A 576716-nucleotide genomic window follows, 5' to 3' on the forward strand; every position below is an offset into this window, starting at 1 on the left:
TTGGAAAGTAAAGGATCATATCATTCCTCTTATATATGGAAGCTAGGGAGGAAAAAGGAAAAGAAAGGTGTATGTGTGGGATCTCATGAAAATTGAGGAAAGGAACCAGACAGAAGAGGGAAGGGAAAAGAGAAATAATGGGGACTGATATTGACTAAATTACATTATTATATCATGTACATGTACATATATGCAACAATGAATTTCATCATTATGCACAATGTGTGTTACACATATTTATTTTTTCCTAAAAAATAAGGGGGAAAATTAATATATCATCTAGTTTAGGAATGACATGTATACTTCAAATGCTGCTGGCAACATTACCAGCCTATGCATGCATATGAGGTCACATTTACAGTAGCACCCAAGTTTCATTGACTTTGAAATCTGTATTTGTTCATATGGGAACTTAGCTCGCTCTTAGAGTTTATATATCAGTTAGGAGTCCAGTAGGAAGGAGATGGCACATTTGAGCTACAAAATTAACACCAGGATTATTTCTAAGAGATGTAGTTAAGGTTTAGGAAGAGTAATAGGGATAGTATAGTAAAGGAAACTAGCAACAGTAGGAAATGTTACCATCCTTGGCCTGAAGAGGCAAAGAGGTGAAGGGCATCCGAATCTGGCGGGGTTGGGGGAGAGTGAATCTGGCAGGGTGGGGGGAGAGGGAGAGGGAGAGGGAGAGGGAGAAAGTGAGAGCATGGGAGAGATCACTCTATGTAAAAGAGCCCTCTAGTTCCTTTGCATGTCTCCCTGAACTCAGGTTATTCTCTAATTTGTGAAGCCAACAAGACACCAAGGAAGCCCACTGGTGCAATCCACATCATCACCCTCTTCTGGCACAGAATAGAAAGAGTAGCCAGCAAACTTAAGTAGAGTAGATGTAGGGGAGCAAATGGATGATATCAAGCACATGATTTCAGAGAATTTCCTAGGTGATGCCTGTCTTGTCCATCCTCTTGTCTCCTGGCTTTCTTTGTTTCATATCCATGTCCTCCAAAGCTATCTGAAGGATCTTCACCATTGACACTGCTCCTGGGGCTGAAGTTCTTGCCAATGGTGCACTCTTCCATTATACCTTCTAGTTCCTCTCAAAAGCAGATACTAAGACAGGAAATGCTTCTGAGAGAAAATGGAGCTGGAGGGCTCTGGGGGAGCTGTTGACCCTAAGGGAAGGACAGAGGGTGGAAGCATTGCAGTCTGCCATGTGCTCTAAGGAAGGTTCATAAAGATTGTCAGGGAATCTTTAGGCCAATGTTCCTAGCAGAGAAGTCCTAGGTCCTGACTATCCTTGCCATAGTCAGTCCTTGACTGGGAGCAGCCTATAGAAGTGTGTCCTTAGTGAAATAGATAATGAATTTTAGGGTGCAGCAGCAGGCCTGTGATCAATTATGCTTTCTGTAATTGGTGATCTGCAAGGTGCATTCTTACGGCACTCCCTTAGGACTCCAGGAATTCAGAATAGTGTAGGGATACAAGAGAAAGCAGTGAGAGAGTGACCTTCTCCTTTGACTTCTCTGAGTTTGCTTCATGAGCCTAAGCAACAATTTTTTACTGAGAATTTCACAAACAAAAAACGTTTCCTGTGGAATCTTGTCAATGTCTAGGGTGTGCCTGGTTGTTCTCTTTGGAGTGGCTGGGACCATACTCAGAATGCCATCTGGGGAGGATTTGTCTTCTTAATTGAGTCAGAGATGTGACTGAAAGACTTTACTTAGATTTCTATGTGAGAGAGGCCTTGGGGTGATTAGAGAGAAAGTTGGGGCTTGTCTGGAGGCTGGGTTTACATAGCAAACTTAAGTGTGGGTGTACATTTGAGGTCTTGGGGTGATGAGGAAGCTCCTCTGTGAGCTCCATCATGTGGTATAGAGTTCTACAGCTTCTCATTCTAGGTCTTTGGGGTCAAAAGACTCCTTTTACCTCATTTCTTTAAGGATAAAGCTTGATTGTACGCCAGGAGGTTCATAGATCACAGAACCTAGAAACCAAAGTCTTAGATATCATTAGAATTCTTTTAGTCAACACTGGAGGGATACATCTCCACTAAGAAAATTGGGGTTCTTCTAAGATGGGACCTTGAAGGATGGGGAAGGGAAAATGGGAAGGCAGATGTATATAGCATGTTACAAATATGCTACAATGAATTGCATTATTCTGTATAATTAATATATACTAATAAAAAGAAATTTAAAAAATGGAGTCTTCAAGAATTCAGAATAGTGTTGGGATACAAGAGAAAGAGTGGGAGACAGCTAAGTTGTCAAAAATAATTATAAATGTCTTCTATAGGTTATTTATCCTAGGATAGATGGAATTAATTTACGGATTCATCTTTTTGGTGGTGCTAGGGATTGAACCCAGGATCTCATGCCTGCTAGGCAAGCACTTTATCACTGAACTACTTTCTCCAGCCCTAATTTATGGAAATCTTTTGCTGAAATAGTGAAAAAGAAAACAACAGTTAAGCCTCAGGAGACCTATAAGGAGACTCTACAATAATAGAGTACACTTATTTGATTATGTTTCTGTTTTCCTTGCCAGAGAGCAAGCACTTTGAAATGGAAGTTGTGTCCCATTTTTTCAAAACAATTTTTGAATGCATTTAAGTGATTCATTAGTATAATTTCTTTTTACAAAAATAAAAAAATTAGTAGGTTGAAATCTTTTGTAAATCTGGTCTGTTACCTCCTTTCCATTACCTGTATGGGGGACACACAAATGTAGTTCAAATGATGCTGCTTGACCTGCATTGTAGGGACCCAGAGTAGAAACAGGGTTCATCAGGCAGGCAGGCTTTGAGCTTTTACTCTGATGCACATTTGATCAGGACACAGATGATTTAGGTGAGTTATAGCCAGGGAGATTTCCTCTCTATCATCCCAACCTGGCCAAGCACCGTCTCTCTATATTAATGGCTGCAATTATACAAGAATCCTTTGGCTTATGGCTGGTTGCCAAGGTGTGCTAGACAGGACAGTTTCACTACTCTCAGAGTTGTACTGTACTTTCGTGGATTAAATCTGATCTTGCTGGGGTTGTTCTTCAGGTCTATTGATGTTCCTTGAAGGTGGAGATAAAACTATCAAATTCTACCAAAATGATTCCTCTTCCGAAAAGAGAGGGTGGGGAAAGATGGGAATATGTTCTTACTAGGTACCACACAAACAGATGGTGTAAATTGGAACGGATTGTGGGACAAGGATGGAGAAGTCAGATGTAGACTAAGTTAGATAATATTGACCCTTCTAGGTCCACTGGTTCTCTGGACTTTATCAAGAACATGTAGTGAAAAAGGCACACTTATACATTTCTGGTGAGATTGCAAATTAGTGTAACCACTATGGAAAGCAGTATGGAGATTTCTCAGAGAACGGGGAATGGAACCAGCATTTGACCCATTTATCCCATGCCTTGGTTTATAACTAAAGGACTTAAAATCAGCATACTATAGTGACACAGCCACACCAATGTTTATAGCAGCTCAATTCACAGTAGCTAGACTATGGAACCAATGTAGGTGTTCCTCAATAGATGAATGGATTAAGAAAATGTGGTATATATACTCAATAAAATATTACTCAGCTTTAAAGAAGAGTGAAATTATGGCATTTGCCAGTAAATGGTTGGAGTTGGAAAATATCATGCTAAGTGAAATAAGCCAATCCCACAAAATCAAAGGCAAAATGTTTTCTCTGATATGTGGCTGCTAATTTACAATAAGATGGGGGGTATTTGGGGACAATAGTGTTACCTTAGATTAGGTAGAGGAAAATGATGGGGAGGGAGTGGAGGGGATGTGGGGATAGGAAAGATAGTAGAATGAAACAGACATTAGTACTGTATATATATGTGACTATATGGCCCATAGGATTCTGCAACATGTAAACTCGAAAAATAAAATTCTAACCCATCTATGTATGATATATCAAAGTGTATAAATACATTCTTCTGTCATGTATAACTAATTAAAACAAATTTAAAAAATAAAAAAAAGAAGAGCCAGTCAAACCAATGACTGGGACTTGTGGTCTGGGTCCTACTGGAAAGTACTGGTGCAAGTCAAGCACTTCTTCTTGATACAGAAAGCAAAGTAAGGAGAGAGAGTGAAAAGTGAAAAAACTAAAGAGGGCCACTCGACCCTTTTACAGAAGGACTCTGAATAAGATACTCCCTCACTCTACTTCTTTGGGCGTATACCCCCATAGTGAATGTACACTATCACCCCATGGTACAGCATGTCTGAGTCATTCTTTTGAAGACCCAGAGACCATTCATGAATGGGGATCAGATCTACAGAGGGCCTTTCTCCTGGGTTTTCTGTTTTGTCACCAACTTTCTGGCAAATTCTTTCAATCACTGAATGCCTGTTTCTCTCACTAGGTGGATTTTTTTTTTTTTTTAACATTCTTGTCTGGGGCACATGCAGTCAGTGTAGCAAAATGTAAGATTCTTTCTCTTTGGTCTTAATAAAAGGCCCCAAGGGAAAAAAACCTAAGTAGCTTGGGTTAATCATTAAACATGCCCTATGGTCAGTTCTGAATTTTCACTCTGGCTCACGTTTGGCCAGGATACAAAGGAGGTAGGTAAGTTACAGTCCAACAGGAGTGAGCTACCTGCATGGTAACTGCAGACTGGGCTCTCACCAGCTCCCACAGTTTTCGGTTCTTGGCAGAGAGAAACAAGATCATTTGGAAAAGAAAGATAAGTTCTCTCTTAAGTCATGACAGAAACAGAAAAGGTACTGTTTGATTTAGAGAAATCTCTGCTTTCTGTTTTCTAGGTATTGCATCTCTTGCTAATGTGGTGAGCCAAAGGAAACCAGGAGGAGGGAAGGTCTAGAGTAAGAGCCTGGTAGCTTTGTCTTACAGGTCCTAGAGGAAGGGAAGCCGAGAGAGGAAGAAAGGAGGAGGAGGGGAAGGGCAGAAGAGAAAAGAGAGTCAAAAAGAGAGGACTTGGCTAAACTCACATGGCTCTCCTTTGTGGATAGAAACTTTCTAGTTAAAAGACATAAAGAGAGATTAAGTTTAGGCAGAATTAGTTACATTTATCATTGATATTATTACTGTATTTTAGAGGACAAGAGATATTTCTGAACATAAAGTTAAAAAAAAAAACCCTAGTGTTTAAAAGGTTGTCTCCATTGTTCTAAGCTTGGGAGTAGACACTAAAATGAAATATTAAAATAATGCAGCCAGATCGAAAGCAGACTCCTCAGTACTGAGTTTTTGTATTGGGTGTAACAAGCAAGTTCTATCCTGTGCTTTTGGACTAAGTAGAAAATATTCCTGCATGCAGTAGATGTATTTCTGCAAACTGAATGCTTGTAAATTAAATTATATTCCAAATATATTTTAAAATGTAAGGAAGTCTGTGTCTTAAAGGAACACCTGGAGAATCCACTTGGAAATTTAATAACTCCTTTCAGAAATGCAGGTAGCCTTTATCTATATGCCATTTGCTAATGATGAGGGCAGGTACACAAACTTTATCAGTTTTCTTAGCTCCTAGTACAGTGCCTACCATCTAGTGGGCATACGATAAATCTTTACAGTATTGAGTTAAATATAAGTAATTTTATATTTTGGGCTGTTTTAATCAGGATATACCTGTATGACAAGTTTATTGAAACTTTGTTGCTGATATTCTTTTTCTGAGATTGTATTGGGACTTATGTTTTCTGAAATGGTAGAATTACTTCTGCTACTCTCAGTGCTTCCTTTAAAAAATCTAAATTAAATGAATATTTAGAAGTATATGTGTGTATTTAGTGTTTTTATTTATTTAGTTTTGAATTTTCAGAAGACCTCAGAGCCACTATCTTCAAGAGGATTTTGTCATTCTCCCTGATTGGAGACAGCTAAGCACTCTTTGTAGGGAAGGCTCTGGGTGTTCCCTAAGGCATAAGGAGGTTCAGCCATTCTTCTATGGATTCTGCCCATCCCACGTGGATGTGAAAGCCATTTCTCTCAGATTAGGTAAAACCAGATTTAGGGTATTTGAACATGCTCCATCAATTAGAATTTAGTGGGCTTTGTGTGAGATCTTCACACTAAGGGGTTTGTGGAAACGGGAGACTAGTCCTAGTCTCTTCAAAGAAGATACTGTTACTGTCTAGAAGACAAGGCCCGTGTGGGGTACAACATTGACTGGCCCAGGTTCACAGGACATGAGCTAGAGGCTTGAGGGGAAGGTCAAGGAGACCTAAGGTGGGCCCTGAGCTGGGCAAGGATCTCATACAGCCATGGAGAAGAACTGGGAATCCAGAAAGGCACAAGTAGCAGCCAAGGCAGAGGCTAAGGTGTGGAAGTCTTATCTGAATGGTAAGAGAACAGCACAGCTACAGTGCAGAGAGTCATGTAAGACAGAAACGGGAAGATTGGAAGAGGCAAAACAAAGTCAACCCCTCCATGAAAAAATTTATTTCTAAAATTCACCTTTTGATTAAGAATGAACTCATGAAAGATATTATTATTCACCCAGTTCAAACATGCATGAAATTAGCTAGTGAAACAAGAGAGGCTGAGTGGTGATCATTTTCTCTAAGATTCTTAGATGATTCCTTTCTCCTGAGCTTGGAAAGATGGTCCCTTTGAAGACACTAGGGCCATATTTATCTCACCTCTTAAAACAATTTCTTGCTTCAACACAGCAAAGTGATAGTATATAAGCAAAAATGATAATCATTTAAAAAAATCTGTTTTTAGTTGTTGATGGACCCTTATTGTATTTATTTATGTGTATTGCTGAGAATTGAACTCAGTGCCTCAGACATGCTAGGCAAGTGCTTTACCGCTGAGCTACAACCTCAGCCCCCCCAAATGATAGTCATTTTAAAAATGTTTTTATATAGCTATGCTGCTCCAATCAAACTGAAAATGCTTTTAATGCCTGAGCAATCTTAAGATGATTGACTTCACTGGACATTATGGCTGGCTGGCTGCTCTCTGTGATGAGTATTGAAGTACTACTTCTGGCAGGTGAGTAGAATGTAATTGAATGGATTATAGATTAGAACTCATTAGGTAGCCTTGGGAATTATTAATAATAAAAGATTATTTTGATGGTACATCATAAATATGTATAATTTTTATTTTCCAATTGAAGACAAATTAAAAGTATTATTTTGGAAGGAGGTGTTGAAGGATCTGCTTCTGGGTTTAAATTTTTGTTTAATATTTTTTTTTCTGATTTATATCTGAGGTTATATACTGAATTGCTATGAACTTTTAATGGCCAGTTCAATAATAAATTATAACCTTCCTTTTGTAACTCCTTTTAGAGCTACATGATGTAATTCTTTTTAGATTTTTTTCTGCTCCACCTTCCCTAATGGAGTAACTTTTGTTGTCTTAGTGATTAATGACTGCTCATGTTAAAATCTCCTTTTCTAAATCATGTCTCCGACTTTCTCTGTGAATTTGGTCATCCATGGTCTGATTTGGCTGGGGCTGCCATGATGGTTATGCTCATCTAATGGCTCCCCACTATCCTCAGGTGTTCAGTGTGTTACCTGCATGACTGATGGTACATGGAAGGCCTGTGCCAGCCACAGGTAGTATGGCTTAGATTATTTTTTAAATATTTCTGACATGGAAATGAAAACATTTTCTACAGATAACAGTTTCCTGCCTCTTTACCTCACTGAGGAGCTGAGTAATTTTTGCTGGTTTCCTTGAAGTGCCTTTACCTGTGGCAAGACCTGTACAGAATCATCAACAAAGATGGAGGGATTTATTAGGATCAGACTCAGTTGATGGTCTGTATGGGGAAACCAATTTAGCCTAGCATGTGAAGTCCATACTGATTTTTGAAAAGGAGATTCCAGTGATGAACCATGCTTCAGTCCTTTTCTGAACCATCAAGGCAAAAAACAATAAAGCAAGAAAACAAAAACAACCAACCAACCAACCAAACAAACAAAAAACCCCCAACAAAACAAAACAAGACAAAAAACAATGTAGGGAATTTTGTATTCCATTTGGAAGTCATTCTGAACACATGGAAACTAGAGGACAGGGAACTAAGCAGGAAAATTGAAGTGTGAACAGCTTCCAGAAGTTTCTCTCATTTCCAGGAAGTAGAAATACAAGAAATAAATGGTGATGTTTATACTTAAGTGTGGCCAATTGATTAAAGAAGAGTGGGACAGAGACAGGAGGTAGTACTGATTCAATTAGGAACTAAATGTATCTAAAAGAAATAGAAATTCACGATTGTCCCCGTAAACACTGGGATTTTGAATGTCTAACATGAAAGGGATTAATTTTCCATATAACAGGTGTCAGAAGGAGTGTTCTCCAGACCTGGTTAAAATGTAATTCTGGTATAAATATGTAACAATGAATCTCATAATTATATATAATGAAAATGCACCAATACAAAAAGAAGGCATGTAAATTCTGAACTAGAAACTCAGGGGTTGGGGCCCAATGATCTATGCTTTATCAGGTTCTTGTGATGATTTGGATGCAAGCTAAGTTTTGCTTTAAGATATTGGGGAATAGGACCTTCCACACCATTTTTTTTTCACTTATTTGCAGAACCTTGCCTGAATTTATGTATTGAACCTGAAGAAGGTAGCCTTGCAGGGGGAACATGGATCACAGTCATTTTTGATGGTAGGTTTGGGTTTTCTCTTTATTGACCAACAGTCCTAAGGAATATAAGTTCTTGCTTTCCTTGTCTAAGGGCAGGTAAATGAGCTCGTGAAGGAAATAGGTGGATCCACTTCTGTCTTTGCAGATGCTCACTGGCTAATATCACAGGGGAACACATCTCACCATTGCACATTGAAGCTCACTTTCGTATTCTAGGCTGTGGGATGGAAGGGAATTCTTAAAGAGACTATATGAAAGTGCATATCATAGTCCTTGGCAGTGCTTCCCTTGATAATCTAGTTTATCTTCCTCACAGGCAACTCTATTATTGAGAGCTTCTAAACAATGTGCTTAGCATGACTCTTTCTAGCAAAGTACAGAGTAACTTTGTGGGTTGACAATTCTTTTCCAGATTTAGGAAGACGTGAAGAAAGAAGGCTTTTTTTTTTAAAAAAAAATCAGCTCATAAATGAGAGAACTACTCCTTTTTATAGCAGGCACAAATGCCTTTGGAGATGAGTGTTAATTTGCTCCTTAGGCAAACTGGGTGTCTTAGATTGCCCCCAAGTGGCCACTTTTCTCATTGCCCTGTGTGGATTGTCACTGCTCAACCTAGATTTACCATTTACCTTGAGTTTAGGTTTGGAGCCAGGTGTCCTTTACCCCACCAATGGCTCTCAGCTGGAGATACACCTGGTGAACATGGCTGTGCCTGCATTGAGGAGCATCCCCTGTGACGTCTCTCCTGTCTTCTTGAATTTCCCCGTGGTGACATGCCGGACCAGGTATACTTGTCTAGAATAAGACCAGATAGCTTGAGTGGGTTTTGAAGACATATTACAACAATTCTGCTGTGTCCACAATTATCAGCTATAGCTTTCAGAAAGGTTCTGTGTGAATAGGTTCTTACATGTTCCTATGAGGGCTCTAGGACTTAAGGGAAGATGAGAGAATGGGGAAGAATTTTGAGATATTTATAAGAGGGACTGGATTATTGTTTCATTTGTTTAGTTCACAAGGAGTTCTATTGCTATAAAGAGTTCAACAAATGCGCCATTTTTGACTCTAAAGTACTCATCATTTGGAATAGACATAATTGTAATGATTGTGCATAAAAAAAGGAAGGAAATTTTGCTTTGGGTTCAGTTGGTTGCTCAGTTTGATATTATTTCTATTATTTCTATTTAGGAACTATTTGTACAGACTTCCAGGTAATCTATTGTTCTGCTCAAATTTTTGTTGGCCTATGAAGATTATAGTAGTTCATTTCTTCTTTTTGTATATCTTAGAGGTGCTTCATGAAATGAATCATTGGCTCAAGGAAAGAACATTGTCATTTCCTTTTGTCTTCTGTTCTTCTTTCAGAAAGATTCCCATCTTCCATTTTCTTCTATTGAAATCCACCAACCAGAGTATAAATGCCACCTCTTCCTGGCCATCCAGCTCAGTGTCATCTTTCCCTTCCTTGACAGGAGCCAAAGGATCCCTTTTTTGTGATCCACCTGCAGGATGCATGCGTGCACACACTCTTTTGTGCATCTCATCATGCTGTACACAAAATCAAAGCATGTGTTGCCTTGTGGCCCTGTTTCCTCTGCCTTGTGCTTCTGATGACACTTATGTCAGTTGCCCACATGTCAGATTCATCATCATAGAATTAAGTGATGATTAATGATGGTGCATAAACCCAAACTTCATCTAGGGGATGTGTTTAATCTCACCATTATCATCTTTGGGTGCCTTGCACAATATTTTACGTGTAGAAAATGCTCATCAGATGTATGTTGAACGAATTTCTTTATAGCACTAGTAATGATTTATAAATTGAGATCATTTTTCCTTAGATTTTTATGGAGTATTTGGTCATAACCTTCCTGCAAGTACTTGCCATGAAAAAGCTAAAGCTTTATATGTCTTTATATGTCCAAAGGTTTATATGTCTGATTTCTTCAATCCCAACATACCAATAATTTTAGGATACGTCATTGATTTTGTGTCACCTTTTTAGAAAACAAATATGCCCCCTTTCTTATACTCATTGATTGGAAAATAAATATAAAATTCAGTTAACATTCAAGTGTGAAAAATATAATTTGTCATCACTGAAATGCTATTCTATTCAGTGTCATGAAATGATATACCTGCTTTCACTGAACAGTCATTGTAGCATTGAAATCAGTACTGGCCAAACAAAATATCATGTGAACAAAAAATATAATTTAAAAGTTTCTAGTAGCCTCATTAAAGTTAAAAGAAACAAACAAAATTAATTTTAATATTTTATTTAGCCCGATATATACAAAATATTATTTCAACATGTGATCTCAATCTGTCATTGAGATATTTTCTTTCCTTTCTATACCCCAGCCACCTTTCAGTGTGTATTTTACACTCATGGTGTATCTTAATCGAGATCACCCACATTTCAGATGCTCAGTTAAGCATACAAGGCTGGGGGGAATACAATGAAGGTGTATAGCATAGTCCTTGGCAATGGGAGGTTTGGTAAGGAGGAATTTCTTAACTGTAACTTCCTTTTATTCACCATGTTCCCCCTCTTTCAAAAAACCACGTAGATGGCAGCCTTGAAGGGGCAAAGAAGCCACGATAGTATTTCTGCAAAAAAGGTCCAGGACCCTCTGTCAGGTTCATGAGATGTGTATGGGCTGCTGCAATGATTATGAAGCCAAGATTTTTTTTTTTTTGAGCACAAGTAAGATCAATGCCTTTTATCAGTTTGTCTGGGATTCAAGCCCTACTTTGCCCTAAACATTTGGTGTTTATACACGTCTCAATCCACATGGGACTGTCAGAATTTTTAAAAAATGGAAACTGGAAATAGATTATCAAAATTCCTACCAACTCTTAAAAACCTATGAACCCATAATTCTAAGAAATAGGACATTTCTTTATTCAATAACTTTCAATAGGAACAAAAAAATTATAACTCCTTTTGCTGAAGGATGCAGTGTTTAAGGTATGGTGATTCTGAGTTGACTGAGGGGTGAGATGTGAAATAAAACCATGTTTGCTTAGCTATGTTTCTCAGGTGTGGGATGACGTTTGAAGTTGTTATGTGTGCTGCTTGCTTTGGAAATTCTTGGTTTCTGATTCATAAGAATTTGCACTTTTTGCCCTCAGATCTCTGCCATCCAAAGCTCACGAGGGTCTGTATTCCCTGGAAGTGCGCTCTGGGGGACAGGTGGTGGGCAGCCCAAGTTCAAGACCACAAGACAGCTGTACTTTCAAGGTGGGTTCTAAGGGTAGAAGATATGTGTCTGCCTAGTCTGAAGGTATGCATGTGTTATCAACACTATAGATCAGCCAGAGTCTGCTTTGACAGAATAAGAAGAAAGGTGAATGGTATTTATGGGGTTTCTAATGAAAGGTTAGTATGTCAGCATCCAGCTATGTACTTTTTGTACACAGTGTAATGTTCATAACAATTTTCGGAGGTAGCCATTTGTTATCTGTTTTTAGAGATGACCAGCCTGAGGCTTAGGGAGTTTAAATAATTTGCTCATGTCACCCAGGTAATAAATGGAAGAACCAAGATTTGAACCTGCATCTAAATCTAACTAAATCTGCACCTCACTTGAAGTTCATAGATGAGTGGAAAGATTACCTTTGTGAGTTAGAGTTTCATTTATTAGCCGAGCTCATGCTGACTGTTAGGATGATGAGGGGACTTAGGAACCCAAGTTCCCTGGTGCAGGAACCCAACTTCTACCCTCTCATTCTCTCTGCTTCATGGTACATTTCTGCTATTCTTCCCGACACTAGAAAGGGATTTGCTTGTGGAATTCTTTGTCATGTTCAGATAGATCAAAAAGGAGGGAGGAAGGGAGGGAGGGAAGAGAGCGAGAGAGAGAGAGAGAGAGAGAGAGAGAGAGAGAGAGAGAGAGATATTTTATGAGGCCAGTGACTGACTTATTGTTGAGCCTTGATGTCTATGCAGGGCCTTAATTCTTTGGTTCAGTCTAAGGCTCATTTCAGATGAGTTATACTGACATGTTAATACTATCTCGAAGGTGAGGCCCTAGTCTTTTCATAAAAAAACCCAGAGCTTTGGGAGTGCTGCTAATGGCAAAGAGTGCCTCAATGTTATAAGGAAGGCAATTTAGTGATTCACCTGTGCTCTTTTAGAACTTTACCCTTTGGATTCATCTCTAATATAATACATATGACATTTAGGCAATTTGTTTTGAAATTTGGAACATGCTCTCCATTGACACTCATCAATTTCTTTCCCAGTTCAAGAGAATCTTGTTTTCTGAAATTTTGCTTTTGCACATATGCAGTGGACAGAAAAAAAATTTTCACCATTCTTTCTTATTAAGAGCAGCATTACCACTTCTGCACCGTCTCAGGAAACTCAGCAGAAGAGAGCCGGTCAAGATGCTCCTTATTCTCCATGTTCCTTTTTATCCCAGATAGTAGTTTTTCTACTTATTAAAAGAGCATCAAGGAGAGAAGGCAGGGGGTGGGGAGAAGAAAAACACTTCCTAAAATTGTACATTAAAGAAAACAAGTCTGTCAGTGATTCAACTAGCATGGTGAGTTGATGAAAAATCACCAGGGGATGCAGTTAATGAGAGGCATTCCAAGCTCAGTAAAATTCAGTGTGTCTCTTTGCTTTGGGACCAGGACTAGGGGAACCATGCACATTAAAAATTAATTCCGTCTTGCCAGTCCACTCCAAAGAGCCTGCTGCGGGCATTGACAAGTTTGAACAGCTCACAAAAGGTTTATTAAGCAGCTGGTGGCTGTAGCTTTATCATTCTAATCTGTGCCACTCCCTCCCCCCCCCAACCAACACACCACCACCCAGTCTTGCCATTGCTGACCTCACTTGGGCTCAAGGATCAGCATGTGGGAAGCTTGATTTGGAAGCTCATTAATTTTTCACTGTCATGTCTCTAGCCTGGTGGGTGACCAGGGGCCACTTTCTCTTAGAAATATACCATTTTATGTTGTGCCAGTTCAGAGAGAATCACAAGTGAAGTTTTTTTTTTTTTTTTTTTTTTTTTTTTGGTTTAACCCTGAGCACTCTCCATCACTCTCAGGGGAGTTAGGAGAGAACAATAAAGGAGTCACTGCATTCCCCACAGACTTTGGTTGAAGGATCACAGACTGAGTGAGTCTTAGATTTCCCAGTGGAAACTGACAGGCATACTTCCTTATTTGGTTTGAACTCAGTGGTTCCCCTGTCTCCATTTCTAACACGTGCAAGATAGGACAATACCCACTGCTGTGCTTTATTCAGGAGGCTCCTATGATAAAGTTCCAATTGAAATAACTTTGGTTAAAGGCCATCCTCATGGCAGATGAAGGCCTGGCTGCAGCTCTTGGCTGGAAGGCTGGGATAGGGACTGAATGTTTGGCAGGTGTGTGCAGAACGGCGTTCATTTTTATCTTTTGGTACCACCATAGGCATCTCCTAAACTGTGAAGTCACAGCATTCTTATTTTGACCTCTTGACTGTACATATTTTCTGTGAACTCTTTTCTAACCTTTTTCTTTACAGAATGAGGAAAATAACCTTGATGGAAGATTGTATAGCTGTGCAGATCAATACACAAACCCACACTTGACAGGCACCGTCAGCTTTGTTGAAATGTCTGTTGATTCTTAATGTCTGTTTAGGGCTGTTGATTAACTATTGAGTGATTCTTTGGTGATGTTCTTCTGGGAGGGCAAACTCCTGCCATGCTGGAAGCAGACCAAACAGAAGGATTTGCTGTAGTTTGTTTTGCAAATGGGAAACCTTGTAGGTTGTATGGAATGGAGGCAGTTTAGGAGACTAGGGAAGGTGGGAGTGACTAAGTCTCTCCCTGAGTGAGGCATCAGCTCATGATCAAATCTTGATCTAGTCAGTCCATCTTTTGTGCTTCTCCATTTCTTCACACTGGGCCTGGCATGATTTCCTGAAGGACTATTTCACTAATCTTAGACGGATCCAGATGATCATAGGTGAGATGGGATTCCTGAAATTCTCCCATCCCCCAGCTTTTCTTCCCAGCAGTGTATTAGTCATTCCAGATCCAAGTTCACAAAAATTTGAACATCTTTTTCATACCAGCCTATGCATGGTGGATACAGTAGCAACTGAATCAAGCATCATCCTTTAAATATGGAGCTTGTGATCAACAGATGATGTGCTTCATGAGGCTGAGGCATTGAAAGTTGATTTGGAATACTGTGACCAGACTTTGGCAGGCTCCCAGGTCTCCAATCAATACCATTTTCCTCCTTGTTAAAGAACAATATTGTTTTCCCTTCCTTGAGTCTTTTGAGTCATTTTCCTCCCAACAGACATCTTCCATTTCTCCAATGAGCACCTCACTCATGTGTATCTAACTTCTCATTTTTTTTGTAGCTTGCTGATCCTTCCCAAGATTCTGGCTGAGAGTAATTTGCCATAATACTTACATTTAAACAAAAAAATTATTTTCTAGAAAAACAAACACCTTCAAGACTTGAAGACATCAGATTATAATAATGGATTTTAAAGACTGACATTTCTGTGTGATGGCTTGTCTACCTTTCCTTCTGGTAAAACGTGTGCTTAGGTTGGGTATGGTAGGTGAGCAGGTAGAGAAATAGGTTTACCAAAATTTGGACAATATGGGGCAGGACGTGCATGTGTGACATGATCAAATTCCCTTTACTTCATCTGTAGAAGAAATGTAATAACTTCTGTCATCTCTGCCTCATGGAAATGAGGGGAAAAAAAGAAGTAGGTATGAAGGTGATTTGAGGCAAAGAATTCATTCCCTATTTTAGACTAATGTTTTATGAGAAATGGCTTGTATGTCTGATGTTCAGGAATATTTAACTTGGATATTGATATAAAATATGATGATATTTTTTAAACAGTTTTCCAAGGCACAGACACCCATTGTTTACCAAGTTAATCCACCAAATGGAGTTCCAGGTAAGAAATCTTCTATTAACATGGGAATAATTGGGAATCCCTTTTCCAAAGTTTGTTGCTAACTTTTGCCTAGGTGGATGATCTCTGTAAGTGGGAAAAAAATAACTTCTTCTCTGTTATTGTTTTGAAAACAAGTCTCATTCTCTGGTTCATTTTAAACCTGGTTTTGTTTCACCTCTGGGCACTTTTGTTCTATTACTTCACTGATAAGAAAGTCAAACATGATAAGAAAAGGAAGCCAGCAAAATCAAACCAGTTGATGCTGGAGAATGGAGGAAAAAGAAATAACTATTGCTCTTAACTTTATAATCATCTAAGTAAAAACAAACCTTAACTGAACCCTTACTGTGCTCCAAATTCCATTCTAAGCTCTTCATATATATTATCTTACTAGACTTTCACAGGAACCCGATGATATAGGAGAGGAGCTATTATTATTTTCATTTTGAGATGAGAAAAGGAGGTAGCAGGAGGTTATGTAAATTGACCAAAGTCATATAGCTAATACATGACACCACTGAGATTGGAATCCAGAGAGGTCCATGGATCCATCATTTTGCCTTATGTTTCATTGTGCTGGATACCATTTGGAAGGCCATGAACCCTGGTCTTTCTCTAGGGATTTGTTTACAAGTTAGAGAATATATAAAGCAGATACATAACGATTAGGAGGGCAGAAGAGAAGAAGATTGTGTAAAGATGGGGGATTTACATAAAAGGAGATGGGAATTGCTAAGTCTTCCTTAAAACTAAGTAGTAAACATGACTAGGATTATATACACTTTGCTGTCTTATTCTTGGCAAATTTATCCCTATATTTCAGGCTTTCCAATTTTTCAATGTTTCCAGAATGGTATAAGTGTGAGAATATAAGTTGCTCCATTTTTTTTATGGTTGTGTCTAAATGCATAAATAGATCTAATTGTTTTGATTGACTTGGCTGGTCAAGAATGTCAGAATGAATATATATCTAAGTTATGGAAAAGTATTTGTGCATTTTGTGTGTTTGTGTGTGTGTGTGTGTGTGCATGTGTGTATAGACACAGATTATATGTGTATTTAAATTACATTTCAAATAACATGAATTCAGCATTATCTCACTCCTGGGCTTTTCACAGATCTGTTTCATTCCATTAATCTGAGCAACCAAGATGTGATATGTTTTATAAAAGAGATGAGATCTGTGAAAATCCCATGCATATGTTTGGGTTCCTGCTGCTCCAGTGTTAGAAAGCTCCTGTTTAGATGGCAGAAGTCTTGTTAAGGTGAAGGATGAGGAAGGAGCCAGCCCTGAGGGGTGTGGAATGGGATGTCAGTTGGCACCCAGATCTGTCAAGCCCATTTCTACCACTGAGGTGGAGTTCTGCACACTGGGTCCTCCACTTTCTGGGGGAACGATTGGTGGTGGGCCAGGCTGGAGTGGTCCCTCCAGGCAGCATCCACACGGCTGCAGCTTTTCAATCACTCTCCAGATGATTAGTCTCATTTCATTTGGGAAGCCTGCCCAGAGTAGCAGCTAGGGAGACGGGGGAGGAGGTAGGGACAGGAGAGACCATGTTTTAGGAGCAGTTGAATTTTGATATGTGGTGGTTAAGAGTCCTTTGCTGTGACAGAATCCCCTGGCACAGTGATCTGGTTTAGCCATTAATCAACCTCAGTTGGGCTTCTTTGTTTAGAAACAAAACAAAAATATCTACAACCTGTTATTTCTTTTTAAAATTGTGCCTACAAAAGTAGAAGTCATGCCCATGAAAGCTAGGAAATCACTAGTTCAGCTCTATTAAAGTTGAAGTGAATTATTCTGCCAGTTTTAGCAGTATCAGAGAACTCAAGACTCCACACCTCTGGGAACTCTGTGACTGACCTTTGTCTAAATCTGGGTTCCTGCTCTTTCTACCCATTCATCTATGGGATGGCTTTAGTACCACCTAAAAGTTCCTATCATTTCAGTAGAAGTTATCCAATGACTGTAGACGAGAGTTACTTCTTATTAATAACACACAAGCATAGTATCAAGGGAGAAGCTTGGTGATGTTTTTTGGTGGCTTTAAGTGTCCTCAGAGAGACCCAGAGTCCTCTGGGTTCAGTGACCTGATGAACCTGGCAGGCACTCTTTTCCTTCTCACTTTATAAGGTTTTATCTCACCAAACAACACCTCTCCCATCTCTAAACATTTTCAGTGAGGCTAGAAGTTTACAGAGTAGATGATTAGATTCTCTAATTATTTGAAAGGCACACACATCCAAATAATTGTGGAGCTGTGTGGTAAATTTTAACTATATCATCTTATTCCGGTGTATTTGCCTAAAACCTTGTCTTGTGCAGTTCCAAAGGTCCAAGTTTCATTTTTTCCCCTCAAATATGAAATAAACCAGCTCATGTAGTATCTGGCAGGGGCTCCCCAACTCTTTCCCAACTCCTGTGAGCACTGGTGCAGGAGTGGCACGGAGTGCTTCTTGCTGAGGGGGCATTGCTGATGCTGCATCTGCATTTATGTGCACTCCATAAGGAGCAGATTAAGGAAAAACTTGCTACCTGGTGGAAATCCTTGCAAGGGGTATAGAGGAGGCCCAAGGATAGAAGTCATCATCCATAGATTGGTATTGGGCAGAAACCAACTGTTGGCATAACTCAAATTTGCTTAATCTGTTGTTTTTTTTTTTTTTTTTTTTTTTGGAGATAGGGTCTCATTATGTTTCCCAGACTGATCTTGAACTCTTGAGCCCAAATGATCCTCTTGATTCAGTCTCCCAAGTAGCTAGGACCCACTGGATTGTGTGATATGAGCTTCTTCATATCACATGTTTATTTTCTTATTTTAATCAACACATAAAACTTGTACATGTTTAGTGGAGTATGTATACATAGTATGAAATGTTCAAATTGGGGTTTGCATATTTAGCTCCTCAAACTTTATCACTTATTTGTGGTGAAAACATTTAAATCCTTTCTTCTAGCTTTTAAAAAAATGCCGTACATTATGGTTACACGTAGTCACCCTACTTTACAATAGAACACCAGAACTTAGTTTTTCTTTCTATCTGTAACTGGCCTCCAGCTGACTGACTTTTTCTCATCTCTCCCTTCCTGACTCTTTCCAGCCCCTGGGAACTACTATTCTTTTTTTTAATATTTATTTTTTAGGTGTAGATGGACACAGAACAATGCCTTTATTTTTATGTGGTGCTGAGGATCCAACCTGGGTCCTGCCCATGCTAGGCGAGCGCTCTACCGCTGAGCCACAATCCCAGCCCCCCCTGGGAACTACTATTCTACTCTCAACTTCTATGAAATCAACTTTTTAAGATTTTACCTAAGAACGAGATCATGTGGTATCACATGTTTATTTTAGCAAGTGTCCTGGGGAAAGTCCTATAGAGATAGTGCTCCCACTGCACATTGTTCTTAGATCCCACTTTGGGTGGATGGTATACACAAAGCCATGAGAATGGGTGGGGAAGTGTGCAGAAATTAGCCCCTCTTTCTGAAAACCTCCCACTTTATGATACCATGAAGAAGAATCATTACCCCTTCTATACTCCGTGCATAGATAATTAAGTTTATGTTTGAAATAATTGGTTATTTTAGCCTTTCTATTGTGTAATATTGATCTTTGGATCACATTATTGACTTTACTGTTATATAGTTTATTTCAAAAGTGTGAATTTTACGCATGATTATCAGCTTTGCTATATTGGGTATATGTATGTTATACACATTACAGGCTGTATGTTTTATATTAATTGTTTGAGCTAACTGCATTCAATCTTTAAAACTCTTCTTAAAACAGGGAAACTAATTCAGGTGTATGGCTGGATTATCACTGGGAAGTTGGAGACCTTTGATTTTGATGCTGAGTACATTGATAGGTATGCATGTTCTGTGTTCAACCCGTTACATAAATGCTGGATAACTTCCTGGGGCCGGCTTCCCCAATAGCAATAAATTTTAAGCAATTGGCACAGAATTGCTATTTTTCTCTTTGCAGTTTATGGACCCTGGTGGTGTGGGCTTCAGCTATGACTTTGTTCATGTAATTGTGACTGGTCGATTAAGTTGGCCCATTTATTTACTGACAACTATCACTTTAGGCTCAGTGCGAATTGTACTGTAGTTACATCCATGGATTTTTTTTTTAACTCTTTCTCTTTATCCCCTTATTTCTCAGGATAAAATAAAATCTTTATAAAATAATATGTAAACCCGAAAGCACATTAAAAATTTCTGGCTTAGTTTTTCCATTTGTGCATTTAGAAATGCTATTTATAGTGGGATCAGAAGAAAAAATGCACATGGGTATGAAATGCCATTGAACTTGTAATGTTCTCTGGAAATGATTAGGATGTCCACACCAGCTTTTTTTTTTTTAATTGGACAATCATTAAGTGGAAATGTTACTATTGAGTCATTCATGCTAGGAAAAGACCTGAACAAGATAGAGTGTTGAAACTGGGGAGCTTGTGGGAAGCACTAAGCAACTCTCATCATTCAACAGATGAAACAATCCCAGTGAGGATTTAAAAGGTAGACAAACCATATACTCACACTGTTTCCCCACCTGCACAGAGCCTGGGTCTAATTACTCCTTCACCCTGGATGGATCAGAGGCATTCTCCTCTGTTCTCTGTCTCTTTGATTCTGCCCAGCATTCCTGGCATTGAATAATGGTCAGCTTCTATAAGGCTATTTCTCTTCCTGTAAGTAATAGATATTCCAAGGACATTCTTGACAGTATGCCATGTTTGCTACTTGGATCCATCTCGGCTTTGCTCTGGGATCCAGTCTTTAAGAGCTGGATAGCTCTGTAGACCCAGTATGGCCAATGTGGAGATAATAGAGGTATGTTTTGGGAGAAAGGACAAATGCTCCCTCTGCAGTCTGAAGGCTTGGGCCATGAGGGCATCCCTAGTTTCTGGCCAAGAATTTGATTCAACATCCATTTAAGACACAGCCCTCAAGCCCCAGCCATATGAACATATCTGAAGGAAAACGTTCATAACCGCGTGTCCTCCAAGCTTTGACAGGAATGTTTGCTGGGAGCCTCACACTACTGTCTCTTGACTTTTTTCTTTTTTTTCTTATCCAGCCCGTTGATCTTGGAAGCTCAAGGAGACAGATGGGTCACTCCTTGCTCTCTGATAAACAGGCAGACAGGAAGCCAGTGAGTGTTTTTCTTTTCTTGATAATGGGTATGTTTTTAGGTTCTTCCCCATGAATATAGCACATACCTTTAAAAATATAAATCACTCACGAGTGTTAACTGACTTTTTATTTAGACTTATGTGAAAGGACACAGGAATTGATTCAAAATGTAAATTGAAGTGGAATCTAAAACTTTGTAAAACTTTCCATGAAAACAAATCGCTAATACTTACTAAGAACTTACTCTAGGTCAAGGCTTGCTCTAATGCTTTTATGTTTAAGTCTCTCTATGATCCTATGAATACGTATGGCCAGTAGTCTGACTCTATAGGTGAGAATGCTGAGGCCCAGGGAGGTTAAGTAATTGGCTCAAGTCTTTCAGAGCAAGTGGCAGAGCTATGTCCAGAGTCCTGTCTGACTAATTGGCCTCCAGGGTTCATGTTCTTAGCCACTATACTGTCATAACTAACCCAAAGGAAAAAAAAACAAACAAACAAACAACTTTTTAAAAAATGAGTATCTATGTGCTTCAGCTTGTGTAACCATCTTGCTAGATTTTTACTTCACTCTGAACTGGGTGGGTTGATTTCCTTCGAGGCTCTGGCAAGAATTACATTTCATGGCTTTGCTTTTTGGGACTGGTGTTTAGTAGAGCAAGTTTTATAATGTAATTTCTTCTTAGAGTCTTCATTTACACAGGATAGTCCTTTTTGGGGTTCATACTTTTTTTAATAAGGGTTTTCATATAGCTTTTAGAAGGTACCAAATGGAAGTTAGGGGTAAGTTAAATTTTGTCTCTCATGCCGTGTTTGACTTAGCTTTTTTTTTTTTCATTCATAATTTGTTAGTAAGAACTTGCCCAATGAGCTTGTGATAACTTTAGTACCCATCAATTTTCTGTGGCCAATTTGCCTTTTATTTATTACTTTGCTGGTTAAAGCGTCAGAACTTGTGAGCTGGGTTGTCTGACATTCTCACCTGTTTGTCTTTTCCTTAGCTATCCTTCTCAGGAAGACCGTGGTCTTGGTACTCTGCAGTGCCGTGTGGAAGGCGATTACATTGGTCTGTTAGAGAAGTGACATAATTTTAAAGTCTTACCCGTTTCATTCTCTGTATGCAGAAACAACATTTCAACAATTGGTTCTCATGAAAATAATAACTATCATGTGCTGAGAACCCCCTAAAACATACCACACAAAGCAGCTTATTTATAAACTAACTTGATCCCCACAATGAGCCTAAGTTGTTGGAATTATTTCCACTTTACAGGTGAGAAAATTAAAGCTGGTAACCAGTGGATCAGGATTGAAGTCACACTCAGTCTAAGTCCAGGCTGGGCTCTTAGCTGCTCTGCACTATTCTATTTGTCCTTTTGTCTGTTGTTGTCATTGGAAATCTACATTGCTGATGGTGCTGCCTAAGATATTTATTTTGTGCACCACCAAAAAAAAAAAAAAAAAAAAAAAGACAGGTTTGGGTGGTAATTTGATGATTTCAGAGTCTTTGGGTTTATGGTAGCAACAGCTCAGGAGATTCATGCAGATCCCTGTACTAATGTCTGTTCCTTTGTGTTCCAGGCTCCCAGAATGTTAGTTTCTCGGTATTTAACAAAGGAAAGTAAGTAACCGGGAGTAGGCAAATTTGTCGTCATCTTATACTGCCTGATTCTCTATCTTCCTTACTTTTTTTAACCTTTTATAATGGAAAATTTCAACTATATACAAACAGAACAGTATAATGAAATAGCATAATGATTTCTTCGACTTGGATGAGCATAATTGCATCTGGTGTCTAATCTAGAGGCATTATACCTGTTTCAATGTGGTGGTGGTATAGAGTTTTGGGAATTACCTCTTAGGTAATCCCAAAGTTTTGTAAATCTAATCTTGTCCCATATGCCTTATGTGGGATACAGTTTCGTGAAATGCGTTGTGCCATTCCAGGAATGCCTTCTTCAAGAAGGAAAGGGTCCAAATACCATCAGCTTTGGAGAGAGAAATTATGATTCTGGATTTCTGTAGGTCTTATTTCATGTTCTGGTGTCATATGATTTGCTAGGTACTCCTTCAAAAGTATATCATCTAGCTAATATTAAATTCATTGTGATGATAGTGACATGTTACCTATAGACACACAGCCCCAAGTATGAAATTTCTTCTTCGTTTTCTCTTACTTTGTCCCAAGAACACATCTAGTGTCTCTCTGATATCTACCATAGACCAGCACAGTACCGGGCCCCTTAACATTTGTCATTCCATTTAATGCTTGTGACACTTTTTGAAGGAGTTCTTATTCTCATACACTAATTTTATAGATTAGAAAACAAACTTGACCTTTGGTATTATTCTCATGTGTTTAAAGGGAGCTGATGTCCAAACTGTTCTTGAGGTCATAATCTTCCATAATCTTCTTGTCCATAATCTTCCTTTAAGGCAGCCAGTTGAATAAGTATAATCTCAGATGATGTTTTACTAAAAAACAGAATTTTCTTTTTTTTTTTTCTTTTGCAGGTCAATGGTGCACAAAAGTGCCTGGCTGATCAGTGCTAAACAGGAGCTCTTCCTGTACCAGACACACTCAGGTACTGTGTCCCTGCATCTTATAAGCCTCATCCCTTCCTTGATGCCTCTTTCTTCTGGCAATCTCTCTGTGACCATTAATACCTGAAGCTGTCCCTGTCATCAGGGATGGTTCTTTGGTTTTGGTTGAGATTTGATTCTATGAATGTCAGCTTTAGTTTCTGCAGCCGTGCATTGCTATAGAAATGCCTCATTGGGCAATTCATGTTTGTATGAACATTCCGAATGCACCACAGGGATAGATCACTCACTCAGGGTGGCTTCTTGAACTAATCAAGAGATGAGCTGAGTGTGAGTTGTAGGAGGCTGCTGCCAGTGTAGCCAAGCAGGCTGTTTTACATAATTTTTTTTTGTTTTATAAGTAGAAGTACATTCTAAAATAACAATGAAAAGTATGGCATATTAAATACACAAACTAGTAAAGCCATCATTCACTATCATTATTATTATCATATATCACTTATTATTATTATCATTCATTATTGTTATTATCCAGTGTGGCACATAATTGTATGTGCCATATTTTAGAGGACTGGCAGTGCAGTAGGTTCATTTACATCTGCATCACTGCAAACATATGAGTCATGTATTGTGTGTTATATTCCTACAAGAGCTGCCACATCACTAGATGATAAGACCTCGTCAGCTCCATTATAATTTTATGGGGCCACTTTCACAGATGTGATCTGTTGTTGATCAATATTGTTACGTGGCTTGTGATGCACATTAAAAAAGGCTGGATCATAAACTTCTATACAAAATCGATAGATTCGGGTTGAATGAAAAAAAGGAAAGTCATGACTTGTTCTATGTTCTGAAAAATTACAGAAAAGAGGTAGCATTTAAACATCTAAGAGCATATTCTTCCAGTTACTCTGATAGCCCATCTCTGAGTGTTCACTGAATAACTTATAATTTGCTGAAATTGATGCTAAGCTATTGCATTCCATCCATGAGTAAACCCTCACACTAGAACATGAATGTTGAAAATTAGAAATTTGCATAAAATTGCGAACTCAGTTAAGTAGTACAAAGTCAGTTGCTAAAGAAGAATACCTAGATTCTAGGATTTGATACCATCACAAAGTCATTGCAGGTATGTCTAAGTGAGTTCATATTCCAGGAAGCAATCAATATCTACAGTTGCAAGCTGGGCTTGGTAGCCCATGCCTGTAGTCCTACCACTTGGTAGACTTAGGCAGGAGAATCCTTTGAGTCCAGGAGTTTGAGACTAGCCTGGGCAACATAGTGAGACCCTGTCTCAACAACAATACAAAACCTCAAATTTGCATTTGCCAAAAGTGCAAGATATTTCACAGGTCATAGGAAAAATGCCATTTACTTTAATTTAATATTTAAAATGTTTGCACATTAGTTACAGAGAATAGTGGGTTTCATTGCAGCATATTTGTATATTCATATAACATAATGCATCAATTTCACTCCTCCTCTTGCCCTTCTCTCCTCTCTGCCCCTGATATCTTTTTTCTCTATCCTAATGGTCTCTCCTCTACTTGCTTAATTTTAACCTTGCTTTTCCTTTTCTTTTAACAACACAATTAGCATGTTGAGGGTGAATTTGAAGGTGATATTTACAGTGACAGTATAAATAAGAATGTCAGTCCCTTGCTGAGGGTTTTACATACAACCTCAATATCTATTTTATTAACTAAATTCATTAACTATGAGATGGGTAGCATTAATTACATTTTTCAGATGAGAATACAGATGGAAAGAGTCAAAGTAATTTATCAGAAAGTTCAAGTGCTAAAAAAATGCAGATAATTCCGAATCATTTTTTATTTGTTCTTTTTAATTATATATAACAGTAGAATGCATTTTGACATATCATACATACATGGAGTATAACTTCCCATTCTTGTGATTGTATTTGATGTGGAGTTACACTGGTCGTGTATTTATATATGAACATAAAAAAGTTATGTCTGATTCATTCTACTGTCTTTCCCCATAGTCGAATCTGGTGAACTTCCATTCCCCCTTCCCCATATGTTGTGAATCAACATCTGCATATCAGAGAGAACATTCAGATTTTGGTTTTGGGGTATTAGCTTTTTTACTTAGCATGATAGTCTACAGTTCCATCCATTTACCAGCAAATGCCATTATTTCATTCTTCTTTATGGGCTGAGTAATATTCCATTGTATATATGTACCACATTTTCTTTATTAACTCAAACTTTGAAGAGCACCTCTGTTGGGTCCATTGCTTAGCTATTGTGAAATGAGCTGCTACAAACATTGATATGGCTAGGTCACTGTAGTATGATGATTTTAAAACCTTTGGGTGTAAATTGAGGAGTGAGATAACTGGGTAAAATGGTGGTTCCAATCCAAGTTTTCTGAGGAATCTCCATACTGCTTTCCAGAATGATTGCACCAATTTGCAGTCCCACCAGCAATGTATGAGTGTAATTTCTTCCCCACATCCTCGTCAACATTTATTTTTATCTGTTTTCTTGATAAATACTATTCTGACTAAAGTGAGATGAAATCTCAGTGTAGTTTTAATTTGAATTTCTCTAATTGCTAGTGATGTTGAACATTTTTTTCATATATTTGTTGACCATTCATATTTCTTCTTCTGTGAAGTACCTGTTCAGTTCCTTTGCCCATTTATAGATTGGGTTATTTGGGTTTTTTTGGTGTTAAGTTTTTTGAGTTCTTTATATATTCTGGAGATTAATGCTCTATCTGAGGTACAGGTGGCAAAGATTTTCTCCCATTCTGTAGGCTCTCTGTTCACATTCTTGATTGTTTCCTTTGCTGTGAAGAAGCTTTTTAGTTTGATAGGATCCCATTTACTGATTCTTGTTTTTACTTCTTGCTCTTTAGGAGTCTTATTGAGGAATTTAGGTCCTAAGCTGACATAATAAAGATTTGAGCCTACTTTTTTTTTCTTCTAGTAGGCACTGGGTCTCTTATCTAATGCCTAAGTTCTTGACTCACTTTGAGTGGAGTTTTGTGCAGGGATTAAAGATAGGGTCTAATTTCATTTTATCACATAGATTTTCAGTTTTCCTAGCATCATTTGTTGAAGCTATCTTTTCTCCAATGTATGTTTATGATGTCTTTGTCAAGTTTGAGATAATTGTATTTGCATGGGTTTGTTTCTTTGTCTTCTGTTCTGTACCATTGGTCTTCATGTCTGTTTTGGTGCCAATACCATGCTGTTTTTGTTACTGTAGCTCTGTAATATAATGCAACATCTGGAATTGTGATGCTTCCTGCTTCACTTTCCTTGCTGAGGATTGCTTTGGCTATTCTGGCTCTCTTATTTTTCCAAATGAATTTCATGACTGCTCTTTATGTTTCTATAAAGAATGTCATCAGAACCTTAATGAGACTTGCATTAAATCTGTATAGTGCTTTGGGTAGTATGGCTATTTTAACAATATTAATTCTTCCTATTCAAGAACATGGGAGAACTTTCCATTTCTAAGATCTTTTACAGTTGCTTTCTTTAGTGTTCTGTAGTTTTCATTGTAGAGGTCTTTCACCTGTTTTGTTAGATTCATTCTCAAATATTTTATTTTCTTTAAGGTAGACAATTCTAAATGTTATGCACATAATCAACATGTTCTTGGAAGATTGCTCTCCTTGTCACCCCACCCCAATCTTCTCTGTGAATCTGCAATCACTGTGAACCCTGGCATGCTGGATAGATTGGAAGAATGTCTGATAACACAGCTATTTTGGATTTCCAGGGTCAAAATCTTTTGGAATCTCAGGATATTCAGGCCAGAACTTTTTCATAGCCAAGGAGGTTGTGGGGAGAGCAGAGATGGCCAACCCCACAGAGCCCCGGGATGAGCACATTGAGGGTTGGCATTCAATCACTAGTCTAGCTTATTAAGCCAATAATCTTTCTGAGTCTCAATTAAACACCTATAAAATGAATAATGTGTTATAATAACCTATAAAATAGTTGTTATTCTAACTCCAAAAATTATCCAAAGAAATTGATGAGCAAGAATCTTGGACTTCATCTAAGATTTCCTTCCCCCTCTCATTTCCATGTCCATTCAATTGCTAATTTCTCCCAGTTTCACTTCCCATGTTTTTTGGTTGTGATATATTCACTTTATCTCCACAACTACTGTCTAAATCTGGCCCCATCATCTCCTGTTACAGACTATGCTGAAATGGTTTCTAAATGGCCCTCGCTCTGACCTTTGTCCCTTGTTGATCCATGCTCTACATAAACACACCTACTCTATACCACATATCTAGCACATATCTGATGCTTCTTTCTTGCATGCTGTCTATAAGGGGTCTTACCCCTACAAGAAATGATCCAGGCTTCTGTCCATGGCTGATCTGCTTCTCTGGCTCCATTTCTCCATATATGTTCCAGCAACACTTGGAGACACTGTGCATTTCTTCTCCATATTTAGACTATCATTTGCTTTCAGTGTCCTTTCTCACCTTCACTTCGTCAGTTTTGATTCATCCTTTAAGATTCAGTTCAGACTGGGCATAGTGGCACATGCCTGTCATCCCAGAGGCTCAGGAGGCTGAGGCAGAATGATCCTAAGTTCAGAGCCAGCCTCAGCAACTTAGTGAGACCCTAAGCAATTTAGTGAGAACTTGTCTGTAAGTAAAATATTTTTAGACAGCATTGGGGATGTGGCTCAGGTGTTAAGTGCCTCTGGGTTAAATCCCCAGTATTAAAAAAAAAGATTCAGTTCAGATCAGTTCAGATCATTTCAGTCTCTAGAAATTTTCTTCTACTCTTCTGTATCCTCGCCCCATCCCCAAACTTCTTGGCACTTCATATACTTTCTCTAGTTTTGCTAAGCAAGACAGCTATAATTTTGCTCTTTGATACCTTCTCTATCTTAACATTAGTGACCTCCTGGAAGAGAAAAACTGTGTTATGTTCATCTTTATATCCTTATACTATAAATCAGTTGTTCTGTGAATGTTGAAAAGTTTACCAAATATCAACTTTGTTAAAAGTTTAAGAGCTTCCTAAATTGATTTTGTCTGTGGTCTGTGTAATTTTGAGTGCATATCAAAAAAATGTGTTAATGGGGCATAATGGAGTGCTCCTGTGATCTCAGCTACTTGGGAGGCTGAGGCAGAAGAATCACAAGTTGAAGAACAGTCTGGGAAACTTCTTAATAAGATCCTATTAAAAAATGAAACAATTTGGGCATGGTGGCATGCCTATACTCCCAGCAGCTCAGGAGGCCAGGACCAGATGATTGCAAGTTCAAAGCCAGCCTCAGCAACGGTGAGGTGCTTAACAAGTCAGTGAGACCCTGTCTCTAAATAAAATACAAAAATAGGGCTCAGGATGTGGCTCAGTGGTTGAATGCCCCTGAGTTCAATCCCTGGTACCCAAACAAAACAAAAAGATGAAAAGAAAAGAAAAAAGATAAAGAAGAAATAATATGTTAATCTTTTCATGTAGCTAGTCAGAAAATTCCAATATCCAATTCCAATATACAGTATTTTATACTGACAAAATGTGATAAAAAGTGTATAAAAAGGGGGAGGTTATTACTAGAATATTGGAAATGGAGGGGACATGCAGGAACCATTTGTTTTGCTAGGTGGTCTGCTCCTCTGGAGGTGATATCCAGGATGTAGCAAAGTGTCCCCACACACTCACATCACACTTACCCTCCCAGCTCAGCCCAGTGGTTCAGCAGCACATTCCCAGTGAATGGCATTACATGGTGTGGCTTTCTTTCTGGTGACCACAAGCTGCCCTAGGCTCTATGGCTCTGCACTCTTCATTGCCTGGCCTCCTTCAATTGGATGACAACTGTTGATATTCTATCCACATCTAGCCCTTTGGCTTAGGTAGGATCCTGTTCACTTCAGTGTGGTCCTGCCATCATATTGATATATTTCTCTATCTATAGATCTACATGAGTATTTATATGTATGAAATATAAAAAATTCTCCTTAGGCATTCCATGTGATATTAGACACGTGTCTCCCCAAACACTTGTTTTGTCTTTTAACAGGATCTTATTAAGTTGCCCAGATTGTTCTTCAACTTGTGATTCTTCTACCTCAGCCTCCCAAGTAGCTGAGATTTCAGGTGCACTCCACCATAGCCCACTAACACATTCATTTTTATATTTGAGTGTTGGAGATCATTTTTTGCCCCGAATACCTCCTCTGCTTTGTCTCATGGGCAAAAGCACTATGAAATACTCTCATTGAATTCATATTTTGAAGTGGCAGCTATTTATGATTAGTCCCCTCCTTCAGCTTATCCGAGAACGCAGCTCCTCTTTCCCCTAGAGGGAATGAATTTGAGCAAAGTGTCATAATAGGAGAGGCAAGGATGAGGTGAAGTGGGGATATGTGGCATATTGCTGTAGAGGACCCAAACAACCGGGAACAGCTTGAGGTGGTGAGCACACAGAGGGGAGCCTGCAGCAGGGGCAGCAAGACTGAGTAACTCGTTCTTCTGCTTAGAGCACGTCACAGATTCACATGGGTGACTCAAATTCTTGCCCAGTGCCACCAAAGTTGACTCCTCCAGATGGTGTAAACTGCTGTTCCTGACTTGTAAATAAAGTCCTTGAAGCTGGGAGACAGATTTCCTAAGAAAGCATCATGGTATATAGAAGCTTTTCCTGATATGATGAGTGACTCTGCCTGTCCCCTCCATTTCCGATATTGATTGGTATAATATATATCTATAGTCTTTTCTTGTTATGTGCATTTAAAAAATGATTATTAGTAGAAAAAAATTTCAACGGATGCTGGACTTGGAAAGTTAGAGTAGAAAATAAATTACGATAGCTTCTATTATTATATGATTATCTGGGTCATATCCTGATCTATATTTGGAAGCTTACTTTTTTTTCTTTTTTTAATTTCTTGCAGAAATCCTATCTGTGTTTCCAGAAACTGGGAGCCATGGGGGAAGAACAGATATCACAATTACGGGAGACTTTTTTGACAATTCTGCCCAGGTTACCATAGCCGGTAACTATGTTGGGATAGCTGAAAATAGTTCACGGTTTCAAATGCTGTAGGAGCTTACATATCTCTTATGGCCTGGGGGGCTGTGAAGAAAAGCAGTCTTTGCCTTTTCTATCGTTTCATGTCACTAAGGTCTTTTACTGGTGTTTGGTTGTGGCCTAGTGGTCCTGTTGCTTTGCCAATGGGTTACGGAAACAGGATGTCCTACAGACACACTTAAAATGCATGGGCAATTTCCTCAGGTGTCCCCACCTTGGGGGGTGAAGAGAAGCAAAAGATACAGTTGCTTCTTCACAGAGGTTTACTTCTACTAAAAAGCAAGCCCTTTCCTCACCTGCTCTCCTTACCAGGAGTAGGTGGGCACTGGCTCTGCAGACTCCTCTGGAATAGCCCTTGGAAACTCTGTCATGGTACCTGTCTGGAACCATTGGTTCTGACAGGTGGTCTGCTCCTCTGGTCGGTCATATGTAAGATACAGGACAGTGTCCCCACACATCGACATCACACTTATCCTCCCGGCTTAGCCTAGTGGTTCGGCAGCACATTCCCAGTGAATGGCATTACATAGTGTGGCTTTCTTTCTGGTGACCACAAGCTGCCCTAGGCTCTATGGCTCTGCACTCTTCATTGCCTGGCCTCCTTCAGTTGGACGACAACTGTTGGTATTCTATCCACATCTAGCCCTTTGGCTTAGGTAGGACCCTGTTCACTTCAGTGTGGTCCTGCCATCATATTGATATATTTCTCTATCTATAGATCTACATGAGTATTTATATGTATGAAATATAAAAAAAAATTCTCCTTAGGCATTCCATGTGATATTAGACACGTGTCTCCCAGGAAGATTGAGTGCACCACCCAGGCTCCAGGAAAGGGGGCAAGGCTCACTGCTCCTCAGGCAGGTAAGAAAGTCACCAGGCTGTTCAATGAACTCTCCAGTTACGGGCTGAGTCACGAGGGTCTGGAGAATAGGAACAAACATGTTTGAATTCTGTCTCAGCTGCTTGGCAGGTTAGCTCAGTGAGCTCCCAGTCTATGATACCATTTCAAAGCTTTCATATCAGGGAGGCTCTGAGCTTTATTCAGTTGCTTAGTGACATTGCACTCCCAGCCCCAGTCAATGTGTAGCCAGTGGAGTTCAGCAGAGACCATGATCCTGACAGCATAACTACCATGCAGACACGAACTGCTGAAGGAATCTCCAAAACTGCCTCCCTGCATCTGAGGGGTCAGTGGCTTGTTCTTTATCTAAGAAGATAGGAGCAGTGGAGTGTGCTCTTCTGTGCTCATAAGAGTACTATTAGATAAGACAGGAGAGTTGGGCACAATGGGGTGCATTTAAATGTTGTTTTTCTCCCCTGTGGGCATCTGTCTGCTCCTTTCAAAAATAGGGTTGTATCATAACGTTGCCACTAGCAGAGGCCTGCAGTGGGTAGGAACAGAGGAGGCAAAGTAGCAGGTGCCACCTGTCCTCCTCTGTTGAAAGCTTCCATCTCATAGCTGCAAGCACTTTTCTGCTAAGCATTAGTATTGGAGGCTGAAGTGTAGTTGGGGACTAAAGGTGGTTGGCATGTTACCCAGCCCAGAAACACAGGCTGCACATCTGTGCACAGTGCCTGACCTAATGGTTAGACTAGATGCAATGAGAGTCAACTCCAGAAGCTCAGTACTTGGAAGGAGAGTTGCCCTGAAGGGGAGGAAAACTTTCTAAAGAAAGGCCATTCAGGTGTGAAAATGCATGCAAAGCTTTGGCTTGAGAATTCTCCAGTTCCCAGATCCACAGTTTTTACTTAAGGAAAGCTCCCATTCAAGGAAACAAAACTATTAAAACAAGTAATTGAGAGAATGTGTGTATCCTGTGTCAGGAAATATATAGCCTGCTCCCTCGTTGAGCGTTTCCCGCTTTAGCTACTTGGATAGTGGTAGGGTAATTTCCTGAAAGCAGCTATTTTTGACAGTAGTGTCCTTTATGAAATGCTTTTGAAGTTTCTGCTATGGAAGTAGGGCAAGCTACTATGCAAAGAAGTGTTTTTCCACCACGAAGTGTGGTGGATTCTGCCTCTAGAGGACATTTGGCAATGTCTGAAGGAATTTTAGCTGTTTTACTTTGGGATGGTGGTAATGATACTGGCATCAGGTAGGTAGAGGCCAGGGCTGTTGATTAGCATCCTGTGGTGCACATGTCAGCCCCTACAGAGTAACCCAGACCTAAATGTCAACAGTGCTGAGGTTGAGAAACCCTGGGTTAAGGTAACATTATTAAAATATGTTCAGTTTTCTGCTTATCCCTTACTTACCTCTTCCATCTTATGGAGGAACGACAGTAGAAGTTTAAAATAATAATAATGACCCTAGCCATCTCTACTGAACACTTATTATGTTTTGGACTCTGTATTTAATATATTTCCAGCTTCCTTTTTACTGGGTTATCATCTCTATTGGCCCCATTTTGGTGCATGAAAAAAATGAAGACACAGGAGAGAGGCATTAAGCAGTTTGTTCAAAGCTATATGGCTAGTTAAGTAGGAGAGCTGGGATCTGAACCCACAGCTAAGAGTCCAGAGTTTACCCTTGACCTGAGTCAGTATCCAATATTGATCACACATTTGCTTTGGCCTCAGGTTTAACTTAATATAAAACACAAATTAATAAGCACATTGTTTAAAGTGTCACATTATTAGCAGTATGCCACATAATTGGCTCTGAATGTACTTCCACACATCGAGGTTGTAGCACTTGAAAAATTTAAGGATTGCCAGTTTTCTGGGAAAAGTGAATTTTATGGAATGGAATTTTCAGGCTGAACTGGACTTTTAAAGATACTGAGGTTCACTTGAGGCTTTGGGAGGCACAAAGACAGGCCATGCCACAAACACACAACCACACTGTTCTCCTTCCCTCACCCAAAGCATTTGTCTGTTCTACTTGTTCCCTAGGACTCAGTTCTCTTCTCCAGAACTCCTGTTAAAAAGGGCTCCCTACTCTCTTCTCTGGTCCTCTAAGAGCATCTCCCTTTACTGTTTCCCATCAAGTGTCTCTTTACAAGAGGTGGCGGTCTACCCAAGGAATATTTTCTGCTTTCCAGAACATTTGTAGTATCTGTAGAGCCTCTCACCTGATTACTCCATCTTCTCAGACCACTCACCTTTACAGAGAGTACCTGGGTCATTTTCACTCTGTAATTTTAAATAAGTAGTCTCCCAATTTGGGGAGGGTTGCTGTCTGAAGATTATGAAAAAAAAATATGTCTTGTAGGCAATCGAGGGCTTCTTTTTGAAGTTGGAGATGCTTCTGATGGCTTGGAACTGACTGAAGCCACCCCTGGGTACAGGTGGCAGATTGTGCCGAATGCCAGTTCTCCATTTGGGTTTTGGTCAATGGAAGGACAATCTTTCAGGTATGTTGTAGAAAGGGTGGAAGTACTTTACTAGCTTCTGTGAGGCTGATACAGATAATTAAGGCAGTGAGGTTTCTGGAGGAGAATTCATCACGCCAGCAGATTTAGCAATGGACCTGGACAGTGTTCTCAACTGCTAGTGATCAGCATAGCCAAATATTGATCAATATGTAAAATTCACATTTTCTACAACTCTGCTTACAATCTGCTTTGGAGATGATAATCCACTGGAATATCAAGCTAAGCAGTCTTGGTGGATAGCAGAGTAGTATCTCCTGCAGATATAGTGGAGGTAAAGTGAACATCTGGTTGACACTAAAGTAAGATGAAAGAATTTCCCTTTGGGCCTGTGAAGGATCAAAGGCTGGGCAGCAGCAGTTCTGCTGGAGCAGCCATCCTCATGGCCAGTGTACAGCAGGGCAATCTCTTGTGGGCTCTGCAAGATGTGGTTTACTGCCATAGTCATTGCTTGTGATCATGATTTTCCTGTTGAGTGTTTTGAGTCTTTACTTTCTTCAATGCTGAGATTTATAACATTCTATAGTAATCTTAAAAAGATATGAAAAGTTCAAGAATTGTTTAGACACTGCTTCGTTAGTGCACTCTCAGGGTAGTTAGAGAAGCTAATCCTTTGCAGCTGATCCCTTCAAAATCCTTCTCAGAAAGGACAGTGGTGGTTCCTGAGTGTGAACATCAGTCCGTCTGAGACCTCCTCAGGAGTATCACCTTTCATATTTCAGCTTAGTTGTGGAATGAAAGGCGTTTTTCCTGGTCTAGGGAATTCCAGGCAAGGAAGAAGCCAAGGAGGGAAGGAACACTGTTGGTGGAATAATGCTTCCTGGAGCCTCACTGACTAGGAAGTGAACCAACAGTCTACCATTGAAACGTGCTATCACCTGGGGTCCATTGTAGCACCTCGTGTGCATCTTTATCAATAGTTTTTGAGGACCATTAATAATGTTCAATGAAAAACTTTTCAGCTATATTTACTATGTAAATCAGTGAGCCCTGACCTTCTCAAAAGGCAAAACCAAGAAAACAGAAAGGGTTTTGATTCATAAGATAGGACATGTAGGTTATGTCCCTTTAACTGTTATTTTGAGGAGCCACAAACTAGATTGTAAATCATCTTCCACTCTCCCTCTTCTTCATTTTTAAAAATTAAATATTGTTGTATTGATTGATTGATTGATTGATAAGGTAATGTTGTTATATTGGTGACCCTTTAAAATCACTATTTTGGAAACCATTTTCAAATATAAAATTCTCTCTGAAGACAAAAATATATGTATACATTAAAGGAAAGATTTAAAACTTCTTTATAGTGATGACCTGATGATTTTTAGATAATAATATAAGCAAAAACTAGTGTTGGTATTTATTTAATGCTTTGATCAGTTTTTAAACTGTATCTGTCTCTAAAATAAGATCACTAGAATTTATCTTGAAACATTTCATTGAAATGGTCTTATTTTTAAAAAGTTTCACAAGATTTCCTATGATCTTCTTCAAGAATGCAAGATTTATGGCTCTTCCTAGAATACCCTGGAAATCATGTGGCGTAAGAGGCAGGATTTTCATCATCATTACCATAAAGAAAAGCAAAGTACTAGGACAACCATATGTTGGCTCAGCGATTCAGACCTTGGTTAATCTCACTTGACTCTGTGTTCTTCTGCTTTACAGAGCGCGTCTCAGTGGGTTCTTTGTGGCTCCAGAGACAAATAATTATACATTCTGGATCCAGGCAGATAGCCAAGCTTCCTTGCATTTTAGTCAGACAGAGGAACCAAAGACTAAGGTATTCATCTTCCTCTCATTTTCCTTTTCTTCGTCCCCAGTCCTGTACCCTTGAAAAAAGAGTCAAAGCAAAGTTCTCATTTCTATAGGTGATTATAATATTCCATGAGATGATCAGGGGCTCTAATTGTTGAAAAAGAATGTGGTTGAATATAATGGTATCTATTATTTATTGAGCATTTACAATAAGCCAGGAATTCTGCTATAGTTTTTACATAGCTCACCTCTATTCTTCACTGTATATCTGTGAGATATGTAAATTTATCTCCATTTTCCAGATAAGGAACTTGAGGCTAAGAAAGATTGTATGGCTAATCCTGGACAGAATGGATAATAAGAGGTATATTCAGGATACATAATCATATTTGTCTGACTCCAAAATGTATGCCTTTCCACTAATTTTGAGTAGAGATGTAACCAGCCTCATAAAGAAATTTCCTCATAAACTTTGGAGGAGAAGAGAAGATGCCTTTAAAAAATGGCCAAATGAAACCATCATATGATATGACCCAGCTATACCACTCATAGGTATTTGTCTGAAAGAATTAAGTCAGCATACTATAGTGATATGTGCATACCCATGTTTACAGAAGTAGTACAAATCACAATAGCTAAAGTATGAAATCAGCCTAGATATCCTTCAATGAAAAATTCCATAAAGAAAATGTGGTATATATATACAGAGTGGAGTTTTATTTAGCCATAAAGAAGAATTAAATTATGCCGTCTGCAGGAAAATGGATGGAATTTGAAAACATATGTTAAGCAAAATAAGCCAAACTTAGAAGATTAAGGGTCATATATTTTTTCTCATATGTGGAAGATAGAGAGCAAAAAGAAAAAGAAAGGTGTGGGGGGATCTCATGAAAATTAAAGGGAGAGCAGTAGAGTAGAGGAGAGGGACCAGGAGAGGGAGGAGGGGAGAGAAATACTGGGGACTGATATTGGCCAAACTATATTGTTACATTGTGTGCATGTACAAATATGTGACAACAAATCCCACCATTATGGACAAATATAATGTACAAATAAAATATGGAGAAATAACATAAACATAAAAAATGCAGCCAAAATTCACTGTGCCATTGACAAGAGAGCCACCATACTTTTAATTTGGAATTGATTTGCTAGTTGGTTAGAGAAAGGTCATAGATTGTGATGTTGTTGGGTCATTCTAGGTCAGATAAGGAAATTGAGGCTAAGAAAGATTGTATGGCCAATCCCATAGGGATTAATACAACTTTTAAGTAATATTAAGGGCTTAATACTACTTTCTAGGGCTTAATACTACTTTTTTTTCTCTGGGGCTTAATTCTACTTTTTTCTCTAGGGCTTAATACTACTTTTTCCACAACATCATGTAGACCTGTGTTGTTAGGTTGACTGTTCCTGCTTTAAATATGGTCTGCCTGGCCTCATTTGAATACTATTGAGAGAGAGAGAGAGAGAGAGAGAGAGAGAGAGAGAGAGAGAGAGAGAGAGAGAGAGAAGAGAGAGAGAGACCACAGGGCTAAGGTGAGGGGCCCACTTATTGGGAAGGGCTGACTGGTTCAAAAGTCTCACGTTAGTCGCTGTCCAGACATCCAAAATTTGAGAAGAAAATGACTGGAAACTTCATAATGTTTGTCCTGATATGTGAATTTGGGCACAGGTGGAAGTGGCCTCCGTCAGGGTTGGCACTGCTGATTGGTTTGACTCCTGGGAACACAATGGGAATGAAGGGCCCTGGCAACAGAAGACAGCCAAGTTGGAGCTGTTGGGGGGAGCCAAGTACTACCTGGAAGCAGAGCATTATGGGACAGCCCCCAGCAGGGGAATGAGAATTGGGGTCCAGATCCACAACACCTGGCTGAATCCTGATGTGGTCACCACTTACCTCCGAGAGAAGCACCAGATCCGAGTCCAAGCCCAGAAACTTCCAGAAATACAGGTCTGCATTTCCTTCAGTCCCACGAAGCAGAAAGTCTTGCTTAGTAGAAGTACTGTCTGGGAGAGGGGACCTGAGTTGTAATTATACTAGGACATGTACTAGATAAGATTGTGAAGCTGTTTTCTTAAAAATGCAATTTTATTATTGAGAGTACCTTACTCATTGACTTAGTTTCAGGAATTTAAGTTTCAGGTAAGTCTTTTTTTTTTTTGAAAACTTATTCTCCAGATCCTTCAAACACACACACACACACACACACACACACACACACACACACACCTCATGTGAGTGCACACACAGGAAACACCAGTTTTTTGACTAATGCAGGTCCTATTTCCTGATATGCTGTGCTTTCTAAGTCTACTCATAAAGATTGTCCTACTTAGTAGGTCTTTGAGTTTTGCCCCATATTTTTGGTGAGAAACTTTGATGTACTTTTTGATGTACAAAGACAAATGGATTTAGACTCTGCCTTCTAAAACTTCTAGTCTAACAGTATCATGCACATAGATAACCACAGAACAAAGTAGAAAATGACAGAAGATTTAAGGGATTAAAAGCTACATAGATCTTATTCCAGAATAAAAGTGTAATGGGTGCAACAGAGAACGTGTTGGAAGCAGAGACTGAATAAGCCTCTGGGAGAGTGGGACATTTCTTGTGGCTGCTTCTGTCTCCTGGGCCACCATGGGAGAAAGCGCTTGGTGAGAAGGGCTGGAAGTGCGGCATTCGGTGGCAACTTTAAGTCTTATGCTGTCAGAAAATTGGTGCCGATAAATAGGGAGGCAGATACATATATTACTCCAAGAAAAGTTTCCATTAGGTGAAGACACTGTGTCTTCAGAGCCTCCTACATCATAGTGCATTTAGAAAACTGAAATTATAATAAAATGGAAATAGCTGGGGAGGAGACATGTTCTGTGTTTCTAGACTGACTGTGTCAGTTAGTCCTGTCTCTCTTGACTTTTTAGATGCTGAATGTATCAGGCAGAGGCAACCTTTTCCTTATGTGGGACAATGTTTCTAGCCAGCCAATCCCTGCAAATGCCACAGCCCATCAGGTGAGATCCTTCTTCAAATAATGAGGAGTAGGGTGGGAGAACTTGGGATGGTCATGGTGCCTACCATATGGAATCTTAGTAATATATATATATTTTTCCTTTTAATAGATTCAAACCACCATTGAGGAGTTACTTGCAGTAAAATGCACCCTGGAACCCCTTTCAGCCAACATCTTCCTCAGGCTTGGATTTGAACAAGGTGGTGTTTCTGGCCTCCATCTGATTCTCTTTTCCATTATTTTCTTTTTCTACTTTTCTGTAAGATAAAGGAACAATCTTTGTTTCCTTTCCAAGGTGCTAACAGATTCAAAGAAAAACATGAACACTAGATTTGATACTGAGTGACCAGAAGAGCATCGAGAAGTTTGGCAGAGAGGTCAGGAGAAAGGCTAGGTGTTCCTCCTGAGCTTTGACTTAGGGTGAGGCACTTTCTAGGAAGTAGGAGGTAGGAAGAGGTGCAGACAGACATAGTGGCCACTTTATAATCCTGTTTAATTCAAAATGTGTCTAAAAGAATTATTACATTAAAAATTGGTCTTAAGAAATTTTTAACATGTGAAGACATCTTCTTAAAACTGCACTAAGGTGAACTAACTTCCAGTTGACTATCTTTGTCTCTTTGCTTCTCGTTCTTTCTCATGTCTTGGTACACAGAGAAAGTGGTAGTGGATTTCCATGTCCAGGCAGATGGAAAGGGTTTCTGAAAGCTGGAGCCTTCTAGCTGCAGGCTGCTTGGCACGATGCCATGTCCAGCTCTCCCAGAGGCTGAGGGTCCAATATCAGAGCGAACACACAACCATTCCCTGCCCACACATTGGGAAGCTCAATCATGTTTAACATCTTTTCCTGCCTTGCTGTTTTACCTGAACTGCATCCAGGCCTGGAAGGTTCCAGCTCTGATGGGGACATCACCAGTGGGACAGAGCCCTTCTGTGGCAGATTCAGCCTGCATCAGCCTCGACAGCTTGTCCTGACCCCCACAGTTACCCAAATGAGCTATCGACTAGATGAGTACCCCCATGTGAGTAGCAGCCCTCATGTTTCCAAGTCCAGTGGGTCACGAAGGGTTGATAGTGTTCTCTGGGTTTGAGACTGAAAACCTTCTAAAAGAGGAGTGGTTGCTGTGATTTCCCCCAGGCACCTCAGGTGGAGGGGTCCTTTGTGTCTTAACTGCTGTTCCAGGTGTAAATAGACACCTAGCCACCATTTGTATGTTGTCATCTAGAAATGCCTACATTAGCTATAAGCCTACAGAAGGCTTTCTTTGCAGACCCTGCAGTCAGACGGTCAGACCCTCTGGTTTTGAATCCTGACTATACCCTACAATCCCTCAATATCTTATTTAAGTACAGCATGCCTTGGTTTATTCATCAGTAAAATGGGTAATAATGTGATCTAATTCTCAGGAATGTGGTGAAGATTAAACAAGATGATCTATTAAAGTGTTTGCCCAGAGGTCAGGACTCAGGAGGCTAGTTATTGTTGTTATGGTTATTGTTATTACTGATGGATTGATTGACAGTTTTTTTTTTTTTTGAACACCTTTGCTTCAATAGCTCTGCCATCCTTCATAAGAGGGCTGCAGCTCATTTGCTCTTTGGGAACCACAGTGAAATCTGGAAAGGTGGAGCTCATGACAGCAGCTCTGTGTTTTCATAGTTGCGCTATTAGCTGTGGGAGAGGGGTTAAATGGTTCTGGTCAGGGGCTCGGCTATCTTTAACCTCTCCTCTATGGCAGGCTCCCACTGGGGGCTGATTGCCCCTTAGGGGAGTGTTGGAAATGCATGGAGATATTTTTGGTTGTCACACTGGGGAATTGCTATTGATATCTGGTAGGAAGAGACCAGGAATGTCTCTGAACATCCTATAATATGTAGAAATGTCCCCACAATGATGAGTTACCCAGCTCCCATGATATCAAGAGTGCTGAGGTGAAAAGTTTCTTCTGGCAGATATCCTTGTGTTTATTTGAATTAGAAACCAAGGATGTTGGGGAGTTAGAGTTGAAGAAAGGCTCAAAGAGGGTGAGTGATTTGCTTAAGTTTGCACGGATAATTGGGTCAAAGCAATTAAGATTGGATACTTTAAAATCCTTAGGCATTTAAAAACTCTGTTGAATGTTGATATTTTTGATCTCAAAAAAGCATTTACTCCACTTCCCTCTAGCTTTATTGAAGTAAGTAAATAACAATTTGCTCTAAATTATTCGTGTCTCAGCTGGACCAGTAAGCTGCAGGAAGGTAGGGACTGGGCTCTCTCATGGCATGTGGCAGGGTTCTAGACATGTAGCCCCCCTCATTATACATTGTTTAAATGGCTGCTTCTTGCACCAGTGGAACTGAAGAACATATTTTGTGTCTGTAGCTGTGTATCGCATACAAAGGCTATATGAATAAGATCCTAAAGATGACTGTGTCTTTCACAATTGGCTTTCAAACCATCAAAAAGAAGAACAGCACCTGTGACTGGAGTCTGCCTGGGACCAGCCCTGAGAGGTAGGGATTTGGTGGGAAGGGGAGGAGGGGATTTTTCCAGCTGGGGGAACTGGGGGGACAGTGGCCCACTTGAGATACTGAGAGTCTTATATTTGGGACTCAGTTACTAACATGGGGCTTTGAACTTGTTTTTTTTTTTTGTTTTGTTTGTTTGTTTAATTTGACAACCAGTTCGACTTAAAAGCAGTCAGCTATTAAGAATAGAATAGTGCTGGGCACTGTGGTGCATGCCTGTAATTCCAGCGACTTGGGAGACTGAGGCAGGAGTATTGCGAGTTCGAAGACAGCCTCAGCAACTTATCAAGGCCCTAAGCAACTCAGCGAGACCCTGTCTCTGAATAAAATATAAAAATGGGGTGGGGATGAGGCTCAGTGGTTAAGCACCCCTGGGTTCAATCACTAGGGTCAGAGAGAGAGAGAGAGAGAGAGAGAGAGAGAGAGAGAGAGAGATAGATAGTTCCTTAAAGGAATAGAATTGTAGAACCCCTATTTGGGAGAGAATTTAGAGACCATCCGTTGACATAATAGATGAGGAAAACTGAGAACTTTTGATTCACCAAAATGCATTCAGTTAGTGCCTTTGGAAAAATGAAGGCATCCTGATCCTTGATTCAGGGCTCTTTGCACATGTTTCTTCTGGGTATTTTCAGCAACTTTAAGCCTAAATGAGTCAGTAATGTCCAGCACCAATCTTCCCTGTGGTTAGAGCTAAACATATAATCTTCTTAAGATGTCCAATTAAATTGTAATTTAAAAATGCTGCTGATGCCGAGTGTCACGAGTGAATGATTGACTTACAGAGTGACTGCCTAGTGTTACAGCCAAAACTGAGCTGAGCCTATGCCAGGTGGATGTTTGTACCCAAGGCACACAAGCTGCTTTGGCACAGGGATTGTGGAGTCTTTGGCTGCAAAGTCCTTGGACAGGACTGTGGATGTTACTCAGAGGCCTTTTCCCCACTGTGCTGTCTGCAGCTGGGAGTTCACATGCACTGACCTCTGGGACACATGCATGCATCGCTTCGGGGACCTCCAGCTGCCTCTGTCAAATGTCCCTGTGTCAATTCATCAGATTGTCCTCCTTCCTTTGCCCCAAGAGACTGGTCAGCTCTATGTGGATGAAATTATTATCACAGACACAAACATAACAGGTGATGATCAAATGTGCAGTCCTCCATGAACCTGCCTGTCAAATGACTACCTCGCACTTTCCCTCTAGAGGTTGTTGTTCTTTTAATAGAGTAATGGCTAATTCTCTACTTTATCTGCTGTGGTTCTGAAAGCAGAATGATTGGAGCTAGGTGACCTTGGTTCTACCTCTCTCTCACTGGTCCTTTTTCTCCTTATTTATCTCATTTATTGACTCTTATTTCTGGTGCTTGTGTTCTTACTCTATCACTTTTTGGCTGGGAAGCTTTGGTTTCCTCATCTGTAAAATGGGCATACCCTCACTGAATTTCTGTGAAGCTCAACCAAAGTTTAATATAAACCACTCATTACAGGTTCTGACCATAGTGTGCTTTACAAATGTAAGCAATTATTATTATTGTTATTAGGCCAGCAGGATTTCTCCACCTCTCAGTTCAATGTATCTGTCATACAGAGTGCTAGAAGTATTGCAATGATATTTGGTCTCCTATATAGGCTTGAGGTATGATTTATGAACTTGAAGGAAGACAGGGAGAGTGAGGAGCCATATGTTCCTGAGAGAATGTCCCTGTCCTTCTTTAGGTCCATCCACACTCCTCCCACTCACTCTTCAGAGCTCAGACCTGGTCCCTTCTTCCACAAAGTTTCCTTTGGCCTGTTTTGGGCACAGTGTTCTCCCCTAGCTGGGTTGTCCTTCTTGTGGTAGAGACAAAGTGTTACCAGGGGCCCAGTGAATCTGGCCATGTTTAATGTGCACCATAGCCAAAACCGAATGGTGCAGTTTGCTCTTAGGGCCTCCCCATTTCTCAGTTTTGTTCCTTTTCTTTTTCTGTTAAATATTTTATGACTTTGGGGCTCAGCTTTCCTGTTTTTTTTTTTTTCTTAATAGCTTCTCTCTCTCCAAGGAGAAAAAGATGATATAGTCACTTGAACTTTGATTTACAAAGTGCCTAACTTTTTAGTTTTTTTTTTTTTTTGTCTAAAAATTGCAGATCTGAGTATAGGGAGATTGAGGATAGGTGACAAGAAGACTCTTTGTCAGCCCTGAAATTACATCATCTCTAATACTCATCAAAATTTCATTTCCTATCTGTTTAAGTGAGTTAAGTGTTTTTTTTTTTTTTTTTTTTTGAGCTGCTGGGTCAGATTGGGCCATTGCATATATTTCAAACCATTCTTATTCTGGCACACTTAGAAAATGACAGTATTCCAAAGGCATGCAAGGACCAAAGTCCCCCAGCCAGTTATCTTAGGCACCTCTTGGATTTGTTGGTGCCTAAGATAACTGGCTGGGGGACTTTGGTGTCCCCAAGTGCAGTCTGGATTTCCAGAGGGCTGAGGGGATCAGTATTTCAAACACTTGAACCCACTGGTTGGAAAACTCTTGTGCCATTTCACTTTCTCCTTTAAATGGCATCCTGGCCCTCCAAACCCTGGAAGCCAAGGGTCCAGAACCTTTCTTGCTACTGCCATCTTTTCTGCCAGCAAATGCTGGTGAGGAGGGAAGAAGTAATGGAGAGAGTGGGAACAAGAAAGAAGCCTGAGGTTGGCTTGGGTGAAATGGTTTTCTTCCAACTTTGTCAAGTTACTCTACTGGCAATGATTTTGTTCTAAGGATTAATTAATGGCAACATAAACACTACTCAATTGGGCTCAGGTTTCAAAGTTAATTATATGTTATTTATTTTATAACATATAATTAAATTTAATATTTAATTATATTCACCTATCTAATGTCCTCTATAAAAATTATTTTAATCTAGTGTCAGTTTCCATTTATTTTTCATTTAGTTCTCAGAAGCCCGTAAGATGGTCCTATGATCTCCATCCTATGCATGAGGAAACCAAGGCCAATGGGGTATCTCTTAGCCCTTCACTTTCTCCTTTCTCTTCTTGCAGAGCACACAGCTGGGATGTGAGAGAGATCAGAATCTAGGTATCACTGACACTTGAGCAGACCCTTCAGAGGCCCAGTTGAGCTAATAATCATGTACTGAACACCTACTCCATGTACAGTGTTGTTATAAACATTGAGCACACAGAGATGGATAAACCAAAGATGTTACCCTTGAACTCTTTATAGTCTAAATTGTTTTTTTTTAATTATTGGTTTCTTTTAGTTATCCATGATAACAGAAACCATTTTGATATAATTATTCAGGCATGGAATATATTTTATTCTAGTTAGGATCCATTCTTAGGGGTGTACATGATGGTGGGATTCACTGTGATGTTTTCACATATGTACATGGGGAAATTATGTCAGATTCATTCTACTGTCTTTGAAGTTGTCTTTTTTCCCAGTGCCTAATAGGAGGGTAAAAAGATATTAAAAATATATGGTGCTGGTCTCACTAAACTCCCTGCCATGAGATTGTTATCGGTCATGCATGTCAGGATCCCCACTTTACAAATGGGAAAACTGCATCATAGGGAGTTCATGTCAGTTGGCTTACTGGGGACCCAACATAAGTGGGGAAAGTGTGCTCTTTCAGCACCCTGGGAATTAACACTCTGATAGAGGACCTGTATGGGTCTGCCTCCAAGAGCACAGTCAGTGACCTTTGGCTGACTCGGAGCTTATGGGACTTTGCTTTGGAATCAATCATCCACTGAAGCCATGATCTTGCATTTCCTTCTGATAGTAAACTGAATGGTGGGTCCTTCTGCCACCTGTTCCTTTGCTTTCTGTGTCAGCAGGTGGGTAGGAACCTGTGCTTTAAGGGTGCACTGTGAGCTGAGTGACATAACACCTCTATGTGGGATTCTTCATACATTGCTCTGTCTCCTTGAATTACTTGATAATAACAGGATCATTGGTCTCTAGTTTCTCCAGTTGATTCCGGAACAGCTCGTCCAGGTGGGAACCTGGTGGAATCCATCTCTGTGGTGGGATCCCCTCCAGTCTACAGTGTAGCCTTCTGGCTGGCAGGGTGTGGCCTGGAGCTCCCACTTATCACTGCATGGTAAGGAGTGGCTTTGTACCCCTGTCCCTCCTCAGGATTGCTGGTTGGCTGTGGGGATGCAGAAATGGGACTTTTGTCTGGACAAGGACCTGTTTTACTGCTTAAAGGAATGTTTTCATCTTGAGCATCTAGCATCAGACTCACCAAGAGGTCTTGCTAAAACAGATTGCTGGGCCTCACTTTCAAAGCCTCTAATGAAGTAAGTTTGGGACAAGGCCTGAGAGTTTGCATTTTTTAAAATTTTTTTTTAATATTTATTTTTCACTTTTCTGTGGACACAACATCTTTATTTTATTTTTATGTGGTGCTGAGGATCAAACCCAGCACCCCGCGCATGCCAGGCGAGCTCCTTACTGCTTGAGCCACATCCCCAGCCGGAGTTTGCACTTTTTAATGAGTTTCCTGGTGATGCTGATTCTGCTGTTCTGGGGACCACACTTTGAGAACTATTTTATATTAAATTTGTTTTAAAATAGTTGAATTTTTGTGCTGTTTCGAGATTTACATTCACATTGTTTTCTGTTTACTCTCCCATTCCATTCCCTATATATTGATCTTGTTGAGATCCTTTGAAATTAAAAGAAATAGTCTTAAGGAACAAAAACAGGCATTTCTGAAAACTCACCACCAGATGGCACTAGAACGCTATAAGTCTGGCTTCTTAGTAGTCAACTATTTCTAGAAATTGGTTTATAAAGCAGCAACTAATGGTAAGGCTCCCAGAAGTCTGTGGAACACATGCATACTTTAATTCATTCTTTTAACTTTTCTCTTAAACCCTGTGTCTACAATGAAAGAATTCAGATGCTCTGACTTTCATATGTGCGTTTCATACATAGATATGTACATATGTGTGTTCATGTATGCCTGCTTCGAATCTCTTTCTTTTGTTTCAAAAAACGAGTTATCATACCTACAACCTGCTGGATGGTATATGAAAGGGAGGGAAAGAAAGCTTGAGTCTGTGCTTTATTTTCCTTGATATATTGTTTGTTCCATGGTCCTCTGAGCAGGAAATGTGTTAAATCCACCACCAGAATGAAGAGGTGAGAGAGCTTTGGTGATGGAGAGGAAGCTTCCATATTGGTTGTCTCTAAATGCCAAAGTTATTAACTCTGAAGCAATAGTGGCTAATTTACATCACTGAGTAGTTTCATGCTAAGAGTGGTCCTCACAACCTGCTTTTCTGAGTGTCCCTCAAATCCCTTGGCTCCTCTGGAAGCTTCTGGCCTAAGCAAGACAGAACAACTTTCAGACTAGGTTCTCCAGGATACATTCCCCACCCAGGCAGTGCTACTCTGTCATTTCTCTATGTTGGCTAATATGCATATCAATATGTGGTACTTAAATAATACTATTGACAGAAATTGTATATATCTCTTATTGAAATTTTGGAAAATACAGAAAAACACATAGAAGATAAAATTTATTCATATTCTCACCAAGAAGAAATAAATTCTGTCAACACATTGGGCCTATATTCTGCTTTTTTTCCCCACAGCAGTGTTTGCATACATATATCCATGTATATATTGACTTTTTAAACGTCAAATTGGGATCATACATTACATACTCTATGTATTACTCACCCTTTTCAGCTAATATTACAGGTTGAATCTTTAAACCCATTGGCAATGATTTCTTTCTCTTTTTTAATATTTATTTTTTAGTTTTAGGTTGACACAGTATCTTTATCTTACATTTATGTGGCGCTGAGGATCGAACCCATTGCCTCGTGCATGCTAGGGGAGCGCTCTACCACTGAGCTACAACCCCAGCCCTCAGCAATGAGTGAATTGGTCTATTTGGCCTCTGGAACAAAATAACATAGATTGGCTATCTTATATAGAACAAGGATTTATTTCTCACAGTTCTGGAGGCAGGGAAATCCGTGATTGGTGCTCCCACAGGTTCAGTGTCTGGTGAGGGTTTTCTTCCCGGTTCATAGATAACACCTCATCATGTTCTCTCTTGGTGGAAGAAAGGAACATCTCTCTGGGCCTATTCTGTAAGATCACTATTCCCATGCATGAGGGCTGCACCCTATGACCTAATCACTTCCATAAAGTTTCCACTTCCCAATAGCATCACCTTGGGTATTAGGATTTCAACATGTGACTTGTGGGGACACATATTTTCAGACCAAAGCACTAGCTAAATAGTGTTCCATTTCATGATGTGTCACAATTATTGAACCAATCTGTCATATTAAAAAGCAGGATTGGATTAGCCATGGTGGTGCACACCTGTAATCGCAGGGGCTCAGCAAGAGGATCTCGAGTTCAAAGCCAGCCTCAGCAAAAGTGAGGTACTAAGCAACTCAGTGAGACCTTGTCTCTAAATAAAATACAAAATAGGGCTGTGGATGTGGCTCAGTAGTTGAGTGTCCCTGAATTCAATCCCCAGTATCCCCCAAAATAAAATAAAAATAAAATCAGGATTGGGTGCGTAGTCTGTAGATAGGAGTTATGTAAGAACTGGGCTAGCTGGAGTGACTGACCATGCTTCAGCTGGGGATACTAGGTGAGGTAGCACCTGTGGACCAGAGCACACTGGCTTTTTGTTTGAATATGTACATGAGACTAGAGAAAACCAAGTTCTCTTTCAACTTTGTGGTGACTGAAGTCATTCGCTGTTCTCTGCTCCTAGAATTAGTGTTGGGTGAAGGGTGGAATGCTCTTAAGAATTCTAATGTTTATATTGCACTTTTCTTGCTGTGGTGGAAGAGGGATGCTCAACATATGGGAGCTTGGGCTCCTTTGGCTGGGACCATGGGTGATGAACTGGTCTTTGAGATGCAGCAGTGTTCTATGTGAATTGGCATATCCTGAAGGCTACATGGTTAATGCTTTGCTTCTGACATGCTGCAGCTCTGTGCCCACTGAAGAAACAGAAGGATCTGGACCCGTCCATGTGACAGCACAGAGACTACAGAGGACAAGTCCACCTTTGGGAGGACATTTTCGCATCCAACTTCCTAACACAGAGATTCCTGGTAAAGGGGCAGTTTGGGGGTGCAAGACCTCCCATTTCTATCTCTCCTCTCAGACAAACACGTCCTGTGAATCCTCAGATAGTCTGATAGTCTCAAAGCTGTTTTGTCTCATGTCTGAAAATGGCCTTCTTAAAATTAAAGATGTGGAAAGGGACTTTCTGTTTATACAACCCCAACTTTTAAATTTTGTAGATATGGAAATTGAGTGGATTTGCTTCCTGGAACTGTCACAATAAGTTATTACAAACTTAGGGACTTAACACTACAGAAATTTCTTCTCTTCTAGTTTTGGAATCCAGAAGCTCAAGATCAAGTTATTGCAGGCCCACACTCTCCACAGCAGGTTCTAGGCGAGGACCCGTTTCCTGACTCTTCTAGTTCTTGGTGGACATTGGCGTTCCTGAGCTGGGGATATATTACTCTAACTTTGTGGTCTTGCTGCCACTGCCTCTTCCTCTCTGGTCTCAAAACTTCCCCTGCTCTCTCTTATAAGAATACATAGAATTACATTTGGAGCCTCCTTGGATAATCCAGGATAAACTCCTCTCAAGACCTTTATTTAACCAAGTCTTTTGCCACATGATAATATTCATTCCTTCCCCTTGTAAGGGAACATTAATATGTTCAGGATGTTAGAGCATTGGCATATCTGTTGGGGGCCACTCTTCAGCCAGCTACACTGAGGCACACCCAAAGATCATACAGATAAGTAGTTGATGACAGGGTCTGGATGAGAACCTGTGTATTTGAGTCTCAGATCAGTCCTCTTCTCTCTAGAGCCTCCTAGGCCAAGTTCCTTGATAGCAGTGTCCTTTACAGTTAACCTAATGGTGACACCATGGGTTCTTGAGTATTTTAATGGTCATAACAAATGTGGAAAGAAATTGCAGATGCAATTAGGATAGTGCTTTTAAATCTTTAAGAATACTCATGTTTCACAACGGATAAGAATTAAAAGCGATAACAGTATGTTACTTATTTGATAGAAGTATGAAGAACCAAAAGGGAGGCTCAGGAAAAAAAATCAAGAGAGACTGGATAAAATTTGGTCCATGGCTCAAAAATCTCCTGCCGGAGCAGAGACACTCAGCTTGCAAAGGATCTTCTTGAGTGGGAGGAACAGGAGAGTGTTTTTACTAAAATCCGGCAACTTAGGAACAGTTGAGGGCCCCTTGGTCATTATCTGATGCATGAACAAGTGCCTGCGGTGTTCCACTGCCGTGACATCCCTTACCGACCTTTATTTTTTCACAAATAAGAGAGATTATTCGAGAGAGTCCTTTCTACCGTCCTGTTCTGTTGCTGATGTTCCTCACATCGCTGCCTGCAAAACAACCAGGGGAAGTCAGATTTCACCTGGCATTTTGAAATGGTGATGGGCCTGAAATTATGTTTCAATGTAGAAAAATGATTTTTTTTTTCCAATGATGAGATACTTTTGCCCACTGAAGGAACAGAAGGAAAGTGGCATTTTATTAACCCTTCAGGGCAGTGTGGAATTCAAGAGGAAGGCTCTTGCGTCAGTACAAGGCACCCTGTGTTTTAATCTAAACCTCTCTCATCAGGTTGGCAAGCTTGTGAATATGGTTAGTTTTCATTTTCTTCATCTCTGAAGTAGGCATCAGTACCCAAGCGATCCACCTCACAGGGCTGCTGGAAGCAGCTAATGAAATGGAAACTTTTGGTAAAGCATGAAGCAGGGTTCAAACACAGAGCTTTGTTATTTCTCTGTGGGGATGTGGAATGGGGAAGCAGGTGGTTGGGCTTAAAGGAAATTCTAATAGAGAAACTGAAGTTAAATGCCAACATTCCTCAGCTGGTTGGCTAAGTTTTTATGGGTGTCAGCTGCCGTATGCCTCCCCCCACTCCCTGTGAAAAGTGGCCAACTTTTCTCTGTTCACAGGGCCAGCTAAAATTTTCCAGGGAAAACCCAATGTTTAATTAGACTTTCAGCCTTTCTATAGATGTCTGGAGCTTATGTTTCTACTTGACAGTCGAGACTGTTTTGTCTGATAAACTGTGTTCTCTGCCTGCTATTTGATATGATTCTGATGGAAGATATTACAACATAAAAAGTGGGCATCTACTTGAGTTTGCACTGGGAAAAATGTTTCAGCTAGGGCTGAAAGTTCTCTTGAAGCTATATTTTGAATTGGAAGGTCTCATGCAAATTTAGTAGGCATCCTTGATGATGAGACCCTGCAAGATGAATTAACCAGACTTGTGTTTTCTATGCCCAAACCTTCCCTTACAGATGTCCCTGTGCACATTTCTGCAAGGCACCTTCAAAAACTCTTACAGGAAAATGCTGATAACTTCACCTCCAGATACCTCAATGTCAGTGATTTCATTGTGAAGGAGGATCTAAACTCTTGCTATGAACATGTATGGACCCTTTCGTGGTCCACCCAGATTGGGGATTTGCCCAATTTTATCAGAGTATGTATGATATCACGTTGGGTGCTGTGAATTTGGTGCCTTAGGGAAATTTTGTAAAAAACAAAAAACAAAAACAAGAGAATCAGAATTATATGAATTAAAACTCTCATGGATTATTATTTTCTTGGAATATTCAAGCAAGGGATCCTATGCTTTCTTTCTGGAAGCTTTCAACAAATATTTTGCACTTTGTGTTCCTCTTGAACAATTTAGACTCAATGTCTCTTTCCTAACTCTCTGTAATAGAGAAGTTGTTGGTCAGTGTCCGTCGTTCAATAATTCCACATCTGTTATTGGATAATTTAAGCAGATGTGATTGACTTAGATTTTCATGGAGGCAGATGGCAGAACAGAAGGAAGTTTAGAGAAGGATTTGCTGTCTTTGGATAATGACAAAACCAGATGCTCTTGCATATTTAGGATTAAAAAATAATCTAATGAACATCTAGCATTTGGTTATTATAAAATAAAGCCCATGATGAAATTTTATTCCAGTTATATGGTATTAAGGGTCATCTGGTTTTCAAACAAAACCATGGAGAGGAGATGGAAACAGTGCTCTTATCTCAAAGCACTGTTTTCTTACATTTCATTTTAGTATTTTGGATTGCAAACACAGAAAATAGAGAAAAATATAGAAGGAAAATATCACAAGATGTAGAAGATTGGCTGGTTATGTCTCTTTTTGAATGTCTCATTTTTAAATAAGTATTTTTCTAATCTACTGGGCTTTCATTAGCTATTACTACTGAAGGTTTCTAGATTTTAATTCTTTGTCAATTCAACTTTATTCTCTAGCTATCTGAATATCTCAAACAGAATGTGAAGAACCTCTTATCATTCGTTTTAATCAAGAATACATTTCTATTCTATGGCAGAACTTATCAGAAATTTAACTGTCTCAGGTGTGTGATCAAAGTCTGACTGGGATGAATCCTGCGGTAACCTCTCGCGTGGTTTTTGATGGTGGAGTTTTTCTTGGACCTGTGTTTGGAGACATGCTGGCCACTGCCAACCAGCACACTCAGGTGAGAGTAGATGGGTCCCTGAGGTGCAGGCAGCAGTTCATGAAGTGAAGGTGGAAGGAAAATGTCTATTTCTTTGGCATTTAGTCTCAAAGGAAGGGTTTTTTACATGAGTGAGTAGTACCCAGGTGAAAATAGATTGATTAGCAGTCTATGCAGCTTGCATTTATGACATTTACTTTTGTATGCAGAAGAAATTTACTAAAGATTTAGCATATTCAGCTGTGGGTGGTGGTAAGTACCCAAAGTCCCACCTACTCAGGAAGCTGAAGCACAAGGATCTGTTGAGTTTGTGACCAGCTTGGAAATCATAGTGAGACCTCCATCTTTAAAAAAAATAGCATATTTAACTGTAAACATGAATTTAAGTCTTTCTACCATAAATTTAAGAACACTTAACGTGTTTTGTGCCATTCATTACAATTTTAGGTTTTAGGCTTATTACTGGGAAAATAGAAGAAAGAAATGGGAATAAGTGAATCATTAGCATATTTTAATTTGGGAAATCTTCGTAAGTACTTTATGGCTATTCTCGTGTGTATGAACTGTCCACGTTGTTTTAACTTCTTTTACTTTGTTTCAGGTGGTTGTACGAGTGAATGACATACCAGCTCATTGCCCAGGTTCCTGTTCTTTCCAATACCTCCAAGAGTCAACTCCCAGCGTCCATTCTGTGTGGTATTCCCTTGGTATGATTTGTGACTTGGCACTGAGACAGTCATGAATCTTAGACTCAGTGATTTTATTTAGAGGCCATGTAGCTGGTACTGAGGGATAGAAGGTGCATTAGTTCAGTAAGTAGAGGGTGAATTATGAAGCAGAAGGTCCATCTTGAGGTCCATCTAGGGAATATGTTTATTATTTGAGAAGGAAGCAATTTTTTTGATAACTTAAATGGTTTTTTTTGTCTCTTATTTTGAAATATTCATTTTGATTTTTTAATTAAGTAGTGGCCTCTCATTACTAGTTTGAGAAAATTTAAGATGGAGTCTGTGTGCTACAGTGAAAAATGCAGTTGTCATGGTTGAGTCAGCATTTGACTCTCTGAATTTTAGGAGGGAAAAATGAAGGAGAATAAAAATTTGATGTGAGAGAGTGATGTCACTGAGAGATGATTTTTTTTTAATTTTTAAATTTCTTTCCTCTTTTCAGATGGTGACATCAATCCACTGGTTTATATTACTGGAACTGGTTTCTCTGATGATTCCCAGTCTTTACAGGTTACGGTGAACAAAATGAGTTGCAAAGTTATTTTCTCAAACCAAACGAATGTAGTGTGTCAATCAGACCTGCTGCCAGTCGGAGTACATCCAATCTCAGTGTTGGTGAGACCCTCTGGTCTTGCCGTCAATGCCAGTGGAGAAGGCCTCTTCCTGTACGTGAGACCCAGGCTTGATGCTGTGGAGCCTTCCAGAGCTGCAGAGATTGGTAATCTGGGCCTTGCAATGCATCTGACTCTCTGAAGCTAGCTTTCTAGTCAGAATGCTAAATGTAATCCTACAGTGTAGTAAATTCTATATACACCGTAATTTACAGCTTTATGTTCCTATACATTTCTGCTAATTAGCAACAGACCCTTAAGCCCTTAAGTGAACTCCTTTGTAACATAGTGTAGGTTGGCTTTGGTGTCAAGCATAATGAGTTAAGTCACCCAGTCACTGAGTCCATTGGCCTAGTGGGAACAATGTTGGATTAGGAACCAGATCATTCCTGGGATTTTGCACTATCTCAAGTCAGATGTGTGAGCTTAGAAACTGAAGTTACTACCAAGGGATTTAGTTTCCTAATAATGATGATGACAGCAACAATATCATTTATCAGGTACTTCTTTTGAGTAGTCACACATCTTAAAGGCTATACCTGCCCCCCACCCCGAAATAGAATGATTGTCCACATTCTTCAGATGAGACAATGCTGGTTCTAAGAGGAAAGTGTTTTGGCCAAAGCTTCACAGGGAAAGAGGAAGAGCCAGTGAGCAAACCAGAGCTCTCCGACATGAAGTCTCCTTGCTGCCTTTATGTGCCATACTGTCATGGCCTTACCAGTACAACCACTAATGATGCTTCACTTATAGGCTAGCTAGCCTTGTGTCAGAGGAAATGAGTTAACAGTTGGGAAAGCCCCTTTAACAGTAAAATCATTCAATAAATGTGAAGTATAGAACTTGTCCACTAGGAACTTTGTGCATTGCTGATATTTCACAAATGTGTGTTAACTGATATACACTTGGCTAGTGTACAAGGCAAACTCCTGTTTGAGTAGTGAGGATCCAGAGGGCAGTGAGTCTTGTTAATATCTGCCCCATGAACTGGGTCTTAGTTCCGTGAGAGATTTCCCCACGACTTGCTACTTTCTAGGGGACACTACCAGTTAAAAACAACCCAGTTGGATTGTAAGAATCTCAGGAATACTCATGCTTATGTTTGCTGATGTAAAAATTTTGGCGCATAAAACTCCTTTCCTTAATGCTTTGGATTTTTCTTATTGTTTGTTCTGGTGACCAGAGGCTTGTAGCTTAGAATACATTTTAAAGCAGTGTATTTTGGCCACGAACTCATTGTTCAAAGGAACAGTTTGTTTCTGACACTACTTGGCATAGAAGAGTAAATCACAAGGGCCACCCCACTTCTTCTCTGCACATAAAACAGAGAAAGCTCTTATTTCTTAGTGGTTTTAGGAAGGACCCAGATGACATGTGGTACTCAGAGTGAAAGATCATATTCCATATCAACCCAATAATTGCTAGCTTGAGTTTAGGTTATATAGGTCTTCCCACTAGATTTATAAGGGATTGTGATTTTATTACAAAGTTAATTTTGCAGTTCAAGTCACGCCAACTCTCTTCATCTCTCCCCACTAGTTTGTAGACACCATATGTGCAATGGGTGGCTCAGTTCCGTACACAGAATGCCTGGCATCAGGAGGGTGGCTAAATGTCCCAGTTTTCCTGGGATGGAGTAGATTCTCAGGATGCAAGATTTTGAGTTTTTAAACTAGGATGAAGAACTTTGAGTGTTAAAATATCGGTCCCAGGAAATCAGTTGGTCACTGTACCAGGGACGTTGTACCAATGATATATAAGTGAAGGGATTTAAAGGTCTGGGGTGGGGGGTGGGTCATGCATCAAAAGGTGGAAAACTCTGAGAAGGGATGAATACCAGTTGGGTGCAAATTTACTTTTATTAAGATTACAGGTAATGGAGGAAGAGAGAGAGGCTGCATCCTGGGTCCTGTGTTTAAACTTTCCCTGCCAACCTACGAAGCATTAGCTTATGTTCGTCACGCACACAACACTAACTGTGCCACCCAGTACAGAGTCCTGTACTGTAAAGGCAGTACGGTATGTACTGTATTTCAGTACCAATTGGTACTGAAAGGGTGGTCCTGGACCAGCAGTATTGGGATCATCTGGGAGCTTGTTAGAAGCATGGAGCCTCAGGCCTGTCCCAGACCTCCCGAACTGAAGTGTATTTTTAAAGGCTCCTCAGACAATCTCTGTGAATAATACAGTTTGAGAACAGTGCTAGAGGCGCTTTAAAGAACCCCACATGGAGGACTATGAGAAAAGAACAAAAGAAGACCTGAGTATGTAATGAATATATATCATGTCATCCATAATATTCAGAATCACCACTTCCCCATATGCTGAAGTGCCCTCAAAAAGCTTTTTGAGCACAATCTTGACTGTGCCTTACATACTCCCTTGGTCCCCTGTAGTGCTAGGTAGATTGGCCTTCTGCTTATGCAAGTGTCCTTGTGAGGGATCTCAGCTCTCAATGAAGAATGGAAAGTGTCACCTCCCCAATGACTGCCTTCCACAATGATCAGGATGACAAAAATCGACTTAGCTCTAATATGCCAGGCAGTATTAATGCCAGGGATATAGCAAATAAAAGCAAAAATCCCTCTTTCTGGGAGATGGTAGTAAATATATAGGAGAAAAATCAAGAAGGAAATGGGATGAAGAGTGATGGAGGGGTTTGTGTGCTACCATGGTCATTGGCATGGGAGGAATGGCGTGGATAACTCCGGAGAGTGGAGACAGGGATGCAGTGCAGGAATGAGTCCCGAGGAAATCTTGGGGGAGAGAACTTGAAGCAAAAGAAACCTCAAAGGTGCCTTGAGTTAGAATGAGCTTGGCTTGTTTCAAGGACAAGGAGGTTGCTGAGTCTGGACTAGATGGAGTGAGGAAAGTGGGGTAGATGACCAGGAGCAGATCATATGCCCTATGGGACTATGACAGGAGGTTAGCTCTTATTCTGCATAAGATAAGAGCCAATGGAGGATTCTAAGTGACATGATCTAACTTAGGTTGCTGTATAAGACAATACTACAGGAAGGCAAAGATGAGCCTGAAAGCTATTACTATTATCCAAGAAAAGAGGTAATGTTGGCTTTCACTCAGGCCATATACAAGTAGATTTGCTCTAGTTTTTTACTTTAAGTGTTCTTTCTTTGAACTTGAAAAATTAAGACATAATTCCCACACAACAAAATTCTCCTTTTTTTTTTTTGGTTTATCACATTTTTATGGGTGCATTACAGTTGCACATAATGGTGGGATTTGTTGTTACACATTTGTAATGCATACAATATAATAATATGTTTTGGCCAATATTATTCCAAAATTCACATTTTAAAAGTGTACAATTCAATGGTTTTCAGTACTTTTGGGCTGTTAGGAATAATACTTTTCTGACAAGGATTTATGGGGATACATATTTTCAGTTCTTTTGGGCATATATTTGTGGATGAGATTGCCATATGGTGACTTTGTTTCATTTCTTGAGGACCTACCCAACTCTTTGCAAAATGTCTGCATGAATTCCCATTCCCACTAGGCTACAGATCACCAACACTTGTCATTTTCTGTTTTTGCTTCTGTTTACTTTTTATAGTAGCCATCTTAATGGGTGTAAAGTGGCAGTTCATTGTGGTTTGATCTGCATTTTTCTACTGATGTTTGCATTTCCTACTGATTTAGCATCTTTTCAAGTACTGATGGGCCACTGTGTAACTTTGTTAGAGAAATGATAGCTCAAATCCTTTGCCAATACTAAAAGTTGTTTTTTTTTATTTTATTGTTGAGTTATAGGTTTTTTAAAAAAATATATATATATATATATTCTAGATACTAACTTTTATCAGGTGTATGATTTAAAAATATTTCCTTCTATCACGTGGAGTTTTTTTTTTTTTTTAAACTTTTTAAACAGTGTTATTTGAGGCACAAAGTGTTTGTTTCTTTTTTCTTCTTTTTGTGGTGCTGGATTGAACCCAGGATCTTATTCATGCAGCAAGTGCTCAACTATTGAGCCACATCCCCAGCCCAAAAAAGTTTTTAATTTTGGTGAAATCCATTTCATATTTATTGTTGTTGGTTTTGTTTTTGGCACTATATCTATGATATCATTGCCTAATCCAGTGTTACAAAGGTTTATGCCTGTGTTTTCTTTTTATAATTCAGCTCTTACATTAGGTTAGATCTTAGACTATTAGCTCTTACACTTGAGTTACTCTTTTTATACAGCATGATATATGTTTCCAGTCTTTTTGGTTTTTATCAAATTTTTAGGAAAAAAAGCAGCAGAAATTGAATAATTATTAGTGTGTTTAAGAGGCACTATATCTTCTTTTGTAATGAACTGTCCATTTCCTTAGCTCATATTTTCTACTTGAATTATTGTTCTTTCTTAGTGATTTTATTTTATTTTTATTATATATATATCACATTTATGAATTGCAAAAAATAGAAAATAAGAGACAAATAAAATATGTAAAATGTGTGTGTATATATATATATACACACACACACACATCTCTAAATATATTTTGTGGTACTGAGGATTGAACCTAGGACTCACACATATAAGCGTTCTACCCTTGAGCTAAAGTCTCAGTCAATTTAAACATTAAAAAAAAATTATTTTGAGACAGAATCTTGCTATATTGCTCAGGATGGGCTTTATTTTGTGAACTTCCTGCCTAAGCCTCCTGAGTAGCTGGGATTACAGGAATGTACCAATGTACCTGACTAAATAGCTCTAATTTTAATGTAATAAGTTAGATCTTCTTTTTATGGCGTAGGAGTTTATGAAATACTTAAGATGAGCGTTCAATCTCTGAAGTTATGTGAAAATTAAAATTCTATTTCCTCCTAGGTTTTTTGGTGCTTTCTCTTATGTGTTTGAATATTTGATGAATTTGGAATATATTTTTGTGAAGGATGTGAGGGAGGTACAAATTCAGATTTAATTTTTTCAGTGTTAACCATTTTTAAAAATTTACTGAATAAATAGTCCGTGTGTTTCACACTTATGTGAAATGTCATATTTTTCGTATCCTATAGCCACATATTTATCTGGACTCCTATTTTATTCTTCCTGGACTCCTATTTTATTCCATTCCATGGAGCTGTCTAAGCATGCTCTGTTATTAGCTTTTGATTATATATTTTTTCAAGATATTTTAATGCCTAGAAGAAGATATCTTTATTCTTACTTTTGAAATTTGCTCTCAACCTATTTTTATTTTTCATTGACATTCTGAAGTAGATTTTCTAATTTAAGTGAAAATTCTAAAAGAACTTTTACTGGAATTGCATTGGTGCTTTTGTTTAGAGAGATTGTATATTCACTCTCTATTAATTTATTTTAATTTTCTTACCTAAGTTTTAATCTACCCATTAAATTTTTTTTTCAGTAGCATTATAAAGTTTCTTTATATTTTTCATCATCTTTTGTTTTTCTCATCAAGTTTATTTCCACATATTGTCTCTTTTATGTTGCTCTTGTAGATTGCCATTTCCTTCTATTTTATTCTCATTTAAAAGTGTATTGTGGTCTTGCTCTGATTCTTCAGGACAAGCTACATATTTAACCTCAGGATATTATTCCACCCAGTCACCTTGTTGCCAAGGGTTTTCTTCAGGTTGTGTGAGTTCCCTTTCTCTCTCTGACATGCTTCTGGCCCCTGCCCTCCTCCTCACTCTCAATGAGTACACATGTCTATTTGGTGGCCTTCAATACTCTCTTGAATCACCTTCTAGGTAGAAGTCAGAACTGAATCATTTCCATTCTGCATAATAAGTGGGTTTTCTATTCATCAGCTGGACCAAGGGCTACTTCTCCAAATAAGACCCTTTCCCACGATATCAGTAGGACTGGCATCATCTCTCTTCTTACCAACCTCTGCCGTGAGGAGGGGGGAGTGTCTGTGGCTGCTTTTCAGTGGCTGGCAGAGAACTCCTGATGGCAGTGGGTGATAGCACCAGTCATTTCTATACCATCATGATGACTAGAACCTAGTACATGTGGTATTAAATCAAAATCAGTAGAGCTAATGCCATCATTTAAAAATGAAGAAAGTGAGAGCCAATGAGCTGAGGGACAATACTACAAATGACCTGCTTTAAGTGGCAGAATATTCTGTGATCTTGACTCTGAGCCTACTGCTCTCTTGACCATGATGCTCTCTTATACTTGGTTTCTCAGGAAAACAATAAGTTTTACAGGATTGGCAGGAATGGTATTTTGATGATATTTTCGAATCTAGGACAGAAAGACTTTTCAGAGACTGTGTACTTCTCTGACTTGTAGCAATAGTGCATCCTTATGTTTTATTCTTGAAGATCTTCAGGATTCATTGCTACTACTTTCTGCCCTCTGGCCAATACTTCTGTGTGTATTGTAATTTGTATATTTCAACTCAGTCTTTTTCTGTAGTTTGAGCATGGCCTTGTATTTTGACTAAAGAATTTCATAATTTAATTTCACTTTCTTTCTCTTCTGATAATTAATTTTTGTCTGCCTATATGCCTGTGGATCCCATATGAAAATGCTTTGGTTTTGTTACAGGAGGGCTCTGGGCCACCATCCGAGGCTCTAGTTTGGAAGGTGTTAGCCTGGTGTTATTTGGATCTAAGTCCTGTGACATCAACATCACCACAAGTAATTCTCAAAGAATTCAGTGCAAAGTTCCACCCAGGGTAAGTGGAATCTTCTTTTGGGCATTTCCCTTTATTTGGGTGAACAACCATTATTTACAGAAGGTTTTCAGTTAAAACTGCTTACAATTAAGTTAACTAAAAATAACTTCTCATCATAAGAGTTTGCTTATGTTATTTATATTGTCTATTTTGCTATGAAGGGGGAAAATTGATCCCACCGATAGTGTTTCTATTTAACAACTGTTAATTCTTTTAATAATAAGAGAATCCAGACAGTTCTATTCTACATGTTCAGAGAATATTAGTGCCACAGAATAAATATATTTTTATGGGGTGCACATTATGGTAGTAGTTTGCAAAATTTAAACATCCTATAACGTCTCCTCTTTCTTAAGCAAATGACAAAGAACTTAGTGTTCACCAGCAATTTTGTTTTTTTGCATGGATGTGAATCCTGGAACTCGGTCTTGTAGAATGTCTGATTCCTATGAAGTATCTTTCTAGTAGACTCCTGCCTCTTTCTTTTCCATTGAAAGCAAGTCCCTGAGATCTGGTTTTCATTTTGGTAGTGCTCTGTCATGACCCATTAAGGGAGTTGGGGGTCTTTCCTGGTACAGTCGGTGAGTCACTCACAGCTGCAGTTGGATTTCTATTTAGGGTTGATGGTGGGGGTCAACACACCTAGCACACCCAGGATCCCCAAAGGTGTCTGTCTACTGAACAAAGATCTGTAGGAAGTAGGATTAAGAATATCCTTTTATCCCTGGTTCTGAAATTTTATCTTATCCAGTTCCTTGAATATTATGAAAAGTTGGCTTTTATATGTAAACTACATGCAAATTCCAGTACACTGTATTTTAATTTGTTTAACTCTTTCCTATTGTTGGGCATGTAGAAAATTTCTAGATTTTTCTCTATTATAAATAGTGAAATTTTGATCATCTTAAAAAACTATAATTTTTTAGCACACTTCCCTGCCCCCCCCATAAAGTAATATAAATTCTAAAGCTTTTGGTATCTAGTATTCAGTTGCTTAAAATTCCTTTTCAGTTTATATTCCCACCATCACTGTGTAAACATCTGATTTGGGGCATTTTGGACAACCCTGGGAATTATCTCATTAATATATTTTTTAATATATATTTACCATTTGAATGAGTAGAATTTGTACTATTTGGATTTCCTTTATAAGAGTGGATACACATTAAAAAACAAACTTCTGAGTTTGATCAAAGTCATATATACAAAGGCTCAAAGGAAAATAAGCCATAATGTTCTCCTACCTGCTTTTCTTCCTTCTTCTAGTCCTCATTTTTGAAACAATAAATTATTTTGAATTCTAGCAACTTAATTTGCTTATTCAATATAGCATGTATACATTATAATTATTTTAAATGATACTGACAGAACCATAGAATTTTTTTTGGTATTTTGATGTTTTTTTCCTAGAGTTCCTGTTTTTTTTCCTTACCATAGAAATATACTCTCTTTTTAAAAAAATCTCATCATACCAGTTACTTATTTTCTTTGAAGCTTTCTTGTTTTCCTGTGTCAATCTAGGTTGGTTATTTTCTAGGTTATTCTATAGAGTTCACTCCAGTACTTTGGTTGATTACTTTTCTGGTTAGGTTTACTGTTTCTTTGAGTTTATATCTCTTCTTCTTCTTCTTTTTTCTTTTTTTGTTTATATTTATCTGTGAGATCATAAATTAAAAAAAATATGTTACAAAAGAAAATTCAGAAAGAATGAGTAATAAATAGTGTCTGAAAGCACTTGGATGCTTGATTGATAGTTTAGCTAGGTATAAATATTTATTTGAAATTGCTAACACATTTGATGTGTTAGTTGACAATCATTCTTATTTACCTTTGAGAGTAGATCCTTCTGCATATCTTCTGCACAGAAATTGCCTAATCTCTCTTTTGCTTTGAGAGAGGAGAGAGAGAGAGAGAGAGAGAGAGAGAGAGAGAGAGTTAAAAGTCACAAATATACCTCTTATTGACAACTTTATTAACCTTTAAAATAGAACCTTTAAAAATAGAAATCCATATGGATTTCTTTTTTTCTCAAATCGAACTGAGATTGGATTTTAAAAACCTATTTTTCAGGGGAAAGATGAATACAGTGTGAATGTGACTGTTATCAGAGGGGATCATTCTGCAGTTCTTCCCAGAGCATTTACATATGTCTCCTCTTTAAATCCAATGATTGTGTCTCTGAGCAGAAATCAAAGCAACATAGCAGGTAAAATACATGACATTATAAGATATTTATATTTTTAGAGTGCCTACTTATAAAAAAGAAAAGCAATGGTTTATAAATGTTGTTGTATTTTAGATCAAAGCTCCTTTTTTTTCTGAAAGCCAGAAAACTATTTTCTTCATGTTAACTGTCATTGAATTAATCTTTTTACATATTTTTTCTTTAAAATTGACAATATTTCTATTCTGAAAATTTTGTGAGAATTTGAAGGCATTAATTCAATAAATATTTATTGAGTACTTAGTATGTGCTGATAATAGCATAAACATGTATTAGAACTTTATTTAATCCTTACCACTAATTTTTATTAATTTTTACCACTTATTTATTCTCTAGTCTGAGAGAATAAGTGACTTGTTTATTCCTTTAGTAAGGAACAAAGCTGAGATTTGAACCATAGTCATTTTTGGCAATAAGTCCTATGGAGGTAATAATTTAACACAATTTGAGAATAAGGTGTCTAGATTAACTAAGAATTCTTGTTCTTTGAGACACTATGTATGTAAAGAATGGATTTTTTAAGTACTAACTGCATGAAATATTTTAACCTTTGATAATTCAAATGACATGACAGGTTGGAATTATAATAATATCTTGTCATGACATAACAATATAAATTCAGAAAAGCAGCAGGTAAGATCCCTTTCTGGTTTACTGAATGCCAGATAACAGATAGTTTATGGCAGCCATGTCTAAGGGTTTATTATAAAAAGACCATAATATTTCCCACTGAAAAAGCTTGAATTCAGTTTTTCTGGTACTATTTTCATTTTCCATAACTCAAGAGTATATAAATAAAGAGAAGTGTCCTTTAACTTCTTAATATTATTCAGCTCAGATAGTGCAGAAGAAGAATTTGCTGCCTCAGGCAACCAAAGTGTGTAAAATTCCCTAGTGGTGTAGATACTTCCCAAGAAAGTAGAAAAACAGGGAGGAAGCTCCGTGTTATATTCAGATTTCGGTGACTTAGGCTCTTGATAGACTTTCCTACCCCTAATGAAAAGAGTAAATACATTTCATTAGTGCCTCAAAGACATTCAGGATTAGCTTGACAACTGACCACGTGATATGTGATGCAGTGCCTTCTTTTCAGAATTTACACTCATATTTAAGTCTTCCTACAGGCATAATAAAGAAGAACATGTTATAAAATCCACAAAGTGTAGTAGCCTATTAGGATAATCTCTTTTCATTTGGAGCACTGCCCATCTCCATCCAGGAAATGATGCTGATGATAACAATGAAGCCAAGATGAAATGGAAGAATGAGGGAAGAAGGGAGAGAAAACAGGGAGAAAGAAGTTGAGGTGCAGAATGATTAGTGTGGTTATTGTAGTCAGAAACAACTTGATCTGAGTGAACACCAGCTCAACCACTTTTTAAAGAAATACTTTTGACAAATGAAATTTAGCAGTTTGAGTGAAGAATGATTTATAAATTTGGCAGTCCTCAGAACCAGAAGAGGTGCACAGCACTCCTCTCTGCAGTGTGAGCAGACAGTACATATAGACAAAAAATGGAAGTGAGATAAAAAGCAGCTTGGTTGGCTACAGCTCCCCCTTTGCCATATTTGACCATGGTCACGTCGTTTGATGGCCTATGATTGGTTGAAATTCAGCTGCTGTGATTGACTGAGAATTAGCTAGTTATTACAAAGGATATACTCAAAATAATTAGGCTTTCAGTTTGTTTACTATTTTGTTAGACGGTAGTTTGTCACACAAGGATTGAAAGTATGGAGGCAGACTCAGGTCACATAGAGTTTGATTTAATATAGAGCCTCAGACATTAAAGAAGAGGTTGGGAAGACATGAAAAAGTTAAGAGGATTTTAATGTGAGGAACAATATGAAGTCAATCGACATTTTTTGGGTGTGTGTTCCGTACTCTATTTGCTTCCCCAGGATATCTAAGTTAATTCTTACAACAAACAACTTGAGATGAACTTTATTACCATCTGGTTGATGAATTCCAAGTTGTTGAGGTTCCAGAGTGAGTTCTCCAAAATTAAAGAGGTAGTTAAATGACAGATGAAGGATTTGAATGCAGAGTCACAATCTTCCCATTACATCACATCCCTCTTTTTTTTGACTTTTTCAAGAAACCTCTTCATCTAGTTGAGAATGGATTCTATAGATGCTGACTGTGCAGTGGTTCTACAATGTTAAAGGCTAAAGGAGTTGCAGAGGTGATTTACCTCCAGCTGTGGGCACATTGAGACACAGGAAAGGCAGACACACTTACTTCCACCTGCTATTGTATGCTTGATTTCTGGACTTCATAAAGACTCTAGTTATCTGAACTGCATTTCTCTTTCCCTATAATTCTTTTTATCTTATATACTGGAATAGCTTCAATATATTCCTCCCTTGATTATAAATATTTGGAGGTGTTCACAATACATTAAATTCAGTAGATATTCTTTTAGGATTAGCTTTTCTGTATTCATCCATAGAAGCTCATAAACTTGACCTACCTCCATAGAGTCCCTACTGATATCCACATGTGTCTTATATCCTAGAAAGTCACCCAATTTTATTTCTTTTTGCCCAAACCACCAGGTGACTATGAGAAAGTACAACACAAGACTAGATAAAATTGTGAAATTTGAAAAATTGAATTTTAAGTCCCCTATGACCTATCATTGTATCTTGGGATATATCTTTCAAATTGAACTTAAAGTGTCCTCTTGTCCTACCATAAGGCCTTTCCTGACATTCAGAATGTTGTTCTGATTTGAACAATCTCACATCTATTTATGACCTCTACTGTAGCATATCTTCTATTGATGTGATTCTGCCACGTATTTTATCATTTTTGAGGTCTTCTTTGAGGGCATATTTGTATTTAACTATTTTTGTGCACGTGTGGCATCTTTCTATAAGGCTCAATATGTATTTGAATTATAAGGAATTGAATTAAAGTGTTCATTTAATTAAGTTTTTAAGTTAATTAATAACTTTTATTAAGTTAGAATATTTTATTAAGTTAAATTAATTAATTTATTTTATTTGTTCTTTTTAGATATATACGACAGTAGGGTGTATTTTGACATATTATGTATACATGGAGTAAACTTACTCTAATTAGGATCCTATTCTTGTGGTTGTACATGATGTGGAGTTTCACTGGTTGTGTATTCATATATGAACATAGGAAAATAATATCCGATTCATTCTACTGTCTTTAATATCCAGCATTTTAGTAAAGATGCTAATTATACTAAAAAGCTATGGAAATTCAATATAAAGTCTGGGCCATAGCCTTGATGTTTCCATTTATTGTTATGAGGCTTTTGTTGCTGACCCTGTTTCCTCAAATGTAAAATGTCAGTCATGCTAACTGTCCCATATGTGTCATTAGGACAGTTAGATGATCAAATGGAATCATGTGCATGAAAGTACTGTAAACTATGAGTACTTACACTTACATACAGCATTATGTTAAGGTTCGTTGCATACAGGAGCTAGAACTTTAGATTTCTGTTGGTAAAAAAAAAAATTAGAGAAAGGACAACAGGAATTTGCTAGTGGAGAAGACCATTAGCTCTTCAAACTTATTCTTGAGTTGTCTTTACATGGATTAAATTCATGCTTTTTGAGTATAATTGCCCTGACAGTGTTGCTCTTCAAAATTTTGAAGTTTTAGGCTGTAGCTCAATTAAAAGATTTATTAGAAATTTCATTTAAAAAGTTACATTAAAATTCTTAATTACATTGTTATGTTGAGGGCTGACCATGTATTTAATCCTGAGCATAGTATAGGAGGTTGAGGTCCTAAACCCTCATCAGAGAATATTTTAGTAGGCTTTTTTACTGCTGTGACTAAAAAGATCTGACCAGAACAAATTTATAGAAGACAAGTTTATTTAAGGGCTCACAGTTTCAGAGGTCGTAGTCCACAGAAGGCAGACTCCATTCCTTGGGGCTCGAGGTGAGGCAGAACATCATAGCAGAAGAGTGTGGCAGAGGGAAGCAGCTCATGGTGACCAGAAAGCAGAGAGAAAGGTCTCCACTTGCCAGATACAAATATATACCCCAATGCCATGCCCCAATTCTCACCTCCTCCAGGCATACCATACCACTTCAGTTGCCACTCAGTTAATTCCTACAAGGGGATTAATTCACTGATTGGGTTAAGACTCCTATAACCCAATCATTTCTCTTTGAACCTTCTTGCATTGTCTCACACGTGAGCTTCTGGGGATACCTCATATTCAAACCATAACGGAGAGGTAAACAGATTCTTCTCAACCCAGGAGGGGAGACCCTTTTCATTGGAATGACCCGGCTGCTGAACTATACAGATTTGGATGTGGAAATACACATCCAGGACACCTTGGCTCAGGTACATGCACAGATGGCACAGGGCCTGGAGGTGGTGCTGCCCCCACTGCCAGCCGGCCTCCACAGAATTTCAGTCTCCATCAATGGGGTCATCATTCGCTCACAAGGGTAAGTGGAACTTTCCAGAACTTGGTTGGGATGGGCGGGTGTGGGTGTGGGTATCTGTAACCAAAGAAGGGAAGTCTGTGCTCTAGCTCTTTAGTAAGATTTCCTCTTGGGTTTTAAATACATGGTCTATAGTAGTTGCATGGCCATGTCCTTCCCTTAGCTCCCTCTTTGTCCTGAAGTTGCTCCGCCTGGTATATCTCTAGAAATTCCCTCTCCCATTTCTGAAAAGTAGCTGAAGTGTATGGGACTGATGTTACCACATGATACTGACCCAGCATCTATCCCCCACCATTTCCTTTCTTCTCTGTTCCAGTTATCATTCACTCTTGCTCTCCATCGCTGCTCCATTTATTTTCTCCCTCCCCTCCAAATATAAACACCTCTTCTGCCTTCCATCTTTATTTTCTCTCTTTCTAGCCCTGTTGGTTATTTCCTAATGATATCCCTGTCTTCTGTAGGGTTGATCTGCACATCCAGTATCTCACAGAAGTTTTCGGCATGGAGCCTTGCTGTGGGTCCCTTTTTGGTGAGTGGTTCCGACATCACTGGTGTCATTTACCCGGTTTGCCTATTTATCGAATACACAGATTTTATTCCTGGATTAATTAACTTGTCACCCTGAGATGGGACATCAGGAAGAGACTTTCCTGAGGCTCTGGTATAATTTAAGGGTAGGAAAACTTGGTGATGCTTCAGCTCAGTGAGCTCATGAAATTAAAGAGTTTTCATGAAAAGGAGATATGCCTGGCTTTCTTTTCCTAGAGGAAAGGCTGAAATAGCTAATGCGCAGTATTCTTGAGCAGATATTAGGAAAACAAGAGAAGAGCTTGAAGAGCTTCCTGTCTTAACATTTTAGACCCTGCGAGTTCAAGGACCCAAGGAATGAGTCATTGTATCTGTACTTTCTTCCAGGGATGCAGATGGAGGAACAGAAATAGAGCCACAAATATCAATGTGGGAAATGTAAGGACAAGAAACAGAGCAATTCCTAAAACTATGCATTTTCAGAAAAAAACTAAAGATCTATATATTCAATGTGAATAATGGTTTTAACCTTGCATGAAGTAGCACCTTATCTTTTTGAGCACAGAAAAATCCTTTTTAAATCTGGTTGCCTGTGTCACAGATTTGGTTAGGATATGGGTTTTTTTGCTCCAATCTCTGTTCTGAAGATGGGGTTTGGTCTTTGATTATCTCTCAACTTAAGGATAAGACAATGTCTGTGTTTGTTTGTCACCACTGTGACTAAAATACCTAACAAGAAAAACTTAGAAAAGAAGGTTTTAGGGTTTTTATTTTTTGGCTAATGGTTTTGGAGGTCTCAGTCCATGGTCAGCTGACTCTATTGCTCTGGGCCTGAAGTGAGGCAGAACATCATGGTAGAAAGATGTAGTGGAGGAAACGTGATCAATGTGGGAAGCAGAGAGAGAGAGATTGAGGTACCAGGAACAAAATATAAACCCCAAAGACACTTCCCCAGTGATTACTTCCTGTAGTTACTCCCCACCTGTCAGCAGTTACCATCCAGTATAGTAGTCTTCTCCAATTATTAATTCATGAAATGGATTGATCCACTGACTAGGCTACAGCTCTCATAATCTCACTTTGCCTCTGAACATTGCTTCATTACCTAACATGAGCTTTTGCGGGGGCACCTGTATCCAACCCTTAACAATGTCTCTTTATATAACAGCAAATTCATTAGTATGTTTCACTGGCTTTTGCTATGTGATATATATGTAATACAGAATATATACAACATATTAGAATATATAATACTATGTATATGAGTTCTTGGAATAATATATAGGATAGTATAGACGATAAATAGAAGATTTCGACAAACTTTATTTCTCTAGTATGGAAGTTGAGTGCATATAGAATATGTAGAATAATATGTCATATAATACAACAGATGACCAGAAGACTAAATTTGATTTTTTGTTAGCATGTAAGTGGTAGTTTGTAGGATATACAAAGGTACTTGAAGCGTTTTATCTGAAATATTATAAATATCCTTCACATATATATAATTTATATTATTTTACGGTTACGTGAATTTTAGTACATCTGACTCCTGTAGAAATGATCACAAATTTAGCATTGCTGGGGATGGAGGTGAAACCACCTAGGTTTCTCATACTCCATTTTCCACTGAATCGCCTCAGAGCTGACACAGGGCTCCAAGTTCCTAGTGAAAATCAGCTTTAACTTTTGTTTTCCATCTCTGCACTTCAGGTGGAACCATCCTCAGCATCTCAGGAAGAGGGTTTGGCAGGGACCCAGCTTTGGTTTGGGTACTTGTGGGCAATCAGCCCTGTGACATGGTGAACTTGACAGAGGTGAGCATCTGGTGTGAGACCCCACCGGCCCCGCTGCTGCCCGATGCAGAGGCTCTCACCATCTCAGCCCCCGTGGAGGTCTGGGCTGGCAATGCAACCTTCATCCATGGACCTTCAGCAAGCTTGGTGGGGAAGGGCCTTACCTTCAGGTATGAAGTGGCAGCAACACCAGTGGTCACCGCCTTGTGGGGAGAAGTCACAAACAGTAGCCTGAAGTTGTATGTGGAAGGAAGTGACCTCTCCAACTCTGTCATCCTCTTGGGGAGCTTGAAGTGTGAGTTTGAGACACAGTCTCTTTGGGGCAACCTGAGCCTGTCTGGGTGCTCCTTTCCCCTGCACACTCTGGAAGCAGGTGTCTATCCTGTCCAAGCACTTCAGAAGGACATGGGATTTGCCAACATGTCTGCAGTGCCCCAGCAATTTGTGGTGACACCTCGGATAATGACCATCTTGCCAATGCATGGTTCTGTGTGTGGCGGGACTGTGCTCACTATCAGGGGCTTGGCTCTCAACTCTAGAAGGAGGTCGGTTCAGATTGACCTTTCAGGTCCTTTTACTTGTATGATTTTGCATGTGGAAGATCGTATAGTTCTCTGCCAGATCAACCAGATGGGTGACCCCTTGCTTGGAGCTTCCTTCACTCTGAATGTCACAGTCGTGGTCAATGGGCTGCCCAGCGAGTGTGAAGGGAACTGCACTCTCTTCATGCAAGAGGATGAAAGTCCTGTAGTGGATGCCTTGACCATAGGCATCAGTGGGTCTCTGACCACTCTGCTGATAAGGGGTCAGCGGCTGGACTCCAGAACCGATGAGCCAATGGTATTTATAGATGATCAACTTCCTTGCAATATAACTTTCTTTAATGCAAGCCAGGTGTTGTGCCAAATAAGTGGCTTGACCCCAGGACTCCACTACCTATCAGCTGTCCAGACAAGTAATGGGTATGCTTGTTTGGGTAATATTTCCAGGAATTTCTCCATCATGCCTCAAGTATTTAATTATTTCCCTAAGAATTTCAGCACACATGGTGGAAGCCTCTTGGCCATAGTGGGCACAACCCTGAGAGGACAGAACACCACATTGATCTTTGTTGGCCAACAGGCCTGTCTGACGGTGAACATCAGTTCTGAGCTCATCCAGTGCATTGTTCCTGCAGGGAATGACTCTGTTGCTCTGGAAATAGAGGTAGATGGAATTGGGTACCACATCGGAGTTGTTGGTTACAGCGATGTCTTCACCCCAGAATTGCTCTCTGTTTCTCAGAGTGATGGCATTTTAACCTTTGCCGTGGCCCGCATCTCAGGAGCTGCCAATGTTGACATATTTATTGGAAGGACACCTTGTGTGGGTGTGTCTGGTAACTACACAGTTCTCCAGTGCACCACCCCTTTTCTTCCTGCGGGGAAGTACCGTGTCAGAGGTTATGACCGCATCAGAGGGTGGACCTCCTCTGCTCTTGTGTTCCTGTTGAAGGCTACGATTACAGCAGTGACAGAGAACTTTGGTAAGTCAAGCAAGTAATATTTAATGGCTTAATAGCTTCTCTCACTTCTAAGAGGTGGAAAATCAACATCACTCCATGCAATAGAAGGGAAGAGAAGCCCAGGTGACTTCTTGGAGTCTCAGTGTCTTCCTGTGACTCGTCTTTGTCATGCTCCATTTATGAATTTTATTTTTCATCAAGGAAACTGTACTTATTCTCTAAGTATTTTATTTTAATGCATTAACCATTTTAATTTGTGTTTTAAATTAATATCTTTTGTAAGAGCTCATAATTTCATCATTTAAGAATATAAATGCTTTCACCTAGTTTTAGACCTATATGCCAATTTGCATTGTTTAAAATTTATTAACTGGGATTAATTTTGATCATTTTATAAAATTTCACAGATGAATTCAAATGCCACCAATAATAAGCCAATAGCATAGGACAATTGTATTGGTTTAGCTTTTCTCTGCTTTTATTGTTTTGTTTTGTTGTAGTGCTGGGGATTGAAGCTAGGGCCTCATGCATGTGAGGCTAATGCTTTACCTCTGAGCCATACCCCCAGATCTTCTGCTTTACCTGTACTGAGATTTGCCCTGCTTTTCCTTCCAATGATGTTTTAGGTCTCTGCTCACTGAAAGCCTTGCTACACTTAAGGTCACTCAGATTTGATGGTGGGTATACAGTAAATTATGGATGCAGGATCTTAGATTGATGAGGTACTAATCAAGCCATTTTTAGAACAAATTTGTCTTCAACTGGGTGGAACACTGTGGAGATTAGAATTTAGGACTGGTGCTGTGACCAACGTAGCTAATTTAGGCTTGACTTTTCCATGCTTCAGCTTCCTTTTTAAAATTTTGTAGTATTGGGGATTGAACCAAGGGGTATTCTAGCCCTGAGCTTCCTCCCCAGACCTTTCTTAATTCTTTTGTTCCAAGACAGGGTTTTGCTAAATTGCCAAGGCCGGGCTCAAACTCCCAATCCTCCTGCCTCAGCCTCCAGAATTGCTGGGATTACAGGTCTCTGCCACCACATCCAGATTAGCTTCCTTATTCAATAATGATATTTGGGCTGGATGCTCACAAAGTTTCCCTATCTACTCCCTAAATTCCATGAAGAAAGAGCATCATGAAATACACCTGAAGCAAAAACAAAACAAAACAAACAAACAAACAAAGAAAAACCCATATTATTCTTGAATTTGTCAGGTGGCTGTGCAAGTAGCCCCATTCCCCTTGCAGGATGAAGGCTGGAGACTGGAATTCTGTGTCTCAGAATGAACTAGAGCAGTGCACCAGCTTCACTTGCCTGAGTGTCCCTACAATATGTAATTCTTGCAGTACTATCAATAATAGCAACAAAGAGAAATAATGAAGGTATCAGGCAATAGAAAATTTGTTAAACAAATTGTGCCTTAATGATGTAATGAGATTCTAAGTAGCTAGTAAAATGAACTGTAATGACATAGCTTTGGAAACCTACCTATACGGTACTTTTAAGTTAAGAAACAAGTTGTAGAATATGTATAGAGTGATCCCTGTGGATCAAAAATATGTTTGTTGAAAATTCTGTAAGGAGTCACAAAAAACTGTAAATGGAAACCTCCAGGGGTAGGTGAGACAGGTGTTTGGGGGGAACTTTCACTTTCATTTTATGCTCTTGTATGAAAAGTTTAAGAACTATAAATAATCAATACTTTTCGACATAAAATGGTCACATTACAAGATGCTTTAACACAATACGTTGTTGAATATGGTTGGAATCTGATGGAACCCTGGAGTCCAGAAGCCCGGTGAAGAAGAAGCTAAGGATATCAGAGCCCTCCAGCCAGCTGTGTGGATTCTGCAGGGCATAGGAAGGATATGCAGAAAGAAAGCAATAGTTTGAGTTTTGAGTTAAGACAGTTTTTCTTCTAAGATCATGGACTTGTGGTTTGTCTTTAAAGGCTGCCTGGGTGGAAGGCTTGTCCATGTGTTTGGAGCAGGGTTTTCTCCAGGGAATATCTCAGCTGCTGTGTGTGGTGCTCCTTGCCAAGTCCTGGCTAATGCTACTGTGTCTGCATTCAGCTGCTTGGTTCTGCCCCTGGATGGTGAGTAAAAAATCCCACATATATATTTTTAAAGAATGTGTATTCAAATGACGTTCTTTGGCTTTTAAAAATATTTGTCTTTGCTTCTCTACTAACCATTAATTTTTCCAGGTGTTTCTGAAAATAGAATTTTTCTATTCTCTTTCAAAAATGGTTGTTACTCTCCAGGGCCACCTATTAAAATGGTCCATAATATCTTTTGTCATGGGAAGGGGTCAATATTAAAGGAACATTGAAAAACTTATTGCCTATGTCCTATGGAGTCACATGACAAGGAAGAGACTAATTCTGGGTTCTGAATATTAGTTCCAGTGACAGCCGTAGACATCAGGAAGGAAACAAGCTCTTGATCTTGTCCTGAGGTAAGGTTGCCGAAGACATCTGCTTTCTGGAGGGACCAGGAGACGGTGAAGATTATCAAGCTGAATATCTTTTGAATATCGGCTCAATTCCTGAATTCTTATTATAGTCAAAAGAGCCAACATTCACAGTATTCTCTTGTTCTTCAATGTCCAAGTAATTACCTGATCCCCTACTCAGTAGAAAACTATGATTTCTCTCTGTTTTGAGTTGCGTTCCCATCATGTAAATTGTGGTACCAGAAGCACCGTGTTTATGGGGAGAGATTATAGAGGAAGGTGCAAAGCTGAGGGCTTCGCAACACATGGTAACTACCCACTGAGCTTCAGGAGGGGGTAATCAGAGGAAAGAAACTACCATTTTCATTACAGATCTTTACTGCATTTGAGAGAACTCAAATTCAACTAGCAATTATCTCATTGACATAATCATAGATCTGGAACCTCTACATTTAAGACCTATTTACAAACATGCTTTGTGTGTGGTGTTTTGAGTTATGTTCCTAATTTTTTTTGAATGTGAGATTTACAAAGTAATAAGATCACTTCATCTGAGTTTGGGTAATAATTCCATGACGGACAATACTATTGTAATGGCAGTTCACAGTGTCCTCCTAAATGATGAGGAAGAGGAAGAAGAGAGGAGAAGAAGAAGATGGTGGTGGTGGTGGTGGAGGGAGAAGGAGTGTTAAGGAGAATGAGAATGCAAAAAACCCTTTAAAATACTAGAATCTGAGTTTCCTAGTATCATGTACACAATGGAAGAGAAATCATTGCACAATAAGAAACCTACGGTGCAATAGCAACTTTCAGATGTCATCTTTCATGTTCGTTTTTTTTTTAACCCTGCTACCTCCTATAGCACAGTGTCAGTCAAGAGTATGTGGAAATGAAACTGAGATTATACACAACTAGGTTCTAAAGCTTACTTAATATTACTTCTCTTTAAAAAAATCGATCTCATAGGCATTGCTTAAACTAATAAACTTTAAAACCCCTTTGGTATTATTTCAAAACACTTAAATCTCAACTAGAAACACAAATTAAAATTAATGAGATTTCAGGTACAGGTAAATTATAGTACTGAGAACTCCTAGAAGAAAAATAATAAAATTATTATATCGTAAAAGATTCATTTAAGATTTAGAAAAGAACATCTCAAAATTCCTTGATATTAGTGTTTGGAAGCTGTAACTTTTAATCTTGCCACTAGGTGTCACCAAAGATTCATCTATTTTACAAGAATCGTGTTTGGTGAAAAGGATCTCAACTGTTTTCCTCTTTCATTAGGAAGGAAGGAAGGAAAGAAGGGAGGTTGGAAGAAAGGAAGGGAGGAAGAAAGAGAGGGAGGGTGTTTTTAAATACTTTTAACCACATTCTCTAAAAATGAGGAGCTAGTTCCAAATTTTCCTAAGATCCAGGATAAGATATTGGGGATTCTGTGATTCTATTGGAACCCAATGAAACCTTTTGAGTCTATGATCATAATTTGGTTTGTTTTTCTAGTTAGTAGGTCTGTAATGGACATCAAAAGTTAAAGGTGTGTGTGTGTGTGTGTGTGTGTGTGTGTGTGTGTGTGTGTGTGTGTGATGTGAGAGAGAAATCATTGGAAGCTACTACTAATTCTCCTGCTTTAAGATAGTATTACATATAACTGTTAACTTCTCTTTAGGATTATGTTTTATTTCAAAGAGGTTTTTAGAAGTGGCTTCCCACCAGCCATCCTCGCACCTGTTTCACACTTGCTTTTCTTGGAGAAATCCATCATTCTACCTAACTAGTGCTCCCCCACTTAGCTTCTTTTCTTTTTTTTTTGATTTTTGAAGGTGATCATTCTATTTAATTCATTCTACATTTACTTTATAATTTAACTCCCAAATTAAATTTTATTCCCAAGTTTCCAAGTGCATTTTATTGTTGCTCCTTTAAACTACTTAGAAGTTTTTTTTTTTTTTATTGTTGGTCGTTCAAAACATTACATAGTTCTTCATACATCATATTTCACAGTTTGATTCAAATGAGTTATGAACTCCCAATTTTATCCCGTATACAGATTGCTGTATCACATCAGTTACCCTTCCATTGATTGACATATTGCCTTTCTAGTGTCTGATGTATTCTGCTGTCTGTATTATTCTCTACTATCCCCCCTCCCCTCCCCTCCCCTCCCCTTTTCTCTCTCTACCCCTTCTACTGTAAATCACTTCTTCCATTTGAATTATCTTGTCTTACCCCTCCTTTCCTCTTATATGTCATTTTGTATAACCCTGAGGATCGCCTTCCATTTCCATGCGATTCCCCTTCTCGTTTCCTTTCCCTCCCACCTCTCAACCCTGTTAATGAAAATCTTCGTCTCAAGCTCTTCGTCCCTACCCTGTCCTTGTTTCCTCCCCTTATATCAGAGGAGTCATTTGGTATTTGTTTTTTAAAGATTGACTAGCTTCACTTAGCATAATCTGCTCTAATGCCATCCATTTCCCTCCAAATTCTATGATTTTGTCATTTTTAAATGCAGAGTAATACTCCATTGTGTATAAATGCCACATTTTTTTAATCCATTCATCTATTGAAGGGCATCTAGGCTGATTCCACAATCTTGCTATCGTGAATTGTGCTGCTATGAACATCGATGTAGCTTCTTTTCAACCTCAATCAGCTGATAGCCTTTGGAAAGCTCAGGTCACAACGGGAGCAGTTCTCAAAGTGTGTTCCATATGGCCAGCACAGCAGCAACTAGTTTTGTGTGTGTGTGTGTGATGGGGTGGAGGCATCTTAGAAATGTGAATTCTTGGGACTCACCAAGGCCAAAATTTTCCAAATAAACATTTTAGTATTTCTTTTCTGTGCTGTCTATGAAATTTCACATGCTTGCCTAATTGAATCCCCAGACAAGGTAACTCTTCTGAGTAAGCAAGATATAGTCATATTGGGTAACTTCATGAAATGCCTGCATATCATCTGGTTCCAGATCTGTTTGTAAAAGTACACTGATGTTTTGCTGGTTTATAATTTTTTTGTTACCTATGATTATCCCAATGTGTGTGTGTGGGGGGGTGGGGGGGTGGGGTGGGTGGATGTGTTTCTAACATAGCTGTTCACAGCTGGATTTTCCTCATATTTATATGATTTATTTTTTCCTTCTGTAGTTTATTGCCTTACTGTTTTCATTGGGCTTTTTGTTTGTTTCTGTTAACTTCTCTAATTTACCAAGGTCACTTTGAATTCTGACTCTTGCTTTGAATTTTAATCTTTAGTTTGACTTTGCATGATAGAGTGATGATTTACATTCCAGGTTATTGATGATGTCTCAGAATCCAAACTTTCTTAATTATTATTTTGTTTGTTCCTATGCCACAGTCCTAATGTGCTTCATTTTCATGACTGGGACAGGAGATTTAAGCATGGGTCTAAAAATAAAGTTATTTTGCTAGTTTTGTGGTCATCTATCTTTACCTTTCCCCCCCAAATTATACTTCTTACCAAAGAAGAATTTTACTTTTTCACATGATGGGTTGCTAAAACATCCTGTTAGGTAAAACTAACACTTTGCATTTGTTTAAAAAGAGCAAAGATCTTTGATCTTCCCGTTTCTTGCATTTATACCTTGAATTATACCAAATGACTTTTTCATGGAAACTTTAACTTTTCCAAGAGGCATGAAAAGCTAAAGCGATTAAGGTCACAGAGCTATTTAGCGGTAGAACTTTGAGTAAAACCCATGGATTTTGATCCCCAGCCCTAGGTGCTTTTTATAATCCACCTTGTCAATTTGCATCCACTTAATCACCTATAATGAATTCATTATTTTATAGGTGTTGAGCCTGTTTTTATTTGCCTTAGGGCTTACTAACTGAGAAGTTCTCATGTTTTGTCTATCGCAAGAGAATCTTTCTGTCAGTCATTTTTGTTGCTATTATTCATTTAAAGCACATTTACAGAGAACTTCCTTGGTATCAGGTGCTTTGGAATGTAGCAGCAACTATGATAACATCTGGGTGTGATCACAGAGCTACAAACCTCTCCCTTGGCCCTTGCTGAGGCACTATAATGAGACAGGCCATCAGAGGCTCAAAGCCTACAATCCTTGATGGCTGCTGTGGTACCTGCAAGGACAGGTCAGCCACAGAAGTAACAGACCAGAGAGATTTTTCTTTTTCCTCTTTTTTTTTAAATAATTTTCAGAGTTTCTCCTAAACCACTCGTGTAGAGACTTGTTCATCTCCCAGTTAAAGATTATTGTCATTCTGACTTATTGATGCTTTTTACATGTGTCTCATGACCCAGAAAGGGATGGCCTGAGGGTCAAAAAAACTAAAACACTTGCTTTTCTTCTTAACAAAATATTGATGGTCATATGTATATGACAATCAAGAAGTTCTGTTAATAAGGACACCATGTAGAGAGAAAAGTCTAGCTATAAACTTAGGAAAGGTAATAGTTACCGTAAAACCTTAAGAGAATTAGTACCCAAAATACACAAATGAATAGGAAAAAGACAAATAGCCCAGGAATGGGAATTTCATAGGAGAAGAAACTTTGAGTTATTACTAAATATGAAAAATTGTTCAACCTAAAAAGTAATGATGGAAATGAAAATGAAGGCCACAGTGAGATACCATTTTATACACACTTGACAAAAATTAGGAATCTGATCATTTCAAGTGCTGACAACTGTATGGATAACAGGAATTCATGGCTGGTAGGAATTCAAATGGCATACCCACTTTGGAAAACAGTGTGGCACCGTCTTGCAAAGCTGAACTTACACTTACCATTTGTACAAGATATTTTCTTTCTAGTCATTCACCCTAGAGAAAAGTTTGCACGTGTTTGTAGTGGCAACTATTTGGAAATACTCCCAATTCCACTGGAAAAAGAATAGGTAAACACATCTTAGCACTTTCATGAAGTGTAGTCTTTATCAACAGTGAGCCTGTATTTGCAATAGTTACATGCAGTACCATAGAGAAATCTTGGAAATTTCACACTGAATAAAAAAAGCAAGACCAAGAATATTTGGTCATGCATTACATTTTATAAAGGTCAAAAGAAATGCTCAATAACCTCTTGTTTGGGAACGAAAACCTGTTTGATAAAGCTATCTAAAAAATGCCAAGGGATTATTTCCGAGAATGAGGAGGAAGGGAATGGACCCATGAGGGAGCAGACAGATTTAGAAGTATTAGAACTGTTTTCAATCTCATGTTGGCTGGTATATACACCCAAGGTTTTTTTTTTTTATGATGATGATTTATATTTTACAAAATTGTTATGTCTTCTATTTGCATAAAATACACATAATGCATTTAGAGAGTAAACTGATGCTTCATTTTCCTATTGAAGGGGGGACATATGAACTTCGTTCTTAAAACAAAGAGCCTTTGGCTCTTTCTGTGAATTTGCCTAACCTCGTAGTGACTGTTCCCCACAGAGTCCTTGGCCTTCCTGTGTGGCCTGAAGCCCAAGGAGGACAGCTGTGAAGTCATCAGCCACACCTATGTGCAGTGTGATTTGACTGTATCCATGGGGACGGAGAGATTGCCTGAATTGTGGCCTTACCTCTATGTTTGTGAAGAGAGTTCCCAGTGTCTCTTTGAACCAGATCATTGGAAAAAGTCAGACTTTCCATCATTCTCTGGCTTCTTCATCAGGTAGCTACCTTCTCCTTTCCTCTCTGACCTTCCCGATGGCCAATGGACCCACGGAGTCATTGGAAAGCCCTGCCAGGGTGGACGTGGCCTGGGGGCCTGCCGCTCTCTTGGAGGGGCCATTCCATGGTGGATTCCAGCCAGCTTGCATATCAAAGCATCTCCTGTCTTTTTCAAGTGTTCAAGAGAACATCTGAAAAATCTGCCCAGTAAACAACTCACTTTGTTCTTGCTTAGATTTTAATATTTATCTTCCGATCCAAAGCAACATCTGGTGAATGCCAATGGGGAAAAAGATTAGACATTATGAAAAACAGAAGGCTTTCCCCCCTTTTCCCTTTTTCTTTTCTTTCCAAACAGATTCACAAGTATGAAGAAAAGTCATAGAGAAATCCAGCAGATTGCACAATGTTTATTCAAAAGAAGGGGGGTTACACAGAAAATTACTGTAGATCTAGGGCTTAAAAGCCATAAGCTCATAAGGATTTTTTTGAACCTAAAAAAGAAAAAAAAAATCTAACAAATGAATACCACAACCTTCCAGGTTAAACCCCTTTTCTAAACAATTTTTTTTTTTTTTTAAGTGTGACTGCTTTGGGAACTCTGGATGGCCTTAATTTCAGTCAGCAGTTCTTTTCCTATATGCAGGGTACTAACTCAGGGATGAACAATGCCCTGCATCTTTATTCCTTATCTAGATAGAGTGGTTACATCTGATAACTTAATGAAGATTAATTTTCTCATTAAGTGGCTGGGGATATGGCTCAGTTGGTAGAGTGCTTGCCTCGCATGCACAAGGCCCTGGGTTCAATCCCCAGCACCACACACACACACACACACACACACACACACACTCACACACACGAAATCTCATTAAAAATAAAACTAAACAAGACCCATGGCTCTCAGTGAAGGATATAACCAGTCTGATTTTTTAATGTCTTGAGACAGTCTGTTTTATCAGGAACTTGCCACCAGAGTTTGGTGTTTAGCCATTGGAAAAGAGGAAACTCCTTGGCTGATTGCTTCCTAGAAGGATGTGGAGCATCTTGCTGAGGTGGCACAGGAAATGGGGCATAGAGGGTTGTGCTCTGGTGTGGCTGGATCTCAGAGCTCACAAATGCTGGATACCAAGAAGTACTAGCCAGCGGTTCCTGCTCCACTGAATGCAGGACTCTACCCCCAAACAATTCCCTTGGATTCTTTGTGCCCTTCCTCTTCACTCTATGCTGAGCCTGAGGCAACTGAGCCTCAGATACCATTAAAGTTAGACATTTATTATTCAATATCATTTCAAAAGTCCTGTTCAATGTTCTGGCCATTGCAACAGAAAAACTGAGTGTTTTCTTGAGTTAGAATTAAATGTCCTAGGATTTAAACAATATGGTTTATATTTAGTGGTGATAACGATGGGGATCCAGTGCTGTCCTTTGTGACCAGTGGGAAGTCAATATGATCATTAGAAGATGATTTGGCAAAGCACTAATAACACCTTGGTATTCTTCATACTCTATAGCCCAGGAATTTTATGTCTAGGATTTTTTTTCTAAAAAAGTAAATAGACATTATAATAGTCACAAACAGCCACATCCTTTGACATTCCAGGTACAATAAAATATTTTTAAAAAGTTTAAATAATAAAGAATGCATCCAAATGATAAGACATTAAGAAACCTATAAAAATCATGATGTGGAGTAGTTAAACAAATAGAAAATGCTTTCAATACATTGAGAAGTGAAAATTACAGGTCACAAAATCGTGTATCAATTTAATCCTACTGTTCCATATAATATATATGTATATGTATATACATATATATTTGTACATATGTGAGTGATTAGCAAGATATACAGGAGAGACATATTCTAAATTGATAGTGTCCATATCTATGTAGCTGAAATACTGATCATATTAATTTTTTTCATTGAATTTTTATGTATTTCTCTAGTGAATATGTGCTGATTTAATAACTGAGAAACAATATAAGTTAAACAAGGGACATTAAGAAAAGCATGCTTCAAACAGCTTACTTGGTTTCTGTTAGGTTTATGCTTGTGAACCCAGAGGACTATTTTCCAGGGTCTTTTCAGGGAATTCACTTTCATCAAATGCTTTATCTCACGGCCAGCACTATCTTGTGGCTTTATTTCATTTGTCAAAGACAGTTATATAACTTTGGTTTAAAAAAGTATGCCTAGCCCATCTGTTCATCTCTCCTGCCATCATCCACCCATCATTTATCAAGAGTCTAGGTATTCTGCCAGGTGCTGGTAACTCACTGGTGATGAGGCAGGAGAGTCCCTGCTCTTAAGAGCTGGGGACAAAGACAACAAACAGTATGATCACATGTTGTGCTAAATGTCTTAATGTGGTAGAAAAAATGGGCCTGCCTTGGATAGCTTCTTCGGAGGAGTACCTCTGAAGAAGTGTCTTTTATGCTACTGTTATGGTTGGGATGTGAGGTGTCCCCCATGTGTGAGACAATGCAAAAAGGATTAGAGGAGAAATGATTGGGTTGGGTGGCCCCCTTAACCCACTCAGTGAATCATCATCTGATGGGGTTAATTAAGTGGTAACTGAAGGCAGGTGGTTGTGTGGCTGGAAGAGGTGGGGCATTGCAGAAGTGGCTTTGGGGTATATTTTGTATTCAGCAAGCAGAGATCTCTTCCTTTGCTTTCTGACCATCATGTGAGCTGCTTCCTTTGGCCACACTCTTCCGCCTCAAGGAATGGAGCCAGCTTCCTATGGACTAAAACCTCTGAAACTATGAGCCCCTAAAATAAAGTTTTCCTCCTCTATGAATGTGCTCTTCAGGTCCTTTAGTCACAGCAGTGAAAAAGTTGAGTCAAACACCCTTCTCTTGATCCCAAGAATAAGGGATCACTCTGTAAAGCCAGGGAGTGGGGGTGGCAAATGCAAAGGAACCATTAGATCTTATGAGCTGTGAAGAGGCCAGTTGAGCAGGAGTATAGTGAGAAGGAAGAAGGAAAGCTCCTGGGGAGCTATAGGGGCTTTTAGGCCAAAGAAAGAAGTTGGGGTTCTCTCCTAAGATAATCACTTTCCAAAGTCCACAGTCAAGGCATGACGGCCATGGCAGCGGAACCCAAGGCTTCTGACTCATGACATTCTTACTGCCATGCTGGACTTTCCTCTGTGTTTGTGATGATAACCTCAGCTGAGCCACATGGGGCCAATGAGATTCCAGAGCCAGGGGAGCAGTTTCAGCCTATGTGGGGGAGACAGAATTTCTACCCAAGCCTTTGCTACCTATTTCAAAAGTGTATACAAGAAGATTGCCTTCTGACTTTAGGATCTGATGGGCCCAACCCAAAGGGCAATACATTGGGAGTCAGGAAACTTAGGTTCTAGAACCATCTTTGTCACTATATGAACCTGAAATATTTACCACATTGTCTTAGATATATTTATCTATATGCATTTGTGCATGCATGTCCATCTTTATCTAAATCTGTATCCATGTCTGTATCTCTACATCTATTTGTACCTATATAAATTTTTTTCTATTTAAATCTGTCCAATTCATAACATTATTTGGGAGGAAAACATAGCTATTAAGAAAATTTGAAATTTTGTAAATGCTCGTCTATTTTTGGTATACTGGTGTCTCAGCTAATTTGGATAATGGCTTTTAAAAGAAAAAACAATCTTCAGCGAGGTAATCAGGGACAAATAAAACAGTCTAACAGAAAGGGACTGAACTCTTTTCAGAGCAGGAAACATGTGATCAGGGAAGACTCATGTTGCTGACAGGTTTGCACAAGGAAGGCAAAACAGAGTTCTGCAAAGTCCTAAGTGGCCTGACACTAACCTCAAATTAATTTGAAGTCAGGTGTTTTAAAAGTTTATTTTGGTTTTGCATTCTATTCTACCGTATTGTCATATTTACCTAAATATTACATTGCAATTGCATTTTAATTCAGAAGTTATGTTACTTTGCTTCTCCTTTCTGAATCTTGTGGTTTGACTGACTCTCCAGGAGCAAATGGTGTATTTATCCCAAGGCTTCATCTACCCCTTGAATGAGCATTCAACTAAGTGGATTTTTATGTTGATTTTAGTCTCCCAATTTAAAAAGTATTGGAGTGATGTGTTTAAGTCAGTGAGGTGAAATAAAGCAATAAGGAATGTAAATTTTCATATTTATATTTCAATAACACCATCACCTCCACTACCAACAAAAATTGTGACAACAGTTCCCTTTGTTGGATGTTTACTGTGTACCATGTTCTGTGCTAATCATTTTGTGTACTTCATTTTTTTTTATTCCTTAATACCTCTGTAACATAGGAACTGAGTTATTAGTCACGTCATTTTATAAATGTGAAAACCAAAGCTCACAGAGTCATGTCTTCAAGGCCATATAGATGGGATTCAAATGCCACTGGTCTGTTTCCAAGCCTAACATTTACATGCTTGGGCTTCTCCGAGAATCAACTGACAAATGCAGCATGGGGAAATTCTCTGGCAATTGCAGCCCTGGGACTTTGACTTCACTACTCTCTTCCAGCAAGCTTAAGAGGACACAAAATAAACTGTGTTAGGTGTTATAGGTGGGAGAGCTCAGATAAAGGGAGACCAGTTCCTCAGTGGTCAGCCCAAACTCTGAATTTTGTTCTGGGTGGTATAGTATTAAAATATCAATATAACCCCCAAATAGGTCTAGAGGACAGTAGGTGTTAAAGTCCTGTCTTGGTGGCACGGGGCTGAGAAAGCATGAAAAAGAGAAGAGTAAATGGTGAGATGTGATAGTTCTACTGCTCATCATTTCTCGAAAATTGTGGGAGAAACCATTTCAGTATTGATTTGAAAAAAGACGCTGCAGTTCAACATGATTTATAGTTTCTCAGTCAGTGACCTTTTGCCCTTTCCCCCACCCTTCCTGGATTCTGCCATCTTCACTACTGAAGTTCAATCAGCATCTAAAAATTCAAGAGTGCTGCTCCAAGGGAGCAGGACACCTGGATTCTGAATTTGGGAGCGGCATAATTTTATGTTGACTTTATGCAAATCCCTGATCTCTTTGGGTTACATTTTTTATTCCTCCACCTAATTTATAGGCTGAAATGAGATCATACATATGAAATTGCTGAAAAGTATAAAACATCATGCATTATTATTACTAATAATCTTTGAGTTAGTTGCAACAGTGCCTAAAGCCAGGATTATTTTTGAATAAATATCACACCTGTTGGGGCTGATATCCTGCAATATCCATGCTTTCACCTCCTCTAGACTGCTTATTTTCTGTAATGCTACATACACTGCTGTTTTTTATTTTAAATCTAGTCTGGCTTCTCCCCTTAAAGCAAGGGGACTTTTAAAGTGAGTGGCTGGTAGTATAACTGGCACATATATCGCATCTCCTTAGTCTGGGCTGTTAAGTAAGTTTAATTAATTTACTAAGTTAATGTTCCACTGCTAGCAACAGAGCCTCATTGCCATCAGCTGGGGAGAGGGAATTGAAAGCCTAAATGAGCTCATTTTTTCACAGTTGGAATTAGGGACCAGTTAGCCAGTTGTGTGGGTTTTCCAATTTCTCCATCTGCCCTGGGGGGATTCAGGCAATTCACTCCACCAACACTAAGTGTGAGTAAGATCAGGAAAAGGGAAGGGGAAAAGGAAAAATTAAAAAAAAAAACCTCTGTCCAACATTAGTTTCCATTTTTGGAACTGGAAGTATTGTCTGCGTCTTTTTGTTAAGTTGGGTTTGGAGACGCTTTTACTGATGTTCCCGATAGATTGGGAAAAGAAGAAAGGCCTCACTGAAAGATATTTACCATGTGCATTTTCATTGCAGGGTGAGCAGATAAAGGAAAAACAAATAAACAATAAAAGAATGGAAACAAAATTACAGAAATTTGCAAAATTTGACAAATGGTGGCCTGTAGTTGCCACAAGCTAATGGCTTGCAATGATTAATAAGAGTAAAAATAATTGCATTTCATTAAGATTGATGACACCCCATTTAACCTCCCCTCTCGTTTCAGCCCTAAAGTGGAAAGAGATGAAGTTCTCATCTATAATAGCTCCTGTAACATTACCATGGAAACTGAGGCAGAGATGGAGTGTGAGACGCCTAATCAGCCAATTACCGCCAAGATTACTGAGATACGGAAAAGCTGGGGCCAGAACACTCAGGTATAATCAAATCTTTTTTACAGACTGATTCAAACAGCTCAAATTAAATTTGTAATATTGTGTACATTAAAAAAACAATTTGGTCCAAATGGCAGCGATATATAATATTAAATGCTCTCAAACTTTGAGGAGCTGGTCTAATGCACAACATCTGAATTCATAGTTAACTATGGTTAATCATATATTTTCTCAAAAATAAATGAATGCTGCCTGGGCTCTTTTAAAGCAAATTCTGAACAGATAATCTCCCAGCATTTTGTCCTGATTTCTGCATGCATATTTCCTCATAAAATAAATGGCCTAACATTTAACCAGGCCCTTCTGGAAGGCTTCCAAGTCACTCAGCCCTCCTCAGTGTGGTGGGACAACGAGTCCCTGGTCCATCCTGTTTCTGTCTGTTTCGTGGGGAGCAGAGTGTGAATGTCCACCTTGGTGGGGATTGTGTGGAAATTACAAATGAGAAGGATTGCAGGGCCACTGGCCCAGCATCTCTACCTCAATGCATTTGTTTTGAAATCACCCACACCACTCCCTTCAAGTGGCTGTTCTAAGAATGTGTCTTTAAGTCCCCAGTGAAAGATTCACAGCCTCCCCAAGGAATTTGCGAGAATTGAAATCAGAGGCTAAGAGCTCTTTGGAAATGGATCAGATAATCTTTTACAACTCCCCAGGCTTCTCACTGTACACAGACAAAAAATAATATTTATTGAGCACCTTCTCCCTCAGGTGCCTTTCTCTTTATGAAAGCAGTTTTTAGATTTTTCTTCTCTGTCTCTCTTATTTGGAACAAACATTTATTAAGTGCCTATTATGTGCCACACACTGTTCCGGATTCACTCAAGAGTGCTGTTTGAGTCAAACCGTCTAAATCCAAAACTATACTTCCTGGTTCATAGTATATGTTTTTGTCTAACTTTTGCACAGGTGCTGACAATGTATGTAATTGCAAATATTTTTTTTTTCCTGTCCTTTCTAAACTGCTCCCTGTCATCCTTTTCACCCCTCTGGGGTTTCTGTGTTTCTTCCTAACCTTCTTCCTCCCTTTACCCTCCTTTCAGTGATTGTCCAAGGCTGTCACTTCCTGTTTCTTTGTGTCCCCCTCAAATGCCCCTTCCTTTCAATTCACTGTTGATGTGAATTTCTCATTTCCAGAACCACTGTCTTCCCATTGCAGCCTCCCTTTCACTCTGTGCCTCTTTCTTAGCAGACAGCCCTAACTGACATTTCAAAGTGAGATGAAACTGCTGTGGGACAGTGAACAACTGTTATTCCTCTCTGGGCTTCAGTTCCTGTCTGGATACACAATCGCTTAGTGTTGTTGGGATGCTCATGTAAGCAAATGCTGGTAAAAGGAAGGGAGAGACAAGTTAGCACAGTGGTTAAATCTTCGAGCTTCAGAACCAGAACATTCAGGTTTGAATACATCACTTTCTACCTGGGGGACTTTAGGCAAGTTACTTACCACTTCTGTGCCTCCATTTCTCATCTGTAAAGTAGGAGATAGCAACAATAGTCACCTAATAGGGTTGTTCTGAGTCTTACACATAGTGAATGTCCAGTGTTAGCTATTGTTGGCATTTTCATGCCAGAAAAATGATAGAGTTTCTTCTCTGTAATTCTTGCTACCTGGGCCAGTCATTTAACTTCTAAGATCTTATTTAACTTTTCATTATCTCAAAGTTGAATTTAGAGACTTTTTGAGGGTTACATGCCTCACTTGTTTTAAAATATTTATGCAACACATAAGTATTGAGGTTTTTAAAATATTTTTAGTTGTAGATGGACACAAAAACTTAATTTTATTTATTTATTTATTTATTTATTTATTTATTTATTTATTTTTATGGTGCTGAGAATTGAACCCAGTGCCTCACACATGGTAGGCAAGCATCCTACAACTGAGCCACAACCCCATCCCTATCTACTGAGTTTTAACCATGTTCAAGAGCCTCTGCCATGCTCTGAATCAGAGAAGAAAGTAAGACAGAAAGATGCTCCTATTATTAAGGGATATTGGGAAGTGAGGGCACACATGGAAGTAGGTGAGGTTTGAAAGACAGTATCTAAAGTCAGTTTACCATGGTAGGATGAAGCATTGGGCACCATCCAGACCAGCCTTCTCATTTCAAAGATGAATTAAGATTTAAAAGAGACCTTGGTAAAGGTCACAGAGCTCATTATTTGGCATCATAACCCATGCAACCATAAGTCATTGTGGTGAAGTGAGCCATTTAATCTTCAGAAACCGATGGTGGGGAGGAGTATATTTGTCAGAACCTGCTAGACTAGAGCCTGTGTGGGAAACTTCAGAGGGCCAAAGAGGAGGTAGGTGCCACCGCGAGGTAGGTGCCACTGCTGTAGCTTCAAGACATGATAAGCATTGCACTCAAGTGTTGATGATAATGTCACACTCTTAAACGCTCTTTTGGGAGCAGAGTCCTATCAAGTAGTACGAGGGGAGCAATAGCAGGGATTTACAGCAAAATCATCAGTTTAAGACCTACTTTAGCACCAGTGGAGTCCTAAAGAAAGCAGCTAAGGTCTCAAGCACAATTCCTATCATGCTGACTGGATCAATAACGGTGGAGTTGGGAAACAAGTATAGCTAAATGTGCCCGTAATTGTCCAGGGTCCAGAAAGGCAATAGAGAAATTATTCATTCTAGATTCTGCTCTCTGGTAGGGTAGTTTAGTTTGCTTCAGGATTTGAATATAATGAAACCTATAAATAGAGGGTTTATAACTAACTGAACACAAAATTGACTTATCACCCAAATCAGAATGCTTTTGAGAGTGCAAGGCCGATAATTAATAATTGTGTCGGGATAATATGGCACTCTTGTTGGGGTATGTGGAAACCCTACTGGGCCAGGGAATAATTCGTCACTATGCAATACATGGTTACCTTATCTCTGAATGTCTGATTTTCCTGCTTTGGCTTGGGAACAACATGCCACCTTTGCTAGAATGCTTGGTTGCTTTATCTTGGCTTAGACCTGGGGAAGACCACCACTCGCAGATGATTAATGAGGTCTATAACCTAGGTTTTCACTTCCAAGTTCAAGGATTTCCTATGTGAGAATATGGGGACATTAATAGAATAGATACGTAAGCAATAAAAGGATTCCAAAAACAAATACATTTGGAAAGTTGGGTGTAAAATATTTGTGTGTGTGTGTGTGTGTGTGTGTGTGTGTGAGAGAGAGAGAGAGAGAGAGAGAGAGAGAGAGAGAGAGAGAGAGAGAGAGTGTTTATTTATTTTCCCACTAAAGGACTTTTTTTTAGAGCATCCAATATGTGAATATATAATGTGATTTCTATAGAAAGCTATAGTATAGAATGTCACCCAGACTTACCTATGCCCAGATTTCCTCCAGGGCTGTTACCTGTCCCACTGCCTTCAATTTGGCAGGTGCCTGTGCCATGCTTTTTCCCTGTTGAAGTGAGGGCTTTGTCCCATCATCTTCAGGTGGGTCAGTCCAGTGAGCTCTATTGAAGTATTATGATGTAGAGTGCAGGTAAGTTTCAGGGAAGCAGAAGAGGAATCAGGGCAGAAGGTACTAAAACTCTAGGACAGTGTGAGGTGCATGGTGCATGTGTAGGGCACTCGTGAGTTGTACGTAATTTTCCAGGGCCCAGAAAAACACACACACAGGGGAGAGTGGTGATGGGAAGTGTTACTGAAATCTGGAGATGAATGAAAGGTCTGCTTTCTCTTTAAAGAGAAATTGGCCTGCTCATCCCCCTAAATTCTATCCTCCACCCAACTCCAGAATCCTGGCAAATCAAATTCTACTCCTCCCAGGAAGGAGATCAGATATTACTCTAGAGAGATTAAACCAGAATAACTGCTCACAGATGCTGGCATTTGAAAGCTTCCTAAAGTCCTACTTAGATTGATCATCTACTTAGATTTTTAGTGCGTTGCTATGACATTTGAATGGACAGATTTCTGATTTGGGCTAGGAGAATGTAATGATTTTCAGGCTTACCCACATGCCATTCACAACTAGAAAACTAGTCAACGTGTATTTCAGATGTTGCATAACTGACAGCACAAAGCTGAGATCCTTGGAGAATGGAAATACACAAGGACAGTGACTTTCTATCTGTGAGCATTGTTCAAAACCCAGCACAGGGAAATAGAATCCAGACAGAGTGAAACAGTCTCATTGGAGGGATCATTCAGAGATTGGAGTCCAGGCTGGCTGATGTTGGTGGGATTTCCAGGGCAGGTTGATAGAGAGGAAGGAGGTCTGTAGAAAAGGAGCTCTAGAAATCTGCATGGGAATCCTTTGAGACTTTGGCCCAATATTTTTTTTTATTGATTGTTCCAAACATTACAGAGCTCTTGATAAATCATCTTTCATACATTTGACTCCATTGGGGAATTCGCATAAAATCTCTCCTAGGCTTTCCGGGGGAGGGAGTATCAAAGTGATCCTGCATAAAGACTAGGGGGAAACTAGATTGGCTCAATATTTAAGCAATCATAGTGAGTGCAATTCTGTGATTCCAGCAGAGAATAGCTACCAAGATGCTTGAAGTGAATAAAAATTTTAAAGTACTTGACAATATAGTACTTGGAAAAGTTCAAGTGATGATCAATTAGGGTGCAGAGACCTCATTCAACATCACAGCATTGAGTTGAGACCACAGAAAGGCCATATTTTCAGTGGCAAGGAAATACAGACAACTGAGCTAGATCACAAATAGGATAGGAAAGGAAGGATGCAGGTAGGTATTATGGTCAGGCAGCAGCTTCCTCAAGCTTGCTATCATTGTTGGTGGAGAGAGTTTTCTTGAGTTAAAAATATTTTGAATAAAGCTGTGGTCTTTTAGTGTGTTATTGATTGGACAAGATCAAGTCTCCATGAGTCACTTGTCCATTCTTCTGGTGACTACAGAATAGCTGTTAGACAGCTGTAATTTTTGGCTGGTTAAGTCACCATCATTTTTTTTAAAGTATTTCAAAATTCATTTGTGTTCTTTAATGCTTTTCTCTCTCGGAAATATTTTTATTTCCTTTAAGTTGAAGAATTTTTCTCTTGTGAAATTCCTTAGTACCTTATCATATTCATCTTGTAGAATTTGTCTTCTTATACATTTAAAATGTATTCATTTAACTATCTTAACTGCCAACTAGACACTAGTCTGAGGTTGGGGTTCATGTAGAATTCTTCCTTGATCTCTCTTTGGCAAATGAATGGATGAAGACATATATTTGTACTGGACACTGATAAAAAATAAAGCCACGTTGCTTAATTTAATCCCTAATTTTTGTTTAAGGAGAGTCTTCTAGAAAATTCATGAAATCTGGTGAAATAACAAAATTTACCTTTTCTTTATAATGTGTGTACCTATTTAGAATCTAACTTGAAAATACTTTTCATTCCCTAATCAATTTTGCTTCTCTTGTTATTGAAATCCAGAAACAATTTTTCCTCTTAAATTTTATTTACTTTTCTTTTATTTCTTTTCATTTCCTTTTGGTTTTTCTTCACTTCCACCACCCCACTTCTTTTTCTTTTTCCTCTCCCTTTATCCTTCTCGCTTTCATTCAGTTGTGTATCTTCGAGGTTTTTTGTGCCTCAGACAGGGGTGTTATGAAAAGAAGAGCTGAGCTAGTCATTAGATCAGGGACACAAGCTATAGGGACTTGACAGTTTCCCAACTGACTCCAAGGAGCCTTACTGAGTTTCTCGTGCCTGTATTTTCTCTGTGAAATGGGGGTCCTAATATATGACAATTTTCTACTGCAGGAGGAGAATAGTCGAGAAGGTTGACATTTCACATCTGAAAGGGCCTTACCTACCTCCTTAGGATAATTAGGCAGGCAGCAGAGACAAATGGGACACACAGTAAATGGGACTGCTGGTACCTGGCTTCTGATTCTAGCACTGTCCCTGTCTGTGACTGTGACAACTCACTTCACTTTTAGATTGATTGGTACTATCCGATGGCCAGCTTTTGGAGTAGAAAGACAGAACATACCAACCTGTTATAGCTGGAGGAATCTACGTCCATCAGAGGCATTATGATATAGTAATTAGCAATGTGGGCTCTAGGATAAGCCTAGATTTATTTGAGGGTCATTCTTCTATTTTTTATGTAATTTTGGGCAAATTTTCTTAATTTTCCTGTATCTGTTAATTCTATCTCATAGTGTAGTAGCAATTAAACAACGAATAGAGAGACTTAGCATAGTGTCTCATCCATAGGTAATTCTCAGAATGTGCCAGACATCATTGTTTGTTAAATCTTACAATTGTTTGTTAAATTCTACAATTGAGAGAGATCATAAATTTGTAAGTGCTCTGCACATTGTTTTACAAGGTTACGGTCGTCATAATTTATGTCCAAGTTTTTCCTGGTGGTGTTGTAACCAGAGCTTGTTGTGTGAAAGCGGTTTTGCCACTTGCTTGAATATAAGACCTTGCCCTTTTTTTAAAAAAGAAAGAGGACATTTAGGTAATATTTAATCTGAATATTGTCTTTAATTCAGCTGAACGAGTTAACTGTGTCTCTCTATGTATTGACTGAATTCATGACAACAGCTTCCTATCATATGTTCATAGTGAATGAGACTGTGGTTTCAATAGTCATTCATCATATTTTGGCAAAAGAGGTCTTATCATTTCTGGTTACTGTTATGTCACTGAATAATTACATCACTCTACAGGAGTTGAATCATCATAGGTAAACTATGCTTAATATTTACCTTAAAGTCACACTTATGACCTCAGTGGAAAACAGTGAGTTTTATGAGCTCTATGAAAATGACCTTATTAATGACAGGAAGTGGGCAGTCCCCCAGGGACATGACATGACAATTTCCTTCTAAAGTATAGCTTCATAAATTGAAGCCATCTTGGTCTAGACAAATACTGTGTGGAATGTTCTCAGTGAAACCTGATACTATGCAGAAATACATGAGCTCATTTTTGGGTTTGACTGTGGGAGTATAATAAGCCTTTCAAAATATGAAATTTTAGCTATCTTGCAGATAGGAATGAATGCTATGAAAACTGCTTTGGATGTTAGAAAGGCCCCTATGAGGGTACTTTGGATCCTACAGAGGAGATAAGGCTTGGGGAATGAAGAACCTGAAGTATTCAAAGTAATTTATTAGTTGATTCATTGAATGACTGGGTAACAAATTTTTTTTTAATCTCACATCTTAATTCCCAGATCTGTGTCATGGAAGAATTATGTGTAAGACTTCATAACAGCTTGTGCAAACTATAATATGTGAATGTGTTACATTATCAGCACACTTAATTTTTCATGTGAGAGAAAAACTTTTTCACAGGTACATAGTCTAAGGACATTGTAGTAAATCACAACTTCTGAGGCTTGATAGAAAGTTTAAAACACTCAGCTATGAGTAGGACCCTTCCCAGGTACAAAGGATCTCAGATAGCAGTTGAGTGGGTTTCAGTCTTTCTGTTTGGTGTGTGATGTGGTGGTGATATTATGGTGATGGTACATGTGCATGTGGATTTGTGTTGAAGGAATGATGTGAGTTTTGTTAGTGTTTGGATATGTGGTTCCTTACTAGACATTTTAATCTCTTCTTTTTTTTGTCAAAAGTAATTAAATGTTAGTTTTGCACCTCATGTATGTAGCATGCCTATTTTCAAGAGGAAATAATCATAGTAGTCTTGACATACAAAAGACAGTAAATTTGGAGATTATCAGTGTCTTCTTAGTGGTTTCTCCTTAAATCTTGTTGTTTCAACCACAGATCTTCCTTCCCAAGGACCTTGCTGTGAGTATCACTGTGCTGAAATGTGCTCTTTCTTTAAAAAGCTGTGGTAACTGCTTTTTAAATGTATAACTTTATGGAGAACTGTAGGAAGGTTTGACAGAGAGCTGCAGAGCAGCTGGAGACTGGTTGGTGAAGAAATTTGGGTAAGAGTAAAAAAGGAAGGACATTTCATTTTGGATGAAAGAGAATTTGACTCTTCAAATATTGAAAGTGTTATGGAAACTGACTCCATCAAATTAAAAATCAGCTCAGAGAGAAAGAACTCCTGTCTCTTAAGAGATTACTTTAGAGGAGAAGAGAAGGAGAATCAGAAGAAGCAGGAGTGTTGAGTGGAATTAAAATTATTGAGGTGGTTTCTGATAATAGCTTTACTCAGAGATTATTTAAATGGTATTATCACTTCTGTGAGTGGATGTTAACTTGTCATTGACTCTATAAAATTGTTATTTCAGGCATAAGTTTTCTGTATGATTTTTGCATGTTCTGCTCCTTTTCTTACTGGTACATTCCAGCTCTGAGGTAATTACACTAACCTCAATGGAGGGTGGATGTGCCTTACTCCACTGAAGGCTTATTTAGCTATAGTCCTTCTGATGTCTTCACAGATTACTTCCGCCAGTGGCAGGAGGATCAGTCAAGATCTCTTCTGGCCCTTTTGTTAATCTCAGCTAAAGTGGGCTGATGGCTGGTTTGTGCAGGGGTATTGAGGAATGTGTGACCCCAACAATAAATAAATTGATAAACAATCAATAAGTTTGGAGAACTTGGGTTTTCCCCAAGGCACAAGTGACTCTCTGGTTACCTTTCTTTATGGAGCTAACACAAATGCAATTGAGAGGAAGAATTTGTGGATGAGGGAATCTTTCCCATAAAATATATTATAAAAGATTATTTCAGTTTCATTAGAAAGAAGGAAATGGGTCCTGGCTAAGGGAGGAAGGAAAGAAATGTGTAGAAGTGGTCATTTAATGAGGAAATAAATTGCTCTTAAGAGTTCATTTATGTTTTTTTTTTTAAAAAAAAAAACAGGAATAACAACAAAAAACAAGAAAGGTGTGCCTGGATCCTATAGGTTTTCTAGGAGAACATCTGGCCTTTCTAAGGTATGATGATCACTGAAGGGAGATGCAGAAAAAAAAAAAAAAAAACAGAAGGAATCACTGTGATGTTTCCTTGCTTCCAGCTATAATGCTGGCAACTTCCTCAAATCAATGAGTATTTAACTAATTTTCCATACTCCTCTTTTTCACCTAAGAGAATGTGTAACTCTCAGTTTTTCCATCTGTTTTTCCATCTCCAGGATCTGGTCTCCTCTGTTTTGAGAACAAGGAAGTACTGTACTTGTCCAGGCTTTTGAAATTTGATGGTGCCTTGTGACTTGCTTAGAATGTGGATAGAAGCATTGCATCTCTGGGGCTTAAGCTCTTTTTATTTGCCAGGGTGACTAGCTCTGACTTTGGACTGAATATATGTCAACATATACGTTCTGTTTCAGGGATTTGCACACATTTGTAGTGGCCATTGTGAGAATAAGAAACAAACTTGTGGATATTGTATGAAGAAAAATAAAAATTTTCCCTTGCCCCCACCCCCCATTATGGATCAGCATCCACTTATCAGAGAAAATATTTGACCTTTGGTTTTTGGGGGTCCACTTACTTTGCTTAGCATGATAACTAATTAGAACAAAATCAAATAAAATTTTGTTGCATTGTGCCATTGAAGATATGGGATTCTTTGTTACTACATACAATCTTAACAATAGTCAGTCTTGACCAGATACACATCTTTCACAAGTGGCTCTGTGGTCTTGAGGCTGACCCACTGTGTTCCACATGGTGTCTTTAAATGTTTTTTAATGAGTCCACATGGACGTATAACCTGATTTACAATCTTGCTGGCAAATATGACAAGATAGACTATGAAACAGAACCATTAGGCAGAAATTATGGACTTATGTGGATTTAGTGTGTGTGTGTGGGGGAAACGGCTGGATGTTTGATGACGTTTAGTTTCTTCCCATCCTTTGGATTCTCCCTCTGCTCCCCTTTCATTGGTGCTTTGGTCCCTATGCCCTGAAGACCTTCTGTGGACTTTTACAGTGCTTAGAAATTAATCACTTCTTTTGCAATGTTGTCACAAGTGGGAGTTCATGGGGAGACATGGCTCTTCGTAGCATTTCTGCCCATGCTAAGTCTCTGTTTATTTCTTCCTAAGAAATACTTGTGAATATTATGCATCAAGAAAATTTGTTCAAATCAAGCTTGTGTCTATTTCTATGGTCCACATTCATATCCATAGGGCTTTATAATCTATTTATAGATATTTTTCCATTATTCAAGCTTTCTCATTTCTCTCTTTAAATTTTGCTTTTTAAAAATCTTTTTACTGGGGAGAGGAGAAGAAAGGAGAAAAGAGAGGGCAAAAGGGTATAAAAATGTTAGTGAATCCTTCTAATTTGTACAATTAATATGTGTTAATAATTATGATAAAAATATTGTTATGGATACTTCAACCATAGGCAGAAATGAATCAAATGAGTTTAAATGGTGAGGAGATTGAATGGGCTCACAGGACAGGAAAGTTCAGAGTCCTAGGAATGATGTGGTGTGGCAGCTCAGGGCTCTACCCTGCCTTTCACAGTGTCAGACTCAACCTGGGCATGTTTCTCTATGCTCACAAGGTGGTTTGCCAGTAGCCCCCAGGGAAGCTTGCTTTCCTGTTCACATCATATAGGAATGAAAAGATCTTTCAAGGCAGAGTCTCAGAAGGAGGAAGTTTCTTTCTTAGACTCCAATAAATGTCTCCTAGTGACACATAGGTCCAAATCAAGTTGACCACACAGCCCTGTGCTCAAGGCAAGGGCTTTGCTGATTGATTTCGGCTAATGAGTGGACCTTAGAATAGAGCTAATCTCACCTCAAACCTTTGGATAAGAACCTGGGAGCAATGATGCCTGGGAAATTCTTGAGACTATTGATGAGTGGAGAGCTGGAGAGAGGCAATTGGGAAGTGAGCTAATGCTTAGCACAATGGTCTAGCTTTTGTCTCTACACATCTACAAGAGGACCTCTTCCTCTGGTCCTCCTCACTTCTCCTTTTTGAGAACTTAAGGCATGCCATTGCATGGAATTTTGATAGAGGTTAAAATGTTCCTGTAATTTATAAAGGAGTCAGCTAAGTGAAAAGGAAAGAATTTGGTAAACCTCTTATAGAATTCAGTGGGAGAGTTTGCTTTTAACAAACTACTATGGTTTAGATATGAGGTATCCCCCAAATGCTCATGTGTGAGATAACGCAAGAACATTCAGAGGTGGTATGATTAGATTGTGAGAATTATAACATAATCAATACTTAACTCACTAATATGAACTGGGTAGTAACTGTAGGCAGGTGAGGTGTGTCTAGAGCAGGTATGTCACTGGGTGTGTGTGCCTTTGGAGTTTATATTTTGTCCCTAGTGAGCAGAGCACATTCTCTGCTTTCTGGTGACATGTCCTGAGCTTAGTTCCTTTGCCACATCCTTCTGCCATGATGATCTGTTCTGCCTCAGTCCAGGCCCAGAGCTGTGGAATCAGCCAACCATGGTCTGAACCTCTGAAACTGTGAGCCAAAATACATCCTCATCTGCATTGTCCTTGTTAAGTCTTTCAGGCACAGTAATGAAAAAAAATGGACTAAAACACAAACAAGCAACTAATAAAGCATTATGAACAATACAACACATTTTCCCAGAAACCTATAGGACCTCAAAATTAGTTTTGTGTTTCTTTTGTAATATATGTCTTTCTTATTCAAAATGACAGTAGTTGTTTTTATGATGTATCAGCTTCCATTGGGGTTCTATGCAAGATAACTCTTCTCTAATAATAAAGAAAAGAGCAATCTAAAGAAAGAAATGGCATGTTCTAGTGTTTGCCTTCCATAATGGTCTTCCCAAACACATTACAAATATTAATTAATCCTCTCAGCCTCTGTGTACAGTGAATACCTGTTTATACAGATTGCAGTAGACAAAGTCAACTGACCAAGGCTCATTAGTGGATTAATCTTAAAGACAAGGGCCTTGACTATTGGGGTTCACAGCTGTAGTACAGGCCACCTGAAAACATTGCCATTTAGCTTTCTCCCTTCCTAGAGGGGAGAAACATGCATAGCCAAGCAGAAAGTAATGTATTTTTTTCTGTTTCTGCCTGATACCCATTCACATAAGTTTGAAGGACATTACCTGATGAATTTATTAAGACATGGAACAAAGGGAACAACATGACCAGCAGAGGGGCATGGTTCTCCTGTGGCAGGAAAGTGAAATAATCATTTTAGATCTTCAAATATTATTTACAGGTACCTCAGAGTGTCCCAGTCACTGTATTATATTAGCCATTCTATGGGATTTTCAATTTTTTTAAACAGATAATTGAAGGCTATGAAATTATGAGGGACTTAAAATGATGCATTCAAAATCCAAAATGGTAAAACTAGTCCAATCCTTTGGACTTTGGAGTATTGTAGTAACTTTTTAGAGGAATAAGATAAAACCCCTACCTTGTTGAATGCAATTTTCAGTAGGAGGGATATAAAAAATTGATATGCAAAGGGGTTCAATGTGATAACAAAGGTATTTGTATTTCAATGTGGAAAATCAGTGAAGACAAAGAAATCATCCAACTGGAAAAATGACCTGGGACTTCCTTAAATGTAGCATTGAAACTTGGATCTAAAAGGATTATTAGGATTTGGATGAGAGGAAATGAGGAACAAAGGTATTCTGGTAACTATAGAATCCTAGAGGTGGGAAAAGTAGTTCATATAGAAGTAATTATATTTATCATGGAGTGTAAGATTTGAAAGAAAGCAGTCAGGATGGGAGTCATTGGGAACAAAGGTAGGAAAAAACATCTAGTGTGGTCTTGAGTGCTAAACTCAGGAGTGTAGATTTAATCCATAAGGAAATGCAGGCCACATAGGGGCTTAATAAGTTTTGTAGCCATCACTCTGCCTCATAAAGTGTCCCTTTCAGCCCATAATAGAGTCAGAATACTAGTCTTATTGAATGGCAGCCCCGGGCCAGACTAGTCCTTAACAGGTAGAGCTGTTCTCTTGCACTCAGGTGCTGGTACATGAAGGGCTCTGCTGCCAGTCACAGTGAGAACATCAGGAGACAGGGTCTTCTTCAAGTGTCGGGGAGAGAGGGAGCATGAGTGTCTTGGAGGTTGCCATGTGGAGGAATCCCTAGTGACCTTCTCAATAAGGAACACCATAAGCACAAGGTGCTTGAGATTCCTGCTGAGATACCAGAGAGACAGTGGGGTACAGCGCTGAGAGCAGGCCATCTGAGTCCTCCCTCCTAGGCTTGGGTTTCCTTTGCCTGTGTGATTATAGGCAAGGCTTCAGGAAAACCTGAGTCTGCCCCCATATACAGAGAGGAATTGGACTTTTCACATTTGCTGATGCAAATGCTGTAGGCAATTAGTCAATTAGTAATGTAGGATGTCCTGTTAGAAGATAATCATTCTGTGGTCAAGCGAGACTGAGAAATCCTGCGGACTCAGTTCCACTCTGCAAGTCACCATGGCCAGTAGTAACACATTAAAATCTTGGAGAGTTCTCCAGGAAGGAAGGTAGTTTTACTCTATTCAACCTAGTCTTTCCCAGACTTATTTGATCATAAGAATCTTACTGATTTTTCTTCTGTGCAACACTGATTGGATTTCTGTTTAACACTCTGGGAAATTTTGGAATAGGTCCTTTGTAGATGTCTTTCCACTTTCATGGTCTGCTTCCAGAGGTTTCTCCTCCTGTCTTGAATTTTAGAATTCCAAAAGAGGTTTATGCTCCAGCCCCGTTGAGTGAATTTTCCTCCCTATATTCTAGTATTGACTTTCTCTCACAGTAGAGGCAAGGAGTTCTTTAAAAGTGTTTTTAAAAGAGCTTAGAGATACTCTGAGGAAGATGGTCCCTGGTGGTTTTGTCATATGACTTCATTAGACACCTTGTATGCTAAGGAGCTATCAACTTCAGCTTCCAGTTAGGAATCATCACTTTTCTAACTTACTCTATTAACTAGGAAAGAGCTGAGGGTTTTTTTCCTCTCTCTCTCTTTTGCATCTGTATATAATATAATTTAACCTAGCAAAAAAGACACTGATTGTCTGTCCCACAGGACTTAATTAACTCCCAGCTTCATGGTGCTCCATGGAAATAATAAGAAAAGTAAAAGTTCGAGTGTTCCATACCTGTCCACTTCCACCTCTGGTGCATAATGAGATGTCAGGAACAGTGACACTGATGAGATGTGTAAAAGATGCTGATTGCAGGAGGCAGTGAGCTGCTTGCTTGGCTCCTGAGAGCTCTGGCCAGGCTGGAAGAACCACAGATCCAGTGAGCAGTTTTCGCCTTCAGATTACAATTTCCAGCCCCAGTCACCTCTCTGCCACCTGAGCAGTGGTTTTGTTAACCTTTAGCTCTGCCTTCTGCACCCTGGTCGGATGTGATGACAATTGTCACGGGGCAGATGCCATGTTTATTACACTGCCTGTAGCAAATCCAGACTGGTAGTGCAGGATTCTACCAGCCAGCCCTCAGGGGAGCCCATTAAGAAATTGCAAGGCTAATAAAAATCATGCTGGATGAAATTGCAATCCTCTGGTGCCACTCCGTGATGGGTTGACTCTGGTTTTACATTTTAATGGGGACAGGGACTGAAGGTTTGAACCAGGACCCTTGAACCAGTGGTACTGGAGGTTGTACCTTCTTAAACCAGAGCTGGAATGGGTAGCCAGAGATGAGCTTGCTTCTCTCTTTGTGTGAGTTTTCTGCACATTTGAGATAGGAATTTATTAATATTTCTGATACGCTAATACTGTGCTGCTCCTGGAAGAAAGCCTCATTCTGCCACAAATTCTGGGGCATGAAATTTGGGCCATATTCAGAGTCTCCCTGCTTCTCATTGAAATCTTCAGTGCCCCATCCAAGGGGGGTCTTGAGAACACAAGACTCTTGGTAAAATTGCTCTCAAACTTTCCTGTATTGGTGGCTTTTTACCAAGGGCATTGTGTGGCAATAGGAAGAACTGTTCCAGCATTCAGTCATCTTCACATCACACCCTATAATCCAGAGGCCCCCAGGTCACAAGATGATTCTGCATCCTCTTGCTACATCCCTTCTGCACACATAACTCATAACTTGGATAAATCAATGGTGTTCAAACATTAAAATGAAACAACCAAATATATAATTGCTGTTTGGGGAAGATTGAGGAAAATAAAAGGAAAAACACAATAGGATGTTCAATACCAGGTGTGATGCCAATGACGAAGTATATTCTGCATTTTATTGTAAAAAGTACTGCTGCTGCTAACCACAATAGAAAGGAGTAGTATTAATTGCATGCTGATCTCTTATCAGAATTGTGTGATGGGCTTTATTTGAGCTACTCACTTAATCCTCAAAACAAAGCTGTGAAATGATTACTCTTCCCATCTGCATTTTACAGATTGTTAACTGATCAGAGATGGTTGGGCATCTCGTTTCAGGACACACAGCTGCTAAATATCAACCTGAGATTGAATAATTCTAGAGCCTTTACCACTACTGCTGATTTTATTTAGAAAAAAAATTCAAAAAAGGAAAACAAAAACCCATTCTCTTTTGTAAACATCACCCAAGATAAATAAACAAAATTACAATACAAATTTGTGGAAGTAGAACACTGGGTAGTGGGAAAGTGTGAGTATATTAAAATTTGCCTTCTGAATGCCAGTCACAGCTGTGAGCATGGATCTGGTGTGCGTCACTACAGTTCCTGCCAGCACCTGCCTGTTTTGGGGCATTGTCCTCCCACTTGTTTTCTGGACTCTTCTAGTGAGAATTTCTGCCTCCTCTACCCTTCTGTTGTAACAGTTGTTTAAGTGTGTGTGTGTGTGTGTGTGTGTGTGAGAGAGAGAGAGAGAGAGAGGGAGAGAGAGAGAGAGAGAGAGAGAGAGAGAGAGAGAGAGAGAATGTGTTGGTGGGGATATATATATATATATATATATATAAAGTTCAAAGTTCAAGTGTTCTGTACCTGCTGTGCCTGTTCACTTCCACCTCTGGTGCATAATGAGATATCAGGAAAAAATATATATATAAAATATATATATCCCTTCTCTATAACTACTATAATAGCAGACAAAGTTTTGTTGAATGAATGCCTGAGTAAACATGAGTAAACATAATTAAAATTTGTCCTCATGTGCATCTATAGTTCCATCTGCTTGAGAGACTGAAACCTGAGGAAAACTTGATCCCATGAATTTGAGACCAGCCTGGGTGACATAGAAAGACCTCATCTAAAAAACAAACAAACAAAAACGTTGCCTACATCGAAATCAGTTTTACTGTGAAACTTACTGACTCTGTAGACGTTGAGGGAAAAAAAAGTACCATACTCTGATCAAATAAATAAATTATTTCCAGAGTGGTTTTACTCAGAAATCTTTCCTACTTTAAGGGAAAACATTTTGATGTCCAAAATTGGAATAGTTTCACCATTTGCTATCTGGAGCTTTCCGCAGGTTGCAGAGATGTAGGTGAACTTCACACAGGTGATTTCCAGGGTATCTTCTTGAACTCTTTTAATAAGTCTTGATAGTTTAATATTTAGTAGGAATTCTTTATTTTTCAGTATAGATTGAGCCTTGTAAGTTCCCTCACTGTAATTTTAGAGAAGGAATGGGTGAGCAGATCTATAGTTCCAGGATGCTTGGTTTAAGTTTGCTTTTTTTTAATTTTGAGGGGAATGAGACAATGCTTCTTGTAAGGAAGGGATGAGAGATGCTTGTGTGGAAGATAAAGACATTTTGCGATATTTAGATGGTTGTCGACATATTGCCCCATAATTCCAACTTCCCTCCTCCTAACACTTTGGCTTCTTCACAATATTACTTCAGTGGTTTAATATACAAGAAAAAAATTTAAAACCACCTTCACATCTTATTAAAAAAATACATGCTTAGAGTAGAAAATTTAACAAGAGACCATAGAAAGAGAAAAAGACAAAGAAAAAACTCTCCTTCCACAATTTCAGCATAGAGTTGCTTTGTTCCTGGTTAAGAATGTTAGTTAGCTGTGTTGTGAATTGTTAAAGGCTTCCCTCGAATCTTTATCATGTAACATGCAAGATGGAGAGTGTGGAGATATCTATAGGCATTGACTAAAGAAGTATAACTTGGTGAAATAATTAAAAGACATTCTTTGTACATTGAAATTTGGAAAAATCATAAGTTTAATGCTAGCAATGATGGGAATCATAGTCTATGTCTATGACTATGTATTTATCCATAAAACCCATCATTAAGACAATTTTAAAGATTTTTTATTCTTTCTTGGGGAACCTTTCTTTTCAGTATCCTGAGAAATTGACCCATGTTTTTTTCAGAGCTATCACAAGTAAAACAAGTGGAGGTAGGTCACAATGGGCCTATTTAAAGCAATATGCTTGTTGGGGATCATTTTATTTTTATTAATTTTTACTTTAATATGTATGTATGTATGTTTGTTTGTTTGTGGTGCTAGGGATCAAATCCAGGCCCTTGTGTATGCACTCTACTATGGAGTTACATTCCAAGCCCATTGTTTAACTTTTTAAATGGACAATTTGAAATATAAAAAGTAGAGAGAATAGCATAATGAACTCTACACACCATCACCCACCTTCAAAAGCTGATTTATTTACCTTTTAAAAAGACATTTAAATATGAACTATTTTACAGGAACTCTGTGAAGGAGAATTTTAAGGATAAGGACAAATTTTTACTTGGGAATCTCATAGTAAAATATTTATTTGAATTTATAGAACATGATACATATGTGATTTAGATTTTAAAAAATCAGAGCAAAATATAGTAAATGAAGTTTTTCTATAATCCCCTTTCATTGTCTTTATTTTATGTTTCTCTTTCATTCTGCTCATTTTTAAAATTTAAATTCATAAGGTTTAAAACCTCTGTGGTATATTTGAATTTTAAAACAGGTTTCTTAGAGATCCAAATAAGTAAAGTTATAACAGTAGCATGGCAGAAGATCATTTTATCAAGTGATAGCAGAGGATCTTTTTGTATCCAGGATAGTTTATAGCTGGTACTCTATTGAATTCCATTGCCAAAGTAGGTATTCATTAACTTTAAGGCAACAGATAGTAGCTCCAATACATTGAACATTTGTATGTAACATGCATATGGCATATAAGTGTTGTTTTCTACATTATTTTTGCAGCACTCTGGATTAGATGTTGGTAGCTCCATTTTACAGATAGAGAAACGAACTCTTCAAAAGCTCAAGGCCCTGATAGCTTCTTATTTTGGAGCTGGGAGTTTGAAATGCAGTCTGCCTAACATTACACCTTCTCTTACCCATAATGTGGCCTGCTGAATAAGTTACTAAAAATGATAGTGAATGAACAGCATGATGTGGGAAAAGGTGAGGTAGGAGGGAAAATAAATTTGAGTTAAATCAAAAGAAATATTTAGACAAAAATATCACATCTAGTGAACTAAAAGCCAGGCTATGTGAGTTCACTTTAACTTCAAGAACATCCCTGTATTTACTAAGTAACAAGAGAGTTTCTATTTTATTTAGACTCTTTTTTTTTTTTTCATAAAAAGGAAGATTCTTTTTATAGCCCATAACTGTTTGCCTGGCTCTGGAATATGGGAAATCTCTGAAAGATGGGAGGGGCTTCGCTCATTCCTACCCTGAGTTACTATGAAAACATGTCCACAGGAATGAAACAAAGAAATATGCCAAACAAGGAAAGCAAAAGGACTCAGGAGCAGATATTATCAGTGCTTGGAGAGGCAACATCTGCACAAGGTTGTTAAGATGTAGCTAGTCAAGATGGCCGCTGCAGTAACCACAGGCTATGGAGGAGATAAATGGTTGACCCCAGCCTGTGTCAGGCTAGGATTGATGCCACTATCAGCCCTAGTGCCTTCCCAATGATTTTTTAAAAAAATCTTTGATAGAGTGTGTTATCTAGTTACTGGCACGAGGGCAATAGCCTGGAGGGGTGAAGGAAAAAGAAAGAATAAAAGGTCACTCCAGGAGGACAATCTCTGTCGGACTAAATGAGAAAAAAGGATCTGGCTCCAAAAGGGAGGGAATAAATAAATAACAATAAAAGCGGCTGCTAGGTGCATGGATGGGATAAGTGAAATTGCTGTTTCCCTTCTCACTTTCTCTCTCTTTCCCTCCCTCCTTCCCTTCTTCCTTCTCTCCTCTCCTGCTCACCTCTCTCTCTCTCTCTTTCTCTCTCCCATCCTCCTTTCATTCCTTCTCATTTTTAAAAGCAAGTTCTCTTGCAGCAGGGGTGGGGTGTGTTAGCAGTCATAGCTATAGATTATTTTCCTCTTGAACTTTTGTAATGCTCTGATTGGGATTGTTAAGTCTTTTATGTAAATCTCTAGGAAAGGTGAAATGAAAGGCCTTAGTGAGCACCCCTGTCTTCCTGTAAGATAATAGTGATTCAAGAATGAAGGGGGGGAAAAAAAAAGCAAAATGAAATTCCTCCAGGTAATGAAAAATGTCTTTTGAGTATGCCATCAATAATTTATTTATGGTGAATATGTGAACTCAAATCTTCGATGATTCCTGTCTTCCTCTCCACATTCATTCACATAGACACCCCCACAGGTGTACCCAAGTACACAGTGTTTTTCATAGGTACCTATATATACTTCTGGAACGGTGGGAATAAAATTCCTTTTTGCTCTGTATTCTGTTGCTGAACCAACGGAATTCTATTTCATTGTAATAGGAACTTTAATTGGCTCCTTTTCGCTTTGAAAAAAAAATTTACAGGGTAAAAAGGAAATAGGGAGAGCTGAAGTAGTATTTATGTCGAAAACAGTACAGCTTTAATGAGTTGAATTTTTCTATTTATTTGACCTGGGAAAATCTAGGCATACACCCCTGCCCCACCCCCAGCATGGAGATTTTTTGTTTGCTTGTTTTTGGTACTGGGGATTGAACTCAGGGGCACTCAACCACTGAGCCACATCCCCATCCCTATTTTGTATTTTATTTAGAGACAGGGTCTTACTGAGTTGCTAAGTGCCTCACCTTTGCTGAGGCTGGCTTTGAACTTGTGATCCTCCTGTCTCAGCTTCCAGAGTTGCTGGGATTACAGGTGTACACCATTGCACCTGGCACTCATTGAGTTTTTCTAGGTGGTAAAATGTTGGGACTTCGGGCTGAAGTGGATCCATAGTATGCATATTCTCTTTTGAGAATTCTATGGCATATGAAAGTATTGGTCCTCCCATTATGTTAAGTGAAATAGGTCAAACTCAGAAGGTCAAGGGTCATATGTTTTCTCTTATGTGTGGAAGCTAGAGAGGAAAAAGAAAGAGGAAGGGGAATCTCATGAAAGTCAATGGGAGATCAGTAGAGGAAAGGAACTCAGTGGTGGGAGGTGGAGTGGAAGGAGGTGCTGGGGAGTAACAATTGGCCAAATTATATGTTATATTGTGTGTATGTACGGATATATAATGAATCTCAGCATTATGTACAACTATAATGCACCAACGAAAAAATGGGGGGGAAAGAAGCAACTCTGTGAAGAGTAAAACAAAATTCAGCAGATTCCATCCTTTTCTGAAGCCATAGGATTTTAGCAACGTGACTCTCTGGCTCTGTGACATTGTTCTCACTGGTCAGTGCTGTTCAGGGTCATCTTCAGCATCCCTTCCCCTGTCAAAGGCTTCAGAGTGGCAGAAAGAGCATGAGACTTGAGGCTGGAAGATGTGAATTTTAGTCCCTGCCAACATTTACTAAGTACTTGGTCTAGGACTTAATTTCTCAGAACTGTAAATTTCTCCTCATATATGTGATGACAGCAGGGTGTTGTCATCATATATAGGCTAACATCATAGGCTAACAATAGCTTCCTGCAGCAATTTTATACCTGAATACCTGTTTATTCAGGTGTGAAAACCCCCCAAAAGTACTAAAGCACTACTCGAACCAAAATGCTTACATTAGTGTGGACTCCAGTGTGTGTGTGTGTGTGTGGGGGGGGTAGGTTATCTATCACGTGGCCAAAATACTTGCCTAGAGCAGTGTAGTGTAGGGTTTTCATAGTACAGAAATGAAACAGTGTTTCCTAGAAGTTTCCTTAGGATTATTTAAAGTGGGAGCAAGATAGGAGAATGAAATGCTAAGGCTAGATGAAGCATATGTGGCATGTATTTTTTGAACTTTTAATAGTTTCTAGTTGGCAATGTAAAGTATATGCTGTATAATTTCATATCATGAAAGGTTTGACATACCCAACTTAAAATAAAAGTTTATTTTGTAAAGAATTTCTTTTATTGCTGTGCAAATCATATATAACGAATGCACAGATCTTCAGTGAACTGTTCATGAACATATTTATATACCAGGAAGTCCATACCTGTCATGGTCCTGGGCAGGACATTCTCATTCTCCAAGGAAGCTGATTTTGCTTTCATTGCTTATTTTATTTTATTTTGCATGAATGGTGATGCCAAAACTAAATCTTTAAAAATTTATTATTTTTTTATTGTTTAAGGAAAATATAGGAAAGGGAAGGACTGAGCAATGACACTAAACACCTGTTACATGTGAGGCTCTGAGTTGGTTTTCACATACATCAATTAACTCAGTACAAGAACCCTTGAAAAACCTGCATTTTATGAATAAAGGATTGAGCTTAGAAGAATTTAGGTGACTACCAATGGCCCCACAGTGAGCATACAGTGAAGTTAGGGTATGAGTTTGTGCTGTCTCCAGGACCTGTTTTCTTCAATTGGCAAAATAAAACAAATGTAAAGATATGGGAACTCAAAAGTCTTCTTTGGGATCAGAGAAATACTGAAAGTCCACATTTTCAGAATAAAAGATCTAAAGAAAAAGAATTTATCTCCTGTGACAGGAGAAAGCTATGTATATACCTTCTGATTGGAGATTCAGTCTGATTTGATCATCTTTCTGTTTCTGAGGGTGCATTTTTCTCATTTTAGATTTTCGAAAACTTTCCTATTATTGAGGCTAGTTTTGATATTGCTCAAGGGCATAGGCTACACAGGTTTGAAAGCAGAGCCTCCGGCTCCCCCTCATTCTAGGGTTTTGTCTCTGGGCCTGTTCCTCTGCTTCTGCAAGTCTCACTTTTGGCATCTGTAAATAGGCTAATAAGGTGGATCTTTATAGAGATATGGAGTGTAGTGAGTTATAGGTATGAAAGGTTTAGCATGATGTGTGGCTTCTACTAGTGTCCCAATCAGTGCTTATCATTATTGTTACTATTTTTTTTTAATTTTTGCAGCCTTATGCCTTCATCCCTGAGTGCTATCATTGTTCTGGTTTTCATATCAATATTTTTCAAATCTACATACATCTATTTAATGTACTACAAAATGGTAGGATCTGAGTGGATGACAAAGCAGTAAGATTTTGAGACTATGCCATGTCCATGTCTTGTCCCCAGCCCTCAAGGGCATCCTGGGCCTTGCTGGCTGTTGCTCTATCCTGATGCCCTCATGTCATCTATGCCTTCCACCATGCCTATTCCTGTTCTTGTTCTTGTTTTTGTTAGATTGCGTATGTGTCTCAGGGGTACTCCAGGCACCCAGTACTGTGCCTGTTTATTAGAGGGTACTGAGTCACTCTTTGTTGAATGAGTAGCATTTCCAAATTCCATTTATTATCAAAACTCCTGATAGTGTCATGTATTTTGCCAGTTTTAAAGTTTCATAACATCTCAATCTTCTCTTTTCTTTGGGGAATGAGAAATATACTTCAGGAGTTTTCGAGGCAACTGAAAAATTTCCCTTAAAATATCAAACCTTGTTTATTTTGGATATTATCTTCTAAAATATGAAGTTTTTTCTGCCCTGTTAACTGATTAGAGGTAGTAGTATCAAATATTCATGCATCTGGATGATCAGCATGAACCTTAGTTAATTTGCTTTTTTAAAAATAATACTCAGGGCTGGGGATGAAGTTCAGTGGTAGAGCACTTGCCTAGTGTGGACAAGGCTTTGATCCTTAGTTCTACAAAGAAAATAAAAGGTGGAAGATAATACCTTTGCCCTAAGTCATAGTACTGAAATTGCAAGAAGGAGTTCCTCACTAAATGGCCCATGACTGTATTGACAGATTTCATTCCATTCTGTTATTGGACTGCAAGTCTCATGTCTGGGTGCTGTCAGCAGCCTCTACTGCTTTCTAATTGCTCCTTCACAAGATGACAAAAAAAGAACATTTAAAAAATATATATGCAGAATCAGAGTTAAAAGACTCTGAGTGCTGTCTTGAAGGACACTTTCTGAAGAAGTGCACAAGGTTTTGTGTATGCATTTTGTGACATATTCTCCTCTCCCCATTGCTCACCAGTCATCCTCATGACTGAGTCTGTGGAAGACTGGCTTTGCTCCTCTCTATATTCAGCAAGACTGAATATAGCTGGGAGTGAGAGCACTTGCCTAGCATATGCAATGACCTGGTTGAAAGAAACAATATGATGTATCCATAATACCAGAACCAAATGCAATTGCTTACATTTCTGAATTTTCTAACTTAAGAGGTTATTATAGGTAGACATGTTTCTAAAAAAAAAAAGTAAAATTTTTTTGTATTTATTCCATTAAGTTTATTTCACTTTCTCAGTTTTATAATTGGAAATATCCTAACTAAAAATAAATTGTTAACAGGATCAGTACTATTTGTTAATTAAAAACTAAAGTACACTCTGATTCCTTAATGGTTACTGTAAGTTATTTTTGACAAATACTACTTGTATAGCTTTTAGGGATAATTTTGAAGTGATGTTCCTTTATGACAATAAAGGAACATTTAAAGATTTTATTTGGTATCTTAAAAGAAATTATAACCCAATGGTTCTTGTTATTTCTATGGGAAGAATATCCAGTAATAACAAAAATATCTTTGGATGGAGTCCAACTTTCCTGCTTTCCCCTTCTTCTTCCAGGTAGGACTCTGAATCATCTTTGTTGATTTGGCATAACTTATGGGCCTTTTCTCAACTTTGGTTTGGTGAATGAAAACCTTGAGAGTCTTTGTTATTTTTAGTTCATAGATCCTGAACTTCCTCTTCTTTGTAACTGAGATTTCTTCTCCGTTCCTCGGAGGCATCCCAGATTAGGTTATAATTTCTGCTTTTACTTTTACTTGGTCCAGAAATGCCTCTGGCAATGGATACTCCTACATTCTCTAGCAGAACACTGGCTTCAGGGAAAGGATAGTGGTTCTGAATTTCTTACTGATATTGGCATCCAGGAATGTTCAAGGTCAAGAAACTGCACAGGATCACTGCACACAGGACTGTGTCACAAAGTTCAGAACAATGTCCGCCCCCCCCCACATTAAATGACATCACGCAGGTGGAAACTGACAACATGTAAATTGTGCCAGAGCAGGCTACCTGCAAGTGTCTTTTTAATTCAAGCTCATTCCCTCTGTTTTATTTCTTTCTCAAACAAGTCAGAATGCCTTAAAGCTTTCTTCGTTAAGGAGTAAAGCAAAGAGCTCCCTTCTAGGCCTGCCTCTTGGGGAAACCACTTGGTTAATAATGAATTTACTTTCATTCAAAGGACCAGAGTTTTAGTTAGCAAGAATACACGCCATTTCCCCAGCTTCATTCATCTAGTCACTGTGTTTCCTTCTGGATAATGGCATTACCAATAAAGCATAAATATTTTCATCTTGTCTTTCTACTGAGCAATGGCTGGGGCTGAAGTCTCTGTGATCTTTCTTCATTTTGCCTTATAGTTAGCCTCTTTGTCACAGCTCAGAGTTTCAGACCTGCCTATATAATCCAGGTTGCTGTAGAGAAAGGACTTCATTAATGCTTTCTTGCTAGGTTTGAAAACAATTAGAACAGCAACTAGAAAGAGTTAAGAGCCCCCCCCCCCCCAAACCCTGGAACCAAACAGACATCACAGAACAGGGATAGCAGGTAAAGTGGTTGCTATAAACACTTTCTCTTGAAAGCTGTGTCTTTTCAATAAACACACTGTTAGGCTCTAGCAAAATATTTCCAGTTGACTTCATGGGTGGTGCACTGCTAGAAGCTGTTAGCTCATGCTCAGTTAAATTTCAAATGTCAAAGCTCATTAATAGTGATTTTAGCCAAAGACAGCTTGTAAGGAGCTGTGCAAACTTAACTTCCTCAAATAAAATGAGAAGAAAGATGACCATTTAACATTGCTTTTCCTCCCTCCCTCCCTCGCCCCTACTTTCTTCACCTCCGCTTCAAGTTTATTTTTGGTTTTATTGACAGTAGGTTTCAAGTTTATATTCCACATTTCCCTTAATTTGCCTTGTCCTTTTATCCGCCCCCCCTTGGGAAATAGGCCTATTACAAAGGTGTTGCGATGTTTCTTTGAGTTTTAGGAGGAGTGTGTTGTGTGTTTGAAGCAGGCCTGGAGGAGTCTGTGAAAGTGTTAAGGCAGAAGGTTCAGCTTTTGAGAGAAACACACTGTGATATGATTATGTGCTCAGATGCCGTTTCCCAGCCCTGTCTGAATACAAATGTAAAAGGAGATTCCGGTTACACAATAATGATGTTTCAAACTAAAAATACCAGTACTGGAAAGCATCCCCATTATTTGTAATGTGGCCAGTTCTCACCACTGTGGTTACCTGGAAAATTAAGTGGAATAAAAGCTTTTTAAAACCCGGTCTAAATTTATTTGTGCAGTTGTGACCGTGACTCAACCCAGCTGCTGTGTTACATTCCATGAAAAACTAATTAATGATTGAGCTACTGATTATAAATTTCATATCAATATGGTGTCCCTTTGATTTTAGATTTTCTTAGCAACAAACTTTATTGTGCTCTCTGTCTGAATTGTCAAAGGCAGTCTGCACTGAGTAAGCAATGCCTGGGACTTTGGCATGTGGTGTGGGTGGCTGGAGGAATCCGGGCAAATACCTTAGAGGTGGTTGGTTCTTGAGTAGATGTTTGGAGCCTCTCTGTAGCTTCAGTGCTTTTGAGGAATTTGAGCTTGGGTTGAATCAAGATTTCTGTGTGATTGTAATCAGGGTAAAGAGAGAGTATAGTGGGAATAGAATGTAGGGTGAGTATCAGGAATCCTATTGTTAGCAGAGTTTTCTTCTCAGGGTTATAGAACTTCCTGCTTGGGGGTAATCATTGGTCTCAAATGGAGGTTATGAACCATTAGCTTTTTTTTTTTCCATTTTTTTGACAAAAAAATCAATTTTATCCTTCCCCCACAATTTGTTTATATTTCAAGAAGCTGACTGATTTGAATAAATGCCGCTCTGCTGTGGCTGGGGTTGTGGCTCAGCAGTAGAGCACCCACCTCTCACGTGTGAGACCCTGGGTTCGATCCTCAGCACCACATAAAAATAAATAAACAAAAAGATTTTTAAAAAAGGCTTTAAAAAATGCTACTCTGCTACTAAAGGTGATTAATTGCAAATAGTCCATTAACTTGATATCAAAAGGAATCCAGTTACTTTGTTCAAATGGACTACATTCAGATATTGTTCATAGATTTCAATGATATTTGACTCAAAGATAAATCTTTTATTAATATTGGCACCACATATATAAATAAAATAAAAGGTACACTGACAACTAAAATAAACAAACAAACAAACAAATAAATAAATAAAAAGTTTGTGTGTTTCTTTGAAAAGTCTGAAATATTTTTTAGGTATTTCTGCAAGTAGGATCTTGGGGACACTCCTAAAAATACTACCTTTTAGTTTTTATTATTCTCTACTTTTGTCTATAAACATCCAGATTTTGTCCTTCTAATAAAAAAAAAATAAACCTGTTTGCAGTGATTGGCTTGCGTGTTGGGTGTTGGTCTCTTCTCAACAGTGAGAACAGGAAATTGTATCATTTATCATTTTGTCCTTGAGGTCTGGCAGAGTACCTGACCCAATAAATGTTTATTGGTTGAATTTAGTAAAATTTCATTAATTGATACACTAACAACATTATGGTTGAAATATTTAACTTAAGAGAAAAAAATCAATTTTATGGACTCTAACACATTAATTATCTGCATGCAAATAAGGGCTGAAAATTACAAATAAATGCTATCAATTTATTGAAGCAGGTCTGGAGGCGTTCTGCTGGCAGACCCAGTGCCAGCAGTTTGTTATGCCTGAATGGATATTTTTTTATAGTCCTTTAAAAAAACATTAAATAATTTTAACAGAGGACAAAGAAATTATAGGATTCTAAGCAAGAGAAAGCCTTTTAGGAGTTACGGAAACTCATGTTGCTCCCGTTCCACAGTCATAAGGTTGGCTGACTGTGTTAAGTGGTCCGATTATTTGGTAAGTGCCTACTACTAATGTGCCAAGTATTGTGCCAGTGACTGGGAATACTGAATTGAACACATGTCACCCCTGACCTTGGAAAACTCAGAATCTAGCCAGGTAGAGCATTGAAATAACCATGGAACACAGCTTCTCAAGGGCCTGAGAATGTCACCTCAGGGAGATTTGAAATGGAGCCCTTTTAAAGATTCTCTCAAGAGAAGGAGCATATGTACCAGCATGGCCATGATATGTTAGTGTGACTTCTAGAAGAGTTTGAGGATGGTGCCTGATCCAGTGGAGGCTTAGGGAGGAGGCCTGGGGAGAAGCTGGAGATGAGGCTAGAAAGACGATTATCGGATAGGGGCTTATCTGCCTGTTTTAATCTGGATTTTTTTCAGTAGGCATTGGAAATCAGCTCTTATCTAAGCTCCGCACCTGTGTATCCTAAGTGTGTGTGTGTGTGTGTGTGTGTGTGTGTGTGTGTGTGTTTGCAGAGAGAGAGAAAGTAAAGAAGAGGGAAAGGGAGGAAGAGAATGAATCAGGTTATTTTTTCCTTTGTTTAAAACTTTGTTCTTTTGGTTATGCATATGAATCAGGTTAATTTTTTTTTCTAGGAAGAAAATATTAGCAGTAGGGAAGAGAATGGAAGGGTGTGGGGAGACTGGAAGAGGAGGTTAGAATGGCTATTGCATGAAATGGTCACTCATTTATTCATTTAATGAGTTTTTGTAACCTATGATGTGCCAAGTGCTGTGCTAAGCTCTGGATGCCTGAACAGAAATACTAGCTCTGCCCAGAGTCAAGAAAATCCAAATAAGAAATGAGAACAAAGGTAGTTAGCACTCCACATGAAGAAAAGGATGAACTAAGAGGCATTGTGAGCAATCACCACTATTTGGTGACTGTGGGATGGATGTCATAGGTGAGGGCAGGAGGGGTTGTTAGGTCCTGACTAGGGTTTTGGAGCTGGGGACTCTGTAACTTGATTGGTATTGATGACTAAGTTTGTGGGAAGGGAACTATAAAACATGTCATTGCTGAATGCTCAATATAACATATGGATGGTGACTTCAGGCCATTTAGAGAGTACCCAAACTCTCCTTTCACTCAGAGTTTGAGACATAGGTGTGAGAACTGGGGCTTTCTTGTGTTTGTGGGAGTAGCAAAGAAAAGGACCAGTCCTACCTATGTTCTAGATTTCTTCCCATCCCTGCTCAGCAGTGCTGGAGATTTAAATGGTCCCAACCTGTTTTGGATTTTCTATCTCTGTCTAGCTCATCTTCCTCAGTGTGCTGTTTAATCTGAAATAAATAATGAACCCCAAATCCCCCTGACTTTTGTCTGACCCCATTTACTAAGTGGGTGGGTTTCTTCTTCCCTCACAGCCATGTTTGCTGAAAGGGTAGAGACATTGGCTGTTTCAAGGGTCCCGACCTCCAGTGTATCCTCTCACAAGCTTCTTGGCCTCAATAGCCCCTCCATACTAAAATGCCTGGCCAAGATCTTCCATGACCTCTGACTAAGCAAAAATTGGTTGGAAGTCTTCACAGTACAACCTGATTCGAATGTGTTACTCTTGGTGGGCCCCAATACTCTCCTAACTCCAATGCAATCCAATGTGATTTTAAAACCTCAAAATGTATTAAAATTTTAAAACCCTTTACACCCCTAGATGGCTTGGAAGTCAGTGTGTGAAGTGGGACATGGCTCTTTCTCTCTTCTTTCCATCTTTTCCCCTAGTTCTTAGAAGTCTGTCAAGGAAGAGTGGCATGGCAAAAGGTCCTGTGTGGCAGGTAAACTATCTGGGTGAGGTGTGCAGTTGTTAGCCTTCTCATGGGTCTTTCTGTGGGCCCATTAGATTTCCCTGCTGGGGTACTTTGTTTGTGACTTTCTCTGACTGGAGAGCTCATAGTTTTCAGAGTGGGAGCTGTGCTGCTCTCTAGACAACCTGGTCTCCCTCTTGGGAAAACTCTCTTTCAGTCATACCAGACCTGTGCCCGTTGGAATCCCCATCCACCTTTGTCCCTTGTGAAGTGGCACATAGCTTGCTCCCAAATCAGTACTCTCTTATCTCTGCTACTAAACAGGGACAGCTCCAGCAAGGCTCTTGCCTTCAGATGTTCTAGGTGTGAATCAAACACTGGTGCCTTTTCCAATAAGCTGTCCCATTAGCTCTCTGGAAGCTCCTCTTGCTTGTCTTAAGTGCTGCTGGAGAGGAGACAGAACACACCACAACTTACCAGCATCATGAGGTAGTGTGGGCTAAGGACTGCAGCAGGAGATACAAAGACCCTGGAAGCACAAGAGAAGTGGGGGTAGCTCTGTTTTGGGGAGAAGGAATGCTAGTAAAAGCATTACAGAAATGGGCTAACCTGGTATTTGGAAGAATGAGTTTGCCTGATGGAAAGGGTTGATAGCCTTGCTAGATGAGGTATTAGCAGTAATGAAAATAGGAAATGTGAAATAGGAGTGTCTGATGACTGTAGGTGATATCTATGTACTCTTACACAGCGGGCAGGAGTGATGGAGACATGAATGAGGACTCAGGCACGGACCTTGTAGATGCACATGCACTCACACCCTCGAAGACACAAAGTGTATAAGCCCACATTCTACAGACACATGTTGAGGGTTTCCTTCTTTTTTATACTTTTACTCCTTCACTGTTATTGGGACCTTGAAAAACTTATTTAACCTCTGTTCTAGTGTCTTCACCTAAAAAATGAGGAAATCAGATGTTTCATAATTCCCCAATATCAAGTGAGTTTCTATAAAGCAACTTTTAAACTGAATGAGTTGGGTAATTATGTTGTTTTTAATCCATGGGTTTGTTTCATAGAACTACAGAACAACTTAAGAATGCTGGTAATTTTATGAAATTCAAAGATGCATCTTTTTTCAATTTTAAAAAATTGTAGTAAAATATACGTAACATTTCACATTTTTAACCATTTTAAGTGCACAGTTCAGCAGCATTAATTATATTTACATTGTTTGTGCAACCATCACTACCATCCATCTAAAGTTCTTCCTACACTGAAACTCTAATACCCATTAAATCTTAAGTCCCCATTCTGTTCTCACTAGAACTTCACAACCACCATCCTACTTTCTTTCTCCATAAATATAGCTACTCTAAATACTTCAGTGAAGTGGAATTACGTACTATAAACACTGTGTTGTGTCTCACTTTTTCTCTTACTGTAGTTTCCTCAAAGTCCATCCATATTGTATATAGCATGTATCAGAAATCCCTTTCTTGTTAAGTCTGAATGATATTCCATTGTATATACTGAGCTTAGTGCATTCATCTGTTAATAAACACCTGGGTTGTTTTTGCCTTTTCAATACTGTGAATAATACATTTATGTACAAATCTCTTTGAGATCCTGCTTTCAATTATTTTAGGTGTATGTCCAGAATTTGTTGATCATAAGATGATTCTATGTTTAATATTTTCAGGAACTGCCTTACTGTTCTTCATAGTGACTACACCATTTTTCATGTACATATGCAAAGTACAGGAGTTACACTTTTTCCACATTCTTTCCAAACTTTTCACTTTCGACTTTTGTTTTTATTTTGATATTAGCTATCTTAATGGATGTACAGTGGTATCTCATTGTGGTTTTGATTTTCCTAATGATTAGCAATGTTAAAATCTTTATATGTTCATTGGCCATGTGTATTTATTTATTTTGAGAAATGTTTGTTCAAGGCCCTTTCCAACTTTTAAAATTGAGTTTTATTTTGTTATTGTTGTTGTAGGAGTTCTTTATATATTCTGGGTATTAATCCTACATGAAATACACAATTTGCAAATATTTTCTCTTATTCCATGAGTTTCCTTTTCACTCTCTAGTTTCCTTTTATACATAAAAGGATTTAAATTTGATGAAGTTCAACTTACATGTTTCTTCTTTTGCTGTTTTATTTTTTGTGTCATATACAAGAAATTATCTCCAAATACAATGTCATAAACATTTCACTTACATAAAACAAGCAAACAAAAATAAGCTGTAAGTTAGTCTAAGTTCTATCTTTAAAATTGAAATGTTTAATCTGCAAATTGTAATTAAACTTCTTTTTTTCACTCTCAGTGTTATATAGGCTAAACATCCTTTGGGTGCCTTCTTATTATCTTCATTGCTTAGAGAATCAGGCAGGGTTTCAATTGTCTATCACTATTACATTGTCTTCATACATTTCATTCATAAATTGTTCAGAATGTTTAGAATAATGTTTTAAACTGAGCAAGGCATAAATTTGCTTTGGTCTCTCCATGTGAAAAGCTTAAAGACTTGTAGATTGGTTACATATAATGAAAAGGAGGAGAGAGTAAGAAGGAAAGGTTAATATTCTTTCTGATTGACAAAGAAATGATGTGGGATTCTTCCCACTACCACCTATTTAATATATTTTTTTTGTACTATAAATTGAATCCAGGGGTGCTTAACCACTGAATCACATTCCCAAGTCTTTTTTTTTTTTTTTTTGAGACAAGGTCTCTCTAATTTCTTAGGTCCTTGCTAAATTGTTGAGGCTGGTTTTGAACTTGCCATCCTCCTGCCTCAGTGTCCCCAATTGCTGGAATTACAGGTATGCACCACAGGCCCAGCTCACCTATTGGTTTTCTAAAACAAAACCAAAAACTACTTTGAGTAGATCCCAGACAGGGGAAATTTCAACTGGGGGAGGGTGGTATTAGAAATGATCAATTATTTGGAATTGGGTAATGAGAGAAAGATGTGCTATATGCTTGCCATGTTTTTCTTGTGCTCTATTGATGTGTATCTTCTTTGGAATATATACAGACTACTTCATCAACAAAAAAATTCTAAAAGGGCAAAAATCATTTTGATTAGACTCTGGTCCTAGCTCTACCCTTTCTCAATTCATTAAGTAATCTTGTAGTAGTCACTTAGTTTCACATTTATAAAACAAAGTATTGATAAAGATATCTAAACTTTTACTAGCCCAAAGTAATATGGGGGGGGGCATATTGGAAGCTGCATTTCCTCCCATTGGGAAAATGGGGATAAAAGTTTCTATTTTCTTAAGGCAAAGTACATCCACAGGAATAATTAATCCTCAGAAGGTTGGGCCAGTTGATTTTCATTAAAGGGGAAATTCCCCAATGTTGGGAGAATTCTGGGAAAAGACATTGTGCACTCACTTCTGAGAGGTGTTGTGGCCTGTGATGCCTTTTAATATGGCTCATTGAATTAGCTTAACCTTCAGTTCTTGGGCTGTTGATTTCTTTAAGGCTCATTTCACGGGGGTCTCTGTGGCTTTCGAAATCCAAAACCAGGAGGGGCTTTTTTGGTGATATCTATGCCTGTGGATTGTTTAGTATTTGCCAAGAATTCTGAGTTTCTGAGTTTTCTGCCTTAAAAGACACATAATAAGAAAAGTTTTTCAAGTATTTGTATAAACTTACATGTGTATGTTATATGCCTGTGTTTATACATTGTGTGAAGAGTATACAATGAATTCCAGGTGACTCTAAAGCAAATGATAAAAGTGGATTTTGCTGTCTGGAATTACATTAAGCTTTATGAATTTTTAGAAGGGCTTTGAAATAATTTGCTTTATGAGTTTTTTTTTGAAGAGTTTACTGCAAATGAAAATGCACATATTTCATTAATCTCATTTATTGACAGTCTGAGCAATAAATTATAAATATATATATTTTAAAAATCTTCAAGTACATTTCTTTGATATATTGCTTATGTGATAATCAATTTTGGGATGTTTTACTTGTTATCACAGGAAGATTTAAATTAGGTCACCAACTTCTTGCTCCTTTTTCTCATATTGATAACTGGCTTATGGAAATTTGAAAAAATAAAATGCAGATATTTTCAACCTCATATCAAAATGGCATGTGGTTTTGATCCTGAGAGTAGAGGGTTTCCATCAGACTGCTCTATCTGAAATATCTGGGTCTATTTCCTTCTTTGCCTGGACTGCTGTTACTGGTAGTTGGTGTTATTCAATTATGTCTACATTTTAACCTTGGTGTTTACCTCTAATGCTGCTCAAGTCAGTAAGTGATTCATTGCATCTGGAACTAATAAACAAGGTTTGGCGGAAAAGGGACAATGTGTGGCAGATGCGTTCGGATTAAAGGGAACAATGGATTTGAAACTGGTCTCTAAGAAATGCACTTAGAAATGCAATTACACATTCATGATTATAGGTGTAGGGACCACACTGCCTGGTTCATAGTGAGCACCCTGTGAAGGTTCACAGATGTGATGGTGATGGTGATGGAGATTATTTTAACCAACCTGCATCTGCCCTGCAATGAACAGGCAAGCTCCTTGAATCTTAGATTCCTCAGATTTCATCCCAGCTCTGAAATACTGCTTTCTGGGTTTTCTCATTCCTCAAATCAGACTAATAATTTTATGGTATTAGCATTAACAGAATAATCTTGTGCATTATTGAAATCAGAAAATATATGCATGAATATTTAATATTACACAATGCTGCTTTCAGGAGATTTAAAAACTTAAATTAACATTTCATTTGCCCTCCCTAAAAATTACATAAGTCTCTATTCTGAAGCTTAAGGATACAGGAGAGAAAAGTTATCTAGTCGAGGCCAATGAAGATGCCAGATGCAGGATGGATTTTTCTCACTTCTAAAACTTGGTTTTCCCTTGCAGTGAATTAGTCCCTCTCTCCCACCCCTCTTTCTTCTCTGTCCCTCTTTCCTCCCTTCCAGGGAAGGAAATAAAAAGTCAAATCCTCTTCTCTCCTCAGGAATCAATGTTTGTGGAGAAAGTAGTGCTATTAATCCAATTATATTCAAATACCATTCTCGAAAGTAGAGTCAGAATATGGACTTTCAAAAATTCTTAGCTTCTCTCAAAGAACGCACATCATGGCTGTGTTTAGGATCAGGTGATTTTGCAGTTCTTCAGCATAGATAAAAAGAGGTTCTAGTGATATAGAAGTCCTTGTGGCATGAGCTGTTTCTTTAGTAGTTAAAACTCTTCCTGAATGAATAGAAGGTCTGCATCCAGTCTTCATTTACACTTCTTGGCATCCTAAAGAATTTTATATTTCCCCACATGTCCTGTATGTGAGGAGTCATTTCTGCAGTGAGAGAACCTGCCTTCTCTCTAGTAATGGCCTCCCAATGTGATCTTGTTATCTCCCGTTTAGAGAAGTTACTTCAATGAAGGAGGAAAAAGAAATCATGTTCTCTGTAAAAATTGCTCTTCAAAGAAGGCCATTATGGTGGCACATGAGTTTTCTATTGCTGCTTAATAAATGACTACACTCTGGTAACTTAAAATCATGCCTATTTATCATGTCACCATTCTGTAGTCAGACATCTCACTCAGTGTAGCTCATTTCTCTGCTCAGGGTCTCACAAAGCTGAAATCAAGGAGTCAGCCAACTGCATTCTCATCTGAGGCTCAAAGTCTTTCTCCACACTCATTTAGGTTGCGTGCAGAACTCAGTTCCTTGAGTCTGGAATAAATAGGTCCTCATTTTCTGGCTGGCTGTTTGCTAGGGACTACTTTAGCTTCTAAAGTCTGCACTTGGACCATAGCCAGATGGTCCCCTCTTAGTCACATGGAAATTTGCCTTTTTAAGACCAATGGAAGAATCTCTTTTAAGAACTTACCTGCTTAGGCAAAGTTAATCTCCCTTTTGAATAACTCAATCAACTGATGTCTGTAAAGAATTATATTTGCAAGATCTTTTTGCTACTGCCATATAACATAAGCTAATTGTAGGTATGATATCCCCTCATATTCACAGGCTCTATTCCCACTAAAGAAGAGAGAGTTATAGGTATAGTATGTTATAGGACTGGGGCTGAGAATCCTGAGAGGAGCATCTTAGAAATCTGCTTAATATAGATAGTATGTTAGAGGACTTGAGAAGGTCACTTAGCCTCAGTGAAAGTTGAACTTCTGCTAGTATTGCAGGGATCTGCTCCATGTCTTTCTGGACTCCACATATTTCATTTAGGTTCAAGGAATGGACTGATCAATTCTCTCCTTGAAGACTTTACTGGGGCTAAGTTGGCTCCAGTCTTCCTTTAAGAAGCTGAGGCATGGGGTTGCCCATAAGGGGTTCCTTCCATGAGGTAATCTGAAATCTTATAAGGTTACCTAGTCCTGTGTTCAGTTTCCTCAAGGTTACGGTGTGACTGATGTTAACCAGAAGTCTGAGAGAAGACTTGGTTTAGTTTGGTTTGGATCCAAATGTAAGGAACTATCATGGAGTAACCTGAGACCCATAAGTGTGTCTAGTTTGCTTCTTACCCTCTGTGAGCTATGGACACCACTCCTCCAAAAAGGTGGGAAAAGAAGGAAAGGGAAGACCCACCGAGGGAAATCAATTTGTTTGTGATAATTAGAGACCTACCCATTCTCCTAATTGATTGTTCACCACAAAGTAACTTGACACTTCTTTAGCCTGGGAGCTAAATATAATCAACTTTTGTTTGTTTCTATGAAAAAAAAATTCTTTTACCCTTGAGGAGATCATTATTTCTATTGTATGAAGATGGTAGCCCAAACATTCGAAGTAATTAGAGCAGATGTCAGTGAATACTTTTATAGTAAAATACACTGATGCTTATAAACTGGTTTTCATTCTTTGGGCTTCTTTCTTTTTCTTTCTTTTTCTTCCTTGCCATGATATATTCATTTTGCTTCCCTTCAGGTATAAAGGGGAGGAAAAAAAGAAAAGGAGGAAAAAAAAAAGGTTCCCCTGGTGTATGAGACTGAGAAGCTGTCAAAGGTTCATAGCAGGGAAAGTGCGCTCCTGTGTATTCAATCACTGAAATTAAGTGTTTTCGAAAGCGGTGCAGTCACGGGTCCATTGCATGGGGAAATAACATGTTGTAGTCCATCACTTAAAATGTTAACCTTGTCTCTTACTAGTGACTAGGAGCAGAAACACGTGCTGCATGCTCGCTGGTTAAATGGCAGTGTGTCAGCTCTGTGAAAAAGGCTAGCGTGTATCTGTCAATCTTCTGATTCGACTCTGTGTGTGTGTGCATGCATGGGCACACTTGCGCATGTGGGTGGCATGCATACACACACATTCACACACGTACACACATATACACACACACCAGCCCATACTTGCTCTTGCCTTTATGTGGTCTCCTGAGACCTGGTCTATTACTTACTAGAAAATGAGAAGAATTGAACCAATTTTCAGTACTTTAGCATACATCCTTTACTAAGATGTTTTTGCTTTCCAGTTCTATAACGGTATTATAATTACTTATTTTTAGTTACAGAGTGTTCCATTTGAACATATTTCAATATTGGTAGCATGTAGATGTATTATGCAAAGCATATTATAGTATTATACTGATAGTATGAATCAGAACATACCAGGCATCCCCCAGCTTTTTCTATAAAGAGTTAGATAGTAAGTGTTTTAGGTCTGGCAGGACATGCTGTATTTGTCATGAACAGAAAGCAACAAAAACAATATGTAAATGAAATACTTAGGCTGTGTACCAACATCAAAATACTGTTGGGGCCAGATTTGGGCTGTAGACTGTAGTTTGTGGACTGTTATATGCTACTGATTATTCCCCTTAATTCTCTTTTCTGTGGCATGTAGAGAGCTTGCTATCCGCCAGGTTTTAAGTAGTCCACTGCATCAGCAGGAAGGTCACAGCACAGCAGTGTCCCTTCCTTCAGTTCCAGCACCTGCCTATCCTTGCTGTACATGCAGGACATCAAGCGTGCTCCTTCCTCAGGGTCATCCTCAGATACCTCTGCTTTTCTCATCTAATCCCTTATCAGGGTTGCAGACCTGATCACTCAATATCATATAGTTCCTCCCACCCTGCCATAGCTGCTCAATTTCATCTTGTTATTTTTTCTTTCTTTCAAAGCATGCTATTTGTTTCATATATGTATCTATTATGCTACTAAAATATAAGCTTCATAAGATCAGTGATTTGATTTGTTTTGTGTTTAGACCAGTGACTGCGGTGTAGTGAGGGCTTAATAAATAAGTGCTGAAGGGGGCCAGGAGGAAGGAGGAGGAGAGGGAAGGGCAAAATACTGGCAAATGAAATTGATCAAATTATACTGTTTTTGTATGTGTACGTGAACAAATATGTCACAACAAATGTTTATTATTATGAATAATTACAATGTACTAATTAAAAAAAGAAGAAAATATTTCTTGAATGCATTGGATTCATCTACTGTAGTTCAGGCAAGAAGTTTGTAAAGAGTCTTTGATTATTAAATAAGAAAATACCCTTTAGGTGCACTCATTAAATCTTAGTCATCATTATTAATTTTTTAACCTTAAACTTTAAATGGAGAAAGAAACATCTGTTTTAAAGTTGTGAGGAACAATGACTCTGTAAGTAAAATGTACAATCATATGCCTGGGACGTTAGAGGCATCTGAGTAGCTACTGTTATCATTATTATTTTCTCCAGCAAGTGGAATGATCCTCAGATTTAAAATTCAGAAGAAATCATATTAGAGACAATTTATAGACCCAAATAGAGGAGACCATAGACTGTGAATCTATTCTGTTTGCAGACTATGATGGTCCTCTGGAGTTCTGAAGTAACTTACCTATATGAACCATTGAGCTAGTATCAGTAATTTATGAGAAATCCCAGAGAATAAGAAGAGTGTCAAATTAAGAGATAGCCTGGTGGATTGGTTCACTTTCTAAGGGGGACAAAGAGTAAGTTGGAACGGGGTATATGTCAATGAAGAAAAAGGTATTATTGGTATTTCTTTGAGTGTTCAATGACCTGGGCAGTTTGGAAAGAATTTCTCCTGTTATCTTCCTATCACAAAGGGTTTATAAGCATTGAGGAAAAAAAGTGATCACTTAGGGCCAGCCTGAATTTACTAAGAATAAATTATGCCAAACTAATTTAATTTCCTTTTTGTTCCCTATAGAGTTATTGAGTTAATAGGATAAGGGCTCTATTAGTAATCCTGGATTTGTAGATGGTTGACTTTTCCACAATGACTATCTTTTGTTTCATAATCAGCTGAAGTAATCTCAGCCTGTGTTAATTTATCTGTAGTGTCCAGATTAAAAGTAGAAAAAGGGATTTCATGCACTGGATTTCACCTGGAAGGCAGTCTCCACAAGGGTCAGCTATCCAATATCCTGAACTCCCAAAGCACATTGGTTATGTTTTCAATTATTGAACTAATCACACTTTAATTATCTAGCTGTTTGTCTTTTTCTAAATGATAATGGAAACACCTTAAGAACGTGAATGGATGGTCACATTTCTCTGGAAGAGATGCCTTTGCATTAGCTTATGCACAAAAGGTTTGGAATTTTAATTGGTTAACAGGTATAATATTACTCAACATTTTAATGCCCTGTTAAAATAGCCAATACTATTAGTTAGGAGATCAAATATGTAATGAATAGTGTAAAGATAATCATGTAACTATTAGTGGGAAGAAAACTAAGAATAAAAAACAAGAAAAAATGGAAAACTTTCTACTAACAAATTTCATGTTAGTTGAGAAATAACATATAAACATAAAATGCTACAAATCGAGAATGTATAAGTGATATTCATGTCAGAGTTAAAGAAGGATCCCCTCACAAAATAGTGAAGGATCTCACAAAATGAAAGGTCAGTGAATTAAATTAATTTTTCCTGATGTGTTGACACACACTTGTAATCCCATCTATTCAGGAAGCTGAGGTAGGAGGATGGCAAGTTCAGGGGCAGCCTGGATGTTATGGTTTAGATGTGAGGTGCCCCCCCCCCAATAGCTCATGGGTGAGACAATGTAGAGTGTTCAGAGGTGAAATGGTTGGATTATGAGAGCTGTAACCTTGTTAGAAATTAATCCATTTTATGGATTAATAATTGGAGTGGATTAATGGGTGATAACTATATGCAGGTAGAGCATGGCTGGAGGAAGCAGGTCACGGGGGCATGCCCTTGGGAATTATATTGTCCCTGGATCCTTGAACTCAAGCTCTCTGCTTCCTGGCTGTCATGAACTGAGCAGCTTTCCTCCATCACACCCTTCTACCATGATTTTCTATCTCTCCTCTGGCCTAGAGGTATGGAGTTGGCAAACCATTGACTGAACCTCTGAAATTATGAGCCAAAATAAACTTTTCCTCCTCTAAGATGTTCTTGGCAGTCTTTTGGTTACAGCAATGAAAAGCTGGCTAACACATTGAGTAACTTAGCAAGACAGTCTCAAAAAGTAAAAAGGGCTGTGGATATAACTCAGTTATGAAATGCCACTGGGTTCAATCTTCAGTACCAAACCAAACCAAATCAAACACAAAAAAATGAGAATAACTTCTATGTAGAATATTGGATAAAAGTAAAAATAATTTCATGTTCACACCAAATTTTTGTAGTTATGAAGATATTCTGAATTATGGTATAGTGATTATAAACTCAAATAAGAGTTGGCCATTCTTTCAAATATATTTTAGGGGTACCCACTCTGTGCCACATACTGTTATGGGAACTGGGGATACAGCAGAAAGCTGAGAAGCTCTTATGAAGCTTCTTTACAATTTATTAGGGATTGACTGATGACAAACAAAAACAACAATGTATTGGATGGTGATAAGTACTTTGCAGAAAATAAAGGAGGGTAAGGAGGTGGAGAAAAATGTTGGACATAGTGACTTGTCTTTTCCTATTTCCAAGACTTGCATACTGAGCAAGAAGGCATTATGGTGAGGTGTCAAAACAGTTCTTCCTTGTCTTTGTCAGGCAGGAGATACTGACTAGAGAGATTCCCATAACCTACCTCTGCCACCCCGGCTCAGTGCATACGCTCACAAATAGGTCTTTGCCTGATGTTTCAACTTGCTGATCAATGACTTCTTTCAAGATGACTCTGATGGTGTTGCAAGTACATTTAAGGTGACAAGTAAGATTTGCAGACACTGCACATTCCCTGAAGTTCAGAGAAGTGCTGACATTTTGTAAGAAGAAAACAAATTGCATAAGCTTCCAAGCAGAGGCAGGAAAGTTAAATTGCTTTCTTTCTTTCTTTCTCTCTTCCTTCCTTCCTTCTTTTCTCAGGTCTGTATGATTTGAACTAAAGATGAAGGCATGTGCTAGACAATTCTTGCTCATCTATTTCCCTACCTGCTCCCTGTGCTTGTAAGTAAATTAGTTGCTTCATCTGCAGAATAGATATGACTAATTCTTCTATCAAAGAAGAAAACTAAAGCTAGCAGGTGAGCACCCTGGAAACTGAAGTGGGTAGAGCTTTATGTTAGATGGAAATAAAAACTACATTGGCCTATGAACTAGGTTCATGACAGAGTATATTCTTGACCAAAAACATCACCTTGGTTGACACCGAGCTAGTCTTTCAAGCTCACTCAGAGCTAGGTAACAAATATGAATGCTAATTATTACAATTTTAAAGTATTCTCAAATTAATGAAAGGTATCATGGAATAAGTTGACACCCTTAAGTACCTAATTGATTTGTGATTATTTCAGATCTTTTTGCTGTAGGTGTCATGAGGTCTGGTTTTCTTTGTAGTTCTGTGGCTATAGATCTAATCACCTGGCTAATATCAGAAAGAGTCACACTGATGAATTCTTCATAATTCTAATAGTTGTTCCACACACCACCCTACCCAGTCTGCTGGAAGTGAGGGGACCCAGACCAAAGACCCTGAGCTTTATGTGCTGGTTTGTAGGAAACTTCTTAGTTTCCTTTTGGGAGCTATCTCTCTCTCTCTCCTTTAGCCCCTCCCTTGACTTGGTCCTCAAACTTTGAAGCAGAATTGTCATCAGAGGAGATCCACTTAAAATTATAGATCCCTGGGTGCCACCTCCTGAATTTTGATTCAAGAGCTTTGTGAGGATGTCTGAGACATTGCCGTTAGGACGAAAGGGCAGGATTATGCTAGAACCTTCTCTCTCTGACTTGGAAATTCAAATTTTTGCAAATGTCATTTTACTGGGGACTCTGAGCTGACAGTACAGATAACCTTGTTCACCTTGTTTTGCAGTTGATGTTACTGTATTTTTCCCATGTTTCACCACTTTATTTCCCTCCAGTTTCCTCCTATTTGCCTCCCTTTCCTCTGTCTGTATTTGCAGGAGTGAATTGGAGGATTATAATAATATATAACGTATAGCCCTATAAGAAATCATTTTCCTTAATTTTACTTGATAGCTACCTCTATAGGGACATCAACTGGAGAGTTAAACTTTTTCTTACTTTTCTGGTCTGTGGATAGTCATCAAGCAGACATCATTCGTATGTCTGACAATGATGCTCATGGGAAACCCATTCTTTTTTCATCCTATGCCTTTCTATCTCTTAAGCAAGCATAAGTCATAGAATTTATTTTCTTCTTTGGTATAAAATAAAAAAAAAAAAACTATGCGTTCTCCTATCTCAAATCTGCCTCTTCCACGTCACCAGAGGACCTTTGAGGCACTTCATTTTGCAGGAACTCAGGCTTCTCATTTGGTTGGAATCTGGACAGGAAGAAGACCATGTATGGAGAGGCACACACATGCAGTGTGTGTTACCTTGAGGGAATCACCCCCTCTATTCTGGTTTTATTCTATTTATCATCCTAATAGTTCCATCACTTCACAAGATATTCAAACATGTTTTCAGCCTCTCACATGGATGAATACTGCTCTCTGTGATTTTTATGTCCTTGTTTTGAAAAAAAAAGTGACTTTAGAGTGGCCCTACATTAACAGAAGAGACAAAAAGTTCTGAGAGGAGAACTGCGGCTGGGATGGTTAGGGGCTGCTTCCTTCTCTGGCTCTTTCTCCCAGTGCTGCTCTTTGCCTCTCACTCAAAGGTTTCAGGCTATTCACTTGTCATCTGAAGTTGGACTGCATTTCATGTATGCATGCATGAGCTTTGTTCAGCACCAATGCACCAAGCACAGAGGAAAGGCAACAATAATATTAAAAAAAAAAAGTGGGAGGATAGATCTGAGCACTTGGAAAGAGGAATGTTCCTATAAAACAGGGACACTTGGCAGTAGAGCCAGTGAAAAATGATACCAATTACATAAAGCAAAATGCCACCCATCAAGCAGAACATTTTAATTCTCCCTATTCCAGGCTATTTATGACTTTTTGTCCAAGACTCAATACATGTCTGTGAAAATAAAAAATGGAATCAACTCCATCTGTTAGGTAGAAGGGAGCCTGTGCTGGAAAAAAAGAGTAAATTCCAGGGGCTGAGCACTGAGGCACTTCAAGTATAACTTTGTCTCTTCCATATTTTTCTCCTATTCGGGTTAGTTATATGAGGAAGAGGGGTGACTTATTTTATTGAGACATTTAAAATATTTAAATTAATTTTACTTTCTTTGAAAGTTTCTTCAATGATTGATCACCTGAATAATCTTGATAAAAAAAAAATCCTCTCTGTTTCCCAGGGCAACTCTTCCTTTCAGTTCTGCCGGAGATGGTCCAAGGCTTACAGTTGGTTTCCTGAAAAAGTGCCACAAGATGGCGACAACGTCACAGTGGAGAATGGCCAACTCTTCCTCCTGGACACCAATACTAGCACCCTCAACTTGCTGCACCTCAAAGGTCTGTGCAGTTGGAAGTTGGGTGGCATTATTCTATGCAGTTCTATCACTTGTAGTGGGTAGTGGGGAGGAGAAAATTTTCTACAAGTTCTGGCATTTAGTTGGCAATTTATTCTCAGGCCAAATTGAGATTTTACTATGAAAAGGAAGAAGTGGTTGGGGGTTCATCCTTTTGGTATTTATAAGGCCATCCTTTTGGTATTTATAAGCACAAAGCTTGATTAATTTAGTTTTCAAAACCAAAAAAGTTAACTGTGTTCTCAATGAACACGATGCTTTCCTGAAACCATTTATAGTCCTGCTCATCCAGGGCAGCCTCCACAAGATAACAAAACACCCTGAAATGGGGTAATACTGCTGTCTTTGAAATTCCCTGCCAAGGAAGTAAGGCCTTCCTGCTTTTACCCTGTTGTGGTTTTGACTTCATGGTCCCATGGAACATCCTGTAAATTGGCTTCCTCATTGCAAAACCAGCCACCAAGCTCTAGGATCTAGGAAATTGGAAGAAATGAGAATTCAGATTACAGTTCCTCCCCTACTTTGCCAAATGGCTAAGCAAGCTATTTCACATCTTTGTGTATTTGTTTTCTTATCTGTTAAACGAGAATCAAAATCATTGTCTACTTTAGGGGTGGATATTAAGGAATTGTTATCAAGTGATCGTGCTCATTGGCGAATGAAAATTGCTTGAGAGATGTGATTTGTTATGGATGTCTATAAAACTCTATGCTAAAACATTATTCTTTACTACAAATACACCTAATACAAATATTTGTTCTTGTTAAAGTAAGAGCATGGTTGTAAATAAAGTATTTCAAAGGGATAAATTAATGTAATTTGGGTGCCTGTGTATTACAGACCCCAATCAGGTTTTTCTGACTAGGCATTTTGTCGTTCTGTAGTTTGGAAGATGTCCGCCACCACCATCTCCCCATCCCAGTAGCAAGGAGAATAGTTTTCAGTCAAATCCATTAATTAGTTACTTTCAGGGGGAAAATGGTCTGTCAGCTTTGACTCTTGCCCCATCTTTGGAGTGTGTATGTGTGTATGTGCATGTATGTGTGTGCAGCTAGTGGCTATGAAGAATGATCTATTGACAGCCATCAGCTGTCTAAGGACTAGCAATGACAAAGGAAAAGTCCAGACTCAGAGCCTCATCTCAGAGCAAAGATTCTCTTGTCAAGACTTTAAGCAGGGCTCTCCCCTTAGGAATCCAATTCTCCGGGGTACCATCAGGTGCTGAAAGATCTTGATCTTACATTACCACAATCATGTGGGAGAAGTTTCCTAGCTCAAAATCATGGATTACTAAATCTCTGGATGTGCTATTACTTTTAGGTAAATGTTCAATCAAGGAATGGTCTTCATAGGACAAGATACCAAAGATAAAAATCAGGCATCAGAGAAACATTAAAGGGCGGGAGCAAGGCAGACATGTATAATATATACATGTGGCTTCTTACCCTTGTAGATTTCAAGATCTGAACAATCCAAATACTGTGCCCTCTATAATGGTTTTCCTTAATACTCCTGGTTTAAATAATATTTTATTCTCTGTTATTAAGAAAAAGTGAGATATGTTTAAAATGACAAAACTCACCTTCTAAAGAGTGAAACTCAGGTATCTGTAGGATCCCCTCTTTCTTCTGGGTAGGAGGACTGTTGGTAAGAATGTGAAGATAAATAGTGGACATCATCTTCTATATAAATAGTACAAAGGAGTTGAGCAGGGAGTAGGATTGTTTAGAGAGACCTCTTGAGCTTTTTATCATAGAGACAAGAGTTATAGCTTCTAGACATAGTAGTAAGAAAGAAAGAACCCTGATCAAATTTTGTTCAACAGATATTTTGTGAACGCTTATTAAGTGGCCTGGGAACTCTCTGTAAAATACAAGAAAAAAATAAATAATACTTAATATCAATTATATCTAATATGTATAAAAGAAAATATAACTGGGGAATAAAAGCAAAGGAGTAAAATTTATAGTTCTAAAATAGGAGATACTGGTGGTGAGGAAGAACGAGGACTTGAGATTAGAATTGGATTGGAGAAGGTATGAGTAGCATTTCATTTGCGTCTGAGACATGTTTTGATCATATAGATATAATATCTGCCCAAAATCATAGCATAGGGAATCCCCCTATCTCATTTATTGGTACTGTATATGTTCAGTGGCTCAGGTCAAAGACATTGGGGGCATCCTAGATTTCTTTCTTCTGCTCATATCCTATGGTCAGTCTATCAATGAATGCTGTTGGCTGAATCTTCAACATGTATACCAAATATCAGAACTTATATTTGTGTTGATTTAACCCTAATACCAAAATTTGGGGCCAGGACTATGACAAGTTGTCTCTACATTGGTTCCTGTTTCTCTATTTCTTTGTCTTCCTTATAAGCAAAACCCCAAATTCATTTGTGGTAGTAGTGTACCCAGCTAAAATGCTGGGTTTTCTGGCCTCTTTGTTGCTAGACATAATCTTGTGGTTAAGAGTGGGATGAAGAGATGTAAGAGGAATGTTGTGTGGGATACCTAGGAAGTCTGCTAAAGAGAGCTGATCCAGTAGGAGGCTTATACATTCTTCCTTTTTCTTCTTTTCTGCTTCCTGTCATGTAAATGTAACAGCTACGGCTTTGGCCGCCATTTTATCATGAGGTGAAGAATGGGGAAGAAAATGGGAGAAACCCAAGATCCTATGACTTCAGAATTGCTATATTAGCATTGGACTGCCTACCTCTGAAATTACTTTTTCTGATTGAAAGATAAGCCTTCACTTGTTTAAGTCACTGGTATTTGGCATTTATGCTGTATGCTAAAGTAATCCTAACCTTTTATAGTCAATATGCTTTAAAAATATGTCAGATCTTATTACTTCTCTCCTAAAAACCCTCTAATGGCTTCTCATCTCACTAGGAATAAACCCCAAAGTCCTCTGATTAATGTCTGATTCCTTCTTTGATCTTGTCTTCCCTATTGATTCTGCTCCAGCTCTTCTGTGAATATACCCACTGCAGGTCCCTGCCTGGAATATTTGTCCTCCAGACCCACATGACTGGCTCACTCCATTTGCTCTTTGAGAAAATATCAACTTACCTAAGAAGATTTGCTGGCCATCTTTTTCCAATTACTACCTCTCTCCATTATTCGCTATCCTTTTGATTTGCTTTACTTTTAAAAATAGTTCTTATTACTGTATGACATATTAAAAATTGATTTATTTGTTTACAGTCTGTTTCCTCTATTAGAATAAGCTAAAACAATATGAAGGTCTTCACCAATTTACTTACTATTTTCTCTTCAGGGTCTAGAATAATGCCTGACATATAAAAAGTGCTCAAAATTATGTATTGATTATTAAATGAATGGACCAATAAAAGGTACAGCATTCAGGTACTAAGTGAAATTTAATAAGTGTATTTTAAAAATCCTTGCTCTCTTACATATCATTTTCTCAACTAAGTTATTTGGACTGTCTTTATTTGTTTTCAATGATACACAAGCCTGCCTGCATACACATGTGTATATGCATACATAAACACATTTATTCACACATATACAGTGTATCCAGAAACACATACCTGTGTGTGCATGTGTATCGTTATGAGTTCTTAGGAACACAAATTGGCAAATTATTTTTCTGTTTTTAAAAGCATTTGAAGAACAACTTTAGTGGTAGAGAACCAAAACTCTTCAATATGTGGTTGATAGAATATAGTTCCAAATCTTTAATATCTTCTATGATCTATAATATTGTGAAAGCACTTGAAGTATAATATAGATCTATTTGAATATGTGACTGAATCATTATTATCATCACCACCAACAGCAATTCACTCTGAATATCTGTTACTGCCTGTCTTTTTCATATCTATTCATGATATCAGAAAAATAGCTGAGTGGAATTTTTATTTTTGTGATTCAATCTACAGGCTGAGAGAAAGCATGAGATTTTCAAGTCCCAAAATAATTCTTTCAAAATACTTTAAACAAAAAATATAAAGTACTGTGGTAGAAATTCTTTCTCAGCGTTTTCTATGCTACAGAGAATGCATTCTACAGGAAGTATGTATACTTTGAAAAGATTAGAGGCAAATGAAAAGGAAACTGGATCACTTAAGAAGCACACCAGGAACTACTTCTTGAAGAGATGCATCTGCTGTATTATGTTTCTATTCATAGAAGCCAGAATCCCAGTGTACAGAGGACGAGGCTCTTACATTCAGAAAACTAAACTTCTACCTGTGGGCCCTTGGGAGTCTTGAACTCTGTGCTTCACTCATATTTTACCTTTAAAGAGACTTAACATTTTTTTTCCTTAACATATATGACTTTATAGACTAGAAGGTAGGATTATAAACTTCTTGGTGGGCTTGGGAAATGGCACCAAATAGTTTTGTGCCATTATTTATGAAGCTCTATGCATTGATTTTTGAACTTTATTGAAAAATGCCAGATTTTTTTGTGACCATAATAAGAGATTCAGTTATGTTAATTATTATTTTACTTTAATTAGTAAAAGATCCAAAGCTTTCATCTACTTACTGTCTCTACTTCTTCCTTCCTGCTCTCTCTCCCTCCTTTTAAAAAAATTACTCTAGGGGCACCTTTAAACAAAAAAAGAGAATTAATCAACTGATACTAATGATCTGGGATAAAAATATGCATATTGTCTTGATTTCATTGATTATATTTTTTGTTCTTTTATGACAAGATATCCATTGGCCATAGGCGTCGCTGAATTAAAATTTATTGTTTTTATTCCAAATAATTTTGATGAACCATAATAACAAAGAAGCAATGTTACCCTCTTGTCAAAACCTTATGCATCCTGAGCAAGGATTTGTGAATTCAGTCTGTAGTCAGGGAAGCATTCATATTTCCTCAATGAAGCAATGAATCTCTTTCTAACCTAGTGGTCAAGCACCTTGATGTGCGGTGGAATAGAGATGATGACCAATACAGACTCAGTTAGGGGAGCCTGAACTTCCCCATGGTGTTGAGCTTTTAGCCTCTCTTGTACACACACACACACACACACACACACACACACACAATATCGTAATTTTGATTGATGAAGCTATTAATTTGCTAGACTTAGTAATATCTATAAATGTCATATTGTGTACCTTGAGTATACACAATAAAAAGGAAGATGTTTTGTGGTTGCTTGCTACTTTGTTTTAAAATGCTTGAGCAGAAACTTGCTTCCAGTCTCTATTGCTGCTTAATGGTGCACTTGTCCCTTGTAATGTGACTCTCTTGGTCTGCTGGTGTATACTAAAGCAATTAAATGTGTGTAAGCCTTTCAAGCCAGAAAGAACTGAATTTGAATGTAACCTTCACCACTTACCATCTCTGTGACCTTGGGGACCCTATGTAATCCTTAGGTTTTTCCTCACTAAGGCAATGCCTGATTATAACAGCAACGGTGACAATGATAGCTAGAATTTATTGTTTGTTGTGTGGCAATATTTCCATGGATTTCCCTCCTTGTGTTGATGGTTTGAGTATGAAATGAGGGAATATATGTAAAGCCCTTATTACAGAGTCTGGCCCAGTTTAAGAAGTCAATTAATTAACACTGGTTGTTGCATTGGAACTAACTTAGGCTGAATATCAGGCCTAAATTATAGTTTTACTTACAAATAGTTACTGTTTCTATATATAAAACCAAACTAGATTTTTGAAAGGATTATGCAATAAAGACCTTGGGTTGCTTTCTTCCTATTACCTTCAGAATGCATATGGAAGTATTTTTCTTTCTATTGAGAGAGAGGGAGGCATACAGAGGTTGAATTAGTAGAACCTGTGTTGCCTCCACTCACCTTGTTGGACTTTGTGGAAATGGAGGCATGTTTTTCTTTTGCAGCTTGGAAAGTGATCTAATTTTTTCTAAACTTTTTAAAAAATTGTTTTTAGTTCATAATGTTGAGACTCTCAGATCTTTCTGAGTCTATTATAGATGAGATTTCTATAATATAAAAGTTCCTGGTCTTATTTGTTGAGATGAAGTATCTTCTCTTGACTCACCATCACGTGCATTGTCAAGTTTCTTTATCATTGGCAAAGGTTTGAGGATTTCAGAATGAGGCATCAAGTGCTGTACCCAGCAGTCTTCTATCCCAGGGATTGCATACTTTGTTTTTCCTGAATTATCTTTGAGTTCAGTACAATCATGCTTCAGGTAACACCTTACAATTCAGTGATCTAGGCTTGTCTTGAAATACGGCTGCCTGAAATATCACTCGTGGTCTTTCTTTCTGTACATCAAGCTGATGTGTATCCCTTGGGAAATTACTCTAGGCCGATAGTTTCACGACTTTACAGATACCACCTTGGATTTGAAGGAAACCCATCTGAAGGCAGGTTGGAGTTTGGTACTAGTGACATATTATGCAGTAATGTTTCATCTTGTAAATATAGAATGTCTTGATGAACATGAGATGTTTTTGTAGGCTGGTACAATTGGTTGCAAAGTGATAGATTTAAAATAATTTATCTTCAAGTTAGCTGTTAAAGATTGACTGAATTGGCTCCTTTCTCAGTTCAAACAGCTGCCCTTTGAGGCAGGAGATGGGGTGATTATGGCAGATAATACAAAGTTGACCCATTGTGGTTTGGTTAGCAAACTGGGGCCTGAGTTCAAGTTTAAGGCAGTCACTGACTCTCCTATGGCATTGAGGAAGCCCTCTCACCCTTGAATGAGTGCACAAGGGGGAAATGATAATGATTCCCTTCCCTTTGAGGGGGAAAATGCTTTTAGAAGCCTCTCCTGGATGTTACTATTATTTGTGTGAGCAGCCCAGTGGAGGAAGAGTGGTACCGAAGATAATTACCTCACGTCTGGTGTTTGTATACATGGTGCTTCAGAGGGGCCCTGTCTGGGTAATAACCCCAAGGGGAAGCTTGGTATAGTCAGCATCAGGAAGAACTAACCTGAGTGGTTTTGAAATCTCACCCTCAACCAACTCTCTTTACCTTGATCATCTTTGTATGGCTGGATTTTCTTGGTGACAAGTTGGTGTTACTCATTTTATGGGGGGAGTTTTCTATCAAGTTAAGTGGATCATTGATAGTCTTTTTTTTTACTTGGATAAGAACTTGATTTACTATTATATTTAATTCTTCACAAATTTAATATTAGGGTGTATTTTTTCTTCTATCTTTGGGGAAGTTTATAGAGATCTAGATTATAAGCTTATGTTATGTTTCTGATATGAGGTGCCCCTCCCAAAGCTACTGGGTTAATGCAGAAGTATTCAAAGGTGACATGATTAGATTGTAACCCAATCAGTCCATCCTAGTTTGAATGGATGGGCGGGGGTGGCTAGGGGCAGTGGGTCACTGGGGACAGGCACTAGATGGGGGCATCTTTCCTCTGGCCCCTCTCCCCCCTGTCTCTGGTTCCTGGCTACCATGCACAGAGCAGCACTCCTCTGACACACCTTTCTGCTATGATGTGCTGCTTGCTTTGGGCTCAGAGTGATGGAGTTGGCTGACTATGGACTGCGCCTCTGAAACCATGAGCCAAAATAAACCATCCTTCCTTTAAGTTGTTCTGGTCAGGTATTTTGATCACAGTGATGAAAATTTGACTAACATGGCTTAGGAAAGCCAAATCTGTTTTTGCTTACCTTTATATCACCAGCACCATCATGTCCCGCAGCATGTAATATGTACTCAAATAATTGTTGAATGAATGAACTAATGAATGAGTTTCTGACCTGAAGAGACTGATGAATGTTAGTTGTGAATTTGTCTAAAATCAGAGTCCTTCCTGGTATCCTCAAATGTTAGTGGATCAGTCCAGACAGTGACCAATTTCATTTGCTATTTGTATATCAGGAGATCAGAGACAAAGGCTTTTTAATGTGGGGGACACTTGGCTCTGAAACCCCTTGTTTTTCTCAATCAGACAATGACTTACATTATTTACCTCCAGAGAACAGTCCCAGACACACTTGATTAGCCTTAAATGAAAGATAAGACACTGCTGTGAGAAGGGGCATGTTTTCAGTACATAGGCAGACAGACAGATAGATAGATATTTAACAATTTACAGTTTTATGTCTTGACAACTTGGATATTGTAATATGAAAAATGCTACCAAATGGGAGCAGTCTCTTCCTAGCACAGCAGCTATAATATTTTCAGTAATGAAAGATAAACGTTTCAAACTTCCTTACTTAAACCCTTCATTGGCTTTCCATTAGCCTGTAAGTTCAAGTCTAACCATAATATGGCTCACAGAGTCTTTCATGACTTGGTTTCTCCTTACCTCTCTATTTCATTTGTTGATTAATGACCCCTACATCCTATTTATCCAGACTGGGAATGGAGCTAGAAATCTGGGATACTTTGGTATCTGGGATTCTTGTGCAGATGAAAATATATTGAAAACTGAGCTTTTCTTTACTATGGGTTTTCATGCACTGGACAATATTCCTGGGGCCAGGTAGGAGATATTCTCATTTTTTTATATTATTGGAAGAAATAACTTCTTTCATTTAGAATACTTTTATGGTATAGCCAAATCATATGTACACTATTCAGAGAATAATTATATTTAGAACCTATTGAATAAACAGATTGCTCAGAGAAGTGTATCAAATAGCAGGCTGGTCAGAAATGTGATTGGATGAGTGTTAAGGGAACTTTGATAAAGAGAAGGAAGAAGATTATTTCAATGAATTTGGTAGCTAGGGAGATTTTTATCTATCTGGGGGAAAGACAGTTTTTTTTTGTTTGTTTGTTTGCTTTGTCTTCTTTCTCTTCAAAAATCGTTTTCTTTCTGAAGTCTTAAGTGACTTTTCAGAAACCCATGGAATAGCTGGGGGCCTGAAGCACTTAAATGCAAGGAGCTTTATTGATAAAACAATGGGATGAGGGCTGGGACTGTGGCTCAGTGGTAGAGCACTTGCCTGGAATATTCGAGGCACTGGGTTTGATCCTCAGCACCACATAAAAATAAATAAATAAAAATGAAGGCGTTGTATCTGTCTACAACTAAAAATATTTTTTTAAAAAAGAATAGAATGACTTTCTGGAAGTAGAAAGGAAATCAAATTAAGTAGTATTTGATAGCAGTAGTTACTGACAAATACATTTAGTTATATCTCAAGTATTTGAGTTCCTTTAAACATTTCTGTATAATTTGTCTTTAACAAATATGTTTTTATTTTATAACTAGTGTAGACTTAATTCACATATAAGGCTAATGTATTTTATATTTTGAAGAAAAAGCAAAATCTGAGTTGTACCTTCCTTTTTTTCTGTTATCCATAAAATAGGCCAATTCACTAAAATTTGGGTGTTTCCATTTACTGAGAGCAGTTCATTTTCACTGTGAGGTTCTGGAAGTGGAGAGTGTATGGTTTCACATTTATTTTAGCAGCTGACGGAGGGACTAGAAATTAACAGTAAATGTTGGTTAAATGATTGATTATTAATCTGTAGTTCCAGGTTTGTATTTCTCAGGCTGTTTTAGATGACAGTCAACATCATGAGACAATGGACACCCACTCCATACAGCATTCACTTCATTTGCCTGTAGCAGTGTATGAGTAGTACCTTTAGTTCTCAGTGTGTGGTCCCCAATCCACAGCAGCAACATCACCTGGGAACTTGCAAGTAATGCAAATTATTAGGGCCCACCACAAACCTACTCTGGAGGTGATGCTGCCCAATCTTTGTTTTAAGATTTCTAGGTGATTCTGAGGCATGCTCCAGTTTGGGAGCTACTACCCTCAAACAATAAAATGAATCTTGTAGAATTCTCAGAACTGGAAGGCAATTAACCTCCCCTACTTTCTCTTTTTTCTAAAGGCTATGTGACCTTTGCAAAGAACAGTGGCAACTAAGCTGGTCACATTGAATGGGCTTATCCTGCGCATAGTATTTTTAGCTGAATCTGAGTTGATGAAAACTCTTTCTTCCAACTGCTATTATATGCAACTCTCAGTCAGTGATTTTATTTTATATATATATATATATATATATATATATATATATATATATATATATTACCTCTACATTTTCCCCATTTGGCTTCAGTATCAGAATAATTAAGGAATTAATATGTGGCATTCGTTCTGGGGAGGTGTATGATTCTTTTCCTGTATCCTGAGAACATTTTTGCAAACACTTTCTAGTTCATATTTTCTTTTTTTAATCAGGCAGAGACATTACAATTAAAATACCGTTAAAGTGATTCTGGCAAGTATTGCAATAAGCATGTTTTTTAATTAAAGGAAGAACAGGGGGATGCATAAGCAGCATCAGCTAAAGGGGAAAATTTCGTCCGATATCTATTTTAATTGAAATGAAAAGCAAATGGAAACACGGCAGCAGCAGCAGCCTTTGCCTGCCCGCGTGTGCATGGCTCTGTCCCAGGTTGCTTGGTTTAGGTGTTCTGTGCTTGATTAATTAGTACCCAGTCAGAGCGTCCATTCCCTTTGCCCCCAATCCTTAAAGCCTGATTTATGCCTCACATCCCCCATGAATATGTGAGAGCTCAGGCATCTATTTCCTGAGCTGCTAGTGGATAGGATTATGGAGCGTGGACTGAGCTCTTGGGGGCTCTCGTTTGCCAGCCAAATTGATTTTCCGCCTCTCTGGCTGGGGACAAGCCCACCTCGAAGGCTTGCCAGGCTCTGCTCCAGTGGATCAGGCACAAGTCTAATCCGGATCTTTCCAACAAAGGAAACTGTGTGCATCCCCATCACAATGCAGGTTTCCGGATGGATGTGGCTGCCTTTGCTGGGTGCTACACTCCTGTTCTTCCTGGCCTCCTCCTGGCTCCCACCACCACAGCCCACAACAGTAGGGTACAGTGATGAACCCCAACTCTGCCCAGGTCACTTAGCCATACTCATGATGGAGGCAGAGCCATATCTGTCCGTCCAGGATGGAGATCATCTCTACGATTCAGGAGAAGGGAATTTCCCAGGTTTCCCTTACTATGATGTGACAATTTAACAATTGAACAGTAATGAGATATAGGCTGCTAAAAATTTTAAGAAGAACAGCTAAATGGCCGTTAGTCAATGTAGGTAAATAAATGGGATGGTTTACACCTTAAAATTCAGGTAGTTCAAGCTTTGAGTAAATGAAATATCTAGTCTGGTGATACAGATTATTTAATGAGTTGGGGGTCCTCAGATCTCTGCTTGGTCTTCCTTCCATTCACCTCCCACCTTCACTATGCTTGTGATGGAGTCACTCTTCGAGTTCATCTTATCACCTGACACTATCTCCTCACCCAGACTGCTGGCTCTGACACTGCCTTGATCCTTCTAAAAACGACATTAAGTGTTTGACACTCTCATTACCACTTTTATAACCCTTGAAACTTTTCTTAAAGCCTGTGTCTCTGCAGCCTTTCATGTCTTAATTTATCTAATTCATTGACTCACTCTCAAGAATCTCTGCTACTTCTCCTCATTCTAGTCTTTAAATCTGGGTGTTTGATAGTCTCTCCCTCTTGTGACTCCCTGTCTTCATTCCACATTTCCTTTCCAAGAGACCTCATTCACTTTCACAGCCAACTTGCCATTTTTACTTGAAAAATATTTAGTGATGACATAACCACATTCCCCATGTGCCAGGAAACTTTCTAGGCACTGAAGAGGCTATGGCTATGAACAAAAAGAGATCTAAATCTTTCTCTTGTGGAATGTACTTCTGTAATGAGAATAGTAAGTAAGTGAATTATATTTTTGTTGGATTGGCTTACTACCACAGAGCAAAATGTAGTGAGTAGAGAATGCACATTGAGGTGGGTGGGAGAATTTGCACATGGCAAGGGCCATTGCTATGAGGAAAGAAAGCAAGTCAGTGTGAACAGAGTACTGTGAGCAAAGGGTAGAATAGAGGGAGACTGGGCCAGAGAAGCCAACACTGAAGAGGGTCCCTGGCTTTGACTCTGAGCCATCGGAGGATTTTGAGCAGAGATAACTGCTATGGTTTACATTAAAAGGAAAACCAGCAACACTGGGTGCTGTTTTGACAGTTGACCTTGAAGCAAAGTAAGGGCTGAATAATCCAGAGATGAGATGAAAGTATCTTAGACTTTAGAAGGATTTGTGGAGGTGGTGAAATGATCATGGAAATATTTGAAGGTAGTATGTATCAGATTGCCTGAAGGTTTGGTTGTGGGACAGGAGCAAAAGTCGACTCTATGATAGTTTTCAGAATGAGCAACAGATTGGAGTAAGCCATTCATGGAAATGGGAAGACTATGGCATGGTCCATGAGGCCATAGAGGGAGTTGATTTTGGATGTTCCAAGCAGAGAAACCTGTGAGGCATTCAAGTAGAGATGTTGGGTGTATGAATCTTGAGCTAAAGGCAGAAGTCAGGCTTGCAGATATAAATTTGGGAGTGATCAGCAAGTAGCATAGGATGATGTTTAAAATCTTGAGACAGGATGAGACAACCAAGGTGGTGTGCACAGTCTGATAAGTGGCCAAATTGTCTTGGGATATACCAAGTGTTGGTTGGGATGATCAGAGAAATCAGATGGAAGGGACTAAGGAGATACCTGGGAATTAGAAAAACCAGGAAGATATGGTGCTAGGCAAGTGAGAGGAAAGAATTTCAGGAAAGAAGAAGCACCCAGGGTGTCACAGGCTGCTGACCACTCAGGAGAGGTAAGGGCCGAATTTCTCAGCATGGTTGCCATTTATGACCTTGACAGGAACAGTTTTGGTAGAGAAGACAGGCAAAGGCCTGACCAAGGAGGGTTCAGAAGAGAAGGGAAGAAAAGAATTGAAGACAGGAGGGATGGCCAGCTCTTTTAAAGAGTATTATTATATGGTAAAACACTTATGCTCTAATTTTTTCTGTGAAGGGAAAATAGAACTTTAAAAAAACAAAAACAAATTATTTTGTGGTCATTATAGGGGATGGTTAATTGTAGGGTTAGCCAAAAATAGGTTTTGATGTGCCTTGCAAACATTAGCTAGCTGTTAAAAGTCTCTTTTACTTCCCTTTAAAAGAAATAAAAGAGATGTTTAATGGAAAGAAGTGATTACATGTAAAAAGTTATGATCATTTACTTATTTTAGAGGGGAAGTAACAATAATGATGGTTGATTGATTTTTATAAAATTACTCAAGGTCACTTGTGGGATATAGTCAGCTTTCAGGAAAGCAATTTAAGGGTCACAGTCAAAGGCTGGTCTCAGCCCTGCTCTTTATTTTAGCTTTCAGAAATGGGGTCGAGCTCTATAAAGTGAAGAGATAAAGTCCTCCACTGTCCTCCCATTCTCAAGTCACTATCCTGTGAAGCAGGCCACTCTGTATTTACTGTAAAGCAATAAAGCGTGAGGATAGAAATCTCGAGGTCTTGGTGCAGATCTGGAGCACATATAAGCTTTATTTTCACAAAGAGAAGCTTTCACTCTGCTTATTGCTTATTGTTTCAGGCAAAAAAAAAAAAAAAAAAAAAAAAAAAAAAAGAACAGCTGAATTCCTCATCAGTCTCTCCCCTTAATGTACCTAAATGCACTTGTATTTGCCACTGATGAAGTGGGGAATGGTTGGTTTTTGGCAGGGGTCAGTGATGTTTGCATTAATTAGTCCAACTGATACCACTCTTCACAGTACAAACTATTCCTTTTCTTTGAGTAGACCTCTTCTCCCTTCATTAGCAGCATTATTGGTTCTGGTCAGTAACCAATGTTTCAAAATTTCTAAAATTTGTTTCGGTGTATTTAATATTTTGCTTACTGCTATAAGGAACAAAGCCCAGGTTTATTCATTTGTCCACTAATCCTTATAATCTGCTTCAAATCCTTTTTGGAACGAGGTGAGGTGTATCTCCATTAACAAAATTAAAATAAACCATATACAAACAAGCCATAGGCAAAAGTACTTAGGTTAACACATGTTTTTTCTTAACCCTAATTAGTAAAAAACTACCATTTGTGGAAATGGGTAAAATATGAGGTTTTCTGTAAGGTGGCCCTAGGTTCTAGTGTTTGGCTCTACCTCTTCTGGGCTGGAGGAGGTCTGAGCTTCTTTCTCCAAGCCCATGTCATGCTTTGCAAAATAGAGAATGGGAGGTGACCTTGCAGACTTATTTTAAAAGTCATTTCAGACAAAAATTTAAAGATTTTTTGGTTCATGGTAGGTGCCTAACAAAGGTTAACATCCTTGTTTTCCTATAGTCTAATTTGAATTGTTGACCATACATAGATTTTTCTCAAGTGAAATTCTAAGTTCACTGCAGCCTAGTTGGTGTGGGGAAAGCATGAGCTTCATGTCTCCATTAGTGTCAAATGTGCAGTTGATTGCACTCTTAAAGATGGGCATGTTCAGGGCTCTAGAGTGTGGAGGACCCTCAGTGTATACATGATTCTACCATCCACTTTGCCAATGAGAAAACACACTACATCTGAGTAATCTGAAGCCCAGGGATTTTTTGAGGGTCACTTAGAACCTGATAACAGAGTCAGGATAGGAACTCAGAGTCTGTACCCAGCATTTGCCACTTACTCATCAAGGTCATTTTGGATTTCTTGATTATTTGAAATAAAGAGTCCTGCCATGCAAATCCACGATCCAGCACTTGAACATATTTAGTTATGATGTTAATGAAATGTGACTGTATATGAAAGTTTTAGTTAAAGTAAATATGTGAACCACATCAGAAGATCTGGTTTTTTTTCTCCTTGTTTTCAGGGGGATTCATATTGATTACTGCATTTCTAGGTGCACTGATAATGGAAGGGAAAATTAAAGTCAAAATTGCTCCTGGTTCCTATGGACATCTGGTAATCAGAGTACAATTGCTCCAGCATGAGTCTATAGACTGACAGAAGAGAGTTCCGTATTTTTGCATTTACTTATAGAATAATTTTTATGATGTGGTCCAAAGGGAAAGTCAGGACTGGCAGCAGTGAGATGTTTGAAGCTGGTAGCCTACCAGTGCTAAAGTGATGGGACAACTATAGCAATAGCCCAGGGAGCCGAAATGCTGAGTGTGGTGGCAGCAGACACCATTACATTAAGAATCCAGTAGCTATCAGACCCTAGAGCAAGGACCTATAAGTATCATTTTAATAACTTTCACCATAATTCTCTGAAGGAGGACTTCTTCCCATGAACATCTTACAGAAGGAGAAATTGTATGCCTGGATGAGGTCTGTCATTCTAATTGTGGCTGAACAGAAAGAGTCATGAGGGGTCCAGTCCAAATAAATATCTTGTGCCTGTTCCTGATGGTGTGTGGCTTGGGCTTTGGGAGTGAAGACTGAAAGTCTTGATGAAGTGAGGCAAGGAAAACTCAAGAAAGTTTCAGAACAGAAGGTCAGGGAAGAAGTGGTCTCTACATTTGACTATTGGTCAAACATTTATTAAACATTATCTCTGCACTAAGATGAAGGTTAAAAAAATAACTAAAGGCATCTTAGCCTTTTCCTTCTCTACCTCTCATTCCTCCAGAGTGTGATTAATCACTCTCAGTTGTTATTTCTGGACAGCAGCAATGATTCAACTCGATAATTTGGCACACTGGATATAGGAATAAATTTAGCAGGTTGGGGTCTTTGCTGTCTATAGCTCCTCACTAAGATTCACCCTGTAATAATGGAATCTGCCCTTTGAGCCATTTTTTTTCTGGGGCGGGGGAAGAAGGAGAATACCGGGGATTGAACTCGGGAGCACTTGATCACTGAGTCATATCCCCAAGCCTATTTTGTATTTTATTTAGAGACAGCTCTCACTGAGTTGCTTAATGCCTCTCTTTTACTGAGGCTGATTTTGAACTCATAACTCATAATCCTCCTGCCTCAGCCTCCCAAGCTGTTGGGATTACAGGCATGAGCCACCATGCCTGGCTCCTTTGAGCTATTCCTAACACGCAAATTCAGCAAAAGAACATTCTAAGCAAAAGAAGATCAAGTGCATAGGATTTGAGGTCTGATTGAAAACCAATAGGCAGGCCAATATATTTGGAATATGTAGTAGTCAGCTTTTTATTATTATAATGAAGTACTGGGTACAGGTTACTTTATATAAAAAGAGATTTATTTTGACTTTAAGTTTAGAGGCTGGAATTACAAACAATATGGTGCAACCTTTTATAAGGTTTCCCCTTAGCTATTGCATGTGGCAGGAACATGTGCATATCTCTGTGTGGTCTCTCTCCCTCTTCTTATATAGCAACTAAGATTCAATCACAGGAGCTGGATGCTAATAATCTAATCTAATCCAATCTAATCACTTCCCAATGGCCCCCCCTTCTAAACATAGCATGGTCAAGTTTCCAGCCTCTTACTTCCAAAACTTTGGAGTATAAACCACTGCATGAGTTTGAGGGAAATCAACCATATTCAAACTATAGCAGAGCAGATGAGTGAAAGAGTATATTTCAAAAGATGATGTTGGAGAGATGTTCAGAGATGGGTGGCAAATCAAGAGAGGACTTTTGTAGCTCAGTATAAGGACTTTGAATTATTCTGAACAAGATGGGAAGGTGTTATAGGGTTTGGAAAAGAGAACCTCTGGTGCTTCCAATATAGTCACAACTTTAACCACTTCTGTACAGAGTAGAAGAGTATAGTGCAGTACATTTGCAAACCACTTTTAGCAGGAAGATAGATTTAATAGCTTGTTTATGTTAAAGTGTTTACATGTGATACTTTAATCATTTCAACATTATTGAGAAAATCGTGTATGACATGTAAATATTTTAAATCCTTCTGAAGATATTATAGAGATAAGGTTATCTTTTTGATATTGAATTATTTGCTCTCACAATTGAGAATAGTTTTATCTTAAAATCATATTCCTGTGTTATAGATAACTGGGACATTAGAGCAGAATGGTGTCTGAATCAGTTAAGGTTATGGGTTGTAAATAACAGAAGTTTAACTCTCTTTTAAAAGGAAACGTATCGGGAAGGTATTGGGTAGTGTACTGAATCAATGGAAATCAGTCCGCAAAGCAGGCATAGAAACAAACAGGAATCAGGGCATTGGATAGGGAGGTGACAGGTGGAGGTCTCAGAAGCAGGAACTCTTCCAAGGTTCTTTAGAATACCACCACTGGAATTAAGATTTAAGCATTTCCTGTCTTTCCTCCCCGCTTTGTTTCACATTCCTTTTGAAATTTTACTATGTGTCTTAAGCCATGGTAGGAAAAGAAAGTCTTGATTGGCAATGTCCCTCAAATCTATTCAATGGAGGCAGAACTCTCAAAGAAATTAGTAGTCTATCATTAAAAGAAGATATAATGGATGCGGCCAGTTAAAATGTCACAAATGGCATGATGTTAGCCCTAATTTTATTACCTTTTATTGTAATTCTTTTACTTTTGGCACATTTCTTCTCTCCCTATTTTTTTACACTTGTTTCCCATTTTTTATAAGCTTAATTTTATAAGCTGTTTTTTATCTCTTGTTAAATGATAAAGTTAGAAGCCTTCTAATGCTTTGTTTAACCAGTTCTAAATTTCTGTATGTTTAGATTGTTGTCTTGAAAAATATTACAAATAAAGCTTCAAAGGCTAGTAATGCCTATCTTAAAGTGGCTTAATAATACAGTGTTTCTATCCTTGGGTGTCTGATATACCCTAATATAGTTCTGGAAGAGAGTGTAAAATAAAATAAGTCTAAGTTCTGGAAAAAGTATATAAATGAAGGGAATTTCATCAGGCATTGGTACTGTCAAAAATGGGTGAGACATACCCTCTTAGGGACTGACTGTTTTCTCTTTGTCTATTAGGGGGCAAGCTGATTTTTATGGATCCAGGACCCATTGAGCTGAGGGCCCACTCCATCCTTATTTCTGATGGTGGAGAACTCCGGATTGGATCTAAGGGCAAGCCTTTCCAAGGCAAAGCTGAGATCAAACTCTATGGGAGTTCCCACTCTATGCCCTTCTTTCCCTTTGGAGTCAAGTTCTTGGCTGTGAGGAATGGAACTCTTTCCTTGCACGGTGAGTGAGGCAGTTGACTAGAGGAAATGAAATAGGGTTCTGTATAGTAAATGCGCAAGCAGTAAAAATCAATGTATAGAAATGGAAAATTTACATCTTTCACTAATCAATGAGCATTCATAATCTACCTTTATGTGCTTACAAGTCTTTGTGATTAAGAAATGCCAATTTAAAGAAATCCCCAGTGCCAATGCTTACAGTCAGTATAATGAAACTGAAGCACAGTAGATGAGTCTGATGTGTTTTGAGAATTTTGAAAGTTAAAAGACATGTTGCTGCTCCAGCTGTGCGATGCTACTGGGTATGGAGAGTGAGACCTCTTTTCCCTCTGCTTCTTTCATTTTATCTTCTCTTTCCTTTTCCTCCTTTTACCCTATTTCCTCTTCTTTATTCCCTTTCTCCCTCCTCTTCCTCCCACCCAACTTCCCTCTCCATTTATGTTTTCAGATTAGGCTGCCATCAGTGTCTATTCAACTGCTTCTCTGAAGCCCTTCCCTCAAGGGGTGTCTAGAATCTCACATGAACCAAAGAGATTTGGTTCTCTTGAACACACGTGAAATCAAGCTATTTCCTCTCTATATAAGACTGTCCCCACCTCATTCACTTGCAGAAAATATTATATAGAAAAGAGTAGCCACTGATGTGAGGTGTATACTGATGTATCTGTCAGAGAATCCCAGGCACCTCTGTGGCTCATCAATCCTCTCCCTCATCACCTGAGGTCTCAAACAGATTTCCCCTCCAGCCTGGTGGTATATCAAGGTTAAAATCTTTGCATAATGTCCCTGGCCTTTTCCCAGGGCCAAAGGTGGGTCTGGTGACACTGAGGCTTTAGAGAAAAACTAATTTTCTTTTGCTGTCAAGTATGCAAAAGAGTGAGCAATGTGATTCACTGCTTTGTACCCAGAAAGTCTCTAATGACCCAACATTCACTCTACTTCTGAGAATAGTATAATTCAGCATTATTAGGTGAATAAAAGACTCTTTTGGGGAGAGTGTATAAATCTAGATTTCTGGGTCTCATCCCCAGAGTCTGATTCAGTGGGCCTGGGGTGGAACCCAGGAATGTGCATTCCAATGGAACCTACATATGTTTTGATTCAGATAGTCCCCTGATTACACTTGGAAATTCACTGATTTTTAGTAGTTGACAGCTGTGGAATCAGAAATTGGTTTAGTTCTGTTGATTTTGAGCTATGACTTTGGACAAATTAATCTCTATGAAAGCAGAAAACACAGCCCCCATGCTTAGTGCTCATGAAGGGTTTCTGAGTATCTGGCACACAATAACTCACAAGCAGTATTAGCTATTACTATTTTGATTATATTCTTTTTCTTTTTCCTAAATCATGGAGTACCCAGTACCAAACATATCATATTTTCTTTTAGGGGGAAAGGAAATGTTGAGGGGGTAGAGGCTTTTATTTCAAAATTTGGCATAGGGCCTGTCCTGCCCAGCAATTTTTTTTCTTATTAAATTTTGTGCCTATCTCTTCATCAGCTAGGAGAGGATTTAGCCTTGGAGATTATGAGTCAACGACATTCCCAGGCACCTTTTGTTCTGTTCCCACCACCCAGTGAACACCTTTAGATTTTAATCTCTCTGGGTGCAGCTGCTTTTCGGCACAGGACAACCACTCTCCCTGGACATGGTTAGAACCAAGTTCTTGGAAACCACTTTCGTGGGCCCTAGCATACTCAGAAGCAGAGCACTGCCCAGCAAATCAGGCTCTTTGCAGCCTCGATTTTGAACATCCAGAAGTAAAGCCACGGATGGATTCTAATTTAACTACTCCTTGGGTAATACTGTTCCCATCCTCTCTCTCCCTTTGTGTTCTTCATTATTGCCCTTTGTAACCCTTCTGCTCTAGCTGATTTTTATCATAGATTAAAATGCTAAGCAAACAGGCTTTGCTGTTCAGTTGTCAGAAGGAAAGCTGGAGTTGAAAGCACATTTTATGTCTTTCTATAATTGATGAAACTTTCACACACTCATGTATAGAAGACTTGCACCAGACATTAAACCATCCCTTCCCCCCTATACAGCTGTACAGGACAGGGGATGTTCTGAATCTTGGGTGGAGTTCAGATTATTTAGTAAGCTCTGTCACCTGCTCACTTTGATGTGTTATATGATGAAAGGGTTGTAGGATTCCTCCAGAGTAAAGGTCTGGGGTTTGGGTGGTTGTAGTCAATAAGGAAATTTCACTCTTGCCTTTTGCCTTGGCTGTCCCATCTGCCAATCCAGCGTCACCACCTCGAATAGAGTGCCAATCACTTGTCACTTTTCAAGGGGGTCGCTGTCAGCCTGGGCAACTTGAATTTTTGACAATGTAATTATGGCTCTTGCTTCCACAGTGGGAGGCTGAGCAGAATGGTGGGACTTTTATTGATTGTTCAGCAGGGAAATTTATCAATGTCTCTCATTTCATTTCCAGTTCCTCCCTGAGAAATTTGGCTGACAGTTTCTTAGGAGAAAAGCAGTATTACGGCCTTGACTGGACTTCTGTCTTTGTCCTTTTCAAGAAATTACAAGATACAGACATTAAATATAAATGGAAATTTCTGAGTAAAAGCTAGTATGTGGGAAATTATTGAGGAAAACACTAGTGCAATTGTTATGATCATGAGAATTTAGTAGAAATAAATAAGGGAAAAAGGCAATGTAAGTAAGCAAGTTTAGACATGGCTGGTTTTCTTTCTATAAGTACCATGTTGTCTGTATTTCACAGTTCTTGTGAACACTGTACTGTGTTCTATTATTTTGGTTGCTAAAGAGAATAAGGCTGTGGTTAAGCACAATCCAGTGTGCATGGAGTAGGCTGTGTATGTAGAAGTGTGTTCCTGATTAATGATTCTCAAACTGTGTTGCATGGAACCCAAATGCTTCCTGGAGGGCCTTTCAGGGTTCCAAAAGCTGAAGTATTGGGAAGTCAAGCAATCAAGGCTTAAAATGCTCAAGTAATCTCTTCACTGCTTTTGTTTTCGTGTTTGAAGTAATATTTCTTTAGAAAAAAGAGATCCAACATGGGGCATAGTGGCTCACATCTGTAATCTCAGCTACTCAGGGAGCTGAGGAAGGAGGATTACAAGTTCAAGACCAGCCTGGGCAACTTAATAAAACCCTGTCTGAAAAATAAAAAAAGCTCTCTGGGTACTGTGCTTCTGGAATCAAGCCCCAGTACCAAAAAACTAAAAACAAAGCAAAATCAAAAAAGAAAAAGTTCCACTGTCAAAAACTGAGATTAAGAAAAACTCTACTAGGTCATCCTTTCAACTGTGGTTTTTAGCTCCTTTTGAGGATCCAGGGTCTCTCTTTGCGTGATTTCTCATTTCCAAGACCAAATAAGCTCCAGAATGTTTTCTATAAAATCTTTTCTTTGATGTAGGGGTGAAACTTTCTGGGACCTGCTTTCATTTCATAAGATTTTTCTTTATCAACATTACATATTGAGATCTCTGCTCCTTTGTCATTTTATCCATCATTTCTTATCTTGTCTCTCCTCCATCCATATTGTTTCCTCTTGCCCTTCCTCCTTACCTACTTCTTCTTGTTCATGACTTCTCTCTTCTGTTTCTTATTCCCTTGGAATGAAATATAAACCTTAGCTGCAACATGGCATTTCTTGTATGTAGCTTTAATACTTGTAATTTTTTAAAAAAATAGCCTTGACATGTGTGCCACCAGGGCTCTGAATGCCATGAGGACTCACTCTCACCTCTGGGTGTCTCTGCATGCAGTGGCCTTGATGTCTCCCACTCCTTGCTTCTTGACTATGGCCAGTGACATTTACTGGTTTCACATGGCCTTCCATTTTCTTCTTTTCAAAAAATAACCAGGGAAAGCCTCACAAATTCCTGCTTGATTGCCTGGCAGGCTTAGGACTATACCTGGCTTCCAGGAAGACAGTGTATTGTGACTGTCTCTGCTCAAGTCACCTTCTCACTCCATTACCACTCTTCAAGGTCCAGAAGAGCCATGTGAGAAGATGCCATTTTGCTTTGCAAGGATCAGGAGGTGTGGGGTATGTGCACCTGAGTGCACATGCGTGTATGTGTATGTGTGCTTGAGTGAGGGTATGTTCTGGGAATCATCTCACCCAAAGAAAGATAGTTCCAGAAGAAAAGTGTTGCTGGGAAGACAAAACCCATAGGTACCCTCTAAGATTTCAACTAAAATCTTAAGCTTTTGACTTTTAATTCAAGATCTAATATTTCAAATTGACTGAAGCTCATAGGGAGGAACAGTCACCTTTGGTACAATATTTACTATTATATAGACTGGAGCATAAAGTTGAATCACTTGTCATTTAGGCTGAATAAAATGTGTGTGGGATCAGGCAAATGAAAATGCCTATTAAGTTCCTGGTACAGAATCTGGAGCATAGAAAGGTCCTATCAAATATCAGCAGAGATTTAAAAGATTGCTGATATGTTTGCTCTAATTGGACCCCAAACTTAAAAGTTTTATGTTTCCCAGAATTTTGAAATCTCTCTTTATCCAAGAGCCATTATATACTCTATTTTTTTTTTAAGTATAGATTATGGCTTTCCTCCTTCCTCTCCAGGGATCTTGGATTTCTTCAGTTCAGAATTGAAAAAGTTTTCTGCCTTCCCCTAATTTTATCACCACAAAATATTAGATGGGATTTCATGGGAAACAAGCTTGTATGGTGTGTTAATTGGCTGCAAGACTACACAAATGGGAGAGGTACATTTTTAGGGATGTTTGGGAGATGTAAACATTCTAGACAGAACAGACTTGTTTTTCTTTGGTCACTATCATTTTCCTCCCCTGCCCACCCTTCTGCGTATATGTATGTATGTTATAGGAAGTTGAACCCAGGATTACTCTACCACTGAGCAACATCCCTAGCCCTTTCTTTTTCAAATATTATTTTAAAATTTAATTTAACTGTTTCTTTGTTGCAGAACTAGGGATTGGACTCAGGACATTGCACATTCTTGACTAACCGTCTGACACTGAGCTACATCTCTAGCCTTTTAATTAATTAATTAACTAATTAATTTTGAATTTTGAGATACCATCTCACCATGTAATTGCCAGGACTTGCCTTGAATTTGCAATCCTCCTGCCTCAGCTTTCTGAGTTGCTGGGATAAAGGTGCACCGCAGTTCCCAGCTTCATCCATATTCCAATGGATATTTTTACTGTCCTTTAACAACACCTTGGGCTGGTACTTTTTATTTGCTTTCCCATATTACAAAGGTCAGTTTTAATGAATCCAGTTTAAGCCTTCAGTCTTGTACTTTTTAAACATTCCTTTCTCCCTCTAAAAAGCTGTAGTGGAAGTGCTTGGAGTGGTAGGCATGCAGTCTGTTGCTTCATTCTTCCTCCCAACTTTCTCGTTGTACATTCTCTTGCTGTGAGCAAGTAGGAGAGAGGTAAGGCAAGAAATTGAACAAGCTTTTCACTTAACTGTTCAGTGTGTGTTCTTTTGGGTATTGCTACCTCTCTGGATAATACTGGCTGACTGTTGATTCTCTCTCCTAAGATGTCTGCATGACATCATTGGAGCTTGGTAGGCGATCTTCCCAGGGCACAGTTTCCAATCTGGAAAACCCACCAGGGTTTGCAATATTCTAAGCTTCCACCTTGGGGTTGGTCTTGGGTGGGGTACCAGAAAGTTGGTTCAGGTCCATCTACCTTCCCTAGAATCCACTTGACCATAGGAAGTTTTTACAAATCCTTCCCCACCCATAGATGCTCCACTCATCACCTATTTCACTGTCCTGTGCATATGCTAATTCTTACCACTCCTCAGAGGTGTGAACAACAGCAAATATTCTACATATGCAAGCATTTAATCTGGAAAAAAGTCCATCTCCCCTGCTCTCAGGAAGCTTCATGGGGATATGTACAAAGCTCTCTGCTTTGCTTATATGGAAAAAAAAATAGTCTCATGCATTCTCTGAGGTCCTTTGAATCTTCTCTCTTTATCACTTATAGCCTAGAATGGGGTCTGCTCCAGAGACGGCTGAGATGGCAGATTTAGATTAGTCTCCTTTAGCTAAGTCCAAGTAGATGCCTACTCCCTAAATTTTTAAGGCTCCTTCCAAGGTGGGGTGCTTGTCATCTTTTTGTCAAATGCTTGGTTCGTCCTGGTGGGTTCTGCTCAAATACCTGTAACATATGTATGCAGTGGCACTGGTTCAAAACAGGAGAGCCATTGTTGTTTTGTTTGTTTTTATAGTATTTTGTTGTCATTTAGGGCTGGGAAGGTAGGAAGATGTAAAAAAATGGAGAAATGGAGTGTGAGGAAAATTAAAAACATTTCCTGCAATGTTAAATTCTAACAAATTTCAGTACAGCTTTGGGGTTTTGGTCACCTGGCATGATGTAGCAGATTGCGATTAGACAGTTATCACGAGTGTATGTAAATCTAGTGTAGTTTAGCATGGGAAGACAGCCAGGGACAGGATGGCTAGCTCTCCCTTGAGTGCATGAATAGTGGTTCTTGGTTCTATATTGTCCAAAACATAACCAGCATCACCAACAAAAAATGAAACAAAACATTTTCTCTGTTTTGTTCAATAATGTTTCAACAAGGCCAAAAATAAACTGTATTGGGCACAGTGGCAGAAACTTCCTTCCAAAATCTTATTGATCTGGACAAGAGTGATGATGAAACAATCTATAAGAAGGGATCCCTAAATTAATAGTAGAAACCACACTTTAAGGAACTTTTAAAAAAACGTCTAAGTGAGCATGCTGTTTTTAAGGTCTTTTAATTTTAAGTGTTTACATGTAAATGTATACTGCTAATTAGAAATGAGTTCTAGCTATTCAATAATCCAAGTACAGCAGGAACCCCACTTAGAAACACATTGGAAGGTACTTCAGGTTTCTATATATACTTGAAAATGTTGGCATTACTCAGGTCTTTTTTGGTTGCAAGTGACAGAAAACCCAATTCAAGCAAAAATAAGGGCATTTATTGCCTCATATAACTGAAAAACCTTGAGGCACAACTGAGTTCAGGTGCTCTAATGAAAGCATTAAGACTTTGTTTCTCTGTAGCTCTTGGTACTGCTTTTCCCTGAGTTGGCTTCACTGTCAGGCAAATTCTTCCCACATGAAGCAGAAACGGGGCCCTGTTGCTCCTGATGAAAACGATGATTACCTATTTCCCAGAGCCACTTGATCTTTGGACACACTTTGACATTCCCCTGCTTTGTTATGGCTTGGATCCAAAATAACCCTCAAAGTGGTCATGTGTTAGAAACATGGCCCCCAATGTAGCAAAGTTCAGAGGTGGGGCTTTTAGGGCAATGATCAGATCAAGGGATTTTGATCTCATCAGTGGATTAATGCATTTAATGAATTAATAATTTAAATGGAATTCTTGGGAAGTGGTGAAAACTATGGGCAAGTGGAGCACTGCTGAAGGAAACAGGTCACTGGGGGAATGTCCTGGGAGGGTTTAATCTTCTCCCTAGCCACCCCCTTCCCAGCTTATGAGCTGAGCAGCTTTCCTCTGCTGTGCCTTTCCATGATGGTGTTCTGCCTCACCACAGGCCCACAGTTTGGAGTTGGCTAACCATGGACTGAGACCTCTGAAACTATGAGCCAAAATAAATTTTTCCTCCTCTAAGTTGTTCTTGACAGATATTTTTGTCACAGTGATGAATAATTAATGTAACTTTCTTTTTTAACCGTTAGCTTTTAACATTATCTATTACATTTATTTTATTAATTGTATTTATTTCACTGCCTCTCCCAGTAAAATAGATATACATCAGAGGGGAGGTAAAGAGAAAATACTGGGGAATGATATTGGCCAAATTATATTGTTAGATTGTGCACATGAACAGATACGTAACAACAAATCCCACAACTATGGGAAACTATAATGCACCAATAAAAAATAAAAAAAACAAAACAAAACGAACCAACCTGTGAACTACTTCCTTATAAAATCCCAACTGTTTATAGAGTAGTAAAAATGGTACCTATGTTCTTATGGTTCTAAACTTACTCCTCTATTTTCTTTTGGCTGGGATTTGATATGATTATGGAGGCTGAGAAGTTCTAGGATTTGCAGTTGGCAAGATGGAAACTAAGGAGAGACAAAGTGTTGTTCCCAGTCCAAGTCTAGAGCCTGAGAATCAGGAAAGATGATGGTGTGGATTATTGTCTGAAAGATGGCAGACAGGAGATCCAAGAAGAGCTGATGTTTCAGTCTGAATCTGAAGGCCAGATAAGACCAGAGTCTCAGTTAATGTGGCCGGGAAGAAGTTCCCTTATCTAACCCTTTTTTTTGTTTATTCAGATCTTCAATTGATTGTACACGGGGCACACCCATTAGAGAGAAAAGTCTGCTTTATTCAGTTTACTGATTTAAGTATTAATGTCATCCAGAAACACCCTCACAGACAAACCCAGAATTACATTTGGCTAAATGTCTGGACATCCTTTTGTCCAGTCAAGTTGATATATAAAATCAACCATTGCAGTCATCAAAGTGGACCCCATTTTCTAGATATATCTTGGACACATAATTCAGACAGAAATCAAGCCTCTTATCTTGACACAAAGTTTTTCAGGGGAAAATAACTAGGTCCACAATCTATCTCTTCAGCTCAGGATTTCTAGCTCCCTTTTCTCTCTACAGTATTGTTGAAGGCATCTTCTCTAGGTGAGCTTGAGTTTGCTCAGTCATGGAGTAGTCACCAATCCATTTTCCTATGGATTAAGTGTTGAGATCTGGGTCCAAATTCCATCTCTAGCAGGAATCAGCTATGAGTCTTTGAAAATCTTCTCAGTGTTTAATCTGTCACATCTTGAGATGATGCTAAAACATTTCTAAGTGTTACAGTTAAGCCAAATAAAATATATAAAGTACTAAGCACAGAGGCAGGCATTAAACAAGTACTCAATAAAAGCTTATTATTGACAATGTTCTTGTGTGCCTCCAGTTTTGATTTGGTGAGCTTGACTCATTATTATTCTAAGAAGGATGACATGTTTTTTGTTTGTTTGTTTTCTAGTAATCTCTCAGCCAGAAATCTGGCTGTCATTCTTCATACCTCTTTTTCTCTAATTTCTCATATTTTGTCTATCACCAAATTCTGTTTAATTTTGTGTTTACTCGTGAACCTACATGTTTCTCTCCATCTCTCTTATTGTCACCTTAATTTATGATACCTTTGACTTGTGCTTAGAGTATTGGATAAACATTCTAATTCATCTTTTTGTTGCTGTTTTATTTCCTCTCCAATTCATTTTTGTCCTGGAATCAAGGAGATATTTTTAAAACACAATTCTGTTTATAGCATTATGTTGCACAAAATTCTTCAGTGGATTTCCATTGTTCCTAAGATAAACTTCAAAATTTCTGCCATGACTCTAATGTACTTGCTAACTTGGATCCTGCCTAGACCTTCTACCTTGTTTTCCTTCCTCCTCATTTCTATTCTCTAGTAGTAAACTTCTTTTAGTTTATTAACTGGTTAATATAGTCCAGCTTTTACACTTTTTGCATTTCAAGTATCAAAAGAAACTCATCTCTGTTAAGTAAATGGAAAGCTATACATGCACAATCTTGTGATTTTCCCTTCAAAGAGCATTCTTTTACGTGTGTCATCAAAGCAAAACTATTAGTAGCCTGGTCATGGAGAAAGGGTACCATTGAATTAGGTATTATATTCAGTATTTGTTAAAATTGGATTTCACCTAGACCCTGGCACTTTATAATTTTCAAAGCTATTTCCATTCTCTCCTCTCACCTAACTCTCACAACACCTCTGTGAAGTAGCAAAAATTGGAATTATTTTGAGAGATGATGAAATTATGGCTTGGATGTGGAGGTAACTAAAGTTTATGTCACCCTCTTTATGGCTCAGATGCACATGGGATGCTTCTGTTTTGTGCACACATCACTGATATTTCTCTGTGGCAAACATACAGAAGATATTCCTTCTGAGTGTCTGAAAGTCTTCTCAATTTTATTTTTTTTGGGTTACTTTGGGATTGCAAGTGAGACTTTATTCCTTATGGTTTCTTTTGTGATATTCTTCAGAGAGGCACAAAAAGCCTGCTTATTTCCTATTTTTTAAATTTTTTTCACTGTTTTTATGCAATTTTATGATCTCTGTAATTGCAAATATACAAACATTTGCCTTTATGATTTCTCCCTTTAATTCTGTGTCAAGAAACTCTTTCATATGCAAAAGATTAAATATTTACCTATTTGTTTCTGAGAACAAAAAAAATTTATTGAAGCACAGCAATAGCTGCTTTGCCTTTCAGTAGCAAAATTGAGTATTTATGATAGAGATTGGCTCCTTGAGAAAAAAGTTTGCTGACCTCGACTTTAATCAATCTAGAATTTATTCTAATATTCCTTGTAAGTCATCTCTCCAATTTTCCCCTGAGTGGCTAGTTAATGTTCTCAACACTATTTACTCCATATTTTTGCAATTATAGGAGGCTGGAAAATGACCCTGAAACATGTTTCCAGTCCTGATCCAGGAGACCCACAAATATTACCATATTTGGTAAAAGGAACTTTGCAGATGTAATTAAATTTTAGATCTTGAAAAGAAGAGAGTATCATGAATACCAGTGGGTCCCGTGTAATCACGTTGGTCCTTATAAAAATAATGCAGAAGGTGTCAGTCTGAGGAGGGAATATGATGCTGGGAACAGAGATAGGAGTGATGTCCTTTAAAGGAAGAGGAAGGAGCTATAAGCCCAGAACTATGCATGATGCTGAAAAGGGGAAAAGGCAAGGGATGAATTATCCTCCCCATGCCTCTGGAAGGAGGCAGAATGGACAACACCTTGACTTTATCTGAATGCAAATAATTTCAGAATTCTGATCTCCAGAACTGCAAGAGAAGAAATTTGTGTTCCCACTGTATTCAGTAAAGGAATTTACAGAAAAAAAAAATGGCATGTGTATTCTGCTCCACCTGTCCTACACGGAGAGCTGTCTGCATGTGTGTGCTTTCCTGCCTCCTTTCCTGCAGGGTCCTTGGTCACTATGGCATAGTAGAGGCAGCAGTGCCTGTCATTGTTGGCCTTTGTAGCAGTGGCATCAGTGCCAGGCTCTGCAGAGGCCACCCCCAGGAACTTAAGCCACGGCCCTTTTCACAGCATCCAGCAACAGTATTGCCATGACCCACAAAGATACCTTGAAGTAAGCACATTACTTACTTATCAAAGCCCCATAACATAACCAAGATCAGCTTCCTAAATAATGAGTCACTAATGGAGAACTTGATGTCTCTCATCAACCAGTCAGATGTGGGGGTCTGCAGGGAGCCTTGGTCTTTAGACAGCTACCTGGAGGTATCCAAGCACGGTAGACCTCATGGGTTCTCAATTGATAAGGTGAAGGTGGGCTTCACATCTGAGTGGCTGTCTGAATGAGTTGGTCAATGGCTTAGACAACTCTGCATGGCTTTCTTCCCTAGGATTGATTGTATACTGGAGAAAATGAGCTGGAAGGGGTTTGACTTTGATGTCCTGATGGATGTAAATAACCTGGAGACCATGCCAGATGAGCTTTTAGCTATGTTGAATGATATGTATGATCTTTTGTCCCCTTAATCCAGGAGACTAGTAATGAGCCCCCCACCAGGCAATGACCCATTGAACATCTCCCAGAAAACCCACCAGTTTTTCCCTTTCACCTTCTTGCAGCCTCTTCACCTTTCCCCATGAGCCTCCAATTCTGCTCCTTTAGTTTAGAGCTGGGCAGTGAAGTGGGTATCTCTTAGAGATAGGAGGCTTGACTACTGCTTGAGATCATGTATAAACATAGCATAGTGGGTAAAGGAGAAAAAGACATCCCCTCAAATAACAATGGTGGCATCTGTAGACGCTCTGAGTTCTACCTGGGCTCTACCTACTACCACTCCTCTACTTTTGGGAGTTCTCCAAATAGGAGTCCTCCATCTTCCATCCCTAGGTGTCTGCTGTGGCTCTGCATCCCAAACCTTATGACCCTCCTAAAGAGAAGATGGTGACAGTGAAAGTGAAGGGTGAGGAACTGGATAAGAAGCTAAAAACTACAAAGCAAAACAAGATAATATTCATCAGACCACAGGAGAGGAAGAGGTGGAGCAGGAGGCCCTCACTGGGGAATGTAAAGAGTTAGAAAAGGAAAAATGAGGCTCTGAAAGAGAGGGTAGATTCCCTGGCCTAGGAGATCCAATATTGACCTCTTGATAGAAGAGGTCTCCAAGGCAAGTGGGGGAAGAGTCCCCTAGTAGGATAATAGAAGAGTCCTGCACACAGGAGTCTTAGCACTGATGCTGTGTTGTAATAAATTATTTTCTAATAAGAGTAAGAAAGAAAAGAGAAGGTATGCATAGAATTATAGCATTTTTCTTTTACAAATATTAAAGTTTTTCAGTATATACACATAGAAAAGGAATAATAGGAAAGACCTATATTAATGAGTTAAGATTGCAAGTGCTTTTCTGTTTTTTCCTTCTCTAAATTTGTACTTTAAGTATAATACATTCATAATTTTTCTAAAAGTAGTTATTAAAAATTAACCTTTTTTTCTTGTCCCCATCACCTCTCCTGGAAGACATAAAACCTAGTAATGATAATCAAAATGATTATCTATCTGATCAAAAGTATAGCTGATTTATATTATGGTATCCCCTCAACTCTCTGAAAATTGTGTTTTATGGTTGCATTTGTGAGGCTTACATAGCTTATTTAAAAGCCAAAATTGCTTTTACTCTTTTAATTTTATTTTTTAATTAACACAATAATATTACATACTTACAGGGTGCTGTGTAATGTTTTAATATGTGCATACAGTTTGTACTTATTAAATCAGTGTAATTAGCATTTCCATTTCCTTATCATTTCTTTATATTTAGAGCCTTCGAGCTCCTCTCTTCTAGTTTCTCATAAATATATAATAGGTTGTTGTAAAATATAGTTACCCTATTGTGCTGTGGAATGCTAGAACTTATTCCTCCTGTCTAATACAATTGCTTTTATGACAGTCTTTGAAAAGAGATGGAAGGTCTCTGCTGTGGTTTAGAAGTTTTTCCCCCAAAGTTCATGTGATAAAAGCTTGGTCCCCAGTGTGGCAATATTGAGAGATGGAAAAATTTTAAGAGGCAAAAAATAAAATTAAATAAAATAAAAATTTTAAACATAGCTTTTTTTAAAATATATCTTTGGGGTAATCATAAGTAGATGTTAAAAATATTTCATAGAAGACTTTAGCTCTTCTATGACCAAGTGGGTTTTACATCACTAACTGAAGGACATTCACTTAGTTCTGTATGGCCTAAGCATGGTGTTTATTGAAGACCTCAAATCCTCACAGGAGCTAGAAACAAGGATCCAGATGTTTCCACTTATCTTACAATGTCCTGCTTCTTCTCAGACTTGTTTCAAGTCAAAGCCACAAAAATATAAAGCTCTAATTGCATAGAAATGAAAGCTAGATTTTTCTCTGATATCTTTAGGAAAATATTGCTCATTGTGCCATTTTAAATAACAATGGTTAGCTTTAGTCTAAACCCTTGTGCCAAAAGAACAGTGGAGTCCTTAGTATTAGAACAGACCTTGTCCCAATTCCCTTTCATCACAATGCAGAAATGTTCACTTCAGCTGTGGATGTAGCTGGCTGATCTGCCCTTTTTCAGAGGATTGCTGGTGGGTGATTCACCCTCCTTCAGGGAGGGAGTTCCCTGCTTGCTCAGGACCCCTGAGATGAACCTGTAATGATGCAGAAGGTTCATGGTGCACACACACATAGTGGAGCTCATGCAGGGCACCCTTCCAGATTTTGTCTTTATCCAAGGGAGATATCACAGCAAGTTGTTCTCAAGGGCAGAGGGAAATGGCACATGAACAATGGCTCTTCTCATTTTGTCACCTGGGCAAAAGGCTTATCCTTCAAAATCCAGCTTAGTTATTACTCTTCTGGGAGGCATTCCAGAAACAACCACTCCCTTGCTGTGAGTGAAGTGCTCCCTGTCTGTGCACCACTAGACCCTGGGTCTCCCTCAATCTCATCTCTTAGCATGGAGCATTTGTGATTTTAGTCTGTGTAGTTCTTGTACTAGTAGTGAGTATCGGATAAAGGGGATTCTGTTCACTTTGTTTTGTCTTCCAGGTGCTTGAGAAGTGTTTACCTATATATGTAGGAAAAGACAGCATTTCCTGTTTTGCCATTATAATGGGGAATCTGTGTCCAGAGATAAGGGTGAAATACAGTGTGTATACTTGAGAATAAAATTTTTGGCTTCTTTTGTGAGTTCCTTTATATTTCTATTCTGATGTCAATATTATTTTAATCAAATAGTTCCTTTCTCTCTCCCTCCCATCCTCCTTTGTCTCCTTCCTTCCCTTTATTCCTTCTAAATGGTTTGGAAAAATCTTGGCAGTTATTCACTTGAAATAAAGATTTAATTCCTACAATATAAACAGAAGACAATTAGAGATTTTTAAAGTGTGTCAACCCTTAAAGTTTATTTTCTTTCTCTCCATGCCCATTTGGTAAGAATGGTTCTCTGGGACTGACTAATTATAGATGAATGACACTGAAATGCTTGAACAATAATTTGTAGAAAAATATAATTATGAGCAGAAGTCATTAGTGGGAGTAAATGAATAGTTTGTTGGTTAGCAGGTCAATGTTGAAAGCCAAATGTGGTTAAACACTGGATTAAATTACAAGACCATACTCCTTTTGTCATTTAAGTATATTTATAAATTACTGAGCTTTTAAAACTGCTTTTATATGCTTTTTGATTTATGGTACAGAAAGGAAGGGAGCTGCCCAAGCTGGGTTTCAGGAGTTTGACAAAGAGAATGACTCACACATGTGCCATGTTCTCTTTAGCAGAGAGCACCACCAGTCCCCCTTGTGTGGTGCTTAAATAACCTTTATAAAGTAATGCATGTGATTTTTTGAGAATCAAAGCTAATTGGGTATAGTTAATTTATAGAGGCTAGGAATTTAATTACTTATCTAGTTTTCTAGTCCTGGATTCAGAAGTCCTGCTTTCAGAACTAGGTACTGAGGCTTCATTATTACACAACCTTGTTTTTGAAGAATTTTAGTTTCTCATTTGTGCAATTTGTAAAATTAAAAAAAAAAAAGAAACCCAAAGAGTTCTTACATCAGAGGAAAACTAGGTTGTGTTTATTCAAAAATTTCAGTAACTTTTTTCTGTGTTTTATATATTGGATATTGTATGCTCAGTTAGTTATAATCTGAGGGGGGGGGGTGTTACAAGTGATTGTCTATAGGAAAAAAAATTTAAAATAATTAGTTTAAACCACCCTGAGTTGAATGTTGACCACTCGTCCAATGCTGTGTTGGGAATTGTGACATATATAAAAAAAACACAAAACAGTGGTCATGCATTCATGATCCATTCTTCAGGTGGAGAGATGAATCATGCATACTGTGATCATTACAGAGCTATTGCATATTGAAATCTATGGCACCGGCTCTAGGTTAGAACTCTTCCAGCCTCTCTAGGCTGGTACTCCTGAAATATTCAGGCTCGTTGTGATCATACATAGATATGTCATTTCTGTAATTCGAAGGAAAAAAGTTATGAGATAGTCTTACTGCTTTCTAGCGACTCTGTCGACACTTAAAAGGACATAAGTGTATTTTAATAGTTGAAAATGGCCTTTAAAGATTCTCTGTAATCTTTTTCCATTCATTCTGACTTGACCACTGTTAAGAACAATTAGTTGAGTAGTATCTTTGTGATCTCCACTCTCGATTCTGCCTCACATAGCTTGCATGTATATAATCGATGGTCCTTGCATATTGACTGAGCATTGTGAACATGTGTCATTAAGTTTGAGAGCATTTTGCATTGTACTTGATAAATATTTTTTATGCTTGGCATGAATCTTTCTACATGGACAGTCAAGAAGAGGTCAGAGAAATCCACACATATGCATATACATAAAAACAAACTTTATTTCATTTTATTGTTCCCAAAGGTTAAGATATACAAACAAGCAATAAAATTAAAATTATTTTCTTTTGGGGATGATTTATGTCTTAATTTTCACCTGCCCTATAATTAGAAATTTTGAACTCTGTAAATATTTTTAAGATAAAATTATTGCCTGAGTAAACTTTAGAAATTACATCATTAACCTGAGACCTTCCTAAGACTAGAACAACATTATTGGTGCAAGTGTCTGCACACACAGAGAGAAATAAAAAAAGGGAAGTTTAAAATAATTTGAAAATGATTTATTGTTGGCTATCTCTGTAGTTAGAGATTCAAGTATTATTACTTTATTTTAGTGCAACAAGGGAGGACAGTAACTTGCTGTGGGCTAAAGGTAAATTATGATCTATTGCAAAGGAGGAAGGAAGTGTACTGGGGAAAAAGGAAGGAGTTGGGAGTAACCCATGTGCTTTTTAAAATATTGCTTTAGATAATGCCTTAAAAATTTTTCCATGACCTTTGCTGGAAAAGTCCAGAGTAAACTGAGAGATAGATGATCTTCTTAAATCTTTGCTAGTTAAGGACTAACGTGCTTGGTATGGGGAGAGTCAGATGGAAATGCCAGAGTATAGTGCAAACTAAGATAACCCAAACTAAGATATCTAAAACTAAGATACCCAGACTCACAAGTTTTCCCTTCTTCAAATTTTCTTAGCAAGCCTATCCTGGATACACTCAGGTTTAGTGTTTGAAGGGATCGTTTAATGCACCAAGACAACCATTCCTAAGTAATTTTGATTTTCCACTCTGCTTACCTTATTTGTAAAGTGAGTTGAAGTCTTCATATGGGAAATTAGTTATTGTCTTCTACATCAGAGCCTAAGGATCATTTCTTCTTTTTGGAATAAGAAAGAAGTAGTAAAAAAATCTCATTCTCAAAACACAATGTGATGCAGGAAAGAAAGAAAAAAGAATAACATTTATTGAGAGTCTATAATGTAGCAAGATCCAAACTAGATGTTTCATACATATTGTCTCATTTTATTCTCCTAAAATCTAGTGATGGAAGACCATGCTATTCCTGTTTTAACTAAAGCCTGTTCACTGAAAGGAACCTGGTTATGTTATGGCAACACTGTGACTCCAATTCAGGTTCAGTGTGATGACGTTTGTTGTGTTCTTCATACCTTACTACTCTATCCTGGATTGCTTTTATTATCAACTTTCAGAGATGAGAAATTGATACCCCATCCCAGCTTACTCCAAACCAAAACCAAAACTAGTATCCAAAAATCCGTGCTTTTTGATTTTGAAGCTTGTTCCAGACTGTTTTTCACAGAATTCTTTGGCCAAATAACATCACATTCTCTATTAAATATCTGAACTTTGTTTCTCTGCGCTGCTTTAGGTTCACTGCCAGAAGTAGTTGTCACCCATCTTCGAGCAGCTGCCCATGCCCAAGACAGAGTGTTGTCTCTGGAAGACGCTGTGGACTGGCATACTGGGGATGAAGTGGTCATTGTCAGTGGGACAGGTGTCGAAGGTGCCAGACCAGCGGAAGAGACTGTCATTGTGGAGGCTGTGCACCATGCAGACCTTCACCTGAGGTCGCCCTTGAGGTACTGAGTGACAGCTTGGCTAGGTTCACGTGGAAGAGGAGGAGGTTTTAACTGTGTTGGGGTCTGGACACTGATCTTTCAGTGATGTATTTTAACATTAAATAATGCTAGACATTCTGACAGGAAAATTACAAAGCTTGAGATATTTTGAAGACTAAGACTACTTAAATAAGTTTCTCTTGTTAAGACTCTCAAACTTTGGTCTTATCTTATATCAATTGGATAGTACAATCATCAGCACAGTTTCTAATTCTTATATATTTGTGTAACAGTTCACTCTTTTAAATTTGAGTTTCTGTAAAACAGATCCTCAAAGGAAGAACCCCACTCATCTGGTGGCTTACTGTCACCATTCCGAATAAGATTAGGGGTGACATCTTCAGATGTATATTCCTGTTTTCCCTCTTTTCAGATATTCTCACAACTTCACAGAGATTTGGGTGGCTGGAGAACACCGCATTTTAAAGGTCACAGTGGCTCTGCTCAGCAGGCGTATTACCATACAAGGAAATCTCACTAGTGAGAGGAAGACATTCCTGGCTTCCTGTCAAGAGGCCAACATGGCAGAAGGTAGAGAATTATTTCAAAGTTCAATAAGTAATGGAAAGTTCAATAAGTAAAACCAAATTTTCACCATCAAATGATATGTGACAGTGCTATGATTGACCTCTTTCAAAACGGAATAAGCCCTTAACCTTTAAATGTCCATAAAATTCTGTAATTTTCAGAAGGCTCTTGACAAATTCTCGTTCCATACCCCCATAATTCTCAAGGACCTTAAGAAAGAAAGGGACAAATGACAAAAGAAATAGTAAATTAATTATTTCTCTGGTGTAAAAAAAAAAATCCTGTCGAAGAATTAAACCTGAGAGTTGAATTACATTTCTGGGTTAGATGTCAAAATAAAGTCTTAGCATTGATTCCAAGCTTCTTCTAAGATTCTCAAGAAAACCCTAATGCCAGAATCCCAGGCTCGAGCAGCACATTCCTATTGATTAGGCTTGTGCTCCTGCTCCTGTTGGGGTTTCTTTCCTGAGTGAACTACCACATACTTTAGGTAAGTGGTAGGAAAAGTCCATTTATCTTCTAGTAGAATAGCAGGCACTGAATCACACTGATGTGCCTATTAAACATCTATTTCAGGGATGGTTAGTTTAGTAGGTTATGTTTTGGTTTCCCAGGCTGTAGATTATGAGGCTTTCACATGTTGTGAAGACATCATTTGTCAACTTTGGTCCAGGATGGTGTGGGTGTCAAGGATGACTTCCAGGCATGAGCGGTGGATGGATGATGAGGCTATTTACTGAGATGGGAAGAGGAGCAGGTTTTGGGGTGGGAGGGTGGTGATCATGAGTTTAATTTTGTACATGTCAAAATTGAGATGGCTGGCCAGCAACGGCGCAGAGATGTTTGGTAATATCTAGAAGCTGGAAGAAATGCCAAGATGAGAGCCAAAGATCTGAGTGGTATCTGTGAATGGGTGCATGTAGATATGATATGACTGGGTAGGGTGTTGTCAGTATATGGAGAAGGATACTGACCTCATCCCCCTCCACCCAAGTCATCCACTGATGAATATGTCATTCTCTAAAACAATGTTTGGGAAACAGTCGGTTAGAATCAGTTGACTGTCAACTTTAAGTATTCTGCAAAATTGCCATCTGTGTATTATTCAGACTCTCTTGATAATTCTCATATAGGTTTTTTCAGATTACATTTTGCAAAATATTATATTCGGTCATGCTGCCAATGTGACATTGCTTCCAGGTCTGAGTCATTATAGATCCATTAACTCTTAATGGAAAGCATTCCTCATTTCATCATAAATCTTAAATGTAACTACAATATCCTCAGAATAAGTCACTCAGCCTTTGGGTGGGGCTGAAATATTAGGCACCAGTAGCTAAAGCCAATCATAGGAGACCTGACCATTTGAAAACATTATCAGAAGCACCAAGAGTTATGATAAAGCATGCAAATACAAAACATCTCATTATCTGTCTCTTATGTCCTCATCCTCTGGGCCTTAGTAAATAAGCCAACTCTGAAATTTACTATGGAATGACACATTGTTTTGTATCATTGCTAATTCTTGTTTTATTAACATGAATAATAAAGAATCAATTCAGGATATGATGTCTTCTCCATCCTGTGATTAGTTCATACACCCACAAATCATGTGTCAGCAGAAAGCATTCTGGATCCTGAGGTCCCAACACTGTAGCCATAGGAGTTGTGTCTTTTGGGTTCAGGTAGTTTGCTGTCCTCAACTAGTGGCACAGCTGGGGAAGGAGGAGATGTGCAGAGGCAGCCCTTGCTTTGCCATTCTGTGGTGGCCTTATTGCTAAGTCCCTAAATTGTAAAATAGTTCAGCAAAGGGGAAAAACCCACTGGATTGTGTAAAAAGTTCTGTGACAACATTCAGTATCCACATCTCTTGCCTAAAATTGTGAACCATTTGAAGATCAGCTTACTGTGCATTCCCTCCAGTGGAATTTGGGGATTGAAATCAGCTTCTGTTTAGGTTGGTTGTGGGTTGCATTCTGCTACTTTGTGACAATATTTAGCTGAATATTTGGGGGGTTTCTGGAAGCAGTAAAGACAACATCATGCCGTAGTTATTGAATCTTTTAATGAATAATCCAAAGAAAGGAATCAAAGTAAACGTGAAAGCTATTAAATGAAATAAACAGTAATGGCTTGTCCTTGGTGCCAACAGTACCTTTCCAATGGGGGGAGTTGTCTGGAGGTATGCTCTACTTGCTTCAGGTCCTCTGGACCTTATCCTGTGTTTCAGGCAACCTGCAGCACTGTTTGTATTCCAAGAGTGAGAAGATACTGGGATCCAGGGATCTGGGGGCCAGAGTCATCGTTTGGTCCTCCCCAGAGGAACCCAGCCAGGTCCAGTTGGAGGGGGTGGAGTTCCGAGACTTGGGACAAGCCTTCCATAAGTACATGAGCTCGCTCACTCTGGTGGGCACTATGAGAGGTGAGCCAGACCTACACCTTCTCTTTTCCCTTCTTCACTCGTGTTTGAAGGCACTTTTCTTTCTTCTCTCATGTTCATGCAGGTGTCATGATAAGTAATATGTGGGAATTGAGGGATTCAGAGATAGATAATTGCTTATATTGTTGATCACTGTTTTTCAAACTTTAGTGTGCCTAAACAAGCAACTTGTGAAGCTTATTGAAATTCAGAGTTCTGGACCTTTCCCTAACAAGTCTTGTCTAAGGTGGGCCTATGGATCTAAATTCTAAATATAGAACCTTATTATTCTGTAAAAAGTAATCCAAGGAGTAAACTTAGAGAAACATCACAAGAAAGTATGGTACTTGTGGAGCGAACCACAGAATCCTGTGCTTTGATTCCTGCTTCTGCCACTCACTAGCTTTGTGACTATAGGCAGATCACTATTGAATAGTAGAAATAATAAACACTCTGGGAGTCCAGGAATAGTGGAAGGCATTTCTATGAAAATTTGTCCTAACTCAGAAGGATCTTCTATCTGGAAAAATGGGAAAAGATGACTGAGACCAGGTGCTTTTCCTGGGAACATGGAATAGGCAGGAGTGCAGATCTTAGGCAGGAAACAGGAAGGATAAAATCCAGGTGAGAACCTCCAGATGCAAAATGAGATCAAAATCAGAAAAAAAGAATGTAATCAAATTAAAGTATAAAAGTTCTGAAACCAGGATCACAAAGTTGTAGGATGTGTCTCAGTGGTTGGGTGCCCCTGAGTTCAATCCTCTGTACACGGAGCCCTCTGCCCCCTACCAAAAAATATTATTCTTTGTTAGTTTCTATTAAAATGCAGATATATTTCTTTGCATAACAGGGCAGGTAACACAGTAGCCCAGAGGTTAGATATTTCTGTCTGGCATGCTTACCAAAGAACCTTTTATTAGGCCTCCAGGAAGGCTCTCGTGCCCTGTGAGGTAAATTGACACTGACAGTATCATTAAAAGTTGTTAGAATTTATTTATTTATTTATTTATTCGTTTATTTATTTATTTATTTATTTATTTTTGGTACTGGGGATCTAACCCAGGGGTGCTTTACCACTGGGCCACAATCTCAGCCACTTTTTCTAATTTTTATTGTGAGACAGAGCCTAAGTTGCTAAGGCTGACCTTGAACTTGTGATCCTCCTGTCTCAGCCCCCCTATGTCCCTGGGATTACAGGTGTGTGCCACTACAATGGTGAAATCTTTGCATAGTGCTTTCAGCAGTTTACCAGTCCCCTAAGTTCCACTCACAAGAGCTATTCAGATACATTTGTTATTACTGATTATTTAGATGGACAGGCATGTTCTCCTGGGGTGACATGGTGGAAAGTCAGTTTGGAAAATTCTGTAACAGCCATTGTTTCTGAAAGAAGTAGATATGAGTGAGGTAATTTACATAGTGCATCCCTGATAAGTAATATGAGGTTCCCTGGTTTTAAGGAAGCTGAGATTGAGGGACACGGGGAGGTAGTATCTATGAGGTATCACAGTTGAGAATTTTCTGGGTAGTTCAATTTTAAAAGTAATATTCCATAAACAAAACTAACCTTTCCAGTATCCCAAATATTTGTCATCTCCATCTCTTAGTACCTGGTAATAATACCAAACTCCTTTTTCAGGATTTATAATTTAACTATTTACATAATAACTATTTTAGTGTTTTAATGTCAATTTATTTCATCAGACTGAAGATACACAAATTCATCTTAGTTTTCTTCATCTTTACATCTCTAGCATAATTAACAATTCCTAAATATATACCATTGTGCATTAATTAATAATTTGGGAATGTTTTGAAAAATGCATCCTTAGGTAATTTTCCTTGTATGGACATCAGAGTCTACGTATACAACATAGGTGGTCTAGGTACATCATTCTATGTGATTTCTTGAGGCAATCAAGAGAGGAGGTTAAACATGAAATATATGAGGTTGCTACTGATATATTGTTTTACAGCAAACTTTTTTATTTTACAAGTAAAAAGATTATACTAAAAACTTTGTTTTATACAAATACCAGTGACAAAATCATATATTGTCATTACCAAGTATTATATACTCTACATAACTATTTGTGCTGTGCTTTTATATACATGGCACAGAAGAAGGTTGCTTCACACAAGCCATCACCACAAGCACGTGAATAATGTCTTGTGCTCCAACAGTATGATAGCTATCACATCACCAGCAGATAGGAGTTTTCCACTCCATTATAATTTTATGGAACCACCATCTGATATGCAGTCCATCATTGACAGAAACATCATTAGTTATTAGGTGGTGCATGACTGTGGCTGATAGTCAGTAAATATTTATTCATTGACTGATCCAGGCCATATAATTTGATTTGGGGGGTCATATATACAGAATGCAGATACAGAGCCAGACTAACAATTTTCCAAAATGTCAATTCCTTATAGCATAATAGAGGACACTTCCCTGTTAGCTTCATAAGCCTACCATATTCAAATGTGAGAGTTATGATCCTCAGGTCAGCTTTTGGTCTTGCTAACATTGTGGAATAGGGATCTCGGACTATCTTTGGCCAAGAATATTGTTGCTTGGCAATTTGTATATACTAATTTATAGCTCAAGAAATAATGACCACATTTCCTTAGGCAAGATGCAGTTTTCAAGGATCAGAGTTGATCCATAAGCAGTACTCTCCACAGTCCTTAACTTCTCGTCTTCCATGCTGTGGGAAGAGTTTATGCCTATCAGGAGGCCAGGTAGAGTTCTTAATATCATGCATTCTTTTGTGGTTTGAAGATCCTTTCTTTTCTTGGGTGATTCTTTCCCAATACTTGATCCTTAGATTTCAACCTCTTTATCTTTGAGGGCCAATATCCTGAGTTGCCCATTTTCTTGATTTGATTGCTGCTTCTGTCTCCTCTACTGAGTTCCCTTATTGTGTGGGAAAATATTTTTAGCCATGGTGTAGCTTGCTGTGAATATGGCCAAGAGAATCTAAGAAGTCTTTGAGATCCCACTGTGAATGACACTTACTCTTTCCTGCTCAGATTCCTATGTCCAGGGCTGTACTATAAGGAGCTCCTTTAGCAGAGGTCTCAGCATCTACAGGACCTTGGGCCTGAAGGTGGACAGTAATGTGTTCTACAAGATTTCAGGTCATGCTCTGCTGGTGGGTGAGTAAAACAAGCTTGTTTAATTTTAGAATTCTTGAGTAGGATGCACAGTTTTCCACAAGGAATTCTCCTAAAACATTAAATTCCCAATTTATAAAAAAACTTTCTTATTAAGTTTAATTATTACTGATTGGCTTCCTAAACTTTTATCAATGGGAAACTGATCTTTTAAAGTTTCAGATGAAATTATCAACTATATAATGGGAGGTATTAAAATTTTACTGCCAGAAATTTTAAAATTCTAAGTCAGATGAATATGTCCATGTACAATTTCACAGATTGTCAAACTTGAATATTGGCCAAGGATTTAAAAATCTTAAATTCTCTTCTTAAATGTTCCTATGACTTTCTGGAGAAGTTCACAGTCACCCTGTTTCCATTATTGTCTCCTAAAGTTCATTGCAAAACCTAGAATTATTATCCTTAGAAATCTCAATTTGGAGTAAGGAGGGTAGGGAAAAGAGAGGTACTAGGGGGGAACAAAACTAGCCAAATTATAGTGGTATATTGTGTGCATATACAAATATATAACAATAAATCCCTCTATTAGATATAAATTATAATGTACATACAACTATAAAAATCTCAAATTGGATTATATCATCCTTCTTTTTAAAACCCTTTAAGAATTTCTTATTGTTGTTAGAATATAACAGGAAAATTATAATCTGGTTTAAAAGGCCTTTTTAGTTATTATTGCCCTGGTAATCTCTGTAAACTTGTCTTGCTATTTTTTTCTCCTTCTGCACCCTAATGAGGCTGATCTATTTTATTTTATTCTTTCAAAAGATCACACTTCCTTCTGCCTCAGGGCCTTTGGATAAGTTATTCCCTTTGCTCATGCCACACTTTTATCTGGTGCAAGATCCTCCCCCACCAAACCCCCTAGTTCAGTGCTTCTGTTTAAGCTCTTTAAACACCAATCAACAGTCACCAATTTAAAATTATATGTCATATTTGTGACCATCTGATTAATGTCATTTTACTACCAGATTCCATGAGGACATTGTCATCTTAGTACTTAGCATAACCACTAGTGCATTGTAGGTCCATCAGTTGAAAGAAATGTATGAATTAATGAGCAAAAGAGTCTAGTTGTATCAGAATAAAAAAGCAAATCAGAGATTTTCACTGAAAGTTAGATTAAACTGTATTTGTTAAATAGTGTTTTGTATTTAACTCTGTGATATGATCAATGGGAAAATGTATGTAACATTTAAGAACAGCTGTTGAGATGAAAGCTGCAAAGGTTCTAATCCTGAGAGAGAAACTGTTTAGTGAGGAAATATGGATCTTATAAACTTGCTTTAAAACAAACTCCAGCTCTAAAAGGCACAGAGCTAAGGATATTGGAGATGCTTAGGTGCAGAAAAATCTTTTGGTTATATAAAGGGAGTCCAAGAGAAGACAAACTAACCAACATTGGATTTCTTTATTTTTATTTTTGTCTGTGTAAAAGGAAGGGTGACACCTTCAGCAGAAATTCAGGAAGAGATCCCAGTGATATGTAATGGACATGAATCAGGCAATAAAGCAAGCCCCCAGGAGGAATTCTCCTTGGATATTATGAATTATAGGCTCTTGACATCTAGTGTATTACAATGAGGGAATTGAAGTATTTGTTTGTTAACACATTCTATATAAAGTACTCTATGTCATTGCAAGTTTGCAAACCAAGACCTTTGAAATGACATGGACAGGGTTCTGTTGAGCTATTCCCTCTTGTTGTGGCTTAAGTGATGAATCTTTCTCTATGTGTCATGACCCAGGCATATTCCTCGGTTCTCTTCCTCTCTATCTCATTGGGTTTGAGGGTCCCTGGTACCATCCTGTTTGCTCCTCCAGGACATGCCAGATCCTTCAGAGAGAAGGGGACCTGTGGGTTGTTGGTGGTCAATTTGAATATCTAGGGCTGAGACTGTACTGACACAGGTTGTGTAGCATTTGACAATAGAGACAGTAAGTCTCCAAAGTAGGGAAATAGAAGACAAATTACTCTGCTTTTCTTTTTACTTAAAGTAAACTTCTGATCCATAATACTCTAGAACTAACATGTTCACACGATTTATATTTCTTTATGTGGTTTATAGATAAAAACATAAAAATAAAATTAGAACAACCAATACCCCAAGTGAAAACAGGTTGCAGTGTCCCATGTTTTCCTGAGTGGCATCAAATATGCTGAATTGATATGGTCTTTTGTTCTCAGGGACATACATGGGGATGAGCTATATCTCCTGGAAAGCCATTCCTGGAAGAAAAAATGGTAAATATATAAATTGATTTTAAGTCTGTTATAAATCTATTACAGTCCATTTTCAATTGTTATATATTTTATACAGAGACCTGATGGCAAAATGTTAGATGTCTCCAATTTATTCAGCATACTAAATGTTTTCTAAAGACGTATCTATATTTATATCTACAAATAGACACATATCTACATATAGAGTACTTTTTGTGGACTCTGATATTATTAGCAGAATCCAGTGTTGAGCTGTGCAAATTTTGATTGTGTTTGTGAATTCCCTGGGTTTGATTTATCTTTTTTGAAATTAGACTGGTCAGAACAGGGAAATATGATAAGAAACAATGTGATCATCATTGTTTCTGGTGCTGAAGGCCTCTCCAGTCCTGAAATGTTGACACCATCTGGCATCTATATCCGTAGTCCCACCAATGTTATAGAGGTAAGAGCCTCATCTCCCCCTGGAGGGTTAGAGCTAAGGGCACACAATTTAACTCCAAAAGCTCACTAGAGTAGCAACATATGATTTGAAACATTTGCTTGCTCTACATTAATATCAAGAAATTAATTTATGGTTTTATTTGTTAGACAACACTTCAGAATAAATTTAATCATTTTCTCAGGACTCCTATAAAGAACTCTTTGGAGCAATATTTATATGGAATATAACAACGGAGATATTGATTATTTTCTAGACATTCAGATTAACGCAAAGCATATGATCTCTCTGAATTATCCACTGTGAATGCTGATTTTTATCTCTCTTGATTCCAATACCAATTGCTTCCAATACCAACAGGTTTACTATTTTGCTATGTTAAATGTGACCCTATTGTTGCCTTTTAAGCTTGTACAAAATTGAATAAGGAGGTATATGAGATCATGTCAGATTTCAGGAGGATGAAGTAATCATCTTGCTTTTTTTTTTTAACCCCACTTATTTGGTGCAAATAAACATTAATTTCTCTTGGCAACTTTTTAACAACTTTATAACATTACCGTGTACAGTTTAATCATAGAAACTGTGAGGGATTGCCTCAGAATAGTGGAAGACCACTTAATTTCTTCCTTCCCAGTGACTTTGTCCCCTCCACAGTCTATGCAAAGGGGCAGGGCCATGGTATTCCAGGACACTGCTCTGAGCATCTTCTGTGCCATGACAATTCTGCCAAGCTTCTGAGGAACTCTGAGAATGAGCATGTTTCTCACCAAGCATCTGTTTTTAATTACCTTCAGCTGAATAACTCTGATAAAAGTTGTGGTTACCCGTTCAGTCCTCCTTAGACTCTTAATTGTGCTTATTCCAAGCACAGCATTTACACACCATTTTAGGCGCCTAATGGGGGTGGCTAATATGCCAGGGAGGAAAGGAGGCAGAACTGCATGCATTGTAAGAAACCAAACTCTAGACAAATTGCATTTAACTTGTTGGTCACTACAAGGCTTGTTGCACAGCAAGCTTGGGGTCTAAAGAACCATGTATTCATGTACTTTCTTGACTACATTGAAATGCCTAGAGGAGGGAAACCCTTGAGATTGCCCAGCTCATCTTTCAGAGTGAGGCTGAGATGTCCTTGCCTCACTGTGTAGGAAGTACACTTTCTCCCAGGCAGGTCTCTTGGCCACTACTGATAGGAAGAAGTATCAAGCTGCGTGTAGTTGCTGTGAGCCAGAGAACCATTTGAACAGCTGGTGGGTCTCCTAAGCCTTTGTAGACTGACCTATAGAATGAGCCCCTGTGGAAAAACTGGAGGGGAGGGAACAGAGGGAGTGAGATAGGTCAAATTATGTTATGTACATGTATGAATATGGCACAATGAATCTCACTATTATGTATAATTAGAATGTGCCAATTAAAAAATTTAAAAGAATTGAGTTCACAATAAGCTATTTGTTTCTCATGCAGACAACTAAGGAGGACTGAATGGGTAAGCACAACTTTTATCAGGGGTTATTCAGCTGAAGGTTACTCCGCTGAGGAAAGTAAAGAATCAAATCTAAAATTTGAAAATCATTTTGATGATTGAGAAATAGAAGTTTAACCAGTGACAGCATTTAGATCCTGTTGGACTCATCTGTCAGTATTAAATCTTGCCAAGTCCAGCCCAATTTTTCAGCCAGGTTGCTGGCTTTCTAATATGCTGTATCTTCTGTGTTCTACTGTCTGGACTGTGCCATCAATGAAGAAAAGGGTGATAACTGGGCATGAAAGAATGAACAAGGCTTGTCGTCGGAGCAAATACCCATTTATTGAGGAACAGCTCTGCATATTTATAGAGCCAGGGGTGGTTTGACAGCTGTTATGGGGTGCTTTTTGATTAGAGGGTAAGGATCAGGTGAGCCAGCAGGACTAGTCTGATTGGTGGTTAGGATCAGGTGAGCCAGCAGGGCTCTGATTGGTGGGTAAGGATCATGTGAGCCAGCAGGGTTATGATTGGTGGGTAAGGATCATTTGAGCCAGCAGGGCTCTGATTGGTGGGTAAGGATCATTTGAGCTAGCAGGGCTCTGATTGGTGGGTAAGGATCATGTGAGCCAGCAGGGCTCACCATTGGACGGCTCTTCTTCGGGGATGGGGAAGTTAGTCTTTGGAGCCTGGGCGACTCCCAACAGGGCATAAATATAAAAGCATAAGAATTATAAGCTTCATTGGACCTTGAGGGTCATTGAAGGTCATTTCAGTTATTGAGCAAGTGATAAGTTAGTGTTTGTTGAGGGTTTCTTTTCTGGATGATACACAAAGTACTCTGAGGAATATATTCTAGAAATGTAGTTTTATTGCAAAGGGGTATGAGACAACAACGATAGTAATATGTATATGTGTGTTTGTGTGTATATATCTGTAGTGTGTGGAACAGAAAGAGGAGCTATTTCATGGGTAGTGGTTTTCGTTTAGCTATGTGACTGATTCAGGACCAAATTGCCCCTTGAGAGAATGTATATAAGCCTGTGTATCAGTGGATTAGTATGTTTAATTCAGACTGTCTTCGTTATTTTAAACTTTAAATTTTTGAAATAACTTCAAACTTAGAAAAGTTGCAAAAATATAAGAGAGTTTCTATATGCCCATCACCTAGTTTCCACCAGTGATAGCGTAACCACCACCTGGTCATGGAACAATATCAAAACCAGCACATTACACTGGTATGACACTGTGAACTAAACAAAAGCCTTTATTTAGACATCAAGAAGGTGGCCTAGGCTTTGTGTCTTGGCAGCATTCCCAGGAGCCTAAACTTTCTCTCTCCATGTGCATGAGTCTTCCCTTGAAATCTCTGACCTGACAGGCAGGAGAAGAGAACTTAAGTCTATGCAATAGTTTGTGGATTTATATTATTCCTCAGTTGTCCTGACCCAGAGCCTTGGACCTTTCTCTCAGCCACAGTGTAAGGAATTCACTCTGGCTTCTAGTCAGCCACCTTTACAGTTTACTCAGTAACCTTCTACTCTGCAGGGTACAAAGGAATTTCAAGTGCAGTATCTCCATTTAGTTTACACATCCACAGATGGTCTGCTGTGTCCCTGTGCAGGCTGCAGCTTCTCCAGCTTCAGTTTCTCTGAAAAGCAAACTCTGAGTCCTGCACCTTTTGACCCGTGAGAACTCAGGTGCTATATCCTGTTGGAGTCTCCCAGGGCCTTGTGGGAGTCCTCTGTACACTCCTTCATAGGCCTTTGAGGTGCTTTCTAGAAAAAAGTGGCAGTTCTTCCACACATTGCCGTGGTTTCTTGGCAAACTTCATGCCAAGTCTGTCTTCCCTCAGCACTGGTGTCTGTGGCTCCTTTCACAAGCATTGCTTCTATCTGTCCAGAGGCTCCATCTTGCTGGAAGGTGTAACCTATGGGAAACTGTCCCCATCTTCTCAGGCTGGACAGTCTTTGCTTTCAGATACAAGGGACAGCTCATGTCCAGAGGATCAGAGTCTCCCATGTTTATGTAGGTGTTGGAAATTTTCTCTGAGCAGACTCCTGTTTAGGAGAGTCTGTGGGAAAATCCTGAAGAAGAGCCCTTTGGAGACACCATTTAATTTGAGGGGAATTTGTTCTGGTTTGTGAATCAATTTTGTAAGGAATTCTGTGTTTAAAGGCCCAACTTCAGTTCTCTGGCTCTCTCCACTCAATAGGTAATGCATATTTAAGAGCTGCCTGAAGGGTTAACTCACTTTTTTCTTGTGACTATAGATGCACACCTCAAGGAGCTGGCTTACTTGGGCAGTTAATTTCTCTCTGGAATTTCTCTTGCTTGAATGTCCATAATACATTGACTTCCGCAAAGAATTGATTTCCACACAAAATTCCCTGCTTGCCTTAAACCCTTCCCCACAAGCCGTTGGCTGCCTGCATAAATATGTGGTTTCCTCATGAATCGTTTGTAGCATACCCAATTGGAATTGAGAGTAAAAGGGCTGGGGAAGAAATGTGATCTGACTGTCGATGTGCTTCTTTTATGAGAAAAGTGAGACTTATTGACTGATAGAGGACCACAGTTGCAATTTCCTGCCGACCTGACAATGCACCTGGAAAGTGTTTATATGTGATCATGCAAATATTCCATAAACGCTAATGGCATTAGGGCAGATGAGTCAACAAATCCAGCCATTAGCTAAAAATGCATGCTTTCTGAGCACTGGTGCTGGCATTGGTGATGAAAAGAGTTATAAGCCATAGACTACATTTTTGAAATGTTGAAAACTTTCCCCTTTTCATAAAGTCTTGGTAATGAACTGTCATTTCATTGGTAATGAAGTAGAAGTGTGTATCCAAGTGAGATCATCAACTTTAGCCTTCAGGGTAAGTTCTCATTGTATGCTTTCAGAAAAGGTGGGTTTAAAAAAACCTCTCTCTTTGGCCTGAGGATCACAGGTGTGGGTCTTGGTGTGATCACCTGTGTGATAGGGAGCTGGACACTATGCACAGGTTTTCTTGAAGGTGGGGATTCACAATTACTCTGAAGGGAAAGATTTTAGCAGTTAATCATGACTGGGAAAAAGAGCTATGACATTTCTTGTGTATTGATGAGGATCAAAGATATATACTGGGCATTTATATTTGCCCATTCAGAGACAAAGACTCTTCATGGACTTGAGACTCATTAGTGCATACTCTGTTTTGTGCATAGGGAAGAATTGAGATAACTGATTTAATATTACTAAATGTACTTTTGACATGCATAAGGCCAGATTTGATTGCTTAAAAACATATGAATACCCACATCATTAGGACTATTTTTTTAAGAGAGAGAGAGAGAGAGAGAGAGAGAGAGAGAGAGAGAATTTTTTTTTTGATATTTATTTTTTAGTTTTCGGACACATCTTTGTTTGTATGTGGTGCTGAGGATCGAACCCGGGCCGCATGCATACCAGGCGAGCGTGCGACCGCTTGAGCCACATCCCCAGCCCAAGTACTATTTTTAAAGCATTGATTTTATAACTGATAATATCTTCATGCTTAGGTTGGAAATATGGAATTCCATCAAAATTTAGAGATGGGCTACTGGAAAATAGGTATGGATTATTTTCATGGATCCAGTGTAGATTGAAGACTACAGTTTCTCGGCTCTGGCAGTGCTGATATTTGGTCCAGGTGATCCTTTGAGATGGATGCTGTCCTCTGTGCTGCACTATCTTCGATTTCTACTTACTGCAGATAGCACTTTCCTCTACCTTCTGAGTTGCAACAATTAAAAATGTCTCCAGAGAGTTCCAAATGCTCTCTAAGGAATGAAATTATCTTTGGTTGACAAGTCCTGCAATAAACTAAGATCAATGAAGGCTTAGAGAGGACCCTGGATCCCTGAAGTCATGTTAGCATCTTGAATAGTAATTCAGCTGAATATCATTGATATCCCAAATCCACTTTTGCTGAGTACCACATGGTGATACCTGTGACAAGCACTGTAAATGACGTCTGGAAGATGGAGAAGTGCTCAGAATCAAAATAATGAAGTGCAGTGGAGAATGGGTCAATTAGTCCACAGAGGGAAAAAAAAAAAAAACCAACTATTCTGCAACTGAGTAAAAACCATAAAGAATGGCTGTCTTTTTACTAATACCCAGGATAGGAGAACTTCCAGGGCCCACAGTGAACAGCATGATGGCTGCATTGATGTGAGCTGGTTCCCCTCACCTGGCCGCCTGCTCATCTAACTTCCAGCCTCAGGGTGAGCTCTGATTCTGCTTCATATTCCACCAGAGCCTGAAGCCCTCCTGGGATTGGGATGTTAGTCCCTCCTGACAGGAGTCAGGGAACTGAAGAGTACTGGTTTAGAAATAGTGCATGTTATTTAGAAATAGTGCATTGTTGGATGTTGCATACATGTAATCCCAGCTGCTGAAGACACTGAGTAAGGAAGATCACAGACTTGAGGCCTGCTTGTTAACCTGAGGGAGACACTGTCTCAAAAAAAAAAAAAAAAAAAAAAAAAAAGGCTGGTGATGCAGCTCAGAGATATATTGCTTGCCCTGCATTTTGGAGGCCTGGGATTCAATCCCCAGAATTCTGACCCAAATGGAAAAAAAAATGTAAAAAATCCTATTTCAGATTTTTTTCCCCACGGGGACTGTGCTTGGCTATGTGTATATGTGTGTATGTGTGTGTGTCCCTTGTGGAATGTGTGACACATCCAGAGAGGAGCAGGGTCTTCAAGCTCCCCTTCTGTCAAGGATGCTGCTACATCGTGACTGCCAGTGGGTCACTCAGGGTCAAAGATATACCTTTAGTAAGACCTAAAGTTGTTATTTCGTTTATGTGTTAAAGTCAATAAAATATTACTTAAAGGGAATGAGGATGTTATGGAGAAGGAGAGTTCTGGAATCCCAGCATAATGTGCATCAAAATGTCACATCTCTTCCTAGCCTAACTTTGGGAAATGTCACACATCCTTTCCCTCAAGTCTCTCTCTACACTCTGACCTAAGCATGTTTCTTTTCTATGTGATGAGGGTGGAAGGGATTTTATATTGTCTGGATTTTGGGTGTGGAAAGAGAAACTCCTTAGCTAAATTTGACCTGAAAAGCATTCTATAATTTTGGAGGAATCTGTATTTATATAGCAATATCACTTACCCTAGTTCTGTTTACCAGGTAACCTTGTGTCTGAAGGGCTAGACTACTGTCTTTATGGTGAGAATAGATACACACCTCAAAGAATTGACTTACTTGTACAGTTCATTTGTGTTCTGTTAATGCCCACAAAAACACCAATTTTTGCAGAGAACATGTTTCATATGCTGTGCTCATGATTGGAAGGCCACAGCAAATGCCCCTTCCTCCCAGCCTGGTCACCAGACTCTGCTTTTTGCTCTGCTGTGTATATTTTACCCTACTGTTTGGCATTCTGTTTCCCTGATGTTGGGGAGAAGAAAGAGAGGATAGGCTCTTCTGAATTGCACAGAAGTGTTGTTTACAGATCTACTCTAGACCACTGTTTCTATCATTTACCAGTTTGACTTGGATTTGGCTTTGGCAATTATTTACTCTCTGACTGTGGGGAAGTTACCCAGCATTCCTGAGTGTGGGTTTCTTTTCTGTTACACTTGTAATCATAATACATACCTCACAGAATTGTGAAAATCAATGAGACACTTGAATCTGGCAACTGGACTAAAATGGCTTCTCTATAAATCTTTGTTTAAGGTGAGTATTATCATTATACTTTGTAATAACTTCTTTTAGAAAATATAAAAATACGTCTAAGGAAAAGAATCAAATTGAACTGAAGTGTAACTTGCACAGAACTGGACATTCTTTTTGCTTAGGGTCTAGTAACAGATTCCTACCCTGATTTTCTAGGTTTCTTTCCTCCTTCCGTTTTCGCAGTGATTTCTATTTGTAGTGAGTTTCCAAAGCAACTCATGGCAAAATCACCAAGAAGCGATCTTTTCCAGTGTCTCTCTCTTCTTTGAACATCTTTTAGGATGAGTAACTACACAGTACATTGTTGCTCTCTCAGTCATCTCTAGGAAAGTCATTCTCAAAATGGGGTCAAAGATCACATACATCACAACCATCAGAGCATCTTGTGATCAAGAGGGCACCTGTTTCCTCATCTCTTCATCATGCTACCATCTGCTAAACTTGAATATCGGGTGGTAGGGCCTAGAAATCTGTCTCTTGCATACCCTCACATTAGGGTTCCCAGAGAAAATACAGCATACCTGGCCAAATTTAAATTACAAATATGCAACAAACAAGTTTTTAGTATATGTATCTTCTGTATCATGATTAAAATATACTTATATTCCAATTTCTGGGTATTTAAATAATCTGAAATTCAAATTTCTCTGGCAATTCTGTGTTTTGTTTTGTTTTGTTATGGGGGATTGAACCTAGTGGGGCTTACCCAATGGGCCACATCCCCAGCCTTTTTTTTTTTGTATTTTATTTAAAGACAGGGTCTTGCTGATTTGCTAAGTGCCTTGCCAAGATGCTGAGGCTGGTTTGAATTCACAAATTCTCCTGCCTCAGCCTCCCAAGTCGCTGGGATTACAGGTGTGTGCTACAATGCCCAGCTGTATTCTGTTTTTGTTTGCTAAATCTGACAACTTTACACTACGACACATTAAATTTTAAGAAGCGGTTCTAGCCTGGCACAGTGGTGCATGCCTATAATCCCAGTGGCTCTGGAGGCTGAGGCAGGAGGATCCAAAGTTCACAGTCAGTCTCAGCAACTTAGCAAGGTCCTAAGCAACTTAGCAAGACCCTGTCTCAAAATAAAAAAGTAAAAGAGCTTGGATGTGACTCAGTGGTTCAGCACCCCAGGATTCAATCCCCAGTACCAACCAACAAACAAAAAACCAAAGTGGTTTTAGGAGATGTGCATAGTGTAGATGCCACTGAGCCCAGCACAGAGGCAGGAATTGCATAGAAGTGTTGTTTACAGAATGGTGTTTAATGCCTTGCTGGGTCAATGGTGTTACAATTCTTCCTTATCCCCATTTTTCTTTTCCGTGTCCTGATCCGTTTTCAGGCTGAGTGTTCCAAGCCCTGCACTGTGTGCTGTTGAGACTGAGTTACTTACAGGGAGGACACCCTGGGTGCTCTTTGCCCCACACCACCCCAACTATGTCAAACCTCGATAAGGTCAAAACCATGTGGGAGCCTCTGAGACTCACTGTATTAGGGTGGAACAAATGTAGCCTGCAACAGGCTGAGCAAGCTGTTCTTAACTTGGATTCCCTCACTAGACATGAACATCTTGGCCTCGGACAGGCTCTCAGGCTGGGGGCGCATATGTGTACAGTGACATAGGAAGCAGTTCAGCAGCTCCATCAATGGCCTTTATTCTTCCCACCCACAGTGTCACCCTAGTGCAGTAGTCTGATAGGGTCCCTGGTTTTAATCAGAGTTCTGTCTCCCTGATGTTGGGGAGAAGAAAGAGAGGATAGAATCTTCTGAGATGTGAGCGTCTGCCACTGGCGGGGCTCAGAAGCAATTCAGGAAAGGGTCAATAGAAATATCCATGGAATAGCCAACATGCCAGTTATTTTAGTGCTTGGAGTTTAGAGGTTGCAAATTCAAAAGTCTACAGGGTTTAGGCAAAAGCATCATAAATATATAAAATCAGAAGGGTGGGGAGTACAGAAAGATAATCCATGGCCAAGAAGGTGGGTCCTTCTTATCTCCAGCTAATCCTGGACCACCCCACAAGAATTTGGATTCAGAAAAGCTAAAAGTCTGAATTTTTATATTGTCTCCTAATTTTAAAATGTTGGAAATAAAATAAAAATTTTTGGAAACATTGGATAAACTAAGTAAAATACATCTGTGTACACCATCAAACCCTTTAGAAAGTCGATTTTCTTAGCTATCTTACACGGTATTACATAGCTACAAACATGTTATAGAAACTTCTTAGAATTTATAAAAATAATCTCATATGTTTAGTTTGTGCAAAATTAGATTCCCAAACTCAATGGTCCAATAGAGAATTTAGATTTTATATGAAAATATAAAAGACACTAAATTATTTTGATAGTAAATCCTTTAAAGAAATATTAAGATGATATAATAATTTATAATAATTTAAGCAGCATAAGAGGGCATTGAGGAGATTTGGCTTGTACTTGAACTCCGCCACCATGTCTCAAACTCAAGCATGGCTAATTCAATCATTTGGCCTTCTGCTCAGAGCCAAACCATTGACTGTGTATCTCTGTGTATATCATAGAGGAGAGGCTCAGATTAAGTGTCACATGTAACCCTCTCACTGTGCAAATTTAAAAGGTAGACAATAAAAGATGCTAGTTCTTGAAGTGTGCAAATTATGGTCTAGGTGAGCTGCCTGGAGGAAAGGGAGTGAAAAAGATTTTGATCCTGAGGGAGAAAAATAAATCCACAAGAGTTTCAGCATGTTAACACAAAGTGTATAAAAATGTAGAATCATTGCAAATAAAGAGATTTTTCTTTTTCAGCAACCTCAACATATGTGGAATATACTTCAGTTTTTTTAAAAAAATTATTCATGATTTCTATAGGGAAACAGAGTGTGTGCTGCTGGTTATGGATACTTTTTTCATCTTGTGACCAACCAAACATCGCAAGCTCCGCTCCTGTCATTCACTCGGAACATTGCACATTCTTGTACAAGGTAACTTTGGGAAAATTCAAATATGAAATGCTTATGACTTAGCATTTTTTCTTTGGGACATTCACATGAGGGGAAAACTTTTGACATTTTCATTTGATATTTGGTGATGCTGAAACTGGAGTTTTGAGATGAGACTATATTCCCTGCTTCTGTTGGTGGATGTTGTTTGTGCAGGCCATAGGCCTCACCAACTGCTTTCTGGGTTTTTTTCTCACAAATTTGAAGAATACAATCCATGTGCAATAACAGAAGGGAAGAGTGAATGGAGTAGGATTTACGTAGTTAAGAAAATAAGAGAGAGCACTCCCACGATAGAGGGGAGATTGATAGCAGAAAACCCCTGTTGGTGTGCTAGCCTGAGGGCCTGTATGATTTTTGATTATGATCATTGACCAAAATTTATGTTAAACAGGCATTGAAAAAGCGCCAAAGCAATTGGTCAAAATCTATGTTAAACAGATGCTGGAAAAATGTTAAGGCTCTTGGCTTGGTTCTTTAGTCTTTGAGTTTTAATCCTTCCAGTAACATCCCTCTGGGTTCATCCCCACCTTCCATTTTCCCTCTGGAACAAAGGGGTTGACTAGAATGTTCCCAACATTTTACTTACTTTCATAAGTAAAGTCTCATGGTCTTTACTTATGAAAAAGACTTTGATGGGGACCATTACCCGGATTGCTTGACCATTATTCTTATTTAATGCTGCCAATTTATTTTTTTAAATCACATTATTGAAGCGTGATTGGTGTACAAAAAGCTGCATATATGTAGTGTGTACAACTTAATAAATTTGGAGAGAAGTATACACCCATGAAACCAATGTCAAATCTATGCTACAAGCACATTCATTACCACTAACAGTGTTATGTATCCTCGTCCAGCATAGCATCCTCTAGATTTATCTGCATTGCCACAAATAGGGGGATTCTTTTCTCTTTAAACGCCAAATAATATTCCTCTGTCAGCATGTACCACATTTTCTCCATTCATTCATCTGTTGATGAACACTTATAGTACATGCTTGTCTTAGCTACTGTAATTGTGTAAGCATTTTGGATCATAAAAATTTGGTGGTGAGGGGAAAGAAGAAGTCACTTGAAAAGACAGTAGGTCAGACTGTACCTCTTGTACCTGGAGAGAATTCTGTAGACAGAGCACTTAAACTTCCAAGAGATTGAAGCAACTGGCAATGAGAAGATCTTAGGAAGCTGCTGAGTCTGACTCAGGACCCCAATGGAGAAAATAGTCTTGGAGAAGAGGCTGGGCTCGTGACTTGCTCCTTTTTAAAGAAGAAGAAACTTGTTAAGTCTTTGTTACTTAGAGAGAAAGGCCTTCTAAGAGCAAGGACTTGGGAAACAGGTGGGGGAGAGAATTTGAGAAACGTGAAAAATGCTGTCTTCAGAATCAGATTCTGATTCAAATTCCCTAACTCTACTTCCAGTAGATTCACTTTTTTTTTTTTTTTAAGTCAGATACCTTATTGTAAAATACATACAAATCTGCATTGAAAGTTCAGTGTGAGGGGTTGGGCTTGTGACTCAGTGGTAGAGTGTTTACCCAGCACATGTGAGGCACTGGGTTTGATCCTCAGCATGACATAAAAATAAATAAAGGTATTCTGTCCATCTACAACTAAAAAAAATTTTTAAAAAGAAAGTTTGGTATGAAAATTAGAAATGATTTGTGTGATACACTGAGGAGAGCACCTGAAATGTAATAGCAACTTGATACTTGATAGCTATAAATAATTATGACAATAATTTTAGTAATGTAACTATGATGTTAAATGATAAGATGAATAGAATAAGGATTATGAACAATTGCTCAGCAATGTTGAGGTGCCAGTTGAGGCTGGGAGTAGTACATGCTGTTGAAATTATCATTATGACCGTGAAGATTTTATCCAGCAGCTCTGGGCAGTTCGGGAATGTGAGGGAAGAAAGTATCCCTACCCAGAGTACAGTGATGGTCAGGCATTCCAGAAAGAACAAAAGGTGAAAGGATTACAAAGGCCAGTATCCACTCACCTAAGAAGGGTGAATTCAGAGGGGTTGATAGAATAACAAGAAACCTGTAGGCTGCATTTTGTTAAGATGCAGGTCCCAGAGGGCAACAGATCAGAAAGGCTGAGGGATGAGCAGTGACAGAGAGGAGGGTCACAGGCTTAGTGACCTCCACTCTCTCATATTTACTACTTTTATGTCTGATGAGGGATTCATATTCAGAATATATAAGGCAAATTCTTCAATAGCAAAAAAAAGGGGGGGGGACAATAGAACTAAATTGACATTTTTTCCAAAGAAGTCATGCAAGTGACCAAGAAATATATGAAACAAAAAATTCTTAAAATCACCAATCATCAGGGAAAGGCAAATCAAAATCACAGTGTGATAAAACACTTCATAGTTTTTAGAAGAGAGATAATCAGAAAGACAAAAGGTCAGTATTGGGCAGGATGTGGAGAAAGAGAAAAGCTTGTATAGTGTTGAGAGCCACAGCTGAAGAGGCCCCAGCAAACTTCCAGCTGATTGGCTCACCATGGCCCCAGCAAACTTCCAGCTGCCAGCTGATTGGCTCCTCTGCGGTGATGCTCATTGGGCTGTTTCCCCGCCCTTTCAGACCATGGCGCTGCTCATTGGGGGACTCTTTTGGCTCTGCCCACGTGACTCAGCCAATCGGCCTCAAGAGCAAGAGGAGTGGTGGCAGTTGGGCTCTGAGGGAATTCCTGAAGAGCTCGAGTGGTGTGGCGTGTGTGTGTTCTAAAAATAAAGTTCTTTTCTGCTTGATAAGTGGCTCGTGAATTGTGCCCAGCCAGACTGCGGCAGTACAGTATTGGTGGGGAATAAAATGTGAGGATAAACAGGCTGAGGAGCCCTCAGAAAATTAAAAATGGAACTACCACATGATCCATCAATTTCACTACTGTGTATGTATCAAAAAAAAAAATGAAATCAGTCTGTTGAAGAGACATCTGTACTCTCATGTTCATTTTAGCACTATTTGTAATAACAAAGAAATAGAATCCATGTGTCTATCAAGTGATGAATACGGAAAATGTGGTACACGTACACAGAGGAATATTTTAAGCTCTAAGAAAATGTCAAATACTGTCATTTGTGACAATATAAATGAAGCTGGAAGACATTATGTTGAGTAAAATAAATCAGACTCTGAAAGACAAGGACCCCAGGATCTTACTTATATGTGGATTCTAAAAAGTTTATCTCATTTAAATTAAGAGTTGAACAGAGGTTAGCAGAGTCTAAGGATCAAGTACCAAGTTACAGTCAGGAGAAATAAGTTGTGGTGTTCTGTTACATAGCAGGCTTGGCTGTGTTGTAGGATTCTTAACCAGAGAGACAGGACACAAGGGCTTTCAGAAGGAAGCTGTGTTTATTGGTGCTGGCACTGGCCCAGCAGGTTCGTAACTAAATGCTGAGCCTCAGCACAGCAGGGCATTGCTTTATATACCCTGTGTTAGTCCTCCCTATACCTGTTAGCCCTGTTGCCTCCCTTATATGGTGCCATACATTCTGATTGGATATTTTCTACTATAAAGATACAACAGAATTGTGGTAGAGTTACCACATATTTTGGACCTAGGTACTAAGTGTGCCATGTCACCTTCTTTGTGTTGTGGGAGAGCTAGCTACAGAAAATGGTAATGTAACGTATATTACAAAATCGAGAAGAAAATATTTTGCATATTCTCATCATGAAGAAATTGTGTTTGAGGAGGTAGACATACTTACCCTATATGAACATTACATAACGTGTACATGAATAGAAGTATCACATGAATTCTGTAAATATGTACAATTATTCTGTATTAGTAATCCCAGAGACTCTGGAGGCTGAGGCAGGAGGATCTCAAATTCAAGGCCAGCCTCAGCAATTTAGTAAGGCCATAAGCAACTTAGCAAGACCCTATCTTAAAATAAAAAATAAAAAGTTTTTGAGATAGGGTTAGTAGTTGAATGCTCCGGGGTTCAACTCCTAGTACCCAAACAAAGAAGCAAACGAAAACAAAAACAAAAAATGAATAAACAGAAAACAAACAATTATTATGTATCATTTTAAAAAATAAAAAACACATAAAACTTTTGTAATTCCAATGTAAAAAATTAGGAAGTTAGAAAATAGCAATTGGCTTAGTTTTATTCTTTGCTTCACTTTCTAGGTATGGTCTCTTTATATATCCTAAATTTCAGCCACCTTGGGACAATGATTCTGGCCCCATTGTGCTCCAAAACTTCATGGTTTGGGGAAGTGCAGGTGGTGCCCAGGTAAGTTTCATTAGCTTTTTGAAAAACTAAAGCTGTTTCTTGTTTTATTCTGACAGTTTATTACATACTTCTAATGAATGGTATGATTTACTGGTGAGGGTGGCACTGACATGTCACAACACCAATGGCATCAGAGGTGTGTATGGAGTAGTTGAATGAACAAAGTCTTGTCGGTCATGTAGGGTTAGGTCATTTACTCTATGGGACTTTTCAGCAACCCCAATAGAAAATAGGATTTAATAACCAGCATGAATTAGGGATTTTAGAGGTCCATCCATTCTTCCTTTCCCATACCTACTTGCAGATAATAAATCAAAGTATAAAATATAAAATTTGTCAATGTCACATAGTTGCTTAGTAGCACAAGCAGGTACACAGTCCAGATACATTGTTGCACACCGGATACTTTAATATCCTGAGTAATGCCTATACCTGTCTTAGGAAGAAGCATGGCTCATCATGAGAACACAATTCCAGCTCAAGCTGCCATCCTTACTTTAATCAATAAGTTGAACTTTCTTCATGTTTAATCATTTATGTTTTATTATCACAATGATTTTTTTAAGAAGACACTTGTATGTTCAATGCTATTAGCAACATATAAAACAATCCAGGGGGGCGTTGATGCTGTATGAATTGCATATATTTGGTCTCTGAAATCTGGTCTTAGAAAGATATATAAATGAAAAAAAATGTTTATAGCACATTCATGAAATAAAATAAAATCATATAATTAGCTCACAAATATTTATTTTATATATCCAACAAGAAGGAGACACTTGTAAATAAGGAAAGCTCAAAAATACATCATTAATATGAATAACTGGAAGACTACCACTTGCTTTTGGTAGTTTGTTTTTATTTCTTTGTGGGGGGGGGGTGGTAGTACCAGGGATTGAACTGAAAGGCACTGGACCACTGAGCCACCTCCCCAACCCTATTTAGTATCTTATTAGAGACAGGGTCTCAATGAGTTGCTTAGTACCTTGCTTTTGCTGAGTCTGGCTTTGAACTTGCAATCCCTCTGCCTTAGCCTCTTGAGTCTCTGGGATTACAGGCATTTGCCACCACCACACCTGGCCTGTTGTCATTTAATTTTATGAAACACTTTGTCTCCCATAAAGGATGAAAAGTTGACTAGACACACAGGTTTACAGTCTGTGCTCCCTGTCCTTGAAGACATCTCCAATGAAACAAGACCATTAAAAGACATTTATTGAAGACAGTTTTTATTTTTTATTTTATTTTATTTTACTTTTTAAGGGTCTGCCATCAGGAATTCTAATCCTGTGAAAGAAAAAATAGGCCCATACAGATTGAGTTCTTGTGCACTTAAGTTTAGTGAGTCAAAGGGTTCAAATAATAAGAAGGTCTTTGGAACTTCACTCTTATGAGGAAAAATAAAGAAAACTAAATAAAAAGCATGATGGCAGGGAATTTAGAAAGTGATCATCTCCAAAATAATCCTGAGTAAAGAATCAAGATTTATTCTTCCCAACTTGAAAAGTTACTACAAAGTGATGATAATCAAGACAGGTAATGGAACAAGAGTAGATAAACCAAGCAATGGAATACAGTTGAGAGTCTAGAAATAAGCCCCTAGGTTTATGATCAAATGAATTTTGATGAAGGATGCTTAGACCACTCAATGAGGACAGGAACAGTAACAGTCTTTCCAAATGGCATTTGGACAACCAGTGCGCCTCATGCAAAAGAATGAAATAGAATCCTTTTCTTGTACTATTTACAATTGGCCCAATGAATCAAGGACCTAAATGTAAATGCAAAAATTATAACACTCAGAAGAAAGCATAGGGTAAATCTTCTGGACTAAGGATTTGTCAATGAATTCTTAAAGACAACACCAAAAACACAGGTGACAGAAAAAAAAAAAGCAGATAAATTGGACTTCATCAAAATTACGAAAATTTAGTGCCACTATCTAGACATCCTATGTTATTTTACTCAACTAAAAATCAAAAATAGGGAAGGCTACAGAGGTGAAACAACCTATAGAATGGTAGATTATGTTTGCAAATTATGTAGTTTAAATATATAAAGATTACTGTTAACTGCTATAACTCAACAACAAAAAGACAAATGATCCAATTAAAAAATGAAGGTAGTGATCTGAATAAGCTCTATAAATAAGCTCTATAAATAAGCTCTATAAATAAGCTCTTCAATAATCACATGGAAATATTTTTTTGTTTTAGTTTTTATGATGCTGGCTGTTAAACCCAGGACTTCATGCATGCTAGGCAAACATTCTACCACTGTGGTCTGCTCACTACCACACAGGAAGAAATGTGTGACATCACTAGTCATTAGGGAAAGGCAAATCAAACACTAAATGAGATACCACCCCACACCTACTAATGTGTCCTGAGCAAAGATGATAAGTAGTTGATGAGGATGTGGAAAAATGATTCTTAAATACTTATGCTGGGAATTTAAAATGGTCCAGCCTCTTTAGGAAATATTCTGTTAGATTCTTAAATGATTAAAATAAAGTTACCATATAACTCATGAATTACAGTCCTAGGAATATACCTAAGAAAAATATTTTTAAAATATGTACAAAAAGAAACTTGTATCAAAATGTTTATAGCAGTATCAATATTCATAATAGCCAAAGGACAGAAACAACCCAAATGTTTATCAGTGGACAGATGGATAAAGTGTGACAGATTCATGCCATGGAAAATTCTTCACCCAGAAAAAGAAGTGAAGTACTTACATATGCTGTCATATGAATGGACCTTGAAAACATTATGCTAAATGATAAAAGTCAATAACACAAAAAAAGGCGCCCTATGTTATTTTCCTCAACTAAAAATCCAAAATAGGGAAGGCTACAGAGGTGAAACAATTAACACATACTCTAGGGGTGGAGGGTCGAGGATAATAGTAGGAATGGAATGAGGAATGATAGCTAAAAGGGCATGCATGAGCTTTCTTCTTGAACTGAAAACAAGGTTATAAAGTTGACTGTGGTGATGTTTGCCCATATCTGTGAATATAGTAGTACCACTGAATTGTAAAGCAAGTTAGGTGAACTGTATAGAATATGAATTATATTTTAATAAAGCTGTTTACAAAAGGATAATATTCTATGTATCTGGTTATGCAAACTCTCAAATGTTCCCATTTTTCTTTTAATGACTTTGAGAAAATCCTCCCTAACTTCTGCTTCATTGGTAAAATGGAGACAGTAATAATAGCTAAAGAATATTTGTTTTGAGTGCTAAATAAACCCCTAAGTACTAAGTTACAATTCCATAGGAGAAATAGTTCTAGTGAAATAGCACAGTAGAATAATAATCCTAATGTACTGTATATTTCAAAAAAAATTAGAAAGGTATTGAATGTTTTCTGTACACACACATGAATGATGATAAGTTTCTAAGGAGACAGATAAGCTTATCCTGACTTGAACCTTGTATACTTTATACATGTATTGAAACATCACATGACCCCTATAAATATGTATAATTTTATGCATCAAAAAATCATGATGATGATGACAATGATGATGACAATGATGATAACAGTAACTCCCTGAATATAAAATGCCCACAAGATCTTCCTGAATGCTCATGAACTCTAGCTATTATTATTGTGAGTTTCACTAAACAGGATTGGAAAGTAATACACTAATGTTGATAATGATGTCTCTTAAAATTATACCAAAAAGTGCCTTTTTCATCATCAAAACTACATTTGTATATAAATTTAATAAACTCCCATTATTTCTAATTATTTAGACCCAACTGTTATGTATATAGATACTAGAACAGAGTATTCCATTTGTAAAATTCCTATTTTTTTCTCATTGGATTAATTATATTTTATTTTTGCTAATTGATTTTAATTGATAAAAATTGTACATTTTTATCATGTACATTATCATGTTTTGAAACATGTATAAAGAATGTCTAAATTGAGCTAAATTGTACACTAACTCACATACTTACTTTTAGTGATGAGTACACTTTAGATCTGCTCTCTTAGTGATTTCCAATAATATAATGCATTGTTATTAACTATAGTCACCATGTTGTATAATCTTTCTCTTGAATTTACTCCTCCCACCTAACTGAAAATTTGTATCTATTGACTAACATTCCCATTTTTTGCTCCCCTCCTCCAAACCCCATTCTATTCTGTGTCTGAGTTTGACTTTTTTTTAGATTTCATGTGAATGGGAGTATGTGGCATTTGCCTTTCTTTGCCTGGCTTTTTTCACTTGGCATTAAATCCTTTGGATTTATCCATGTTATCACAATAATGACAGGATTTCCTTCTTGTTTAAATCTGAGTAGATCACATTTTCTTTTTCCATTCATTAAGTGATGGACACTTAGGTTGCTTCCACATCTTGGCTATTGTGAATGGTGCTGCAGGTGGATGCAGGTGTCTCTTTAACATATTGATCTTTTTTTCCTTTGGATATATATGTAGTGGTAGGATTTCTGGGTTACATAATTGTTCTTGTTTTTACCTTTTTGAAGAAACTTCACATTGTTTTCCATCGTGGTATACTAATTTATATTCCCTCCATCAGAGTGTAAGGGCTCCCTTTGCTCCACATCCTCACCAACCATTATCTTTCTCCTTCTTGGTTATAGTCATTTTGAAAGTTTTGCAGTGATTTTTCATTGTGGTTTTATGTTGCATTTCCCAGATGAGGGGTGAAGTTGAACAGAAATTTTCTATTGTGTGTAAATATGAAGCTGTATCTATTTGATGATATTGTTAAGATTTTTGAAACATTTCTCTTTTAATAATCTTAACCTTGAGGTTATTTTATTTCTTTTGTATGTAAAATTATCTAAGAGGTAAAATACTTGCTAAAGTCTCACAGCAAAAATGTTAATTCCAAACAAGTGATTTGACATTTCTACGTTAAATAAAAGTTGAAAAAAATACCTTCTTTTCATCAAGTTTCATAAATGCAAAGTAATTCTTCTAGAAGAGGGCAAATTGACAGCACACTGTTAAAGTTGAATTGTCTCTAAAAATAGGTGCATTTTTGCTATTGTATATTGGTTTCCTTTTCAAATCAGCACATTTCCTAGCTCATGCTAGGTGCTAGTTGGTTTTGAACATGAATGTATTTGCAAAACGGGAATATTTGTGGATGTCTATAATTAGGTAATAGCTGTTATCAGTTTTCAGCTCATACCATACCTACTTGTTTCAAGTAAACCTATGCCTTCAAAGAACTATCATTTTATAGAAAATATATATGTCATGCATAATGGAAATTTCAAATACAAAGACTGATTGACATGTAGAAGAATGATAGTATGATAAATCAAATTAAGGATACCTTAGCCTTAATTAATAAGAAACTCCCAGTAAAGGTATGATACTCTTTAATGAATAATTAATATATTTATTATTATAATTAACAAATTGGTTTTATTGATTACGTTAATGAATAAAGGGATGACTCTTAGTTTTAATAATAGTTCTGACCTGCACCCTGATTTTAAAGATGTTTGAACCAAAGCCTATGAGAACTTAAATATCTTACCTAAGATCATATAGTTAATACAAGACCAGTGGGATTCTTTCAACATTAACAAACTAATTTTGTTACTACTTGAGCACATACAGCCCAGTTGTCATAAATGTACATATGTACCATATGCTGAGTCCACACACAATTAATCTGTAGCCATGCTAAGTTATTTATTTTATATTTACAATTTGCTGACTAAACAAGTTAACATATACTGTATTGAAGAAAACGCTAAGCACTGAAGTTCTCGGATGCTGTTTTTCTGCATTAATTATGCACTTTTTGTGCACTGTAAAACTATTTTAAATAGGTGAAGAATCCACTCTGACCTTTCAACATATTAATTCTTTGAAGAGAAATGGAAAGTACAAAGGGGGTATAAACAAAGGGGACTAGATAGTGTGGACCTTGTGGCAATGTCTATATGGATATGCATGGATAAAAGTTGCTTAAAATGGCATGGAATGCTTATTTATATTAATTGATAATTAAGGAAGTTTCAGGAATACTATAAGACAAACCACACCTCAGACCTTTGCCGTAACATATGCTCTTATCTTATAGATTTTTAGAAGTAGCAATCTTCACCTGAAAAACTTCCAAGTTTATTCATGCAGAGACTTTGGAATTGACATCTTAGAAAGTGATGCAAATACTTCGGTTACTGACAGTTTATTACTTGGTCATTTTAACCAAAAGGTAAGTGCTTTAGTGTGATTGTTTATAGGTTGTCCATAAAAACAGAATTATATGTGCAGGGATCCCTGATGATCCATGATGTGTAATTTTAATACTATTCTTTAGTGGATCTTATATTTAACTGGTAAAAACTAGAAGAGCTTTTTATTTGTAACAGTGATGGTATTAACAATAAGATTCAAATATACACTGAAACTCAGGGTTTCAGTGTTGGGCCCTTATAAATAGTAATACAATAATAGCTAGAAGAATTCTTATTTGATTACATTTCAGGCTTACTATTAATTTCTATATTGAACCTAATAATTTAATTTTGTCTAACCGTACAAGGATTATGATATAGTATAGTTTCATATTGTCTCTCTGTTCCATGTTTTACCATTTTATTAATAAGACCCTTACTCCATTTAAGGTGCCCAGAGACTTAATCAGATAATATAAATTTACAGTTTGTTATAGTACAATAAGATTCTGTATGTATTCCCTAGCTCTTATTTAAGTATGAGTTCTACATAAAAATTAGACTATAGAAGATGTCTCCTCCACTGAATGGTCAGAATATCAGAATACAGATAAGACAAAGTATACTTCCCAAGGGAGCAGTCCTAGTTCTCCTTAAAAGAATTCAGACTACAGTAATCTCTTAGACTTTAGTCCTTTATGGAACTCCTATATTTTTGCTTCAGAAAGAGCCATCTGCATTCTAGCAATCATATTGTCTGAAAAATCATAGACAGAAGAGGCCTCCAACATTCCTGGGAACCATGGGAAAAACTTTCTCTTCAATTTGTTGCTGAATATGTTGTCCATTTGAAATTTAAATGATAATTATTGACTTATGCATCCACTGGAGATTATTACATAGCTCTAGATAGAAACACTATGATTTACAACACCATTTTCTTACTGAGATACATTTTTCTGTATTTGATTTTAAATTTTCCTTAGTTCAATTTATTTTAAACCATCCTTTCTGAAAGCAGGAACCTGGCATTTCTTCCTTTTCTACTATAGGGTCACCAACTCAAGGGATGAGTCTTTTCAGACTATAGTTTCCAAGAGAGGATTGCACTCAGATTTACATTTTGTGATACTGGTAGATCAAAGTCTCTTGAACTTTCCAGAATAACTTTAGAATAGATGCTAGAAACAAAACACCCATCAAATTGGATAACTGTCCTGGTAAATTAATGCTGCTGAATATCTTAATTGATGTTAAATAGACATCATAATTAAAGGGAGAGTGACATAAATTAAGATATAAATTATGATAAAAGGGTGCTTATCATGAGATAATCACAAATAATCACATGCCTGGGGTACAACTCACTAGGGAAGCAGTGCAGCTGAGAGTTTAAAAAAAACAAAAACTCTTTTAACAAGTGCAGGACAAGAGTCTTCTGATACAAAATGTTAAACTATTTTGTTCTAGAGAAATCTTAAATCTTAAATCCAAATCTTAAAGCTATGTGATTTCATAGCTCAGTGTTACCTAAAAGATTATCTGAGTAGAATTTCTCAATTTGCAGGTAAAGAAATGGAAACTTTGGGGAATCAAAATACAGCTCAAGGTCTCTGCCTAGTATTTCAGATCCAGGGATACTTTGATATCTTCCCAACTTCTGATCCAATAATCTTGATTATATATGGCAAATGGCTTTGCCATGAATATGCATTGGTGCCTACACCAATATTCTCTGAAGCATTCTCTAGGAGTGCCTAGCCCCAAGAATATGTCTGGGAAAGAAGATTAATTATGTCTATACTATGCTGCTTTCCATATTGTCTGTTTTCCAAAACCTTAAGTAAAACCTAATGTACAATATGAGGAATCTAGTTAATAAAATTGCATTGGCAATTAAAAAAAAAATAAATCAATGTTAGTTGATCTTGTAAAAAATAGTAAATATATGAGATAATGTGGTATTTGCTTCACTATAATAATCATTTTACAATCTATATGTATCCCATAACATCATATTATAAACCTTAAAGACACACAATAAAATTCATTAAAAAAAGAAAGAAAAAAAATACAGGTTCTGAGAAATTCTGGGATTAAAACAAGAAAAATATCCTTTAATTATTAATTAACACATTTCTGAAATTTATTTTGCTAATCCCATTATTACTAGGTATCAGTTGTTTGGAGGGGGCGGAGCAGGCGGAAGTACCTGACCTGAGGTTGTAGAACTATAACTTCAGCCTCTATCTCTCATTCCTGAGATTTCTATCTCTCATGCCTGACATTCCTTTAGGAATTAAGATTTTCAGAGGATTTGATCCCTTCCATGTATAGGCCTCTCACCCACATTTAATTTATAGCATTCTATTATCAGGGATTTATGTCCTCAAATAGATATCAATTTCTAGAAGAACTTTTTTTTTCTTATCATTAGAAAGGGTTTATTTGGTACTCTCACACCCAACCTATATAGATAGAGGTGTATAGAATATTTTAATTGACATGAAAATATGCACTGTGGCATTGCTGCACATCTCAGTCTGGTTGAGCAGTGTGTTGATACCCTCTCTCCTGACATTCAATCTAATTAGCATCCCCTTTCAGACTCAGAAATACCCTGATTTGGATTTAATCTATGGTCACCCTCCTTTTGAAGTATCTTTGGGGTGATTGTCTTTCTGTTGCTATTATAATTAATTTGAGCAGAAAATGGTACTTTTAAAAATATCTTATCAGGCATCAGGCAGGGGCTGATGGGGATGCTTTATTCTTTCTCCCTTTTCCCTGGCATTTAGTTTCCATTTTCACTTGTGGATCTGTCTCCCTCAATTTAGACCTTTCATCTTTTTGTTTCCCTAAAGTCTGGTGTAGGGCCCCCTCTCTTCTCATCATACTTGCTCTCCCTGGGAGAAATCTCATTTTCTCTTGTGGTTTCAATTACCATCTTCATGCTGATGTCTCTCATATATTTGCATTTTTTTCCTACCATCTTATTCTGTGCTTCCAGTTTTGCAATCCATTTTCTTTCTCTTTCCGACTTTTCTAACCTGATTTTTCTTGCATTGTATCTCTTTAATAGTTTCTCATTTGAAATTTATTTGTTCTGTTTTGATTGTCTTTGCTCTTGGCCTTAAGTTTTTAACACGCTTGCTTGTCTTAATGAAGGTCTAAATTACATTAGCACACATGAACGTTACCTGTGCATTTCAAGGACCTTCAACTGCTCAGCTTCTTTCTTTACCTTTTCATGCTCTGTGTTACTTTTCCCTAGTATTTATCCTACTTTTTAAAATAAATGTTTTGTGAAAATATAATATTTATGAAGAAAAGTGCATAAACCACAAGGGAAAAAAAATCAGTGGATTTTTATAAAGCAAACCAACCATGTAAATATCACCAAGATGAAGAAATAGCACATTATGGGTTCCTCTGACGCCCTCCTGGCCCCCTATTCCAAATCCTACCCATAACTCTACAGCCCGAGGGGAAGTGTTATACAGACTCACATTGATACATATTAACTTTTCTTTCTTTTAAATTTTATATCAAAGGAATCATAGAACATGTAACTCTACTTCACCTGGCTTCTTTGGCACAATACTATGTCTGTGAGATTCAACTATGTCTTTATTGTGTTCTAATAACTTATTATTCCAACCATTACATGCTATTCTATTTTATAATTATTCCAATCATTACATATCTTTCTGTTTTTAAAGGTATGTTACTATTGATGACTATTAGATTTTTTTTTTATTTTTGCTATCTTCTATCAATATCCTTCTACATGTCTTTTGGTGTACATGTTCATACATTTCTGTGGAAAATAAGTGAAGTTGTAAAATTGTTGATTGTAGAGTACCCCTTCATCTTTAGTGGATGGTGCCAGGCAGCCATGCAGATGGTTAGTGCTCACACCAGCAGAACCTGAGAAGGGTCTCCTCGTGTACCTTGGAATCTCTCCTTTCCATGCCCTGGAGATTTCCTTCATATTTCTATAGTGTTGGAATTCTTGGTCCTCATTCCCACCTCTTCCCTCCTTCTTTCTAGTTTACTTCCTCGTTTTGCTAGAGCGTAGCCTGTAGTAACTTTCCAGAGGAAAGGGAAGTTTAAAAGGTGAAAATTTTGAGCTACCTATAGAAAACCCCTTATTGGTACTTTGTTGGTTATAAAATTCCAGATGAGAGTTAACTTTGCCCTAAATTTTTGAGGGTAAACACTATTTATTCCAGCTTCTAGTCTCGAGGATGATGGTTTAAGATACTCAGATTCTGGATACTTTATATGTAACCACTTATGTTTTTCTTTCTTGGGAGCTTTTGGAGCTTTGTCCTTGTCCCAGTGTTTTACATCAATACCATGTTTTTGGTGTGGCCCTTTGTTCTAGCTACTGAGTTAGGTATTGAGTGGGCCTTTAAGGACTGAAAAATTTTACCCTTCCTTTTTAGGAAGTTCTATTCAATTATTTCTTTGATAACTGTCTCCCTTATATTTTCTTCTTTTTTTGCTTAAAATATTATTATTTGAATACTTGGCTATATAGATTGCTTTCCTAATATTTTTCTGATTTTTCATCTCTTTGTCTCTTTGTCCTGCTTTTTAAGATATTGCCTTAATTTTTCTATTCAGTTTTTTATTTCTGCTCTCCTATTTTTATTTTTTTTAAAGAATTCTCTTAAGGGTTCTTTTGTTTGTTTCATGGCTATACTTATTTCTCTTAAGTTATTAATGATGCTGTTTAAATTTTCCTCTGATCTCTACAGTATATCTGTCTCCATTTGGTGGGTTTTTTTTCTTTTTTTGTCCCACTGATGTTTATTTTTGTCACTGCTTTTCATGTTGAAAGTTTTTATAAAAACTCTACTGATTCTCAAAATGTAACTATTTTTAACAATGGAACAGTGAGCAAGTCCCTAAGAAATTGACTGAATGGGGTTTGTTGAAGTGCTTTTATGGGAAAGCTTAGAAGCAGCTTTTCTTTCACTTCAAACATTATTTTTTTTTCATTTTAAACTTTTTATTTAAACAATGATAGACCTGCAAAACAAATCTAGAATTTGTATTTTAAATTCATGCATTTTCTTTAAGGGTACTTGAGCATATACTGAATCCAACATTTTGTGATAGTTTATTTTTCTATATTGACTATGACAAACTTGACATTTTTGATGAATAATTCTCAGAATTTTAAACACATACAAATATATGTAACCATGACCACCATAGTCAAGATGCAGCTAGTCAGTTACATCACTCTGAACTCTGTGGAGCACCATCTTTGGACCCACAACCTCTTCTCACTTCTGACTCCTGGCAATTACTAATCTACTTCCTGTGGCTAACTGCCTTTTCGAAAACTATATAAGTGGAATTGACATGGCTCTCTAGGTGCCAAACCTCTGGTCCCTGTCCAGAAGTGGCAGAAGAAGGGAGGAGCAGTGGAATAAGCAGCTCATGTAGGTTGGAGTGCAGGTGGCAACCATGACCTGAGGTGTTCCTGAAATGCTGTGAGCCAAGGTGCATTGATGTTTACCCTTCAGCAATCAAGCCTGGGCACTGTATGGACGCCTGCTGCAGAAGCTGGCTCCATGCAGCAACATAGCCCAGAACCTGCAAGCACAGACCATCTCACAACCTCAATCTCCTGCTCTTTGGAGAAAATGGAAGTAGGCAGACCTGAAAGGAAGTCTGGTTTGGGGAGTCGACCAATAGCGGTGGTTGGGTTCCAAACCGTTATTTAAATAGAGTTGGACCAATAGCATTTTACTTCTGTCAAACCCTAATTAGCTTAAGTTTGAATCTATAGCAGTGATCCAAGTACTATATAAACCCCTAGACTTGCATTCTCAGAGAGGAAAAAACTTGATACCAGGTTTTGTATTGCAATGCACTAGTTGTGTTCCTGTTCTGCTCATAAATAAATCCTGCTATTACACTCAGTCATCCTTGTCTGTATACTTGAATTTTTGAATTCACAAGACAAGGACCCTGAAAGAAGAAAAATTGACAGTGAGCTGCAAGGGTCTGCTTCCACACTGGATGGTATGGCCTGCTATGAAGAGTTGCCTCTTTTCAGCTGCAGCTGCACCTGCTGGCAGAAGCAGTGAATTGAGTTTCATCTCAAAACTTTGTTTTCAGAATCATAAGGCACCTAACTTTTGGGAACTGACTTTTTTTCATACCCAAATGTGTTTGGGAAATCATGCGATTTGTTTCAAGTATCTTTTTTTTTTAAAATTATTTATTGTTACTGAGCAGTGATAGATGTAATGTGGTTTGTTTATCCCTCCATGTCTAAAAAAGCATTTGAGTTGTTCTTCAGATTTGGTGGTTACAAGTGGAATCATAACCATTTATGTCAGGGTTTTGTGTGAATGCAAGTTTTCATTTCTCTAAGGTAAACACCTTGGGGTTAAATTGTTACATCTTATGTGAAGAGTGTATTTAACTTTATAAGGAACTGCCAAACTGTTTTCCACAGTGGCTGTCCCATTTTGCATTCCACCAGCAATGGATGCATTTTAGTTGTTCCTCATCATCAGCACTCTTTTTTACTTAGCCATTCTAATAAGTATATAGTGAGTGTAACTTATTTTGATCTTAATTTGCATTTCCCTAATGAATATTATGTTAAACATTTTTTTCATGTGCTGATATTTCCACTTTATTTAGGGAAATGTCTTTTATTTTTTTATTTTTAAGATAAATTTTCTGTTTTATTGCTTGAGTTGTGCAGATTCTTTTTATATTCTGGTTCTAAGATCTTTGTCTTATATGTGATCAACAAGTATTTTCTCTTAGTTTGTAGTTTGTTTTTTATTCTTTTTAAATGTTTGTTTATTTTACTAATTATTACTATAATTCATAATTCATATTACTTTCTTTTCTTTTCTTAAAAAAATCACAGGGAAGTCTTTGTATGTCAGCTGGGATTAAAACTCCCAAAAGATGGGAGCTGCTGGTTTCTAACACAACCTTTGTTAATTTTGATCTCATCAACTGTGTGGCCATAAGAACCTGTTCAGGCTGTTCCCAAGGACAGGGTAAGTTTGAATAGACATGGGAAATGGTAAACATGGCCGATGTTCAAGTGAACATGATAAATAGTGGCAAATCCTTTGTGGGTCAATATTTCTTTCAGATCCAAGATTGCATCATTAGAAACTGTTACTCTGGCTTCTTAAAAGAACTCCTAAAGGAGGCCCAGTACTCCCATGTCTTTTGTGTAGTTCCCTATCTTCTGCTTGTCATGATGCCCATCAGATTCTATTAGTATGTTGCTGTATCTCAGTTGAATGCTGAGCTTCATAAAGGCTCTCTTGCTCAATGTTTTATTGCTAGTACATACTGGAGAGCCTGGTACCTAGAGAACAGTTCATTTATAATATGAATAAATGGACACATGGGCATAAACTCCACAGCCCCTTCTGAAGGAGCCAGTTCAAGTGCTTGATGTTTTCAGCAGCTTAATGCTTGATATATGCACAATTAGAGCCATAGCATTCTTGCTTACTTGCTATCCACATCTCAGAGGTGGTAAGAAATACCTTGGAGGACTCATGAGTGGAAGGAGGTAGAGAGCAATCTAGTTTATCTGATCATTGTAAACAGCCAAGCAAAGTAATTCAAGTAAATATGCTCTTGTGGTTTAAATCACCAATTTAGATAATTGTTTGTTTTTTTTAATTAAATGAATAATCAGCAAGTCTTCACTTGACTTTTTTCCCCCTACATAGGCAGAATCAAAGATTGTTCTTATTTGAGAGGTATCTAGGTTTAAAATTATAAAAATAAATTGTATAAATAAAAAATGCCTTATGGCAAATACTTCAAATCACAATTCTACAGTTCTTTAATAGTTTTACTGTTTCATATCATTCATAAGTCACTGAAACAAATACCATTTTTCCATCATTTAATAGAGAGTGATGAGTACAATATCGGAGAACCAACACAGTCAGCAAAGGGGTCCAGGGAGAGGGAATGTAAGATTTCATGGGAGTGACTTTTGAGTAAGGTTTGAGAGGTAAATAGATGTTTGCAAGGGGAAGTAGGCAGAGGGAAATGCCTAGGTATTAAAATTAGCATATGCAAAAAATAGAGATTCTAAAGATAAGTGTGCTTGGGGAATCACTGAAATCCTCCAATATGTCTGAAGTGTAGAGCTATGGGTGGTTGTGTTATTAGGTGAACTACACAGATTTTAAGAGGTAGAATTGTGAAGTCTTTCCTACATAGCTGTATTTACTGCATGTACTCTATTGCTAATGCAGAATGGAAATATTAGTCTCAATTTATGTCTTATTCTTTTTTATTTCCTTTTTTCAATATTTTCTAATGTATATAACACTACAGCACCTATGTACTATAAAGTATATACTCAGTTTTTCTTTTTTAGTGACAGGTATGTGTTTTTGAAACAATCACTGCTTCTTCCAGGGCAACTGGGCTGGCAGTACCAAAGAATCACCTAGTGGTGATGTTAGGGAAAGCACTAAGAAGTATAGCCCTAGAGCTAATACATTGAAAGTGTGTTACTATTTATACAAATGACTAATCAAATCTTGCTTTTAAAGGTGAATGTTTGAAGAAAATACCTCACAGTTAAAAGTTTTGCTGATAGGGTTAGAATCACCAGAGAGGAACAGAAGCTGAAAGATTGCAAGACTGAAGTATAGCACCTTTAGTATTTGATAAATTAGTGTTCTCTGTCTCTATTTCCCACAATACCAGTGTTTTTTTACCCTTGGTATTATTGGTATTTAGGGCCAGATAGTTTTTTGTCATGTGGACAGTCTTATACATTGTAGAAAGTTTTGCAGCATTCCTGGGCTCTAACTACTAATTGCTAGTAGCACTGTCAATCCTCCCTCCAGTTGTAATGGCCAAAACCAATTCCAAATGATGTCAAATGTGCCCTGGGGAGCAAAACCTCCCCTAGTAGTGAACCACTACCATAGAGCACAGGGTGTTTGACAGCTGGGCCAATGCTGCTCTTTGGTCCCTCAGTATCTCAAGCACACATAACCTGTCATAAATACTTGTGGTGTTTTTTTCTTGAATGAATAAGGGAGTGAATTATAAAACTCTATAAATATGCAGCTTAAAAGTATTAAGATGAGCCTGGTGAATTGAGTTGTCATTTGTGATAATTGTCTCATGCTGTTGATTTGTAGGTGGATTTACTGTGAAGACCAACCAGTTGAAGTTTACAGACTCTTCAAACTTAGTAGCATTTCCATTTCCGCATGCAGCAATTTTGGAAGACTTGGATGGTTCTCTCTCTGGGAAAAATAGAAGTCACATTCTGGCCTCTATGGAAACCCTTTCCGCTTCTTGTTTGGTCAGTGCAAGCTTCAGTCAGATTGTTCGTGGCAGTGTCTGTGGGGAAGATGTTCTCTTCCATCGCATGTCCATTCGTTTGTAAGTAGAATTAATTATACATTTTAGCTTTCCAGTGAGCATATGTGGGTCATTGTGTTGTTGAGGCTTGTATAAAGAAATTGTTTTCTGACTATTTAAAGAATTTAGTTCCATAAAACTGAAGTGTGAATAATTTTGATATTTTCATTCACATATTTCTGATAGTTTCAGCCTGATTCAAATGGCAGTTGTCAATATCTTTGGGCCAGATCCCATACCCATAACCTCTTATGAACATTTTAAGATAACAGCTTCTTCTTTAAAAGATTTTCAACCAACAGAGAATTTGAAATATATTCAAATTAAAAATATTATTGAGAAAATTCCAATAATGTCCATTCTCATTTATATACATGTACTCTCTCCAAGCTCTCTTTAAGTGCTCACTGTGCTCCAGGGAAGCAATGGCTGATGCCTCCTATTACTTGCAAAGTTGCTCCCAGTTCATTTTCCTTGTTAATTTCATGAACTATTGGATTCGTACAATACCTTTCCTATTAATATTGAAGCAAGGACTCCTTGGTTATACTACTCAAAGTACCATTAAGTCAGCAGCTGGGCTGTTTATAATGCATAATAGGATTGCTTCTGCCCTCTTTAATTTCCAGGTAATGATTGCTAGAGTGTCTAGGGTTCTCTCTTTTACCTATTTCAAATGCATTGTATATATTTAGCCACACTTATTTCCTTCCTTTATTTTAAGTGTCCTAACTCCATGAATATTAAGTCATGTAATTCAGTCAGACCACGTTGGCATCTTATTTGAATAGGTAAACTCCAGAGAGCGAGAATAATCGTGGTCAGGATTGCACTAACTCTGCATTTTGAATGCATATGGAATCAGTATCTTATCGTTCTGTTTTGGAAGTCTCGATAATACACTGAAAGCATCGGAAAGTCACTTTTACTTTCCATATTCATTATTCTAACATTAATAGTCTCATTTCCAGTGAGTTAAATAACAATAATAGGGGGATATTATTTTATATATATTATTTATATACATATTATTATATATATATTTTCTTTTTTAAAATTTTATTTTTTGGTGCGTATTAATTATACAGAATGGTGGGTTTTGTTGTTGTATATTTATACATGCATATAACATACTCTGATCAATATTACTTCCTAATACCTCCCCCACTTTCTAACCTTCTCTCCTCCTACTTCCCTTCCTCTCATCTGATGATTTCCTCTCTACTTTCATGAGAACTCTTTCTCTCTTTTTGTTCTTTGAAGGGATATTTTTTTATTCATACTCATGATTGGGTACAGCATGACTTACTTTTTCTTATTATTCTTAGAAATAGGCTAATTTTAACTGTTCATTAGAGTTGTTTTTTTTTTTTTTTCTTTTTTTTTTTTAGTGCTGGGGATTGATCCCAGGGCCTTGTGAATCTGAGGCAAACACTCTACTAAGGGAGCCATATTGCAAGTATCATTTAGAGCTCTTACCAAAGATGACTTTAATGTATGTTTGAGATTTATGAACGTTAGTGATTAATTTCCTGAATATACTTTTTTTAATGAGGAAAATAAAATAGATTTTGTAGTTAAGAGGAACATTTTGTGCTTGTAGATATTTATTTCTATGTATTCATGACAATCCCTTTTATAATTGCTTTGGGACGTTCTTAGGTTGTCTCTTGAAGCAGCACTTGCCAACATGCTGATAGAAAGTTCTGCAGAGCCTCAGCCTTGTCTGAGAATCTGCTCTTTGAGATCTTCATGGCAGGAAACTTAGGTCCTTGCCTTGGCGACAGATCATGCTGTCACCACTCAAAGACAGACAAAGTCGAGAAGATTATAATCCTGATGCTATAATCTAAGTTGATTCAAAAGACTCCGCATGGAGTGAAAAATTCATCCTGATTTTCTTGGAATTTCCTGTTTTAGCATAGAAAAACTCCAAGTCCTGGAAGACTCTTTAGGACCACAAAAACCAGGATGACTGATCACCCTTTACTCACTATGCTTCTATTTAAAAACTTCAGACTGACCCACAGGTTTATGGACAAATACCCAACAATCTGAATTTAATCATAGGGAAGTCTCAGCATACCTCCAGTTGTCAATCTCTTGGCCCTTGTGTCCTTACCTCTAGGAAAAGGCAGCTGGATTAGGTGAACTCGCAGGCCTTGCTCAAAGTATACTCCAAAGGCTCACCAACATCACCACCACCAGGGCGCCCCTCAGAAATTCTGAAACTCAGACTGGACTTTGGACATCCTGAATCAGAGTGCCCAGGTGATTGGTATGACAAGTTTGGGCAGCACGGCTCTAAGGTCCTTCTAATTTTATCCTTCTATGATTCTAGCCTTAGCTATTTGTGCTCCGGGGCTTGATCTTTGTCCCAGAGCATTATAACCTCATTAGGAACATGTCAGAGCTAATGAGCAATTTGGATTCAGTGTAGATACAAACTTTGCTGCATTTCATGGAGAAAGGATTAATTTGTTGTGCTATTTGCCTTGGGGCAAGCACCCTAAGAGTTGATTTACAAAGCTCTCACAGTCATGATCTTTTGGGGTTGCATGTTGATGGAGATCTGATATGGCACAAGCGCCCTGCTGTCTTCACTTTTAACTGTTCACCCCCTCCCTCAGCAAGAGGTCCCCAGAGGGCAAGAGTGAGGCTTTATATAGCGGCATAAACAAGGTGCTCCTTCCCCCAAGTGCTTGGAGTGTGATTTCTTCCTTGTAACGTCCCCTCTCTGGTCTGTTTTTACTATAACTGTAACTTCTTTGTTTGACTCCAGTGACCTTCTGTTCCTGTCCCTCACTGCCTCATTTTAATCTGATGAGTGCCCACCTTTGTGATACTTTCCATTTTATGGTTCAATGCTAGCAGCTGGTTGCATATAAATACTTGAAGTTGGCCATAATATATTTAATGTTTGGGTGAAGAATAAACTGCTCCCCTGTATAAGGCAGAAATCAAGTTTATGTCTAGTTAAAATGACAACATGGTTGATCTGCATGGTTGCTGCTTATGTTGGTCTCTCTGTTCTAAGAACATGCTTTCTGTTTTCAATATTCTGAGTCATGTTCCTTCTCTAGCTTCTGTTCCTAACAACCTCCCTCTGTGAACTTCATTCTTCCTAAAGAGGCAGGGGTTGGGACCTTATTCAGAAAAGGATGTCATTGAACATTTTTTTTTTCCAGAGCCCCCAGGATGACATGCTTTACATAGTTCTTGAATTAATATGTCCAAAAATTTAGATAAATGATTTGCTCTGCATAGAAATAATTGCACAGAACGAGGATAATATTCTTGATAGATTTTTATGTGCTATTTCTAGATGTCTTTTGTAAATTCCAGTCTCTGTTCTTTAAATGCTGGTTTACTATAGAGTTCTGTGAGCTTTCGTTTTCTCTCAGCCATGTACCCATCCCAGGCAGTCTTGGCTATTTTCATGTCAGTTAAGATTCACTGATGATTACCAATTGTTTCCTCTAGTTCAATGAGCATACACTCTGGACCCATTTTTCTGCTGCTTAAGATTGTGCACCGTCCAGTATTATAGCCACTAGAAACGTATGACTGCTGAGTACTTGGCATGTGGCTAGTCTGAACTGATGTGTTCCATAGGGGAAATTAAACACAAATTCTTGAGGCTTAGTATGAAAAAAATATAAAATAGTTTAATAATTTGCTCATATTGGTTACACTGATGATATTTTGGATATATTAAGTTAATATGTTACTAAAAGTAATTTCTCTGCTTCTTCTTACTTTCTTATGTTTTCCTTCTTTTTACTTTTGAAATGTGGCTACTACCTCTGACTTGTTCATTATTACTTTTGTGGGTTTCTTGAATTTCCACTGAACAGCAATACCTTGAGTATTTCCACTAGTAGACTTAATAGTCATTTCAAACTCATCTTGCCAACAGAGAAATTATGAGCTTATCCCTTAGACCTTGGGTGTTTAGAATCCCGCTGAGGCAAATGTTTATCTAAACCAGAAATATGGAGTCACCCAAAACCAACTCGTCTTCTTACCTAACTCGTTACAGTAATCATCTACCTGGTCCATTTTATTTTCAAACAAGAAAAAAAACACACACAAATCAAACGAAACAAAAGAAAAACATCCTTCCTGAGTATTTCTGCTTCTCTCCTTTACAACTTGGCCCACTAGTCCTGGCTTCTAACCTGTATAACCATGATAGCTTCTGAGCATGCCACCTTGCTGTGTTCCAATGCTTGAATTTTGAAAATAAAGGTCTGGTCTTGCTTGAAACTCCAGTACCTCCAGAGGAAGGTCCACTATTTTCAATGTCTCCTGGGCTTTTCATGACCTGCTCCCTGCTACAGTTCCAGCATCATCTCTCAAGACTGTCTACCTTCCTTCATTCTATCCTCCAGCTGCTTTCAACTTCTTTGCCCCTTTCAGTTCATGAGGTTCAGCCTCTGTGAACTCAGCCTGGAGCCTGTTTCCTCTGGTAAGCTTCCCTGAGCATCCTGAGTAGATTCTGGTCTCCGGGCTGTATGTCAGCTCTTGAGGTTTGCTCTCATCAATACTCTTAGTCCCTACATAGATCCGCAAATTGTATGTTTTTCCTTGTGCATGGGAAGGAGTGTTTATTTGTTTTTCTTAGGGTACCAATACCATGTTGAACAAACTGGTTTGAAATTAGTGTTTTATAAATTAATACTAATAAAAATATTGAAGATTCCTCAGAAGCTTCCTTTGGTGTCATTATTGCTCATTTCTCTCTTAGGGCATATTCATGAGGTGTCCCTGACATTGACCTTTGCTTCCAAAGACATACACATAGAAAGAAGTGGAGCTGTGATTTGTACATGCAGATCATTTTTAATTACATCTCTATTCTCTACTTTTGAAAAATAATTCCAAATAAACGTATATGTCCTGACCATATTTATTGCACAACTGATAATCTAGGAAGGTAAAAGTTCAGAGGACATTAGGAAAAATCATTAAGTGTTAGATGCTTCTAGGAATTTTAGAAATAAAGACTGAGAATAGCATTTTAATCTCCGAGTCTTTTGGAGCAATAAATAAATAAATAAATAAAATAAGTGCCTGCATTTGTTTTTGCTTCTAATCTCACATCAGTAAAATGGGCATAATAGCATTTATCTCACAAGGTCATTGTCTGGCAGATAATAGGTGTTCAATAAAAGTGGCCTTTAAAAAAATCTCTGTTTTACATTTGTTATATACAGAGGAACACATCGGCAAACTACTACTTGATTAAAACACTATAGATTTTTATGTTTCTGAGAAACAAATGCCTGGCAAGGAAATTAAATTTGCTCAAATGTAACTTAATCCAATTCTTGCAAACAAGTGAATCATTTCCAATAATCACATGACATTATGCCAGTGGAGCAAAATCTCCCAGGTGGTCATAAAATCTGGAGTCATGCAGTACGTAGGCTTTGATTCTTTGTACCCGAGTACCTTCTGTTTCTTCCTTCCTTCTTCTAGAAAAGAAAAGGTTAATGTTCTTGTTGATCACCTTGATTCTTAGATCTTGCTTAATATCCTCTCCTGGCGTGCTTGCGTTCAGTTTTTACCTATGCAACTGCTCTTAATGTGTCAGTGTTCAAAGTATGAGGCACCCCCTGCCTTTGTGAATGCAAAAGTAAAGAAGAGTTCAAATGGAAATTTTGGCCTAGCTTTTCGTCTAATAACCACCTAACTCTCCTTCCTAGGGATAAAGAGGCATAGCATCACTAATGATATCTTTTCAGTCCTTAAAAAACAAAAAGAAAAAAAACCCTGTAAGACAGGGAAATTTCAAGATGTATCATCCTCTAGCAGATTTACAGAAGTAAAATAGAAAGTAATCTAAAAATCATAAAGGTCCCAAACTGTGCTATACCAATACTATAGATTATTAAGTTTCATGAATAATAAAAGAGTACAGTGGTGTGCCAGCAAATGTTTTAACAACTAGCTCTGCAGAAAAAAAAAAAGACCTGGATAGTAGTATTTGCATACTTCTGCAGTGAATATACTCTCATATAAATTATTTGAAGCTGCAACATTACACTGAACATAGAGTTGGGAAGAGAAACTAAGAAAATATTCTCATGAGCTGATGTCAGTTAGTTCTACCCCAGTATCAGGTATGTCTGTATCTGTGTGTATATTATATATATATATATATATGCATTTTATATACATATATTATATATATGTGTATATATATGTGTACATGTATGTGTGTGTGTATATATATATATATATATTTGAAAAGGAACAATACATATATATGTATATATTAAATGGAAGAATGGAAGACAGGTATATTAATATAACTCCTATCAGGTGCATATTGTTATTTTTCAGTATCCCTGATAAGTACTTGCCTGCATTCTGGTCACATAACTCTGGGTATGGTATTCTGCTCTGAGGCAGTTTTCCAGCTAGATGCAGCAGATCAAGGCAAGAGATGCCATGGTGTATGAAGGACCATAAAAAATGGGATGATGGAAGACTCTTTTCTTCCTGGATTAAGATAGAATGAACAATAAGTAGTGCCCAAATATGACAGTAGATAAGTCTATTGTAAAATGGTAGAGGCTACCTTAGAGGTAGTGCCAGGTTGGTTCTTAGGGTCCTCTACAATCATTTATTAGTTTAGCCAACTCTCAACAGAGAGAGAAGTATATATTTAAAATGTCATGGAGGAGGAATGGTCGGGTGAACCCACCAGCAGCACAAGAATTATGAAGTCATATGACTTGACTTTCTGGGTACTCACTTTATTTTGCCTGATAATTTCAGAATTTTTAAAGTTTGGGGAAAAGCTTAGTGATTTTTTTTTTCCTTTAGGTTTCTTACTTTACTCAGAAGGAGCAATATTTAAGTACTTCTGAGTCAATAGTTTATATGGAGAAAAACCTTACTGATAGGCATGAAATATTACTGGATGGTGGTAGGACATCAGATAAGATAATAACAAGGACTAAGCTTAGTGTATTTTTAAAGGCTGCTCATACAAATCCAGTCAACAAAAGCTTGTTGGTGGAGCTCAAAATTTCAATTTTTTTCCTTTTTGTGCAGTAAAGAGAAACAGCAGTAAGCACAAATATCCAGAAGTTGCTTGCAGCACCCTTTGAGGCTAGCTATTATGATGTGTCTAGCTTAGGAGATGTGTAATTATAAAGAGTTTATTTCACAATTGTTCTGAATCAAGAACATTTAGAGCTCAATGCAGTGTTTTTGTAATACACAGAGATATGAACCCTCAGGAAAAGTAAGCTAATGGTAAACACAAACCAGGGAGTTAATATTTGTTCTCATTGGTATTGTTGATTGCCTAACAAATCCTTTGTGGGCAGTATACATTCAACAGTTCTGCACAGCACATGGGCACTAAATTACGTAACTGTTTAAGCAACTCATATGGTAAATTGGTACTTTGGGAAGTTTTTATCCAGAGATAGAGTCATATTTCTAACGGAACATATCCCTTAATTAAAAGGAGATTTTTGCCTTTAAAAAAGAACAAACATTAAAGAACCCCATGGAAAAAAAAGCAGCATGTTAGGCCTACGGTCCTTTGTCTTTTCAGTTGTATACAGGAGCTGCTGCTAATGCAGAAGGAAGGGTTAACATTTAAAATGGACTGGTTGCCTCCTGATTTCTTGCACATAAAGCCATGAGAAGTTCAGGGAGAGACTTCTTCGCCTAGTAATGAAGCTCTCTGCTGCTAATGGCCCATGCAGACTCCCTTGGCTCCTCCAAATTAGAAATACTTTTGTGCTCCTTTGCTTCATTAACAGTAAAGAGAGGGAGATTGGTGGCTATTTAGGGCACAGGGAAATTGGTGGCTATTTAGGGCAAGTGAAAATTGTAGTAATTATGGTTGGTAAATTCTCTTCATGGTGTTCTTTGACTCTTGATGTTCTTTTGGTGCTTTTCAGAAGAGCCCACCACTGTCAATGCTGGCATTTGGCCTAGAAGGATAAGAGCTGATGTGACTTTTAATATTTGGCCCCTGGTAATGGTCAGTGTGAGGCATCTTGCTTACCAAGAGACGGGTCTTTTACATTTTTTATTTGCTCTTTGCAGCGTGCCATATGACCATATCACCAGCTGTGATAGAGGGATGTTTCATAGCCCCCTGACCAAAACTGGTGCTGCTCATGATTGCCTGTGAATTTGTCTCCTGAATAAACCTTGCAGATGGATCAGGTGGTTTGATAAGATCAGAACGCTGAGAGAATGTGCCTGGCATGAAGAGGGAAGAGGAAAGTTTAAGTTAGGATCACAGTGTGCTCTGGTGCCTTTTGGGTTGACCAAGGGGACAGCATCACTGCATCACACTATTGGAAGGAAAAGAACCTCAAAAGGAATGTATAAAGGCCTGAAGACAAGTAGAACTTAAATGCTGTGATTTCATTGTTTGACAGTATTTGAAGAAGGGGACGTGTTTGTAAGGGCCTTTAGAAACAGGAGTCTTGAAATGCTTCTTTCAAAAACTGAAATACCAATTTATAGAAACCAAAATCAGAATAAGTAATATCTAAAAATTGTTTAGGGAGTGTGTTGCTGGTAAAATTTTGAGGAAATAATTATGCAATTAAGATGACCAGGTAGGGAGATTCTTGGGGCCACATTGATGGCATTTCTGAAAGTAGCTAATTGGTTGTATTGATATATATTGATAAAATAGTTTCTTAACTCTCAAGGAGATGTGGGGGATTGCTAAGCAAAGAATGGTGAGGTAGGAGGAATTAAATGGAAACAGATGAGTGTATTTGAACAAAAGGAGTTCTGTTGTTGGATAGTTAAAATAGAACTATTCTTTAGTGGCCCAAACCTGAGTCCTAGGATGTAACCTTCATCTACAAACAACATTGGGTTTTACCACCTGCCCCAACACCTTCTACATCAGCTATCTCTGTAGGCTATGGCTGGTCATGAAACCACTAGTTTGGGGCTGGGGATGTGGCTCAAGTGGTAGCGCGCTTGCCTGGCATGCGTGTGGCCCAGGTTCGATCCTCAGCACCACATACAAAGATGTTGTGTCCGCCGAAAACTAAAAAATAAATACTAAAATTCTCTCTCTCTCTCTTTAAAAAAAAAAAAAAAGAAACCACTAGTTTGGCCAGTGGCACAGCCAGCATCTGTGCAGGCTCTAGAAGCTCAGGTTCCCAGATTTCTTTCTTATACCACCAGTATTCAGTGTTTCTGAGGGCCCAGGAAAATGGTTGAGGGGTTGGCTGGGGATTGCTTGGGAATGGGTAGAATCCAAAGTGTGAAGACCATGTAAGACCAGAATAACCACCTGTCCTCCACCAGGAGACTGGAGACTGGTAATTGGAGCCTAAAAAGCAAAATTCAGGAATACCTGGAGAAGAGGGTGTCCTCAAGGAGATGAGGACTCAGATCTTTGCAAATTCACTGGACAATGCCCAGATTGTTCTATAGATTGACAGGGCATATTTTGCTGCTGATGGTTTTATGGTCAAGTGTGAGTTGGAGCAGATCATATGCCAGTCTGAAGAGTGTCATCCATGGGCTTCCCAAGGTCACTGATGACATCAATACCATTTAACTGCAGCTCGAGATGGAAATTGATGCTCTTGAGAAGGAGTTGATATTTGTGAAGGAGATTAAGGAAGAACTGAAAGGTCTGCAAGCCAAGAATACTAGTTTTGGATTGATAGAAGAGAGGAATGCCCCCCAAATCTCAGGACCTAAGCAAGATCGTGGAAGAAATGTGGACCAAGTATCATTAGCTGGCTCAGAAGAACTGAGGAAAGTGGAACAAATAGGTCCCAACAGAATGAGGAGAGCTGTAATCCCCAGAGATCAGGGTTCCTGAGATGAAGTTCACACAGCTGAGAAGCACAGTCCAGTCCTCAGAGATTGACCTTAATTCAATGTGATATCCAAAAGTCAGTTTGGAAAATAGCCTGAGGGATGTGGAAGTCTATTAAATCATGCAGAGGGAGCAATTCAATAGATCCTGCTATTCCTAAAGTGCAGTCTGGCACAGACCAGGAATATGAGACCCTACTGAACATCAGGGTCAAGGTGGAGGCCAAGATTGCCACCTACCATCACCTGCTAAAATATGAAGAGGACTTCAATCTTGATGATACCTAGTCAAAACAACGCCTTGCAAACCACTCAAAAGATCACACTTCACAGGATTACACATGACCAAAAAGGCATCTGAGACCAGTGACACAAAAGTACTCAGGCACTGAGGCAAAAGAAGCAGTGTTCCCTTAGGGGAGCAGGGGAACAATAAAAGTTCAGAGGTCATTGGACGTATGAAATTATTTTCCAAAGTGGTTCAATTGTGAGCACTTGAGTAGAATAGAAGAAATATGGGTTATTAAGGAAAAATTAACATTTTCCTGAACCAGGACCCACTACTAGTGCATATGATTTATCCATGACCCAAAGAGGTTTTCTGACCACTAAATATAATGTTCAAGTCCTTGTGACAAACATTCTGTAGATATGGGTTTGACTATATCAAATTCTGATAACTTAAGATCAGTTGCTTATTTCCTTTGATGAATAAGTTCACAAGAAATATTCTGACACCCTTCAGTTTGCTGGCTGGACTTCTCTGTTGGGGAGAAATGTCACTCAGTAGCCAATAGGAGTGTGCAGGTACATTTCACACTTATTTCTTCATTTGACAAATACTTTATTGAACTCCCATTCAATAGACAGATTTATTTATTACTGAAATTCATTGGAAATTCCAACTTATTGATTAGTTTCTCCTGGATTTAGGTCTTACAATTCTTTATTCAGATCCCATACATCTCTGTGGAAGCTGAAAGGATGCACTTCCACAACCTGAAACACTTGGACTCATTCTCAGGATGGTGGGGAATCCCATCCCATCCTAAGTACTGACCTTGGTACCTATTACAACTTATCTACCTCTTTGATTTCTTAATTCTCACTATCTCTTCTTATCACATTTGTTTGCATTTATTCCACCAAAGCTTATTTTTATTTATTAAATATATTCACTGGGCAATCCTGGGACTGAGGGTTTCACTCAGGGAAAGAGATAACCAGGGAGATTGAGGAAAAATAGCTAGAAAACACAAGAAAGACAATTTAGCATTCCAAAGGTGTTCTAAACATTACATTTTAAAAATAAATTCTATAAATGTAATGGTTTTCTGTTTGAGGATGTGAACAGGCAGAACTAGAAGTGTGGGACGGGGTGAAGTACCATGGAGGCAACTCATGCAATAGGCTGTATGTTAGAACAGAGGCTCTATGTGTCTACCCTGAGCTAAGACTATAAGCTAAGGATTGTCCAGTTATTCCAATTTAAATGCTGATGAAAATCGAGCATATGAACTCTCAGTATTTCAAGCCCGAAGAGAAGGAAATCATCCCCTCCCCTAAGATTTGTAAAGGTACCCTTAATGCTGCATAGAAAATATGGGGAGGGCTGGGATTGTGGCTCAGTGGTAGAGCACTCGCCTAGCATGGGTGCGACCTGGGTTCGATTCTCAGCACCACATAAAAATAAAAGGCATTTTGTTGTGTTCCATCTACAAAAAGATTCTCTCTCTCTCTCTCTCTCTCTCTCTCTCTCTCTCTCTCTCTCTTTCTCTCTCTCTTAAAAAAAAAAAGAAAATATGGGGAAAGAGTAGTTACTTAATTTACAAATTATCTCACCACCAGCACTTTTATTTCATTAACGGATTAAACAAACACATTTACTCTCACCAGGTGTAAATGTGTGTATGCATGTGTGTGTGTGCGTGTGTGTTTGTGTGTGTGTATCTCAAGTGCTATCAAGTGCTACATTGCCAAGGCCTATTCCCTGTAACATGAAAGCTTTTGGGGAATGTTTTAAATGAACAAATACCACGGATAGGCTTTTAGACATACAAATAAGTTGGGAAGAATGGCAAATCTTAAGTGAGCTATAGAGAGGTGCTGTTGGGCATGGTGATGCCTACTGAGTGCTATATGTAGATGATCTTTTAAAGTTTCACTGTACTTGCAGGAAGTTTATGTGCACTATCCTTGTCTCCATTTGAAGTTGTGGTTCAGTGGTAGAGCGCTTGCCTAGCATGTGTGGGGCCCTGGGTTTTATCCTTAGCATCACATAAAGATAAATAAATAAAGGTATTGTGTCAATCTACAACTAAAAAAATATTAAAAAGAAATAAAAGAAAGGAAACCAAAACTTAAACAGAGTTAGTCATTTGCCCAAGATCATATGCACTCCTGTGTGCAGATCTACTTTTCAAACATATATATTGGACTCCAACTTGCTGAAGCATTTAACATTAATAAATTTCCCTTAGCTGGGCATGATGGAAGACTCTTACCCAGGAGGCTGAGGCAAGAAGAAGTGCTTGTACCCTGGAGCTCAAGGCCAAGTTGGATGACAAATCAAGATCTCTCCTACCAAATAAAAGTTCCCTCTTGATAATATGCCACCATATTATAAATTGACTTTAGATATCCTCATGTCCCACTTCACTTTGAAAAGCCAACATCCTCCTCCTCAATTTCCTCTATTTTGAGAATTTAATTATCTGCCCACAGCAAAATGCTACAAAGATTCACATGAAAACTAAACCAAAGGGGAAGAGAGTCATAACATGTACTGATTTTTAAAAAACTTTTGTTTTATTTTTTTAAGTCTATTTTGACTCACTTTTAGAGACTTAGCATGTGACTAAATCTATTTATGTTCTAATAGAGACTTAAAAATCACTTTCTGGAATGGGCTGAGTAGAACAAGTTGGGAGATATTGGATCATAAATTTCTGTCTTATGCCATTTACATATTTCTGCCATACTCTGCATGAGTTCCTCCATTTGCTAAAATGTAGTTCTTGAAACCCCTTATATAAATTAGAATGGCACTGTTTGCTTTTGGAAGATCTTATCATGCATTCTTCATTCATATAACAAACACTATCTAGATGCCAGGGTCTGCAGGACCCAGAGCCGCACAGCAGGTATAAAGAGGCAGAAGAAATACCTCTAACTTAAGGATTTTATAACCTATATTTTTAAGAAAGCAAACTCAAAAACACTGAGGGGCTGTGCTAACAGTGTGCACTGGACAATAGGCCAGCCCACAGAACAGGCACCAGATCACCTTTTCCTTCTAGGGAAGGCTACTGAAGGCTACTTGCTGATCAGTTAAAGAGGACATCTTAGAGTCTAGGCACATCAGGTCCTGGGCTTCTATCATTGCACCCCATAGATATATCTAATTACTCAAAGTAATGTGTTTTCTGCTGTTAATAAACTTGGTAAATGGGCTGAACTCATTGGCACATGCCTGTCATCCTAGCGGCTCAGGAGGCTGAGGCAGGAGGATTGCAAGTTCAAAGCCAGCCTCAGCAAAAAGAAGGTGCTAAGCAACTCAGTGAGACCCTGTCTCTAAATAAAATACAAAGTAGGGCTGGGGATGTGGCTCAGTGGTTGCGTGTCCCTGAGTTCAATCCCTGGTACCCCCCCCCCCCCAAAAAAAAAAAATAAAAACCCAAACTTGGTATTTGGGAAAATTCTGACTGTAGACATTTCTTTGTTAAAATAATCATATATAGTTCTGGCCCATGTGAACTCACTGAGGTAACATGACATGGTATTAGTGACCTTAGATCTGAGTGTTACCAACTGCAGTGTACCAGGCCAGGGTAATTTGGAAGTGATCCAATGCCAACTTCCCAACTTGATCCACACAGTGACTTGCTAAAACCTCAAGAGATACTCAAAAGATGTGCCTAAGACACACAGGAGAGAATAGAAATATGATTATAATTGATGGACAGGAAATACACTAGATCCAGAAGGGACCAATAACCAAGAAACTTCTTTTTTTTCTCTCTCTCTCTTTTCAAATTACCCTAGGGTTAATTCTCCTGATGTTTCTTATGATTTAACCCTGAAGGACAGCAGAAATAAGACAACCACTGTCAATTATGTACATGACACATTGTCCAACCATTATGGCTGGATGGCTCTGCTTTTGGATCAAGAGACCTACTCATTGCAATTTGAGAATCCTTGGATCAACAGATCTTTGCAGGTAACCCCAGGGATCCATTCATTGGTTGGTATATCTCATCCCCAATATGTGATTCTTGTGTTTCCTTCTGTGAAGTAATGAGTTGCAAATATTAGCATCATCTGATGCTGGAGAAGAAAACTAAAGCTGCATTTTTACTAGGTGAATATAACTTGAATATGAGATTTGGTTGGTTTGTTAACTTGAACATTTCAGAATCTGCTTAAATCCCATCTTAAATGCAGAACGGCTCTGCTTGAAAGATTTAATTTATTAAATCAATGAAAACAGCCTTGCAGCATTCTCTAGAACTGCATTTTTAAAAAATTTCAGGTTAAAAACCAAGCAGTTTTTATACCCCAATTTATAGCCAGAGAAAATGTTTCAAGGAGGCATTTGTACATTTCATACTGCCACCTTGTGGTCAAAAATCAACTTCTCAAGCAGAGGTCTCAGTCCACAGGCTGAGTTGGGCTGAAGGAGTCAAAGGTCTTGGGGAGCAAGAAGGAATAGCTACATGGAAAGTGTGTATATCTTGGAGAAAAAAAGTAATCCAGTGGATCCCTCAAGTCTCTTTTCTTCCTTTAACACATTTCTTTCTGTCTTCTACACATTTCCTCAGTCATAAGAGCCTATTTTAGGGAGAGAGAAGCTGCTTTAGGTGCACTATGGTTATGAGGAATTTAGAACAGAATCTCCCCATCCTTTCACCACTACCCTCAGCAAGTATCTTCACCTCTCTTTCCTTCGCTTGAGGTTCCTCTGGGAACATTCTGGGGAGTTTTCATAAAGTGAAAGTGGTGGGATATGGCTCTGGAGGTGGGCACCCCAGGTGTTATTCTAGCTCAGCTCTCTCCTGTTTTATGAAACAAAGCAAGTTACTGAACCTCTTCTTGCCTCAGTTTCTTCCACTGTAAAATGAGACAGTAAGAGTAGCAATCACAGAGGGTCTTTCAAGAACTGAATGACTCTAATGACTAGTGACTGAGGGTGCGGTGATTGCTCCCACACTGCTTGCTGTTACTGCTGCAAATGTGTGTCGCTCTGACATTGCCTGCCTCTTCAAGTTGTGAGAGAAAACTGGGAAGGGATTCTAGATGGGGCCCTGTCTCTTCTAGATGTTTGACCTGAGACAAGTCAATTCACTTGTCTGAGCCAGGGTTTTCTTCTTTGCTAACCGAGGTGGTTTAAACAAGATGAACTTGATGGCTTCTTTCAGTCCTCCTGTTCTATGATTTTGTAGCTATGAAATTTTGTTTGTAGTTTTGAACTTTTTATGGAATAGATTTAAGTAGGCCCAGTTCCCACAAGAAAAGGTTTTGTTTCTAAACTACTCCATCTGTGTTCTAAGCTCTTGGGTTTTTTTTTTTTTTTTTTTTACTTCAAGTATGAAGCAACATTTGACAACTTTGCTCCTGGCAATCACCTACTGCTGGTGCACACAGACTTGCCACCTCTGCCTGATATTCTTATAAGATGTGGGAGTCAGGTGGGTCAGTCTCTGCGGTCTCTGCCATCACCTGGGCGGGACCAAGGCTGTGACTGGTTCTTCAACAGAAAATCAAGGCAACTCACATATCTGGGTAAGTGTTCAACTGGGGGAGCATTTTGAGGGTATTGAATCAGAAACCACCATTGATTTTTGAATTCCAGACTTTTGTGCTATGATGTGAAGCACTGAAGGGAATAGCTATGTATAATTTATAATTGGATGAGTAGGCTCTGAAATCAGATTGCCTGGGTTTAAATCCCAGCTCCGAGACTTAATAAGTAGGAGACACTAAGCAAGTACTATTTCTAAGTCTGATCCTCCCAATACCTTCTTATTGTTCATTTTTCATAGGATCTCAATGTTAAGATCAGGATTGTCTACCTCTTTTGGCTTCCTGGAGTTTATGTCTCATTCTTTTTCCATCCTAATATGAGCACTGGTCACTCTGAGAACCCTGGTGTCCACTTGTACCAACCTCATCAACTCACTGTAAGACCCACTTCTTATATGGTCTGTAAGAAAGAGAATCTGACAAAATTTATCTCAAATGATGATTTTCTTGTAGATTGCTCTTAATAAGTCCTGGTCAAATTAAGGGTACCTTGTCCAGTATGGCATATCCCCTGCCACAAGCCAGACTTGGTCCTCAGTCCCTTGTCTTTCCCACCTGTGCCTACCCATGTCACATCAGGGTCTGATGTACAGTTCAGCCCTGGGACTCTTCAGTTTTAATTGCACCAGAGAGGATAGTCTGGTGCGTTCTCAGTTTTCAGTTTCTTGCCAATTGGACTCTCATGTTTTCTTTATACTGAATTTTACCATTTACATTTTATTTCTAATTTAATCCATCCATAAATATAACCTAAAATTATTAAAACTCAGGATGGACAGAGATTGCTGACAGCGTTTTACCACTGGAGCCAAATACAGTCATTAAGTAAGAGCAAATAGTTGCCATTAACTTTATAACTATTTACTTGCTATGCACTCTTGAAAAAAAATCAATTTTAATTGCTCTCTTTCTATTACTTAGCACACTTCTGAAGAGGCTGTCTTTTCCATTGGTCAGGTTTTGTTCATGAACTGCAAGCTAATTTGAATACTCACTTAAGCCAAACGTTTATGACACAAAGGAAAACCAATCAAATGATGCAGCCACAGATTTTCTCCCCCTTTGATAGCATTATTAATTGAATTAAAGCAAGTCATGCCGTCACACTTTATGTTCACTTCTTTGGTATAAATGCAGATCTGTCTAAGTATCTTTACCTGTGTGCATATGTACTTACACATAGATGTATACTTTTGTGTGTGCTTACATATGACATAGGTGACTATTTTAATATAGTTCATTAGGTAGTCTTTATTAATTTAAGAAATATTTGTATCAAAATGTCCTAAAATCTCTACCTTTACTTATGTTTTGAGTAAGGAACAGGGAGTCACAGAAGGTTGGTTGAGAGTGTCTTAAACCTGGAGACCCTTGCTCCCTGAAGAGGATTCCCAGTAATAGCTTCATGGTCAGTGGTACCACCCTCAGCGGCACAAGTGAATGATACAGCCACTTCTCTTCTCAACTAGGGGCTGGCCCACTAAGGATCGAGGATTCCAGAGGAACTGAGGCTTGCACCACTCCTCCATGGAGGTTCCCCTGCAGCTGCATTGGGTTATGTAGATTTGGTTGTAATTTTTGTATATCCTCTGCATAAATTTACAACATTGGTAGGGAGGTGGTGTTAAGGTACCATGATTTCTGCAGAACTGTCAGCATTTCCCAGTGCCATGTGGCAGTGAGGTAGTTATTGTAGATAGTATCCCAACAAAGCCCCAGGAAATAGAGTCCCAGTCCTTGGGCCACACATTTGATATATTGATTAGATTACTACTTTCACCTAATTGTCTTTTCCAGACTCTATAACTCTAAAATTTGGACTGAGATAATTTACATGAAATACACTTAATCAAAGAAAAGACCTTAGGCCAAGACATCGATGTCTACATGGGCAGGTGCTAGAATGGAAACGCATGGGAGGAATGGTACCCACAGAAGTTTCATTTCATTGTAGGGAGCTCCTCCACCTCTTTCTCTGCTGTTTTTTCCCGGGTTCTGGGTCAGGTTTCTGGGGGTGCTGCTCCTCTCTGTGCTGTTATTTCATTCCTAGTGCTACTTCACTGATGGCTGTGTTTCATTGACTTTCTAAGTGAACCCTCTTTGTATTGTTTGCTTGCAACCTCAGCACATGCCTCAGGACAGGAAGTTTTTACAAAGTCACAATTATCTATGTTTTCCCTATTGGGCTGCTTCACATGTGATTAATCTTAGACTCAGCTGAGAATGGAAAAGATCCGAACCCAGGCATTCTAGCTCCTGGCTATGGATCCCTCCACTAGAGTGTGCTGCCCACTAAATAATCATTGATCACTGACCAAAGAGGATGGGGGGTGGTGCGTGCTAGGCAGGGTTATAGATGAAAACTTCTCATTGATCCTCAGTAACAAAGAAAAAAGTGCTGCATGTATGTTTGACTCTTGTATTTCTCTTTTCCACCAAGTCAAGTTTTGTCTTTGTTCAGCCAACATCCTTATGGAGTGCTGGGTTTTTCAAAAGTTCATGGCCAGTACTTGGGGCTTACAGTTTTAATCAGTGACTGACTGGCTGTTCTATGTAGGGCATGGCATTATAATTGTTCCATGCCTTTACTAGCTTCATTTATACCACAAGGTTAAGAGTATTTACTTGTCTTGAAAATGTGGTATTAAATGCTCAAATATATTAGAGTATGATAAGCATGCCATATTACTTTACTAAAATTTTTTCTCAAGAGATTAGTAGGTTTTTTTCTTTTTCCCCAGAAAATTACCAACATTGTGCATCTTGATTTTAGTGTGCATTTGATCAGTTCTTTTTCTTCTCTTTCTTTCTTGTTTTGGTACTGGGGATTGAACTCAGGGACACTTGACCACTGAGCCACATCCCCAACCCTATTTTGTGTTTTATTTAGAGACAACGTCTCATTGAGTCTTTTTCTTTTTCTTTTCTTTTATTTCTTTTTTTTTAAACTAGGTTTTGTAAAAGAGTTGAGGTCCATGATCATATGACATTAATGGTATATTGTTTCCATGACTGAACTTGAATGCCACTTAAGCAATTGTTATCTGTAGAATAAGATAACTTTATTCATTTGAAAAAATATCTCTTAAGGTGTTTGGTTCAGGTTGCCTTTCCAAAGCTACTAAACATTTTGCTCGAAGAGCTTCTTACAAGAGGCCACAAGTTTAAGAGTTTGTGGGCTATGGTTGCATTAGGAAGCAGCAGGAGCAACATTGGATGTGATAAACTGTTAAGAATGACTCTTCCCGATACTACTTGTCTGCCATGCTTGGAAATGAGTGTGACTGTAGAAAAGTGTTCTTTTCTCATTGACAAAGTTGGGAGTCAAATCCAGCAAGCCTGTTTCTCCCTCCACGCAGTTTCCGCAGTTTCCCTTACTGGCAGCTCATGCCTCTGCCTCACAGAACCAGTTCCCACTGCCTCTTTCCCTGCTGTTTTTTCCAGGGATGTTTCAGTTCATGGTGAACTATTTTTATTTTTTAGTTACATTAACGCTATGAAATAATTAGTCAGCTAATTAATCTGGTTTACAAGCTTTGTAGGATTCTTCAGCTGTCAGTCAGGCCCAGGCCTGAGGCCTCCCTCTAGTCTCAGCTCTCTTGCTCATGTGATTCCTGTTGCCATGGCTACTAGCTACATCTGCTGACACCCCACTCTCTATTTATTGCTTAATTAAGAATTTCACGCTCAGCCCTTATCTGCCTCTAAGAACAAGCGCACACTGTTAAGAAATTCCAAATTTAGGCCCAGACACAAGGAAAGCCTTTCTTATGGGCTTGGCTGTATGGAGCCTCTCTAACGATCCTCTTGGCATCCCAGCCGCCACCCTTCAATCAAAAATCATTAAATGGGGCAGAGATAATGAGCATGTAGCATATCAAAAGAAGGATGTTTGCTTGGTCCAAAGGAGGAAAAGCTGCTAGGCCCCATGCTCAGCTCCACTTCAAAGGGAGATGAGACCCCCTCATCACTGGGGCCTGATAAAGCCTCATTTGTTCTGGGCTTGACTTATGCAAAAGGTCTGGTATGTCAGAGTCCCATCTCACAGACGTGAGCTCCCCCCCACCTCTTGCTTCCACCTCCACCAGCCCCCTCCCTAGCCTTCCCCACACTCGTGTGTCAGCACTTAGGCAGCTGGGTCCCCCAAAGCATCAGGCGGAGCGTATAATCACTGACTCTCCACTCACAATGGACACTTGTAGGGGGGTGACCAGGAGGAGGTCTTCATCACAATAGAAGCACAATTATTGCAGCTGCTGGGGAGGGCTGTGCTTCTTCCTGTAGAAATATAATAGGACTTGCCCAAAACAGGAGGTGAAGGTTGCGGGGTAGGGATGGGGGTGGAGAGGGGTGGAGAAACAATCTTGAGTTGATTATTCATATTCTGACTCTTGGAAGCCCGATGTGGAGCCAGTGGGGTTCCAGCAGCTGCTCGTACCCAGCCCTCTTCTAATAATTGTACATTCTGTCAGGGGTCAACTTACTTTTGACCCTCTCCTTTTATATTGGTAAAAGGCTCTTTAGGGCAAACTGTTGGGTTGTGGCAGGGTGCATTAAATACTCAGAGCCCCTTCCCTTGGCTTTATCCCCCACCCAACCAGCAGCCGGTGATAAATTCATATCAGATGCTGCACCATTCACGGTTGCCCTCCTGAGTTCACACAGCCCCCACTCAGGCAGCAGAGATGCGGAGGAAGCTGGGATATTGTGTGAAGCAGCAGCTGAACAGGTCCGCCTGGGAGGCTCCAGAGGCTCCTGCTGCACTACCTTCTTCTGATCTGACTGAAAAAAGCCCTCTCTTGGCAGGCTGGCCAACCCACGTGTCCAAATGTCCCCCTCACCAAGATAAAGGCTGGCTGTGTGTCCAGGAGCCAGGGCTGTGCTCTACAGGGTGAGAGCACCGTGGACAGGAGGACAGATGGATTTCATTGTCTGTACCAAGTTGCTTTGAAGAGCTCAAGTCACATCACACAGAGGGATCAGAAAATGTGCTGCTAACTTGGGGGATCTGAAATTAAAGAAGCTTTCCTGAGTTGGAAGCCAGGCTCAGGATCCTGGCTGTTGTTCAGGTTTTCTGTTCTCAAAGCAGTGTGGGCGCTGGCTGATGCCCGGACTCATCTCTTCTTCAGGGCGGCTGGAAGACCCCGTGTGATTCCTTGAGAAGGAATTCTGTTAGGATCTGAGGAGGAGACGGGAGTCCACTGGCTCCCCTGACCTCTTGGGAGGATTTTGTAGGCAGAGCGGAATCATAATCTTTTGCAACTCTGCAGCCATTCCCATGCTGAAGCCCTCTAAGGCAATCTATAGCATTCTAGTTAATAAATTAATTTACATTCTTATAGAAAACTCATTCCCCAAAGATCCCCAAGGACCTTTACCAGTAATGTAGAGGATTGACTTGAGGGAAATGTACTAACCTTTGCAGCAAAAATATAGATAATGGAATAGGAGGTGGGGATGTGAAAAGGGATTTTTTGCCTCTTGGTTAGAAGCAACTTCTCCAAAAGGAAAAGATGTGGGGGAGGGGAGAAAAGAAGGAAGGAAGTGGGGGTAGGGAAGAGAGACAGACTGAGGGAGGGAAACTTAGAAGTCTTAGAATTTAATGGACTTTTTAGTAATCTTTCAGGTTAGGGAACTAAGTCTCTGCAGTACTAAATGACTAACTTTTATTCACACAGCTTATAGGTGGTGCAACCAGTATTCAAACTCAGGTGTTTTAACTCTGGGAACATTGCTTTTACTATGATGTTACTTAAAAAAAAAAAAAAAAACCAACCAAACAAACAAAAAACTATGCTTATGTAACTACCCTTGTAAGCCACACCTTTTTTCCATTTACAAGAAAACTCTGTACTTACTAGCTAACATTCTGCTTCCTAGACTAGATATATAAGCACCATTGTTATACTTCTGTTACATTCTTTTGCCTCCTATACTACCATATATTTAATAAATATTTCCAAAAACCAATTCATAACTGCCTTATTTTTAAAACCTAACTTCTTATTCATATAAGCATGGATTTTAGTTCTTTTTTCTAAATACCTTAAAATTCATAGCCACTAAAACAAAACTTTTTATGCCATCAAGATGGTCACTACATGTTGTATATTTGGGGAATATAATGTGGTGGTCTGCAAGGTTTTGGTTGAGTTCGTAAAAGATGGCTATATAAGGACCTTTTCTATCAGGGTCTTTCTCTTCACTTGTTAAGCACACCTGCTTCTGTGAACGTGCCATGTGTTGAGAGTATGGTACAAAGAGAAGTTGCACAATGCCGTAAATCGGCATTTTTAAAATTTATCTTAAGGGCAAGCAGGCAGAATGCTTGTTCCTAGGTCCCTCCCTGAAGTTTGTGGTTCTGTAGGTCTGCAGGAAACTCAAGATGTCATGAATGCCTCCACATAAGTGTGGTAAATATCCCTCTGAGTCAGTGCCACAATTGCTATTGTTCTCTGAGTTAATTAAGAAGGTTTAATTGAGCTAGCTCTCAGGACCATGGGTAATTCAGATATATCTGTCGGCGTCTTGATCAAATTCTTTTACACGTAAAAACTTACACTCTTTCATGAGTGAATGCTATTGGGGTTAATAGAAGACTCTAAGGTGATCACAGGATTGTCATATTGTATTTCCACGAAGGTCTTTAAAGGACCATGTGTTATGAGGGCCAAGGTGACTTTCATGGTTGTCTCTGTGAAGCTGAATTCATAACAGGAATGTTGGTCCTATGAATCAAGCTGCCCATGAACCAACTGACAAGCAAGCATTTTTTGCCGCTAAATAAAAATGGTCTCCTTCTGGGGAATGAGTTCAAGTACACCCAGCAGGACAAGACAAACAGCAGGAGAATGCAGGTATGTGAGGCAGTTTTGAGGAGAAGAGGTGGAGATAGCAGACATGGCAAGCTAAGATGAGAGAGGACTAGATCCAACAGCTATGTCAAGAAATCAAAGCTGGGTTCTGGGTCAACTGCAAACAGAAGCAGAAAGTGAAGCCATGAGCCAGGGTGGGATACAGTTTGTAGACATCAACTGCAGTTTGCTATTCTACGTTCTTTTCATTGTGTGGTCAGTGGCTGACTTATTGGATTAACGTGGACTCAATGACGAGTTCTAAAAGGTGAATAAACTATAGTGTCAAAGTGAGACCTGGGATATGAATGGAGTCAAATAGGGAAGAAGTCCATGGCTTACCTAAGATGCCACATGCATTTTCCTTTTTAAATAGGTACTATTTCTCCCTCCAAAATTTCAAAAGAGAATGAGACCTGTTAGGGAAGAATTATGTATTTTCTTCCCTAGCACTCTAGAGGGGACAAAATTTACCAGATATAGCACCTCACCCTGTAGGCATTTGCTTGGCATCTACTTGGGTAACTCCCCTTCCTCTTACCAGGTGCCATTTCTTGGCACATTTTTCTCCTCCTCATACATGGTTGTGTTTATAGCTAGCTTAGATCATATAGAACTCATCAGAAGAATATGGCAATTATTGAGTCAAATGCTTTTCTTCTTTTGGAGGTCCAGTTCTTAAAATCTAGGATCAACTCCATGGGGCTTCATTTACAAACAAGGAAGATTAACCATTCTCATATTACAAATGTAAAATCAGAAATTTGAAGCACCCAGAAAGCATGCCTACAATGGCACGGCTTGTGGAAGGCTTGGGAAAACTCTTCCCAAGTCCATACCTTTATTCTTAAATGACTTTCATTCCTCTTTGTACTTATTCAAATCGGAAATGATACTTCACATTTACAGTCTTTTAGAGTCAAAACACTTAGCAAACTAGCAGATCTCGTTAAGTTGCTTACAACTCTGTAATAGTGCAGCTCATAATGATTAGGTGCAGCTGTAAAAAGAGCAGAAAAAAAGTAAAAGCATATTTCTTGAGCCTTGTTAACTGGTGCCTAGCATAATGTGCATGCCGTAATGGTAGTGTTGATAATAGTTAATGTTTATTGTTCACTATGTGCCAGGCCCTGTACTAAGCGTGTTCCATAGAATATCTCACTTTTTTTTTCTTTTAATCAACAACCCTAGAAAGTAAATAGTATGATTTTCTCATTTTCTGATGAATTGTGTGAGGTTCACAAATGGTAGCTAACTTGTCATTTGTCCTTTTCCAGGAAGGGGAAGAGCCAATCTTCAAATCTAGCCTAGGGACCCTTCCACATTTTCCCCACCACTCTCCCTTGTCACTCATGACTTGGAAATGGTGTTTGGGAAGATTTCCTCTTGCAACCTGTGTTCACAGGTTCAGAACCAGCCCCAGAGGCACATAGAGAGCAGTGGTATGAAAAGTCAGACTCTGCCAAGCTTTCCTACTTTTGATAATGTTTCTGTCTTTTTTGATACTGAAACTGCTTCATGGCCTTCTGACACTTAACTTTAAAGGATGACTAATAGATTTTTAATATGCCTTTTAGCTTTTCAATGTCTGTTTGGAGAAGGGTTACTCCTAGAGGTGATGGGGCATTTGTGCATATGTAGAGACAAGAAAATCACTGACCACTCAGTGCAGGAGCTATCCACAGGGCGCAGTGACAGCTCCACATTTGTCACACACTGCACCAGGAAGCCTCTGTTTACCAAGAACAGTACCTGGGTACAGGCATAAGGGAACAGAGGACAAATGGAGCAGCCTCTGATGGATGTTAGATGGGTGGAGGATGTGCTTCCTCAGTCCCAGAAGTCAGTGCAATTAGACCTGCAGCTCAAGGATGCTTGCCGCATCCCTTCTCACTCAAAGGATTTTGGATACATTGGTTCTTTTACCTCTATTTTATTTTTTTTTTTCATCTATGTGATGGGAAAAAAAAAGCTGTGAATCTATCTTTCCCCCAACTATTCTCTTATAGGTATAATTTTACTTACTTTAGGTTGAATAAATCATTATAAAAACTTGTTAGTATTTCCCTTACCTCTGGCTCTGTCGTAAAGAAGAGGGTACTGAAATCTATGCTGCTTAGAAACCATTAAACAAGAGTGATTTTTTATTACAACTTTAAATGAACTGATTTCTCTTTCCAAATGTTTCCTGGACTTCTTTTTAATTTCCCTTCCTTAAGAGTTTGATTCTGTGGCAACATTTAATCCCTCCTCTTGAAGAAAGGCATTCCATTGTTACTGTCTTTGCATGTTTTCCAATGATGCCATCTTGTCTATTATTGTCTTTTCCTTTTCTGAGTACTGGATACTCAGAGTAGAGCCTTATAAACTTGAGATTTCTAAATTGGCCCATGAATATGAAGTCTCTACTTTTCCAGAACTATCTAGGGTCATAATATACATAAGAAAAAAATCCCTCTCTTGAATATTTGGAGCCAGTGGGTTTAGCTCAGAGGAAGCACCTGCCAAGCATGTATAAGACCCTGGGTTTGTTTCCCAGCACCACAAAATGAAACAAAATGTGGAGACAAAGCTAATTGCTGATGCAATACTAAATGAACTATTGCTAATCAATAACTAGGAATTTAGTTGAGAACAAATTTGGGATAAATGTCATAGTATAGAATTGGAAGGGCTTTTCAACTTTTAGAAAATATATAGATCAGTGTACACAAAAGTGGATATGTCAGAACTTACAGATAAAAAGAGATGAGATGGTTGACTTGTGGCTTTATTATTATTTTTTATGTTACAAAGGTGAGTAAAATATTCAAGAAGATAAAGGAACAATGTAAGCAAAGTCTTGGAAGTAGTGATAAAAATGGAACACGTCAAGAGCATGTTGTCATTGTGCCTGGTCTCAGGATGTGACAGTACAAAGAGAAAGTCAAGACTCATGCATTTTATAATTGAAAAAAAAATTAAATTAGAAAATGATCAAAATAAGAATATAAGAATTGGAGAGCTCTCATCATTAATCTTTTTAAGGATTATTTTCCTTATAATATTCTGAAGCTTATGCTTTGTCATTAAAAAGAATGATTTCTAGTCTGTCCCATCTGTGATGGAAAAAGGGTTTAGGGTCCCAAGGAAACAAAAATGGAGAGCAGGGGTTTGACCAAGACCCCAGCATTGGGCCCTCCAGTGGTGGGAGGTGTCAGCTCACCTGACATCTGATAAGGCAGAAAGGTAATTAACCAATAAGAGACAAGGTGTTACCAGAAAAATGGAGTTCGTGCACCTGATTACTAATTAATCAGGCGTGAGAGCACCTTGTAGATGCATTCACTATTTAATTATAGCAGCCTCTCTTGGCAAAGGAGCATATGTTCCCAGCTTAATCTACTGGTTTATACTGACATCAAATTGTCATTATCAGAAAGAATCAGGCCTTTTGATTATTTCCACTAATTTATTGAACACTCAAAATTAATGAACCCCAGGTCTTTTAAATGTGCTCAGTTGGTTTGGAAGATGGGAGGAAAAAGGGGGTGGGGGAAAAGACTTCATTAAAAGGGCAATTTGTTTGGATAAAGGTAAAGCAAATACATTTCATGGGTGATCTGAATTATATTGGCAAAAACCACATGAATTCTAAAAAGTGAGCCTACAAAATGATGAAGACAAAATAGGATATGGGGACTGACCTACTGGACACCATTGGCTTTCTAAGCACATATGGCTAAAAGTCCCCCCCGTTTCTCAACTATTATTTGCTACTTCTCTTGGAGAAACTCATTGTAATTAAGCTAAATCAAATTAAAGCAATCAAAATAAAATGTTAGATATCAATTGTTAGGTTAACTAACAAGGACATCGTTGTTGTTTTTTTTTTTATTCTAAAAATTTAGTTAGTCTGGGAAGCACATGTAAAGTCATCTTTCTCACAAATGAATTTCCTTAATATTAAGATGATCCTTGTGTGACATCCATGTTGTGGCTTTTTATATTCAGTTGCAGGTGAAGGTCAAGTTCAAGTGATTCTCCTGGTGAAGGAAAGTGTGCCCCCAACTATTTCAGGTGAGTATCAACCCACTGAATGGAAGTGCCCGGTACAGAAGAATGTCCTCCAGTAGTTGTAAACGCCTCCTCACTGTATTTATAAACAAGAAAGTATCAGCCCTAATGTGTTTATGCCTGACAATTCTCTACTGTGTTACCCTATAACTAAAATATGTGTCTGCATGTCAAAGAAAGATATAAGGGTGCATTTATTTGTCAAAACAATAGAAAGTAAGAATTAAAACATGTAAATAAGCACATTTCATAAATTATGGACCATATGTGCACACAGGACTCCAGATCTTCAGATGGGCCATTAGGCCCCCTCCAAATGGAAAGAAAAATTCAAAGTATCTCTAAACTTTAATTGTTCCTGGTAATTTCAGGAAAAAAGGGTAAACAAACCTTCCCCCAAAGTCAGATAATTTTGTGAACTTTAACTCAAAAAATGCCAAATTCTCACAATCTGAATATCTCATAACAACTGCTTATGTATTTCACGGTTTGTTTTTGTTTACCCTGAGTCAGTTTAACACTATGTTTGCAGGAGGGATAAATCTATTCACAGGTGGAATTCCCCTTGATTTTCAGTGTCATTTTGTGTTATGTCAGAACAGCCATATATAATAATCAGAAAATGATCTAATTCTTTCATTTGAATTAATGAATTAATGAGGCAAAGATATTGGACTAAAACTATGAACTAAAAGAACTAATGGCTTCTAGTCGATGCTTTTGGGGCATTGAAGAGTATAAATTGAGATTGTTTTTGTAACATTTTTTTGAGCTTCTATAGTACTTTATTTTCTATGCCCTCTGTTTTTAATCCCTCTTTTCCTTTAGCTGGCTCAAAATGCCCTGTTATTGAATGCCTCTGTATGAGGTATGGGGGAATTCAATAATGGACAAGATGGAATCATCTTTGACTTCATGGGGTTTTATTGTCACTTGGGGATGGATATCAAACAGGTGACTAATTTCCTCAAAATAACTGTAACAAAGAAAAGGTACCCTATAACTCTTATCTCTCTGAAAGTCCTATACTCAAATTCCCTAGGAGATTTTAATGGATTTGCTGAGCCCCTACTTTGAAGAGGCCATATATTGCGAAAGTGTTTACCAGACTGCCTATGGGTGTCCTTCCTCTAGTTCAACCAGCTATAGTCAGGATAGCATGTCATGTAGTACCACATATGAAGATTTCTGTATTAGGGATTCTGTGGAAGGACAGCATGGGTGATCAGCATCTGAGGCATTTCAAAAGGGGTAAGTTTAACTGGGAGATGTTTCATTTTGTCAAAGGCAACACACTGGTAAATAGGAAGCCAATGCTTCATAGAGTAGTTTTTTTTTTTTTTAAGGTATTGGAGATTGAACCTGGGTCTCATGCACACCATATAAGCTCTCTATCCCATGGAGCTATATCCCTAGCCCAAGTAGTAGGATTGTAATAAGAAAAGGGACCATATAGGTATTCCTATATAATCTGCTTTACTTTACAAAGGGTGTGGGAGTCTGGAGATTAAACAGTTTCCATAGTTATATCTGAGTGTTTGAGCCTAGAAAGAACTCACATGTCCCAACTCAGTCCAGTGTTCTTTATGCTATCTCATGCAGCCTCTGATGTGTTTAAATTACTTTTTTGGGACATATATTAACTTATGAATTCAACTAAATTCTAGTTTAATTAGAACTAGCATACTCTCACTCATCAGGAAGAAATTTCAAATAATATGGGTCTAAGACATTGCCTGGTTCCTATGGTATAGGTTATATGTGCTAATGTCAAAACTTAAATATGGGAGCATATTTTATTTAGTGAAGGAAGAGTCCTATAGAAAACAATAAAATTATTGCAATATCAACAATTCTTTGCCACACACACACAAAAAAAATAGAATGAATAATGGAGTTCTCTATGTCAAACCATTTAATTGTTCATTACAGATAAGTAATACAGATGAAATATTTGGAAGACATATTTTGCAGAGAGAGCCTCTCAGTTTACTCCGTCAATCGAGGGCCTATTTTGTGTACAAAATAGTGCTGTCATAGTGAGGGCATTGTGGACAAGAAAATTTCAGGGCAGCAGAAACTAGGGTACATATGGGCCAATGTCAGAGAGAGGCAGAGAAGGTGATGGTGGTGTAAGCTTCTATATAAAAGCTTAGTGGATTTGGTGAGAATGGATGCTATTTTGGCTTAAGGTGGAATCCATGTGTTTGAAGAGCCTAATACAGATCTTTGGTGCTTCTCTAACATTTTAGCTTTACTGGTTTTTCTCAATATCCACTGTACTGTACTGTATACAAGACAGGAGAGAAAAGGATGAGTGAAGCAATTCCCTCTTCATTTGGTAAAAGATGAAGAAATTTTTGAAAAGTCTGTGCTTCAATCACATTGTCATGTCGGGAGGCTAATTGGCAAATAATGTCCACAATCACATGAGAACATCATCAGACAGTCTCTTCCTAAGTTTGCCAATCCTTTCGCCACAGACCTAAGTTTATATCCTTTCCTCTGGACTCTGAGAATCAGGCAGCCCCTTTCTTATTTAAAGCCAGCCTATCCTTTCCAGCATCTGCTGAACTTTACCTATCAGATAACGACTCTATCCTGTCTGGTTGACTTTTTTGTTTGATAGTTCCTTGTGTTCAGAGCTTCCCAGTGAAAAACAGACATCCCTCACCCAAAACATTGTGAAAAAGAAATTCTCCTTTAGTTGATACCTCTTCTGCAAACTTCCTGAAAGGCTAGCATCCCTTTGATGCAAAGCCACAAAAAGTGGGGCAAGTGAAGGCATGACAGGCAATATTTGACTCACACGTCAAGCCTGAGACCATCTCCAATCTGGCTACTTTTGGGTGACAAACTTTTAGAGGGAAACAGAATGACACCTTCTTATAAATGCTGGTCCTGACAAACTTTGTGGACTTCAGTTTGGAAAGAAGTCTAATTCTTCTGTGACTGGAAAGGCAGACTGAGAGTCTGAAATCTGAAAGTTGTCCTCTCTTCAGTGAACTTCTGGGAAGATCTGACCCAACATCATTCCTTCTTCCCCTCTGGTGTATTCCACAGTTCACTGCAATATGGTCTCCTCCTCTACCACTCCACAGGGGCCACTCTTGTCTTGATCACCCAAACCCTGATACTATCAATGGTCACTTCTAATTCCCTCTTTTACCCGAACTTTGCTGTTAATGAGATCACTTCTGCCTTCTGGACTGCTATTTCTTAGGCTTCTAAGGAAAGATGAACACTGTATCTCTGACTGTTGCTCTTGTTGGCTTCTTTTTCTCTCTTCAGCTTTCAATATCAATAATAGTCATATGGGGTAGAACCCTGGTATTAACTATTTAGAAATATAATTACCCAACAAGGGACTGAAACATGTTTTAATCTTGAGGCAGGATGGTATATAAAATGGTCAACTTTGTACATAACATTCCCTAGTTAAAATAGCTACCTGCGGGTCTGGTTTGTTCAATTAAAAAGAGTTTCACCCCTCCTATAAATTTGATTTAAAATGACAGAAGTGATGTTACTTTATATCACCATTATCTGTGATATAAAGTTGAAGTAACAAAGGGTATTTGAGGTTTGGCATGGACGTTTTAAAGAACCTAGCTATTGCCTCTTTAAAATATCACTAAAAATGCATCAGAAACATCCTGTCTGGCCATTGTGGTGTGAGTTAGTGGCCACCCCAGAAGTTTCTCTTATCATATTCCCACTTGTATATTCAGTTATAACACTGAGAAGGAGGGAAAACTGGTAGAAGGCTTGGGAAAGCATTAGAGGGTAGATGTCATAAAACATTTTAAAACCTCTTTTGAGTGAGGCTTAATCCAAGACATTATGCCATGGTGTATGGCGTACTTTGTGGTAATTAAATTGCCTATGATTTCCACTTGGCCACAATCTCCATACCTTCAACTTATCCTGGTGTTCTAATTAGACCATAGCTACTGGGAAATTGGGTGCTGGCAGAAAAATAGTAACTGAATGTTCCCCAAGGTTCAGACATCAGACATTTTCTCTTTTCACTTTTCAACCCTCTGGAGCTACCACAATCATCATTGGAGATAAAATACAACCTCTGGATAGATGATGCCAAATCTCTCTCTCTCTCTCTCTCTCTCTCTCTCTCTCTCTCTCTCTCTCTCTCTCTCTCAAAACTGTCTCCCAGATTTCAGATTCAGGTTCATACACTGCTTGCTTGTCATATTTTTTTTTTAACCTGGAGACTTCAGAGGTATTCTGGATTCTATATGGACAATTCATATAGAAGTTGATAGAATTCATCAACTTCTGGAAATTCTGGGTCCCCCTGCCTTCATTACCCTTTGCACTCTGGCCTCTGATCTTTTCTCCTGCCTCAGCATTTACCTCCTGCTAGTTCTGTGATTCAGCAACATTAGGTCTCTGTGGTTCCCTGACTTGATCTCTCGTTTCTTGTCTTTGCTTATGTTCCTTCCTCCATCTATGGTGCAAACCCTTTCCCTTCCTTACCTTTACTACAACCACAACCTCTTTTTACCTGTGGAATTTCTTTTTCTTTCTTTCCTGACATTCTGGGGATTGAACAGGGCTTTGCATATGCTCGGCAAATGTTCTGTCCCTGAGCTACATCCCTAGTCTTTTTGTTTCATGTTATTTTGATACAAGTTCTTGCTAAATGGCACAGACTGGCCTTGAACTTCCTTCCTCAGCCTCCTGAGTATCTGGGATTACAGGTGTGTGCCACCATGCCTGGCCACCTATAGCTTCTAAGTTCTTAGAATTACTGCTCAGTTACTTATGGCTCCTTCAGGAAGCTTCTTTTGGCCAAGTCTAGCTTCCTTCCTTTGTTAGATACTATTAAAGAGAACACCTCTGTATACATGCTGTTTTGATTCTCCCAATATTTAATGACAAGATGGTATTAGCTCCTCGGCAGCCCAGAGATATTTTATTCCTTTTTGTATCCTTACACTTTTAGGGCAGTTCTAAGAAGAAAGGTGCTCATTATTTGTGCTTGCAAATTTAGCTAGTAATAGGTGGGATTCCCTCCACCCATCAAAAGAGGAGGGCTTTTCATCTTTCTTTCTGAAATAGTCTTTCTGCACATCTGACTCTGTCCCAGTGATCATATCCCAGAAAAAAAAACAAGAGGATACAGATCATTGTGCTGTTGTATATGGTGTGATAATGGAAGTCTCTATTACATTCATATTTGGATTCTTTGATAGAGGTGCCAGTGGAATGGTTGAAATGATATTTCATCATCAGAGGTAGAATCAGTGAGAGCCAACTGGAACATATGATCTGTATGTAAATTACTGCCCTGAGAAGTGCCCAGATCACTATCCTGCCACTGATATGTGTTAAGAGCTGTAAGGAGATCACACTGGCTTAGTCATGTACTAAGGAGTCTTTTTATGAAGATAATCAGGACTATTAGCAGATTTACATAGAGAGATAGATCATACCCCATTACTTACAATTAAAAGAAAAGTGGAAAGATCCTAAATGTCAGACATCAGTGACATTATGGAACGTAAGTTATAGATTTTTTTTTTTTGCATTGAGGATTGAACCCAGGAGTGCTCCACCACTAACTTATGTCCCCAGCCCCTTTTATTTATTTTTAAATTTTGAGACAGGGTCTCACTAAGTTGCTAAGGCTGGCCTTAAATGACGATCCTTCTGCCTCAATCTCTCAAAGTGCTGGGATTACAGGTGTGTACCACATACCTGACAAATTATAGATTTTTGTATGATAGAATATTATGTAATTATTAAAATTATGTTCTCAAGGAATTTTAAAGACATTAGAAAATGCATAGGAAAATGACTAAGCCAAAATGGTTATGCTATCATTCAACAATATAAAAATGCAGATAAATTCTAGAAGGAAACACCAATGAAGGGTTGATGGCAGTTATCACTATGAGGTGGTGACATTATAGGTAATTACTATTTTTTCATTATTGAAAATTTGCAAATACTCTGTGATAAGCATATGTGATATTTATAATAAAGCAAAACTCAAATGTTTAATAAGATTGGAATATATTTTTCCCAGAAATGGAGATACTAAAAGAATTGAGAAATTATTTTCTAGGTGAAAAATATTTTTAATAGACTCTTATAAAGTATCAATATCCCTGATGAATATAGATGCAAAATTATTAATAAAATTTTACTGTCAAATTACATACAAAAACACATTAAAAATATAGTGCACCATGATCGAGTGGGTTTCATTCCAAGAATTCAAGGTTGGTTCAACATATAGAAATCAATAAATGTAATTCACCACATCAATAGACATACAGGCAATAATAACATGATTATATCAATAGATGTAGAAAAAGCACCTGACAAACAGCATCCATTCATGTTCAAAACACTAGAAACACTAGGGATAGTAGGAAAATACCTCAACATTGTAAAAGCATATATGTTAAACCCAAGGCCAACATTGTTCTAAATGTAGAAAAACTGAAAGCATTCCCTCTAAAAACTGGAACAAGACATAGATACCCTCTTTCACCACTTTTATTTAACATAATCCTTGAAACTCTGGCCAGAACAATTAGGAAAAAGAAATAAATTAAATGGATACAAATAGGAAAAGAGCTTGAAATATCCCTATTGGCCAATAACATGATCCTATATTTAGAAGACCCACAATCTCCACCAGAAAGCTTCTAGAAATCATAAAAAATTTCAGCAAATTAGCAGGAAAATAAATTAATACCCATAAATCAATTCATCATCTTAAATGATGAATCAGCTGAAAGAGAAATTAGAAAAACTATCTCGTTCCAAGCATTAAAAACAAACAAAAACAATACTGGGAATCAATCTAACAAAAGAGGTGAAAGACCTTTACAATGAAAACTACAGAACACTAAAGAAAAAAATGGAAGAAGACCTTAAAGATCTCTCATGTTCTTGGATAAACAGAATTAATATTGCCAAAATAGTCAGACTACTAAAAGTGTTGTACAGATTTAATGCAATTCTTTTTAAAATTCCAATGATATTCTTCATAGAAGTATTAAAAAAGGTCATAAAATTCATTTGGAAAAATAAGTGACTCAGAATAGCCAAAGCAATCCTTAATGAGAAAAGTGAGGCAGGAGGCATTACAATAGCAGACCTTAAATTATACTGCAGAGCTATAGTAACAAAAACAGGATGCTCTTAGCACCAAAACAGGCATGAAGAGCAAGGGATAGAATAGAAGACACAGAGACAAACTCACATAAATACAGTTATCTCATACTAGACAACAGTGCCATAAAGATACATTGGAATAAAGATAACTTCTTTAACAAATAGTTCTGGGAAAACTGAAAATTTATATGTAGCAGAATGTGAACCCTTCTCATCCTGAACAAAACTCAATTCAAAGTGAATCAAAGACCTAGGCATTAAACCAGAAACCCTACATCTACTAAAGAAAAAGTAGGCTCAACAATCCATCATGTCAATTTAAGAACTGAATTCCTCAACATGACTCTTAAAGTGCAAGAAGTAAAACAAAAATCAATAAATGGGATGGAATTAAACTCAAAAGCTTTGTCACAGCAAAGGAAAAAACCAAGAATGTGAAGAGTGAGTCTATAGAATGAGAGAAAATCTTTGCCACCTGCACCTCAAAGCATTAATCTCCAGGATAGATGAAGAACACAACAACAACAACAACAGCAAAACACAAATAGATCTAATCAATAAATAGGCAAAGGAACTGAATAGATATTTCACAGAAGAAGAAATAGTCAATCAACAAATGAAAAAATGAATAGATATTTCACAGAAGAAGAAATAGTCAATCAACAAATGAAAAAATGCTCAACATTTCTAGCAAATAGAGAAATGCAAATTGAAACTATACTGAGATTTCATCTCACTCCAGTCAGAATGGCAATAATCAAGACTACAAGTAACAAATATTGGCAAAGATGTGGGGAAAAGGGTACACTCATACATTGCTGGTGGGACTGCAAATTGATGCAACAACTATGGAAAGCAGTATTGAGATTGATTCCTCAGAAAACTTGGAATGAAATCACCATTTGACCCACTTATCATTTGACCCAAAGGACTGAAAATCAGCATACTATAGGGACACAGACATATCACAGACATGTTTATAGCAGCTAAATTCACAATAGCTAAGCTACAGAACCAACCTAGGTGCCCTTCAACAGATGAATGGATAAAGATAATGTGGGATATGTATACGATGGAATATTACTCTGTCACAAAAAACAAAATTATGATATTTGGCAGAAAATGGATGGATCTCTTATGCTAAGTGACATAAGCCAATTGGCCCCCAAAATAAAGCTTGAATGTTCTCTCTGATACGTGGATGTTAACACAATGGGAGAGGGGATAGAAGTTCAGTGGATTAGACAAAGGAGAATGAAGGGAAGGGAAGGAGAAGGGAATAGGAAAGACAGAATGAATTGGATCTAACTTTCCTATGTTAATATGTGAATAACTCACAGTGAATCTCCACATCATGTACAACCATACAATTGGGGTCCTAACTGAAATAAAATGTACTCCATGTTCATACCAATATGTCAAAATATACTGTACAGTCATGTATAATTAAAAAAAAACAAACTAAGAAAAGAATCTTATGAAGCATTACAAAGTGGTTACTTTTGGAGATGAAAATACCCCCAGATTCCTAAAATAAGGATGGAATTTGGAAGTTTTATAGTGAATCAGATGTTCATATTTACTTGTGTTTTTTTTCCTTTATTTTTTAGCTTCCACTTCTGCACCTGAATCAATTTTAAAGTGGTCAGTTCCTGAAACATGGCAAGACGTTGAAGAGGGATGGGGAGGACACAACCATACCATACCAGGCCCGGGGGATGACGTCCTGATTTTACCCAGTGAGTGAGACACCCCATGAGATTAATCACAGACAGACTGAGCCAAGTCAACCTGATTGAGGATTATATTTTACTTACATTTTACAACACAGTAAAGACAGTAGAAAGGAATAACTACTTGTTTTATAGCCCTCTTTGAGATAATATAGGAGTCTCACAATGCAGTGAAATCCAGGACAGACAGTCTGGATTATGTTTATTAAAAGTGAAACAAATAATCATCATGCCAAAAGAAGGGAATCATTTGCTAACTAGATCACTTTCTAATGTTTCAGAGACAAATTTACACCTTCCAATATTCTTAAGTCTGAAAGACAAAAAATGGAGGAGAACAACTTATACATGCCTCCTTATTTTTGCCTTTGTGGATTTTATATACAGGACTTAGGACAAACGAAAAATTCTCCATTGCCAGGTGTGGTGGCGCACGCCTATAATCCTAGCAGCCCGGGAGGCTGAGGCAGGAGGATCGTGAGTTGAAAGCCAGCCTCAGCAAAAAGCGAGGTGCTAAACAACTCAGTGAGACCCTGTCTCTACATAAAATACAAAATAGGGCTGGGGAATGTGGCTCAGTCAGTAGTCGTGTGCCACTGAGTTCAATCCCCAGTACTTAAATAAATAAATAAATAGATTAAGAAAAAAGAACAACACCCAAAACTCTCCATTGTCATGACTTCTCAATTATAGGGAAAAATAGATTAATAAAATAGAAAAATATTTATCTGTCCATTTGTGCTTACGTTTATGTGTTCATCCATTTCCAACTGTCTCTCACATACCCAGGTACAGGAGAAAAACAATTCTTAAGACAAACAGAAACACACACCCTTATTTACAACATTCTTTTTCTTAAAAGAAAGTTCAGGATAATAACAGAAAATCTCCTTAGCCTGAGAAGTAAATATTTTTCATAGAATAATTATATTTCCTCCAAAAGACCTAATTTCAATATGGTTTGATTTGAACCTCTTAAGGTAATAGGAATTAAAAGAAGATCTGTAATGGAAGAAAATTTGGCCATCCATAAAATAATAATAATGTCAAATACTAAGCACTAATAGTGTACCGAAAACTGTTCTCTGTGTACTAAATTATCCCTCAAGAAGACCTTGTAAGGGAAATAATATCACAGTTTGCATTTCTGCAGACAGAGATACAGAGGTCCAGGACAGTTAAGTTTCTTATTCAAGGTCACACAACTTGCAATTCAGCAGAGTGAGGAATTGAACACAAACAGATTCCAAGTCTTTATTCTGAAACAATATTTTCTCTTTCTAAAAGGACTGAGGGTAAAATAAAATGAAGTAGTTATGTTGTTTGCTCTATTTACAATGGCAGAATGAAGGCAGAATAAAAAAAAAATACACTGATGACCTTCTGGGCCCTGGTGATGCCTCTGTGTAACTGCACCATGCAGAGCAGGAGGGAGTGGACTGCCCAATACAAACTCGAGTTATTGTCGTCTGGCTTCCCCATCATCCACCTCTCTTCAATGGAGGATGTAACTTTTTGAATAAACAAGCTTGTGAGTCATCTTATATGGAAAAGGAAAATCTGTTCTGTCTCAGCCATCTCTTTGATGAATCTAGCCAGCGGATTCGCCCTGGGCTATGGTTTTTCCCACTAAGCAAGCTGTTTCTCCCACCCCATGCAGGAAGCAAGAGAAGCTTTTGAAGGTTGCCAAGCTTTTAGCGTCCTCTGGGGCCTTTGTGCTGAGCGATGAGCCATCTCGCCCATCCTGCCTGGCAATGTACTCCCTGTGCCCACTGGGCCCTGGCTCCGGGAGCCCCTGGTGTTCCCCATCATCCTCTGTCCCTTTGTTCATGGCTAGCTCAGAAAATGGGTCTGAATTCTCCATGAAGCTGCTCTTAAAGAGCACAAATCTATGCTGAAGGAAAAAGGGAGGGGGCGGTGGGCACTGGAATTGTGAGCTACCTTCTCATTAGCCCTTCAGTGCTATGGGGAGAGCAAGAGAGGCAGTGTCTCTTCAGTGCACACAGTATGTTCATTATTTGTAGTTTTCAAGTGGAAAGACAGAGACACAGGACATAGAGTCAGATCCTAGCCCTTTGCCTATTGCACTCTCCTCTTCCCACATAACCTCTTTCCTAAAGCCAGCAAGTGACCTGCTCCCGGGCAGCACTGGAATCCAGCCTGCTGCTCAGTTTTGAGGCTTCTGCAGGAGCTGCTGTGATTTTTTTCCCTTCTGACTTTTGGCGAATGCCTCCTGATGCTTTGACCTCCTCTGGAGGGAGCCTCGCTCCTCTTCCTGCCTGTGGTCTTGCCTCTCTCTCAGCCCTTCTTCACCTTTTCTTGGCTGTGCTGTTTCCTGCATTCCTACTCTGTTTGAATCAAGTTTCTTCACCTAAGTCTGACCCAGGATGGATGCTCAGGAAGTGTGGCTTAGGTGATGTGCATGATGAGCTCAGGGATACCAACCCTGATTCAATCACGACGTGAATCTGGGGTTTGACAAATACAACTACTAGACCTTAGGAATCTGTGGAAAATAACATCCTTTGATCAGATTCCTGGAAATTATTAAGTGATTTTTTATGATGGTAGCAAGTGTCATTTGAGTGCTTGGTGTGCATCAGGTACTGTGCTCAGTGTTTTATGTTGATTTTTTTCACTCAATACTCACACAGTACAAGAAGTTCCTATTTTCCACATTTTTGCTGACAGAGAATTTGGAACACAGAGAGGTTAAGTAACCTGCTCACCTTTTGCCCAGTCAGTAAGGAAAGAAGATGAGAAGGAAATCAGAGAGTTTGACTAAGAGCTCTAATACTTGATTGTATACCTTTTTTTTTTTAAAGTTACTACCTTTACCTGAACTGATTTAAAACTAGGCTGCATATTATCCTGAATTTCAATTTCTCTGTTTGCTATTCACATTGTTCCCTTAACTAGAACTGAAAACAAAACAAAAAAACCCCAATATTATCTATTATCTACCTATTATCTTATTCACTGTATGTTAAATGTTCTGTTTAAGGGATTTAATCTTTGTTTGTTTGTTTATTTTTGGTGCTGGGGATCGAATCCAGGACCTTCTGCATGCAAGGCAAGCACTCTACCAACTGAGCTACATCCCCAGCCCCAAGGGATTTAATCTTACCACACTTGAAAAATCTAAAGAAACTGTCAAATAGGTATCTAATGCAAAGAAACATTATCAAAAACACCTTTCTTGCATCTGTCAGCAAAATAACTCAAATTAACAGTGATTTCCTGTTCAGTTTAATAAATATTTACTGAATATTTCCAATGTTGGAGGTGAAGTGCCAAGTACTTAAGATCTGGGTCCCAAAGACAGTAAGGTACAGCCATGACCTAAAATAGCTGGTTAGTAATAGTTGATTTAGCTGAGTTAGTAAAACTCACAATGCCTTATCATACAACATAGCTATAATAAACATAGAACGTGTTTAGAATCAAACTCTTTCAGGTGAAAGAGTAAAGATTTCATGGAGGAAGACGCATTTGAAATATTCTGAAAGATGATGTAAGAAGTTGGGATGCAGTTATGAGGCACATGGGGATATTGAGCTGTTAAACTAGGATAAACCTGGGTTCACATTGGATTCTGATGTTTATCAACTGTGTAACATTGGTGGAAACCTTTCTGACCCTCATCTACAACATGAGGGCTATAATTAATATATCATTACGTTAAGAAGATGAAATGAGATGGTATCTGTGCACATGGTCACTGTGTAGAATATGGTGGTAATGAAATTATAGATGAGAGCTGTGATTTGTAATGTATCAGGTGCTTTTTTCCCTCATTTTTCCATCTGGCCACCCCTCTTGGCCTCTGGTATTAGCGACACTTTGTATTTGCTTTCCAATGGCTTATTATTTAATTTTCACAACATCCTTGGAAGCTAAATAGGTAATAACTATTATTACAGTAAAAACCCATTTTTACATAATACGATTTTAATGGAACTGCTGATTTTACAAAATGAAAGTGACTGGTAAAGAAGATTTAAGTGATACTTTTGAACCTCTAATATAATTTTATGGTGTTTTGTGTATTTTAATTCATTAATAAAGGAAACGTGTAGAACATTCCCATCATTATTCAAATAGAATAGCATAATTTTTCAATAAAATTCTTAGGGTAAATTGCCTATTTCCATTTTCTGGGAAATCAATTTTATGGAATGACCTCAGACCCATCCTATTCCATAAAAATAGGACTTTACTGTACTAATAAAAGACACCACTACCTTAAGTATGGTACCATTTTCCTTCAAGGCGTTCTTTCTTTATAGACATTAGATTTTGAAAGAGCTGTTCATTTTTCTCTGTGGTATTATATGGAGTAAACTGAGTTGATCATGAAGAACTAGCTCTTTTAGTTTAGTTTATGATAACTTTGCCTCATACAAATAAGTACATCTGGCTGTCTCTGCCTTCTAAATAGTTGGTGAATTGGCCCAATGTATTCTAGAATTCTTAAGTGTTAGGAACAAGTTCTATGTAACTTAACATGCAAATTCTAAGCCTTGAAGATGAGTTGGTCAGTTGGTAAAATGATCTCTTTAGCTTCTCTTCTCCATGCTTTTTCCTGAACTTACCTGAGAGGATTTTTGTAAGAGGTTTTGGGGCTTTTCTCTGAAGGATTCTCAGCATTGGAAGGTTGATACCTTTTGCACAGGGCAGACTTGGTGGAAGAAGAATGTGTTATAATTCCAAATAATAGGATTCCGTTTTGAAGGGTACAGTGATGATATCATGTAGCCTCCAGCATCTTTTATTTATTTATTTATTTTGGTGTGTGCATTTTGGTTAAATTCACTGTTTTATTCTCTGTATTACTTTGAACTGTTCTTATTTGCAAAGATGAATGGGAGAGTACTGTTGTTTCTTTTATAATAATCCTTCTGTTTGTTCTGATTTTCAATACTTGGGTACTTTAAATGGCAAGAAAGGCTCATCAAAGTTATGTGATGATAAAAGATGGCAATATTTAATGCATTTCCTTGTTTAAGTGCAAGGCATTATAACAGATTGGTGATCTGAAGATGATTATAAACTAGGAAACAATATTTGAGGGGAGGAATTTCTATAAAATATTATGATGATTATAAACTAGGAAACAATATTTGAGGGGAGGAATTTCTATAAAATATTATGATTATAGAATTATTGTCTTTTTCTTATCTGTGATTATATTTACTATGAATTGCACATACATAGCAATTTGGGTTTAGAACACCAATTAGAAACAAAACATTGTAAACATTGGTGTTGTTTCTTTAGCTGGAATAATTCTTGTAATATTGGCTTTGTACCATTTGTATGGGACAGAAAACTATAGCTTGCTACCCACTTATTCTGAATTATTAGCAAGTGGGAGGGGAAGAAATTTATGCTTAGATTATTGGCATCCTTTCTATGATACATGGCATCAGAATGGTGATAGTTGGAATGTGGATGTTCTGGAACTCTATCATTACCTGACAAGCTGCCAAGAAACCTACAAGCTTAAAACACCCATTTTATTTTGCTCATAATTTGTTAGGAGGGCCAGGTTTGAGAGTTATTGTTTGGTTTCTTCCAATAATTACAGTCAGACCACAGCTAGAGTGAGGTTAACTAAAGGTTAAACTTGGCTGCATGGTCAAAGATGTCTCAATCATGTGGCCAGCAGTTGAGGCTGGTTTGGGGCTGGGAATTTATCCAAGAAAATCAACTGAAAGTCCTCAGTTCCTGTCCTCATAGGTTTCCCTGTGGAGCTGGTTGGGCTTCCTGACAACATGGTGGCTAGATTCTGAGAAAGAGTAGCTTAAGAGAGAGTACCCCAAGAGTGAGTGGTCCAAGAAAACTAGATGGAAGCTGCATGCCTTCTGAGCCAGTCTTATGTCCCCAGAATATCATGCTCCTCACATCCTATTGGTCAAGCAAGGCACCAAGATAGCCCAGGGTCAGGGAAGGAAGATTAGTTTCTATTTCTAACTGGAAAGAATAGCAAAGATTTTGCAGCTGTCTTTAATCTACCACTGTGTATATGTTTATGTGTGTGAGTATGTGTGCATGTATGTAATTAAGAGCAGATGTATCTGACTTAATTGCAAAGGTATTTTAGAATCTTCTAAATTTGTGCTGTTTTTCTCATCTAGGCAGACCTTATTTAGATTTTGTTGGCTTGTGTGAATCAGAAATTACATAATACCAGGAGACAGATTGGCCAAAGGATTTCAATTTCCTTATTTTTATTACTTACAATGCATAGTTACTGCACGTTTTCTTTTCTTTAAGTGCTATTCTTCAACCCTTCAAACATAATTCAACCCCTGATTTAGAATTTCTCACTTTAGAAGGGGATGAGTGACAGTGTGTGGGCTGCAACCTGTGGCCAAATTCCAACACTCAAGACCAGGAACATCTTCTCAGAAGAGAGGAGGGTGGGATTCCAAAGAGGGTTGGGGTGGGGATAGAGGAAAAAAATGGGGGCACTTTATTTCAGGGCAGAAATGAAAGACTGAAAGAGAAAACAATCAAACATTTCTTTGACCTTATTTAGAACACAAACTGGAAAGCCATTTTTTTGAGACTTTATAGGGAGAAATAGTAGACAAATACATGATTTTTAAAGAGGTACCTTTGACACAGAAGCTTTTATCAGTGTTATTATCAAATAAAAATAATAAAAAAGAAAATCTAAAAGGATCTTTAAAAATGGTATAGTCCTTTGTTTTTGCCAGTTACTTAGAAGAGAACAGAGATAGATTTAGTGAATCTTACTTCATGTTAAAGGATGCTGAGACCATGTCCTAAGCACAGAAAGGAAAAGTAAGGATTTTAAACTCCATAAAATAGATGTTCCCTTAGACATCTATAGGCAGGATTTTTTTTATTTTAATATTGAATGTAAGTTGACTTTTCATATATCTAATCATTGAGAAATATACTATAGAAAATTACAATTTAAAAGTAATATAAGAACAACATTTTTTGCAATATAGAGTCCTTCAATGAACAGAATGATAAGCAATTTATTTGTTTTATTTTGTGGTAGATTTACTTGTATTAGGTAAATATTAATATATGTTAAATATAGATAACATGAAATTATTAAGCTGGTAGAAAACTTGGTGTCTGTTTAATCCAAGTAAAATAAGCTAAAATGATCCAACTGTTTTATAAATTGTGAATAATGTGTTAGTATTATTCTCCAAATTATATGATGCTTTGTGCCAAGCCTTTGAATTTCAGGCTTCTTGTTTCCAACCCAAATACTGCTATCTACCTCCTAAAATTTAGGAGAGGGAATACAGAACTTGTCTGTTGTGTTTTAGATTTGTGTCTGTCACATAGGATTGCGTTTGTGAGAGATAGCACTCAGAGGTTGGTAATTGCTTGTAAAATGCAATGAGCATGGTTCAAATGGCTAGTCTAAGTAAACAGCACTAGCCCTTAACTTCCTGGCCAAGACAGGTGACATGGTGTCCTTTGTAGTATGGACATCCAAGAGATGGAATTTTTTAAAAAATTACAGCTATGTGTAGTTTCCTCATAAAAATAAAATTTTGATTAAAGCAACAGCAGCTATCTTTATTTCCTTTAAGTGACATAAAAGGAACATAAAAATATAATTATGTTGAGATAAGTTAGCACTTTTTCTCTAATCTCAAATTGTCAATCTATGTTTGACTCAATCATAGTGTTTGTTTCTAGGGTAATTAGAATCCACTTAGAATCTTCTCTTGGGATCCAAAGTCAGGTAGCCCCTGACACTTTTTATGGCTTGCTAACTTGCTGGAACTAATTAGAGTTTTACTCTAATGGAGTGATTTTTTTCCAAACCCTATTCTTTTCTCACTCACCTGAGAAACATACTCATTGTCAAAGTCTGTTAGTCTTAGTATCATAAATTATAGTAATTTTAGGAGGAGACATACTTCCTCAGGACACATAGATCCTAATTTAGGTGGGTGTAGGGATATAAATCTTGGTAAGTGTGAAATATTTAAGAGACCCTGATTTATTTTTGTACTTAGCCTCACCTAGAGATCCATTGATTGTACATTTCACATTCTCATCTTCCATCTACGAGAGATCTGGGCCTACTGAGCACCTGTGTTCCAGCTTGAGTGGAACCTAACAGGTATACTTGTAAAATAGCCATGATGCATTCCTTCACTTACAAGAGGTGTGATCTATTTATTTATTTGCTATTATAGTAACTTCTTTCTCTTGCATAACTCTACAGAATTCCATCTGCAGTTTGCAACTAATTCTTCATGGGACTATGTTTTAGCCTCCCCAGAATTTTGAAGAATATTTTAGGCTTTTCAATACAAATGACAAGCTTCACGGGAAGGGTAAATGTGGTGGTGGTTGCCATATAAAAATATTATGTAGCATAAATTTGATTGGAAAGCAGAATTAGCAAGTTATCAGTTTTATGCAGGGTAAAGGGAGATGAGTGTAAGTATGATCAGAACTTTTACATGCAGGTGACTGGTTATGGGTGCCATCAAAAGAAATAGAGGATGCAGGGAAGGAATAGGTTTAGTAGGAAGAATAATAATGTTCATTATAGATGTATGTTAAATTTCATGAGCAGAGGCCTAGATGGTAAAAGGAAATGTGGATCAGGAGTTTAGAAGGAAAGCCAATGGGGAATTTGGTTTTAGATTTGGTAACCCTCAGAAGAGTTGACCAAAGAAGTTTTAGGGATTGAACAAGGGTTAGAACCAACATGGGGACCATTGCAGAGAAATGTAAGAAGGTAGTAGAAGACAAGATCTTGGAGGAAATTCTAATTTAAGTGGTAAGAAAATATATTAGAGAAGGATTAGCAATAGTGTCAAAGGAGAATCAGGACAACATAGGGCAATAAGTGAGTATACCAAGATGATGGAAGTAAGGAGGACAGGAGGATGGAATTAAGGAATAGTTTGAGAATAAATTATGTACTCTCTGCTGGCTCCTATAAATCAAACACAAAATCTAGTGCGAAGTCTCTTGCTTGTCTTGATAGTTGTACACATTTAGTATGAATTTGTGTCTTCAAGGAGCCACCATATCTTTATTAAAATGAAAGCAATCACTCCATGATGAGACAGCAGACTTCTAGGGAAGGCAGTGAGATTGTCTTTGATCATCAGTCACTCTCTGGTTAGCATGCTGCCAAAGTATTCGGAATTAATAGGCTCATGTGATAGGTTCAGACCAATCAAACTGTTTAATTTGCTCAGCTCAATTAGTTCAAGTGGGAAAGTAGAATAGGCTATGTCTTATAAGATATTATTGTCATTTTTAAAGGGGTATTGTTTTACAAAAATATAAACACCATAGAAATATTTTTAAGAAGATTTAGGGATCACGTGTAATGCTTATAATGAGTTCAACTCTAGAAGTAAATATTAAGGTTCCTATTATTCAAAACAGGCAGCATTAGTCTGTCAAAGCACACTGTTTAATTTCTTTTAGTTATAGAATATTGAGCATAACATCCAGAGTTTTTGATATTTATTTTGTGATGTTAATCTCTTTAAAATCATTAATAAATTGATCGACCAGTTACCCTGGTTTTCCCAGGATTGAGGGGTTTCCTGGAACACAGAACTCTAAGTAGTAAAATCTGGAAAGTTGGAGATCAACTGGAATATGTAGATCTCCCTAGGAGGAAAACACCTTTAAAGTCATACCAATCCCATTTTCTATGATTTGCAGTGCAACAGATTTGCTAAGGGTTAATGAAAATTTTCCTTGACTTAAATCCATCAGTTTATATTTTACCCAGTTTTATTCCTCCAAGAACTTTGTCTCATGGAATTAATATTGCTTGAGGAGACACAGGCCTTTCTAACAAGAGAAGGAGACCTGAATGATTGCACATGTATTACCCTCCTGGTTAGGGTTGGGGAAGTGCGAGCCAAGCAAGGAACACTGCCCATGGAGGTTTTTAATGTAGAGCAGGGCTTTATTCACTTGCTCTAATCAAATTACTTCTTTTTCTCTTTACTTTATGGTCTGTTTTCCATGCAGATATTTTTGGAATGTAGAATTAAATAATTCATGATTTCCCTATTATTGGTTTAGGTATAGTTGCCATTTCTTGAGTTGATTATCTTCCCTCGAGGGGGCTTTTGGAGTCTCCTCGTATGCAGAGGTTTAAGATAAGAATTTGGCCAAGTAACTAAGCATTGCAGGTACAGATGGGCCAGAAGGCTCACTTTTGACCATTGGGTGACTGCACTGTTATACAGCTTAGGGGGTCCTAATGTTTTTGTGTCCTAGTTCCCTTTAGGAGTCTGGCGAAGCCTAGATCTAGTCTCAGATAATGTTTTTGATACATAAAATAAACCAGTTATGATTACAAAAGAAATCAGTTATATTGATAGAGCTATCAAAATATTAAAAATAAAATTTGTGTTATAATAGCATGTTTCTTTATGAAGATTAAATAGAAATATCTAGAGCTGGTTATAATAACTATCATAATTTCAATGTCATCATTGCAGAATTTCTCCAAAAAGGGGTGCCATAAATGTCGCTTTGTGTAAATGCATGTTGTGATGTTGTAGCCCCTGTGAAGAAGTGGAAGCTCATTTCTCTTTATTTAAATCTGGGCTGGCTTTAGTAACTTGCTTGACAGAATGTAGGAGTGAAGCTCTGGGAGCTCAAAAGATTAGATCTCAAGGACACTTGCATTAGGAGACTTGTTCTTTCTCTTACTTGTTATTGGAATGATCCTCTCTTTTTGGAACAAGGTCCTTAGGATATCGGAATCCAAAAATCATGTGGAAAGCCCATGTTTTCCATACTGGTTAACAAGCCAAATAAGCCCCAGCCAGTAGGCAATGTTAATTCTCAGCTATGTAAGCAATCTGTGTTGGACACCCAGGCCAGTGAAGTCCAATAGTGGGTCATAAATATTGACAATTCTGAAATTTTCTTCCTTTTACCTGCAAACACATTATAAGTTCCAAATTTTATTCATAGGTCAACATTCCACAGAATTTCTTACCTGTGTCCAACAATGTTTCCTTAGAAGGGGAATCTAATATTTGGTTCACTTGGATGACACATGGGCACTGGTAGTATTAACAGCCCACATGCTACCCAGAGAAGACAGAACATTAAAATCTCTCTTTGAAATGAGTATTGTTCTTCTCTAAAATTGATTTACACTTGTTCCATCACTGCCATTTGCATAATGTGTGTGGTATTAAAGCCTCCTTCAGAAATCATGTGCTAATCGAACACCTATTGACTGAGAACATCACTCAAAATGTGTCAGATACTTTTCTGGGGATAAAATAGTAAGCAGTAGAGTTGCAGAACCTACCTGGGTCTCACTTCCTGCTGGTAGAGACAGAAATGTAATCACATCAATAATCATAAGCAATAAAACTAAAAAATTTTGGTATAGGAAACTTTCAGAGCCATGAAATCATATACCATGGGGATCTGGATTGGAATGCAAATGATTGCACTACAATCCATGTTGTAAGGCTAAAACCAGCCATTTAGTGCTAATTAGCTTTAATAATAAATTGACCTAGCATTTCTCAAAGTGTTTCCCATGAAACTAGTTCTTATCAGCATCACATGGGAAAAAACAAATAAGTCAAATCAATTTGGAAAAGCATAGATAGATTTCTTTTCATCTGGTCTTTTTAAAGGCTTTTATATGATCACTTGGGTTATGTAACTCCAGAGAGAGAGACAGTATGTGCTGTTTCTCAAATACTTTTGATCATCTAACTCTCATCACAGAATAGATTGTCATGTCAGTGTTTCAGGGAAATAGAGCACAATGTACTGTCACACCTAATCTCAACTCCCTTACCTAAAAATAATATTTGATGTTGTCTTGGACTCCTTCTATCTTCTTGGCCCACCATTTGTTGTTTCCATTCCCAACGTTACCCTGTATTCCAATGTCTGCTGGAACTCCAGCCATTCCAACCACTTTCCAAGCAACTGGAAAATAGATTCTTCCTGTAAGTTTCACATAACTTTTCTGTTTATATCTTTTGGGCCTAAATCTAGCCAAATTTTGTTAGTTTTATTGTTTATAATTATATATGTGATTACATTTCTGTATCTACCATTTTCTTACTAAATCCCATGAAAGGAGACTTGGTAAATAAAATATTTCAGCTAGGTGATGGTGTATTCAGCTGAAAATTGGAATTTTCATAACTAAGGAAGGAAATAATAAATAAGAATGAGTTCCCTCTGCCACATTTTTTTCTCTCATTTAGAGCTGAGGAAAATGGGTTCAAAACTGCATGCTCAAGAAAGAGCTAAAAAAAAAATCATAGAGACAGGACAGAGTCAAATTTGGCCTCAGGATTCCTTGAGTCTCTCAAGTTCATTACTCCAACTCCTACATAAGCATGAAGGAGAAATGAAAACAGCTTTTCAAAGACTATGACACAAAAGGCGCAGGTGCGTGTACAGATAACACCATTTTAGAGTAGATTTTAAAAGATAGAGTAAATTGCTTCTTGGAAGCATGCGCCCAGATTTGGAAATTAATGGCACTTGATTAACAAGATCCTGCGAAGGGGTGTGTGGCATCTTTATGTTTAACTTCATTGTTCAGGTGCAGTCTGAAGCCACCTATTTTGCCTGGTTCAGCATCAGTGGACATCTAATTACATTTCTCCAGCAGTGGTAAGGTGTGGAGAGGTAGGTGGTGCCAGCAAAGCCAATGTGGGAGAATCTTGAGGAGGTGATGACTTTCTGTGATCTGCCTGACTTGCCTGGACTGGGCACTTCGAATGGCCCCGTCTCTCTGCTGTCTTCCAGCACATTTTTGATATCTTTGTGCTTCCATTGTTAGCACAGATATGGGACAGCTGTGTGGAACCCCTTTTTCCTTGAAAAATACAGAGGAATGTGTGTCTAGAGCTGAGTTTCCTTCCATTGGTTCAAATATTGGTCATTCCCATCCTCACCACAGTGAAAATTTTTCTTACTAAATCACATGAAAGAGGGAAATGATCCTATGAAGGTACAGATTTTATAAATAGGATTTAGGTTTAGCAAGGCCTCCTCTGTCAAGGGACTAGAGATATAGTACGCTGATATAGTGTGGTTCACAGATTTCTGACTTGTAAATCCTCTGGGTTAGGGTAGAAATAGGGCTGAAAAAATTTTCCCTGGAAAAACAAATCTCTGAGGTCCCAGCATTGTGGTGATATGGAAAGAACTTCCAGAACAGAGACTACCCTGGAAGGCCTATGATTGCCCTGGCCCTTGGCCCCTCAGGGGAAATGTCCTGCCTCTAACCTTCTGATTCTGTACCAAGTTGCTTTTCTTGCATTTGAAAGGGGATGAAGATCTTGCTTTATATTTCACATTATCCTTCTCCCTCACATTGACACATTGACACCAGTAAACGAGGAAAGGGTGAGATTTTCCTTCCAGTCCTGGTCTACTGCCTCAATATGCTTTTTTTTTTTTTTTTGGTGTGTGTGTGTGTGTGTGTGTGTGTGTGTGTGTGTGGTGCTGGGGATCAACCCCATGGCCTTCTGCATTCAAGAAGACACAAACTCTACCACTGTGCTACATCCCCAGCCCTGCCTCAAATTTTTTGGGCTACATAGCCTACCACATGGACTTAGGCATGTTACCTCATCAGTATCCTTAATTGATTTCCTTGTCTGTTTTTCTTCATTTGGCTGATTTGGATTATTGAATAGCATGCTGCCATTAACATGCAACTATACAAAGTATAGGGGAGGTGGGCCGGGCCTGTATTAACTGTCTAATGCAGGACATATTCAAGAGGGGGTGTGAAAGAGAACACGCTGAAGAGCAGATAGAAAATATTATGACTTTTATTTATATCTTGTCCTTTGAAAAGTTTCTCTTCATGTGTGTTTTATCATATAGGTATTATTTATAATTAATCAATACGTTTATAAGTAAAACAATACAGAAAACATATGGTTAAATTTTTACTCTTCCAAGAGAGAGAAAAAAGTACATAGGTTCTTGAGTTCAGGAACTGTATATATTTTTTAAAAAGTTTGAACACATGTTCTGTGAAAACATTTTGTACTTAGGAGAACACAAGACTACCATCTGCTTCGGGGTACTCGTAACTTGTGAAAAATCCACCCAAGTTTCATGACCAGTTTTTAAGTTCCTTTTGTAAATGTGTCAAAACTTTGATTTTTAAAATGTTTTGTAGGGCAATAGAGATGGTGTTATTTGGCATATATGAATTGAAGACTTAACAGCTTATTTTTTTCTTTTGTCTGATTTAATTGGAAAACAAATCAACGTATGAAAATAAAAGATATTTAACCTTAAATTTTTTTTTGTTTACTTTCAGAGAAGGGCTATTTGTTGTTTATTTAAATTTTAAAACCATATCAGTGTTTACTATGGTAAGAGTCCCCTTTAAAAATATGTGGTAGGAAATATGTACTATATATAGTACATCATCATGACTGTATATCAAATTTTAAAATGCAATGACAAAATATAAAGTCAGCAAACTGACCTCAGGAACCCAAGCTTAGGTAAGAAGATGAACTTAAAAGAATTTTATTTTTCTCCTATTTGATAGTGAAGAATATGTATAGAAATCCAAAAAACCTAATTGTCAAAAGCAGTACTGAGCTTTAGTCTTGTTTCTCAGTACTGTATAGTATTTGAGGGACTTCCTAAAACTTTTAGGGTAAATTTCAAACTTGCTCATTTGGACCACATGTTTTTGGGGCCCTGACTTCATTGGCCACTGGAAGACTTCCCTGCATGTGTCACAGCTGAACCATGCTCACCTACTTTCTGCCCTCTCCTTGGATGGAGCAGACCTTTTCTTCTGTCCACTTATTTATATTTGCTCTTCTCTCTGCCTTTCTTTTTCTTCTTCACCTCTCCCAACCTGATCATCTTCCAGCTTACTCCTTTTCTATCTTTTAACACTCAACTTAGTGTCTCTTCTAGAAAGTGTCCTTGATTTTCCAATTCATTTCATTCTCCTTCCTATGTTCCTACTTAGATCCTTGTTCTATTGTTATTGTTGTTATTAGTATTATTTAGCAGAGATTGATTGACCCCAGAGGCACTTAACCACTGAACCATATTCCCAGCCCTTTTTATATTTTATTTAGAGACAGGGTCTCACTTACATCCTCACCAAATTGTTGAGGCTGGTTTTGAACTCACAATCCTCCTTCCTCAGCTTCCAGAGCCACTGGGGTTATGGGCATGCCTCACCGTGCCTGACTCTTATTCTATAATTATTACTTACTTTTATGTCACCTTGAGAACAGAGACATCCTTATAAGATGTTTTATAACTCCAAGACAGAGCACAGAATTTGGCATGTGCCATGAACTCAATAAATGCTAGAGTGAATGATTAAGGAGTGAGATGCAAATACTGACCCATCAGTCTCTCCTGAAGTATTTCTGGGATTCTCGAAACTTAAGGAGGATATTTCATTGTTATACTGAGAATTTTGCCAAACAAAGAATGGGTAGAGAGTGTCGGTCTCTAAAGACCTTAGCATGTGAGGAGGGCTGCTGATCTTGTCTGGAAGACCTGGTGGTCCTCTGTAGCACCTGGTCTGGGACATATTCAACACAGTATGTATTTACAATCTCTGGGCCAGACACTTGCTGAGATGTGCTTCCCCTGCAGGTAAGAGGATGCTCTATGCTGGAGAAAGTGGGTTCATTCCTTTTCTTAATGGAGTTCTTTCAGACTCTAGTATTCCCAGTAGGTGCCTCTCATTTCCCTTCACCCCTGGTGAGCTGGTGGCCTTTCATTCAAACTCCTGCACACAGCTTGCCTCCTCCCTCCTCCCCATGTCTTCCACCTGAGCAGTTGATGGGCCTCCTGTAGCTCAGCACCTGAGGAACTGATGGGCCTAGTGTGGCTTGCCAATCAGGAGTTTAGAGCTCTCTGGGGATTTACTGCCATCCCAGCCCGCAGGCCTCCTGTGGCTCAGCATCTAGGCAGTTGACACACCTCCTGTGGTTTTATCTAGTGAGCAGCTTGTGGATCTTCTGTTTGCTGTGCAATAGTTTCAGAGGTTACCTTTTCTCATTTGCATAGTATGGATGCACCTGTTTCTGTTTGTTTTCTTCTTTGGTGAAACTCCAAGAGTGTAAATGAGAAAATGATGTGGTTTAGAGCTAGGACATTGGCTACTGCTGAGGGGCCCAAGTTTTGCTGTTTGGAAAACAGCTGAGACCTCAATCCTAGTCCTTTTGAGGAAATTATCTGTGACTGGGGGAATTTCAGAGGGCGGTAACTCTTTTAGGCCTCTGGCATATGTACTTGGTCTGTATTTAATGCTATCTTGACCATCTGAATGAATCAAAAAAACTTCATTCACTTCTTAATTTATCTTATCAGAAAGTACCACTTGAGGGAAGGCTTCAGGCAGAACAAACTGGCTGAAATAGTTCAAGTGGAGAAGGAAGGAAATAGTTAAAGGATTTTAAACTGCTAAAGAGGGCTTTTACATTTTTCTGGGAAAGCAGCAGTTTGTATGGAAATCACAGCTTTTATACATTAAGTATGGTTATGAGTCTCTTCCCTTAAGCTGTGTGAGAAATATAGGCTTCCCCCCACCCCCAAAGGAAAAGGAGACTGGAACCAAATACTCATGTAGCTCTCTGCCCAGGATTTTCAGGTAACAAAGAGAAGGGAGAGGCTGGTTGGTTCTTAGGAAACAGGAGATTTTATTGATATCATAGTTGTTGTTATACCATGCTTTGTCTAAGCCTTGCTTAGAATGGATAACTTTGACCACAATTTTTATAAGCTGTATTTTCCCAGTATCTTCTCTGCTTCACCATCTTCCATCATAGGCAAACAAGGTCACATGCACTGATAAGGACCACATCAGGATGTCAGTGCCAAGGGCCACATTTGCTTTTTCAGGAACCCAGGTTACTTGAATAATAGCTGTTGGAGGGGTAGATTAAAGTCAGAAGACCATAAAATATTATCAGCAAGAAATGACACAAGAATTTTAGAGGTATTCAAATATCTTTTTTTTTTTGAGCCCAAAAAGGGACTAAGACTCTTCCTGTAGTAATAGTATTTTGTAGAGTATGCTGATACAAGAGGTACTACAATTAATAATAAGCCCATTATTACAATGAGATAATAATATGAGCTTGGTGTTTCAATGTGCCATGCACTGCATTAAATATTTTTTTAATCTCACTGAAGCTTTATAAAGTGTTCAGACATTAACACCATATTTTATCAACAAGGAAAGCAAGATTAGAAGCAGAAGCTCTTAACCTTTAGTATGCATGAGAATCAACTGAGTTGGTTTTAAAATATTAGTCATCTACATTTTGAACCAGTTCTGGTACTGATGCAGGGCATCCCTGGACCACACTTTTTAGAAAGCCTGACTTAGATGTTTAGTAATAGTCCTGGGGTCCCACAGCCAGAAAGTGGGTATGTTTTACTCCTGCTGCCCTATCTACACTGCCCTTCCTGTTGATATGTACCAGAAGGAAGGTTCAGTATTTCTTTCGTTGATCTTATATATCAAACTGTATATGACTATTGGACATTCCTTACTTGGAAGCATCCTTATACATCCTTGGACTTCTGTAACTTGATTATTAAAAAAAAAATGTAAAATAGTGCATCAATTGTTTTCTGTACAAAGTAATCAATAATAAGAAATACAAAAGCAAAATATCCAAGAATACTTTAACCTGTCTTCTTGCCCTTTCTTGGATAACTACTGTTATTAACTGAGTTTATGATATAATTTTAATGTGTGTGTGTATATATATATATATTTTTAAAATATTACTTTTCTATGACTAGGCATTAGTTTTCTATCCTAAGCATCTTGGATTAATTCACATTGGGATTCTCCTAGCCACCTTATGAGGCACTGTTAACTCACTTTATATCAGACATCAGGGGAAGCTGAAAAATGAAGATCCTAGCTAATTGGTGGAGAAATAAAATTTAAACACCATCATCTGGATTCAGAGCTCTTATATGCTGTGCTAAGCTGTCCCTCAAATCATTAGTGAAAAAATATGTTCTTAGTATTCATACATGACTTCAAAAAATGTTGAACAATTGAAATACTATCTTATCAGTAAAGAAAAAATCTACCACATCCTTTTAAATGACTGCATAGCATCCCAGAATAAAAGTGTGGTATATTAAACTACTATCTTGTGATAACACTTAAGTTTTTTCTCCAGTTTTTCACTTTCATAAGCAATATAAACAATAAAAATGTTAATGCCTATTGTACTAGTAGAAAAAATTTCTCTATGCCAGTTGATTCCCACAGTATCATCTATAACCTCCTATATCTGAGATCACACAGAGGCCTCTTTAACAATGAAAACCTAAATTTAAAAAAAAAGGTGAGACATTGATTTTAATATTTTAGATGAAAGCAAATATACTCTAACTAGTAAGGATTTTTGAAAAGATTGATTTGGGGAAACTTGCTCTAGATAATGCTTAGCAACCAAATTCTTAAAATGACACAGAGATGGAAGAAAATAAACAAAACAGAGTTCAGAAGCAGATCTGTGGATATATGAGAATTTACTTGGTGAGTAAGATTTTGCTCAAAAAACAGTGGGAAAGACTAATTTCAGTAAATCTTATTGGAATAGTTGTCTACCCATATGTTAAAAAATCCTGTTGTAATATCAAGCCATATCATGCAAGATCAACTAAAGTTCTATATTAAGTTTAAGGGAATTATAGGAGAACATATTTTGTATTCTCTTCATATTCATATTTCCAAAATATGCCTGAGAATATGCTGCAGCTAAATTTTCCCCTTGTTCTGTTGTGTGTGCATTTGCTCTATTTTGGGTCTTGTTTCTTGGAATAGTGGATTGACTGTTCAGAATCACTCTCATAGTTTTGTGGTTTTGTGTTTAAAATGACTGTATGCCTTCTCATGATTCCTTATTTCAGGAAGTTGTCTCCAGTGAATATGGGTGAGCAAAGTTGAGATAAGGAAAACTATTCAGAGAGCAGTATAATCCATGCAAGGTAGCAGAGTTTGGTCTTGACCTAATATTGATGTAGCAAGCAATAGCTGAAGTCAAAATGAATTAAAACTTTGTACCAAACTCCAATTCTAGTAGCAGAGTCAAGTTTTTCCTTGTTTCGCAAACACTCAACAGTGTGAAGAATTTCACATGAATCCAAATGTGGAAAGGGCAAAGGTGGAAATAAAATGTAAACTAAGAGAAGTTAGAAACACAAAGTAAAATAAAGTCACCTCAATTAAGAAGAGATTGCACAGCTTACTGTCTTTCTCAAGGTATTGCTGGCAGTAGGAGAAAATTGCAAGGACAAAAGAGAACTCAAGAAAAGAATTATATACATACAAAAGCATACTCTAATACATATGGAGAACTAAAATTTCACTGGTAGCAAATACAAATCTAACTAGTCTCAACTTTTAATTTCACTTTCAGTTTTTGATTTTTTTTAAATAAAGGCGATTCATAATCCTTGTTCAAAATTCAAAGGCATGAAAGAATAGTTCTTGAAATTTTGTCTTCAGTTTTGTCTTCCTGTCCCTCTGCTTTATTTCTTGGAAATAACAATATTAATGATTCCTTGGATTCCCCTACAGAGATTCTGAGCCAAATATATGAAAATTATACATTTTTTTCTTATTACCCTCCCTTTATATAACTCTAACATATTATGAATTGTTGCATCTTGCTTCAAAAGGTACACTGTTTTGAAAATGCTTCTATATTAGTACATAAAGTACCAGAGGTATAATTCACATACCATTCAATTCATCCATTTAAAGCATACAAGTCATGGCTTTTAGTGTATTTACAGAGTTGCGCAACCATCACCACAATCCATTTTAGAACATTTCATTACTTTCAAAAGACACTTTGCACCTCCTTAGCTGTAACCCTGTAATCCCTCATTCTCCTCAGCCCCAGGCAACCACTCATATATATACTTTCTTTTTTGCTTATTCTAGACATTTGATATAAATGGAATCATACAATAGCTTCCTTTACTTTGTGTATGATTTTCAAGGTTCATCCATGTTGTAGCATGTGATCACTTTTTAGCATGGATGAATGGCTAAAAAGATCCCATACATAAAGTATGTGTTTATTTTGGTATATAGGTATATAGCCATATTCACTAATTTGGTTAACTATTTCATGTGTTTTTTTTTTTAATGGGTGTTTTTAGTTGTAGTTGGACACATACCTTTATTTTATTTATTTATTTTTATGTGGCACAAAGTATCTAACCTAGTGCCTCACACATGCTAGGCAAGCTCTTTACTGCTGAACTACAACTCCAGGCCTATTTCATGTGTTTATATAGCAGTCACTCATTCTTATGTATTATTTATCATTAATTACATTTGTTCAAATACCCAGATACATGGATTTACTTCACACAGAGTTTTCTAAGAGATCATCCCTAATTGGGTTTGGGCAGGTGGAGTCTAATGTTTACCTTATATGACTAAGAAGGGAACTGAAACGGTTCTAATTTCTCAGGCCACTGAAGATATCTTAATATTTACTCCTTGTACCAGTCTCCTTTCAAAGGTCCTTTTGAAAAGAGATAAGTGCACATGGGTTACATGTTCCCCTGGCTTCTCCTTCTTCCCTCCTATTTAAAGAAAGCAGTCATCTGCTCCCAAAGAGAGTCTCCCCTGGTGCTCTGAATCCTATGTTTGTCTTCCTTTCTCTGTCCCTAAGTTCCCTAGATGTCTTTTTCTCTCCCTTATCTGAAGTCTTGACTTCTCTACAGGATACTTCCTATCAGTGTATGCACATTTGTTTGTGTGTATGCTCCATATGTCTAAACAAATTCCCTTGAATCCTCATCTACTTCTGTACCTGAATTCTTCTCTCCACATTCTACTTTTGCTCTTTTGGTGATTTCTGAGGACATAAATTTTCTAGTTGTGAAACTATTGACAGTATTTGAAACTATGAACATGTTTTTCTTTTTTCAAGTATCACACCCATATGCCCAACTGTCAATTGAAATCTCTGCTGGGATGACGTCAAAGTTCAGAAGCTAAAATAACTCACTGAGATCCTCTTCCCACCCTAGTCTGCTCTCCCAGTTCCACTTGCACCTTCTCCCCACTCCAGTTTTCTCACATCAGCCCATGACATCTCCTGCTATTACTGATAGCTTAAAGTTTTCTGAACGCTTCAACCCACCCTGGTTATTTTGATTTCTGAAAAGTACTCAATATGCATTTTTACAATCTTTTCTCTCTCCACCCTAAATTATGTGTTATCATCTCTGGGATGGACCACTAGAATGCCTCTTAATTACTTGCTTGCTACATTTACCCTTATTTACTTCATTCCGCAGAGACATCTTTTGATAATACAAAATGGCTATGTGATTTCACTGATAAAAACCCGTTGGTGGTATATACTGTGTCCTTTCTACTTGTTTCATTGTGACTCAACCTTTAGATCTTGGTTCTTCTATTCTTCACTTTTCAATGTTATTCTCGTAGCATTATGAATTTTCTTCCTTAGCAATTTACACAGTTTGTGCCTATGTAATTATCTTTGTGATTGTGTTTTAATGTCAATTTCCTCCTCAAAATATTAGGTTTCATGAGAACTGAGTCTGGTTTCTTTGGTTCACATAACAGGTTCAGAGAGAGCACTCAAACTTTTATGCTTGACATGAAAGAGGGGATAACTAGCGATTGAATGCCTCTTACATATCAGGCACTGGAATATTTTGTGTGTGTGATTTCACCAAATCTTTACTGTTGAGCTCACAGATTATTCTCTATAGAGACATGTATCAATGAGTAGAGCCTGAAAGGAATGCAGACATAGTTGAGAAACCATTGGAACTATAGAACTACATAGACCCTGGATATGTGTGGAGTATGGGTAGATAGAGTTTCAGTGGGATTCTGAACAATAGGGCAGTATTAATCAGCTTTTTTTTCCCCTCTGTGATTAAAGGATCCAACTAGCACAATTGGAGAGGAGAAAAGTTTTATTTAAGGGCTCATAGTTTCTGAGTTGTCAGTCCATAATACAGCCAGCTCCATCATGGCGGAAGAATATGGCAGAGGGAAACTGCTCACATGGTGATCAGAGAGGAGAGGAGAGGAGAGAAGAGAGAGAGAGAGAGAGAGAGAGAGAGAGAGAGAGAGAGAGAGAGAGAGAACACAAAGAAGAATCTCCAATTAGCATATACAAATATATACCCCAAGCTCCAATTCCCACCTCCTCCAGCCACACCCTACCACTTCAATTACCACTCAGTTAATCCCTATCAGGGGATTAATTCACTAATTGTGTTAAGATTTTTACAACCTAATCAGTTCTCCTCTGAGCCTTCTTGCATTGTCTCACATCTGAGCTTCTGGGGAACACCTCACATCCAAACCATAATAAGGGCATTAGGAGCAAATTAGGTTTCTCAGGCACTAGAAGGAAAGGAGGAACAGACACTGTTCTACTTGCTTGGAAACATGCCTGGACTTTGCAATGATTATTTTGGAACTGTAATTATTTTGATTATTACATCAGAAGCAAATACTTCTTTTACTTTTTCCTTCCACCAATGCTCACCTGATCAGTCTTGTAAAACTAGTTATTTCTCTATGTGAAATGGAAGTCTTATTTTGTTTATGGATTTTTTTTGCATATATTGCAGTGTCTGACAAAGCACTTGACAATATTTGCTAGATGAATGAACAAATTTGTTTGTCAGTAATAATACTTTTCTTTATATACTGTTCTCCTCTGGGGGACTTCTAGAGACCCTGGGTTAAAAAGAAGGATTTATTCTAATGACAATATCTTTGCCAGACAGTATGGAGATATTTTAGAGTATTGTGACTTCTGGAAGAAGTTGTAGAATCTGGGAATTATCATTGGAATACTTAGAAATGTGAATAAGAATTCTAGAAACCTTCATGATTTCTGGGACAGTATTTTAGTTCAAGTGTAAAGGAATTTATTTTGAAAACTGAAGCAAGACTCTTTGCATTGAATATACAGAATTTACAGAAATCACAGAACACTCAGTAAAACCTCTTGAAGGCTTTGGGACATTACAAAAATATGGAAAATATGGAAATATTGAAAGCACTAAAAACTTGCATTGAAATTGTTTTGTGTGTATGTAAGCACATTATTAATGAAGGAGCATAGTATATAGTCTGGTTTGCTCAGAAATTATAAATTTTGAGACTATATTAAAATGTTGAGTATTTAATCAGTTTTATTAGTCAGGTATTATAGTCTAAGCTCTCTCAAGCATTACCTATTCATTTAAAAATAATGTCTATCATCTTAAAGAACAAATGGAATATTAGTATCTTTCAAGAACTTAATAAAATTTAATTAGAAGAAATAATTTAAAACTTGAGAAAAATAATAACAGTGAAAAGAAATTTTAAAAACACCCTCAGTTTTTTTGGATCTATTGCCCTCTCTAGTGTCAAACAGAGAAAAAAGGAGAGGATTTATTTTCAAAAAAGAGCTGATGAGGGAAATAAACTCTTGAATGCAGCGTTTGCTGCATAGCTTATTGCCTAAAGAGCTTTTTTAAAGAGTGAATCACTTATTTTGTACAGCTTCATATTTTTTTTCTTCAGGTTTAAAGTGTGAAAATGTGTTAATTTATTAGTAGTTGGTCTCAATGTCTTTTCTAAGGAAACAAATCTAAATGCTAACCCACATATGAAGTAAGTGTGACGTCTGGTTCACCTTGAATACAAACTGCAACTTGTAAAAACATAACAGGATGCTCACTGAGCATTGCCACAGTCTGCTTTTGAAGGTATGTGAGCACATTAGTATTCACTATTAGGGCTTGAGAGGGATTATAACCCCAAACCTCAGGTCAGCCCAGATTCATTAACAATGAACAGGAGTAATAGAATTACGTGAAGAAAGCCAAACTATAGTTTAACATCTGACCTCAAATTTATTGAAATGAATACTCTCCATTTTTAGGTCTTCAGGGGATTGTAGGTTCTAGGGATTTTTGTGAGACCAGATTATGTGAGCAAGCACAGGGCACCCTGTTTCAATGCCAACTTGGCCACTCAGAGACTTCCTGGCCCTATGGAGAGCTCAGCATCATGACTGCATCTCAGGAGAAAAAAAAAAAAAAAAACCAACCCAAACAAAGCAGCCGCACTTTCTAGCATTTTTTCTTTTAGAATTTGGGATCCAGAGGATTGATCTAATACAGTTGGTAATTTTATTTAAAAACCTTCCCATTAAATAGATTCAAAATATTTTTGAAGAACAGATGGCATAGGCTAGAGGAAGAAATAAACATTGTATGTTAAGCATTTTATTGATCAATTAAAATATCATAATTTAAAGTGTTGATTCTACTGTGGGAATTATGCATGTCTCTATATGACTTGAGACACAGAGAGTAAATGTGGGGAGTGGGATGGAGATTTATTATATGAAATTTAAATGGGTCTCTTTCCATTTAGTGAGAATAAGGGCTGTTCTCCTTCCCCCCCTGCAGTTCTCCTTCTCTCTCTCTCTCTCTCTCTCTCTCTCTCTCTCTCTCTCTCACACACACACACACACACACACACACACATACACACACACACACACACACACACACACACACCAGGTGAGCAGATGGGTTTTCATGAAGTTGTTGGGAAATTGGCTTTCAGACTTGAATCATGTGCCTCTGGGCATTTTGAAAACTGCCTCTTCTGCCTATTTTTAAGACCAGTTTGAAAAAAAAAAAAAAAAAGATAGAGTAGAATAAAGAAACCACCTGTGTGGATTTGATGAAAAAGTCAAACTATAAAGTTTGCAGCTCTTTGATTGTAGAAGGAAGGTATCCTCATCTTCTAGCACTGTTTTATGCAGCTTTTTCTACAAGGAACTATTGAGAACCAAATACCATCGTTTCAGTAAATTAGTCTACTTGACACTAATTTTCAATCATGTTACCCTTTCATCCCTGTGAATTATTTATGTCTGAGAGCTTCCACTACTTTAGGAGTATTTTAACTTGTGTGTACGAGCTATCTTCATAAATTATGATAGACTATTTGAATAAACCATTAGATTGACCCAAAGTTAAACAAGACCACAAAGAAAACACCACCAATCATTGTGTAAAATGTATGTTTAAAGTATTTTAAGTAATCATTTTTGAACTACAAGCATTGTTTTCTTCACCTTTTTAGAAGGAAGGCTAAATCATTGAATAGTTATGCAAATGGTATTAAAATTTACTTTCCCCTTGGTTTGCATATTCATAGGAAAATATTTTGTAGCCAAAACTGAATGAAGATGCAAACCCGCTAATTATGGAAGGTGCAGGAAAACAACAGCCTATAAATGGTTCTTGTATGTCCTCCTGTTTTCTCATGTCATTGTTCTCTCTAAGCACTCTCCAGGATATTCAAAGTTGGTGCAGGTTGTGTTCCTGACAATGGCAGGGTTGTACTGGGAACCACCTAAGTTACAGGCCTTGTACAGTGAATACCATACAGTGGGCCTGCCTCCCCTAAATTATGCTTGTTCATGTGACCCCATCATTATTCTGAGGATCTGTGCCCTTTGCCCTTGATCTCATTTCTATGGGTTTTAGACAAGTGTCAGACCCTTGGAATGTTACATGCTTGTGACCTTGATTGCTGAACTTTGCTGGCTAAGTTTAAATTGAGTTTAAATCTAGCATTGAAATTATATGGAATGCTTTGTAACTCTAGTAGTTGAATTATTCCTGATACAAAAGGAGCCTGAGAATCTCCGTCAGAGATGTCTGTCTTTTGATTTGGCTCAGGTTTTCTGGTTTTGATAGTAGCTAATGCATTTACAAAAGATTGGACCGTTGTTGTTCTTTTTCTTGCTGTTTCATTTGGTGCATAGGGAGACTCAGGGATTTCTTTAATGTTGTTTCCAAATATTATTTCTAAAGCTCTATTTTTAATTGTCAAAGTAGACACTTTCAGAAATACAATAAAACATTGCCTTGTGGTAGATACTAGGGTAAAGATGGTGGGTGTTTAGTGCTTGATGGATGAACAAGTGGTGGGAGGGTGTAATTCGGAACCAAGAGGCACTACCCCATGGCTGGTCTTGAGCTCCTTTGGGGGGAAAACAGTCTTTAATTACATCTGGAACTCATTAATTCTTTTTGGAGCCTCTTTCCAGATCAGCTCCGCCATCAGCCTCCTATTGAGCAACAGAAATTCCAGATGGTTCCCTCCATATGCCAGTGCTCATTCTCTCAAGTAGAATAGATTGGTCACTGACAGAGGAGGATGGAATAGCTGAGGCCAAGTCGGGACAAGGTAGAGAGCATTGGCGTGGTCCATCATTCATGTTTACTAGATGCATTGTATAAATAGCTATTTCAGAGTGAGTGCTCTAGAAAGAAATTTCACAGAAAGGATGTTACTTCTGGAGAAAGTGGCATGTTGACCCCAACTCACACCTGGAGAAAAAGAAAAATTCTCCACAAGCTTTCACTGCAGCTAAGAACTGGTCAATTGGCCTGCAGCTGGTCTGCCCTGGAGGCTGCTTTGGTGTGAATTCTTCTGCTTGTGCCCCTGTGATCTCTGCTATTGTGACTCAAGGAGAACCCCCTTATAAAAATCTTATAGGACACATGATTATTTTGTTTTAGCAGAATTGTGTTAAAAATAGATGCATTGATAGACTTTCCAGTTTGAAGTAGCTGAGAATGACGATAGGATCAATCTTTTTTTTTTTTATGATTAAAGGGTGTAGTATCTTCCATTTGTATTCTCTTGACTTACCCCTCCTTACCTCTTATATGACATTTTGTATAACCCTGAGGATCGCCTTCCATTTCCATGCAATTTCCCTTCTCACTCCCTTTCCCTCCCACCTCTCATCCCTGTTTACTGTAAATATTCTTCTCAAGCTCTTCGTCCCTACCCTGTCCTTGTTTACACCCCTTATATCAAAGGAGTCATTTGGTATTTGTCTTTTACAGTAGAAGGGGTAGAGAGAGAAAAGGGGAGGGGAGGGGAGGGGAGGGGAGGGGGGATAGTAGACAATAGGACAGACAGCAGAATACATCAGACACTAGAAAGGCAATATGTCAATCAATGGAAGGGTAACTGATGTGATACAGCAATTTGTATACGGGGTAAAAGCGGGAGTTCATAATCCACTTGAATCAAACCGTGTAATATGATGTATTAAGAACTATGTAATGTTATGAACGACCAATAAAAAAAAAAAAGAAAAAAAAATAAAGGGTGTAGTATCATTTCAAGTCTAACACATTTATACTTATTTTGTTTATATATTGTCTTTATCTGATGTTAGGAGATACCTCTTTAAATTCCTGGCACTTGACAAGACTTGACATGATACTAGGAAGGAAAAGAAGAACAAAGAAAAGATGGACAGATGGATCTAGGAAATTTTAAGATAAAGTGTGGAATCAAAGAAATTAGAGCAGTGTTTCTGCTCCTGTCTTTATGCTGTCACTTTCCTCTTATAACTATTGGATTTTCGTGTGTGTGTGTGTGTGTGTGTGTGTGTGTGTGTATGTTCTTCTTTGTGTGTTATTTTTGAGCACCTACTATATGCTAGATATTGTTCTGGGAAAATAAATGTGAGGATGGCAGCTATGGTTCCTGTTCTTCTGAAGTTATGATAGTTAATCTGTACAGACTCTTGGGAAATTTATTGGTATATTTGGAGTGGGTAGAGCAATTAAAAGGAAATATTTCTTCTAACAGGATATGTGATAGAGTCCAAAGGGAAAATTAAACTCTGGGCACTTATATTTTTGCTGGAAATTATGTTTAAAGTGCCTACCATCATATGTGGGGGTGTGCATGTGTGTGTGGATATGTGTGTTTTTAAGAGAGAGAGAAAGAGAGAGCGAGGGAGAACTTTGTGGGTGAGAGAAAGAACTTACTGAGTTAATTTTATTATTTTCTTCTTTAATTTCAAAAGCTAAATGTGGGTCAAATGGGATAGATTTTGGAATAAAGGCCATTTGTACAATACTCTTGTTTTAAAAGTTACTTGCTTAGAATAATTTTTCTCTTAAATTTATGAACCCATAAAATGTATGCTAAACATAGAATATTCTCTTGATATTTTATTTTTTATGAAAATGTTTTGAAAAGTATCAGAGATGGGACTCAAATATATATTTTATCTGTTTAGCCTGATCATTCATTTTGTACCAGTCAATAATGAGCTCTTGAATTTAAGGTATGCAGGGAACTAAACTCGATAGATCTAGGAACAGTTATTTACTATTTTTATTTTTAACATTACAATAAGCATGGGGGATTTTTTTAAAGTCTTTTTCTCTAAAACATAAATACATTGAGGCGTATACCTCTTTACCTACAGTAATGTATGAGTGTAATTCAAATAATTCATTTTAGTGCTGTGATATTAAGTGTGTGGGCATCATCACATTACTGGAGTGTTAAAGAGAGGTTGTTTTCCCAGAGGTAATAATGGAGCCGTCATCGAGAAGACTGGAAATGACCAATTATCAGAGAAAAAAACATCCTTCTGAAGGATGAGTGGGTGCTGCTGATGATGCTGGACTTCATGTCCACCTGAGGGACAAAAGGAAGAAGAGCGGACTTGCAAAGCCTATGGACTGGGCCTGGAGATGTTATACTTCAACTCTGCCTGCACTTTGTTGAAATATAACTCAGTCACATGGCTTCATCTAACTTCAAAAGAGGCTGGAAACTAGTTAGACTAGTTAGAGACTAGAGAGTCTATTAAACTAGAGTCTAACTGTGAACCCAAGAGAGAAATGGAAATGATTAGTTTATGGGCATTATAGTATCTGCCACAGGAGGGCATGACTCATATCTCTGGAAGCAGGCAAGGGCTAAGAAAGACAACCGATAGCAAGTTAATTGGCTTGGACAGGTCCTTATGAACAGCGGGGTGCATTGTTTCCTGGACTGAGATATGAGATTTATGTTAACAAAAGAACTCTCTAAAAATCTTTACATGTGTCAGTGATTATGGTACTTGAAATGTAAGCAGAAACATTTATTTGGATATCTTTAATTCATGCTGAATTACTAGTAAGCTTTAGAAAAGTAACAATTAGTACTTTGACATACATGAAATATTAACTACTTTAAATGAGAATGTTTTATTCATATATTACTTTATTGTTTATTTCAAACAAAATCCATGATAATTTCTTCTGGAGTTTTATGGAACAAGATTTTATGAAAAGGGAGATGAAGGATAATGGTTTTAAATGGTTCATGGGCTCTATAAGCATGCCAAGCAAATGGACAATAGTACAGAGATTTTATCCAGCATTTGCTAAGCATGTACCACATACCTTGCCTTACACAGTGGTAATTAGGAAATTACCAAAGACTTACTAGGATTATTTAAGTGCTTTAGATCTATTAACTCATTTGATCCTCTCAGGAAAAGTTCTAGGAAGGAAGAAGATTTTTTATTATTATGCCAATTTCACAGACAAGGTAACTGAGGTAACAAAGAGATAAAGTTGCTGGTCTACACTTTAGCAAATAGTGGAGCTAGAATTTACATCCCATTTTTTGCCCTATGAGGCCCAGGTCATATCTACTGATTTGTGTCTCCCTAAAACTAGAGCCCAAAGTAAAGGGACAGGGACAAAGGGCAGGCAGCTCACTTGATCTGTGTGTTCACACTGAAGTTTGGGACAGGAGCAATGCCTTTGAGCCAGAACACTTGTTGTATTAGGCAATGGTAGCATTTACTATTCATGGCTCCCCGCCTGTCCTTTTAATGAGGCCTAGCCTCTGGCAAACTCTGTTCCTTCAGATGCTGCACCTGTCCTGGCATAAAGTTGCAATGTAAACAGCTCCCGAATTGCCAGGGGGAACCCCACGAAAAATCACTGGAGGAGAGAAGGTGATGCTTGCTTTAGGTCTGTGTCTAATTTCTTTTTCTTCTGCAGACAGGACTGTCCTTGTGGATATCGATCTTCCCTTCCTCAGAGGCCTCTATGTAATGGGGACTTTAGAGTTCCCTGTGGACAGAAGCAACATCTTGAGCATGGCATGCCTGGTTGTTGTAGGAGGGGAGCTGAAAGTCGGTGAGTAGAGTCACGGAGAGGGACAGCAGCATGGGAATTAAGCTTGGTGAGAAAGGGCTCTGGGAAATGGTTGGTGGCACCAAGCAGTGGCTTAACCAAGGCTGGGAAGGGCTAAAAAAGGGGTGGGTTTGCTAATAGAGCTGTGGACATGGACAGAGGGGACTTCTACTGGTCATTTTCTTATGTTGACCCTCTGTAATCCATCCGTATGCCTGGCCTGGAGTCTGCATGCTGCTACTCATTTCAGGGTGCTTTTGGCCTCCTCCAGGCTACAGATCAGTTCTTCTGTTAGTTATTTGTATCAGACTTTTTGTGGCTCACTCTTGCAGAAGATATCATCGATGGAATTGAGATCATCTAATCAACTACCTTGCAATGAAATTTCAATTGTGGTTTCAACATAGTTCCCTCAGAAAACTGAAGGAAAGCCTAACTTATGTGCTAAGACATGATTGGGGTAGATAATCCCAGGGGTGTTAGAATGAAGGGAAAAGAGAAGTGAGGGAGAAAAGGAGGAATATCAAACACAAGGTGACCTTTCATACCTCTCGAGGAAATCACTGTTTCCTTGGTATATAGGAGGCATGGAGAGAAGACTTTTAGAACCACCACATCTTGGGTCAGTATTAGGCAGAAATGTACCAGGTCAGGCGATTCACTCCTTTTTTTTTTTTTTTTTTTTGTTATTTCTGTGTCTACCTGGGAAGGTAGTGGAGCGGGGCAGATAACTCAGGAGATTCTAGGAGATAAAGGTCCTCCAGTTGGGACTTGAGGCATGTTTCTGGTGTCCCAGGCAGGGAAGAGAGGATATGGAATGATGTATTCATCAGATTGGGTTCATTGGTTTAAAAAATAACAAACAAAACAAATCATGAATTGCTATCAAGAGATTATATACTTGGAACTACTGCAATCATAAGTATAAATGCTGAAATAGTATATATCCTAGCCCCAAAGGAATATACCTTTGACTATATTAAAGACATTCTATTTTTGCTTCCAAAAGAAATTAAAAGAAAATTCTCAGAAAATATAATATCCCATCCGAAAGAAAGAAATCCTAAATGGGAAGAAAATATTTAAATGTCTTTTTTTTTTTTTTTTGGCATCATCTCATTTTGGGATCTCTGTACAGAGCTGAAATCACTGTTAAGAACATTCCTGAAAAATTATGGTGAAGCCTCTTCTTGAGTAAGAGAGAATTCACTGATGCAGTAGATAGAGGCCAGCAGCATCCTGGGACCCTGAGTAGGGCAGAAAAGGGCAGAATTTGGAAAGGGAGATGTCAAAAGAAGTGGTCCAGCACAGTGGACTTTCTGCTACCAGCACAGATAAAGTTCTCTTAAGACAACCAACGACTAAACTGTCTTTCTCCAGCCAAGCCACCCTCTCAGTCCTGCCAGCTGTATTGTTAACCCTAATTCCTACTCTTTTTTCTACGTGCCATCCACATACACATCACCACATGGTACTTTCCTGTAGGAGTTATTTTATTTTCCCTTGGGTTTCAGGAGAATCTAAGACTTTTTACTTATTTCAGTGCATCTTTCCACACTGAGGAAATACTTTTGGATTCTGGACTTTTCCTCCCAAATTAGTAATATTTGCCCATCTGTTTAATATTCTTATCAAACCCCCATCTAATTCACTGATAAAAATATTTAATAAAACTAGGCTCTGCTTTTGTTACCAGAGAACTTATTTCAGGTTGGTATCTTCTATTGCTAAAGTTGGTCTTTTAAAAGTTATTTTTAGGTTTCTGAAATCACTATAGTATATAACTTATGGCCTGAATATCTGTACCTTTGAAGGGAAGTTATACTACATCAATTTCCAGTTTTGCTTTATAAATTCCAAATCTTATTTTTTTTAAGTTTCTTCATTTTCAACTTTTTTTTTTTTTTTTACCCATCACTAGATAATGGTGTATTCTTTTTCTCTGCACTTCATCCATGTGTTCCAGGCCTAAAGGTTGATTATTGGAACCCATCTGCCCAATTCTATGTGTGTTATGCCTGAAGGAAGACTTTCAACCCATCTGTCCAATTTTACCACACCCTAAAGAAATCCCAACATGAAATAGATAATGTGACTAGTTAGTAAACAAACTTAATAGATGTGGACATTGGCACAGAGTGGTGCCAGAATGTATCTGCTATCTGATGCCATTTGATCCAAGTCCCCACAGTATGGAATCCTATTTCTTGGTGGTCCTGCTTTTAGGCAACTGGTGCTGGCAAAAGGTGCCAATTGACTTTTAGTAGAGTAGAATCATAGAATGCTGGCATTAGAAGGAAATTCAAGATCAAAGCTTTGCTCAGAGGGCTACAGCTGTATCACAAATGCCAAACTCAATTTCATTCTTTCTGTTCACCGTTTGTCATTTGTCTCATTAATGTAGTAGAGCACTTTAGATAAGCTTAAAGCATTTCACTCCTGTGTCCATTCTTTCATTTATCATGTGTATACAGAGCCTACTATGTGCCAAGACTAAAGGAGATATTGAATGTATAGAAATAGAAATCCTGAATCCTTGCTTTCAAAAAGTGTCTAAATAAAATGATAGAGAAAAAATAAGTAAAAACATAATTACAGGGGTCATATCTTTTGAACTGGAGGGGGTTTAAAGATTCAGGAACATAGTGGAAGACACATATTTATGAACTATCAGTATATGGGTAGGGCAGGCATTAATCTGCATTGTAAGCTTTATCTGGAATGGTGGTAGCAGATGAAGCTTCTTGGCCTTTTATACTATGCCATGAGGGCAGTGGGTAGTTCTACACAGGGAAGTGGTATGATTTGGTTTGATCTTAGTGTGGGAAAAGCAAGAACAAATTATAAAACTGATTAATTATAACTAAGGTACAGGAATTAAATAGGAAGGAATAAATTAGGGAAATATGAGAAAATTAAAATCTCCAGAATCTAGTGACCATTTTGATGTGCTATTTAAGATGCATCTTAGGCTCTGGGCTGGGAGATCCTTATTAATGGGTTGCAAGGAATGAATCCTCTTTTTACCACTTGTTAGTTTAGTGACCCTGGACAATTATAAAGAACTAGTTGTCTGTTTCCTTACCTCTAAAATGGAAAAAAAACTATAATTTTATTTCAAAGATTTTTATGAAAATTAAATGAGCTAGTATTTATTAAAGTGCTTGAATATCACTGGCACATAGTAAGCCCTGTGCAGTGGTTGGTTAAATAAATAAACTCATACATCTCAAGCTTAGATTTCAGTGGCATATGTAAGGTGCAATCTCTAAAGAGAAAATAGATATATGAAAAAAGGACCTAAGAGAGAAGTTTATACTGAAGGTGTATATATACGTGTAGGATCATGAGCCTGATTTTGAAATCAATGATAAGTTTAGAAATAATCAAACAGAATTTGGGAACAGGGAAGGAAAATGACTGAAGGAGAGCCAGACTTTTAAGGATGGTAAGGGAATCTGAACTGAGCTCAAAAAGGAGAAAGGAAAACACACACACACACACACACACACACACACACACACACTCAACACAACTGCTATATTGGTAGAAGGAAAATTACATGACGAGAATTTCATCTTGAAACAAAGGGGGAAATTTATAGGAAACAGAAACTGGTCAATAGTATGAGATTCTGTGAAGAGGACAAAGAAAGTAGAAGAAAAACATCGTTTATCTTGCTCTGGCTTTTTGTTTTTTATAATGGCTGATTAAATATAATCCTGACACAAATGTTACTTTGCATGGGGAGCAAATAACAACACGTATTTCTCAAGAGGCAGTAACTCTTAATAAGTGCAATATCATTTATCTATTTTTAACAACTTCATTTTGGGTTTTAATATTCTTTAGTTTGATTGGATATACTAAATATCATCATCAAAAATGAACAGTTGATCACATTGAGTGACATCCTCAAACCTGTATAGAATTGATTGCATGAATAACTAATTTACATTTTTGTAAGAAATGGGAGAAAATAAGTGGGGTATTAGGGAAGTAACAATTCCTCCTATGGAGTGATTTTTCAGTTGAATTTTAAATGTGTGTGTTCCTTTCTCCTTTTCTTCCCCCTTTCTCTTTCTCTCTCATTGAATGCCAACTCAGTGCCAGACAATGTTCCTGGGGCTGGAATACTGATCATTGATCAAGACACATAAGATTCCTGTTGGCATTTTTTTTGGGTTGGGGGAAAAATGACAAAGAAATAGTAATGAATGGGAAAAATAGGTTTACATGGCTACCTATGCTTCAGAGGAAAACTAAATAGGGGGATAATTTCAACAGAGGTCTAGGTTGGATGTTTTCCACCACAGGTTACTTAGGAAAAGATCTTTCTGAAGCATCAATATGACCTCAGATCACAGAGACAAGAAGGGACTACACCTGCAAAAATTTGGACAAGAGAGATTCAGACAGGAGGAAGACTTGGTGTAAAATTCCTGAGGCAGGAATGTGCTTTCCATGGTGGTGAGGCTGTGATTGCCCCTGTAGCTGTAGATAGTAAAGAATAGCAACAAATGTATCCTAACATGAACTTCAAGATTCAGACTGGATTTTAAAATATAGTGTTGCTTTCTAAAGCATAAAAGTAAAAAAATATCCATTTGTGCTGAGAATTGCTACTTACTAATATCTACATCTACTTGTCTATCTATCAATTGATCCTATATATATATAACTGAGACTCTCTCTCTCTCTCTCTCTCTCTCTCTCTCTCTCTATATATATATATATATATATATATATATATATATATATATATATATATAAAACTGAGACTCTGAAGGACTACTTATTTGTTCCAAGGTCTTATATTTGGTAAAGAACAAGACCAAGACAGAGGCTATTTTAGTTATCTTTAATGCTCAGCCTTCACGCTGTCCTCAAGGACTATCTTTACTCTGAAGCCTTTCCTGTCACCATTCAGTAGATTTCAGAATATTCTTTTTTCAGGTCCATTCTACTTATTCATGTTGTCATTTTATTGCTGTATAGTGGTATGTTTTCATAAATGTCCTCTCCCTTAAATGGTAGACTTCTTCAGAATATTTTACACAATCCTAGTCCTTTCTGCATAGTAGGCTTCTGATAATGTGTGTCTCACTGATTGGCATACACAGAACTGCATGCACATATCTGGTTCTATCTTTCAGCTCAGTGTATTTTTCTTGTAACACATCATAAATAAATTCTGTCTGTAAAGAAGGAATTATATTGTTTTTTTCATGTTTAAATGACTGTAATACATTTATTTCCTATATGAAAGGAACAAAGCAAGTGTAAAAAACACATTGAAAAATTTGGTGATTTTATACAAATCCAAATTCAATTTTTATAGTCTGTTTAGGACTGATGAAAAATTCCCAACTCAAAGCCTGATAAATAAACATTGGTTTGATGCATGTTCTAAGTGTTTGCATTTATTTCCCACAAAGAGCTGTCTGAACTCATCTCCTTCAGTCCTGCTTCTTCCTAGGTAAGATGTTCCTGTGCCTTAAACTTGTCTTCCTTGTTATCAAAGGTATCAGTGATGCTAGCAAATTATTGACCCAAATGTTCAGCTTGTGGGAGACTGTTGTTGTCTTGTACTTTTAGAATTTCATATAATAATTTTTCTTGTAATAGTTTAGAGAAAGATTTCAGAGAGGATAATCATCAATAATAAATTTCTATAACTTGTATTATTATTGTATAATAATAATTTATTATTGTGTAACTTATAAAAATAGTAATATCAAATAAATGTACTATATGTAGTATATAATAACACACCTATTTAAATACACAATTTATATAAATTTGTATAATTTATTTATTTTATGCAAATAAATTTATGTACTGACTCTTCTGGTGATATTTAAAACTTAGCAGACCCTCAGCAATGGCTAGGTCAGCAAGGCATACCCCACACATCAATGTAACTGGGACACAGAAGTTCATTGTTTCTTTGGCCTGTCACAGCCAGATCATGTGATGAACTGCCTTGTTGTTCAGTAATTATACTAGGTACTTGGGCTTTTGTCCTAAAACTTGTCACATTTTGTTTTTCAGAGCCAGTGATGGGTATTTGTCAGCCCTGTCTCACATTTGTAGCCAGGAGCCTAAGGTCATCATTAGCAGATGACTTTGATTGTCAGGAAATGAAGTACAAGGTCTATGGAAATTTCATTCATTGCTTCCATGATTGGGGTTTCTCAATCCTAAAGAAGAAGAAAAATCCATACACAGTTTACTGCCTTCCAAACTGACAGTTCTGTAAGGCTCATTGGGTGATTAAGTAATAAGAAGGAGACAAACCTGAGAAAAGTGTAGATTAAAATGTATCCTCCAGCCTAAAGCCACAATACCACTGAGCAGCCAGAGAATCTTGTGTCTGATGTTTGTTAAAAAACAATATATTAGGGTAAAGAAATATTAATAAATGTCCTCTTTCAAATTTAACATTTACTGGAAGACAATACAAATACCGATATAAGTTCTAAATATAATTTTTACATAGATGTTTGTAATAGATGGTTTGTAAATTAGCTAATGAAGATTATCAGTCAACAAATCTCATTGTTTACATTGACAGTTGTCTAATCAAACTAATAATTAGCTCATAAACTAAAAATGAAGCATCAAAGGGATATCATTATTATATTATTCTTAATTCTTTGTCTTTTAAGGATACAGAAATGAAGTCCCATTTCTGTGCTCAGAGCATCTTTAATGAAACTGACATGTAACACTTAAATAATATGTATTTCAAAATGAGGTTAAACATAGAAATATCTCTTTATTTTCTGATGGATATTATACTTTCACAAAAATCACATTACCCATGAATTTTCTGTATATATTGTCAAGCAAAACACTAACATAGGGATTTTTCTGATGTACTGAATATATTTGCAGTAATCATGTTTAAGATTATAGTATTGTCAATATTAATATTTCCTAAACTGTACTTCTAACTCAGAAACCTCTATAACAGTAACATAAGCTTTCTTAAAGAGCTATAAATTTTCATTTAATTATAAAAACAATCACATAATAAAACATTAAATATTATTTGATTAGTTAATTTTGCCTGGAAAAACAAAAGTATTTAAAAAAAATAGTTGAATAAGTTAATAAATGAATGATGTGGGTATTGTGTTTTTGGTGTTTTATTTTGTTTGGTTAGAAAACTATTGTAAGTTTTAATGAATTTGAGAGCAATTTAAAAATTGTTTTAAATTTTTTTATTTATTCTGATTTGTTGCACATGATGGCAGAATGCAATTCATTTCATATTATATATATAGAGAGAGAGAACACAATTTTTCAAGATGCTGATTGTACACAGAATATTTTCACACCATTCATGTCTTATCCATGTACTTAGGGTAATGATGTCTAACTCATTCCACCATCATTCCTACCCCCTTGCCTGTCCCTTTCCCTCTCTTCCCTTTTCACTATCTAAAGTTCCTCCATGCCTCCTATGTTCCCCTCTCCACAATCGCCATTATGGATCTCCATCTTCATATCAAAGAAAATATTCGGCTTTTTTATTTTTGGGGATTGGTTTGCTTCACTTAGCATTATATTCTTCAACTTCACCAATTTACCTTCAAATGCCATGATTTTATTCTCTTTTAATGCTGAATACTGTTCCATTGTGTATATATACATCAAAGCTTCCCTGTCCATTCATCTACTGAAGGGCATCTAGGTTGGTTCCATAATTTAGCTATTGTGAATTATGCTGCTATAAACATTGATATGGCTGTGTCCCTGTAGTATGCTGTTTTTAAGTCCTTTGAGTATAAACCGAGAAGTGGGAGAGCTGGGTCAAATGGTGGTTCCATTCCCAGTTTTCCAAGGAATCTCCATATTGCTTTCCAGAGTGGCTGTACCAATTTGAGTCCCACCAGCAATGTATGAGTGTGTCTTTTCCCCTACATCCTTGCCAACATTTATTGTTGTTTGCGTTCTTAATAGCTTCCATTCTGACTGGAGTGAGATGAAATCTTAGAGTAGTTTTGATTTGCATTTCTCTAATTGCTAGAGATGTTGAACATTTTTTCATATATTTGTTGATTGATGTATATCCTCTTCTGAGAAGTGTCTGTTCATGTCCTTGGCCCATTTGTTGATTGGATTATTACTATTATCATTATTATTATTTTATTTTTTTGGTGTTTAGCTTTTTGAGTTTTTTATAGACCCTAGAGATTAGTGCTCTATCTGATGTGTGAAGGGTAAAGATTTGCTCCCAGGATGTAGGCTCTCTGTTCACCTCATGGATTGTTTCTTTTGCTGAGAAGAAGCTTCTTAGTTTGAGTCTATCCCATTTATTGATTCTTGATTTTAATTATTGTGCCACAGGAGTCTTATTAAGGAAGTTTGGCCTAATCCCACATGATGGAGAGTAGGGCCTACTTTTTCTTCTATTAGATGTAGAGTCTCTGGTTTAATTTCTAGATCCTTGATCCACTTTGAGTTGAGTTTTGTGCATGGTGAAAGATAGGGGTTTAATTTCATTTTGTTGCATATGAATTTCCAGTTTTCCCAGAACCATTTTTGAAGAGGCTATCTTTTCTACAATGTATGTTTTTGACACCTTTGTCTAATAGAAGATAACTGAAGTTATGTGGGTTAGACTCTCTGTCCTCTATTCTGTACCATTGGTCTACAGGTTTATTTTGGTGCCAATACCATGCTGTTTTTATTACTATTGCTCTGTAGTATAGTTTTAGGTCTGGAATAGTAATGCCACCAGCTTCATTCTTGTTGCTAAGGATTGCTTTGCTATTCTGGGTCTCTTATTTTTTCAGATGAATTTCATGATTGCTTTCTCTATTTCTATAAGGAATGCCATTGGGATTTTGATTGGGATTGCATTGAATCTGTATAGTGATTTTGATAGTATGGTCATTTTGACAATATTAATTCTGCCTATCAAAGAACAAGGTAAATCTTCCCATCTTCTAAGGTCTTCTTTAATTTCTTTCTTTAGTGTGTTGTAGTTTTCATTGTAGAGGTCTTTCACCTCTTTCGTTAAGTTGATTCCCAAGGATTTTTTTTTTTTGAGGCTATTGTAAATGGGGTGGTTTTCCTAGTTTCACTTTCAGTGGATTTGTCACTGATGTGCAGAAATGCCTTTGATATTTTGGTTGTTGATTTTATATCCAGCTACTTTGCTGAATTCATTTATTAGTTCTAGGAGATTTCTGGTGGAATGTTTTGGGTCTTCTAGGTGTAGAATCATATCGTCTGCATATATTGATAATTTGAGTTCTTCTTTTCCTATCTGTATCCCTTTAATTTCTTTCAACTCTCTTATTGTTCTGGCTAGAGTTTCAAGAACTATGTTCAATAGAAGTGGTGACAGAGGACATCCCTGTCTTGTTCAAATTTTTAGAGGGAATGCTTTCAATTTTTCTCCATTTAGAATGATGTTGGCCTAGAGCTTCACATAGATAGCCTTTATATTGTTGAGGTATGTTCCTGTTATCCCTAATTTTTCAAGTGTTTTGAACATGAAGGGATGCTGTGTTTTATCAAATGATCATCTCAATAGATTCTCAGCATCTATTGAGATGATCATATAATTTTTATCTTTGAGCCTATTGATGTGATGAATTACATTTATTGATTTCCATATGTTGAACCAACCTTGCATTTTTTGGATGAACCCTACTTGATTGTGATACACTATCTGTTTTTGTATTTGATTTGCCAGAATTTTACTGAGAACTTTTGCATCTATGTTCATTACAGATATTGGTCTCAAGTTTTCTTTCTTTGATGTGTCTTTGTCTGGTTTTGGAATCAGGGTGATATTGGCCTCATAGAATGTGTTTGGAAGTGTTCCCTCTTTTTCTATTTCATGAAATATTTTGAGAAGTATTGGTGTTAGTTATTTTTTAAAGGTCTTTTAGAACTTAGTTGTATATTCATCCAGTCCTGGGCTTTTCTTGGTTGGTACACTTCTGATGGTGTCCTCTATTTCCTTGCTTGAAATTGTTCAGTTTAAATTGTGTATATCATCCTGATTTAGTTTAGGCATATCATATGCCTCCAGAAATTTGTGGATGTCTTTGATATTTTCTATTTTATTGGAGTACAGATTTTCAAAATAATTTCTAATTATCTTCTGTATTTCTGTAGGGTCCATTGTAATATTTCCTTTTTCATCATGGATGTTAGTAATTTGAATTTTCTCTCTTCTTCTCTGTGTTAGCATGGCTAAAGGTTTATCAATTTTTATTTATTTTTACAAAGAACCAACTTTTTGTTTTGTCAATTTTTTCTATTGTTTCTTTTGTTTCAATTTCATTGATTTCAGCTCTAATTTTAATTATTTCCTATCTTCTACTGCTTTTGGGGTTGATTTGTTCTTCTGTTTCTAGGGCTTTGAGATGTAATGTTAGGTCATTTATTTGTTGATTTTTTCTTCTTTGAAGGAATGAACTTAATGCAATGAACTTTCCTCTGAGCGCTGCCTTCATGGTGTCCCAGAGATTTCAATATGTTGTATCAGTGTTCTCATTTACCTCTAAGAATTTTTTTAATCTCCTCCTTGGTATATTTTGCAACCCATTATTCATTCAATAGCATATTATTTAGTTTCCAGGCATTGAAGTAGCTTTTATTTTTTATTTTATCATTGGTTTCTAATTTCATTCCATTGTGGTCTGATAGAATGCAGGGTAGTAGCTCTACTTTTCTGTATTTACTAAGATTTGCTTTGTGGCATAATATATGGTTTATTTTAGAGAAGGATCTATGTGCTGCTGAGAAGAAAGTGTATTTGCTCATTGATGGATAATATACTCTATATAGTTAAGTCTAAGTTATTGATTGTATTATTGAGTTCTATAGTTTCTTTGTTTAGCTTTTGTTTGATAGATCTATCTAGTGGTGAAAGAGGTGTGTTAATGTCACCCAGAATTATTGTTTTGTGATCTATTTGACTCTTGAACTTGAGAAGAGTATGATTGATGAACATAGATGCTCCATTGTTTGGGGCATATAGATTTATAACTGTTATGTCTTGTTGATGTATGGTTCCATTAAGCAGTATGAAATGTCCATCTTTATCCCTTTTGATTAACTTTGGCTTGAAGTCTACTTTATTTGATATGAGGATGCAAACCCCTGCTTGTTTATGCAGGCTATGTGAATGATATATTTATCTCAACCTTTCACCTTCAGACTGTGGGTGTCTTTTCCTATGAGATGAGTCTCTTGAAGGCAGCATATTGTTGGACCTTTTTTAAATCCAATCTACCAGCCTGTATCTTTTGATTGGTGAGCTTAAGCCAAAAACATTTAGGGTTATTATTGAGATATGATTTATTACTGGTCATTTTTGTTTATTTTTGTTATTTAGCTTGACTTGTTTCCTCTCTCTCTCTCTCTCTCTTTTTTTTTTTTTTTGGCTTTTATTTTATTGTAGTTCTGCCGTTGGCAGATTTTCATTTCCTCCTCATGGAATATTTTGCCAAGAATGTTCTATACTGCAGGCTTTCTTGCTGTAAATTCTTTTAGCTTTTGTTTATCATGGAATGTTTGTATTTCATTGTCAAATTTGAAGCTTAATTTCGTATGATATAAGACTTTTGGTTGGCATCCATTATATTTTAGAGCTTAGTATATGTTTTTCCAGGATCTCCTAGCTTTGAGAGTCTGGGTTGAAAAATTTGCTGAGATTCGAATTGGTCTTCCATTATAGGTAATTTGATTTGTCTTTCTTGTGGCCTTTGAAATTCTATCCTTATTCTGTATGCTAGGCATTTTCACTGGAATGTGTTTTGGTGTCAACCTGTTTTAATTTTGTACATTTGGTATCTAATAAGCTTCTTGTATTTGATTTTCTAATTCATTCTTCATGTTTCGGAAATTTTCTGATATTATTTCATTGAAGAGACTGTGCATTCCTTTGGTTTGAATCTATGAACTTTCCTCTATCCCAATAAATCTTAAATTTGGTCTTTTGATGGTATCCCATAATTCTTAGATGTTCTGTTCATGATTTCTTACTATCTTCACTGTTGAGGTCAACTTTATTTTCAAGATTGTGTATTTTGTCTTCAGTGTCTGAGGTTCTGTCTTCCAAATGGTCTAGTCTGTTGGTGATCCTATCTATTGGGTTGTTTACTTAGCTTATTGTTTCTTTAATTTTGAGGATTTCTGTTTGTTTGTTTTTTTTTCAGTATCTCTATCTCTTTTTTGAAGTAATCTTTTAAAACCTGTATTTTTTCTCTTATCTCTTTGTTGATGTGATTGATGGTAGCCTGGATTTGTTCTCTTATATCTTTGTTGAAGTGATTGATTGTTGCCAGTACCTGCTCACTTAGGTCGTTTTTAATTCCCAAATCATTTTAGTTATGTATATTCTGAACTCCTTATCTGACATTTCGCCTTCTTCACTATCTATGGATTCTATCATTGTAGTGTCTTGGTTTATTTGGGGCACTTTCCTCCCTTGTTTTTTCACAATGTCTATGTGTCTTCCTCTCTTGCAGTGTAGATCTGAGATATTATAGCTTCTGCCCTATTGGCTTATAGTGTGCCTGCAGGGCAGAAGCTATAATACCAAGACTTCACTTTTAATGGAGAGATCAACATTATAGCACTCAGTGTAACCAATGTGCAGCCATATATCAGCTTCTATTTTTACATTTACAGTTTTGTCACTACAAACAGAAATGATGAGTTCAGTTATCTTCCACAATATAATCAATAGGTTTGCATAATGGTTTACAGTTTCTGATGGTGGAAGGGGGTCTGGGGGATTGACTGAGATGTTTATGAGGTAGGATGTGAGAATATAGATGTATTAAATTATATGACTAGTGGGAGTATAACCATCGGAAGTTGGCTGTTAGGAGAAATAAGAGATAGGCAACCCTATGCAAGAGTCTCTGTTACTTCAGCAACAGGATAACTGTTAGCACCCCTAGTAGAGAAAACTCTGGTGCCCCCAGGCCACAGGGACTTTGGTGTTGTATTAATAGGTCCTTACTGTTGTATCTTGATGGAAGCAGTGATATTACAGTTTCATGGCGGTGGAAGCCTCAAGCCTATATGTTTCCTGATGTTGGGCTATGGAGCCACAGTGCAGGTTGGCTCTCTGTACAAATGCAGGGTGGCTCTGCCTTGGAATTCTGGGCCGCAAATACAGGATGGGAAGGTGTGCTCTGCCTGAGAGGAATATTCTTTGTGTTCCTTATGGTTCCTTGGACTGCCCAAATGAATGATCACTTAGTTTTTGTGCCTCTGAAATGTCTAGTGTCTTAACACTTTACAAGGTGGACATTAATTGTTAAGAAGAGCTTGCCTTGTTTTTTTTTTTTTAATTTCCAAACTTAAATGTTAATTTTGAAATGGATGTCATATTTTTATTTTTATCTCTACTGTTTTTATTATTATTACTATGAGCCAACATTTTTTAAAGGCCCATTTTATATTAAGACATTGCATTGTGCTTTGCACAATTAAATTACACTAAATCATTTAAATTGTGCAAGAAATGAATGATATTATTGTAACCACGTTACCAATGAGATATTCAGGCAAATAGAAATAAATTAATCTGATGAACCTCATGTATGAAGATTTATATATTTTGCAAGTAGTGAATGAATAACACATTTGCATATTTATTTTAATATTTTATCAATTATTGATAAATTGAGAGGCAACATTGAAGATAAAAAATTTGTCATCCTGAACAAAATCACCCTGTGAGGGCTTAGACTTAATTTTATGATAATGATTACTGGTTTTTATTACCAGTTATTTTTAAAAGTTTAAAGATTTTTAAAAATAATATATAAAATTATACATATTTATTGAATACTCTGTTATGTTTTGATACATATATACACTGTGTGATATTCAAATCATGTCTAACTCTTTAAATGTTTGTCATTTCTTACTTCATGAGCTGCAAACCCCTTCCACTATCCATTTATTTTGTGGAAAAAAGTGCATTAGGGGTAACTGGGGCAAATATACACTGGGAGTTAAAGCTAATTCAGAAAAGAGTATGCATCATAATTTAATTGGTTCAGAACTGCTTGCCATCTAGGATCTAATAGTATGACCATTCTGGAGGCTCTACTCTGGAGAAAAATAGAGCAAGACAAGAGAAACATAGTCATGCTTTTTCAGTAGAAGCTCAACTTACAGAGTTATTACCATATAACCTACTTCTGATGGCAGGAGTGAAATGAGTAGAAATGATTTGGATGTTGGTTTCCTAATCCATGTTTCATGTTCAATCATTGTATTTATAAGAATTTCAAGGCTAATTCAGGCACAAATACAAATTATTTCAGAATTTGGTTGTTTTCGATTCAGTAAATAGCAACTGAAAAAGTATTCAGAAGATATATTTAGAATTTGGGCCAGTTTTCATTTGTTTCAGTAAATGAAACTTACTGATGAGTGTTCTTGCAACATAATAGTCACTTAATAAATTCTTATTCATTGTAGAAGATGACATGTATATAGAAGATTTTCAGAAAATAAAAATACGTAGTTCAATTACACATTATTTATCTATTCCAGTAGAAATATAGTGAGATTTAATTATTATTTTAACTTTATATATCTTATTTCTAATGTAATCAAATAATTTTTATAAATTTATTTTCTTTTTTAATATTTATTTTTTAGTTGTAGTTGGACACAATACCTTTATTTTATTTATTTATTTTTATGTGGTGCTAAGGATCAAACTCAGGGCCTCACAAGTCCTAGGTGAGCGCTCTACCACTGAGCTGCAACCTGAGCCCTATAAATTTATTTTCTATTTAGGATCATCTTGTGAAGTAATTGTTCTCTTACTCTTTTTAATGACAGATAATCTGTTTTTTTATTTACCTATTAAAGATTTTTATACTTTTCAGATATAATATTTTTTGGCTACATATATTGAAAATGAATTTTCTCATATATCTTGCTTTTTTATTTTCCTTACGGTATCTTCAGAAAACTGGAAAATCTTTATTTTCATGTGGCTCTTACTTTTCATTATAAATTATACATCTTGATTGAACTATAATCAGAAAGCATAAGTTATATAATTCTGATCCTTTTAAATTTGTTAAACTTTCTTTATGGTCATCATATAATCAGTTCTTACAAATGTTTTCTGCATGCTTGAAAAGAATGTGCATTCTTTGTTGACTTATTTTTTCATCTTTGCTTATTATTCAAGCAGTGTATTTTTCAAAAGTGCTGTAACCTTATTTTATTTATTCTGAGTCAGATGTGTTGACTTTTCCACGATTGTTATAGATAGATCTATTTTTTTTCCTCATAGTTATCCCATTTTTGCTTAGTTTATGTATTTTGAAGCTATGATATTAAATGCATACAAGTTTAAAATTGTGAAATAAGATTTTTTAAAACTACTACAGAGTGTTTGTCTTTATTCCTAATTGTTTCATGGTGGAGAACTGGTAAAAATTATCTAGTTCACTATTTCTGTATAAAATATTTACAAATGAACTCTGCTGGCCACATACTATTTATTCTCTCAGCTCACCAAGGAAAGAGTCAGGCAGAAGGCAATTTTTGAAGTCTTGAGGTAAAACATGGCATACTCGGACAGCTGGATAGGACAACAACCCAGACTTAGTTGACAAAGAAAGATCCAAAGAGAGGTGGCATCTGAATTGTGTTTGGCAGTAAATAAGAGCCATGATTCAAAGGGGAGGGGTAGTGTTTCAGGCCAAGAGAGCAGAGGCAAGGGAGCAGGTGGAATGCTTAGGGCTTGTGAGGTCAGCTATTGAGCTTGTTAGGAAGCCAGGGGTGACAGGAAGGGGTTCCACATGATCAGAGACATTTCTAGTTGTTTGCTGTTTCAAAGCATTTAAAACTGTTTGTGATTATTTATAACAATAACATTGCAGCGAAGAATTTGGGCGTTAAATTTTGTCCATAATAGCTCTTCAGGTCAAATTTCATGAAGTAGAATTATTGCATCGAGGGGGCACAGATATTTTCATGCACAAAAAAGGGGCATCTAAGTCAAGTGCATAGAAAACTTTTAGAAATCAATTACAGGGAGCCAAATGTTGAGGGGAGATTAAGAGGAAGAATGAGGGTTAAAAAAAAAAAAAGACTGAAGGCTCTTGTGTGCATGGAAAATGCTAAGAGATTGGTAAGTAATCCAGTATGGGTTACCCAAGTACAAGGTGTGGGGAGTCGTGTTGATAGAGTGGACTTACGTGTAAACTTGGATTTTACTTGATTCCATCAAAGAGGTTTAGTTAATAAAATAATAAAAGGTCCTTTCCCCCTTTTCTTACCTTTTGAAGTTCATGGAATCCATTTGTACCATATTCCCCAAATCATTATTATGGTTATCTTTCATACATCAGAACTTATTTTCTTCCATCTCCCCAGGTGATTTTAGCATCTGGAACCTGTTCTGTTTCCCCTCTGTTACCCACCATCATGCTAAGTAATGGCAACTTTGCTTTATTTCTCTTTTATTCCTCCACAGCTACATATCCTAGAATGGTACTTATTAAGTCTAAGGCCCAACTTCACCACCTAATAGCTATGTAATTTATGACAAGTTACTTAACCTCTGTTTGCCTCAGTTTCCTCATGAGAACCTCTACAATATTTATCAAAAGCCTGCGAGAATGAAATGAAATCATGTCTGCAAAAACATCTGGAACAGTTTTGCAGCGCAATGACAATTCTTTCCCCTCCCATTATGTGTATATAAATTCCTCCAGATTTTACATGTTTTTTTTGCTATGGTTTGGGGCAGCTGGGAGTAGCTTTATGTAGATAAACCAAGGACAGACTATCTTATCTGGAGCATCTTCTCTTAGAAGTGGCTGCTCTCATTTAGGGGCAAAGTCCATGCTGAAGAAAGTGCCTCATCTTTCTTTGCTAGAACTGAGAATAACACCGAGGATCTCAGCCTTTAGTTTTCCGTTTGTCAAGCTTTTACAAATTCAAGAAGCAGTGCATCTTGATGTTAGAATAGCTTTTATTTCCTCTTTTATCCTTGCCTGGATTCTACCCAGTCTCTATCCTCTGCCCCCCACCCCCCCATCTTAACAAAAAAAGAATCCAAACTCTGGTTACTTCGGATACCAAAAGATCATGGCAGGCCGACTAATTTTGCCCAGGCTTTCTGCGAAACTCCACATGTGCTGCAGTTTTGGGTTGCATAATTGATTTAATCTCTGATTTTAGAGAAACGCTGAACTCTTTTTGTGGGACTCTGCATATATTTCTCTAGGGCAAAAACTGTCCTACTTTTTTTTTCTCTCTGGTATCTGTTTAGTGCTAGGCTATTTTTTTTTTTTCCTCAAGACTTTAAACTACCCTCCGTGAAATAAATGAAATCACAGTTGGAAAACAGCTTACTGGACAGACTTATAACCGCAAGATAAGAGCTGTGCCCTACACATTTGCTTAACATTCTCCTCCTCCCCTGCTTCCCTTCTTCCTGCTCTAGCACATCTTTGTTTGAGCTGAGAAGATACACTTGTTTTTCAAGTGGGGATGGGTATTACCTATACAGAGCTCAACGGACCTTCGTGTCCTCTTGGAAATATACAGCCGGTGGGCTCTAATCCTCACTCTCTTGTGACCTGACTCTAGGCACATTCACTTGCCCCTCTGAGCCTTCCTGTCAACAATTCCTTTCAGAGTAGAGACTGTGAAGCTTGCAGTGTGCAGACGGGTATTTAGCAGGCTTCAAACTCACCTGGAGCCTTTTGTCTGACCAGTAACATATGAAATGCCAGTGGGGACAATGATTTTTATGCTATTTGAAAAACCACTAACCCAAAGGAAAACTGGGTAATTTTAAGTTTACCAGTTATTCATATGGTATCTGGCAATCTCACTTTTGGTTATGTTTTCAGGAAATTTCTGAACTGGAAAGTCTTGTTTAATAGCAGATAGTTTTTGTGAACTTGTTTGATTCACTCTAGGGTTTGAGGACTATTTTTCTACCACTTATTTCTTAAATGATCAACTCTTTCTGATATTTTCTGTACTCTAAGATATATTTTCAAAAGAATATATACTATATAGATCCTTATTCACTAGCCCACTTCAGTAAATTCTCTGTACAATTTCATACTGTGAAAGTGACCAAACACCCCTGTTTGTAGCCATAGGGTTAGGTCAGCAGTGATTCTCATATGTTGCCTGAGTATCCTTGTCTCATACCTTTATGTGTCTTCATGCTGCTAAAAGTATTTATAAAAATAACACTTGCTTAATAAAACACAGGCAAACAGACCTTTGTTCAAACATAGTTGCTTACTAGTTGCCTACATTTAGACAAGTCCCTTAACCTATGAGCCTACTCATGTATGAAAATTTTAAAATTGGGCAAGAATCATCCTTCTTGGGTTTATGGTGAAGATTCAATACTAAATTGCATATCCAGGGATTTGTGAATCCCACAGCCTTAGACAACATGTCAGCCAGGTTTTGCTGCAATAATTGTGTGGAATAAGTAACCTCTAAATCTCAGTGGTTTGTAAAAGAAAGATATTTATGTTCAACTGGGTTGTCCTTGGATCCAGCTTGCATGTTTGATTAAGATTTGTTCTGTATGTGGTTTGAGAACAGAGAGGTCATTGAAGGAATTCTTCTCCTGGCAAGAAGTAAGAGATCTGATGAAAACCAGCCTGTCTCTATAAACATCAACTGAGAACTTATATCACTGTCACTTCCACCCAAATTGGGGCTAACTATTAGTAGATCAGTGTACCCTGAACTAAGGAAGAAAGAATGGTGAATATTTGCTGAACAGTAATCTAGAGAAGTTCACTTGTACTCCTTTCTTTCCCTGCTCTTATTCCATCTATGTGACTGTTAGTGCTTCTCTCTAAATTTCTCAGCAGCAACTTTGCATACTGTCTCAATTTCAAATCACTTTGAAAGATATACTTTTCTTTGTAAACAGGTACTTTAGAAAATCCATTACAAAGAGCCCAAAAGCTACTGATTCACCTTAGAGCCTCAGAAGGAATCTTTTGTGATCGTTATAGTGGAATTCGTATTGACCCAGGAACAATTGGTGAGTATAAAATTGTTTTTACTAAAAATGAATTATTTGTGCACATCTGTGTGTGTGTGTGTGTTGACAGAGAAGTGGCATTCATAAGACATCTACTAAATTCTGTGCATTTAGATGATTTTTATTTATTATTTCACTTACCAGTTCACCTGTGAACAGCACTTATTTTATAGATGTCAAAACTAAGACTCATGAACAATCTGTAGAAGGCTACACAGCCACAGCTTTGTAGTGTCAGAACTCAGAATTATATCCACATTGGTCAAACATCACAGTATGAACTAATAATGCATATTATCAACAATAAATACTAAATGATTGTTGGTACATTTAAAAACTTAAAAGATACTTAGTTTACTAAGAGACATTTACTGTTAACAGTTTCTTCACTTGACATTGCTATGGTACCATATCCTATTTTAAAATTGTTCTGTATAAGAGCATAGAAACTGGGTCTGGACTTGTATAATCATGTCAGAACTTCAAAGTCTTAAGGGATAAGAGGATGTTCATCAAATTTCAAGTATTTTTTTTCATTGTCTCTGTTGGCATTACTAACTTCATAAGTAAAGAGGGATAGTTAGGTATCCTTCATACTTTCAAACACTGTATTTCTTCTAGTTATTTCCTTTCCCTCACTTATGGAACAGTTAAAAGAATCAGTTCACTGTTATTTCTTTATGTTTGTAAATACTATGCTGTCACATTGCTTAAATGTGTTTCTGCTATTGGCCAAGGTACTGATTTCACTGGCTTCTCCCCTACAGCAATGTTGTATCATGTTTTCAAGTGAGTCTGCTAATGTTGGGGCAAAAGAGAAAAGACCATTCTGTATGAAGATTCTGAACACTATGAGATATTAATGTTAGGATAGCATGACATTTGTTAACTTAGTTCTAAGTTCTTAGTTCTAATCATTAGCATATAATACTTTGATAGTGTTTTACAGTTTTCAAAGGATTTTCATGCATAGTATCTATTTATTTTATTTTTCCAATAACTTGAGGTTGAATCATTTTTGCACTTTTTCCTGTTGACAAGCTAGAAGGATCCTAACAAGCTTGTTTGACTTCTGTTCTGGGGAGTGATCCTATTGTATCAAAATTTTAGTTAGGGGCATACATGGATATATGTCCTGATCCCTGATCCAACCATGTAGTCAAATCAGTGTTTTTCAATTGAAATAAAGAATGAAATATTTGTTTCACTTCATACTTAAATTTTTATGGTATCCTAAGTAAATGAAAGATTTTAATCCTTTAAAATCCTTTATAATCTCCTTGAAACAACTATGAAATGGTGTCGTTTTACAGTAAACCTTTGATGATTGGAAATGACCAAGAAATCTGCTTTTCTGGTCAATTGAATTTTCTGGATAATTCAGATTTAAGGACATGACTGCTTTTTGTTATAAACGTTGTTGGAAATCTCTGTAAATTACTTCAGAATTCTTCTGTGCCTAGTTTACTTTATCTAAGGTGAAAAAAGATTTTTTTTAATTAAATGATATCTTGGGGAAAATACTCATGAAACTAAATTATGAAAGGTTGGTTCAAGAACATGTCCTGAACATGGGATTATTTTTACACCCATTCATTCTATTTTTTTTTCTTTTCTGGTACTGAGGATTGAACCCAGAGGCACATCCACTGATCCACATCCCAGCCCCTTTGTAGTATATATTTTTGACATTGGGTCTCGCTAAGTCGTTTAGGACTTATTAAGTAAGTAGTCAAGGCTGGCCTCAAACTTGGGATCCTCCTCCCTTTGCCTCTTGAAACACTGGAAATTCAGGTGTATCCCACTGTGTCTGGCTCATTAATTCTTATTTTAGTTTTGTCTTCTAATTTTTTTTGAGTTAGAATATGGGAAAAATTACAGATTTTAATATTAATAGTCAATTAAGTTCTAAAATGGGGATTTTATTTTTTTAGACCACAATGGATGAAAAGTCAAGATATATTATGGGTGTCTTATTGGTATTTACTTTATTTGTAAATTTTTCTGCTGAATATTCTGAAATTTTTAGATTCTTAAAAGTTTAAATTTTTTTAAAAAATTAAATTTAGATTTTAGATTAGTGGCTTGCAACCAAATGGGGTCCATTTGAGCGTAGGAAAAATATGAAAGCTTCAAGTCAAATATGCATATGAACATATCCACATATATGTATATTTATTTATCTAAAATAATGAATATTATCTAAGTTCATCTTAAAAGCTTACATATGTTTGGAGTACATGGTTATAATTTTTCTTTTTACTTCTGGAGTTCATGGTCACAATATTTTTAGATCACTACAATATGAGTAAGTATGCTCAATATGGCTGAAAATGGCAAAGAAATATGTAAGAGGAAACACCTGAAGGAATAAAATGAGGGTGCACCAAGCATGTTCCTGTAAGACTTTAATTTGTGAGGCTGAAATAAATTATAGTTTGAAACTAAGGGGCCTAGAGACCTCTCCCTTGATATCTGTTAAAAGACAAAATATTAAGTCTAACCACTGAAAGCAAAGCTAATAGTACCAAAACCCTATTCTCAGGAAATAAAATTAGCCTTGCCTCTTGGAGAATCTAGTGTATAACATAAAACATTGAAACCAGTTAACTTCCAACAGAATTGCAAATACTTTTAAGTTGTTTAATGGTGGAAAGCAATACCTCTCCAAATGTAACTAGTTAGCCATTATAGCAATCTGTGTCCCAGATTTTAGGTATGAAGCATTCACTTCTTGATCGGTTTTGAGAAAATACATATTACACCTATGTGAGGTATATTTGACTTACTGTAAAACACAGCACTGAAATATTCTATTTTCTGACAAGATGGACACCTTTATTTCTAGATTCTGTATCACATATTTCACACAATAGCCTCTGAAGTGAGTTTTACTTACTTGGTCATAATGATTCTGAAGGGTTTTCTCCTTTTTTACTTTTACTTCTTTTACTTTTCAGGGGTTTATGGAAAAGTTCAGCTTCACAGTGCTTATCCTAAAAAATCCTGGACACATCTTGGAGCAAATATTGCCTCAGGAAATGAAAGGTAAGGAATGATTAAATTAGACACTTTTATTTTTTGGTTTAGTTTGTTTAATATTTTATATATACTTTTAGTTGTTGATGGACCTTTATTTTATTTATTTACATGCAGTGCTGAGAATTGAACACAGTCCCTCACACATGGTAGGCAAAATGTAAACCCATTAATTAGCTATCACAGTTTACTCTGCCACTGAGCTACAACCCTAGCTCATTGGTTTAGTTTTTTGTCTACTGGAGGTTTTGTTACAATGTGGGATTGAATTTTAGATTAGGCATAGTAATTCAAAATTGAATACAATGGCAAAGTAATGTGTTATAAGGTACTTGAAAAACCTCCATACCATAATTAGGAGAACGGAACATGCAAAGAATGGAGGAAGATCATAGTTCATTCCAGGAGTGAATTCTAGATAATGCATATTTGTTATTGTCTACAAAAACTTTTTTTAATATCTTTATTTTATTTATTTATTTTTACGTGGTCCTGAGGATTGGACCCAGGGCCTTGCACGTGCTAGACAAGTACTCTACTGCTGAGCCATAACCCCAACCCCAGTAAAAAGTTTTTTAAAATGTGAATTCCATGAGATAACAGATGAAGTATGAGTTGAGAGTACGATAGAACTGAAAAATTAGCAGTTTAGGATACAGACAGAAATCAGAGTGAGAATAAATAACAGTGAGAAATGGCATGAAATTTAATGGTTCAGCATAAAGAAAAATCACCACTGCTTTAAACTGAATATCAGGCAATATGAAGAACCAACTGATGCAAATCTACAGAGTCAGAAGACAAGATCAGCAGATAAAAATGACAAAAGAGAAGGTACTAGATAGAGATCAGAAAAGCACTAAGACAAAGAGCTTGAATTGGATTTAAATTAGGGGATAGGAATGAAATTCAAGAATTCTATAAAATATTTTAAACACTGAAAATGATTTAATAGTGTAACTATGGTGCATTTAAACCCTTAAAACAAAACACATTCTAATAATTGTTCTTATGAAAGAAACTGTAAATGTGTCAGTCAAGAAATCAAGATTCTGTTTATATAAAACAATGGATGGAACCACCAGGTGCATGCACACACTACTGGTAAGTTGGAACCGTGAAGTGGGGGTTGGCAAGGTGCAAAGTTCTGAGCAAGAGCTGATGTTGCTGTGTTGAGGCAAGAGACTGAATTTCTTCTTCTTCAGGGAAATATAAACTTTTTTATTTTTAAAGTCTTCTGACTGATTGATAAGGATCACCCACATTATTGAAGATAACTGTGTTAACATCTATGAAATATTAAATACACATCAACTGACTGTGTTAACCACATCTACAAAATATACTCACAGTAATGTCTAGATAAGTGCTTGATGGTGTTATATAGACTAACAATGTTGACCCATAAATTAGCTATTACAGTTAAAAATTCTCAAATACAATCTGGGATGATAGCCTTGGAAAGGAGGGTGGGAATGGCACATGAGAGTGCCATAGCAAGTTTAAAATAAGTTAATTGTTCTAGCAGAATTCAATATAAATAGATACTATTATGGTTTACAAGTAAGGTATCCTCCAAAAGCCTATGTGTGAGACAATGCAAGAAAGCTTATAGGTGGAATGTTTGGGTTCTGAGAGTCTTAACCTAATCAGTGCATTAATCTCCTGATAGGGATTAACTGGTTGGTAACTATGGAGAGATAGTTCGGGGGCTGGAGGAGGTGAGTCCCTGAGTATGTCCCTTTGGGGTATATATTTTGTCCTTGCTGAGAAGCGCTCTCTCTCTCTCTCTCTCTCTCTCTCTCTCTCTCTCTCTCTCTCTCTCTCTCTCTCTCTCTCTTTCTGCTTCTGGGTTCCATGTTCTGAAATGATTTACCACCACTTACTTCTGCCATGATATTCTCGGTCACCTCCCACTCCAAGGAATAGAGTCAGCTGTCTATGGTCTGAGATCTTTGAAATTGTAAATTCCAAATAAACTGTTCCTCCTCTAATTGTTCTTGTCAGCTCTTTTGGTAGGTCACAGCAATGGAAAAGCAGACTAAAATACCTTCCAAATCACTGAAGGGATCAAGAAAAAAAGAAAACATAAATAAGTAGGAAAAGAGAAGAAAATTAATAGTAAGAGAACAAAACAACTAAAAGATGTATAAAACAGAAGAAAGTAAGAATAAATCTTTGTAGTAGAAATAAAATATTGTTAAAATTACCCAATTTAGGAAAAAATATGAGCTAAAAAATCAAAATATTTTATTTTCTTTTACCAGAGAAAATTTTCAAACCAAACATAAAATATTTAAATGTTGGATAAAAATGAATTATTTAATTTTAAAAAGAAAGTTCTCAAAATTATCAACAAAAGTGTAAAAGTCAAAATAAATGTCTCAAATTGTTCAAATAAGTACATTTTATATTAATAAACTTCAATTTCCATTGAGATCTCAACAGGAAAGCTTTATACATGATTACATGATATAAAAATATATAAATGAAGTCTCTTAGAAATATAAAATGAAATTGACAGAAACCAAAATACAGCCAGGTGCAGTGGCCCACACCTGTAATCCCAGAGACTCAGGAGGCTGAGAGAGGAATATCACAAATTCAAAGCCAGCCTTAGCAATTTAGTGAGGCCTTAAGCAACTTATTGAGATCTCATCTCAAAATAAAAAAAATAAAAATGGGCAGAGGCTCTGGCTCAATAGTTAAGCTTCCCTGGGTTCAATCCCTGCTACCACAAAGCAAATAAACAAAAGTATAGTCATCTAAAAAAATTTACTTACCCCTTTCACATTTATTTTGAAATGTTAATAATTTGACTAACATAAAGCCAATCTCATTTAAATATAAAATTCTTTAAACCAGAGTATACATTAATATTTAAAACCTTGATAAATTTTAATGCTAATAGGGTCTGATCACAATATAATGAATGCAGAGACAAAAACAAGATATAAACAAAGAACCTGAATTTCTTGCAACATAAAAAAAAGGTAAAAAACATTTTTATCAAAGAGGTCACCAAACCATCATCAACAGAATATTTGGGAAATAACCAACAATAAGAGTACTACAAACCATTTGACCCAATCATCCCACTCCAATCATCCCACTCCTAGATTTATAACTAAAGGACTTAAAATCAGCATACTACAGTGATGCAGCCACATCAATGTTTATAGCAGGTCAATTCACAATAGCTGAGGTGCCCTTCGATGGATGAATGGATAAAGAAAATGTGGTCTATCTATCTATCTCTATATATATATATCAAATAAAATTATATATATGGTATATATATTTATTTATAAATATATGTATGTGTATATATGCCACAGTCTGGCTGGGCACAAAATCACGAGCCACTCAAGCAGGAACAAACTTTATTTTTGAAACCGCTGCCAATGCCCCATACACTCCTGGGACGATTGCCGACCTACCCATGCGGTGTTCTCCTGGACCCCAACAGGAAGTCCCTCCTCCGGAATTCCCTTCTACCGCACTTCTGCAACCAATGGGAACTCTCCAGGAGTCCCATAGCAGGCCTAGGTGGACAGCAGGAGTCCAATATCCATATGAATGCAGATCTTAACATAATCATATCATCTCAATGGCTTGCTGGTGTCATCACCTTTTGCCGGTGGGGGGGGGGGAGACTAATAACTTGTGCACGTTGATACAGCAGGAATGGGAGCCTTTTATTGTAGGACAACAGAGCTATTTATACATTTTGCACAGCTTATCTTAATTAGCATAAACTAGATACATCAATCAACCAATAAGGAATCTCCACACTTAATGGCTCGCTTTTGTTACTTCTCAAACCACTCCCTCTGACATTTTGCCAGGCACCATCCAGACTTGTTTACGAACTCTAACATTTCTCTGGCAAAATACCAGGTGTTATTTTTGACTTATTTACAGACCTTAACAACCTTTCAACCAAAAATGCCATGCATCATATTACTTGGCTGTGGCTCTTAGTATATATATATATATATATATATATATATATATATATATATACACACATATATATGTATATATATATAAATATTACTCACCCTTAAAGAAGAATGAAGTTATGGCATTTGCTAATAAAGGGATGAAAATGGAGAATATTATGCTAAGCAAAATAAGCCGATCCCAAAGAAGTAAAGGCCAAATGCATTCTTCTCTGATATGCAAATGCTAATTCACAATGGTGGCCATGGGAGAATAGAGGTATTTTGAACTAGACAGGGGGGAGTGAAGGGAGTGAAGTAATGTATTTAGGAAAGTGGGCATAGGGGTAGGAATGATAGTGGAATGACTCAGACATTATTACCATAAGTGCATATGTGACTTGGGTATAATGTGTCAAAATGCATTCTACTGTCATGTATGATTAAATAGAACAAATAAACAATAAAACCCCAAGAATATAACATGTGAAATATGATTGAACTTGACAGCACACTAGATGTTTCATGATTGAATGAGGAAACAAAAATAAAGAAGCCGAGCTGTCCATGTGAGAAATCAGAAACAAAACAACTAATAAGTCTAATGAAATCAATCAATGCAAGGTAAAGGCAAAAATTGGCAAACTTATTAAAGTTTTAGCCACTGTATTCAGGCAAGAAAAATGGATTAGATTTAACTATTGACAACAATTCAAATGATTTTTTTGTATGGATTATAATGTATTTTGTCCTAGAAAACTAGAGAACCATCTGAAAACATATTAATTGCATTTAGCAAGCACATATCAATAGCCTTTTAATATATGAGCAATAAAATGTTAAATTATAGTGTAAAATTCAATTTAAAATATCTAGAAGGAAACTTTAGAAAACTTACAGGACCAATAAAAGGGAAGCTATATGACACTATTAAGAGGCATATAATGAGATAAATATGATGAGGCATAATATAAATTGAAAGATTCAAAGTTTTAAAGATGTCAAATCTAATGCAACTTTAATCAAAACCAAATATATGCATCAGAATCTGCTCATTAAAGTCTAAGTTACTTGGGATAATAAACATTTGAAAATTGCCAAACATTAGCAGTTTGTTTTTTAATATATGCCTTTAGTGTGAGGAAAGTAATGTGTTATTAGCACCCACGTGGAAAAGAATGTCTAGAAATATACCCATGCACATATTACTGTATTACTTGTAAATTGAATAAATTAGCAATTTAGTTGAAAACATGCTGGAATATTTAGTAAATGCTAGGGAAAATATAAAATTAGATTTTCACTTTATACTATAATTATAAATTATAAATGGATTACAAAATAAAATGTAAAAAAATTAAAACCATAAAATTTATTTGAGAAAATTAAGTGAATATTTATAACATAACCTGGGGGGGGACTTTTCTAATAGTAAAATTAAGAGAACAACCATAACAATAAGAAATAATAGATTTGATGACATAAAAAATTAAAATTTCTACATGTCAATTAAAAAATGTAAGGGCAAATTTTGAACTAGAAAACATTTGTAACACATAATAGTACAGATGGAAGAGTGATGTATTTAGAACTCATAAAAATAGTTTAAAAAGTGTGAACCAGAAACATAATCTCTAAAAGATTTGAATATGTGAACCATAAAAGAATCCATGCATCTGACTAATCCACATAGAAAAAAATATCTTCTTCTCTACTATAAATGAAATAAATGTTAATTAGAATAGCAATTTAATGCATTTTAAAGTTTTTAGTTGGCAGATAAAGAGTAAATTTTGAGTTGACAAAGTGGAGAATATAAAGGAATTTAGTCAAAACTAATGTTTTTTTATTAGCCTAATTTTGTAAATAAAATATCTTTGTATACATGCATTTGGATAGAGAAATGTCTAGAAGGATATGCAGTACAGTAAGGCTCCCTGTGGAAGAGAAGATAGGTAGCGATTGCTTTGGTGTGCTTCTCTCTAGGTACATATATTTTTTTCCATAGAATAGGTATTGCTTCTGTTGTTATTTCAACCTTTTTATTTGCACAACATGGTTTTTAAGTATGCATATCTAGTGTCAAACATTAAACTATGGTCTGGAGATACAACAACAAGTAAAGACTGATAAGAACTCTATCCTCAGACATTAATCAAATAAATATCCAACAAATATAAAAAATTATATATATGGTAAATGATGTAAAAGGAGGGGTTGATAGGATCCCAAGAATATGTGCATAGAAAAACTCAAGGCAGGGAGGGCAGTCAGAGAAGGCTTTCCCAAAGAGTGATTTCAGAGAGGGAAATTTAAAGACTTAGGGGCTTTATTTAGGCAAGGTGGGGTGTGTGTAGAAGAAGAGCTTTGGACAGTAGCAGCCGTCAACACGCAGCCAATATCTGAGAAATACTTACTATATGCCAGGTCTGGTTTCAGCACTAGGATATAAAGGCAAAGTAGTAGGGATTGCTGTCTTCCAGGAGCTGACATCTCAGTGGGGAGAGAAACAACAAACAAGCAAACACAGAAATACAGACATAATTGCAGAATATAAAATGTGCCAATAAGGAAATCAGTAGGGTGGTATGATAGAAAATGGCTAGGGTGGGGAATGTGACAGGGTAACCTTTTGGATTGAATGAATAGGGAATGTCTCTATGGGGAAGAAAAATTGGATCTGAGACCTGTTGGAAAACCAACTGTGTAATGTGAGTGGGAAAGAATGCACTATGAAGAGAGACGTACAGTATTCTCCCCACAGTGGCCTATGTGTAGTGGAAGGGTCAGGAAAAAGGTCACTATCACCAGAACCCAGTGAGCAGAGGGTAGAGTTGTATGATATGGCAAGTGCCCAGTTACATGGGACTTTCTTTGAGCATGAGACAGCAAAGGTGAAATTTCTGCATGGTTTTATGCAGTGGAATAGTGGAATCTGATTTGTACTTAAGAAACAGGTCTGGCTTTGTAGATGATAGGTTGAGGTGACAAGAAAAAATGTGGGGTGTTGAAACTGTGAGATGAAACTTGATTCTCTACTTCTGCTTGTGGCTGGGGTCTGTGTAAGCTGATATCTCTATAGCCAAGAATGCCTGTTGTAGTCTTAGCTAGCTAATCACAGCAGGGGATGCCTGCTAGCATCAGCTCCCAGAGTAACAGCCAGCAATGCTGAGACCAGTTCTCCTCCACTACTATCCAGTGGTACATTACAGCTCTTAATGGGGGCTATGCCTTCCAGTGTCTCAACAAACCCCAGCAACTCACTGCCAATTTCTTTCCAGTTCTTGTCTTGTAAATTCAAAGAAGGAAATCCACAGACAATAATAAAAGGCAAGAGTGAAAAGAGAAGGGTTTATTCACATGAGAAGACGAGAGACAGAATTCTCACAGAGCAAGAAGGATCGTGTTAGCAGGTTGAAGCTGGGATGTGTTGGTCTAGGGGTTTATATAGCTCTTGGGCCAATTTTTCTGTTGGACCAAGGCTTGGATTCAATGTCATGAGACCAATTGAGGACAGAAATCATGGTGGCTAGGAAAGTAAAGGAGGCAGTGAAGATGAGGAGAAGAGACAGATATGCTAATTGAGGTGCATGTTGAGGTGAGGGAAATGTGCTCCGGGTATTTTGACTGTACAATCTGGTAGATGATGGAAACTTGCATGAAGATGAGAGTACTGGGGGGTGGGAAGGTTTTTCCCAGTCGAAGGTGGCTGGTACATGTTAATTTGGAGACAGCAGGCAGAAATGTCAAAATGCAATTAGGTTCATAAAAAATAAAATAAAATAGAAGGAAGTCCTCCTGGAAGTAGTTTATGACAGTAATCCAGAAGATAGAGGTGGAGTAAGGATTTGGAGCTTAAGAATAAGATTAGGGTCACTCTGACTTTTTAGAATTTGAGAGTAGAGGAATCAACATAGGAGATGATGGAGAAGGAGAGGCCTGAGAAGTGATTCTGTGACAAGAAGGAAGGTTGGAGAGAGTGCCAGCATGTTTGATATGGAAGGCTGGGGCTGAGCATAATAGGGTTTAAGTAGTCATGGAGGTCAGAGCCATATTGGTTGGTAATATTAAGAGGTTTAGTTTTTAATCTAAAAGCACTGTGATTCTGTCAGACTTTAAGGAAGCAGTGTGAGTGTGAAGTATTCCCTATGATTATATTTATATGAGAGGTCTAAAGTAAATTCTGGGATGCCAATTAGGAGTCCAGAGCAAGAGCCATGTAAGTGATGGTTAGAAACTGCAGGCCATGGAGAGAAGTTGGAAGAATTATAAAATATAAAATATTTAAGATACTGAATTAGTCAGTGCTTTCCAGAAGGCAGACACAATAGGAGACACACACACACACACACACACACACACACACACGAATGGGAATTTATTAGAGGAATTGGCTCATATAATCAAGGAGACCAAGAAGTACCATGGATGTCATCTGCAAGTTGGAGAACCAGGGAGGCTGGTCAGTTGGGTCATCAGAAACCCTCACAACCTGAAATGCTTGTGTAACTCTCCATCCAGCACTTCAGTTCTGATAACCTGTGGGACCACTGGTAAAAATGTTAGAGTTCAAAGGCTAAAGAACTTAGAGTTCTGATGTCAAGGGTAGGATAAGGAAGTTCCAACCCAGAAGAAAGAAAGAAAATCCATCTTTCTTCTACCTGATTTTATCCTGTCCCCTATCAATTGAATGGTACCTGCTCACACCAAGGGCAGGTCTTTTCCCATCAGTCCACTGACTCACAGAAACACCTCCACACATAATATCAGAAATAATGCTGTACCAGCTTTCTAGATAGCCCTTAACCCAATCAACTTGACACCCAGGATTCACTGACACATCAGATGCCAGGGGCTTTTCTGTGTCTCTGTGTGGACCCGTGGTAGCCTCATTTTCCAGAATAGGACTGAGTGTGGGGAAAAGTTTATGAATTCAGACATGGTCATGCTGAGTGTGAAGTGCCTTTCTGAACCCCAGAAGAATCTATGAAGTAGGCATTTCTAATAGGGATCAATAAGAAACTTTAATTATAATTAAAAGGTTAGCAAGTTGGAATTTGGCAGGAGCCATGTGAATGGATTTTTCTCATAGAATGTGTTAAAAACCTCATTCAGAGTCTGAGCTACAGGCTATTTTGAAAGAAATTCAATTTTATTAATTAAAACTATCCATAGTTATTAGCTAGCTACCATTTATTGAGCTCTTATCATGTAGGTTTGCTATATATCAGGCCTCTGCTAAGCATTTTACAGCATTATCTCATTTAAATCTCTCAGTGCTGTAAGTAAGGTATTATCTGCATTTTATGGATGTGAAAATTGGGGCTGGAGAAGTTAAAGAAATTTTCCAAGTTTGTAAAGATAGAAGTTCCTGTGGCTGAATTTTTATCCCAGTTTGTCTGATTCTATTGCTTGTGTTCTATGTATTATAAATTAAAAATGAAATTTCTTAGTATCAGTCAGATGAGGAGTGATTTAAAGAGATTATAAGAATGATATGTAATTATCATAATGTACTGGTTTTATGGATTTATATATATATATATATATATGTGTGTGTGTGTGTGTGTGTGTGTGTGTATAAATTTAAGACTCACAGGAAATTATAAAAATAATAGTTTCCATACACCCTTTTCTCAGTATTCCCTGATAATAACATTTACGTAGCTACAGAACATTAGCAGATCTGGCAAGATGATATTGGCACAGTATTGACTGAACTAAAGACCCTGTTCAAGCCATTTCTTTAAGTACTGCCCTACAGTCTTAATGCTAAGTCAGTTTAATAAGCCAAATGTATTTTGGTAAGATCACATTTTATTTGGACCCCTTTATAAACTTCTACCGACAGATTTAAATATCTGAATTTATTTGTATATAAATAATTTATTTTATCAATAATATTTGTGTGAGAACTTCAGCATAAAGATTTCATGTTAGCTATAAACTTACATTCATTTTTTTGCACTACCTACAAAGTAAGCTTAGAAAAATATTATAAAGAAAAAAACGTTTTTCTTTTTGTCCTATGTTATTTACAAATTTATCTTATCATAGCTTATTTCTGTTGGTTTTGGGAAGACAGATGGATAAAACTGTTGGAATTTTTATGTACTGTAAGTAAATCAAAACAAATTATATAAAGATAAAGAACTTGCTTTTCACCCATTGCTCTGTTATGTATGTGTTTCACTTGGGCGTATTTGGGTAACCATGTGTTCTTTGAGATGAAATGGTGACTTTGTCAATTAATCTTATGAAAATATTTATATTTTATTCTGACCTTTGGAAGATTTTTAAACAAAACAGAAACAGGGCCTGACTTGTGCTTGAATCTGATTTAAGCTATGCAAAAACTGACTGCTAAGACATTGCAATAACATAGCAGTTTTTCAGGTGACACCAGATAGTGGCTTAAATAAGGGGTTAGTGATGGAGGAGGAAAGAAGTGATTAAATATATGTTGAAGACAGGCACATCATTTACTGATGGATTGAATTTTGCATAAATGAGAAAAAGTAAAAGCATATTCTGAACCATTTTACCTGAGCAACTGGGTGAGGAGCAGTGTTACCTATAGAAAAACATGGAGAACCTTTTGCAAAGTTTCTTTTTTCACCCCTGATTCCTTATTGCTCTTACCTTGTGGTAATAACTTGATCAATTTTACTCTCTTTATCCTCCCATCTTACCTCCACCCAGTTCCTTTCTTTTTCCCTATGGGTCTCCCTTCAGTTTTCATGATATTGTTTCCCCACTGCCCCTTTTCTCCCAATAGCTTCCACCTATAAGACAAAATATAGGTCTTATCTTTCTTTCTAAGTCTGGTTTATTTTGCTTAATACTCTGCCCTCTATTTTCATCCATCTTCCTGCTAGTAACATGATTTTATTCTTCATGGATGAATAAAGCTCCAATGTGTATTCATACCACATTTTCTTTACCCATTCTTTTGTTGATGGACACCTAGGCTGATTCCAAAACTTGACTATTGTAAATTGTGCTTTGATAAATATGGCTGTGCATGTATCTCTAAAGTATGCTGACTTTAATTCTTTTGTATAACTATCAAAGAGTGGCATAGCCAGATCATATGGTCATTCTGTTTTTAGTTTTTTTTTTGAGGAATCTCTGTATTGATTTCCATAAAGACTATACTAATTTACATTCCAACCAACACTATATAAGAGTTCCTTTTCCCCTTATATCCTCACCAACCTTTATTATTATTTGTATTCTTGATAGTTGCCATTCTGACTAGAGATGGAATCTCATTGTCATATTAATTTGTATTTCCCTGACATTGAATGATATTGAACATTCTTTTTTCATATAATTGTTGGCCATTTGAAATTCTTTTGAGAATGTTAGTTCATTTGCCAATTTGTCGAATGGTGTGTGTGTGTGTGTGTGTGTGTGTGTGTGTGTGTGCATGTGTGAACCTTTTTTGATTTCTGGATCTTAATCCTCTGTCACAAGAGTAGCTGGCAAAGATGTTCTCCTTTTTTGTAGGCTGTCCTTTCACATTTTCATTTACTTTGCTGTACAGAAGTTTTAAAATTATGCTACCCTATTCATGGATTCTTGCTATTAGTTCTTGAACTATAGATGTCCTAATTGGGAAGTTATTGCCTGTGCCTGTTTGTTGAAGTGTTTCCTCTATCACATTTACCTTTAGAGAAAGAAAATGGATAAGGCATTATCCAGTATTTTTGTCCTATAGTGCTTTGTTTCTCAAGTGATATACTCATTTATTTTTATTTAAATTTGTTAACCAATAAGTTTAAAATGACATGTATTTATCATGTGTGAAATCATTTGGAAATATGTGCACATTGTGGAATAGCTAAATTGAGCTAATTAACACATACATATGTACCTCATATACTTACTTTTTTTGTTGTAAACGGTTAAAATATATTTTCCTAGCAATTTTTAAGAATGTGATATATTGCTAATAACTGTAATCATCATGATACACAATAAATCTTTTGAACTTATTTTTCCCCTCTAACTGAAATCTATCTCTTTTGACAAGCATCATCCAAGTTCTCCAACCAACAGCCCCTGGTAATCACCCTTCTATTCTTTGCATTCATGATTTCATCATCCAGATTCCACACAATAAGTGGGGTCAGGAGGCATTTGTCATTCTGTACTTGTCTAATCTCACTTACATAATGTCATCCAGGTTAATCCATGTTGTTGAAAATGATGGAGTTTCCTTTATATTTAAGACTGATTAGTACTCCTTTGTGTATGTGTACCACATTTTTTAATTCATTATCAATTTGTGAACACTTAGGCTATTTGCATTTCTTGACTGTTTTGAATAAGCTGCTATGAACTTGACAGTGCAGATGTCTCATGGGTATACTGATTCCATTTCGTTTGGATACGTACTCAGAAGCAGTGTGCTGGGTCATGTGGAAGTTGTTAAGGAACCTCCTTACCGTTTTCCACAATGGCTGCACTTATTCACATTCCCATCAACAGTGTGCAAGGTTCCCTTTTATTTGTGTCCCCATTGCACTTGTTATCTTCCATCTTTGGTATAATAACCATTCTAACAGGGGTGACGTGTCTCAAGTGATTTATAAATTTAGTCTGTTATTTACAAGGAAATAACTGAGCTGAAGAGCAAATTAAGTTGTTCGATACCTCATCCTTTCCCCTGACCTTGCCCTTAATTGAGCATCATATTAATAGTATCTCTTCCACAAGCTCCTGTATCAAATTAGTGACATATTCTTTGGATGCATTGTGTTTAGAATATTTTTTTCCTCTTCTCACTGCTACATTTATCACTTAAGCACTACACGTGTGGCTTTCTATAACAATTTTACTATTGGGACTCTCTAAATACTTAGTAAATAAAATAAAGGTATCAGATGCAGTGCCCTCCCATCTCTTCTTTATATGTACAAGTTTTGCTTATCCTTAAAGATTCCATCACATTCTTCACCGAGTTATCAGACTTCCCTCTGACACACATTTCCTTACCATCCAAACCATTATAACATGTGGTTTTGACTTTATGATTTCTAATTTTAATAACAATATGCTTCCTAACCTGTGTCAGTAAGCTGCTTAAGGTACCTATGTCCTGTTCCTCCAAGTGACCTCTACAGGAGAGGAAAATATATTTTTATTGACTTGGTATACCACTTAATATCTGGTACAAAGCAGAACATAATGAAAGTGTCCAATATATGCCTGTTACATTGAAATTATGTAAAAATCTTTTATGGAAATCAAAACTTATTGAGGTTCTTGTCTCAATAGCATATTATCTGATAAATAAGAATATCTTTTCTGGAATTGAATTTAAAAGTGATCACAACTTATTTTGCTTATTACTCAAACTTTATTATAACAAGCCAGTTCAAGTATTAGAATATAGAGTCAGACCTGGTGCAGTGGTGTATGCCTGTATATCCCAGCTACTCAAGAGGCTGAGGTAGTAGGATCCCAAGTTTGAAGCCAGCCTGGCTAACTCTGTGGAATTCTTACTCTCAAAATGAAAACAACAACAACAATAACAACAACAAATGATATAGAGTTAGTAGCTTTATTCACTTATTAGCAAATCTGGGTCACATGTGTAACCTTCAAAAGAAGATGATTCCCCTCTAGTTCAATAAACTACTCTGTCTTTACTTAAATGACCAACTCTCTCCATGCTGGAGAAATGCCTTTGAGTTTGGAAAGTAAATTAGAAATAGCATTTGACAATAACAAACGGTTTGAACTTTGAGGTCAAGCAAAGTAAAATAATTCTAATTGTGCAGTGAATTATATGTCTAATGTTAGGCATTTGTCCCTCTAACCAGTTTCTTTTTCTTTTATTATGAGAGCAATAATACCTAGCTTATATAATAATTGTAAGGATTAAGTGAATTAGTGTATGTGAAATTTTTAGCCCAGTTTCTGGCACAAAGTAGCGCTGAGACAGGGTAGCTAGTGTAGAAATGAGGGTTATTTTAGGTGGAGGTTAAAGTAAAACTAACTCTTCTTAATCCACTTGGGGGATTCTACTACCTTCACTCCCCCCTTCTCCATTTTTGTATTTTTCTATTTCAGCCACAGTTTTCCTACTGAATAGTAGTGTTCCCACTTTTGTAGGCTGCAAACAAACTCAGAGCTGTTGGGGTTTTTTTCAGCTATACTACCAGAGAAGACATTACTCTTCCCTCACTTTCATTCAAGAGTTCAGGGGAGAGATTTTAGCAAACATTCCTAGCCCTGGTGAGAGCTTTATGTGACTTTATAGCTCTCACTAGAGCCACTTAAGTAATAGGGTGGCTGAAAGGAGCAGTTCTCAGAAGAGGTGTGATGGATTTCCTGGAATGAGGGAAGAAGGAGGTCAGGTAGACAAATAATTGATATCCACTATAGCTATTATTGTTGTTGAGTTCTTTTTAACATCATTATAGGACTCTATTTCTTTAATACTCAGCATAGTCTAATGCAGTTTTAGATTCCTCATTATATTTCAATGTTACTGACAAAAAATTAAGCTGGAGTTAGAAAATAAAAAGATTCAGTGTTAATAGAGCTCAGAAGTTGGTGGCCATTGCTATTTCTCGGGGGGAAATATTTTTGGATCACTATACTCTGAGCCTGGGGTCAAATGCAGCTATTATCATTAAGATCTCCCAAAGTTTAGTTTAAAATTTAACTTGTAGGTGTTTATTTATGAATGTTTTATACATGGTTGCAAGAACTTTTAAATCAAATTTGCATATACTTTTTGTTCTCTGTAACTAAATAAGTATTATATTTTTGATTAATAGGCATTATATTTTCCCAGAACTAGGTTAAATATTAATGCCAAAATAAAGGAAACTTCTGATATTTTGTTGATATTTCTAAAAAGTTATCTTTCAGGAGACTTCCTAAGTGATTATTCATAGTTTCCTCTCTCTTTTCATATGGTTCCCATTTAGATCCAATTATTTTTCAAACAGGTCTTTTGATCTTTGTTTGTTTATTGTTTCAAGTATGTTTTGCTCAGAACAGACAAGTTTCTCCTCTTCCCTATAGCTGCAGGACTCTTACTAGAATTAATCAGAAGCATAAAATATAGCTGCATTTTAAAAAAAATTATAGTTATCAAGTTAGTATTTCTTGAAATGACTGAAGGATAACCAAAATGGTGGAAGACTGGGAATATTTCAACAGTGGCTGTTGAAATTGAAGGAAAACTGATACTGGGACCACAGTTCTCCCTGAAGTAGCATTGTTAATATACAGACACATAGAAATGGAAGGGACTATGTGCTTTTAACACCTTTGTGTTGTTCTTATGACATATAGAATTTCAAATCTCCAGGTAGTATAGAGGACAAATTTATTTTCCATGAACTTATAAGGTTTTGAAACCTTCATGGAAAAGGTCAGATTAAGCTCATTCATGTTTTTAATGTAAAGTTTGGACTAATAGTTTTAATAATTCCATGTACTCTTTCCCTAGTGCATAATAGGGATGTGCACATCTAGATAGTCATCTTTTCATAAGCAGTAACTAAAATACTAAAGTTAGATAGTCAGACACAGAAGAAATGAGAACAAGACACTAGTATTATGTGAACTTTTTGATGGTACAAAATCAAAAAGGCTGAGCATTCAGACTCCCAGTGAAGACTTCTTGAAACAAAGTAGAATTTTAGGATGAGTGAACTAAAGGGGAAAGTAAGCTCCTCTTAGTGGAGTAGAGGACTTATATAAAAGAGTTAGTGACTGAGTATTTTTTTTCAAGCTTATATAGGAGTTCACTTGGAATTTTATGTTCTATGAATTTTGTTATACACATAATGATGTGTATCACCTCATACACTGCTCTCAAAACTCCCTGTGTTCCATGTGTTCCATTTAATCTCAATTATAAGGACATTTTTAGATCATTATGGTGATCTGTTTCCTGAAGAGCTTTATTCAGCAACACAAATAATAAAAAGATTACCTAATACAGATTATGGGAGAAAAGACTGATTTTTTTGTTACTAATTGAATTTGGTGTGATTTTAAGTATTTTTTCTTGCTGTAATGTACTTCCTGCTAAGTTAGAAAATTTAAATTTAAGTAAAAATCATGAATAAATTCATTGCTCATAGGTTGGCTAATATTTTAACATGTATTTTTCCTATCTTCTATTTGGTATGCATGTATTATATATTTTTTTGTTTGTTTATTTTTAAATGGGGCATGTTGTTTTATATCCTGCTTTTTAAATCAATGCCTCATGAGCAAAATTCTTTGCCATCTTGTACACTCCTATAGTAATGTATTTTTAAAATGACTACATAGTCTCTAGTGTATTTACCAATTTTTTTATTATTTCATGATTACCATGATATATTATGAAATGTGGGAGTAGTGTGGGTTTTTTTTCCTTACAATTTAACAAGTGAAGAACTAAGAATTAGGTGAAGTAATTTTTTTTAGTGTAAAGAACTTTGGGCGTGATCACATTCCCCTTTGTACCAACTCATTCTCTAACTCCATTCAGTTACCTAATTTGAGTTTTGCTATATCTTTGAATCATGGTTTCTTTGCTTTTTAAAGCTAGCATTCATTTTAGTATTCTGTTACTGAGTTTCCTTAGAAATCATAGAAAATCAGGAACAGAAGTAATACTCTGATTTATTTCATTAAAATTGCATGAATTTGCAGTATTCCCATTTTATATCTCTTTTTTTTTCTAACTTAAGGTGCACAGGTTTGAATTAATTACAATCTTTGGTTCATAAGAGACTCATGTTATTGGCACATAAATGGTCAGCTAATCCTTCACCCCTACAGTAGAAAAATCTCTAAGCTATTATTTTAAATACACATGATATATATTTTCTTTGCTGTTGTGTCTGTAGGACCTCTATAGTGTCTATAGAGCAGTGGTTCTCTCAGTATATTTTGCATGATTGAATGGCTTGCATGTGTACCCTGTGCCTGGATGAGCATTCACTGATAGGAAAGCATCCGGGGGCAAAGCTTACTAAGATTTGGGCATTAGCTAAAGATGAAGGACATTAAAACAAATTTACACTGTTGGAATTGGTAAAGATTGTGAATGGAGAATAAAGTAGCCATATTCACCAGGAAAAGCTTGGCAGTGTGACAGACTGATTAGTGTCATGCAGTAGAAACTGGCACCTTTAAGACTCACACTTGTATCTGTCTGACCATGAAGCTTTAAGGCTTAATGTCCAAAAATGCAATACAGTTTTTCAGAAAAGTTGAGGAAAGATTTACTTTGGGAATACCTTTATCACTCATTCTATTTCCCAATCAATAAGGAAGATTGCTATTATAGAAGACCACATGAAGATGCACACACTGTGCTCTGTAACGTGTACTATTTTTTATTCTTTTGCCTTGAACTTCATGGCTATGGAATATCTTTGAATCCCTGTAATGTAAACATAAACAAATAAGAAACTGGACTCCATTAGGATTAAAATGTTCACAAATGCCTTTTCCCCTTGTCTTCTTGTTTCCTTCTCAGTTTCCCTGAAGGATTTGTCATTTTCTGGGATTTTCTTTGCTCTGTGTGGAATTAGCTGGTCTCTTTTGCACTACTCTTATTTGACACCATCTTTATGCCATTACAGAATTATAGTAGAAGATGCAGTGGACTGGCAACCCTATGACAAATTGGTCCTTAGTTCCACTTCTTATGAGCCTCATGAAGCAGAGGTCCTCACTGTGAAAGAAGTCAAGGGTCATCATGTCAGGATCCATGAACGCCTCAAATACCAGCACACTGGTAAACCTCTGGATTGTTGGTTGAAGGAAGTGAATGTGTCAGGTGTTCAGACACCTGCCTATGGATCTTTCATCTGATATGCCTTTATTGCTGCCCTGGACTTACCCCAGAAGACTTTGTCTTTATTTCTTCATTAATTCTATTGCCTAGTTGTTAAAGAATACTTAGATGTAATGGAGTTTTTTTTTTAATTCATAATGACAAGTCTAAGAGTAGAAGCTTTGAAAATCTTGTTCAAGCTCACTGAGCAGTTTTGTGGCTATGCCAGAATAAAAGTCATAGACACTAACTTTCCAGTTAATTTCCTGGCACATTGAATTTGTAATCCCATAGAATATGCTAGTTATTGTCAACAATGACTTCATTTTCCATACTTGGAAATGTATCCTTCCTGACACAAAATGCATATAATATATTGACTGCTGCTGCTACTAAGACTGAAAAAAGGAGAAAAACTTACTATATCTTTTTGTAAAAATACTTAATATTTTTATATTCTATACATAGTACAAATGTACTCTATATAAATAATAAATAAGCATAATCTTCCTGTTCTATTAAATAAATCCACCTCATGAGATATAGCTAATTAGTGACAAAACATGAAAATAAAGGGGTTAGATAATTTTTTGTATTATATATGTAAGAGGGAATTATATGTTTCCACCAACACTGTCTGAAACTACTTCTAAGTCATAATTTCAAGGATTAATTCCGCCCCCCCCTCTCTTTCTCTCTGTCTGTTTTTGTTGAGATGAGGGTCTCACTATGGTTCCCAGGTTGGTCTTACACTTCTAGGCTCAAGTGATCCTTGAGCCTCAGCCTCCTGAGCAGCCTGTGCTACCATGCCTGGATTGATTTCTTTTTTTTAAAAAAATGTAGCCAAGTAAAGAGAAATCATCAGCAATCTTTGCTCATAAAAGCCAAAGTAAAATGGCAAAGGAGGCCATGAGACCGGCCAGTAGGTCCTTCCATCCCTCCATCTCATGCTGTGGGAGCTTGTTCAAGAAGTGGAGAGCCTGAGACTTGCCGTGAGAGGGTGCTGCTTCTCTTTTTGCTTTACTCTAATACCTTGCAGCTTGTGCTCTGTCACTGTCTGGGCTGATCTGGGATTCCTTACTCTCCTGGAAGAAGTTGGTGGATGATATACAGCATCTCACAATGGCGATTTAAGGAAGGGGGCTGGGAACCTGCTAATTGGACAGGTCTGCCTTGATTTCTCTGTACCAGTGGCCTGTTCTGGTCCCCACAGTTATTGAGAAGAGATGAATTCTCACTCAAACACTTACTCTGATCCCAAAGAGAGACAAGTGAACAGATTTTTCATTTCTCAGCTGACATTTGTGAAGAATGCCCGAGGAAAAGTAGACCTTAATGTTGGTAGGACTTCCGAGGGGAAAGAAGTGTTTTCATTTGTAAGATGCACTGGGTCCCCAGCTAGCCATTTCCAAAATAGGTTTTTAAATGTTTTTTTTTTTCTTCCCAACTCCTTTTGCCCCAGGAAGTGTCCACGTCATGGAAGATGGCCAACACATCCATTTGGCTGCTGAGGTTGGACTGTTGACCCGAAATATACGAATTCAGTCTGACACACTGTGTAAGGGGAGACTACTTGTGGGGTCCTTCAGGAAGTCTAGCAGGGAAGAATTTTCAGGTAAATGAAAATTTAAGTTCCTAACCATTACCACTTGGGACCTATTTATCTGGGACACTCAGAAATTCTAACTGTGAGAATTTTCACTTATAATACAGAATGTTCAAATTAGATGTTCCTTTGTCCTCTAAAAAGCTATGAATTTTCAGTCCTAATCTGTGCTTAATTATCAGTGTGATGTTAAAATAATATACCAGAGATCAGCACATATGCACATTTCTACCTCAAAAAAAAAAATCTTCAGCAGATGTGAAATTTCCTCTGCTTTGAAATTATAGATGATTTAATGACCATTTGAATTTTATCTCTTTCCTGAATTTCTATTACTTGTTCCCAGTAGCATGCTATATCTGATGGCAGACATCAGCTCATGCTATAAATTAATGGCTTAAATTTAAATAAAAATGATTTCCATATTCTCCACTGCTTTAAGGATCAATTCAATCTTTCTTTTTTATTCAAGCTTTAGCCCTTTTGGAATGCTGAAAAATTGTTTGATTAGGACCTCGTTTCTTAAACTTAAACTTGTGCTCCTTAAACATTCCAAAGTCGCTTTCAAAGTTTGGGAAAGGCTATCTTTGTGGTTACATTTTGGAAAGTTGCTACGTACACAAATATAATGAAATCTCAGAGAAAGTCTGGAATAAAGGATCTAGCCACTTTCCAAATATGTTCATCATGGGACCTTCTGTTGATGCATCTGTCTCACCAATTTGGCAAAAGGCAATATTTGAACTCTAAATTACAGGTTCAGGATTTCTGGTCCATAGAACAAGTTTTCTCTCCACAAATTCTAGTTCCATAAAGTCTTGCCAGAGGTGATTGTTTTTTGACCCCTAGGAGGCAATTGGCAGTATTTGTAGTCAATTTTATTTATTTATTTATTAAAGAACTAACTTTTTTTAGTTATTTATATAAAAATTTATTTTTATTTTATTTATTTATATGTGGTGCTGAGAATTGAACCCAGTGCCTCACACATGTGAGGCAAGCGCTCTACCACTGAGCCACAATCCCAGCCCAGTCAATTTTATTTGTCACAAGTTGGGCATTTCCAGCATCAAGTAGGTATATCCTACAATTTCCTACAATGCACAAGACAGTCACCCATCTGGGTCAAATGTCAATAATGTGGAGGATGAGAAATCCTGCTCTAGAAGACTGAGACAAAGGCTGGGTTCTGGTCATGTAGAAATGAGACATTTGCTGTTTGTGAATATGGAGAATAGGAAGGGACAAAATAGGATCTCCATTAATTGAGACTGTAGACCAAGCTGGAGCATGTACCTGGAACAGGAAAGAAGACCGAACATAAGGTTTTAGCTGAGCATGAGGAATGAGCAGAACTAGCATCAAGGCTTATCTAAACCTCTTACTTTACTCATTTAGAGCTTTCTAAAGTATCCCCAAGGAGATAAAGAGAAACTACATTAAATTCTTATAGGAAGCATGCTGGTTTTCACCCAGTGGAAACTTTGTCTTATTTAATCCTAATATTTTTGTGAGAGAGACATGTTATCTTCCTATAGTAGGAAACAGTATGTAATTCAATTTCCTATTTATTTGTATAACTCCTTCATAAGCTTGTGAACTCCTAGAGGGTAAGGTTGGGCCTTTCATTTCTGCTATCCTAGTATGGTGACTGCAGTGTATTAGGTGCTTATTAAATATGAACAGATAAAATTAATGAAGAGTAAGAAAAGTCATTTAATTAGTAAATGGCAGAGTAAAATCTTACTCTTAAGTCCTTCTTAAATAAGAACTTAATTCTGTAATAATTTTGGGTTTTTAACAAAGTTATAAAGATAGTATGAAGAACTCTCATAATTCTTTCACCCAGTTTCCTTTACTGTTAATATCTGACATAACACTGGTACATTTGTGAAAACTAAGAAATCAACTTTGGCATATTAATATTAATCAGACTCAAGACATTTTTCTTATTTCATGAGTTTTTTCACCAACGTCCATTTCTGTTCCAGTTTCTACATTAAGAAACCTTGATGATCAGGGAAATAAAAATCAAAACTATAATAAGATTTCATCTCACTTTAATCAGAATGGCAATTATCAAGAACACAAATACAAATAATAATAATAATAATAATAATAATAATAATAAATGCTGATGAGAATGTGGGAATAAAGGTATACTTGTACTTTGTTGGTGAGACTGCAAATTAGTACAATAGGTCTGGAAAGCAATATAGAGATTCCTTAAAAAATTGGGAATGAAACTGCCATATGATCCATCTGTCTCACTCATTGGCATTTATCCAAAAGAACTAAAATCAGTATACTATAGTGATATAGTCTATTAAATGTTTGTAGCATCAAAATTCTCAATAACCAAATTATGGAATCAGCCCAGATGCCTGTCATTAGATGAGTGGATCAAGAAAACTTGATGCATAGCCAGGTGCTGTAGCACACACCTCTAATCTCAGCCACTTGAAGGGAAGCAGGAGGATACCAAGTTCAAAGCCAGCCTCAGCAACTTAGCAAGGCCCTAAGCAACTAGGTGAGATCTTGTCTTAAAATAAAAAAAATAAAAAGGTCTGGGGATGTGGCTCAGTGTTTAAATGTCTCTGGGTTCAATTCCTGGTATGTGTGTGTGTGTGTGTATATATATATATATATATATATATATATATATATATATATATATGGTATATTTACACATTTACACAATGGAGTTTTAATCTCACAATGAAGAATGAAATAATGGCATTTGTCAGTAAATGGATGGGAATGGAGAACATCATGCTAAGTGAAATAAGCCAGACTTGGAAAATCAAGGGTCAAATGTTTTTCTCATATGTGGAAGCTAAAGCAAAACAAGGGAAAGGAGTCAGATGGTGGTGGGAATAAGATATAAATACACAGAAAAGACCAGTGGAATAGAAGGTAGAAAAGAAGAGAAAGGGAGGGAGGATGGGAAAGTGGAGGAAATGTGGAATGAATCTGTGAGGTGTCCCCAAAAGCTTACATGTGAGACAGTGCAAGAAGGTTCAGAGGAGAAATGATTGGGTTGTAAGAGTCTTAACACAATAAGTGGTTTAAACCAGATAGGGATTAACTGCTTGGTAACTGAAGTGGTTGGGTGTGGCTGGAGGATGTGGGAATTGGGGCATGGCTTTGGGTATAAATTTGTATCTGGCAGGGGGAGAACTCTCTGCTTCCTGACCACTATGATGTGAGCTGCTTCCCTCAGCCACACTCTCCCGCTAAGATGTTCATCCTCACCATTAGCCCCAAGAAGTGGAGCTGGCCTTCTAAGGACTAAGACCTCTGAAACTGTGAGCCCTCAAATAAACCTTCTCTTCTACAATTGTGCTGGTTGGGTCCTTTAGTCACAGCAGAAAAAAAAAAAAAAAGACACTAACAAAATCATGTTATATACATATATAAATGTACCAAAGGAAATTTTACCTTTATGCTTATGTAGAAAGTACCAATTTTACAATAAAGAAATAAAGAAGCAAAAAGAGTATCAGTCAAGTAGAAGGAGGATAATAGGGAAGCGAGGAGGCAAGGAAAGCAAGGATGGGGAATGGGGATTAAAATCAAATTACTTGCATGCATGATTTTGTCAAAATGAGGCTAACTGCTATGTATCAATTCTAATATTAACTGCTATGTATGAATTCTAATATTAAAAATTAAGATATCATCACCCCCACCCCATCCCACCCCTAAACACACCAGAGCCTGGATGAGGTAGGCTCTGCAGGGGTAGGTCAGGGACGCCACCTATAGGTGTTGAATGGTTAGAGGACTACTGCAAAGCAGGCCAGGACAATTCCTACTTTTACATTGGAAGGCAAGCAACATCACTTTTCGCCTTTCAACCAATAACATCTAGCTAGAAAGTTTTTCAGAACTGTGATTCAAAAGGAAAAGTAGGAAAGTACTTAAAAATGAAATTGTTGCTTAATTCTTCATATAATTGCTCAAGACATTTGAAGTAGTTGCTACTGATTAATTTTTAGTCATTGGTTACTTTGCATGCAAGTAATAGGTCTTGAACAATTTAAAACTGTGAATTACAATCATACAAGTATAAGCCATTAAAAATAATTAAAAATAACACTGATATGATGCCTTGGTTGAGGCACTAGAACTACCATCTGTAATAGAAAATGGGCTATTTGTGTATGGACTTACTCTTGCATTCGGTGCCCGTTGTGCCAAGGCGAGGTATATCACCTGATGAGTATGTTTTAGATGTTTTATCATTGTGAATGTTTCTATAACATCTATCAGTTCCTCTTCAAGCAGTATTAGCTGAGAAATGCTGGAATCCTGTTGTCTGGTCACAAGGAGACCCATATGTCTGTCACTTTGTGTCCTTCCCACAGGGCTTGCTTCTTCACAGAAGCTGATTTTCAAGGGTTCTAACTTTTCATCTGTGAAAAAGGCAGGGGAGAAGTGAAGGGTTTAGGCTGGACTACATTTGAGCTTTAAATACGATTACTTAAACAGTGAAATTGAAACTTTAAATGCATAGTGTCCTCATTTTTAATGGAAGAAATAACTTTCTACTTTACCTTTGTCAGTGCCTCAAAATTCCAAAGGCCAAGGAAAGGAGTGAGGGCCCAAGGTGTGCCCCACCTAGCAAAAAAATGCATGATGTGTTTTTGGCATTTATAGTCCAATTACCTGAATCCAATCCAAAGTTGGTCCCTTTGTACCTGCACATCTCCCACTCTGGTTAGTGTGCTGCATAGGTTAATAGCACAGCATTATGTATAGCAGCATATGCCCAAGTCCCAGTTCTAGCTTGTCAGTTAGACCTTATTTCCTCTGTTTCTTTATCAGCAAAATGGGGATAATGACTATACTGACCTCATAGGATATTTGTAAAAATTAAGATTTGACATATATATGAATTAGAATAGGACCTGAGCTTTATATTAGAGTTATATATTATAGTTACTAATTCAGTTCATTATTAATTTATATGAATTCACCTGTCATCAGGAATATATATACTGACTTATTAATGTTCATTATATTTTAAAATCAATGTACTGGATGAATTTTTTACCCATGGTAACAATATCTCCTTAAAACAGTACAAATAAAATCCTCAAGGAGACTAAATAATTTACTATCTTCTTCTGATATAAAAGCTGCAGAAAATCTTGTTATTATAGAAACGAAGCAGGAAATAAAGTATAGTTAGGATAAGAATACAGAAAAGATTTCATAAGGTCTTTTAAATTATTTTGAAAGTGTGTTATGGTTTCTGTTATATTTCCATCAAGTAGCACATTTAATTTTAGATTTCTGGACATTAGTTGGACACAAGTAAATTTTGCACTTGTACTTCTCTTAAGAAATGTTTAGAGGGTTTTATGGGGTTGGTCATTATATCAAATACATGATATCTTTGTGGAAGTGGTTATGGTCTTTTTACTTGAACTCACTGAGACAGAGAGGAAGATTTGACTCAGGTGGGAAGCCAGGAACACATGTTCCTTTCATTGTTCCCCAGGACCTTGACCCAGCTCTCCACAAATGCACAGAATCTTTAAACCAGCTATACCTATATCCAAAGCCTTTCTCTTTCCTCTACATTTTCTTTCCTCTCTCCCCATCCTATTCTAGATACTCAGACTGCACGTGGAATCTTTTTATGAATTAATTTGATATTACTAGTGATTCATATTTTGATAGTGAGACTCAATGGTGTGAAATATAGAACTGGTACTGTTTATAAACTGCTACATTTTAATTTAAAAAACTGCATGTTCTGATGCCCTGTAGTGGACCTTCCTTTTGCATTTTATGAGGAAGAAGCCTGATGACATGTATTTTGTTTGTAGGTTTCCTTCAACTTCTAAATGTGGAAATTCAGAATTTTGGCTCACCATCACATTCATCCATTGAATTCACTAATGTGTCAGCAGGATCCTGGATCATATCTTCTACGGTACACCAGAGCTGTGGCGGGGGCATTCATGCATCTGCAAGTCATGGCATAATTTTAAACGACAATATAGTGTTTGGCACAGCTGGCCATGGCATTGATTTGGAGGGTCAGGCCTACTCTCTCACTAATAATCTTGTAGTTTTGATGACACAGTCAGTGTGGTCTGCCATTTGGGTGGCAGGAATCAAAGTGAACCGTGCAATGGACATATACCTCCATGGCAATGTTGTGGCAGGATCAGAGAGACTTGGCTTTCACCTACGGGGACACAGGTGCTCCTCTCAAGTGCTTTGGTCTGGCAACGTGGCCCACTCAAACCTTCATGGCCTTCATGTGTTTAAGGAAAGTGGACCTGACAACTGTACCTGTATCACTGGCTTCCTGGCTTTCAAGAACTTTGACTATGGTGCCATGATACAGGTGGAGAATAGCGTGGAGATGGAGAATATCACTCTGGTAGACAATGCTATTGGTCTTTTGGCAGCAGTGTATGTGTCTTCTGTTCCACAGAGATCCATCAGAAATGTGCAGATTGTGCTTAGGAATTCAGTCATTATAGCCACCAGCTCCTCTTTTGACTGCATTCAGGACAGAATGAAGCCTTACTCGGCCAATGTGACATCAACAGATCGAGCGCCTCCCAATCCTAGAGGAGGCCGCGTTGGTATCCTGTGGCCTGGGTTCACCTCAGAACCAAACCAGTGGCCTCTGGAGCCATGGCACAAAGTGAGGAATGGCTATTCAGTTTCAGGAATCATGAAACTTGAAGGTAGGGTGTTTGGACTTATCCAAGTAATCCAAACAGTTTCATACATGCATAGACTTTTAAATAGCATTCTGAAATTGTATCAACCAAAAGGAATAGTGTAGTCTAGTGCCTGTGTCCAATTATAGTCTTCTGTTTTTATAGCCACAATGTGGTTTATAACGAAAGTGAGTTATTGCAGTTAATTGGTTTATACATGTTAGAGAGGTTTCATAGCAATTACTTAACTTGATTATTTGACAATTTTTTTTAGCTAGATGCTATTTATCCTGTTTTATAAGAGAGTAAACTGAGATGCAGGGATTATGCCTCATGTGATGTTGCTAGTAGAGGGATGAGTAGCTAAGGTTAAAATCATAGTTTTACCACAATTTGTGCAGTTCCTCTTATATCAGATCATTTTTGGATTAATGTACTCACTCCCCACTCACTTAGTTTACCTGGCAGTTGGTTTTTCTGTAAAATAAATGGATTTTGATCAAGTCTTTGATAAAAGTATTATTCTAAAGACTTTAATGTGTTAGAATACTCTTTTCTTCTGCTTACAATGTCCATGTGTCAAAATTATGGATATTTTATATCAAAATTTATGGAAACTCCTGAGCCTATCCTGAATAGCTTAAACTGACTCTGGGATATCCATTATTTATGGTAATATTTCATTGTGTAATCTGTAATTGTGATTGATGACTTACATGATATAATATTAAAGTATATTTTAAAAATTTTTTCAGGTGTCACCTTTTCTGGTTTTGTAAAGAGTTGCTCTAGTGATGACCTGGACATTTGTATTCTGCCAAATGTAGAGAGCCCTGGAATCATGCACCCAATAATTGCAGAAAGGACTAGGATGCTCAGGATGAAAGATGAGAACAAGTTCTACTTTCCTCCATTACACCACAGGTACCACTTTGATTATTGAGAATAAGTCATGTTTTTGAAGTATTTGACAGTTCTTCAACCATCCCCAGCTATTTTTTAGAAAAAATGAAATCATCAAAGATCTAGAAATAAGTTGCTGTAGAATGAAATAGGACATTGATTTAATGACCTCAGTTCTTTACCCCTCCTATATTCTTGTCCTTTCCTGTATGATTTTTGAAATATCTCTTCTAACTAGGCAGAGGTTATTTTCTTCCCCTTGAGTTTGGAGTACACCATCTGCCTTTCTTTGGCTGACAAAAGAGGTAGAAGTGATGAGGAGAACTATTTATTGATGCTGTTTTATAGTTTTGTCTTAATTAGAGAGACTTTTTTGGAATATTTTCAAAATAACTGGAAACAAATTGCCCTAATTCATCACTCTTTCATGAAGTAGTACAGTGTTAGTAGTCTTCAGAAAGAGATCCTGGTTATGAGGTGGCAAAGATCTTGAGAGACTTTGTGCAGACACAAGAATATAGAAGGAGATTATGTCTTCTTCCCAGAATCCTTGAGCTGAACCATGAGACAAATACATTTCAACCCTGTGGTACTACTGTTCTTGGACACAGGATCTGAAAGTTTTTCAAGAATATGAAAATTAGACAGGGAGTATGGATCACTTGTACTTTCCCACAACACTGGAGAAACTCCGTTAATTTACGAAAAGGATCTAAAAAACCCCACCCTAATTGGAAAGTTCATGTGTTTGGCCTAACACCAGTCCCTTTTTTTTTTTTTTTTTGATGTTCATTCTTGAACCATTTTAGGTACCTAAGCACTTAGATATGCAATCCATTGTGAATAACCATGTGTCCTTCTATTGTCCAATTTTTCTTCTGTTCATTTCTCATACCTCATATGGGATGAAATAATTGTAAAGCTACATGCCGTAGTCAGTTTGTGTGACTTTAACAAAATATCATAAACTGGATGATTTGTAAAGCCCAGAAATTTATTTCTTACAAGATCAAGTCACAAGCATGATTGGTATCATGTGAGGGCTGCTGTCTGCTTCATCCTTCTGGGAGGAGGAATATGATATCCTCCCCTGATAGAGTGGACAGAAGGACAAAGAGTCTGTCTTCAATGTTGAGCCCTTTTATTAGGGTGCTAATCCCATTCATGAAGACCCTATCCTCATGACTCAGTCATATCCCAAAGGCCATACTTCTCAATACAGTGGCATTGGGATTAAGTTTCAACATGAATTTTGGAGCAGCATCATTCAAACCACAGCATTACATGATTCTCCATTCTTTGTACAATAATACAAACATGTTATTGACATACAATAAATATTTAATATTTTTACTACTGGCACCTAAAAATAGTAGATAATCCAAAGTAAAATAAATGATCTATAATTCACTGTTATAAGGTACATACCTATTACTAATTTTATATACTACTCAACTAAATTCTAGAAGTGCAGGGATAATATATAGTTATATCACCATTATATTACCCAACCTGTCAGTAGTACTTTCCAATAGATCTTTGAATGAGATTATCTATTTTTACTGTTTGTATATAGTTTAAATATAGTTATATTTATAGAGATCATCTTAAAATATTACAAAACTCTGAATGTCTATGAAGAAATTATTATGTTCAGTAGCTACTAGAAGTGGAAGCATGTATTATACCTTGCCTCTTAGAAATTCAACAATTCATGTAAATATTACATAACCAGATGTCCATAATATTTTATTAATAAAATTGTCTTTCTTCTTGACCATGTAACTGGGAAATAACTTATTTCCTATGGAGTTTTATTTCATATCTACTTAACATATTATTAATGATACAATTCTGTTGAACTTATTATATATGAGCTTAGCACTACCCAATGTTTTCTTCTTGCTGCCTATCATGAAATGAGAGCTGCTTTTTGTCTTTATTCATAGGAGAGATTTGGAAAGAGTGACCTGCCCTGAATCAGATTGTGAAAGTCCAAGAAAATATCTCTTCAAAGATATGGATGGTAGAGCCCTGGGTCTGCCTCCACCAATCTCTGTATTTCCTAAAACTGAGGCAGAATGGACTGGATCTTTCTATAACACAGGTTGGTTGTGTCTGCACAGGATGCCAGTGGTAGTACTAGCATGTGTGTGAAGAAGCTGGTTGGGCTGTGTGGTCTAGTGGCAACAAAATATACTGCATGGGAACTAAGTTCTAGAGTTGGAGTCTGTGCTAATATACCATCAAAGTCACATGCATCACAGGAATGCTGTCATTAAGAGGTATCACAACATTACTGCCATGCCCTGTATGGTTTACCTGTGTCTAAGTTGCAGGCACAGCATCCAGGTCTATGCACAGGTGGAAGAATACTCCTCTCACTGGCTGAGTCATCTGGTTTGAGCAGCTCTCATACTCAATAATCCACAGCATGCATTGAACCAGCCCTTTTGGATTTTGAGTCCACTTATCTCTTCTGTCAGAACTTAAAGGCTCTCACTCTGGACAGGGTGGTACAAAGAGACACCACGAGGTTTCTCTCCCTTTTCTGCAAGTGTCCCTTAAACTGAGCTGTGCTCAGAAGTACTTCTTCTTTTTGATACAACCAGAGTCACTTTGCATAGAAACTTTTATATCTGGGTCCTTGGGAAGATCATTTTCTTTATATTTCCACTAACAATGAGACTCTGAATTCCCATTTGAATTCATCTGGAACTTGTTGCAGGCATATTTAAAGAATGTTTCCTGCTTTATCCCTGCTTCATTGGTTTATTCTTTGAAGATTTCTTTTCTGACCACTCTTCTCCTTTTTAAGTTCTGAATGTATGACTGTCCCAGGACTATGTTCTTAGAACTTTTACTTCTTTTCCCTAATTTTGCTCAGGACCAAGATGGAAATACCATTCATTCAATAGTGATAACTTTCAGTTTGCAGAACCAGCCCATAGTCCAATCTTTACACAATAGCCAGAATTATCTTTCTAACTTTCCAGTGGCATTCCATGCACACAGAATTAAATCAGAATTAAATCCAAACAACCATCCTAGGAGAGTTGGAGTATCTGACTCCTGCCTGCTCATTCTCTCATCACCTATGGCTTCCCCTTTGCTTACCTATCATGGTATTCTTAACAATTTTTCCTTTAATGTAAAACACTTATCCCTAGCTCAGGGTATTTGTACTGGCTACTATTCTGTTTGGAACATCTTATTATCTCTTCTTTAAGAACTGATTCCCTTTTTTCAAATAATGACTCCTCAGAGAAACCATCCATAACCACTCATCTAGAGAATTATTTTGTCCACTATTATCTGGCCCCACTAGGCATGCATTTTTATTATTATTTTTTGGTCATAATCCCATTACCTGACAATATATTATAAATATAATTGCTTAATTGTTGATCTGTTATTTGCCGCTTTAAACACAAACTTGATGAGGGCTGGGATTTTGTCTGGCTTACTGATGTGTATTTGGGATGATGCCCAACAAATATTGGTTGACTGGCTCATCAAATGAATGGGTATGGATACCCAGGAAGAATGTTAACAGTATTTGTTCCAAACCATTCAAGAGCATCCAGAAGAAATTAAGGCCTTCAGGTCATTGGCTTATGGATTTATCTCTAATATTGAAGTCTGCAATGCAGAAGATTCTAGGTAAATTTTTTACTTGGCTGCATCTTTCTTCCATTTGAACTACTGTCACAGTATAAAATTTGGCATTTAGTATATTGGTATAATTCTTTTAATTTCCATAAAATTCCATGTTTGAACAGTTATACTTTTTTATATTCATCTTGCATCTTTCTATATATTGAAGACTTATCTTTGGAATAGAGTGACATGCTGTGGGGACTATGGTATAGGTTTTAAAGTCATGCTGAGAATGTAGAAATGCTGAGTAAATATTAATTTTAGTATATAGGTTATATTTATGAATATAACCAGCAAATACATGTTTGCACAGAAGAATGAAATTCAGATACACACACACGTACATGTGCATATATAGGAGAGAGAGAAAAAATATGTGGAGAGTTGTAAAAGAAAGATGATAGGCAGCTACTCTTCCATTTACTACTATATCTACTCAAATAGATTTCTACAGTTAGATTTTCTATTGATTTTAAGAATAATCTCATCTTCACAAGTGTTTGTACCATCCCATGTGTAAACCCATGAATTGTGGGACTTTTCTGGACTTTTTATTTGGTAAGGGACATATTTCTGTGCAATTAATAACAAGGGATATGGGTTATATAATGTTTAATGAAAATTTCATCCTAAAAGAAAAGAAAAAGGACTAAAGATAATGTCTAGTTCAAATGCAAAGCTTAGAATCAAGTGGTTTATGTGGTTAATCCCAGAAAACTTCAGTAAGAAAGTGGGAAATGAGACTGGGAACTAAAGCCAATAAAGAATGTGTCATCAAACAAGTGATCACTGTGTAAGCTAGAGCTCAACTCTGCTGGAAACGCCAGGAGATCATGACCCCAAATGGTCCCAACCAAGCCTTGAGAAAGCTAATGATGCACTTACAAGTTATACATCTTCTTGCCATAGAATGAGAGATGCTTCAGGTTATATGGACTCTCTAGCCCTTGGGCTTTCTCTCACCACAGACCAAGTATACTCTTTCCTGTAGCCAGAAAAGATTTTTTTTTTCTTAGAAGGAAGTCATAGGTTTTTGCAGTAGCATACTTTGATATGCAAAGGTGGGTGCCAAAAACAAGGATGTGAAAATATCTGTTACAAATAGAACTCTGAAATATAAATCCAATGCTCCATGTTTAAATCATAGGAACATTTTTATGAACCTTAGGTGGTTGCTTACCACAATATGCAATTCATTATTCTGGCACAAATATGCTGTTGCCATTGTTTGCAATGCTGGTGTGTTAGTTTTTCCTCAGCTCTCTACCATGGCTATGAAACACGAATCAATGGTAAAACTCTGGAACGTAATATAATACTACCTGCCATTTACTATCAGGATATGGACTAGTATAAATATGTATGTGACTGGCTGAGTGTATGTACGAAGCGGTGTATGACCAACTGTCTAAGATCATGATGTTTTTTGAAGCTTTATAAAAATTAGATGACGTTGCTATAGGTGCCAACGGCAAGGATTCTCAGAGTGGAATTTGCTGTTTGGTGCATCAGGAAAATAATACATATCCTCCTTCAATGAAGGAGACAACACTGAGTCATGGTGCTTTCTAGGTACTAATAGATTGGTAGTATTTTCCTTTGATTTCCAAAATATGGGTAAATCTTTTCTTCACTAAGGCAAGGCTTTAACATTTTTAAACTATTCTCTCTTAGATACTTTCTAGTCCTTGTCCATAATCTATTAGATGAGAAAAGCATAAATTTAATTGTAAGAGAATTGTATTTTGTATTTTTAAGACAGCAGTCTGTGCTCTTCTGTCAATCAGAGAAAGGAATGTGACTCAGGTGGAAATGGAGACCACTAGAATTGAGGCTCAGTTTACTCCTAATGTCATTGGGTTTGTCATACCCTTATGTCTTTTATCTCTTTCATTGGCAAATCTCTCCTATCCCTTTGGAATCCATTGTTCTTTGAGGTTTACTTTGAATTTGGAAACAACTGATTTTATTTGCACATTTAAGTTGTACTCATTGGGTCCCAAGCATACTGTCAGGCATCAGGAGCAAAAACCACCCGTGTGGATCAGCTAGTAGGAACGCTGTGCCAGTGTTTTGCTATCTGTGTAGTGCAGGGTGTGTAGCCAGGGGAAAAAGTGAACTGTTAATTTTGCTTTATACTTATCTGCAAGTTTGCATTTGCAGCCAACTTTGAAAAATTCATGGCAATAGAGTGCAAGACAGCTAATCCCAAACAGGCGATCCTTTGCAAACTACTTGCATTTTATTCCAGAAAGAATTTCTTTTGATTAGATCTGTAAGTCCAGAATCATTTAGAAAAAACAAAGCCTTGAAATTAATATCTCACTTAGATGAATATTAATACCAGGGCTTTCCATTCTGGCTTCTTAATCATTTCCTGTTTGTCCCCTTCTAAAATGGATGGCATCACCTCCCAGACTAGTTCACACATGGGAAGGACCTGTGCTGGTGTGAGGGGACTGAAAGAAATCAGAGCTTTAGTTTTGGTAGCATTCGGCAATTTCTCAACCATGCTGAAGAAGGCTAAGAGGGAGATAATATAGAAGCTAGAGTTACTTGAGCACCTTTCATGTGCTAAATGCTGAATTTGGCATTCTCCTTCATTCCAAAAATGTGTTTTTGTTTGATGACTATCTACCAGTATCTTTCTACATGGAAACCATATATAGTGACCAGGATGGTATCATGAAATATATGCACAAAACACAGTAGAGATAAGAGGGATTAAAAAAATAGTGTTTTAGACTAGAGAATTAAAATTGTGCATGGGATATATGGAAGTAGATATTTGAAACAGAGTTATATTTCAGTTAAAAATTGAAGGAAGAGTGAGGAGTCACTACTCTGAGAAAGGGGAGGAGATTTCCAGGGAGGAGGACCAGTCAGAGCATGGGCTCTGAGATAAGAATGATCTCAGCAAGTTTGAGGGTGTGGGTAGAAAGGAGACCAGTGTGAATGGGATGTAGTTAATGAGAAATAGTTGCAGATAGACAGAAGCAAGCTCCTTTGTAGGCCAGGTTAACAGGCATGCAATTTGTTAAAATGGAGTTATTTAATTTTATTATGTATGTTTAAGTTGTACACCATGATGTTTCGATGTGCATAGAGAAATGGTTGCTATAGTCAAGCAAATTAGCATATTCTTCATCTCAGATAGTTATTCACCTTTTTTGTTATTTTTTTGTGGCAAGAGCACAAAAAATTAATTATTAGTAAAAATTTGATTATAATACAATGTTATTAACTGTAGCCCTCATATGATACATTAGGTCTCTAGACTTATTCTCTCTACAAATCTGTAAGTTTGTCCACTGTTTTACATCTACTTATTTCCTCTCCCCTCTACCCCTCTATCCCTGGTAAGTACTGTTTTATTCTCTATTTCTCTGGACTGTGTTAAAGGTTCAGGAAGGAGGTGGTAGGATTCTATCAATTCTCTGCAAAGAGCTACTGCCTGATGGGGAGTGATTGCCCAATGGATGGGAGAAAGCTCCAAGGAGGCAGTGCACACAGGAAGCTGTGTAGGTTGAGACAAGAGGGGCTTCTAGAGGTGCTGTCCCACACCAGTGCCCCACCAGTCTGTGCCGGCCCACAAGCTCTTGGTGACCACTCAAAAGACATAATTACAGAAATTTACCATTGAGAAACATAGCAATTTGGGCTGAGGATGTAGCTCAAAGGTAGAGCTCTAGCCCAGCATGAGGCCATGGGTTCAATTTCCACTACTGAAAAAAAAAAAAAAAAAAAAAGGTGCTTTCCCACAATGAGGCAGAAGGGGATTGTGCATCAGAAGGTAGAAACACAGAATTTGAACAGAGTCTGTTCAGTCTAATAAACAAAATGCAAAATGTGGGGCTTACATTTCATGCATCTAATTTGTATTATAACTTACATATATGAATTTACATTAATTTATGTCTTTGATAGAAAATTTAAAACAAAACAAACCCCCCAATATTTCTTCACAGTGTTGTCAGGATAGGGCTTCCCAAGGCTGGCTTATCATCAGATTCATCCGGGCGTTGAGCATTCATTTGCGTGAGGGAGGATTTTGACTCAATAGGCATGCATGAATTCCAGGCCTTTTACATGTGCGCACACATGCGCACCATCACAAGTGATTCTATTGTGTTGTATTTAAAATCACTGCCATAGAATTGTATATACCCTTTGAAGGAGAAAAACAAGGTATTTAAGAAGGCAATATTTTTAATTTAAAAAGAGGGAAGTTTCAATTTCTCATGAGAAATCAAGAATTAGTTCTCCATATGGAATACTAACAGACATAAACATTTACGTATATACACACTGGATATATTTCTGAAAGGGAAAAAAACATTAAAAAGACACAGGAATGTTTGCAATCTAGATTAAGTCTTGGAATAAAAACAATATGTTAAACCCTTACGTTTTAACAGATATCTTCTAGTACTGAAGTGAATCAAATAACCTCAAAATATCACTTTCATCACAAATCACTGGATACAAATGGGTTTGATATTGTTTATTTTTTAAACTCCACATTGGAATCATTATTTTTTAAAAAAGACTAAGTTTCATGATAAGCTTTTCCCACACTCTCCTTGACATCATTTTCATCAAATTAGGGCTGTTGGAGCAGCACTTTTGACCAAATCTACATTTAGGGCAGGTGTGAGTTTCCCATTCTTTACCGAGAGGGTGAGGAACATCTTTCAAATTGTGTTACTTCTTGGACACTTCTCAAGAAAGTTATAAACCATGGAGAGACCTTAAGAGTGACTTGTCTCAAATCAAAAGTAAAATATTAGGCTGATAAAAAAGAAAATAAAGTTGGCCTTTGACTGTCAGCCCACATCATGATGAAGTGGCTTCTAACTGAATAAAGGGAGAGAGTTGGAGTAACCCGCAGAGTGGCAAGCATTTTCTCAACCCTCTGTGGCTAGATCTTGAAATGCGTCTTTTCTTTAAGCTTCCTAGGCTTCTATTTCTTCCCATTTGTCCTGAGAGTGACAGCAAGACGGTATTATAAAATGAGAGAATGGAGAGGGCGGGAGAAAATGAGAGGACAGAATGGAGAGAGGAAACGGTTGTTAGAAAATTTGTCTGCCAGTATCTGTGCTTGCAGAGGTCTTTTTCTTCTAGCTAGAGGGGGAAATACCATTCTCTTTTCCCAAGCAATTATAGGCCCCAAAGATTGAAACTTGGTATATAGCTCTTTAATCTCAGCAGATATTTATGGTTAAACATTAGACTTTTAGGATTCCAGATGTCAGGGTATTAAAATATAAAGGCACAGTGAAGTCTCAGAAAATATTAGACTCTTTGGGATATGTGGCTGCAAGGGATTTTTATCCCAGGCAGAGGATAAGGCTTCTAGTGGTACTTTGTAAGACCCAAAGAGCAACTTTCCTTCACCTCATTTTCTCACTCTCCCAGGACTTGCCTGGTCTCCAGGCAATGAATGGCATAGCAATAACTGATTGCTTTTTGGAGTAGTCCATGCTGAGCGTTGGTATGATTTTCATGTGTGATTTGTAAAGGATGACATGAAAAGACATGTGATCTGTGGGGACAATTTCCTTCACCTTTCCTCAATCTGGACATTTTATTACTGTGATTATCTTGCTCCTCAGATCTTCCATTAACAATAACTATCATAAAAAAAAAAATTCACTATATTCCTGGCTCGCTGCTGAGGCTTATAGATGAATCGTCTCATCTAATTTCATTAACAGGATCTATCCTAGGAGAAACACTCTTACTGCCTCCATTTTTTAGATATGGAAACTGATAATGGAGATGTAAGATACTTTGTCCAAGTCACTTAGCTAATGAGCAAAGGACTCAGGATTGAAGTGTGTTCTTAAGACTGTGCTATATTCTGTCCAGAGCCTACCATCCAAGTTTTCTTCCTTCTTTCTCTACGTTCTTTTATGTTAGCTGTCTTAAATCTATCGATTTCCTCACAAAGCTCTGTCAATAAGTACAGAGCACAATGGGTCTGTGCCATTATTCCAGCAATCATCCACCCTAACTAGTAATAATGATGGTCACCATTTATTCAGTACCCTCCATGTGCCAGTCATTATGCTCTGTCATTCATAAACATCCTCACTTTTCCTTACAACAACCTGAACATGTAAGAGTTGTTTTTCCCTTTAAGCATTTGGGGAACTAAGGTTTCAGAGAAGTTAACTAATTTTTCATGCTTCCACAGCTAGAATGTGCAGAACCAAAATTTAAAACCATATTTGACTCCAAATTTGGGCTCATAACCACTTCTAGATAATTACCATGTGGTCTAAATCATCTGGTGTAACTCTGTGCAGATATATATTTAACCAAATAATTCACATATTTCTACTGTATTTGATAACAAATAGATTTTTAGATTTTAAAAAGTAACTGTAAGTTCCTTTAGCATTTTTTGAAAAGCAGTGTAATAACAACAAAAAGTCTCATTTAGTTTATCTTATTTGTATGTAATACAAATATGTATTTATAGATGGCCATTTCTTTATGTACAAAATAAAGGGACTATGTTGCAACTAAGATAAACCAAATTTTTACAACACTAACCATTGGAGGTTGTTTGAAGAAAATGAAGTAGTTATAGAGAACTAGCTATGGTCATAAGGTCAAATTTTATTGTGGCATTTTTTCTGTAGCTTCCCCTTTATGAATGATGCTGTTTTTTCTTTTTCTCCCAATCTAGACAGTATCTATGGAGTACACAGTGAGAGCAAGGTGCCATGCACTTTTAGGAATCCAAAGAAGAGACAATTCCTGCCCTCACACATGGTGGGAGGCACACCACGACATGGGATGGAAGAATACAGTTGATCCAAAATCAGCACAAAGTACACTGTGTAAATCACACGTAGTGGGGGATGTAGACAAAGGCACTAGGGAGAAAATGGAATTTTTAATGAGATCTATGGGTAAAGATTGAAAAGGACTGTGTGAAAAAGGTAAGCAAAGGCATTGTGTTTAGAAACAGCAGGTGCAGGTCTGTCCTCTGTAGTGCAGTGTAAGCACCTTCCCTGTGAAACGCTCACTGCCTTTCCTACATGGTGTGGATATCCTGCTCTCAATGCATCCGCCTGTCACTCAACTCCATTGCTGTATTTCTCATGTTCTACTGCCGCTATTGCACAGGTCTGCCTTTTCACTAGACAACAAGTACCATTGTGATGGTATAGATATGAGGTGTTCCCCAAAAGCTCACATGTGAGACAATGTAAGATTTTTTAGAGGTGAAATGGTTAGATTATGAGGTGTAACCTAATCAGTGGTTTAATTAATCCACTTATATGGATTAACTAAAAAGTAGCTATAGGCAGGTACTAAGTGGCTACAAGAGATAGGTCACTGGGAATGTGTTTTGGGGATTTATATTTTGTTCCTGGTGAGTAAAGCTCTCTCTCTCTGCTTCCTGGTGCCATGTTCTGAGAAGCTTTCCTCTGCCATGCCCTTCCACTGAGATGCCTTGATTTACCTTGGGCCCAGAGCTAGAGAGTCCACCGTATGTGGATGGGACCTCTGAAACTGTAAACCAAAATAAACTTTTCCTCCTTTAATTGTTCTTTTCAGGTCTTTTGGTCACAGTGATTTTAAAAAGTTGACTAAAACAACCATGAAGGCAAACATTTTTGAATTTTTAGTACAGTTCCTAAAACATAGTAAGAACTTGGTAAATGTTCACTGAATGAATGAATAAATGTCGAAAGTCACGAATTCGAGTCCCACAAAGTACATTGCATAGACTTAATCAATGCATACATAATTTATATTAGCATTTTCAAAGAATTTTCCTCAATCATTAAATCAGGAGATTGTGAAAATTATGGTCCATGATCAAATAAATTTTGAAAATTCTTTTTCCAATTAAATTTATTAAAATCATCAATTAAACTCATTGAAAAATACACCATGTAGCCTTGTAAGTGTGTGAACTTTCTGAGAAAATAAAGGTAGAGGCCACCTATGCATTGAATGGGGATAGAACCTGTTCATCTTACCAAATCAAAGATGCTAAAATCTTATGATTTCTTTCCAACTTACATGTCTTCCTGCAAACTAATAAATTAATATAAGGCAATATTTCCCAAAATGTATTCTGAAGCTCACTAACTGCAAGGCATGAAGTGTATAGAATCAACAAGTATTCTTTGAGAAGTACTGGAAAAACACAAAATTAATCAGTAGTTTTGGTTTAATCCCAGAGCTTAGAATTTGTAATATCTTGATATATACAGAATTGCATGTGGTACCACTAAATTACATCCCTAGAACATTTTTAAATTTTTATTTTGAGGCAGGGCTCTCACTGATTGCTCAGACTGGTCTTGAGCTTGTGATCCTCCTATTTCAACCTCCTCAGTATTTGGAATCACAGGAATAAGTCACTAAGCCCAGCTGAAAGAATCTTTGATCTAGTTTTCAGGGTTTGTTTTTTTATATGCTTATTTATTTATTTATATTTGCATTTATATTTTTATATTCACAGTAGGAGCAAAAACTGGTTCTAGTTTTTGATGTTTTAAGGGCAGTAATTAAAAATACCTTGGAAATAGAAATGTTGATAAAATAATTTTTACAAAATCAGAAATAGTTGGGTGAGTGGCACATACATATAGGATAATGGCTCAGGAAACTAAGGCAAGAAAATTGCAGGTTCAAAGAAATCTTCAGCAACTTAGTGAAGCTCTAAGCAATTTAGTGAGATCCTGTCTCAAAAATAAAAAAAATTAGTTCGGGGTATGGCTCAATGGTGAAGTGACCTTGAGTGTAGTCCCTGGCACAACAAAACAAAACAAATAAATAAATAAATCCAAATTCATTTGAGGATTTTTGTCTACAACAAATATGGCATTTTAAATCAGAAGGAAACACAAACTCCATGTAATGATGTTGGAGTATTTGACTAAGCACATAAGGAGAAAAAAAATTCTTTAGAAATTTACATATTTCTCTTTATAAAAATAAATTTCATGTGCATTAAAGTTGAGAAAAGTCACAGGTTTATCAGAAAATATTAATGAGGTTATATAATCATAAAATAATGAAGATATTTTCTTTCATGAATTAAAATTAGAAAATAGAACAAGGTTTGAAAAATGTTATATAAAAATTAAAACTTCTATAAAGAATTTCTAGAATAAAACTTTAAAACTAGGAAAAGATTGTAACCCAATATGTGTGTATATATATATATGTATATATATATAATTCATATAAATATAAATATATTTATATTTATATGAAATTTTACTAAAATTTAAGATGGAAAATAATAAACCATTTGAGAAAACATGGAAAATTTCAAAAAGCATTTCATAGAGAAATAAATACAAATGTTAATAAACATAAATAAAATTCAATTTATTTCAAAGCAGAATAAAACCATTGCACTGAGTACAGTCACCAGAATTGCATTTACTCACTACATCTGCAACTTTAAGCAAGTTACTTATATTTTTTAGTCTCTGTATCCTCATTTAGGAAGCATAGATATTAGTTCTATGTGCTCCTATGATTATTATAAGAATTAAAAGAGAAAAGCTCAATGAAGTGTCTACCACCATTTTTAAGACAACAATGGCCACTACTACTATAATTAAAAGCATTATTGTTTTACCAATCAGATTGCCAATAATTAAAAAGTGTGATAATTCTCAGTGTTGGGGAAAGTGTGAGTAAACAATTCTTAAACATTGTTTTCAAATTCTACTTGTTATAGCATTTTGGCATCTAACAACCATCTAAAGGCTTATATTTCTATGGCAGCAACTTCACTTTTAAGAAATTATCCTACAGATTTTTGTTGAATGAATAAATGAAACAGTAAAACATATACAATGGAAAAGTAAAGATCCCATGCCTCTTACCCCTCTGCTATCCTGATCTTCAGGACTGTTTCTCAGAGGGAAAGACTAGGAAGTTATATTCTTTAAAAAATTCATGTACATGTACTACTTATTATTTTAACAAGAACAGTGATTCTAAACTCATTTATTTGACCAATGGAAATCCTGAAAAATGAGTTGGATGTTAGATATAGCATGTCAGCAAAAGGGAAACTGAAGAAAAGAAATTTTCCTAGACCTAGCAGCCAATCTTTCTGCTATGGAATTAAGGACTCCCAGTGGGACCTGATTCCAATTTGCTTTGCTCCCTCACAGGAGACATATTAATAAAAATTGAATGTAAGTTTCTGAAAGTAATTGCCATGCAGAAATGGAGGTGAAGCTAATTTTTAAAAATGTGGTTATGGATAATAATCTCTTCCCTTTTGGGTGATGTTCATAGGATGCAACTTTCTTGGTGCCTTGCTCATGTAGAAACTAGCCTGTCCATACATCTGCGCTGTACTCTTTGTGTTTGACCACATTAGTGGCAAAGGGGCAGATCCTAGAACATGATAGCTTTAAAGAAAGATTGCATATAAAGACCTTAGCCCCATCCTGGCATGGGATAAGTATGAAGTACCTCTTCTTAGTGACTACTATTCCATTGCGGTTGCTGCTCCTTTTTATCAGGGCAGTGCTTGGGATGGTGACTTTGAACATTTGAGCATCACCAGCTTCATTGGTTTTGGCATTCGTTTTCTATTGCTGCTATAGCAAATTGATAATATTTCAATGTCTTGAAACAACTCCCTTGTATTGTCTCACAGTTTAGTAGGTCAAAAATATCGTGGACTTGACTGACTGACCTTGTTCCAGAGCTGTCTGGGAGAACTTTCTGCTATCTCTGGGCATGAATCCACTTCCAGGTTCTTGGTCAGATTCAATTCTGTGTGTAAGACTGAAGCCCATTTCCTTGCTTCATGTAGGCTGTGGTTTCTGCTTAGTTTTTAGGGAGCCTGCATTCCCTGACTGTGGTTCCTTTTATCTTCCAAGCAGGCAATAGTGAACTCTCATGCTTTGAATCTTATTTTCTCTTCTACAGCTCTCTGAAACCAGTCAGAGAAAGTTCTCTGCTTCCAAATGCTCAAATTGCAAGAAAACCTCCCTACTTTAAGAACTTTAATCACATCTGCAAAGTCCCTTTGCCATGTTCACATATTCAGGATTAGGGCATTTTATGGAGGAATAGGCCATAATTTTTCTAAGGCCTTAATTTAAGTTGGGCAAGGTGAAGTAAGAAATAAGAGATTGGAATATAGATGCTATCTTTGTAAGATTTTTTTTTTCTTACAAGAAAAAAGTTAGATCTCATTTATCTTGTTTCAGGAGTACTATGGAAATGTGAATAACTTCATATTTATTCTGTAGGGTAAATATCAAGCTTTGATGGAAAAATTATCAGTATAACCTTGTTGACCTTGACATGAGTATGTAATTTTATGAATATTAACATCATTTTGTCTAATTGTCATCACAAGTTGAAGCAAGAAAATATTTTATTTTGATGTACATTTTAAATATGTATTTTACTACTTAAATTTTAATTATAATTGTTTACTATAAACCATCTTTGCTGATTTTTACTATGCTACTGCCAGCATTTGCTTCATCCTCCAATTGTCCCTGAGTTAATGGAACCAGAATTTGGGCATTAAGGAACTTCTGGATGTCCAGTGCCTGATGATGCTTGGTGACACAAATGTGAACTTCTATAATAAAGGAAAAAAGCTCATTTCCCCCAGATCTCTCAGGCACATCTATGGCCCTCCCAAATAGCTGAGTATGAGCTTGCAAAAGCTTAGATGAGGGAGCACTGCATTTTGCAGCAATTAATTTTGCAAAGGAAGCAGTCTGTTTAAAGATGCCTGCAGCACTCACTAAAATGGGGGTTGTTTTTCAAGGCCACCAGAGCTGCATTTGGCTAAGGCTGGCTCATCAACAAAACAACAATGCTAAAATATGGCCTCTTGGGTTTTGCAAAAGAAGGGACTAGAGGGGCAATGAATTATGCTCACCTGCTAGGACTGGGTGAAGGCTGTAATTGTTTAGCCCCCTAGCACAACCCTGCAAGGGTTAAAATGACAGAGATATTAGTTTGTGATGGCTAAAATTGTTGGTTTGAAGCTCTCGGCAATACGCAGAATGTTATTTACCGGACTTGGTCGATTTACTTCTTAATGCAATAATGACCTGTGAAATGAAACGTGAGCTAGACAATTGTTCCTCATTGTTTCCAGTAAAACATCCTTTCATACCCCATTAAACCACCATTAATTCCATATGAAAGAGAGTCACGCACAAGCACCCTATGGTCTCTTTCTTTCTTTCTTGGACTTTCTTGCCCCCATACTTTTATTTTTTCCCTCTTCTTTGTAGTTCCTCTTTTCTTTCCCTTTTCCTCCTTATTCCAATGAAATATGAACATAATGGGGTACACGATGAATAATTCTTTTTAAGGAAACCCTGAGTCACATCTCTTCCAAAACAGGGGCAAGGTTTCAATTGCTGTGCATCCACATGGCTCTTCATTTTCCTTGGACCTGAAAATAGCAACAGAAACAGAAAAGTGTTTTGGAACAAGGAGCAACTGTTTAGTCCTGCTTAAAAAAGATCCAGATGCCTATTCCAGATGATTGTGTGCACATCCTTCATGCTGGTGTGCTGACTAACCACTAGTGGGGAAGCCAGCCAGGTCATCTGACCCCTTCACCTGCCTGGGGAGGAGGCCCTATAGCAGAAGCATGTGTGGGGTCACAAGAAGCCCAGCTGTTTTATAGTAGCCTATCTAATTTTCAAGTACTTCCTTTTATTTCTGGATCCACCTTAACTTTTCCATAAAGGGTCGAACCAAGAAGAGCTGAGCCACAGGGAATGCAAAGTGCTCCTGTACTATTTCTTCTTTCTGAACCTTCTTCTCCCTGCAGTAGCACACCTGGGGGTTATCTGCATTTTCTTCACTTCATGATGGGAATTTTTAGCTATATCCTGCTTTCTCTTTGTTATTAGCATGGTCCCTACAGCATTCAAATTTCTGTCCCTGTGGTTCCATTGCCTTCTCCTGTTTCTGTAATTCAAACTTCCTTAGCCTCTTTCTCATTGCGATGCTCATGGCTACATTTAGAACCCACCTGGATAATTTATCCAGTACATCCTCCCTCCTTCAGATCCTTAACTTAACAAAATCTCTTTTGCCATAGAGGTAACATTCATAGGTACTGTGATTAGGAAATGGATATCTTAGTGCCATAATTCAGACTTAGATACACAGTGATTCCAGGAAACCAAGATTAAACACACACACAAACAAAACAAACATGTACACACACACACACACACACACACACACACATACATAATCTGAAAAGTATCCTAAATCACTTGATTGCATACAAACATACAACCCATCAAAAATGTCATCTCACTTTTGATTGTTTTTAAATAACCATTCTTATTTTAACTTCCAGTTTGAAATTTAAAAAATACATCATCATTCTTTGGAATTCTCAGTAATTAATTTCCCCATTTCTTTCAAAATTGTTCCACATAACCTGAATTGTTCTTCAATAGTCAGTAAATTTATAGGCATAAATTCTGACATTTATCTATCTATATGATACTTATCTGGTAATTAGAAAGGCCTCATTCTTTATATTCCACTTTCCAAACTGGGTCCTTCATGCTGGGGGATTAATGGTGCAAGAGGTGGAGCACTAGCAAAGGTTTTCTTTGCTTATGACATGGAGAGAAAGCTTTGTAGACCTACCATATGAACTCACTGAATTGTTTTAAAGTGAGGCTCATCACTTCACTCTTTGCTAGATGCTTCCTATAAAAAAATATATCCACATTTCTTATGCTACTGTTGATATTAAGGAGGTCTCAGGACAGGATGACTCCTTTAAGATCATGTAACCTACGGAACCAGATTTCTTATACTTGATCTTAACTTAAAGGCTGAGAGTAGTTCAGACCAGATTTTTAGTCCCTGTATTAGGATGCCTTTAATAAAAAGGTAATTAAAAAAGAAATCAGTAATTAGTGAAGTAAATAAATGATTAATGGCTCATTTAAAATGAGTGTCATTTTGTTTCTTTTAAAGAAAAAGCAAATGAGTAACCCTTTACTCATCAGAGTAAGCCCATTCCTGTGGGTGTTTCATGTGGCAGGGGAGTTTGCAGAGGCTGCTTGTACTTCAGGGGACACACCGTATCCACCCCAGGAGGAAGGAAATCTCCCTGCTGCACAACCTTGGAATTTACTGGTGATATCATTCATTCATGTTACATTTTCCTTAGAATGCTTAATAATAATAACACATGATGGTAACTCCCCCTCCCCATCAGATTATAACCTTCTGGAGGGCAGGAAAGATTTATTAAGCTAATTTTATTTTAACTTAACCAACACGTCTTGTTCTCTATTACCATCTAATAAAGGTCTTACCCAGTGCCTTTCACATGTCAGACACTGTGTTAGTGCTTTATATATCTTTACAATAACTTAGGAAGTTATTGTATTATCTTTCATATTATTTCACCAGAGGGAAGAGGTACCACTGAGATATTCATCAGGGGGTTGGAAATTGTGGGATTGCAGCTACATTCTGAATATGAAGAAACTTAGGATCTCAGAGTTTCAGGACTTTGCTAAAGATTATATAGCAAGTGGTAAAACCAGGATTTTTGTCCAGGTCTTTTTGAATTTAGTGTTCAAGCTTTTGTGTAAATACCTATGATAATTCCTGCATATAAGCTCTATGGAGAACATATAAGTAAGATTCTATTTTAACTTTAAGACAACAATTTAGTAGGAGGGGTAACCCAAGTAGTTACTCCAATAATATCAATGTATGTATGCATAAATATATATACCATATTCCAAGAGCATTTATTGATGTAGTTGGTGGGATTTTGGCAGAAAAAGAAAGGGGATCTTCATATTGAGTTTAGGTATAAAAACTCAGTTTTACAAAACATGAGGCTTTTCCTTTGGATGCAGTATGGAAAACATGTTGAGCAGAAAGAGAGGGTGGAGCCATATTGATGGAGAGACTTTACTGTCCAACCAAAATACTAATAACACTTGTGTTTTTACTTCAGTAACCATTGAGAAGGCCTTGAAGATTTTGGAACAGAGGAGGAGCCTATAGGAAGCTAGGCTACAGAGCACAGCCTGTAGGAAGATTGATCAGGCATCAGGAAACAGAATGAAAAAATAGTTTGGAGCATGGACCAAGTGGAATGACTCACGAGGATACTGTCCCAATTGTTTAGATTTGGATGGAAATACATTGACTTGGAAGAGATTGATGGCAACTAGCATGGAAAGGATGGAATAGATCAAATAAATAAGAGAAGAAACCAAACTTTCTTTACTCCTGACTTTTGGGGGCTGTGGAAAGGAATCAACAGTGACTCTATATTCCATAGACAGCCTATTTCGGAGGATGGAGTTTCCAAAAGCAGATATGGGGGGATGAGAAAGAAGAGTATGATTGCATAAGCTTTGCTTTAAAGAGTTTGGAGTGCCCACCTTATGGAAGAGGAGCCAGTGAGATATTCATTCGGTGGTTGAAACCTCTGGGATTGGAGCTTGGTAAATAAATTACAGCTAGAGTTAAAACTGAAATTTATCTGGAATAAAGTGGTAGGTGGAACAATACAGTTAGTGAGATTGGTAAAGAAAAGGGAAATAAAACTAATGGAATAAAGAACTTGGGAAATACATGGCATTTTAAAGCAGGAGAGCCTTTGTTTGAAGGTGTTTGCAAGCAGATGAGCAACACATAACATTTTATTGTTTGTCACAGAGGCAAGAGGGCACAAAGATAGCACTACCCACTGGGGAACCAACGCTCTCCCTGCATGTTTATCTGCTTAGTTCTGAGCTGCTTTAAGGAAAATAATAACCCTCAATGAAGATGAATTGAGGGGCATTTAAAGAAGAAGAGATGCTGGGTCAATCTTCTTCACTGAAGGAAGAAATAGGTGCAGATACACTGTGCTTTGAAGGATTGGTCCTTCTTGGCCTTGCTGACCCTCAAATACATTTCTTATCTGAAAATTTTCTCTTTTCTGGTCTAAAATGGCTATTGTTGCTTCCAGAGCTTTTCCTTTAGGAGGTTCAAGTTTAAATGTGCACACTTATTCACTTAGGAAATCATTGATTCAACAGATACTTATTGGACATTTCCTGTATGCCAGGTAGTAGATGTACAAAATGACACCTTGTCATAACATTCTATTAGAAGAAGTAAACCATAAGAGACAAATCACAAACACACACACACACACACACACACACACACACGAATGAATGTATGATTGCAACTATTATAAATGCTATAAAGAAGAAAAATGGGTGTGCCATAATTGCATCATAGTTAAGCATGCTGATGGTGGTGGCCAGTGGAGGGTGGCTAGTGTTCATGGGAGTGTACACTGAGACCAACATGGAGTGGCCAGGAAATGTATGGAGGAAAAAGTCTTCCAAACAATGAGCAAATTTTGAGAAAGCCCCAAGTGAGAAGAGCCTGAGCATTGAGAGGAGAGAAGGGTAAAGGACTGATGTAGAATGGAAGGCAGATGAGCAGCCTGCAACAATAGGAACCTGGAGGGAAGTCAGGTCCTGAGGAGTCTTGTGGGACATATTTTTAAAAATGAAATTTTGTTCTGCTGTCAGTGGAGGCTTTTGTAATTTACTTGGCATTTTTAAAACTCGAGAAGAAAGAAGTTTGTGAAAGTAGATAAGAGAGGAATGAGTTATTAGTTTGATCTCAGTGATCCATAATGGCAATGTGAATTATTCTGGTGGCAGTGGAGACTTGATAACTCTCTGAAAATTATTAAAATCTTAGCATAATATAAAAATATAATTCATAGTAGAGTAGATTAAGGATGTTTCGTTAGCAATGCCCACCCCCAACCATGCACTCCTGCTGCAGTCTGGCTGGGCACAAGATCACGAGCCACTCACAGCTTTGTAGATTCAAACAGCAATCCTTTATTCCCGAACTCACACCGGCCCTGTACAAATCCAAGTTCTGCCACTGCCAAATACACGTACTCCCCCAGGCTTATTATCCCAAAAACGTTCTGAATTCCAATGGGGACTCAGGCAGCAGGATACGCCCTATTCACAGCAGAAATAACCTTAAACCTGGAACTGCCCTCAACGCAGAGTGTCCTAAACCTGGAACTGCCTTAAACCCAAATTGTCCTAAACCGGGAACACCCTAAACCCAAGGAGCAGGATACTTCCTAAAACCTGCAGGATACACCCTAAACCTGGATCCACCCTGGTCCTTGAGCAGGGTCACCTTTCTCAAACATACATGCAATGTCACAGCGAATGTCCAAGGCAAGTCCATTTCCACGAGTCCTTCCTCTAAGCAACATGGGGTACGCTGGCAAGGAAATTTCTTTTTTTTTTTTTTTTTTTTGCTTTACAAAGTCAAAATTTATATTGAACAAGGACACCTGGTTCTATAAAGTCAGCTTATCTACTTACCACATTTTTTGGTTTAGAGTTAATGTAAATTTTTTTTTTTTTATTGTTGGTCGTTCAAAACATTACATAGTTCTTAATACATCATATTTCACAGTTTGATTCAAGTGGGTTATGAACTCCCAATTTTACCCCGTATACAGATTGCTGTATCACATCAGTTACCCTTCCATTGATTGACAAATTGCCTTTCTAGTGTCTGATGTATTCTGCTGTCTGTCCTATTCTCTACTATCCCCCCTCCCCTCCCCTCCCCTCCCCTTTTCTCTCTCTACCCCTTCTACTGTAAATCATTTCTTCCATTTGTATTATCTTGTCTTACCCCTCCTTTCCTCTTATATGTCATTTTGTATAACCCTGAGGATCGCCTTCCATTTCCATGCGGTTTCCCTTCTCCCTCCCTTTCCCTCCCACCTCTCATCCCTGTTTAATGTAAATCTTCTTCTCAAACTTTCGTCCCTACCCTGTCCTTGTTTACTCCCCTTATATCAAAGGGGTCATTTGGTATTTATTTTTTAAAGATTGACTAGCTTCACTTAGCATAATCTGCTCTAATGCCATCCATTTCCCTCCAAATTCTATGATTTTGTCATTTCTTACTGCAGAGTAATACTCCATTGTGTATAAATGCCACATTTTTTTTTATCCATTCATCTATTGAAGGGCATCTAGGCTGATTCCACAATCTTGCTATCGTGAATTGTGCTGCTATGAACATCGATGTAGCAGTGTCCCTGTAGCATGCTCTTATTAGGTCTTTGGGGAATAGACGGAGAAGGGGAATAGCTGGGTCAAATGGTGGTTCCATTCCCAGCTTTCCAAGAAATCTCCATACTGCTTTCCAAATTGGCTGCACCAATTTGCAGTCCCACCAGCAATGAACAAGAGTGCCCTTTTCCCCGCATCCTCTCCAGCACTTATTGTTGTTTGACTTCCTAATGGCTGCCAATCTTACTGGGGTGAGATGGTATCTTAGGGTAGTTTTGATTTGCATTTCTCTGACTGCTAGTGATGGTGAGCATTTTTTCATGTACTTATTGATTGATTGTATGTCCTCCTCTGAGAAGTGTCTGTTCAGGTCCTTGGCCCATTTATTAATTGGGTTATTTGTTATCTTATTGTCTAATTTTTTGATTTCTTTGTATATTCTGGTTATTAGGGCTCTATCTGAAGTGTGTGGAGTAAAGATTTGTTCCCAGGATGTAGGCTCCCTGTTTATTTCTCTTATTGTTTCTTTTGCTGAGAAAAAACTTTTTAGTTTGAGTAAGTCCCATTTGTTGATTCTAGTTGTTAACTTTTGCGCTATGGGTGTCCTATTGAGGAATTTGGAGCCCGATCCCACAGTATGTAGATCATACCCTACTTTTTCTTCTATCAGATGCCGTGTCTCTGATTTAATATCAAGCTCCTTGATCCATTTTGAGTTAACTTTTGTGCATGGCGAGAGATAGGGATTCAGATTCATTTTGATGCAAATGGATTTCCAGTTTTCCCAGCACCATTTGTTGAAGATGCTATCCTTCCTCCATTGCATGCTTTTAGACCCTTTATCAAATATAAGATAGTTGTAGTTTTGTGGGTTGGTTACTGTGTCCTCTATTCTGTACCATTGGTCCACCCGCCTGTTTTGGTACCAGTACCATGCTGTTTTAGTTACTATTGCTCTGTAGTATAGTTTGAAGTCTGGTATCGCTATACCGCCTGATTCACACTTCCTGCTTAGCATTGTTTTTGCTATTCTGGGTCTTTTATTATTCCATATGAATTTCATGATTCTTTTATCTATTTCTACAAGAAATGCTGCTGGGATTTTGATTGGCATTGCATTAAACTTATAGAGAACTTTTGGTAATATCGCCATCTTGATGATGTTGGTTCTGCCTATCCATGAGCAGGGTATATTTTTCCATCTTCTAAGGTCTTCTTCTATATCTTTCTTTAGGGTTCTGAAATTTTCATTGTATAAATCTTTCACCTCTTTTGTTAGGTTGATTCCCAAGTATTTTATTTTTTGGGGGGATATTGTGAATGGAGTATTTGTCCTCATTTCTGTTTCAGAGGATTTGTCGCTGATATACAGGAATGCCTTTGATTTATGCGTGTTGATCTTATATCCTGCCACTTTGCTGAATTCATTTATTAGTTCTAATAGCTTCTTTGTACACCCTTTTGGGTCTTCTAGGTATAGAATCATATCATCTGCAAATAGTGATAATTTAAGTTCTTCTTTTCCTATTTTTATGCCTTTAATTTCTTTTGTCTGTCTAATTGCTCTGGCCAGTGTTTCGAGGACTATGTTGAACAGAAGTGGTGAGAGAGGGCATCCCTGTCTTGTACCAGATCTTAGAGGGAATGCCTTCAATTTTTCTCCATTCAGAATGATGCTGGCCTGTGGCTTATCATAGATTGCTTTTACAATGTTGAGGTATGATCCTGTTATCCCTAATTTTTCTAGCGTTTTGAACATAAAGGGATGCTGTACTTTGTCGAATGCTTTTTCTGCATCTATTGAGATGATCATATGGTTCTTATTTTTAAGTCTATTGATGTGGTGAATAACATTTATTGATTTCCGTATATTAAACCAGCCTTGCATCCCAGGGATGAATCCTACTTGATCATGATGTATAATTTTTTTGATATGTATTTGAATCCGATTCGCCAGAATTTTATTGAGGATTTTTGCGTCAAGGTTCATTAGAGATATTGGTCTGTAGTTTTCCTTCTTTGAAGTGTCTTTGTCTGGTTTCGGAATCAGGGTGATGTTGGCCTTGTAGAATGAATTTGGAAGTTCTCCCTCTTTTTCTATTTCCTGAAATAGCTTGAAAAGTATTGGTGTTAGTTCCTTTTTAAAGGTTTTGTAAAACTCTGCTGTATACCCATCCGGTCCTGGGCTTTTCTTAGTTGGTAGTCTTTTGATGGTTTCTTCTATTTCCTCTATTGTTATTGGTCTGTTTAGGTTGTCTATATCCTCCTGGCTCAATCTGGGCAGATCATAGGACTCAAGGAATTTATCTATGCCTTCACTATCTTCTATTTTATTGGAGTATAAGGATTCAAAGTAATTTCTGATTATCTTCTGTATTTCTGAAGTGTCTGTTGTGATATTGCCTTTTTCATCCCGTATGCTAGTAATTTGGGTTCTCTCTCTTCTTCTCTTCGTTAGCATGGCTAAGGGTCTGTCAATTTTATTTATTTTTTCAAAGAACCAGCTTTTAGTTTTGTCAATTTTTTCAATTGTTTCTTTTGTTTCAATTTCATTAATTTCAGCTCTGATTTTAATTATTTCTTGCCTTCTACTTCTTTTGCTGTTGTTTTGCTCTTCTTTTTCTAGGATTTTGAGATGAAGTATGAGATCATTTATTTGTTGGTTTTTTCTTTTTTTGAGGAATGAGCTCCAAGCAATGAATTTTCCTCTTAGAACTGCTTTCAATGTGTCCCATAGATTCCGATATGTTGTGTCTATGTTTTCATTTAACTCTAGGAATTTTTTAATTTCCTCCTTGATGTCTTCTAAAACCCATTGATCACTCAGCAACCTATTGTTCATTCTCCAGGTGATGCTTGATTTTTCCTTTCTTCTTTTATCATTGATTTTCAGTTTCATTCCATTATGATCAGATAAGATGCATGGTATTATCTCTACCCCTTTGTATTGTCTAAGAGTTGCCCTGTGACATAGTATATGGTCTATTTTTGAGAAGGTTCCATGTGCTGCTGAGAAAAAAGTGTATCTACTTGATGTTGGGTGGTATAGTCTATATATGTCAATTAAGTCTAGGTTGTTAATTGTGTTATTGAGTTCTATAGTTTCCTTATTTAACTTTTGTTTGGAAGATCTGTCCAGTGGTGAGAGAGGTGTGTTGAAGTCTCCCATGATTATTGTATGGTGGTCTATTAGACTCTTGAACTTGAGAAGAGTTTGCTTGATGAACACAGCTGCACCATTATTTGGGGCATATATATTTATGATTGTTATGTCTTGTTGGTGTATGGTTCCCTTGAGCAGTATAAAGTGTCCTTCTATATCCCTTTTGATTAGCTTTGGCTTGAAATCTATTTTATTAGATATGAGTATGGACACTCCTGCTTGTTTCCGAGGTCCATATGAGTGATATGATTTATCCCAACCTTTCAAGCAAGGAAATTTCGATGCGTCATTCCTACTTGGCAATGGCCCTCAGCACACTCCTGTGGAAGAGCTTTTCTAGTGTTCGAAATGCCAAATTTATGTCATTAATGAGAATCATTGAAGTTGAAACATTCTTAAAATATACACAGTAAACTATCTTTGAAGACCTCCTGTGTGCGTGTGTATGTGTGTGTGTGTGTGTGTGTGTGTGTGTGTGTGTTTGTGTCCTGGGGATTGAACTCAGGGGCTGTATCCCCAGCCCTATTTTGTATTTTATTTAGAAGCAGGGTCTCACTAAGTTACTTAGCACCTTGCTTTTGCTGAAGCTGGCTTTGAACTCATGATCCTTCTGCCTCAGCCTCCTGAGCAGCTGGGATTATAGTTGTGCACAACTGCTCCTGGTGAAGATTTTCTGTTTCTTTTACAAAAGAGTTATGGAGATAAGCCATGCATATCAGGAACTGGGTTAGGCTCTGGGGATGCAAATATGAGAAAAGAATGATCTTATTCTTGAAGAGCTATAAGACTTGCTTTCTTGTATGTTGCCAAAGTCTCTATACCCAGCCAAAAACATAACTATGTTTTTACTAAAAGAAAGAATGCCATTTAAAAAATGTAATTTGTCCAATTAAAAGATTGGAAAAATGTTCTATTATTATATAAAGAAATATGATTATTTGTAAGGTAACTTACAACTTACAAAAACAGTAACTTTTTTTCATTTGGTTCTCATAAGAATTCTTTAGGTCAGTGGTTCTCAATGGAGTGGGAGAGTGATTAATGTTAACTTTGTCTCTGTGTGACAGTGGGCAATATTTGAAGATAGTTTTATCTGTCAGAACTGCAGGGATTGCTCTGGGGACCCAACAGGTGGAGACCAGGGAGGCTACTAAGCATCCTACTATGTGTTACATAGCCCTCCTCAATAAAGGATTATCTAGCTCCAAATGTTAATAATTCTGAGATTGAAAATCCTTGTTCTAAATTCGATTTCCTTTTTGATCTATAGGAAAAGATTGCCTAAAACATAATCTAACTCTTATTTTGGCATGTTCTGTATTACTGTGTGTTACCTGAAACTTTTAACATCTGACTGACACTGAAGTCCAATCTATGTAAGAACTTAAATTGGCTGTTCTTTGCACATTTCTATGAAGCTGTCATGTCAGTATATTGGCATGTGGTCATTCTTGTTAGCTCAGAGTTTCATAAGCCTCTAAGGACTATGTACTGAATTAAATAAGGTGGTGAATGATTGGAACGGCTTAAGTACACACAGTATAACTCCTGTACCATGTTATAAGTAGTTAAATGATAATGTCTCACAACATAAATAGGAAATAAACTGCAAACACATGATCATTGAATTTGTATTTGCTTTTGTCTTGATGCAGGGTGCTTGCATCTATCATTGTGTGGAACTGCATTATCAACTTTAAATGCCACTTCCATGCTTTTTTATTTGATTATGTCTCCATTTATAGTTGTTCTCATTTTATGTGAAAAAGCAGGAAATATCATAAATCACTTTCATTGAGACAATCTCTATTTATCTATAGATCAGATGGCAGATAATAAATGTTATTTAATGATTGCGACATAGTATGGCGGTATAATTTTTTATCCATGCTCAACTTAGATCCCACCAGGAATAACCTTATTGCTTAAACTTCAAGTAGATCATCTGCAAGTGAATTTTTAATATTTCTATGTGCTATCTAAAATTTTAACTCTTAGGAAACAGTGACTAGATCCACATTTATAGTCTGCGAACATCAATACTACTTGTGATTCAGTGGAAGCACAAAGACAATATTTCCCTGGATTTTTTTTTCCAAGAGGAAGTCATAGGTGTGGGTGAGATTCCTAGAGTAAGCAGCATTCTGCACATTGTTGGGAGAATGTGGTGCACACCTTGGAAGAGTGGTTTAGAGAGGGAGCAGGGCTTGCTGGGAGGTCAAGTAAGCCTTGGTTCACAGAGTGGCATGATTTGAAGGAAGCTGGGGAGTGGTTCCTTTCCCTCCTACAAGGTCTGTTCAACTTGCCTGCCCTCTGGGCTTGAATTCCAGCATAAAAAGTGGATCCTTTGGGTTTGGTAAAGAATTTTTGTGTGGCACAGGCCACTGTTAAAATGTTAATGCTCTGAGATGAAGCAGAAATTTTAACCATTAGAAAATAACTACTTAGCCAAGGTTTATTTAACCTAAGTTTTCTCTGCTGGGTTACCTTATCAAGTGTAAGGCCATTTGCATTCAGACACATGGTAGGCACTTGAAGTGAGAGTCAAAAAGAAAAAAAAAATCTTTTTTTCTCTCAGTCTGGCTTTTGCCTACACTGCTGGCCTTATTTCTTGATAGAGCTCATCCCTCTGAACCCAGGCTACTTTCTTCTGCAATGGTGCTATATGCTTTCATGACTGTGTCCGGCTTCTCTCTTCCCAGAATCTCCTTCCTTATCCTGCCTGTCAGGAGATCACTTACTCAAAATATTAATCAGGGCAAGGAAGTGAGTCACAACCATAAGAACCATAAGCAACAGATCGATATTTGACTTGTGCCTCTGGGAAGGACATTGCAAACTCTAACAGAATTGAAGAAGTAGAAGAACCAGGCCCTTGAAGACTACCAGGAACTGAGGCCAAGGACAAAATGCTGCGGACATCTCTCTTTCTCTTTTGTGCTTACCTCTGCTGCTCATGACACTTGGCCTCATTTTCTCCTGCTGCCAAAGAGCTTTTGTTATATGCAGTGGTGGTGGGGAATGGACTCAGTTATCCCATCTCAGTAAACCCAGGTGAAAACACTTCTTTTTCAAGGTTTGTATATCAGACCTGGATTAATATGGATAATTCTTATTTGGCCACTAGCACTTCAGGATCAATCACTAGATCCGAAATAATGGAGGAATAGTATTGACAAGATTTCAGTTCTAGATCTCTGTGGGAGAGGTCAGGATCCATAACCAGGAAAGGGAGGAAGAGAAGACATGCAGGGCAGCCAGGCAGCAGCTTCACGGTCAGCCCCACTCAACACTCCAGACCCCGCTGAGCAGGAGCTTTGTGCTGATTTTCTTTTCTTTTTTTAAAATTTATATATGACAGCAGAATACATTACAATTCTTATTACACATATAGAGCACAATTTCTCTGGTTGTTTACACAGTATATTCACACCAATTGTGTCTTCACACCTGTATTTTGGATAATAATGACCATCACATTCCACCATCCATGCCCCCTCCTTTCCCCTACCACCCCTCTGCCCTATCTAGAGTTCATTTATTCCTCCCATGCTCCCCCTCCCTATCCCACTATGAATCCAGCCTCCTTATATCTAAGAAAACATTCGGCATTTGTCTTTTGGGGATTGGCTAACTTTACTTAGCATTATCTTCTCTAACTCCATCCATTTACCTGCAAATGCCATGATTTTATTCTCTTTTATTGCTGAGTAATATTCCATTGTGTATATATGCCACCTTTTTAATCCATTCATCTATTGAAGGGCATCTAGTTTGGTTCCACAGTTTAGCTATTGTGAATTGTGCTATTATAAACGTTGATGCAGCACCATGCAGATTTAATGCAATTCTGATCAAAATTCCAATGACATTCCTCATAGAATTAGAAAAAGCAATCATGAAATCCATCAGGAAAAATAAGAGACCCAGAATAGCTAAATCAATCCTTAGCAGGAAGAGTAAAGCAGGTGACATCACTATACCAGGACTTAAACTATACTATAAAACAAAAATATAATACAATAATAACAAAAACAGCATGGTATTGGCACCAAAACAGTCTAGTAGACCAATGGTACTGAATAGAGGACACAGACACTAACCCACAAAACTACAGTTATCTTATATTAGACGAAGATGCCAAGAACATTCATTGGAGAAAAGATAGCCTCCTCAACAAATGGTGCTAGGAAAACTGGAAATCCATATGCAACAAAATGAAGTTAAACCCTTGTCTCTCACAATACACAAAACTCAACTCAAAATGGATCAATGACTTAGGAAAACAACCTGAGACCCTGCATCTAATAGAAGCAAAAGTAGGCCCTAATCTCCATCATGTGGGATTAGGCCTCAAATTCCTTAATAAGACTCCTGTGGCGCAAGAATTAAAATCAAGAATCAATAAATGGGATAGACTCAAACTAAAAAGTTTCTTCTCAGCAAAAGAAACAATTTGTGAGGTGAATAGAGAGCCTACATCTTGGGAGCAAATCTTTACCCCTCACACATCAGATAGAGCACTAATCTCTAGGGTCTATAAAAAACTCAAAAAGCTAAACACCATAAATAAATAAATAAAGAATTAAAATAACCCAATCAATAAATGGGCCAAGGACTTGAAGAGACACTTCTCAGAAGATGATATACAATCAATCAACAAATACATGAAAAAATATTTATCATCTCTAGCAATTAGAGAAATGCAAATCAAAACCACTCTAAGATTTTATCTCACTCCAGTGAGAATGGCAACTATTATGCATACAAACAACAATAAGTATTGGAGAGGATGTAGGGAAAAAGGCACACTCATACACTGCCGATAGGACTGCAAATTGGTGCAGCCAATATGGAAAGTACTATGGATATTTCTTGGAAAATTGGGAATGGAACCACCATTTGACCCAGCTATTCCTCTTCTCAGTATATGCCCAAAGGACTTAAAAACAGCATACTACAGGGACACAGCTACATCAATGTTTATAGCAGCACAATTCATAATAGATAAAGTGTGCTACTTAAGTTGATGTGAGCATAGGCTCTTCTACCTTGAACTTCTACCTCTGAATAAACTCAAGTTATTGTATTTTTTTTTGTACATTTGAACATATTTACATGATCCTTTCTGAAGTTGGTGATGGGTATTTTTATTGTTTCATTTTAGTTATACATGACAGTAGAATCCATTTTGACATAATTATAAAAGCATGGAATTCATCTTGCTTTAATTCAATCCCTAGTACCTCTTATTCCTCTTCCTCCCCAACCCCCTGTTCCCTTTTCTCTATTGATCTTTCTTTCATTTACCCATAGTTATTTTTTAAATTAGTTTCTTGTGAATATATACAATGGTGAGATTCACTGTGGTATATTTATATATGTACATAGGAAAGTTATATTAGATTAATTTACTGTCTTTCCATATCCCATCCTCTCTTCCCTTTATTCCCCCTTTGTGTATTGAGTGTACCCTTTTCTCCAAGTCCTCACCAACATTTATTTTTACTTGCATTCTTGATAATTGTCATTCTGTTTGGAGAGAGATGAAATCTCAGTGTAGTTTTATTTGCATTTCTCTAATTGCTAGAGATATTTAACATTTTTAATATATTTATTGACTATTTAAATTTCTTTCTTTCTTTCTTTCTTTCAGAAGTATCTGTTTAATTCCTTTGCCCATTTATTGATTGGGTAGTTTGTTTTTTTGGTGGTAAGTTTTCTGAGTTCTTTGCATATCCTGAATATTAATGCCCTATCTTTGGAGCAGGTGGCAAAGATATTCTCCCATGCTGTAGGCTCTGTCTTCACACTCTTTATTGTTTCTTTGCTGTGAAGAAGCTTTATAATTTGATGCCATCCCATTTTATTGATTTTACTTCTTGTGCTTTAGGACTTTTGTAAGGAAGACAGTTCCTGAGACAACCTGTTGGGAGTGTTGGACCTATATTTTCTTCTGTCTGGTGCGGGGTTTCTGTTCTAATTTCTAGGTCTTTGATTCACTTAGAGTTGAATTTTGTACAGGATGTGAGATAGGGGTTAAATTCCATTCTGCTACACATGGATTTCCAGTTTTTCCAGCACCACTACTTAAAAAGGCCATTTTTTTTCCCTCCAATTTATACTTTTGCAACCTTTCTCTAGTATGAGATAACTGTATTTATGTGGGTTTGTCTCTGTGTCTTCTATTCTATTCCATTCATCTTTATGCCTGTTTTGGTTCCAATACCATGCTATTTTTGTTACAATAGCTCTGTAGTATAATTTGGGGTGTGACATTGTGATGTGTCCTGCTTTGCTTTCTTGCTAAGGATTTCTGTGGCTACTCTGGATCTCTTATTTTTCCAATGAATTTCATGACTGCCTTTTCTATTTCTATGAAGAATGTTGTTAGAATTTTGGTGGAAATTGCATTGAATCTGTATAGTGCTTTTGGTAGACTGGCAATTTTGACAATATTAATTATGTCTATCCAAGAACATGGGAGATCTTTCCACTTGTTAAGTTTTCATTAATTTCTTTCTTTAGTGTTCTATAGTTTTAATTGTAGAGATCTTTCATTCACCTCTTTGGTTGGTTAGATGGATTCCCAAGTTTTTCTTTTTTTCTTTTTTTGAGGCTATGATGAATGGTATAGTTTTCCTAATTTCTTTTTCAGCTGATTCATCATTGGAGTGTAGGAACATGATTGATTTATGGGTGTTTATTTTGTATTCTACCACTTTATTGAGTTCATTTATGAGTTATCAAAGTGTTCAGGTAGAATTTTTCTGGGTCTTCTAAATATAGGATCATGCCATTGGCAAACACAGATAATTTGATCTCTCTTCTCAGCTCCTCCATCTAGGTCAAGAGTGTAGCAGTGATTCATAGGAAGGATGTGGTCAAGCTACATTAAAAGAAAACCATTTCAATCTCATACCTCTCTTTTGTTAGCATATCTGGGAAAAGCCTTATTCAGAGAACATTGTTTTAGTCTTCTGTTGGCTAGCTATATATATATATATATATATATATATATATATATATATAATATAATATTAGTTTTTCAACAAATAACTTAAGACCAAAGTACCTATAAAAATAATCTGCATTCCAGCAAAAGCAGCTTTAGTAACTTTGCTTTCTTATTTTTAAAAACTTATTTGATTTTAAAGAATTCCACCTTTGTGCTATAAAGACAAGCATAATGAACGTGTGCATACCCACCATCTACCTCTAGAAGTATAACTTTTCAAAGCTTATGAAGACAATTGAAGCCACTTTTGGACTTTCTAATTGGATTCCTTTCCCTATCCCTGTGGAATTTGGCATCTCTCATTCCCTTATATTTCTTCTGATTTTTCATTAAGCATGGTTACAAGAGGAGAGAGAGAGAGAGAGAGAGAGAGAGAGAGAGAGAGAGAGAACAAATGAACCAGCATCTACTGTAGGTAGGCATGTACCCTATCAGCAGCATGATCTGAGGTCAAGTGACTCTATTAGGTGACACATTTCTCCCCGTGTCCTCCCAGAGTTGGCACTGACTGGATTACTATTGTTGAATAAATAACAAGATATCCTGGACAGGCAAAGTGGGATTGTGCTCAACAAAACCAAAACATAGCTCCCAATTTTGTGAAGGAAATGGAAACCTCCAGTGTGTTTTTTTTTGTGTCCTTCATCAAACCAGGTGTTTCTCAGCATCCTGTTAATATAATTTAGCCTTTAATTTTAATTCTGAGCATTCTAGGCATCTGGGAGAAGATACATAATTGATAAATGAAAATTGTGATGATCTTTGAGAGCAGCTCAGTCTGAATTCCAGCTTTTTCTGTGTTAGTAAGAATTTCTTTCCCAGGTTCTTCCTGCCTTTCAGGAAGAAGCGCAGTGAGGTGGAAGGAGCTTTAGCATTCTTGACTCTCCCAGTCACCTTTGGCAAGTCATTTATGTTCTTTGAGCTCATTTCCCCATTCGTGCCATGGACAGGCATGCTGATAATGGTTCTGCCTGCTCTTCAGGGTTGCTTTTAGACAAATAAAAGAAAATTTACATGGATTGGTGAATGCTATTCTGTGTTCCATCCTGTAATTAGGAAAGATGGAAATGTTTACTGTAGTGGAGTGGATTTTTTTTAGACTTGAGATTCAATCATAGAATTTTAATTAATCATTTCCACTTTATGTATGATATAAGCATTTAAAAATGGTCTTATGTTCATATGCTTTGATATATCCTTATCCAGAATCCAGATGTTAAAAATCTGCTTACTGATTATGTAACAAACTGGTAAATGTGAATCTTCCTAATCTATTATAACTTAGCAGAGGCTCTAAGGTCTAATGACAAAATAACAGGCTAGAAAACATTTGCCTTCAAGGGAAGATTTTGGAGTGCTTGCCCTCTCTATGCAGTGTTCTGCAATGATGAAAAATTTCTGTCTGTGCTGTCTAACATGGTAACTGACAGCCACATGTAGGAACTGAGCACTTATAACATCACTAATGAAACTGGGGAATTTCATTTTTTGCTTTATATTATTTTGAATAATTAAAATTTAAATCTACATAGCTACATGTACTAAGTGGCTACTATGTTGGACAATGCAGAGTAAGATCATCTCTTTGGGGCTTGTAAAAGGAAGTGGCTGAAACCTAGTGTGATCTCTGTTTATCTGGCCCATCCTGTATCTCCAGTACACAGGAGGGGGTGAGAATTCATTGCCATGAGAGAAGACTGTGGGGAAGATCATTTGTAGACAGTTTCATTGTGTTATGCATTCTCCATCTCTTCTCACAGCAGGTGGAACATAGTGCTTGCCCTCATATTTCACACTAAATAACTTGGTCTTCAAGGCTTCACTAGCAGAAATTTATAGATAGAGAGGGATTGTTGTTTGATACTCAGAAGACTCTACAACTAAGAGATTGGTTGAAGCAACTTATGCTGAAGAAAGTTCTATGTCCAGCTTGCTGAGCAAAAAGATATCTGGCCAATTAGACCAGATATGGGCCTGTTAGGGAAGTGCATTATGGATCATGTTGACAAGCACCCACCCAAGAGGGTGAGGTCACTTTAAGTGAGTTATAGACATTACACTAGAGGCTACCAGAGAAGTCTTAAAATGACCAATTGGAACAGGCACTTCCCATGCCTGGTGGATAAGTGCAGATCCCAAGGTTAAATCTTTGTTGAACCAACAGAAGTTTTTGATTCCATAAAGGGTCTATCCAGGCAAATGTAATACCAACATTTTTAGTCAAGGATGATTTTTTCACACTGTATTGCACTCCCTTCTCTCAACTTCAGGCTCCAAGCTCAAACCTAGAGAACCAGAGTCCTCAAAGTAAGTGGAGGAGGAGGAATAAAGGAAAATGTTGAAAAGTCAACCCAAATTCCCTCCTGCCCCTGTCACTGAGAGGATCTCAGGCAGAGGAAAGTAAGAGGTTTTTGAAAGGATCTGAGATGATACTAGATTGGTTTGAGATTTTTCATATTTGAAAGTAATCAAAATTTGTATCCTCTTCCTAGAGTTTCATCCCAGGATCTGAGAAAAATCATAAGACAGCATGAGTTTAAATGATAATTGTTTAGAAATACTAAATCTCCTCCCTTGCACCTGCTGAGTGTAGCTCATTCAATAAACTGATGGCAATAATAAGGATAATTAATTGTGCATTATTAATGTAGTGATGAATAGCTAACATTTATAAAGTGTTGGCAAACTGCTAGTATTTGGGGGGTGTTGGCAGGGCTGGGAATGGAACTCAGAGCTTCTGCATGAGAGGAAAGTCCTCTGTCACTGAGCTATAAACTTAACCCCTTGCTAGGCTTTCTTCTAAGTCTTTTATCTGTTCTAACCCCTCAGCTGAATATTCATGTGGGATTTATTCCTGTACATCTGAGTTCAGATACCAGGACCATAGACTGTCTCAGTCAGGCTAGAAATTTCAGTCACACCTCTAGAAAGTGACTATCCTCTACTATTAGTATTTATCAAATACTTTACATGCACTATTTCATTCATTACTTTAACAGTACTATAAAATTAATATGCATTTTATCCATCATTTTGATGAGTACATTGAGATTCAGAGAAGTAAAGCCAGTTTACCTAGTGGCAAGGCCTGGTCTGTCAGACTTCAGTGCTTTGGTCTTTTCCAAAAGACCAAATATATGGGCACAAAAGGCTGATGATCACCTCATTTTCTCTTCTTGAAAAGAAGTGTGTGAATTAAAAAGAATAGGAAGTGTTTTGCTCAAGAAAAATTAAAAAGTTAATATAGTTGAACACTGTAAACCACATGAGGACTAAACAAGGAATAAGTAATAGTAAATGGGTTTCTCCTCTTGACTTAATCTTGATAAATTCTTAACTTCAGTGTGGAGAAGAGTATACAGAAAAGGGCTCAAATTCATGGTCAATGTGAATTACGGCAAATACACTAAAAACAAAACCAAGGAGAACTGTTCATTTCTGACCCCCTCGAGTACTCCTGACCCTCTCAAATCTTCCTCTCCATTTTATTTCATTGTTGTTCTTGAAATGAATTTCAAAACCCAAGAGAGGAATAAGGCTCCTACCAAAAAGAAAAGGAAGAAGCTATGCTGTTACGGTTCAGTGTATTCTGAACTCTTGAAATTTGGGGACTATTTATACTTCAAGACAAATAGAGATCATGTTAACAATAGCAGATGTTTCAAGGAAGGATAGAGTTTATTATAGGCTCGCCTATGTGGGATCAGAAGCAATAGGCTCTTCCTGTGGAGGAAGTCGGTGGGCAGCTGCAACTTGGCTAGAGAGAGCTCATTATTGTATTATGGTCTAGGCTGAGAGCACAGTGTGGTGCCCATCTCTGTTGGTGAGATGCACGTGCAGCTTCGCTACTCTGAGTACATTTTTCTTGTTTGTCCCAGGCATTACTTCCAAATATGAGTAGGTTACTCAAATGTGAGGAAAACATGTAACCATTTTGGAGGGCACAGAAGATGCCTCATATTTGCAAATACGATTGGAAGCATTTATCTTTCTCCCTCCCCCATCTTCTAAATATTAGCATTTAATAAAATACACATTTCTTTCATTTATTTTGAACTCCCTCCAAAGCCAGCAAATACCAGAACCTCCAATGTTATGATAGGATAGGTTCTTTATTGGTTTGTTTTCTTTTCATTCTTTCTGTTTTTACTGTGATTCTTTTTCATTATAAATCCTTATGTTTCCAACTCAAGGAGCCTGACTAATCAGAAGGGCTTCCAGCAGAGGTAGACAAATATTCTCAACATGGACCTGAGACCCTACAGATGCAGATAGCTCTGCTATTCACAGGAAATGAAGAAGTCAGGTCCATCTGAGACAGGGGATTTCCTCTTCAGATAAAAATTGTTAGCTATTGAATATTAGTTCTATAAAGCTGAGGGATAGAGACAAGAGGATTTCAGATGGTGGAGGAAATGGCTTCTTCTTATCCTGGATGCCACCAAAAGCAGGGCCCAAGACCAAGCCGTGCACATAGGTGATTGATTTGGGAAGTGGTCCCAGGGAATAGGAATGAGGGACAGCAGTAGTAAAACAAAGTGGAGGAAGCAACTCAGGATGCCTACAGGAAGCCTGACCTTGTGAGGTTTTTTGAAGACCCTTACAAAAGGTATTTAAAAACTGTTCATGGGCAAAGGGGAAAGACAGAGATTCATGTCTGTGATTAGCCAAAAATATCTTGATTACACATGTATGAACACTAAGTGGTTCACCTCATGCAGTAGCATCAGAAAGGCCCCCTGGGCAGAAGGCAAGGCACAGTTAACCTTCTCTTCATGGAACTGGGAGCCACAGCAAACTGGAGTAAGAGATGGAACTGAGAGAAGCTGAAGTAGCTTATAGGGAGTGGCTAGTGCAACCTCCAAAGGAAATAGGTATAACGATTCTTAGTCAACTTGGAAAGGTCTGACTTAAGCCACATCTGTATCACTTTTCAGCTCTGTATTCCTGCTCAACTTATTTGCCCCTAGCACTAGTTTTTTCATTTTAGAATTTCTGAATTGGTAGCACTTCCTTCATCTGATTGTTTGTAATGAGAAGAGTTATATAAGGTTATAGTCTGTCTATACATCATACGTGGTCAGTTCTAACATTGTTATTGATAATATTAGATGTGTATTTGATGAGTTTGAACTAGACCTCAGACCAGTGATGGCAAGACATTTAGAAAAGAAATGAACGGGAAATCTTAAAAATATTTTCTATTGGATAGGGAAGATTCATGTACGCCTAAAGTGGAAAATAGATTTCTGTATGATGAGCTGAAGCATAAAAATTCAAAATGATTTCTAAATCATTTTAAAAAGAAATAAAATGTAAATATGATATTTAATTATTGTGTATTTAATTTTGCTGAAGGAGCTTTACACACCATAGCAACATTTACTTCCCTGGTCTTCCACATCTGTATTCACAAAAGGAGGGCATTGAGTCAGATGTGATTTCAGTTCCTAAATTTTGTATACCCAAATGACTCATCATTCCCAAACACTGATTAGTCAGAACAGCCGATTCTCCATTTGGCACACACAAAAAAGAACTTACCAAAAAGATATTCATTAATTGTAAAATATACTGACTATTCCAAACTCATGATAGATTGATTTCCAAGAATTTGGTTATTTTCCATATGTTTTCACATAATGACTATGTTAAAAATAATAAGCTCATTTCCAGGTCAGTAAACAAAATGTATTTTAGTTTTTAATGTTCCATAAATGCAGTATTTTACTGGTAAGTTTTCTGGATTCTGAACACTACTTGTTATAATGATTCTTTTCCCAGTAGAAGAGTTCTGCCCTTTTTATACAAAGGTCACTACCTTCTCTACATCAATGGTCTAGGAAATCCCTTCTTTCCGACAGCTGGGCGTATAAAATTTTTCTAAGTTTCTTAACTTGCTCCAAAGTAGGATACTTTGGAGAGGGAAAGAAGGAACTATTAATTATTTTGCTGGGACAACGTGCATAAGTAATTATTGTTTTTGAAAAAATTGAGATAAATAATAGCCCCAGTCCTACACCCACAGAAGTGCTCCCAGGATCTATATGTGAACCCCAGCAATGTGAAAGACGTTATTTATTTTCATTTTCATTTTGGCTAATTAAACAAATGTTTACTGAGACTACCATGTACTACACACTTGGGATACAGTATGATAACGATGGATATGGATATGTTAACTCTAGAGAGTTTAGAATCCAGTGTGAAAATGAGACGTTAAAAGAAGCTAATTGTAATATAAAGCATGGATGTGATAACTGGGTAATTCAAGAACATCGAGGGACACATAGTGGAGGAAACTAAGCTTATATCTAAAGCAGGGTTAGGAAACTTTTCTAGAATGTGTCAAATAGTAAATATTTTAGTTTTTAAAGGCTACTGTTTGGGGGCTTAAAGGGCTGTATATGAAATTCAATCTGCCTGGAGAATTGCGCATAATATTGGGATAGGAATGATAAGTTCTCAGAATATCTAATAATCCATGTTAATCATTTTGACTTCATCTTAAGAGTGGTGATGATTTCACAGAGAATTTTAAATGAAGAAATATTATGATCATTTCTACAGTTTAAAAATTATGATCTGAATTTCCAGTTAAAGTAACTTGGATGGGGGCAAGAGCAGAAGGTAAGGAAGCAGGAGAAAATGAGGCAGCACAGATTGGAATGATAATATGAGAAGTACACAGATTCAAATGGGATTTTTCTGGAGTGAAATTGGCTGGCCTTATGACTGATTGGATTTAGGGGATCACGAAGACAGAAGAGGCAAGGATATCTCCCACGTTGCTCCTTTAACAGTGAGTGGTTGGTGGTGCCGAGTGCGGAAGAGAACAGGTTTGGAGAAGAATTCAGTTTTACATTGAATATGCTGTACATTTCAAGCAATGTCGAAGGAGTCAGATATACAGCTGTGTACATAGTTTACATGAGAAATAGAGTATTTGAGAATCCTTCAATGGATGGCAGCCAAGACCAAGAGACAGAAGGAAATTGTGTATAGAATGAGAAGAATCCCTGCCCCATGCTGAAGCAATGGCTAGGCAAGGAGGATCTTACAATGCATATACACAAGGAGTATATAGATGTGAAGGAGGAATTCAGGGCAATTGTAAGGTCACTAAATTCCTGAACTGAAAACATTTCAAGGTGGGTTAGATAATAGTGTCAAGGGCTGCAACCAGGGAAACACAGTAAGCTTTGATCACCAAAGAGATCATTGGATCCAGTAACAGACCTCATTGGTGATCTTGATATAAGCAGGTTCAGAGAGATCTTAAGACTGGAAGTCAAACAGGAATGGGTTGGGGAATAGGAGTATGCAGACATGCTGAGAGTAAAGCCTTTTGTTAGGAAGTCTAGCAAGTACAGAATGTTTGGAATTAAGGGAGACAGGATAGTCGCTGGGGTTTTTGAGAAGGGGGAAAGGATTTGATAAGATTGGAGAGATCTTGGATATACTTTAAAGCTCACAAGGACATGTAAGTAGACATAAAGAGCAAGATTGCTTGAGAAATTGGGAGGATGTGGGACTCAGAGTACATACAAGTCTGCTGAGGAGGGCGACCAGGGTTTCTATCCAGCCTGTGCTCTGCTCACTAAGGATTGCTTCCTGGTATGACTGCATTGTACTGGAGATTCCTTGTTCTCTTTTGCAGACAGTTATCCTTTGGACTAGAAGAGATCTTAAATATAAATAGAAACATCTTAAATGAGGCAAAAGAAAGCAGAAAGAATGAGCAAAGATGTTGGTCATTGTTTTTTTTTTTTCAAATGTCATTTTCAGTTTCAAGATTCTTCATTAGGGTGAGTTGCAAACTTTTTGATTAGAAAATCATCCTCTTTCTTTTAATGTCAAAAAAACTAATCAGAGTATCACATTGACTATTGTTACTTATTTATTGATATTGGAAATATGCATTTTGACAATAGATACCTATATATTCTACAATTCTTTTAATTTAAGATGTTTTAGTAATTGCCATAAAATAAAAGTTGGAATCTATGTGTTAAAATACTATATTTTCCATTCTTTATGATGCTTCATTACTACATGAATTCTCTAGTACCTTGTAATAATTGTAAAGGTTCAACTTATAGCATCTCCATCATTGTTCAAACCCAAAAGTTAGGGTCTGGACTCAAATGCTATTTTAGACAAAGGCAGAATTATATACACATATAAAACAAATTGTTATTCCTTGGCTATCTAAAGCATTGAAGTAAACTTCATTTATATTTTAGAGAAGAATCACACTTTCTTAGACTTTTCATAATAAAGAGTTTTACCTGGGATTGGACTACAGGAAAAAAGGAAGGAGTGGACAGACAAGGAAGTGAGACACAAACCGTCAGTGATTAAGAAAATAGAATTTTTTTTCTTGTGTCTATTGGCTCCTCTTCCACCTTGTCTTTGTCTCATTTATCCTTTTCTCTCCCTTACTTATTAGTTATGATACCAGTATCCTACTATGGACTGATTCTGAAGTGGAGGTGAGAATTAGAAATGGTGTCTGTAAAGTTGTCCTTGACAGGAATGGGAAAGTATGTTCAATTTTAAGTAGAAATGAAGAGCACCTTATCAAAGGGGCAGTGTCTCTCAGACAGGTTGAAGCATTACCTCTAGTTGTTCACATGCACAAGGAGGCACATATCTATGGGGTATCCATAAATTGTGACTGACCTGCCTCCACTATTTGTAGACCTATGAGGACAAGAAAAAGAATTGAGATGAGATAGTAGCAAATACTACAAACACAAGCATCAGGGAGTTGTTTCAATTGATGAAGAAATTCCCAGAGAGGAAAGTCACCTAGGAATCACTGTGAGACTTAGATTTTCCCACTTCCTTCCTTCTGTTATTGTAAATTGTAGGGGAAAATTAACAATTGATTCCCATAAGTTTAGCCCTGGGGCATTTAACATTTGTAACTGCCTCCTGTATCACCTTAATAGATTTAATTTTGATCCATGTTAGTATTAAATTTAAGTTGAATTTTTTATTCTTAGAAATTGATACTCTGGGTATGATGCCCCTCTGTGTAAAAAAGCATAAATGATAACTTCAGCTAGTCAAAGCCAGTAATTGATCAGAACTCTTCCTTTCTGACTATATCTAAACTCATGATTTTTTTTATTATCGATAATGAATTCAGGGCCAGCTCAGGAAAAACCATGAATCAGGTAAAAAGGATTTTTTTTTTTTTTTGCATTTGCCTTCTCACTTTCTCTTTCTTCTTTGAGCATCAGTCCTGGCCTCATTTCCAGTTGTTACTTGGATATTTGCACTTTAATAGAAAACTGCTGCCAGTAAAAAGCCTTTAAGGCCCAACTAAATGAGTCTTTCATAGTGGACTTTTAGATGGAAATGGGACCCTATGGGAGAGACATTTCCTAGAGAAGGGCAGCCTTCCATTTGTGCTGCTGGCTTTGCAGGTGTATCACATCGGGTTCTGAGGAGTCGCTCCAAGACAGGGTTTCTACTTGTGTCTCAAAACTATTTTTGTGAGTCTTTGACCCGACATCCCTTGGGGCTAGTGTCATATCCTTCATCTCTTCATAGGCAAAATTTTCAAAGAGCAATCTGCCTTCCTAGACTTCCTTACTTCCCGGTCTCTTACCACTGCACTGTGGTCCCTTCCCCATTATTATTTTTTTTTTTTATGAAATTGCACTGTGAAATATTAGCTACTGCCAAATCAATTAGATTATTTTGCCCTTATTTATGTGAACTTCAGGGAATTTAACACTGAGTCCACCCCCTTCTTCTTAAAATTCTACCTTCCTTTAATTTCTAAGGCAGTGCACTCCTCTGTTTCTTCTTCCCATCACTACCAGGATAACTGAAAAGTGGCCTGAGCTGGGGACATGTCCATCAGCAGCCCTCATGTCCTTTGCTATGGACAATGGAGTTTTCTCAATTCTTATATCAAGTACTAAGCACACGAATCTTCAAATGTTCCTTTGACCTAATCATATTTCTCTTTTAAAAGAAAAAGTTGGGAGCCAAAATTGTCCCAGCCATTCCTTCTTTCTCATATTCTCCACCTGAATCCTCTTATACTGTTATCTTCAATGTTAGTGTTCTCTAAGTTCTTGTCGTTAATATCTTTTCTTTCTCCTCTTTCCTCTCTGAATCGTATCAATGCCCTGGCCTTTGACTCCCAGATCTTTGCTGAGGACTCTCAACTCTCTACTCTACCCTGACTCCCACTCCCAGCCCCAGGCCGATATTCAACTATCTATCCAACATCTCCATTCTGGTTGTTTTAGATTGCCTTGTCCTCAACACTCCACTCTTGACTCAGTCTTCCAAATCAGCAGTCACTACTTTGGATGTGGCCTTTCTCTCTGATTACTGCTTCCCTTCCGTGTTGGCATGGCTAGTATGACAGTGAAGTACAAACAACCTATCAGGCTCAAATGAAGGTCATTACTGCAGTGATGTGAACAGCCTGCATTGCCTCAGAAACTGCAGAGCATCTTGACTTTGTATGTGTGTTTATTGTCATCTGAGGTTTCCAGAAACTAACACAAAAAGGGTAGACATCCACATCCTTTTGATATGGAACAGAGAGATGCTGAAGTTATTATCTGATTCATATCTGAATAAAAATGGGTCCAAGTTTCTTTGTAGTTCATCAGTCAGGCATGCTACTCTATTTTGGGTCACAGTTCACCACAGAGCAGCTTTGGAGGGAGGAAACTGAGAGTTTGGTTTCTTTTTAAATTAATGTAAAAAAGTATGGTTTTAATTCTTGATATTACTAGGGGAAAGTCCTGCTTTAACTGGGACCCTCAAAATCTTAATTGTTAGGAGAAAAGAAAATGTATTGTGATAGTTGTAGTAGAAACATAAAGTATATCTTAACTATGTCCTCATTGTTTCTTCTGATTTAGTCAAAATCACCTGGAGTACCCTGGGATTCCCAGTGCTAATACATCTGTATAATGAAAATGGATCAGAACAGTCATGCAGTGGCCATTCTTAATCAATTAAGTATTCCAAGAGCCAGGGAAGAATTAGATATCTGTAGAAAAACCTTCAACAGTGTTTATAGAAGACCTCTGTCTATGAACAATAGCATTTTATACAAATGTTTATGGAGCACCATGTATATACATTAATCATTCACATATTACATGCATTATTGTAATTTGTCTTTCTTTCTTCTTTGGGATTTTAGCAATTTGAGTGCAGGGAGCTATTTGTCTTGGTGCCTTCTTTATCCAGGACAAATTTAAGGAAAATTCAATGCCATTTAGTTGAAGTCAAGTACAAGCAAAGAAAAAAAAAACATAAAGAAAGAAAGATGGATTTTTGCTAGTTTTGAGTCCCAGAGAAAATGTGGTACATTTGAATTCTTTATTTTTTATTGAGTTTTATATGATAAATGTAGAACAGTTCTGCTAATTACATTGAAATATGATAAATCTGATATAAGTTTTGAATTCCATAAACAACAAATGGTGGAAATTTGTTTTTTTTCTTTCTTATTATACATGTATGTGTATATATTATTCTTAGTTTTGCCTCTTGACTCACAAAACCTAAAATACCATCTGGTCACTTAGAGGAAAATTTTGTTGATTCTTGCTCTATGAAATACTCAGATGAATTCCTATTAATTTGAAGAACTAATTAGTTTCAAAAAATTTCCCTAATACAATATTTTAACACTAGCCTGGATTTATGTCACACCTGTATCTATGTCTGATCCTTCCTATTTTTGTTTATTTGTTTCTTTTTTGCTCCTACTGATTGAACTCAGTATCTTGCCTGTGCTAGGCAAGCACTCTGCTCCTGAGCCACATCCCCAGTCCATTTTATTTCATTTTGAAACTGTCTCCCTCTAAATTGTCCTAGCTGACTTTGAATCTACAACTCTTCTGTCTCAGCCCACACATGCCTGGGATCACAGGTGGCAACCCCATGCATAGCTTGTCTAGCCCTTCTTGTATGTTTCATTTTTCTTAGCACGGGATAAAATCATTATAGATCCTTAGTGAAAACTGGCAAGTTTGTATATTTCTTTAGCTGAGTAGTTTTAGGAAAAGACTGTACCTTATCCCACTCGAATTTAAATTAGTGGAATCTTCAAAATGTAAGGTAAAAAAAAGTATTTAAAATGAGGATTATTTTAAATGACTTGGTTGGACTATAAGAAACATATCCAGAAATAAATGGTGAAAATTTCAGACAGATTTAAATCTCTGCCTAGCATTAGAAGTTGGTGAAATCTGTTCTAGGGTATCTGTCGCTCAGTGGTAGAGTACTTGCCCAGCATGTGCAAGACCCTAAGTTCAATCCCCAGCACCACAAAAACAAACAAATGAACAAAATGAAAAAAGAAGTTGGTGAAATCTATGACTGACTGACAGGCAGTGAATTAAGCTTGTGAGATTCCTTTGGATTAATATCTCAGGACAAATAAGCTGATTTTTGCTTAATTCTAGTTTAATAATTTAAAATACAGTATTACCAGTAATACTAACTATAAAAAATTTTAGTTAACTATATAGCAAAGGAAATTTCATTGTGTAAAATATAACAGAGAGTTAAAGTCTTGGATATTTAAGACTAGTGTCTTAATGAAACTTTTTTTTTTCCTTTTGGTTACAGGGAAGTCCATACTAATCTCACTTGTTTAAGAGAATGTGCATTTTCGGCTGCCTGGATGAGGCAAGTTGTATTGTAAATCTTGCCTAAATTTAGCTTGAGTAAACCAGTCAAGAATTTAACCTCTGTTTGACAAACTAATTGGCTGGAAGTTTAAAACCATCAGTTATGTAATAAAACTGTATGCAATCAATTAGGGTGAACTGATTATGTTCAGGCTGCTTCGTTTCTGAAGAAGCTTGTTAGCAGATGAATTCTTGAGTTACTTGCTTAACTCCCAGAAACTGACTCAGCCTTTTGTTTAAGCATGAGGTTCTCAATTCCTTGAAAATTTCACAGTGTTTTCAGGCAATGGGCGGCATTTTACCAAAGGAAACAATGTTAAGTGCACAAGGATAGAAGGATGCTGGCCTATTATCCCTTCCTTAGTGTATCTCAAATGAGCTATTCATATCAGATTTCTTTCCCCTTTGGGTGACACAGATGAGGAATGGGTGCAGTGTATTGGGATCCTGAGATGGGGACAAATCCAGTTTTTTACAGTCTCTTGCTTGCTACTGGGTAGCTGCAGACAGGCTTTAGGGGCAGTAAGCCATCCATCCCAAGGAATTACAGCAGGAGAACCCTGGTGTGGCCCTATATGGAGCTGGAAATCTAGAAATCTGAACAAGAGTGAGTTTTCAGAGAAAGAAGGCAGAGCAGAGATGGAATGTGGTGACACTTCTCAGGCAAAAAGGGGAATTGAGTCTTCACCATTGATGACATTTGAGATCTCTCTCCATTCATCTACATTTTTGATGTTTTAAATATCTTTCATAGTTTTTCTTCTGTCTGCATTTTGGAACTACTTTTCTAGAATCTTGGAAGTGACGGTTTTTATTCAGTTACTAAAATTTATATATTTTACTTCATTTCTAATTTGTACTAACTTCTCAGAAACATCTGATAATTCCATCATTTTCTATGAAATCAGACTTAAAATACCATTGATATTTTATGATGTTTTATTTATGTTCTCAATGAATGAGTACCTGGAATTGATCAAACCAATGCTAAATTCTCCTGGAAATAGTTCCAGGTAATATATTATAGGCCTATCCTTAGAATGAATAAATTCTCATGTAATTGATCACTGTTATCTGAAAAACACCACCCACCCACCCACCCACACAGATACACACCATGCCTCATGAGGACAAAGGCCTGTTGTGTCCTATTCACTACTATTCTCAGAATAATAGCATAATAACACTCTCCAGGTATTTGTTGAGTTAACGAATGTGTTATGGACAGTCTCTAAAACATGGAGCCCACTTTTATGGTAAAATATTATTTTAAAAAATATTAACCACATAGTTCATGCCCATTACAACTCCTTTTAACAAATTATATAATAGAATTGTAGAGGATCTTTTAAAACTGTATTAATACTTTATTGTTTCATATTTTTAATATCAAAATATATTCCATAAAATACCTTATTGGAAAATAAAATAATGCTATTTTCCAGTTGGATTGCTAGCTGCTTTATAATAACTGTGTCCTAGCCTATCTTACTGATGTGGACAGACATCTGTTTTAATCAAGTCATTCTAGTGTTCTTAGGTTACAATTCTTGGTCTAGAGTACCAAGTGCTGGTGAAGGAGTGGAGCATTTACATCTTATTGACAGGAGTGCAAAATTGTTTATCTATTCTGGAATGGGGTTTTCAAAGTCTCTTATGAAATTATACATATATATTTAACCTATGCCCAAGAAATCCCACTCCAGGTCATTTAAACAAGAAAAATGGAAAGTCATGTTCAAGGAGAAGCCTGTAGACGAATGTCTACAGCAGTTTCATTTTGTGACAGTCATAAACTAGAATCAAACGGAGTATCCTTCATCTAATATTGACTATGTTTTTACATTTCATTAGTGTTCAGAAGCAAAAAAGTAACAAGTTCTTGATATATTCACAAAACTGGACTATTCTCAAAGACAGGCATAGTCAGAGAGTACATTATACCAAAGGCTACACATTGGTATAATTCCAGTTACATAACATTCTGGAAAAGGGAAAGTTATAGCAATAGTAAATCGATTTGTGGTTGCCAGAGGTTATGGCATGATGTTTCACTGCATAATCATCACCGCCGTATGTTCACGAATATTCTGTTCATCCTAATCTAGCACCAGAGATAGTTTAGTAATAAATGATTTTTAAGTAATCCCAGCACTTTAGGAAAGAAGTTTCATATAATGGTTGCACCCTATTTTTTGCAAAAAAAAAATGGCATAAAATCTATGACAATTTTGCAGTGAAATATAGTATGATAAGGGGTGATGCAAAGGAATTTTGGGAGATGAGGGAATTGTTTTTTATCCTGATTGGGGTTGTAGTTCCATGAACTCCATAGAACTGTACACTAAAAGAAAAACCCTGCCATATGACACTTAAAAAAAATTTGTCAGCTTATGAGCATTCAGTAAGTCTTCATATAAGACTTACAGTCAAGTGTATCTTCTTTGGCACAGAATAACTGGAGACCATGTGTTTTGGAAACCATGCACAGTTTTCTGAGAAGTGGAAAAGTGGAAAAAGTCAGAAATATTATAATTTAAAAAAATAAAATAAAATGGTTATGATCAAAAAGAAAACTAATTCAAAAAGTAGAGTTGTGGGATCTTGTTTGAACTTGTCACTTTATTGTTCAGTTATGTGGATTTCTCCCCCTGGTACTTACTCTGGCATTAATTAATATAATAGCATTTGAAAGAAAGATTAGAAATGTGTTATCTTAGAAATAGACTTGCTCTAAGGGACATACATATTGATATACCAGGAAAACTTGGGCAATTTTCTCACTGCTGAGATTTTTTTTTTCACCCACTCTGGAGTCCAATGGAAACCACATATTTATTAAATGATTGATGCTTGTGCTCCTTAGGAACCATGGGAATTACCATCCTAGATCAGATCATTAGTCTGCCTAGTCTAACATCTTGCTTCTGGCTTAGGTAATTATCTGATGCTTTTGAGGGACATTTAACTCTTCCTTGTAAAGTATTTGACCAGTGTTTCACATAGTGTTGATTTTCATTGTTGAGGTATAGGTGAGAAGTCTGGGCAGAAGATAAATAATACAGCTCAATTAATTTTTTTAATATTTTAAAAATATATTTTGTTTTTACCATTTGATGAGATTGATTAACTCTTAAATGAGAAGGAATGTTGTGATACACTTGATTTCATTCTCAAGGATGTAATTTTTATATTCTACAATGAGGCTACAAGAAAAAAATTCCATTGACGCTAAATAGTTTTTACACTTCTGGAAGTTTTTTGCATTTAGTTTAAAAGAAAAATAAAAAGAAAATAATTTCTTCATATTTGTAATGTAGTTATACTGTGCTGTTCAGTGTTCTCAGAGTTAATTGTTTCTAAATAATTGATAATTGCTAAATCTTTATAAAGTTCTTCTGTACTATACTAATATATTGCTTTGATTTCTAAGAATGGAACAGTTTAATTGGCTAAGATGATAGGATCCTTCTTCTTTCCTGTCTCCTAGGTAGATGTGGTATAAGCATTATTTTAGGGTCACAGTAACTTATTTAGCATTTTAAAAATCTTAATGGGGAGATTTTGTATAATCAGGAAAAAACCTGGTAAGAGACAAACCATTTTGCAAGTCACCAGAATCGGAATTTAGGCAGCCTGCTAAATGAGAATATTTGAAGTAGTTGTTATTGTTTATAAGCAGAGTTCTAGTTGAAGTTTCAAATTGGTAAGAAGGCAACCATGAGCCTTAGGTTTACAGGCATGTGAAGAATCCTTCTACAGCACTGACTTCTCAACTAGGATAACTTTACCCTTCAAAGGGCGCATTGGGCAATGCCTGGAGACATTTGTGGTTGCCATGACTGGGCTAGATGTGTTTACTGACATTTGGTATATAGAGGCTGGGGATGGGCCAAATGTCCTGTAATGCACTGGGCAGCTCACTGCAGCAAAGTGTGACCCACCTGGATCAGTATGTCAAAAGTGCTGAGTTGGGGATGCTCTAAAGTGGAAAGAGTATTTAGCACTGAGCACAGCTCCTTAATAAACATGTTAAGTGCAGATTATGTATTGACAAGATTTTCACAAGCAACTTCTCAGTACAGACTCAGGGCATACAGGGAAAATATTCATTATTGTAATCAAGCAAATTGCAAAGAAATGTTAATCTAACAACAAATTTCATGTTATTTGTTACAGTTATTGCACAGCGTGTTTGATTAGGCACACATGCAAAGCAGCTCATTAAAAGGACTATTACTAGTATCACTTTTAACCTAAAACTGAGCATTGTTTTCCTCTCTTCTCTGTTAGAGTTAATTTTCAAGGCTTGTTCATTAGTTTTCGCTCATCTCCCACTATGGATAATATGAAGTTTCTGGAGCTCATGCTTACTAGCAGGGCTCTCTTGCTCCCACTCGCAGTTATCCAGGGCTGTTTGAGACTCTTATGCTTCACCACCTGTCTTCTAGTTCACAAATCCTCCCTTTTGCTGCTCTATGACTAAATGTGAAGGGGTTGGGAACATTCAATCCAGACATTTTGTCCCTCTCCCTCTGAACTCTGAGTCTTTAAACTTATTATATTGAGATAGGAAATAGCAGGATAGGAGCTCTGGACAAGGAGAAGGTTATAACATGAGATGTCCCAGAAACAGTACAGAGGAGAAAGGTTCAAGTATCTCAGACCCTGGTTTGGGACTAAAAAGAGTCACTTTCTGGACATTCAGACAGGTTTTTTCTTAACTGGGTGGTGTTCATGATGGCTGCCATGAATCTTGCTTTACTGTTCTGAAAAGTCATCTTCTGGAATCTTCTGCCCTATTTCCTTCTCTTTAGGAGATCAATAATGCCTCTAATGTCCACAGACCAGCTACCATTTTCCATTGACTTTGTGTCTACCCATTGTTGCCAAATGCTTAAAGCAGAGCTGGCTTCAAACTAGCATTTTAAGTGTGACGGGTTAATAGAGACGGGAATACTCCTTTCTATAAATCACAGCATGGCTTGAAACTTGGTGTTTATAATTCCTTTTAAATCCACAACCAGAGAATTTTTAAAAGTTCAAACTTATAAAGGCAAACTGGGACTACTAGCTTATTAAACACATTTTCATTGAAATTCAAATAAGGAGAGCAGATTCTTTCTTCAAAGGAAGAGAGGGTAGTTTTGTTGTTGTTGTTTTAGCTCTAAAATGGGAGAAGTTTCTTCAGGATCCAAAAAGATCATCAAAGGCAAATTGTTTCTACTTCAAAATTTTACTTTGGGCTTTTGCTGTCTTTCTTCTGCTCTCACATCCAGATGTACGACAGATATAAGAAAATAAGGCAAGAAAGTGGATTAAGATTTCCATTCTAGAGTTCATATTGCATCAAGAATTTTATCCATCTTATAGCCTTTACAAAACCAAGAAATTTGTAATTGATGTGCTTTCCATGCTTCCTAAACATATTCACATACACCCACATTGTTATTATTTTAAACCAATGATAGGGGACAGCCATCAGTTTTCATTTTCAAAACCTTTGAAGAAAATGTTCTCAGGATGTCAAGAGTGCCAGTCTCTGAGACTCTGGTGAATGCAGCATTGCTTCAAGCTGAATAACTGTAGACATGCATCCTAAGCACAGGTTGGATATACAGATGTTATGTCTTGAATACCACCAATATAATAGACCTCTAGACTTCAAGTTTTCAGATCTTTTTCTTCCTTGTCTCCTTTTTTTCTTTCTCTTATCCCTATCCTCCATTTTCCTTGGACAAAGTGGTCTCCATGTTTTAGAAATAACAGGATTAAGTACTATGGTGAGGGGCCATAGGGTTGAGATTGAGGTTGCATTATAAAGACAAGTTAAAAGCTTTAATTTATACTTGAGAATAACAAGATATGAAAGGATTTTGTTAAAATCCTTTGTTCATTAGATAATGTTTATTTAACAAGATGAGTGTTTTCAATGAGATTAAACTGTGGGTTTTATTGAAAAGACTCTAAGAAGTAAGGTCTCTGTTCTTTAAATCCCACTGATTTAAAGAAATATTACTAAATACTTTCTAAGTCCATTTTTATTCAGCTTCGTCTACTTGCCATTGGTTATAATAGACTTAGAACCTTAAAACGTGTTTTTTATTCTTCGTTTTCTGTTTTAAAATTTGGGCTAGCTTGTTTTCTTTGAGCTTGTTGTTATTCAAAGTTTCCAGCAGAATTCCAATCCTCCCTAGTCAGAGCTATTGGAAGAAGCCAAGGTATCATGGCCAGTGGCAAAGCTGTGAGTGAGGACATCTCTTCAGTGATAGAGGGGATGTGCATTACCTTCTATGGGTCAGAAGTGCTATGACTGTACACCTGCTCCACCCAGAACAGTCCAGGACTATTCATGCTGTCCCAGCATGATGGCAACAGCACTCATGTCCCCAAGTGTCTAGGTTAACCAATAAATTATAAGATCACTCTAGACTTAGAAGGCCATAAGGAGAAAGTGTCAATGATCTCTAGTGTCTCAAGTGGTTTTGTTTAGTTTGTTTTTTCTTTTTTTTTCTTGTAAGTAGATGGTGTGGTGGTTTGTGAATAAGAAAATGAGATGAGAAATACAGTGGAGATAATCCTCAATTTATAATGGTTTCACTTATAATTTTTCAACTTTTTGTTAGTGCAAAATCTATATGCATTCCATAGGATCTGCACTTTGAATTTTGATCTTTTCCCAGGCTAGTGATGTGCAATAGGATACTCTCTTGTGAGGCTAAGTAGCCACAGGGAGCCACAGCTTCCAGTCAGGAGCTGAAAGGATCAGTGCTCTACAGCATGCTGTGTTGCTAAACTGTGCTGTTCAGTAGGTTAGGCATATTAAATGCATTTTTGACTTGTGATATTTTTAAGTTACAATCGGTTTATAAGGACATAACTCCATCCTAAGTCAAAAGAATCTGTATTATTTGTATCATCAAAGCAGTTGTATGTATGTGTGTATGTGTGTGTAATTAGGTGATTGTCTACAGAATTCTTAAACTTCCCAAGGAAAAGGATTAGATGCACAGCTTTGTCCAGTGTGGGGGATTTTCAATGGAGACATGGTCAAGGACAAAGTGAGAGGTTGATGAGGCTGTAAATACTAATGGCAAAGGCCATGAAGAGGGAAGTAAACATCAGGTAAGACATGGAAAAGAGCAGGGAGAGGCCTGGAGAATGGAGATCAAAGTCAATGAGTTCAAGGAATGTGTCCAATAAGAATATAAACACAGAGAGACAAAAAACAAGAGGTTTGTTTGATGAGACAGATTTTACTTAGGATGTTGGAGATGGAGGGATCCTGAGAAATGAAAATGTCAGGGTAGCCAGGTGTGGTGGCCCATTCCTATAATCCCAGCAGCTCCGGAGACTGAGACAGGAGGATTGTGAGTTCAAAGCCAGCTTCAACAATTTGGTGAGGCCCTAAGCTACTCAGTGAGACCTTGTATCAAAATAAAATATAAAATAGGGCTGGTGATGTGGCTCAGTGGTTGAGCGCCCTTAAGTTTAATCCCTGTATCCCCACTCTCCCAGAAAAGAAAGAAAATACTAGGGTATGGCCATAAGAATGGGTACTAGCTTGGTGATCACTTAAAGGTAAAATCCTTTTAGTGGTGATTTTAGTAAAATCCTTTTTAGTGGTGAGGGTTGAAAGGAACCTCAATAATAACTTATTTAATCTTAATTTTAAAATGGTGGGTATGGCACTCTAAGAGCTAAGGCAACTTATTTAAAAACAGTTAAATTGAGCAAAACTGCTGGTAGAACCCAGGTCTCCTTATCCCCAATATGGGGTTGTGTTTAATAAACCACACCCTTGTATCCTTAAAACAGCCAACTCTTGATATGCTCAAGAAGTTGAAGGCAGCAGCACCATAGTATAAAATGGCTCAGGATTGTGCTTAGAAATTAACAAACTGATCTCTCCATGCACACTTCATCAAATAAATTCATGGTGTCAAATCCTAGAAGCCTGCTGTGACCAATGACATGTACATCAGAGAGAAAATGTAATCCCAGTGACATGTGACATGGAAAGGTCACATTGCCTAGCACAGGCCCTTGCTTAAGTCTAGTTAATTAGTGGTATTTTTTGGTTAATTCAAATGGATAGAGCTCAAGGCAATACTATTTGTGGAATGCAGTCTGATAGTTTAGTTATTCTCTCTATACTCTAATTTGAAATATTTTAATTATTAATGCACATGGCTTGAAAATATGAAAATAATTTCAAGATAACTTTGGAGATTGTAGTGTTAAACTTTAACTGGTTTATTCATTCATGAGCCTATTCATTGTATGAGAATTTTTATGGGCAACACTTAGAACATCACCACATATGTCAGGAGGCCCGTAGTGTTTGTTAATTCATTATAGTTTGGGTCAAGTTCTAAGTAAACTGTATGAAACTTGCATTTCTCTTCAGCAAATGGAAATACCACTCCTCATACTGGTCATCCATTGTTGCTGTGAAGGGCAAATGATGGCAAATGTAATGGTGGCAGAGAGCATGGAATGATGTCTGGGAATGGTTTCCCATCCTGACTTGCAACCTGACACTTGGGTGTCCATGTGTATTTATTTAACCAATAGGAACTTCATTTAGTCATTTGTAAAATAGAAATAAAGGTACTATTTTTCATTGTTTGCCTAAAATCTATCTATAATGCATAAACATAAAAATATTTATTACTAATGTACCATAGTAAAAATAAAATCATTACATAAGATATTGAAAGGTGCCATGCAAACAAAGTTTTTTTTTTCTCCTTTTATCTTCCAATTCTTGTTGAAATCATTCCATATTCTTCATCTTCAGATCTCCTTTCTTCAGGCAATCTGAGTAAATTGATAATCCTAACTTAGTGACCATCTTACCTCATGTTTCATTCATTTTTCTGATTGTGGGGTTGGGGTACTGGAAACAGGATCATCCAGTTCCATGCATAAAAAAAAAAAATAGCTACAAATGAGTAGAACACAGATTCCTCTTAACTTTCAAACTGACCATGAGCAAAGCAGAAAACATGGGCATTATTAATGGAAAGAAATTGATGTGTTAAGTTTATTTAATTCAATACATATTTACTGATTGCTGTGTTCCTGCTACTTTTCTAGGTGATAGTTGGGGTTTCTCAAGTGTGAAAACTACTTGAAGACCCCTGTCCGCATGGAGTTTTCCTTGTTGAGGAGAGGACCAAGTAATTACACATAATAAATGTTATCAAATATATTTGAATATCATAAGTACAAAAGAAAAAAAAACAGTAGAACAGCATAGGAGGTCATAGCATGCGTGGACACAGGCTGATCAGAGTGGGTCTTGCTGAGAAGGACACATTCAGTCAAGTAGAAGAAGGCGTGAGTCACATGAACATCTGGGAGAAGAACAGAGAGGTCTGCCTTGGCAGAGGCCCAATGGGATACATGCCCAAAGAGTTTGAGATGCAGCCAGGAGGTCAGAGTGGACTGAGCAGAGTGACTGGAAGGGGAAGTAGCAAAAGATGTAGGTCACAAGTAAAGTGCCCTGGTCCCTGACCATACTTTTGTTGTGGTTTTAAAGATCACGAAATATAATTCCTTGAACCTATAAATCTGAAGGGAAATCATTCTTCTTTATAAGGGGAGCATGACTCAATGGTTCGTAGAACTTCTCACCCTGAATCAGGAATGCCATTCTATGTTCAGGCCAGGTCAGATTTATGTGTGGTTAGCTAAACCTGCCATTCATCTACGGCAACACTGTTGATTTGAAAGTAAATTATGGAATGAATTCTGTCAGTCAGTGATCAGCACAGAAAGAGCATTAGAAAAACTTTTTAGAAGCTTAGAACATATCAGATATAGAGGGGGCAATGGAACTTCCAAGGGAGTCTAGGTAAGGCAGCAACATCAAACGTTTTACAGAAGTCTTATCGGGGCCAGATGTCCTTATAGAAAGTTCAGCCATGTTTTCCTGATAGTAACTTTAGTCCAGCCTCTGACATATCAGCCATCCCTCACACCATACCACCAGAACCTTTCAACATATGTCTAATTTTGTTTGCATGCACAGTGTAATGGGATTAAACCCAGGGCCTTATGTACACTCGGCAAGTGCTCTACCATTGAGGGACACCCACAGTTCTAATATCTAAAAAAATAATATTAACTCCTATTAATGACACTCCTGGGATAATAACAGCAACATAAAAGATAGTACCTTTATTTTCATTTTAAAGATGAATAAACTGAGTCTTATGATGCTTAAACAAACAGACATCCAAATATTCAGTTGCAAGTCCGGATCTGAAACCATATCACAGTCATTGTTCTAGGCACTTCGTCACCATTTCACCTTCCATCCATTTCCCATTGGTCACTTTTCCTATCAAGGTCCTAATGTGGCCTGGTGATAGTTCCTAACACAACACTTTGGCCACTGTCACAGGAAGACATAAATTCTTGTTAACCAGAAGAACAATTTGCTTGGGAGAATAGTAAAATGAAGTACAAGGAAGCAATTGGTAAAGAACCTTTGGTTAAGGGCTGGGGTTGTGGCTCAGCGGTAGACCACTCGCCTAGCATGCGTGGGGCTCTGAGTTTGATCCTCAGCACCACATAAAAATAAATAAGTAAATAAAAAAAATAAAGGTATTGTGTCTAACCGAAAAAAATAAATCTTAAAAAAAAAAGAACCTTTGGTTAAAAGTTACACTGTGCACCAACAGGTCACGTAAACGCAGGACTTCTGGATGGGAGATGACAAAGTGAATAGTCTTTGAAGCATCAGGAGATGCAAATACAAATTTCAGTTTCAATGGAGTAGTAAAAATATTTCTTTTGTCTTTACCCTATTTCATAACATGAGAACAAGTATGCTCTCAATGAAATTAATAGTGGGAAAATTTAAGACAAATAAAAGGAAATACTTGTACAGTTAGCGTGTAATCAGCCCATAGACTTCTCTACTGAGGAAGGTCAGGGAGTCAAACGCTGAAGAGGAAAAGAAAAGAGAGGAAAATCTGGTTAATTTTATGACCAATAACAACATTTTAATTATGCTCTAAGTTAAGAATAACGAGATTGAAGCTTTGGGGTATAAAACGATCGTCTCAGAGGACAGGAAGGAATTCTCCCACTCTTACCCCTAAACATTTGAATGACACCAAAGATTCAGCCAGATGCATTATGGGGTGCAGTATCTTCCCAAGAGGCAGCTCCTATTAACCTTGAAAACCATTCTTGAAAGACCAGTGGCTGGTTTTATCTGGAAAATCCTGTATTTCAGGGGAAATCAGCCTTGAATTCGAGCAAAAAGAATTTTGTCTTGGTGGAATGATAAACTCCCCAGTGATGGATACGGTCCAATTTTGCTCTTGATTCAGTGTGTGAATTTTTCTAAACATAATATTCATATAACTAACTTAGTATATTATAATGGATGGTAGTTGGCCTTTGACACAGAGCAGGTCCAATGGAAAGCACATGAGCTATCCCTTAGGAATTACAAATATGCTCTTGCCCTTTTGCCAAAGCTTTTTTTTTTTCAAAGTTCAAATGAGCTGCTTGTAGCTTCTAAGTTGGTTTCTTGGTGTGCAATCTGCTGCTTGAGCGCTTGTTTGAGACCTTAATGAAGCTCTGAATCCTTAGCAGTCTCTAAGGGCTCTCAAATTAGTTTTGAGCAGGTCGCCAAGTGGAGAACGCCTAGGAGGGCAAAGCTCATCTGTAGCCACTTTTTAATGAACTTCCAAGAACACAGAGTAAGGGTGATAATGCCCTGCAGATGCTCTTGGAGCCTCCTTAAATGGTGGATGGAGCCTCGGTCAGAAAGTCAGGACACCTGTCTTTGCCTCTTAGCATCGATGCTAAACTAAAGGGCACCTTGGCAGTATTTGCTCTTTGTCTTTCTATACTTATTCACTTAAAAAATTTTACTTCATTTACTCACAAAAAAAGACATAATGTGTGAGCCAGGGTTATTAACAACAGCTAACAAATAAACCCCACATCTTAGTTGTTTAACGAAATAAAAACTTTGTTTCACTCACATCTCAGCCTGGGGAAGGTAAGGTGGCTCCCTTGACAGATGTCATCCTGGTGGTGACTCATGGAGCCAGGTTGCTTCTAACTTCTGGCTCTGACATCTCAGGCTCCTTCAACTCCAGTGCTTTTGTTGTTTGTTTCTGTTATGTTTTGTTTTGTTTTGGTATTGAGGATTAAACCCAGGGGTGCTTAAACACTAACCCACATTCCCAGTTCTTTTTATATTTTGTTTAGAAACAGGGTCTTGCTAAGTTGCTTAGGACCTCACTGTGTTGCTTAGGGCCTCACGAAGTTGTTGAGGCTGGCTTTTGAACTCCTGATCCTCCTGCCTCAGCCTCCAGAGTTGCTGGGATTACAGGCATGTGCAACTGCACCTGAAAAGTTCAGCATTTTCTTTTGGAAAACAGAAGCAGTAAGAATAAACCTCTTAGTTTGTCGTGATAAGTAAGTAAAATATGACTCATGTTTTGATGACTTTCATAGTACCTGTCATATAGCACACACTCAGGAAATTTTGGTATTTCTTCCTTTTGTTGTACGCAACAGGTACTGGTGCAAATGTTTGGGAAACCTTGGTGTGCTATGATGAGCAAAGCTGATATCTACACTCAAATTGTTCCTGAGCTTAGTGTTGTTATGAGCAATTTTTTTTCTATAAATGTGACTCTAATTAGGCTTCTTTCCTGAAGGCAAGCATGGGATCTCTTCTTTTATTTTTAACCACCATATCCCCAAAGTTTAGCTCAATATCAGAATAATGGCAAATGCTCTAAACTAGTGTTAAAACAATGCTTTTAAAATATCAAAACCACACAGGTGGAAAGGCTAGAAAATGACATTCTTTTCTGGTTTCCCTCTCTGTCACCCAGAATTTACAAAATATCTAAGATTATAAGATAATATCTATGGTGACTATTGTTTTTCTGAATCTGTATCAGGTGTCATACAAATTGAAGAGAGAATCTTGAAGTAGTACTACGTGACCATAGTATACCAGTGCTTATTGTTTTTCACTCTTATGAGTGGTTGAGTATAACTAAACTTTTGCTTAATTAAGTATTCTCTTCCATTTTTGAGATTGCATATTATTTTATTAAAATCTGTAGATAAATATTTTAGTAATTGTTCTTACAGCTCCCACTACCACTTTACTTCATAATTTGTCTAAATCCTTTGTTAGAATTAAATTATTCTTTTTCCACATTATTAGTGCCAACTGTTGCACCTCAATAATCTGGCTATGTTTTGTTGCTCAAAATTGCCCAAATTGTCTTTACAACATATATCTTGCTCAGATGTGATGCACCAGTTTCAGGAAGAGTCATTAAAATTAAAAGATGACTTGTGAATCACTTATCTGCAGTCCCCTGGCTTAGTACCCTATGGGTAAGAATTCTAACAAAATCGATTTAGTGAGAATCCTGACTGCTGATTTGTTGAACTGACTAAGCAGCTTCTGGTTGATTTCACAATATTTCCCAAACATTCTCCCTTCCTAATGCCTATTTATTACCTTTAGTGAGTAGATTGCTTGGTGAGCACTATCTCCTCTTTCAATCCACTTTCCCCTGCCACGTTTTATAGACACCTGAGCCTTTAATTGTTATGCAATCTCCTTGTGCTAGATAGATATCTAGATAGATTGCTCTCTGTACATGAAAGGGAAACTGAGGTGGACAATGATCTGTCAGTGATTGAAGGTCACAAGGAGTTAAAAAAAAAACAAAATTGGAATTCACACTGCAGACTTGTCTCTGTTCATCAGATCAGAGCACTTCTTTTGGCAAGATTCTCTTTGGCTTTGCCTTCTATGGCTGATACCAGGAGCACAAAGCATGATGCTCTCATGGTCTCCATTTCTCTGTTTCCAAAAAGCAGCATCAGCTGTAGCCTGTTTCTTTTTCCCTTCAAAGGGAAAGATCTAACATAGCAAAATGAGCAAGTGCAGCCATCTGTGTGCATGTTTCTCCCATATTTAATCTGTTGAAGCCCAAATGTAAGAACTCATCCTGAAAGACTACAGCAGGTCAATTCTGGGTTTATGAAAATATCTTCCTCTAAGTACTTCAATAATTTGGGGGTGTACTGTATTAAGGAAATTCCTTTTCTTTTGTACTAGGAATTGAACCCAGGGGTGCTTATCCACTGAGCAACAGTCTCAGTCCTTTTTATTATTTTATTTTTAGCTAGGGCCTCCCCAAATTGTTGAGTCTGGTTTTGAACCTGCAATCCTCCTGCCTCAGCCTCCCAAACTACTGGAATTACAGGTGTCACCACTGTGCCCTATTGGAAATTCTCAGATATTAAATTAAGCAAATACTGGGATGATTCCTATAAGGGAAATTTGTGTTTAGAGAGGCAAAAGTTCCAGACTAAATGTTGGTTGAGAACTCAAACACAATCTGTCTTCATTCTAAGTTGCCTGATGACAAAAAAAAAAGAAAAAGAAAAAAAGGAAAAAAATCCCTTAGATTCTTTGCTCCCTTTCATAATACAGCATGTAATATATATACTCAGAAAAAAAGTCCATCACAATATAGCATATAAACTTCATCCATTAGGGTAGGCTAGATTAGGGTTTAGGAAGTCATATCTAATAACCTGCAAACCTCAATAGATTACAAGAGCAAAGTTCTATTTTTGGATGCTTTTCTCTGTCTAGGGTTGACAGGGATCCAGGATAAGAGATCAGCCTCTATTTCCTACTTTGCTGGTCTCTCTGTGAGAGACAAATTTAGAACTGGTAGAACAGAAGTTTGTAGACATTTTCTGTAAAAGGCCAGGGAGTAACTATTTTCAACTTTGTATACAAACAGTTTATGTTGCAGTTAGCTTTCCTGCTTCTTCTGTTGTAGTGCAGAGCAGTCATGAGATGATACACCAACAAATGAGGACTGCTGTGTTCCATAAAACTTTATTTATAACAATAACCATTGGGCCGGATTTGGCTTGTGGTCTATAGCTTGCCAAGCCTGTCAATTAAATTATATGGCCCAAAAGGAACACTTCTTACCTCTGCTCAGCAGTTAATGACCGATTAATGATCCTGTTCAAACTTAAGAGGGAAGTACAAGTCTGTCACTTCCTGAAGTCAGATTGGGCTTATCTGTACACACACACACACACACACACACACACACTAAATACACACACACACACAGGAAATAACGAAGCAATAGTTAAGCAGTTATTTTTTATGGATCTTAATCAATGCTTGATTAAGGATTCTAGTCTTATAAAGTTCCTCTATCCTTTTATGCTTTCCCTTTATCTGAGAAGAGTCAACTTTACAAGTTGACAGTGTTAACTTGCTAGTTAAAAGGCCTTAGAAGTGGCTGGCCAATCAGAGATGACACTGGTTTCCCTGGGTTTATTCAGCATCTGTGGCTCTCTGGGGTAGACATCTGGAGTCCTTCATAAATCTTCACCTTTGGGAATCTCAAGGAAAGTGAGGAGCTGCATCCTAGAAGCAGGACTTAGGAAAAGGATTTGGAAGTAGCAAGGGAGGCGTTTTATCAGATGACATTCCATAACCATGAAATCGCCTCAGGGAAAAAGTCCTTTTCTCACAGACCAATATCTAAGTTTCCTAGATGTTTCAGAGTAGCCAATACCTGGGGTGCAATGACAAGGTGGAGTTTGCATTTGATTTTATTAGAAATGGAGTAAACCCATCTTACCAGAAGGATGCCTCTTCTGTATTTCATTTTCTAGCAGGCCTCCATCTCTCAGTCACAACCAACTCATTTAACTATATATTTATTTTGTCCCATCTAAGTCTCTCATAGTTTTATTAAAGCCACACATCCCTTTACCTTCAACTGGCACTCTTTTGAGAAAGTTTTGTTGCCATTGCTCTAAGAGCAAAATTTTAATATTTCATTTGTCTCTACATAGCTCAACTCATTACTATGTCTGGCTCTTCCCCATCATTTAACTAGCTATGGAGAAACGTTTATCCAAGTGGATATTTCATTCAGTCAAAATGATGACAGTAGGAATCTCTGTGTATACTTCTATAAATAGAAGTATATGTTCGTATTGATTCTAATCCATGCCTCCTAAAATTTTAAAGCACTTTCTTATATATGCTCACATAAGCAAAACACTTTAGCAAGCCATTTTTCATTATTAAAAAGTAAAAACAAAAGCAGGATCAGATCACATACTTGGACTACAATTCATAAGTTAATGGGAGTTCCTGACTTTTGTCCCCTTAACCAGTGATATTTCTATTGAATCTGAGAAGACTGTAGAGTCATGGCAAAGAGCCCCACCTTCAAAAGAGTGAAAACAACTTTCATCTAAAAACACATCTAGGGTCTAGATGATGTCTTTGATTCAGGTAATGCTGTACTAGACCTTCACATTGTCATTGATTTAAATGAATGAAGGTACTATTATGGTTTTCTCCCTGCAAAGTTTTAAATTCCATTGCCAATGTCAAGCTCTCAGAGAAAAGAGATTCAATATTGCTAAAGAGACTATATGCCAAGTTTTTTTTTTTTTGTATAATAACAGGTTTTCTGTGACAGGCACTATTCTGAGCATTTTAAAATACATTTGTCATGTTCACATTATGAGTGTGTTACCTGCTATGTTTTGAATATGATTTGTCCCTTCTAAAACTCATGTTGATATTTAATTGTCAACAAAATGGTGTTGAACAGAAGGGAATAGCTTTTAAGAGATGTTTGGGTCATGGTGGTTCTGCCTCATGCAAAGATCAATGCAATGTGTGAAAGAATGGGTTCCTTACATTATAGAGCATGTAGCCCTCTTTGTCTCCAGCTCTTTTGGCACAAACTTGTTTGCACTTCCATTTTTCTGCCATGTGTGGAGTAGCATGGGACTTTTTTCATTAGAAACACACCAGTTGTGCCCCATCTAATCTTGAATGCCCATTCTCATAACTGTGAACTAAATAAACCTCTTTTCTTTATAAAATACCCAGTTAGGGGTGTTATATTATGGCAACAGTCACAGACCAAGACAATACCATATCTTTAAACTTTTCTCTTTGTAGGAGGAAACTGAGGCACAGTGACATGAAGTTACTTGACTAAAGTCACAGAGAACATAACAGAGCCAAGATTTAAATGCAGACAGTTGGCACCATAGTTCATAGACCCAAAGTCATGAGAATCATCACTATGCTATACCATCTTTCCCAGCATGGTCAACAGAAGTGTTTTTTTTTTTTAAATATTTATTTTTTAGATTTAGGTGAACACAATATCTTTATTTTGTTTCTATATGGTGCTGAGAATCGAACCCAGTACTTCATGCACTCATGCATTCTAGGCAAGTGGGTTACCACTTGAGCCACATCCTCAGTCCCAGACGTGTTTTGAAGGTCTTACAAACAACTGAGAAAAATTTAGGCTCCTTTTGTTTATGTGAATTGACCAAAAAGTCACTGAATATTGGCAACTTTATTTTACTGAAACTATGAAGAAAATGCTAACCACCCCCTGACTTTTTTTTTTTTTTTGGTAGTACTAGGGATTTAATCCAGAGGTGCTGTATACCATTGAGCTACATCCCCAACCCAATTTTTAAATTTATTTTTTTCTTTAGAGATAAGGTCTTGGAGAGTAGCCCAGGCTAACCTTGAACTTGGAATCCTTCTGCCTCAGCTTCCCTGATAGCTGGGGTTACAGGCAAGTGCCACTACACCCAGCTGCCAATTCCCTTTACTTAGGCAACTTTGGTGTACAGATTTTTGTTCTTGAATAAAGTCAGTGCAAAAGGAAAGAAAGAACTCATAAGCTTCAGTTTGCTATCCACAGGAAATCAGGGAGTTGGGTCATTACTGATACCTCTCTTGCTCTTTACTTGAAACATCTGCCATGGCTTTTCTTCCACACGCTTTCTTAGAAACTCTTCACTGTACCTGAGTTCCCATACAGGGCAGTCTTGACTTGCAAAGAAGATTAATATAAAATATCAGGCAAAGGCTTTGTATTCCCAGCCCAGATCTTTATCTCAGAATAAAAGGGGGAAATTTATCTCCTGTGAGTCACGGTCACTGAGGAGCTGGGAACATTTCCCTGGCAGGGAGAGTTGGCAAAAATAGTCCTAGTGGATTTCAAGTTAATTTGACTAATTCTTTCACCACTTGTCAAATGAAACTACTTTTGTTTAGGTAACAAAACAAGCTGTTTCCTCTGCCATTTCTCCAGTGAGCAGTATAGGCACTTGTGGCGAACACACATTACTGCTAACTGTTATGATGTTTGCTGTCAAATTCATTTATTTATACAACTGCTGTAAAAAGCCTGAGGCCCATAAGCAGCCATGAAAGATTTCAGAGTCATGGTGTGGGGTCATGAGAGGGGGGAAAAAAAAAAGTCTCCACTGGTTATGAGAAAGGAACTGACACAGGAAATGGTCACATATGGCGCAGATTTATTGTGTCCGGGGCTTCCCATTCAAATCTCATTATAGCCACAGCTCAAAGCAGGCCATGGCACAGTCACATTCATTTCAGTTCTGGCATCCAGCAGAAATGACTGCCGCTGCTTCAGAACAAGGGCTGGAGAGGTGATAAGTTTATCATTCTGGGGAAAGAGTGTGCCAGGAATCTTATTTGTAAAGAATGCTGTTGGCTGTCCTGCCTTTAAACTAACCCATGAACGTTGCTTTGTTTAAAGTTGACAGGCAAGGTATGCAAACAAAAGAGAAATAGAAGGTGGAGAGTAAGAGTGGGGCGGGTGGAGAGTACTGCAAAATGAATGAAGGGGAAAGTTAAGAAGAGATGAAAGGGAAAACCATCTTGGATGTTGCAAGGTTTTTATTTTTTCATTAAAGGCATAAAATAAGTGCTCTACTTATAGACACATGTGCATGTGCATGCAAACCCATATGTACATATGTACATACACATATGTGGTTCTCTTTTGCCTAAAACATAGATTTTTGTTTTTCACCTGTAACTTGCCTCTTTCGTCAACATTCATATGAATGCTTGCAACACGTATACATGCTATTCCACACTATGAGGCAAATACTAGTTGCTTCATGAGAAAAAGAGGAAAGATCCCCTCCCCCGAAAAAAAAAAGGCAAAAGGAAGTGCAACGTTACTTTAAAAATACTTCTTTTCTGATTATGGCAGGTGGAACAGCTTATATGTATTGACAAGTTTGCTGTGGACTTTGTGCATGTTTCATATCATTTAACCTTCTCCATCAGCCTAACTGGGTACAATTCTTAATCCCTTTGATGAATGAAAAAACTAAGTCAGAGAGAGGAGAAGTAACTTGTTTTGCAACTAGAAAGTGGCAGATGCAGAATGCAATGCAAATCTCTCCAACTCTAAAACGATCTTTCACTGGGTAAACTGTACTTCCTGAACTTGAATTTGTCTCGGCTGCTTTCAGTGTAGTAGTCAAAGAATAAAAATCATGAATAGAACCAAATTCATTGTTATTTGCAGGTGAAATTATATCACAACAAAATAGCAAAAATACAATAGCACTTTCCAAGACATTTATTTCCACTGAATATTAATGATGACATTTCAGCACAATGAAAAATATATAGAATATTTGCTGGAATTTGTTCCACTAGTGTTCCATTGAGAAAAGTAAGGACTTTTTTTTTTTAATCTAAAAAAGTAAAAACAAAATTGAAAATGGGTGAGTCAGAAGAAAGTCTTTCTACATGTATGACCCATTACTTTTCCTTCATTACTTATTTTTTTATTTCCTGATCATTATTTTTCTCAAAGTAACACTTTTATTAAAAAATAGAAAACATTCAGAAACACCCATAAGAACTTAGTGAAGGCAGAAGGACTTCTGGCACCCTGAAATGGCTGATTTTATGTGGTTTTCCATTTCTCTAGATTCACATGGAAATGTGTCCCCATGGAAAAAGGAGCTAAGTACAGAACTTTGATGAGATTGTGCATAGTGTTGAGACAGATGCTATGATCTGTAGCTCCTGAGGTGACCAGCCCTTTCCATACCTGTAGATGTGTGCACCCCCCTATCTAGCAACTTCCTGTTAAACTGCACATCATCTTTGGTCTGTTTGAACTGTCTTCTCATGTGGGGGGTCTCAGGACCCCAGAGTGTTGAAAGACATTTTACTGCACTGTCACTAGATATTAGAGTTGTTGTCCTCACTGAGAATGGTACCAGAGGTGATTGACTACTCTCCTAAGTGCCACTGTGTAACAAATTGTGAAAACCAATCTGGAAATGCATTTATTTTGAAATTCCAGGAACTAAAAGTTTCAATATTCATTGTACTTTTTCAACCAAATGAACTTACATTTCTCAAATGACTTATAATAATTACTATTATAATTGTATATATATATAATATATAATTAATATATATTAATATAATTATAATTAAATGCAACTTACTCATATATTTCTGAATATAAGTTAAGCGTACATGCCATTTGTAATAGCTAGAGATTCCATATTATGGTCACTCAGTAGACTTTAAAGACCTCTGTTCCAGACTTTAAATTAACAAAATTGTGTTTCCTGTCATCTAGATTGAATATATTATGCATAAGAGCATCACTTCTAGTTACTTTCACTTTACAAATATAATATCCACTTATTATTTTGAAGCTTTTAAAAACATAATTTTTAGCTAGCATTCCTCATTTTGAAAAAACAGGCTATTTTGCACTACCATTACTAATATGACCAAAACATATTTTCTTTAATAATTCTACTGAAGATCTCTTTGACTAACTTTGTATACTTAGGAACATGGCTTTGAGATTTTGGAGTGTCACTCCTCATAGCCTGAGGACCTGTGACAACATATATAAATGGGGGTAAATTCAACCTGTCTTCACTTTATTTGATCTGTGCCTATTTATATTTGTTAGATTAGAAATAATGAGGTGTAAATGTTGTTTGACAGAAAAAAAAATTGTAAATGATTTCTTTTCATTTCTTGAAAGTAAGAGAATGATCATATGTTTTGTTTTTGTCAAAATCTTGTATATTTTACTGTACCACAAATTGTGAAATTTGTCACAAAATGGCTAAAAAATTATCGAGGGAAATGGTGGTGTTAACCTCGAGGAAAAAAAATCATTAATGTTGATGTATTTCATTCAATTTTAAACACATAAATTTTTCTCTTCTGTTGAAAATGGGAAGATGGAAGGATTCTATGTGCCTTTGAGTCAAAACATTTATTTTAAAAATACTTTTTTTTCTTTCCTTCTGATCCATTTTTCTAAATAAAAAATAGAAGTTGTTTCTTTCTTTTTTCTTTCCTTTTAATTTTTTTTTCCCTAGCAAAGACAACCCCTTTGGCATATTTTCTTTTCAAACGTGAAATGAGGTGGAAAATCCTCATTTCACGACAGGAAGGACAAATATTGACACAAAGTTAATATTTGCTAGAACCCTGGAAGCAACCTGAGTGTATGTACACACACACACACACACACACACACACACACACACACACACATGCACACATACACACACACACCCCTGATCCCCTTTCTCCTCCTCCAGACAGATCTAGCTCACCTCTTGTCTTGGTTTTTACATCCATGGTTTCCAATCTAGGGAAAGGTGGACTGAGCTGATGTCCAGGATGTTTTTAGAAAGTCAAGTGTACCAGAGCAAGTGCTCATGTGCACACATGCACACACATATACAACCTGCTTCATCTAATTTCCCCCACTTAGAGAAGAGCTTCTGGACTTTATCACTGCTCTTGTCCATCTTGAATGCAATAGCATATGCCAAGCCAATACTCACTGGTCACTCAGCATTCATTAAGTGCTGTCCACTCTTGCCTTTTTTGAGAAGAATGCCCTGGGGTGACGGGGCGGCTGCCCTGACAGGCTGGATCACTTATCTGTTCACATTGATTATCAGAGTCAGCTGTGGCCAGACCTTGCTTTTTCTCCTTCTTCCCTCAGCCCCTCTTACAAGCACCCCTGCCTGGATTTTCATGAGGAAATAATCAGATTAGGCCTTTCACGGTGAGTTCATATGGAGTTCTCTTTCTCCAGTGTGCTACTAACTGAATAAATGTGTTTAGTGGTAAATTGTAAATGACATTATGATTACCAAAGCCAGCATGGGTTTCATTTAAAAGTGATCAGAATTGCAGACCACAAAAATTGTGACTGGCAGATAAGGCCATTTGGAAAAGTGGGAAAAGAAACGACAAAAAACAAGTGGGAAAGATAATCATTACTCAAAACTAAACCTTCTCCAACTGAGAAAAGCAAGAGGGAAAGAAATCTGCAGGAAGAAACAATGAAACCCAAGTTAGAGATGATGTGAGACTGTTGCCATGAGCTCCTATCCACTAGAGCTGGAGGACTGAACTGTGAGGCTGCCTGGCTCTGTGTGTACTGTCTCTTAAGGGTACCTAAGTAATCACTCTGTGTGTTCTCTGCCAAATGAAGATCGAAACAACTGTGCTGCTTCCCTGTGTGTTGGTTTTGCCCCCTGCCAAAATTTGAGATGCTAGAGTTGATTAACTCTAGAGATGACATTGGAGGAAAAATGGTAAGATACTGATAAAAACCACCCCATCACCTAATCATTGGTAAGTCCTGGAGAAATAAAAATAAAAAGTCTTGGAGTAATTTAGGAAGACCAGGATTCCAAGTTAGACTGCAAAACTGCCTAATCAAGATTACTTGTTGATCATTTTTCTACTATCACCTTTTTTTTTTATATTTGTGACTATACTTTTAATCTCCTTTTAAATATTGATTTAAAAGGCCAAATAATAATATGAAAAAAATGAGATTTCACCAAATATGTGATTTGGCAATAAGCAAAATTCTTTCCCTGTGTGCTTGTTAATACATTGTACAGAAAAGCCCTAAGGATTGTAGCCCTCTCTCACAGTGTCAGTCATCGCACCTGAACCTCACGTCTAAATGCAATCCAAAGGGAAATTGCTCAGATTACATTTCATTTTGCCAGAGGCATATGTAGAAAGAAGTTTAGAAATATGTTTTTTTTCCCTCCCTCTTCTACCTCATTATTACTACTAAATAGTACATTGGGTCAGAATCGCTGTGACTCATTTATTTTTTAATCTATGAATTAAGGATCATTAAACTTGCTATCAAGAGGTTTTAGATAAGGGAGGCTAGGGAAGAAGAGTAAGATAAAAGGCAGGCAGGCAGGCAAGAATCGCTAACCATGTGGTGTGAAGGCTTCTTGTAGGGTCAAGATTTGTCCTTGGCCTGTCCATTCTGCGCCCCTTCCAGGTTCCACACCACTAGTCTGTAGACTTCCTGTTAGATATTTATGTGCCTACAGCTTGCCTAAGCAATCATTGTATGTTGGGAGAAATGACCTTGGGGTGACCACCATCCTGTCCATATAAAATCTGCTTAAGTAGTAACTCAGAGCCCCCCAGGGACAAAGACTGCCTGAGCCCTCAGATCCCTTCTCATATTCTATACCTTCCACACCACCCTTAGTGTGAGGATGCAGTGTCCTTTTCTGAACAGTCTACCTACACCCACTTTTCTACCACTCTCAGGAAAGAGATGTTCATGTGCTCACTAACCTTTTACACCCCTTTACCAAAATTTGCTCCCAGTGCTGCATGGAATTCTGAAGCTGAAATCAGCACCATCTTCTTTAACTTCAAAGAGCGTTCTTTTCACCCTTTTGCTTCTGTTGGAACCTCACTTTCTTGTAAAAATGCCCACTCCCTTTAAGTCCCCCTTAAGTCACAGCATCAGATCTTGAGTTTCCTTCCTATTCCCATGCTCTGAGTAACACCCATTAGGTAAAACCCCTGCACCTCCCAGGCTGCCCCCATCTGGCTTACTATCTGTGCTCCCTGTTTCCCATGGCTTATGCTCATGTAGTAGGCCTTGCTCTTTGTTCTCTGATTATAGGGACAGAATCGCTGTTTTCTTTCCCATTCTAACTCTGACATGATTCTTATCAAGGTAGATAATTTGGCCAAAACCTTGACTGCTTTGGAAATAAATATCACTCAAAGGAGAACAAACAAAAACTTTTTATCCTGAATTTGCTACAGCAGGAGAGTCAGCCGTCATCACCTATCTTTGCAAAGACTCAAAGGTAGTGTGAGAAGTCTTTATGATGGAGAAGAGAGAGGGTTTCAGGTGCACCCTGAGAGGAGGCTGTTGGTCTGGGAAACTGTAGGTGAGCCAACTAAATAGGGCATTTGATATGATTGGCTACGGGTGTATATTTGGTTAAAAATCCACTAGCTTAGAGGCTAGTGGCAAAACAGTGAATTATTATGAAAATTTGCAGCTATTAATCAAGTATTGGCTATTCAGGGGTTATTGTTTACCTTTCTTGAACTGGTTGCTGCTGATAATGGGGTGGCTCAGTAGACTGGTTCCTATAGATGGTGGTTTTTTGAGTTTCATTTTTCTATATGGCATGGTCATTTGTATATTCAGACTCTTGTTGCTCAAGTTATCTTCTGGTCTTCTCTAGAGGAATAACTGAAAGGGAGAGGCTTTAATAAAAATTATCATTATTATTAAATTTTTTAAATCAGGGATATTTTCTTTTCTCACTCACTGCATTTACCACTCACTGAAACAATGATAACATTGAAGTTGTCATCACCACTGACCTTCAAAATAATGAACACAGGTATCCTGCTATCAGACTATAACTTATGTTTTTCTAGCTCACTTGTTCAAAAGCCCTTTATTTGTGCTTAAACCCAGTTACATGTATATTTTTCTCCTATATGCAACTGCCACCACCTTTTATTTTCCTTCTGAAGCAGCTTAAATGATCTATGCTTCCTTTTAATTCTCCCACAGGTACTACTAATATTGTGACCCTTAATCTCTTATTCTCAGTTGCTGGGCATAACCCCAGCCCTAAGTGAATCTGTTATCCTAATTGTCCCAGGTTTTACTAGGCTGTCAAGGCATTGGCTCATATTCCTTGCAACCCAGACCAATTTACTGTGAAGACCATGCAGTTTAGGTTGTAGGGTCTTCATTTACATGAGTCCCTTCCAAGAATCCTAAAAGAGTCCTAGCAATGTGTTTGCATGGATCTATGCTTTTGTAAAATCTTTAATGTTAAGATATTTTTAGCTAATGTTAGTTAAGTGTACACTCTCTTTCAATTCTAGATTCCCCTTCATTGTAAGTGCTATAAGGTTAGATGACAATGTACTGACCAAAGCATTTTCTGGAATCTGGCTAAGGGGAAGTTGAGTTAGACACATGTTTGGTCTGGTTTTGTAGGGTGTTATTTTGGGGGTTCACAATCACTTTTACATGAAATTACTACTTAAGATCTGAGTCTACTTACCTAGTGCTATGACACACAGGAACCAGATTCTACATGTGATGTGAATATGTCTTAGGATGTGCAAGTATAAAGCAAGAGGTGAAGGAGGTGTAGCATTGAAGTGACAGTGCCATAAATGACAGCCTGTGAAAATTTATTTGGATAATACAGCTTATATAGGAGGAAAAAATCATAAAAATATCCTATATTTTAAACAATTCTGAATATTTATACATATCAAAAGTGAGTTGTGGAGCTGAAAGAACTGAACTTATAAACTATCAATGCTTGAAAAAAAGGTTTTAGTTATCTAGACTGAAGAAAAGACTGAATTATCTTTGTAAGACATTTATAGTAAATCTTATAATCTTTATCATAAAAAGCAACACAAACATATATAATAAGAAATAAAGGAAAAATATAGAGGTGAGTTGGTAGTATCAAGAAAACATTTTTTCCCCTAGTTTCTACCAAATTTGAGCTATATATAAGGCTGGTTGAACTTACAATTGTGTTGTGATTCTTTTTCTCAATTTAAATAATGTTTGTTCTTACTCCTAAATTTGAATCCATAAATTTTTGCCTGCATTTAAAGACTGATTCCTTCATGTAATACTGAGTTTATTCCTCTTCCACAGTGAGTATTTTACCCCATTTTCTCAGTCCACAAAAGTTCCATCCAACCTTCTGCCCCTAATTGTCAACCCTCCAACACTTTGCTTCCCTTCTCACTCTTGGCTTTCAGCTGATGACCTTGATTTGTTGCACATCTCCCAGCAGAAAAGAATGCCTACCCACTTCCACCTCCTACTTACCTCCACCTCCTACTTACCTCCACCTCCTACTCACCCCCACCTACTACCCACCTCCACCTGCACATGTGTTCTTCCTCCTCTCTGCTCCATGGGAGATGTGCATCTTTCAACCTATCCAATCTCACTTGCTTTTTTTTTATTGGTTGTTCACAACATTACAAAGCTCTTGACATATCATATTTCATACATTAGATTCAAGTGGGTTATGAACTCCCAATTTTACCCCAAATGCAGATTGCAGAATCACGTCGGTTACACATCCACATTTTTACATAATGCCCAATTAGTAATTGTTGTATTCTGCTACCTTTCCTATCCCCTACTATCCCCCCTCCCCTCCCCTCCCATCTTCTCTCTCTACCCCATCTACTGTAATTCATTTCTCTCCTTGTTTATTTTCCCATTCCCCTCACAATCTCTTATATGTAATTTTGTATAGCAATGAGGGTCTCCATTCATTTCCATGCAATTTCCCTTTTCTCTCCCTTTCCCTCCCATCTCATGTCTCTGTTTAATGTTAATCTTTTCTTCCTGCTCTTCCTCCCTGCTCTGTTCATAGTTGCTCTCATTATATCAAAGAAGACATTTGGTATTTGTTTTTTAGGGATTGACTAGCTTCACTAAGCATAATCTGCTCTAGTGCCATCCATTTCCCTGCAAATTCTATGATTTTGTCATTTTTTATTGCTGCATAGTACTCCATTGTGTATAGATGCCACGTTTTTTTAATCCATTCATCTATTGAAGGGCATCTGGGTTGGTTCCACAGTCTAGCTATTGTGAATTGTGCTGCTATGAACATCGATGTGGCAGCATCCCTGTAGCATGCTCTTTTAAGGTCTTCAGGGAATACTCCGAGAAGGGCAATAGCAGGGTCAAATGGTGGTTCCATTCCCAGCTTTCCCAGGAGCCTACATCCTGGGAACAAATTTTTACTCCTCACACTTCAGATAGAGCCCTAATATCCAGAGTATACAAAGAACTCAAAAAATTAGACAATAAGATAACAAATAACCCAATCAATAAATGGGCCAAGGACCTGAACAGACACCTCTCAGAGGAGGATATACAATCAATCAACAAGTACATGAAAAAATGCTCACCATCTCTAGCAGTCAGAGAAATGCAAATCAAAACCACCCTAAGATACCATCTCACTCCAGTAAGATTGGCAGCCACTATGAAGTCTCACTTGCTTTTGAAAGGGCTCTGAACTCTGTTCTTCCTTAGCCTCTCAAGATGCTTACTCTGCCAATCATCTGCTCTCCTATCTCAGTCTCTTTTTTCAGGGATTTCTTATCTGTAGAACTTTATCTTTCATCTAAATACAAGCATCCATCTTTTTTTCCTTGTACACTTTAAGAAGCTCTGAGTTATCTATTAAATGTTTTTTACAATTTCATCTTGAGTATCAGACTGGTTTAAAGACTTAAATATTTTTTTAAAAACTGACTTTTCAACCCATGTAGAGTATTCCTGTGATTGAAATCTTATTGTTAAAACTCATAGAGGTAGTAGGCTTGTACTACCAGAGGTTACTGTGTAATTGTTTGGTGGGATTATGTGTTGGTTTTGTCTGTTTTATCTTCTTTTAAAAAAGAATCATCTCTAGTTAACTACAACAATGTGTTCAACTATATAAACACCTGCTTCCATTGTGTAAATGATACTCACTGGTAGGTTCATCTCCCTTATGAAGAGGTTGAGGAAGTCACTTCCTGTCATTGTTCTCATCCTGTGGTCAAAAAACTTCACCTCTGACTGCTGAGTAGCACAGGACTAGAGGAACACGGTGTCTTTCACAAGCCTGGGTAGCCTTAAACATAGTTAATTTGTTATTTATTACAGATTTTTTTTGCATAATGTTATTCCTAGGATAGCAAAAATGTTCTTTTGTCAGGAAGATCTAAACCAAAGGATAAATTTAATCTTTGTATTCACATTTATTCAAAATGGGTGTGTCCTTGATAATATGGGAGGAAAGCATGGGGAGATTATTTTATAATAACCAATGTTTGTTGAAACGCTTTGTGCTTAAATAATGATTTGAATATGATTTGTCTCCTCCAAAAATGTATGCTGAAATTTAATCCTGGTTATGAGGTGTCACTACGGTGGAAATGGAATACAACCATATTGTTTGTTGTTTAGAGGTGGGGTCTTTGAGAGGTGATTAGGATGGAACAAGGTCATCAGGGTGGAGCCCCCATGACTGAATTATGGTGGCTTTATGAAAAGAGAAAGACCAGAGGACTCACACTTGCTTCATCTCTTTCACCATGTGATGCCAGGACCTCCTTCCTCAGGACTCTGACAGCAAGAAGTCATCCCCAGAAGTGCTTCCTAGACCTTGCACCAGTACTGTGAGCCAAAACAAAGCTCTTTTCTTTATAATTTACCCAGTTGATGGTACTGTGTTATTAGCAATAGGAAACAGACTACTACAAGGCACTATTTTCAACTAAATGTTGGAGAAATCAGAATGCTTTAGTCCTTTCACAGAAGATGTTCATACACATAATTTTAAGAGAAAAAAAAAGGGGGGATAATTAGGGATGGGAACAATGCATGCAATTGGCATTGCACTTTTTCCTTTGAAGTCAGGAAGATAATTGGCTAAGCTTAAGCCAGCAAATAGTTAACATGTAGTGGAAAAGCCCTCTGTGCCTGTCCCTAGACCCAGCACGATGTTTACTAGTAACAATAAGACAACTAGGTCTTTATTATTGGAGAGGTTATGAGGTAAGAAAATCTTCTTCCTGCTTTTTGTTTAAACATACACATGGAACTCCAGTGAATATCTATTCACGTCCTTTAGTTTCTAGATCTTTTAATCCAACTCACACAGAACTCCAATGAATCTTGAAGATGTGTGATTTTTCATAGTCTTTGACCTTACTCATGGGCACGAAGCCTAAACTAGACTCTCACAAATGTACATGTGTGCTTACTACACTTTCGGCAGGGATTGTGCCCTCTCAAATGCTCACCTCAAAACTCTAACTCTTCCTATCTCAAACCCTTCTCTCCTTCTTTCCCTTATTCTCTGACTCAAGGTCTTCCCATCTTTAAGTCTAGTCTGCCACAAAGAGGGTCAGCTCTGTTCTTCTCCATCCAGTGTCACTGCTGAATAGATGAATAGAGGCTCCGGAATCCTGAGGGCAGAGATGGCTTGGGGGACTAGAATTTGGGGGGATTTGCTTCTGGGTGGAATTGGAAAAATCAATCAAAAAATTAAAAGGACTTTTTCAGTGGACCTCTTTGAAGAAGTATGTTTGTATACAAATAGCCCCTGTACCTTGTTACTCCAAAAGAGTACTTGAATCTTGAAATAAATGTTTCACTTTTGTTATCTTAGCCTTAGAATGCTCTTGTTATCAGGAATGTAATTATGGAAAAATTCACGTACCTCCATGTTTGTTTATTTAATGAATAAATGAGTGATTCCCAAAACACTCTATGTCACAGTCTATTGTGAACAAATCAATGTGAATCAAGAACAGAAGAAAATCTATGTAAACATAGCCAGTCATAATTTTCATCTTATGGACTCATGAAATAGTTGAATTTCTCAGAGTTATCATATATTAATCATCAATTTAGGGGAAAATACAATAAAATATTTGACAGTCTTGATTATAATTTTTATTTTGCATTGTCTTAAAAATACATGAGCTATGGAATAATTTTATCACTAGATGCCTAGAAAAAATAACAGAACAAGAGGAACTTTTAAAAGAATATTACATGTTAATTAGCCAATATGTATTATGGAGCTTCTACTGTGTTTGAAGTAAAATGTTAATCTTTGGTGTAATTTAAGTATGAGATATAGTCCTGCCCTTGAGCCATAATCCCTTAAGGGCAAGATTGCCTACTTTGGTTAGGTGAGATATTTAATTACATATAGGTATCTAGTAGTAGAGACTGATTGAGAATCATATCTAAGAATTTAGCAGTCCATAGCGGTCACTTCAGAAGACATTATATCTCTTATATGAGAAGCAGGAAGAAGGAAGAGATGTATAAATAACCAGAGATGTGTAAAACTGGGTGGAATGTGAATTATTAATCAATGACATCATCATGGCTGGAAAAAATATATATGTGAAAATAGTGAACGCTAGAACTTAGAAAAGGAGAATCAATGTGACTCAAGGATTTTTCATGAGGAAAGGCCAACTAACTGTCACTCGGAAAGGATATAACTATAATTGAGACTGGTCACCAAGGTCTCAAAGCATAATTTCTATGGCCACCAAGATCATTCAGTGAATTTACTTTCAACTGGATCCATGATTTTGAAGATAATTCTTAACTTAAAATCTGCATTATCATATTATTGAACCACAAGGAGAAAACATACCGTGTAAAAGTGACAATTCTTTTGGATATGATAATTAAATTTTTGCTTAAATGAATAATTCAGCATTCAGTTTAATAAGCCCAATTTCTTTAAGAGGCATAGAGCAATTCAAAATTGTTTCATCCTGTGTCAGTTTTTAAGAAATCTATTTCACCTACATTGTTAAATTTGTTGGCATAAGGTTTCTAATGTTAAATTATCCTTTATTGTGAGATCTGTAATAATATACCTTGCATTCCTGTAACTGGTGATTTGTAATCTTTCTCTTTTTCTTTTTCTATGATCAGTCTATATTAGATTAATTGGTCTGTTGTTATTTCCCAAGAACACTTTGTTCACTTTTTCTTGTTTTGTTTTATTGTTGTGGTTGTCTCTTTTCAATTTCACTGATTTCTACTGTCAAATTTATTATTTCTTTACTTCATCTTACTACAGGTTGTGTGCTCTTTTTATGAATTCTTTTTTTTTCACTCTTGATATGTTGGTCCTTTTCCATATATAATGAGGCATAAATGAGAAAAAATTGTATATACTTAAGGTGTACAATGTGATGTTTTGAGATGCATACACATTGTGAAATGACTTTCGTTATCAAATTAACTAACATGCATCAACAATTATCTTGTGTGTGTATGTGTAGGTGTATATGCATCTCTGTGTGAGAATATTTAAGATCTTCTCTTTTAGAAAATTATAAGTATGCAAATTAATATTATCAAGTTGTATTTTAGACGTTTTTCCAATTTCTTAAAGTGTATTATAAAGCATTTCTCTTAAATTGTTCTTTCTGATATACACATTCAACACTGCAACTTTCCTTAGAGGTAATATTTCAACCACTTCCCACATATTTTCTTATGTTAAAATTTTGATTATTCAGTTTGAAATGTTTTGTAATTTCTGTTGTGATTTTTTTTTTTACCATCATTGTTTTTGCTATTATTTTCAAGGGAAAAGGAAAGCATGTTCTATATTTCCAAGGCAACATTTTGGTAATTAAATCTAGTGATATCATGGACAATATTGAAATAGACTTATAATAATATCATATGGAAGGAAGACTTGGGGAAAACATAGATCATGTTCAAACAGTGTTTCTTATATTAGTAATTTTGATATTTTTTAATTCTTCAAATTACTTTGAAGAACTTGCACTAAAGGAAATTCAAACTATCTAGGAAACAATGCAAAAATATTTTGTGAAAATTTATTTTAAAGCAAAGGAAATCTTTTTGGGAGATAAAATATCACTGGGGATTCAGAACGAGAATTATCATAGGTTCACAGGGCAATTAGGAATGGTGGGAAAATAGATAATGATATTTATTTAAAAATTTTTTATTAGCCTGACCATCCTCAACTTGTGCTTTATTTAATGTCAACAATTTTCCCAAATTATTACTTTCTTCTTTTTATCTTACTGCTCTTCTTTATTCTTTATATTTGGGGGAAAAGAAAGTGTGAGAAAATTTTGAAGTTTGACATCTGAACTCTTTTACATTCCAATCATAATATGTATTTTCAATGTTAGCATACCTCCATAAATTCTCTTTTACAATCCCCTCAATTCACCTCTTTGTCCATTAACTTGAATATTATTACTGCTTCTCCCTTATCCATTATGGAGCTGGGATATTATGGTATAGTGTGTATATATATATATATATATATATATATATATATATATATATTGAGAATCACATATATTGGTCTCTGTTACAATGGAGTTAGAGCTCCTAGAACCTCTTTGGATATAGATGATAGGAAATATTTTGTACTAATATTTAGGGGTTCCTAAGCCAAAACTCCTAAGATTTTTGTCATTTTCTGTGTGATGGGAACTTCTCACACAGAGCTTTTAAATTCTTTGAATTTTCTGGGTGATAGGACCATCATTTGTCCTACTGAAGTGAGTTTTGTTGGATTCCTGATAGCCTCAGGCTGTTGGTGGGTGGCCAGGGGATCCTACCATGTGACTAGAGGATTGGAATATTAAGCCCCACCCCTTTACAACCAAGGAAGGGAGAAGGGCTGAAGATTGAGTTGAGCACCAAAGGCCAATGATTTAATCAATTTTGCCTTCATAATGAAGCCTCTATGTAAATCCAAAAGGACTGGGTTTGGGGAGCCTGTGGATGGCTGAACATGGGGAGGTGCCAGGTGGGTTTTTTTTTTTTTTTTTTTTTTTTTTTTTTTTTTTTTTTGCCTCTTTCCATGAACTTTATACTATGTATCTCCTCCCTTTGGGGGTTTGTATCTTTTGTTGTATCTTCTATAATAAATGTCTAACATGAATAATGTGTTTCCCTGAGTGCTGAGCCTTTTAAACAAATTAATTGATCCCAAGGACAGGGTAAGGGAACCCTGATTTACAGTTGATTAGTCAGAAGCACAAGTCACGTCTGGGACTTGTGATAGTAACTGAAGTGTGTGTGAGACTAAGCCCTTATCCTGTGGGTCTGATGATAATAAAAGGTAGTGTCATAACTGATTTAAGTTGTATGGCATCCAATTGGGGTCAGATGGAGAACTGGTTATTGGTGGGGAGAAACATCCCTGCGGTTTTGATGAAGTACTCTGTGTTGTATAGCATGTGTGAGAGTGGGAAAAAAATTTTTTTCCTCCAAATTTTTTAGTGATTATTTCTAACTTAAGTCTTTTACTGATTCAACTCTTTTTACACTTAGTTATTATTTTTACCAACTTCAAATAGTATACATCATGTAGTATAATTAAAATACAACAAACAGCTATTATTTAAGGCATATATCTTTTCATATTTTTCCCAATTTCTTTGTTTGTACTCTTTCTGGGGATATAGCTCAGTGGGTAGAATGCTTGCCTCTCATGCAAAAGGCCTTGGGTTCAATCCCCAGCACCACCAAAAAAAAAAAAAAAAAAAAAAAATCTTTGTACTCTCAATCCAGCACACTTAGATGTTCAATAGATATTTCAGGAAGTTACAGAGAATGGGAGTGATGGATTGCAGATCATCTTTGAGTGATCATGGCTCATGTGTCACTTATTTTTCTTTGTTTTATAGGTACATATAGAGAAGAACAGAAATGTACTTACCGAGCATTGATACAAGGCTTTATGTGCAAACAGACTGACCAAGTACTCCTAATTATTGAAAATGTTGATATCACTTGGGGAATCCATAATGTATATCCAGTTGTATCTGTTACTAGTGGTTTTGTTGATGTATTTAGTAGTGTAAATGCCAATACCCTCTGCTCTACCCCTAGGCCTGTATCCACTTTCTATACCATTTTACCTACCAGGCAAATCACCAAGGTCTGCTTTGTAGATCAGACTCCTCAAGTTTTACGTTTTCACCTATTGGGAAACAAAAATACCTCTAAGTTTCTTTTGGCTGTATTTTACCATGAGCTCCAGAGACCCCACATTTTCTTAGGGGAATATTTTATTCCACCTACCCTAGTGCAATCAGTTTCCTCATTGCTGGATGAGCCTATTGGTGCCAACTATTTCAACATCATGGATAACCTCTTGTATGTTGTCCTGCAAGGAGAGGAGCCCATTGAAATACGCACAGGGCTTTCCATTTATTTGGCCTTCACTGTGACAATTTCAGTCCTAGAAAAAGGCTGGGAAACAGTGATGCTTGAGAAACTAACTAACTTCCTACAGATTGATCAAAACCAAATCAGATTTACTCATGAGATGCCTGGCAATGAAGGGACCTTAAAGACCATTGTTGACAGTAGAGCCAAAAGAAAGCGCAATTGCCCAACTGTGACCTGTGCCAGTCATTATAGAAGAGTTGGTCGGCGTAGATCTCTCATGGAAATGAGCTCAGACACAATCTTACCACCAGCCACTATGGAAACTATCTCAAAAGTGATCATCATTGAAATTGGTGATCTGCCAAGAGTAAGGAGCTCTGAACTGATCCCATCCTTATCAAGTAGCAAATTACAGAAGTTGGCTCGCCAAGTCATCACTGCTCATCAGACCGGAGTGCTGCAGAATGTTCTGAATATGACTTTTGGGGCATTAGTGGTGACTCAAGGAGTCATTGGCTATGGGTAAGTACTAACATAATAATATCAGAATCAGGGCTGATCTTTCTTAAAGCATTTTTTGGTGCTTATTAATTATAGATAATATGTGTTTCATTGTGGCTAACTTGTGTATATATAAAAATATAATTTGATTAGTTTCACTCCCTAGTACCTTCCCTGAAGACTGATTTCTTGTGTTCATATTGACACGTAATTGCAAATGTCAACCTACTTACACTGAATCACATAATCTGGCTCTGTTTTAAAGATGAGAAAAAAAGCTCAAAAAGTCATTTAAAGATTACAGGCATTTAAAGACATTTTATTTTGGTAACTTAAAGTAAAAGTATATAAAAATGTTTTTCTGAAGCAACTTATTTTCAGTTAATTTGCTCACTTACTTATTAATATAATAAATTTAAGCAAGGGGCTAGTCTCTGGGATTGCTAAGATGAAAAAGTAATTCTTTTGCTACTTTTGTCATTTTTTGGTAGTGCTAATAAATGAGCAACTAATATTTAATGGATAGTATTTATTTGTAAACAACCATCTTCTATGTGTGTGGGGTTCTCTAGAATTGAACAAAAAGGAGAAACAAAAAGAGAGACTCCTTCACACTCACAGGTCTATTCATAAATACATTCGTTGCCTTTTTATGCACAGGGTGACCTATCCAAATGATGCTTAGCATTTTTGTACTGTCTTTAAAATGAAGATAGGTGTTCTTTTTCAGTGAAAAGAAAGCTGAAGCCATTTTTGTTTGTTTGTTTTTGTTTCCCCTCCCCAATCTGGTGTATTTGAAGGGCATTGGAAATTGTTAGCTTAGAATTAAAAAGTACTTATAGTTTATGATTGCTCAAGCTATTAAATCTTGAATATTTTTGCCAGCCATCAAACTTTTACCTTATTAGTGATGTTATTATATTGTACATGAAATATTAGGAATCTAAAAAATTTTATAAGTAATACATCTTAGGTTATGCTTAGTTTTTTTCTTTCCTTTACCATAATTTTATTTAGGTCTCACTGAGTTACTGTAAGTATATTATAGGCATGTGTACCTCATTCAGCCCATTGCTTGATTTTACTTAGAATTATAGTTCTGACCTGTCCTCATAGGTCATCATTCCAAAATGACTGATTTTGATTTTTGTATAAAACTACTCGGTGAATATTCGATCCTTAACTGGAAAGAGAAAAGTCAATGGGTAGAACAATCAAGGTACATCTGAGGAATTCTTGCAGATATTGGGTCTGACACCAGTCAGGCACACACCCACATAGAGTGCGGCATATCATTCCATCACGAGGAATTGAGAGAGCACCAGAGAAAAAGATCACTTTTACTTTTCACCCACCATTCATCATAGTCCCCATGTTTTCACTTTTGACTCAGATATTTCTGATTTAATAAGAAACTACTGAACGTGTATATTGTAGCATTGATTTTCTGTTGGAATGTGTTATATCCTCCATTTCTTTCTATTTCTCTGGTATTTTAAGAGAGGTTTCCTAGACATAATTCAAAAAGTAAATCTTCTGAAGATAAAGTCTGCTTTTTAAGCATGACTGAACAAATCTTTGCGGAATGAGAAACCCATGTTCTATGCAATTGAAAGAGAATTAGCAAGGTTTCTCAACTCCTAGGAGTTGCCAAATATGGTAAATATAGCCCCCCAGCCTTGCAGGCCCCAAGGACAGCTTTGTTTCCTTCAGCTTTGATCAGTGTCAGTGGAGACTTCCATTCAACTCACTGGAGAGCCATTGACAAGCTAATGAATTGACCTTGAGACAGCAGAAATGAGTCCAGCAACCAGTCCTTCCTGGAAAAGTACCATGTATGTTCTCCAGAGATTCATTCTTGTTAATCTAATGGGGCTTTGGAAACTTCAAAAAATGAGGCCATGTTGGATTGCTGCATTTCCAGGAGCGTGTTGCTTACTTTCAAGAAGGTACCAACTTTGGCTTTGTGGGAGAGAAATATGTATATTTGGTATTTGGCAGAGTTGACTATAAGCTATAAAATAGGGAGAATATTCTGGATTATCAAAATCATCTCAACCAAGGACACAGCCCTTAAAAAAGGAGAGCTTTCTCCTGTGGTCAAAAATGGCAGAAGAGGAAAGCAGAGCCTTTGAAGTGTGAGAAGGCCCTAATGTGTCACTGCTTTTAAGGTGGAAAAAGACATGTGAAAAGCATGGTAGGTAGACTCTATGAGGAGACAGTGGACATTGCTTGGCCACTAGTGAGCAGACAGGGACTTCAATTCTACAGCTACAAGGGATGAATTCTGCTGATACCCAGAATGGGTTTGGAACTGGATTCTTCCTGAGAGCCTCTTCAAGTGAATGGAACTCAGCTGAGCCTATTTAGATTCTCACCCATTCCCTAATGAATAATGCACTGGTGTAATTCTAAGTTGTGGTATTCTGTTATGCTGCAAAGCATAAAGCTCTTTGATTGTGACATTGTCATGAACCATGGACCCAGAAAACAGTTGTGGGTCCATTAAAGGGATAATGACAGTGTGGGAGATTTACATCTGTGTGTTTGTTTGTTTGTGTGTGTGTGTGTGTGTGTGTGTGTGTGTGTATTTATCACATTAGTGGCTTTTTAAGTTCCCCTCTTCTACATAAGAAGTACACTTTTAAATTGCCTTAGAACAGAGAAGAAAACTAGGAGAGTCAATAGGTGATGCCAGTTAACTGATATCAGTTCAGGTTTTTATTTCTGCAACCCAGGCACCTGCTTCTAGGAAATAGCTACTTGAAGTATGCAAGGCAGAGTTTTCAACACAAGAGGATTAGCTTTCAAGATTGGTAGAACCTTTGTCTTGGAAGATAATCCTGTGTTGCCAGTTCCTCATTGCAAAGCCATGACCTTACCACTGCAGAGTATTTTGATGCCATATCATCTTTTCACTACAGAGTAAATTCACTACTTCATTAAGTTAGGTGAATGACAAAATTATTGTAATAATGTTTCATATTTGTGGCCTTAAGTTCTGCATAAGCAAGTTTTCTAAACAATTAAAAGTTGTTCCTTTAATTACTAGCAGCATTTTAAAAAGTCTTCAACTAAAACTAAAAAAAAAAAAAAAAAAAAAAGACAGATTACATAACAGCCTTATTAAATGGGAAATAACAGAGAACATTCACACTTTTATTGATGATTCATGGTTATCATTAAAACTATCATTTATTTCACAGCACTGTTTCTGCAATAATGCCCTTGGGGACTATTGTTCTTATACTAAATGGTCTCAGAACACTAAATCTTTGATTCTTGTTCTGCAGTTTACATCTTTTATTTTCTATTTTCCTTGTGAACAGGATGTTAATTGTAATCTTTTGCTGCTGCTGACATGTCTGCATCCAGCGATTCCCTGCTTTCACGTATATGAGATTCTAATTCCAAAATTGAATCACACTATCTAAAAATCAAATAAGTTAAGATTTTTGTGCACACATGGCAAATTTATAAGTAACTGCAATAGACTCACGAAATGCTACATTTTGGTGTTTTTTTTTTAATTCCCCAAACATTATTTTAACAGCTATTATGTTCAAACTATTATATGGATTCTATAAAATCTAGATTTTTTTTTTTAGTGGAGGGGTAAAAAACATTTATTCAGCTAGCTTATTAGAATATATTAACATCATTCTATCTTTCTTACAAAAAAATCATTAATTAAATATGAACCAGCTTAACCACTAGTATAGTTTTCCATAAAACTGACTTGAATTTATTTTCATTTTTATATTTATTCAGTAGTCAAGGTTTCAACTTACTGCTGTATTCCCAAGAGTTCCTAATACAGTTTCATTCACAATAAATGATCATTTGATATTTATGACAAATAGTGAAATGTAAACTTAATGGCATCTCTATTATTCTGACAGTCCTATGTAAATAATACCTTATATTAAATCTCTTCCTTAGAAAAACCTTGAGTGGTTTCTGCTTTTCCTGGCCAGACTGTGACTGTTATAGTCTCCCAATATAAACAGGAGATTTTTAATATTTTTGTAAGATCTTTAAAATTCAGTTATAGTTTCCATTCTTGATAAAATATTTGTTAGGTTTATTATAAAATATTATTTCAAATCATTTACCAATTACCATACTTCACTTTTGTTTTCTAAACTTAATGTTTTAATTGATATTATTGAAGACATACCAAATTTATTCCGTGTCTTTATATATTCCTAACACAGTGCAGTTTACACCTAGGTTGCCTCAAATCTCAATTTTAAATGAGCAATGGAAAGGAATCACAAGAGTTTAATCAAAAATACTATAGCAGAGCAGTAAGCACATTGCTTGAGTGGCTCATCAGAACTGGAAACTGGCCAGGCCAGAATGGGTGGTGGCTTTCCATAGGCAATAGTGACCTGAGAACAGGAAGAACACAACTGGCACTGAGCTGGCAGGATTACTATAGTGAAAGATATTGGGTGCCTATAATGTTCCAGGCTCAAAACCACTGCACCATAGCGCCCAAAGAAAACTGTCAGATTGTAAGGCACATCTTCCCTCCGGGGAGTTGACAGCTTCTGAGGAAGCCTGAGTGGGTTTAAGGGAAGCATGAGTATCATGGAATGGAAGTAAAATGGTATGCATCAATTCAGAAGGAGAGCCAGGAAAGTTATTCTTGTCTTACAAATTATAAAGGAGAGCACTCCTGAGGGGCAGAGGTCATGTTGTCTTATTTATCTTCCTGTATCTCACAGTGCCTTGAACAGTGTACATAACAGGAGGACTAACATGTTTGTCCTGCACAGTTGAGTAGGGGACTTACTTTCCCCCTCCCCCCCCCCAGGATGTAGTATCATCTAGACTCCTATAGAATTTAAGTCCCCTCATGCTAGAGACTCTTCTGCCTTCTCTAATCTATTTTATTTTTAACTTTCATAGTTGAAGATGGACAGAATGCCTTTATTTTGTTTATGTGGTACTAAGGATAGAACCTAGTGCCTCATACATGCTAGGTGAGCACTCTGTCCCAGGACCCTTTAATCTATTTTAAGCAAAAGAGAACAAAAATTCTCAGGACACCCTGATCATTCGATCAAAATAGGTTCTTTCAAGGAACCTGACTAGTAGCTTTGAGAAGGCTGAAGAGGAAGGCTTCCTTTTCCTGATCCCCACCCTCATCCCACCACACTTGGTTTTGACTGGAGTTAGTTTTTCACCAATAGGATTTATCTGTTTGCTGAGTTTGCCATGCAAATAAAAATAACCCTGTCCTCCTCAGGGTAAACATTTTAGATGTATCAGATTTTAAAACAAGAATTGAAATGAATACTGGTGATCTCTGAACTGGGGGAAATTTCTGTATTCTCTTGATCTCTCTCCTTTATCCTGCACTTAAGCATTGGAGAGAAAAAAAAATTTTTTTCCACGTACCTGAGTGGATATTGGAAGCTATTAAATGGTGGTTAAAACTGGGAGGGATAGAGGGAACTTTCCTCCCCCATTTTTTAAAGTTTGGCTGTAGGTCCTTCTGCCTGCAGGCTACAGTCACATTAGCAGTTGGAAATTGGATAACGACAGCACAATGACAAATCCAGGTTGCTTGCAATAAGTTGCTAATCCCTTTGCTTTAATATTGGAGCAGCGTGTAATGATGTTTGGACATCACTCCAGTTTACTGACGACCCCACTGGGGCCAGCAATAGAACCTTACAACTGTCTAACAAGGCGTCAGGTGACTCCCGTCGTCACAGCAACGGACACTGGAATCTAATCTTCCCTCCATCCCTTCTAGCACCCAATAACGCCTAGATTATATAAGTGGCCCATCATTGCTTGGTAACTTGAATCAATTAACGTTAATTCGCACAATGCTATGATGTATTGTGATCACTTTCATTTCAGGGAAGGGGGAGAAATTGCTATAAGTCACCTAAAATGAGGTTGTCTGTGGTGCTGAGGTATTAATTGGGTGTCCATATTAAATGCAAAAGGAGCCCCATCGTGAAAGGAAAGTGGATGAGTGACTCTCTTGGCTGCTATTGACCTATCAGAAGAAGACAGTGCCCTTTTCCTTTGCTTTTATCTATTACAGTTTTCCCTATTGCGTGTCAAGTTGATGTATTATAAAAAATTCATTTGGTGACCTTTCACCCCCTTAGCAGATTAAACAATTTCACTTGGATGGCATCATTAACAGGACCCTGCATTTAATGATGATTTCTCTAAAAGGCCACGGAGATTCGATTTTAAGCTAACAGATTTATTGCACTATTATAACATATCGTAAAAAACTGTACCACCTACGGTCAGGTTTTAGGATAGAAACTGCTTAAGAGTTTATGTGGAGCTTAAAGTGGTATTACCTTGGGATATGCTGCAGCAGCAAGTCTCTGACCTCCAGTGAGATGCTGTTTACATTTAATAAGAGATGTTTGCTCACAATAAACTTTGAAGTGTGTCAGGGACAGGCCTTTCTACAGTGTTCAGGCAGTTGTTTCTCATCGCTTTGTCTGCAGACATCAATGTACTTATGTCAGAATCTTTAATGGGTCTCTCAGTTTCTTTAACCCAGACTGCTTGCCTGCACTGGCCCCTCATCAGAAAGCCTTCAAGGACTAGGTTAGGAAAGAAATAGGATCTGGTAACAATGTTAAAATTTTCCAATAACCTGGGACCTATGGAAGGATAGAATTAATGGCACAGATTTTAAAAATCTGGTTTAAATTAGTCCCTTTAAAAAAAGGGGGGGTGGGGTGGGGGAAGGACCCATAGTCACTCAGGCTAAGCAAATTAATGAGTGAAGATTGACCTAATTGAATTCCTGGGGAGTGATTCTAGCACAGAGCCCAGAACTTTAGCTGGTAGGTGACCAAAGGTATGACCACAAATGCCCACTCTGCCTGCTTGTCCTAGGGTTCCCAGGGGAGAGGGGAGTTACTTCGTACAGAAACTTCCTCATGTTGTGATCAATGGATCGAAGTGGTGTTTGCTTTTCCACTATTACTCCTTTCAGGACTAGTCTTCAGCTTTACCAAACATGTACCCTTCAGGAGAGCAAATACTTTCTCCTCACATGAAGAAGGGGAAGAAGTTGGGCAATAGAATAAGTGATTTGCATATATATTTACTGAAGGGAGAGGATAAGGTACTCAAAACAAAACAAAAAAAAAAACAACCTTATTAGATCTGCTCTAGGCTGATTTTAAGGCAACTCAACAAAGGATGCTATGTTAGGGGAATATATATGATACATATGATATATAGTGTCTATATATTCCATTTAATTGTCAAATATATGTTGCATGCCTGTGATTTAAAACATAATATATTTAATGGGATGTAAGTGTTTAGTTTTTTTGTCCTTTTAATAAAGCTAGCTTGGTCATCCAACATATTCAAATTCTGGGTGAAGATGTTTAAGTTATCATGGAGTATGTAACTATTTTAATACTAAATAACCTCAGCAATTAACATGCTTGAACAATATGAGAAGTGATGTATCTCACTGCTTTACCACTTAAGACCTTGGTGAACAATTCAGACCTTTATCAAGTTACATAAGTTGTTTGGACTTATTATTCCTCAAATGTAAATAAAAGCACTGATATCATAGTGTCATTTTAAAAATGCAATGAGTTTATACTTGGAAAGTTTTTAATAGCTGGTACACAGTTTTTGCTCAGCAAATGTTCCAAGCATTATACTCCTCAGATGCTTCTTGCAATCAAACTAAGTTAATTAGTGCCATAGGTATTGAATCTACTTAATGCATACACACCGGGAGAACATAAATGTGAAATGGTGGTTGTGAGGATGTTAAATGCATAAAGTGCTGGTGCATTGGAGTTTTCTTTTGGCTATCTCTTCCCAGCTCTTTTCAGTTACATTATCTTGGTTACCCAGGAATCAGCATGTCAGGAGAATATTTACACCACAGAAACTGGAACACACTACAAATCACAGTATTTTTTCCTCCACAAAACCAGGATGTTTTCTGGGAGAGCTGGTTAAATAGCCTGATATTCAACTTATACCAGCCCCTAAATAATTCAGTCTGATAATTTCCTTTACCAAGGCTTTATTTTTTGCTGAACTTAATACACAATGATAAAAATATAAGTACATAGTTTGTGCTTCTCCCCTATCCCACCTAGTTCACTTTTTATTATGCCTAAGCATACATATCAAATATACATATAATTTACATATCAATATAAAATCAGCCATTATATAGTATATTATTAATTTTCCAGTAATAAGGGCAAACAACATATTTTCGCTGGTAATAATGTCTTTTGGAAAAGAGTTATTGCAATGATATTTGTAACCCTATGGATGTATTCTGTTTTTATTTCTGCTAGAAACACAAGTAGTTTCAAAACTGAGAGCTGGATATACACTCGGCCCTATGTTCTTTCAGTGCTAGTCCAGCCTTCAGGTGGAGAAGTGGGAAAAGAGCTGCCCGTGCAGCCACAGCTTGCTTTTCTGGACGAACAGGTAACTTTTCACAGGTAATGGACTTTATATAACATGTTTTAGGTTTGTGATCATTGATACACATTTGCAGAGTAACCAACATGTGAAATTTTCAACACAAAACTATTTACTGTTATTGTCATTTTTCTTCCAAGTCACAGTCTGCCTCCCATTTTCTATGAATGTTCAGAATTTTATTAAGGATAAAGAAAATTCTGATGCTTTTCTCCACCATGAAAATTCTTGAAGCATATTCATCATATCTTCTCTGAAATCTAGCCTTCCTTTTTAGTCAGCTTTTTCATTTCTGTAACCAAAAAACCTGACAGGAACAATTTTAGAGGAGGAAAAGTTGATGTGGCACTCACAGTTTCAGAGGTCTGAGTTCATAGACACCCAGAGGAGTAGGTGTTTTGGCCCATGGTTTCAGAAGTTCAGTCCATGGTTGACTGACTCCATAATTCTGGGCCGGAGTTGAGGCAGAACATTATGTAGGAAGGGTGCAGAGGAGAAAAGCAGTTCAGGACATGGCACCAGGGAGCAGAGAGAGCTCCATCTACCAAGGACATGATATAAACCCCAGAGCTACCCGCCCAGTGACTCACCTCCTCCAGCCACTTCCCAGTTAATCCACATCAGTAGATTCATCCACTGATTGAGTTGAAGCTCTCATAATTTAACCCCTTAGCATCGGAATCTTCCTGCATTTTCTCACACATAAACTTTTTGGAGACACTCATATCTAAACCATAACACCTCTTCAAAGAAGGATTTCTACATCTGAAGAGGTCTTCTCATAGTGAAAAGTTCATGACATCACATACATATTACGGTTCTATGTTATCTTTTGAATTATCTCTCTTACATGTGGTTCAGTAAGTCATTAACAAGAAGCTTCTGTACATAATACTATTTTCAGGCTCCATGGCCACTGGTTGTATTTCATCTTTTCTAAGTTTATAAAATTTATGAGGGAAATGAAATAGGATTACTAGATCAATTTTCTCCTCTTTTTTTTTTAAAGAGAGAGTGAGAGAGGAGAGAGAGAGAGAGAGAGAGAGAGAGAGAGAGAGAGAGAATTTTTTTTTTAATATTTATTTTTTAGTTCTCGGCAGACACAACATCTTTTTTGTTGGTATGTGGTGCTGAGGATCGAACCCGGGCCGCACGCATGCCAGGCAAGCGCGCTACCGCTTGAGCCACATCCCCAGCCCCCAATTTTCTCCTCTTTACAAGTACATCCCTTGACACATAGGGCTAAGGTCCATACTTGGAACCTGTCACCTTTGATCTAGGCTAGCACTTTCCAACTCCCTCTACCTTCCTTCTGCTAACCTTTCCCTTCTTAGTAACCTTAAACTAATGATGACACTCTTCTCTTTTATAAACTTAGATGTCCTTTCTCCTGTTTTCTATCCTGCTTCAAATTTTCCCATGATAATCTCTATTCTCTTTCAGTAAGCTATTTTGGTATCTTTCTAATATGAGAAAGAAAGCATTTATTGTTTTCCTTCATTTATTTCTATTGAACATATATTCAATAAAAATTTCCGTCTGAATCCACTTTTCTTTTAGGTAATTTCACAGAATACTCTTCTGAATCCAACTTTTTCTCTCCACCCCCCATTTTCAGAATCGAAGAGTGGAGTCCTTGGGGCTCCCTTCAGAGCCTTGGATCATTTCAGCTTCTCTAGAAGGGACATCAGATTCAGTGCTAAAAGGTTGGTATCAGTGACTTTCAAATATCTATTATTACTTTGAACAGAAAATAAATATTTTCTTTATCTTAGTCTATGTTTTGTTATTATAACAAAATGCCTGAAGCAGGAAATTTTTATAGAGGTTTATTTGGCTCAAAGTTCTGGAGTTTCAGGGATGTGCATCTGGTGATGGCTTTCTTGCTGGTAGAGGCCTGAGGTAGTGCAGGGCATCACGTGGCATGAAATGGGAGTGCGTGTATGTCCATGTCTGTCTGGTCTCACTTTTATAAAGCCACCAGTATTTATTTGTGGCCATTCTACCCTGATGATTTACCTAATTCTTAATACCTCCCAAAGGCTTCAACTCTAAACACCATGGCCAGATTAAATTTTAACCCTATTAATATCTCACAAGTAATATTAAATTTCAACACATGAACACTTGTCTGTCATACTTGAATCATAGCCAAGCCATAGTTCCCATTAGGAATTCATAGCATCATTCATTTATCCTCATGATGGTGTAAAAGAAAGGGCCCAGGATCTTTGGCTTGGTCTCAAACCCCAGTTTTTTTTTTTTTTTTTTTTTTTTTTTTTATGAACTACTTTCTCCATGACACGTAGTGGTTTGGTACAGTATCATGGGCTGGTACAGGATGGAATTTACCAGGTACAATGTAGTTTCAATGAGGAACAGAAACACTTGTTCTCAATGTTCTATAGAATAAATCATTGATAAATAAATGCAAAAGCATCTGATCCTCAGAGTTCATTTCTTCCTCTCTATCCTTTGTCTTGTTCCTGTTCTTGCCTTTTGTTCAATTCCAGCACAACTGCCAGTTCCATCTGTTTTTCTTAGAGCTTGTGTATATGAAATTGAAAATGGGTTTACTTGGAATAAAGATTCCAAAGTCTTGGCTCCCCCCAAATTATATCAAATATTCTCTAGAGAGGACCAGGAATGTGCATTTTTGGGCCAGGTCCATGTAGAAACAAACATGTATAATGTGGTTTTTGAATAAAAATTAATTCTGAGTTCTAAATTCTTGGCCCTAGAATCTACAAAAAGAATCCCACTACAACATACCCAAAGATTAAAGAATGTACTGCAGGTGTGCCTAGTAGTCTGCCACAGATGAAGAACTCAGAATTCCAAGGATCATTTCTGTGCCACTTGTTTAGTCTTTGTTTCAGAGCTTAAAAAGGACACCTTCTCTAATCACAAAATAGTTCAATTATTGAATTTTAATGTTTTTTTTATTGATTGTTCCAAATATTACAGAGCTCTTGATAAATCATCTTTCATACATTTGACTCTATTGGGTTTTGAACTCCCATTTCTACCCCAATTACAGATAGCAGAATCACATCTGTTACATACTCACATTTTTACATAATGGCATATTAGTGACTGTCTTAATCTGCTACCTTTCCTAACCCCTACTATCCCCCTCCCCTCCCCTCCCACCTTCCCTCTCTGCCTCCTCAGCTGTTGTTCAATTCTCTCCCTTTTTCCCCTCCTCCCCCTTGCCCATCATAACCTCTTATACTTTTGTGTATCATTGAATGTCTCCTACCATTTGCAAATCCTTTCAGTTCTCTCTCCCTTTCTCTCCCCCCATTCGTCTTTGTTTACAGTTAGTCTTTTCCTCATGCTCTTCCTTCCTGTTTTGTTCTTAGTTGCTCTCTTTAAAGAGAATTTTAATGTTTTAAAACAGTATAAATGTGATTCATGTAAAATAGTTTTAGGAGGGATACCAAAAGGTAGAGCAAAAAGAACAGGGGGAGGGAGGAGAAGGAATTCGGGAAAATACTGATCAAATAATGTATTCATGTAGCAATACACCACAATCAAAACCACCATTCTGTGTAATAATAGGCATCAATTAGAATTAATTAAAAATAATATTTCCAGAAGACTATATTTGAGAAACATAAAGAAGGCAAATAAACCTAGTAACTATGGGAGATAAAGGGGGTGGTAAAGTCAAAGAGTTGGACTGGAGCCAGACCACCAAGGGTTCCGGAGACCACATGCAGGGTCTGAACTGAATTCTCAGTGAGATTCCAAGCCTCTGAGACTTCTAAGAAGATCAGCAACAACCTCTGACTTCCATGTTTTGATTCCCACTCTGCTCTAGAGGGTGGATTGGAGAATAAGGATGAACCTACTAGTCCAGGGATCAGTGACTGGAGAAGACCAGGAAAGAAATAATGGAAATTTAAAGCAAAGCACAAAAACAAACACAAACCTAAATGTTGTTTCAGAGTGTCTTTTACAAGTAGAATCAACAGAGTGTTGTGTAATGGAAGTAAAGGAAACAAGGATGTAAGGATAAATCTATATTTTGCCTCCATATATTGTTTGGACATTGGTCTCCTTAACTGAAATAGGAAAGACTAGACTAGGAGAAACAGAAAAATCTCAGTCTAACCCATTTGCTGGGTCAAATTAGATAAAGGTATAGAAATACCTTTACCTTTACCTTTATCTATACAATGGTTTTAAGTTTTAAGGCAAAAGGAAAAAGAAGTTTCTTCTTCTGGTTGTTACGATTTGTGTTTCAAAGTGTGAAAAGGGTTACCTTGCTTCAGCCTACCCCAAATTATTAATCACTATTCCTACTATGAGTCTTTTCTATTTCATGAGCCAAAGTTTTCAGCTCCCAACATAAGTTTTGCCTAAGAGCTTCAAACTCCCCATGCACGCAACCTTCCTCTCTACACAGGGACCTTAAGCTTGTATCTGGCCACAAGTAGGATTATATGTTTTTCTTCTCATTTGAGGAAATCCCAATCATGCACAATCACAGTTCAATTCTAAGTTTGGCCATCAGGTGAGGAAAATTCATTTTAGATCAACTGGATATAATCAGGAACAGGATGGTTCACTGGAACTTTCTAAAGCCATCTTCGATGTTTGAACAGGAGGCCAGAGATTTTAACAGTCTAAAAAAAATGAACCTGTTAAGTCCCTTTAATTATTCCATAGTTTCAATGAGAAAATTCATAAGATATTCCACAAACTCAAACTGGTTAAAACAAATTTTAAGGTGGGTCATGGGAAATATTTCTAGAAAGGAAAGCAGCCTCCCTCATCCACACAACATTTATCCCAGATAGCCCTCCTCAAAAAAAAAAAAAATCTTTATGGGGTGATCTAATTTAAAAATTAGAACCAATGAATTTATCTTGTCTGTTTGAATTCAGAGCTATGGAAAAATTTAGACCAAGAGCTGGGTCACTCCCAATCAAGTCTCTGAATTAAACATTTCTATTGCTGTTTCAGATTTTAAATACTTTCTAAGTATTAGCTTTATTGTTTTTCAAAAATAATAATAAATGTTTTTAAAATATCCACATTAAGAGATATCTGTCAGTAATGTTAAAACAACAACAACAAAAACCAGAAATAAAAGTTTTAAGTAAAACTTATATTAGTACCATGATATTTACATAGGGAAAAAGTGGGGAATATTGTCAACTTTTACAAACCATTCTTTATAGACATATGGTTTTAAGCACTGGTTATTTATGTAACATTATTGCTGTCATGGTAATAACGTGCCCTTTGAGATTTATCAGTAATATGTTAGAAGGAGGTTTCATACCAATGAATCACTGGCAATTTTAAATTGCTATGGCATATATATATATATATATATATATATATATATGTGTGTGTGTGTGTACATACACACATACACAATGTAATATACCTTCATATAATTGGTCTACTAGCCCTACCTTATACAAATTTAAGGATTATTCACAACTTGGATTTCTTACATACTTCATGGGCATTTCTATTGTTTTTATATTGCCTGGAATATTGTTTTTCCAAACTTAGAAATGATTGATCTGCCAGTGTAAATATCAACCTACCTACAAAATTGTCCATTTCCAAGAATAGGCTGAAACTCTACACTTATTTCTTGCTCTATCCAACCTATGTGTCTAAGATCCTTTACATGGCATCCAGAAAGTCTATTAAATGCTACAATGAATAGGAGTAAGTCCAATACAGAAGAGCTAAATCTTGTCTCATCTGCTAGCTATAGATATTTTTGACCTAAAACGGTTCAGCTAATCTGGTACAGAGCGCCTAACTCTCTTGAGGGTATTGCTCTTTCATTTTTTTTTTTTTTGCTATATGTCTAAAAAAAAGAGAGATGAAGTTGTTATGATGAAGTTTGCAAGGTAATGAATTCTCCTTCACATAGGCTTCATGATTCAGTCTTGGATCTTGGGTTGTTTAGCATCCCATTTTGTTTCCTACAAGGCTACACCTCATCAACTCCAGAGAACAGAACTCTCTCCTGAAAACTCTCTTGAGGAGGCAATCACATCTTGTGATTAAACATTTCATAGCTTCAAAACTCTTGCTGTTTAAAGCTTGTTGTTTTCTTGTTAGAACTATTTTCCTACCATCTCTTTTCAAGTTGCCTTTCAATTATTATGGCTTGCAAATTCCCTATTTTATCTACCTATTTATCAAGAAACCAAATCCCTTCAGCCTGCCCATAAAAATAATTTTCTTCCAAATTTCCAAAGTCCTAGCACCCTCCTCAGTTTCTTTTTATACAGTTCAATTTTACAGGCCCAGGGCACACTGTGTTTTGTGAGAATCTCCCCCTAAACTTTGCAGAATTACATAACCTGTTTGTGCTCACATTGGTAAAAATAGCACCCATAGTACAGACTTCTTGTTTTTTGCTTTGGGTCATTTTTTTTAACCTGAATAGTAAAGTCTGAAGATGAAAGGAGAGTCCCAAATGGTCTATGTTCAAATTTCCAGGAATAAGCCACATCATCAGGAAATCATGGTAATAAGTAAAGGCTCCAAGTCTGGCCAATGTGAAAAATCAAACATTCAAACCATGTTATGAGACAGTTTTGAACTGTTGGTTTTGATGGAATCATTCTGTCATTGTTCAGGGCCATTTTGTTCTCTTTTTGTCTTATGGTAAAGAGAGTGCTTAGGATATAACAATAAGTTCCCTTTTGATCATAATCTATCAGCATCAAATATTAATTTCCAGCCTTTCTCATGTTCCAGTATTACAACAGATATTCTAATATGTCTATTGAAATTTACCTACTTCTATTCTTTTCTCCACAACTTAACCATATCTAGGTTTTACCCATATTCCATGCCTTCCCCACATTCTGTTCCTTATTCCGAATTCATTCCTTTATCAATACTTTATGTTTTGCCCACACTTCATACTTTATCAGAGTCCATGCCTCATTAATTCTTCATGTCTTTTATAATCCACACATTGCCCATATTCAGTACCTTACCTATACCTACCTTCTCCTATATCATTCTTTACTCATATTTTGTCCCTCATTCCATAGTTTGTCTTTCCATACCACCTTTCACTAGTGTTCCCTTAATTATCTTAAGGACATCCACACTGATCATCTTAGGATTATATTGGAGCCATGCAAAAAAGAATGATGCATGAATCCATTTGTTATTATATTCTGTTAATATCAAATCATGCTTAAGCCAGTTGGCCCACCTGGATCAGTAGCCTCCCCATTGTCCCTTTCAGGAGATCTGATGGGAGAGTATGAGGAATGACTGAGGGTTTTTTCTATGTACAAATTGTGTGTGTGTGTGTGTGTGTGTGTATCATAAAGTAGGGAAAAATCATGTGTATTTTTTCATTTTTAGAATGCTCATCTCACAGAAAGCACCCTATTTCATATGATTGAAAGTTTCTCTTGAAGCCATCATGAAATATTTCTCTTTAACTTCACAGGAATAGAACCAAAAGCATTTGGGATGGATTATCCAACTTGTTCTAAGTGTTTCCTGGAGAAAAACAAAATAGCAACTGCAAAACCATATTTATATGTCTAGTCTCTTTTATTCTGCCATTTAACTTCATGTTCTTTTTTCTAAGGAGAACCTCCTTCATGAAAAAGATATTATTTTCCCCCAAAAGTGGATTTATATACTCAAAAGACAATTATTTAAGGATCTTCCAGATCCTTCGACATTTTATTATATATCCTAGTGGCAGAAAAAATGTATTTCTAAAGATAATGCCTTAACATTAATTATACAATAGTTTTCCAGTGTGTACAGCAAGGGGGAAGTGAATTCGTTGTAGAGATGGTTTAAGTTGCAAAGGTATTTTAGAAGCCATATACTCTGTGGAAACACATTTAGGTAATATTCTCTGGTAGCCATGTAATCAATTTCAATATTGCTTCCAGCCCAGCACCCTACTTCATCCAGCCAGTGTCTTGTTTATACCAGCTTGATCAGGGAGACTGTCAATGGCATTTGTATATTTTATAATAGCTATTCCAAAGATATGATGAACCCTGGAGTAATGTACTGTACTTGGCAGCAACTGCTTCAGCTTTTGGGCACATATGCTTCAAATCTGAGAATATCATAGATATATAAGGAAATCTTTGTGGAGATCTCTAAGGCAAGCTGGTATTTAACGCAAAAGCAAACCCATTTGGAACTAAAGTACTTTCCATTAGGCAGTTTGGCGGCTGTTCTATGAGGCAGACTCACTGTGCTCGACGGACACATTTCGATTAAATGCTGCTTTGTATTCTTCCAAAGATGGGAACAATAAGGACGTTTGTCAAAGGAAAAACTGCAGCAAATGATTTCATGTTGAACATCTGTACTCTGCAGTTCATTGTTTGCAAGAGTTTATTGACCATAATTTTGATGCATATAGGTTTTAAAGAGTATAAACTGCATTTATCTTGGGCGCCTATCATTTATTTGAGTCTTGGCTTATTTATTTCCATTTTTCTGGGCATTTTATTTATTTTGGGACTCTAAAGAGATGAAAGAAAAGATGTTTCTCCCAAAAAAGTTTTAGTTAGCTCTGCAAAATTGATGAGGAAGACACTGTTTTCACAAAAGGGATTGAGCAATTGAATTGAAAAATGTAACACTAAGCATGCTATATGTTTATGATACCTTTCAGCCTTAGAGATCTCAAACCAATTTATAAACTTTAACACCACTCTTATACTCTGTCCACCATAACAATTATAGTGACATTTCCAGAGTGAAGTGTAGCAGCTGTTAATTAGCAAAGTAATTTAGGGGTAGTAGAGTCCAAAACAAATTTATGGTGTTGGCAATGTAATCTTGAGTTAAGTTGCCTCTTTTCCTTTTATAAATGTATGGTTTATTGTTATAAAATGTGAACTCTCTTGTTTGCATTTAATTCAGGGAAACTAAGACCCAGAGACTTTATGCTCAAGCATGGTATATATGTTGGTCATGATTTTCTGACTAGCTATTATTCTGATCTATTGGCATAACTCTGCTACCACATAAATACTCATAAAAATACTGACCCCTGGAAAGATAATAGACTTTTTTCCTTGACAGACTTCTAATAATAAAACGTTAACCTATAGTAATAGTTAAGAATACAAATTTTGAAATCAGGAAGATTTTGGCCATAATCCCAGAATTAAGTAATTTTTATGCATCTACTTTTTTAATCTCTAGAATATTGGCAATAGCATATTTAATGGGGTTATCATATAGTTTATAGACAATGGTATGTATAAAGCACAGTGTCTAGCATATGAAAGTTTCAATATATGTTTTCTGTTATTATTCTGTTTTTAAATATTTGGTTTTAAGACTTGTCTAAGAACTTGATGGGTTTGGTAACCGCTCTTATTTTTTAAACATTTCCCTTTATTGTCCAGTTTCTTATCTTCAGAAGAGACTTGAAGACACTGATCTCGAATATATAACTAATAGCTACATTTTGTTTTGTGTTTGTTTATAGGGTGTACCCAGGCAGAAACACAAGATGGTTATGTGAGCTTCTCCAACTTGGCAGTCTTGATCTCTGGGTCAAACTGGCACTTTATTTTTAATGTTACTTCCCCTCCAGGTAATTTCAGCACAGTGTGCTTTTATTATCTGTTTCCTTTAAAAAAAATAATCCCTTCATCCTTATAATGGAAATAACTCCTCTTGTGAGTAAGAAGTTATAATAGTTTAGAAAAAAACTCACTTGGCTGTATCATTAACCATGTGAAGAGCAAGCACACATAGAAATTAAGCCTCAGGAGGCTTCATGGTGAGCAAGAATCCAAGTGTATATTTTCCTCTAGATGTGAAAATTTACTTTGTGTGTCCTACGTATTTCCTTTCTTATTTCTATGATACTCAGTTCAGTATTAGTGAGAAATTTTAATTTATAAGAGAGGCAGTCTTGAGATATTGAGTATTATGAAATCTTCTCTTTGGGTCCCCCTCTCCTCATACATTCCCATGTAGAAAATGGTGATAAAGCCTAGTAACATCCTGGGACTTCAGAACCACAGGTAGAGGGTGTGAACAAAATGTGATATGACCCAATTTTCCTTGATAAAACACTTAAAGAAATTCCCCTTTTGGTGTATTCAGGGCATCTCTTGTGAAAATATATAATGAGCACTTGTCAACAAGTTATTTAACTCATTAATGAAGGAACCAGAAGGATGGCAAAACTATTTCAAAGAGCATTTGAAGTATAGCACCATATAGCCAAAAGAGAAATGCTGAAATAAGTTTGTCAAATTGGATACAGGGCATTAAAGCCTTATTCTCTGAGGTTACATGCTCACATATCACTTATTTATTTATTTATTAAACACCTCCTCATGTGCCTTTATTTTTATTTTTTGACATTATACATGAGCTCTATTATTATTATTATTTGCATTATAATTCTTAATACATCTTTATACCACAATTTATCATATCTCTGATTATATATAAGGTATGTTGACACCAAAGTCACATCTTCATACATATATTTTGTATAATGATGAGGGTCTCCTTTCACCATCCATGCTATTCCCCTTCTCCCTCCCTTTCCCTCATACCCCTATTCCCTATCTATAGGTAATCTTCCTCCCTTGTTCTCCCTCCCAGCCCCATTTTGAGTCACCCCCATTATATCAGAGAAGACATTCAGCATCTGTTTTTTTGGGATTGGCTAACTTCGCTTAGCATATTTATATCTTTATTGGATGAAACTTATTTGCAGCTTATCAACCTTCTACAAATTAACAAGTCTAAACCCTAATTAATGATAAACATTACTATGTGCCTGAAATCCCTACTCACCTACCTCAGCTACTTAGGAGGCTGAGGTAGGTGAGTCATTTGGGTGGGAGAACTCAAGACCACATTGGGCAACATAGCAAGACCCCATCATAAATAAATAAATAAATAAATAAATAGTCAATCAAAAGTATACTCTAGAGAATTTGATAAACTTTTGATAAGACCATTTTGAAAAAAATGCCAGTAGGTCTTCAATAAAGTTTTAAATCATCTTCCTTTAATTCCAAGTTTTGTATTACTTAACAAACTATTTTTTGAGGTGATGTAATACTATTAGGTATAATTTTGTGGGGCAGCTATCCTTTTAATAATACCTTTGAAAGTGTGTTGATGTGACCACAGTTTCACAGAGTGACATGTTCAGTGTATGTGAACCTGGAACTTCAGGTGTTTTATCTTGTGCACAAGTTTCTGAATGGATGTGTTTTAAAGGGTCAGATAGCCAGGGCTGGATATTGGTCTCAGATTTGTTCTGACCTTTAAAAGACTTTTGTCCTTTAATTTCCTTAGTGGTTATCTAAGACTAGCCAAATACTTCATCATTGTTATTTTAAGGAAAAAGTTATAAAACAAAAGGTAAGATATATTGCAGACAGAAACTTCTCAGTACCACATGTGACACCCAACTGACCTTGGCATTCACATTTGGTACATCACTACTTTTAGTTTCCTCCATATAACTTATAAAGCAGAATAACTAAGGATTTGTCTTAAAAGTTTTTTTCCCTAAATTGTTCTTCACAATTTTCAAGACCAAGTCTATAAATTGAGGCTCTGTAAGAAAGAGATTTTACAAAAGAACAGTAAAAACATTAAATGGTCTGTACTTTAGGGACCTCTAATTGACATCATGCTGATTAATGGTACAGATCCCAAGAGTAACTGCTTGTTTGCAAGTGTATCAATTTCTAGTGCTAGAAGGTTTAGAAAGCAGACTTTATTCACAAATTCAGGCCAATTAATAATTTTTTTTATCGGCACTCAAAAATAATAGGTTTGATGAGCATTGATTCATATAGCTTTTTCATTTATATGTGAATCAAGCAGAGGGCTGGTTCTTCAATTTCTTGGGTAGAGGAGCAATTGAATAGATATTACCTTTGTGTATACAGAATCCTCATAAGTCTCTCATATATTACAAACCCAGCTCATTATGGCTTCTTTTTTTATTTGGTACCAGGAATTGAACCCAGGGGCACTTAACCACCAAGTCACATACCTATCCCTTTTTAATATTTTATTAGAGAGGGTCTTGCTGAGTTGCTTAGGGCCTCACTAAGTTGCTGAGGCTGGGTTTGAACTTGTGATCCTTCTACCTCAGCCTCCTGAGTCAGTGGGATTACAGGTGTGTGCCACAGCACCTGGCTCCCCTTTGACTATTGTTTACTCAGTCCCCAACTGAAGGACATTTGGATTATTTCTGAGTTTAGCTAGTTATGCATAGAATTACCATAAACATTTGTATATAGGTTTTTGTGTGTATAGGCCAATTCCTTTTCTAGATTATTTTATACCTTGCTCCATAAATAATAATAGGATAAAAACCAAACATTTCAATCTACAAAATGGCAAGGGCTTCTGGTGAATTCTTAGATGTATTTTCTCAATAGGAAATTCCTCATCTTGCCCCATCATACATAGCCAAACTAGCTCCGTCTGCCATTAGTCTACTCCCATTTTCCAATTCTTTCGAACTTCAGAAAGTCTGTTGACACTCTTGGAGTTTCTGTGCCCCTATTTTAATGTGTTACCCTCCATATTTAAAGCAGATACAGAGCAAGTAGTTCTATGCATTCTGGAACTGAGTATATGCTTTTTTCGTAATTAGTAGAAGAATGAATGAATCTACAATTTTGTGTTGATGGATAAGGTATGTCTGAGAATAAAATGAGACAATTGAAAAAATTGGATAGAATTACACAGGTTCTGCCTGTGTTGGAAGGAATGAGTATGAATTATTGGTGGTATCGTATAGTTCTTCAGGAATATAACTCTTGGATTTATTATTGACTCAGTTATTTTATAATTTAATTTAATAAATATTTATTGAGTACCTGTTAAGCAGCAGGCACTATCATAAACAAAGCTTTTCCACAAGTTTTTATTATTACCATTTGAATATATTATGGAACTTTTTTTTTTATATACAGGAGCCAATTTTACAGCTCGATCTAGGCCCTTTGCTGTCTTACCTGTGACTGGAAAGGAGAGGTCAACCATTCTGATGGCTGCTTCCCTGTGCTCAGTGGTCTCGTGGCTGGCTCTGATCTGTCTGGTGTGCTGTTGGCTTAAAAAAAGCAAAAACAGAAGTACGTGAATTTTTTGGTTTGGAGGGGGAAGGAATAAAAATATTTAGAAAAAAATCCTGTATGTTTATTTTTTTATTCCTTCCAAGAGTAATGTTTGTGTGCTTTGCAATACATAAAACTATATGGAGTCAAACTGTTCAATTAATATAGTAGAGACAAGGATTGCAAAATCTTAAATAATACCAGCGACAAAATAATAAAAGCTCAAATTCATTGAATATTCACTATGTACCAGGCTCTAAGGACGTTAGATAAATTAATTATTAATGCTCACAACAACTCAATTATGCAGGTGATAAATATTATGCCTACAGTACAGATGTGGAGAATGAGGCATAGAAAGGGCAAATAACTTGCCCAAGGTTACACATCCACAAAGCATCCAGGCAGTTAGCTCCATGTCCCTCTCCCTGAAACATTATGTTCCATTGTCAGCTGACCCTGCAGAAAATGGGCTTAAAAATCACACAGAAACATCCTTTTCTCCTTCAAAAGAGGAAAACAAGTGCTGGGCATTTTTCTCTGGAAACAAAGAAAATAAGTATGTCCTTGAATATTTCCCCCAAAGCAGAATATCTTTTCATTTTTTTATTTTTTTAAGCTGAGTCATTGAGGGAAGGAGGGTCTCTGAAAGAACTTCTTTCTATCTTTCTAGCTGGTTCTTAGGAAGAGAAGGAGAGGCAGATAGGGCATGAGTAAATCCCTTATACTAGCCAAACATTATGCCCCAGACCACCACATGTATTTATTATAACATCAAAGTTATAAGCAAGAATGAGTAAAAAGAGCCAAAGTTATAAGCCATTGAATAAAAAGAGGCAAAAGGCAAAATAATGATAATGATAATAATAATAATAATGTACAAAAGAGAAAGGAAAAAGGAGGAAGCACAGTTCTACCACCCAAATATTCCCTGTGCTTGAATTTCTGAGGGATCCTCAGGAAGGGTTGCTCACTTATCAGACCCTGTATCTGAACTTCACGATGGCCAGTTGGCCCTGCCTCTCTCTGTGTCCTGATTATTTGGGTGGACAAACTGTGATTTGTTGAAATGCAGTTTTTTAATTTTGTTTGGGTTTTAAATCCAATCATCTGCCCACACCCCACCCCCATTTGTGTGTGTGTGTGTGTGTGTGTGTGTGTGTGTGTGTAGTACTTTCGGTTTTGTAAGAAACTTTAAGTTGTTTTTTTTTTGTTGTTGTTGTTTTTTTTAACCTCAAGTGATCCTGTGTAACAGGTGATTTAATTCTCGGCCTCAATTTACTATCCAAACCTACTAGCCATTTGAGGACTCCCATTAAGCTCTTCAGATTTTATCTCCTCTTGTTTGTTCCCTCAATGCTAGAAGTAGCTTATTCTTGAAGTTACTTGATTCTATTATCTCAGTCCTTTCTGTTCTTTAAAACTTTCAGTATCTGTGAGCACATTTCCTTATATTAAATCTCCACATTTTTCTGACTGGGTACATTTGTAGCTAGTTTAAAAATTATAAAGAGATGGAAAGAAAATTGACAAAAAATTTCACAGCAATTAGCTCTATATGAGTAACTTGCCTTTTCTTTTTTATGTCCTATACTTTATTTTCTGTACTTTAATTTCTAAAATTAGCATTTCATTACATTGGAATCAGATAAATGTACTGCTTTCTAACTTCCTCATAAAATGATTCTCCAATTCAGCTCTATGTTCTATGTCAAAATTTTTGTCTGAAGACCCTATTATACTGTCAACAATTATGGAGAACCTAAAGAATTTTTGTCTGTGTGGGTTCTATACATTAGCATTTACAAATTAAAAATAAAACAGAACATTTAGAGTTTATTTGTTAATTTATTTTGAAATAACAATAATATAGACAGTGAATGTAAGCATAATTAACACTTTTATTTTTAAAAAATCTATATTTTTCAGAAAAGACATTATGAATAAGAAAGTGGCAGTTTTACAAATCTTTTAAATGTCTTCCTTAATGTGAGTCAGCTGGAATCTTCTAGCAGCTTCTGCATTCAGTCTGTTGCAATGTATTGGTTTGTGCTGAAGTATATCAAGGAAATCCAGCATCATACAGCTATACAGTAGAAAAATAGAAAATAACTTATTAGGCTTTACAGATAATTGTGAATATTCTTTGACAAGAGGATTTAAGGTCCACCTCAGTTGCACTATTACATGCACCTCTACTAGTCTACTGGGTATTTTTAAATGGAGCATCTACCCATGCATGGTTTTGAAGCACTATCTCTTGGTCATTTGATAGATAATTTTTTACTGAGTTTTGCTGGCTACTAAATGTTGAAATATCTCCTTCTACAATTAAAAAATCACAAGTGTTCATATTAGTCTGTAATATTTTCAAATCTATGAAATTCATGGAAATTAATATATGTTTTCCAGAATTCTAGTTGCCCATGAAAGCTTGATTTAATCACTCATGAAAAATGCTGTAAGTTCTTTCTTTCTTACCATCTTAGTTCCTTCATTTTAAAAAAGAAAACCTTTCAAATACCCAAATACTAATGACCAGTTTGTCCTCAATCATCCTTTTTAGTGAGTAGAAATGGTGCTCCATAAAAACATCAGCAAGTTCAGCTTGAAACTCACCTATTAAATTATTTTCCCTTTAGGAAATCACTATTCATATTTTTAATAAAATTAAATCTCTTTATTATTTCATCAGAGAGATTCTTAAGTGAGATAGACTATTTCTTTGTGGCTATTGATTTTCATTTTGTTTACTGTGATTTCATCTCCAGGTATGTCCTTCCTGATCACACCTATCTCCAAACATTTACTTTCTCCCCCACAACAATTGCCTTTTCACACTACAACATAGCATTTCTTGACATTATGTTACAAATGTATTTATTTATCTCTGTCATCCATACTAGAACAAAAGCTCTATGAAAGCATGTACGGAGTATTTCTCATTCATCATAGTTTTCACAGTGCCCAGAATAGTATCTGGCATGAAAATTTAAATATGTTTGTGGTGATTACATTTATTAAACAAATGAATGGAAAATTAAGTATATGTTCAGCCACAGATGGACATAAGATTTAAATTTTTCAGTCAAAAGCATGCATCTGTTTGAATTCTGTCGATTGTACCAATGTACAATCAATGTATTGGTACAATACATTGTACCAATGTGTCAACATCATTTCCTGATGTTGATACTGTTTTAGTCAGTTTCACATTGCTACAATGAAACCCGAGACAACTAACTTATAAAATGAAAAGGTTTATTTAACTCATCGTTTGGGAAGTTCAAAATCCAAGACCAGATGGTCCCATTGGTTTGGCCTCTTCTAAGAATAACAGATAGAAGCACATCATCTAGGGAGTCCTATAGTAACAAATATTTCCAGCTTATATTGGGTGGAGGGAGGGAGGGAGGGAGAGGGGTAGAGAGAGAGGGAGGGGACGGAAGGGGAGAGAGGAGAGTACTAGGGAGAAAGAGAGACCGGGTCCCACAGTCTCCTTTGAGGTTATGTCCCTAGTGACCTAAGGACCTCTGAGGAGGCTCCATCTCCTAAGGGATTCACTACTTCCCAACGTCATCCTATGAACCAACCCTTTTTAGAATCTATAATTATTTCAAATCAAAAGGTTAAAAAAGTTAGTAACATTCTGTTAATTATTAGCTCTGTCCCACAGAAATATAACATGATCCACAAATGTGAAACACATAGTAATTTTCTAGTTGTCATTCATCCTAATATAGTGAAAATATCATTTTAATGTGTAATGAATGAAAAAAAAAGTATATACCCCAGCACAGGATATTTTACTTTTTTTTCAAAACCAGCTGTGCATTTTATACTTAGGGCACATCTCCATTCAAGCTAGTCACATTTTAAGTGTTCAGTAGTCACATGCGACTACTACTGTTTTGGACCGACAGTTTTAAATTGTAATATTGGTGATTGGTACATGGGATTCATTATTGCTTAAGTTTTGAATTTATTATATGCATTCTATTGCGTGTATTTCACAAGGATACTGGGAGGAGGCTTAAAGAGAAACATTTTATAAATAAAAAATGTTCTTTTAATCAGAAGAAATAAATTTTTGTGTTAATACAGAAACAAAACCTGAAGAGGTACCTAAATCCCAGACTGATGCTCAGAAGAACCATTTTCATGTCTCATCCAAACACCCTCGATCAAAAGAAGGGAAAGAAAAAGAAGATGCTTTGGCAGAAGAAGGTGAGTTTAGACAATGCCAACAACTCCACAGAGGAGAACCACTGGGAACAAACTGTGGGTTCATTACCAACCCCAACGAATGTCAGTTTCTAAATCAATTCTGTTAAAAGCCCTTTCTTTGGTTTTTTGTGACTTTTTTTTCCTCAAGCAAAGTATACCCCAGCATAAGAAGGTACAGGTTCAACTGATTTTCTCAGTTAGTAACCAATTATTTAAATTGATGTTTATATAGTTTTTCTTAGTAGATTATTGGTTTAACATTTGAGTTGTTACATGAGAAAGGGGGAAACCAGAGTATAGGCATATAATCTTTCCCTCAGCTATTACAAAGCTGCCAATTTGGCAACATTATTGAATTTGGGAAAGCAGAGAGTATAGTTGCCAAATACCTACTATGCAAATTAGATTGAATGTGGAACCCTCAAGAAATAAGTCAGCTTTGCTAAACCCTGCTTTGTCATTTAGTTGTATTTTTTTAGCAAAATGCATGATTTGCCTATATTTTGCATTATGCCAGATTATTTTACTTGTTATATTGTTAAATTGCCTTTAAAATTGGTGCCAAGCAAAGATTAGCATTTACCTTGGATCAATGCTCTGCTCTTGTCCTGTTAAGGATGCATATAATAGGAATATAGAGCGCAGGACACAAGATGGCTTTGCCAAGTATGGCTATGGTGTATGACAAACATTCATGTGATTTCCATGGGTCTGAAACATTTTAAAACATACTCTAAAAGGAAGAATGTTCTCTTTTTTTCCAAGTAAGAATCAATTATCATATTTTCTGCTTGAAAAAGGAATACCAATCTTACTAAGTTCATGTTTAATCAAAATAGAGCAGCTCAGTGAACTGATGTGTGTGTGTGTGTGGGGGGGTGTTTGGGTGTGTGCTTTCGTGCATATGTATGTATGTTTGTTTGTTTGCCTTTTTGTGTCTCTACCCATGGATAAAATGAGTTTCAAAAAAATTACAGATTATCCATCTCCTGGACATACAACAAATGGTAGTAGGAGGTGTGAGGTTGAAGTATAAGTGGAGGAGATGAGAATGGAGATGGAGAGAGAGAACAGGTTCTTTCTAGGTGCCATTGAAGATCATTTTAATTTTGGCTTCTTGTCTTTCTTATTAATGGATAAGACTCTTGTCCATATTATTGCATGTAAACACAGGGCAGGTGTTTGAAACAGTGTCTGGACCTAGCTCTTGACATTCAGCTGCACTCTTCAGTGAATGGTGGGAACATTGCTGATCTCTCCCCTCATCTAATTTGGTCATCTACATGAATTTCAGTTGTCTCACTTAAATTAACCACATTAAACAGTCCACACACCTGGATGTTTTAATAAGGAACATTTATGTGGTGGCTTATTAATAAATTATCAGGAATGAGACAGGGACAGGGCTTCTTGGAAGAGGTTTATTAGAAAATTGACACTGAAAATAGAAAGATGTGTTATCCAACCCGCCTCACTGTGATCCCTTTATCACAGTGGATTTATTTCTTTATCACCTAAGCTTCTTTTAAATCTTAACAAAATCTTTTCCAAAGCAAATAATGAGGTATCATCTATAGTTTTTGAAAATTATTATCATCTACCTAATTATTGCTAGCTTAAAATAAATCTGGTTTTATTCCCCTATTTCCACTACATTTTGGTTTTCCTTTTCTCGCTCTGTCTTTAAACTTTTGGGGTGTGCTATTAAAGTGGTTGGCTGTCTTGCTGCTTGGCCCTTTGCCATTGCTAAGCATTATTATTGCATTTGAAATTATTTAGCTGATGGAACCAATACTACTAAATTTAGGTTGCAAGCTTATTGTGATATTACTTTTACCAAAAATCTCATGAATGTAATAGGGTTTCTAGACAGTTGCTATAGAGGGATAAGGGAAGTAAGGTATATATATCTTATACTGTACTGTTCAGTGCTTTTGATGTAAAGAGTCATCTAAATCACCTTTCAAAATTCATGTCTGATCATGTTGCTCTGTTACTTATCGATTTAATGGATTCCCACTGTTAGTTGGAGGGGCTGGGGAATGTGACGAGATTGGACATGGAACCCAAGGTTGGACAGATCAGATTTAAATCTGACTTCCTAGAAAAAATATTACTAATCTTTGTGACATTTAGGTGAGAACCTGCTGAAGTGTCTATAAGTACTATTTTAGATTTAATCTCCCCATAAATAGAAAATAATATTTACTTAGTACACAACAAAGTCTTGTCTGTACAATTGCAATGGGTGGTATCTGGCTGACTTTGTACCTTCAAGCAAGACAACCTCTTTGCCCTTCAGTTTTTCTCATTGATAAAATTGTTATAATAATACTGCTTACTGATTAGGATTGTTATTGATATTAAGCCAGTTAACATCAGTAAAGCCAGCACAGAACAATTCCTAGCATACTGTAAACATTAACATATGTGTTATTCTTGTTACTCAAGACTCAAAATCTTCAAGTCTTGTCTCTGTTCCATCTTTATAATCTCATTTTGGATTTTACCCTCTTGCCTCCTGCTGACAATTACCCTGGGATTTCTCTCCCTTCTTCCTTCTCTTTTGCTTGCACAGTTTCTTCAAATTGGACTTCTTGCCTTCATCTGTTAAAATTGCCTCCATATTAAGTCATTGACTCATATAACTTTTTTTTCCAAGAAAGCTTTCCCCAATTACTCCTACTTCAATCATAACATTTTCTTCATTGGGTTCAACAAATCCTAAATATATGTCTCTGTGGCAGTACTATTGGTGTTGGGAATTTATGGGACAGATGACTCTCTGTTCCCACAGGCCAAAGTTTCGTCACCACAGTAATTTTGCCCTCCAGGTAGGGTGACTAACACAACCTGGTCTTCCCAAGTACTGCCTCAGTTTTAAAGCATAAAGCTTTGGGTCTGAGGAATTCCTTCAGCAGTAGACATATTGGGACAGTCACCCATCCTACCTCCAGAGGATGTTTGCAATGACTGGGAACATTCTTTTTGTCATAGCTTGGGAGGACCAGGATACTATTGATAGTGAATAGAGATCAGGGCAACTGTAAACATCATGTATTATAAATACCACCTTTCCAACTCAAATTATCTGGCTCAAGATGTCAGTACTACCAAGGATGTGAAACCCTGGAAAAAGATATTACTCATCTTTGTGACATTTAGGTGAGAACCTGCTGAAGTGTCTCTAAGTTACTATTTTAATCTCCCCATAAATAGAAAATAATATTTACTTAGTACACAACAAAGTCTTGTCTGTACATTTGCAATGGATGGTATCTGGTTCCTTGTCCTTTATGAATTCCCAATATGGTTGGTACACAGGAATAGTATTTGGTGGACAATTGAAGAACAAGTTAATTCAATAAACAAGTGTAAAGCAAATGCAACAATATCTATTGGAAGAACTGAAATATGGGAGGGGATGTGAAAGGCAAGAATATCATTTTTCTGAGTTGAATGTTTATTCCTCTGAGTACTAAATCTCATCACACGGTGTCATATCTTATTTAGTGAAGGCTTGATTGTCCATTTTGCAGAAACTCTAGTTCATAGAAATGCCAGGCAAAGACTTCTGCTTTGCCCTGTCAAAGCTCAATCTCACATCACTTTTACTCAATGGTTTCTTTGTTCCTTTAACTTGGTCAATAACATCCAAATCTCCCAATCTAGACACCTTGAGTTATAGATCTTGAATTCTTAGTTCACCCTTTCTTTTTTTTTAAAGAGAGAGAGAGAGAGAGAGAGAGAGAGAGAGAGAGAGAGAGAGAGAGAGAGAATGTTTTAATATTTATCTTCAGTGGACAAAACATCTTTGTTTGTATGTGATGCTGAGGATCTAACTCGGGCCGCAGGCATGCCAGGCGAGTGCGCTACTGCTTGAGCCACATCCCCAGCCCACCTAGTTCACCCTTTCCCACTCTGTCCCTTTTTTGCTTATCAACCTCTATCATTTCCACTTCTTCTGTGTCCTTGAGTGTCCTCTCTTGTTACTTTACCTCTCAGGTGTGTCTTCCATTCAGTCACATTGACCACATTGCTGGCAGGTGTCTCTCCTCTTTGTCTTTCCCTTCCAGGACAGAATTCCCAATCTGTAACACAGGCTTCCCCATTTCAAAATGTTCTTCTCCAGTGTATCAGCATAGCCACAGTCTCCCATTTCTCCCAAATCCAGATCAAATACTTTTTTTTCTTTTTTAAATTCTCTTTATCTAGAAGGAGTGGTTCCCATCTCTCAACTTCCAGAACTCTACCCTTGTTTACATAACACTTACTATGTAATGTAATTGTTCGGTTTCTCCTATCTTTTGTATAAATTCTGTATCTTTTTAAACCCCAGAAGCTCTTTACTATAGAGACTTATTGTTTTAGTTATTTTTTTTTTTTGCTATGACCAAAAGACCTGAGAAGAACAATTAGAGGAGTAAAAGGTTATTTTGGGGCTCATGGTTTCATAGATAGGAGATTATTTTCTTTGGGGCCCAAGGTGAGAGAAAACATCATGATAGAAGAGGTGGCAGAGGAGAGTGGCTCAGGACATCATACCAGGAGGGAGAGCAAGCAAGTTCCCTTCACTAAGGACAAAATAGGAGCCCCAAAGGCACACCCTCAAGGACCCAACTCTTTCAGCTATGCCCTACCTACTACCTACAGTTACTACCCAGTTAATCCCTACCAGGGTATTAAGGTGCTCATTAGGTTAATTGTTCTCATAACCCAATCTGTTCACCTCTGAACTTCCTAGCATTGTTTCAGATGTGGATTTTGGGGGACTCCTCACATCTAAACCAGACCAATTATAATATAAAACCATGAATAAATATTATTGAGTAAATGATGAAGATAGAGATGAAATGATTCTCCCTTCTTTCCGAAGACCCTTGGATCCCAGCAGTTGTTAAAAACTGGTAGAAAAGAATAAAGAAAAATTATCCTCAATTTCTTTAAAAACAGATCAACAACAGGATAATGCCCATGACTGACGACAGTATAAGGACTGCACATCACTGTTAGAAATGGGCAGAATGTGACATGGTGTTTCCTGCAGTGCTTTCTGCTGACTACTATGGCTGCCTCTCTCAGTTGTCTTGACAGTCCTCTGTCTTTGCAGATCTCAGTGCATTTTTCTCCAAATCTTGCACTGATGTTTGGCTACTCACGGATTTTATTTGTAGAATCCATATATCCAATGTTGGGAATTAAAATTCTACATGTAAAAAAGGCTTGCCTTTATACATATATGATTTTGAACGTCAACTTCAGGGACTCCTTATCTCTATCATTTAGAGACTATTAACTATATCTGATATGCTTCATGAATGTGAAACAAAAAGGACTGTTTATGAACTTATCTTTTGTGAGCATCAATCTAAAAGAATGCCAGAGGGTGAAGAGGAGAGAGATGGCTTCAAGGTGTTTAGAAGTAAGGAAGACACAACAGCTGAGACATTTCCCAAGCTCTCAGAAAGGTAGAAATATGTTTGGAATTCATTAATGAATAACATGTCTATATCACATAAGGAAAAAAGATAAGAACATCCCCTATTTAAAAAAAAAACATGAAAAAATAGCACTTATTCCATAAGAAAAGCTTAATAAACTTACAATGGTTTGGATATGAGGTGTCTCCCCCAAACAGCTCATGTCTGAGAAAATGTGAGAACATTTAGAGGTGAAATGATTGAGTTATGAGACCTTTCACCCAATCAGTGAATTAATCCTCTGCTAGGGATTAGCTGAGTAGTAATTGAAGATGGATAGGGTGTACCTAGAAGAGGTGAGTCATTAGGGGCATGCCTTTGGGGTACATACTTGGTGAACTGAGCTTAGTTCCTCTCTCTGCATACTGATCATCATGTGAACTACTTCCTTCCACCGTACTCTTCTGCCATGATGTTCAACCTCACCACTATCTCCAAGGAATGGAGCCAGCTGTCTATGGACTGTGACCCCTGAAACCATGAGCCCTCAAATAAACTTTCCTCCTCTATGATTGTTCTGGTCAAGTCTTTTGGTCACAGCAGTGAAAAGGTTTACTAAAAGAGAAATATTGCTAAATAAGTGTTTGAACACTATGAAATATTATATTTAACAATGGAATATTAGAGTACTTGCTACTGAAAGGAGGACACATTGTGTAATGCTGAGGAATGTAGGCAGAGATAAATTAAAAGGACAATGTTGGAGATGGTTTGCAGATGATATAATTGTTGGAGGTAACTGCTATAGTTTATAATTAACTTGAGTAACTTATTCAAATAAAATGTCAATCTATAAAGACATAATATTTTATAAATGCTAAATAAACATCTTTTCCTTATAAGTTTATTCTGCCTCAGGTATTTTATTATATTTTTATTTATTTATTTATTTATTTATTTATTTATTTATTTATTTTGTACTGGGGGTTGAATTCAGGGGCATTCAACCATTGAGCCACATACCCAGCCCTATTTTGCACTTTATTTAGAGACAGGGTGTCACTGAGTTACTAAGAACCTTGCCATTGCTGAGGCTGGCTTTTAACTTGCAATTCTCCTGTCTCAGCCTCCCCAGACACTGGATTACAATCCCACTGTGCCTGGGGTATTTCATTATAGTACACAAAATGGACTGCTACAAGAAGTTAGGAGTACGTAGTTACAAAATGTGATAAAATATACAATAGTGGCCAAGGGATATGATATCTTGGGAAAAAAATATTAATGAGAGATGTGTTGAAGGTATATAGCAATAAGATGTGTTTTGCTGAGTAGTTTAAAGAGAAGACATGAATGTAAAAGGAAATATGTTTGTATTTAGACTGACTAATATTTCAGGGACCTCAATTATTTATAAATTAGCTTGGTTTTAATGCAATTTCAATAATTTTGCACAGTGTAAATTGGCATAAGATGAATACAAAGTTCATCATAAAATACAGACCAATGATACAAAGCAAATTTTCTAAAAGAAATTGATTTTATGACAATGGGAATATGTAACTCTAGCAGAGAAATAATGTTTATGTTTATTATTCTTAGTAAAATGTGATACTGATAAAGGAATACCCTAATGGAAATAGCCCCAATGAGTGTGTGTGTGTGTGTGTGTGTGTGCGTGTGTGTGCATGTGTGTGTGTGTGTGTTGTGTATGTGTTAGGGTGTACATATATTCTCATGTTGTATCACATTATGTACATATTTATGCATATATGTATATTGCATAAGTATAGGTTATAATTATATATTATACATAATAAATATGTATGTTAGGTATAAAAATGTAATACATGCTTAAAAAATAAATTAAAGCAGTCTATACATAGAGTTAAATAATTTGACTATTTAGAATAATTATTAACATAGATTCTCACTTCAAAAAATATACCAAAGTAAATTCCAGAAGCATAAATGAGCTGAGTTTGATTTACTAAAATGCATTCATTGTTAGAGCAACAGAAAATCAATGGAACAGAGATCACTTGTGACTCAATGTGGGAGACTAACAATATGTTTTCCTTCCTTTTATTTTCTCTAATTTTTATAACTTTTGATTGACCATCCATTGCTTATTAAAATAAATGATAACTTTCCACTTAAAGGAAAAGTAGTCTAGATAACACTGGTGATATTGTTTACTAATTACTGCATATGTATTTTCTAATATGTGGGCAAGACGTTTTCCTTTATCAGTAAATGATAGAATCCATTTTTGACATATTAGTTGTCCACTTCTCTTCCTCAGACCATGTTTAGACTTCAAAAATGTCACCTATTTTGAGACTGCTTATTGAATCCCCAAATCTTCTAACACTGAACACTGCACATGGAATTGGCGTGAGAAAAATAGAAGGGAAATTAATTACTAATGCTCTGATAGCAAAAGAAGCCAGCGACCAGCACTCACAGCAATCTTAAAAATCAAGGGCATAGTGTATATTCACTGTTCTTGAAAGTTTCATAAGCCAAAAGATGTTAAGAAGAGCTGGAAAAATTGCAGCCAATTGTAGGTTTACCTGGAAGCACCCCAAATCAGACTGAAGGTGTACCTGGAATCACCCCAAGCCAGTAAGGGCCTCATTTTGTAGAGAAGGGATATATGTGCCCCATATTTGGTCTCATTCTCCCTAAAACTTGATCATACCTACCAATGGAACTCTATGAAGCATGGGTACAGGCAATTTGAAATCTCCTCTTTCCTTTCTGATGGAAACTCATCAACCAGGCAGTGATGGGAAGAAGGCATGTTAATTCATATGTTTTGATACTAGCTATCCTTCCTTCCCTAAAACCCAAACATTCAACTGAATGCCTTAGGACACATATCTGCTATAAATTCATTTTTTATCTAATTTGTCTGAGATCTAAGCTTCCTGTGGAGGTCCTAGATCAAAGGAGCTGATTCCTTCTGATGTCGGCACTGACATGTAATGTGTGCTGACTTAGTTCTGTCTATAACCTCACAGTGGGAGGTGGCCAGCCTCCCTGGGCACCTTTACACAGTGAACTTTCATTTCAGCTGGGGAGTCTGTCAGGTATGTTGCTGATTGGAGCTTCCATGTAAATAATTTATGGGAGACTTTTAAATGTTTTGGGGTCTGCAAAAGAAAGCTAGGCTTGCATTAGTCTTTTATGAAGAGATACAGACTTGAAGAACAAGGGGGGAAATATTTCCAATGAAAGTCTCTCAAAAACAGGATAACAATATTTTCAATGGCTTAAAAATAGGTGACTTGTAGAATTTGATTCATCTTATACAAAGTGCTATTGGTTTTACCAAGGGATTAAAATTCAAAGCCTCTTTTCCTTTTTTAAGTTTGCTTCTACCTGACAATTTATTCTTCTTGTTCTTTGGTTATTTGCTGATCCTGATAAACTATGCCTTTTCCTCCTGGTGAGAGCAGTAATTATGGAGATGATACCAAGCCCAATGCTTGGTATAGAACTTGGCATAATGAGCGAACAGGGTTGATAGCACAAAACATCTCCTTCCCTAAAGGCACTCAAAGTCCTAAGAGGAAGATGGGACTGTCACACAAAGAAAGGTGACCAATAATAGAAACAGCAGCACAGGTCAAATGAGAAACTCCAGTCAACAAGTATTGAGGCATAAATCAATGTAGTTGAGCTGTCAAGAAACACTTCTGGAAGGAGTTGCAGATCCCATAGGAAAACTAGAGTAACCGGAAAGTTCTCACAGCTCCAAGCAAGAGAAATCCTCCAGGCAGGTAGCTGTGGCAGATAAACGCTAGACAAAAAGACTGTGTGGAAAGTGAAAGGGGAGATATGAGTAATACAGACTTATCAGGATATTAAAATAAGCATCGATGGAACAATTGAACAACATGATTACTTTATCTTATTTACTGGTCCCAGTAAAAAGCATTTTAGAAGTCACACACCTGTAATCCCAGCTATTTGGGAGGATGAGGTAGGAGGATCATAAGTTTGAGGCCAGCCTAAGAAACTTAGCAAGACCCTGTCTCAAAAAAAAAAAAAAGCAAAAATTAAAAAATAAAAAGAACTATTATGTTTTCATAACCTCACCTCATTACTTCATTTTCCACCCATCATCTGTTGCTAGATTAGATTAAACTACTAATAAATTGGTTTTTTAATTCTATAATATAGATAGCACACTATTGTATTCTGACACAAGCCAGGACAGCTCCCAATAAACTGAGAGAAGCATAATACACAGGTTAATACATTAGCATCTACATTGTGTGTAAAAAAAAAAAAGAGTAGTTAATGAATTTAGTGTTGAAATGCAAGAACATTAGTGATAGTAGATGTCAATGACCATGTTGCCACCTACTTCCCAAGGGTTGAAGATGGGTCTTTTTTTATTCATCATAAGGCACTTGAAAGATGGCGTTTGCACATATGACATACTGATACGTGTATATTCAGCCAAACACTCTTCTTAATTCTTCATTGCTGTCTAGGACTTTATACATTGTTGTATGGTGCTGATAAGCACAGTATCTGGACCAAAAAATCTTGAATTCTCTAAACCAGATCTGCCCTTGATTTACCTGTGGTATTGGGAAGGTATACTTAGTCACTCTGTTCCTTAATTACCTTTCTTCTGAAGGGCAGATAATAGCTGGGCATGGCACACCACTGTAATCCCAGTAAATCAGGTGGCTGAGGCAGAAAGATCTTGTGTTCAGAGCCAGACCCAGCAACTTTGTGAGATCTTGTCTATCAATAAAAATACAAAAAAAGGACTGGAGATGTGGCTTAGTGGTTGAGCACCCATGGGTTCAATCCCTGTTATGTATAAATATATAAATGACAGATAATAATAGCATGCACTCAGAGGGTTATTCAAAGGACAAATTACATACATGATGTAGTGCTCAACATGTGTTATTTAGTATACTTGCTGTATAAATGGTACTTTAAATTATTAAAGTAAATTTTGAAGGCAAAAGAAAGCCTAAGTTTAAACACCTAAGGACTATCGTATTGAGATTGTTTGTTGCTGTATTTTAATATGAATTTGTTACTGTCTATGTTGGTGTATTTTAATATGAAATTATCTTACTATCTGTGAGAACTATTAATTTAAGGTACTTTTTATTAAAGTAAGTTGTAGACAGAGTTAGAAAAGAAACTTATAGAATCATTTAATAATTATTTTAAGTGATTAATGCATGGTCACGTGAGATTATTTGAATTCCCATGTACATACTTAGAAGCTTTACAAATATGGTAAGTAAGCCTACCATCTGTACTTTTGACTTTTGTGAGATGAATCGAAATATATTACGCAGACTGGCCTTTAACTCATGGGCTCAAGTCATTCTCCCACCTCAGCCTCCTTGGTGGTTAAAAGTACATACAGGTGCATACCATCATGTCCAGCTTCACTTTCATTTATTCTTCTATAAATCAAGGACGATAGTATTAATGGTTTCTTGGGTTGGCTCTAGGAATTGAAAGAATGAGTGAATATTACATATTGAAACTAGCACTTGGCACTATTATTTAAACATTAGAAATTTGAATAATGATGGTTACTATAATGGTAATGGCAATTATCATGATAGTTATTTTAGTCAGCTTTGAATTGTTCTGATCAGTGTACCCAACAAGAACAACTTAGATGAGGAAAAGTTTATTTTAGCTCATGGTTTCAGAGATTCAGGCCATTGTTGGCCAACTCAGTAGCTCTGGAAACTGAGCTTAGGCAGAACATCATGGTGGAAAGGTTTGGTGGAGGAAAGATGCTCAGTTCATGACAAACAAGAAGAGAGAGAAAAAGTAAGTTGCCAGGGACGAAATATAAACCCCAAAGGCATGCCACCTGTGATCTACTTCCTCCAGTTTCCTATCTGCCTATAGGTACCACCCAATTAATCCATTCAAGTGGATTAATCCACTGGATAGGTTAAAGTTTTCATAATCTAATTATTTCACCTTGTGAACATTGTTGCATTATCTCACACATGAGTTTTATGGGGGCACCTCACATCCAAACCATATGATAGTCTTTACCATATTGTTGCTTTTGGGCAGTACTTTGCTTGCTTCATCTGATTTAACTTTCAAATAATCCCACAAGATAGACACCAGCACTATTATTGTTTCAAAGATGAGCAAGCTGAGGCACATTGTGATAAAGTACAGTTTACATGTTTATTCAGCAAGTAAAGGACCAATCAGGAACTATCACCACATTTATTTGACTATAATCCTATGCTATTAGCTGCTATGTTATATAGCTTTGGGGAGTCATATTTTATATATTTAATAACATAAACAACTGTTCTGGTAATTCTGACTATGATATCACTAAAATTCTACGTATTCTTCGTTCATCATCATTTACTGCTCCAGTAATGTGAGAAGTTACTTAACTCATTTACTGGGAGCATGATCACAGTATTAAGTGTGTGTATATATATATAATAGTGCACTTCCAAAAATTGGGCCAGATTAGAAAAAAATGCCTAGATCATTAGTTTACCAATATTGTACTCTTCTGAGTTAATTTTTAATTATGTTTAATAAGAAAACTAAAGTACAAATGAAATCTCAATGAAAGAAAATAATAACTAAGGTTACTAAAATGAAGGAAATTTTAGTAAAGTAAGTAACGACTGATAATAATATGAAATTTTACAATTGAAGCCATGACAGACTTAAGAGGTGGAATGAAAGTCACACAGCCACCCAGAGAAAAGAGGAATTTGAGCAGAACACTAACTTCATGACTAAATTACATTTCACTTTCTCTCCTTCTACTATTACACAACCAAACATGCACATGCTCATAAATGTATTCATATATTTATATTAGCTCTACCTATGTTTATATTCATTTTTATAAAATCAAAGAGGTTTAAATTGTAAATTTGGTGTAAAAGCCAAAATACTAGATAAGACTGATTTTTTCAGGTTTACATTTCTTAATATGGGTGTGAGTTTCCCAATAATTAGACCTGTCTAAAGTCTAAATATCAAATTTAAGCTCTGTGCTTACACTTGAAATCCTTGTTTATTTAATAACATCTTAAAAATGGGTTTTTTTGAAGACATGTTATCAAACTTTTATTGGATGGTTAGTATTAATTACAACTTGGGTGTGGGATACAGTACTTTTATTTTAGGAAAAAGTATTTTTAAAGGTATTTGGAAATTGATCATCAGTTATAATTCAACCTTTAATTAGTTGATAATATATTGTCAAGATTCCTAAATATTCAAAATGTGTTATCAACTGATTAAAAACTAAATGATTTCTTCCCCTATTTCTCTTTCCACAGATATGAGAATGAAGGTCATGCTGGGCCGGCTGAACCAGCTTCCCAACCATGCCCTGGACGGAGTGTCCAGAAGGAAGGTGAGCAGCCACACTGTCCCAGAGGAAGGGCCTGCTATGGCTGCTCCCAGTATTACAGGTGTCACATCCCAGAGGCACACTTGTGCTCCGGGCTCTCCTTCTCAGCAGTTGTACCTGCAGGAGAGTGGGAACTGGAAGGCAGCCCAAGAGCAGCTGCTCAGATACCAGCTGGCAGGCCAAGATCGACTGCTGCTGCTGTGCCCAGACCTCAGACAAGAGAGCCATCGGTGGCAGGGACAGAGTCAGCTGATCAAGAGAAGTAGCAGCTTGGGGCTTTCCCAAGAGAAGAAAGCCTCCTGTGGTGCCACTGAGAAGTTCTGCCTTCATTCTGCACAACCAGAAACTGTTCAGGAACAGCTGTGACCAGGGAATGGTGAGGGCATTTGGACTGAAAGGCAGAATGTTCAAAATATTTCCAGACAATAAACAGGGGAGATGAGGGTGAGGCTTGGCATGTGTTCCCAAGTAGGTAGGAGGAGTTTGACTATGAATCCCATTTAGAGCTTTAAAATGTCTGAGGACTGAAACAGTGTCTGATTATATATCTTTTGTGTCTATCACAGATCATTTGCCAATGCTGGACAAATAATAGATTCTCAAACACTTGATAAGTTTTTATTTGTTTTTAACTTAAGCCATTTCTGCTCCTAGTTCACCAACTTAATAATTGTATTAATACTGACTTATACTGGTAGGAATTGTTACTAAACTTCCCCTGGGATGACCACCCACAGCACTTTGGGCTCCTCTTATGGAAAGAATCATGGAAAGGTCTAGTCTGCAAGAGTTGGTTTTTCAGTATTACAGAAAAACATTTGTTTTCCCTGTATGAACATTTGAAGACTGGAAAACATCCTGCTTTCTCCTGTATCAGGGTTTACCTTCCAATCACAAGACAACTACCTAATTTTTTACAAGTGGCTTATTTTGTAGCTTAAATCCAATCATTATTGAGAACCCAGAGTAGTGCTTGCATATCAGGTTTGCATCTTAACGAGTATTTACAGTCAAAAATTGATATTTTCATGTGCTTTGCTGAGATTTTACTCAAGAATAAAGATGTGAAAATACTAAATCTGAGAAAGGAAACTGTCAATGGATCATAGCTATATTTTTCTCTTAATTAGTAGCTGAATCAAATTTATAAATGGAAGACAGTTTTATTGGAGGACCAGAGATAACCAAGTGTCTAAGTAGATCTCCAGCTAACTCCTTTACTAAAGAGCTGCTTTTTTTTTTTTTTTGAGAAGAAATGCATAAAGCTGTCCAACAGAAGGGAAGAGAGATTACATCAGGTGCAGCCTTTCTAGATTGTGCTTAGGGTCTAAGGGAGACCATAGCAAAGGATCAACTCATATTGATAAATTGAGTAAGGATATAAAGGTCAGTTCTCCTAATTCATACACTTGCGTATGTCCAAACTGGAGGATACTTTAAGCAACCAGAACGTGTCCTTGGCTCTGTATCCAGAAGGACTTATGCTCCAAGAGTGAAAAGCACAGGTAGCAGAAATGAGAATTTCCAAATGGAATTGTCCTCAGATATTCCCAAAATGTAAACCAGGATTTCCCAATGTGTGAAAGGCTGAGGGGCACTCTTGTGTTTGGGTTGAAAGAGAAGAAGGACATACACTCTTCTATTGCTGAATTTTAAATAATGAAATCTGGGATCAGGACCCATGGAAAACACTGACAGAAAACCATAATCTGCAGGGAATCCATGGGAAGGTATGACTCACCCTGCCATGAGTGGACAGGGACAGTCTCAGCCTCAGATTTTAGTACTGTCCCTGAAGGGAAATGGGCAACATGCTCTTTGGTGCTGTATTGGGTTCTGAGTGAGATAGAAGTTAGATATCAGGGTTAGTGCTCTCCAGGAGATTTCAATCCAAGCTATTTTTTGCGTAAAGAAGGACACTGAAGTACAACTTAGCCTGTAGGAATTTACTCTGTAGGTATAAGCTGGTCACCTGCAGGACATATCCTCTTTGTAGATATATTTTGGAAGGCAACAGGATTTAAGAACATGACAAAACAGAGTTGGGAAGATGGCTGAGAAGAGGCACCCAGCACTAGTCAGCTCCTCAGTGGGAAAAACAAAGAACGGGTGTGAACTGCTTGAGGAAGTGGGTGGCTACAGGTGACCACTGGAAACTGACAGAAGAGAAAATGTATTCTGGTGAAGTTCAGAGAGTAGGGAGAATAACAAAGCAAGAGAGGCAAAAATACCCCAGTACCTACTTCTTGGTATATTGGTTGGGAGAAAAGGGTTGACTGTCCCCTCCAGAAGGGTAAAGGTGAAAGACAGAGTCTCAGCATGATGCAGAAGGCTATACACCCTGCAGATAAATAGCTTAACTGAGCAAGTAACCTAGAGTCTGCACAAGAAACTCGCCTGACATTTCACTGCATCTCTCAGAGTTCTGTAGCCAGGAGCCATCTTGAGAAGGGTCCTATTATTGTCTGAGACTCCCTGCTCTTCTGTTCAGAAAATCTGGCATAATCATATCTCAGGGTCCCCATGAAACCTTGCTGCATTGGCTGGGAAGCTGGTGGCTACACAAGACATTCGTGGCTTGGGGGTGCCTCTGATACAAACCTGCAGAGCATCTTATGCTGAGGGGAGTGCAGGCTGTGACAGGGAGGGGACTGGAAGACTATGCCCTCTGGAATCAGTGGTATTAATGAACCTGCCCTCTGGCTGGGAAACCAGTCACATGTGGTTTCATGTGGGGGCCAGAACTGAAGGCACAGGGCTTGAGGATAGTCAACTGCTGGGTTCCCACAACCCCTTCTCTAGCACAGAACTCAGTAGTTCAATTTCTTCTTTCAATCTCTGAGGCATTGACCTTTACCATACCCCAGGCGCACAGATTAAAAACTTGCAGAACAGATATATACACCAAAGGTGTCATGGAGAGACTTACCTGTCACAGCCCTGGAACTGGCCCTTTCCTGAGGTACACAGACTGAAAACCTCCAGAGAGAATATACCCCTAGTACAGCCAAGGTTCTGACTTAACCCACTGGGCAAGAAACACCTGACACAGCTTCTACCCTGGTGTGAGCTGGGAAGAATTTTCATAAGTTGTAGCTTCAACCCACTACCCCTACCCCACCATACTTGGCAGCTTCTAAATTTAGAAGACCCAGAGAGATTAGCTTGTCATGGCCTGCTATCACCTTCTCTTGTTTGAGTCTCCAAACATCTTGCCTAGGAGAAATTTTTGACTCATTTTTTTCTCTGTCTATTCTGTCTTTTATTACTATTACTATTTTTAATTTTCAATATACTTTTTTTCTTAATTTTATTTTATTTCATTTAATTTTTAAGATTTGATTTCTCCCTTTCTCATTTTTTAATTTCTATTTTTATTATTTACTATTTGTTTTCCTTTCTACTTATTTTCTTCATTTTAATGATTAATTTTTATTTCTTATTCTTTTAACTCTCTCTTTTTCCTTCTGCTGCTGGGCATGGAACCCAGGGCCTCTTGAACATGAGGTAATTGCTTAGTTTTGAGTTATACTCCCAACTCAGCAGAAAAGAATTAAGCCCATTTCCAACCACAATCCAGTCCCATTCAAAATTTAATTAGAGAAAATATTTATTTAAATACCCTCTAAAAAAAAACCAACAAAAAGAACATAAGCTCCCAGATATCAAACTCTCCTTGGTAGGCATAGCTAGTGGGAGGCTGAGGTCCAGCTCCTGGGCAGATACCTCCACAGTAACTACAGGGAGAAAAAAACTCAGTGGCTGACATTGAGTCTATGAGGGAATCTCTACATAGATTGTAGCTGCATTTGGTCTAATTGCGTAGGGGTGAAAAGATTGAAGGGGAGGTCCAAAGAGGGGAAGCCCTGATTCCAGTTTCCTCCCCATAAATTACCTACATCTACACCAGTTACCAATCAGAAGACAAGAGTTCAACCTTTTAACAAGAGTTCAGAAACACACATCAGAATCACTTTCAAGCAGAACTTCTATCAACAGTGCCTATGGAAATCTCCTGTAAGAGAAATAACCACAGAGGACACATCCCACATACTTTGCTGCCTACGCCATTTTTCCTGATGTTCCAGAGTGTCCCTACTCTCAGGACTTGCAGAGACAGTGGACCTTTCATACTCTAATACAGCATGTTCTATGTCCAAAGCCAAGAACTACAACAAAGAAGCTACAGAGAAATTATACCATAGAGCCCAGTTGGAAATAAACTCAACATTACATGATAAACTAATAATTACAAGTCAGATTAACAAAAGACAGCCACATAAAATGAAGAATACCACATAAAAGTCTAAGAGAGGTCCATCCCAACAGATGCACATATCTCAACATAGAAAAATTAGAAATATGTATAAACATAGTTATATCACCTCCTAAGGTTCATAATGCATAGTAACAAATTAAAAAGATATCAAGGTGGCACTGGAGTTGTTGCTCAGTGGTATAATACTTGCCTAGCATGTGTGAGGCACTGGGTTCAATTCTCAGCACTGCATACAAATAAATAAATAACAAAAAGGTCTATCAACTTCTAAAAATTTTTTTTAAAAAGATATCAAAGTGGTAAAATGCTGGAAGAAGAATTCAGAGGAATGCTTTCAGGAAAGCTCAAGGAAATCCAAGAGAACACAAAACGAATATTAAATAAATTCAAGAAGGCAATGTGGGATATGAATGAGTAATTCAATAAAGAGAGACTTTGAAAAAGAACTAAAAAGAAATCAACAAATCATATTTTTAAAAACTCAATTAAAAGCCTCATCAAACAGATTAGATCAAGCTGGAGAAAGAATATTAAGAGTTTGATGGCAACTCTAGTAATATTACATTCTGATAGTAATAAAGAAAAAAATAAGAGAATGAATACACAAAATCTCTGGGATATTATTAAAAGACATGAAGAACAATGGGACAGAATAGAAATCACAGAGACAAATCCACATACTTATAGCCATCTGACACTTGATAGAGTTGGCAAAATATCTGTTGGTAAAAGAGACTTTTAAAAAAAAATGGTGCTGGGAAAACTGGATAGCTATATATAGAAAATGCAACTAGATTCCTATCTCACAGCCTGCACACACACTATCTCACACCCTGCACAAAATTCAAATTGAAATGCATCAAAGACTTAGGAATTAGGTCAGATACCTTGAAACTGTTAGAAGAAAACATAGGGACAACACTCCATCAATGTAGGGGCAGGTGTTGACTTCCTAAATCATAAAATTCCTAAACCAGAAATAAAACTAAGAATGAATGAGATGCCATCAGATCAAAAAGCTTCTGCATATGAACATGATTACAGAGCCCACAGAATGAGAGGTCTTTGCCAGCTACTCTACTGGTAGTAAATTAATATCCAGAATATACAAAGAACTCAAAAAAACTTAACACACATACACACACACACACACACACAATCATTAAATGACAAAATAATTAAACAGAAGCTTCTCAAAAGAAGGAACACAAATGCCCAACAAAGATATGAAAAAATGTTCAACATCTCTAGTAATCAGGGAAATGCAAATCAAAACTACACGAAGATTTTATTTTACTCCTGTCAGAACAGCAAAGATTAAGAGTACAAACAATAATAAATACTAGCACAGATGTAGGGAAAAAGGTATATTTGTACATTGTTGGTGGGACTGCAGATTGATAAAAGCACTCTAGAAAGTAGTATGAAGATTCCTCAAAAAACTAGGGATGGAAACATATGACCTAGCTATCCCACTCCTTGGTCTATTCCCCAAAGAACTAAAATCAGAATACTACCGCAATATCATCATCTCAATATGTATGGCAACACAATTAACAGTAGCTAATTTATGAACTCAACTCAGATATCCATCAGTAGACGAATGGACTAGGAAATTGTGGGTATTTATACACAATGGAGTTCTACTCAGCTACAAAGCAGAATGAAATTATGGCATATGCTGGTAAATAGATGGAAATGGAAAACATTCTGCTAAGGGAAATAAGCCAGACTAAGAAGCTTAGAGGTTGAATGTGTTCTGTCATCTGTAGAAACAAGAGTAAAAGGGAAAGTAGGGGTGGAGGTGAATAATAAGATATCAAAATGCATAAGGAAGATCAGTAGTGTAGACGAGGAAGGTCAAGAGGCAGGGTGGAGGGATGGGAAAGGGGAGGCAAGGCAGAATGAATTCTTTAAAAATCATGTTACATGCACATATAAAAATACCACAGGGACTTTCACTATCATGAGCACTTGTAAAGAAGAAATCTAAGTAAATTAAAAACTGGCAATAATGAAACATAATAATTACAGTAAACCATCAAACTTCTAAGATGAATATGAGAGTAAGAATATTTTAAAAAAAGAAAAAAAAAACAGAAGTAATCAACCAAATGACAAAAACAAGTGTATGAATTTCAATAGTAACTGAATGTAATAGGTCTTTACTCTTCAATTAAAAGACAGCCTGGCTAAGTGGATTGAAAAATAAGAATGAACAACATGCTGCATACAAGAAACTCAAGTCAACAACTCAGGCAGAGCATCCTTTCTCCTCACCATAACTATTTGTCTCTTTTTTGTAAATTCCTGGTTCATGAATGGCATTGTAAACTCTAGTGCCTACACTAGGTTCTCAAAGAGCTGTAATCTTCTTGGTAAACACATTTTAGAAGTTAAGGGTTTTGAGGATTATCACATCACAGCCACCTTAATCCTTGCACTACTTACTGAGAACTGAGGTTTATCCACACATCCCTCCTTTCACTCCAGTGACTTTCTTCACAACTTCAAATTTCAGCTGTCTTTCTCTATAACACATAGTTATCTGCCTAATGTGAACTTCCACAAAGTTACCTCATAGCCACTATGTTAACACTATGTTAACGCTGCACTAAGAAATTTGGAAGTCAACCATGACTCCTTCTTGTCTGTTATGGCCAGTCAGCTCCCAGGTCTATTATTTCTACTCCTTCTTCCAATCTTTACTATCCCCCTATCAATCCTCCATGTGCCATAAGACCCATTGCTCTGGAAGGCAAGTTTCATCCTTTTTCTCTTTTTAGAAAGAATCATAATTAACCTATTAATTATACCCCATCAAAGTCTGGGATCTCTGACGTAAGAATTGACTATTTGAGGCTGAATAGTAGATAGAAGCATCTGGAGTAGTATTCAGAGCTACAGTGTATGGCATGGAATTTCACAGTGGAGCCAGCATTCTCTGACCCATAGCTAAACTAGTTCTCTATTTTTCTCTTCAAAAATTTGTTGAACATTATGTACAACCACAAGAATGGGATCCTACTTGGAATAGGTGGTACTCCATGTATGTATAGTATGCAAAATATACTCTGCTGTCATGTATATCTAAAAACAATAAAAATCTTGGAGAAATGGACAATTACTAAAAGCAAAGAAAGAGGTTCTTAGCTCATTCATTCCTGGAGATGAGCCAGTAGAGTTCCATTGTAGACCAACTCCGAACTGATTTAGACCATTAACTTTGGCAACTATGAAAAGCTACACCTTTTGTCCAAATAAACTATTGAAAAATGACTTCTTCCTGTATAATTTTAAGGAATATCTTTGTGTTGCCCATTTCTGATTTTCTATACACTATGGACTCCTTCCTCCCAAGAAGCTGAATATATTAAAAATTTAAGAAGCTCAAAAATGTTTTAACAGAGTATTTTAAGTGTTTTTACTAAAAAAAATGATAAATATGATATGTCAAAATGCATTCTACTGTCATGTATAACTAATTAGAATGAATAAAAATTTAAAAAAGAAGATGAAAGGGAAGAAGGAAAGTATTATGGAATATGAAGGAAGAAGAGGAAAAGCATGTGTGGAGTAAGTGTGTATGTAAAAGAACTACATTCTAAACATCTGTGGTAACCAATGGTACTAATTATTGCTAAAAAGATCAATACATAGCAGAATAAATATGTTATTTTGCAGCATGGTCAAAAATGCCCAAAGAAATAGCTGAAAGTATTCAAAGCAGTTGTTTATGGAGAGTGGGAAAATTTGTCCAGGGAATTACCTAGATTTTGCTCTATGTCATGCTGTACTATTTGAGCTTTACAATGATGTACATTATTATTTTGATTAAAAAAGGAACAGAACAATTAAATAATTATTGTGTTACCAAAAATTATAAATATATACAGTGATGTGTGTGTTAAATTAGAGCCAACTCGGGCCATTCCATAGTGTATACATATTTTAAAACACTATGTAGTACATGAAAAATATATATGATTTTTGTTTCTCAAATCAATACAAAAATGATTATAAATATTTATGAATGTCAAGACTGAGAGGGAAGTATGAAGGGAGGTAGAGTAGTTTGGACTATTTTTCCTACTTTTAGGATTGTATTTAGGATGATATTAGATAAATATCTCTCCCAGAATAACAGACTAAACCAATTTGATCATGGTGTGGCATGTGGCATATTTGGCCTAATATTGCCCAGTGAGCTTGCCAAAAACCAAGATGCCATGAGCTCTCTCAGGGACCATCCCTTTCAAAGATTATTCATTTGAATGAGTCTCTTCCATCTAGCAGTCTGATTCCAAATGTATGAAATTACTATACGTTAAAATACATGCAAACTATATGCAAAATGAGTATGGAGGGATAGAATGTAAATTACATGCAAATATTATTCAGCCAAGCTTCTATAAAATTGTACATGTCAATAATAGTAAAGAATTTTAATTAATTCTGTCATTTAAAATTCATGTATTTATTCCACCTTTTGCTTCCAGAATTTTTAATGCTTTAAGTGTCAAATTTGAAAAAAACTATAAGCAGAAGGAATTAAGCATGATTAAATGGCAAACAGTTTATTTCAACCTATGTTATAGCACTGTGGCCAATTAATTATAGGCATGTTTGAGAAACAAACCACGCTTCCAGAATTTAATTTTTAAAAGTCAATGCAATGCTCTTTAAAAGTTAAATGAGGTCTAAGTGGTACAATACAGAGATTAGGGTATTTGTTAATATTTTTAACACTTGTTATCATGAAGCTTTAAAAAATTACTAAAAATATCTGAGAATCTCTTTGCTTGGAACGATGTAAGAAAAGAAATTCTTCTCATCAGTCTGGTCTGTTTTGAGACACAGGATTCATTTGTAGCACATTATAAAATTGCTGAAATTTGAAGAATTGTTTCTTTATCATCTTTAATTTTAGTCTCAAAATTATCTCATTTATTATTACTGCCATATCTTTTATTTCAAAATTAAAATCTGTAACAAAGGGATAGAGAGTATATTTCCTTTAGGACATGTGGGCAATACTCACTCTTCTCTCAATTTTGATGAAGTAACAGTCAGTTGTAATAACTCTGTTATGGTCCAAGCCAAATTGGAAATTTATTTGGAATGTACTTGCTTTCCTTTGAAAATTTCCCAAATTTAGAAATATATTCATCTAGTAGAAGGATCACTATAGAAATTACTCAAGTTATACTATTATACTAAAAATGCTAAACAATTTGTATAATAAGTGTTTACCTATAGTTTGTTTATATATGGAGAGATAGCCAAGATGATTTTGTAAAAAATAATTCTCTCTGGGGGATGGAGTAGGAAACATGGGTTGACATGTGCTTCAAATTGTATATTCTTTTGTATTTCAGTAATATGTTAGTATTAAGTCTAATTTAGGGCTGGGGTTGTAACTCAGTGGTAGGACATTTGCCTCACACGTGTGAGGCACTGGGTTTGATCCTCAGCACCACATGATAAATAAATAAAATAAATATATTATATTTGTTTATAAATAAAAAATGTTTTATAAAAAGATATTGTGTCAATCTACAACTAAAAACATAAAAAATACTAATTTAAAAAATATTTTCTCCAAGTTATGATTAACTAGAGTTTGGCAGTCTTTTTAGATCACAGAAATATGATATGCTTACAGGAAATGCTCTTAGTCCTTGATGGAGGAGAAAGTCATACACAGAAGAATCGGAAAAGAGTGTAGTAAAAGATGAATGAATCAAGAGGTCAAGGAGGAATAAAAGGAACAGTAAGGAAGGTGTATATATGAAAAGGATGTGCTATAGTAGATAGTGCTTAGAGTGTGGCTGAATCTGCTTTCTTAGCACAGCGTCCCAGGCATGTTAGGTATGGTACCACCACCATCCATTCTGTTTCAAAAGCCCACAAGTAAAAGGTATACATGGCAATGGCCTTAGCATCTCTTAATAAAATTTAGGTGTAAAAGAAGAATCTTCCTATTTCTCATGTGGAAGAAAAATTGGGAAGGCAGATGCTCATTCTGGGTCAAATGTGTTCACAACATGATCCCCTTGGTGATGAGAAGAACCCAGCTGATAGCCCACTTGCCTCCTTCAGTCAGCACCACATGGCTTGCTTCTACTAGTCCCTATCTGCAGAAACTTACTCTAAACTAAACCAAGTTCTGTAACCTTGAAAACAAAGGGCTGACACTTGTTAACCACAATTGTTGCATACTTTTTAGGGAGGTTCCAGTGATTAAAACTCTTGTGATAGAGACCTGAGTCAACAGGCTGTGGCCTTCAGTATGCAAATAATGGGTGCACTTGCAAAAAAAATGCTCCAATATTTTTTAAATGTTCAGATAATTAAATAATCCCTGCACAGCAATGGAAACAATTAAGAATGGAAAGAGATAACCTACAGAATGGGAGAAGATCTTTTCTAACTATTCTTTTGACAGGATTAATACCTAGAATATGTAAAGAACTCAAAAAGCTTAACACCAAAACAACAAATAACCCAATTAATAAAAGGGCAAATAAATTAAACAGACACTTTTCCAAAGAATAAATATAAATGACTAGCAAATACATGAAAAAAAAATGTTCAGCATCATTAGCAATTAGGGAAATGCAAATCAAGACTACACTGAGATTTCATCTCACACCAATCAGAATGGCAGTCATCAAGAATACAAACATCAATAAACACTGGAGAGAATGTGAAATACAAAACAAAAGAAAAAAAAACACTTTTACACTGTTGATGGGACTGTAAATTAGTACAACTACTATGGAAATCAGTATGAAGGTTCCTCAAAAGACTAGGAATGAAACCAACATATGACCCACTCCTTGGTATTTATTCTAAAGAATTAGTAATCATATTACATTGATACATTCAAATCTGTGCTTATAGAAGGATAGTTCACAATAGCCAAGCTATTAAACCAGACTAGGTGTCCATTAATGGATGAATACAAAAAGAAAATATGGTATATATACACAATGGAGTTTTATTCATCCATAAAGAAAAAATGAAATTGTATCATTTGCAATGAAATGGATGGAACTTGAGGACACAATATTAAGTAAAATAAGCTAAATTCAGAAGGTCAAGGGTCATATCTCATATTTGGAAGCTGGAGAATCAAAAGGAAAAGAAAATCGGAAGGGGAAATCCCAGGGAGATCAGTAGAAGAGAGGAAAGCAAATGGCAGGGGGAGGCTGGAAGGAGGTGGGGAGGTCCTGGAAGTGACATTGTCCAAATTATTTTGTTATAGTGTGTGCATATGTAGCAACAAACCTAACCATTATGCACATATAAAAATCTGATGGGAAAAAATATCAAGGGAGCTTTTAAATTACTTTATTAGAAGACTGAATAAAGTTCTTTTTTTTGAAAAAAAAGTAAATAGATAAATAAATAAACAATCTTAGGTACTTATCCATACTTCCCATAATTCTAGAAGTGCTATAAATTCAGGCTATAAGTACAGTAATAGCAAATATCAAGTCTACCCTATATATATTCTATTTCCAAAGATGTCACTGCCTCAATTATCATCTCTCTTTCCAACACCACCAATTTCTCCCCACCTACTAGTTTATTCCTGTGTTGAATTGGCATGGTTAAGAAGTTCCCACCTTACCTGTAACCCCAGTGACTCAGGAGGCTGAGGCAGGATGATTGCAAATTCAAAGCCAGCCTTGGGAATATAGGGAGACCCTGTCTTGAAATTAATAAAAAAGGTTTGGGAGACCTGGGATGTAGCTCAGTGGTAAAGCACCACTGGATTCCATCCCAACACAGCAAAAAAAGAAACAAATGTTTCCACTTTAGCAAAAGATTTGATTCTATAGACAACTTCAAATCTCTTTCCGATTTTCTACTTTCATTCCAGCAGTTATCAGAAAGACTCTGGTTCACACATTTCATTACTTCCTTGTTTTCTGTTCAGTCAACCAACACATTAGTGTGTCACTGGGTTTCTCCTTGGAATGGAAGCTGATTCAATGCCCATAACCATTGACCTTCAGACTGCCAGTTCTGAAGAAGGATTCTCCTCCTCACCTTGCGTAACCGCTCAGGAGCATGAAATCCAGGCTTTCTCTCACTCTTTCTCAGACACCATATCTTCTCAGCTTTTTCTCTCTCTCCTTGGTTTCCTCAGATATCATCACCTTGTATGTTTTCTTAATAAACAATAGGGTAAAAGCTCACACCTTGGTCTATGATCCAAAATTCATGTTCTTTTTCTAAAACATCATAATTATTAACACATATTACTCATACAAATTAATAGGATTCACTGTGACATTTCCATACATGAATCTCTCAAGCACTGATCATGTCTGCCCACCTTTTTTCTGCCCTCATCTCATTTTCTCTCTGCCCTCTGCCCCTTACCTTCCTTCCAGACCCTCATAGTACCTCTTCTACTTGGAAGACCATTTTAATTTTTTAGGTCCCATATATGATAGAAAACATACCATACTTGTCTTTTTGTGTTTGGCTTATTTGGCTTAATGTGATATTTCCCAGTTCCATCCATTTTCCTGCAATCAACAGAATTTCATTCTTTATGGCTGAACAATACTCCACTGTGTTCATACCATGTTTTCTTTACATTCATCTGTTGGCAGGTACCTAATCTGATTTCATACCTTGGCTTTTGTGAATAGTGTTACAATAAACATAGATATGCAGATTATCTTTTTTGTATGTTGATTTTATTTTGTTTGGATATACACCTTGGAGTAAGGGTATTCAATCCTGCTATGGATTGAATATTTCTGCCCCCATCCCAAATTCCTGTTGTAATCTTAACTTATAATATGATAGTGTTTGGGAATAAGACCTTTAGAAGGTAATTAGAATTATGAGGATGGGGCATTTGTGATGAGCTTAATTTCCTTATAAAAGAGGAAGAGTTGTGAGATCTCTACCTTTCCTCCACTACTGGCTATGTGAGGGCACAATAAGAAGCTGGCCATCTACAAGCCTGGGAAAGGAGCCTCACCAGTAGCAGAATCTGTTGTTAAGCCTTTCAGACTGTGGCATTCTGTTATAACATCCTGAATTGGCCAGGACTCCTTCAATGCACACTCACATCATCAATACGGGAACATGTTATTTCTCTTTATCCTTTCTATTGTTTGCTTTAAAGGTTGGCCAACTTGGAATGAATCATATTATTGCTTCTAATGAATATACTTAACATACGTTTAAAAATATACTTTTACACTCCTGCCTCAATCTAGTCTTATGAATCTAATTTTTTATTGACTAGTAGGATCAATAATGTTAACAACAGATTTTACTAACAGTGATGCTAAATTAATCTTTTAAAATATTTCTCATTTCAAAATGATGTTATCGTTTGCATTTCATGTTATAAGCAAACACTTAACAACTATTTAGATGTATCTTTATGCTCAATTTACTTCTATGTTCAGATATGACATTTTATATCATGGACCTTTTATTCATGTACTATTCATTACCTTTATTTTATCTGAATATGTTGAAATACATCTAGTAATTTTTGCAAGGAATGAATGAGGGCTGTATGTTTTCTGATGCCCTTTTGTCATGGAAAGTAGCTTTCATACACAAAAACAGTTTGGCTACATATAAAATATTTTAATCACAATCTTTCCTTTGCAAAGTTATGGAAACATTCCAGTATTTTCTGACTTTAGTGCCTTATAGGATACATTCAGAAATGAACATGAGTTTTCTTTCTTCCTGTCTAGGGATGATTGAAAAACCCTAGTATCTTTTTTCCTACTTTATTTTAACTTATGCCCTGATAATTTTCTATAAATAAAATTTTTCTATAAAATACTCTATATTGTTTAGTCTTTTGCATATTGATAATAATTGCAAGGAGAATGTATGTTGTTTGAATAAGGGAAGTAGTCTTCATAGGGAAAGGGAACTTAAGTAATATGTTTAGAGAATGGGTATTATTTAAATATATATAGGGGCTGTTTCAGGTAGGGGAACTGTGTACATGTGACTAGAAGAATTCCTCATCCCCACATCATGGATTCTTCAACGATGAATTATTGCTGTTGGATACAGGAAATAAAAGGCTGAATGAATAATTAATGACCATTTTAAACACTTGAGGTTATATTTAAAAGGTGGTAGAAGTGGTTTCAACTGGGACAGAGAGAAGGATACTCCCTGTAATAGAAGAGATTAGGCATTAGGAAAAAAAAAATCTGATGGTTTGGGAAAATTGTCAGTAAATATGAATATTTCAGCATTCCCCTTTATTAAAAAAATTAAGGCATGGTTAAATTGCCCTTCTCTAGTCTATTTATATACCAGAAGAAAATGGAGTAAATAATCTCTAAATTCTCTCATGTCCTAATGTGTCAAATGAAACTTGGGTCACAAATAAATGGCACTCCAGTCAATAGTGCTTTCAGATCTAGTCACTATGCATTTCCGCCCAAGATGCTGATTCCCAGAGGTCTCCACTTTGTGCCACATCTCTAACTGCATTATCTGATGAGTGGCAGAGAGGAAGTTAGTTATTCCAAATGTGGAAATGATTCTGTGCATCACTGCTGCTTTAAAGATGAAGGAGGTCATCTGGTAAAGGATGTACATGGCCTCTAGGAGCAGAATGTGTTCCCCAGAAAACAGCCACTATGGATCCAGGAACTGTAGTTCTGTCTATGCAAGGAAATTAGTTCTGCCAACAGCCTGAGTGTGTGTGGTAGCATAGCCAACTCTTCCCCAGATGCTCCAGATAAAAGCCCAGTCAGGCTAACATCTTGATTTCAACCTTGTGAGACCCTAAGGAGAAAATCTAGTTGTACTAATCAGTTTTATTTATTTCTTCCCCCCCACACATTTTTATTGGTGCATTATAGTTGCACATAATAGGAGACTTGTTATTTTGTATTTGTACATGCACACAATAACAATACATATTCTTTTCAAGTTCACATGGGACAACTTGAAGAATAGTGATCGAATAAATGGGTATTAATTTAAGCCACTATTTGTGATAATAGAAAACTGATATAGATACAATGGCTTCACTGAAATAAGGGAAATTGGTCCTCTCCTCCTGTCTCTTCTCCATCTCTTGGTCTCTTTTTCAGCTGGCATGAATCACTTTGAGGCCTCCATAAGCTTAAACTCCCCATTAAACCCACATATTTCCCTCCCCAGGAGCAGCTGGATGGTATCAGTTCCCAGTGCTTAACCGGGTTTCACACTGGCACACCACCTCCTTCCATTGTGGAGATGGCCAACTATCAAGTCTTCTAGGCTCAGTCAGTTTATTTCCATCCCTGAACTCACAAGACAAAAACAAGCTGAATTATTGCCTCTTCCTTTTCCTCCTCTCTGACTTCTCATTTCTCAGTCTGTTTCCCCAACTAGATTCTGACAAAAGTTATTTGCAGCATTCCCATCTGCTCTATGAGTGACAGGAGACTGGTGTCAAGTGAGAAAATGAAATGTAAATTTTATTAAACACCCCCTCTCATCTCTGCGTATCAATCCAGATTCCAGCCGAACATAGCAAATCAAATCCTGTCTATGCTGGGCCTCAGGGCACACGGAAAATCATTTCTCCTTAATACCATTCCCTTCTAGTAAAATATTTTCCTGTTTAGTAAATGAAAATTTTAAATGCAAACCCTGTATTAATCCTGGTGAAAAGTATATCTTCAAAATGAGCATTTGAAGGAGGGAGCACAAAAGAGAAGAGGGAAGATTTGGGGGCAGAGGAGAGAGAGAAAAGGGACGGGGAAGTGGAATTGTATTTAGCTGTGTCTTATGCAGTCTTGTCTGGTAGCTGTGCAGGGATGCATATCCATAGAACAAATGGTAACAGTCTTTGAAAGCTTGAACATTAGGACATTTATCCACATGCTGTCCTGACTCAGAGATAATAAAGGCCTTAAATCTGATACACTGACTTGAAATAGCATTAGAATTATAGATGCTTCATTTTAGATGTGAATATGTGTACAATTGTTGACTTGTTTGTGGTTTGACAGGTGGTGTCGGTGCATAGAGAAAGATCTAAATTTGGGGCTTTAAAATATGATTAACTTCAAATAAAGAAGCACATTTTAATTGCACATTGAATTAAAAATAAAATTTAACCAAAAATTAAGTTAGCATTTAAAATACCAGTACAATTTAAAACACATGCTCTATTTACCCACATTTCACTATGTCAGTTTAAATTAAAATTATAAATATTATGGTGTGTTTAAAAAGAAAGTAATTTAAATCTATTTTCTTTAGGAAATCTTGAAATATTATTAAAAATAATTGCCTTAAAAATATTTTGCTGGAAATATGAAGACAATATGGACTTCCATTTAATTAAAATATTAGTTGTGTTTATTATTTATTATTGATATGCATAATATTTGGGTTCATTTTGAAATAATTATAAAACATGGAATATAATTTTCTCCAATTCAGTCCCCAGTTCATTCTCTTTCCTTCTCCTCACGAGACCCTGATCTTTATTTACTTATATATTTTTTAATTATTGCATTATGGATATACACAAAGGTGAAATTCACTTGGTTCATTCATATATGTTCATAGGAAATTCTAATTAGATTGATTCCAAAGCTTTTTCCTTTTCCCATACTTCCTTCTTCCCCCTCATCCTCTTTCCTTTACTGCAGTGATCTATCTTCTATATTCATGAAATTCCTGCCCCCACATTTACTTTTATCTTTTTCTTCCCCTTACTTTCATCTAGCTTCCTCGTAGGAGAGAAAACATTTGACCCTTGATTTTCTGAGTCTAGCTTATTTCACGTAGCGTGATCTTCTCCAGTTCCACCACTTACCAGCAAATGCCATAATTTCATTCTTCTTCGTGGCTGAGTGTTATGGTTTGGATATGAGGTGTTCCCGAAAAGTTCATGTGTGAGACAATGCAAGAAGGTCAAGGGAGAAATGATTGGGTTGTAAGTGTCTTAACCCAATTAGTGATTTAGTTCCCTGATAGATATGAACTGAGTGGTAACTGAAGTGGAAGGGTGTGGCTGGAGGAGGTGGGCATTGGGGGCATGGCTCTGGGAATACTTTTGTATTTGGCTAGTAGAGTCTGTCTCTGGGCTTCCTGATCACCGCCACCCCCCCCAACACACACACCCATGACATTCAGCCTCATCTAGATCTCTGAGGAATGGAGCCAGCCTTCTATAGACTAAGACCTCTGAAACTGTGAGCTCTCAAATAAACTTTTCTCCCTTTAAAATTGTTTTGGTCAGATCCTTTAGTCACAGCAATGAAAAAGCTGACTAAAACCTGAGTCAAACTCCATTGCGTACACATACTACATTTTCTTGATCCATTTGTCATTGATAGTCACGTTAGGCTGATTCCATAGCTTGGCTAAACATTGATATGGTTGCATCTATATATGCTAGAGTATACCGACTTTACATCTTTGGATATATATCAAGTAGTAGGATAGCTGGATCATATGATGGTTCCATTCCTAGTTTTTTTGAGGAATCTCCATGCTGTTTTCCAGAGTGATTGCACTAATTTTTATTCCCACCAACAATGTGTAAGTGTATCTTTTCCCCCACATCCTCACCAACATTTATTATAGCTTGTATTCTTGATAATTGACATTCTGAGTGGAGTGAGATAAAATCTAAATGTAGTTTTGATTTGCATTCCCCTGATTGTTAGAGAAGTTGAACATTTTTTTTTCATGATTCCTATTGGCAATTTGTATTTCTTCTTTTGAAAAGTGTTTCTTTAGTTCTTTTGCTCATTTATTAATTGGCTTCTTTCTTTCTTTCTTTCTTTCTTTTTTTTTTTTTTTTTGGTGTTAAGTGTTTTGAGTTGTTTATATATTTGGAATTCTTATCCCCTATCCAAACAGTGGGTAGTAAAGATCTTCTCCCATTCTGTAAGCTCTCTTTATAGACTCTTAATTGTTTTCTTTGATATGTAGAAGCATTGTAATTTGATACAATCTAACTTATTGATTTTTGGTTTTATTTTTTGCACTTTAGTAGTCTTGTTAGAAGCAAATTTGTGCCTGTGCCAGTATGTTAGAGTGTTGAACATACATTTTCTTCTAGCAGTTGCTGAGTTTCTGGTCTAATTTCTAGGTCTTTGTTTCATTCATTTTGAGTTGACTTTTGTGAATGGTGAGAGATAGGTATCAAGTCATATTATTCTACATATGGGTATTCAGTTTTCTCAGCATCCTATGTTAAAATGTCTGTCTTTTTCCAATGTAAGTTTTTGGCAAATTTGTTGAGTATTTGATGATTGTATCTATGTGAATTTATGTCTGTGTCCTTTATTCTACTTTTATTCTATTTCATTGATTTTCACATCTTTTTTTCTTTTTTTGATAATACCATGATGTTTTTGTTACTATAGCTCTGTAGTATAACTTGAAATTGAGTAATTTGAGATTGTGATGCCTTCAATGTTGCTCTTCTTACACAGGACTGCTTTGCCTATTCTGGGTCTCTTATTTGTCCAAATGAATTTTAGTACTTCTTTTTCCTAGTTCTTAGCAGTTATTTTTCACAAAGAAGAAACACTTTTGCATAACAAAAATATTAAACAAATCATCCATCATAGGTTACCAATAGAAATTTTGATGTTCAAATTATGCAATATTCACATGAGAAAATCTGGGCATATTACATTTACCATATTATTCCACTTAATTCTATATTTCATTTCCACATTAAGCATATCCTTATGTTATTTATTATTTTAATTGATGAATAATATTTCTACATATTTATGGGTAAAATGTGTTAATTTGATGCATATCTATAATGTGCAATGATCAAATTATTATTCAACACTTATCACCTTTATGTGTTAATAATTTATAAATACTTTTTTTAGTTTTTTATACAAAATATAAATAATTCAATGTGTACCATTGTCACATTGTTATACTGTAGAACTTTAGTAATTTCTTCTACATACCTGTATTTTGGAACTCATTATCAAACTTCCCTTTACATCTCTTCTCTCCTATTCCTAGCCCCTTTTGACCACTATTCTACTCTTTACTTCTGTAAAATTAATGATTTTAGCTTTCAAGTATGAGTGAGAATACATGGCATTTGCTTTTCTGTGCTTGGCTTTTTTCACTTAACATACTGTCCTCTAGTTCCATCCTTATTGTCATAAATGACAAGATTTTGTTTTTTATATGACTAAATAATATCTCATTGTGTATGTATTGGTGAACACCTGAAATCATATCATGTCTTGCCTTGGCTATTGTGTCTACTGCTGCAGTGTACATGAGAGTGGATTTGTCTCTTTGATATGCTGATTTAATTTCCTGTGGCTATCTGGATCATATGTACTTATATTTTTAGTTTTTTTTTTTTTTTAGGAATCTCCCTACTGCTTTTCATAATTACTGTACTAATTTACATTGCTTTGAACAGTGTAGAAAAGTTCCTCTTTCTTCATCTCCTTGCTAGCATTTATTTTTTTCTCCTTGATTATAGCCATTCTAACTGATATCTCATTGTGCTTGATTGGCATTTTCCTGATAATTAGTGATACTGAGTGTCTTTTCACATTTTTTTTTTTGCCACTTGCCTATCTCTTTGGAATAATATTTTGCAATTTGCCCTTTTAAAAATTGCATTATGATTTTGTTTTTCTATTGAGTCTTCTGAGTTTCTTTTGTATCATGGATAGTAGTCCTTTACCAGATAAAAATTTTGCAAATAATTTATCCCATTGTACAGGCTGCTTATTCATTCTATTGATTATCTCCATTATTATGTGCAAACTTTTAGTTAGATATAATAATGTTTGTCTATTTTTGTCTTTTTTCCTTGTGATTTTGGAATTTCTCCAGAAAGAATCAATTCCTAACCTCTTTTTAATTTGTTCATTTTTAGTGAATCAAAATATTTCTGAGTTGACTTTTTTTTTTTAGTAATATATTTGTATTTAGACCATCTATCCTTATTTACTGAAAGTGGAAGTTTAACTAGCACATGAAATTTCCATGGCTAAAATCAGAAAACCCCAGAAAGTTCCTGAAAAATCAATATAAGTTGATTACTTTAACGTAGAAATTTTGTATACATTTATAAATAAATATTTTAGATAATATTCATATTTTACTCATAGTTCCTACATTCCACAACTGTAGTTCTAAGCTTCATAATGGCAGTCTTTGCTTCTGGAGAATGAATGGAGGGAGAGACAATGATCATGGGGCTAATATCATGTGCACCTTAGCTCTAAGAATGATTCTTTGCAGCTGCTAATGTTGCATAAGTTCTACCAATGGTGGTAGAACTTAGTCACAGGTGTGTATCTAGCATTGAGAGAGCTGGGAAATGCAGTCTTTAGTTTTGGTAGTCTTGTGCTCATCTGTGAACAAAGGAGACAATAGAGATTGGGGGACAAATTTGAGTCTCTAATATACTAAGTGAACTTCTAGCTGTGCCTGAAATAGTACAGTTATTTACTTGTTGTAAATAGTTACAATGGACAGAAATGATTAAATAAATTTGTGCTGTTTATATACTTAAAGACGTATTCATTAAAAATTATGCTTTCACATAAAAGTGGCATTATTTTTAATAATAAGTGAAACACGTAGCATCATGCAAATCAGTAAAGATCTGACCTATATTTGCATGTGCATTTATACCCATTTTTATATTTGCTATGTGTACTAGGTAACAGGAGATACCTGAGAAAGGTGGTATTATTTGTACCTTTTATATTTTGTTTTTAAATTATTCTGAATTTCAGCAATTTAACCTGTTACCTTTAAATGAGGGAGTTTTAAAAATTCAGTAAGTTCTGTTTAAATGAGGATCAGAAACCCTAGCCTCTTTATTAATACATGTATCTCCCAATGTTAACTCTGGGGATGCCCACATGTACCAGTTCACTCATGCTGATATGCTTTCCTCCTTCCCATCCACCTTGTAGGTGGATCAGCTGTAGGTTTTGAGCACAGTCTTTAGCCTTTAGAAGACTTGGGGAACATGCCAGTTTTAAAAGGTCATGGAGCCCCGGCCTTTTGAGAAAATTCTCCATTTCCCGTTTTCTTTCCTCTTCTTTGTCAACCTTGTCCAAAGGTGAACATGGTCTATTCATCAGAATACAACAAAAGAATTTTACATCTGGGAAAACACTGCTCTTATCCCTGCCCTCCCAACAGTTGTCTGGCCAGGAATGGATGGAAGAAGTATGCCTTAGTGTGCAGCCAGCAGAGGATGGAAGTGTAATAAACGTGAGCACTGACTAGACCCAATATTAGTGATGGTGCTGGGAAGCTGTCCTGGCTTTGGGCTGCCCGAAGGCAGTGGTGATCCCCTGCTTGTCCTATCTGTCAGTCTATTTGATCTCCAAATGAATTGCTTTTGATAACAGCTATATAAATGCAGAACTGATCCGCTGGGCCTTCTTAAATGAGACTCCTCGCTTTCATCTCCCAGTCATTTCAAAAAGCAGATAGACTTGTTAGAGGTTTTAATGCAATGATTTATGTTTTATCTTGCTTGGTTTGAGGCAGCATTTATTTAGCACTAAATTCTTCCCAAGCTTCTATGTGAGGGGAGGAATGTTTGAACACACATTATTTAGGGTTTCCTTTTTTTCAAAAAAATGCAATAATACATGTTTTCCTGTTTTATTTTATTTAGGATAGGCAAAAAAAAATAACCCCTTTATTTTGAGGAAGCAGGGTGGGGAAAGAAAAGCCACTATAAAAAAAAATTAATGATCACACTCTTGAAGAAGTTATCAAGAAAGGAGCAATAGCAATTTGTAAATTCTATAAAGCAAGTCATTGAGTTCCTTCCATGTATTGACTATCAGAAAAAGAAACTGCAATTTATTTAACTAAAACAAAGACAAATAAGATTTTTAGGGGTTTTATATGTAATTTACATTATCCATAAGAAACAATCTGGGAAGTTGAAATTATTTCTGTCTTAAACCTTTTTCTCCATCATTTTCTAATCTGTTTCTACTTTCCTCTTATCTCATTATATGAATGAAGATCTCTCTCTCTCTCTCTCTCTCTCTTTATGGACCCCAGGACCTTGCATTATGCTAGGCAAATATTCCTTCACTGAATTATGTCTCCAGCTCAGAAAACTCAGACAATGGAACATCATTCATAATATAGATCTTTCCAATATTTCCTACTTTGTATGAAATTGAAGCTTGGATTATTTTCTTCTCACATGCAATAAGAGGTCAGACTTAAATAGCAAAGATAATTCACTAAAACTAGAGTTGAAATAAAACTTGATTTCCATTTTATTAAAGATTTACCTTACTTCACAAAATAATTATTATAAGAAATACAATTCAAATTATATACATATGTACCATTCAAACCATCTAATTTATCTGGGACAAATTGCTATTTAAAATTATAATTATGAAATAAAATGTGATTTTCAAATAAAACAAACCATCAGCCCAGATCTTAATTTTTCATTGATTCTATTTGTTGCACGTGCAACCATTCTCATACAAAATCCCATGCCAATTTAGTTTAAAAGGTAAGATTATAAAGATAGCCTCTTAAAAGCAATATATAGTAGAAAGAGAAATAGAAGCTAGAGAGTAAAACATATTTTACATGTTTATGTTTAGGGGATGAAATTCATTTTTTGAGAGGTGAGGGGTCTCAAAATTCATGTGTTGAAGCTAGCTGGAGATGGATATATTCTATGCAATAGAAAAACATTTGTATCTTACATAAGGCTTCTAATCTAAATTCTTTTTGAGTCAGAAGAAAAGATGAAAGAAGCTTTTAAAATGTTGGAACATTTGGTTGAAGCAGCCTAGATTGTTGTCTCAGCATCGAGTACAACAGGTTTCAGATGTTGGTGATAATTAAATGGCCCCAGTGTTTTTTTTTCCTTGTTACTATTTCTAAGTATTTCTATAAATACTGAAAAACTTGAGTTTTTTGAAACAGAATGTACAAGAGAAAGGAAAATTAACAACAATATATAGTTTTCCTAAAAAACACTCTGAATTGATAATTGTAAAAATATCAATAATAGATTATAGTGATTAGAATATTCTCCAAAGAGGAGAATATGACCAATAGTTTGATTTCCATTTTTTTTTCAGAAGAGTAAGCTAATAGAGTTAACTAATAGACATGTATCTTAGAAGCAAAATGTTATGGATCAGCTATGAAGTGTTCTCAAAAGCTCCTGTATTAGCGCAGGAGGCAGATTGATGGATTAATCATTTAAATGATACACTGAGTGATAACTGTAAGTAGGTGGGTCATGGCTGGAAGAAGTGGGTCACTGGGTGACTGGCTTGGGAGTGATATTATTTCTGGCTCACAGACTCTCTTTCTCTTTTTCTATCCTAGCCAGCTGCCATCAAGCAGCTTTCCTCCATCATGCTCTTCTGCCCTGATGTCCTGCCCCACCTTGGGCCCACAATAATGTAGTTGGCCAACTATGGACTGAGATTTCTGGGACTGTAAACAAAAATAATCTCTTCTTACTCCTAAGTCGTTGTCAGTTCTTTTGGTCACAGTGATGAAAAGCTGAAAAGCTGACTAACATAGAAATTGGTACTAGGAAGTGAAATCATTGCTATGATGAACCTGACCATGTGATACAGAAGGAATATGGAAAATTTTGGAGATGCAGAATGAAGAAGACTTAGAATGTTGTAAGGAAAGCTTAATGGGCAATTCTGATGGGATCTTGGAAAGCCAGAATGCTGATAGGAATGCAGACAGTAAGTACCACGCTAATGAAATTTCAGAGAGAAATGAGAACTCTACTTGGATTTGGATTAGATCTGGCAAAGAACTTTTTACATATTGTCCATTTCCTGGGAATTTCAGCGTCACTGAATTTAAGGGTGAAGGACTAATTATTATTGCTGAGGAAATTTCAAGGCAGTACAGGTGATGCTATGGATATTGCTAGTATCTTTTAGCCATATTTACTGGGGCAGAAAGAAGAGCAGAAGGATTTTAGAACCCTGTAGTTTAGCAAGAAAAAAGTTTAGATTAAGAAAGAGATTCTGCACTAAAGAAAGGGTAAGTAATTTGAACAGAGACAATAGGAAAGATGCCTCAAGGGCATCTCAGGAATTAGTAAGACCACATCCATAACAGTCTTAAGAGTAAAAAAAGGAAAACTTATTTAAGTATTTCAGAGACCATGGGACACCTTTGTTGCACAGGGGTACCTAGAAAGTTGTTTCCCCAGGATTCATTTCAACTTGCTCAGCAACACAGGCACTCAAAAACCACTGCAACCATGTCTAAGGAGGCCTGGCTACTATGCAAGCTGTATGCAGATTCTGGCATTGTCCACAAGGGGCTGATCATGCAGAAATGCAGGATGCTGAAGTTAGGGGTTATGAAGGCTTCCACCATGATTTCAAAAGAATGTCTAGGAGGCCAGACAGAATGCACAGTTTTGGAATCCCTGAAAACATCCCATGAAAGGGGGTTGTATCAAGCTGTAAGAAGATGCCAAAGTTTCAGTGGAGACCACAGGAATTAAGAGTTGCAATTAATGCCCTTCTTTCTATGCCCCTATTTTTCCCTTTTGGAATGGGAATGTTTATTCTGTGCCATTATATATTAAACATATATAGTTTGCTTTTGATCTCTATAGGAACTCACGGCCAAGAATTTGTCTTGAATCTCTGATGAGATTTTTCACTCGAACTTTTTGGCAATTCTGAAACTGTTAAAACTGTAGTACTCTTGGGAGTGAACTAAGTGCATTTTGCACTATTACACGAGCTTTTGGAACCAGAGAAAATGTTATGTTTTGGAGGGGTTCTCCTAAAGCTTCTGTGCTAATTCACAAGGTAAAATTATTAGACTATGAGAGTCATCACCTAATTAGTGAATTAATCCATGTACTAATGTATTTTCTGGATTAATAATAATGTATGGTTGAATGGGGGCATGGAGAAAATGGATCAATGGGGACATGACATGGGGATTATATATTTTGTCCCTGGATCTTTCCACCCCTTTCCCACCCTCTTCTCTCCCTCTTTCCTTCCCAGCTGCCATGAGAAACTTTTTTCTGCTATACCAACTTGCCACGATGTCTTGCCTCACTTTGGACTCAGAGCATTGGATGGAGTCAGCCAATCATGGCCTGAGATGTTTGAAGCTATGAACCCCAAATAAACTTTTCTTCCTTTAACTTTTTCTTATCAGGTCTTTCACTCACAGTGATGAAAAGCCAACTAATACAAAAAAAAAAAATATATGATGCCTGTGTTGCCTGATAGTTACATTGCTGACTTTCCCGTGGGATACAAAGATGACTTCTTCTGAGTGCACAAATCTTAATTAAATGTGTAGTGCCATATAAATCACCTTAGGAAAATATGTTATTAAAAAGTACAGGACCATTTTATGTTCTAGAAAGAGAAATCATTATAGTAATGATTTTTAAAACCTTCACAAGTCACAGTACCCAAATGAACCCATTTATGAAAATTAAACCCATTAACAGATAAGAGTATCTATTATAAATATTATTCTATAAAATTTTGAGGTATTTTATTGCTATAACTTTGGACAGCCTTTTTTTTTCTTTTATACATATTAAAGCTTCAAGGTTTAAAGTGATTTGCCTAATATAATAGGACATATTAGTACTACTTGTTTTGAATAAACTTGGGTCTTTGACTTTAAGATCAAGACACTAAATATTTGGTGAAAGAGAACTCAAATTATTCTCAACATGAGCTCTTCTGAAGTGGGTGGCATAATGATGATTCATTTCATTCCACGAGAGAAATCCAGGCCACAGGTGTTTTTGTAGCTTGCTCAAAACTGCTGAACCTCAGGCATATTAAACTCTCACTTTCGTCCTTTTGATTTGTGTGCTCCACTCCCCCATGATCCCAAACATATTTCTTGAGGAAAATGTCATGGATTTTATTATCCACATGTATTTCCAAAATGATCTCCATTCGGGACAAGATCATATCTCAATGAAAGCATATTTCACTTCTATTTTGAAAGTGTACCAACTTCCTCACTCCAAGACATGATACATATATACTGTCCAGGTATGTTACAGCATACTTTCTCTGTCTTCAATGTATATATGTAATTATATTGCTCTCCTTTCATCCAGAAAAATTTGAGATCATAGGTGTCTTGATTTCTGTGTCAGTTTTTGTCACTGTGACCAAAGCACCTTACAAGAACAACTTAGAGGAGGAAAGATTTATTTTGATTCAATTTTCAGAGGATGCGGTCCATGATCAGCTAGCTCCACTGTACTGGTCTTGAGGTGAGGCAGAAATAAGGCAGAAGGGAGTGACAGAGGAAAGTAGCTTAGGTTGGCAGCTGGGGAGGAGAGACTGGTGGGAGGAGAGAAAGGGAGAAGAAGGGGTTGGGGCATATCATCCCTGTGACCTATTTCCTCCAAGTACGTCTCTCCTCCAGAAAGTCCAACAGTTATCAATGTATTGTTTCTGATGAGGTCAAAATCTGCATGATCCAATTATTACCTAAGACACCCTCCTCTGTACCTTGCTGCTTGGGGACCATGCTCTCAACACATGAGTTTTGTGGGACATACCAGATCCAAATTGTAATATATTTTTTTTTAGGAACAAGTTAGTGAAAGAGGTTTTATTATTTTTTTCCTTTTTTTATTGGTTGTTCAAAACATTACAAAGCTCTTGACATATCATATTTCATACATTAGATTCAAGTGGGTTATGAACTCCCATTTTTACCCCAAATACAGATTGCAGAATCACATCGGTTTAAGTGTTGATAGAAATGTTTGACTATCCTGACTGTAGTGATAGTTTCTCCTGTTTTCTGTAGATGAAAACTGGTCAAATTTACTATTTAAATAAATATTGTAATTTTTTTATAAAAAAAGAAGATGCTATCCTTCCTCCATTGCATGCTTTTAGCCCCTTTATCAAATATAGGATAGTTGTAACTTTGTGGATTAGTCTCTGTGTCCTCTATTCTGTACCATTGGTCCACTGGCCTGTTTAATTTGCCTTAATAGGTTCACAATATATGGACTTGTAGAATTAGAATTATTAGGGACTTAAGAATTCCTCCCTATATAATGTGCTTGTATTAAAGATAAGGGAAAAATCTAAATAGATTAATGTATCCACAAAGAAGGAAGGTAATGGTTGGTAATGGGGGGTGGAAATGATCAAAATATGTTATATACATGTATAAATATGATACAATAAAATACACTGTTCTGTATGATTAATATGCACCAATAAAAACAAGCCTTCTATTTATTCAGTCACATAGACCTAGTGGTGACTTTCAAAAATCATTGTAATGTAAAGTGTGATAAATTGACTCAGTAGATAGAAAAGGAAGCTCTGAAGTCAGGTGTTGGGGTGTTAATCTTTGCCATTTACCAACTCTTCAGGCTTGGGCAAGTTAGTTTAACTTTCTTTTCTTCTCCCTTTCACTAGTTTTTAATTGACAAGAAAAATTGTGTATATTTATGGCATACAACATAGTTTGATGTATGTATACATTGTGAAATGACCATGTCAAGCTATTTAACATAAGCATTACCTTATATTATGTATTATTTTTATAAGGAAAACACTTAAAATATACTATCTTAGCCAATTTTAAGTGTACACTATACACATAAGCATAAATTATGATGTTTCTGACCCAGGCAGCTTGTGTCTTTTGCCTGCTTTATGAAATTATGGAACATTAACTCACTGGTTACAAAAGAGTAAAATTCAGACTCTTCACAATTCTTGACGATGGGAACATTTAGGATCCCTGGAATCAACTGCTTTAGGAAACTTCTTCTAAATTTACCTTCTCATTGGCAGAGTATTCATTGTGACTTCCTTGTCCCTATTCAGCGTATAGTTTTCCATAGCTCATGCTACACTAACTCTCCCTATAAAACTCTATCCACTCTTGGGAGAAGAGAACTAAAATACTCCAAGTTGGTCCTCTCTCCCATTTGGCTAACAGCTGGCACATAAGAAGTATTAATGTATATCTTGATTTGTCAAACTTTTCAATGTCAACTCAGTTTTAATGTTGACACACACCATTTTAGTTTGTCCAGGAATAAAGCAGGTACTAATCCTCCAGGTTATTCTATATATTTCAAGCTCTTCAAGGAGTCCCATGGAAGTCACTTTTATAGTCAGCAGTCCTATCCTTCTCTAAATGTGCTCTTATGAAATAAAATTTTTGTAAAGAAAACTACTCATTCATTTCTACTTATTATTTGACTTTTTCATGGTATTTCTGTTAGAAGTTCAAGGATCATAAAACTGAATATGGCACATTTCATTTAAAAGTCTTGCATGGGAATAAATGCTTCATACTTAATTTAGTATCTTATATCTATCAAATTAATGTCTTAGGAGCAATTGAGAAAAAGAGGGCTTCATTTAACTGGTTCTATAAAATTATTATTATAATAATTCAGTGAATGATTGTGTGGTTTTTCCCTGTGTGGTCTTCTGCAGATTGGCAGCAGACATGATACAATCATGAAAGTGAATGGAACTCATAACATATTCAAATGAACAATTGCAAACATGTGAATTAAATACTAATATTAGAATTATCAGCAAATTATACAGACTAAAAGGAAGAACCAAACTAAATCTTTTAGAACTAAAAAGAAATTATTAAAATAAAAATTTATTTATGGTCTCAGTAACAGAATAGAGATGTCAAATGTTCTAGCCAAAGTTGAAGATAGATCAATAGAAATTATATAATCTGAGAATAAAGAGGAAAGCAATAGAAAATGAGTAGACCTTGAGCAAACTATGTGCTGTCTAGAGCAAACTCACTTAAATATAATAAGTTCAACTAAGAAAAAAAGTGTAAAATGATATATAATGCAAACTTTAATCAAATAAAAACTGGGGATTTGGGATGTAACACAATGGTAGAGCATTTGCCTAGCATATGTGAGGCCTGAATTCAGTCCACAGCACTGAAAAAATAAAATAAAATGAAAACAGGCTGGAATGATTACCTTAATATCAGATAAGCTAGATTTCGAGCAGAAAAAATTATCCAGGGAAGAAAGGGATATTACATATTGATAAAAGAGTTACTTCATCAGGAAGAAGTGACAATTCTAACTGGGTAGGAAAGGGAATTTTTTTAAATGTACAAAAAAAAACTGAAAAAATGAAATAAGATATAGATCCATCACTAAATTGGGAAACAGGACTTTTCTCTCAGTAACAGAATTTATCCAGGAGAAAATTGAGAATGTTATAGACCTTAACATTTCCATCAGCTGATTATGCTTGAAAGTTACAAACATGGCACCAACTGAGAGCATAACACAGTATTTTTCTAGTGCATATGTGAGAATTACCTAGATGGATCATAAAACACATCTTAACAATGTTAGAAGGATTGAAGTAATTCAAAATGTAATCACTAAAAACACTTTGGAATATATAGATACACACTTTTGGAATAATAAAAAAAATCCAAACATTTGAACATTAAATAGCATACTTCTAAATAATCCATAGGCCTAAAAAGGTAAGTCTTACAGAAAATTGCATGATATTTTGAATTGAATAAAACTGAAAATACAGCCTATTGAAATTTTTGAGGTATAGATAATGTAGTGCTTACAGGGAAACTGATAGAACTAAATGCACATATTAGTGCAAGAAAAAGTAATCTAAACTTTAATCTTCATAACCTTAAAAAAATAAAAAAATAAGTCCTAATCAAATACAAGGAGGAATATAATAAGAAGAGCAAAGGGAAATAAAATGAAAAATACAAAACAATGGATAAATAACTGATAACTGATAAACTTCTAAAAATGTCTCTAGCAGTTAGAGAAATATAAATCAAAACTACACTAGTTTCTTCTCACTCCAGTCAGACTGGCATCTAGAATACAAGTAACAATAAATGTTGGCGAGGATGTGGGAAAAAATGTACACTCATACATTGCTGGTGGGAGTACAAATTGTCATAATCACTCTGGAAAACAGTATAGGATTCCTCAGAAAGCTCTGAATGAAACCACCATTTGACCCAGCCATCCCACTTCTTTGTTTATAGCCAAAGGACTTAAATTTAGCATACTGTAGTGACACAGCCACAATAATGTTTACAGCCTCAATTCACAACACCTAAACTATGGAAGCAGCCTGGGTACCCTTTAACAGACTGTATGGATAAAGAAAATGTGTTGGGGCTGGGATTGTGGCTCAGCGGTGGAGCGCTTGCCTAGATCGGGCAGGACACTGGTTTGATTCTCAGCACCACATAAAAATAAATAAAAAATGGCATTGTGTTGTGTCCATCTCTCTCTCTCTCTCTCTCTCTCTCTCTCTCTCTCTCTCTCTCTCTCTCTCTCCCCTTAAAAAAAAATGTGTTATAGAACACTAATTTCTAGGGTATTTAAAAACTCAACAAGTTAATCACCAAAAACACAAATAACCCAATAAATAAATGGGCCAAGGACCTGAACAGACACTTCTCAGAAGATGATATACAATCAATCAACAAATATATGAAAAAGTGTTCATCATCGCTAGCAATTAGAGAAAGGCAAATCAAAACCACTCTAAGATTTGATCTCACTCCAGTCAGAATGGCAGCTATTATGAAGACAAAACAAAACAAAACAAAACAAAACAAAAAGTGTTGGCAAGGGTACGGGGAAAGAGGTACACTCATTTACTGCTGGTGGGACTGCAAACTGGTACAGACAATATGTAAAGCAGTATGGAGATTTCTTGGAAAATTGGGAATGGAACCACCATTTGACCCAGCTATCCCTCTCCTCAGTCTATACCCACAGGACTTAAAAACAACATACTACTGGGACACAGCCACATCAATGTTTAAAGCAGCACAATTCACAATAGCTAAACTGTGGAACCAACCTAGATGCCCTTCAATAGATGAATGGATTTTTAAAAGTGGCATATATACACAACAGAATATTACTCAGCAATAAAAGAGAATAAAATTTTGTCATTTGCAGGTAAATGGATGGAGTTAGAGAAGATAATGTTAAGTGAAATTAGGCAATCCCTAAAATACAAATGCCGAATGTTTTCTCTGATATAAGGAGGCTGATTCATAGTGGGGTAGGGAGAGGGAGCATGGGAAGAACAGACAAACTCTAGATAGGGCAGAGGGATGGGAGGGAAAGGGAAGGGGCATGGGGTTAGAAATGATGGTGGAATGTGATGGACATTATTATTCAAAGTACATGTATGAAGACACAAATTGGTGTTAATATACTTTGTATACAATCAGAGATATGAAAAGTTGTGCTCTATATGTGTAATAAGAATTGTAATGAATTCCACTGTTGTATATACATTTTAAAAATTAATTAACAAAAAGAAAGTGTGTTATATATTCACCTTGCAATATTACTAAGCCATAAAGAGAAATGAAATTCTGGCATTTTCTGGTTAATGGGTGGAACTGAGACTATCATGCTAAGTGAAATAAGCCAATCCCCCAAAACCAAAGGCCAAATATTCTCTGATACAAGGGGGGCTAACTGACAATAAGGTGGGGGTGGTGTAGGGGAGAATACTAGTACTTTGGAAGAGACAAAGGGGAAAAAGAGAAAGGAGGAGTAATGGAAATAGAAAAGATGGTAGAATGAATTGTACATTACTTTCCTATGTTCATAATATGAATACTCTACGAATGTAGTTTCACATCATGCACAACCATAAGAATGGAAAGTTGTACTCCATGTAGTATAACATTTCAAAATATATCCAACAATCATGTATAACTAAAAAGAACTAATAAAAAAATCTGACAAAAATAAGAAAGTCATGCTAGGCATGGTGGTCACATGCCAGTAACCCCAGTGCCTTGGGAGGCTGAAGCAGGAGGATCATGAGTTCAAAGCCAGCCTCAGCAAAAGCATGTCTCTAAGCAACTTAGTGACACTCTGTCTCTAAATAAAATACAAAATAGAGCTAGGGATGTGGCTCAGTGACTGAGTGCTCCTGAGTTCAATCCCTGATATTCCCTTGGCCACCCCAAAATAGAAAAGACACAAAATAACAATATCAAGTGTAAATGAACATGATTATAGATCACATTTATTGTACATTTGTATTTATTATCGCATATCATGTTATAAAGGGGAAAAGAGCAAACTACAAATAGCTCAACACACATAGATTAACTTAACAAATTACTCTAAGCAAAAACACAGACTTAATTGAACAACTCTTCTGAATCTACAGAAATACAAATGCAAGTAGTTCAACAAAGAATAGAGTCCTTGAGGTCAACAATATTGCAGACAAAGAGCCTCCTGCCTTTTCTTCCTCCAGCAGATGCAATGAATGGATAGCTACATGTGGATTAACTTTCTCTGGGATAAATCCAGAAGCTAGGTTAGAGACTATCAAAAAATATCTGTATTGAAAAGGTAGGAAAAGCTGACATACAGTAATTGTATGATCCCTGTATGACTCACAATTTCCTACAATTGGGATGGAACAATCAGCTTCCAGCTTCTGCCTAAAAAATGAAGACCTCAACTTAAACTCCCAGTAAAGGGACTGGTTCATAAATTTTGTATCTCTGAGTGTGAATGGGGCTCTACATTTTTCAGTTTTTTTTTTTTTGTGGCCAAAGAAAGAGTCCTTGAGGTCAACAAGGTGGCAGACAAAGAGCTTTCTGCCTTTCCTTCCTCCAGCAGATGCACTTTGTCTGCCATATTGTTGACCTCAAGGACTCTATTCTTTGTTGAACTACTTGCATTTGTATTTCTGTAGATTCAGAAGAATTGTTCAATTAGTCTGTGTTTGGGTTTAGAAAAATTTGTTCAGTTAGTCTATGGGTGTTGAGGTATTTGTAGTTTTCTCTGTTTTTCCTTTATAACATAGAAGTTTTCCCAGCACCATTTGTTAAAGATGCTGTCTTTTCTCCAATGAATGTTTATGGCATCTTTGTCTATTATGAGATAACTGTTTTTATGTGTAAGTTTTCTTGTGTCCCCTATTCTGTTCCACTGGTCTTCATGTCTATTTTGGTATAATACCATGCTGTTTTTGTTACTATAGCTCTGTAGTATAATTTGATGTCTGGTGTTATGATGCCTCCAGCTTCACTTTTCTCACTAAGGATTTCTTTGACTGTTCTGGTCCTCTTATTTTTCCAAATAAGTTTTATGATTGATTTTTCTGTTTTTATGAATAATGAGCAATTCCTCTTTTATATATATATATCTTTTATGGGTATAAATCCAAAGGAATTGAAACTAGTACTTCATAGAGATATCTGCATTCCTCTGTCCATTGCACCATATTTAATAATAGCCAAATTTTAGAAACAACTGCTGTGTCCATCAATAGATGAAGAGATAAAGAAATTGTGGTATACACTGTGGAGTGGGATAGCTGGGTCAAATGGTGGTTCCATTCCAAGTTTTCTAAGGAATCTCCATACTGCTTTCCAGATTGGTTGCGCCAATTTGTAGTCCCACCAACAACGAATGAGTGTACCTTTTCCACCACATCCTCTCCAACATTTATTATTGCCTATATTCTTAATAATTGCCATTCTGACAGTAGTGAGATGAAATCTTAGAGTAGTTTGATTTGCATTTCTCTAATTGCTAGAGATGTTGAACATTTTTTCATATATTTGTTGACTGATTGTATATCATCTTCTGAGAGATGTACAGTTCCTCAGTCCATTTATTGATTGGGTTATTTGTTTTTTGGTGTTTTTATTTATTTTATTTATTTATATACCTTAGAGATTAGTGCTGTATCTGATGTGCATGTGGTAAGAATTTTCTCCAATTTTGTAGGCTCTCTCTTCACCTCACTGGTTGTTTCTTTTGCTGAGAAGAAGCTTTTCAGTTTGAATCAATTCCATTTTTGATTCTTGATTTTATTATTGTGCTATAGGAGTCTTGTTAAGGAAGGTGGGGTTTAATGCAACATGATGAAGATTTGGGCCTACTTTTTCTTCTATTAGGTGCAGGGTCTCTGATCTAATTCCTGGATCCTTGATCCACTTTGAGTTAAAAACAGCATACTACAGTGATGCAGCCATAATGTTTATAGCAGCACAATTCACAATAGCTAAATTGTGGAACCAACCTAGATGCCCTTCAACAGATGAATGGATAAAGAAACTATGGTGTATATATACACAATGAAATATTACTCAGCACTAAAAGAGAATAAAATCATGACATTTGCAGATAAATGGATGAAGTTGGAGAATATCATGCTAAGTAAAGTAAGCCAATCCCAAAATACCAAAGGCCAAATGTTTTCCCTGATATGTTGATGCTGATCCATAATTGGGATTGGGGGGGAGCATAGGAGGAATGGAGGAACTTTAGGTAGAGCAGAGGGGAGGGAGGGGGAGGGAGGAGGCATAGGGGTAGGAAAGATGGTGGAATTAGATGGATATCATTACCCTAAGTACATGTATGAAGACACAAATTATATGTCTCTACTTTGTATACAACCAGACATGAAAAACTGCTATATATGTGTACTATGAATGCATTCTGCTGTCATGTATAACAAATTAGAATAAATAAATACATTTAAAATAATTAAAAAAGAAATTGTAATATACATATAGAATGGAGTATATTTAGTCTTAAAAAATTAGAAGATTATACTTTTTGTGGAGGAAAAAAAAGGGGGATAAAGAAGGAGGACATTATGCCAAGGGATATAAGTGAGACACAGAAAGAATAATACTGCACTTATATGTGGAATCTGTAATAGTTGAGTACATAGAAACAGACTAGAATGTTAGTTACCAGGGGAGCAGGAAGAGGGGGAGAAATGTTGCTCAAAGGGTACAATTTTACAGTGATGTGGGATAAACAAGTATACTGATCATATGTACAGCCTGATGACAATAGAAATAATATGGTGTCACATACTGAAAATTTGCCAAAAGAGTAGATTCTAGGTACTTCTCTCCATCCTCATAAACAAAGTTAAATATGTGAGAACATTTATATACTAATTTTGTTGGCTCTAGTAATCTTTTCATTATATATGTGTATGTTAAAACATCATGTTATATACTATACACATACATTAAAAATAAATAAAATTTTTAAAAGAACCAACAAATTATATTGGTACAGTATGGCAACCATAGATTTAAAAAAGAGGTCAACTTTGACCTAAAGATCACCCAATACAAAAAAAAATTGACTGTAAATTGATCATAGTTATAAATGCAAAATATTAAACTATACATTTGGTTGACCCAACTGAGGAGAAAATTTTCCTGACCTAGATTAGAGGAAAACTGTTCAGACACTGACACCAAAATCACAACGCACAAAATAACATTGATATGATGAGCTTCATAAAATTGCAAATGAATTCCTGGTGCAAAACTATAATAACAGAATTAAAGGACAAATTACAGATTGAAAAAAGTGTTTTCAAGTTACATATCCAACAAAGGATTCAAAGTATAATATTTATTTCCCAAATGACAAAATAATTAAACAAAAAAAATTTCCCTAATTTAGGTAAGGAACTTCATTAAGCATTTCAATAAAATGGGAAAAAGGGATGGTAAATAAGCACATGAAAAGATTGTTCAGTGTCATTAACCAACCCGGTCCAGTGAGAGGTCTTTGAAATTTTTCACTATGTTTGTTCAAATTCTAATTCCCAAATCATAGATAATTTTGTCATCCATTGCTGTAAGCTGTTCCTGGAGAAAATTACAATTAGCCCAATTAGTTGATTTGTATATGTATATTAAGTTATGTAGTAAAAAGTATCTTCTTTAAGCTGATGTGAGAGAATGAGAGAAAATGCGGAAATCAAACATTGAATACATTGGTCTGCCTTCCTTCACAGATATCAGGAGAAGTATGGACTAGGCTGAGTGTGCAGTTTTAGGTCAGCTTGAAACACCAGAGCCCAGTTCAGACATAAGTGAGAGGTGGGAGACACGAGGATAGGAGCCACCAGGTGATTAAACGCTTTGTCCAAATATGTTATCCAAAGTATGATGAAGATATTTAGAAACGTCTGTGTCTCATCTCATTTGGAGTGATAAGGAGACAGAAAAAGAAGCCAAAAAGGACAGCTATTATGCGATGAGGAGTACAGTCTTTTACTTTGCACATTGTTGTCCTGAGTCTCAACTCTTCCTGCAGTTGCATGGTGATTTGGGGGTAAGGCATTTCACCCAGTTTTCTCCTGTTGTGAAATGAGGCTAGTAGCTGTACTACTTCATATAATTACTGTGAAGAAAAATGAGCTAATATAAATGAAGCACGTAGCTGAGTACTTGGTACATAATAAACATTTTAATGGAGCTTAATAATTGGCTATAGTTATACTACTTCCTTTATTCAAACCAACAATGACATTATTATTATAGCTTATGATAAACATGTGTTGTGCTATTATTATTTATATATGAGTTAATAATTGCCTTTTTTATTTGCTTCATTTTCTATGTTCCCATCACTAACCTAAATGTAAACTTTCCAATAAAACCAGAAAGTACCTTCATTAAAGTCAAATATCAGATATTTTCTATTTTCATATTCTTTGGAACCACACTTTTTGACATTCTTCGCTCCTTTATCTAATTTGAATTAGTTATTGTATGGATCTACACACCCCTGATCCTCAGGATGCATCCACACTATTAGCCTAGAATGATGATACTTTTCTTCTCTCTTTCTGTTTAGCCTGTTTCATAGATTCCAACTCTTTTACTTTCTTGGTTCAACCCTTTTCGGGAGTACACTCTTCAATCACTTTATAAGAGCATATTGAGAAGTCAGTTTCTGAAATCTCAGATATTTGAAAATGTCTATTCTATACTCACAATGTATAATTTTAGTAATACATAGATTAAAAATTACTTTTTTCTCAGGATTTTAAAGTAGTTGAGAAATTGTCTTCTAATTTATAATGTTAGCATTTAGAAGTTGATGCTATTCTGATTTGGATTTTTTTTTTCTTTTTAGGAGCTTTTAAAAATAATTTATTTGACAGCTGGGCATGGTGGGATGTGCTTGTAATCCTGGCAACTCTGGAGACTTATGCAAAGAGGATCATAAGTTTGAAACCTGCCTCAGTATGTATGTGAGACCCTCAATAACTAAGTGACATCCTATCTCAAAATGAGAGATAAGAAGGAGTGGGAATGTAGCCTAGTGGTAAAGCCCTCCTGCATTCAATCCCCAGTACCAATAATAATAACACTTTGTTCATCACTGTTACTCAAATTTATTATTGATCATCTTTTTGATTCTGCTTCACATTCACTAGATTCAATGTGGAAACATAAATGTCAGATCTGATTAATTTTCTTGAATTACTTCTTTGATGATGTTATAGTTTGAATATAACATGTCCACTGAAAAGCTTAGGAAATGCAGTAGTGTTCAGAGGTGAAATGATCAGATTAAGAGCTGTAACCTCGTCAGTGGATTAGTCCATTTTATGGATTAGTAATTTGAATTAACTAATGGGTGGAAACTGTAGGTAGGTAAGTATGGCTAAAGAAAGTAGGTTACTGGGGGTATGAACTTAGGGACTGAAACCTCTGAAACCATGAGCTCAAAATAAACTTTTCCTCTTCTAAGTTGTTCTTGTCAGGTATTTTTGTAACAGTCTGAAAAACTAACTAAAACATGATTTTTCCCTTTATTTTTGCTGTTATTTGTTTTTGGTATTTCCATTTCCTAAATATTGGGCATCTAATAGGAATTCCTAATTTTATTGAATTTAAAAAAAACGTATTTTGCCTTTTTTTCACTTTATAAGAGGATTCCTCTATTCTATTATTTTTTTTGTATTTTTCTGTTGGTTGTACAATTTATGCTTATGTTTTTTTAAAATTTCCAGGACCCCGTTTTTATTCTCAGAATGTTCTTCCTTATGATACCTGTCCTTATTTCATGAAGGCATACCTCCTCCCCTTAGTTCACCTAGGATAGCAAATTTTCAATCCATATGTAGACACAAAGACACACATTTTTCTTTACCTTGCTTTCCTTCAAGCTCTGTTTGTTTATTTTCTAATGTCTTTTAATATGCTAGAGATCTGCCTTCAAATTCCATTTATCTGTGGCATCATATTTATATTTAAAACGAGACAAAAAAAAGAAAAGGTAAAGAAAGTATCTGAAAGCCCTGTGTGCCTGAGTGAGCTCAGGGGGCTCACGTAGTTGATCAGTCTGGGATTTTACTATTATATTAGAGACACTAACATACTGCACTCTGTAGGTCTTTTTCTAGTGAATGAAATCAATTTCCTTAAAAAAATATTACCGTTCTGCCTGTGATTTGTAATCATAGCTACTACTTTTCTTGGAGCTAAACAGGGAAAGAGCACTAAGACATTCTCAGTTTCTGGGATGTAGCCTTTTATTTCAACCACTTGTAGTCTGGATCTATACTTTTTCTGACTCAAAACTCTGTGGAGACCCAGCTGTCTCTCTTTTCTTGGGATTGGGAAAGAATTTTAAAGTCTAACTGCTCCTTAAAATCTCTCTACTTATTGTTGTTTGCACGCAAGCATACCTGATACCTTACCTTTCAGGGGTGCTGGTACGTTTTTTAGGGCTCTGTAGCAGGGAGCCATTTAGATGGTATCCTAGAGAAGTTGGCTTCTTTTCTCTGCTAATTCAGTTATATACGTACACATCTGCTTTCCATGGAAACATTTTGTAGACATTTGTCTTCTGTTATTTCCTTCTTTTTTGTTGTCTTTGTTTGGGTGGGAGCTTAAATATCCTGTTCCCTTTTCTGTCATCTTAATGTTTTTTACTAGAAGAAGCAAAGATAAAATAATGTAGTCAATATGCCATGGTAAACTAGACATCTTTGCCATAAATATTTTATCAACCCATTCTTTCACTTAACCTCTTTTCTCTGATTCTATTGTAAGTCCTATCCCCTCCCCCACCACCTTTTTTTGGAGACAGTCTTGCCATTTGTTACCCAGGTTAGCCTCAAACTCCTGATTCTCCTTCCTCATTCTCTGGGGTAGCTGGGATTACAGGTACAGTGCCACCCATCCCTGCTCGATATCCTTCTCTTGTTGTTTATCACCAACTTCTCTGTTCTCATCTAATGCCCTATTTTCCCCCCTGCAATCTTATCACTTACTTGGCAAAACTATCTTTATAAAACAAAATTCTCATTCTGTCAGTACTCTCTATAAAACCCTATAGTGCACTAACAATGAGAACTTCACAATGTGATGCACTAGGTCTTGCTTGAGTCTGATTCCCTAGACTTTTCCTCACCTCTTCCTTAAACACTGTCCCAGTCAAACTGATCTCTTTAATAGTCTCCAAATGAATTCTGTACCAGAAAATGCTTTCATCTTTCTTCCTGACTATAAGTTTCTATTTTTCCTAACAAAACTCAACTCAGGAGTCACCTCAAGAATTCCATCTGCACCCACCAGTACATCTCTGTGTCCCCACAGTGTCTTCTGCATCCTCCACTCATAGCAGTTAGGCAAATAGGCAATGCTAATACTGTGGAATTTCTTCCCTGGAGTAGCTCTGCTCTGATCCAAGTGTCTGGCATGAAGCAGGCAGTAAATGTTTGCCAAATGGATGAATCAATGAGTGTGATGGCTGTTGGGCAGGATTGGTGCAACATGCTGTAGATTAAAGAAAAATTATAAGTTTATCAACACTGGTTCTGAATTCATGAAAGATACTATCATTTTCTAGAAAAACTGTTCCATTGCAAACTTAGATTTGGACACTTCTCATTCTACTGTGGATTGTTGGTCCGTCATTTTAATTATTTAAAACGAGTGAGTGATGCAGTGGAAGAGAGAAGAGTGGGCAACTACTTTAGAGCAAATGGAACTGAGAATCTATTGGTAAACAGGGAGAAGTTGCCAGAAATGAATGATCTCATGAATCCATGACAAAGACCTTGGTCCATGTCTTGCTGCATCAAACCCCATGTTCCCTCATGGTACTGTAGGACACAGGGTCTTCATCAAGAATCTGCACTGGTCAGCTTTGTTTCCATTTTGCTCAGATTTCTAAAAGGCTATTAGCTGTTATGGGTGAGAAGGGATGCTCAAGTCCCTTTCTCTCTGTGAATCTTTTGTGCTTATTGCCTCCCTACCCATGTTTTAGGAGTGAATAATACTATTATCAGTATAACTGACTGATTTTAGTAAGAGAAAGTTCACATTTATTTTGATGCTTGTTTCACTTGACGTCAGCTCCCCCTCCCCCTGTTTCTTGCTGTTGGGTTAAAACACCTTTCTTTAGTATTGAGTTTTGGGGGGTTGCTTTAAAATAAAGAGAGTAGAAGTGCAGGCCATGGTGCTTTTCCATCTCCCCCTGTGCATCACTTATTAAACTCCTGTTGCCCTGACCATTGTTGCTTCCCACTGAAGTCTGGTTTATTTACTTGAAAATCTGATTTGTTTCATTTTATTACTGTGTTTGCGAAGTAACTGATATCAGATTCGGAGGGAAAGAACTGCCATTTACCAGCAGGCTGTGATGGCTTTGCCTCGGTCTGCAGGCCTGATTTTGAGGCCTCGTCTGCCCTGGGGCTCCCACAGAAATAAGATTACTGGCAATAACTGCTTCAACTGCTTTGAATAACAGACACAACTCAGAGAGCATAAAATTAGCATAAACACAGCACTAGTGTGTTCCCTCAGCGGATATGAGACAGGCAGGCTATGGAAAATTGACTGAAATGGGGTCAGACAATGTAGAAATCTGAAACATAGGAAATACCGCCTAAGAGATATGAGGTATTACCACCTCTTTCGTTTTCTTTTATCTTTCTCTCTCTATATTCATGCAGTTTTAATGATAAAATGTTAGAACTGATGAAAATTAAAGATGCAAAATCACCACCCCTCCCTTAAAATGCCTACATTATCTTTCCAGACAAATTATTATTAATCATTTCTCAGCTTTTTAATCCTGAGGGTAGAAAAATAAACACATTTTCACAGTCATTTAAAATTGATTTTTCTTTTTAGGGGGATATTAGTTTGAGGATAGAGAGCTTGCCACAGAAAGGAGGTGAACAGCTAAAGCAGTACAGGATTGTAGCTTGAAACAATTCCTCCCATATCTATTTATCAAATATTAAAATGGAATATGCTGCCGACAAATGCAATAAAGTCTAACATTACAGGGACGAGAGTGACGCTGTGCATCCCAACAGGCAGATGGAAGCTATGATTTTGCTGTTTTAATAATATGTTGTCACATATGGAATACAGTTTTCAATATAGCTGCATATAGATGGGGCCGTACTGCTTATTTATTTAGTTTTGGTGTGATATTGGCACAGGTCCAAGTTACCATTCCAGAAAATGGAAATGGTCTTGGAACTTAGCAGTTTTCGGTTTTATCTTGGTCATATACAACATTCAAAGGTTGCTAACCCAACACTTCAGATTTAGATTTGGGGGAGAGGGTGTAAATGTTTAATGATACTGCCCTGTCATAAGACTAGATTTCCGTCCCTCTAGCACAGTCTGAATACATTTTGTTTCATAACTTTTCACATTTGGAATTAGTTAGTTAATGTCAGTCTCCCCAGTTAATCTGCAAGCTCAATAAATTCAGGGACTGTTGTTTGGATACTATTCACTACCATATTCTTAGTACTCAGGACTGTCCTGGTATTTATTAGGTACTCAATAAATATTTACTGAATGTGCAAAGTGTGACTGATGACACAAAGATATAACACTGTAGGGAATCATACACATTTTAGGCATTGATTCTGGTAGTATCTTTATTAAAATTTTGATTAATAAAAAAGATAATGACAGTGGGTTCACTGTCTGGATTCTCAAAAGAAATGCACCTTTAAATATATATAAAATGATGCATAAATACCACTAGGTTTCCCTAAACACTTCTAATAGAAAATATATCTCACAGAATAATTCTAAAAGATTCCAATATTGTAAAGTGCAAGTGACATGTGGCAGTTTTTCATTTAACATATTCATAGAGAGTTAACCAGTTTACATTGTCAGGTATATGTTCACATAATATAGTGGCACCAAATAGATGCAAAATATCAGATGTCATTTTACTCTATGTTGCAAAGATTTTGGTGAGGTAACAATTTGTATATCTTTAAATGTTTAGATGTGTCATACACGCGGTAATCAAATGGACAAAAGTCACATTTGGCTTTCCTTTGTCTAATTATAATATTTGCTAAAGTTTGGGGAAGAAGTGAATTTATCATATTTCAAACAATTTATAATGAGGGGGGGCATCTTTTCCTCTGATCTCATAAGAACTCCAGTCTGAATCACATAATTGAGACAGAGAAACTGTATTTGAGCACTATTAATTACTTAGGTGCCTATTAGCTTGCCTTCCTAGGTCAGTATCAGTGGGCAGATACTGTGCCTCATGTCACTTATATTTTCAAATCTTTTGCATATGGGTGGTTTACATCTGAAGAGGTATGCTGAAAAGACAATACCCTGAATTTAGCTACCAGTTTCATGGACATCAGCTTTCGTGCACACACAGAGAGAATAAAAAAATAGATGCTAATCCAAGGATCATATACACATATTTGATCTTAACTCATTTTCTAAAAAGATTTTTCCTACCCTAGAGTAATCTCTGATTAGGAGATCATAAATTATCAGGTTCAGTCATACCTGTATGTATAGAGCAGAAGGGATTAGAAGAGTCAGATTCTGTAGTGGAATTTATCGTTTCTAAATAAAGTGATAGTAGTTCACTTGGTTCTTCTTTGTTCATGATAAATCCTTTTCTTTGAAGTCCTTCAGAAATGGAGCCCTATCAGCTAAAAATGTATAAATGAATATGATCCTGTACATAGTTGATTGAACCATCCACATAAATTGAATTTTTTCTTTAATAAAGTTCATCTTGAATGTGAGAAATTCTAACTCAGTCTGCCCTGTTAGCATGAATTGAGGTGACACAAACTGTGAATATGTGTGTGACTGTTTTTCTCCAGCAACTAGAGCAAGAAAGAAGGTTCACCTGACAATAATAAAAGATCAAGTAGATGTCGTACCAGCTAGGGATTGTGTTTGCAGCATATGACAGAAACCCAATTACTGTGGCTTAAGTTTTCAAACATTTTCACGTGATGAGAGGTGCAGAGATAGGCAGTTCTGGGCTGATAAACTACCCATACCATTTTTTATGTTCTGCTCCACTAGCTTTAGCACGTGGCTCTCATCTTCTTGGCTACCAGATGGTTATTCCATCTCCAGGAATAGTATCTATATTCTGGAAAGAAAGGGAAAATTTCCAAGCCACTGAAGTTTGCCCTGTTAATAGCTCTCTAATGTTACTACCTGTGACTTCTTCTCTGTGTTTTTATTCACCTGAATGATTTCACTGTATCAATATATAGTTGCAAAGTTTTCTAAGAAACTAAAATTGAATGGTGAAAATGTTGTAACTCTGAACAAAACAGTAGTTCTTCTAGTAATGAAGAAAAGGGGAATAGATGAAAACGGACACAGAACAAGCAACCACCAGGGTTGACCACAGATACTGGTTTAAGAAAGAGAGAGAAAGAGGAAGGAAGGAAGGAAGGAAGGAAGGAAGGAAGGAAGGAAGGAAGGAAGGAAGGAAGGAAGGAAGGAAGGAAGGAAGGAAGGAAGTTTAAAAACTGCAGACTAGGACTTTGGTAGTCTAAGCAAAAGAGAATAAGAGCATAGATAGTTTTCAGATAGTTTTCCTGCTTTCTGTTCCAGACCCTAATCAGACCTGTCTATTCTGTCCATAAGCCCTGAGTGCCCCTAGGGCAAAATACTTTTGTTCCTGCATCTCTAGACCAAGTTTCTTTATGTTCTTTGTAAATACATACATATATACAGACAGACAGATAGACAGACAGGGTCTTATAAAGAAAGTGGTCCTATAAGTAGATAAGAAAGATTAGTCTACTATTTAAGTCTCCTTCTCCTCCTCCTTCTATTTCTGTAAATGCATCTTAAAATTTAGAGCAGTTTTAGGTTTACAGCAAAATTAAGTAAAAGTACAGAAAATTACCACACACCCTCTGCACAAACATATACATAGCCTAAGGTTGTACATTGTTACAAGTGATGAATGTGGTGGCACATCAAAATCATACAAAGCCCATGGTTGACATTAGAGTTCACTTTTACTGTTGTACATTCCATAGTTTTGAATTAATTTATAATGACATGTATTCCCTATTATAGCATCATAATGAGCATTCTCACTGTTCTAAAATTCCTCTGTTTTCCACCTATCTATCCCCCTATCTCCCTTGACCTCTAGCAACCACTTTATACTGTCTCCATCGTTTGACTTTACCAAAATGTCATATAGTTGGAATCATACTTTATATAGACCTTAAAGATTGGTCTCTTCAGTAAGTAATATGCATTTAAGTTTCATCTGTGTCTTTTCACTTTTTGACAGCTTATTTCTTTTTAGGGCTAAATAACACTGCCTTGTCTGGACGAACCATAGTTGATGTATGCATTCACCTAATGATGGGCACTTTGGTGGCTTCCAGGTTCTGGCAATCATACACAAAACTTGTCATAAGTTTTCTTGTGCAGGTTTCTGTGTGGCTATAGGTTTTTAATCTGAGTAAATACAAAGAAATGTGATTGGTGAATCTGAGTCTCATTTCCACATATGGAATTTCTACAAGGGCCAGGGCTACATCTATGTGTTTTCTCAATATCTGTTTAATAATTTTTGGTCAGCCTATGAACTTTTGCACACAATTACCACAGGTATGCGGGTTTGCCAGTACATACCCTAATACTTGATTTAAATTAGACATTACATTTTCTTTTCTACACATTCATTAAGTTGAATCAATTAATTCTAGCAGACATCTACAAATGCTTGGATCATACAAGATAACATACTAGGATAATAACTATCAATAATAATTTTTCTGCAAAGAAGTATAAGGACATTTTATGCAGCTAGCTCAAAATAAACAAAACACATTACAGATTTTAGAATTAAGGAAATGGGAGTGGAAAACAGTGGCATGTAACATACACCCGTCTTCCCCATGTTTCTGTCTCTGGATATCATAATTATGCTTATTCCCCAATTTGGACTACTCATTCATGACCTATTTCTTCTTGTAAACACTCAAGATCTACTCATTGCATTTCTGTCCTTTTTTACTGACTGCACATTTTCAAGTTTCTCTCTATGAAAGATTTTGATTATGGCATGACACCAACAAGAGTCTTAGCCATCACATATTTGTTGTGTTCCTGGTTAAGAGTATGTATGCGCACAATAAATATTTGTCAAAACAACTCATTAATATCACAAATATTTATCAAGTACTTCTTTGCCAGTGGCCTTATAGGTACTGAGAATACAGAATTGAAGGGGGCGATCAAGGCCCCTCCTCCCTTGGAACCCATACCAAGTGGTTCGCCAGGTGTGCCATCCCTTAGGAGGATTTCCCCCCAACATTGATAGCTAAGGCCACTCCTGGGAGTGATTGTAGTATGGGGATGCCTTTATTACCTGGTGCCCACAAACCAATCTATCACAAAAGAACATTTATTTTTCCTACTTGTCTGCTGGTCATAAGGAAACATAGGCATCCTGCTACAGTATAAGCTGAGGAACAGGTCTGATGTGGGAGGTCACATGAGAGTCAGGGCTGATGCTTAGGTAGCTCTCTTGGGCCCTTTGTTTCTGCTTATGTTTGATCTTAGGTGCACCCATCACATTAATATAGATGGCCACTAGCCTGAATGGCTATATGACTTAATGGTTCTGAAAGACCCAAGCTCATCATCGACAATTCTGGATGCATGATCACTTTGTATTCCATGGCTGTGTGTTCCTCCTTAGCCAGGATTGAATAGCATACCAGGAGTTGACTTTTAAATGTATAATTCTCCAATGTAGACTCTCCATTGTAGACCTTGTTTCAGAACCTCAGGGAGCTATATTATGATTCCAAAAAGTTTCCTGTAAAATTCTCAGTGTATCTTTCCCACCATAAAATCTCCAAAACCATAGGGCTGGTTGGGTCAGGAGCCAATCTTGTTCAGTGTCCTATTCAAACCACTCCACCACCTATAGACTGAAAAGTATTCCCAGGTACAGAGCATACTGCCTCAAAACTGAGAGAAGCCTGCCCGACATTCTGCTTCATTTTCCACAGTGACAACTGTGAAATAGAATATTTTGTACTTAACTTTAAATGTGATGTTTAAGTTTAGATCACTGCATCCCGAAAGATTTTGCTGGCATGGATTTCAATACTCAGACTTTATGTTCTACCCCTACAGTTCACGTGTACCACTGCATATGCCATTTCCTATGCAGTCTAATTAGCATGACTCCATTAGTGAGGTGAATGGGTGTCATGTTCTGTACCATGTCAAGGAATCCAAGTCTGACTGTGATGTGTCACCAGCTGGCCTTTATTCTGTAGCTAGTCATCCCTGTTATTATCACTGAACCCTGTTCTAAAGTAACGTATCCCTTTTTCTTATTGGAAAATCTCTAGTGACATTGTTGCCCCTCTCAGCAGCATATTTTTCAGTATCTTCAGAAAATGAAGTATTCCTTAGACTCTCCTGTGGGATCATGATCATCTAATGAGTTATTCAGTATTATGTAGTATATCTACTCTAGCGAGCTTACTTCTATGAGCCTTTTGATTCATTCTTCCACCATCAGCAGTGGAAATTATGGCATTTGTACTCCAGTCTGTGTGTACAGTTTGAAAGCTATAACTTTCTCAAGCTTTTATAAGCCATTAAAGCAGCATGTTGGCACTGTTTACTGGAGTCCTTGCAAGAATATGGAATCTTATGTAATAGGAGAGTGTTCCCTCACTAATAAACTCTCGCTATTCAATGTCCTGTCCCTCCAACTTTAATCTAGCATTCTTATGATCCAGTATCATATGAACTCTCCAGGGTCCTGCTGGTAGTTGAGGACTAGGTTCTACAGTGCATTTCCAGTGGGATTCTTTATTCCCCTTAGCAGGTCCAGAATTTCCTCAGCTTAGATTGTGATTTGAACTTACTCACTGCTTTGGGAACTATGAAGGCACATGAGGGTACATCCTGATTGGGATACTTCTTTTGTTTTGAATAGTAGAGGTCCCTGTACTGTCCTCAAGCAAGGACAATTTTTAGCAGCAAGGCTTAGGCCAATGCTGCTGGTACAAAGGGTTTACAGCAGTGGTTTCAAACCAAGTATTCCCCCCTGTAGCATTTGACAATGCCTACAGACATTTCAATTGTCATAAATTAAGGGTACTAGCCTCTACACTAGAATGTAGAGCTGTGGATGCTGGTTAACATCCTCCCATGCACAGGACAGCTCCCACAACATAGAATGATCCAGTCCCAGGTGTTAATTGTATAGTGGTTGAGAAATACCACTATCTTTGTTTAGAATAATATCTTGATCATTCACCTGGGGTAGAGTGTGGAACTGCAAGGTTACGGAGATGCACACAGGACTGAACAACAAGGAATGGGCACCGAGGCCTGTTACCTGAATTAGAAAAGAGAGAATTTTTCATTACTGAGAGGAAGGAGAATTGAAAAGAACACTATAATTGATTAGGATACTTCCGCCTAATGACAAGAAGCTGATTCAGATGGGCTTAAACAGCAGTACCTTGTATTTACAGAAACAGAGTAGTGCAACTGCTGGCCTATTGAAGGCAGTGGCTTGGGCCTGATGGAGCCAGGTTCTTTTGTTTGTTTGATGGTTGTTTATGTATTTATTTTGCCCAGCCACTCAAGGTTGAAACTTCTTCATGGTGGTCAGCTAGCTGCCCAGGAGCATGGGGCTTGTTTCTGAGAAGCAAGGGAAGGAACACCTCTCCTTCAATCCTCTTTCCTTTCAGAGTGGTGGGATTATCTTAGGTTACATGATTCATACGGGACTCCCCAGCCCTGCCCAGGACAAGCTCTGTGCTGGATGGGGTCTGCTTTCCTTGAAATTTAGTATAATGACAAAGAGAAGACACCTAACTAAAACAGGGCTCTGTTTGTAGGGGTAAAAGTAAAATGAATGTTGAATAGACAATCAGTCAGGTCCTCCATAAGCGCGCGCGCGAGAGAGAGAGAGAGAGAGAGAGAGAGAGAGAGAGGAGTAAAAGGGAGATTGCAATTGAATAAAAGCTGGGAAGGTGAGGGTGAAAGGCCAGATAAAATCCCCAAAGCGTAGGATGCAAAAAAATATTATAAGAAAAAGGATGGCTAATTTTCCTCTTATAGTTATTCATGGTCATGCTGTGACCTCTAGTCTATTTCTTTTCTCAATCCTCTTGCATAAAAAACTATTATCTTCAAGAGCATGTTGTGAGAATAAGTTTTGTTGTTTTTCATTTTAATTTTTATATATTTAATTGAGATCTAAATATTGTGTATCTATATGATGCAATGTGATCTTTTGATATACATCCTAGAAAGGTTAAGTCAAGCCAATTAGAATATCCTCTCAGAACCTTTAAAATAAAATCTTTAAATGATGTTGAAATATAGAATTCCTTTCTCTTAACTGTAATCACTATGTTGTGCAATTACTCACTAAAATTTATTCCTCCTGGGACAGAGGTTGTGGCTCAGCAATAGAGCGCTCACCTAGCACGTGTTGAGGCACTGGGTTCAATCCTCAGTACCACAAAAAATAAATAAATAAATAAAATAAAGGTATTAAAAAAACTTATTCCTCCTGTTCAGCTGAAACTTTGAATATCTGTACTTTATTTATTTATTTTTATGTGGTGCTACGGATTGAACCCAGGGCCTCACACGTGCTAGGTAAGCACTCCACCACTGAGCCACAACCCCAGCGCAAAACTTTGTACCTTTTGATGGACACCTACCTCCATAGTCCTCATCCCTGACATCCCTTCTGATCCTGGGCTCCGGTAGCCACTATTCTACTCTCTCCTTCCATGTGCTTGATTCTTTTTAAACTTTACATACAAGTAAGACAAAATATAAGAAGTATTGACGAGGCGTGGAGAAGAAGGAACACTGATACACTGTTGGTGGGGATGTTAATTAGTAGAGCCATTTTGGAAAACAATCTTGGGGTTCCTCAACAACCTAAAAATAAAATTACCATATCATTCAGTAATCTCACTTCTGGATATGTATCTGAAAAACGCAAAGTCAAAAAGACAACTGCACTCCCAAATTCATTATTCAAAAAGATCACACACAAAGAATCAAAGTGACCATCAATAGATGAATATTTTAAAAAAATGGTATATATACACAAAGGAATACTATGTAATCTTGAAAAAGTGACAACAAGAATGAACTTCAAGGACATTATATCAAATGAAATAAGTCAACACAGAAAGACAACAACTGTATTATTATGAAATATAAAATAAAAGGTTGTAGTGCAGAATGTTAAGTATATGTATTAGCATGTGTGCTTGTATACACATATACAAACAAACAACAACAAAACCCCCAGATTTTAAAAACCCTAAGACTTGGAGAAATACAATGAAACACACTAATAAATCACAGAACTCTTTCTGAACTTTTTTTTTTTTTTTTTTGTTTCCACAGGGCAAAGGATTCATGTTTGAGACAAATTCACCTAGATTTCAAAGCATAAGAAATCCGGTTTTATCAAGATTACAAATAGCATGTGCCGGAAGCATTATGAATAAGAATGATATTTGGGGATGAAAAAAGTCTTCCAGAAATTTTTAATCTAATTGGGAGAGAAAAGTCATATACACCTAAAAACAAACCATATTTTATTTACATAGATTTCTATCATTGTAGCAAATGAGTGGCATAGGCTAGAACAATTCAGAGGAATAAGACTTCCGTTTTCAAAACAATGATTACTTAATGTCTGCTTTGTCAAACTTTCTTTGTTCTAATTTTTTTTTTTTTTTTTTGAGTCAGGGTCTCACTATTTGCCCAGGCTGGCCTTGAATCTGAGATTCTCTTGTCTTTGCCTAGTAAGTCTCTGGGATTACAGACACATGCTTTTGCATTTGGCTTCTAAAGATAATTTCTGTCCCCACGTTAGACACAAGGAAATTGATGCCTGAAAAATCTCTAAGGGTGCTGCTAGTTTTGTTGCTTTTGGTTTTGTTGTTCCTAAAATTCTGGGGGAAAATTCCTTTTATATCTTCCATTTATTTCAGTGTTTCCCATATTGTGCTTACTGATACCTATGAAATGGCAGCATGTTGGAGAACTCCTTTTGCTTGCCAAATATTTTTTGTGAGTTAAATAATATGACTCAAAGACAGTTGCTGTCTTTCAAATGTTGTAGATGTTGTGATAAGCATAATGTTAATTTATTCAAATTGTTACTTCACACAGAGAATCATAGCTTTTAAGATTATATTTATTATTCATAGGGCAATAATAAGTTATATAAAAAAATCACTGATTTGTCAAGTAGATATATTTTTGTCTTAACAAGCACCACACAGTCATACATTCATGAACAAGATGACTACATTGGTTTGCATTTATGCCTGATATAAATGTAACTATTATTATTTTTAAAACCCAGATAAGTGACTTAGCTTATCTTTTGCATTCCTGCAGAAAACTCTGTGTTTGTCTGTGCACATTTACACTAATAAAGTAGAAATAGATGAAGTATGTTGAAGATATGTCAGATGAAATCACTGATATGAAACTATTGTTGTTGCTAAGCTTGATATCTTTCTCAGTTTTCTTTTGGTGGGACAAAAGTTGGTCATTACTGTATTGATTAGAAAAAAGAGTAGTATTTACTCTGTTTTTAATGACAATACCCAAAACTTAATTAAGTGCAATGTGTAACATCATGCAGAGATTTCAAAGTCTCTTTTCTTCTAAGCTTCAAATTCTTAAAATTCCCCAATAAGGCAGCTTTTTCTCCATGACACAATGAACCACAACACGATTTTTCCTACCCATAAATTGAATGCTATTTCACAAGCAACACTGAAATTAATCTCGTTTTTAACACGTCTACCTATATCTATCATAGTTCTAGATATTTTGTGTAGGTACTCATTTTGTAATAAATGAAAGATTCAATTATTTAGTGCCTATATTTCCAGTTAATTCTCAACTTTCAGATAAATTCCCCTGTAGCATCACGGAGGTGCATTTTCTAATTTTCAATTAAAAATCTATAAGATATCATCCATCAACTAATGCAGTGCTATGCACAGATTGGTATGAAAATGATTACTGTCATAATCAAGAAACTACAAAGATATCAATTTATTAAATTAATGTATCAGCCACCATTTCTATTTATTTAGCTTTATCTTCATATTGTCAGGAATTATTTCAACTGATTGGATTTATTTGACCTATAAATTTCAAGATGAAAATTAAAAGGAAGCAATGAAAAGAACTCTCTGTACTTGAGCATCTAAAAATTATGTGAGGTGGTATTTCCTTTCCTTCCACATCTTACCTTTATTCAGATGTGTGCTATAAACCTTTGCTTGGACTCTTGACATTAATAAGCACAGGGTACAGACAATTTTAGTGTGGGTTCTAGAGTCAGAATGAACAAGACAAGTTTCTAGAAACTTACTATCATAAACCTGTGTAATAATGCAGTCATACATATGTAAAATCGTGGTCTCATAGGTTAATGGTTCCTAATAGAGAGGGAGTATTGCTACCTGAAGGACATGGTGAAGTCTGGAGATGCTTTTGGTTGTCACAATTTAAGGACAGGGGATGGTGTACTAAGGGCATCTTGCAGAGAGAGGCCAGAAAGTCAGCTAAAAATCCTGCAATGCCCAGGAATGTCTCCACAACAAATACCTAACCCCAAGATTTTAGCAGTGCAGAATCTGAGAAATTTCAGGGAAAGGGGCAGACTATAGGCTGAATGTTGAAAATCTGGATTAGAATTTAGATCTCCTGATCACAGGAAAAATCATATCACTGAGTTCAGCTCCTGTGGAAAGGATGAGTCCATTTTCCAAATGGTGCTCACTTGCCCAACTGTAGAAAATATACCTACTTTACAGGATTCTTTTGGGTTCAGAGGAGATGCATGTGGATATCCAGAAGGTTCCTGTTAACTCCCTACTCTAACAGGAGATCCAGCCCTCTGCAAAATCAATCTGCATTTTCCAGTCATTCCCAGTAATAAAGGTAACATACCTGGGCCCTTGACTTTTAGGTTACATTATCTCCCAACAAGCTCCTGGAAAAACCCTGTAAATCAGTTTACCAGAAAAGTGCAAATATACCTGAGCCCTAGTAATGTCTTAGACTAAGTTTGAAACTCCACTACATAAGAACAATAAGAAAGCACACATACATAAATTTATCAATAGCATTTTCTTGTATAGGTTGAGAAATAACATATACCATAGACTCAGCACTCATCTAAAGAAATAGACCATCTCCAGTCAGCCAACGAACGAGTATGTCCCACCACAACTGCATCCTCCTCCCTAAACACCCACGACCACTCGCCTTGTTTTCAGAATGTCAGTCTCAATTTGGTGTTGATTATTTGCATGTTTTCAGTTTATATATTTACTATATGTGCTCTTAAATAATATATTGTTTAGTTTTGGTTTATATCCTTATGAAAATATTATAAGGCCTATTTTTGGGGCCTTGCTCTTTTCTCACAGAAATAATAATTTTGTGACTTGATTCAACTTCATGAATAATTAATTTTATGAATACACATTCATTATTATTGATGTTATACTTTGCTAATAAATATAGCATAACTAATTTGCTCATAGCATATTGAAAATTATTTGCACTATTTCCTGTGCTTTGCTATCACAGATAATGTTGTTATGAATATTTTCTTTCCTTTTCCAGAAAAACACTTAGGGATAGAGTGATAGGTATCAATGAGTATATTTATTCAACTTGGTTAATTAATGTCACCAGAAGAAGGTGGAAATTTTTATTGTATTAATCCTTCGTAAGTCATTAACATACTTTTTGTTTTCTAGCTTAACATATATTAAGTGCGAGGTTGTTTACTTTTAATCTGTACCTCTCTTTTAACTAATGAGTTTGAATATCATTTTTTATGCTTCATCATTCAATTGTATTTTAGTGAAATGCCTGTTACTGGCTATTATCCATTTTTCTTACTGATTTGAAAGTAAGATTTAATTGTTTATGTAGCTTGGACACTAAACCTTATGTTTTTTTATCTTTTATTGATTTTATTTTTTTAAAATACATGACAGCAGTGGAATGCATTACAATTCTTATTACACATGTAGAACACAATTTTTCATATCTCTCTATATAAAGTATGTTCACGCCAATTCATGCCTTTATACATGTACTTTCTTTGGTTTTTTTTTTGCATTACAATTCTTAATACACATATATACCACAATTTTTCTTATCTCTGTTTGTATATAAAGTATGTTGACACCCAATTCAAGTCTTTTGTTACGTGTAAGGATTTTATTGTCCTTTCAATTTCGTCACAGGTATCATTTGTTAGATAGTAGATTTTAAAATTTTTGAGATAATGCATGCATTTTCTAAAAGTTCTTTAAGGACTCCCTTTCTGTTCTTGTTCTTAAAAGTATTTTTCACATTATCTTGAAAAAAATTTAACCTTAGAATGAGTTCTCTCTCATTTTTATTGAATAGCATGTACCCCTCATGCATTTTTTCTTTTTATTCTTCATCAGGAGATGAAGTACTCCCCAAGTACTAGGAATTGAACCTAGAGGTGCTCTACCCCTGAGCTACATCCCCAGTCTATTACTTTTTTTTATTTTGAGATAGGGTCTCAAATAGTTCCTGAGGTTGGCCTTGAATTTATGATCATTCTTCCTCAGTCTTCCAAATTGCTGGGATTATAGCCATGGGTCAATGTGCCTGGCCTGCTATGATTTTATGTTTGTTATCAACCTTAAAATCGTTGAGTTTATTAAGTTCTCTCCCATTACATAAGTGGTATTTATTAGTCAGATAATTACTGCTAACAATGGGTATTATTACTTTGATTTCATCTATAGTATTTTACGATGCAGCTTTCCACAGAGTATTGTTTTTTTTTTAAATTTTGTGGGACAGCATCCCTACTTAGAACCAAATTCTTTTATGGATGCCTTATGTGGTGACAGAGGAACTAGTTCCAATACATTTAAACAGCTACAGTGAGTCAACTCACTGTAGTTATGCTTACAGTTTTATTGTAACCTATGTAAAAATTTGTTTAAACCATGTGTCATCTAATAACAATTATTAGAGCCTCTCCTTAAGAAGCAATGCACTTGAATTTCACAATCAGTTCTGACTTTTCTTGTTTGGCATTTTATTACAGGGAATGAGTCCAGACCTAGGGGAACAAGGTCATTTCTTTAAAACATAAAAGCTCTTTCTTAACCTAAAATTTTACTATTCCTTACAAAAGGAATTTTTAAGAGATGCAATTGGTATAATTTCTAGAAAATGTCAGCTGTCCTGCCTTAATTTACCACTTCTACTTTCATTTCAGCTATAAACTAGCAAAGGGAAAGAGCTAGCTAGAAGCTTCCTATTGCCAACACAAGTACAGTTTGAGAAGCAGTGTTTGTGGGAGAACTTGATAGTTCAAGTCCAAGGAGGTATCCAACTCTCCTCTATTACTTATGGGCAGAAAAAGGACAACAACAACAACAACAAATCAAATAACTAGTAATACATTCTCATTCTAGACCTGCAGGCATTTAACTTGCATTTGGGTCCAGAAGCCTTTCTTTAACTAATTCTGTTTTTATTGGCCAGTTCTTCTTTCATTATTTTTATAAAAACTAATCAATGTAAGCCCTCGTCTAGACAGCAGAATCAGCAAGTGTTCCTTCTCTGTGCCTGTCTCACATCCACAGGGCTGCTGCCATGTATTCTAAAGGATACATATTAAAATTTCCTACAGAATTTACTAGAAATGGAAAAAAAAGAATTCATGAAAGAGCATATATTTTCTGCTTTTTCACATGCATTTATATTTATTTTTCCTAGTTATTGTTTCATTTTTGTCTCAAGCCTCATTCATGTAGCCTTTATAGCACAGTCCTTAACTAGGGGGCTAATGACATAAAACATAGTGACATAAAACCCACATTGTGTAACCCATGAGAGGTGAAGAAGGGATGTTAGGTATTCCTTCCTCTTTAACTTTCATGAATCTCTGGTAATACTCTTTGATCACTAAAGACCTAATCCAGTAAAAGTTGAGAAACTCTAGTATGTGTCCTTCTTTTCTACCATTCTGTGTTCTGTATCCCATTTCAACAGGGAAAGCCAGAGAGAGAGAAGTGTTACTTATGTTATTTCTCCCAGGCCAGATGAAATGAACCTGGCAGGGGCAGATGTGAAATTGAAGCCTTTGAAAAGTTAACAGTGACTTCTGTAATTGAAACCTTAGGGAGGAAATCTTTACACAATTGCCGATGGACAAGCAATACACATACAAATGTATTCCTAGAGTCATTTCTTACATCCCCGCTTCCAAAGAAGCAAAGAAACCAATAGCTGGACAGTAGGGATGGACAGAAAATTATCAGTCCTAAAGAACAGAAGGCCTCCAAATCACCCCAATCTCAACTCTAATTCCAAGGAACCCCACAGCCAGCCTTTCTCAGTGGACCTTAGGCATTTCTGGCAGGAAAGCCCCTGTAAACTCACATACGTATATCAAGTGGACTTCTGTGTACATGCGTGGGATTTTTGTTTTTGGAATATGTTCTTTCCAATGTTTAGCTATCTGACAAACACCCGGTCATGCATCCAGAACAAAACTGTTGAAATAATATGGTCTTTAAAATGTTTCAGTAAATTATTTTAGTTCTATCTTGTTTACAGCCAGTTATGCCAGGGCAGTGTGGTAGGTTGCACAAAGGACAATGAAAGTGGCTGAAGACAGTTTGGGAGCATATGATTTACTGGGGCAAACTGATCAGTGACTGCTCCTGAAGTTCACTGGTGATGGGCTGAACAGCTAGTCCCTCCGTCCCTCAAGATGCTTTACCAAGCAGTGCTTTTTCTCCCTCCCAGTGTTTTGTCTAGTGGTGGCTGACTAGACATGTGGCACATGTTCTTTCCACAGTGCCCTCCCTTCTGCACCAGTTCCTCAGTCAAAAGGGGCTTTATGTGTTAGGCTGCAGAAGCAGTGACATCATCAGCACTAGCTTGCTTGTGTACACAGCATCCCAAGGAGCAACTCTCCCAGCTTACATGCAAGAAAGAAGCTCTCTACAGATAATGCTGGTTTGCCCCTATTCCCAGAGTGCACAAGACAAGGCTAGAGTCCTTCGAGATATATGTATCTGGACTTTCTGACTCAAGCTTGTTCTTCTTGTTCCCTTAACTTGACTGGTTTTTGAGAAACAGAAAGGGTACATTCAGGAGCACAGCGTTTTATTGTCCCCCTTTTCTTCAGGAACATTACATGTTCTATGGTCACTCCATTAGCACTTAGTCCTTCCAGATTATTATTAAATATTATTAAATATATGATGATATATGCCAAGCTTGTTTTATACAAGTTTTGATTGGCTGCACAAAGAGGGCTTAGTGTGTATAAATCAAAGTTCCATGTGTCTGTTGCTTTGAGGCATTTGTGTACTTGAGGTGTTAGGCATGTATATCCCAATTATAAGTTTTAAAAGCCAAAAACAGAAAGAAATTGTTAGGATTAGGACTGTGAACTCAGGGATTTTAATTTTTGTTCCACCTCTTTCTAGCTGCATAATCTTGGGCAAACCATGTGACCTCCTTAAGCTTTAATTTCCACCTTTTTAAGTCAAGATAATTTTTATTCTAGCTTTATTTTGATGAAAAGTACTAGGACTGTGTCTGGCTTACAGTTAGATTTAAATACAATTAGTTGTAATTTTTCTAATCATTTGACTTGACTTGCATAATAATGTGCATAAAACAATAATGCTACAGTTAAGATGCATGATACAATAATTTGTTATTAGTATTATTATGTTTAACCTACTATGTCAAGGAAGACAGTCTTCTTGAGAGCAAAGAAGAATCAACTTCACTCTAAATGTGTTGGTGAGTGAGCAAAAGGACAAAAAGAAGTGCAGGACAAATTCTAAGGCCAGAATTATTTTCAGCACACCTGAGATTTTATATTTGTGGTAACATATTTCCTTCATGTGTGTTTTGCTAATTAATACAAATTACCCGACTCTATCACCTCTTTTCCACCTTATCCTCACCTTACAAACTCATCTTCTCTTGTTCCCTTCAGTTCCTGCCCATCCTCATTCTTTACTTCTTTTACATCTTTCTTTAAACTTCAGTTTTGGAGATCTACTTTTGTGTCCAATCCTTTGAGTTATTTTGCGTTCTTGTGCTTATGCTGATATGAGAAAAAAGTTGCACAGGAATATTCTCCAAGGTATGTGCCTCACTCTCCCAACTGTATTTTGCTGTTGTTGTTGTTGTTGTTGTTGGACTGTACATCTTATCAGAACTTCACTATGCAAGATCTATTTTAATTTAGAAATTAAAATATTCTCCAGGCTTCAATATTGCATTCTGTCAGTTCAGTGTCTTGTATTCTTGATTGTTCTCTTTTCCTCTTTTATTTACTTAGATCTTTCTTTCCCTCTTGAGGAGAAAGGCTTCACAGAATTAGTGAGGCACTCCCAGCCAGGGTCCAGAGCTTTCATACAGCATAGTGAGCTGTTACCTGGATCCTACAGACCTTCCCTGGGTCCAGGAGTAACTGAAAGACCTGTGTGTGCTCTAACTCTCTTGCTGCCACCCTCAGGCACCTGGAGGAATGGAGAAATAGCTGATGACAGGCTTCTCCTTCCCAGGTAAAGGCAGTGGCAGGAATTGGCCTCTTAATACATATGCAGAGTAGGAAGAGAATGTTAAGCCAGATTTGTAACTTTTCCTTTTTTTTCCCTTTCTTATCAACCAGTGGAATGGAAGTGTAGGGATTGAGGGTCAGAATAGACTCCTTTCCCCTCTTATGAAAGAGAAAACATGCACTTAAGTAAGAAGCTATCTTCAAACATACATTAGGTTTTTTGAATGATAAATAGAAAGCAGAGTATCAATTGGTTCCTGTTCCAGGAGAAATCATTTCTAACACTTTTTTTTCTTTAGTTCTGGCACAGTACTTAGAAAAAAAATTGTGAGAATCTCACCCCCCACACACACGCATACGCACGCATGCACGCTCGTGTGCTAATCTCACAACTCAGAAATGTGTTTTCTTGAAATTAAGCAATACTTTACTAATAAGTTTATAACTAAATATTTGCCTAAACCTTTTTCTTTTTCTTTTTTTAATTGGAGAGAGCCTAGGATCTTGGCTAGGCATTCAAGAGTCCTTTATTAAGTGACCTTTCCAACTTCTTCAGCAAATGTTTTCAACGTTACCAAAACTCATTGGCTTTTGGCTTTCTTTTTCATTCCGTGTTTTTCATGCTGTTTTCTTCTTGCCACTGCCAAAATAATGTTTCTTATTCAGAACCACAGTCACTTTTCCTGACCCCTTTAACTGATTGTTATCTGTCCCTTTTATTGTTTTCCTAGAGAACCTCTAGTCTTTAGTGCCTTCTAGCAGATTACCATAATGCAAGAATGCGCAAATGTTGGTGTAGTGTCCTTGTAAAATGCCACTTCCTAAGCCTTATTCTCATGAATTTGTTAATATCAACATTATTTTCTATATACTTGTCAGTTAATTAACTTAATTAATAATTAAGTGTGTGGCTTTGTTTCCCTGTTCAATTCCATGGTATTGAAGGACGGTTTACACTATTCACTTCACACAGTGCCTTAATTCTAAAAAAATATCAGTGCATTAATTGATGCATTTTTCCTTGATCACATAAAATCAATTTTATTGAGCTAAGTACAGAACTGGGAAGAAAGTTGACCTACAAAGTTATGCACACAAGAAAAATAAAATATAACAGCTATTTTTTTTTCTTTTTAATCATTGAAAGAGGGGTAAAAGAAGGTTCTAACCAATGCTTATCATTAAATATTGATTGACTTGGGGCCAGGTATTCTCCTAATATTTTGGTACACTACCGTGTAGGGGACACATAGAATTCTTTATTTTCTGTCATCCATTGCGGTAAAAGTGAATACTGAGAACCGAAACCTAAAAATTATAAGGATGCCGCAGGACATCTTGTTGAACGGAAACCAATTTTCCTGGTGAGAAACTTGGTTTCATTTTTTATTTTATAAATGTTGGCTTAATACTGATTATGTGTCATGGAAAAGCCCCACAACATTCGCTACATCAAATGCTGTGAAAATTATCCAGCTCATATTATACCTCTAAGCGCTTCACCAAAATGTAATAATTTCCTGAAACATAAAAGAAACTTTTCCCCATCTTTATTTTTTGTCAAGTGAGAGAACTGGGTTTGTACTTTAATTCCACATTCAAAACTAGAAGCAGTGAAACCACTTTATTTCCTCTTACTGGCAGTGAAGTTGGGTGGCTCGGGGTGGGGGGTGAACTGAGAGCTCTGCTATTTGTGCCCCTAGGATCACTGGTTCCAGCTTCCTGGGTATATCAATGGAGGCAAACCATCTTTGTGATGCTCAGAAAAGATGAGAATCGAAACCACTGACTTAAAGAACCAGAAAATCCAATTTCCGGAAGTTCAATGCATATATTTCCTTGGTCTGGAAAGAATTTTTGTAGATACTCTATAAAAATAGCTGTAAATTCTCTTCCAGGAAAGATGGCTACTTAGCCTCCATATAGTAAATAGGAGCGCTTTATGCTATTCCTGGACCTGTTTCTTCTAGTTATTGCCACATGCGGATTGCTTTCCTACCTAAAGCTCATCAGGATGCCCTCAAGAGATGTAGGCTAATGGAAATGAACTGCAAACAAGAGCTATTTTACAAACAACATGTCTGTCCAGTTCTCTCATGTTCTGTCTCCGAAGTTAACTGCTTTGAATTCCTTGAGCTTTTTTAAAGTTTAACTCTCTTGGGCAGAGAGACACTTTTGTTGAGATTTCTGGATGACTGCTACACCTTCTCAAATCCTTGTCTCTTATCATGGTTCAGTTCACACTTTGCACCTTAAAAGAGTGCAGGTCCACCTACTGTACTTTGGGTCAGATTGGACCTTGTACTGCCTTCCTCGAGAGTGCTCCACTTTGTTTTTTCCCTTGCTTTTTAGTCTTCACAAGAAAGTTCTAAGCCTTTCAGCCACCTTCCCAGCCGATCGCCTGAGGCCTTATATCCCTGATACCATCTGTAGGTTGAAAGTACGATGATAAAAGTCTTTGTTTCTTATTGAAGGGGTTAGATTCCAGGGGTTCTTTTTTCAAGATTGATGGTCTGTACAAAAGATCTTTTTTTCTCTTTTTAAAAGTGTTACTCTATTTTTTTCTTCATCTCATTTTCTTCTGCCCCACCCCCTCCCGTCTCTCTCTCTCTCTCTCTCTCTCTCTCTCTCTCTCTCTCTCTCTCTCTCTCTCTCTCTCTCTCTCCTCTCTCTATCTCTGGTGAGATTTGGAACAAAAAATATTTTTGATATTTCTTTTAAGATATTGGAGTCATCAATTTTCTGAATACATGTTATTTCTATTTACTTTCCTATATACCACACCCCTCTTCTCCTTTTGCTACATGTTTATGACCTGTTCCATTCCTAAGCATACAGTCTGGTGGTCACATTCCTTTACTCACTTCAATATTGCCAGTAACCATTGGCCAAAATGATGGTTTGTAGTCCATCATAGTCATCCCATTTTTCTTGCCAATGATTGCTTTAGAAATGATGTGTGCTCCAGTGTTGGCCTACAAGATATTATCATTACAGTGGGTGCTTTGGGCATTGCAAAATTTTGTAGATTTTTTTTCCCCTTAGAAATTGATCAAATATTTTCATATTGTTAAAATGTTCATAATTTCTTATTCACAAACTTTCTGCAGGAAAAATACCTAATTTTCTAAATTTCTTAAATGTAAATTAATAGCTACACAGTGTATTGCTAATATTTCACTTATATATATTATATATATATCACAGTCCCTTTTTTAAAAACATCCTTTAACTTGTATTTCCAGAGGTGAAATCCCAAGGTTGAAACTAGATAAAGTCTGTGTATGGGTTTCCAAAAAGTTTATACTGACATCCACTGCTATTAGGTGGTTAGAAAAATGTCAGTCTGGCCACACCCCTTGGAAAGTATCGGGCATTTCCTATTTTTACTAATTTGTTTAAATTTGCTTTTGATTTTCAGCTAGCTAGAACTTTTTTTTCCTCACCCATTTATACTAATATTTCTCTTTGGACACTTTTCATCTATCTTCTTTCTGTCAATTATTTGTGGGTTTTTATTTACTCTTTTAAAATAAATATTTGGAAGCTTTTCATATTACTCAGTTATTGGTGTTTGCCTTATTTGCCGAAATGATTTTCTTTCCTATTTGGGCTACCTTATTTTGACTGCAGAAATTTGAAACTTTAATATTATTAAATTTGATTGTTTATTTTTCCTTCATGATTTCTTTTGCTGTTTTTCAGTGTAGAGGGTCCTTTCTCAAATCCCCCAAATCTAGTGAATATTAAATTCCTCATCTGACTTTTCTAACATTTTTTTGTCATATTTAGTTATTTTCTCCATCTTGAATTCCATTTGACCAATATTCAGAATTACAGGTTTTGATGTATTTTTCTTTCCAAAATGTTAACCAGCCATTCAACTGCCATTTACTGAATAATCCTTTGCTTCCCTGCTGCTTTGATAAAATAAATGTTACATATAATAAAGTGTTTCAAGGACTCTCTTCTGCTCCATTTAGCTTTGCTTTGTAGTTTGCAAGACATTTTAACATACATTATCTCATTTCATCCTTCCTACCCCACACTGATTGCTTGGTTCACCTCCTGCTGCTTCTCCTGGAACACAAATATCCAGCAATGGGACTTGTCCCATCCCTCTTTTATAGATGGAAAACAAAATCCTGAAAGGTAAAGCCACTCATTAACTAGTCCTCTCTACCATTCAGTCCTGCGAAATGGAAAGTTCCAGTGTTTACTTTCCCAGTGCCCTGGGACACCTCATCCTTGCACTGGGGAAAACACGGGTCACCATTTGTATTGGTTTCGGGGTCATCAGGAAACCTTTCCTTTGAGTTCCCTCAAACTGCAAACCGTTTTGTGCACATACCCACCTTTCAGGATAATCTTGGAGCTTCTGCTCCTACCGCAGAGGGGAACAGCTGTCTGTCTGGCTTCCCAGCCTGCATATATTTGGCACTGACTGAGAACTCTGCTTTCTGTCACTGCATTTGTGCGGTGACACATATTCTCCGGTGATTAGATTAACGCTGGCAAAGCCAATATGAAAAACCCACACAGATTACCACTGTCACCCGCAGTAATTACATTTATTCATTTCCATTTAGCCAAGTTTTTACAAGCCGAGCAAGGGGCCAAATAAGCAATAAACACAGAGGCAAGAAATTAAAATGCTGATCTGTTTGCTGTGAAAACAATCAAACTATCATCTTTCTTTAGGCACCTCATTCATCATCGGAGAGGGCCACACTGGTGAAATGGAGGTTGGGAGCGTAATGTTATTACATGTAAATTCACTAACATGAAATTACTGCCTCTGATGTGATTTTACTAATAAATTAGTTCATTTCTACCTTTTCGCTAGAGACTTTAGGGACCGTGGAGAATTGTACATGTGTCTCCTAATCTTGCCTGCTTTATTTCAGGCTGGCTAGCTGTTAAATTTCTATTTCTTTTCACTCCCTCCCATCTGATTCTTTAGTTTCCTTGCTATGCCTTATTGGATAAACATGCCGTACAATTTGTTGTCTTCACATGTAGTTTGAAAATAAGCAGCTTAAGGACAAATTCTCTTTCGCAGGCGATGAGAACAGCATGGGGAAGCATTATGAATATAATGGTTCTCGCAGCTAGTTGGCAGCTATTATTAATTCATTGCTGGGTGTGGTGGTTTTTCTCATTTCTGTATAAATTTTCAATTTGAAAACGGAATGAAGCCAAACTTTGCTATGTCAAGTAGCTATTGAAGCAAGGAAATCAATCTGCAAGCAGCTCCCTCGACTTGCAAGCCCCTCTGCTGTGTCTTCAAAGTAGCAAAGACTGCACAGTTGAGGAGCAGGCGATGGCTCACAGATGACAGATGCACCATCTCCTTGGACGCCTCCCTCCCTGGGACTTGCACGGTGCTTCTCTTGCTTACTGTTAATGGCCCATGCCTGCACATAGAATAGTTCATTTATTTTTTTTAAAGTTTTCATCTGCCCTACTGTTTATCCGCCCCCCAACCTCGCAATCCATTTTTACACGATTACAAATGGTTAGTATGAACATGAATCCACCAATGAAGGAGTGCGGATGAGATGAGACCTGGGGAGGGAGGAGAGACCAGTCTTTGGGGGAAACCTCTCCCCGTCTCAACACTCCTCCATTTGCCCCAGAATGAAGATTCTATGAGATGTGGCCCAATGTGAAGCCCTGAGGGGAATACACAATATGCACAATAGTATGTTCATGCTCGGTACAGCAAAAAAAATGTATTTTAAAAGTTTCTTCAAGGCAGTGGTGTAGTGAAAACCAAAGGCATAGAGATGGTAGACATTACGCATTATAAACGATACCCACTTCACACCTGATCATTGCATACAGTTCTCTCATCCTCATAAATGGAAATATTAAGGAAATGAATCAATATAAACAAGAAATAACTAATGTCCTATTTAATAATAACTAATACTCTTTGGTTCCATACTCCTGAATTTCACTCATTAATGAATGAAATATATAAAATATCCATTTAAAATAATTCCATTGAATAAATATATTGACCAACTATAGTGTGCAAAACCCAAAGCTAAATGCTATCAAAAGACAGAAGGAAATACTTTTGCTTTAGGGTTTACACTAAATTAATATTTTTTTAAATTTTAGTTCCTGAGGTCACTCACGCCTCATTGTGCACCCCTAGTATGTTGTACTTTTCTCATAATTCTTACCACAATCTTTGTTATTGTGTTTTGTTTGATTATTTCCCTATTATCTGTCTTCCCGGTTAGACTATCTTGATCATTAGAGCAGGGACTTTGCTGTAACTCAGATCTGGATTGTCCCTAAAGGGCCCATGTAACAAGGGCTTGAAATTCAGCTTTGTGCTATTGAAAAGTGCCAGAAACTATTTAAGAGGTGGAGCCCAGTGGAAGGTTTCAGGTAATTGGAAGCATGCATTCAAAGGGGATTGTGGGACTCTGGTCTCTTCCTCTTTCTTTCTTTTTTACATCCACAAGGTGATCATTACTGGATGTGGTGCATGTATTCCCTGCCATAATGTGCTGCCTCACCGTAGGCCCAACAACAAAGGGGCCACCTAACAATGGATTGAAACCTCTAAACACATGAACCCAAATAAACCTTTCCTCTTTATAAGTTAGTTATCTCAGGTATTTGTTATAGTAAAGAAAAGCTGACTAACACAGACTCAGGTTTTCTCACCATTCTCACCATTTTTATTGAGTATACATGAAGTGTGTAATACATATTAAATACATGAATGGAAAATTGAATTATATAGTCGTGTAGAAACAGAGATAGTGTAGAAGTCATTTTGAGTTGGTATTGTTCCAAGAAAAATTTTTAAATGAAAATAGTCAAGAAATAGTTATTGAGGGTGTATTACATGTAAGGTATGAGGATATTTCAGTGAACGAGATAGACAAAATACTTCCCTCATGAGCTTCTATTTGTAGACAGAGTGGGTAAAATAAGGAATATATTTCCAATCATGAATGATATTTGTTATATTTTTTAATATAGCCCTCTATCAGATGTTGGTCTTATTTTTTTGGAACAAATAGTTTTGTTAAATTTTTGTCCATTTTAACATTCTTATTGTAGTACTATATATAACACATATATACATACATATATATATCTTATATATGTATGCATGCATGTATGTATATATATATATGCTTGTATGTGACACACACTTGCTTATATATGACATATGTGTGATATATGTATATCATATATGTATATGTGTGTATATAAATATATATGCATATATTATGCAGTTAACAAAGGCTCTTAACAGTCACTGTAGCCTCACATTCTTTCTTCCTTTACTCTGTGTCATACTCTGTCTAACTCTGATATTTCCACACTGAATGGCTTTGAGAGTTCCTTCCTTTATATCTAGTTAATTTCTCTGCTTTTGTGGACTCACTACCTGAGATGATGATGTTACCAGATGTGACACTGGAACCCACAGGTGGCCCTGCTGCCCTTCCATCTGCTGGACATACTGTAGCCCTTCCCCTCTCTATAACTTTGCTTGACTCTCTCCCTGCTCTATTAGTTCACTTCTCTGAATTCTCTCACATGTCAATGTCTTCTTTTTGCACCATCCCTTTTACCAAGGGATCTAGTCCCAAGCACCAAATAACATTTCAAAGCTCTAGGTTGATAGTTTATTCAGAAAACAATCATATTCAGCTCAGAATAATCCTGCTTTGCCATTTATATCATTAATTTTTTTCCTATAGTTCTTGCACTCCATGTTTTATTTCCCCAATCAGATCCTTGTCTCCCCAGGGAAAATACTTTTCTGTTATCTATAGTAGCTGCTATAGTACTGTACTTATGATAAGCACTCAATGAACTTTTATTAAATTAATAAAAATGAATGAAAAATCCTGGCATTTGAATTCTGAAGATCTACAGTGGAAACTACCAATTGAATTAATATTATTCTATTTATTACTACATCAAGGACCACAATGTTTGACCTTCATTTTCTCTGATTCAGAATAAAAATTGAAAGAAAGAATCAGTACTGTATTTTCAGAGTGTTTTGAAATACCCAAGATAAACAGATTAGGTGAATGGACACAGATACAATCACCTGCATTTTAAGACCCCTCCAAACACAGGGTTTAGAAAATAAGTTTTCTGTCTACAATTAGTTTCTCATTATTGTTAATACATCAAAACCATTATATTAATATAAAAGGCCAACACAGCTTTAGCAAGCATTACTTTTTTATTATAGTAAAATGTTGACGAAGTTTACCATCTTTCCCATTTTTAAGTTCAGGTTCATCAAGTACATTCATATTGATATGTAACCATCACCACTATTCAGCTCCAAAATTGTTTCATTATTCCAAGCTGAATCCATAACACCCTAACCTTCCCCAGAAAAATATTGCTTTAAATTATTGAAATATTGGCAATATTTGTAACAAGTATTCAATCTTTTACTTAGATCAAAATCAATAGCATATCTATCAACAATAATATTTAATTGAAAATTGTATACATCTTTTTAGAGAGCAATTACTACATATTGAAAAAGAATAATTCATGTAGACTTAGAAATAGCTTACACAAAGAAGTAGAACCTGTTTCCTATATTTAGTACATGGTTCTTCTACCATTGTAATTAGTTATAAGAAGGATTCAAAGGTCAGGAATAACCTATGTACCCATTTCCCAGAATTCTGTAAATTATTGAGCAATAAAGACAAAGTATAGCATAGTTGTGGTGTATTTTAGGATGACATATTTTGGTTTTCTTCAATAGAATCAAATTAAAGGCATAAGAAGAGAGCTCTGTACATATTTGTGCCAGTGTGTTTGTCCCCTGAATTTCCTCTGTTATCAAAGAATGTAGCATAATTCCTCTATTGTTCTGAAAAACTCTCCTAAGCAAGAGATGCTTCAATCCCACAACTTCCTTCCTAATCCATGGCCTTCTCAGTTAATCGTGAATATCACTAAGTGGATTTCGAAGCCTCTCACACGTATAGTAAATAAAGGTATGGTTTAGTGTTGGTTTAATAATATATTGTTATCTTGCTCAACACTGTAATTTCCATGTTCTTATTGATTGTAATTTATAACATCATTAGCTTTCTAAACTGCCATTAACTAATGATGGACTCTGTGAGCTTAACAGCTCTTTGAAATCAGTTACTGACAAGTTGGCCCCAGAAGCATTTATCAAAAGGGTAATGGATCCCTATTGGAGTGACAATAAATTAGGTTATGCTCTTATCGAATTAAACAATGGATGAAGGAAAATTAGCTATCAATAAACATCTATAAAGCCTACCCGATTATTCCCAGTCAATTATATCAATTAGAGATCAAACAGGGAACCCCTGCAGTAAGTTAAATAGGACTAACTGGAGCCCAAAGAGGCCAAATAATGCTACAAAATGCAACACCAGGGGCAGCTGCAAAAGAGGTAATCATTGCTGCCATTGACAAAAGGGCTGCTTTATTAGAACACAGGGTACTGCCTGGAGGCTTGCTTCTGGCTCCAGGACAAAGATTCCCTAATAAAGGCAAAAAGAGGGAGAGGGAGGAGACATGGGAAGAGGAAGAACAAGAGAAAGAAAAGAGAGTAGTGGGAGGCAATGTCCACATGGTAGGAAGTAAGACAGTGCAGGATATTTTGTGTATGTGCAGCCTCCCCCTTTACTGGTACAAAAAATTAAACCTCTTGGCTCATAAGGATAAACCACCAAGGGATGCTTTCCGTAGGACTATTATCATTTTAGTGAGTCTCAGTCCTACACAGATACATATTGGCATGTGTGTATAAACACAAGCATGAAATGCAGATAGATATAATATGATATAGTACATAAGGTACATAGGTAGATACATAGGTAGGTAGAAAGGATGTATAGTCTACTCTGTTTTGTGGGAGAAGTGTTCTGATAAGCTTGCGCTGTTTTTTATTAGGTTTCTTCATTAAAATGTACGGAATCTTCAGGAAAATGGAGCAAAATGTGCTTTCAAGTGACTTGAGAGCATCAGTGAGATGTAAGGGGAAAATATGGTAGGCTTTCTTAATAATTAAATTTTAATTCCCATAAGTCTTACATGCAGTGAACTCCCAATAAACACCTGTTGTCTAAATTTGACAAAAGGCCTGAATTATACATATAAGTAAAAGGAAATCATGAAGCACAAAATAATGTACTGGCCATCTGAGGCTGAGTCCAAAGCTGTCCTGACATATGTGCCTTCTTGGTCTTGCTGACATGCTTTATAAGGGATGTATATCTTTCTACTTCATGCCTTCAAATTTTATGGACATTTATCAAGTGTTTCAGAGAGATCCCACTTTATTGTTCTCCATGAGAAATTGCTCACCAGGAGCAGCTGCTGATTCTTTGTCTCTGCCCATTTTTCACCCTTCTAGGAATCCAAGTGAATACCCATCTAAGTACCTTAAATTACCTATTCCCACTTGTGAGCCTGGCCACGTTCTGTTGGGTTTGGTGTCTGATAAAGCTTTTCAGGACAGCCTGGGGAATGCAGGCATGTTAAGACCTGGTTGTGGCACCAGACAGACCACTCATCAGCTTTGTGTTCATCAGCTCCCTAAATTTCTCTGTTTCCTCCTCAGTAAAATGGGAACAATAAATCTGACCTCTCAAGAGAAGTTGTGAAGATTGGAGGTGATGCCTGCATAATGTCTACGGCTGCTTCAACCCTCCCATGGACTCATTTAGCTTTGAGTTTTGGGGGTCCTCATCTGTGAAATGGGCAGACAGCCCCTGATATCTTGCAGGCCTCTTATGGAGCACAAAAGCAATAATCATTTTGAAAAATTCCGTGTAAAGGATAAAGCATTAAACATCTGTTAACTGCTACAGAAACCACAAAACTATGTACCTTGGAATTCAATAAGAGACATGTTGATTCTCAGTGTTATCTTTCAGAAACAAACCATTTTTGTTAGGGTCTGTAAACAAGTCAGGATGGCGCCTGGCATTTTGCCAGAGGGAGTGGTTTTCGAAGTAAAGCCAGCCAGCCATTAAGTGTGGAGATTCCTTATTGGTTGACTGCTGTATCTAGTGTATGTTAATTAAGATAAGCTGTGTGGAATGTATATATACCCCTCCTGTCCTACAATAAATGGCTCCCACTCCTGCTGTATCAATGTACACAAGTTGCTTGTCCCCCCCCCCCCCCCCCCCCCCCCCCCCGGTTATTTTGCTGCAGCCGGACTGCGGCAATTTTGTAGGTAACTGAGATAGAAATTGCTTCTTTCCCATGTCCACGATCACCAAAGTCCTTTAGTCACTTATTCCCAACTTAGTCATTCCTCTTTCCAAGTCACTTCTGTTCCTTGCCCTGATGGTACGCATGCATGCAGGTACCTTGACTTGGTGCTGAGTTCTGAGGCATTTGGGGCTACTTTTATGCTCACAGAACTGCATGGCTTCTCATTCTTTAGTCTGTATGATCTATTCAGGTCTAATTTTCAATGTCCTGTTCTGACCAGGAAGAAATCATCATGATTCCTTCAGCAGCAATGATCATTTGTTCCAATCCCTCTTTTCAACATTTTGATTTGGTGATATAAGAATATCTGAACTGCTACAGAGCTTCAGGCCAGGATCATATCTAGACGGGGACACCAATGATGGTTCCTGAGAAAACACAGGTATCTTTTAAATAGTCTGATTCTAACATAAGAAGATATGCCTAAATGTGTCACTTCTATATGGCTAAACATCTCTTTTCTTTGCCAGTTAAAGAATGATAAAATTCAGGAAAATATCCTTGGCTGCATATAATGAATTTCCAAATGTAGACAAATACCAGTTACTCAAATTCTCCTAAAGGAATAGCCTTATTTAATATTATAGCTCAGGCAAATGTGGGCTTTATTTTAAATATCTAAAAAGAAGATTCAACATGTAGTTAACCCTGTAGTGTAAGGGTACTTAAGGGTTCAGTTTTGTCTGGGATTAATAAATCAGAAAACCTCAATTCCAGTGTTGGCACTGTGACAGAGCTGTTGGTTGGCAAGTGGCCGGATGCTATGGTCTTTCCCAGGATCTTTCCCAAGCATGGCTGTTAGGGCTGAGAAGGTGCCTCCTATGCCTTCATTTCCTGACATGCAAAAAGAAGATAATATTTAAATCATAGGACTTTGTAACAATTAAATGCGAACACAGATAAAGCTTCCCCACAGCACTGAGAATGTGGCAAAGTCAGTGCGGGTATAGTGTTCTTAATGTAATTTTTAAGAAGTTAAATTTTTCAAGTTCTGCCATGTGTCAAACACCTGACTTACACATTTTCTTTTGTAAACCTGGAGTCTCTATTTTCTCCACTGTAAAATGGGAATGGTAGTGCTCACTTCAAGGAGTGGTTTCAAATGCTAACTTATTAGCAATAATGCATAGCTTGTAAGTAGTAGACCTAAGTTTTAAATATGTTGGTCTGACTAAAACCCATGCTGCCTCTATGATCTCTGTGGTCTTCGGTAGTCTATTGAGCCACAGACCTTTTATTTGTTAATATTTTTTACATAGTTTTTATTTTTATTAAAACTTGAGCTAGTCCCCTAAAGTTACTTTATAGATGTTAACTCAAAGGAAATGTCAAGTATTCATAAGAGAAATGGGGGGGGGGGAGGAATGTTACTCTTTGCTTTCATTGCATTTTAAAAATGAGGAACTGTGTTTTTTACAAATAACAGAACTACACTTATCCAATATTTGTTCTAAGAGTCTTTTGTGTCTATGCATGGTACAATATAAGAATTTACTGGTAATAACCATCAAAGGCATGCATGAAATCTCACAACCAGGAGAAATAAATTGTGCAAAATATAGCCCCGAAGATGTAGGTAGCTTAATAATTGTAGAAGTGGTTTGAAAGATAACAGTTCTGCTCTGAGGACATGTTAATCTTACAGTGATGTGAGTATGTCTGTGTTTCTATGTAGAGGCTTGGAATAGATTATATATATATATATATATATATATATATATATATATATATCTCACTAAGAACATTTTGTCTATTTATTAGAATTATTTCTACATATATAGTACCATTTTATATGAGGGGGTGGCAAAGTAGAAAAGGAAGATGTGTCTTGGGAGAAGTAAAAGGTGAAAATCACAGACAAAGTTCCAACCTGAATTTGCACTAGTGAAATTTAAGTGCGGTTAGGCAAAAGGATTAGAAAACATACTCTGTTCTTCCAAAATGCCCACAGACAGCTGTGCTATATAAGCTTGGATCCTCCTGCCAGTGATGCATTTGGGGATAACAAGGCCTCTTCAATGCTCAGCTCATTGGTTAAGGAGTCACATGTAGATACCAATTGACAATATTTTTAGCCTCTTTCTCCAAACCACATTTTTTGGCCACTTCTGAAAGAAGAGAGAAAGGAAAGGAAGGGTTTACTAAATTTCTACTAGTCCTCAAATCTGATATCCTTCCCGAGTTGCTCCACTTAGGCCTTAAGCCTGTGAAACTCTGCCTGATAGATGTATGATCAGCCAGAACAGCCTTGAAAACATACAAAGGCAAAAAAATAAATCTAGTTAACACAAATGCTTCTGGAACAGAAGCACAAATATGTATTTAAAACATTTGTGGTTCCACATTACAAAATGCATATTAATGTTAGCAGTAGACACAATGATACACAATAAAATGCAGACTTTAATTCAACAAAATGTCTAAAATTAGCCAGTTAAATTAGCTATAGTAGTTAACGTTTATAAATTGGCCTTACTGAAGCTACACAAGATTTCTGAAAAAAAAAAACATTAGCAGTTGAATATGCATTTATCACTCTGAAATAGACACACTCTGCCACATTGCTTTTGAAATCATCTGGGTGGCCTTGAATGAATTTGTGGTAGTTTCATTAAAGGCTTGATTGTGTAATTTGGTCTGTAATTTTAATTTGTTCAACTGGCCACTTTAAACAAAGTTAATTTCTCCCTATGCTTAAACTTGCTGCCTGGTGTTCCCACATTAACACTTTGAATCTCTGAAAACAATTTCTGAGGCCTTTTCCTCAGACTCATTCAACACATTTTTTATTGAATACTTCCTAGTGCCAGATACTATTCTAGATCCTGAGAATAGAGCAGTGAATAAAACAGCAAATCCTGACTATATATGTTTTTTTTTTCTACTTGGGGTGTATTAATGACAACCATGATAAAGAAGAAAATATACATGGTACCAGGCTCTTTAGAGTGCCAGGAGGAAAAATAAACCAGTTCTGGGAAATAGGAAGTATGCAGTCTTTGAGAAGGGGAAGGAGTGTTGAAAAATTAGATGAAAGTCTGCAAGTACTCCCCAAAGTGATACTTAAGTCAAGAAATGAAGGAAGGGAGGGAGGGAGTTGTTTAGATATCCAATGAAATGGATGAGAAAAATAAACAGCAAATGCAAATGCCCAGAGGCAGGACTGCATCTTGTTATGGTGTAGATGTGAGGTATCCCCCAAAAGTTCATGTGTGAGGCAAATGGGAGAAAGTTTAGGGGTAAAATGACTGGGTTAGGAGTGTCTTAACCTAATCAGTCCATTGATCACCTGATAGAGATTAACTGTGAGGTAACTGTAGGCAGGAAGTGTGCAGGAGAAGGTGGGTGTTAGTGGAGGTGTGCCTTTGGGTATATATTTTTTTCTCTTGGTGAGCAGAGCTCTCTTTCTGCTTCCTGATCAATTGTCATGTCCTGAACCACTTTCCTCCACCACACTCATCCCCCATGATTTTCTGCCTCATCTTGGGTCCATAGAAATGGAGCCAACCTTCTATGATCTGAAACTTCAGAAACTGTGAACACCAAATAAAATTTTCCTCCAGTAAAATCGCTCGTGTCTGATCTTTTGGTCACAGCAATGAAGATGGTGACTCAAGCATTTCCTGAGTGGTTAAGGGTTATAACAAGGAGGCCTGAGTAGAGTGAATGACCAGGAAAGGAGAGGAGGTGAGCTTAAAGGATTGAGAGGCCCAGACCCAATAGGACCACAGCAGCCTTGGCAGAACTGTGGCTTTCACTCTATGTGAGACAAAGGTAGTTAAAGGCTTTGGAATAGAGAGACACATGTACCAAGAACATCTCAATCTTTTGAACTAAAGACTAGTTCTTGCTCAGGATTAGGTGAGTGAACTTATGATTTTAGCTGTGATCATGAAAACAAATTGGGGGTTCCTAAATGTGATAAGGTACAGCAGAGATGAAAGCAGAACCTTGCTGATCTCTCCATTCAGCTTTGACACATGTCCTCCGTGACACCTCCCATTTGTCCCCTGCATAATCCCACAACTGCAGATAAAGCCAAGCAGCAAAAAGTCCTTTTAAACCATCATTCGGATTCCACTCAATCCAGAAATTTTATTGAAATAAATTTTATAAAAGAACACAGAACTGAAAATGACCCCCCAAGGCTACAAGTCCTAAGAATAAAAGTCTTTTGGTAAATCCCTTGATTTTTAGGCCCCACACGTGTGCCTTTCCATCAGTAGCTTCTTTGCAAATGGGAACATATTACTAGTGCATGAAAGTGTTTTAACTATCCCGCTTGCTCTCCACCCAGGAGGCACATAACCATTAAAAAGAGTAAAATACATATTTGTTAATATTCACCTGTTATAAATTGTTTCTATCTTAGACAAGTGGCTGCATATCTGCAGGAGAAGAGAGTACACAGAGAACTTGAAAGTAAATTTTTCTCTTCGATCATGGAATGTACAGATTGCAATGCCCACAAACTCAGCCAAGTTCAAAGACAAAAAGAACCCAATGACATATAGATTGATATGTGATTCTTTGGCTCTTCTTAGCACTACTTGTTTGAAGATGAAGCAGTCACCAAGTTTAGAAAGGGGTAGTTTTCTAAATTCTCTTTTTATCCCTTGATTAGGAACTCAAAAGACATTTTTCCCTGAGAAACAAGAAGATTGATGGTGTTTGAGTTCCTTCGTGAACTCCCGAAGCCTCCTTAACCCAGAGCAGGGTTGAATTATAGCAGAGATGTGGTATCTTGGGAGAGCAGGTCAAACAAAGGGCAGAAGAGAGAACCAGGAGAAGAAAGAGGAAGAGGAAAGAGTCTCTTTTCTCCTTCCCAGTTGTTGAGATGGGTTTAGCCAACATTTTGAAAATGATGGTTTCATGTGGTACCTTCCCCATCTGTTCTGGTGCATGTTCCTTTCCATCTCACCAGTAGTCTTCTTTCCAAGTCCCAAGAGTCTCATGTTCAACACCATGTGACCTTCCAGCCCACCTCTCCCCAAAGTGATTTGCGATTCAAAATGATTCACCTCAACTCTACCCCGAACGAAACTCCCCCAGGGTCCTGCAGATTTTGTCCACACCACAAGTTGGAAGGAAACTTGATCACATTATCTCATTTTGATGAGCAATGAACAGGCATAGGTAGACCTTTAATAAGTATTATATTTTATGCAAATAAATCCTGACATGGTGGAATTTCTGTCAGTTTGATCCTATGAAAGGAAATAAACAACCAACATTAGTATACATAGAAAAGACATCACCAGGAAGGGTTTCCCCAGAGATCAGTTGTTCTAATTAATCCTCAAATCCTTAAAATGACTTTCTCAGCATTGTCCTTCTCTAATTTTTCACACGGGTTGAGGGTTTTTCAACAGATACCAGAGTGTGGAAGTGGCAATGTTCATGGGTCTGGGGATGTGGGGATGAGTGAGAGTGGTTGGGAAGGTAGGGGCAACGTTGTTGCACCTTTTATTTTTCAATGTTGATTCCAGAAAGATAAGCCACCCCCAAATCTCCAAGGGCCTTTTATGATCATTTATGTTCACCTTACTTTCTTGTTACATTCTTTCAACCCAATGGGTATCAGAATGTTGAGCAAAATAAGCTGTTATAAAGGCAACTTATTGTTATCCTCATAAAAGAAAGCATTACAATAACTTATAGAAAGAATATAAAGCATCTTTCCAGTCTTTTATCATGTCTTGGTGTCTGCAAGCTAGTGATTTTATGATATTTTCCTTTTTAAGTAGGATATTACCTTTCAGTTGAGAATGGAATAGTAAGCCCCAGAAGTTTTAGCTCCATGAAAATAAATAAGAACCATGCCTAAAATAAGAACCTAGAAGAGTTACTGCTTAAAAAAAAAAATTGTAGCTGAGCCACTACCATAAAACAAGACTAGATGAATTCCAAGACAGTCAATTTATATAGCTGTACTCAGTGGCATAGTTTAAATTCCACAGCCTCCAAGCATATTTTTGCATAGAAACTTGGCTCTAGTTTCTCCATCCCTGCTTTCTATGAGCCCACACCATCCCTCGTCCCCACCCATGTAATAAATGTACAAAATGCCTCCATCATAAATCTATGGCCTTGCTGCTGTCACAGTTCCTCAGTGACTAACAGAAAGCCCAGGCTGCACGAACACCCAGGGCAGCACTGTGAATAGGTTTAAAAATGAAGATTGGACTTTTTTTTTTTTTTTGAAGACTCCTTCCCTCTGCCTTTGCATAAGTTGCTAACAACCTTATTAGTTAATGTTCAGGCCCTTGATCTTGTGAAGTAATCATTCCTTTCTAAAGAGCACAGTGGGGGTAATTCTTACTTTTATTTGTTTTCTTTTGTATTCACTGTATCTGTTTTTTTCCCTCCCTTAATTCATGCTCCTATGGTTTTTCCCTCTGTGCCTCAGCTATATATTGCCTTGAAAAATCAATAAATCCTTTGCACATAATAATGCTTACCTACTCTACCTCACAGGGGTGCTGTGATGCGTAATTAATTAATGTGTGTAAAGAGCTGAGGGATCATGCAACACGAGACGCCCTATAAGTGAGAAGAATCATTATTAATAAGTGTTATTACCCAAATGCCTCTAGATGTCAGCAAAACATCTTTTAAAAAATATAATTGGGCAGCCTGTTTTGAAAAGCCTAGGTTCATTCTTTCTCCCATATAGGGAAGACATGGAGAATGGCATCAGGAGCCATGCTAGTGGATCTTTTTCTTGGGGCTCAGGGAGGCTCACTCAATCTTAGAATATGGACTTTGAATGAAAGTAAGATTTGAAGCAGAACAGCATTGGGATGCCTAGAGGCCTGAATGGGTGGCAGGCTGGGCTCTTTTCTGAAAAATCCATATGAAAGAACAGTTTTTTTTTCCCAAAATAGCATTTCATCTCCTCATCTCTAAAGGTGCTAGTGTTGATAACAAATGTATGAGAGGGTACATATCTATACATGCCCACGTGCATGCACATCTTGTCTCCTTGTATTTGAAAATGTGCAAGAGGTATTCACCACAGAGAAACTGCAGGTAGTGCTGAATACACTGAACCTATCGATGGCCACTGTATTGGCTTCCTTCCCCGTGGGAAAGGTGCAATAAAAATTTAGGCAATTTCTCACAAAATACAGGCAATGATATTCCCAATTTATAGTCAACACACATCACATAGTAGTCTAATTGATCAGTTATTGATATTTATCTCAGAACCAGATATCCCCTTTTCTGCTTTTTTCTTGAACATCATTTGGTCCAGAGAAAATGAAGTATGAAATGTAGATTCAGACAGCAAACCAGAGCTAGGGATACATGTGAAGAGGTTCCTCAGGAATGTGAATGAGCACTAGGTGGAGGTGAAGTGCGAGGAAGAAGATAAATTCTGTGGGGGGAAAGAGCTTTCCATTAAATGAATTTTAATTTAATTAAACACAATCTGTTTTGTGTTGCAGTATGTTTAGTGACGATGACTTAGTGTTCCAAATTTTTCTCATGTGATGAAAGTTTTATTTCGAAAGTTCCAACAATAAATAAAAATAGTTCCTACAGATTTTATATATACATATATTTTTCTTTTTGAGGTGAGTATTCAGGAGCACTCAACTACTGAACCACATCCCCAGCCCTATTTTGTATTTTTATTTAGAGAAAAGGGCCCCACTGAGTTGATTACACCTCTCCACTGCTGAGGCTGGCTTTGAATTCTTGAACTCGAAATCCTTCCTGTCTTAGCCACTGGGATTACATTAACTCAAGTATAGTTAAGTTGCAACTTTTTGTTGTTATTGTTGTTGCCAAGTATCACTCAGATGTTGTTTCTTATGGAGTTTCCCATCATAAAGTATGGGTTGGACTGTTATTCTCTCTTGGTCTAGGGTAATAAGAGGGTCCCTTAGAGTCCAGCTTGCCACGGCAGAGCAGTCAGCAGCCTGTGACCCATGTAGTACACCTGGTGGCATATGCTCTTCTTGGGAAGAATGGAACAGCCCTTGATGGCTCTAGAGTAGCTTTCTCTGGACCCAACTTTGAGGCTTCAGACCAGAGGGATATGATGGATTATGGTCCCGGGCTTGGCACTGACAATGAATATGGTCATTCGCTTTTCTTATTCAACAATCTTGTGACTGATGAGTTCCAGAAATGGCCAAGGAGAGAAAATGGGAAAGCAAAAAGATGAAGTACAAATATTACTTAATAAACACTTTCTTTAGTAAATTTAAAATCACATTGAGAACTTCAAATTATATAGAACTCTGCTATTATTTTGGAGCAATAAACAGAATGCCATAGGAGCATTTCTGAAGGATTCAGCTGTGGGGATTTCTTCCAGATGCATGGCTGGTGGAGAGGTTGAAATGCATACCTGCCATCTACTGCCTCCTCTGCTTTACCTCCCAGCCTGCCTCCTCCTACACTCTTGCCTTGCTCCTCCTGACAGGTCTCCTTCCCTATACAGAGATTAAGCCAATCGCTCAGCTTCCCAGTTCCCCTCCTGGGATTGTCATAAGACTTAATTAAATAATGTTCATGAAACACTCTGCTGTTCAGGTGTCCCTGGATAAAATGCAAAGCACAATATTATTGTGATTATTATTAATTAGGATGATCCTGTCTGAGACAAGGGAAGCTTCCTGCCAGCATGGGAGAGTTCTACTCTGGCCTCTAGCTTGGCAAAGAGGATTTACAGTGAAGATGGCTGATATGTATTCGTGATCTTTGGGAAACCTCAAGAAAGCAAGATGGATCCCAGGAGAACAGAAGACCTGATGTTGCCAGGCTTATTTTTAAGAGAGAATAAAGGAAAAAAAAATGTAAAGAACGCATGAAGGCCCTTGATTCTAGTACTCCTCCCTCCAAAAATAATTGGGATTGTTTATTAAAAGGCTGACTTTATAATCCCTGGAGAATGTAGTAGCAACTATTAAAAACCAATTTGGGACACCAAAAACGAACAGTCTGCCTTCTCCAGTTCTTCCTCCGATAGGCTCCTTAGACCAAATATTAGCGAGACGTAATTCACACAGAAGTCAGGTTTCAGGAAAAACTTTTGAAAAACATTTCATGTGAAACTCGTGGACACATTTGAGGACCATTGAGTATATATACAAGTAAATTGTCAGGGTGCAAAGAGCAGAAGCCAGGAGAACTGGTTACTGGACAGGAAAGGTCCCGGGTAGGGGCCACCATCTTAGACTCTGCTCTGTCCAACATCTTTAATTGAGGACTTAAGTGCCATATTATTTGGAATGAAAGTGGATACATTGAATGGTTTTAAAATGTTGATGACCGGGCATGATAGACTAAAACTTAGAAGAAAACCTTCTGCAGGAACAAGTATAAAGCTTTACAAACCAAAATGCAAAAGCCTCTAATGGAAGACGTGGCTTGGCATGGATTAAGAGACTTTTGATACTCAGCAAGGTTGGCAGTACACTGCCATGGTCAAGAAGCTAGACACAGGAAGACTGCCTTATCCAGACTTCTGGTTCTGGGAAGAATATACAGGCAATCTCAACAAACTGGGATGTGGCATAGATGGTCTTTGAAGTCAGATTCTGTGCTTTATGAATCTGGGCACCAACAGAACATAGCATAACAGCTGGCACAGTGTAGGAACTCAACAAATGTTTGTTGGATGAACAAAGTTAGGGTTTGGAAACATGCCATACAAAGTTGGTTTGATGAAAGTTTTGATGTTTAATTGGGAAAAGAGAAGACTTGAGATAATATGATTACTATCTCCAAGTATTTGAAGGATTGCCACATGACAGAGAGATGAGATAGGTCCTAATGACACAAGGGTCATCATGGGGACTAGTGTTTTTAGATTGCTCATCTGCATACTTCTGGTGGCAGCATGCACAGAGGAAATGTCTGGGGAGCCCTGGAGATGCTCAGTATACAGTCTGCACAGCTGCACAGAGAAACCTTGAAAGTGTGCAAGCTCAAAATGAATGGAAAGTTTCCCCCTATATTTTAGACAAAATCAAATCAAGTTTTTTAAAGAGTCCTTGATTTTCTTTAGATCTTGAGCTACTGTTGGTCTACTTTTCCAAATCATGGAGTTTATAAAGATAGTTCAGGAAGTTTTTGTTTTGAAAGGTGGTAATGACATCAGTTTCAATTTTAGCTAAAACATTATCTAGATATTTTCCTTTAAAGGAGGAGCTTAAACATATGGACAGAATGTGTGTGCCTGCTGCTAGCTCCTATGATCAGGCATGGGATTCAGCCATAGCCTAGTAGCCAGCCAGTGAAAAAAGAAGCCCATTGCAATTTTAACCATTCCATAGTTTAAAATCATTTTTTTTAAAGAGAGAGTGAGAGAGGGGGGAGAGAGAGAGAGAGAGAGAGAGAGAGAGAGAGAGAGAGAGAGAGAGAGAGAATTTTTAATATTTATTTTTTAGTTCTCGGCGGACACAACATCTTTGTTGGTATGTGGTGCTGAGGATCAAACCCGGGGCCGCACGCATGCCAGGCGAGCGCGCTACCGCTTGAGCCACATCCCCAGCCCAATTTAAAATCATTTTTAGCCATAAACATCAGGGTAAACAAGGTAGAGATAAAAAATTAATTAAAATAGTACTATATGCTAGGTGCTGTTTTAATTACTTCTTTCTCACAATTTATTCTATTATTCTTTTAATGTCAGTGAGGTACATAGTAAAGTTCCCTCTTCCATTTTTTAAATTTATTGGGTTTTTTTTAGTTATATGAATAGGAAAAGAAGAGCTAAAACTATCTTTGCCACTGACATGATTCTATAAGACCACCCCCACACACACACAAAAGCAACAAAAACAAAACAAATTAAAAAAAAAAAAAACTCTACCAGAAAATTTCAGGAACTTATAAATAAATTCAGCAAAGTAGGAGGACACAAAATTAACATGCATAAATCAATTATTTTCCTATAATCCAATGACAAATACTGAAAGAGCAACTAGGAAAATCATCCCATTCCCAATAGCCTCAAAAAAAAAAAAAAAGAAAAAAACAAATGTGGGAATCAATCTAATTAGAGGTGAAAGACCTCTGCAAAGAAAACCACAAAACACTAAAGAAAGGAATAGAGGAAGACGTCAGACAATGTGTTAATTACTTTAAAAATACTAATTCATCTTAATCCTCCTATTAATCTTACACTATAGACACTATGAGTGTGCCCATTTTACAGATGAAGGAACTGAGGCACAGAAAGTTTAAGTCATTTGCTCAAGGTTTCAGAGATAGGAAGTCCTATGGTGGGAAAAGAGGGAAAGCAGGGACTTTGGGTTTAAATTCAGTGCTTGGCCCCAGGGTCTCCCTCCTAACTATCACACTGTGCTTGCTGTCTAAGGGCCCCTGAGAACCCTCCTGCAGTACTCATTGGATCAGCGTTCTTAAGATTTCTGCATCTGCATTCTTTCAAAACAAATACAGGGAGCATAGCAATGATTCTGCCCAATGTGGTTGTTCATTTGTTGGGAATAAATTCTGCCTGTATGGAAGGTGCATTATTTGCAGAGACACAAGGTAAATAGCAGCCAAAAACCTTTTCTCTTCTCTTGCCCTTTAAAAATCTACCAGAAAAATGTTTTTAAAATAATAACAACCTTAACATGAAGTGCAAGAACTCCAAGCAAAAATTTATAATAATATTTTTAAAAAATTATCTCATGGTGGAATTTTGCTACTTTGTAATTTTATTTATTAGTGCACTATAGTTATACCTGATATTGGGGTTCATTTTGATAAAGTCATAGATGCATGTAACAGTTTTCTTCATTTCAAACTCTGGTACTTATTTTTAAAAGATTTTGATGCTATAAAACACAGTTAATTTCAATCCACACATTAATAGAAATGATTTCTCCAAACCCAAATTCAATGTTTTGTTCTAAATCTATTTGCATGCAAATAATGCTTTTTCTAACATAATTAAATAGCAAGTTAAACTGCATATCTTTGTTAAATGGGGAAAAGTAACCATTTCCTTTATATGTCACACATTATTAATCATATAATTTGTATTAATCATATAATTTTGAATTATATTTTGCTTTAAACTTAATATTTTATATTTAAAATATGTTCTTATATGAGGATAAGTCTATGTAATAATCTATAAATTGTTCATAATGCATGTTTGTCAACATTATATATATTCATATGAATATATATTCACAGTTTGAAATGTTGCAAAATCCCATTGCAGAGGAATCAAAACAGAAATCAAATTGAAGTCACAGAATATGATGGGCTTTCTCCTGTTAGGTTCTGTGTTATGCCATCATTATGCTTTTACTGCTTTTGCTCATAGGGTAACTTCAGAATACTTATTGTAGTTCATCAAGTTTATTTCAATGAAAAAACAGCTAGGACGTTGGGCATTTTCTAAAAAATAGAGCCAAGTTTAGCTCATAAGTTTGTGGTTATGGAGGGAGGGGAACATTTTTAAATGCCTTCTTTGATCTACAGTACTTCTCCAAATCCTACTCATTTTCCAATTCCCAATTATTTCACCACACCCAGGCCATCTCTGAGCAGTTAGGCCAGCCTCCTTGATCTTGTTGAGGAATTAATGTGGGTGCTTACTCACCTGGTGCCTGCACTGCCATTAGTAGAGAAGGTCTCCTGCCTTTCTCTTGCAATCTCCTCCTGGAAATTCTCTGTTATGGTTTTATAGTGAGGTTTCTGGCTCTAGGGCCACTCTCCTTTTCTAAAATTTATCTCTATTTCTTATTTTTCCAATCAGAATGTGGCAGTGTCTATCCTGGTGCTCCAGGTGGTCTTGGTCCTAAATCGATCTGAAGACTAGATAATATCTCTTAACCTTAGATTTTTCTCACCTTGCTTTTTGTGCCCTTAACAAAAAACAAACGGAAAAACAAAACAAAACAAAAAAAACTTGGCCTGTGTTTCCTATCTCTCTGCTCTATGAGCTAAAAGGAGATAAAACAGGAGCTGGGATGCCTGCAGGAGACAAGATCGGAGCGAGAAACCCTTTCCTAATGACCAAGATTCTTTAGGGTCTCAACTTGCAGTGCTAATTTATCGCCTTAAGTATTACCAGAGCGATCTAATCTGTTTAATTTCACAAAGTTTCACTTCCTTTCCCTCCATAAATCTCCTCATTCCTAGTTTTATGCCAAGGATGACGCTGGATGGCGGCATTAGCTAAAAGAGTAATGGAAATTTAGAAAGTAACTAATGACCCAAAGTTTCCTGGGAGAACTTTTAGAAATAGCCTGAGGATTGAATTACCGATTTGATCCTCCCATTCTCAGCCTATTGTGAAAACCTGCCCCCCTACAGTTGTCTCCTCCACTTTAATGTACTTCTTTGGCAATTCTATTACCCGTTATCTCTGATTATTGAAAAAATTTAAAAAGCATCAAAAATCAGAACAACCTTAAAGGTAAGGATAGTAGCTGGTGGTGGGAAGACAGGAATAAAGGAAAAAAAATGCAATTGCACATCTGCAAAAAAAGGTACATAAGGCATCTAGGACATGCAACCTGTTCAATGGCCTCTTACTCTGTCTCTCTCCCTGTCTCAACAAAGGACTAAACAGTTAAAAATGGAGACACTCCATGCCACTTAATAGCATCTCTGTTGATCTTTCTCCAGTAGGTGTAAGTATTGAGAGCAACAGCACCTCTTGTCACCAGCTGGGGATGGGGAGTGGCTGCCCCAGGGGAATCTGAGCCTAAAAAAATCCACCACTGAGAAAAGGCAATAACAGAAGTCTGTTGCTGTCTAACCTGCCATATAAATGAAACAATCAAGCAAGACAACAAAGGAAACTCCAGTAACCACCAGAGGCAAAAGCAGTTGGTGTAATATATCCTGGCTTCGGTGACTATTTTTAGTTTTCACCCATCCCCCTTAAAAAAAAAAAAAACACTTCTAATTTAGATTAATGGGGAAAAACATTAAATAATTCAAGAGAGTCAGAAACAAGACAGGTGAGTAGCAGAGACACTGAGGGCACACACCTGAATGAAATAAAAACCACACTGATACCTTGAAATCTATGTGTGAACATGCCTGAGTCAATGAATAATGGAGATTGTTTAAGAACTAAGGGAAAATTATCCCTTTATTGGCGTCTATTTGGAGTTAACACCAAGATTTCACCTTATTTCTTTTTTCTGACTCATGAATCCATATTCCAAAAACATGAAGTAAACTCAGAGAAAGGATTTTCATGACCATAAGGAAGAGAAATAATTTATCATAATCATTATTAGCAGCTCAATCCTTTAGTCTCCCTCTGGGCAAGATGCGGTAGGTGCTGTACCTAGTGAACCAGCAGGTCCCAAAATTGCTGCAAATGTTTAAACTACTCTTTAACAAATTACTTTTTTTTTTTTGGTATACTACTGGGATTGAACCCAGGACCTTGTGCATGCCAGAAAAGCACTCTGCAACTGAGCTACATCTCTAGCCTTTAGCATGTGTATTTAATATCATTTCACCTAGTATCTTGGTGTCAGTGGGCAAAGCTGTAACTCCTCAATGGAATCATGGAATCCTTCAGACTCAAGAAAGATTTAACTGCTTCAATCACAAATCTATGGAGTTTTATATGTATAATTATTTTAGAAAACTCTGGAAATAATCTTGCTGGTATAATTTGCACGTGAGAATAGCCAAAATGAGATGGCACTTTCTCAGAACCTCCTGTCATTATACTACATCTGTTTCAAACTGTAGCTTCCAAGGGACCCGAGAGTGACTAGATAGTCCATTTACTCTCCCTCATGACTAAATGGCATTGTTCCAAAAGGAAATTCCTCACACTGTAGAATTTTGTTCCATCCATTCAAATCTTAAACACTTTGAGACGTTGGATCCCCTCTCACTAACCACCCCCATATGTTCACTAATGACTTAATTACTGAGATTCCTTGGAGAGGCATTTACATTAAGAAATAGATACATAATTGTGGAATTTCCAGACACCAAGGCAGACCAGTGGTGAATAGAGTGCCATAGAAGGATATTGCGTCCATGTAGTGCAGATTGAGGACATTGGAGGAAGGAAGAAAACCTAGAAAGTGAGGAGAAGGGTTCTGTAGTAGAAGGGTAAGGACAAAGTTCACATTTCACTTAGTCAATAACTCTCCTTAGACTAGCCTTGATTGTCATCATCATTATCACTTCCCAGTCAACCCTATTCTGTCTCTGTTGGGACATTTATGAAAGAGCAGAATTCTACCTGATATTGTCCTGGAGACATCTTTGAGGATGAATGGCAGGAACACAGGAAGAATGCACAAAGAAGAGATGTAACCCTCAGACGCAGATCTGGACCAAGCTGAGTTGCAAGTGCATGTGGCATGCAGAGTGAGGAAGCAGAGAGAGTCAAGTGTCCAAAAAGAATCACTTGATGTTCAGGTAGACATCAAACACTTCTTCAAAACAGGCTACACAGAAGAGAGCCCTAGCAAAAAGCAGACATGGAAGTTGTGAAGAGTGGCTGAACTCAGAGTCTCAGGGAGCAGAGTTGGACTTTAACAGAATCTTTGTGTCTACCTGTGAGGAGAGGAGGGGAACCATGAAGGTCGGGACTCTAGCTTAGTGACTCAAACTTCCATGCAGGGCTGGAGTTGTGGATTCGTGGGAAAGCACTTGCCTAGCATGTGCAAGGACTGACCGAGGTTCAATCCCTAGCACTATGGGGTAGGGCGGGGACACAAACTTCCATGTTGAGGGTAGAGCAGTGACATTGAATGCAGGCACATGGAGATTTTCTGAAGGTTCCAGGAAGGCACATTTCAGTGTGTCTTCATCATTATATTGTGTTTCATAGCACTATGTTCTTATTAAATGGGATCCAATGGTACAATGACTTATTAATCTAATATGTAGAAATATCCTCCATATGAAATTAGGTCAATTCTATCTGGGCAGGTGATCAGTATCTGACCGAGGACTGTAGCCCATGTTGGCTCTCATATGTGACAAATACTCATTTCCTTGCAGTGATATCTACACATGCTTTTTTTTTTTTTGAGTAGTATAAAGTCTGCCCCTTTATATTTTCAGCTCTGCTTTTCACTAATCCTGATGCTTATTCTATGTCTTTGTGTCCCTAGATCTCCTCTCTGTCTCTTTTTTTCTCCCCCTCAAGTTTTCCCTCGTGTTTGCTATCTGTTCATTTATGCCATGTCTCTGTGTTTCCCTTTCAGATAACATATAACAGATCCTCAGATGTAAATTTGTGCCCTTTGTAGTAATTGTAGCTTATATTTATGGATACATTTAAAGACGAGTGGTCCATATGTGCACAACTAACAAGAGAGGAGAGGACACGTTAAGCATCGCATGCACATGAACTCACCCCTCGTGGCAGCCCTAACGTGGTAGCACGTAGATACTATTACAAACAAGGTAACCAAGTCAAATAAGGTTAGCAGGAAACAACAGAACTGGTATTTGAACCCCAGCAATCTGCTCTGAGCCCATGCTCTTAACCTTTACAAAATACTGCCTCCTTTATGAATAGCACGTGTTCAAAAAAAGCCCCCTGGGGAACAAGACCTTAGACATATCTTTAATGCTTTATAGCTCATAAAGTTCTTTTACATACACCATTTCATTTCATCTCTGTATCCGGGGAAATTGGTGTTATTAGCAAAATGGAAAGACTGCATTCAGGATTCTGCAGAACTGAGGCTTGGGTTCAGTTTTTGTGATCTATGTGGAGTGCTTTTCCCACTTTAACTGCTTTAACTGCAGAGTTGGCCTTCCCCTGGGCAGGATCCAGATGTCCATGAGGGCTGAATGTGTAAGCCTGGTATGTGGAAGGAGGGAGAAAAAAATAGAAGAATAAAGGGGATCTAGGCAAATATGAGAAGAGATTTGGTCTAAGTACAAATTTGGGCTGTAAGTACAGAAATTCATAGTTCATTAAGGTAGGCAAGGGAGAGAAAAAAAGAGAGGGAGAGAAAGAAAATGAGTTGTCCTCTGAAAAAGCACCCTTGCACTAGGGAGTATAGACTAGCCCAGGTCTTTTTAAAAGTTATGTGCATTGGACTCACCTAGAGACCTTATCTCCATGTAGGTTCTGACCTAGACTAACTAGGTTGAGGGCTGAGAGTCTGCATTTCTAACAGAGTACCCATAACTTCCAGGATGCCTATGATGCTGGTCCCTGGACCACATTTTGGGTGGCAAGAGTTCAGACGACTTTTAGAGAGAGTCTCCTAACTTGTTCTCTGAATTCCATGAACAGTTTCTAAATTCCTCAGCAGTCTAGCATTGCCTAGTTTATAGTCAACCTGTCTGTTTCTCTCTGATAGAAACCTGCTGAAGCTGAGCAACTCTAATTCTGAAACTCCAAGTGTAGAAACAAACTCCAACTTTGCCCAGGAAATATCTGTATCATGTGGCCAGAAATCTCAGATGCTGAGGAAGAACTGAGATCTTTCTGTGAGTTAATGAGGCAAGAGCATTTCTTACAATACCCCCATCCCCCCCCCCCAAAAAAAAAGTGTTCCTCGAATCTCTTTAGATATATCAGGGACAACCTACTCTGAGTGACCTACATTTAGGGAACAAGGTTAGTCAGGAATTGATACCCAACTCCAGTCCAAACTCTTCCTCTCCATTGGGAGCCCAGAGTTTTCACTCACAGATCACACAGGGCTGAGCAGAGTGCTCCTAGGGTGCCCTTTCTGTTTTGACAGAAGCCCTTTGAAATGATATTAGTGCTGGCTAATGGTCTGTAAATGTGTCAGAATGATGCCACCTAGTGCCTCGGATGCCATTTCCCCTTGTGAAGTCACACTGGCTGCACCACAGCAAGCCAGAATATAATTAGTGTTAATTTGGTTTTTCACTGAATGACTACTGCACAGCATTCAAGGTCTCCACTTTGTGCTTATTGGGAGATTTCTTTCTTTCTTTTCTTTTTTAGCATGCTGAGGAGTGGGAGCAGGAATGTTAGGGAGGGGACTGCACATTTGGCTCCTTTTTGGGCTGATTGGTATGTGTTACCAGACTAAGTGTCAAATTTGATATCCTTACTTTCTTTGCATTTGGAATTTTCTGGTTTCATACAAACTGGAAAGAATCCCAAGACAGAGATCCTGAGTTTCTTGCCCCCTCCCCTCAGGTATCATTGAGCCTAAGACTTTTCAGCTAAACCAGTACCCATTAGCCTTCTAAACTAGTTGTATAAGCCACAAACGCAGTAAACATGCTTACCAACACACAATATCTGATGCACCTAATGGTCCTATCAATTGAAATACAATTTTAATGTTGAGGCTGATATTCTATCTTTTTAAAATTCTGTTCATATTGTTCTGATGCCAGGTTTCTTTTAGAACTATACTAGAGTCTTTCAGGTTCTGGTGCTGTGGCTTATAAATAGTTTTGAGATTTGTCTAACTTAGGTATAAAACACCCTTATGTAATTCTCTGAGATAACTCACCTCAGGGAGGAAGCTGATATAGAGGTCCAACTAGGACTTAACTCATTTCTTCTTGTTTAAGTCTCAAGAGAAGGCAAATAGCCAAGCCAATCACTCTTTCTCCTACCTGGTAGAAGAGCTACCTAGTGATGGGCCCTACCTGGCTTTCCACAGTGAGCATGGGCCAGTGGTTATATATACACATATTAAAAGACTTGTAAAGTGAAACATCCCAGATGCTTTACCACATGTGGAAGAATTTCACTCTCTCTGGAGAACTTTGATCCACCCAAATAGTAGAAGGCAGAAGTACCCCTAGAATGTGATCATCCAGTCAAGGTTGAGTACTTTAGTATAGAATTAAGAGTCCCAAATATTTTGCCTATGACTATCAATGATTAATATAAGAAAAGCTCTTGGGAGCAATCAATTCTTTTGGCTTTCTTTGTGTTTTGTTTTCATTTTCTGGTGGTGCTTGGGATTGGGGATCAAACCCAGGGCCTCATACATGCCAGGCAAGCAGCCCACTACTGAGCCTCATACCCAGCCCTGATTTTCTTTTTCATAATTTAGTAGGAAAGGGATATTTTATCCTACTCTCAGGATCTTCCAACACTGTGAGTACTAGATTGGATCAGACATGGTTCAGCCTTTCTGAAGAAAGTCAGTATATCTGGAGTTGAAGAATAGGGTGATAAGTTGAACACTCAGTCTGGAAGTGGCCAAAGTAAAGGCACAAATCACATTGTCTTGGGGCTAGGTCAATGCACCATGAAAACAGAATTACTTCATTATGGGAACCCTACTGCTATTACAGAAGGGCTGTACCCTTTCCTTTCCAATAGACTATTTCTTTACTGAGAAGGAAGTAAAGTCCCTGGCTCTATGATTTATCTTGGTCACCAGCAGCATCATGAACCAGAGTTTCAGTGCTTGATTTACAAGGAGATAGACAATGGAAAATCAAGATGGTAAAGAAACCTGTGTACATTATACCTGAATAAAAGTTTAAACAAGAGAACGTTTGGTAAAGTAAGCTCTTAGAGGGAAATTACCATATCATGATCTCCACAGGCACTCTCCTAAGACTGTAGAGAAAAAAGAAAATCCTCTGTGAGATGTAGATACCTCAAATCGCACCATCCTGTTTCTGTCCTGTAATATGTATGACCTTATATGGTCTCAGGATTTGAATTTATCTTAAAGGCCAATTTATTCCAGTTCCTGTGAATCCAAAATTTGAAGACACAGGCCACTGCTGCACCCCTTCCAAGTATTACTTCAGACTCTAAGTGAATTCTCTGAGTTTCAGAGGTTCTGCTGCAAGGTAGTTCATTTCCTTCCCACCTCTAGGTCAATTATGAAATTGCAATTAGGCAATCAGTAGAGTGGGAAAGTTCAAATCCTGACTCTACAATGACCAGCTCTGAAATCTTGGGCAAATCTCCATGTCCTTTTAGCTAGAATGAGGATATCATGCAGAACTTAACTTTTGTTAGTTGGACTCTTGAAAGGTATAAGATGCAGAGGCACATCCAGGCTAGCCCTGCTGACTAGGAAACAAGGGAGAATGAAAAACCATCTCAGCAGCCACAGGAAATCAGGAGGACTCAAAGAAACACAGGCTGAATAGTGGAAGGCAAGCCAGGTAAGGCAGTATGTGCATATAATACCAGCTACTCAGGAGGCTGAGGCAGGAGGATCACAAGTTCAAGGCCAGCCTTAACAACTTAGTCAGGCCCTGTCTCAAAATAAAAAAATAAAAAGAGCTGGGGATGTGGCTCAGTGGTTGTGGCTCAGTGGTTAAGTGTCCCTGGGTTCAATCCCTGGTACCTCACCCCCTCCCACAAAAAAAAGAAGATTGGAAGGTAATAACTATTCTATTTTAGGCAGGCCCAGCTTGAGATTTAAGTGGCCATATGAAATACTCAGAAAGATCTACAAACAAAGAATTCAGGGATGTGTTTGGGCTGGAAACACATATTGAAAATTTGTCAACCTAATAAAGCTAGCACCAAAAGATGGCCTCCTGTTGTAAAAAATAAAATCTATCATTTTAAAGGTATGGTTCAGGATGAGATCACTTAGAGATAAGAAGCAGATAGAGAAAAGTCCTGAACAGATAGATACATGGGGGCATTCCAACCCTGGAGGGACATAGAGGACAAGCAGCCCATAAAGAAAACAAGACAGGGAATCCCCAGAGGGAATTCTGGAGTCTGGTAAAAGGGGAACTGCAGAGGCTGAGAAGGGAGAATGTCTCTAGGTGGGTGTGGTGACCACTCTACACACCTAGAGTAGGCTGAGGACAGAGAATCCCCATAGGCTTTAGCTCTGTTCAAAGTGGGACGTGGTGATGGCTGACCCGGACACTTGAGTCCCCCACTAGTTTTTGAGAATGTCAAATGAAAGAGTGTGATGAGGGCTTTTATCAACCCTCTCAATGCTGTAAATGTGAGCCAGTTGATACTGAGCCATTAGCACCCTCCCAGCCTTCCCCTGACTCACCCGCTTCCTTTCCCACTGGGCCAACCTGCCATCTTCATCAGGATTCGTTCCATTTTTGTTCAAATCTAAGCTCAGGAAAGCATCTCTGACTTTCCCTCCTTCATCCGCCCACCCCCTGGCCAGTGTATTTGGTGACCTTCTAAGGCACTTTCCAGCACGTATCCTCTCTAGTAGCACTTGTTGCATAGTACCACAGTTATTTATTTAGTACCTCACTGGACTAGACGCTTCTGAAAATAAGAGACATCCTTAACTTCACTTTTCCAGGATCTACTCTAGCACAAAATCATCAGTAAATGTTCATTGAGTTCCAGTGCTCTCCCTGGTACTGAGCTGAATTTTTCTCCCTTCACTCCTCAGGTGGCTCCTGGGTCCTTCCTCTGGGCTCACGTTATTAACATACACTCACTGGGTCTACGTGAGGCCTCAACCTCAGGCCAAGGCTGCCCAGTAAGAAGAGGTCAGATGCCGGTGGAAGCTTAAGCATTAGAGAATTATTCTATACAAGCCCTTTGTTGTTGTTGTTGTTATTGTTGTTTAGCTTGACTTTTTTCTTTGTGAGTGATATAAGTAAGATCTTCCACCCAACAGGATAAATATGTTCAGGAACACCTAGGAGGCCATGGCCAATTAAAAACCTGGAACTTGTATATTAGTCAACAAAGAACAGCAGTTGTGGGCCACTGTGCTGCAGTTATGTTGGAGTTAGGTTGAATTTGTTTCATTTTCACAAGCACATAACGTTCCTAAGGATCCTTACAAACTGTTAATTCTACTCTGGTTTTGTGAGTGGACTCATAGTGCAAACAGATGTAAACCACACTGGACTCTGAAGAGAAAAAGTGATTGTGAATTTAGTACACTTCTGCAGCAGGCTCCTGGGGTGCTCTTGGAAACCCACACTCAGAGGCAGCATGCACACACCACCACCTGTGAAGTGTTAACCAAGTTAGTTTAGAAAGTGGGAGCTCAGTCAAAATTTTAACCAATGCAATGTTAGGGATTCCCAATTGCCTAATGGTGTGAAAGGAATCTGATATCCTAGAACAATAGAAAATATTGGGGTAAAATGGCACCTCTTATGGATTCCTGGGCATAATTGGTGGTTCCTATCTACCCTACATCATCTGCAGAGTGGAAAGGCTATGGGAGGTAAGCCTTAAGTTCAGGTTTTGGCATCTGTGGTTTTCTATTATAATCAATAATATCTACAAACAAGGAAGGGGTGGGATTTCATCCTATACAGGCTGTTGTAGTTAAGAATCTGACCTCAAAAATCTTTCCCCAGGGTTGCTGGTTTGGTCTTTTCCTCAGATGGTCTTTTTTTCACCCCTTGCTTTGACAAAAACATTATGTGTTATATATCATATCCCCTTCCCATGTTTATCCCCACCTGGCTTTGTTGGTCTTGGAATGAAGAATATTAGGGACTATAGATTCACTCATTGCAATGCACACACAGTTCTCTCTTTTTCCAGATTGTTGTTAGTTTCTCATAGCATCATGAGTGATGTGATTCATGAAGGTCTCCTGAGCTCCCAGCACTGCAGGGAGATGCTAGCATGAGACCTTGGAAAGTCACTGGCTAAATGATGAAAAGGAGAGCCCATTTCTCACTACAAAAATCACCAAGAGGGATGTTATTGGAGTAGAGGCTTTCATTGTTGATGATGAACAAGTGATATACGAATCAGAGCAGAGCATCTTGAGAAGATTCTTGCATCTCAGTTCTGTCCACACTTCTTGGGTACATACATTGAGCAATGGGTTCCAGTGTATTAAGGCAGACAGGACATAGGCCCTATCCATGAGGAGTTAATATCTAATGTGACATAGACTCCACAGGTCACCAAATACTGGTCTTCCAGGTTCTAAGTCTGATCTAATATTGGTATTCACCATAATTCATAGCTTTCCCCAAAACACATGTAGCTGTTTGTCAAAGACAAACTGAAGTGCTCACTGAGTGATCTAGGGCACAGTTGGATATATTTCTTAGAAGTCTCTCAACTCCTGGGAACTGTGATTTCAGGAATTAAAGACCCTAAGTTTACTTTGGATATATGTATTTGTCCCCTTGCCGGCATGTTTGGAGACTATGTATTCAGTTCTGTAAGATGCACTGGATGAACCTGAGTACTCCTAAATCTTAACATCTAATCATTTTTCTAAATTTAATCACCATTCTCTCATCCCATTGCTTCTCATTCCTCTCTAATGAGATTATCTATCTATCTCTCTTTTGAGAAATCCTTATCCTTTGAATTAGGGCTTGGAAGAGAATTCAGACATTGTGTTATTTCCTAACAAAAGCACTCTTTGTGCATGGCTACTCTGAGGCTTCATCTCTTATCCTTTCTGAGGATCCCAGGTTTTATGGATTAAGGCTCCAGGTTATTACTTCCTCAATGTCTCCAACAATTATTGCAAACACTCTATATTCTCAGAATACCAGAATGAACAGGAGACTCTAGATTATGAAAGAGAAATGGGCTTCTTCTGGAGCCAGCCTGCTCATCCTTCTTCAGCTATGTGAACTTGGATCTGCTGACATAATTTCTTGAGCTTTCAATGCATTATAGATAAAGTATAAGAAATAATGATTTAAAAATCCATTTCATAATATTTTAGTGAGGATCAGATCAGTTATCTTCAAGGAACCATAGTGCCTAACTTATTTGGCAATTTTGGTAACTATATTCCCTTCTCCAAATTAGAAATAAATTAAGATGTACACTGGATGTCTTATAACTTTTTGCAAAAAATAAATAAATAAATAGATAAATAAATAAATAAATAAAAACCCATACTGCTAGGCTTTACAAAACTCTCCAACAATTTCCCCCAATCAGTGGTCTTAGTAACTCACCGAAACTATCAGAATTCCATGCACATGGTATGTTCTCAATACATATTTTGCAAATAAGTGGATAAATATGTGTTGCATTATTAAAAACTGTAAGTTAGATAGTAAAGCCATCAGATCATAACAAGAGTCTGCTTTCCTGTTAGATTATATTAACTTTTAAGAAGTTACACTCTTTTACCCCCGCCCCCCCCCCCAAAAGAGTGTTATGAGAGAGCTCTCTTGCTGAGGTATTGGTATCTCACCACATAAACTACAGGAGGCTCAGAGAGCAGGAGGCTCTAAGAATGGCATGGAATAAGCAGGCATTGGGGTTCTGGCCTGCTAGCTGAACATTAAGGGCACTGGAGCAATGATGCCCCAAATCGCTCTAATTGACTGAAAGAACCATTCCACAAGCACCTGGCTTATTCCCAGGGAGGAGCTTATGAGGCCAGCTAACCTGATTCACTATGTCATTCTCTTCCTTGTGAGAGACTGCTCCTTTCTGTGGCCATTGAACAGAGTAAGAAAGATACTGAAACACTGGATGACCACATGATATTCAGACTCACACTGTAAGTTAGCAATAGCCTGGCTATTGAGTTCTGTAGAAGAGCTCAGCTATGTATAAATTCCCCAAACTGTGAAATGTCTTATATTCAAGCATTTATGCATGGGTCACAATGGTGAGTATACAAAGCATAACCAGCAGACAGGAAACATTAAATAGTGGCTACATAGTCCAGTGATTAAGAATGTGATCCTTGGAGTCAGACTTCCTGTCTTGAGCCAAGGATTGTCATGTATTAGCTGTGTGACTTTATGCAATACTATAATTTCCTCTGTGGCAGTTTCTTCAGTTGTAAAATCAGTGTCATGAAGTACTAACCTCATAAGAGTGCCGTGACAAATAAATAGGATAAAGCCTCAAGAGCAGGTATCTCTCGGAGATCCTCTATTTCTGCATTTAACAAGGTGTTTTGCTCCATTCTCTAAAAGTTCCAAAGAATGGTAATCTGTGTTATCGGGGAAAAAGGGTTTCAAAATAAATTAGATGAATATCAGATGAACTTTACATTAAATAAATTTTAGCAAACCATATATAAAATAAATGTTAGTAGTTCTACAACTACAAATTTTAGGTGCAGTTTTTAAACTCCTCATTTTCTGATGACATTTATCAGTATATATTCCTCATCTCAAGTAGGTGCTTAGAACACATGCTGACCATGCTCATAACTACAGAGCTTCAGGGAGTGACTACCCTTAACTGGACTTGGGGGAAGTGGTTCCAGGGAGGCATAAGAGGGATCATCAGATTGCCTCATGCCAAATGGAAACTGCTTTGGCTGAACAGCTGGCTGAGAAAGCAGAAGCAAGAGAGGGTCCCATTTATCTATTTTGGAATCCTCAAATATCCCTAGAAGAAGGGGGCTATTTAATAGCTCAAGTTGATTCCTGACATACAGGATTACTGTGAATGCTCTGGGACTCCTCTTGTTAATAAATAGCATACCATTGCTTAAGTCAGAAAAATCTACATAGGTAGTAAAAATCAACTTTATCAACAGGACATGTGTGGGACTTTAAATTTTCCCTACAATTTACCACCCATTATGGGTCTAATAGAGGTATTTCTTAATTTAAAAGGTTTTCCCTAGAGAGAGAAAAAAATCAATTAAAGATTGCTTTAAAATTATGCAAGAAATATTAAATTGGTTTTAGAAGTTATTGTACCTGAATAATCTCACAAAGTTTATGAGATGAAAAAATTACATCTGCAAGTAACTTTTCAAAAGGAACGTAATGATTATTTGTTAGAACATTACTTCTCACCCCGCCCGAACCGGCAGTCGGCCTCCGCCATCTGGGCTCCCCCAGGAGGCCTAGCGCTCGCTCTGGGAACAGCCGCCTCTGCCGCCCGGGTCCTAACCACGCAGCCACAGCTACCCGGCTCCACAGGTGGCCCCGTGGCAGGTGCAGAAGTCAAGTCCCGGAGCCAGCAGCCGCTTTTCAAGCGGCGGACACCCTGAGCGGCTTGGGCCGCCCCGCCTGCACCAGCAGTCGGCCTCCGCCATCCGGGCTCCCCTGGGAGGCCTAGCACTCGCTCTGGGAGCAGCCGCCTCACCCGCCTGGTTCCTAACCACGCAGCCACAGCTACCCGGCTCCACAGGTGGCCCCGCGGCGGGTGCAGAAGTCAAGTCCTGAGGAAGGAAGATGGCGGCGAAGGGAATGCATCACCCCAGTGCGCCGCGTCACTGAGCGGGAGAAAGATGATGTGAATCGCCTGAAGGCTATCTTGTTGGGAATTTCCAGTGAAATTGAGGTGCTCCAGAATCTAGTGGACAGATTTCCATCGTGCGAAGTTCGACTGCGGGAGCTCCATTTCTCCGCACGGAGGGTCCCATAGCCTGATAGGCAATCGCCCCACGGCTGGAGTCTGTGGCGCGCACTGGGGAGCGGCAAGGTGCCGGAGCGGGGGAGCAGCGATACCTGCGGCCCACTGGAAAGACAGGCCAGGTAGCTTGCCAGCGTGGTGGACACCTAACACCGAGGCAGTCGTGTCACACTGGTTGGAGTGGGGGTGGAGCAGGGTTGCCGCCCGGGTCCGGAGGGGGCTCAGCGACCCGTTGGAGAGGTAGTCAGGTACCCCCATTGGGAGTGGGGGCTGTGCAGAACTGCGACCCACCGGCCTAGAGGCCTGCCAGCGTGGTAGACAAGTCACACCAATTGGAGTGGGGACCCAGCAGAGCCGCCACCCACATCCAGATCAGGACCAACGACCCCAAGGCGTGGTAGTTACGTTACCACAATTGGAGTGGGGGCAGAGCAGAGCCGCCACCCGTGCCCACAGGGGGGGCAGACCTGCGACCGATCAGCGTGGTAGACAGATCACCCTAATTAGAGGAGGAGCACAGCCACTACCCGCCCTGCAAGGGAGACTCCCCAACTATACAAGAGCAATATAAATAAATAGGGGGTAAATTTCAAAAACACAACAGTTACACCAAGCAGAAAGAAATGCGAGCAGTATGAAAAGACAAGGAAAGAAAGGACCACAAGCAATGCAGGTCAACTCAACTTTAGAAGAGGTAATAGCTGCAACAGATGGAATGTCAGATAAAGACATCAGGATTTATATGCTTCAGATGATCTGGAGTCTCAAGGAAGACATGAGACAGCAAAATCAGACAATGAAAGATCACATTGACAAACAAATCCAGGAAGTAAAAGATCAATTTCACAGGGAGATAGAGGTAATAAAAAACAAACAAATAGAAATCCTAGAAATGCAGGAAACAATAAACCAACTTAAAAACTCAATTGAGAATACTACCAGCAGAGTAGATCACTTAGAAGAGAGAACATCAGACAATGAAGACAAAGTATTTCAACTGGAAAAGAACATAGACAGCTCAGCAAGTCTGCTAAGAAACCATGAGCAGAACATCCAAAGATTATGGGACAATATCAAAAGACCAAATTTAAGAGTCATTGGGATACAGGAAGGCACAGAGCTCCATACCAAAGGAATAAACAGTCTATTCAGTGAAATAATACGAGAAAACTTCCCAGACTTGAAGAATGAGATAGAATCCCAAATCCTAGAAGCCTACAGGACGCCGAATATGCAAAATCATAAGAGATCCACACCTAGACACATTATAATGAAGATGTCCAACATACAGAATAAGGAGAGAATTTTAAAAGCTGCAAGAGAAAGAAAGCAGATTACATTTAGGGGTAAACCAATCAGGATAACAGCTGATCTCTCAACACAGACTCTGAAAGCTAGAAGATCCTGGAATAACATATTTCAAACACTGAAAGAAAATGGGTTCCAACCAAGAATCGTGTATCCGGCGAAATTAAGCTTCAGGATAGAAGATGAAATTAAAACCTTCCACGATAAACAGAAGTTAAAAGAATTTGCAGCTAGAAAACCATCTCTTCAAAAAATCCTTGGCAAAACATTACAGGAAGAGGAAATGGAAAATAACATTGAAAACCAACAATGGGAGGTTGGACAGTAAAGGGGGGAAAGTAGTCAAAGAGGATAACAAATCAGGTTTAGTAACATCAATAAATAAATATGGCTAGAAGAACAAACCATATCTCAATAATAACCCTAAATGTTAATGGCTTAAACTCACCAATCAAGAGACACAGGCTAGTAGAATGGATCACAAAACAAGACCCAACAATATGCTGCCTACAGGAGACGCATCTGATAGGAAAAGATATTCATAGACTGAAGGTGAAAGGTTGGGAAAAATCATACCACTCATATGGACTGCGGAAACAAGCAGGAGTGGCCATACTCATATCTAATAAAATAGATTTCAAGCCAAAGTTAATCAAAACGGATAAAGAAGGACACGTCATACTGCTCAAGGGAACCATACACCAACAAGACATAATAACAATCATAAATATATATGCCCCAAATAATGGTGCAGCTGTGTTCATCAAGCAAACTCTTCTCAAGTTCAAGAGTCTAATAGACCACCATACAATAATCATGGGAGACTTCAACACACCTCTCTCACCACTGGACATATCTTCCAAACAAAAGTTAAATAAGGAAACTATAGAACTCAATAACACAATTAACAACCTAGACTTAATTGACATACATAGACTATACCACCCAACATCAAGTAGTTACACTTTTTTCTCAGCAGCACATGGAACCTTCTCAAAAATAGACCATATACTATGTCACAGGGCAACTCTTAGACAATATAAAGGGGTAGAGATAATACCATGCATCTTATCTGATCACAATGGAATGAAACTGAAAATCAGTGATAAAAGTAGGAAGGAAAAATCAAGCATCACTTGGAGAATGAACAATAGGTTGCTGAATGATCAATGGGTTTTAGAAGACATCAAGGAGGAAATTAAAAACTTCCTAGAGTTAAATGAAAACACAGACACAACATATCGGAATCTATGGGACACATTGAAAGCAGTTGTAAGAGGAAAATTCATTGCTTGGAGTTCATTCCTCAAAAAAAGAAAAAAAACAACAAATAAATGATCTCATACTTCATCTCAAAATCCTAGAAAAAGTAGAGCAAAACAACAGCAAAAGAAGTAGAAGGCAAGAAATAATTAAAATCAGAGCTGAAATTAATGAAATTGAAACAAAAGAAACAATTGAAAAAATTGACAAAACTAAAAGTTGGTTCTTTGAAAAAATAAATAAAATTGACAGACCCTTAGCCATGCTAACGAAGAGAAGAAGAGAGAGAACCCAAATTACTAGCATACGGGATGAAAAAGGCAATATCACAACAGACTCTTCAGAAATACAGAAGATAATCAGAAATTATTTTGAATCCCTATACTCCAATAAAATAGAAGATAGTGAAGGCATAGATAAATTCCTTAAGTCTTATGATCTGCCCAGATTGAGTCAGGAGGATATAGACAACCTAACAGACCAATAACAATAGAGGAAATAGAAGAAACCATCAAAAGATTACCAACTAAGAAAAGCCCAGGACCGGATGGGTATACAGCAGAGTTTTACAAAACCTTTAAAGAGGAACTAACACCAATACTTTTTAAGCTATTTCAGGAAATAGAAAAAGAGGGAGAACTTCCAAATTCATTCTATGAGGCCAACATCACCCTGATTCTGAAACCAGACAAAGACACTTCAAAGAAAGAAAACTACAGACCAATATCTCTAATGAACCTTGATGCAAAAATCCTCAATAAAATTCTGGCGAATCGGATTCAAATACATATCAAAAAAATTATACACCATGATCAAGTAGGATTCATCCCTGGGATGCAAGGCTGGTTCAATATACGGAAATCAATAAATGTTATTCACCACATCAATAGACTTAAAAATAAGAACCATATGGTCATCTCAATAGATGCAGAAAAAGCATTCGACAAAGTACAGCATCCCTTTATGTTCAAAACTCTAGAAAAATTAGGGATAACTGGATCATACCTCAACATTGTAAAAGCAATCTATGATAAGCCACAGGCCAGCATCATTCTGAATGGAGAAAAATTGAAGGCATTCCCTCTAAGATCTGGTACAAGACAGGGATGCCCTCTCTCACCACTTCTGTTCAACATAGTCCTCGAAACACTGGCCAGAGCAATTAGGCAGACGAAAGAAATTAAAGGCATAAAAATAGGAAAAGAAGAACTTAAATTATCACTATTTGCAGATGATATGATTCTATACCTAGCAGACCCAAAAGGGTCTACAAAGCAGCTATTAGAGCTAATAAATGAATTCAGCAAAGTGGCAGGATATAAGATCAACACTCATAAATCAAAGGCATTCCTGTATATCAGCGACAAACCCTCTGAAATGGAAATGAGGATAACTACTCCATTCACAATATCCCCCCAAAAAATAAAATACTTGGGAATCAACCTAACAAAAGAGGTGAAAGATTTATACAATGAAAATTACAGAACCCTAAAGAAAGACATAGAAGAAGACCTTAGAAGATGGAAAAATATACCCTGCTCATGGATAGGCAGAACTCACATCATCAAAATGGCGATATTACCAAAAGTTCTCTATAAGTTCAATGCAATGCCAATCAAAATCCCAACAGCATATCATGTAGAAATAGATAAAAGAATCATGAAATTCATATGGAATAATAAAAGACCCAGAATAGCAAAAACAATGCTAAGCAGGAAGTGTGAATCAGGCGGTATAGCGATACCAGACTTCAAACTATACTACAGAGCAATAGTAACAAAAACAGCATGGTACTGGTACCAAAACAGGCGGGTGGACCAATGGTACAGAATAGAGGACACAGTAACCAATCCACAAAACTACAACTATCTTATATTTGATAAAGGGGCTAAAAGCATGCAATGGAGGAAGGATAGCATCTTCAACAAATGGTGCTGGGAAAACTGGAAATCCATTTGCATCAAAATGAATCTGAATCCCTTTCTCTCGCCATGCACAAAAGTTAACTCAAAATGGATCAAGGAGCTTGATATTAAATCAGAGACACGGCATCTGATAGAAGAAAAAGTTGGTTATGATCTACACGCTGTGGGATCGGGCTCCAAATTCCTCAATAGGACACCCATAGCGCAAGAGTTAACAACTAGAATCAACAAATGGGACTTACTCAAACTAAAAAGTTTTTTCTCAGCAAAAGAAACAATAAGAGAGATAAACAGGGAGCCTACATTCTGGGAACAAATCTTTACTCCACACACTTCAGATAGAGCCCTAATAACCAGAATATACAAAGAACTCAAAAAATTAGACAATAAGATAACAAATAACCCAATCAATAAATGGGCCAAGGACCTGAACAGACACTTCTCAGAGGAGGACATACAATCAATCAATAAGTACATGAAAAAATGCTCACCATCGCTAGCAGTCAGAGAAATGCAAATCAAAACTACCCTAAGATACCATCTCACTCCAGTAAGATTGGCAGCCATTAGGAAGTCAAACAACAATAAGTGCTGGAGAGGATGCGAGGAAAAGGGCACTCTTGTTCATTGCTGGTGGGACTGCAAATTGGTGCAGCCAATTTGGAAAGCAGTATGGTGATTTCTCAGAAAGCTGGGAATGGAACCACCATTTGACCCAGCTATTCCCCTTCTCGGTCTATTCCCTAAAGCCCTAATAAGAGCATGCTACAGGGACACTGCTACATCGATGTTCATAGCAGCTCAATTCACAATAGCAAGACTGTGGAACCAGCCTAGATGCCCTTCAATAGATGAATGGATTAAAAAATGTGGCATTTATACACTATGGAGTATTACTCTGCATTAAAAAATGACAAAATCATAGCATTTGGAGGGAAATGGATGGCATTAGAGCAGATTATGCTAAGTGAAGCTAGTCAATCTTTAAAAAACAAATACCAAATGACTCCTTTGATATAAGGGGAGTAAACAAGGACAGGGTAGGGACGAAGAGCTTGAGAAGAAGATTTACATTAAACAGGGATGAGAGGTGGGAGGGAAAGGGAGTGAGAAGGGAAATTGCATGGAAATGGAAGGCGATCCTCAGGGTTATACAAAATGACATATAAGAGGAAAGGAGGGGTAAGACAAGATAATACAAATGGAAGAAATGATTTACAGTAGAAGGGGTAGAGAGAGAAAAGGGGAGGGGAGGGGAGGGGAGGGGGGATAGTAGAGAATAGGACAGACAGCAGAATACATCAGACACTAGAAAGGCAATATGTCAATCAATGGAAGGGTAACTGATGTGATACAGCAATCTGTATACGGGGTAAAAGCTGGAGTTCATAACCCACTTGAATCAAACCGTGTAATATGATGTATTAACAACTATGTAATGTTATGTACGACCAATAAAAAAAAAGAACATTACTTCTATGCACTCCTTACATCTCCACAGTTAATTCAGACAAACATATAGTAGTCATATAACTTAATAAAATGCAAATCAGTATTGGCACTGATTTGTTAAGGTGTCTGATACTTTATCTTGTTTAAATGCCTGAAGTATAGACATTTCCCTTTTGGATCATATTTTAAAACCTATCTATCTCATAGGAATCCTATGAGTATCAAATAAAATAATTTCTAGAAACAACCCTCCCCTTGCGACAAAATTACATACTCTTTACATATAAAGTCAGTCTTCCACTTCTGATTTTAGGCAAGCCAAGAGTGCGTCTCCCACCCTTCTATCATTCAAAATAATCTCTCAGGTCCAAAAGTTTAATTGAGCCCATATTCCTCTTGGTTTTGTACTTGCCATTTAACATGAAGAATAGAGTCCTTAGCCTGCATTGGTTGGCAGCACACTTATAGTGTGTCTTAGAATATTGGAACACAGATCTGGTGTTTGAAATGAATTAGGAGGGTGGTATGTATTGCAAGTGAGGTTGGAGTAGAGTGAAGTTGATAATTGAAGAGACTATTAAAATAGAGAAATATTAGTCAGGACTAGTTCGTTTTAAATGACCTCACCTCCTCTATTTATGTTTAATCATATTTTTCTGATTTTTTTTGTGGAATTGAGGATTGAACTCAGTGTTGCTCTACCACTGAGTTACATCCTCAGTCCTTTTTATTTTTATTTTTGAGACACAGTCTTACCTAGTTGCCTACATTATCCTTGAACTTGTGATCCTCCTGCCTCAGTCTCCCAACTTCCAAGGATTACAGGTATGCACCACCACATCTGACATCTCAACTTAAAAAAAACAAAACAGAGTTTGTGGGTTGGTATAATCGGGAAATTAAAGAGCCTGTGTAATTCAGAGTTTTCGTTCTCTCTGTATCAGCTGACTTGTCTTCTCACTTGTTGACTTTGTTTCTTCAGCAGATTCTCTACACTGGTAGAAAAAGAGGGCTCTGGCAATATCAGGACCTTGTGACCCACAAGGGAGACCTAACTGCATTCTTCAATACTAATTTTGAAAAATCTGGGGAAAGACTTCCATTTGCAAGTCTCCAATCCTACCCTTCAGACCAGGATAAAAAATGGAACTAGAAAATAAAATAACAGGACTGGGGTTGTAGCTCAGTGGAAGAATGCTTGTCTAGCAGGTGTGAGGCACTGGGCTCAATCCTTAGCACTACATAAAAATAAACAAATAAAATAAAGGCATTCTGCATTCTGTCTACAACGACCAAAAAATAATTTAAAAAATAAAAAGGAAAAAAAGGACCACAATTGGCTCAGCATTGTGCAATGGCTGGATTAGAGGTAGGAGAGAGAGAGAATGATAAATGGTGATTGATAAATTCACTAAGGCCACAGGAAAAGAAGAGGGATTCTCTAAAGGGAAGTTTGCTAAATGAGGGGCCTGGCTTCTGGGCAAAAACCCATGTGTGATTCTTCACTCCCATAAGTATGACTTCCCCAGGCAGGCCTCATGGGAAATGCCTGTTCTCTTCACCCCAGATTTGGGGCACTGATGCTTCTGAAGGCAGTTGTAGACAAGGCCTCAGGCATTCCTAGATGGCCACACTCTTAGGCATTTGTACTCCTAGCTTGGTGTCTTCTGTGGCCTCTTTATGGGCTTTTGACCAAGGTACCTCAGGCATCTCTCCGAAGACCTCCTTATGGGATTAGGAATGGCCTTGAAATTAGTTTTTTTCACTTCAACTCAGGTCTCAATTCTCCATATATTCCTAACTCCTTCCCTGGTTGCCTCAAACTCTGCAGCAGCACAGGTCCATGAAACAGCAGGATTCTTTTGTTTGGTAATTCCTCAGCAGAAAGACTAACCCCACTGCTATACTGATCCACTTGAACTTTGATTGGTGCCATAAGGAGGGTTTTGGGATAGAGCAGAAGGAATTTAGCCTCTTGCTTATGCTATTGCAGTAGAGGATTAAGGGCTTCCCTGTTACTTGAGCTTTTGGGTTGTCGTTATTGTTGCTGTTTTTATCAGCTAACTTCAAAACCTGGCAGCTCAGCTTTCTCCATCTCATCTGAACTTATGACAAATGAATGCAGCAAGCATAAGTGATTAAGCTCAAGGACATTTAAAAAATATTTAATTGATTTTATTTTTTAAATACATGACAGTGGAATGCATTACAATTCTTATTACAAATATAGAACACAATTTTTCATATCTCTGTTTGTATATAAAGTATGTTCATACCAATTCATGTCTTCATAAATGTACTTTAGATAATGATGTCTATCACATTCCACCATCCTTACTAACCCCCTGCCCCCTCCCTTCCCCTCCCACCCTTCTGCCCTATCTAGAGTTTGTATGTTCCTCCAAGCTCCCCCTCCCTACCCAATTATGGGTTAGTCACCTATATCAGAGAAAACATTTGGTGTTTTTGAGGGATTTGCTAACTTCACTTAGCATTAACTTCTCCATTGCCATCCATTTACCTGCAAATGCCATGATTTTATCCTCTTTTATTGATGAGTAATATCCATTGTGTATATATGGCACATTTTTTAATCCATTCATCTACTGAGGTGCATCTAGGTTGGTTCCACAGTTTAGCTATTTTGAATTGTGCTGCTATAAACATTGATGTAGTTGTGTTCTTATAGTATGCTGTTTTTAAGTCCTTTAGGTATAGACCAAGGAGAGGGATAGCTGGGTCAAATGGTGGTTCCATTCCCAGTTTTCCAAGGAATCTCCATATTGTTTTCCATATTGGCTGCACCAATTTGCAGTTCCACCAGCAATGTCAAGGGCATTCTTGAAGCAAAAAAGATGGAAAAGCCTAAGTTTACTTTCGGGAGTAGCTAGCATGTTCTTTGGGCAATCTAGTGTGGTGTCTTGGAGTGCTTCACCAATGGGTCTCTCGAAATGATAGCAGATTCCCTGGGGTACTTTTCAAGCCTTGACAATGTATCTTAGGAAGTTTTTGTGGAAATGGCAGGTTATTCTTGGAGACTGCAAGTAGATTGTTTATGTAAGGTTTTTAGTTCTGGGAAGAATCATACTTTAATTTAACCACAGAAGAGTTTGGAGAAAGATAGAAAAGCAGTTTCCTAGTCATTGCCTAAGGCCTTCTGACAGTCAGTGGGACCAGATATGGTCAGGGGGTCTTGCTTGAGTTCAACAACTCTAAGCAAGTCCAAGGCACCTCCTAACACCTGTCACTGCTGCAAGTTGTAACTTCAGTGCAAAAAACCAACAAATCAGCAAACAAAAAATCACTGGGATCTCTTTCCCCAGAGTCCCAAAGAGACATTAGAGGTCTTATTATTAGATCTCCTCCAGAGGAAATCTTGCTAAAGTTATCAAAGGAGGAGAGGAATGAAAACATTTGGATTCAATCTTCCAGAGCAGATTATCTTGATCTCAGTAACATTCAAGGAAACACTGTGTGTTTGAAGATAGTTGATTTAGCTGGTGGGACATAGAGTGAAAAAGAGACCATTCTCTTAGAACAACTCTCAAAAGATTCTATAAGAGATTCAACTGAGAGTTCTGTAAAAAGGCAGTTTTCCAGTATTCCTCTACGTGCTCATTTCTGGGATCTCCAAGTATGGATTTAGTTAGTGAAAGCTGCTCAGGGGTGAGAGGGTGTCCAAGGTCTAGATGGTGTTACTTCTTAAGCAAGTCCTACTGTATACCTTTATAGCTTGTAGAGATATTTATCAGATAAAATAAATACTGGTATTCCAAAGAGCTAAGAATAGTTACTTCTATGAACTAACGGTGTTCTCAACATTTCTACTATTCCAATTAATCAAACTAAGTTTCTTAAATTGCATTGTCTGAAAATACAAATATTTTAAAAAATATCACTCCTATTTGAGACATCTAACATACCTACATATATAATCATATAGTTACTATTGAATAGATTACAACCTCATAATTGATCAATCATTCATAATAATTTATGCTTTTTATTTCCTGGATTTTGGTAGGCATTTAAAAGCGATAAAGTAGCTATAAAAAGTAATTTCTCACCTCAAAGAGCTTAGTTTACTTGGGGGTAACAAGATGATAATATGTATGGAAATACAAACAAGAAAACTTCAGTTTAATTACCTGCTAATGTGGGTGATTAAGATTCTAAAGGTTGTAGGAATCCAAAAGGGGCAGATCTAGGAGTGGAGGAATATGCTAGGAAGGCTTCTTATGCCTTGGGTTTGGGCTCCTCCTGCTGCCTCTGACACTTGGTGCCATTTTTTCCCATTTCAGTCATCCCGCCTCTTGAGTCTCTCTGTCTCCCAGCACAAAACACTGCGGTCATTTTTTCTGTTCTGTATCTCTGACTGCTGCCCTTCACATCCTACTGGTTGACTTCAATTTTAGAAACACACAAAAAATTATTTTTACACTTGATAATTACACTTACCAATTTGTTCTGTAATTTTACCTATTCATCTCTTCCCTTCTGTTGGGGAAGTGTGTGTGGTTAAGCACATGTCTCCCAGAGTCCAGGTCTAAACCCCAGTCTACCAGTTCCTAGTTCTGTGGAAGTTATATATCTTTCTCATGAATAAGTTTTTTTTTAAATTATAAAATGGAGCTAATAATAGTACCTATTTTATTGGGTTGTTGTAAGGATTAATTGAGCTAATCATACTGCCACTCAAAACTATGCCTATCAGAGATAAAATACTGGGAGATTATTTGCTGTTACTCATAGTATTTTTTACCTTCCACATGAATTTTTTTCTTCTTCTTTAAAGCAATGTTTAATGGTGGTTTAAATGAGTTTTGTGTAAGTTCCCTAACTCTTATATGTTGTAAAATGTTTCACTTTGTCCTTAAGCTTAAATGCTAATACACTTGGAGATAGAATATTAGGCTGGCAATTATTTTTCTTCAGTTCTTTGAAGATATTATTCTGTGGCCTTGGCATTTATTGTGACTTATAGAAAGTCTACAGTCAATCTAGTTTCTGTTTCTTTTAGGGTTATTTATTTTTTCTCTGGATAGCTTTTGAGCATTTTCACTTGTATTTGATGAACACCTCCAGTATGTTTCTAGTTTCTAGATATAATAGCATCATTGTTATCCATTCTATATGGTGTTTACCATGCCCTTTTTAATTTTCAAAAAATTTTATGGTATTCATTAAATCTCTGTCATTTCCATTATCTTTTTTTTTTTTTTCCTCAGAGAAGTCTTATTTGACACTTGTTGGAGCCATTCAGTCTTTCCTCAGTAAATGTTAACTGTCTTCTAATATTTCTATCGTCTCATCCTTGGTGCTAGATTTTAAGTTAATAACTTGGTATATTTATAGCTGCTTCAATCATTCCAATCTAGAGTTTATTTCATTTATAGAACTTTATTTCATTGATTATATTTTTACTGTTTGTACGATTTCCAACTACTCCTTTCTCATATATTGCTTTTATTTAGTTTCTATTTCAGTTCATCATTTATTATTCTTTTTAAATGCATATTTTCATACCTATTTAGAATTCTAGACATACATATTTTGGAACTTTCCTCTGAGCACTCATTGAACGAATTTATCTGAATTTGGTTTCTTTGTTACCATTTGATTTTTCATGTTTTAGAAGTTTGGTTTGCAGGCTTATTTTGGGTGGTTTATTTTCTGTTTGCTTCCTCTCTTCTTCCTTAAATGTTTTCCTTTTGTCTCTTCCTACCCCCCTATATAAAATGAGATCTCTTAAGTAGGTTCCAATACTCCTAGGCCTTAGTTCTTTTTTTCATCAATCACTACTTGGACTGTTACCCAAATGAGTGTAATGTCCCCAGTGTTTCCTTACCTCCAATTTTGTCCATTTCCACCAGCATTTCTTCTTGAGAGCCAAATTCTTTGGCATTCTCCATACTTCTCTCAAAACAAACTTCCTAAAAAATAGAAAATTGAACACATTACTCACCTCCTTAAAAATACTTTGGTGGGTGCATTCATATTTCTGGGATGCTATTTTTGTTTGACTTATAAATCACTTTATGATGGATAGGGTCCTGTCTCCTTCAGCAGCTCCGTCACTCATCATCTTCCTCCCTAATCTCATAACTGCATGTTTAACTCCTTGTAATACCTTGAAAGCTCTGTGTTCTCTCAGACCTTTCCACACTCCAATCTTTCTGATTACAGCACTGTTCCCATATTTCCCCTTGATTTGCCCTTATTGATTATCTAGTGGATGCTTGTACATGAGTCAAAATGCTGCTTAGTTATGACCTTCTCTGGAAAACTTTATAAGCTTATTCTCCTACCTTCTTCTTGCTCCTTAAAGTTTTCTTTTACAGAATTGTGAGCAGCTATAGTTCCCAGTCTCCCACCATCATTGTGTCTATTTGAACACCATCTTCCCCATCATCCTTTAAGTTTTTTGAGTCAAAATCTATATCTTTCTTTTACCTTGTTAACTTCCATCCTCCCAGGACCTAGCATCGTGTTTGTCCTGGAGCAGGTACTCAGTATTTTTTGAACTAATGTGTGAATGAATCAGATCCAGAGGCATGTAAATAGTGAATGTTACAGAAAGGGTAGGAAAGCTAGGGGAATAAGGAGAGTCTTAGAAGCATTCCTGAGCTTTATTAAAGGTTCTGTTAGAATTGCCAGATGCTAACATTATTGATGAGGGGCTTAGTTAGGGTGACTTAGCTGATTATGTGGAGCCCCCAACATATGCATATGGAGCCTCAAACCTCTCCTGGTAGCTTTCATTGCCAGGCCCATAGTAAATATTGAAATATGTCTCATTTTTATGAGAGAAGACCTCTATCTGACAGGACCACAGTCTAGAGGGAGATATAGATGAATGAAATGATAATGCTAATACAACATGATAGCTGCTAACAGATATGAATAAAAACCACAGATACACAGAGGGGAAAATGAATGACTGCTTATGGGAATCCAAAAAGGCTTGATGAAGGTGACATTTCACCCAAGTTCTCAAAGGGAAGAAAAAATTTAGGCAGAGAAACGAGGACTTTCCGGAGGAGAGTAGTGTGGAGAACCATATATGTGCCAAATTGTGTGGTTTGGGTTTTAAAAGCATGGGAATTTTTTAAACTATGAGATACAGGGAGATAGACCACAGAACCTTGACTTTTGTGTTTGAAATCCCAGATTAAAATGCCAGTTTCCTCCTGGACCAGCTGCATTACACTGTGATTGTTCTTTTGTGCTCAGTGTCACCTTAGGTAGGCAAGGCTCAATACTTAGGAGTTTCAATTTCTTCATTTGCAAAATAAGAAAAGTCACAAACTCATCCTTGGCATGGCTGGGAGCAATAAGTTAGTTGATAAATGTAAAAGCATTTTGCACATTATGAAGTTTTTATTTATTTTGGATTAGAATAATGCAAACATTTTAAAATGACTACATAAATAAGGAGGTCTTTATCTTTAGCCAGGATGTCTGAAAATTAAGTAGGCTACATACATTTTAAGAAACAAGATAAAAATTAAAATAGTCCAGAAGCAAAATCCCTCACACCTCTTTGTGTCTCTCAAGAGATGAGAAAATCTACCTTTTACATGTTCCGACCTTCAACAGGACTGGCAGTGCTTCAAAGTTTAGTTGAGGTGCTATGCTTCTGAATTAAAAAAGTTTCAATGGTTATAAAAAGGGATGAAATTTCTGCTTTGCAAGTGCCATTGTGCCACAAGGGGGTAGGGGAGTTCTGTGTAAGTCTTTGCCATGTGCTCTTCCTCACCAAATCTCTTGACTAAAAAATAAGATTAAAAAACCAAACCAAAACAAAGCAAAAAAACTTACATCAAATGTTAGAGAGATGTTTAATTTAATAGATATCTTCTATACCATCTAAAATTCTACTATCGTTTTCCTATAATTAACATCTGTCCAGAGACTTCAGTAAAGATACCAAATACCAACGTATTTAAGGTCTGTCTTTCTGTCTAATGATCAGCAGGATAGTTCTAGAGGGCCACAGAGGGTGACCTTAGGGTTGGAAGATTTGGTTACAAAGGCCACCTTTCATTAATCTGAACAGATAGCCAGAGGGCAATGTGAATCTTCCACAACTGGATTTTATCACAGCAAGTTCTCTTCCATGTATGCCCATTAAAAAGAATTCAATAATAAAAAAAAAAAACCACAATTTTAAAAGTCTTCTATTCATTACATACTTCTTGAATGAAGAAGAAAACAAAATGACTAGATGAAAGGGGAACAGACTAATCCCTTAAAGAATGCACTAAAAAAGTTGTTCACAAGGTGTGTGCCTCTTAAGCAACATGCCTTTTTTTAAAACAACTTGTTGGAGCATGTGGTGGTAAGTCCATGACATCATTTCTGGATAAGGTGTCCTTCCTCAGTGCGGAGGTTGTCCAGGGCAAAAATCATGGCACTCCTCTGTGGAGCACAGAAAAACACAGCTGGGACACTAGGGAATTCCACTTAGGACCCACAGACCAAGTCCAATTATTTACCTCTGGTGTTACAGAGTTAATAGATTTCACCTGCACTATGTGGGTTCTGACACCCCTTTTTTTCCATACTCCTGAAATTGAATGCCCAGCACCCACCTTTTTATTTATTTATTTATTATTATTATTATTATTATTATTATTATTTGGATTTTCTTACTCTTTAGCTTGAGCTATTAAGTTATCTGTACCTTGAGTTCAGATAGTTTGGTTTATTTGGTGGACTTTAATACTATGTCATCAAAGTTTCACATCATTATTTTTCAAGTGCTTAGTGAAGAAAACAAAGGTCTGTGTACATGATGGCTTGAGTACTGATTCACGCAGCCACAGTGTTTCCCCTGCTCCCCTCAGTGGCACACAGCCATTCTGGGCCCACAAGCAATCTGTCTGTAATAAGTGACAGATTCCGCCTCCTATAAAGGAAAGGGCCGGAGGAGAGCAGCCCAAACCCAGTACAATAGCGAGGCAGGTGCTCCGGTCAGACTCCACTCTACCAGGAAACGCTTCTGGAATGCATGACCAATTTGGTTTCAGAACAGAATACTCCCTTTAATGGACAGAAAACACTAACCTTTTCTTTTTCCTTTTTCCTTCCCTTATACCCCCACCCTACAGACTCCCCAGTTTCAACAAGCCCCCTTTTCACTTTAACCCTTTCAAAGGATAAAGGGCCAGGCTTCAATCTGCACACACCCATCCATCTATACATAGCTCTGCTAGCAATCCAGGAAGAGGAGGGAAGATTCATTGGCAACAACAACAAATGTGCTCTTAGCCAAGAAGCACTGGAGCCTTATGGGTCACTTTTTCTTTTACACTGTCATTTTACAACAACTTCAGGAAGCCTACTTTTACAGGAAGGACTGGAATATAACATGTCTAAAAATAAGAGAGGATGAAAGGAAAAAATACGTTATTAAACATAAAATATCAAAATCACATTAAATTATCTCTGTCCTTTTGGAGATTTAAGTGAAATAATCAGCTCTCACTTTAAGGAGTTTCAGAGTCTTGTATCATTTGTATGATGCTAAATTAAATAATAAAATAATAAATAAATAAAATAATAAATAAATAATACTATTATTATCAATACTATGGGTGTAGCTCACACATTATTTATAGGTGGCAACACTGCCTTGTCTATTATTCAATGTGTCAGTTTTCCTGCATATAAAGAAAATAGCTAGAAATTGGGAGAAAATCATTAACCAATAGTCCAGTTAAAGTCTTCATATGTGTACCCTGACTCTATTTGACCAAGAAAGATTTAAACAGACTTGTATGGTTTCTTTTCCATGCAACAGTGTTTGAAATGCAGTGATGGAGAGTAATGTCTATTAACAGTAATAGGGGTTTCCCCTCCGAGAGTTGTCGTAACTTATCTTTGAAGTTAAGCTCATTTATCATGGGGAGAATAGACCCCAAAAAGTACAGCAGCCGCAGCATCCTGCCTGAGGCAGAGTTGGAGATTTCCAATAGCTGCTGTAAAGAAACATTTTGAAAATGCATTTATTACTGCACCGATAAATCTTTAAAAAGAAGAGTTTTAATTACAGAGGATGGCAAAGCCAAGATTTTTCAAATGAATCCAAAAGTATGACTTGAGAGCTTTCCCCCTCACTTCCATGCTACCCAACCCTGGATAAATTTATATATCTTCTTCATCTGGGAACAATAGTCTGCTTTTAAGCAGAACTCCTGAAGGATATCTTTCTTTGTACTATAGTATCGGGAGAAACAATGGAAGTGAAATATAGTAAGTCAATCTATATGCACATATGAGGAGCAAAGAATGTGAGAGGTGCACCGTGAATTCTTTGGGGGCATATTGCAGATTGTGTATATGGGAGAACGTGTCATGCATGTGTATGTATCTTCCCTGCATGGATGTGTGGACATGTGCTACTATGCAGCTTGATCCTCAATTGTCTGCTTCTTTAAAGAAAGAAAAAAAAAATATCAGTGTTGCTTATGTCCTAGGACTAAAAATGAAGTCCTATTTTTTTGAGGAAAAAAAATAAAGCTAATGAAATTAGGGGTTGTTGAAATCAGAGGCAATTAAAATGCACACATTTTTTCCCCTAGAATCTGCAATTGTATTCAACATTTGCAGTACAACGCCTGCCTGTAGGATAAATAATTTAATGGGTTTTGTGATTTGGTACTAAAAGCATAACAAAATCCTACAGCTGTAGCCTCATTTTTCTCCATACTCAAACTGTTCCCTTCTTAAATTGCATATTTTGTACAGTTTTTTTTTAAGAACACAAAGTAGGTTCCACAGCTTTGAGAACCAATTTCTAACATAATAGGTAATTGCACATAATTACAGGAGTTTCAGAAACTGAAACAAGAAAACAAAACAAAATAAAATCTCTTCCCACTCAGGTCCTTCCTTTTTATTAAAGACTGGAATTAAATCATCATCTGATTCTATTCAATTTTGTCCTTAACTGCAATAAATTATATATGCTAAAAGTAACAAAAGGTGAAAACTACCTGAACTGCTTCTGATGTCCAGTTATTTAGTATTAATTTAGCATTTTGATTATACAGATACAAGGACTGGTATTTTTATAATAATTTTTTTTTACTTTTTTTTTTTTTACTTCTGCTACATTATAAGGGAATATGGTCAGTTTAAGGCTTGAAATTATGTGGACTGTATTTTAAATTCTTTTACTATTTTCTGCATCCACACTCAAGTGCATCCTAATATTCATTCTCTCACACACTAAGGACCCAAAGAGCATGCAAACCAATAAAGAGGATTTTGCACTTTGAAATGAGAGAATGAGAAAAGTCTGACTGTAAGGGGAGACTTTTTTCTCATCTTTTCATGTTTGTTTGGTTTTGTGGTGATTTAAGTGGGATTGGGGCCTGGGCAGAGGTAAGGTCTGTCTCTAAGACCTTTGTGGGTGTGAGTTTCGCAGCTGTACAGCTGAGCTTCTGGGTTTCCTGTGTTTGTGGTAAGTGGTGGTTCTTTTCTCTGCTCTTTCCTCCTGACAGGAGATTGTAGATTGGAGGTTGAAATAAAGTTTTAAGAACTTTCTACCGCACTTTCCTATTTCTCTGAGTGAAAAATAAATGCTTCCTCCTCAGTGGGTAGGTAAAACTGGGTGGATCATCTTTTAGTTTGTTTGGTAGTTGTGGGTTACTAAACGGCTTACAAACTGACCATTTCTCAGATATCAGGAGGAGGAAGTAGAGGGGGGAGTGAGCTTCACAATCCAGTTAATGGGCTTCACTGTTACTTACAGGGCAGGCATATCTTTTATTGTTTATATTTCTCCTATGACAATAACATGCCACTTAATATCACATAAAATTAATGAAGTACATATTACAGGTCTGCAGTCATCTTTTTCTGAAACTGTAGGCTTGTAAGTATCTGAACAAAATGTATATGAAACAAAATAAATTGGGGAGTTCAGATCATTTTTTTTCCCCAGTGAAACCAGGGAACATTATGGATTACTGGTTATTCAATACTCATTTCTTTGTTCAGAGTTAGAAGTGAGGAAACAAGTCTATAAGTTTGATCAGAAAAATAAAATTTAGGGATTCTGTTCCCTATCAATATGTAAATGACTTCAACAACAACAACACAAAATTCAAAATAATAGCGGTGTTAGCATTTCCAGCAAAAAGAGTTTCCAATTTCAAAATACAAGTCGGAAAAGATTAAATGTTATTATTCTTATTTTGCAGGTCTGAATGATGACAGCGCAAATCACAGAAGGTTAGAACTGGGTTAGGAAGATAATGATGTTGAGAGGCAGTATGGGGAAAAGAAAACTGCCTTACTCTCAAGGAATCCAGAAAAACCTCCTCAAGGAGATGACTTTTGAAATGTCTCTGAACCTCACTTCCATCAAATGCAAAAATTCTACTACTAGTGAGTACTATTCTTCCATCCTTTATACTACTAGTTCTTAATCTACTGTATAAAGTCTACATGAACACTACTACCGCTATTCCACATGAGGGCAGGGACACACAATGAGTTTAGAATTTGTCACATTCTGTGTTAACATTGGTATGTCTGTATTCTGCCATGCTGTGAAGTGTTCATTATATCTCTTCAGCTTTTCAAGAGTGTCTGGCATATAAACATTTCACAATATCTGATAAATGAAGAAAGAAATGGAGATTAAGGCTCCTGGGGTCCCAGGCTTTGTTTAGATCTGTGAACTTATAATAATCAAATTAAGAAAAGCGTAAGTAAAATTATACTCTTCTACTTTGCTATGATCTTATGATGCTTCTTGCTTAATTCCTGCCCAACACATCACAACCCAACCTAATAATTCCCCCCAAATTAGAAAACTGTTGAGTGTGGTGAAGTGATGTTTTTCTTGTATTCCACACAATGTCTCACACAATTTGGGCACTTACTAACTTCATGTCAAAATGAAATGAATAGTGTATCTAAGATTTAAGGCAAGGTCAGCAAAGTAGCCTAAGGTGACCTACGGCTTATTTTTGTAAATAAGGTTTTGTTGGAACACAGTCACACCACTCAGTTACAAATCATCCATGTTTTACAATATAATGGCAGAGTTGAGTAGTTCCAACAAACATCCTATGGCCTGTTAATACTAAAATATTTACTATCTGGTCTGCTGTAGGAAATAGTTGCAGACTCCTAACTTAGAGGATGGACTCAATTTCACTCACACTTTAACTTGGAGACCGTTGAGTTCTGATCTTCCACCTCTGCTCAAAGAATTAAGGTAAATTATGTTAATAGTAATACCATTAGTAGGACTTGCTGATGGAGTCCATGTACACACTCTTAATTAAAAATAAGAGAGACATTTCTTTTGCTTCTAGAGTCACATGAACTTTCTTTTCTCACCATCTTTAGACAGTTTTCAGGAAAAATCTAATGCCTCATGTTTAATTCTGGAACATGACAGGTTATGTTGTGAGATGCCAGTATATGTTATTATAATAACATAACATAATAAATAACAAATACTTGTTTTTATAACATTTTAGCCTAGATATGAATGATTCTTGGAGATATGAAGAAAAGTTAGTTTGAGAAGCACAAATGCAGGAATTGATATGTGCATATATATTGCATGTTAATAGCATGAAGTTACTGAAGTTTCATCATACTGAAATCATCTTTTTTTCTCTAAATAATGCTTATTGTTTTTACATTTTTCAAAAGTGGTATATAGAAATTTCAAAACAGACAGTTGAACAACCTATTGTGTTTATTATTCTATAAAAGCATTTAGAATTTATATTCAAACCTTGTAGACTGTGGTTTATGCATCACAAGTAAAGCATGTGTACATGATTGGTAGAAACACATAAACTATGTCTATACTATGTGGGTTATAGTTAAATAAAAAGACTGACATCTTAGGTGACATAAAAAAATCTCTTAAATTAATTATGCTGTTGTGAACCCACAAATACATCATGTTATGAGAAGGAGGTATCCTGTGTTTCAGAATCCACTCCAAGATTTAACACACACAGTCAATGTCAGGCTAGATACATGTGTTATTTAGATTTACATCAAGGGGTGGATAGTTTCTGAATGAAGAGGTTATGAGTATAAGGTTAGTGTTCATGTATCCAGTCTTGACCTACAATTCTGGGTTCATCCTTTAAACTTTATCTACAAAATGGTGATGCTAATAGTTCCTCCTAGTAATATACTTCTGATGAGTTTATGAATTGACAGAGGTTGAGCTTTCAGACCAGTAATGGGCTTCATAAATGATTAGTATTATTTCTGGTTCCCCAAGCAACACTAGTTTGTCATTGTTGACCCTCATTAATTTTTTTTTTTTCAAATGGAGTTTGGTGGTGAAACGTCTATCTCAGTTATCCTTTACAGCTTTAATTTTTTGGTTGTTATAATTTTGGGGAGATGTGGAAAGAAATGTAAAGAAAAAGAGGGGGTGTAGGAAAATTGATTCAATCAAAACCTGAGATTATGATGATCCAGTCACAGATTTGTGCAGGCACCTGAATGTGAATACATACACATACATACACCTTCACATTTTGACTCCATGTGTGGCGTCAACAGTTATCATTCATGGAAGAAACCTTAATGGCCTTTATGGCCATCAAAGAGCAACTAAAAAGCTGCTATTCATAATAAATTGAGGTCTGTTTAATTTTCATGTTCATTTTTTTAAAATTTATTTTTATTTATTTTTTATTGGTTGTTCAAAACATTACAACGCTCTTGACATATCATATTTCATACATTAGATTCTGGAAATGTAAAAAAACCACAATTTTCCCTGCAAGTAACTTTAAGAAAAATACTTCAGTGTAGAGGTTAGAAAAAAGAAAAAGCTTCCAGCACATTTAAAATCAGCTGAATGCACAGAATTCAAGTCCTTCCCCCCCCACCCCACCCCGAGGATAGCTGAAATTAAGTCAGAAAAACAGTCAAAATTTTGGATTTCATTTGTGAGCCTAAAAAGATTAAATATAAAGCAAGACTCTAGAAAGCCCTTTTCAGTGAGCTATGTTTATCCACAATTAGGTTCATCCACCAGAGGTCATTGGATGATCCGATGACATATTTCCACCACTTTTTGAAATAAAAGATTACTACGCCCTCTAGTCTTTTTAAAGAAATTGCAGTTTAGTCCTCCAAAATTAATTTAATGGAGTTGAAAACTTTGGGGAACTATAAAATTCTTTTCTTTTTTTCTTTTTTGCCAGTATGATAGCTTATCCTATGATGAATTGCTTCGATCCTGATGGGGCTACTGGGACCATGGTTGTCTATACAATAACATGAACCAGGCAAAGAATTTGATATGAAGGTACATTTTATAGTCATGCTACTTACTTACTGTTTTGTTATCATATATCACTGTGTTAGAGATGAAAAATCCACTTGGGGGTTTTATATCCCAGTTCCATCTATCACTTAGTATTTAATCTTGGGCAATTATTTCATACCTGGAAACTCAGTTTGCTTACTGAAGTAGACACAATGACATTTACAGTATTGGGTCATCCTGAAGATTAACCAAGATACTACATGTATATTACCTATTGCTGTGTAACAAATTATACCCCTCTAAACTTAGTGTTTTAAAACAACATTTATTATATCAGTTTATTAGGCCAGACATCTGGATAAAACTTAGCTGTGTTCCCTCACTCAGAATCTCTGATGAAGTTGCAATTGAGGTACTGGCTGAGGCAATGGCCATCTTAAAGCTCAATGGGAGAAAGTTGTCTTATAAGCTCCCTGGCATGACTATTGGAGAATTCTTAGACTAACAGCCTCAATTACTCTCAAGCTATTTGTCAGAAGCTACCCTTGGTTCCTTGTCATGTGGGTCTCTCCACAGAGCTGTTCACAACAGTGTAGCTCACCTTACCTGATTTAGCAAGTGGAAGGAAAGAGAGAGAGAGAGGGGAGGGGGAGTGGGAGGAGGGACAGAGAGAGAGAACAAATAAGAGTATAAATAAGACAGAAGACACAGTCTTTTGAAACCTAACCCTCAGATATCCCATCTCATCACTTTCGCCATATTGTATTTGTTAGAAGTAGGTCAAGGGCCCTGCCTTAAAGAAAGGCCTTCCTACACTCTGAATGTAAATAGCAGTAGGTGGAAATCATTGAAAAGTTCTTTTAGAAGTCGTCTGTCATATCGTATTAAGCCATCATCACACTAGTTAATACAGAGAAGTACTCAATACTTTTTTCCTCTGAGTTAGTATACTTTTCAAAGAACATTGTTCTAATGGTAGCAGGTCTGGGAATAAAGAGTTATGAGGTCAAGTTTAAAGCTAATCATGTTTTTTTTTTTTTTAAAGGATGTAGCTACTCTCTTCTTGGATCTATTTATGTCTGAGTTACTTCACATAGTCCTGAACAATATAAAATGATTATGTGAGTTGATATGATGGAATAAATCCCTCAGAATTTAATGGTGAAGGACAGTATGAATACAGATACTTTTATTCTTCCTCATTCTCTCAATCCAGTCATAGGTACATGGGCAAAAAGTAGATAAAGAATTCCACATGTCCAATTTGCTTCTAAAACCTACCCTGATGCCTACTTCATGCAAAAATAGATTTCCTAAATGGTTGATACAATATTAGTGGCCAACTTCCTTAACTCTCTAAAGGGATCATGTAGATTTCTATTACATCACTTGTACTTTCCTGACTTCAGTTCCTCACACTCAGCAAACCTCAACTCTACTCTGCTTCAGCAGATGGCTTCCTGAATGTCTCCATGTCACATGCCACCACTTGACATGTGAAATTACGTTCTGAGATCTATCTCTCTGACATGCTTCTGCTCTCATTTCTGTTAAGTCCATTCTTTATTCTTCTGGAAAGCTCCACTCATAAGAGACATATTCACTCAATTTTGATTTCTTAGCTTTTCTTGCTCTTCTTTCATTTTGCAAGCCGGTTAGTATTTCAACCAATTTCTGTGCTGGACTTCTTAATCTCCAGAGTTATACTCTTTCCCAGGTGTGGGTGAATGCCCTAATTACTTTGCTGGCTCTAGCTACCAAGCTACTAAGCAAAATTAGAGATAGTAAAAATATTACCGATGATTTGATCCTCTGCAGTTTTTGCTGCTTAACTTAAGCACGATCATCAACATTACTTAAAGATGGAGATCTTACAGCTAAATTCACATGTTAAGATTCTAGATCTAACATTTTCTGGTAAAATAAATGTAAGTGAATTTTTAAAATCCTTTAAGTCTTAGTTTCCTTATGTGTAAAAAGAGGATAGAGTTCACCTCAACAATTTTTGTCCTCATTTCTCCTCTTAACAACTTCTGGAGTATTTGATTTTTTTTTGCCACAGTCTCCTCTACTGAATTTTCCTTCTTGCTTTTTATAATTCTGCACTACCCTGGTTCTTGTTCTGCCTATTCTCTGAGCCTCTCAGTTGCTCCTTTCCTTTTTTATATCTCTCGAATGCATATGGGCATTCACTGATACCTTCTCTTCCTTTTTTTTTCCATCACTACCTTTTATATTAACTTATTCACTCCTTGGCCTCCATTCTCATATCTACATATAAACAATGACACTTGTACCAGAATATTATCAAGTCTGTACATGGCCCAGTCAACTACATAGGATGGAGCAGACTAAAAGGTGAGTCATAGAATGAATGCCATTATTGTGAAAAGAGAAATAATTGCAACTGCTGAGAGAATATTCAGTCCAAGAGACTTACCATGGTGTGATGTCCAAAAGTCTGCCAATAGACACTGAATCAGCAGTAGAAATTCGAATTTTGTTAGTTTTGGCATATCTATGTGTGTATGGTGAGGAAGAAAAATGTCTAAAAAGAAATACCAAGGGTGTCTCAACAGGTGTAAAAAAAAATATGATGATGTGAAATCATATAGCAGGTGACCTGTGAGAATCTAGGTCATAAGAACCCAGCTGCCTGTAGGGATTTTGAGAAACCTCAATCCTAGAGACAGGAGTCACAAGACAAGGCACTTGGATAAAATCAGAATGGGAGCAAACTTGATGTATGAAAGAGCTTAGAACTAGGTATTTAGCATATAGCAAGACCCTGTTACTAAAAGTGAGTTCCCAAGTGCAGCAGCAATGAACTTGCAGTAAGCAATGATTTGGTGCTGAGTCTTAGAGTTTGAAGCTGGAGTTATTAAAAGCTTTCTTGTCCCAATTCATAATTGACTGTCAGGTAGGAGTCGGGAGGAATTGGTCCCAAGTCTTCCTTTCAAATCTTTATTATTGGAGGATCCAACATGGCGGCCGGCGAGGAAGCAGCGACTCCAACGTCTCCACTTTAACGGGATATGAAAGACTCATCGAAACAGCTGCAGCCTAGCTACGGAGGAACTTCTAGCATAACTTCCTTAAGAGGAGAGCTGCCGTGAACTGGTAGGTTTACTCGAAGTGACAGGTTGCCCCAGAGAAGTGGATCTTGGAAGACCACGCAGGCACAGAGGTCTAGTCCCCCAACCATCAGCCCCTCCGGCAGGCGGCTCCCCCTGGAGGCCTAGCTCTCGCCCTGGGAGAAGCGGCCCCACCCGCCCGCTTCCTAACCAGGAGGCCACAGCTACTCGGCGATAAAGGTGCCCACGTGGTGGGTGCAGAAGTTAAGTCCTGCAGACGCCAGCCACCTTTGCAACCCCTGGGAACCCTGAGTGGCTTGGCCCGCCCCGCCCGAACTGGCAGTCCTCCGCCATACGGGCTCCCCCGGGAGGCCTAGCTCTCGCCCTGGGAAAAGCGGCCCCACCCGCCCGGTTCCTAACCAGGCAGCCACAGCTACTCGGCAATAAAGGTGCCCACGTGGCGGGTGCAGAAGTTAAGTCCTGCAGACGCCAGCCGCCTTTGCAACCCGAGGGATCCCTGAGCTGCTTGGCCCGCCCCGCCCGAACCGGCAGTCCTCCGCCATACGGGCTCCCCCGGGAGGCCTAGCTCTCGCCCTGGGAAAAGCGGCCCCACCCGCCCGGTTCCTAACCAGGCAGCCACAGCTACTAGGCAATAAAGGTGCCCACGTGGCGGGTGCAGAAGTTAAGTCCTGCAGACGCCAGCCGCCTTTGCAACCCGCGGGAACCCTGAGCGGCTTGGCCCGCCCCGCCTGAACCGGCGGCGGGTGCAGAAGTTAAGTCCTGCAGACGCCAACCGCCTTTGCAACCCGCGGGATCCCTGAGCGGTTTGGCCCGCCCCGCCCGAACCGGCAGTCCTCCACTATACGGGCTCCCCCGGGAGGCCTAGCTCTCGCCCTGGGAAAAGCGGCCCCACCCGCCCGGTTCCTAACCAGGCAGCCACAGCTACTCGGCAATAAAGGTGCCCACGTGGCGGGTGCAGAAGTTAAATCCTGCAGACGCCAGCCGCCGTTGCAACCCGCGGGAACCCTGAGCGGCTTGGCCCGCCCCGCCCGAACCGGCGGCGGGTGCAGAAGTTAAGTCCTGCAGACGCCAACCGCCTTTGCAACCCGCGGGATCCCTGAGCGGCTTGGCCCGCCCCGCCCGAACCGGCAGTCCTCCACCATACGGGCTCCCCCGGGAGGCCTAGCTCTCGCCCAGGGAAAAGCGGCCCCACCCGCCCGGTTCCTAACCAGGCAGCCACAGCTACTCGACAATAAAGGTGCCCACGTGGCGGGCGCAGAAGTTAAGTCCTGCAGACGCCAGCCACCTTTGCAACTCGCGGGAACCCTGAGCGGCTTGGCCCGCCCCGCCCGAACCGCCGGCGGGTGCAGAAGTTAAGTCCTGCAGACGCCAACCGCCTTTGCAACCAGCGGGATCCCTGAGCGGCTTGGCCCGCCCCGCCCGAACCGGCGGCGGGTGCAGAAGTTAAGTCCTGCAGACGCCAGCCACCTTTGCAACCCGCGGGATCCCGGAGCGGCTTGGCCCGCCCCGCCTGAACCGGCAGTCCTCCGCCATCCGGGCTCCCCCGGGAGGCCCAGCTCTCGCCCTGGGAGAAGCGGCCCCACCCGCCCGGTTCCCAACCACGCGACCGCAGCTACTTGGCGATAAAGGTGCCCCCGCAGCGGGTGCAGGAGTTAAGTCCTGCTGATACCAGCCGCGTTTGCAAGCCGCCGGCACCCAGTGCGGCTTGGCCCGCCCCGCCTGAACCGGCAGTCGGCCTCCACCATCCGGGCTCCCCCGGGAGGCCTAGCTCTCGCTCCGGGAGCAGCCCCCTGCAAGCTAGGCGAACCTTCGACCCATCGGGAGGTTAGGCCCAGCAACCTGCGGAGTGATAGAGGTGCCCCTCGTGCCTGCTGGGTAGGCGGACCTTTGACCGACCAGCAGAGCAGACCTAGGGCCTGCCAGCGTGGTAGACGGATCACACCAATTGGAGGAGGATCACAGCCACTACATGCCCTGCAAGGGTGATTATTCAACTATACAAGAGCAATATAAATAAATAGATGGAAAATTTCAAAACACAACAGTTTCACCAAGCAGAAAGAAACGCCAGCAGTATGAAAAGACAAGGAAAGAAAGGACCACAGGCAATGCAGGTCAACTCAACTTTAGAAGAGGTAATAGCTGCAACAGATGGAATGTCAGATAGAGAGATCAGGATAAACATGCTTCAGATGATCTGGAGTCTCAAGGAAGACATGAGACAGCAAAATCAGATAATGAAAGATCACATTGACAAACAAATCCAGGAAGTAAAAGATCAATTTCACAGGGAGATAGAGGAAATAAAAAACAAACAAATAGAAATACTAGAAATGCAGGAAACTATAAACCAACTTAAAAACTCAATTGAGAATACTACCAGCAGAGTAGATCACTTAGAAGAGAGAACATCAGACAATGAAGACAAAGTATTTCAACTGGAAAAGAACATAGACAGCGCAGCAAGTCTGCTAAGAAACCATGAACAGAACATCCAAGAAATATGGGACAATATCAAAAGACCAAATTTAAGAGTCATGGGGATACAGGAAGGCACAGAGCTCCAAACCAGAGGAATACACAGCCTATTCAATGAAATAATACGAGAAAACTTCCCAGACTTGAAGAATGAGACAGAATCCCAAATCCTAGAAGCCTACAGGACGCCGAATGTACAAAACCATAAGAGATCCACACCTAGACACATTATAGTGAAGATGTCCAACATACAGAATAAGGAAAGAATTTTAAAAGCTACAAGGGAAAGGAAGCAGATTACATTTAGGGGTAAACCAATCAGGATAACAGCTGATCTCTCAACACAGACTCTGAAAGCTAGAAGATCCTGGAATAACATATTTCAAACACTGAAAGAAAATGGGTTCCAACCAAGAATCGTGTATCCGGCAAAATTAAGCTTCAGGTTAGAAGATGAAATTAAAACCTTCCATGATAAACAAAAGTTAAAAGAATTCGCAGCTAGAAAACCATCTCTTCAAAAAATCCTTGGCAAAACATTGCAGGAAGAGGAAATGGAAAATAACATTGAAAACCAACAATGGGAGGTAGGACAGTAAAGGGGGGAAAGTAGTCAAAGAGGATAACAAATCAGGTTTAGTAACATCAACAAATAAATATGGATAGAAGTACAAACCATATCTCAATAATAACCCTAAATGTCAATGGCTTAAACTCACCAATTAAGAGACACAGGCTAGTAGAATGGATCACAAAACAAGACCCAACAATATGCTGTCTACAGGAGACGCATCTGATAGAAAAAGATATCCATAGACTGAAGGTGAAAGGTTGGGAAAAATCATACCACTCATATGGACAGCGGAAACAAGCAGGAGTGTCCATACTCATATCTAATAAAATAGATTTCAAGCCAAAGCTAATCAAAAGGGATAAAGAAGGACACTTCATACTGCTCAAGGGAACCATAAACCAACAAGACATAACAATCATAAATATATATGCCCCAAATAATGGTGCAGCGGTGTTCATCAAGCAAACTCTTCTCAAGTTCAAGAGTCTGATAGACCACCATACAATCATCATGGGAGACTTCAACATACCTCTCTCACCACTGGACAGATCTTCCAAACAAAAGTTAAACAAGGAAACTATAGAACTCAACAACACAATTAATAACCTAGACTTAATTGACATATATAGACTTTACCACCCAACATCAAGTAGTTACACTTTTTTTTCAGCAGCACATGGAACCTTCTCAAAAATAGACCATATATTATGTCACAGGGCAACTCTTAGACAATATAAAGGGGTAGAGATAATACCATGCATCTTATCTGATCATAATGGAATGAAACTGAAAATCAATGATAAAAGAAGAAAGGAAAAATCAAGCATCACTTGGAGAATGAACAACAGGTTGCTGAATGACATATGGGTTATTGAAGACATCAAGGAGGAAATTAAAAAATTCCTAGAGTTAAATGAAAACACGGACACAACATATCGGAATCTATGGGACACATTGAAAGCAGTCCTAAGAGGAAAATTCATTGCTTGGAGTTCATTCCTCAAAAAAAAGAAAAAACCAACAAATAAATGATCTCATACTTCATCTCAAAATCCTAGAAAAAGAGGAGCAAAACAACAGCAAAAGAAGTAGAAGGCAAGAAATAATCAAAATCAGAGCTGAAATTAATGAAATTGAAACAAAAGAAACAATTGAAAAAATTGACAAAACTAAAAGCTGGTTCTTTGAAAAAATAAATAAAATTGACAGACCCTTAGCCATGCTAACGAAGAGAAGAAGAGAGAGAACCCAGATTACTAGCATACGGGATGAAAAAGGCAATATCACAACAGACACTTCAGAAATAAAGAAGATAATCAGAGACTATTTTGAAGCCTTATACTCCAATAAAATAGAAGATAGTGAAGGCATAGATAAATTCCTTAACTCTTACGATCTGCCCAGATTGAACCAGGAGGATATAGACAACCTAAACAGACCAATAACAATAGAAGAAATAGAAGAAACCATCAAAAGACTACCAACTAAGAAAAGCCCAGGACCGGATGGGTATACAGCAGAGTTTTACAAAACCTTTAAAGAGGAACTAACACCAATACTTTTCAAGCTATTTCAGGAAATAGAAAAAGAGGGAGAACTTCCAAATTCATTCTACGAGGCCAACATCACCCTGATTCCGAAACCAGACAAAGACACTTCAAAGAAAGAAAACTACAGACCAATATCTCTAATGAACCTTGACGCAAAAATCCTCAATAAAATTCTGGCGAACCAGATTCAAATACATATCAAAAAAATTATACACCATGATCAAGTAGGATTCATCCATGGGATGCAAGGCTGGTTCAATATACGGAAATCAATAAATGTTATCCACCACATCAATAGACTAAAAAATAAGAACCATATGATAGTCTCGATAGACGCAGAAAAAGCATTCGACAAAGTACAGCATCCCTTTATGTTCAAAACTCTAGAAAAATTAGGGATAACAGGATCATACCTCAACATTGTAAAAGCAATATATGATAAGCCACAGGCCAGCATCATTCTGAATGGAGAAAAATTGAAGGCATTCCCTCTAAGATCTGGTACAAGACAGGGATGCCCTCTCTCACCACTTCTGTTCAACATAGTCCTCGAAACACTGGCCAGAGCAATTAGACAGACGAAAGAAATTAAAGGGATAAAAATTGGAAAAGAAGAACTTAAATTATCACTATTTGCAGATGATATGATTCTATACCTAGCAGACCCAAAAGGGTCTACAGAGAAGCTATTAGAGCTAATAAATGAATTCAGCAAAGTGGCAGGATATAAGATCAACACGCATAAATCAAAGGCATTCCTGTATATCAGCGACAAATCCTCTGAAACGGAAATGAGGACAACTACTCCATTCACAATATCCCCCCAAAAAATAAAATACTTGGGAATCAACCTAACAAAAGAGGTGAAAGATTTATACAATGAAAATTACAAAACCCTAAAGAAAGACATAGAAGAAGACCTTAGAAGATGGAAAAATATACCCTGCTCATGGATAGGCAGATCCAACATCATCAAAATGGCGATATTACCAAAAGTTCTCTATAAGTTCAATGCAATGCCAATCAAAATCCCAGCTGCATTTCTTGTAGAAATAGATAAAAGAATCATGAAATTCATATAGAATAATAAAAGACCCAGAATAGCAAAAACAATACTAAGCAGGAAGTGTGAATCAGGCGGTATAGCGATACCAGACTTCAAACTATACTACAGAGCAATAGTAACGAAAACAGCATGGTACTGGTACCAAAACAGGCGGGTGGACCAATGGTACAGAATAGAGGATACAGTAACCAATCCACAAAACTACAACTATCTTATATTTGATAAAGGGGCTAAAAGCATGCAATGGAGGAAGGATAGCATCTTCAACAAATGGTGCTGGGAAAACTGGAAATCCATTTGCATCAAAATGAATCTGAATCCCTATCTCTCGCCTTGCACAAAAGTTAACTCAAAATGGATCAAGGAGCTTGATATTAAATCAGAGACATGGCATCTGATAGAAGAAAAAGTTGGTTATGATCTACATACTGTGGGAGTAGGCTCCAAATTCCTCAATAGGACACCCATAGCGCAAGAGTTAACAACTAGAATCAACAAATGGGACTTACTCAAACTAAAAAGTTTTTTCTCAGCAAAAGAAACAATAAGAGAGATAAACAGGGAGCCTACATCCTGGGAACAAATCTTTACTCCACACACTTCAGATAGAGCCCTAATAACCAGAATATATAAAGAACTCAAAAAATTAGACAATAAGACAACAAGTAACCCAATCAATAAATGGGCCAAGGACCTGAACAGACACTTCTCAGAAGAGGACATACAATCAATCAATAAGTACATGAAAAAATGCTCACCATCACTAGCAGTCAGAGAAATGCAAATCAAAACTACCCTAAGATACCATCTCACTCCAGTAAGATTGGCAGCCATTAGGAAGTCAAACAACAATAAGTGCTGGAGAGGATGTGGGGAAAAGGGCACTCTTGTTCATTGCTGGTGGGACTGCAAATTGGTGCAGCCAATTTGGAAAGCAGTATGGAGATTTCTTGGAAAGCTGGGAATGGAACCACCATTTGACCCAGCTATTCCCCTTCTCGGTCTATTCCCTAAAGACCTAATAAGAGCATGCTACAGGGACACTGCTACATCGATGTTCATAGCAGCACAATTCACGATAGCAAGATTGTGGAATCAGCCTAGATGCCCTTCAATGGATGAATGGATTAAAAAATGTGGCATTTATACACAATGGAGTATTACTCTGCATTTAAAAATGACAAAATCATAGAATTTGGAGGGAAATGGATGGCATTAGAGCAGATTATGCTAAGTGAAGCTAGTCAATCTTTAAAAAACAAATACCAAATGACTCCTCTGATATAAGGGGAGGAAACAAGGACAGGGTAGGGACGAAGAGCTTGAGACGAAGATTTTCATTAACAGGGTTGAGAGGTGGGAGGGAAAGGAAACGAGAAGGGGAATCACATGGAAATGGAAGGCGATCCTCAGGGTTATACAAAATGACATATAAGAGGAAAGGAGGGGTAAGACAAGATAATTCAAATGGAAGAAGTGATTTACAGTAGAAGGGGTAGAGAGAGAAAAGGGGAGGGGAGGGGCGGGGAGGGGGGATAGTAGAGAATAATACAGACAGCAGAATACATCAGACACTAGAAAGGCAATCTGTCAATCAATGGAAGGGTAACTGATGTGATACAGCAATCTGTATACGGGATAAAATTGGGAGTTCATAACTCATTTGAATCAAACTGTGAAATATGATGTATGAGGAACTATGTAATGTTTTGAACGACCAACAATAAAAAAAAAAAACAAATCTTTATTATTTTCTTACTGAAAATTGTCATAAAGAATTCAGCAAAATTTTCAACTGTACCTGTCCATACTGGACTCATTCTCAAACTGACATCTGTTCCTAACAGTCATGTTTTTGGTAATAGCCATCCTATGCTTCAATTCCTGGAAATAAACCATTTCTAAAATCTGATTTTCTCTTTTCCTTTTTCCTGTACTTAAAATTCTATCTCTCTTTCTTCAATACATCCCCCCTTTTCTGTGTTTTCACTGTGACTGTTCTAGCTTACACTGTTTCCCATGGACCAGTGTAATACCATCTCTGAGTCTCCTTCAATTCATCCTAAAATTTTCTATCTCAGACACACTTGCTTATCAACCCATGTATAACTCTCCATGTTACTTCTGAGCTCTTCTCAACAGAACTCCTAGCCATATTGACTGTATATCCAATTTCCCCACATCTCCTGCATAATCCACTCCAGCAGCCCAAGTCACCATTCAACACTCTAAATTTTATTTCCTCCCATATTTTTGTTGATGTTCTTTCTCCATAAAAAAGTGCACGTCTCTGCTTATCAACTCCTACCCATTCCAGTTCCTTATTTCATATTTTCACATGCCACTTTGCCCTTGGTCTTTCTGGATTTCCTTCAATAAAATGTGAGCTGCTAACACACACACATACATGCGTGCACGCACGCACACACACACACACACACACACACACACACTCATTCACTCACACACACCAAGACTTTGTAAAGTTTTGTTTCCTATTTATTTATTTATTGTGGTGCCAGGCATTGAACCCAGGGCTTTGTGCATGTGAGGAAAGCATTCTACCATCTGAGTATATCCCCAGCCCTTTGCTTCATTTCTTATACTATAATAATGGCTTGGTTTTACTTGGTTTCCACTGATCTCAAGTGTCCTGAGAATATAACCATATTAATTCAATTTGCTTGTATCATAATCAGCATTGCACCTTGTATATGGTAGGTACTCAATAAATGATGTTGAACAGAGATGGATTTAACACTGAAGACACCTGTTTGCATGCCTTTTTGGATACAGTCATTTTATGTGTAAACTGGAAGAGTAATTCTCTTCTTGAGTTTACTGAATACTCTTCTCCAGAATGAAAAATCTGAGACCCCTACTGATTTTTTATGTTTATCTTTATTGGGGAACTGTTGATCTGCAAGTGAAAAATGTATCAAAACTGGAATATAACACCAAAAAATGAGCTTCATATTGGGGTATCATTTTATCCAACTGCCATAGTGTTTAGTAATTTCAGGATACAAGGTTATAACATATAAAAGATGTGAAAACCTGATAGCATTTTTGTCCCCCAAATGAGATTAAGTAGTTCTCTCTTAAAATTGAGAAATGACACAAAAGTAAAACTAGGGGAAAATAACTAAAACTACTACATTATCTAATATCAAGATATCACCTCACTTGTAGATAAACAGAAAACATTCCAGCAAGCAAACTAGATAACACATTTTGATAACTTACATTGCCAAAATTCCTTGCAGCCAGAGTTTTAAAAACTAATATTTGATCATTTTAATTTTCAAATGCTCTGACACCTCTCTGCACCTTTGGAGTCAGCTGTAAACTAATGAATCTGGAAATGATCAATTCATATTTCTTTCCTTAGTAAGTTCTTATCAGAGCTTGCCTGAAGCAATGTATCTTCCTTAGTGCATGTCCAGGAAGTCTGAAGCATTTTCTCCTTTGTGACCCAGATTCTCTGATCTGTGTGTCTGTATCCAGCTTCCAATTATGTAGAGCATCTCCTTGTACATGCTGTGTAGTCCTTATTAGCAACTTAGAAAAAAACAAGTAGATAAAATATGATAGGTTGTATTCTCCAAAGGACACTTGAAGGGAACATTTGATTTGTGGTATTTTTTTGACATTTAATACTGCTATGTTTGAATGTTTGTGTCCCCTCAAGAGTCTAGTATTGAAATTCTAACTCTCAAGGTGATGATATTAAGATTAGGATGAGGGGCTTTTTGAAGATGATTAGGTCACAGAGGCAGAGCCCTTATGAATGAGATTAGTGCCTTCACAAAAGAGGCAGAGGTGGGAGGGGAAGAGGAGAGAGAGAGAGAGAGAGAGAGAGAGAGAGAGAGAGAGAGAGAGAGAGAGAGAGAGAGTGAGTTAGTTTTAACCTTTCCATCATGTGTGAACACAATAAGAAGGTACTGTCTAGGAACCAGGAAGTGGGCTGTCACCAGGAGCACAATCTGCCCACCCTCCAGACCTGTGAAGAACAAATTTCTGTTGTTTAGAAGCTACTCAGGCTATGGTAGTTTCTTGTAGCAGTCCAAGCTGACTAAGAAAAATATTTGCATGTGAAAAATGGATCACTAATATTTCTCTGGCTATTTCTATCATTCCAAACTCCTCCTTTTAAAATAAGTGTGAGAGTTTTCAGGAGGATTCACATGGACTCTTCAAAACCCAGCTATCACCCATTGCTCCTGCCAGGTACACTGTCACTTCTGCCAGGCACTGCCCCCACCACTAGGCAGTTTTGTCTTCTGCAGGACAAGGCAGATTCTGAGGAGGCATTGCTGCTAAAGCACCGGAACTGCCACGGTGTCAAAGCCCTGACATGGCATGAAGAGAAATGGGGAAAAATGCCTCCAACCTGCCCACAGCTTGCCCTGCTAAAGGAGCCAGGGCCCTTCTGCTTTCCACAGTCTTAGTTAAACTAACTCTCTTTGGTTGTTGCTACTTTTTGTGTTTTCTCCCACACCATTCTGGCTTCATAGAATTTAAACTTGACTCAGACACTGTTTTGGCCAAAAGGCGAGGCAGAAAGATATTAATGCTGTACTCAGGTGACAAATGCTTTCTTCCTTGGTCAAATTCTCGTGACAAACTCCCTTTTTTTCTTCCTGGGCTGTGTTTTTACAAAGATGTTTTCTCAACCCTTGATGCAAATAAATATCTGGTGGGTTAGTCCTGCTACTTCTCCAACCATGTCTGGCTATGTTAGAACTTACAGCAATAGGCTCACACTGGAGCTCCTGTCATCCACTGAAATGAAGTTACCTGGCACATGAAAATGCTTAGCCCAGAGCAGGTGCTTGGGTATTGTTCTAGCCTGATGCAAATACTTTAACCACAAGGGATATCAAATTCTTCAGAAGGAAGCATCATTAAATGTGATTTGCTCTATTTCTGCTTGCAGTATTTTTTTTTTTTTGTACCAGGGATTGAAATCAGGGCTACTCTTAAACACTGAGACACATCCCCAGCCCTTTTAATATTTTTATTTTGGACAGCATTCTTGCTAAGTTGCTTAGGGCCTTACTAAATTGCTGAGACTGGCTTTGAACTTGAGATCCTCTTTCCTCAGCCTCCTGAGCTGCTGGATTACAGGAGTGCACGACCACACCCAGTCATACTTGCAGTATCTTGGTAGAAGCAAGAAAATATGTTCAGTCTTCCAATTGTTCTCTTAGAGAACTCCTCTAAAACTTGCATTTCCCAGATCTAAGTGTAAGAAAAGGGAGATTATTACTGTGTGCGCATGCAGTATGGGGAAACAGTAACCTGTGAGAAGACTCTATTGAATGAAAATGGTTGCCCAGGTCTGTGAAAATCTTCACTTTTGTTTCCATTAGAACTACTCAAACATTGGATGATTCCTGGATAGGATGGGATGGTAATGTTGAGGGAACACATCTTAAAATGGGTGCCCTTTTAAAAGCTAAAGACAAATATACATAAGAGCTTCTTTTTTGTTTCAATACTCACATTCAACACATAAGAAGGCAGAAGTTGTATGTATATACTTTTATTTCATTAAATGACATCTGTACCTCCTTCTTTTCACTGCCCAGGATAATTTTGTATGAGCCTTTGTACTGGTGTGACACAGGGAGGAGTCCAAAGTGAGCTCCACATATGGTGGCTGATGTAGTGACTATGGTTCATTGACTCAAAATCATGAGACCTCCCCTTGTGAAAGAGAATATCAGAACAGAGATCTCTGGATTTTTGGAAATGTGTCCCTATGCACATTCTTGACTCCATGAAATGTAAGGGCTCTGTTAAGTGTCATGCTCTTCTCAGTAACTCACATAATGTGCATGTTGGATGAGAACTGCAGAGGCAACCCAGCTCTGGGACTCAGGTGGACACCTCATGAAGAACTGGAGAGTGAGGCTCTGTAGGATGCTGAGGAACTATTCCAAAAGTTGCTGCTTCAGTGTGCTAAATGGCAGCCTTCTGCCCAGCAGAGATTTCCTGCTGGTTCCTAAACTGCCTGGTGAGCACCCAGGGTGCAGATTCAGTGAGAAGTTGCTTCATTAAACAGAAAAACCTCAGTTCGAAATAATAAGGCAATATCTTTCTTGTTTTGATAGGACTGGATGTTACAAAGTGCTTTAAACTACTTCTCAGTCACCCATATAACATCTCCATGAAGGTTTAGAGAGAGGTATTCCTGTCTCAGAAATAGCAGATAACTGGAAAAAAAAAAAAAAACTTATCTGACACAAGTCCCAAAAGAAAATAAACCTTCACTCTGGTAATGTGGCACATGGAGGAGTCCAAACTGAGGTCCACATCTGGAACCCACCTTCTGCTCAACTTCCGCCAGTTGCCTCCAACATGCCCTGCACCAGCCCTCTGGCCCCAGCACCTTAGGAGAGTTCCTCTCCAGTGTACCATGCCCTATGTTTTCTTATTTCCCTGCCTTGTCATTTGAACCATTATTCCTCACATTAGTCTATTTAGGCAGAGACTGCCAGTACTTTAAGGGTCAAATCAAATCCTACTTTCTCATTCAAGATTCTCATGAGTCTTCCAACTTGGAAATTCACCTTTGTTTCGATGCTATTTATTCAGTTGAAATTCATATATCTTTCCACTGCATATGTCCATGATTTATCTTCTCAGTTAGAAGGGCAGCTTCTAAGGCAAAGAGTAGGGCTGAAATGTCTTAAATGGAAGCTTCTTAGAGACCAGGATGGACTGTAAAATACCTCCTCCTATCATCACCAGGCACGCAGCAGAGCTGTCCTGGGAGCTTCCCAATGAATCCCTATTGGCTTCTCCCAAAGTTAATATTTCATGGCAATTTACATACTCCAGATCTAGAAAGGAGCATATGCTTAGGGAACAGGTCTATCCAACACTCAGCTGCTATCAGATGGCTCCGCCTTCCTGAGTGGTACTTACTTTACTGCTCACAATAAGTGGTTCCACTTGGGGTATTATCCTCCTCAGGGGTTGGCCAAGCCACCAAAAGGCAGAGGAATGTCTGAACAAGCAGATTAATGAGCAATTGGAGAGGAGGTTGTGGATTCCCATTCAAGTTCTAGGAAAGTGTCTGTCTCTACCCTGATGAAAAGGACTGCATTTGGGGCCAGAGGGTGAGAGTGGCTCCACATGTCCCTTACCTCCTGCTGCTGGAAGCCTAAAGAACAATGAGGAGTCAGAGAGGCAGTGGCACGTGGGAGGCAGCTGACTCCAGCTGATTGAAAATAGGCCATTTGTCCTGTTCAATGCTAATGTGTTCAGGGGCTTGCACAGTTGGGGCTGCAGAGCAGGGCAGGGAGGCAGTTGCATTTATGTATGTGTGTGTGTGAGATGAAGCCTTCTTTCTTTGCGTTTTAATCAGCTTTCTCTACTCGATAAATTACCAATAAGAATAGCCTATGGTCTCGCCAGCTTTTCTAGCTGCAAAGATATAAGGGCTCTGCCTTTGACAGCTTGGAGGTGGGGGGTGGGGGCGGACTTGGATTGAAAATCTAGAGTCAGGTGGGACTTCTCTGGGTATTTCTGAACTCGGGGAAAAGTGATTTGAGCAGTTAACAACTCAAATTTCATTATAATGCATTATAAGGGCACAGCTGAAAATTCTAACTAACTGAATTTTTTTCTCAAAAAATATGGCTTTAGTATGCATGTATTCACAGGGCTTAGAAATGATTTCTACAGGGGTGGTATCAGCAGCTATGATAACCTGATCAGTAGTATCAACCTTCAGGGGTCACTGAATCCAAGTCTGCTGGTTATGGCCTGCATCAAAGGCAGGGAACCCTGAGACCTGCAGTATACAGTTTGGCCACTAGAGGAAGATTCAGCCAACTGCTTTCAGTTTCCCTGTACAAATGATGCCAGGGCAGTGTGCGCACTCATGCACACACGCATTTGCTGCAGAGGGTGTTTCAAGTTGATATTTTGAAGGTTTTTCATTCTGGTACCCTCAAGGGTAATCCAGCTAAAAGGGAAGGTGGCCTACCCTCTTCATTCTCATCATAGAGAACTGAGTCTTACAAAAGTCAAACAGCTTATTCAAAGCCAGTGGTATTTGTGTCTTTGGTCCCTGCCATATCTTCCACTAGGTTAAAGACAAAATTCGAACTCTTGCCTTTCAAACTGGGGCTTTGTTCCATTCCACAGCACCACTCTCTGTGTTCATGCAAGCTATCTAAGCTAGGCAGGTGGGGGACCTGCTGAAGAGAATAGGACCCTCCTTTCCAAGGTACTTGTCTCTGTCTCTGAAAAAGGCTGGTGATTCTAATCCAAATGCCAATTATCAGTTGACTGTATTTATAGGAATCATTGATCTCTGCCATCAGTTAGAAGGTGAGGGTTGGCTTATATATACAGGACAGTAAATTGTGGAAGTTGGTGCGGCAGAGTTAGAAAAGCCTGACTTAAATTGCTTGCCAGGGATTTGAGGCAATCATAGCTGCTCCCAGAATTCCTATAGGAATGGTGTTTCAACTTTCTCTTGCCTTTTTAATATTTTCCTTTCCTCTTTCTTCCTTTCCTTTTTTCACCTTTTTCAATGTCAAAGAGAGTTTTGAAAATATCTCCATGCTCTACTATTAAAATAACCATAACAATTTTCATAAAATAAGCATAACAATTTTTCTTAGAGTGTCACCTCTTTCACCAAATACTGGGTGCTATTCTTTTCTGATGTTCCTTCAGGAAAGCCTAAAAATTTAGAGGGCATAAGATATTTTCAGTGTTTTCCATTGTCCATTGTTCTTCATGCTTTGAATTCAATATTGCTACCAGGAGGGAATTTAGAATGCAAAAATGAGTAAAGGACATGGACTCAGGAGCTTATATTTTAGTATGAGAGGTAACGAATATATATGAAGTTCAAAGTAGAAACAACATATAAGGACCCAGTAGGAACTTGTAATTTCCTCATGAGACCCTTGTCTAAGGCTTTTGAAGAAGAGGTAATATTTGAACTTAACTTTAAAGAACTAATATGAGCATCCAGCCATCCAAGGGCAACCATTTTAGGCAAAGACATCATTGCAACTCTTGTTAGATTTCATTATTATAAAACTCATTTTCAGAAGTCTGAAATTTCATCTTCATAGTTTTTTCATCAAATATTCTCTTTTTTATAAAAAACATTTGTTTAGTTGTAGATGAACACAATACCTTTGTTTTATTTATCTATTTTTAAGTGTGCTGAGGATGGAACCCACTGCCTCACATGTGATAGGCAGGTGCTCTACCACTGAGCTACAACCCCAGCCCATTCATCAAATATTCTTACATCCAAATCTTGCTTTCATAGGCCTAGCCTAAATCATTCTTAATAAAGCACAGACTCATATGAGATTCAAATGTGTCTCTTCAAAAATGGTGTGGGCTGTGGAAAGAATACACTCTTGGAGTTTGGTTAAGTACTGACACTAGAACATCACCTGGCATGTAGAGATTTTCAATACTGGGTGTTATGACTGACTACTCACCATGGCCAGGTCATGTGCTAAAGAGTTTATTTATGCCTAGTTGATCCTTAACACTCACAATAATGGAGGGGACATCTTCAAGGTAGATTTTTATTTTTGCCTTCATTTTATAACTGAGAGAATTCAGACACATAGAAGTTAAATAACGTGGCCAAACTCAGTCTGCAAACGTTTGATTCATGTTGGAGCCCAGGATGTCTTATTGGAAAGTTTATGCACAAACACTATTTTAACAAAACCTTAACATAAACTTTAACATAAACACTATTTTAGATGGACTCTTTTTAAATGGAATTAATTTTTATCAAATTTTCATTGAGCAACATCTATCTTCTAGGTATTATAAATTGAGAATGTAAATTAAGAAGTGATAGCTCTCCTTAAACAGTCCATCTTAAATCTTGAAATGAGAAGCTATTATTTAAAATAAGGGCAACTGCTGGTAAGAGAAGATTAGAACAAAAGTCTTTGAATCTTTATCTTTTAAGTAATGTAGTAGAAAGACATAATGCTAGATATTATAAAAGAGACAGATCTCAAAAATTAGCATAATAAAATTTATTTCTCACTAATCCAAATAATCCAAAGAGATGTGCTTATTTGGGTAGTTCTCTAAATTTGGACCCACGGATTCATCCTCATTCTATTCTGTGTTTTGTCTCCCTAGGCTCATCCCAGGGGCCTCATCCTTTCCAGGCAGCTAAGAGAATCTAGAGCATCAGCATCATGCATGGAAAGATTTCATGAGTCTGAGCAAGAAGTAGCATATGTCACATATACTCACATTTATTGACTAGAGCTCAATCACATGGTCATATTTGGATGAAAGAGAGACCTGGAAATGCAGTCTTACTATGGACCCAGGAAGAAGAAGAGGTGGATTTGAAGATTAGTTGCAAGACTTATGACATATATCTACACCATACACTTTCCAATTAATTGAATTTCCAAATGATACCACTATATTGTTTAGAAATAAATGTAACTTTTAAAATCTAGGAAAACCATATTAGCAGTCCATTACATATGAAAATAGAATAAGATCAGTGGAGAAAAGATTCTGCTTTTGTCTGCCATTCTTTCCTGTCCAGTAGAGAGTAGAATTATGTAATAAACAGGGAAAACATTTATTTAATAGAGCTTCAGTTGTTGATTCTTTTCACCTTGTATTTGGATATTGACAACTGTGCAAAAAACGATGAATGGAAATTCAATCATTTGCACATGATTCCATCTACTTCCAGCTATCCTAAACCTTTATGCTAAATATATCTTTTCAAGGTATGGAGAAAGGTGTAAAGATGATTAACACTTTTTGTTTCTTTATAGCAGTCATTTTTCTAGGTACTGGAACAATGCATACTATGGCATGTTATTATTCTTAATTCTTTAAGACATCATGATGATTCTCACTCAAAGAATAGGCCTTGCAGATATAAATAATGAGCCTAATGTCACATGCTCATAAATGGCAGAGCCAGGATTCAAGTATGTTATGTCTAACCCACAAACTTTTATTCATCCTTCCAGCAATTGAATTTACTCAGTCTGAAGAGGCAGTAAAGATAATTTAATGGGAAAAATAACTAAAAGCTTTTTAGTTTATAAAACCAAAATATCCAGGTAATTTCTACCACTCTCTATTCAGACAGACAATAAATGTTTATGATGCAAAAATAATCTGGAGATAAAGAGATCATAGTAACCTTGTCTCAGGAGGCATTTTATCACAGAGTATTCTCTTTAATTCTGTCAGCATTTATTGAGTATTATATATTAGTCATTCCCAGACTCTACATTGATACATAAGTTAGGGCTTAAACAGTCCCTCCACAAAGGTAGGCTTTCTGTGCTTCTCCCAGGAGCCAATCTAGACTCATCTATTGTTATGTAGATGGTCCCCAGCCATTTTTTGACTTTGCAGTTGTGTGAAAGTGGCATATTCAATAGAATTCATAGTTTGAATGTTGATCTTTTGTCCCAAACCGGTTATATGCAATGCAGTACAATACTCTCATGATGCTAGACAGGGGCTGGTAATCACAAATTCTCATTAGACCTATGGTCCTGAGGTTTAACAACTGTTATGGTTTGGATGTGAGGTGTCCCCCAAAAGCTCACGTGTGAGGCAATGCAAGAAGGTTCCAAGGATAAATGACTGGGTTGTGAGAGTCTTAACCCAATCAATGATTTAATCCTCTGGTATTAACCAAGTGGTCACTAAAGTGGTATGGTGTGGCTGGAGGAGGTGGGAATTCGGGCATGGCTTTAGTGTTTATATTTGTATCTGGAGAGTAGAGTCTCTCTCTGCTTCTTGATCACCATGATGTGAGTGGCTTCCCTCTGCCACACACTCCACCATGATGTTCAGACTCATTTCCAGCCTCAAGAAATTGAGCCAGCGTTCTAGGACTAAGACTTCTAAAACTGAGCCTTCAAATAAACTTTTCCTCCTCTATAGTTGTTCTGGTCAGATCCATTAGTCACAGCAGTGAAAAAGCTGACTAAAACAGCAACCAATACTCTACAAAGTCTTGCTTTGCTAAGCTATGATGGCCAGTAGATGAGGTGTATTGAATGCATTTTTGACTTACGGTTCTTTCAACTTATATATATCAAGATGAAACTCAATTGTAACTTGAGAAGCATCCCTACTTATTTGATGAACTTTGGTAATTGCCATTGCATTTGCCTATCTTCTTAGTTCATGGATTGCATACTTGGCTTATGACTCTACTAGCATCTAGCCTTGTCCTGACACATGGGGCTTCACAAAACTCATTCTGTAATAAATGAATAATGAGTACATAGATGGGTATATTTTAGGAGAAAATACAAAAAAAATAGTAAGAGCAAAGTCATTAAGGTATAAACTTATGACTTCAAGAAATTTACAAAAAGCAAAGTTTGATGTAGGGAGTGGGGAAATGGGATAAGACAAGATAGGTGCCAATTCAAGACAAGATAGGTGCCAATTCAGGGCTAAGAATTGTGGACTTAATTTAAATAAATACAACACAAAAAGAAAGGATGCTTTATATGCTTGATTTGGTTGAAGTACAAACTTTGTTGAAAGTAATGAACACTTAAGATAAGTTTTTTTTTCCCAATTATTTGAACCTAGACCCATTATAGTTTCATGAGAGAATAGGGTTAAAAGTCAGGAGACAACATTATTTTATGGGACATAGATAAAGAAGAATTATTTGAAAATCTACAACTCTTCTAGTGAAGAATTCCAGTGAATTTTCTAACCATTTGGGAACGGATCAGAACTCTGCCATAAAGTAAATATTCACAACCAATAATAAATATAATAAATTTATTATATTATATTAGCTTAGCTCTTCATTATTGGTATTGCCTGATGCATTATCAAGTGGATACTTGAAGAATATGCTTTGGTATGTTTACTGGTTAGATGAAAATCAGATTTTTTATATGATGGGGAGTGAAGGAGTAGGCAGAAGAAAAATCAAGTTAGTTATAGGTTAGGAGAGTAAGTTATGAGCTAGGGTTTCAGGATTAAGGAAATCAAATGAACCTCAGAATTCTGGGGAAAGAAGCATTTGATTCCACTAGGTCTTCTGAAAGACTTCACCTGTAAGATCAAACTCATTGGAGTGAAGATCAGGGAAGTGCATGGCACTTAGAATCAGGAAAATTTATTTTAGATTTGGCTCTGCCTCAGATTACAGATGAGATGTCTGGCAAATTACTTAATCTTTCTGGGCCTGTTTCTCAGTTTCCTTGTCTGAAAGATGAGGAATTAAAATCAGTATATTAGAACAGATAATGCAGAAAATCCTTTCCATCCCAAAAGCCATGAAGATTTCAAAGCCTGTGATTTAACTCTTTTTTTCACTTGACTTACAGTGCATCCTTTAAAAAAGATATGTTGTGGCATATTATACAGAATTGTAGGTTTCATTGTGATATATTCAAATGTCATATATAACATAATTTGTTCAAATGAGTACATTCTCTAGAATGATGTGGCATTACATGCTTATTTCCTGCCATTAGTGCCCAAGGGTCCAACACTAGAGACCTGGAATTGGAACCTAAAAGAATGGTCCTGGGATTACCAAGTGAAGGCTCTCAATGTTGTCACAGAGTAATTCAAGAGAAATGGCATCCAATGTCCTACCAACTTCAAGGTCCAGTGGCTGATGGTAAAGAAGCCCTATTAGAAGATGAAAGTGTGAGTTTGTTACAAAGCCAGAAGAGGCAGATAAAGGAGGGGGTGCAATGTATACACCTGCATTAGTTTTCTATGACTGCTATAACCAATTACTACAGACATATTGCCTTAAGCAGTACACATTTATTACCTTGCATTTTAGAGTTCAGGAGTCCAAATGAGATCACTGGGCTAAAATCAAGAGGATGGTAGGAAGCATTCCTTTTTGAAGCTCTAGGGGAGAATCCATTTCCGCTTCTAAGGGCACTCACATTCTTCCACTTACTTACTTCTCACTTCCTAGATCTTTAGTCAGCCAAAATTGCATTTCCCTGAAAATTCTTTGTAGACATTTTCTACTTTTTTGATTACATTGAGCCCAATCAGTAATCTAGACAAATATCTATTATAGGATCAACTGATTAGCAGTCTTTTTGATATTTAATAGATATTTATTCAAAAAATAAGCTTCATGGGGAATATCTGAAATTCTCCCCTCCACACACAAAGATTTATATGTTACATTTAGGAAATTACTTTAACAAAATTAAACAAAGTTCTCTAGGATAAGAATTCTCAAAGATTTTGATGGGAATTACAACTTATATTTAATATGTAGGAATTCTTACACTTATGTTAACATGGAACTGATTTTTGTTCCAAATACCTCATGTGATTCCTTATGTAGTGAATTTTAGGAAATGGTGCAGTAGAAAATAGTGCTTGTCTAGATAGAAAAAGAGAATAGAGAGGGATGAAGCCTAATTCAGTAAATTAACATATCTAACAGAGCATTTAAAAAAATATCTTATTTAAAGAAATTTTGGAACAAAATTTTGAAACCCCTTGAGTGATAGTGCAAATAATCTACTTATTCATTTTGTCTTAGATGACCAGTCTTAATTTCATCTGCAATCTTGATTCACCTTAGCCATATAATCTAAAATATTCACAGGTTTTGAGAAATAGCATGTGGATGTCTCTGAGGGGACTTTATTCCCTGTCATACTAGATAAAACAAATATAGGGGAACATAAATACTTGATTGATATGTCCATACTTAATGTGTTCTAGGACCATGATCAGTCTCTACTACAACATTTGTATCATATGAAAAGAAAAATAAAATTAAAAACTGGACTTGAGAATCAAAAGTACTTAGCTTGAATTCCTGGGTAAATTATTTAACATTGTGGCTGCATATGGTGTGCATGGCTGTCATCCAATGACTCAGGATGTTGAGGCAGGAGGATGGCAAGTTCAAGGTCAGCCTCAGCAACTTAGCAAGGCCCTAAGCAACAGAGCAAGATCCTCTCTCAAAATATAAAATTATAAAATGGACTAGGTATGTGGCTCAGTCATTAAGTAGCCATAGGGTAAATCACTGGTACCAAAAAAGAAAAAAAAAATTAACAGACCATGGGTATAATGATATATATTTTGCAGTTTTACAGAAGGATTAAAATAGTTGCTAAATTAAATCTGTCTTTCTAATTTTTTCTTATGTATAACATTTAATAAAATATAAAGCTGTATTGAATTTTTGCATGTTTTTGTTAATTTGGTTTTGTAATTTAAGACTAACACTGGTAAATATGCTTAAAGTCTTCATAATTCATGTACTCATTGTTAGGATGCTACATCTATATTCATTTTTTGATACAGAGGGGGAAAGAATAAGTTCTTCTTCTAAGAAGAGGACGTACTCTAAGTGATAATATATTTCATCACATTTTTTTCAAAGAATAAAAACATTTGTTTGTTCAAGCAATACCTAAAAGATCTTTATATATGAAGATTGGCTAAGACTAAAATAAATCATGCTTTTGCAAGAAATAATTATGTTGTAATAAAAGTCAAACTTTTAATTTAAGATCTGAATTACTTCAATTGTAGCAGTAGTTCTTGACCTGAAAATAGGATAACATATATTTGAATAGCTTTCAACTGTTCAGCATGCCCATTCAGGAGATGCAAGGACTTCTGTGATACTGTTCATCTATTATGTGATAAGGGGAAATTATCATTGGCAGAACATATTACAATGGACAAATAAACATTGAGAACTTTTCCAACTACCACTCTAAGCCTCCTTGACACTATTGAAACATCAAGTATTCATGATTGGTCAGTCAATTAGTTTCGTCTTTGTCATTAAAAAAAAAAAAAAGCTGCTATTTTTTTTAATGCCTTTACCTAAATGTCCAAACTGGTTGTTGCTGTTGCAAATTCTAGTACAAAGTGTCTCAGGTTGGCAGTGGCACAATGTTCTTCTGGGAGAGCCAGGTCACAACCACCCAGGCAGAAGAAAACAGGACAGTGCTGGGCCAAGGTGAGGTAGGAAGGGGAACAGGAGCACAGGTGACCTTGAATTCTCTGGAAAATATTTTGACTTCTGCTGCCTGTATTGGCTCTCTTGTACCTCACTTCTTTGGCTGCTTTGAAGCTGTCTTGCTTTCAAGTTGATGCTGGTTAGTTGTAGTATTATGTTAGCACATCTTTTTGCACCTTCAAAAGGTAATGGACACACATCATTCATTTTTCCGCTAATGCTTGACCAACTTCCCTTCACCTATTTCCCTTGGTGCCATTAGCCCAAAGAGACACAGAGAAGTATTTCTAACTCAAAATTTATTATTCATATTATTTCACTTACTTGAATTAAATCCACAAATCAGTAAATTTATTAAAAACCTACCATGTTCAGTGTATGGTTAAGTTGTAAAGACATCCAAGATAGGGCTATATCTTTAGGGACTTTATAAAATTCTTTTATTCTTTTGCTACTATGAAAAACATTTTCAGTAACTGGTGACAGGCTTTGGAAAGGTACATAGCTATGAACTTCAGATTTGAAAATAAGATTGAGTTGAACCAAAGTCAATGTTAGTCCAGTTTGAAGAGAAAGTGATATTTGATTTTTAAAATTTTATTTTAAATGTCTATAAAACCCTGAGTTTCTCGAAGTTTTGTCAGATACTTAATGTGTCTAGAGCATGTGAATGGAACATTTGTATCACGCACAGTGAGACAACTGAATCTTTGAGGATACCACTTTGAAAGCCTCATTTAGAAGTATGTTTAAGGATTTCTTTATGATTTTTCCAAAAGAAAAGGTAAGGGTGATTTGGATCTGTTTGTCAAAGTGATCTGTGCAGTTGGGGTCTTGCCATAAAGGAAAGCTTTTATTAATGCTCAACAAAAATGGGTTTCACATATGAAAATATTTTTTTTTTAGGTAAATTGAGTATCAGGACAGTTCTTTAGAAGAGATTCCGCCCAACCCCTTATTGGCAACCAAAGGGCCTAGGGCAATAATAGTGAGATAAAGAACACTTTGAACTCTATTTTGAGACTTTCTTATCATTCTTCCTATCCTTCCATTATTGCTCTCTATGGATTTTAAAGGGGTCTCTAAAAAATGAGTGGTGTAACCCCATCTTTTCAAACCAGGAAGAAAACAAAACAATTCTTTCATACAACAATAGGTAAAGGAGAACAATGATTTTCAGAAATATTTACATTTTAAAGAATTATCTCAGAGAAGGAGCTGGGTGCAGTGGTCAACAACTCAGGAGGCTGAGGCATGAGGATCACATATGAAAAGCCAGCCTCAACAACTGAGTGAGGCTTTGTTTCAAAATTAAAAAAAAAAAAAAAGAGTGGTAAAGCATCTCTGGGTTCAATCTTTGGTACCAAAAAAATATATATATACACACACACACACACATACAATTATCTCAGAGAAGAACCTTGAGCATGAGGTACCCAGCACTGTTGAAGATGTTTCTGTGTTCACACAGCCTGGTAGGCACCTCCACAATATAGGCTATTCTATTTCACACTCGTTATCTATCTGACCATGGACCTTGGCACATCAGTGTAAGAGGTCATGAAATAAGAAAGTCAACATATAACACTTGGATTATTTTCCCTGTATATTATATTCTGTGACAACAGTACTTTTTTTTTTTAACTAGTGCATGATATCCTATTCATT

General features: G+C 37.4%; 1 protein-coding gene across 1 annotated transcript; it reads left to right on the forward strand.

Moving 5' to 3' along the window:
• The first annotated feature begins 6928 nt into the window (after positions 1 to 6928).
• Positions 6929 to 433906, forward strand: Pkhd1 (PKHD1 ciliary IPT domain containing fibrocystin/polyductin). The gene is made up of 66 exons (XM_026400889.2): positions 6929 to 6980; positions 8544 to 8621; positions 9241 to 9385; positions 11742 to 11850; positions 15480 to 15537; positions 19329 to 19407; positions 20625 to 20699; positions 21678 to 21742; positions 22258 to 22297; positions 23191 to 23261; positions 30136 to 30237; positions 31041 to 31136; positions 33490 to 33631; positions 35318 to 35432; positions 37083 to 37361; positions 38333 to 38422; positions 38531 to 38621; positions 39301 to 39443; positions 40787 to 40917; positions 41892 to 42067; positions 44893 to 45031; positions 47902 to 48026; positions 50281 to 50465; positions 51371 to 51493; positions 52074 to 52179; positions 52643 to 52918; positions 59347 to 59477; positions 61548 to 61683; positions 65958 to 66153; positions 66612 to 66679; positions 68392 to 69999; positions 71930 to 72073; positions 77864 to 78083; positions 84090 to 84240; positions 126735 to 126891; positions 144620 to 144832; positions 162171 to 162381; positions 162794 to 162951; positions 165179 to 165370; positions 168407 to 168532; positions 170742 to 170798; positions 171092 to 171222; positions 181250 to 181362; positions 185540 to 185645; positions 191740 to 191874; positions 198747 to 198882; positions 201016 to 201262; positions 215120 to 215297; positions 216664 to 216859; positions 227728 to 227793; positions 236553 to 236681; positions 266607 to 266744; positions 285682 to 285795; positions 288756 to 288843; positions 306392 to 306546; positions 308048 to 308200; positions 314032 to 314907; positions 315639 to 315807; positions 317736 to 317893; positions 393923 to 394931; positions 403250 to 403385; positions 404998 to 405085; positions 412861 to 412968; positions 416342 to 416500; positions 420587 to 420709; positions 433467 to 433906. Exons 1-66 carry the CDS (start codon positions 6929 to 6931, stop codon positions 433904 to 433906), a joined length of 12210 nt encoding a protein of 4069 aa, XP_026256674.2.
• Positions 433907 to 576716: the final 142810 nt, after the last annotated feature.

Source organism: Urocitellus parryii, chromosome 8, assembly GCF_045843805.1.
Source record: "Urocitellus parryii isolate mUroPar1 chromosome 8, mUroPar1.hap1, whole genome shotgun sequence".
Classification (NCBI taxonomy): domain Eukaryota; kingdom Metazoa; phylum Chordata; class Mammalia; order Rodentia; family Sciuridae; genus Urocitellus; species Urocitellus parryii.

Coding starts and splice junctions, on each gene's coding strand:
- Pkhd1 (XM_026400889.2), top strand. CDS start 6,929: ATGGCTGGCTGGCTGCTCTCTGTGATGAGTATTGAAGTACTACTTCTG. Junction 38,423..38,530: donor CAAATGCCACAGCCCATCAG/GTGAGATCCTTC, acceptor TCCTTTTAATAG/ATTCAAACCACCATTGAGGA. Junction 306,547..308,047: donor CCTCAAATACCAGCACACTG/GTAAACCTCTGG, acceptor CTTTTGCCCCAG/GAAGTGTCCACGTCATGGAA.